Source organism: Eretmochelys imbricata, chromosome 1 (assembly GCF_965152235.1).
Source record: "Eretmochelys imbricata isolate rEreImb1 chromosome 1, rEreImb1.hap1, whole genome shotgun sequence".
In the NCBI taxonomy this organism is placed as follows: Eukaryota; Metazoa; Chordata; order Testudines; family Cheloniidae; genus Eretmochelys; species Eretmochelys imbricata.
The window spans coordinates 102,044,117-102,552,019 of record NC_135572.1 but is presented as its reverse complement, the minus strand read 5'-3'; the positions used below and the strand labels follow the sequence as shown (position 1 = coordinate 102,552,019).

At 42.3% G+C, this 507,903-nt stretch overlaps 1 protein-coding gene across 2 annotated transcripts; it reads left to right on the top strand.

Annotated features, from left to right (window-relative positions):
• The first annotated feature begins 34,791 nt into the window (after positions 1-34,791).
• On the top strand, positions 34,792-365,375 carry NALCN (sodium leak channel, non-selective). 2 transcript variants are annotated; one of them, XM_077807052.1, is made up of 43 exons: positions 34,792-34,899; positions 35,922-36,104; positions 61,274-61,357; positions 67,626-67,765; positions 70,071-70,199; positions 94,085-94,239; positions 141,656-141,798; positions 141,918-142,022; positions 144,529-144,615; positions 219,550-219,681; positions 234,230-234,397; positions 239,998-240,189; positions 250,499-250,636; positions 255,432-255,506; positions 284,021-284,157; positions 285,979-286,120; positions 307,447-307,520; positions 319,542-319,643; positions 320,078-320,147; positions 321,293-321,384; positions 321,559-321,681; positions 323,085-323,141; positions 323,482-323,602; positions 323,704-323,835; positions 327,139-327,306; positions 329,150-329,254; positions 337,851-337,957; positions 341,604-341,724; positions 341,809-341,907; positions 343,416-343,509; positions 344,046-344,152; positions 344,546-344,620; positions 347,732-347,851; positions 350,002-350,070; positions 353,215-353,363; positions 354,173-354,266; positions 354,998-355,130; positions 355,787-355,902; positions 359,312-359,469; positions 360,140-360,290; positions 363,099-363,248; positions 363,785-363,902; positions 365,182-365,375. In XM_077807052.1, the coding sequence occupies exons 1-43, from the start codon at positions 34,792-34,794 to the stop codon at positions 365,373-365,375; spliced, it is 5,217 nt and encodes a 1,738-aa protein (XP_077663178.1). The 2 variants fall into 2 exon arrangements, with proteins under 2 accessions (XP_077663178.1, XP_077663179.1); XM_077807053.1 differs by lacking the exon at positions 144,529-144,615.
• The last annotated feature ends 142,528 nt before the right edge of the window (positions 365,376-507,903 follow it).

Sequence of the window (507,903 nt, the reverse complement as noted above, 5' to 3'; positions counted from 1 at the left end):
AGTATACAGTGTGATTATTCCTAAAAAATGAAAGAAAAACAATCCAAACTTTTGCCATTCATGCTGATGAATACTTTTACCAATCTATGCAATGTGTTGAAAACCTCTCCTGCATAATAGTCAACAATCACCCTCTGATCTCCTTATATCCATAAAAATTATAAAGAATCAGTACCTATTGGAAACAATACTTGTTTCCCCTACTTCCTCAAAATAATTTTTCTACCAGGGAACCCCAGACTGCTCAAACTTATTTTGTAGGTTTGCTATTGTAATTTATGTTACCTTTTTTAAAAATAATTATAAAACGAAAGGACACATATTGACATGAAACAATATAGATATGACACTCACTTGTAGAAATGTGTTACATAATTGTACATGTTTAGCTTATGTTAAGGAATAAGTTTTAACACATTATTACTTCATTTTACAGCATTATATGTTGAAATTGACTGTCTACTGATGATAATATGGATCCTGATCCTGCAATGAGATCCCAGGTTTGTGCAGATCTCACTGAAAGACTGAGAACATGATCTTTATGACCAAATCCTGCAAGCAGTTATGCTCGTGTTAACCTTGCTCACTTGATGAGCCTGTTCATGGGTAAAAAGTTAAGTACTGATTGCAGGATCAGGGCCTTTAAAAATAGACAGAGCCCTCTATTTTGAATCCCATCCTTAATGCAGAACTAAGTGCTATATTTCTTCAATAGTTTTTAAAAGTTAATTTGTAGTTTTGGAGAAAAACAAAAGCAACAAGTTTGAAAGGGGAAAAAATTACAAGAACATTGTAGTTGTCAAAATACAACTGTTAGAAACCCAGGAAATTCAGAGTTCAGGTAAAATGAATAGGAAACATTACATTTGAAATGATGGAAATTCCATCATTTGGCACTTAACTTACCTTGAGCTCTCCCACTAAATTTTGTGTGTTTGTGTGTGTGTGTGTGTCCAATAGCTTCATGCAGTCTGCAACCTTTGGCTTGGTGGGTGTGTGCGTCCAAGTGTGTGTGTGTATGTGTGTGTCCAAGAGCTTCATGTAGTCTGTAATCTATGGCTTATATCTGGGAAAAAATACTGTCCTGATACAGTGACCATACCACTCCCACTTTTTTTTTAATCTTCCCCCATTCTCCTCACATAAACTAGTGTGCAGTCTTTGACTCCGGACATTTTAAATTTGGAGAAGACACTGTAGTTATACAGCATGAGGGTGGAGTATCAAGAATGTGCATGCACCCTAGAGCACTGGCTTTATAATTGTTTTCATATGTACGTATCTCTGATTCCAAATGTGATGCTTCATTGCTGCTCTTTAGCCTTTGCTCTTTTCATATAAATGCTATGATCTGAGCCTGAGAGGTTTGTGGACACAGATACACTAGATCTGTGTTAAATGGCACACAGTGTCTTAAAGAATGTAGAACAACTGGGCCAGATTCTCATTTACCTTAAAGCCTACTCTGCATTACAAGTGCAGACAACTCCTAAGTCCTGGGTTTGGGTGCCTCAGATCCATTTTTAGGCTCCACTGTGAGCTACAAAGCTGAATGCTGTAAGCACCTGAACTCAAGTTTTCAAGGTAAAACCTCCCTCAGTATCTAAGTTTCTGTCTCTGGGCACGCCCACTGCTGCCTCACTCTGAGTCCATATGCCAGTCTCCCACCTAAGACCCAGAGTGATTCACAAAGAAGGGGAAGACAGGTTTCAGAGTAGCAGTCATGTTAGTCTGTATTCGCAAAAAGAAAAGGAGTACTTGTGGCACCTTAGAGACTAACAAATTTATTTGAGCACAAGCTTTCGTGAGCTACAGCTCACTTCATCGGATGCATTCAGTGGAAAATACAGGGGGAGGTTTATATACATAGAGAAAATGAAACAATGGGTGTTACTATACACACTGTACTGAGAGTAATCACTTTAGGTGAGCTATTACCAGCAGGAGAGTGGGGGGGGGAAGGGGGAACCTTTTGTAGTGATAATCAAGGTGGGCCATTTCCAGCAGTTGACAAGAAAGTCTGAGGAACAGTGGGGAGTGGGGGGACGAATAAACATGGGGAAATAGTTTTACTTTGTGTAATGACCCATCCACTCCCAGTCTTTATTCAAGCCTAAGTTACTTATATCCAGTTTGCAAATTAATTCCAATTCAGCAGTCTCTCGTTGGAGTCTGTTTTTGAAGTTTTTTTGTTGAAGAATTGCCACGTTTAGGTCTGTAATCGAGTGACCAAAGAGATTGAAGTGTTCTCCGACTGGTTTTTGAATGTTATAATTCTTGCCCCTCTGCCATGTACATTGGCCAAACTGGACACTCTCTATGTAAAAGAATAAATGGACACAAATCAGACGTCCAGAACTATAACATTCAAAAACCAGTCAGAGATTTTCTAACGGACTAAGTCCCTTTGTGGTTCAGGGCCTAGGCCCAAATCCTATGAATACTTACACATATACTTAATTTTATGCACTGAGAGTAATACCACTGAAGTCAACAGTATTACTTGCAGTGTGGAAAATTAAGCACAGGAGCAGGGCCTAAGGACTAGATTCACTAACACCTAACTCCTACGTGCCCTGCCTCCCTATGAAATTTTCAGTCCTGAGTTAGGTTCCCAGGAACCCCATGTATTGCATAGTCAGAGGTGACTAAGAAAGGGATCCTCATAAGCCAGCAAATAGCTGCTTAAGCTACTCAGGAGTGAAATGCAGAAGAAAGGACAGGGCTTATAGGTCACAAACACAAAGGGACTTAGGGACCAGGGCATTCACCTGGGAGCTGGGAGACCTGTTTTCAGATCCCTGCTCTATCTAATTTGGAGCGGAGACTTTAATGCTGGTCTCCTATCTCAGAGGTGAATGATCTCACCATCAAGCTATTGGGTATTCTGGACTGGGGAAAATCTCTGTCTGACCCTGTTGAAGCTCTTCCATTGAGTATAAATAATAATGTAGTCATTGTGCTAGAGCGAGCGAGCAAGCAAGAAGCAGTGAGAGATTGATTCTATAGCCCAATGGTTATAGCACTCACCTGGGCTGTGAGAAAATAAGGTTGAAGTCTCTGCTCCCAGAAATATTTTAAAAGGTACTTAGATACTTAAGACCCTGTGTGAATCTAGCTCTGTGGTCCAGCTCTTCAAAGATAAATGAAAGTTAGGAGCCTAAATACCTTGGAGGATCTGGGCCTAAGTGACTATGCCAGCTGCAAAGCAGAAGAGAATTAGGACATAATCTTGTAAACTTTTTGGGGGCAAGGAGTGTCTGTTACTATTTGTCCGTATAGCACAATACAACCCCAAAAATAGCACAACCACAATACCGCCCCAAAACTGCTTGGAACCTCTGGGTAATGTAAAAAATAATACTAATAACTAGGGCTGTTGATTAATCACAGTTAACTCATGCAATTAGCTCAAAAACATTAATCGCGAATTAAAACATTAATTGTGATTAATTGCCGTTTTACTCACACTGTTAAACAATAGAATACCAACTGAAATTTATTAAATAGTTTTGGATGTTTTTCTACATTTTAAAATATATTGATTTCAATTACAACACAGAATACAAAGTGTACAGTGCTCACTTCATATAATTATTTTTTATTATAAATATCTGCACTCTAAAAATGATAAACAAAAGAAATAGTATGTTTCAAATCACCTCACACAAGTACTGTAGTGTAATCCCTTTATCATGAAAGTGCAATTTACAAACAGATTTTTTTGTTACATAACTGCACTCAAAAACAAAACAATGTAAAACTTTAGAACCTACAAGTCCACTCAGTCCTACTTCTTGTTCAGCCAATCACTCAGAAAAATTAGTTTGTTTACATTTATGGGAGATAATGCTGCTCACTTATTATTTACAACGTCACTTGAAAGTGAGAACAGGCTTCCATTTCACTTTTGTTGCTGGCATTGCAAGGTATTTACATGCCAGATATGCTAAACATTCATGCTTCGGCCACCATTCCAGAGGATGTGCTTCTGTACTGATGATGCTCATTAAAAAAAAATGTGTTAATTAAATTTGTGACTGAACTTCTTGGGGGAGAATTGCATATCTCCTGCTGTTTTACCCACATTACTATATTGCCATGTTTTAGCAGTCTTGGATGATGACCCAGCACATGTACGTTTTAACAACACTTTCACTGCAGATTTGACAAAACACAAAGAAGGTAACAATGTGAGATTTCTAGAGATAGCTACAGCACTCGACCCAACGTTTAAAAATCTGAAGTGCCTTCCAAAACCTGAGAGGGAGGAGGTGTGGAAGGTACTTTCAGAAGAGTTAAAAGAGCAACATTTCGATGTGGAAACTACAGAACCCAAACTACCAAAAAAGAAAATCAACCTTCTGCTGGTGGCATCTGACAGATGATGAAAATGAACGTGCGTCCGTCCACACTGCTTTGGATTATTATCAAGCAGAACCCATCATCAGCATGGACGCATGCCCTCTGGAATGGTGGCTGAAACATAAAGAGACATATGAATCTTTAATGCATGTGGCACGTAAATATCTTGGGACGCTGGCTACAACAGTGCTATGTGAATGCCTGTTCTTACTTTCAGGTGACATTGTAAAGAAGAAGCAGGCAGCATTATCTCCTGCAAATGTAAACAAACTTGTTTGAGCAATTGGCTGAACCAGAAGTAGGACTGAGTGGACTTGTAGGCTCTAAAATTTTACATTGTTTTATTTTTTAATGCAGTTTTTTTTGTACATAATGCTACATTTGTAAGTTCAACTTTCATGATAAAGATATTGCACTACAGTACAAATATTTGTAAAAAAAAATAAAGTGAGCACTGTACATTTTGTATTCTGTGTTGTAATTGAAATCCATACATTTGAAAATGTAGAAAATATCCAAAAATATTTAAATAAATGGTATTCTATTATTGTTTAACAGTGTGATAATTGCGTGATTAATCACAATTAATTTTTAATTGCATGATTAAATAACAAAAGTATGTATTGTGACAAAGTTCCTCCTCTACCTTGGTGGGTCTTGCGCTTATTGGCAGATTTGCTCACCTTGGAGCTTCACGGCAGCCCTCAGCTTGGCCGTTTTTCTGAACCCACAGTCCAGGTTGACTCCTCCTGTGTCTGACCAGGAGTTGGGAGGATTTGGGGGAAACCCGGGCCCGCCCTCTACTCCGGGTTCCAGCCCAGGGCCTTGTGGAATGCAGCTGTCTAGAGTGCCTCCTGGAACAGCTGTGTGACAGCTACAACTCCCTGGGCTACTTCCCCATGGCCACCTCCCAACACCTACTTAGCCTGGAGCTAATATATCTGCCCTCTATTACTCTCCTGTAGCCATATGGCCTGACCCTGTCACAGTATTTTCTGTAAATTCTTCATGGCTACAGCTACTGAATAAATAAGAGTGAAGCATTTTAATTTTTGTGGTCACTGCTGAGGTTAAGGGCTTGTCTACATGGGAACAGCCAGGAAAATTAATCCAAATTAACTAAATGTGTGAATTTGAGGTGGTTTAATTAAACCACATTAAACCTCTGTGTGAATGCTGTTATTTAGAATTAAAGTGGCCTTAATTCAGTTTATTTTAATTCACTCTGGAAGTGTATTAAAATAAACCAAAAAAATGTTACTTAGATTCTGAATTAGTGTGTTCACATAGGGGTTTAATGTGGTTTAATTAATCCACTTCAAATTCACACCTTTAGGTAGTTTGGATTAACTTTCTTGGATGTTCCCATGTAGATAATCCTTAAATTGCTTATTACAGATGGCTGAAGTTGTCCCTAATTTTTTGTTTATATCTCAGGGGAGGATTATCAGAGGAACTTAGTGGAGCAGAGAACTCATAACTGAGCCGTTTGAGGAGAAGGGGTGAACAGGGCAGTTGGACTGAGCTGTCAGAGGGAACAGAAAAAAAGAGGCAATAGAACTCAGTTGCCAGTCACAGGGGAGGAGGTGGAACAGACTGTTATAGCTGATACCCATTTGAAAGGGAGGTCAACGGGTCTATCAATGTCAGCCACACAAGAAATGTCTTGGATAAGGATACGGGACAAGAAAGAAGCATGCTGCTGAACATGAGGATGAGCCTTAGCTTGAAAGTATTGTCTATTAGTTCTCTGATTAGAGGTCTGTGGTGGGAGATGGTGGGAGATTGGGGGCTTGTCTACACTGGCAAGTTTCTGCGCAGTAAAGCAGCTTTTTGTGCTCAAACTGCAGACATGTACACACTGCCAAGCCACTTAGTGCACAGAAACTCCTCAGTTGCAGTGCTGCAAAAAAAACACCTCAACGAGAGTCGTAAGGCTATTTGCACAGAGGCTCCTGCGTTCTATTGCCAGTGTAGACACTTGATTGCTTTCTGCGCTGTAACTGGCCTCCGGAGCTGTCCCATAATGCCTCAAGTGACTGCTCTGCTCATTGTTTTGAACTCGGCTGCCCTGGAGACATGAGCCCCTCCTCTTTCAAAGTACTGTTTCTGACAGCCCTTGCGTGCTGTGCTGATCTGCTCCGGGACACAAAGCAAACCATTAATGTGGCATGCTCATGCTGTTTAACACAGAGGCAGGTGTCTGTGTGTATGTGTGTGAGAAAGAGAGAGATTGTTGTGCAGAGAACCCAGGGTTTCCCCCTCCCCCTGCCTCAGGACTGGTTGCTTCCTGCCGCTGTCTGAATTTACAAGACTGCTTGCTGACACACTGTCTGTCCCCCATAACACACTGTCTCTCACCCCTGCTCCATACACACACACACTCCCTGTCACACACACCCTGTCACACACCCTTCCCCCGCCCCAGTTGAAAAGCAGCTGACAGTGTAGTACGATGCCCATGGAACAATGGGACTGGAAAACCTGCATCATGTGACTCTGTGCCTGCCCCATGAGGCATAGCAAACTCTTCCCACAGCACCCTGTGGCCAACTGCACAGTGGGATAGCGACCACAATGCACTGCTCTCTTTGCTGTTGCAAGAGCTGCTAATGTGGATGTGCTCCAGCGTCACAAGGAGCACAGGGTGGACACGCAACAGCGGTTTAATTCCAGCGTTTTAATAAAAGTGGCATAATTTACATTGAAGAAACTTGCCAGTGTAGACATACTGGGTCTGGGCCTTGCAGCTACAGTCAGGTAGTTCAAACGCTTTTATCTTTCCTAGCAAAGGAAGCAGTAGTTTAACTTCCTAACCAAACTAGTGAAAGCTCTATAGCAACCTGTAGAGCTTAGCAAAATTTAGCAATAGCTGTAAGGCTGTTTGATTTAATTTTAAGAGGGAGAATAAGATTTGCAAACAATAGGGCAAGGTTAGGTAGTTTAAAGGCTGTTATTTTTGACAAAAAGGCAAGCAAGGTTTTAACTTGCCATCCAAGTCAGAAAAGGTTTTGTACTAAAATAACATACAGTGTTATTACTTTCTGTGCAGCAAAACAGAACTTGACTTGAACTTAGGAGGCAGATGGCCTCTTCAATATTTTTTTACAGCGTTGCAATTGCCAGCTAACTTTACTGCCCCCAGGACCAGGTAGCTTAATTTGCAAACTCTTATCTGACTCACAAACTATTTGTAAAAAAGTCACACACACAGAGAAGTGGTTAACTTAAAAAATAGCTGAAAAATATCAGAACTCTTCAAAAATCCCCTTGGGTTCTTTTTGGTAACCCTCCTACCAGCACCGTTAGCCTAAATCAATGGTGGCCAACCTGTGGCCCGCATGCAGCCCATCAGGATAATCTGCTGGCAGGCTGCCAGACAGTTTGTTTACAGAGTAATAATACTGACTGTCCTGAGCCAAGTAAGGGTAATGCACCATATGGTAGACCATATGGTAAAGAAGTGTATACTAAGAAATATTACAAACTAAGATATGAACTCACTTTCCAGAATTCATGGAAAGCTGAGTACCCTTGGGTTTCATGTCAGAAAGGTAAAATGTCTTGTGTAATTGGCAAAAAGCATCTAAGAAGCTTTATATTAAGGCCAGACCTACTGTAAGTGGATGTAAGACCTTTAGAACTCATTCCCTACATGTACGTGGCTGCTCTGCTGTTAACCTGAAATGCATGGAAGCAGAAAGCATGTCAGTCTTCAAATACAGTTTCTTACTACATTGCTCCATAAAATGCAAAATGAGGTGATTCAATAATTTGCCAACATATTTATCTCCACCAATGCAGTTGCTAAACATGATTTCGGTTTTAGAGATTACAAAATAGTCTCCCAATTACATGGTCATGAATTATCTTAACTAGTATAAACTATATTAATACTCATGGAGTGAAAACTTTATAGAAACAATTAAAAAGCTTCTTAATGAAGTGGCTCAAAACTGTATACAGAATGCTAGAGTTATTATTGTGCTTGCTGACAGATCTGTAGTTGAGCAGGAGTTGATGTATGTCAGATGTGTGCAGAATAGGACACCTTATACTCTCTTTGCTGACGTGACATGGAAACTGGAACAGTTGATGGTTTGACATAGGGAATAGAAATACCTTTAGGAGTTATGGAGATCAAGGCAGAACAGCTCAAATCAAAACTGGTTGGCCTGAATTTCGATAATATAGGAGTGAATATAGGATATTCAAATGGTTTGCAGGCCAAATTTAGTCAAAATGTTGTGCTTTTGTAGTGTATTGCATCAACCATAGCTATTAAATTGTCAGTCTGGGCCAGAGAAAAGACTACCCCTATGTTCAAGACTTGCTGTTGAGGCAAGTTGGAGGGTGCTCTCTCTTCATTTCAGAAAGTGAGTGAGGGTCTGGTGTACCCTAAGTAAGGTGTATTCTTAAAGACAACAAGTAAGGTAAATTTTGGGGCACATGTTTTTCAGGATGGCCTTAATCAGTATTGTGACTGAAGTCTCTTGCTTTTTAAAGGGATAATCTAATTTTTCTTGAGGCCATGCAAAAGCTAGCCAAAAACTAGGAAAAATTATGAAAAATTCATTTAAATTTTTTTACTACAAATGCCATGCTGGAGCTCCTAGCAATGGAAGATTGTTCCAGCCCTTAATTCTGAATATTCATCCGAAGGAATGGTATATTTAAAGAAATAAACATTCCTGGGTTTCAAGAGACAAAATAATAATAAATTAGATCTAATGCTTGAAACTGCTATTGAACATATGGATGCTGGATTCACCAAGCTAGAGCAATCACCATTCATAGAGTTTCAGTACTTTGACATCACCTACTGGCCTGCCTAGTGATTTAAAAAAACGAACAAACACAACAACCACCGCCAGAATCCATTATTACATTGCTTCTGGGTACTCAGCATTTTTAAAATCAGCCCACATATGTAGGTTTATGTAGAATTAGAACCCTGACTTAAGGTATCCATTTTGGAAAATCATAGCTTGGGTCTTTTATTTAGGTACTTATATATGGATTTAGGAGCCTCATTTTAGGCACCCAAGTTTGGCAATTGTATATCAATCCAAATGACTTGTGAAGGTGAATTGATCTTATTTGTGATTTATTAAACAGCAGCAGATCTCTGACCTATACTGTTGTTCTACAATAGCATCATCCTGGCCACTTAGTTCTAAATTTCTTAATGACATTTTATAAGATCTATTTTTAGAGCTGAGCAAGCATTTAACAACAAATACTTTATTAAATGAACATTTGTATTATTAAAATTGCATCACACAGATATTAATGAAAATTTAAAACAAGTGAGGTACAAACACAGGTAAATTGAATTAAATAAATAAATCTAATCAAACACACACAGTCTATTAAGATAATGGTATTGAACCAGGCACCATGTAATGAAGTTCCCATATCTGGCTCATTCCTGCAAATCCACAAATCTCTGGGGCAGCCCTAGGGACGGTGCAAGGTAGGGTCAGAGGATGAACTCCTTTGCGTGTTGATGGACAGAGAGAGCACAGTGTGCTGGAGTATTTTTGTCCATCCTTGCATGGTCTTCAGCCATCTTGCCATGCTACTTTTGAATATAATGAATGACTGAAGGAAGGCCAAATATTGGAGAGATTGTGACATTTCATACAACGTCAAACCACTTTATGCTCAGGATTTGGCACTAACAAATATTCACACACAGTGTTTTGCAGTATTGACCCAGCTTTACCTATTTTCAACCAGAATGAGATAATTAAGATATACATTCTGCTCTGGAAACATGCATATTTATACTGATGTCATTGAAAGGAACAGTGACAATGGATTTTTATGAAACTGGATGGGTTTTGATCCAAAATATGAGTGGACCAAACTGGTCTATACAACTATTCGCAAAAAGAAAAGGAGTACTTGTGGCACCGTAGAGACAGGTGCCACAAGTACTCCTTTTCTTTTTGCGAATACAGACTAACACGGCTGCTACTCTGAAACCTGTCATTATACAACTATTGTTATCTTTGGTTGGGAAGGGACAGAGCAGGAGGTGTTCATCATGTGCTTGCCCCTGAAGATCCCTGGCGTAGCTAAGCCTGGAGGCACCTGCCACTTTAAGTGTGTCATTCACCACCAGGAATCATATTCCTCTTTGATAATGTAATCATTTAGCGCAGAACTGTGCCTTGGACTACACTACATGCCTTAAAGCAGCATAAGGGAGACTAAGAACTCCTCCACCTCTTTAAGCCCCTTTAAGGGCTATCCAGATCTTGCAACTAGGCATGCCCCAAGTGCGTGGTTTGAGCCCACTACTTTTCCCCGGTGTAGGTGGATAGACAGATCTAGGGCATGGTTTAACCTTGGAAACACTGATTTATTAAATACCTTTCACCCAGAAAGGTCCCAGTGTGACTTGCAGATCATGTTACAGCATCCTCTTGCCCCAAAGCTATGGCTAAGGTTGAGAAGAGAAGCCCACTGTAAGTTGTTATTTTCAGTTTCTTATAGCTTTCACAAACTTTCCTTTAGAGCAGAAGCTTCAACGTGGTTAGGTTCAGCCCAGTGCTGAAATTCTTTTGGAAAGACTGAGCAAATTCATTTATCTGTTCTAGAGTTGGGCAAGTATAAAGCAACCTTCTAACCTTTTCTGCATTCCAGTAAGAAAAATAGTTTAAGGCCCAAATTCTGCCCTTAACCACATGTCAGTGGGACTTGTATGCATGAATCAGAGGCCCGACTTTGGCCCTAAATATTCTAAATTGTCATATAGCTAGTTTTCATTGACTGATAGCCTCTTCAAATTACAAAATTGACTTAGCTATGTTATTCGTATTTAACAATTTTGCTTGAACACATGCCTATATGACTTTCTTGAAGTTTTAACTGCTTCCTGAGCCACAAACATAACTATACAGAAAACAGGAACTGTGGAAAAATGAATAATGGAAAGAATGCTATTTTCTTTACACGTTTTCTTTACAGGGTACTGCATATTTTCTTTGCCCACACAACTCTCTTTGGGTTATATTCTACCATTCTTACCACCTTACTTGACGAATAGCCCCACTGAGGAAAGATTAAAGGTATGTTTGAATATGAGTAAGCATGGCAGAATCTGGCTATTTGTTAGCAGATGTGGTGATGTACAGATGATGAACCATTAAATCAATAAGGAAAGTACAATTTTTCCAATACCAATATAAATGCAGCAGTTCTGTTGCACAAGATCACATCTGCTGACACAGACTAAGATTTCATCTGCTAGCACAAACTAAGATTAAGCTGTAAAGCTTCAATGTTTGCACCTGTCTCTTCTCATCTGAGAGATGGTACTGTCAACATCATAATGCTGCCTAGCAACAAAGTACGAAAATATAATGGGGGAGGAGAAATACAAAATAGAAGCTATTTTATACCTAAGCATACTTAGCTGTATATGAATATTTTTCAATATTTGCCATGGGGCATTGGTGGGCTGTTTAATATCTAGGGCCCCAATCCTGCAAACAGTTATGCCACATGCTTTCTTTGGACTACTCAGGGTACTAATGTTAATGTTTGTAGGATCAGGACTATGTTCTTAAGGCCTACTACCTTAATGGCTAATTGGTTTTTGCTCTAATATCTAATAGCTAAAATATAAAAGACTGTAATTCAATTATAAGCGTACATTTCCCTTCCATATTCTGTTCCTTTATTAGGGCATAATTTTGTAAATGCAGAAGCAATCCTCCTTAAGGATTTCACAAGCTCCACAGAGCTGTTATTCTATATTATTTCACACCAGCTATTATCAATTAAAGGCAAAGTATTAATTTAAAGAACCTTACTTTTTTGACCAAGAAACTAAAAATACAAAATACTGTTAGCAATGGGGCGGACTCTGGTAGAATAGGGGATTTTACCCAGACATCTAATCGAAAAATAATACAGCAAAACAGAAAATTTCCAGTAAGCTATTTAAATGTTTTGGAGACAACTTTTTATTTCAGAAAATGGAGGAAGTAAACAAAGGGACAACCATTTTAGACTTGATTCTGACCAACAGGGAGGAATTGGTGGCAAATTTGAAGGTGACAGGTAACTTGAGTGAAAGTGATCATGACATGATAGATTTCCTGATCCTTACAAGAGGAAGCCGTGAGAACAGTAGAACAAGGGCAATGGACTTTAAAAAAAAGCAGACTTTAACAAATTTAGAGAACTGGTAGGGGTAAGGTCCCATGGGAAGGAATATAAGGAAAAAAGGAATTCAGGAGAGCTGGCAGTTTCTCAAGGAAACAATATTAAAGGCAGGTTTCAGAGTAACAGCCGTGTTAGTCTGTATTCGCAAAAAGAAAAGGAGTACTTGTGGCACCTTAGAGACTAACCAATTTATTTGAGCATGAGCTTTCGTGAGCTACAGCTCACTTCATCGGATGCATACCGTGGAAACTGCAGCAGACTTTATATATACACAGAGAATATGAAACAATACCTCCTCCCACCCCACTGTCCTGCTGGTAATAGCTTATCTAAAGTGATCATCAGGTTAGGCCATTTCCAGCACAAATCCAGGTTTTCTCACCCTCCACCCACCCACACAAATTCACTCTCCTGCTGGTGATAGCCCATCCAAAGTGACAACTCTTTACACAATGTGCATGATAATCAAGTTGGGCCATTTCCTGCACAAATCCAGGTTCTCTCACTCCCTCACCCCCCTCCAAAAACCCACCCCCATACACACACAAACTCACTCTCCTGCTGGTAATAGCTCATCCAAACTGACCACTCTCCAAGTTTAAATCCAAGTTAAACCAGAACATCTGGGGGGGGGGGGGGTAGGAAAAAACAAGAGGAAATAGGCTACCTTGCATAATGACTTAGCCACTCCCAGTCTCTATTTAAGCCTAAAGTAATAGTATCCAATTTGCAATATTAAAGGCACAACTGTAAACTATCCTGATGAGAAGGAAAGATAGGAAGACTTATAAAAGAGGCCAGTATAGCTCCACCGGGCGCTCTTTAATGACCTGAAAAATCACAAAGGAATCCTACAAAAAGTGTAAACATGGATGAATTGCTAAGGAGGAGTACAAAAGAATAGCAAAAGCATGTAGGGATAAAATCAGAAAGGCTAAGGCATAAAATTATTTTCACCTAGAAGTGGCAAAAAGGACAATAATAAGAGGTTCTTTAAATACATTAGGAGCAAGAGAAAGACAAAGGAAAGTGTAGGCCTTCTAGTTAGTAAGAAAGGAGAACTAATATCTGATAACATTAAAAAGGCTTCAGTTTTCACTTACAAGGTAATGGTGACCAGTTAATCAACATGATTAATATGAACAACAAGTGGGAAGGAATGTGAGTCAAAATAGAGAAAGAACAGGTTGACAATATTTGACGTACGTACTTGTTCATTAGCCTGTTCGTTTATAAGCTGACCCCCCCCCCAAGATGGCTAGGTCAAAATAGCAAAAACTGTGTGACCCTTTCATAAGCAGACCCTATATTTCAGGGGTTGGCAAACTTTAGCTCCTGGCCGATGAGGGTAAGCCGCTAGCAGGCCTGGATGTTTTGTTTACCTGGAGTGTTCACAGGCACGGAGCCCCTTTGCTCCCAGTGGCCGCGGTTTGCCGTTCCCAGCCAATGGGAGCCACAGGAAGTGGCACCACTTCCTATATTTTAAAAGTTGGTGTCACAAGAAACATTCAAAAGTTTTGCTAGAATTATTTTAATGTAATCTAACGAAAAACCTGTTGTTGTTATAATAACTGAACAAATATGTATTCACCTTCAAAATTACAGTTAATATTTAAAATCAGTAAATGGATATTTAAAACAAGTAACTTAGAATAATATGAGACTTTAAAAAGTCTTAAAATTCTTCAAAGTCTGAATCAGTCTCTGATTCACCAAACAGTTCATTAAACTTGGCATCAGTCACAGCTGCACCTGCATTATCATTGTAGATGTCGGCAGTGTCGTCTTCAGGAGATAATTGTCGCATTCCACTTGGCACTGGGGAAGCTTCAGCTGGAGTACTGGGTCCAATTCTGGGCGCTGCACTTTAAGAAAGATGTTAATAAATTGGAGGACAAAAACACAAATGATAAAAGATTTAGAAAACTTGACCTATGAGGAAAGGTTAAAAAAATGGGCAGGTTTAGTTTTGTGAAAAGAAGATTGTTGGAGGACCTGATATAAGTCTTCTAATGTGTTAAGGGCAGTTATATAGAGGACTGTGATCAATTATTCTCCTGTCCACTGAAGGTGGGACAAGAAATAATAAACTTAACCTGCAGCAAGAGAGATTTAGGTTAGATAGTAGGCAAAACTTTCCAGCTGTAATGACAGTTAAGCACTGGAATAGGCTTCCAAGGATGGTTGTAGAATTCCCATTATTGGAGGTTCTTGAGAACAAGTAGGACAAATATCAATCAGGGATGGTCTAGGTTTACTTGGTCCTGCCACAGCACAGGGAGCTAAACTTGATGACTTCTCGTGGTCCCTTCCTGCCTTATGTTTCTATGATTCTATACAAGAGGGTGAAGGCATGATGCAGGTGAACATTTTCCCTTTATTTTTGCATTTCTAGAATATATTTTCAATAATGTTTTATCAAATATTTCTATGCATTTATCCCTCTGAACTTTAGCTCAGAGACGTTTCCCCCCTTTTTACTGATATGAAATAATTCCACACAGCTGATGATGTCATTAAAAAAATCCATTCCAAAATGGAGCTTCATGGCTACAGGAAAAGAGCATATAGATGATAATGGCTTTGAAGCACCCAAACAAGGTTTTTTTAAATCAAAATAACCAAACTGTACTAGTGCTTGACAAACAATTTGCGGAATGTTTGAGTTTGGATTTATTTTTCCATTGGAACAATTTCTGCTTGTTGTTGTTGTTCAGCGACTGTTCAATTTTGTCCTGTACAAAGGATTTTGGGGTGCTTTTATTTTTAATTGTATTTTGAGGCCCAGTGAATAACCAGGGTGGGTACTAAAGTGTATTTTAAAGAATATTTTTTTTAAATTCCATAGTCAGTTACCCTTGTGTCTGATGTATTTCTTGGAGGTCACAAGAGCATCATTCAGGTGCAACTGGCCGCCCTTCACCCTTCTCTTCTAACTACTGTTACTGCTGCTGAAGGCAATCCTTGTAATCCAATAATATACAGCTGTATACTTTTCATGTATTGAGTGTGATTATACAGGCAAAATCCTTACTGCTGTATCATATGTGTGTAGACCATATTTATGTATATGTGCATGTATTGTATCTATCCGTGTGGCTGCATTATATATGTCTCTGCACAACTGGTGTGTGCATGTAAGCATTTTTATCTGCATGTAGGTTTATGTGTTGTCTGGGGTCACCAATACCACATACACATTAGAAAATCATGATTTAGGCCACCAAAACCATGAGATTTGCTTAGAAAATCAAGTGTTTAAAAAACAAAAACTTAAAAAAACAAACAATTTTTGAACCTTGAGGTAACATTTGGGTCACATTTTCAAGCTTTTCTCCCAACCATGACGGTTAGAAACTTAAACAACCCCTCCGCCCCCCGACCCGCCGGGAGATTTTCACCTAATCACATGCTCCTGTACAAGCTGGGGATTCAAGGAAGCCATGCGAACTGGCAATATTGTGTCCATGTATATAAAAGCACCCTCCGTATGTGTGTATACATTGTGTGCATTGTTTTCTATGCATTTATCGTTGTGTATATTGAGTGTGGATTCCATGTGTATGCATTTGTCACGCTCCTTGTGTGTATTTGTCTGCATACTTGTACACATTTGTATATGCTCTGTGCACCTGCATTGTGTGTGTGCTCTTGTTTCTATGTATGTATCTGTGCATTTCTGCATACGCACTGGGTGTGCACGGTATGTCTTTTGAACCCGCACGGGTGTACACGGTGTGCGGCTGCACGCCCGGCGTGTGTGCCCCTGCACTGGTTCTGTGCCAGGGGAGTCTCAGCCGTTGCTGCGAGACTGAAGGCTGGAGCCTAGCCCCGGCGAGAGAGGAACCTGCTGGCGCCGACCGCCCTTCTCTACCAACTGCAGAGGGCGGCTGCCGCTGCCTCCTCCCCCCCGTCTGTCACGTCTTCTCCATTCAGCCCCCAGCATCACCGCCGACGCCGCAGCGAGGACCACCTAAAACCAAACAAACCCTAACAAATCCCCAGCTCGCGGGGCAGGGACCAGTACTCCCAAGCACGCCATGAAGGGCGATGCAGGCGGTAGGTCGGTGGCATCGGGCCCTGTTTTCTGCGCTGTGTTGCTGATCCCCGGCTCCCCCGCCTCTCCCCTCTCCGCACCGCGGGGCTGGCGCGGCTGACACTCCCTGCCGTTCTCGTGGGCGCTTGTGACAGGGGCCAGACGCCGGGGGGAGGCGGTGCTGGTGGAGGGCGGGTGGATGGTGGCGGCGGCCGGAGGCCTGGCCGGGCGGCGGATGCGCAGGGACCGGATCCCACCTGGTGCATCGGTACCGTGTCGCCGCGCCGCTGCGAGCTGCCGGGGTGAGGCGGGGGCGTGACATTCCCCCGCCCTTCCAGCTGCGGGACCGCTGTGCACCGGCCCCACCCCCCTTCCAGATGTGGGGGCCGGCGGGAGGGGCGCTCGCCCGGCTCATCCCCGGCCCGCTGGACGCGCGGGGGTGGGGGGTCAGGGTGCAGCGAAGCCCGGGAGCGGGCCAGGCCCTGCGGGCAGGCAGGGAGCCGGAGGGCACCGCCTGCTTGAGAGCCGCTGATGGCCGGTTCCGATGGGTGAGGAGCCAGGTCGCCACCATCCGTTTCCATTGCAAATGGCAGCACCTCTGGGTTGGCGCCTGCCTGTCACCTGCTTTTTGTCAACATCAAGCAGGAGCCATTGTTAGCAGATGTACCGTGCCCAGGGCTGCTGCCCTCGGGCCTCTCTCTCCCTGCGCCTGTGAGACTGTGGCCTACAGCAGCTGCAGCTTCATGCGACCCAGAGGTACAGGCAGGGTGAGGGGAAGCTCATAGGGCTATTTGGGCCCTTCCTACATAAGTGCCTATAAAACAAAAATACCGGCTTTTTAATCGTGTTGGTAAACTCCACCAATATTCTGCTTTATGTGTTTAAAAAAAAAATGCAAGTGTTGAGCAAAGAAGCCGCTTGCTTTGTTTGTTAGTCAGGAGATCCACTTGGGATGGAGTGTAAATTCTGCCCTACTTGTGGGGCCCCTCCTGTGGGCACTTCACCTAGTTCGCACAAAATGGAGCAGATGGCTACCGCTGTTCTCACAGAGACCCCAACTATTAGCTTGTCTAAGGGGCAGTGCCCAGAGACTGCTGAACCAAATATGTAATGCTCTATATCTGGGCTGCCTGTGGCTGGAGGGGGAAATATTCCATTTTTAATTCTAGTCAGTGGAGGGACGTATCAGTTTAGGAGGACATACTCCCTATGTTTCACACTGAAACTCCTACTGATGCTAAACGGGTATGTGCAAAAGGATCATGGGTATACTATGGCCTTTACATAGTAACTATACTTTTAGTTATTGTTTAGCATTTGTTCAGTGCCAATTGTTGCATTCAGTGGTCCTTAGTGAGACAATATTGACTAATGCTATTTCACTGCCCTTTGTTTCTCTGCCTTCTAAATCCTCCCTTCTCTGTTTATTTCCCTTTTCATTTTCTTCCCTACAGCAACTTCCAATTCCGATCTGTTCCTACAGTGATCAGAAATGAAATAGATAATGTTGACATTGAAGTGTCCTTGTTGCTGAATCAATTCTAAAGCCCAATAAGATTAATGGAAGGAAAGGAAATTTTCATCTTTCTGAGTAGCTGTCTCAGGCTGTTTGCACACTCAGGCATACACTTCTACTGTCCATCCCCACGCTACATGTCATATCTCATTCAATGCAATGTTGACTCCTGACTGATCAGCCTGCAATGACAGTGTCCATTGTCCACTTTCATTTACTTTTTCAGACAACCACCTTTGTGCTTTCTGCCATGCTGCTCCTCATGCTTAGCTGGAGCTCCCTGTAAACACTTGCATTGTCACTTCATTCATTTCCTTCAAATCTCTTCTCTATCATTGCTACACAAAACTTGACAAGGCTGCTGGTGTGCTGAGACTACTGCTTATTATACTGACCAGTGTTGTCTCACTGTTTCCTTGTACTCCCTCACCTGTCTGTCTCTTGTCTTCTACTTAAATTGTAAACTCTTTGGAGCAGGGACTATCTTTTTGTTCTGTGTTTGTAAAGCACCTAGCACAATGAGGTCGTGGTCCATGACTGAGGTCCTAGATGCTACAATAATACAAATAAATAATAATTATAACCACTGTATTGGTTATATTCAGTTCATAACTGGAAGGATTTCTTTGCAACCAGCAGGGTTAGAAACTTACTTTTTAAATGAAAGTTTGGAGTCTTTACAATCTGAATATCATGCAGGCCACATAAATATATCAGATGGGCCAGATCCATCCCATGGACTTTGTTTGATGCCTCTGCTTTGTTTCAGTTTGATGCATGGCCTCATAAAATTCAGATTGTAGCATAAAATATGTGAGTTTGATTTGCAGCCTCTGGTTGCTACAGACCCTAGCAGTTGTCTGTTTTGATCAGGCACAGCTTCTGGAGATTGCAGGTGCTAACTTGTAATGCTTTGTGTTGTAATGCTAAGTGGTATTCATTCTAATCCATGCCCTGTACCTCCACAGTAGTCTCAGACTACACTGTAAAGCTTGGTGGGTCACTTTCGGTCTTTTGCCTATACTCTGGTGCACCTCTGTCTAGTATCAGAGGGGTAGGCTTGTTAGTCTGGATCTGTAAAAGCGGCAAAGAGTCCTGTGGCACCTTATAGACTAACAGACGTATTGGAGCATAAGCTTTCGTGGGTGAATAACCACTTTGTCAGATACATATAGTGGACATTTCCAGAGGCAGGTATAAATATGCAAGCAAGAATCAGGCTAGGGATAAGGAGGTTAGTTCAGTGAGGGAGGATGAGGCCCTCTTCTAGCAGTTGAGGTGTGAACACCAAGGGAGGAGAAACTGCTTTTGTAGTTGGCTAGCCATTCACAGTCTTTGTGTAATCCTGAGCTGAAGGTGTCAAATTTGCAAATGAACTGAAACTCAGCAGTTTCTCTTTGAAGTCTGGTCCTGAAGTTTTTTTACTGCAGGATGGCTACCTTTAAATCTGCTATTGTATGTCCAAGGAGATTGAAATGTTCTACAGATTTTTGTATATTGCCATTCCTAATATCTGATTTGTGTCCATTTATCCTTTTGTGTAGGGACTGTCCAGTTTGGCTGATGTACATAGCAGAGGGGCATTGCTGGCACATGATGGCGTATATTACATTGGTGGACGTGCAGATGAATGTCTAGTGTTTGTGGGATAAAAGATGTCTAAAAACATAGAGTTAATAATAATAATATAATAATACATCAGCTCATCAAGAGATGCAAGTATCTATCTTGAGAGGTAAGAACTGTACAGATCTGTTGCTCTCTTTTATTTGGAGGTAGACTTTTGAATTTTAGAATAATTTGAAATAATGAGCATCTGAGAATTAATCATTTTGAAGAATTATTTGGGTTCTTTTTGTGGTGTTTAGGAGTTCAGACAGTAAAAAACATGGGATTTTTATGGGGTGTGTAGGAAGCAAATAGAGGTGTTATGTTTACAAAGCAAACTAAATTACCTTTACAGTTTTAGTAACATAATCCACACATGCTAAAGCAGGGATTTGAATCTGCTGTAGCTTCTGAATATAAAACCCAGTTTTGGGGGAGAGAGCAAGTTCAGCTTCAGAAACATTTTATGCATTAAATCCCCTGGCTGCATTGTAATGAAGATGTATCACCATTCACTTGTAGTCTATTTTTCTTTTTGTTTTTTTGTTTTTCTTTTCTTTTCTTTGTTTTTTTCAGTATCTCCTACATTAGATGAAGTGTCTGGTTTCTGCTGATGGTGTTGTCTAGAAGGAAGTGCTCCCTTGTTTGTGATTGACACTTTTAAGTCCAAATCCTCAAAAAGTATATAGATACCTAACTTCTATTGAAATCGATGCAAGTTAGGAGAAAATACCTTTTGAGAATCTGGCCCTGGGATTCAGTGTGCTGGACTTTTATTTTTGTTTCTTTCTTCTACATCTTTCCATTGCCGCTTTTATATGTTTCTTCTTGAGAAATTCCTACAAGTCCTTACAAACAAGTATGGCCTTCACTTCCTAGGCTATGAGTCCAATTTATTGTCTTCCCAAATATTGAGTGGTAAAGCTCAAATGGTAATGGGATAAAAAGGCTTATGACTGCAACCTTTGGTACAGTAGAACCTCAGAGTTACAAATACCTGGGGAATGGAGGTTGTTCGTAACTCTGAAATGTTTGTAACTCTGAACAAAATGTTATGGTTGTTTTTTCAAAGTTTTACAACTGGACATCGACTTAATACAGTTTTGAAATTCTACCATGCAGAAGAAAAACGCTGCTTTCCCTTTATTTTTTTATTAGTTTACAGTTAACACAGTACAGTATTGTATTTGCCTTTTTTTTGTCTTGTCTCTGCTGCTGCTTGATTGCTTACTTCTGGTTCCAAACGAGGTGTGTGGTTGACTGGTCAGTTCGTAACTCTGGTGTTCTACTGTAGTATTTTTCCTGTAGCCATAAGTTAAATGCCACATTTATTTACAAACAAACAAACAAAAATCACCACCACCACCATCACGCACCTCAGAAGCTTAAAAGGTTCCTGATTTTGCTTTCAAAATTTTGATTTTTAAGGATGTAGGTGTTTGTTGCTTTGGAAATCTACAAGTACACTAATGGCTGGAAACGGGTGTGGAGGAGGAGAATGATTTCTTTTAAGAATCATTAATATGTATGAAAGTATAACAATTATAAAAGAAAATAATCACTACTTACTTTATTTTTAAAATGTATTGCAATTTAAATAACAAAAAGATGTGTATGCAAGCCTCTAGATGCCTTAACACATAATTAGTAGTACAACAAAACCCTAGCAGCATTAAAATAATAATTCAAACGGGCACTCTGCCAGCCAGCAAGCCGCTTATGAAACACCCCAGCCAGCAAGCTGCCTACGAAAATGCTCCTTTCCTCCCCTCTGTTGTTCTGATAAGCACACCCTTAGTCCTCTCCAGAAGCCCCCTCAAACAGATGTCTTTTGCAACGTGCCCACAAGGTCACCAAATTGGGGATAAGCTCCAGCATTCTGGACTCTCAAAGAGAATGTTTTGCTATCTACCTCCTCTCTTCTCTAATGAGTGGGATCCAGCCTGGATGCCTCTACCGATTGCAGCTGTGGTATTACAGCATGGGGGAGAAAGGCAATCCCTCAGGTAGGCAGGTCCCTGGCCATCGGCTTTATAGGTCATACCCAATACCTTAAATTCCATCCAGAGAGCAATAGGCAGCTGTTGCAGATCCCAGAGTACTGGTGTTACATGCTCCCAGCAAGGTGCTCCATAAGCTCAAGAGGCTCAATAAGCAAGTCACTATGTTCTGCACGAGCTTCAGTCGCTGAATGATTTTAAGGCGTAACCCCACATAGAGTGTATTGCAATAGTTTAATCTTGAGGTAAGAAAGGCATGGATAATGATGACAGGATCTGCATCCTGGAGGAAAGTTTGCAACAATGTAGCCAATAAATATATAAATATATTTGTAACATATGACAAGGACAGACACACACACAGTGGTGCACATGTCAGCATTTACCAACAGTTACCACTTAGTGGTATCTCTTAGAGTACCTAAATTTTCACTGTGTATTTAGATAGGAGGTATTTGTGGTATTTTTGGTCAAAGACCAATAGCAAGATAAAATGCTTTTGACTGCAAGATTTGGAAAACTGTGAATTGACTCATATTAGGGAGTTATGATCAAGACAGTAGATCCCATTTCTAATAGAAATATGATAGATGCAGTGGAAAACAAAACCATACAAAAAATTGTGTTTAAAATCAAAATGCTGATTTCATAACAACAACACAACACTGCAGGTTCGGTGCTCCAATATCATATCCCTTCAATGCTTGAGGGAATCTAGTGAAAGGAACTAGACGTGAGGTTATAAAATAGTGGTAATGGGTTGTGCATGGTATTTACAATGGGTCAGCCTTTGGAAAGTTCATGTTCAGTTGTCTGCTGGCTATGTCTGTGCCATCCTGTTATGGAGGAGGTATGTTTAGGAGATGAATTATCTATGAGTACAGTCCTAAGCCATTGACAAGACATGACACAGGAGACATTCAAGGACCAAAGTTTGGCTACCGGTCTATTTACAGATTAAAGGTTTTAACAGTAGGTGATGGGTTTGGTCACAGAGACTGCTTTGGGACTGTCACTTGACGTGCTGGAATTACCTCTGAGCCCGTTTTCCACTGCCAGCTTGGGACTCCAGAACCCTGCCTTGTTGAGCCAGACATGTTAGCCTGCTGCAACACAGTGCCAGGTCTGGTCTATGCCCCGAAAGCTGCAGACTTTAACCAAAAACTGCTCAGCAAGTCACCTATCTCCAGCACACAGACACTCAGCTCCCAAAGGGATCCAAACCCCAAATAAATCCGTTTTACTCTGTACAAAGCTTATACAGGGTAAACTCAAAAATTGTCCACCCTCTATAATAACATTGATAGAGAAAAGGAGTATTTGTGGCACCTTAGACACTAACAAATTTATATGAACATAAGCTTTCGTGAGCTACAGCTCACTTCATCGGATGCATGCAGTGGAAAATAGAGTAGGGGGATTTTATATACACAGAGAACATGAAACAATGGGTGTTACCATACACACTGTAATGAGAGTGATCAGGTAAGGGAACTATTACCAGCAGGAGAGAAAAAAAATAAAAAAAACCTTTTGTAGTGATAATCAAGGTGGGCCATTTCCAGCAGTTGACAAGAACGTCTCAGGAACCCGGGGGGGGGTGGGGGGAGGGAAGGGAGGGGAGAAGAATAAACATGGGGAAATAGTTTTACTTTGTGTAATGACCCATCTACTCCCCGTCTTTATTCAAGCCTAAGTTAATTGTATCCAATTTGCAAATTAATTCCAATTCAGCAGTCTCTCGTTGGAGTCTGTTTTTGAAGTTCTTTTGTTGAAGAATTGCCACTTTTAGGTCTGTAATTGAATGACCAGAGAGACTGAAGTGTTCTCCGACTGGTTTTTGAATGTTACAATTCTTGACGTCTGATTTGTGTCCATTTATTCTTTAAAGTAGAAACTGTCCAGTTTGGCCAATGTACATGGCAGAGGGGCATTGCTGGCACATGATGGCGTATATCACATTGGAAGATGTGCAGGTGAACGAGCCTCTGATGGTGTGGCTGATGTGATTAGGCCCTATGATGGTGTCCCCTGAATAGATATGTGGACACAGTTGGCAAAGGGCTTTTTTGCAAGGATAAGTTCCTGGGTTAGTATTTTTGTTGTGTGGTGTGTGGTTGCTGGTGAGTATTTGCTTCATGTTGGGGGGCTGTCTTTAAGCAAGGACTGGCCTGTCTCCCAAGATCTGTGAGAGTGATGGGTCATCCTTCAGGATAGGTTGTAGATCCTTGATGATGCGCTGGAGAGGTTTTAGTTGGGGGCTGAAGGTGATGGCTAGCGGCGTTCTGTTATTTTCTTTGTTGGGCCTGTCCTGTAGTAGGTGACTTCTGAGTACTCTTCTGGCTCTGTCAATCTGTTTCTTCACTTCAGCAGGTGGGTATTGTAGTTGTAAGAATGCTTGATAGAGATCTTGTTGGTATTTGTCTCTGTCTGAGGGGTTGGAGCAAATGTGGTTGTATAGTAGAGCTTGGCTGTAGACAATGGATCATGTGGTGTGGTCTAGATGAAAGCTGGAGGCATGTAGGTAAGTATAGTGGTCAGTAGGTTTCCGAGATATGCACAGCTGTTTGTTCCCCCAGGTATTAATCACTTACTCTGGGTTAATTAGTAAACAAAAGTGATTTTATTAAGTATAAAATGTAGGATTTAAGTGGTTTCAAGTAATAACAGACAGAACAAAGTAAGTTACCAAGCAAAATAAAACAAAACATGCAAGTCTAAGCCTAATACATTTAAAAAACTGAATACAGGTAAATCTCACCCACAGAGATGTTCCAATAAGCTTCTTTCACAGACTAGGCTCCTTCCTAGTCTGGGCCCAGTCCTTTCCCCAGTGCAGATTTTATTAGTTCCAGCTCAGGTGGTAACTAGAGGTTTTCTCATGACTGCAGCCCCCTTTGTTCTGTTCCACCTCCTTTTATATCTTTGGCACAAGGCGGGAAACTTTTGTCTATCTGGGTCCACACCCCTCCTTCTAGATGGAAAAGCACCAGGTTTAAGATGGATTCCAGTCCAGGTGACATGGTACTATGTCCTGTGAGACCCCAAGCCTCATATGAACACAGGAAAGCTTACAAGTAAACAGAGCCATTTACAACTAATTGTCCGGGCTAATGGGAGCCATCAAGATTCTAACCCACCATTAAAGGCCCACACTTTGCATAGTTACAATAGGACTTCAGAGTAATACTTCATATTTCTAACTTCAGATACAAGAATGATACATTAATACAAATAGGACAAACATGCTCAGTAGATTATAAGCTTTGTAATGATACCTTACAAGTCACCTTTTGCTTAAAGCATATTCCAGTTATATTATATTCACACTTATAAACATATTTCCATAAAACATATGGAGTTCAATGTCACACAATATTTTGGATAATTATGTTATTATAGCAGAGGAATTCCTCCCCAAATCTGAGAATGGTGTTGTTGATTCTTGCTATTTGACCTACAAGTCCTGAAGCCCTGCTAGAAGACACAAGACATCACCAACTATTCTTTGCAGCTGGTAGCCAAATGATCTGCAAAGTATTAATCTAAATGTGATTTTAGGAGCTTTGGTTTATGGTATTTCCTTTATTGTGAAAGAGGAGGGAAAAGCAAACTTTGTCTTGTTGAGAGAGGGGACCCTGTCTGGCTTCAGTACAAAACTGAATACTTAACAATATGAATAGTTAACAATATGCTGTGTTGAAAAATAAGGGAGAAAAGATGAGGGGGTTTTTAGACTTTGCTTCAGATGAAAAAAACAGGGTAGTTGTCAATAAAGTATTCCAAAACAAAACAAAACACATTTTCTTCAAAACTAGCTGTCACCTGGTTTCATCAGCCACAGTGGTATAGTTCTCTCATCAGTAACTCATGGTGTGCCCTCTTCCCTTTTACATAGTTAACAGAGTACTTGGAACTAGCATAAATAATCTTACAGTTATTGGTATTATTGACAGTGTGAGATGAAGTGCTGCCTTCTGTTGGATATTTTCCTGCTACAGCAGATTAGGGTTTTTCTTTAAGGAGAATAAATTTTAGAGAACTTGGGCTAAAATATCAAAATCATGGTGGGTTTTTTGGCCTGATTTTTAATTCTCAATATAAGTCATACAGAATTAAAAATGAAACCAAAAATAAATGCTCTGTTTATCAATGATCGCCTTCATTCTCTATTAGTGTTCCATAGGAGCACATTTATTTTTGTTACAGATATTGCAGGAGCAGAATACTATATGTTTTGCAAATTCACAACAAATGCTTTATGGGGCCAGGATTTAACCCATCTCTTTGTTCACATTGGCATGCAGCAGGTAACTCCGTTTCTGTGGACTTTGTAAATCTGGTATAATGGTAATGAATCAAGCCTATTGTCTTGAACTTTTTGTTCCAAGATGGTATCAGGATCGTCTTTCTGTGATTTTAATTTTCTTTGATTGAACATATCTACTGGCTCAGGGAGAGTAAATGAATAAAAGGCTGAGCTAACAGAGCTGATGGGCTCCTTGTCTAAGTGGCATTCTTTCATTTTGTGTCCTTGCTTTTAAAAATAAAGTAACAAAGCAAAAGACATATTTAAAATTAAAAGCAAAGATGAAAGAGCACATTCCTACATAAGAAGCAGTAGCAGTCTGCATAAGTGCTGTGAATTTTGATTGTTGGTGTTTCATAGATTCATAGATATTTAGGTCAGAAGGGACCATTATGATCATCTAGTCTGACCTCCTGCACAACGCAGGCCACAGAATTTCACCCACCACTCCTACAAAAAAAACCTCACACCTATATCTGTGCTATTGAAGTCCTCAAATTGTAGTTTAAAGACCTCAAGGAGCAGAGAATCCTCCAGCAAGTGACCCGTGCCCCATGCTACAGAGGAAGGCGAAAAACCTCCAGGGCCTCTTCCAATCTGCCCTGGAGGAAAATTCCTTCCCGACCCCAAATATGGCGATCAGCTAAACCCTGAGCATATGGGCAAGATTCATCAGCCAGATACTACAGAAAATTCTTTCCCAGGTAACTTGGATCTTACCCCATCTAAAACCCATCACAGGCCATTGGGCCTATTTACCATGAATATTTAATTACCAAAACCATGTTATCCCATCATACCATCTCCTCCATAAACTTATCGAGTTTAATCTTAAAGCAAGATAGATCTTTTGCCCCCACTACTTCCCTCGGAAGGCTATTCCAAAACTTCACTCCTCTGATGGTTAGAAACCTTCGTCTAATTTCTAATCTAAATTTCCTAGTGGCCAGTTTATATCCATTTGTTCTTGTGTCCACATTGGTACTGAGTTTAAATAATTCCTCTCCCTCTCTGGTATTTATCCCTCTGATATATTTATAGAGAGCAATCATATCTCCCCTCAGCCTTCTTTTAGTTAGGCTAAACAAGCCAAGCTCCCTGAGTCTCCTTTCATAAGACATGTTTTCCATTCCTCGGATCATCCTAGTAGCCCTTCTCTGTACCTGTTCCAGTTTGAATTCATCCTTCTTAAACATGGGAGACCAGAACTGCACACAGTACTCCAGGTGAGGTCTCACCAGTGCCTTATATAACGGTACTAAAACCTCCTTATCCCTACTGGAAATACCTCTCCTGATGCATCCCAAGACGACATTAGCTTTTTTCACAGCCATATCACATTGGCAGCTCATAGTCATCCTATGATCAACCAATACTCCAAGGTCCTTTTCCTCCTCCGTTACTTCTAGTTGATGCGTCCCTAGCTTATAACTAAAATTCTTGTTATTAATCCCTAAATGCATGACCTTACACTTCTCACTATTAAATTTCATCCTATTCCTATTACTCCAGTTTACAAGGTCATCCAGATCCTCCTGTAGGGTATCCCTGTCCTTCTCTAAATTAGCAATACCTCCCAGCTTTGTATCATCTGCAAACTTTATTAGCACACTCCCACTTTTTGTGCCCAGGTCAGTAATAAAAAGATTAAATAAGATTGGTCCCAAAACCGATCCCTGAGGAACTCCACTGGTAACCTCCCTCCAACTTGACAGTTCACCTTTCAGTAGGACCCGTTGTAGTCTCCCCTTTAACCAATTCCCTATCCACCTTTCAATATTCCTATTGATGCCCATCTTATCCAATTTAACTAATAATTCCCCATGTGGCACCGTATCAAACGCCTTACTAAAATCTAAGTAAATTAGATCCACTGCGTTTCCTTTATCTAAAAAATCTGTTACTTTCTCAAAGAAGGAGATCAGGTTGGTTTGGCACGATCTACCTTTTGTAAAACCATGTTGTATTTTGTCCCATTTACCATTGACTTCAATGTCCTTAACTACCTTCTCCTTCAAAATTTTTTCCAAGACCTTGCATACTACAGATGTCAAACTAACAGGCCTAAAGAGAAAAAAACAAAGTAATGTGAATGGACACAGCCAAAGGAAGCAATCTTTTCCTTATTAAACCTATTTTTTACTCCAGAACACACCCACACCCAATATTTGTACAAGCTTTAGAGACAGAAATATTCGCTGGGGAAGTCTTCCACGCTAATTTCACTATGTGACCAAAGAAAGCATCAGATTGTGTATGTTAGAATCTACCCTCCCTTGGCTGTGATATGGAACTATGCCAGAGCGAGCTGCAGAAGGATGGTGGATGGGGCTTCAGGAGCCACAATTCCTGCGTCCTGATGTGCAGCCGAGTGTGCAGGCTGCCCCAGTCTTTACCTGCTTTAAAACAAACAAACAAACAAAAAAAAACCCTCTCTGGTTCCAGCAAAAATAAATAAATAAAAACAGAAGAATTGCAAGAGAGCTCTACCAGGACTTGCTAAAGGCCATTTCCAGATTATCAGTGTCTTTCCCAAGGAAACACAGGCTCATTCAAATTTTGAGATAGGAAAACTTGTATTTTGTAGATTTTTTTCCCTTTGGATTTCTGTATTTTCTGCTTTGTTGATTCGCGACCACAGTTTGAAAATAATATGCGTGATCTGTTTGGTCATGACATTTGGTCACCACTTGGTGAGCTTGATGAACTAAAACCATTGTGACATCTATAGTTCATGACCTTTTATTGGTTTAGTAGGGAAAATAATCAGTGGACAAGCAGACAGATAAAAATTTTGTTATAAAATACCACCAATCTTCCTACTTATTCATACCATTACTAACTAGTGTTGAATGAAGAAATCTGTTGAAGTTTTATTTTTAATTAGCTATAATTAATTTACCTTCTGCTTTAAAACATACACTGCTTGTCCTTTAGCATTTATGAAATGATTTCAATGGTAGCTCCCTGGTTAATGCATTGTATTTCCTGAGTATTATCTCCTAATGACCTTATTGACTCTGATCTGACAATCTATTATAATTATTTTCTTGACAGGTTAGCAAAATCAGTAGCTCAGTCATTGCTGGGAAGGGTTAACATTATTCATAAAACCATAATTACAAATATAGAATTTAAATAAGAAGTTACTAAAGACCACATTAGTGAGGTATATTTTCATAATGTGGATTTTTCTTCTGCGGAGGGATTGGAAAAGTTTTGCAGTTTCTGCTGAGAACTCCATTACACTCAATGGGAATTTTGCATTAACAAGCACTGTAGACTCAAGCCCTTTGATAGTATATCCTCTCACAGTAGAATCATAGAATATCAGGGTTGGAAGGGACCTCAGGAGGTCATCTAGTCCAACCCCCTGCTCAAAGCAGGACCAATCCCCAATTAAATCATCCCATCCAGGGCTTTGTCAAGCCTGACCTTAAAAACTTCTAAGGAAGGAGATTCTACCACCTCCCTAGGTAACGCATTTCAGTGTTTCACCACCCTCCTAGTGAAAAAGTTTTTCCTAATACCCAACCTAAACCTCCCTCACTGCAACTTGAGACAATTACTCCTTGTCCTGTCCTCCTCTACCACTGAGAATAGTCTAGAACCATCCTCTCTGGAACCACCTCTCAGGTAGTTGAAAGCAGCTATCAAATCCCCCCTCATTCTTCTCTTCTGCGGACTAAACAATCCCAGTTCCCTCAGCCTCTCCTCATAAGTCATGAGTTCCAGACCCCTAATCATTTTTGTTGCCCTTCGCTGGACTCTCTCCAATTTATCCACATCCTTCTTGTAGTGTGGGGCCCAAAACTGGACACAGTACTCCAGATGAGGCCTCACCAATGTCGAATAGAGGGGGACGATCACGTCCCTCGATCTGCTCGCTATGCCCCTACTTATACATCCCAAAATGCCATTGGCCTTCTTGGCAAGGGCACACTGCTGTCATATCCAGCTTCTCGTCCACTGTCACCCCTAAGTCCTTCTCCGCAGAACTGCTGCCTAGCCATTCGGTCCCTAGTCTGTAGCTGTGCATTTAGTTCTTCCGTGCTAAGTGCAGGACCCTGCACTTATCCTTATTGAACCTCATCAGATTTCTTTTGGCCCAATCCTCCAATTTGTCTAGATCCCTCTGTATCCTATCCCTGCCCTCCAGCGTATCTACCACTCCTCCCAGTTTAGTATCATCCGCAAACTTGCTGAGGGTGCAATCCACACCATCCTCCAGATCGTTTATGAAGATATTGAACAAAACCGGCCCCAGGACCGACCCCTGGGGCACTCCACTTGACACCGGCTGCCAACTAGACATGGAGCCATTGATCACTACCCGTTGAGCCCGACAATCTAGCCAACTTTCTACCCACCTTATAGTGCATTCATCCAGCCCATACTTCTTTAACTTGCTGAGAAGAATACTGTGGGAGACCGTGTCAAAAGCTTTGCTAAAGTCAAGAAACAATACATCCACTGCTTTCCCTTCATCCACAGAACCAGTAATCTCATCATAGAAGGCGATTAGATTAGTCAGGCATGACCTTCCCTTGGTGAATCTATGCTGACTGTTCCTGATCACTTTCCTCTCATGTAAGTGCTTCAGGATTGATTCTTTGAGGACCTGCTTCATGATTTTTCCGGGGACTGAGGTGAGGCTGACTGGCCTGTAGTTGCCAGGATCCTCCTTCTTCCTTTTTTAAAGATTGGCACTACATTAGCCTTTTTCCAGTCATCCGGGACTTCCCCCATTCGCCACGAGTTTTCAAAGATAATGGCCAGTGGCTCTGTAATCACAGCCGCCGATTCCTTTAGCACTCTCGGATGCAACTCGTCCGGCCCCATGGACTTGTGCACGTCCAGCTTTTCTAAATAGTCCCTAACCACCTCTTTCTCCACAGAGGGCTGGCCATCTATTCCCCATGTTGTGATGCCCAGCGCAGCAGTCTGGGAGCTGACCTTGTTAATGAAGACAGAGGCAGAAAAAACATTGAGTACATTAGCTTTTTCCACATCCTCTGTCACTAGGTTGCCTCCCTCATTCATTAAGGGGCCCACACTTTCCTCGGCTTTCTTCTTGTTGCCAACATACCTGAAGAAACCCTTCTTGTTACTCTTGACATCTCTTGCTAGCTGCAGCTCCAGGTGCGATTTGGCCCTCCTGATTTCATTCCTACATGCCCGAGCAATATTTTTATACTCTTCCCTGGTCATATGTCCAACCTTCCACTTCTTGTAAGCTTCTTTTTTATGTTTAAGATCCGCTAGGATTTCACCATTAAGCCAATCTGGTCGCCTGCCATATTTACTATTCTTTCGACACATCGGGATGGTTTGTCCCTGTAACCTCAACAGGGATTCCTTGAAATACAGCCAGCTGTCCTGGACTCCTTTCCCCTTCATGTTAGTCCCCCAGGGGATCCTACCTATCCGTTTCCTGAGGGAGTCGAAGTCTGCTTTCCTGAAGTCCAGGGTCCGTATCCTGCTGCTTACCTTTCTTCCCTGTGTCAGGATCCTGACCTCAACCAACTCATGGTCACTGCCTCCCAGATTCCCATCCACTTTTGCTTCCCCCACTAATTCTTCCCGGTTTGTGAGCAGCAGGTCAAGAAAAGCTCCCCCCCAGTTGGCTCCTCTAGCACTTGCACCAGGAAATTGTCCCCTATGCTTTCCAAAAACTTCCTGGATTGTCTATGCACCGCTGTATTGCTCTCCCAGCAGATATCAGGAAAATTAAAGTCACCCATGAGAACCAGGGCATGCGATCTAGTAGCTTCTGCGAGCTGCCGGAAGAAAGCCTCATCCACCTCATCCCCCTGGTCCGGTGGTCTATAGCAGACTCCCACCACTACATCACTCTTGTTGCTCACACTTCTAAACTTAATCCAGAGACACTCAGGTTTTTCTGCAGTTTCGTACCGGAGCTCTGAGCAGTCATACTGCTCCCTTACATACAGTGCTACTCCCCCACCTTTTCTGCCCTGCCTGTCCTTCCTGAACAGTTTATAACCATCCATGACAGTACTCCAGTCATGTGAGTTATCCCACCAAGTCTCTGTTATTCCAATCACGTCATAATTCCTTGACATCACCAGGACCTCCAGTTCTCCCTGCTTGTTTCCAAGGCTTTGTGTATTCGTATATAAGCACTTGAGATAACCTGCTGATTGCCCCTCGTTCTCAGTATGAGGCAGGAGCCCTCCCCTCACAGACGTTCCTGCCTGTGCTTCCTCCCGGTATCCCGCTTTCCCACTTACCTCAGGGCTTTGGTCTCCTTCCCCCAGTGAACCTAGTTTCAAGCCCTCCTCACTAGGTTAGCCAGCCTGCTCACAAAGATGCTCTTCCCTCTCTTCGTAAGGTGGAGCCCGTCTCTGCCCAGCACTCCTCCTTCATGGAACACCATCCCATGGTCAAAGAATCCAAAGCCTTCTCTCCGACACCACCTGCGTAGCCATTCGTTGACTTCCACGATTCGACGGTCCCTACCCAGGCCTTTTCCTTCCATGGGGAGGATGGACGAGAACACCACTTGCGCCTCAAACTCCTTTATCCTTCTTCCCAGAGCCACGTAGTCCGCAGTGATCCGCTCAAGGTCATTCTTGGCAGTATCATTGGTGCCCACGTGGAGAAGCAGGAAGGGGTAGTGATCCAAGGGCTTGATGAGTCTCGGCAGTCTCTCCGTCACATTGCGAATCTTAGCCCCCGGCAAGCAGCAGACTTCTCGGTTTTCCCGGTCAGGGCGGCAGATAGATGACTCAGTCCCCCGGAGGAGAGAGTCCCTGACCACCACCACCCGCCTCCTTCTCTTGGGAGTGGTGGTCGTGGAACCCCCCATCTCAGGACAGTTCATCTCATGCCTTCCAACCAGCGGAGTCTCCTTCTGCTTTCTCCCCCCAGACATATCATCTGGTCCACTCTCCGCAATGGTACCTGTGGAGAGAACATGAAAGCGGTTAGTTACCTGTGTCCGCGTTGCTGGAACCCGGACATTCCCCCTTCTTCTCCTGGAGGTCACATGTTGCCAAGCTTCTTCACTGGCCTCTTGGCTCCGCTGTGCAACCTGCTCTAAATCTTTAGAGCTTTGTGCCCGTAGAAGCATATCCTGACTTTTGTCCAGAAAATCCTCCGTTTCTCATATGCAGCGCAGGGTCGTGTAGGCATTTCTAAAGATACTATGACACCTTTTCAGTTACATTGCTACATGTACGCACTACGAGATGCTGCAGTGCCATGTGACATCAAAACCTGTCAAGACAGCCTCTAGGTTTGGGGAATTCCCTATTGTATTTTAAACACAGTGAGCCTGGAAATAATTATGAAAAGGTAGGATCAGGAAGAATGCAAAGCAAGCATGAACAAGATGGTAAGTAAGGAGAAGAAGGAAAAGAGGAATAAGGGATAGGAAGGAAATGGAAGTGAGAAAGGGAAAGAGGAAGCTTAAGGGAATGTAAAACTACCACCTCATGTACACATATAGTGGTCTTTATTTACTACAAAATAAACTTAAACAAAGTGTTTAAGGTTATGATATTTTTAGTGTTAGGTTCTGTCAGCCTCACCCATGCCGATGCTACCTATTCAACATGAATAAGCCTGGCAGAAGTTAGCCCTTACTGTTTGTTTTTATATTACCCTTGTTTGATAAACAATATTTGAATGTGGAGTAATGATCTGGTTGGTGAGGCGGCTGTATGGTCCCACATGTGCAGATATTTACATGGACTTGGAACCCACCTCAGCTTGCCAATCAAATCTAACAAGTATTTATACTATGCTCATCACCGTGCTATCGGGTGCCTGCTAGCCAGATTGTATGTTGGAACATAGGGTCATTCTGTACAAACCACATGTCCTGGTTCAGGCACTGGATTGCGTCGTCCAGCTTCAGGGGATATCCAGGAGGGACTGTGTTTTAGGAAGGCACAGTTCCTTCCCTGAGCTCCCTGTTGTTCAGATTATACTCTCCCTGGGGATGGCACAGCTAGCGTCTGTCTTTGTATTCATCAAGGCCTGTGGGCCACTGTGTAGGGTATGTGGGAAAGTCAGGGCTATGGTCCAGCCTCTTTTCCCCACTTCCCAACCCACTGAAGGCATTTCACATCCCTGAGGTGTTCAAAGGAGCCAGTCCCTGTGCTCTTCTAAGCGGGGGGCTTCTGATTGTCCCTAACCTTGCACAAGGGAGAGATCTCTCCCCAACACCTACATCTGTCCATACACATGGACAGGAATGAACTATGAGTGACTGGCTGACAGGAGAGTAAAAAATCGTAAATACAAAAAGAAAGGTTAAACAAATACCAATTATAGACAGAAGAACAATAGTAATAAGGCTCTTTTTATCAGCCCAGTAAGGAATGGGAACATCTGTCTCAGCCAATTACCTTGCCCTGCGAGCCTGTTACTCATAGGGCTTGATCCTACTGAAGTCAATGGGAGCATCAGCATTAATTTCAATGGGAATCAGATAAACCCCATCAGACTTTGGTTTAAACCTATGCATGGACCAATATTCTTCCTGGTATATGGGAGCAAAACTGGTAATTATCTGTTTGCCCTGATAGGATTTTTAAAATTATTATAGTTGCCTATTTCTGTGTAAAACCATCTGAGGTGATTCACTTTCAGTGTTTTATACAAGAGCAGCCTGGCCTAGTGACAAGTGTTTTCTGTTTAACAAAGCTGTTCAAACAGGGTTTTTTGTACAGGTTGTTAAATACATTTGTTTCTTTTCTTTCAGGGGGCTTCACTGTTATAGATAACCAAAGTTAACTTCAGGATGCTCAAACGGAAACAAAGCTCACGTGTGGAAGCTCAGCCAGTTACAGACTTTGGCCCTGATGAATCTTTGTCAGACAATGCAGATATCCTGTGGATTAACAAACCAGTAAGTTTATTTCTTACTAATTACCAATTACAAGTTAAATATTACATTTTACAATTAAAATAATCACTTCCATGAAACTTAAGAAAGATCCTGAAACAAGTAGATTTCAGTCAGAAGTAGTGAACTGGTTACAGTTGCCAGTCAATCAGGTAATATTTCCAATTTTTATTCAATAATTTTTCCATCAGTTGTTGGAAAGTGTTGAGGATGGTGAAACAATAATTGTCAAGTAATTTATTCATGGATTTTAACCCCTCCCCCCACCTTTCAGCTAGCTTCGATTGCTAGCACTGCTTGATTTAAATTGCAAGCCAAATTTATAAAATGAGGTCACAAAGACAATCTTGAGAGAGGGTATTTTACTGTTGAGGACGATGGTTAATATTTGGAAAGTGTTGATCTCTCAGATCCTGGTTCACCTTCTTTGTTGATGTAAGAATGTTGTTTAGGTCAGTCATTTTAATCCACTTCAAAAACTGTCCCCATATCCTTGGGAAGATAAATAATCTGAAATAAATTAATATGTACCATTGGTGCATTGGTGTTCCTTTTATGTTGGACAACTGTCATCTTGTTTGCAGTAGGGATGCTAGAGCTGTTCAGCTGTGCTTCAGTGTTTTAGCACTGAAGTCATTCACAAGAGAACACTCATTCATTAATTACTCATACTAATTTTAATAGAATATTACCACTGGCTGTTGTAACAAAGTCAAAGATTAATTATAGAAACATAAAATGTAATATTATTGACACACATTCCTCAATATGCAGAGGTTGAATGAGTGCTTAGTCCATTAGATTACATGACCCCCTAATGAGCAAAATCACTTAGTGTATGTTATTTTTTAAATAGAATCCGAAATGCCTGGGTTTTCTTGAGGGGGGTGGGGGGAAGATCATAAAAATCTGGACCATAACATTTGAAAAAACGTGTATGAAATGATGTCAAGGTGAGTTATAGACATCATATACTTACTGTATTTTGTAAGATCAAAACTAAGTTGTAACCCTTCATTTTTCAGTGGGTTCACTCTTTGCTACGCATCTGTGCCATCATCAGTGTCATTTCTGTTTGTATGAACACCCCAAAGACCTTTGAGCATTATCCTCCTCTTCAATATTTGACATTTGCTCTAGATACTTTATTGATGTTTCTCTACACTGCAGAGATGATAGCAAAAATGCATATCCGTGGGATAGTCAAGGTAAGCTTTTTAATAACATTTTTATCATTTACACAGGGAAATGTATTTGAATCTGTTGTACTGAAGTTTTAACTATTTTTAAAAATGTTTCCACTTCATTTCTTTTCTAGATGGAAGTTTTCAGTTGTATGGACTAGCATGTCACATAAAAAGAGCAAAATATATGGTGACTAATATGCAGGTTTATTGTACATTTAATTTTCAACAATGGTATTATAATGCTGATACATTTATTCAATATTTCCTATTAACAAGTAGCAAGTTTTATTAGATTATCTGAGCAATCATTTTTGGGTCCAAGAATGCAAGAAGAAAATATTATTCTATGGGCCACATCTATATCAATAGGAGTTTTATGAAAATACTTAGTGTCAAATAAGTGTTTTATTTTATCTACATTAGGCAGTTGTTTGAATAAAAGAAGATGAATATCTCACTTAGCTTACATAAAAACTGCAATGTAAGTGAGAGATGTTATGTTTCTCTGCTGATTTTTGTTTTCTTCCTATCAACATCTTGGTATACAAACCCTTTTACTATTGAGCAGTTTTGTTAATGATTCTGGGATAGTCTAATTATACCTGCCTAGATAATTATTTAGGGTACTGGAAAACATAAATCTGCAGAGATCTCCATAAATGTATAGAATATTCATCCCTTTATGGCATCATTTCCCTGATTTTATTCCCGCCTTCTGTTTAAACATACAATTTCAGTTTAGATACAGAGAATGAAACTGTCAAATCTGTAGATAATGTGGGGTGAGGGAATCATTGTGGCATCATATAGACTAAAAGTAAACAAAACAATGATATGTGGCTTTAAAAAATAAATAGTGTAGTTATGTCAGTATTGTATGGGCCTTAGGATTTGATAATTGTAACGTGGTGATCTGTCCCTTTAAACTGTAAAGGGATCAGGTGATGCCTATTAAGAGTTGATAGAACTCACTTCGAAGGATTGCTGCAGGAGAGAGATTGGATCCTGTGACTGGCTCTGGAGCAGAGAGCAGCACAGAATGAAAGGTCTGTGCGGCCTGTCTTGGTCAAGGGATAGCACTGTTTTGAGTTACTGTGGGTATTTTTTGTTTGAATTAATAATCCCTGCCCTGAGGTAAGGGCAAGGGCCTGAAAGAGATCTGGGTGTGGTGTTTAATCCCTGGGCTGGGGAAACAGGCCAGCAGCCGTACAATAATCACAGAAATACTGAGCAGAGATCATCTAGTCCATCCCCCTGTACTGAGACAGGATCAGTTATACCTAGACCATCACTGACAGGTGTTTGTCCAACCTCTTCTTAAAAACCTCCAATGATGGGGATTCCACAGTTTTCCTTGGAAGCCTACTTCAGTGCTTAACTATCATTATAGTTAGAAATCAGAGTAACAGCCGTGTTAGTCTGTATTTGCAAAAAGAAAAGGAGTACTTGTGGCACCTTAGAGACTAACCAATTTATTTGAGCATGAGCTTTCGTGAGCTACAGCTCACTTCATCAGATGCATACCGTGGAAACTGCAGCAGACTTTATATATACACAGGGCCTAATAACATCAGCCACACTATCAGAGGCTCGTTCACCTGCACATCCACCAATGTGATTTATGCCATCATGTGCCAGCAATGCCCCTCTGCCATGTACATTGGTCAAACTGGACAGTCTCTACGTAAAAGAATAAATGGACACAAATCAGATGTCAAGAATTATAACATTCATAAACCAGTCGGAGAACACTTCAATCTCTCTGGTCACGCAATCACAGACATGAAGGTCGCTATCTTAAAACAAAAAAACTTCAAATCCAGACTCCAGCGAGAAACTGCTGAATTGGAATTCATTTGCAAATTGGATACTATTAATTTAGGCTTAAATAGAGACTGGGAGTGGCTAAGTCATTATGCAAGGTAGCCTATTTCCTCTTGTTTTTTCCTACCCCCCCCCCCCCCCCAGACGTTCTGGTTTAACTTGGATTTAAACTTGGAGAGTGGTGAGTTTGGATGAGCTATTACCAGCAGGAGAGTGAGTTTGTGTGTGTATGGGGGTGGGTTTTTGGAGGGGGGTGAGGGAGTGAGAGAACCTGGATTTGTGCAGGAAATGGCCTAACTTGATTATCATGCACATTGTGTAAAGAGTTGTCACTTTGGATGGGCTATCACCAGCAGGAGAGTGAATTTGTGTGGGGGGGTGGAGGGTGAGAAAACCTGGATTTGTGCTGGAAATGGCCTAACCTGAAGATTACTTTAGATAAGCTATTACCAGCAGGACAGTGGGGTGGGAGGAGGTATTGTTTCATATTCTCTGTGTATATATAAAGTCTGCTGCAGTTTCCACGGTATGCATCTGATGAAGTGAGCTGTAGCTCACGAAAGCTCATGCTCAAATAAATTGGTTAGTCTCTAAGGTGCCACAAGTACTCCTTTTCTTTTATAGTTAGAAAGATTTTCCTAATATCTAACCTAAATCTCTGTTGCTGCAGACTTGAGCCTATTACTACTTGTCCTACCTTCAGTGGACATGGAGGACAATTGATCACAGTCCTTTTTATGACAGTCATTAATATATTTTGAAGTCTTTTATCAGTTCCTCCATTAGTCTTCTTTTCTCAAGACTAAACCTGCCCATTTTTTAACCTTTCCTCATAGGTAAAGTTTTCTAAACCTTTTATCATTATTGTTGCTCTAGTCTGGACTCTCTCCAATTTATCCTCTGTTACCTCCCGTGTCTTATGTATGATGATCCTGTTAAGTACCCCAGAATTATACTAGCCTTTTTTGCAACTGCATCACATCGTTGACTCATTTAGTTTGTGATCCACTATAATCACCAGATCTTTTTCAGCAGTACTGCCTCATTTTGTATTTGTACATTTGATTTTTTTTCTTCACAGTCTTAGTACCTCACACCTGTCTTTATTGAATTTCATCTTGTTGGATTCAGACCAATTCTCCAATTTGTTAAGGTCATTTTGAATTCTAATGCTGTCTTCCAAAGTGCTAGCCACCCTTCCCAGGTTGGTGTCATCTGCAGATTTTATAAACATACTCTCCACTCAATTATCTAAATCATTAACAAAAATATTGAATAGTACTGGACCCAGGACAGACCCCTGCAGACCCCACTTGATATGCCTCCCTAGTTTTACAGCAAAGTCCTGGAGTATGCTCTTTCAATCAGTTTTGCACCTACTTGATAGTAATTTCATCTAGACCACATTTCCCTAGTTTATGAGAATGTCATCTAAGACGTCAAAAGCCTTACTAAATCAAAATATATCACTGTGACGGGTTGCCTCCCCCACCTTCCGAGGTGCCACCTGATATACTGGGGTACCACTGAGCCCACTGGTTTCACCAGTCTGGGTTCCCTTACACTTCCCTGCTGAGCCAGGCCCTCAAGCCTCCTTTAGCGTGCACACGCGCACACACACACACACACGTAGGGACATGCTTAGCTGCAGAAAGACACACACACTGAAATCAGCTCTGAAGAACTGAGCATTTATAATGAAGTTAAAAATTAGTTGTTGATTAATTACTTCATGAAATAAGTTACCCAGTTAGCGCTGGCTATAGAAAAAATGTTTCCTTAATCATGAACCAAGTATTTCATATATTATTAGTCATGAAAAATCAAATATCATTAAAAATAAACTTATGAAAATTTTAATGTAGAGGCTAAGTTTGTTATCACAAAGCTTTACTTTTACAAATTCACTATATTTTATAGATATAAAAGTTTCCATATTTCAGTATTCCTATGGGACCTATGTACATTAATCATTTATTTTAATGATTTTTACATAGTGCACATTCTGTTTTCTAACATGCTCATGAATTTGTGGAGCGTGTGACTTAACCACATCAGTATGTTTTGTAAGAATAATTCATAAAGTGTGTTAACAGATGTCTATTAAATTGAGCTGTGGTATAGGCATGTGTTAAATACACCTAGCTCTTTAGGAAATGGAAAATAAGATCTTTTAGAAAACCATTCAGAGGGTTGAAAATATTTATGTTCAGTATCAACACTTTTCGTACCCATCCTACATTCTGAAAGGAAGAGTTGCAACATATACAAAATAGTCCTGTAAGCATAGTAAATCAAAAGTAGAAGTTGTCATCTGTATAACATGGTTACAAATAGAGGTCCTTTTTAGGATGCCATAGTGTATTCAGCTCTTACAGTGCTTAGCACTTACATACCTGGTGATAATGTTTAAGCACTATCGTCCAGTCATCACAGAGACCTTGCTTTTTTGATGGTTCAGACTCTATGGTTTTGTTGTTGAAAATGTTTGTATACTGTATTAACATTCTGATAAAGCCACCAACTTAAAAAGTTGTGATAGCTGTGGAAATGCACTTTGTAATGAATGTCTCAGATAGAAGCCCCTGGATTTGATGGTTCAGATTATGAAATCCATATAAAGTGTTTTTCATTTTAAATTTTCATTAGGGCTCTGTAAACAAATGGAGAGACAAGTTGGCAAGAGTCAGAAGAGAACTTGGCTATTATACAGTACAGTATTATGTTTTTATTTAGCAACTACACCTCTCTTTGTCAGATGATGCCATGCTCACAGTGGGCCTTGCTCTGCTGTGTCTGAGAGTGTACCGTGTGTTTTCTCTCCATAAAGCGGCCTCAGGGCTTTTGTCTGGGTGCCTGAAACATTTTCCCTAGGGCATTAGTTACTGCTTGTTGCACAAATACTCCTTTACCCTCAGGCAAGAGCTTTATGGCTGCCTACCCAGGGATGTGCTGGGGAAAGAGGGGATGATGTCTATGTCCTCTCACCCCTTAGTTTGCAGAAAGTGGGAAAGACTCTGTTTCTAAGCATTTTTTATTACTTTGAGCCTTTGGTACCTTTGTTGCCTAGAGGAAAGGGATGTGGAAACTTATTCAAGCATTTGTCCTTTATTTGGACTGCCTTCGTGAAACCAGCTTATGGTTTGGTTCTGGAGGTATTGAGGTTAACAGTCATCCTGATTGGTTGGGCAAGGGAGCTCTGCATTTGTTGCCTGTCACTAACAAAGTTCTGTATCATGTATATGTGAGTTTAACTGAAGCTGTCATGGGAAGCCTTGATCACACAGTGTGAAGAGGTTCCCAAGGTACTTTGCCATAAAACCAGAGAGGGAGTCAAAACTTGGATGAGGGCAAGCTTAAACAAAGTGTTCAAGTATTGTACATAGTTAGTCAAAAATGGGGAAACTTACTGCAAAAATTTTCAATTTTTTTTCACCATACTCTAATTGTATCTGGCCATTTCTGCTTTACCCCTTACTCCATATCAACTGAGCCACTGCCTCTCAAAATCCCTTCATAGTCAATCTCTACAGAGAACCACTTCCCCAGTGTCTATCCCTCTTATGCCCCCAGCCAGAACTGCTTCCCGTCCTACTTTTTCTGCCTTCCACTGTTAATCCCATAGTGAGATGTGGGAATGCTTATGCTTCTGGTTCTTTGGCAGATGGCAAACACTGGGATTGGTGGTTGTGCCGGGGGAAGCATGTGGAGATTGTGCTTCTGGTGAAAGCAGTAAGGCATGGGGAAAAAGACACTTAAATTGTCATGGTACAAGAGAGACCTGCTTTGAAGTTGTGTTTAGGGCCTAGCCATTAATTTTTATGTCCTGAGATGAAAATAAATTCTTCCAACACATTGGAGAAGTACCACCATTCAGTATAATCCACCTACATGAAGAACTCAGTCTCTTAAAGGGGCTTGTAGAATTTATTCTCTATAGGGAGAACTCATTTTTTCAGTTTAAACTGTAAGCACCAGTAAATACTTACACAATTCCCTAGTGGACTTTCATCAGTTAATATTTATTCTTTCCCAAAAGGTGAAAATTAGCAGGCTGCTCTACATCTGAGTGCTTGTCCTTGTCAATTTCCCATCAAGGGCTACATTCAACTAACAAGGAGAGCTGCACAGATTTGGGTAGTCAAGAATATCTGCCAGAAAAAATCTCAAAAGATACTTATTTTAGGGCATCCAAATTGGGTAAAAAAACCCTGTCTCCCCCCCCCCCCAAAACAGCAGCTTTAAATGAAAAATATGGCTCTATTTGGCTGAAGTTAAGTATTTAATTCAGAGACCTCATGATATTTTGATACTGAAGCACAGATTTATTTTATTTATTTAGTGAAAAGTTTAAGGTGGGATTTAATGAATGTTTAAAAAGGGGTAATTCTTTTTGTCTAAAGGATATAAACCCTTTTTTCTCATGCTAGCTGCAACTGAAGCAGATACTCCTTTGATGAGAGGGTTCCAAATGAGGAAATGCCTAACCCTGTATTTTTCATGTATCTAAATGTTTTACACTGTGTTTAACAGGTTCTTACTTAGGCCAGATTAGACTTTGCTGCTGCCCAAGACCATCTGTGCCTAGTTGTCCATCTCCCAGGTGAAGGGTTGGGATTGGGCTCCTGGATGGGTCAAGTGACCAGTCATCATGTGATGGTAGCCTGGAGCAGAGTTTCTGGTGGAAGGGAGCCTGGTCAGTTAGAGAGAGAGGGAGAGATCTACCTACAGGTGGGACTGGGCCAGTCGATTCTGTGACACAGTGTGTGAGGAATTGTTGGTTAAAATGACATGATGTGGCAACACATCCAAATATATTTATTTATTTGTATAATGGTAACATCTCGTAGCCCCAAAGTCTGTAGATGAGGTATACCTGAGGTTGGGTAGACCAGGGAGGTATGCAAATCTTTTTTTTTTTTTTTTTTTACTGTTTATATGATTTGTGTACTCTTGACTGGGTAACGTCACACAGATTATCCTGATAGAGAGCAGAAACCTCCAACTTCTAAGGAGAGAAGGCAAAAGGTGTTTGTGGATCCATCCCCCCTCCTTCACCCACTTGTGGTTTTGGTGAAGTGGGGCATGAACCAATGTGTCATCTCCCACTGGGATGTCTTGCCAAGGACTGCAGCAGCTGAACATAAGAATAACAGAAAGAACAAGAAGGAGATATGCTTTGGCGATGGACATATGAACAGAGGATATGGATTTTGAGCCAGGGCTATAGAAAGAATATGTGGTATGAGAGTGGGCTTAAAGGAGGCCAAGGTGTTAGAGATAGTGGAGTTATGGAGTTTCTACAGGGTTTGAACTGAAGTATTTGGCAGTGGGAGAATAGGGCCTGGAAAGGTTGAGGAGAAAGACCCAGAAGAGTGCTTAAGAAGGGAAAAATAATAGTTATAAGTAACAAACGAGCTAGAAATGCCTAAGGATCACTCCTGGTATAGCTAAACGTGTTGTTTGCTTGTTTTTCCCTATTAGAAGTGGGAACTGAGTAGAACTGCCACTGCTCTGATCAGCAAGAGGCATTTCTTAGGAAGTGGTAGGGGGGCAGTCCTACTGCTGTCATCCCCAACAATAGTCCTGCACAGCTGCCATTTACTGCCAAGGAGGGGAGGGACACAGGAGTAATGACTGACAGTCATATCCTTGTTCAAGAAAGTTGGGGAGTTAAGTGTTCTCTTGATCTGAATACAGCATCTGATCTTGGCTGCTGTTTTCAGCATCAGGTTCAGAAACTTTGCTAGTGACTGGAGAATGGCTGTCTTGAGAGGGATGAGAAGGTGTAAATTCCTTAACTTGGTGAGGCAACTGATAAGGTGCCAACCTGTGTCAGAGCCCCAAGAGAGGGTGGATGTAGTCATGTCTTTTGTCTAGGCAGAGCTGTTCACGGTGAAGGATCTTTTATGAGGTGGGAACTGGGGCCTCTTGGAATAATTTGTTTTAGTGGCCATGGATTTTGAAATGGCACCCTTTCTTCTTAATATAGGTCTGGCTGTGGAGGCTAGCATTCTCCTGATTTTGGAACTCTGAAGACTTAGTCAGACTTTATCCACGCTGTATCCTTTCTGTAGTTCTCTGTCTGCTCTGGCATCAGCGATAATGCAGTGAATTTGCCCTGCTATTCAGAGGAACAATTTTGCACACTTTTCAAGAAGACTTTGCTACTTAAGTTAGGGTGACCATATTTCCCTATGCTGAATACTGGACATATGGTCAAATTACTCGTATTCAAGCGAGTTAAACGGCAATCAGTCTGAACTGTGCAGTACAAATGTTCAAATTAACATCAAGTTGACAGAGCCCCTGTTAAAAAGAAATACTGCGAATTGGATTCTTTTTATTTACCTTCTTATTTTTAAGGCTTTAGGGTTCACACAGGGAGAGGTGATACACACATCATCATCATCATGATGTTCCTATTACGACTCTGGCAGTTAGGGCAGTGACGAAGCTCCTCTACTCTTGTCTGTTTCTGGCAAGTCTTTCAATGGTTCCCCAGCTGTGCCCCAGGTTTTTCAGCTCACCTTCCACGGCTCTTCGCCATGTTGTTTTTGGGTGGCCTTGTTTTCGCTTGCCTTCAGGTGTCCATCTTATTGTTACTCTAGTGATGGAATCAGTTTCCATCCAAAGCACATGACTGATCCATCTCCAACGCCTCCTGGCAATGATGGTGCTCAGATTCTCTTGGCTGCACTGTGTCGATAGATCTTGGTTTGAGATTGTTCTGGGTCAAAAGATATGGAGGATTTTTCTGAAGCAGGTGGTATGGAATGAAGACAGTTTGGACATGTCACACTTTCTCATTCCCCAGCATTCTACACTATAAAGTAGCGTTGAAAGTACGCAGCTCGGATAAATCTTTAGTTTGGTTTTGGTGTTGTATTTTGATGATTTCCAAACTGTATTTAAGCTCCTGAAGGTGTTTCTGGCTTTATTGATTTTGTTCCGGATGTCCTGGCTTGTTCCACCGTCCTGGCTGATGGTGCCGCCAAGTATGTGAATGTTTCTACATTGGTGAGAACATAATCCTCTATCCGTACTGGTGATGGCGAGGCAATATTAAAGGTCATGATATCTGTCTTATTGCGGTTGATTTTCAGTCCAATTTGCTGGCTCAGTGTGTTCAGTTGAGTTGTTTTTTCTTGTATATGGTGTTGGGTATGTGATAGGAGAGTGACACCATCTGTGACACACACACACTCCTGTAAACCTCTCCCACACAGGGGGGTGACCAATGGACCTGCCCCTCTGCCCGGTGCTCTCCGCCCTCCAAGCCTGGCTGGACCCCCGGGGCGGACCTGCCTCTCCTGTTACCTGGCACTGTGTCTTCCCGAGATAACACATGGGGGTGCATGTGAGGTCACATGCCTCCCCTCCTCCCCAGATTTCTGTCAAGGTTTACAACACAGTGTGGCCAGCAGCAGTCTTTTGGCACTGTGCTGGAGGGAAGGGACGGGAGTGGCTTCCAGCCACAGGGGATGGGGGAAACAGATGATCTGGCTCATGTCTTTGCAGAGCTCTTCTCTTCCCTCCCCTCCCCCCATGTGGCTGGAAGCAGCTTGTCCCTTTCTGCAGGCATAGTATCAAAAGGCAGTTAACACCTCCAGGCTGCTGCTGGCCACGGGCATAACCCAGTCGCCTCTGGCTGCAGTGTGGGCAGGAAGGGGTTAAGCTCTAAGGATGCATTGTGTACCGGGGAACCTGATTCCAGGGGCTTCAGTGAACCAGGCCAGAGAGGTGGCTCAGCAGTGGATGGTGCCTAGGGGACGAAGCATCCCCATGCTCCCTGGGGATAGGACTCAGGGCGGGGAGTGGGTGGGCGAAGAGGGTGCTAAGCCCCTGCCCGTGGGGCTGCTGTGGAGCCTGCAGGGTTGGGGCACGAACAGGCCAGAAATCGCTCCCCCCCGGCCACTCCAGAGCTGAGCTGAGAGGCGAAGAGGCTTCCCCGTGCCAGTGCTGTGCAGGGCTTTTGGCACATGCAGGGCTCAGCTCCTCCTGGCCAGCACCTCAGGCAGGAGGGTCTTAGGCTTTCCTGAGGCGTCACCTCAGCCAGAGGCAGTGGGGGAAGGAAGGAAACTGCTGACCAGGCTGTTGGTGAGCTCAGCGCTCCGACCAGGGGCTGGTTCTCTGCACAGCACTGAGAGCGGGATGCGCCCTGTTGGGGGAGACATGGAGGAGCAGTGGGGCTGGTGGGGGGACGGGAAGGGGCAAAGCAGGGAGAGGACAGGAAGAGGGGGAGCACATAAAGAACCGATGGATGGGCAGCAGAGGTGACATGTAACTGGCTGCTACACTCACCAGCCACCACAGCTCGCAACGCGCAGCCAGTGCTGGCCGGAAATGGGACAGGGAGCGGGGTGTTGCTGGCTGAGAGCCGGCATGCAGCGGAGGCTGAGCTGACAGACCAGCAGGGAGAATGGCCAGCTCCGCGCACTGCAGCTTCGCCCCACCACCAGCCTTGCACATCCACCCCCATCGCTGGCTACTACACCCTCCCACTCAGGCGGGTGGCTGGCGAGCAGGGATCCAGCAAGCAGCAGGATCCTCTAGTACTGATGGCAGGGGAGACAGAAAATACAGGGCAATTTGCCTGTTTTTAAGAAAAAGTTGGGTCACCTGCAGGAGGCTTAAATACGGGACTGTCCCTTTAAAAACATACATCTGGTCACCTTAAGTTAACTGGGTTTGTGTTAGCAGTCCCAGGCACCAGTTTTGCGAACTAGATTCTAGACAGTTGTAAAGGTGCACCACCACTCAGAGTGCTGCCTGGCTTTTCTTTTTTTCCAGTTCTCTCCTGCCCACTGAGGTCACGGGGGGCTTGGTCTTTAAATAATCAAAGCCTGTCTCGGTAAGCCTCCAGATTTAGGTGGAGGCCCCTTGTGTTGCACTGCCTGCTGGGTGGGGGGAGGGAAGGGAGCTCCAGGGCCCAATTCTTGCACTGAGAAGCTATGAAAGAGATTTCTTTATGAAGCGCCTGTTTATTTATCATCATTTGTTTAAATATTTATTCATATTTTTTCTTTGTTAATTTGAAAATCTTTTCATTTCATCACATGAAAAGGAAAATAATCAATATGCATATATACTGCTAGACTAATATAGACAAAATACAGTTATTTTTGGCTACACTACACATCATTGATTATTGAAGCTCAATACAGTGACCATAAAGCCAAATTTAATTTCACTTATTATAATCACAGTTTGTATAAGCAAAAATGAATAAAAGTAGCTATTATGTATTTTAGAATTAAGAACATAAGAACGGCCATACTGGGTCAGACCTAAGGTCCATCTAGCCCAGTATCCTGTCTACCAACAGTGGCCCATGCCTGGTGCCCCAGAGGGCAGGAACAGAACAAGTAATCATCAAGTGATCCACATCCTCTGTTGCCCATTCCCAGCTTCTGGCAAACAGATCTGTTGAATGAATATATTGAGAAAACAGCTAAAAGTATAAAGATATTTAATAGCACATGCATAACTTTGACATAAGTAAATTATCCCTCTGGATGTGAATAAAGTTATGCATGTGCTTAAGCGTTTGCAGGACTGGAACCATACTGATGTAAAGTTGTGTGTATGAAAGCTGACAATAATACAGCATTTCTAAATGAAAATTAATACAAATGAGATTAATGGGGAAAACAAATTTTTCTGCGATGACAAGATGAAACTCTCTTAGAGAGTGCTTGGAAAACATGAAAAATTGTTGACCACAACCACCTCTTGGGTCCTGTCTGAAAGGAATGAATGGAACTGTGGGGAAAGTCTTTTTCCAGGAGCAAACTGTGTAAACACGTCCACAAACCCTTATGGTCAACTGTAACAAAGACTGTTGAGATATTTAATAAGATCAGTCTACACATTTTCTCTTTGTTCATCACTCAGAGGTGATCATCCAGCAGACATAGCAAAATGCTTTGCATTATATTCCCAGATGTTAAGCCAGACTAATATGACTAATGGCTGGACAGTACTATTCCTTGGGGATCTAGAATCCAATCAGTTCTGTTAGGCTCTGAGAACAGACCATCAAAATGAGCCTGTCACCATAGTGAGAGGAAGAATAGGGCTGATGATCTGACCATGACAACATTTTTATAATAACCCCAGTATCCAACCCTGTCAAGGCTGAATCCCCACTCTGTCACTTTGAGTGCAGAAGGTGGGGGCCCGCAAGGATTCTAAAAATTAATACTTGCCACTCCAGGCTTGTATTAAACTCCCAAGATTACAGCTTTTCTCTGACCTTGGCTTGGTAAATGCAAAAAAACCCCCTTGGACCCAAGAAGGAGCACTTGGGAATTCCTCCCTGTGGGGTACCCTCAAGCCCTTTCACCTCCCCCTGCCCCAGGGGAAGAGCTGAGAAAGAAAACAAAGGAAATTAGCTGTTGTCACCAGCTAATCAAAAAGCATATGCACAAACCTTTTAGGACACCAAAAATCCAATCCTGTTCTAAAAAAAGGTAAATTTTATTAAAAACAAAAAGGAAGAAAATACATCTGGAATTTAGGCTTTTGCTAGATTCTAAAAGAGCAATTCCAAAAAATTAAGCACCCAAAATAGTTTTCTTGGGGATTCAGCTTAAAGGTTACAAGCAAACAAAAGCATCTGGGGTTAGCACAGAAGAGTTCACAAGCCTTAAAAAATAAACAGAAATAGACCTAATAGCGTCTTCCTAAACATTCCTAATTTACTTACATATTTGGGTTGTTAAAAGTAGTTCTAGATATGATCTGATGATTTTCATATCTGGTTCAAACTTTACACGGCATTCATGCTGCCCCGTCTCTTCATCCCAGAGAGAACAACAGACAATGGGAAAGTTTCTTTCCCAAATTTAAAAAGTTCTAGCCTTCTCATTGGCTCTTTTGGTCAGGTGCCCACTTTTTTTTTCTTTAGATGCGGGACTTTTCAGCCCTTTACAGGTAAAGCAAGTAGAGAACAGCTACCAAGAGGGATTTTACAGCTAACTGGCTGGCTGGTTGTCCATCAAAGGGAGCTACCCTCCCCCACTTTATTTATCAGAAACCCAATCTCAAAGATCATAACCAAAATGTGCCCATATATGAGTAGAACAAGAAACCACCTAGGACATTTCCATGATTGTCCTAGAGGTCAGATTAACAAAAAGAGTCCTCATCATTATGCACATTAACAAGGGCCCATACAACACGCACAATAGTGATCACTGATATGGGCATTAAAGGTGCCCAATGCACAGTCAGGAGAGCCAGGAGCAAATTTTAGCAGGCCAGAAGTGGATGATAATGATAGAGGAGCAAACGCAGATGTTGAAGTCACTAATTGCGCTGCAGGCAGAATACATGTGAGCTCAGCCCCCTCCCCCAGCAGCCCATACAGAATGCTTTCCATGCCTTCCCCAAACTCCTCCTATACATTCCTTGCATCTTCCCAGCCCGTCGCAGTATCCTGTTCACTCCATCCCTTTGGGCAGCTTTCAAAATGATAGCAGGAGACACACACAGCTATGAGAGACTCCTTCAGGAGACTGTCCTTCACTGTTATCTCCCTTTGCACCAAGCATTTTCTCTGTGTTGTTAATTGCTATTTAATAAAAACATACTCCCTGAAAGATAAACAATCTTTGTCTCCTACACACGGTGGTTGCTGCTGGAGTTAATACACTGGTGGCAATTGGAACATTTGCAGACTACAAATCACAGTCAGGAAGCAATTATCAAAATTTTCATGCAAGGCAGCAAGTTAACAAAGCATGGCAGAGTGCTTTATAGAAAAACACATTACTGGAGCTCATTGTCAAAATGGTGTCTCAAAGCCTCCCAGATTCAAATAGCTGCTGTTGTGCCCCTCTGCCCTGGTATCTGGTTGCTCAAAATCAACTGCCAGGTGGTCCACTTCTGTGCTCCACCCTCAGGGAAACTTTTCACCCTCACAAATATTATGCAGTGCACAGCAGGCTGCTATGACCATGGGAGTATTTTCCTCATTTAGCTCTAACCTGGCATAAAGGCAGCGCCAACGAGCTTTTAATCTGCCAAACGCACTTTCAGTTGTCATTGTGCAACTGCTCAGCCTATTGTTGAAGCGCTCTTTGCTGCTATCCAGGGTTCCCGAGTAAGGCTTCATGAGCCATGGGAGTAAGGGGTATGCTGGGTCTCCCAGGATCACTATGGGCATTTCAACATCCCCCATTGGAATCGTCTGGTCTGGAAAGAAAGTCCCTGGTTGCAGCTTTGTATCCTGGCTAGTGTTCCTGAAGATGCATGCATCATGCACCTTCCCTGACTATCCCGCATTGATGTCAGTGAAATGAACATGGTGATCCACCAGCACCTGCCCTTTTCTATTGATGTACTCTGTTGCAAGATGGTCCAGGACCAAAATTGGAATAAGCGTGTCATCTATCGCCCTGCCGCTGTTAGGGAATCCAATCGCCAGAAAGCCATCCACTATTTCACACACATTTCCAAGAATCACAGTTTTTTTGTAGCAGGATGCGATTAATGGCCCTGCACGCTTATGTTAATGCAGCCCGAATGATGGACTTCTGGACTCCAAACTGATTTGTGACTGGATGGCCTCTTCAACTGGAAGAAGAGAGGAGGGGGGGAATTGCAGTGAGAGAAAGGATAAGATGACACTTAGTAATTCAATATATATGAAAATACCTGATCCACTGGCAAATAAAGCTGTGGAAAGCCTGCTCTCTCAGCTCTTCAGTGTAGAGTGTGTGTGTGTGTGTGCATGTGTGTGTGTGTGCATGTGTGTGTGTATATATATATATTTATTTATTTATTTATTTATTTTATTTAAATCACTGTGTAATGAAAATTACCTAATGCTTAGTAATAACTTCAGTAGCAGAAGACAAGGTATCATGAATCTATTCTTCAAGTATAGGTATCTTAGAGAGTCTGCATGGGTGCCATCTTCTTATGAGATTTTATACTCCCATCTTCGGATTAGGCGATGGAAGAGAAGAGGGCATTCCAAGTAAACTGTCTGGATTGGACACTGTTGCCATGCTGGTATTCTTAAATAACTAAAGGAGGAAAACATTCTAAAATCTTAGGCAGAGAATAGGAAAATATGTATGTATTCCAAAAGAATTCACATGCTGCTGGAAGAAAAATGGAATAAACAAACAGATGGCTAAGCTGAAAATTCTCCCCTTAGTGAATGAGAGAGGAATAGAGAGGTTTTCACACTCTAAGAAAGCTGAGGGGACACATTTATTATACCATTTATCTACTTAACATAGTTCCTACAGCAGGGATCGGCAACCTTTGGCATGCATCCCGTCAGGGAAATCTGCTGGAGGGCCGGGACAGTTTGTTTACCTGTACCGTCCACAGGTTCAGCCGATCACAGCTGCCACTGGCCGTGGTTCACCGTTCCAGGCCAATGGGGGCTGTGGGAAGCGGCAGCCAGCACATCCCTCGGCCCACACCACTTCCCGCAGCCCCCATTGGCCTGGAACGGCAAACCGCAGCCAGTGGGAGCTGCAATCGGCCGAACCTGCGGACACTGCAGGTAAACAAACTGTCCCAGCACGCGAGCAGATTTCCCTGGTGTGCCAAAGATTGCTGATCCCTGTCCTACAGTGTTTATTGCAGACCCTTGCTACTATTATATAGTAGGTGACCAAGCATTATCGTATTCCCATAATTAAAAAAAGTGTATTAGAAAGTAAAATTAATATTTTGAAGATAGGAGAGTACTTCATCTTGTAGACCAACTAAATACAGGTCTGACACATTTTGGTTTACAAAGGACATGATAAAATGTATAAAGATTGTTTTTGTAATCTGTATTATTATAAAACCAAATACATCTTGGGAGTCATTATAAGATTTTTGTACTTTACCTCAAACTAATGTCATATTAAGTGGATATGTCAGATTTTACTTGGCTAGGACTTGGCATTATTCACTGACTTCAATATTTTTGTGATTACGTTAGTTGTTTACATCATTTATATCTTTAGCTTGCAGCATAACCCTTGCGTTTTTAGTACAGGGTAGTTCCACAAGGCTCAGTCTATTTGTATATCAACCTCTGGCAGACTGGAGCAATTTCGTTGGGTTTTTGTAAAGTACTCAAGGGTGTTTTTTTAAAATCAGTGCAGAGTGGCTTTAAACTTGTTGGCCTTTCTTGTGGAATTCTCCCACTGTGTAGGAGGAATAGCTGCTTACTTAGTGCTTCCAGAGACAGTATATTCACTTCTTATATCAGTTGCCTCCCTGCTATAAGAGGGTAGTGGGGGCAGGTGCAAACTGGGGACATGTCTGGAACAATAGAGGGTGAGTGGACTTCAATCATCTGCTTGTGTAAAGGACCTTATACCAGTTGTGCCATCATTGTCCTTTAGAGCAGGACTGCTCCTGCTGTATGTTACCCCGTGGCTTCACTGCTCTGACTCAAGAAGCCACAGCTGGCTTGTAGCTTGTAGCCTTGTAGCTACCGTGTCCTCATGTTTATTTTTTTATATTCCTCCACACTTGATAAATGTGATGGGCTTGTGGTTCTCGGTGGAAAGAGTGATGAAGGTATGACACTTTGTTGTTTGTTTTTGTTTTTTAAAGCAAATGATTTATTGGTTGTCCAGGGCATTTATTTCCAGATCTACATGTGTGTTGGAGACCAAGCTTTTTGCGGCCACCTTCCCAATTCCTTTTACTCAGAGACCTACCTGCTGTCAACTAGTCTGGCCAACATGGTCACACTAATTCCAGGAGAGTGTCTTGGTTTATAGATTATTAGATATATGTTGTTTAGTACCTCTCACAATTAGGGTTTTTTCCTCATGATCCAATACTTTAATTCCTGAATAATCACATACATGATATTAAACTTCCTATCTTTAGTCACTTAAAGATGAAGGGGAAAATTGCAAGTTACAAAACTAGTTGTCCTAATTTACCCCCTTTCACAAAATGATAGAAATATTAACTGGATTGTCAGCTTCAAGTCAGTTTCCCCAACTGAATGTAAACAGAAGAGAGAAGGGAAAGGAAATATTGGGGTTGTTATGTGCCTTCATTTTAGACATGCTGTTCAAAATGTAATCTTTTTAAGATATTTAAAATGTACCCAGGTGGGGGTGGAAAAAGAGTTGTTAGGAGAAGGAGCAGACATGGATGTTCAGCTTCATGATCAAAATTACTAATTCTGAAAACTAGACAAAAATCTTCATTAGAAAAGAGCATTTTGGAAAAACACATTGTGTCATTGTAAATCCATTGGCCAGGATCAAGACATCAGTTATTTTTTTCAAAAATATCATATAGTAAAACAGAATGTGTGACATCTTTCAGCCACAGTCTGCTGCTCTCTGTCCATATGGTGACTGTTATAAGATGCTTTGTGGTGAAAACTCAATTAGGGGTATGTGTGAACAATTTTAAGCAAGGTATGGTAAGTTACAATAATGAGTGAAACCCTTGACCTGGAAGATAGAGCTGGTGTCCGTCAGAATAAATAGCACGGATGAGAAAATGGAACTCTGAAGCAAAATGCATAAGTGAGGGGAAACTAAGATACAACATGATTCCATGCTGCATCAGTGAGTGCTCTGTAAAAACTAAAGCTTTCATTTAAAATATACAGTTTTGTTGGGGTTTGGGGGGCACAGCTGCCTTGATGAATATTAAATTCTCAAAAGTAAAAATTAAAAAATGGTTTCTTTTATTATGATAAATAATTTTTCAGTTAATCAAGTCCGTAATAGAATACAAATTAGAGTTGCCTACACAATCTTTTGGTTGGAAAGATATAGGATAGTGCTCATGGTTCTTGCTTGATTTTATGTCAGAATGCGTCTACAGAACAAGCCATGTTTGAAAAAAATCTGTTGTATTATTTTAAAATGATGAAAGTGCTAATGTTTGAGATTAAAATTTTCACCTGAAATAATTCAAAAATTTCTCTAACATATAGTACTAATGAACTACAGTGGCATTTGGGTTGGAAGGTAGAAGCCGACCCATTCGCAGTATGCCACACTAAGGGAGTGGAAATTTTGCATATGTGCTTGAAAGCAGCCTGCTAGAAGGGAGTGCTTGATCAAGTCCTTCTCAACAAATCTCGCTTCTGTCAATATTAGAAATCTATAAATATGAACATTTGAGGATAAAAATAGGGATGGAAAATGTATTGAAATATTTAAAATATAAATAGCTTTTTGGAAGAGTAAGATGGGAAAACAATAAATAGTTAAACAGTAGAGACTGTCCTTGCTGAATAGATGTATGCAGTGTTGGTGATTCTGTGTATGGGTTCCAATGTGGGTTGATAGGGGACATCTTGGGGTGTGTGGTCATTGGTTGTTTTTTTTTCTGTATTGAAAGCAGGTTCTCCCAGGGTATTTGAATGGCCTGTTCTGTGATGGGATCTTTTTCTCTGGTGGAGAACTACCCCACGCTGGATCCCATACCGAGTATTATCAAATAATTACAACACATACTTAATGGGGATAAAGAAATCTTTACTGAACCCCCCTCTTCTGGCCTTCAGACAACCCCCCATCCTAACCTTCCCACGCTCATCATCAGAAGCAAGCCCCTTATAAACCAGGACGTGGCAATTCAAAGTGGCACCAGACTCTTCCAGAATAATATATGCAAACTCTGCAGACATATCTCCACTGCAACAATGATCAATACCTTCTACACCACACCTTTCAAGATCTATATACTTATCACAACATGTGGTGTACCTCATCCAGTGCACCAAATGCCCAGCAATAACTATGTGAGTGAAATTAGATAATCATGATGCTCTCAAATGAACACTCACAGAAAAATGATAAAAGACAAAAACATTATATTGCCTGTGGGTGAACAAGTCTCACAAAGTGATCACTCCATATCTGACCTCTGAGTCCTCATCCTCAAAGGAAATCCGCACAACACCGTCAAAAGTTGAGCTTGGGCACTTAAGTTCATAACTGTGCTAAACAGTAAAAGCCATGGACTTAACAGAAACATTTGTTTTATGGCTCATTAAAACAATTCGTAACTCATCCCACTGCTTGCTAACCTTAATTGCCTACTTTATTTTAGTGGTCTTCTACAGTGGTCGTCTACCCCTTATGCTTAAAAATCTGTTCTAAATTACATTTAGCTTAGATACACTGATTACTTTCCCCAGATCTGAATAAAGTTTCTGTGAAGCTCAAAAGCTTATGCCTTCTACCAGTAGAAGTTGGTCCAATTACCTCACCTGTCTTGTCTTTCACTTCCTGAATAGAGGCATTTAACGTGTATGTCATAGTACCTGTGACTATGGGACAGGAAGCTTTTGTGTGCATACATGCAAGCACCTGGAATATGTGTAGAATCTTTTAATTGGATTTCAGCAGTTTCTGACTTACAGTTTTGAGAATTTGGTCCAATCATCTTTATAATCAGTTTTAGGAGAATTTGTATTATGCCTGTGTTTGTTAATGCTTGAAAGGTAAGTTTAAGACCTCTCAATTTTTCATAGCAGGTGTGATTGACAGCCTCTAAGTGTTATGTCTTTCATCACAAACATGATTGATATCCCTGATTTGAATAACATGTTCAGCCTAAAAGCATTGTTTTTCTGTTTTAGTTATTAGAGCTCTTCCCTCCATCCCCATTGTTTGTTGCTGTTTTAGTAACTACATGTCTCCATCATTTCAGACACACTTGAGCAATATTTTATCATCTGTTTTTTTCAGAAGACTGTCAGTATGATGAAATGAAAGTATTCATTCTTAAATCTTAAAAAAGGGATTATTTTCTTCTAAGTTTCACCTGCCCTAGAACTGTCATTGTGTACTCACGACATGTGTACTTCAGGGTAGATGAAATGGAATCATATTTGATTGACCAGCAGAACAGCTTATATAGAATTTGTTATCTCTGAACACTTACAAATATTTTAAAATGCACAGTTGTTGTTGTAGTTAGAATGTCAACAGCAGAGCATAAAATACAAAATGGGGCACTTCACAATTTCCCTCTTATTGCAATGTACTGATTTAGTGAAAAATGTAAGTTCAGTGTGCTTGCTTTTGTAAATTTGTAAAAATTCAATATTTGTTAAAAGTAAAATTCACTGGTCTTATCTGAGTGAAATAAGGACGTACTTCCTCGTTAGTAATCTCTAAAATAATCCAAGAAACTCTCAGTAAGTCATTTTGTAAAATCTAATTTATTACTATTGCAAGTAATGAAATAATTAAGGATTCTGTAGTGATCATAGCTGTGACGATTTAAGTGATGAAATGGAAGATTATATATATTGTTTTACGAGAGTCCTAAAAGACCTAGAGAACATCAGCTGCTTTTTGTTTTCTTTATGTTGGTCTTCAGAATAAAATCTACTTAATTGGCCCCATCTTAAAATGTCTTTTTACTGAGCTCTTGCAAATATAAGTTTGTGTCTGTTAAGCACTGTGCACTTCATAGTAATCAGTACTGCTGTAAGGATCTTTTATTAACATTAAGTGATTTGTTTCAATGTTTTTATGTAGCATACAATATTGTCATAAACATTTATTATTTATGGTATAGATAAATTTGTAACCACTCATAGAATGCACTGAATTTTCAGTCAAGGGTTGCTTCCAATGACTGCATAACCTAAGTTAATTCAATGACAAGGAAGTGATGTTACAACCACAAATGCTGTTTAGAGCTAAGCTTCCCATAGCAACCCTAGCTCTGCCTCCTGTGTACGTATGTATTAGAACCTTTCATATACAGCACTGTCCATTGTATTATAGGGCAAGATATTTTACAAATATGGATTAACTACCACTATGGAGTGTTATTTTAATAGGACATTCCTGCAGTGTTGGTGAAAACATTTTATTTTAAGATATACCATTGTGTAAATGCTAATAAACAGTCTTTTCCCTACAGTGTAACATTTAAAAAAATAACTTAGTTGATTTTGAAACAATACTATAATTATTCAGAGGAATGACTAATACAGTGACCACCTATGAAAAGTTGTCAGTATTGCCTTAGTTAAGGGTTACTTGGTTATCTGAACTATTTTTTAAACTTTCCTAAACTTCGTAAACAGAATGCCAAGAATTCTGAAAAGACTGAGGCAAAGTTATTTAGGTATCTAAGACAACATGCACAGTTGTAAGTGTGATTAACAGGGTTGATCTATCTATCTATCTAACTATCTAAAGAATGAACAAATTACATAGTTATAAGACATGATAAAATATGCTGGGCTGAATTTCTCTCTTGTATTTGGCATAGTAACAGATATGGTATGTACACATAGTGAGATGGCTGAATACACTCTGGGATAGCGTGTGCACCTCAGAGCCATGTGTGCCATGGCTTTAGTTTATCTCCTGGGCAGACTATGAAATGTAATAGCTGGGGATGGGGTGAGAGAAAAGGCGGGAGGGTTTGACGGCTGGACAGCAAAAAACTAATGCTTTTGACACCTGGCCAGGGTTGAGGAGCAGGCTTGACATTTACAGGTTTTGACAACTGGAAGACAGGTGAGGCTTTTCAGACTGTCTCTTCTTTCCCTCCCCTTTTGTGGGCAAGGTTGGAAGTGGCTTGAAATTGTTAGGATGGGTTGGGAGCTTGAACTTGCCCACATCAACATCCTACTGCTATACAAAACCCTACCTGTTGAGCTTTGCAGTAGAATTGATAGACACTGTCCAGCAGATTTGCAGTAGAATTGATGGGACTGTCCATGACTCATTGTCTCAAGAGGTTTCAACACATATGGTGCCAGAGCCACCCCATGCAGCTCTGACCTATGGCGGTGAAGAACACCTGAGGATGCCTAGGATCCAGTAGTTACATAAATAATCAACTCACTTTTTCAAACAGGCCAACCAACCCATCTAAACATGTAACTATCTGAGTCCTACTCTTCTGATAGTGTCATGGGAACTTTTAGCCCTCTACTAATATCTAAGATTTCTCAAAAGTGACTAGTGATTGTGTGGGTGTTTCACTTTTATAATGCTCAACTTGAGAAGCTTAAAGATGGGCTTGATTTTCAGAGAGTGGGTATTTAGCACTTTCTGAAAATCAGATCTCTTGCTGATGCTACATCACTCAAAGATGGAGGCATTCAAAAGCACCATTGTCACAGGGTAACTGGCCCTTTAAGAGGGAGCTGGAGGTAGGGTGCAGTCCAGGGCACCTGTAACTGATGGCCTGTTATCTAATTTGACTTAAGGGAAGGCACCTGGGCCTCATCTGGATTTTTTTATACTGCATTTTACTGACTCTCATTTTCAATACTTTCAGAGATTCCCAAGCCAGAAGGGACCATTAAGACTGGTCTGATCACTTATATAACACAGGCCATGGAACTTCCCTAAAATAATTCCTAGAGCAGATTTTTTAGAAAAACTTCCAGTCTTGATTTAAAAATTACCAGTGATAGAGAGTCTATCACAATCCTTGGTAAATTGTTCCCGGTGTTAATTACACTCACAATTAAATGTATGCCTTAGTTTCCATCTGAATTTGTTTAGTTTCAGCTTCCTGCCGTGCGATCATGTTATACCTTTCTTTGCTAGATTGAAGAACTCATTATCAGATATGTTTCCCCATGTAGATACTTAAAGACTGTAATCAGGTCCCCCTTAACTCCTTTATTTCTCAATAAAATAATAATCTCAATAAAATAATTTTAAAAAATATGGCTCTGATGTTTCAGAAATGTAAGGGGATGTTGTGAAGGCCAAAATTATAACAGGGTTTAAAAAGGGGTTCAAAAAGAATTAGGTTCCTGGAGGATATGTCATTGATAGGTTTGTCAATGGTTATAAGTCAGGATGGTCAGGGATGTAACCTCCTGCTCTGGGAGTCCCTAGTCTCTGACTGCCAGAAGCTGGGAGTGGACAACAGAGGATGGATCTTTCAATAATTACCTGTTCTGCTCATTCCCTCTGAAGCACATGGCACTGGTCACTGTCAGAAGACAGGATACAGGGGGCTAGATGGACCATTGGTCTGACCCAGTATGGCTGTTCTTTTGTTTTTAAAGAATATATCTTCAACACCTAGCAGAAGAGTTGCCGTTTACTGCCACCTTCTTGAAATGAGGGCATGACAGAAGGGGGAGCTGGGGGCAGAGGTAGTGAAGGGGGGAGGGCACTGCCAGACCATCCTACACAATCAAGAAGATCTGAATGTGGAAAGGTAGGACACTTTGCAAGAACTGCTTCCTACCATACCAGAACCCTCATAAGTGTCAGAATCCCCAAAGGTGGAGTAAAAACTGGATAGCAGATACCTACCCCAGCAGTCTAAAGAGTGAGAAAGATAAGGAATAATAACAACAATGGGGTGAGGGGCAGAATGTGAGAGAACAGAGAAATTGAAAGGCAGAGCTAAAAAGAGAAAAATAGCTGCCACATGGTAACTGTGATTTTTCTTTCTTTTTTTTTCTTTTTCTTCCTAATAGGTTAGAAAATTATTTTGGACAATCCCTCTTAGAATAAAAGAAGCATCAGTGTCTTTTATTCAACACACACAATCAAAGGCTTTAGCTCAGAGGTGGGCAAACTATGGCCTGCGGGCTACGTCCAGCCCACTGGACCGTCCTGTCCGGCCTCTGAGCTCCCAGCCGGGGAGGCTAGCCTCTGGCCCCTCCTCTGTTGTCCCCCCTCCCCTGCAGCCTCAGCGCGACATGACGCCAGCGCTCTGGCCCACCACTCCTGCTGGGCAACACAGCGGCAGAGTGGCTGGCTCTGGCCGGGCGGCAGGGCTTCGCTGCTCTAAGCAGCAGGGTGTGGAGGGGGGTTGGATATGGGGCAAGTGGTCCCAGGGGGCAGTCAGGGGACAGGGAATGGGGGGGTTGGATAGGCGTGGGAGTCGTGGGAGGGCTTTTTGAGGGTCAGGGGTGTGGATAGGGGTCAGAGCAGTAAGGGGACCGGGAGCAGGGGGGGTTGGATAGGTGTGGGAGTCCGGGGGGTCTGTCTGGGGGCGGGGGTGTGAATAGGGGTCGGGGCAGTCAGGGGACAGGGAGCGGTGGGGTTGGATAGGGGATGGGATCCTGGAGGGTGGTTAGGGGCCGGGGTCTTGGGAGGGGGTGGTCAGGGGACAAGGAGCTTTGGATGGGTTGGGGGTTCTGAGAGGGGTGCGAAGTGGGAGGGGGCGGATAGGGGGTGGGGGCCAGGCTCTATGGGGAGGCACAGCCTTCCCTACCCGGCTATCCGTACAGTTTTGCAATGCCAATGTGGCCCTCAGGCCAAAAAGTTTGCCCACCCCTGATTTAGCTTGTCTGTTGAGTGCTTATTCCTCTGGAGGCATGGTTAGTACACAGAGGGGAAAATATAGAATGTCATATATCATATCAATGTTGAGCTCTGCAGACAAACAGCTTGAAGCTATTTTTCAACCATCAGACATCACAGGCTGGACAAGTTGGGTTTGTTTAGCGTTGCCTCTGAGTGAAGAGTTCCTCATCAGCTTAGACCATGGGCAGGGGAATAAAAGTATTGTGTGCAGCAGGTAGAAGTTGAAATGACAGTGATTGTAAGTTTCTGTTCAGTGATTTCCCACCCTAGTTTGAACCCTCCTGCCCTCCAAAATGCATAATAAAATGCATAATTAGACTGAAAAAAATAACTGTAAGCGTCTTGTCATAGGAAAACAGATTCTGACTATAGGTAGCATTCATGTTTTGTGCAGTTTATCTGTGATATATTTTATTTTGAGAATGGCTTACTATATTGTTGTTTTATCCTTCTGCTGTTCACTTCCAGGATGGATTTTTACAACTGAGAGAAAGTGAGCTTAATGTAAATGTTTTCTGTACATTATATGTGGTCTTCATCTACTGTAAGAAATGACCAATCCTGTTCAGACTGGTGTATAGCATTGGTTGGCTTTTCACCTTGAGTAATCATTTGCATCTGTGAAATGAGGTGTAAAAATGGATCAAACCAGAATGATACTCTGTTTGCACAGGTATAAGTGAGCCACCAGTGTTCTGGTGTGTTAGCAATTTATACCTACTTTGTAGGCATGTAAGTGATGGCACAAGGTAAAAGTCAGTGTTGAATCAGGTGCAATGTTTGTTATATAGGTTACTATAAAGAAGAAAAACAAAGATATTTATAAATTCTTCTCTAGCCGTGGCTGAAAGGAGCTGCTGCAGAAGAATGAAGCTCACAACTTTCTTTCCGGAATACATCATTTACTTATTTATTTGATGTATTTATGTATTTATTTAAAATTTCCATCATCTTCCAGCTCAGACATTGGGGATTTAGAATTTTAAAGATGGTAGAGAATGATGCTGTTCCTTCTTGACAGTGGATATCATTTGTGATTTTCTTTTTTTATCTTGGCAATGAAGCAACAAAACAAAAAACCACTAATTTTTATTTCTCTTTTAGGGGGATAGCTCCTATGTAAAGGATCGTTGGTGTGTGTTTGATGGATTCATGGTTTTTTGTCTTTGGGTGTCATTGGTGTTACAGGTAATTACATAATTTTACCTTAAATATGAAGGGCTAATATTTCACAAGTGGGCCCTGCAGTTGTGCATGCAAAGTACTCACAGCAGCATGAACAAGTAACTGTATGTTATAAATATACAGTTGTTCATGGGTCAGATTTAAAATTCAGTGATTCTACTCTTTCACAGCCCAGTAACAACAAAGCTACCGCAGTGCATCTACATTAGGGGTTTTCTTTGGTGTAACAACATTGATGTTTCACCAGTGTGAATTTATTTAATTTGGACATGTCCTTAATTTTAAACTTGTTCAGAAATTCAACATGTTGTATATTAGAAGGAATGTCACAGATTTAAAATAAAACACAGAGGAAATTAAAAAAAACCCCAAAACGTTTCCATAGCAATGTTAACTTGTTCACATTTCACATAAAGTTACAGTATAGGAAGTATTCTGTCTTGCCGACCCATACAATCCTCTATCATTCAGAGGAAGTTTTTCCTGAGTAAGAACGGATCAAGGACTACAGGCAGGACTCGATTAATAATTAGAGATGGAAAAGACCTGTCATGATTGCCATTTAAAAGTCATCATATCTTATTCAAGTATGTGTCAGTGTGGATCCCAGTCTAGGTGTGCATCCACACTGACTACATCTCAAAAAACTAGTTATTTTAAGGTACATAACCATGCACAATTACCACATCTGAGACATACAGTTATTTTCAATTTAAGTACAGGGGAAACTGTGATATCTCTCATACACCTGTGTGGTAAAAGTGGAGAAATGCTGATTTTTAAATGGCCAAACACTGTAATCTAGTCTGCACTCTGTCAGTGATCCCTACAGAACATTTCCTAGTACATTCATAGATCCAAGGCCATTGTGATCATCTAGTTTGACCTCTTATATCACACAGGCCATATAACTTCCCCCAAAATAATTCCTAGAGCACATCTTTTAGAAAAACATCTAATCCTGATTTTAAAAATTGTCAGTGACAGAGAATCCACCATGACCCTTGCTAAATTGTTTCAATGGTTAATTAGTCTGAAAATGTAGCTCTGAATATGTCTAGCTTCAACTTCCAGCCATTGGATCGTCTTATAACTTCCTCTGCTAATTTGAAGAGCCCATTATTAACTATTTGTTCACTATGTAAGTACTTATGGACTGTAATGAAGTCACCCCTTCATCTTTTCTTTGTTGAGCTCCTTAAGTCAATCACTCTAAGACACTTTTTCTAATCCTTTAATCATTATTGTGGCTCTTCTCTGAACCCTCTCCAATTTATCAACGTTCTTCTTGAATAGTGAGCACCAGAACTGGGTACAATATTCCAGCAGTGGTCTCACCAGTGCCAAATACAAAAGTAAAATAGCCTCTCTACTACTGCATAAGATTCTCCTGTTTATGCATCCAAGCTTCTCATTAGCTCTTGTGGCCATAGCATCACACTGGGAGATCAAGTTGAGCTGATTATCCACCTTGACTCCCAAATCTTTTTTAGAGTCACTGATTACCAAGATGGAGTCCCCCATCCTGTAAGTATGGCCTGTGTTCTTTTTTCCCAGATGTATACATTTACATTTATCCATATTAAAACATATTGTTTGTGCCCAATTTACCAAATGATCTAGATTGCTCTGAATCAACGATTTTTCCTCTTCATTATTTATCACTCCCCCAATTTTTGTGTCATCTTGACACACTATCAATGATGATTTAGTTTTCTTCCAGGTAATTGATTAATATGTTAAGTAGTGTAGGGCCAAGAACCAATCCTTCTTCTTTGAGGAGTGTCTCTGTGGGTGCTTTAGGTGTCTTGGCACCCTGCGCTTGTAATTGGAGATTTTTAATAGCAATCGTCTTGCGCCGCTCCGAGCTGTTACCTTGCATGTGCAGCCAACCGACCCCCAGTTCCTTCTCTACCGCCCTTGGCTTGAGTCGGAGCGACAGCAACTCCTCTTCAACTCTGTAGATAGTTCATATTTCTTCTTTTTTCTTTTATCCTCTAAATCCTAGTTAACTTTGGTTAGTGTTAGTCTTTAATTGCTTCAATATTTTTTTTTTTTTAAAATTGTGTAGTTTTCCCCTCTTCCGCCATGCGGCGGGCCCCATCAACGATGACTGAATAAAAATGGGCTACCCTGTTTTTTTTCCAGAGCTGGCCCTTCCTCAGGCATGCCCGGTTCCCCTGGATTTAAATGCTGCCTGACCTGCAGGCTATCGATATTTGTTTCAAATGGCCATGCTCAGTGCATCCACTGTCTCAGAGAGATCCATATTCCTCAAAAGTGTCCTCATTGTAAAAACTGCCTGCCAGGACACAGAAATCCAGGGATCTCCAATTTAAATGACTAATGATGGTGAAATTCCTCAGGCCAGAATCCAGGATGCCTCCTGGCCAATGGTTACCAGCAGCAGCCACAGACAAGGGCTCCACTACCAAGACCGCTTCTAAGGACCTTGTCCCTAAAAAGGCGACCAAACACTGGTCTTATTCATTGCCACAGCGAGATTGCCTAAAAGGAAATGGTCTCCTGGTGAAAAATCTGCCCCAGTACCGATGGCACCGAGAGCCTCAGACTGAGAGGCACCGGGAATGTCTGGTACCAAAACTTCTCGAGGAGCCAAGAACCTGGTACAGGCAGGCTCTCAGTCAGGTGCGCGTTCTAAAGCCAAGCTCCCGTGCACTGACCATGCTGAAGAATGTCCCGGCACTGATCAATATAATGGAGCCACCTGCTGTACATACACAACTCAGCAAGATCTCAGCACTGTCAGTTCTGACCCTCTTCTCTCAGACTGCACTGCCATCCACTGCAATGAGCTTCCCAGTACCTCAACTTTTCACAAGAAAAGAAAAGAAAAGAAAAGAAACCTGGCAGTTTCTTCTATGCCAGGGACCCCCCTATTCGGTACAGACAGTACCCCAGCAAGGCCCAGACCAAGCCAGATCATCACCCCAGGGGCTTCAGCGCCACCTCTCTCCAGTGATGATGATGAGGAGGACGACACAGGGATGTACACCCCTCACCACTCCTCTCCTAAAGCAGGGCCTTCACATCATCAGCCACTGATAGATGCGTGAGCCTGGCAGACCCAATCCTGGCTGTCACCTCCTATGGCCCTCCCACCCACCTGGCCATACTGGGACCCATGGGCCATCTATAGGGCCCAGAACATTAGACCTCCTAACCCACCCTGCCCTCCCTCACCAACGGATCCAGCACCTTCAGAGGTCCAGGATGAGGGGACTGAAGAGCAGGAGGATGCACCTGAAGGAGACACCTTGGCACCTACGCATATCTCATCTTCGTCTCCATATAAAACACTCATGCCACCCCCCCCACTTCGGGGGATGACTTCATGTCCTTTCGTGACATTTTTAAGAGGGTAGTGGACTCCCTCAACATCTCCTTGTCTGAGCTCCCTGAGACCCAGCATCTGTTCACTGACATTCTCCAGGCTTCCCCATTAGCAAAAATAGCATTGCCTATTAATGCTGCCATAATGAACCTTGCAAAAACCATCTGGCAGATGCCAGCCACAGCCCCTCCTTCCTGCAAAAGGTCGGACAAAAAATATTATGTGTTGGCAAAAAAGACTGAATTTCTCTTTACCCACCCCACTCCTAATTCACTGGTCTTGATTGTCAGGAGCAGGTAAATGTGTATTGGCAAACGTATTGGCAGTAGTTGGAGAAAACACACAGTGTTTTCTGTGTGTCACACAGTGATTCCAAATTTCAACAATGAACATTACCTAGGTGCGCAGAATCTGGCCGTCATTTTTGTTATTTGCCAGTCTCTTCAGAGTTTCTTCTTTAGAACCAACAAACTCAGGATGATCTAGGAGATGCATTAGAACAGTCCTCACATTATTTACATGACAGGCAGTGAAGTACAAGCTCATGCACTGAGGTTGCACAACAGGGGTAGCTAATTGGCAGTTGGCTCTGCACTCGTCTCACACTATATAAAACAAAGCCTTCAACTTGTTCATATACCTGAAAATGGCCCCGAATCCAGTGATGCAAGATTTTACATCTTTCATTTCTTCCATAGCAGTAGCTGCTGGTAGTGCAATCTTAATCAAACGAGCAGGATAGGTAATACATAGCAGCTCTGGTTTCTGATTTTTATCTCCCGTGCAAACTTAGCCATCTAGGAAGCAAAATCTGTGTTAGTTGTGGCCATGTTTTCCCAAGTTAGTTGGTACATCTCAAATATGTCAGTTATTGCTGCATCAACAAAATGTGTGTCAGCAGAGGGTATGAATGTCACATCAACTCAAAACAATGCAGGTTTATTTGCTTTGAAATGAAAAACGAAAAGAAAAGGCCAAGAATTGGACAGTCCAAAGCATCAAGAGACTTGTAAAAAATCAGACTAGATACCACATTTCCATCAGTTTAGATACTAAAGCATTGTCATTTTCTTTCAAATACTTACGAGTGAGGTTATCTGCATTAGGGAGGGTTTTTGCTGCTGGACAGTATTGTCGTACAAAGTCACCAATAGGCCCTTCTGCAATTAACAGCAGTTGTCCTGCGAAACAAAGAGCACGCGCAAATTCATTGACACAATCATGCTCTGACCTCTCTTTCATTAAAGCCGTGGTGAAAGCTCCTGATATTGACTATCCTGAAGCTCACTTTCTTCTTTAAGCTGCTTGTGTCACTTGCTTTCAACGTGCTCCTTTATTCTGTTGGCATGAGTACTGACCTCAGTGCTGCAGTACATGCAACACAATGCATCCTCTTCACTCTGATCTTTATTTTTCTTGAACATTGCAAAGCACTGGTTTTCTTGTTGGTAGTCAGGCATACATTTGTGTTCTTGTCTCATGTTTACCTTTTTACTTTATCTTTATCTGTTGAGGATTGATTGTTTAAATTCAGTGCCACACTAAATGGATGCAAAGAAATAGGTGGGTAGCGTCTCCCTGTGAGCCAATCGTAGTGTGATATTAACGTTTTTTGATTTTTCCAGTCTCCACCGTGTGTGTATTCTGTGTTTTACACTGCGGAACTGCTTCAGTCTCAGAGCTGCAGGACACAACAATCCTGGACTGCATTAGTGTTTAACAAAAATAAGTATCCCAAAAAATATTGAGTGGATTGATAAACGGGTGTGAATTAGTAAAAACCTGAACTCCTTTAATAAAAAAACCTGGTAATTTAACAGTGAAAATAGGTAAAAACAGAAAACATGGAACATTAGGTATACTATACAGTCTCCTCACCCCCAAGAACGTGGATCAATGTTCCATGAAAGCAAAACCCTTCACCCTGCGCCACTTACTGAGCCAGTAATTGACTTCCAGAATCTTCTGCTTTCTGTCTTCCTTTGCTTGAGGGACAGGAAGGATCTCACAGAAGATGGCTTGGATATTTTTCTTCAGAATGCTTCCAAATTCCCTGAAGTAATCTGTTGTCTGCAAGATATCCCACAACACAGTGTGATTAGCTGGCTATGTGTGTGCATTTTTGTAACAGTGAAAATCTGTTCATGGTCTTTGCAACATTTTCAGATGTTAATTTCATTAACTGGAAAAGAAAACTTTTCATTCTTAGCAAAGAACAGGGAGAGAGAGAGATCGAGAGATCCCTCTTCAAGACTTCTTGCATATACCGCTGGAAGTTTTTTGAGTTGTCTGAGTTAGAAGGATTAGGAACATGGGTGGAATATATTTTTATTTCTCATTAAGATAATTCAAAAAGTGGCTGAGGGGATTTTTCTTAAACTTTCTTTTTTTAAAAAAGAAAAGTTTAAAAAGGAAAATTGCAATCCAAAAGGGACTTTGAAAGTGAAAAATGTTATCATGAAAATAGTTTTGCTGCCTTCATAAATGTGAATCCACAAATACAAACATTGTTACAAGAGTACTGATAAAAACAACAAGGAGTCTGGTAGCACCTTAAAGACTAACAGATTTATTTAGGCATAAGCTTTTGTGGGTAAAACACCACTTCTTCAGATGCATGGAGTGAAAATTACAGATGCAGACATAAATATACTGACACACGAAGAGAAGGGAGTTACCTCACAAGTGGAGAACCAGTGTTGACGTGGCCAATTCCATCAGGGTGGATGTAGTCCACTCCCAATAATAGATGAGGAGCTGTCAATTCCAGGAGAGGCAAAGCTGCTTTTGTAATGAGCCAGCCACTCCCAGTCTCTATTCGAGCCCAAATTACTGGTGTTAAATTTGCAACTGAATTTTAGTTCTGCTGTGGACTGTGCAGGAATAGTAGAAACACCCCTCCTCTTTTGATCATAGGTGTTTGAAATCGCTGAGATAGTTGATCAGATGTCACCCTGGGGCATGCTGCGGATTCCAAGGCCTCTTATTATGATTCGAGCATTCCGGATATATTTTCGCTTTGAGCTTCCAAGAACCAGGATAACAAATATTTTAAAGTAAGTGAATAATTTATCTGTAAACATAAATTAAAATTAAAATGTTCTTTAACATGATTGTATAAGCAGCTGGGAGGAGGATTAAAGAACCGAATATAAAATCTGATTGTAAGATTTAGACCTGGACAAAAAAAATTGTCAGAATTGTGCATTTTTGAAAAATATCAACTGCCAGTATAAGAGAGACAGAAAACAGATAACATTTTTTGTGAGAATTTTTGATCTGCTCCATTGACCTTTACATATTGGAAGGAGCATCTAGAGATAAGTGTGGGTGCTCCTATTACATATATCTTTTTTAAAACAATAAGACACACATACACACTAAACTGTAATAAATATCACGCATAGCACATGATGATAATAGCCGGCTGATACATTGTAGAGCAGGGATCGGCAACCTTTGGCACGCGGCCCATCAGGGAAATCCGCTGGCGGGCCGGTTTATTTACCTGCAGCGTCTGCAGGTTCAGCCAATTGCAGCTCCCACTGGCCGTGGTTCACTGTTCCAGGTCAGTGGGGGCTGCGGGAAGCAGTGCGGGCCAAGGGATGTGCTGGCCGCTGCTTCCTGCAGCCCCCATTGGCCTGGAATGGCAAACTGCAGCCAGTGGAAGTTGCGATCGGCCGAACCTGCGGACACTGCAGATAAACAAACTGTCCTGGCCTGTCAGCAGATTTCCCTGACGGGCCGCATGCCAAAGGTTGCCGGTCTCTGTTGTAGAGCTATGTGATAAATAGCATTTATCAAGTATGTTTAACCACTTCATCTGCACTCTGCCCACTCTGCACTCACCCAGATCCTTTGGGATTGCTTCTGACATTGAAACCACCCATCAGCTTCAAACATCCAGCAGTTTATCCACACCAAAAAATGCTCAGCTCGACACAAAAATATTTAGTCTTTTTTTTCAGAGTTGTCTTCTCCGCTCCACACTCTCAGAAACTACACTGTGCTGAGGCCCAGTATGGATTAAATTTAGTCCTGGGCCAATAGGAGGTGTTAAGGCCTGGTGTTTCAAGTCCAATAAAGATTAAAAATGGGAGCTGAATCCCTTGGAGAAGAGGAGATTTCCAGTTTTTAAGTAGGATACATACATCTTTTATCTAAACCAGGAAGGTCCTGGATTATCAACCTTAAAATCATGACATTATTTATGAAACGATAATTGAGATCATATTGAGAGTTAATTATATCTCTCTCCATTTACATTTGGACTCCTGGCGATAAGCCGTCCTACCTTTACAGACAGAGTCAAGCTGCATTATACAAAATGATTAATGGGGTAGTGTAGAATGAGGAGTTTATTGGCCCCCTTTGGGGATTAATTTTGCTACACTATCATGTATTCTGTATTTATCAGATTTTTCAGAAAAACCCAGTCAGAAAAATATGAGAGTTTTTTATCCATTTTATGTCTTTTTTTTAAAAAACTAATCTCTTCTCCTGCATGGCCTGGTTGCTTTAGTTACCATGGATCAGCTTCTCATGGGGTCCTCTTGCACTTTGGATTTATTCCAGCTGAGGATCTGGTCCTAAGTATCCAAATTCACAGATCTCAGAGGGAGAGGGGGAAAATGATAAGTTAAAAATGTAGGATAGGAGCAATTGGAATCTGCTAGAAGCTCAGCACTTTCAAAATTAAGCTATTATGTAGGTGCCAGTTTTGATTGAAGCGTAACTTCAAGCACCCCTTTTTGGAAAAATCTTGGCTGCCATTTCTAGTCCAAATATTGAATTTGATAACCTATTTTAAAGCTCACTTTTCCAGCACTAAATATCGCTTGGTCTGCATTGTAGCACAACATAATTTTAGGGAAGGAATGCCATATTTCAGGATAAAGAAATAGGTCTTTCTAACAGGTGGGTTTTTTTTCATTTATTTTTGAACTGTCAGCTGTTTTTGCCATGTCTTTGTGGGTAGAAGCCATGTGGTATAAAATGGTATATTGTTTCATTGTTTTCTTGTACTTGTCTGCCTGTCTGTATCTCTTGCCTCTTGTCGATAATTGCCCTGTTCCATTCATTCTCTTTGAAGCACCTGGCACAGGCCTCTCTCAGAAGACAGGATCCTGAGCTACATCGACCATTGGTCTGACCGAGTATGGCCAGTCTTATAGTGTGTACTTAGATTATAAGATTTTTGGGGTAGGGACCATATTTTGGTTGTGTGTTTGAACAATACCTAGCACAATGGGTCCATTACGAGGGCATCAAGGTGCTGCTGTAATACAAATACTAAATAAATTTTTCTGGGGGTTAGTTTTCATTTATTAATACGTAATGTAATATTTATCTTCTTACCAGGCGTTCTGGAGAGCAGATTTGGAGTGTTTCAATTTTCCTTCTATTCTTTCTGCTTCTGTACGGAATTCTAGGAGTTCAGATGTTTGGAACTTTTACCTATCATTGCGTAACAAATGACACGCAGCCAGGGTAAGTTCATCTATAGATGGGCATTTTGGGGTGTATTCTCTCAAAGAATATGGGAAATTTCTACTAATGTTAATGAGTGTAGATTGGACATATTATGTTAAAAGTAGGCCAAAGCCATCAGTTATCACAAAACGGTGTAGCCAGATACATCTGAAAAAAAATTTGTTAGAGTCATTGCTATGGCTATAGGCTGCAGTCTCCATGAAAGTGTGTGTGTGTGTGAGAGAGAGAGACAGCCACCCAGCCAGACACACATCGAAGCAGGAGGAGCCCTGCAGCCATTGTTGCTGAATTGTGGCCTAGATCAAGTCCTTGCAATCAGGTCCTTGTCTGTGCAACCTTAATTTGGCTCCTTGGTGTTTATGCATTATGACAGTCTTCAATTACATGATCCTGTACTATTTTTTCTACTGTTCTCACCCTTCATTCAGTGCACAGGATGGATGGGGCTCACTTAATGAGCAGCTGTGCAATAATTTGTGTTCAGTGTGTGAATCTCATGCCTAATGTACTGCACACTATTCAAACCCTGCTCTGAAGAGAGAATTATTAATTTCCTCTTCTTTTCTGTAGCACTAGTCACTAGAGTATTTAAGTGTTTCATACCACTGATTAATTGTCTTTTACAACACCTCTGTGAGATGAACAGAGGTAAGGTAGGGTAAGAACTCCATGGTATAGATGGGGAACTTAGGCACAGAGAGACTAAGGTAAAAAATGTCCACTAATTTTGGGTGCCCAATATGAGATACCTACGATCTGATTGTTCAGATTACTTAGCATTATATCGCACTGTATATGTTACAATCCCAGCTCCTAATAACTTCAGTTGCCTCTATGAATGCTCCACATTTCTGCAGATCAGACCCCAGAGTTTCAAGGGAGGCACCTAGAAAATGAGGAACACACAGTTACCAGTGGCAGAGGCAGGGATAGAATCCCATTATTGAGGGCAGCATGCAGCTGCCTTAACTGTGAGATCCTCCTTTCTGTTCCTGGAGTCCCCTGCCTCATTCACTACACACCTTCCAAATTCTGCAACAAATGAAGCAGGGTTCCCACAGAAAACATTCTTTTCGGTACACAACCCTGTTTCATCCCCAGAGGAGCTCCATCCTGTACACTTAATGAGGCAGGTATCCTGTGTAGAAAGTATGTGATCATGTAAAGACAATGTAAAGACTTTATCATAATGCATTCAAATCAGGCAACTTCCCCCTACATGCTGCTTGGGTCCGGCAGGGGGGTTAATGAGAGTACAGGAGAGACAGGTCTCCAAGTTCTCAGTTCAAGTGCCTGGACCCAGCACAGAGCTGCAACAATAGGGAAAGCCATCATGAGCCCCAAGCTGGAGCATGCTTAGTTTTGATGGAATCTTCAGGGTATTTAGCTGCTAAGCCCTAGCAAATGTCTACTGAACATGTGCAAATTGCTGTTTTTCAAAGGCTTATGACTTGACTAAAGTTTGTAAAGATTAACAGGGATGACAAAAGATGCTTGCTTGACATCAGGATGACCACCGTGCCAAATTTAAAATCCCTGTTCCAAAGCATGGATATGCTAGAGCAGTGGTTCTCAAACTTTTGTACTGGTGACCCCTTTCACACAGCAAGCCTCTTGAGTGTGACCCCCCTAATAAATTAAAAACACTTTTTTATATATTTAAACCATTATACCATTGTAAATGCTGGAGGCAAAGCGGGGTTTGGGGTGGAGGCTGACAGTTCGCGACCCCCCATGTAATAACTTCGCGACCCCTCGACCACCAGTTCGAGAACTCCTGTGCTAGAGCTTCTCAAAGAAAAGATTCCGGAAATTTATAACATGGGCAAAATATTTTACCTAGCTTCATTCTCAGAAATGACTGAAATATTTAGACTGAAATTTTCTGTAAAAATTCAGTCTGGGGCTGACAACCACCATGGAAAATTTGAGACCAGACATTTAAAGTTTTTGGCAACGTTATAAGCTACTGAAAACAGGGTCTTAATGTGAGAAGCATTGGGTAATCTTAATAATAGGTGACGCTAACAGCCCTATCTATGATAACTTGGATAAGTTGTGCCAAAGGATGGCTGATGGAAATAAGTCTAGAAATATCTGAAAAAATGTCAACACAAAGGAAGGAAAGGGCTTATTTAGCACAGAGATTTCCAAGGTGAGTTCCATGTAGGGCTCTGTAGATCATTTTGTGGGAGTCTGCAATAGCTGGTAAGTGACATGATATTGGTTTCTCCTTGATTTTGATTTCTTTTAAATGCTTTCATGCTCTTCAGTGTGAAGAGCGGCCTGGAGTCTGGTAAAAGTAGCTGGAAACACGAAAGACCCTGTCTAGTTACCTCTGCTAGGAGGGATGGGAAGCAAGATCCTCCCTCAGAAATCAGAACTACCAGAGGGATTGGAGCTGCCACCCTGAAAAGGAACTTTCATATGGGAATTACATCTAGGGAGGCAGGAAGAAAGGAAGACTGGGTGTGTGGCAAGAGGTGGGGGTTCAGAAAGAAACACGCGAGGGGGAAATGAAATGAAAAGTAAATAATTCTATTAATTCTTTTTCAAAAAGGACAAAACATTTACCACATTCTGGACAGCTGCTAATACAAAATACTGTGTAAATACTTGTTTTCCAAATAAGCACTTGCTGTAGTAGCTACAGGAATATTATTTGATCAAGAAGGAGAGGGGTGATGTCAAAATATTGCTGCTACTTCCCCAAAACATTTCTAAAACCCAATTGTTCCTTTCTATCCAGATTGTTAAAGTTTGTTCAGGTGCTGATCAGCGCCCATTTTGACTACTGCAACCTCTTCTTCCTCTCTAGCATCCCTGACACCCACACTCCACCACTTCCATCCTGTCCACCGCCTCAATTATTTTGTAATGTCAACTCTGGCAAATAGAAATACTTCAGTGCACTACGTAAAGTCTGAGCTATTCCCTCCCTCTGTGAGATCAGCATAATCTGACCTTCTTCCCAAAGGCTGAAAAGTTTTTCTGTTGGATGATACTTCTTTTTGGCTTCCTCTCTTAACTCGTCTCCTTTTTAGCTGCCAGGCTTCTTTGCTTACAGCAAACACTCTTTTCTTCCTAGGCAATTTTCTCACTCACATTCTCTTGTGATGATCACTTATCTGACTGCATCTCTGCTGTTGCAGCTTTTCCCTCATGATTTATCACACTGTTACAGCTCTGTTCCCACTAATGTTTTGTTCAGTGGACTTCCTTACTGTGGCACTTCTTTAGCTGATTGCTCTATGTTTTGTACCCATTTCCTTTCTTGTTGGGAAAGTTTTTAACCACCAGAAGAGTGATAGAACTAGTGTCTGAAGGATTCAAGGGAGGTGCAGCTTCCTTGTTACCACCAGAGTCCCAGGCAGGTTGCTACTAATAGGTACTGAAATGCTAAGCCATGCAGGAAGTCCCACCCCAAGGGACATGAGCGTTAGCCCTCTGTGATTTCCTGATTGGCTGGCACTCCCCATATAAACTGGGAAGCCATTTCTGGGAGTTGTCTGAGCAATGCAGACCTCTGCACTTCCTGTCTCACAGCTTCTCAATCACACATTATCAGCTCTTGATCTATGCTCAACTCCCTACCCTGATCCCTGGTGTATTGTCTTCAGTTTAAGACCATTGCTGACCTTGGCTTGGGCCAACCCTGATACTCGCCTCACACTTTCAATTTGGTGACAGACTTTGACTTTGCAGTTTTGACCTGGCCTGGCCCTGGATTTATCTCTGACCTTCATCCCTGATACTGAACAGCTCACTCTATGCCCACAGGCTGCCCATGACCCGAATCTGATACATTGTTCAGGTCACCTCCGGACTTTGCCACAGGCCACTGGCTGCACGATGGTAGGAGATCACCCAGCAGGGCATCCCCAGCCCTGCCTGCCCTGCAGTGATTTACTTCTCTTCTGGCTGCTTGGGGCACCCAAAACAATGTGCCTTCGCTGCTGGGAAGCATAGACACCGACTCCGTGGGTGCTCCTGGGCTGGAGCACCCATGGGGAAAAATTAATGGGTGCTCTGCACCCACCGGTAGCTAAGCTCCCTACCCCGCCCCCCTGCCTCACCTCCTCCTCCGCCTCCATCTTTTCCCCTGAGTGCTGTGTCTCCGCTACTCCCTCCCTCCCAGCGCTTGCTGTTGCCAAACAGCTGTAGCAAACTCTGGGAGGGAGGGGGGAGGAGCAGGAACATGGCGCGCTCAAGGGAGGAGGCGGGGAAGAGGCGTGGCCAGGGTGGGGATTTGGGGAAGGAGTTGAATGGGGCAGTGAGGGGGTAGAGTTGGAGTGGGAACTTTGGGGAAGGCGTTGGAATGGGGGCAGGAGGGGGCGGGGCAGGGGTGGAGTCAGGGTGGGGCGGGGCGGGTCGAGCACCCACCAGCACCAGAAGAAGTCAGCGCCTATGCAGTGGGAAGCAAAGAAATCTGCAGGGGACATGAATTCTGCACATGTGCAGTGGCACAGAATTCCCTCAGGAATATCCTATATGGACTGGTAGGAGGAAAGAGTCAAACTGTTTCTGTTGCTCTAACAACTCCCTTTTCATCAGGGTGGATTGATTTTAAATCGAAGTGATGTAAATCATGAGTTTGAATCAGCAAGAAGCAAACCTTGATTTAAATAATCAATTTTAAATCTTGTTTTGCATTTGTACTTTCAATTTTCCTAAAACGAGGTTGATTGTCATTGGTTGGTAACCATTAAAACATGTTGATTTGCAATTAAATGTAGCTTTCATGCTAGTACTTTTCTTTGCTCACCAAGAGGAGAAATTATACCATTTTATCTTAGCAATTATAGTTTAATTTACATTTTTAAAGATTTTTTATTTTTACATTTTTATTATTTTAGTTTAGAAAATGGTAAATGATGCATTTCTTATTTTCTAGATGATTAATTTTTCACTCATGTTTTGTATCAAACTCTATTTAGATGGATAATGGAATCCAAATTTTTATGAGTTACACAAAACTATTTTAAATGTGCTGGATACATAAAACTTTTTTTTTTTAAATCAAAACCTGTTTTGCATTTAAAACTAACTGATTTCTTGAAGGAAATTCTGTAGTTAGTGAATTGAACTGATTGTTTCTGGTCACCATGCCCTTCAAAATTTTAGAACTATCTCATCCTTTCACACTTAGTTTTTCTGCTGGTAGATTGAAGGAGGAAAACAAGCATTCCTGCTTTTTTTCAGTTCCCAGTTGCTTTCTTAGTTTTGAATGAACTAATCATTGAACTGAAGTAGCTGAATAAACTGAAATGAAGAAAATATTCTCACTGCATCTGCAGAAGAGGCTACTGTTGTCAAAAGCTGGTTTAGCACTTCAATAAACTTTGGTCCCAGCTGATTTACCAGTGGCTGTCACCAGTTCAAAGTGGTTTGATTTTGTTTAAACTTTGGCAGCAAATGTCTACTGCTTAATATTTTTTAAATTTAACTTAATTGAATTTACTAGATTTTAGGGCTAAAGATTTAATTTCAGATTTAATTGTAAATAGATTTATTTTTAAGAGAAAAAATATATTTAATTTAAATTAAAAAATCTGAATTAAATAAAATAATTTAAAAACTTGTTTTCAAGTAATTGACTTTTATTCACCCTGCTTCTCATTATAATAATTAAATTAACACTCTCCCTTGCAAAATTCCTTGTTTAAAGTAAGAATGATTACTGATTATTATCAAGATCCACCAGTTACTTAGTCATCTAGGTTTCAGAGTAGCAGCCGTGTTAGTCTGTATCAGCAAAAACAACGAGGAGTCCTTGTGGCACCTTAGAGACTAACAAATTTATTTGGGCATAAGCGTTCGTGGGCTAGAACCCACTTCATCAGATGCATGGAGTGACAATACAAGAGCAGGTATAAATACATGAAAGGATGGGGATTGCTTTACCAAGTGTGAGGTCAATCTAACAAGATAAATCAATTAACAGCAGGATGCCAAGGGAGGAAAGCAGTTTGTGGATAACTTCTCAAAATGTTAGGACTCAGCATCATTAGCAGGCATATCTGAAAACTTACTACAGCCTGTAATGGAGGAAATAAACATGGTTAATAACAACATTAAAAAAATCTCAGACATTGTCTTATGTCAGTGGCAGGAAAATAAATAACAGTAACTATGTGGATTTCTAAAAAAGAGAGAAAAATCAAAGAGAAAGCTAAGAAAAATCCACACTGCAAGAATTATTTCAAAGAGCAGATGAATATATTGGTACTAGCTGAACAACTTACACTGCTTTAATGTTGTCTTTGGGATTCATTCAAAAGTCTCTATAAAGGGTCATGTTTTCCTTTCGTTTAAAAATGCATTGCATTTTTCAAATATAAACTGGATCCCTGCAAAAATACAGTATATTTTGTTGCCCATCTTTATTCCCTAGATTTGTTTGGCACCTAAGCAAGTCTGATATACAATATTAATTTTAATGATTGATGAATTTATATTCTATCATTTCTATGCTGCTAGAGAAAAGTCCAAGTTTTAAATACAGAACATGTGGAGATATCTTTCAGAGTCAAAGTGGATGCATTTTTAGCCTCACAATATTTTGGCCATTTCCATTTGTATCTTTACTGTAGTTATAAAGACTATTAAGATATGTTTTTGTTATAGAAAGTAAATTAGGTACTCTGAGTACCCAGATCCTCTCCTACTGTAATCATCAAAGCTCAGTTGATGTCAGTAGAACTGTACAGACTAATACAAGCTGAGTATCAATATAATGTGAACCCCATTGAGTCACATTACTTTGGGAATATGAATAAAATGGCCCTTGGATTGGCTTGTACCTCTTGCAGATGCCTTTGTGTCACCATCTGATAAAGTTTCCTGATAATGTAATTGTTGTGCTGGGCTAGTCATACTTTAGCTATCTATTCATAGGGAAGATTATTCTTCTTATTCATTAATATGTGTGTATGTTCAGTCCAGTCACTGTGTTATGAGGGATAATCAGACAAAAATATTAATCTGTTTTTCTCTAGCTCTAAACCAGTGGAATGTCAAAAGCATCAAATATCCATAACCATCCTGAGATAATTTAGACAGTTATATCATAGGTTTTACAAAGCCCAAAACATCTATATAATAATTTTCTAGTGCTGCAGCCATTTTATTTTATATTCCTGCTGGTGATAAAACTGAAAAGGTATCTAGGTGACGAGTAAGCTATAAGAGAGACCAAGCTGAAGATACTTCAGCGTAGTTCAGTATGTACTTAGGTCTACATTTATCGCCTCATCAAACAACTCATTGGCACCATCAACACAGGTAAATATAGAAACAAACAATAACCTGCCCTCACTGTTTGAACCCACATGTCAGCCTCTGTCAAGATGTCAGGAAAGAAATGTTGCTTTATAGATGTGCTTCTTGCAGAAAAATTTGCAAAATAAGAATTAAAGCAAATGAAACTCCAAATTATGTGTATAAAGGCCAAAATTTTAAGACTTTGGTGTTTCAAATACAGAACTTCAGAAAAAAAATAGACATTGAAACCTTGGGAATAAGTAAGGCTAAGATTATGTTGTGGAAGTCACAAAATCCGTGACTTCCAGTGACCTCAATGACATTGGGGGCCCCGCAGCAGCCCAACCTCCGTGGGTGGCAGGGAACCTTCCTGCAGCGGTGACCCCTGAGCTGCCCAGCTGCTGCCGCTGGCAGGCGGGACTGCAGCCAAGGGCCCCCCACAACTCTCAGCTGCCGGTGGCAGCAGCAGAGGGACCCCGGAGCTGTTCAGCGGCCACGGATGTGTGTGTGTGCGGGGGGGTGGGGAGACAGCTTCCGAGCCGCCACCGCTGGCAGGGGTCCCCCTGCAACTGCTCAGCTGATGCAAGAAGCCAGAGCCCCTCGCAGCTCCCGGCAGCTGCTAGTGGTGGCAGAGGGACCCCGGAACTGCTCAGCAGCCACATGTGGGGAGCCACTCCCTGCAGCTCCCAGCCACTGCCATAGGCAGCAGAGGGTCCCCAGAGTTGCTCAGCAGGTGGGAGGGAGCCCCCCCGCAGCGCTCAGCCAACGGCAGCAGAGGGACCCCAGAGCTGTTCAGTGTGACAGGGGCCCCCACAGCTCCCCTGCCACTGTGAGTGGTGCGGGACCCCCCACCCCCGCAGCTCCCAGCCCTGCAGGGCGGCAGGGGGACCCCTCCCAGCCACTGCGGGGAGTGGGGGCAAGGTGTTGGATCCTCCTCCCTTCCCATTTTGTCTGGGATGTTTTTAATAAAAGTCAGGGACAGGTCCCGGCTTCCGTGATTGTTTGTTAATTGCCCGTGACCAGTCCATGAGCTTTATTAAAAATATCCACGAGAAAATCGTAACCTTAGGTATAAGTTAGTAATAACACTTCTGAACTGAATGAGATATAGAAATCTATGGACTAAGATACTGAAAGAAATATATATAGATAGTAGAAAAATACTACAGAATTCATATATTCATAGAGTTTAAGCCCCCAAGGGACCATTTGATTGTCTAGTCTGAGCTCCTGTATATCACAGGCCATTAAATTTCACTCAGATACCCCCACATTGAACCCTATAACTTGGGTTTAAGTAAAGCATAACTTGTTTTTGGCTAAGGCATATCTTCCATAAAAGCATCTAGTCTTGATTTGAAGCTAGCAAGAGATGGAAAATCCACCACGTCCCAAGGGAGTTTGTTGCAGTGGTTAATCACTCTCACTATTAACAATGAGTGTCTAATTCGAATTTGTTTGACTTCAGCTTCCAGCTATTGGTTCTTATTATGCCTTTCTCTGGTAGTTTACAGGGTCCTGGTATTTTCTCCTTGTGAAGATACTTATGCAATGTAATGAAGTCACCTCTCAATCTTCTTTTTTGATAAGTTAAATGTATAGAATTCTTTAAATATCTCACTGTAAGGTATTTTCTCCAGCCCTTGAATAATGTATGTAGCTTTTTTTTTTCTGTACCTCTTCTCCAATTTTTAACATCCTTTTAAAGACTGTGGACACCAGAACTATATGCAGTTTTCTAGTATCAGTCTCATCATTGCCATATACAGAGGTAAAATCACTTTCCTACTTCTCCTCACTACTCTTCTGTTTGTATATCCAAGGCTCACATTAGCCCTTTCTGCCACAGGTTCTCACTGGGAGCTCATGGTCACTGTGTCCACTATGATCCCTAAATCTTCCTTTAGAGTCACTGCTTTCCAGGATATAATACCCCATTCTGTAGGAATGGGCTGCAGTTTTTGTTCCTAGATATATAATTTTTCATTCAACTATATTAAAACTAGTGCTGATCAGAAAACTTTTGCTGAAATAGTTTTCTGTTGGAAAATGCTCCTCTGGAAAAAAAGAAATTTCCCACCAACAACCCCTCACATTTTCCTCAAATGGTTTTTCTTTTCATTTCATTTCAGTAAAGTTTCAAAAAATTTGTTTCAAACCGTTATAATTTCAGAATTCATTTTATGGGATTTTTCTTTTTTATATTATTTCTATTATTCTTACATTATTTCATAACTTGTTAGGAGTAGTAGTCCGCATGTATACACCATGTCAGGTTATGTCATATTATGACATAATAGTTGAAATATTCAGTTACCTTTTTATATTGACACTAAGTGTCAAACTGTTTCATTTTGACACAAACACTTTGATTTAGAAAATAAGATGTTTCAATGTGTGTTAAGTAGCATCTACCCTTTATTATTATTATTTTTTAAAAATTAATATTTTGATTATGTTGTCATATTGTGATATGATCTGACATGTCATACTATGCATTGCTACTACTGACGTGAATTAATGTAAAATACTTCAAAAACTAAAATGAAAAAATTGAAACAAAATTTTTAAATTTTTCCTGAAATGAATTTTTTTTCACAATTTCTGTTTCACAAGAAATTTCAAAAATACTGTTATTCCAATTCATAAAGAAAGCAAATTTCAACATATAGATGTTTCCTGAAAAATGGGAATTCTGAGTTTTGCAAAGATCTAATTAAAATGCATTTTGTTTGAATGAGCCCAGTTTACTAAGAGATCCAGATCTCTCTGTTAATTGCCCTGTCCTCATACTAATTTACCACTATGTCAATCTTTGTGTCATCTACAAATTTTATCAGCAGTGATTTTATATTTACATCCAGATCATTGATGAAAATGTTGAATAGCATCAGGCCTAATACTAATTCCTGATGAAACACTCCCGTTCCGGATGATTTCCAATTGACAACTGTTTTTTTGAGATCTATCATTTAGTTAGTTCTTATTCTGGAAGATGGGAGCGATTCCAGAGGACTGGAAAAAGGAAAATATACTGCCAATCTATGACAAGGGGAATAAGGAAATTACAGGCCAGTTAGTTTAACTTCAATACCCGGAAAGATAATGGAGCAAATAATTAAGCAATCCATTTGCAAACACCCAGAAGATAATAAGGTGATAAGTAACAGTCAGCATGGATTTGTCAAGAACAAATCATGTCAAACCAACCCAGCTGCCTCTTATGCAGGACATTTCTGCTATCTCACATTGGACACAGAGTGAAATAAGGCAGCCCAGCTGTTCCAGTTTCAGTGGGGCCTGCTGGGTGAGATCAAGAATGAGCTTGCTGGAGTTGAGAGTCCACTGGATCTGGGCATGTCATCCGGATAGACAGTCAGCTGAATGAAAGACAGGAAGAATGAAGATGGGAGGCATTAGAGCCACGCCCACCACTATTGGGTCCCGCTCCACAAGTCAAGGGAGCGAGGGTGATGTTTTAACCTGTACTTCTATTGTGGCAAACTATGTTGTGCGATCTCTGATTCCCCCTTGAGGAACCCAAACCAAAGAGACCCAGGAAAACAAGCCAGCCCAGGCCTGGTAAAGGGGACTGGCCTGAGCACCTTGACAAAATGTTCCTGTAGGAGGGGGCAGGACTCCCTAGACCCCTCCCAGGTCCCACTGGCTTTCATTTACCTTCTCTACTCTCCCAGTGGCTGCACTTAGGGCAGTTTTTTTGGGATAATTGGTCCCTGGCAGAGGGCCGGTTCTTCTTTCTCCCTGTCCCTTATTAGAGAGGAGAATTTAGCTGGAACAGGGGTCAGCTTCACAAGACAGCCCCGGATAGGGCTCAGTCTCTGAAAATCTATTGCCCCTTCAAGGGGTTTAATCCCCACCTCTCTTCCTGGGGTGTGTTACTTAGTTGTCAGCCGGGGAAGTTCCAGAAACAGTGTGGTTGATGGCTGTCTCCTCCTTGGATGGCCTGCCTCTGTTACTTGCAGTCTGTGCTTGGAGCAGCCTTCTTACCAGTCACCACCCCTTCCTATGGTAGGCTTCCGCTTATAAGCCCCTCCTCCTCTAGGGTGAACAGGCTGTACTGATACCCCTCATTAGTGCAGCATAGGCCCAGAGGGCCTGCTCTGAGCTCATAGGGGGCGTGTCCCTTCACAGTTCCTTTTAGTTTTGAGCCATGGTCCTATCCTGAATGAGTGCTGAGTGCTATCGGTCAAATGCATTTGCAAGTATCAGCTTAGCTATGTGTCCCAGAGTGTTTCCTTTCAGTCTCTATGCAGCAGGCCCTTGTTGTCTCAGGTGCAGTGGATAATTTTATTGGCCTGAATGCGGCCTGGACCCATGCATGTCCGTTCTGTCCTTGGCTATGCCAATGTGGCCTCTATGCGAAGCTGGAGAAGTGTGTTTTTGGTCAGGCCTCCTTAAAAATTCTTAGGGTTCATCCTATCCCTTGAGGATCTTGAGATGGACTGTTGTAAGGTGAAAGCGGCCCTGGAGTAGGCAGCTTCACTGAACATCTGAGAACTAGAGTGCTTCCTGGATTTGCGAATTTCTATTAGAAATGTATCTTGAGGTAATCAGAGTGCATTGCCCTAAGTTTATCTGGTTACCCAGGACCCAACAATCCCTTTGAGCAACTGAAACTTACATTTACCTCCACTGCCATACTTCTCACATAGTGATCAGGGCAGTACTTTCCCAGGAGCATGGCCCCTTACTCCAGGAAAGTCACTCCCACAGAATAAAACTAATAGATCCTAGATAAAGAACGCCTGGTGATCAAAACCACCTTTGAGGAGTGGTGCTGCTATCTGGAAGGGGCTTAGTACCCCATCCAAGTGTACACTGACCATACGAATTTAGACTGTTTGCATAAGGCCAAAGCCCTCAACCCACAGCAAATCAATGCGTCCTGTTTTTTTTCACATTACAACTTTGTAGGGTGGGTCTACACTACCACAGTAAATTGATCTAACTTCACGTAACTGAAGTTGTGTGAATAACATTATTGAAGTCGATGTAGTTAGATCCACTTACTGCAGTGGCTACACTGCGCTGTGTTGATGGGAGAGTGTTGCTCGTCGACTTCCCTTACGCTTCTCGGGGAAGTGGAGTACACAAATCGATGGGAGAGACCCGGTAAATCGACACTCGCTGCATTGATTGCAGCAGTGCCGATCTACCGGTATGTGTAGACATGCCTGTAATCTCCTGTCATTCCAGGGACCAGAAATAGCAAAGCTAATATTCTTTCCAGGAAAGGAGAACAGTACAGTGTGATGGTCTTGAACCCCAAAACTTCCAACATTCTTAAACCTCATAACTTCCTGGGCAACCCCCCTGCCAATACCTTGTTGCCCTGAGGTGATTAACCTCAGCTCCGGAGAGTCCTTCTGACGAGCAGGAAGCCATAATTAGGCATTTCCACAGCATCCAAGATGGGATAACTTATGTGAAAGGGCACATATACACGTCTCGTGGACCTCCAAGAATTATAGCCCTGCAAGTTTGCCACAGCTCACCCTTAGCATGATTTTTTGGCAGATTCAAGACCCAGTGCCTATTTCCTTATCTGTTTTGGTGACCTCACATGCAAGCCACAGTGCAGGCCTATGTTACCTCTTGTAATGCATGTGGACACTCCAAGGCATTGCATGACAAACCCCTCAGCCTCTTCCAAACTCTCAAGACTCCATTTAATCCCTGGGCAGTCATCGCCCTAGATTTCATAGTAGACTTACCCAAGTCCAGTAGGTTCATGACGATTCTGATCCTGGTGGACACCTTACTAAGATGGCACATTTCATTCCCTGTATTGGCGTGCCCTCCCAGGGAACCACCCAGCTCTGCCTGGATAAAATTATCCACTTCCACAGTCTTCCAGAGTGCATCATCTCTGATTGCAGTCACAGTGTATCTCCGGATTCTGGCATGGAGTCCTCTGGCTGTTGAGCATTCGCTCCTTTGTCTCCTTCGCCTGTCATTCCCAGGCAAACGGCCAGGCACAGAGGACAAACCAAATTTGGAACTGTACCTGTGGTACTACTACCAGTACAATTGTACCAAGTTTATGTACAATAATGCGGAACGTGCCTTTACAAGACAGAATCCCTTTTTGTCAAACTATGGGTTCTCTATTTTACCCAGAATGACCCATGACTTCCCCCAGCCCAGCAGCCTTAGTCTGGGTGCAACAGATCCATCGGATCCAAGATGACCTGAAAACCCACGTGGCCAAAAGAAGCTACAAGCAATGTGCAGACTGTCAATGACATGAAGGGCCCACTTTTTCTGTAGGTCAGATGGTGTGGCTTTTAACCAAACAGCTGCACACAGACAGGCCGTCTCCTAAACTCAATTACAGGTTCTTGTAACCCTATTAATTTGCTGACAAATCAAACCAGTTACCTTTGAATTCCTCCTGCCCCACTCTCTCTAAATCCACCCAGCATTTCACATATCTTCTAAAGCTCCATACACAGAGCGTTTCCTCATTGCTACCAACTCCTCCCCCTGCCCCGCCCCGGCCACTACATGTTCAAGGTCATGATGAATAAGTCATCCTCGAGATCCTGGATGCAAGAATGAGACTGGGTAAACTCTGGCATTTGATTGTGAGGGTTACAGTCCTGAAGAATTCTCTTGGATGCCACAAAAAACGTTCCTATGCCCCTGTCCTGGTAAAAGACCTTCCACAAAAAGACAACCAGGAAAACCCAGCCCACTGACACCCAGAGGGCACCCTAAAGGGGAGAGGTGATGTGAACCCAGGTCCAGAGGTCACCAGGCTGTTCTCAAATCACAGGCACCACCTGGCAACTCTCTGCTACCAGTGGGGAGTGTGGGCTGGTGGACCACAGTTCACTGTAGACACCACCTACAAAGCTCACAATTACAGAAAACACCCAACCTCTCTGATTGGCTGAGAATCGTTACTTAAGCCAGAAGGGGGCACAGAAAGTTGTCTAAGCAATTATGTGAATCCCTGGCTGGCTACTACGTTAGACCTTCTTTGTTCCTGCCTTTCTGTGCTGTTCCTGCCCTTGTTCCAGATCCCTGCTTCTATGCCTCACCCTTACCTATTGGCTCCAACTCTGACCCTTGGCTCAATTCCTGATTCTGACTTTGGCTCTGAACCTTGGCTTGATTCTTGACAGCATCTGTCTCTGTTGCTGACCTCTGGGTCCTAGCTCCTGCTCTTACTGTGAGGTCTGCATGCTTAAGTCCCTGTCTGCAAAAAGAGGAATGTCCAATCCTATCATATAATGTAACAATAATAATACATTTAAACACAGCCTTTTACAGAAAAGGTACAGGAAGTTTTATTGTCCGAATACAATTATGAGGCACATTAAATATGGACAGTATTTCTTTTATTTTAATTTAAAAGATTAAACAGATTCTGCTCTCACAATATATTTAGGAAACTGATTCTCAAACCACAGGCATAAAGGCTTCAGTCCTAAGCATGTCTAAAATATTTAATGTAAACTAATACATAGGAAGCAAATTCTGACCTTAGAGAATTATAGGAATATAAGAAATCAGAGAGAGAACCTTATCTAGAAATTTAATGTGTACCTACACAAACATTCTTTGAAGTGTTTCCAAATGTTAACTAGCAGCAATGAATAGATTTAAAGACAACTGAAATATTAAATAATCTGAAACCTGTAATGACTGTGGAAGTAGCATTCTGTATTGGATGCAATTTTTCACCCAACACAAACTTGAAGACCCAACGGGTGGGATTTTCAAAAGAGATCAGTGTCATCCTAACTGTGCTCCATTAAAACTTACAAACTCCCACTGACAGCAGAGTGTGATAGAGTTTTCCCAACACTGAGCACTCTCTGAAAATCCCACCCAATTATAATAATTACAGTAATAAATTCTAGAAATGACAAAAGCATTAACATTTCCAGGCCCTTCTCGTTGAACAGGGGTCACAGTTTGGTGGTTATTATGGAGATGATAAAAAGAAGCCTTGGTGATAGAAGCAAAGTTTTTATCAAAAGATAAATCTGCAGATTATACCACGGCAGTAGCATCCTTACAATTAGTCTGAGCCCTGCTGGTATTTTTGTTGAGTGTTCCAGTAAATGTAAACTACAGTATAAAAGGAAGTGTTAAATTTCACACTTATTTAATAAGTCATGTGCACAGAAGATGCCTACTGGAGAAAATGGACTTGATTGTATTGGTACAATAAAATTTGGATAATTTATTATGGAAAAAAGTCACATTTGAAAAGATAATCAGAAGAAAATGTATGGAATAAATAGACATATTAATGAACAAACTTTGGAACCTACCGTCTTTCTTTATTAACAAGGATTCAGCCAGAAAGCAGATACTTTTCTTTGGATGAATTCTGGATGAAATTAAGGAAACACCTTATTATCACATAATAATAAGAGCAGTTTTGTAGTTAGTACTTTGAGCCACACCTAGCATCTATTAGGTCATATATTAAACAGACTGTAATAAACCCCCCTATGTGTGCGCAGGGTTACATGGCTAACATTGCCATGGGAAACTTAACCTTTGATTTCTTGACATTTGCGGTTATGAAATCACAGCCTTCAATGGTGCATTAACAATGACTTTTTTGCATTCACTGACAGATGCTAATGGAAAAAAATATACATTAGGAATTCTAATTGTTTATTTTAGATGTATTACAGTAACAAATTTTGAGTTAACAATGATAGAGAGAAGGCTTACAGTATAATGTGAATGTTTATCAAAATGATGAACATAAGAAAAGGATGTCTCTATCTTACGAAGTTGTACATGACTAAGAAATAGGCAATGAAGATCCATTTTAGACCTTAGTGGACAGAGTAATTCACTTCCACAGCCATGTAATGTGTATGTGTATGTCTGGTGAAATATGACAAGAGTTTCATCTTTTAACTAAGCAGTAGATCAACTCGGAACTGATAAATATATTGTTCTAGCTTTAAGATGCTTGATTTATGCTAAGATGCTGTAGGTTAAAAGGAGCTGATTCAATAGTTTTCTATGCACTTAACATGTTTGCTAAGCAGATTCTTGACTAGAAAATCAATTGCTGTGACCCAAAAGTGAAGGGGTGAAAAAGTTAGGAACACTGATTATATGGCTCGTTGACAATAGGACCCAGCGTCTTTCAGCTGTAAGGCCTGTGCGCTTGCATGGACCTGTTTGCAGGATGAGTAGTTAAATCTGGAGTACAAGAGGCTCTTTGTTGCCATCCAATATCTGTTCTATGATTTATCTGAAGAACTTTCTGAAATTTTGTTCTATCCTCCTGGGTATTTAGTATCCTTCAGCACGTTGGTTTCACGTGAATTTGAAAAAGTGGAGTTCATACTGGCCCCCAGGTAATTAATGAAAATAGATAACACAGATCCCATTGCTAATTCCTTCAAGATCCCAGTTAATGTTGCTCCCCACTTGGAAACTGTACTGTTAATAATTACTTCTTGTTCACGATCTCTGAGACTGTTTTTTTTTTTTTGCCTGCTATAGCATTTCTGTCTAGATAGTATTGATTAAGACACACAGGAGAATGAAGACAAAGAGACATAGGAGATATTAAAGGCTATAACTTTGAACATACTAAAGGGGGGCAGAAGGGATTCTGTTTCCTCCCTGCAAACTACCAGGCATTAATTGAGTTCAGGGCAGGCCATACAACAACAATGAATGTGGGTTAGTGTCCATAGCCTAACCATCCTTGATTGTGGATAGGATTCAGTCTAGCTGCTGAGTCTCTCTAGTTTCCCCCCAGCTGGTGAAGGATGGTACAGATGCAATCTGTCGAACACTTACAACCTTCCTGTATTCCATAGGGTAGCGGGATCCATGCCATCAACTTGCTGGATTGCTTACCCCAGGAGTTAGCACCCAAAGCCTCTCACCTGCACTGGTCACTGACTGTAGTTGTGACAACAGTTACTCGCTTTATTAGCTGAGTGACACAGTCAGTCCTGGCAGGGTGGGTGAAGGTGGGTTGTCTTAGAATAGTTAAAGCTCTTTTTCCTAGGAACTGATAGAGGTTACCACAGATTAATTATGGACAACTGAGTCCAATTAAGGACAACCTGTGACCTTTGAAAATTCTTTTGGGGTTTGGGGGGCAGAAGAGAGATGAGAAGCAAGCTGTAGAAGGGTTGTATGCAGCAAAGAGAAAAGGCTTCACCTAGATAAAGAGCTGTTTTTTCTCTGTAGAGGAGATCTTGTGTTTATTTCTGTTTAGAGAAGGTGCCTGGCAGTTGGTAGCCAGCAAAAGAAGAGGCAGTGCTCCAGTGGGAATTGGGGAGTGTATTTTTTGTATGTTTAAAGAAACCTCTTGGGCCAATCCTAGGGCCTACCCTGTAAATATTGTAAATAAACCCATGTTAAGAATTCAACCTCTGGAGTAGAACTGATTTACTCCCAGTCACCCAACACCACAGGGAGAAACTCTAAGCTTTGATGTAATGAAAGAGGTGCATTGTCACACCACTTACTAATTTCTTTTTTGAAAATTTCTGTCCCTTGTTTTCCTTATTATTGCTGCCAACCAGGCCTCCTGGGTGCTATGAGGCAAGGAAACAAACCTACTGGACAGTCATACCCAAAAGTTAAAAATCATTTCGACTACGAAAAAGGTGATGGGGTCAGACCCACAGCAAGCTTAGAGATCCAGCCCTGGCATATATACTACTTACGGGGCAGGAAGAGTGGGACAGCATTTGGGTGCCCAAGATTGTGTCCCAAACCCAACAGAGCCTTGAGTGATGGGGATTGAGGAGTATGTCTGTGGAAGCCAGTTAGTTCCCTAATCTCCTATGAATTGGCCAGTAGGTAGCTGCAGGAGATTTCCATTCCCAGTCACTCCTCAAAGTTCATATGCACTCTGTGTGGGGGAGGAGTAAGAGGGGATGCCTAGATGTGGAAGAACACATTATTTTCCAGCAAATAGCCCTGGGGATCCCGGCCAATTTGATCAATTTCTCCCATATCCCCGCCTGCTCTGAGATGGGTGGATGGGGTGAATATTTTTGCAGGTTACAGAAGCCATTACAGAAATATACACCGGCATAACCATATGAATATAGTTATAGCTGTGCATACCCCAAACATAGGCATATTGCACCATTGTATAGCATAGTTTACATCAGTGCAGCTGCTCTGGTAATTTACTAGATTCAGTGGTATCAGCGTCAGTGCTAAATTACAGTGTGGTGTGTCTACAATAGGGGTTTGCACCAATATAACCGAATTTATATTCTTTCACTGGTGTAAATTTTTGCAAGTTTTCTTAATGTTGATCCTAAGATATTCAGAAACTATCAAAAGCTTTAATGAAACTCAGCTGCACTTTGAGCACTATATTCCCTTCTCTACCAAGGCCCCAGTGCAGTAAAGCACTCAAATACTTACTTAAATTTAAGCATATGCTTAACTCCCATTGAAGTCAATGGAACTTAAGGACATGAGTAGGTACTTTGTTAATTAGGAATGTACTTAAGGTTAAGCAAGTACCTATGTGCTTTCCCAAAATCAGGGCTCAAATCAGGAATTGTGCTAAGAAGCTATTGCATTTGATATCAGCTGTATTTAAAAAAACTCAGGTTAAACATCTCCCACTAAATTCCTTTTGTCAAAGTATTTACCTTATAGGTTTACCCTAGCTATAGGTCACTTGAAAACCAAGATGGGCAAAATCTTAGTCAATTCTGAAAAGTTTTCATCAGAAGGTTTACTTTTCTATAGTAAAGTCCAAATTAACCTGCATTCCCAGGCATGTTCATTCAAGACTATATGGACTCTGCCCAGTGGTAAACTTTTATTATTGAACATCTAGTTGTGCTTCCCAGACAGCACAAAATGAACTCAACACACTGCAAAATTACTGCATGTCATTCACATCAGCGATTGCATTCAGGTAGCAGGACTACCAAGTCATTTGTCAGTCACTATATGATGGTGTGACTTAACTGTTAAATTATAGACTTTAATAGATTTTTTATGCTCTATTTTCCTGCAAAAAAGATGGGGTCATGGGATGTGTTGTGTTGAAGTGTTGTTGTTGTGTGTGTATTTTACTGAAGACTAGGACAACGTCTTGGGGCTCATCTACATAGGAAAGTTTTACCAATTACACCAATATAATTTTAGCAGTGTAGTCAGACCAATAAAGTTATAATGGTCTAATCCTCCCTGTGGAAACTCTTATTCCAGTATGAGAGTAGCTTTTTTTTTTTTTTTTTTTGGTTTAGTTTAAACCCCTTTTTAAGCAACAGAAGCTAAAAGCAAAAAGAGGTCCTCTTATACTGGAATAAGAGTAGGAGTACTTGTGGCACCTTAGAGACTAACGAATTTATTTGAGCATGAGCTTTCGTGAGCTACAGCTCACTTCATCAGATGCATACCGTGGAAACTGCAGCAGACTCCACGGTATGCATCTGATGAAGTGAGCTGTAGCTCACGAAAGCTCATGCTCAAATAAATTCGTTAGTCTCTAAGGTGCCACAAGTACTCCTTTTCTTTTTGCGAATACAGACTAACACGGCTGTTACTCTGAAACCTGGAATAAGAGTGTCCATAGGCAGAATTATACCACTATCAATATATTGGTTTAAAGTCACACCTTCGCTTATGCCAGTATAACTTTCTCATATAGACAAGCCATTTGTTGGAAATCGAAAATTGGAATTCAATGTTTCTTCTTAAAAATGTGACCTGGAATAACATAGTTTCATTCTTCACAGCCCTGTGTGAATGGCAGATAGCCTATTTGCTCCTATTTATTCCCCCCTCCCTCCAGGTCTTGGTTCATTTCTCCTGTTATAGTACTCAAGAGCTTCCTCTTCTAATCTTGCCTCTGGAACCGTGGCCTTATCCAAAGGATTCTAACGTCATCTACTTAAGGGTATTCTTGCCTCTTTGTATACTGTTGTTACCTAACCTCGACCTTCAATGAGTAGCCTTCTGGAGTAATGTGGGGAACCTCTTGTTTTCCCAGTTTCAGCCCCAGTTCACCAAGATACTTAAGCCTGTGAACAGATACTTTAAACAATGAATGGTCACATTCATGTCAGTGGGACTATTCATTTGTGTAAAGTTAGGCACCTTCTTAAGTACCTCGCTGAATTGGAGCCTTAGTCTCTCTCACAGGTAACTTGCTCTTTTGCAGTTCTTTAGTTTGTAGTTATGGACAGCCAATTAACTGTCTTTTGTCTTTTCAAAACAATCATCAAGCTCTGATCCCTACTCTGAAATAGCTACAACTGTTTTTAACCTCACATTCTTATTCAGACATTGCTGACCGCTGTCTGGCCAAAATAAACATCACCACACATGTCAGCCTCACATCTCATCAAAATTTACACTTGGTAAGATGAAGCTAGAAGGACTGTAATCTTCTTTGTTTTTGCCAAGGGAAACAACATGCATAATCAGTTCTTTAGCTGCTAGCTACTGGTGGTGTTACTGTTAGTATCTGGTGTATTCAGAGAGGTAAACTTCTTTTACATTCCTGCAGTAACATGCCAGACTAGCTGAGGCTAGTTATTCCCTCCTTATTTAACTGTTCTGAGCACATTTCTTTATACGTTAATTAACAGATTCCATTACTACTAATGTCACTACTTTACCTGGTATGAAAATTACAGTACTAGGTTAGTAGTTTCCTATGTCTTTCTTATTAACCCTGTTAAAGATAATAGAATGCTAGAACAAAAGCACTGATTATAAGTGACCCTCTTCTGTTCTTAGTGAAGAAAATGAAGTTAGTAGAAAATAGGTCAAAGGAATGAAGAGTCAAATCACCTGAGGTATTTTCTAACTTGTTAAATGCCAAGGTCAAAATACTTTCCTTATAGCACAGTCCTAACAAAAGAGCTGTGCTCAGAAAATGTCTGGCTGTCTCTGTCCTCACCACTCTAGCTGTTTAAAAATGTTACTTGGCCACAGTAGGCATGAAAAAGGGGCAGTGGATTGGCCGTGCCATGTCAAGACATATTCTTCCATGTTGCCTTGTTGGTGTTTGTGTATATGGGGAAGAGAAGATGGGAAGAATCCTCTTCTCCGGGCCAAAAGGTGCCAGCACACTGGCTTTCCCACAGTCTTGGGCTGCAGTAGCCGTCCCCAACCACGAAGGAGTTTAGCTGGTGGATACACATGGTTACCCTAGCCCTGTGTCCAATGCCCCTGTGCTGGGTTAGTTCTGCTTTGTTCAGGGCTTTCCACAGCTGATCAGCTTAAAAGATGAAGCATTTGCCCCAGAGGCTTTGAAAACCATGCAGAAATGTAAAATGCTGAGTTATTTGTAGAGCTATAAGAATGAAGTCTTTTATTGTACATCAGCAAGTTACTTAAGCACATTGCATAATGGGACTATTCAAGTGCTTAAAGTTAGGCACCTGCTGCTGCACCTTGCTGAACGAGGACCTTAGTAAATATTGAGTATTTCTAGACTATTGGCACCTCAGGGAGTAACATAATTTAAACCATTTTGCAGTTAAATTCTGCACAATGTTCTTGTCACATATGGCTCTATCTTGATATACTATACTTGCCCTGAACACAAACGCAACCTCAGTATATATAAGCGCCTCAGTGATGTTGTCTTGGCTGAAGGACCCAATGTACCAGACAGAGTTCGGCTTCCTTACTGTCCAAAAATGATTTTGACATTGTCAGGAAAGGCAGCTGTATTCCTCCAGGAATAGGACTGAAGACCATTTACTGTAATTTGGAGAGTAGATACAATATGAAAGTGACCTAGGTTTAAATGAAACATTTGAAAATTAGTGTCTTGCACTGTAATGACTGAGCAAGCAGTACACTTAATAATATTCCCTAACACGGGGAATCTCTTGACTCTGGGAATTGGGATTTCCTAGTGCAAAGCATAATGTAAAATTCATTAGTTCTTAGTGGCATGAGCTCTGAATATGCTTGTGCCAATGAATTAATTTTCACTGCTAAGAATATTCATAAAATGTTACCATGATAATCCTATAGCAGAATGTCTTCTGTGCAGAGATACCACAATCTCAAAGTACTTATATTGTGCATTAAAATATTCTAGTATAAATGAATTTACATACCTTGTTCATGTTTAAATCTTTGCTGATCATGTATTTAAACATGGTGACATGAACATACATATGCCTGTATAGACATCTGTGCCCAGAACTAGATTTGCAGAGTATTTTTAAAAACTGGAGCAGAGATACCTGTGTGTATGCACCTCTTTCTGTACCATGCAAAGATGGAGGCCAACTGGTTCAAACTACAGTTGTTTCCTTGCCTAAAGACAATTGTGCAGGAAGCTTCAGTTTCACCTTGACGAATCATAGATTAATTTTTTAATAATGCATGCAGTGCATGAAAGCAAGAAAAATAAAGTAATTAAAGCCTCTCTTCACCCCAAGTAGTCATCAAAATGCCTCTGGGAATTAGATTAAAAGAGGAGGACTTTTAGAAGAATCATAAGGAGTAATATGCTAAAGGGCAGACTAAAACTTATGTTAGGAGCATTTCTTCTTTGGATCACACTCAGGAACAAGTTTTGATGATAAACATACAAAACTTCTCAAATATTTTGGAGTCTTGTGAGAAGATAAGCAAAGTCAAACACACAAGAACCAAGCTTAGCCTATAAAAGAGTAAATGATATAATCCACCATCTCTCTCGCAATAGGCTGATTTTACATAGCAGTTTAACTGGCAACTGTTATATATTTACATCCCTTTTGACACAGACTGCAGTCCGAAATGCGTATGAATTTTATTAACCATTGCTAATTTTCTATCTGTTCTTGAGATTTTATGCTTATAGATAGCTAGCTCATCAGATCATTATAAACAAACAAAGCAGACATTTCAATTCCATAAAATGTATTAATGGATGTTTGGCTGTAATAGATATGTCAGAGATTACAAAGATTGACCTGTTCTGTGGATAAAATATATTATTGAAACTGAAAGGATGGGTGTTAAGGCACTGGACTGACACTTGGGAGATCTAGGTTCAGTTCCCAGTACTGCCACGGATTTCCTGTGTGTTCTTGGGCAAGTCAGTTAGTGTCTCTGGCTGGAATTTCAAAAAAAAGCCTATGAGAGTTGGGTGCCCAACTTCTATTGAATTCCAATGGGAGATGGTTTTCTAACTCCCTCCTTAGAAAAATCTCAGGTTTTGTGTCTCAGTTCCCTATGTGCAAAATGAGGATAATAATACTTCCTTCTCTCCCCCTTCCCCCCCATATTGTGGGTCATGAAGTGTTTCTTACTATTAATATTATTTATGATTTTTATTGCCATATGTGTTTGGACAGCATCTTGCACAATGGGGTTCTCATCTCGGTTGGGGCCTCTAGATAGTACTATGTGACTGCACTTGTTACTACTGCTGCTGATGGAAGGGAACTTCAGCTTCCAGGTGCGTTAGCCTGACCTTTCCCATGAGCACTGAATTCACTAAAATAAATTGTTTTAAATAAAATAATTTTACAGGATTTAAAATATTGACTTTTCATTGCAAAATAACCTGCATTAATAATGAATGTTAAACTCAGTAAATATACAAGTTAAGCATATGAAAACTGAGTACATCTAACAGTTTGTTGTTGTATTTTTCACAGAAATGTAACCTGGAATAATTTAGCTATCCCAGATACCCACTGTTCCAGAGAGCTAGAAGAAGGTTACCAGTGTCCAGCTGGATTTAAGTGTATGGACCTTGAAGATCTGGGACTAAGCAGGCAAGAGCTGGGCTACAGTGGCTTTAATGAGATAGGTCTGTCTTACTGGTAAAATCCATTTCAGTATCCATTTAAAAATGTTTCTAAAATAAGTAGAACAGATACAAAATAGTTCATGTCTGTGCAGTGAAGATACTAAGTGAAAACAGTATTCTCCTATATGACTACTGCACAAACAACGATATTGATTTTCTTTTAAGTGGTCAAGTCATAATCTATTTGTATAGAGTCTGGCACCCCAAGGTTTAAATAATTGTATAACAATGTCTTTTTTATGGAGGGGCAACCATTCATTATTACAATATGTAAATACAATGATTAACATGGCGTTTTTATTATTTGTGATAAATTTTAGATTATTTAATGGTTTCATAATCTGTTTATCTTTCAGACTAAATTTTTGGTGCAGTATGGTTTTAGATGGTGCCCAAATACAGCAGTGATGGACATATTAAAATAATTTACATTTGCATAATTTAAGGAGCACTACTAGCTCATGCAGTAGAAATTAGGCTGGATTAAATTGCAGTCCCAACTCAGATGGTTCATGAGTTATGGAAAAGCTAGTACGACATTTCTTAGGTTCCCCAGATTTAGGCATTGCAGCTTCAAAGACCATCTCTGACCAAACATCTTACATATTATATGGCACAGATAGCGACTTCTATAGCTAAGGTTACCCACCTCTATGGCTAAAGTTACCCATTATAAGAACCTGTCTTCAGTTGTGTATAATTTTGCCAATTTTTAACCATTTGGGCTGAAATGTTTGGAAAATATCTATATACTGGTAACCAGGAGTTGTTTAAACTCTGGGTCCCCTTGACTTTCGTAGTGATGGTACTAAAATAATAAATAATCATAAATAAAATAATAAATAAAATTCCTGAATCATTAATAGAAGGCCCTATGCTATGTAACATTTTTATCAATGACTGGGAAGACCATAGAAAATAATCACTGTTATAGTTTGCAGAGTACCCAAAGATTGGGAAAGTGCTAAATAATGAAGACAGGTCACTGATACAGAATGATCTGGATTGCTTGGTAAAGTTGGGCTCAAGCTAACAAGATGCATTTTAATTTGGTCAAATGCAAAATTATACATCTAGGAAAAATAATCTAGGCCATACTTACAGGATGGGGACTGTATACTGGGAAGCTGTGACTTTGCAAGAGACTTGGGGTACCAGTGGATAACTAGCTCAGCTTGAGCTCCCATCTGAAGCGAGACAGATTCAGACTGGAAATACGATGCACATTTTTAACAGTGAGGGTAGTTTGTCATTAGAATAATTTACAAGGGTTGAGGTGGATTTTCCATCACTGCCAATTTTTAAATCAAGATTGGATGTTTTTCTAAAAGATATACTCTAATTCAAATAGGAGTTAATTCAGGGAAGTCATATGTTGTACAGGAGACAAAATAATGTCCTTTTCTGGGTTTATAACTTCTGACTCTGTGAAGGTTCAAAAAGGCTCCTCTAAGAACACAGGTTGGATTAGAGGACTGGTGTCACCTGTGATTCTGTTCGTTAGATTTCTCCCCCCAGTTCCCTCCAACTTTATACCCTTACCCTATTATATAGTCCAGATTCTGCACACTTATTCACATTCAGTAGTACCTTACTTCATGAGAAATCCCACTGATTTAAATGGGGGTATGCATGGTGTGAAATACTACTTAATGTGTAGGTTTCAGAGTAGCAGCCATGTTAGTCTTTTTTTGCAAAAAGAAAAGGAGGACTAGTGGCACGTTAGAGACTAACCAATTTATTTGAGCATAAGCTTTTGTGAGCTACAGAAGTGAGCTGTAGCTCACGAAAGCTTATGCTCAAATAAATCAGTTAGTCTCTAAGGTGCCACTAGTACTCCCTTTCTTTTTACTTAATGTGTAAAATCTCTCACTATGTGTGAGGAAGGTTAAATGAAGGATGCTCTCATATAGAACAATTCCTTTCACCTTACTGTACCCCAAGAAGGCTTAAGAGGAAGCACTTGTAAGAGTATATGCATTGCAAACCCCTCAGCAGTACTTGCAGCATATAATACTGCAACTGCTACCTTCATCCCCAACTCCAAGAGAGGAGTCAAAAACATTTGTTCCTGTGGCACCCTCCTCTCACAAGCGCCCTCTCTCTGACTGATATGTGTCTGCATTCTCTCAGTCTTTGAACGAGGATGGCACCCACCTCTCACAGGTGCCCCCTTTCTGGTCGGTTGTGAGGCTGCTTTTCTTTCAATTCTTACAATGGGTTGGCACCTGCCTTTCATGACCCCTCCCCACCCAGTGGTTGTTTGACAGGTCTTTAGTGACTCAGCCCTCTGGCCAAGTCACACACACTGTTCCTCCTTCCAGGGTATACAGTCTCTAATTCTTTCTCATGGCCCAGGTATGGGGCCGTAGCACCAAGACTTCCTCCCTGGAGGCACTGTGTTCTTTAACAGCCCAACAGGGGCCTATCTTGGTACCCTCAGTTGATTTTTTTTGGCAGTCCTCCCTGGGCTCAGTCTTCAGGCAGACCAGTAGGGCGCATCACAGTACCCTTGCCTGGTCTGGCTATGTTCTGGGCTCAGTCCCCTGGGCTCAGCCTGCCCACACTGATCTGTCCATAGTCCTGCTGCTGTTCCAGCCAGCCAGACACCGAATTCCCCCTCTTCGAGCTCTAGGCAGCAACTGACTGCTCTGCCTCTGCTGTTTCCTTTTATATGAGTCTTCGAGCCCCTGATTGGCCAGTCCAACAGCCCTTCTGATTGGGTGTTTCTCTGCAGCCACTCTAGGTTGCATGGAGGACTTCCCTCTCCTCTTTTCTGGGGTGGGTTGAGGCAGGCCCGTGAGGCCTCCAGCAGGGGGCCTCTGGACCTAGTCTACCCTGTCACAATCCCCATATTTCCAGATAAATAAGACTAGTATCATTTGTTTCAAACTCAACTACATCTTATTAATATACCAATTAGGGATCCTGGGTCATCCTCATTATGGCAAACCAAGAAACCCTTTCAGCTCCTAATAGCTAATTGACAAAAGCCAGGAAAGTATGGGAGGTAATATATAGCTGTGAATTCCCTAGGATTGATTATATTGGGTTATGTGCTGCAAAAATATACTGAAACATAAGATATTGTGCAGTTTATTATAATCTGTCAATAAATGTGAAGAAAAAAAAGTAAGAGCGCTACATTGCAAGAGCTATTCCTGTAGTTGATAAAACTTTAAAAATAGCCTAGTTTTTATTTGAGACTTTTAAAAAATATACTTGAATTACAAAATAAAAATTCCAACCATCTCTAAGGCCCTGATTCTGATTCTTATGCATTTGAGTGGTCCCACTTAACTCAATAAAAGTGTTCACTTCCATAAAATTACTCACGTGCATTAGTATTTGTTACAGAGCAGATTGATACAGTGTCAATTAAGGACTTCAGTAATCTTCCCTGAAACCTTACAAATCTCTTTTAGGCAAATGCCTTAGTAAATAAATATGTGTTGCAGCATGACCTGAAAGTCAGCAAAGTTTAGGCTATTTCAGAATGTAGCGGAGAATGAGCTCAAGATTTTAGGAGCTTTCAGAAAAAATACCCCGTCAGGACTGCTGTAATAGAGACATCCAAGCATCTCCAAGGAGCTCAACTCTTGGCATAAGGCAGGAGAGAAAAAGAATCTTTAAGACAATGAGGACCTGAACTGTGTAAGTTGGAACCAACATCCAAAAATGAACTGGAAACCAGGCAGATTCTGTAGCACAGATGTAATACGCTAAAAGAGATAGATAATAAGACAGAAAATACCATAACGCCAATACATATATTAATGATATACCCACACTTTGAATACTGCAGGAAATCTTGGTTGCCACAATTAAAAAAGGATATATTAGAATTGGAAAAAGTAACAAGAAGGACAACAACAATTATTAGAGTGTGAAACAGCTTCCATGTGAGGAGAGATTAAAAACACTGGGTCTGTACAGCTTGGAAAAGAGATGACTAGGGGAGATACGACAGACATCCATAAAATCATCAATGGTGTGGAGAAAGTGAATAACAGGGAAGTGTTATTTACCCCTTCACAGAATACGAGACCGAGATGTCATTCTGGTTAATAGGCCACAGGTTTAAAACAAATGGAAGCAAGTGTTTCTTCACACAAAACACAGTCAACCTGTGAAACTCATTGCCAGGGGATGTTGTGAAGCCAAAAATATAGCTGGGTTCAAAAAAGAACGAGATAAGTTCATGGAGATAGGTTCAACAATGGCTTCTAGCCAAGGTGGTCAGGGACTCACCCCATGCTCTGGATGTCCCTAAGCCTGTGTCAGAAGCTGGGAGTAGATGACGGGATGGATCACTCAGCATTTGCCCTGTTCTGTTCATTCTGTTTGAGGCATCTGGCATCAGCCACTGTCAAAAGACAAGATACTGGACTAAACGAACCATTGGTCTGATCCAGGATGGCCATTTTTATATTCTTATGTTCACATTTGTCTCTCTACAATAGCCATCTTATAGAAGGATGTCTAAGAGAATCTGAGGATATCAGGTAATGTTCAGAACTATTTTGGTACAATTTTAATAAGCTTCCCCTAATCAGGAATGTTGGTAATAGGGCAATAAATGGCAATAGCTTAGCAATATTTTATAACGCTCCAATTGATGATGCACCTTATATGTCTACAGGTAACTAAATTATTTGGTAAACTTTTTTTGTGTAACAATATTATTTTATTTTATAAAAGCAATGATGTTTTACCTGAAGGTATTATTATAGAATTTGTCCTGTTCATTCCTGAGATGTGTCATTATAACAAACACATGAACATAGCAATCTAGCAGCTACCATATAATTAGTGCTACTTCATTTACGGTAAATCGGTACAAGTTTTGCGCATTTGATTTTGATCATTTCAATTTCAAATTTAAAAAAAAAGAAAAGAAAAGCGAGATATCTAGCAAGTTTGCCACAGAGCAAGGATCACATTCTGTGCTGTCATAAGTGGATGCAACACTACTGAAGTTAATAGAGATTTGCCAGCTTGCACCAGGGATGAATTTGGCTCAGAAAGGGGATATTGTGAGACGCATACAATATAGTTGTGCATGGTAGGAGGTTCTTTACTTTTGGGCCTTATCCTGCTTCCATTGAAGTACATAGATTTGACATGAATGGGAGCAAGACTGGATCTGTATATAAACTAAGATTTGGTATTTACCAAGGGATTTTATTCTAAAAAGCATGTAACTCTGTTTTTCAGTTTTGTTCGGTTTTTAAATGAAGTACAATACATACTGATCCTAGAACTCTTCTCTGCTGTTTTCTGCTGTGCTCTTGTATTCTGGTCAGCATTGCCCTCTGCACCATCTTGAAGGGCTTGAGAAATACATTTGTCTTGCCTGGGGCAAGAAGAAGCCTTACTGTGCAAGTGGTCCAAGTACAGTACAGAGTTTAAACTTTCTTTCTAAAGAAGAAAAAAAGCTGTTTGGAGAAGGAACCGTCTTAGTGTGTGTTTCTACAGTATCTAACAGAATGTGGTCCCAGTCCACGGGCTCCAAGGCACCACTGCAATATAAATAATAATAATATCCTGTATTGCTGATAACATAATTGGGAAGATAATGTGAACCAAGTGTATGGTGTTATCTTTCTAAATCCCTAGGCTCCTCAAGTGTCTCTGCTACCCTTCAAAGCTTCCCCAGTTTGGAAAAATAATGAAATTGACAAAACTGGTCAGTTTCACTCCTATTGTTGGAGAAATCTGTGGAACAGAGTGAAACTGTCAAGAGCCAGGTCAGGGGAAAGTATGAGCCATGCAGCAGAGCAATAGGAATAGGAATAGGCTAGCGAAGAACCCCAGATCCATAATTGTCTTAGCAGCCAGGAGATTCTGGAGTGGGAGGGAATAGCAGCAGCAACAGCAGAGAGAATAAATAACCTTCACTCTTTGTTGGCAAGCAGCTTCAGATTTAACAACTTCCATTAACAGCAGGGTCAAGGACAAATGCTTAGTAGAAATCCAGGCACCATCCCCTTTCCCAGCAGTTGGGCAGAGAGATTAACTTCCTAAATGGGTGTTGCTCCTGAACAGAGTGCCCATTCATCTTAGATAAGTCCTTTATCTATTAGTGTGTCTAGTAATTTTTTCAAACACTGTCCATGAAGGGGTCAGTGGGAGTGAGTGAAAGGATGTGAATGAAAGGGTGGGTTCATGAATGTGGATAGCACAGCTCCTCACTATGCCTCAATAGTACAATCGTTCCCTTCTGTTTCTCACTCTACGCTTGTTTTGGTTTGGGTTCCTATATTAGAAAGGTTGACTTTTCCTATATTAAATCATCCTTCAGAAATGACCTCACGGAAAGTGTCAGGTGCATTCAGCTGTGGCCTATGTCACTTATTTCTTACTTTTACTGTCTTATTTTTACTCCTCAGTTCATTCTTTGGTCTTATTAGCTCAGTAGGGTGTAACAAATATTATGATAGTTTCATGAACTGTACAAACACAGTGGACTAAATGTTCCGAAAAATGTCCTGGTACATGGGTAAACCCCAGTTATTACCTGTTTAATTAAGTATGCAATTGCATATGCATGTACTTTAACATTTTTAACAGTCATCACTAAAGAACACAAAGACTACTGTGAAACTAAATGGGAGCATAGAAATAAATGGGCAGGTTGGAGGTTATAACCATTCAACTATATTTTCCACATAATTACTTGTCTGAACGTGCATTTAAATTTAGTCTATATAGTTTTATATGTAAGTAATCATGATTCATTTATACACATCACTGCACAGTTAACAAGATGCATTTTTAAGGGGGCTGTTTTGTTGCAGTATTGGGTTTGTTTTGTAATTTGCTTTCCTCCAAAGCTACTGGCGACTGCTGGAGGCACAGTACAGCATTAGATAGAGCACCGATTATCTGATGCTATGTGGACTTTTTCCACAGCACATGCCCTTTTTACATTCAGATATTAATAACATCTGGCTAGTAATCATCACATATGCTGTGTGGACACATTCCTGTAATTAATCTACAGATGTCCATTTGCCACATTAATTTTCACCACTTAAAATAAAAAGCACAGCTACAAATACACTCAAAAGGAAAAGAAAAGAGAAACAGAATGCAAAAAGACACACAGAGGTAACCACAGTCAGCACCCATGAAAACAAATTGGTCTGGTTATCCTTTAAACATCTTTCTGCTGCAGCAACTTTCATCTTTTACAACACCCACTCTTTCCCCCTAAGCCTTCAAATCCCTCCTCTATCCAAATCAAGCAAGCTGAATGTCAGCAGTCAAAGTTTGACATGACAGAGTGAGATATAGTCTTATGGATACATATACTCATCAACCTCAAAAACTGACAAATATCCTGTGGTATTTATGTAGGGTTTTTTCCCCATGAAAGATCTTCTCTATAAAGTGAAAAGCAAGTGACCTAAATCTACCCAGTATCATCGTGTAGTTCTGCAAATGCTGTTCTCCAAGGCCAATGGCCCATTAAATAATAATTAAATTTGACACCAACTTTTAAAAAATCAATATGTACCAACAGTTATTTCCTATTCGGAGTATAGGCCAAACTTTGCTATCGCAATGGTAAATGGTTGGCAAATGGAGAGTTTTCAGTGGCAACCAGTGTATCTTCAAAGCCTAGTACAAACATTAACTAATAAACCTTGTAACCCATCCTTTGCCCATTAATGAGCCAGTGAGATCATTACACTATTATCATTCCCATTTTACACATTGGGAAATGGAGATACAGAAAGCTCAAGTGTCTCACCCTACTTCTAGTGAGGAGGGAGTGGATCTCAGATGTCTATAGTTCCAATTCTTACTTGTTGTCTGGACCAGTGTTTGTCATCAATACATGAAAAACAATTCTTGGCCATAACACTGGTTAGGAGATATTTTTATCTGCAATTAAATTTGGCTAAGCAAAGCTAAGACACAAAAAATGTCAGAGACTATGGCAAAGCAAGAAACAGAACCCAAATCTCCCGTGTCACAGTCTGGTACCTGAACCTCAAGTCCTTCCTTCATTTGCAAAAGTGCATGCAATAGTACTTTCTCCATTTTTTCCAGGGTGGAGGAGCTCTCAGTCCCTGGTGCAGCCCCAGGGTTCGAGGTAGGAATCCAGGGACCGGGTTCATTATATCCAAAGGTTTGTTATTATGAAGGGTGTTGTAGTGAGGGTGTACTGTATTATAATGGTCTCTTCTGATCCTAAGATTTATGAATCCTGGTCTGTAGATAGTTATTTGTCTAACAGCTTTTGGCTTCATGATAACCTGTTGTGCATATGATTCAGGAGTGTACACTGTGGTGGGAGTGCAAGAGGACTTTTTTTTTTCTGATCAGAAAATCCTGAGATTTTGAGGCTTTAGCGTACACCAGAGATAAGAGAAAGGAAGTGATTCAGATATAACACTGTCACAGGATTAATATCTCCTGCTCCAAAAGTAAATATATCAGCTTCACCTAAACATTTATCTTCCTTAAATTGCTTGTCTTTATCTCTGCATTATCCTGTGACAGTTTTCTACTCCATTGACATTATCTCTTAATTATACTTAATTTGTTGTGTCCCTTTATTTTACAAAAACAGACCTAAAACATAGCTGCCACTTACAGGCTTTGATGGCAGTTTTTTGGCAGAATATTCTTCTTTACTGTCCGTAATCCTGTTAGTTCCAGCTATTCCCTCCTTGCTACTGACTCTCCAGAAGTTTCAGACTGCCTATGTACAGGCTTTGCTTTGAAAAGGCAAAATCTTGCCTTTCTCCTAAGAGAGATTTTTTCCTTTCTGGTATGCTGTTTTGGCAGCTGACATAATTTTAGCCCTGTCACGGAACTCTGAGGGGATCAAAATCTGTTCCATCTCCGTTGTTACATTCAGTGATGTGTCCCTGATGAGATTCTATTCAATTTCTGTATATAAGCAGGACAGTATTTGCAAAAGGGTAATAACAAATTGTGTCCTTGCATATCTCTTACTGAAATCTACCTCATGCATCAAAGGGAAGGATTTGGAGTTTTATGGCAGCAGTCTTTGCTTGAACAATTGGTGTGGATGCCTTCTTACCAGCCAGGATCTCTGAGATTTAGATAGTGCTTCCTTATATTGATTCTCAAAGGGTTCCAAGCAGTAGTTTAGATGGTACTCACTGCATTCCTTCTTCCTCCACTACACTAGTAAGGCCAACTACAGTGTCCCATTCCTCTCTTTTCCCAGGCGTGTCTCCAGGCTTTTTTTCTACAGTCCTTTACAAATAGAATGCTTTCCAGATTCTAGCCAGCCAAGTTACCACCTCCTCATCTTTCCAATGCATTCCGAAAACTCCACAAAGCCCACAGAAAGTAAAATACATTATTAATTTATTAACCAAATAATTACAAAAAATTCCAAGCAAACTCTTTCTCCTTAGACTTCCCCACTGCGGGACATCTTCTCTGTCTTTTATATTGTAAGCTCTTCAGACAAGATTGTCTTTAGTTTGGTGTCTTCAGCAAAGTGCTTGGTACTGTAGGAGTTTATTAACCACACTGATAATAATTTCTCAGCTGGCAGAGCTGATCAAATTTCCAGTCGCTTGCACAAAGATTTACATAAAATTCCTGAAACCCAGAGGTGAAGCAAGACCGGGTCACAGAATTTTCAAGTTGGAGCACATAGGAAGGATTGCTATATATGAGCAGCAACAGTAATAAAAAATGATGGAAAAGTATGTAGCTTCTGCAATGACAAACTTTATAGTCTCACCTTTCTTGGATTTTTGAAATTGTTCTTATGTGACAAATACTCTTGGATGTCTTTCTTTCAGTGTGTGGTAAAACACAGTACAATAAACTAAAACATTCAATATAAAATACATTAATGATTTTTCCCTTTTCAAACATTTCCACATTCAAAGTTTATAATATTTTCCATTCCTATTACTCTCCTTTTTACACTAGAAACATTACCAGCAAGAGTTTCAGAATTAGCCAAACAGTTATTTTTCCAGATAGACTGCCAGCTCTGTTGCGAGGGACTTCAGGAGGTAGTCTCTTACATGTTCTTCATGCTTCGTATTATTATAGAAGGGCTGAAAATTCCTCCTAGATAGAAGGGCTGTGTGGGCTGTACACTGAAATATGGCAGTGTGACAAAAATCTTAATTTTTCCTTTCATTTTGGTTCCCTGAATTACATGAGCAGCTTTTGAGCCAAATTATTCCCCTCAGCTACACAAGTACAAATCCACTACAATAGATTTGACCGTGTACATTACACCCTTGCAAGATGATAAGATTGCACAGGGGTAACTCAAAGAAGAATTTGGCCCCTTGACTTTGTGGAAGGACTAAACTGATCGAAAAAGGAGACTCTGTGAGGGAGTATCTTTCTTTGTGACTTGCTGGTTCCAACCCTTGGAAGCATTTTTTATTATTATTTCTGTTACATTTATAATTTTGTATGTGTGAGAAATATTATGGCTTACAGTCTTCTAAAATGTCTGTTAGACTGCATTACTAAAGTACCTTGGCATTGTACACAGATTAGAGACAACAGTGGTTTAAATATAGCATATACGGCCCTATTTCTGCAATTAAAAACCAGTGGGGCTCCATGAGGTACATGGGTCTGCCTGCACAGATCCAAATGCAGGATCAGGGCCTAAATGTTGACCATAATTATGGTCTTGCTGTCCCAAAAGAGGACAATTACTGTTTTTGTGCTGGATGCGTAATACAAAGTACATTTAAACCACAGGGGCAAGATTTTCAAAAATAGGAAGCTAAAGCTAAGCTCCTAATATAGGGACCTAAATAAGTGTCCTGACTTTAAAAATGCAGGGCACTCAGAGCTCCCATTAAAGTCAATTGGTGCTGCTTTGACAATCAGGCTATTTATGTAGTTGCCTAAATATGAAATTAGAAGCCTAATTTAGGCTCCTGTTTTTGAAAATATTGGGCTACATAAGTGATACTCAGACCTCAGTGGTTCAGGAGCCAAATTAGTGATCAGCATTATCCAAAAGAGCCACAGTAATGTGAATTCATTGCTTCATTTACTATAGTGCTATATAGTCATATTTAAACAGTATGACAGAGGAAATATTTTTAGTTTATTTATTGACAGGTTTCAGAGTAACAGCCGTGTTAGTCTGTATTCGCAAAAAGAAAAGGAGTACTTGTGGCACCTTAGAGACTAACCAATTTATTTGAGCATGAGCTTTCGTGAGCTACAGCTCACTTCATCAGATGCATACCGTGGAAACTGCAGCAGACTTTATATATACACAGAGAATATGAAACAATACCTCCTCCCACCCCACTGTCCTGCTGGTAATAGCTTATCTAAAGTAATCTTCAGGTTAGGCCATTTCCAGCACAAATCCAGGTTTTCTCACCCTCCACCCCCCCACACAAATTCACTCTCCTGCTGGTGATAGCCCATCCAAAGTGACAACTCTTTACACAATGTGCATGATAATGAAGTTAGGCCATTTCCTGCACAAATCCAGGTTCTCTCACTCCCTCACCCCCCTCCAAAAACCCACCCCCATACACACACAAACTCACTCTCCTGCTGGTAATAGCTCATCCAAACTGACCACTCTCCAAGTTTAAATCCAAGTTAAACCACCCCCCCCCAGATGTTCTGGTTTAACTTGGATTTAAACTTGGAGAGTGGTCAGTTTGGATGAGCTATTACCAGCAGGAGAGTGAGTTTGTGTGTGTATGGGGGTGGGTTTTTGGAGGGGGGTGAGGGAGTGAGAGAACCTGGATTTGTGCAGGAAATGGCCTAACTTGATTATCATGCACATTGTGTAAAGAGTTGTCACTTTGGATGGGCTATCACCAGCAGGAGAGTGAATTTGTGTGGGGGGGTGGAGGGTGAGAAAACCTGGATTTGTGCTGGAAATGGCCTAACCTGACGATTACTTTAGATAAGCTATTACCAGCAGGACAGTGGGGTGGGAGGAGGTATTGTTTCATATTCTCTGTGTATATATAAAGTCTGCTGCAGTTTCCACGGTATGCATCTGATGAAGTGAGCTGTAGCTCACGAAAGCTCATGCTCAAATAAATTGGTTAGTCTCTAAGGTGCCACAAGTACTCCTTTAGTTTATTTATATTATTCTCACAGCAAAATGACTAACCAAGTATTATTATTTTATCATCTACAATTGATTAATAGCTTAGATTGGTTAATAATTAAATCACACAGTGTTTTAATATCAAGTGCTGCAAAGAAGTGCAGGAGACACTTTAAAGAGCCACTTATGACTTGCGAACCTCAGTCAGAGTACCACTGGGCTATATGCATACAGCTCAGCAGAAATATGGAGAGTGGAATTCATTTAGTTGTGCCAGCAAATAGCATATGGAAAGTTTTTCAAGTTTTTGAAAACTTAGATAAATGCAAGCAACTCCTTCCCCACAGAATTTTAATTTATTGCTGTGTTAAACCCAAAGTAATTGAATCCTGCATTAAACCAGGCAATCAGGTGAAACTAATGTGAATAGATTAATACAGATGTCTTGTACTGACAGTCAAAGAAAACTTTACTGCTGGTAAGAACATTCAGTGGAACATAAATTCCCCTGGTATTCTAGGATATTAGGTATTAGTTTCACCAGCTCAATGATTGGATCTCAAATGAAATAACTTCCCAGAAAGCTTAATTTTTGTCCATTCTTGATTTCACTTATAATTACAGCTTTTTATTGGTTACTGAACTAGTCTATAATCTATATGGTTTTATACCACCCTCATCACCTTGGTATCTGAGCACCTTCTAGTAGTGCATTAAGTGACAAGACTAACATCTGATATATGGTTCTTTCTCTCTTTCATCCTTTCCTCGGGATGGCGGGGAGGGGAGGAGAATTGTGTGTGCAATAGAGTATTTTGGTTTGGTAGGGTTTTGTTTTGAGGTTTTTTTTAATGTACACTATGTTGTATGTTTGTTAGGGAAGGCAAGGCTGAAGAAATGCTCCGTGCACTTGGAGAAAAAGGTCGTAAAGTTTGTGCTAGTCTGTAGTTCCTGGGGGAGTTCATTCCGCAGTCTTGGACTGGCCTCTGAGAAATCTATTTCTGCACAGACCGGTTTTACCTTTATTGTATAAAGTTTCATTGTGCCTGAAGAGCAGAATTGTTGACCTTGAAGATAAGGACTGAGACCTTGAATTTGACTTGATATTTTATGGGAAGCCAATGTAGAAAGAAGATGTGGCGTGATGTGCTCATGGTATTCCATGTTATTGAGGCGTGTACTATGACAAACATTTAAAAAGGCAACAGGAAGTTCTGTAGTTCATGTATCAGGGCTCTGATGTTGTTACTTGGCATGATGGTATCATGCACCGACATCCTGTCATGTGCAGGATCCCACATATGTCCTCTCCAGCTGTTCCTGATTTCTCTGGATCCTCAAGACCTGTTAGTCCTATATACTTCAGTCTTGTTGCACAAAGCACTATTGAATTCTCTATCTTTGTGGCTGGAAGTGAGCAGATACTATGAAGGCCACAAGATTTTAGAGCTGGAGAGAATTGTAGTGGCAAATGATGCCAGTTGCAAAGGATGGGGGAGCTCATTCAGGGAACAAAACCAAATAAGGGTTGTGTATGTACAAGGAGCTTCAACACAGTATCAACTGGCTTGAGCTCAGAGCAATCAGGTATGCCCTAATAACCGTAGCCACGGAATTGAACAATCATGATGTTGTCCACCATAGTTGCAGTTGCTTATATCAGCAGAGAACCACCAGATCCACAGCCAAGCTATGAAAATCTAACCTGCTATGGTTTCACAGATGCACACTCTCATCCATGTCTGGAAGGACTGCTGTGTGCCTTTCCACCATTTACAGTTCTCCCCAGGGAAATTCACTGCATACATCCAATGAAGTGAGCTGTAGCTTACAAAAGCTTATGCTCAAATAAATTTGTTAGTCTCTAAGGTGCCACAAGTACTCCTTTTCTTTTTGAGGATACAGACTAACACGGCTGCTACTCTGAAACCTGAGGTAATTCTGGTGGCCCCACATTGGCTAAGGAAACCCTGGTTTTCAGACTTGATTTTGTTGGCAGTCTGCCGTCCATTTTTCCTCCCACACCAAAGGGATCTTCTATTGCAAGGACTGTTTGACGCTCTGGGGTGCAATCCAGACCAATGAGGGGCTATGTCATCCCTGCCATGCAACCTTGGGTGCCTCCCAATGTTTTGCTGTTGTAGCTTCCAACTTGGGTAGCTCACATCACAGCCTGCCCTAAGTCTCTGTGTATATCTACCACGTGGTTCAGCAGCTCTGACCTCAGCAATCTGAAGCATACACCAGTCACACTCTGGATTTCTCCAACCTTGGTTATTACTTGCAAGGTGACTCCAATACACTTCTCATCCCAGATCTTTCCCCCAAAAAACATGTGTTTAGCACTGTCCAGCCTTCTCCTGGACAGTCCTGATATATGTTAGGTCTGTTGCCCCTCTAAGGGAATCAAGATGCTTGCCATCTCAAATGGAGTTTCCCACACAGTTCACAGCATTGGATTAGTTTTGATTAAAGAATAAAACAAGCTTATTTAACTTCAAAATGCGTACAAGTAATAACATTGCTGGGCAGACTCTCAGCCCAGGATCTTCTCCCAAGGTCCAACAGCTGTTTTCTTTCGTACTCTTAGGTGAAAGAGAGAGATGAACTGAGAGAGATAATTTGGGTTGTGTTTGCCCCTCACTTTTTTGGTCCAGTCCCCTTTTGAGATGCATTTTCCTGAAGGTTATTCCTCAAAGCAAATTTTATACAAACAGTAAAGAAGGCAACATGGAGTCCAGTAGTGAAAGAAGTCCATGCTGTATCTTTTTACATCTCTTTGCTGAACTGTAGTTTTGCCTTGTCCCTTGCCTTCCCGCCTTCCCCAACCCTTTCATGCCAAAGAATGGCAACTTGATAGGTGATGGCTCACCAACTTTGATGACACCTGGCTCGGGTTGTCAATTTGTCCTTTGTCTTTGAGAAACAGATTTACTCACTTCCCAGACTTGTCTGGTAAACACACTTCAGTATTGATTTCAGCTTATACTCATAACAGTTGTTAGTTCTCAGATCATACCTTACTATCCATATGTTGTGCATAGATTATTACTGTAGTGTGTAGCGTGTGAATACAAGTGTGCATTCTGTCACAGACTGATCTGCTACTCAGACTCAGGGAGGACAAATCTGGCTGTTTGGTATGTTAAAGGCCCTTCTAAAACAAAAGGGATATTCATAGGTTCTAATTGGCAAGCTCTTAGCTTGCAAAAAGGTTCAACAAATAAAGCATATTCAAGGATTTGGTCCAGCTTTAAGATCTTGTTATGAAAATTGTAGGTAGAAAAGTGAAATACATCCTGGAATTCCTGTGGAAAGGTCTTTCCCCTCAAACACTAAAATTTCAAGTGGCCATGATCTCAAGCATGTTACAGACAACAGGAAAGCACAAGATTACTTCCCTCAAGACCTCAAGACATTGGAAGATTTCTGAGCAGCCTCTCTTGTCAATCCTACCCCAGTTAGGAGGATTCCCCATTGGGGCCTAAATTTAGTGTCTGATGGCTTAAATAAACATCCATTTGTACCTCTGTCACAGGTATCCTTATATTTCCTCTCCTTAAAAGTGTTTTTTCTAATTGTTACCGCTTCCACCAGAAGATTTGAAGAACAAAGACTCTTATCAGTAGAGCAATAATATTGTATCTTCCACCAGGAGAAAGTGATTTTAAGAATCAACGCAGCCTTTACTCCCAGGGTAAATTCAGTACTCCACAGAGCGCAAGGGATATAGTCCTTCCATCTTTTGATCTGCTTCCAAAACATCCTACCAAAGTATTTTGATGTTGAAGATCTACATCAAATGCACCAAATCTTTCAGAAAAACTGCTACTTTTTGTTTTATACCAGCAAAATGTAAGAAATCGTCTCAGACATCTATATCAAGGTGGATACAGTAGTGCATAGCAGAAACTTAAAAGGCCAGAAGCCATCCCAGCTCCCCCAAATGTCCACGCACATTTTCTCAGAGTAATGACTATCTGCTGGGCTTAAAGATCAGATGCATCTTATGAAGAGATATGTAAACCAACCGTCTGCTCATCAGTACACATATTTGCCAAGTTTTACAAGCTGGATGTGCAAGCTTCCTCAGATGTGATGTTTGGCTGAAATTTCTGCATGCTTTTGTATCACAGTAGCCAGATAAGTCTACTTACTACATTGTATATAGTTAACTATATTATCCCCTCCGTACTACATATTGCTATTGGACATCCCACCGTAATGGATCTGCAGACCTTCCCTGAGCAGAAGAATAGGAAAAAATTTTGTACTTTGCCAACAACTTAGAATCATAGAATCATAGAATATCAGGGTTGGAAGGGACCCCAGAAGGTCATCTAGTCCAACCCCCTGCTCGAAGCAGGACCTATTCCCAGTTAAATCATCCCAGCCAGGGCTTTGTCAAGCCTGACCTTAAAAACCTGTAAGGAAGGAGATTCTACCACCTCCCTAGGTAACGCATTCCAGTGTTTCACCACCCTCTTAGTGAAAAAGTTTTTCCTAATATCCAATCTAAACCTCCCCCACTGCAACTTGAGACCATTACTCCTCGTTCTGTCATCTGCTACCATTGAAAACAGTCTAGAGCCATCCTCTTTGGAACCCCCTTTCAGGTAGTTGAAAGCAGCTATCAAATCCCCCCTCATTCTTCTCTTCTGCAGGCTAAACAATCCCAGCTCCCTCAGCCTCTCCTCATAAGTCATGTGTTCTAGACCCCTAATCATTTTTGTTGCCCTTTGCTGGACTCTCTCCAATTTATCCACATCCTTCTTGTAGTGTGGGGCCCAAAACTGGACACAGTACTCCAGATGAGGCCTCACCAATGTCGAATAGAGGGGAACGATCACGTCCCTCGATCTGCTCGCTATGCCCCTACTTATACATCCCAATACTTCCTTTTGTTTAGTGGGAAGGTCTGCAGATCCTGTCCCACCTGGGACAAAACTTTCCTCATTCCAGGACAGGGTTGTCCCTAGCCATTCTGGTGCCCTATGCAGCCCCCCCCTCCACTGGGTGTGTGTGTGGGGCCCCAGGGCCTTCGTGGGGGGGTGGGTGGATGGGTGGGCTGGCCCCAGGCCTCTGTGGGGGCGGGGGGGTGCAGGAGCAGGCTTGGGGGGCAGAGGGGAAACCACCCCCCAGCACAATCCGGCGGAGTAGAGCGGGTTCAGGCCGAGTCGCTCCACTTCCTGCTGCCTGGTGAGTGCAGGGTCCAGCCCAATCCCGCACTCAAAGGGCGGCAGGAAGTGGAGTGACCCGGCCCCAGCCCGCTCCGCTCTGCTCCCCTCGCTCCCAGCCTGGAGTTAGGGGGGCAGAGGGAACCACCCCCCAGCACTCATTGGTGGTGTGGCTGGGGCCAGGTCGCTGTACTTCCCGCTGCTGGTGAGTGCACGCCCGATCCCTGCTGCAGTCCTCAGGGGTGTGGGGGCAGGGCTGGGGTGGAAAGAGGCAGGGTGGGGGCAGAGCAGGGGCCGGGAAGGGAAGGGGAAGGGGTGGAGCAGGGGCTGGAGCAGCACGCAGCTGCGTAGGGCACCAAGAAATTTGCCCCAAAGTTCCTGGTGCCCTACGGAGCTGTGTACTTTGCGTATGGGTAAAGACAGCCCTGCCATGGGATGACCTTTGCCTCTCAACATATGAATATATATTTCACCACCATGTTTTAAAGTGGAATTAATATCTGCTCAGCAGTAGGAAATATTCATATTTCCAAATTTTACTATGCTCAATAACTTGTTAGTTAATACTTCAAGAATTTAATGTATGAGCAGGGGCTGTTTCATACTGATGGGGTCTTGTAAGGGCTGGCAACTCCCATCCTTCCCTGACTGATAGGTCTAGTTGTGCCTCTCAGCAGGCTGCAAAAGAAGACCCACTGTAAGGGACCTGCAGAGTTTACCACTAGAAGAAAGGAAATTTTCAGCAAGGTAAGATACATTTTCCTATTGCTAGTCTGTTTAGGTAGAATTGTGCACCCGCCCTGCACTCTTTGCATAAGTGTGAATGACCACACAAGGAGAAGTGCTGTGGGGAATCAGTCTCCTTATTACTGGCAGTTCAGCATGTACATCCTTAAAGGTGGGTTAGCAAGCTTTCAAATATAGCAGAGAGTCAATTAAAGAAAAAGCAATCTTGGAATGAAAATAAGGTGGAACTACTTTAATAAAGTTCAGACAGATAAATCCACCACCACTCTAGAAAATCTCCACCCAGATTATAGGAATGGTATTTGCATACTGTGGGCCAGATTGAGAAGAGAGTCTAAATTGGTGTACCTTAATTCTTCAGTGCCCACAAGTGTATGTTACACGAACGGTGATTCACACCACTTACCAATGTGCAACTTACATCCCCTGAGAATTTGGCCCACTAAATCTGGGTAGAAGAGGGTCTAAAATGGTGTATCTTACAAGCTGCAGGGCTAGAAGAGAGAAAAAAAAAAGGTCCCTTCCTTTTTCCCAGATTCTCTGCAGGTAAGTTACATGAACTCAGACATGCTCACTTACTGACACACAACATTCCGCTATAATATTGCCTCTTAATGAAGCCCAGTGTAGCCTGCGTTTGAGAGCCATTTAGGATCATTTTCACCTGTGAGTTCAAGATAAAAGTTTTGGGTTTTTTAAATCACTTTGCTTACTATGGTGTTTGCAGTACAGGAATGTGTTCTTTAAAGGCTCATCCACACTAAAAACGACATCACCTCCATATAGGTGCACATAACAAAATTCATGTGGCGGGGGTGGGGCTGATGGGTTCGGAGTGTAGGAGGGGGCTCAGGGCTGGGGCAGAGGGTTGGAGTGCAAGGGGGTGAGGACTCTGGCTGGGGATACAGGCTTTGGGGTGGGGCTGGGGAATGAGGGTTTGGGATGCAGGCTTCCCCAGGGCTACAGTGGGGAGAGAGGACTCCCCTCAGCTCTCTCTCCCCACAGCAGCCCCTGGGCTGGGGCAGGAGAGGCACCTCTCCCCTGGCTGTAGCAGGGCCAGGGCTGGGTTGGGGCTGGGGGAGAGGTGCCTCTCCCCTGGCTGCGGCAGGTCCGAGGCTAGGGGAGAGGCATCTCTTCCTGTCGCAGCCTGAGTGCCTACACGGCACTTAATAGGCTGCTCCGCAGCTGCGCAGCTGAGAGGGAACTTATTCATGGTAACTAACATGATGCCAAACACAACTTATCACAAGCACTGCAGGGACTGTAGTATTTAACATAATCTCTGGTTAATCTGGTGGGCAGGTAACATTATATTAAATGTGACCATCCCTGTCTACATGGTGTAACATCATATTTAGCTACCCCTACAACCCTGATGTTCTAACATAATGTAATTTCCCAGTGACAAGCCCAAAAGGGTAGTTTATGTGCATCCCTGTGTGGGCATGATGCAGGGGTAGGGGGAGAGGACATAAGAATCTGTTTCACCCCCATGTCCTTTATGCCCCAGTGCAACAATGAGGCACACCCCTGATCACCCAGCACACAAGAACTGGGAGACTCAGAACCACCAGCATGGCTAGAAATTCCATGGGCAGATGGGAAGCCCTGGCTTAGCTGGTATGACCCTGAATCCTGTAAAATGATGTAGTCGCACCTACTGCTTGATGTATTCTCCAGGAGCTTTCAGTACATTACCTAGGGCAGTGGTTCTCAAACTAGCGCTGTTGCTTGTTCAGGGAAAGCCCGTGGTGGGCCAGGCTCGTTTGTTTACCTGCTGTGTCTGCAGGTTCGGCTGATCGCAGCTCCCACTGGCCGCAGTTCGCCGCTCCAGGCCAATGGGGCGTGAAAGTGGCAGGAAGTGACGCGGGCTGAGGGATGTGCTGGCCGCCCTTCCTGCAGCCCCCATTGGCTTGGAGCAACGAACTGCAGCCAGTGGGAGCCGCGGTTGGCCAAACCTGCGGACGTGTCAGGTAAACAAACCAGCCCGGTTTGCCAGGGGCTTTCCCTGAACAAGTGGCGGTCCTAGTTTAAGAACCACTGACTTAGGGCAGGCACTGCTCTGAGAGTTGATGTGGCTTGTCAGTTCCCTCACTCACTGTGGGCTGTAACTGAAAGCCAAACTTTGGCTCTAAGTGTTGAGATTTGGGAAGAGATTGGGACCTCAGCGAACCCTTCACCCTCTGGAGCTCGGCTTCTCTTCCACTGTGAAAGCCTTTCTGTTTTGTAGTCACCTGTTTTTGAAACCTTAGCTATAGCACAGCAAGGTCTCCACAAGTGATGTTCAGATGGATTGCACTCTCTAAAGTCAAAGTCAGCAAATGGATTTTTGTACAGTCTGCATGGAATCCCTGTAAGAAGCCTGAGTTGGGGGTCCAGGTCTGTAATCAACAATGACAATTCTGCTTCCTGAGATTGCGGAGTGCTAACCAAGTATTCAGATAACTTCTAAAGACTAAACACAGCAATCAGGAAAACCACATACTCACTCGGAATGCCATGGTCAAAGAGAAATCAGCACACATTAAGACCATCAACCCTAATGAGAATTAATGGAGAAAATAAACAAAAAGAGCTGCCCTAAACAAAAACAACCCGCACCCGCACCAGTGTGGCTGTTAGAGAAGAACTGAAGCCAGAGTTATATAATAACTCTTTGCTGAGCAGCTTGTTTTAAGCAATGAACATCAGACATGCTGTCTGAAGAGGGGAAGAGGATTAAATACAAAAATGTATGAACAGGGTGAAGCCCATATGGAGATTTTAACTCCACTGAAAAAAGACATTGTTAATTTCAGCCAGAACATAGAGGAGGAAACTCTTCGCCAGTGGGCAGATCAGGAAGTCAGACTATTAGAAACTTGTCATTGCATGCTAAATTAGGTCTTATCAGTTTAATTATCACAGAATTCCATTAAGACTGTGTAACTCTGGATAATGCAAGCTGCAGTCACAGAATGATGGAGGTAATTGTTTTCTAAATGGAAGATTTCCATTTTCAGACAAGAGTTACACTGTGTGACCAGTTTACAGTGATTGACCTTGTCTCAACACGTGCACCATGCAGGGAGAATTGACCTTTACTCCCCCCCCCCATATGATTTTTTAAAAACAAACAAAAAAGCGTCACTGTAACAGTTAGTAGAAATGAGCTACAATATGTTTTACATATATAATGTTATAACGTGATGCAATATGCTCTGGGATAATTATAATTTGAATTGTTTAATTGTGCAGCAGTTATAAACATATTTGATTTAAGACCTGTTAGTTTGCTAATATTGGCCAGATTGTGACCTGGCTTTCAAGGGAGTGAGGGGATGATATAAGGTTGCTTCAGAGCGTACTTCCTCCTCAAAAACAAGGGAGAACCTGGATGGCAGTGTGTGACTCTTAGGGTTGGTTTGCACTTATGACGGTGTGTAGAGTACATATACTACGTGCCCGTTTAGTATGGGTATAAATAGTAGTGTAGTTGGTGGGACATGAGTTAGGTGAGTAGAGTGCCCTACATGCCTGATATATAGGTTTATACCCTACCTAGCTCTCTGCATGATCAGGCAGTGCCTCCGCCGTCTACACTGCTATTTGTAGCAGTGCAGTGTCCCGCTGCCTCCCCGCTGCTGGAGCCTTTCCTCAATGTAGTGAAAGCTTCCAGCAACAGGGAAAGACTCTGGCAGGGAGGAGCTGCCGGAGCCTTTCCTCACTGCATCCCCCCTGCTGCAGCCTTTCACTACTGCATGTAGTTACACATTGCGGTGAGTGTGAATGGTGCCTACCTTTCAGTGCAGCATGTAGCTACTTGTATTCTACACACTGCTGCAAGTGTGGACAAGGTCTTCAGACTCATCATCTGCTTCAGAGACACCACAACAATTATGGCAAAGCCACCAGTGAGTCCATAGCAATAAAATAAAAAAAAATTCCAAATAAATAGGACACTAGCACATTACCACAATATCATTGTAACTTGAAATTATTTGACAATGAAGACCTAAGTAGGCAAACCAGAAGATTTAGCAGATGTAGTTTAGAATACTGCAGTTAGCCCCAGTCACGTGTGGACTAGTTAGATTCTGGTACATGCAGAGAATGTTACTTTTGAAAAGTATATTGGGTAGAATCACTTCAAGGGTGTAGAGGTGCAGAATATACCATATGTGTAAAATTGTCATATGTCTTCGTGTTGGTGTCATTTTGTTACTTATTGAGTTAGATTTGATTTTTAATCACAATTCTAACTTCTAGTGAAGCAAATAGGTTTTTAAGTGCAGAAAAAGGTCCAGAGGATTGTAATGGCATGGGTGAACCAGTTATTAGAAGGGAACAAGAAAGCAAACTTACGTGCTGCTTTTCCCCCTTTTGATATTCATAATCAGCAAGTTTAGCCCTCGTGTAAAGTGGTACAACTCCAGTGACTTACATGTCTGAGTATGGATTGATTATCCTAGTGTGCTCTAGTGAATACTCTGAACTTAATGGCTGATCAGCCCTGCAGACTATACCAAATCAAACTTTGATCTCATCAGATCTTATCAGCTAAGGAGATGCCATTAAATTCTTGAACATTTACCATTCACAATAGATATATTTTACAAAATATTTACAGTTTTTCCTATTCTTGGTATAGAACAGCAGTTCTCAACCCGTGGCCCAATTAGCACACAGCTGCGGCCCAGCTCAGCTGTATGCTAAAGGCCAGGCTGAATGGTGGGGTCGGGGGCTGCTGTCCAGCCCCACGGGGAATAGAGTCCAGGGCTGCTGGCCCACCCCTTGGGGTTGGGGGTCTGCGTTTGCCACCCAGCCCCACAGAGTGGAGGTCCAGGGGAGCCACATGGCGGGGGTCTGGGGCTCCTGCCCAGCCCAGTGGGGTCCAGGGTGGGCAGCTGGTCGGCCCTGCACAGCGGGGCTCAAGGTGCCAGGGTGCAGGCTGCCACTCCCCTGCCACCTGGCTCCTGCAGACCACAATGATAAATAAGTTGAGAACCACTGGCACGGAAAGTGCTATAACTCTTTTGGAATAGGAAAATATTACAATATTGTTTTCTAAAGTCAAGATTTTAATTTCTACCCCTGTGCCTAGGGCTGGGCTGAGTCAGTATCTTGATGGGAGACTTCTAAGGAAAAACAGTAAGGCTGCAGCATGGCAGTTCGGAAGTTTGCACTTTCCACTCTGAAATAGTATTGCTTCACCATGGTTTAGGGAGCGTTATATTGTTGCAAAGTACAGTCTTTCAAATGAGATGTAAGCCAAGATTCTCACCATTTTGTGAAGGATTGTTAGCTCATGGCTATTCTAACTATCAAGTGTCTCCCTAGCAGCTTCAATTCAAAGTTTTCTGGTAAAGTTCTCTTCCTAACCTGCACAATACCTTTGAACAATTTGAATAGTTGCCATGTTCAATTGCAGAGATGATGCCATTTCTTTGAGTGAGGTAATTCTTGTGTCATATTAATTATCTAAGTGCCAACTGTGTGAACAAAAACTAGTGCCTGCCCCAAAGAGTTTGCAATCTAACAGATTTATAAATGCTTTGGGATACTTTGGGTTAAAAAATGCAACCTGTATATGTGTAAGATGTCCTGATTCCACCTACTTTCTCAAATTAATTGAAAAAAATGAAATGACTTGAAAGTATAAAAACATAATCTGGGAACATTAATATGTATGTATGAGAATACATTCACCACAGTAGTGAGGCTGTGTTGCTATGTTCAAACTGCGTGGCACATCTTGCAACATTATCAGATGAAGCTATAAATAGGTAACATGTTTAGCAAATACTTTCTTTTGAAACATTTCTTCTCCCAGTAAAAGACAAAACAAGAACTGATTTTCCTGTTGCTGTTGTATTTTTGAATTCTAATTCTAATTTGTTGAAACTGCAACATGTTTACTGTATTTTCTAAAATATCTAGAGATCCATGCAATGCATGGGCTGAAAATGTTGAGTTTGAAGGTACAGATTACTTTAAAGGGTTCTCCTAGTATTCAATAGAGTTTTAGGAGAAAGGCCTGGAAAACTAACCTATAGGTGTACCCTAGCACCAAGGAACTATAGTCTGCCATCTTGGGAACAGGGCCAGGCCTATGATCCCCTGTTGTTATGTTGCAGTCAGAATCATGAAGGAGGAGGTGCAGGCTGCTGCTTGTAGAAGCAGTCATAAGATGTGTATTTCACCTCCACTCTGCCAGCAACTTCCCTACCTCGAGTCATCCTGCTCTGTGCCAGTAAAGCAGTGTAACTTCCACATATTTTATAGCCATGATAAACAGGATTTTGCCTAATTTCAGTGAATTTAATTTTCATCCTTGTGAAAATGAAGGTTTATAATAGAAAAGCTAAGAGGCTGTGAACTGTGGCTCGGATTGTCCCCTCCTTTGTGAAAGCTCACTGGAAGAGACCTTGAGGGGAGAAAAACTCACCAAAGCTCCTGTCAAGAGTTTCCTCCATAACTGCGGTTAGGGGAGTCTCTCCAACCTTGTAGGTCCTCCAAGATCTGCCATGTGGCACAAAGAGCATTTAGATGCGCTACGATAAAGATAGAAAAATATTTGAAATATATTGTACTCTCCATGGTGTCCAGATCCATATTTGGTCTCTGATGTGTACTGACAGAATACCCAGGAGCTGATGAATCCAGATGAAACTGGACTTGTACCTGTCCTTTCCCATAAACCATATTAGTATTTCCTTTTAATTACCTGCCAGTGGTAGGTCTTGTTTAATGGTATATGTGCTATTTGCTTCTACTTCTGCTCGTAGGAAAGCATTACACAAGTTCACCACCCTCTGTGTAGAAATGTTTTGCCTAAATTTATTTTTTCGCCTGCTGCGTCCTTACGTTTAGTTCATGTCCTCTGAGACCTGGGGTTAAATGTTAGTTTAACTAAGTACATCTGTCATAGTCTCACAAACTCCTTTGGCATCCAGAAGACTTCAAACTATATTCTTTCTTAACTGTCTTTCTCAGCAAGAACAATTCCTGTGGAGCATTTTTTTTTTCTTTTTAAAAGCCTTTATGCATATTGTTAATCCTTATTCTTCTTCTTGCAATTGTCTTAATTTTTCTTTTTCTCTTCAGCATCTTTCATTGGGGACAGCAATGTAAACATTCAATGGACTAGGTAACAATAAGATTACAGATAAAGGGGTGAAGTATAGCGCCTGTTGAGTGGAAACTATACATAGACCTATTTGTGCACGTGTCAACAGTTTTCTCTCTGACGGATGTAATTACCCTGTTACAGCTACTCAGTAAAACCACGTCCCGGAATGGCATAGGGCCTTGCTTGACCTACTGAGGTTGACACAGTGCAAGTGTAGACACTGCACGACCCGTGTCAACCCTAAAAATCCTCCAGCAGCTATCCAATAATGCACAATTCTCTCACGACGGTGGCCACTCTGGTCACAATATTTAAATTCCACTGCCCAGGGGTCACAGAGATGGGAAGCCACCATCCTCTTTAAATCCCTCTGCGTGTTTATGAAATGCCTTTTCCTGATTGGCTACCTTGGCTAGCACACCTAGCAGTTCACCCTTGCTGTGTGCAACTGCCCAACTGACCATGCTGGCTCCATGCACTAAACACATTCCTGCCTAGAGTAGACAGGAGGCCCATGGGGAGAAGAGACTGTGCAGGCACAGCTATGGACCAGCCACAGAAACATGGACATTTGTTAAAAGATTGCACAGGGAATGAAGATAAAGGGGTATGTCAGGGATCAGCAGCAATACCACATGTAAGCAAAGGAACTTTGCCAGGGATACCACTAGGTGAGGAAGGGCAACAATATATCTGGTGCTGCCCTGCAGACCCGCTGCTTTTACAATGAAATATATGCCATACTTGGCAGAGACCCATCAGCACCCTGCAGACCATTGCAGATACCTTGGAGGAGCCGAAGACAGAGACCTCTGCCATGAACAGGGATTCTAGCCATGCCATGAACCATGACCTGTTTGAGACTCCTCCACTGCCAGCCTGTCCCACCAGGCAAGCATGGATGAGCCCAATGAAGGGAAAAGGAACTCAGGTGTGTGAATCCATTTTTCCTTCTAATGATCAAATTTAAAGATGGCGCCCTCATCCCCAAGTTAACAAGACAAAGATACTGACTTTTCATTCTTTTATTCCTTGTTTTATTTATAAGAAGAGGTAGAGATACAACAAACAGAGCTAGAGTTGTCATCTGCTTTTCATTCTCCTGTTGGGTTAGGTGGGGGGTGGAGAGTGATGTGGAACTTTGTGTACATAGGGGTGCCTACTATATCCTCCTGAGAGATCTTGATGAAACTTTCATGAATATACTCTGCAATCCTCTCCTGAATATTTCTGGGGATGGCTGCCTTATTTCTTCCTCCATGGTAAGACAGTTGTCTTCCTCCATGGTAGTCCAATGAGTTGGACTGGCAACATTGCAGTAAACCAGCTAGTGGCCTGCAGCCTGGGCATCTTCAGGATGCCAGTAGCAGCTGTATTCTTTGTGCCTTTGTGACCCTCAGGAGTGAGATATCAGCTAAACTCGCCACAGCCTGTGGAAAACAATGTCAATAATCAGTGCCATTGCGCTATACTCATATCCATGGAATAGGATCCAAAGTTTTACAGCTTCAGGCAACAAAAAATCCACCCTCTCACCCTGGCAGGCCCTACTCACCACGTCTGGAGCTGGACAGCGATGCTGTGTCAAGGCACTGCAAAGGTGATGTGTCAATAAGCATTTCCCATTAAAAGTATTTATGGGAATGGGGGAAGAGAGTGCTGAAATATATCTTCCCCTTTCTGTTGTTGACTGTTAATCCAGTGATATGTCTGTCTGTTTCTATCAGCAGTTGCTGCCATTATGTCCTTGAGGGTTGCCTCCTCCGCACCACAGAATTCCTGACCCTGATGAAGAGGAGAAAGAAAAGGAGTTAGGAAGACAAAGTCAGCAAGATCCTGCAAGCCACTGCTGCACCGGACTGTGAACCAAGGGCTTGGATGGCCAATATGACCGACAGCCTGGAGAAGGAAGGAGCAGCCAGGAAAAAGGCTCAGGAGTCCCAGCAGGAAAGGGAGTGAAATGCACCAGGACATAATGTGACTTCTCAGTCAGCAAATTCAAATGCTGCAAAGTCTTATTGACCTACAAGTCCAAATATCCCACTCTGCACCCTTTGCGATCCTTGGAGAACTGCAAGGTCACTGCTTCCTACACCTTATAGCATATCACGGGACACATCCCTACCCTTACAATCCACACTGTGGAAAACCACAGCTTCTGTGAAAACCATAGTTGGTGTACATGTATCTACGCATGGTGGATTACATTTGTGTACTCAAATGGACAAAAATGTTTACTCCTGTCTTTATTTTAAAGTTTCACCCCATTAATTTAAGTTAAAAATTTGTATAACATTGCTTGTGGGTTTTTTTGCACATTGATTTTTCTGCACTGTATTTTCCCTACTCAATAAAGTTCTATTTTTGGAGAATCAAGTTTTCTTTGTGTTCTCAGCCAGTATTGCAGAATGCATAGTATTAGCCAAACCACACATACTTGTAAATGTACAGCAAGCACCATATAATTTATAGCTTCAGGAAAAAAAACAGTCATATTTATTAATGTACAGCAAGCACTACGGAATTCTTAACAGTACCCAAAGCTCCACGCCCAGAGAACACTCCAGAAGAGAATACTACGGTGGAAGACTGTTAAAGTGCTCTTTCAAAGCCTCCTTCCACCGTATAACTCCTTTCCTTGTGGCTGGCTGTTCAAAGTCAGCAGACAGTTGCTCCACCTCCACCCAGGCAGGAGCTTTTCACCCTTTGTCTCACAGATATTCTGCAGGACACCGCAGGCAGCTATAACTATTGTGATATTTTTCTCACTGATATTCAGTCTAGTGAGTAAACACAACCAACATCTCTTCAGTCTACCAAAGTCATATTCAATGGTCATTCTGCACCTTCTGAGTCAAAAATTGAACCTTTCCTGGGTGCTGTGGGAGTGGCCGGTGTATGTTTTCGTGAGCCATGAAAGCAACGGGTAGGTTGGGTTCCCCAGGCTCACTGTTGGTATTTTAATATCACCAATGGTAATCTGCCAGTTGGGAAAGAATGTCCCTGCTTGCAGCTTCTGAACAGCTCTGTGTTCCTAAAGATGTGCACTTCATGCACCTTCCCTGACCAGCCGCATTGATATTGGTGAAGCATCCCAGGTCATCCACCTATGCTTGCATAGGGTAACCCTTCTGCCAGGTGAAGCCAGCAGCAACAAGGGCCGGGTTCAGTATCTAGGGGTTCCTTTTCACCAATACAATGCAAAACCGGCTCGAGTCCCCACCCAGTGACCTGGGACAATTACACACCACCCCCAGGATGCCTCTCAGGAGCAATACTTCCCCTCTCACAAGCAGAGTCTGAGTGTAGCAAAAACTTTTAATAAAAGGAGGGAAGTAATTCAGCATTAATTTGGGAAAACACTGCAACTAGGGTTCATAAACATAAACCATGAGCAAAAGACCCACCACCAAGTAAATTGGGCAGTGTTCTTTTCCATTAGGTTCTTAAGTCCAGCAACCCAAAAGTCCGTTTAACATGCCTGTCCCTTCTCTGCACGCCACTCACAGTTCCTGTCCTTGGCCAGTGCAGCCCCAGAGTTCAGAGGTTAACCCGCAGAATTCACCTCCCTCCTTGTGTTGGAGGGGGCTAATGAAGGACCTTACATGCTCCACTGCTCGAGCACTCGTCGCCGTGCCAGCCGATTGCTGCACCTCTCTGCGGGGCGGGGCTGTGCTCTGGCCCTCTCCACCAGCTGCCCAGCTGGCCGCACGTCTCCGCCAACCTCCCTGCTGGCCACTCACCACGCCGCTCTGCCAGCCGCCCTGCTGGCCGCTTGCTGCGCCTTTCCTCCAGCTGCCCTGCTGGCTGCTTGTCACACCTCTCTGCCACATGCCTAGCTGGCCACTTGCCAAAATGTCTTCAGGGCCTACCAGTTAACACAGCTCTCAGTGATTGCAGCTGTTAGTGGGAGCCTCACTGCTGGTGCACACTGGGCAGTCTCTTGCAATAGAGATACTGTCCCAAAGTAGGTCTAATACTTCAACCTAGGTATCAGTGATTTCAGCTCTTTAGCATGTAACAAGACTCTCAGTTGAGTCTAAATTAGCTCTTTTATTGTACCATGGAGAGAAGAAGGGTCAAATGGTGTCTAGGACCCTTAAACAGGGCCTACACCACCAGGTATAAGTACCTGTCCCCACCCTCTCTCAACTCATTGGGCTTTGGAGCCCATGTTCCCTGCCTAGCAAGTGCTGTTCAGTTGAGGGCGAGTCCCTTCATTGGGGTATGCCAGGTATGGTTCTGTTACCCTCGGGTCACACAACCAGGATAACAACACTTTTTTACTTCTGCCACAATAACAAGGAGACTGGGGATTCAACACCAGCCACAAGTAATCATTTGGGCAAGCAATCCCATCATGCTGAGCAGCTAGGTAGGGTGGGTGTCTCTATGCAAACTAGATCAGCTCCTGAAGTCCTTTTCCACAGCTCACCACTAGATGTCAGGGGGAGCTCATTCTGACTCTGCTTACATAAGCATAAAAAAATAGCCCTCTTTCTTGATATACAATGTGGCAAGTTGATCTGGCATCAAAATAGGGATATGCCTACTCTCTGTCACCCTACTGTAGTTCAAGAACTCCATTGCTGCAGATCCATTCACTGTTTTCTGTACATTTCCGAGAGTCACAGTCCTGTGTAGCAGTATAATTAATGGCCCTATACATATGCATAACAATGGCCCCACTGTAGATTTTCCAACTCCAAAATGATTTCCTACTGACCGGTAGTAATGTGGCATTGCAAGCTTCCAGAGTATGATCGCCATTCACTTCTCCCCTGTCGAGGCAGCTCTCATTCTGTCATCCCTATGCTGAAGGGCTGGGGCAAGCTTAGCACAAAGATCCTGGAACATGGCTTTTCACATCCAAAAGTTCATCAGTCATTACTTATCATTCCAAACTTGCATCATGATGTGATCCCACCAGTCAATGCTTGTTTCTTGGGCCCAGAAGCAACATTCCACTCTCTGCAGCTGCTCCATGAATGCCATCAACAGCCTTGAATTATTTTTGAATTATTTTCCCTCAGCAAATTGTCCTTAAAGAAATCTTCATGTCCATTGTATAAAAAAGGCACAAAAATTATGGGCTATTGATGATATTATGGGATGGAGAAGGTTGCATGCTGGAAACTTGATCCCTAGTTCCCAGAGATCCATGGTTGAGTCAATTATGTACCACAACACATTGCAAAAATCTCCCAAAATGCATTGTACCAAACAGCCACACGTGGCACGCTGGGATAACTACCTGTGGGGCACCGCACTTTGCATCGTCACAAGCACTCCTGGTGAGTACATGCAGCCAGCAGACAAGCAGACAAATACGCACATGCCTGAGTGGTATACAAACTTCAGCGTCTGTACACCATTGTAACTTGCCTCGACCAGTTTGTAGGATACATGTGGCCTGAGAGAGAAGCTAAGAAGAAACTCTATGGGCACTAGTGGCAAATGCAAAGTTTTTTAATGGTGGTTATTGTAAACTTGTAAGTTTACTAAAAGTCGTTCTGCCTATTTCCACTACTTGTCATGTCATGATCACCTTCACCCTTTACAGTTTGCATGCTATCAATTGGTCAGTCGAAGAATGGTGCCTTTACCGCTTAAATCACTAAAATGATGTATATAAATGTACGGTAATTTGTGAAGTGCTTTTTTATAATCAAAGTAGATTATGTTAATTGTTTCACACTTGCCTACTCTTTTGTATTATCTTCTCAAACATTCCACCAGATTTGTCCTGTATAATGATTTGTGCATACTATGATACCAGGCAAACTAGTCTCCAACAGCTTCTATTTTCCCAGACGGTTTGTGATTTCATTCATTCCTTACAAATGCCTCTAAATTTCACAAAATTCAGACTTGTATTGATCTACAATCTCTTGGCTCCTCCAAATGCTCTGTGATGGGATTTTCAAAGAAGGCAAAGGCTACTGGAGGTTGGGTACCTGTGACAGCTGTGCCCTTTATCTTCAACCTTTTTACAAGACTGTAATAAATGTTGTACAAAGTAAGCCTTGTGAGGTATCATTTGAAAACTTATAATTTGCTAGTCATTATTGTCATGATAAAATATGTATGACAACATTGTATGTAAAGTTTTATAAAATTCCTATTGTATAAGACATGTTCCAAGTCTATGAAACAGCTTCAAAGCAGTTCCCCAGAAACAAAAGGCTAGCCAGCACCTCAGCCAGATGTCAGCATAATCAAATGGACTATCACCTGATTAAATGGCCATTCTTTGACAGGAAGAAGGATGTGAGCAAGAAATTTACATCTTGGCAATGGAACAGCTAGAAGTTCCCATCCCACAGACTTTCGGTCACCTGAACCCCAGCTGGAAGAGATTCTCAAAGAGGAGGAAAAGATATAAAAATGAGGAACAGAGGTCTCAAATTACCTCTCTCACCTCATCTCTACTCAAAACATCCATAATGTCTGAAGGACAAGGAAAGGAGCACTGGACTAGGAGAGGGGTCCTGGCTGAAGGAATCCAGCCAGACTGCTGTAAGCATATGGCAAGAGAAGTCTTTGTGCTTTAAATTCACTTAGTTTGTTAAATTAGTTATTAGCTTCCATTTTACTTTTTATTTCTTTGTAACCAGTTCTGACTTTTATGCCTCATTACTTATAATCACTTAAAATCTATCTGTAGTTAATAAACTTGTTTTATTGTCTTATCTAACCAGTGTGTGCTTGAATTGAAGTGTTCAGGAAACACCATATGAGATAACAAGGTTTGTGCATGTCATTTTCTAATAAAATTATTGACTTTACAAAGCTTGGATTTGTTATAAGCTTGGATTTGTCTAGGAGACTATTGGGCAGCACAAGACACACATTTTTGGGGACAAATCTAGGACTGGGAATTTGCTGGTGTCACTCTACAATATAATTCAGGAGTGCCTGGCTAAGAGCACTCATATAGTTCAACTGGGAGTAATTTTCATGCTAGAAGCTGTGTGTGAGCAGGCCAGGAGTGGTTGCTTTCACAGCGAAGCAGTGTTAAAAGCACTCCAGGTTGGAGAATTCAGGGGACACAGCTGTTCAGCAACTGCGATTGTACGCTGGGGAATGTCACAGTGCCTAATTCTCTCACTCTCCTTTAAAACTCCCAGCCCTCGTCTATATTTAACATATTTTAGTTATATTTAGTTCCCTCTGTTACCTCAGCAGATTGAATTTAATTAATCTTTAATTAAATTTTAAGGTGGTCAAACCATTACATTTGTGGAACTAACTTTTAAAATGCTTTGAGCCATTGTATATGGCAGTGTTGGTCACAGCAATAGGGTATTACTGGTGCTTGCATATACACAGTTCATTTTCAAGGAAAGAGACAAGTGGATTGCTGGTGCCAAAAGTTCACTCAGGAAGGATGGGAGGTGTGAGTGCGAAAGTTTGGCCACCTTGGAATTTTTCAGTGAAGCATTTCTGGGGGCAAGTGGCTGTAGAGAACAAATATTTTGTACCAGGTAAGTATCTGTGCCTGGGGAGCAGCCTCCCCAGCTGCTGTGCAATACTTTTTTAGACCAGTCACATTGCTCCGAGTATCCAGAAGGAAACAGGATACTGCTCTAGGCTGCATCATCTCATTCAAATCCTCCTTACAAATTCAGTACTGTTATGAAGCCTACAAAAAGTGAGCTAAAATTAAGTTTAAAACACACACACACACACACACACACTCTTTTACTCAAGTACGAGCCCAATCCAGTGCCTACTGAAGTCAGTGGAAACACCGCTTGACTTCCGTGGTCTTTGGCTTTCTATGAATTAACTGAGTTACCATTAATTTATTGGTGTAACCTTGTTCTTCACTTCCTGTCCCTTCTGGTTGATCCATCTTGCTCTTGTTGGGTCATGTTCAAATTCCAGTCTGTAAATTCTTTGGGGCAGGGGCACTGTCTTGTTGTTTTTTTGGGAGGTGGGGTTGGTTTGGTTTGTGAGGCATCAAGTACGCTAGTAGTACCAAAAAACCCTTTGATAGTTCCTTTAATAATAGGCAGTGGTTTGATAGATTGTGGCTGGTTTGCAGAATAGCTAATGGCTCCTATACTCGTTGTGGACAAAAGTACCCCCTTCTGTATGACCACCATAGAGAAAGAAGAAGCCAACAGGCTCCAAGGCTGGCACAGAGCATACCCTCATAATTTCAGAAGGTCACTGGTACTTTTCCAACCAGCAACCTATTAATGAGTTTTAAATGGTTGTGTTGTATGTAGTGCTGTATGTAGGTTATTATTGTAGTTCAGTACACAGGATCACTTTATACTATTGCAATGCTGTTACTTTCTCATGGCATTGTAGGTGTACTTGTTCTACATACAATATAGGTGAGCTTCAGAACGAAGTGTGTGATAGTTGTGGAAATGAATCTTTAAGGTCTGTCTACATGGTGGGGTAAAGCACTCTATAGAGGTGTGATTTCTAAAGTGTATTAATGTGTTGCACATTAATTGATCCTTGTAGACCAGGGGTGGGAAAACTACAGCCCACAGGCTAGATCCGGCCTGTCAGGGCTTTGGATCTGGCCCATGGGATTGCCACTGCCGTGGCACCGTGGGCCCCGTGCCACTTCCGGAAGTGGCTGGCACCGCGTCCCTGTGGCCACTGGGCGTGGGGGCAGAGGGCTCCGTGCGCTGCCCTCGCCTGCAGGCACTTCCGCCCCACACAGCTCCCATTGACCAGGAATGGGGAACCGTGAACAATGGGAGCTTTGGGGGAGGTACCCACAGGCGCGGGCAGTGCGCAGAGCCCTCTGCCACCCCCCCCCACCCCAGGGCCAAAGGGATGTGATGCTGGCTACTTCCAGGAGTGGTGCAGGGAGCCTGCCCTGGCCCCAGTGCTTGCCACTGCCACCCCGGAGCCACTCCAGGTAAGCGGCACCAGGCCAGAGCCCACACCCCGAACTCCTCCTGCACCCCGCACCCCAACCGCCTGCCCTGAGCCCCCTGCTGCACCCCTCCTGCACCCCAACCCCCTGGGGCACCTCATACTCCTCCTGCACCCCAACCCCCTTCCCTGAACACCTTGCCTCACCCCTCTTTCATCCCAACTCCCTCCCACACCCCAACCCTCTGCCCCAGCCCTACATTCATGGCCCTGCATGCAATTTCCCCACCCAGATGTGGCCCTTGGACCAAAACATTTGCCCACCCCTGATGTAGACCCTGCTGGTGCACTTTAATGGACTGCTGTTTGAAACAGACTACATTAAAGCACACTAGGGAACCTTTAAATCCTGCTTCCTTTGTAAGTCTAAATTCTCCCTCGACCCAGATGGAAGATGGGACCCACCTGAACTCTTTCAAATGAAGTGAGGGCTAGTACATTTCATTCCTGAATGCTCATTTCATGTAAGAAGGAGAAAAATGCTATCCCACTAAAGAAGTTCAGTATCTCCTCCAGCCCTGGTTACTATTCCACAACTCCTGGTACAGCTCTCCAGAGAGAAGGGATCATTCAAGTCCTTTTTGGACCTGATTTGTACATTTGGACTTTGGACCCTGTCTTTCTCTGAAGGGGCTGTGTGTGGTCATGTTTCTTGTAACAGAAGCAGGAGCAGAAAGCTTCAGACATGAATGTAATTTTTTCAAGTAGGTCATTTACCTCTAATTGTTCATCTCATGGGATAAAACATTGTGATCTCAGTGTAGGGACCGTATTTGGAAAATACATGGCTCATCAAGGGCACTACCATTAATAATAATAATCAGACAGTCCACTTTTTAAACACACTATTCTGTTTTTTGCCTTAAGAAGTCAAATCAAGTCATGTTCTGCTAGTTTTGCAACACAAAATACTTCGAAAATTAGATTTTGTTTTGGCAAGAAAAAACATGCTTATCGATTATCTCTCGGTCACCATGTAGCTTCTGAAGGAAAGCAAATGAGCATGACCAGAAAACTCTGGGCAGCTTTATGTGTGATTGTTGTTTATGCAGGATTTTTTCTCTGTCTTTCGGAGTCTTATTTATTTTATAATTAAAATGTATAAAAGAACAATGTAGAAATGTTACTATTTACCACTTCAAATATTGTATTATTACTATGAATAATTTGTAATAATTTGTATTGTAGTAGCACCCAGGAGCCCCAACCATGGACCAGGACCCCATTGTGCTAGGTGCTGTACAAACAGAATATTGTATGCATATTAATAGCATATGCATATTAATTATAATTACTAAGGGTTCCACATAACCATGCAGTGCAGGGAGGAGTAAGGACATTCCTTCACCCCCCTTGTGGCCGTGTAGGGCCTGTATAGTGCTTGGATCTGGGTGTGAGGGGAAGAGCAGATGTAGCCATCCAATACTTCCCTGACTCCCTAAGCTACTGCTCAGGGAGTGTGAAAGAACTATGGCTTCACTTCCCAAGGTGCTGGCCAACAGGGTTGGCTGGTTGCCAAGGTGAAGTAAGTTGCGTCATTTTCAGTGCTATCGAAAGCTCTTTCCCCTCCAAAAGCAAGTGGGAGCAAGGCTGGAATTGTGACTCTCTGAAGCTTCTTCTGAAGCAGCACAGCTAAAGCACCACCCCTCTCTCAAGTCTGGCCTCTGTGGATTAATCTATTCCTAACATAGATACATATTTTTACTAAATACAAGAGATTTAAATTATTTATATTTATTAACATTTATTTTTAAAGCTATTTTCCTAAGTCAGAGTTATGGGGTTTTTTGTTTGGTTTGGTTGAGCGAGTATCCCCTGTAAATCATGTGAATTTATTTGGTCATCCCATCAGGATTCTTTTGGGTTTTTTTTCTTAACAAGTTTCTTTACAAGTTTACCTTTTGAGGTTCCTATTTTTAACATTACAGTACATTAGGTTATATGTGGTAATTGTGAATTCTCCTTTATTAATTGAAGTTTTTCACTGTAGGAGACTCAAGCTGTGCAAACATCTGGAGCCATTAGCCATAATATTTTAAAAAGAAGATTTTGAGCTATTTCATCAGCGCAGGATTGTACCATTAAAATTTTCTGTACATGCAGGCTTCAGTACTGACCTAACCCATCTAATTTTGCTTCACTTTCTGCTCCTCCAGTTCAAAAGCTGGTATTCAAACACTAGTACTAAAGCTGTATTTTCTGTTGTTTCCACCCCATCTATCACTTTAGTTAATATGAGGATTTCTTTCCCCAGAACTTGACAATTTTAACTTCCTGTTCATTTTCTACATGCCCTACTCAAAGTAGTTCAAGAAATTATCAGGTTAATGCAGGCACATTTTTTCTTTTCTTGCACTTTTCCATACTGATTATGTACCGTGTCTGTCTGGGATTTGATCAGCCCACTTCACTCATTCTGTCAAGGCAAACAGGGATTTCCACTTAAAAAAGGTCTTGTTGACTGCACCTAAATCGCCAGGTTTATATTTGACACAGAGCTCATCAGCACCAGCTGCTAAGCTATCAGTTCAAAACCCTTAAAAGAAACCTAAGCGTATGTATCTTCAATGAATAAAATAGTGCCGTGGTGCTAGTTTGGTTCCATTTTGAAAGCTGTTGGTGCTGAGGCTGAAATGGATTTTGATGCTAGAGCAAAAAAGGCTCTACTTTAGTGTCGTTCTTAGAAGCACTGAGATCGCTTTTTAGAAACTCTCTGTGTTCATCCTCAATACCCAGCCCCTCTAACAGAGCAGTTCTCAACCAGGGGTACGCGGAGGTCTTCCGCGGGCACATCAGCTCAGCTAGCTATTTGCCTAGTTTTACAACAGGCTACGTAAAAGGCACTAGCGAAGTCAGTGCAAATTAAAATTTCATACAGACGGTGACTTGTTTATACTGCTCTCTGTGCTATACACGGACATGTAAGTACCAATCTTTCTATTCTAATGGATTTATTTTATAATTATACAGTAAAAATGGGAAAGTCAGCAATTTTTCAGTAATAGTGTGGCTATGACATATTTGTATTTTTATGTCTGAGTTTATAATTTTTAAGTGAGGTGAAAGTTGGGGGTATGCAAGACAAAATAGACTCCTGAAAGGGGTTCAGTAGTCTGGAAAGGTTGAGAGCCACTGCTCTGACATGTAGCATTTTAAAATAGTTCCGCCAGGTACAATAAAAATCAGTGTGACTGGAGTCAGTTCTGCTTTCCTCTCTACCTAGATCTAATCAAACACTACCTTCATTTTGGATACATCTGTCTCTTCAATCTGGCAGACAATTTAATTAATAACTCTTTTGACCATAGCCTTTAAGTTGGAGGGCTTTCTTCCAGGGTGGAGAAATGCCCAGTATTGGGCTACCTTTGCTCCCATTAAAGTCACTGATAAAATCCCCATTAACATCATTGAGCCAGCACTGAGAGTTTTTGAACATCCCTCCCCTAGTCAGTAATAAAATCTTAGAACCATTCCTAATTGCAGCCTTATACAACTGAGCCGTTTTGAGTCTCTGGTATATCTGGATTCATCATACGCCTTTTGTCTTAAAAGATGACTTCTCACAATCAGAGGCTGACTCAGAAGCTGAGGAGTATCAGTTTCCTCTTGATCTGATTTATAGACTTTCTCCATTCCATCCTCCTTATGACTTCAGGTCATTTCTGGAGGAACGATGTAGACTTGATATTACCTTTGGAATAGATGGCTCCCTCGGTACCCTGCAGCAGCTGGAATCTCCTGGAAAGTTTCCAGGAGTGCATACCATCCTGGGAGCTATGTGGCCAAAAGACATTTGTGCAGCATACTCACTTTTCACATTGAATCACCCATGACTTTACTATCCCCCTGCCCCTGACACTCTCCTTGCAGGCCCATATCAGCTATTAGAAAAGAGCAGTTACAGCACTCCTAAGCAGGAATGGACAGCCATAGACTCAGCTTCTCTGTTTTCACCTCCTTTTACAACAAGAAAACCTGTTGTTCACAAGGATGTTAACCACACTTTCATAGCAGGTATTCAGGACAAATTATATGAGAGCCTGAGCTGAGCCTCAGAAGTTGGCATCTGAATTTCAGCTACTCTTCTCCCTATAATTTGGGAGTGTTTGAATATACAGCATATAGTACAGTGGGGCACAACCTGGCTGCTGCAGGATCTCTAGACATGGGCACCAGTTCTGATCAACCTGTGAACCATTTATTTCCATCCAGAAAACAGTGCCCATGGAGCTATCAATATCAGAGGCCTCCCTTTGATAAAACTTACTGGGGGCAGATATGCTCTGTAGCTTGTAGTAGACTGCTGCAGTTAGCAATGCCAAAAGGTTACTTAGGTATAATACGTGCAAAATGCTTCTTTCAAGCCACATGCCTTTAAAACAAAATGGAATATTTTCTTCTTCTGTCAAAAACTTTGAAGTAAAAGAATGTAAAATACAGTAAATATATAAGAAATTAAAGTAGCGGTGGTTTGAAACATGGAGCTGATACCCAAAAAAGGATTAGAATCATTCCAAGAAAGTTTAATGCTAACTGATAAAAAGAAGTTGTATCCAGGAAAAATCAGGATTCAGATTTGACAGCGATAGATTTGGAAAATTCCTTTTCTGGGTGTGCTGAAATATTGTCTGCACTGAATAAAGATCAAAAAAGATTTCTGCAAAAAGTAATAAGCTTCAGAACAAGACTTAAATAAAGCATTTTAGAACTTTAAATGTCCCTCCAAAAGTTATATCTGGCAACTGAGAGAGATTTTTGTGCCAAGGTTTTTGACTTTCCTCTGTGAAGAGGGTGCCAACTGTTAAGTCTATCTGTGGTATGCTTTCCAAGATTGTTTTGATAACCTGTGAATCAGTGGTCATGAGAAACATCATTCTTAAGGCAATCAAGAATAAAAGAAATCTGATGTTACAAGGATAAAGGGTTGGTTTTCTTTCTCAGCTGAACCTCTTATCTTCTGAAGGAGCAATAAAATTTGGGTGCCTATCTTATTGCCATGTAAGTCATTGTGAGTTTTGCCATTTGTTTCAATGGAAGAGTGGGTTCTTTTTGCTTTCTATATTCAGCTAGAATTTTTGAGTGCTCTAACCACAGGATTGAGAGGCAGAAAATTGTGTAGTTATAATCCCAGCTCAGACACTGTGTCCATGTGCAGCGTTAGGAAAGTCTTACAATCTGTGTCTGCTTCCCCATCGCTAAAATGGGGTTAATGATATTTACCTACCTCACAACCCTTCTCAGTGTTTTAATGTGTTATTTAAACCTCTAAAAGTATTTATATTTATTGGTCCAACTTCTATCTTTCACATCACCCACAGAGGTAGATCATTTTATTTTCTGCAACTTATCACAGATGTCAGACAATATGGAACTCATTAATATTTAAGCAGGACATTGAATGAGTCTGATTTTAGTTTTCTTGTTACATTCAGTGATAAGGATCCTTTTTCTCTTTTAGGGCAAGAAACTTTTATCTTGTCGGAGAGCCTAGACTTTAAAATATGTTAAACTCTATGTATTTGTTTTTATTATCCAAATATGTGGAGGCTGTCATTAATGTGGTTTCTTTTTATAATGTCTTGGTTGTCTGAAGCTTCTTTGAAGGCTTGACTGTGTTTTGTCTTAAAGAGATTCCTTTTGTCAGATTTTGTTGCTGTCTTATTTCAGAATATTGAAGATGCAGCAAGTCTTGTTATTTGTGATTTTCAAGTACAGTAGCTGTCACTCTTTTGGGGGGCGGTGAATGCCATTGGTCAGCCTTTAGTCCTCAAGGATTAAAGTCTGGACAGCTGTACTGTATTATTGTGGGTGTCTTCTATTTAGAATGTTTTGAATGGATTTTCAGAAGGGTTCAGTATTGGTATAACTCTGCTCCCATTGACCTTGTCATTTTGAAAATTGACACATCCAAACCCACTGGACACTTATGAAAGTTTTGGCCTTAATGTGTGCCCACCAGTGTGATTTCCAGTTACCATGGAAAGCTGAGTACCTAAAGTCGGACAATCTCAGACCTAAAGGAAGAAGCTGATCTAATCATTAGGGCCAAATTACACCCTCAAATAGACATGTGCCACTCACAGTAACCTCAAGTGGAATTGTGTAGAACCAAAGGCAGCATCAGCAACATCAGCATTTGTTGTCAAGGCACCTTTATCAAGTTGCCTCTTCTTGACTATGGGAAGTTATTTACTCAAGGGCTGGAATTGCATCCTTGAAATCTCTCTAAGGGTTTTATACTGTTGCCATTCAAGATAGTTGCTGAGCACTTTCCACGTAAGATCAATAACGATAGCTAAGTCCCTAATGGATTTTATGGAATCTTTGGCACTTTGATATAGTCCAAATAAAGCTCTGCTTGGGGGTAGGATTTTTCTTTTTGAGTTTTTAGATGTTACTATCTTCCTTTTTTAAAAACAAGTATTTATGAATTTGGGGTAGGTAAGCTGGTTGTGCTGTTTTTGTTTTGCTTTTGTAGAATGGGTTTTGCTCTGAATGAAAATTAGGAATATCCAGGCACTGAAACGCTCCCTGTGAGGTAGAATAAAACTTGATTGCAATAAGACTGAAAGTCACTTACAGTAACTTTCCTTATTGCTTTCCTAGGCAGTGATTTCCTTTCTGTAGAAAGCTCTCCTAACCTTGGTTTGGCTAGAATCTGTTTGGATTGAGCTTCTCTGATTTGTTCAAAAGTTTACCAATAAATGGGTAAAGACATCCAGTTGCCTTGAAGGGCTTGATCTCCTCCCCACACTTTCACCCACCCCTTCATCTTTTTCTCCCACAGCTTTTTATTCTCCCATCCATTCTTCTGCTTACAAGAATGGTGATGCTGGTTTGCCAGATGGTAGTCCCAATAAAGAGCTTCCCATTTGGTCCAGTTTGGAGCTATACTTCCCATTTTAACTTTCCCTTGAAGAAAACTTCAATTCAGTTGGTTTAGACATCGGTATGTTTTTAGGATACGACTGTTACTATGCTCTACATGGCCTCATCCTTCCATAGTCCTAGACATGGATTCCTTTCTTCCTTTTTAAATAGCAGAGAAATTTTTGATTAATTAAAGCAAATTAGCTGAGCCTATGATATCAATTAGTCTTGCTGTTTCCTAAGTTCTTTTATGAGGGATGAGACTGCTATAACCAAGACAGCCTTGCAGAATAATTTAATGCTGCAACTGAATGATTATGATTGACAGACAATGAAAGTCAACAGAGAATTACATATTTTTTTCCAAAGAATTTTTGCACATTCAGCTTTCTGTCTGGCAATGAATCCATCACTACACCTACTGATTTTCAGTTCCAGACATTCTCAGTATTTTAGTATATTGCCGATTAAAGATCCAAAATATATAATGTCCCTGGACTGAACATATCTCACATTTGCTTGCCTAAGATAACAAGCTGCTGACTTCTGTTACTCATTTCGAACACAGGAGTTTATGTGGATTTCTGTGTGTTTGGTGTCTGTGCTGCCACTGTTAAAGGTATTTTACTTAAATAAAGTATTTTAATATTTATACAGTAAAAAGTCATTCTTTAACAAGGTAGTTGGTGCATTCTCTGAGGAATAAATTAACTTAAATTATAGTGCCTCACTTCTGCTTAATAGGGTTTATGTTACACTATTTTGTCATAATATTTACTGTAACACTCATGTACTCTACTTGAAGACTGATACTGTAAATCAGAGACATTTCATTGGGAAGAGCCCATCTTCACAACATTTGTCATTTTAAAGCTGAGGCCTAGAGCTCCTCTCCTTGGTTTCTGGATCTAAGTAGTGAATATTTTAACAATTAGGATCCTTGATAAGGAAAATGTATCTATATGAAACTTTAGTTTTGCATGAGCCAGATTGTACCTGTCAGAAGATGCTATCCCACACTAGCAACATGGAGGGTGAGTTACTCTGGGAGCTTTCTACTTGCAGACCTTGATTGCTATGGCTTGCTCTGTGATACTTCCATCAGCAGGTATCAGTGTGGTAAATATGGGTATGTCTGTGCATCTTCTGACATCTGCACCTTGGTGCTAACTGGGGAACTCCAGTTATTTTTCCTCAGAGAGCGAATTTGTTTGCACCTGAGATAGTCTTCATCCTGACAAGATCTGAAATGCTTGCCCAGATGTAGAATAATTGAGGCAGACAAATTTCATATTGGTTCAGCTATTCTTTTTCATAAATGTTGTGTCTAAAGTAATTGTGGTGCTCCACAGGTGCAGATCTTTGCTTGGATCAGGAAACAACCAGAGAAAGGACATTTCTAATGTTACCACTGAAATAAGTTCCCATTTATGCTGAGTTTCAGATCTACCCTGCAGATCTGACAGAAGGATTTTTCCCTAAGGACTTAACATCTGAAAGTATCATGACAGCTGAAGTTGCTAGGTCTAGTGTGTAATGCTTAATTAAATCCAAAGCTCACCAAGTAACTGTACGACAGATTTGTTCAATAGGTGTACATGCTTTTTCTGCCCCAAAAGAACACCATAGCCTTTATGAAACAGGTATTAACATAAGGAGGTTGGGGAATTCTTTGAACTTGTAAGTTTTTCGAATATAAGATTCACCCATTTTGCTGTAGTAAAATATGAAACTTGCTGGCTTTTGTTAGATTTCTTTCAGGAAATAAACTGTTTGAAATACCAAAGGAACTAATAATATATAGTGTAAAAATCATTCTAAAGGCCTGTTGTCTCTGAGGCGGATGTGAAGCTATTATGGAATAATCTGAGAATACTAACATATAACAATTTTGCAAACACTGTACAGTATGTCAGTGTGGTAAAGTCACTGTATAGTTATATTGGGTTATTACACTTTCCTGTATTAATGTATTCGTCTAGCTTAATAAGAGGCTGTTGGAAAAACAAGCAGAGAAGCAAACTAGCTCTAGATAAGAAACCTCCTAACAAAAACTTTGGGGTGGGGTTGGGGGTGGGGAGCGGTTAGAGTTCTAGATTAGTAAGGAAAACTTGGGGGAGAATAACAGGACAGTCGCCTACTTCCAGGGTCCATCCCAAAGGTACATAGCTGTTTAGCCCCAGCTGGAAGACTAGAGATTAAAGGGACACTGGTTAAAAGAACTCCCTGGAGAGAGAGAGAGAGGAGTTGAGTGTTCCTGGTGAGAGTGTCTGACATGGATGACAGAGACAGGGAAAAAGCCTCAGGGGAAAATAGGCAAGCATGTAGACTGTTTATTGTTTTAAGATCTGTTTTCTCAGAAATTCTTTGGTTCTAAATAAAATAATGCTTTGCTTTAAGAAGGTTGTCTGGTCACTGGTACCACTTGTCATTTGTCCTATAGGTGCTGAACCTAAGTCAGGCCCTCTGAGGTAATCACAGTAAGTACCAGAGGATTGCAGCCCAAGGCCAGGTTTAAGAGTGGGAGAATTGTGTGATTGCACCCCAAGAGAGGTGACAGTGCATGGCCTGATACCTGAGGGGGTGCGCTCAAAGAGACCAGGAGAAGTCAGAGGTGCGATTAGCCTGGTCACTGTGATAGTCTCTTGCTCTGGTTTTTGGACAGAGTAGAAGCCAATAAACTTGTGGAAAGCTGAAGGCAACAATGGAGGCCACTTATTGTTCTTGGGTAATATGCTCATTGAGAGCAGTAGCTATTTGTTACTAATATTATCCTTGAATGCTACAATTTAAGATTGTATTAAGTCTTTTTCTTAAATCCTTGTATTTTAAATTCCTTGCAATTCTATGCAAAAGTACCGGATAGTGGCATGTAAGATGTGAACAATTTATCAGTTCAGCAATTCCTTGTTTTTCCTGAAATGCCAGTGGGATTTTCAAATTTGCCACCCAAAAGGCCAACACAACCAGTGCACAACAAGTTATTAGCACTAGAGCCATGTGAATACAAAAAAAGGAAAGATTAATGAATATTTATGCAAATAAAACCTACTGATTCACTTTGCTGGTATTCCCAGTACCTTTTATTTGTTTATTTGTGAACATTGAGGGTGAGGGAGGTTTTATTCGCAAGAATGTTCATTACAAGCAAAAGTGTCACAAAAGCTAATGTGAATAAATATCCATGAATATTCAGACCAGAGTGCCCTTGTGGCCAGTGTGAAAAGCTTTTGCAGCTATTCACACAACACATTCCTTTATAATCCAAAAGGGTGTCTTCTTTGTTTATAAAGTTTAAGTCATCAAATCAGGGAGCAGAAACAATTGCTACACGATTTAAGAGACCAGTCATGTGGAGACATCATGAATAGCAAACGTTCACAGTGACCATTGTGTAGGCATTCTAAAGGCCAAAATTCGTTTATTCATACCGCTCATTAAACAATTGCAAATAGTGAACAAATTTATAATAATCATGACGTGTTTGTGGGTGATTTGTGAACAATAAGTTTAAATTTATCAAATTATTTACTGCAAATCATCTAAGTAGCAATTTCCCTTCTATTTTTCATCATTAGCTCTGTAGCACAACGTGGAGAGATGGTCAGCGCTTACATTTGCAGCCCTTCCCTCCACCCTAGGATGCATACTCCCTTGACAGGGTCCTTTCCAAAGCAATCTTAATACTTTATTTACCCTTTCATAGGTGACCAGATTTGCAAAATGAAAAACCCAGGACATGCAGACACTATATGTTTCAGGTCACTACATGTCCACAGGATTTGCAATGAGATGTAGTTTTCAGAATAGGACTCTATTGCCCCAAATGGAGAAAACAGCAGTGTTCTCCAGCACACTTCACCGAGTTAATTCTGTATTCTAGTACCTCTCTTGCCAATTCTTCCCTAACAGCAATACAGTAGTTGGGGTTTGGAAAGGGTGACAGGGCAGTCACCCTTCTCTTCTTTCCCTCAGCCTCCCATTAGCTAGCTGATTGGTGAGGGGGTTTTGAAGAGTAAAAGTTTGATTTGCTTGTTTCAGAGGCAAGGAAACATTGACTTATCCATTCATTCAGGGGGGGGGTGATCTTCTTGTAGTTTCAACCACATCGAAAGATTTGCTCCCCAGAAACTCATCCAGTTTTGCCCTTACATTCTTGGGCAGTCCATATTTCCTTCTGGTTCCAACATAGCTCACTACAAGACATCGAAAGAATCTATGACCTACTCAGAATCTTTACAAGGACTTTACTACCAAAAGATAATAAATTAAAAATAGACTCTTCAGTGAGAATATCCCTGCTTTGTGGGAGTAGTCACCATCATGACTTTGCCAGTGTACAGGAATAAAAATGGTACATGGTTGATAACATTTCTAAGGTTGTGAGATTAAATTATTTCTGTATGGCTGTAACCTTTCCCAAAGCCTTTATAAGGTATATAGGGAGAGAATACAATAAGTAGTTCAATAAATGAGGATAAAGAAAACCAGTGTAATGATGTCCACCCTGGAAATCAAAATCATCCTATGGTAAAATTGTTTGAGATTAGAATTAGACAGCATGCACAGTCCCTATTAGCTCACTCTCTGGTGTTATAGGTGTGCACAAGGTGCATGATCGCCACCTGGTGGCTACTACTAAATTAAAGAAATTAGTGATCAACAAACTGGAAAATGAGTGTTTTACAGGCAGCAATACACAGTTTGTTGTGTTTTTAATGGCAGCCAATGTATTTTCATTTGTCTGATTTTCCCCTAAAACTAATATATCTTGGGGTTTTTCACCACATAATGGAATGGAATTTTCTTCTAGTACAATAAAAGAGAATTTCTCACAACCCTGATCATTATAACTGGGTGATCTCTATGTCCAGACCCAGAAAATGCCAGCCTCCAAAATCAGATACATGCATAAAGAAAGTCTAATTTTTCAAGGACTGGCTGACATCCATTAGGCATTTGAATGCCACAGGCTAGGGGTTCTCAAACTTCATTGCACCGCGACTCCTTTCTGACAATAAAAATAAGTACAGGACCGCAGGAGTGGGGACCTAAGCTTGAGACTGCTCGAGTCCCACCATCCCAGGTGGGTAGAGGATGGGGGGGTCAAAGCTGAAGCTCAAGGGCTTCAGACCCAGGCGGGGTGCCTGTAACCTGAGCCTCGTCACCCAGGGCTGAAGCCCTCGGGCTTTGGCTTTGGCCGGGGCGGTGGGGCTTGGGCTTGGCCCCGGCAAATCTAACACCAGCACTGGCGACCCCATGAAAACGGGTCGCGACCCACTCTGTGTAAGTATAAGACAAAGGACAACAGCTGTATGCAATAAATAGACCAAGGAAGTCATAAGATAAAAATGATACAAAACTGGTCAGTATGAAAGGCAATGGTCATAGTTTTGTTTTCAGATAACCATCTTTATGATTGAGCCATTATCAGCAGGATAAATACAAACCAATATAATGAAATAAAATTTAAAAAGAATAACCCAAGGCCTTGATCCTGTAGTCCCTTCTCATGTGGAATGAAGGGTTGCAGGACTGTGCCCCTTTATTGGAGCAATGTTTTATAATAACATAAACTGGGCATTTGGTACCAAATTCAGCAAGCTTCTTAAGCAGATACATAAATAGGACTCCTTTTTTCATTTTTAAAATTTCTTTCTTTCTTTCTTTTCTTTTTCTTCACCCATGAAATCGCCATTCCATTGAAATGGTATCAGAAAGGTTGCCAGTAGCTACATAAGAGAGTGGGTGCTCTCCTCTTTAGATTTTAACGTTTGGTTGTCGGATGACAAGCACAAGAGTCAGTTTGCAAAAATTGGCTCCAGACTTGAGGATGCTCTTGGCTCCTAAAGTTTGTCGTGCCTTAAAACTGGAAAAATATAACTTTTAGCAATACATTTTTAAATCAAATAGGTTTCCATACACATAGAAACTTACAACTTTCCATCCACCCCCTACTCTCCAAAGACTGAATAACTTTAATTTTAAAATGCTTTTGAAAAGTATTTCCTAAAAGCAATAAGACACTTAAATTAGTGTGGCTGTAACAGATAGGTGCACTTTTGCAGTGTTCAAATGCATTTGGGTAAATACTTGAGTATGATTACCTTTACCAGCTTAACCACATACCTTGCTGTATATTGTTGATTACCTAATTTATATTTGCTTTATTAATGCAAATAAATTCAAACTCATTTCTCCTGCTGGTCAACAATCCTGATAGTTTAATTCAACTTTTCTCACAGATAATACTGAGATTACTTACAGTGGGCTGAGTTCTGCCTTTGGAGTCATTTGTACATTTCCCATTAAAGTGATCCAGAGGGCTGTGTGTATGTATCCAAGAAGTGGATGTGGAACACTGTAATGTAAAAACAATTTAGATCCAATCATAAGAAGAAACAACATTCAAGTGTGCAGGAAGAGCTACTTCTTTTGGGGGACCTTTACCATTTACAAAAAGGAAATGGATGAAAGATGATTGCTTGCAGATCTTGAAAATGTTTATTTTTTATTTAAAATATTTTCATTTTTCATCAACAGGCACCAGCATATTTACTGTTTATGAAGCTGCTTCTCAAGAAGGCTGGGTATTCCTTATGTATAGAGCAATTGACAGTTTTCCCCGATGGCGTTCATACTTCTATTTCATCACCTTAATTTTCTTTCTTGCCTGGCTCGTTAAGGTACTGAACAATTTGTTCTTTTAAACCTGCCTGGAATATAAATCATGTTTGACTGAATTTCTGCTCTTTTCCACCTGCTGAGCTTCCTGGTAAGCCTTTGCTTTTAATTTTTCTTGTAGAACGTGTTCATTGCTGTCATCATTGAAACATTTGCTGAAATAAGAGTGCAATTCCAGCAGATGTGGGGGTCCAGGAGCAGTACCACCTCAACAGCTACTACCCAGGTAGAGTGCTGATGTTCTAGCTCTGAATACTGAGATATTGTTTGGATACCTCTGTTTTTAATTTATTGCAAAGTAGTAACCCAGAAATCCCTGCTAGCTGTTGCCTAGTTTCAGTACATTCTATATGATAGAGTGTATCATTCAAATAGGGTATCTTAAAAATGTAATAGAAAAATATAATAGAACATAATCAAGCCATTGTTCGTGGGCACATCTTGTTATATACTGTACACACTGCCCATTTGTTCATCATAATTAGAGATCGAATGATTCCTTTTTATTTTTTGTTTCCATATAATATTTGGGTTTTGGAATATGGGCTCTTCCCGCCGCAGCTCTGTGGCTGGAGGAGCTTGTTCTCTCCGCCGCAGCCCAGAGCTGGAGGAGTTCTGTGCCCCTCACTGATTATTGGTGGGGGGTGCCCCTGCTTGCCCCCTCTTGTGCACGCTCTGTCCAGACTTAAAATGTCTGCTGCATCATCACAGAGGCTATTTTAAGTATCTAGCATGTGGGAATGGCCATGCTTCTTCAGAACAGTTGTCTACCTAGTGCAGTATCTTGTGTCTGGTTGTGGCCAGTACTAGCTGCCTGAGAGGAACATGGAAAAAACCCTACAGAAGGCAGATATGGGAAACTTCCCCGTAAGGAAAAATTCTTCCTATCCCCCGATATTTGGATGTTAGTTTGTGCCCTAAAGAATAAGAGTGTAAATCTCTTCCAAAATTATTTTGTTTAATATTTTCTATTATAATTCTGGAAATTTGTGTTATCCATATGAATGTCCAGTCCTTTAGTGAATCCTGCTCGTTTCTTGGGCTCCATGATATCATGTAGCATTGAGTTCTGCAGTCTAAGTATAGCTTGTGTCAGAACATTTTTCTTTTTATCAGTTTAAAATTTGCTCCTTCACATTACTCCTAACAGGAAATACTTTTTCACACAATCCACACTTTGCCTATGAAACTCATTGGCATAAGGTTATTGTTGAGACCACGATCTTAGCTGAAACCTGTCCTAGGCCAAGTGTAATTCTGCGTGAAGATGATTCCACCAAACATAGCACATCAGTGTACAAATCAGATCTGGGTTTACTACCTGTCACGTCCCTAGTTTTAATGCCGCAGCCTCTGTGAATTAACTAGGGTCTGTGACAGACAGGTCTCTATGGGGAAACTCCAGAAGCAGCCACATTTGGGGAAAATAGAAACACTAAGGATAACGTCATCACACCAGAGGAATGTGATCACGTTAGATATGAAAACCATCATATCACAGAATAAAAATAATTTGTGGACTGTAGACCGGTTAATGGCTATCTTGTTCCAAAAAGTGAGGTTACCTGAAACACTGACATAATGGGAATCTAGTTTAACAGACTATAAAAAAATGCTTCTACTGTTTCTGTATTGGTCAGAATTCTCTAAAGGAGCCTTTCCAATACAAAGTGACATATAAAAATGGACCATATTTCTTGTGTTGGGCATGAAGTGACCTTGACAAAATTTTCGTCTGTACTTTCGCTGTATGATTTACTTCATTTGCCCACTTGACAAATCAATTAACTTGTGCAGAAAATTAGTCTACTACTGATCAAAGAAAAGTTGGCTCTCAGGTGTTTATGGGCTGCTGAAGAAAGTGGTATAAAGGGAGTTCTCTCAGATGATGAGTAAAAAATTAGTGTAGCTCATTGTCTTCACAGGAACATGTGCACATTTTCTGTTAATGGCTTTCAGGACACATTTCTTATGCCAATCAACCTACATCTTTTTATGACCTATTATTAAAAGCCATTTTATATGCATGTTCTGTTTTCTAAAGGCTGGGGTGAATTCCTGGCCCACTGAAGTCAATGAGAGTTTTGCCAGTGATTTCAGTGAAGCCAGGATTTCACTCCACATTTTTAATTATACCCCTGTATTGTCAGAGTAACTGCATTGAACTGCTATGGATTTACTGTGGATGCAGTGTAAAAAAGATCAGATTCTGACCCTTGGTGTAAAGTACTTTTGTCAGTAAAAGGGCATGGTGTGATTTATTATTGTTCCCTTGGTGTAAATCTCAGGGAGTTCTGCAAAAGGCCACCATGAAACTTGCTTTTAACAAGAATGTAAGATGGCTGGGTTTCTTCTAAATATGCTGAATAGATGAGGAGCTTTGTTCTGAGAGATTCTACAAAACAAATAGTGCTGAACAGATCCACTCTGAACTAGTTAGTATAATTAGTGCTAATATATTAGGACCAATTATTAGGTAGATGTAATGCGGTTTTTCATATTATCTGAATAAAATTCTGCATGCAAAAAGTTATTGTTCTGGCAGAATTGTTATTAAAATAGGAAAATGGTGAGATCTATCTTGCATATTCTGTAACAATAAGAACCATTTCCCTCTTTCTTTAAGAGCGCAGAGATCAGAATGTGAGCAGATCCTAAATAATACATATCACAAGTTTCACTTGTATTTATCATTATGTAAAATGCTTCTGACAAGTATTTTCCTCTTCAAGATGTTTCATGAAGATGCTGCTGGAGGCTGGCAGCTAGTGGCTGTTGATATGAATAAACCCCAGGGTAGAGCTCCAGCATGTCTACAGGTACGGTACCTTTTTAAAATAAATCAATCGGTGTAAACAGTAGTGTGTGAATGTTGGCTTAGAGTGGCTGTTGGTAGAAATTACAGCTGCAATAATATTAATCATGAATTGCCTTACATTTATTGATAACTTACCAAGTCATACTGCATGTACTCATGAAACATAAGATCAGCAAAGAAAGTAGTATGGACTTCATCCCAAATTATAAGGCATTTTATAATGTTTGTCTAGAAAAGTACATTCTTTATAAAGGGACTGTCCGATGTTGTCATTTTAAAAAAAGGTTTTTAAAATATCATTTTATTACCTTAAATAATTTAAATAATCCTTTTTTACCTCCACATCCTTCCCTACAAATCAATCCCACCCACGGGTTAGGTGTATAATATGCCCAGTTATTGATCCCAAAATACAATAGTGTGCATTAAAAAGTGGGCCAAATAACATGCTCAACACAAAAATACTTCAGTCCCATTTTCAACTTAAAAATGTGACTAATAGGGGGAGGCAGTAGACCTACATTCAAACTAATACAATGTTTTAAATGTTTAATTTTGATATTTTTAGTTTTACATAATGAATTAATGAAAATCCATCTTACTCAACCCTTACGTAAATCCAAAACTAGGATAAAGAATGTTTTATAAATCAAATTTTCCATTCACAAAACAATGTAGAGCTCCACAAAGTTTTATTTATAACTTTCAGTCTTGCATGATAAGGAATGACACTTGTCAGTGAGCCTGCCTTACTTCAGAACACAACACCAAAAACACTACAGCAATCAGAATAATATGATCTGTGCCTTCCAGGCTATGGTTCTGATAATGTTCAGTTTAGCATGTGAGCTACAGTATGTGTACAAGCTGGCAGGACGTGAACTGATGCATGTCTCCTGGCAAATGCCTTTTACCATGAGTTCAGGAAAGTTGCACATTATTAAAGTTGAACAAGCTTGTCACGCTATTGTGTGATATGTCTGTTACTCATGGCATATCTCTTAATTGTTCCAACAAAAGAATGTAAATTCTTGAGGTGTGGCAGTATCTAGCCTACCGAAGCATCATCTGCACTGTGTTCTTATAGATTCATAGATACCAAATCCAGAAGGGACCATTGTAATAATCTAGACTGACCTCTTGTATAACTCAAGACATAGAACTTCCCCCAAATAATTCCAATGGAGAATCCACCATGACCCTTGGTAAATTGTTCCAGTGGTTAATTTCTCTCAGTGTTAAAAGTTCTAAACTTTTGTCCGGTCTGAATTTGTCTAGCTTCAGCTTCCAGCCATTGGATTGTTATAACTTTCTCTGATAGATTGAAGAGCTCTTTGTTAAATATTTGTTCCCTGTGTAGATACTTATATAGACTGTAATCAAGTCACCCCTTAACATTCTCTTTGTTAAGCTAAATAGATTGAGCTCTCGGAGTGTCTCACTATAAGGCATGTTTTCTAATCTTTTAATCATTCTCATGGCTCTTCTCTGAACCCTTTCCAATTTATCAACATAATTTTTTAATTATGGGCATCAGAACTGGACACAGTATTCCAGCAGCAATCACAGCAATGCCAAATACAGAGGTAAAGTAACCTCTCTCCTCCTGCTCAAGATTCCCCTGCTTATGCATCCCATGATCCCATTAACTCTTCTGGCCACAGCATTACACTGAGAGCTCATGTTTAGCTGATTATCTACCACAACCCCCAAATCTGTTTTAGAGTGACTGCTTCCCAGGATAGAATGCTCCATAATGTAAGTATGCCCTATGTTCTTTGTCCATAGATGTATACATTTACATTTAGCCATCGTAAAATGAATATTGTTAGTTTGTGTCCAGTTTACCAAATCACTCTGAATCACACCTTTCCTCTTCATTATTTACCACTCCCCCAATTTTTGCATCATCTGCAAACTATGTCAGTGATGATTTCATGTTTTCTTACATGCCATTTATACAAATGTTAAATAGCTAAGGGCCAAGAACCAAACCCTGCAGGACCCCATTGGAAACACATGCTCTCGATGACAATTCCCCGTTTACAGTTACATTTGGAGAACTATCAGTTAGCCAGGGAGACCTATCATTTCTCAAGTGCTAATCGCAAGTGGTGGTGAAAATGTTGCCAAACTGATGGTGAAAGCACCATTGAATGGAAGTTCAAGATAGCATCTGACTTGCTTGTTTCATCTTTGTCTAAATTACTGTGGTGTGGCATATTGTTTTTTTTCAAGAGTCATAAAAGCACATGGTACATTGTGTTCTATTAAGTTGAAACCTCATGCTTTAGCTGATACTGTGGCCTTTTTACTTTTGCAATTCAGATAGTAGTTTTCTTTTGACAGATTGATACGACTCCATCCTATCAACATCCAGCTGATTCTCAATTATATATTACCTTGCAGGAGGTCAAGGACAAGCAAAAAAAAACAATGCACAAAATTGTCATTTATAGTGTAGTACTGTCCAAATTGGGTCAAGTTGCCTTCCAAACACAGAGGAAAACACAATGCGTGCCCTTAAAAACATGCATTCTAAATGTCTGATAAATTCATAAAAAGAAAAGGAGGACTTGTGGCACCTTAGAGACTAACAAATTTATTTGAGCATAAGCTTTCGTGAGCTACAGTTCACTTCATTGGATGCATTCAGTGGAAAATACAGTGGGGAGATTTATATACACAGAGAACATGAAACAATGGGTGTTACCATACACACTGTAACCAGAGTGATCAGTTAAGGTGAGCTATTACCAGCAGGAGAGCGGGGCGGGGGGAACCTTTTGTAGTGATAATCAAGATGGGCCATTTCCAGCAGTTGACAAGAACGTCTGAGGAACAGTGGGGGAATAAACATGGGGAAATAGTTTTACTTTGTGTAATGACCCATCCACTCCCAGTCTTTATTCAAGCCTAAATTAATTGTATCCAGTTTGCAAATTAATTCCAATTCAGCAGTCTCTCCTTGGAGTCTGTTTTTGAAGATTTTTGTTGAAGAATTGCCACTTTTAGGTCTGTAATTGAGTGACCAAAGAGATTGAAGTGTTCTCCAACTTGTTTTTGAATGTTATAATTCTTGAGGTTTGATTTGTGTCCATTTATTCTTTTACGTAGAGACTGTCCAGTTTGACCAGTGTACATGGCAGAGGGGCATTGCTGGCACATGATGGCATATATCACATTGGTAGATGTGCAGGTGAACGAGCCTCTAATGGTGTGGCTAATGTGATTAGGCCCTATGATGGTGTCTCCTGAATAGATATGTGGACACAGTTGGCAGCGGGCTTTGTTGCAAGGATAGGTTCCTGGATTAGTGGTTCTGTTGTGTGCTGTGTGGCTGCTGGTGAGTATTTGCTTCAGGTTGGGGGGCTGTCTGTAAGCAAGGACTGGCCTGTCTCCCAAGATCTGTGAGAGTGATGGGTCATCCTTCAGGATAGGTTGTAGATCCTTGATGATGAGTTGGAGAGGTTTTAGTTGGGGCTGAAGATGATGGCTAGTGGCGTTCCGTTATTTTCTTTGTTGGGCCTGTCCTGTAGTAGGTGACTTCTGAGTACTTTTCTGGCTCTGTCAATCTGTTTCTTCACTTCAGCAGGTGGGTATTATAGTTGTAAAAATGCTTGATAGAGATCTTGTAGGTGTTTGCTCTGTCTGAGGAGTTGGAGCAAATGTCGTTGTATTATAGAGCTTGGCTCTAGACAATGGATCATGTGGTGTGGTCAGGGTGAAAGCTGGAGGCATGGAGGTAGGCATAGCGGTCAGTAGGTTTCCGGTATAGGGTGGTATTTATGTGACCATCGCTTATTAGCACCATAGTGTCCAGGAAGTGGATCTCTTGTGTGGACTGGTCCAGGCTGAGGTTGATGATGGGATGGAAATTGTTGAAATCATGGTGGAATTCCTCAAGAGCTTCTTTTCTATTGGTCCAGATGATGAAGATGTCATCAGTATAGCGCAAGTAGAGTAGGGGCATTAGAGGATGAGAGCCGAGGAAGCGTTGTTCTAAGTCAGCCATAAAAATGTTGGCATACTGTGGGGCCATGCGGGTACCCATGGCAGTGCCGCTGATTTGAAGGTATACATTGTCCCCAAATGTGAAATAGTTATGGGTGAGGACAAAGTCACAAAGTTCAGCCACCAAGTTTGCCATGACGTTATCGGGGATACTGTTCCTGACGGCTTGTAGTCCATCTTTGTGTGGAATGTTGGTGTAGAGGGCTACATCCATAGTGGCTAGGATGGTGTTTTCAGGAAGATCACCGAGGGACTGTAGTTTCCTCAGGAAGTCAGTGGTGTCTCGAAGATAGCTGGGAGTGCTGGTAGCACACCCTCCCCCCCCCCCCCCGCTGTTCCTCAGACTTTCTTGTCAACTTCTGGAAATGACCCACCTTGATTATCACTACAAAAGGTTTTCCCCCCCTGCTCTCCTGCTGGTAATAGCTCACCTTAACTGATCACTCTGGTTACAGTGTGTATGGTAACACCCATTGTTTCATGTTCTCTGTGTATATAAATCTCCCCACTGTATTTTCCACTGAATGCATCTGATGAAGTGAGCCATAGCTCACGAAAGCTTATGCTCAAATAAATTTGTTAGTCTCTAAGGTGCCACAAGTCCTCCTTTTCTTTTTGCGGATACAGACTAACACGGCTGCTACTCTGAAACCTGATAATTTCATGCATATGTATTTACTTTCTGATGCAGTACTTTATGCAATTGCACCATTGCTTAAATAAAAATATAATAGATTTTAAATAGGTCACGCATCTAAAGGTTGCCGCAACTTTTCCAATATATTCAATGCATTCACTGAGTCTGGAGTTCTTAATGAGAGATGTGTTTGTTGTTTATTTGGTTTTGTTAGGGGTTTTTTCCATGTTTCTTAAGAGACATATAAAATGATGTGTATATAAAACACCCATGAAAGGATTAATAATCTTTCAGGGACTGATAGGTAAGTGTCCATCCCTTAGGATATTTTCAGCCAATGAGGATTCTTCTGAATATATAATATTTCTATCTTGACATTTATTGGCTAAGTGTGTTGTCACTCAGTATACAGATAGGGGTAGAATTCTTGGGAAAGGTTAGTGAAGATTTTTTTAATAATTTGAATAAAATTTCTTAATAAAGATTTTGTTAGGTTTTCTTAATTCTTCTCTGGGCTCTTTAAATATTATTACTGTAAACACAAAGAATATGGTACTCTTTCAACAGTTAAGACTGTGTTTTGATGAAATTCCATTTATTCATTCACTGATATATTTACATTCTGACAGTTTTTGTATTCAAGCAGCAAATAGTTTACAGACTAGAGAATCAAGAATTTAGGATTTATCTCCTCAACAAATTGCACTTTGTCTCAGAGAGGAGGAAATGGTCCAAGGGATGGGGTGCTAGACTGGGCCTCAGGAGACCTGGGTTCAATTCCTCAATCAGCCATAAATTTCCTGTAGATTCTGGATAAATCAGGTAATCTGTAAAATGGGGAAATTCTTCCCAACGTCACGTAGGTCCCATGAGAATACAATCTATTAATAACCATGAGGCGGTCAGGTATTAGGGGTTGTCAAGGTTCCTCCCCACTCTGAACTCTAGGGTACAGATGTGGGGACCTGCATGAAAAACCTCCTAAGCTTATCTTTACCAGCTTAGGTCAAAACTTCCCCAAGGTACAAAATATTCCACCCGTTGTCCTTGGACTGGCCGCTACCACCACCAAACTAATACTGGTTACTGGGGAAGAGCTGTTTGGACGCGTCCTTCCCCCCAAAATACTTCACAAAACCTTGCACCCCACTTCCTGGACAAGGTTTGGTAAAAAGCCTCACCAATTTGCCTAGGTGACTACAGACCCAGACCCTTGGATCTTAAGAACAATGAACAATCCTCCCAACACTTGCACCCCCCCTTTCCTGGGAAATGTTGGATACAAAGCCTCACCAATTTGCATAGGTGACCACAGACCCAAACCCTTGGATGTGAGAACAATGAAAAAGCATTCAGTTTTTTACAAGAAGACTTTTAATAAAAAATAGAAGTAAATAGAAATAAAGAAATCCCCCCTGTAAAATCAGGATGGTAGATATCTTACAGGGTAATTAGATTCAAAAACATAGAGAACCCCTCTAGGCAAAACCTTAAGTTACAAAAAAGATACACAGACAGAAATAGTTATTCTATTCAGCACAATTTTTTTCTCAGCCATTTAAAGAAATCATAATCTAACACATACCTAGCTAGATTACTTACTAAAAGTTCTAAGACTCCATTCCCGGTCTATCCCCAGCAAAGACCCAGCATACAGACAGACACAGACCCTTTGTTTCTCTCCCTCCTCCCAGCTTTTGAAAGTATCTTGTCTCCTCATTGGTCATTTTGGTCAGGTGCCAGCGAGGTTACCTTTAGCTTCTTAACCCTTTACAGGTGAGAGGAGCTTTCCCCTGGCCAGGAGGGATTTCAAAGGGGTTTACCCTTCCCTTTATATTTATGACAGGGGTAGAGATCACATAAATAGCCAAATAACTGTCTCTAAATAGAGGAACATAGGGAAGATAAAGAAAGTTCTTGGCCCACTGAGTTACTTAGTGAAAGGACAGAAGTGTGTAAGAATAAAGCACTAGAGGTAGGCTAAGGATTCTGTGTTTTTGGTGGAGCTTTTAATCTCAGAAACTCCCTACTCAATTTTCTCAAGATTTTCAGAATGGATAGAAATTGCCAATGAGACATAATCCCCCATAATTACTAGCATTTGGGGTTTTGCTTTTGACTTGCAAATAACCCTAAAATAACCCTCTAAAATGACACCATTGTTGCAACATTAACTATAGTCAGGCTTCACTTCTATATAATAACTTTTTATTGCATTTTTCTTTTCATTGTCCCAAAAGATAACCTGTGGTCCCTAGTTACTTATTTTCATTGTTTCCTATGAATGGCATTGATTACAAACACTGATTTTTTTTTTGTCCCAGAAAAATAATTGTTATGAGTTCCATTTCAACATGAATCATTTATCATAAATGCATGCTGAGGAACCCACTTTCCCAAATTATTTTGCTGTTGTTGTTGATACTGTTTTAATAGATGTAGGTTTATTATAACTTCCTGCCTACCATGAATTACACCTACCAACATACTGGGAAGTTCTCAGTCTCATGGATACCAAAAGGCTGAACATGAGGCACCAGAAAAATCTTTTTTTCAAACTCTGCTGGAAATGGTTTAATCGTTTAATCCCCCCTGTTAAAGACACCTTGTATTTTTTATTGTCCGTTAAGAATCCTAAAGAATGGGAATATAAGGGGATTGACTTTTATTAGTCCTTCCTTCTTTTTGTCTTTCTATCACCAAAGATGCTTTCCTTCTCTGGTACATGTGTAGAACGTTCTTGGTGGCTTAAAGATGAATTGACAAGCTTTAACCTGCCTGTGTCTTCCTTCTAACCACTAATCACTTTACTAACACCTATATCAGTGCAAGGATCTTCATTCCTTGCAGCATATGGCATTATATATTAGTAATGCCATCAGAGTTTTCAGGTAAAAACAGAGACATGAACTGGTGTTGTAGCATGTCTGCATAGAAGGAAATTATCTTTATCTGTTTTATTTTGAAATTTACATATTTATGAAATTTATTTACATCTGTGTCCTGTTAATGAACTGCGATCTTAAACACTTTTTTCAAATTGATTTATTTTTAAAATATTCTATTAACTTTTAACCATTTTGGTCTCAATCTATGTGATATGGGTACCACAAAATTAAAGTATAGGCCATCATAGGTTATCACTTGAAAGTAAAAATGGGATCACAAGAATTAGAAAACTCTGAAACACTTCTGACCAATCAGAGCAAAGGAGACATCAACATTCTAATAACAGCTTTTTCAAAAAGAGTTGTTATCTTGTGCTGTGTAATATTGTTATATTGTGTATATGTTTACTTATTAAAGAATTGTGTAGTACCTTGAAAATGAGGGCAAGGAGCTTATGCTTGATGAGGAAAGACCGGAAACCAGCAAAGGGTAAAGAGAACATGAGCAGAATCACAGGAATAGGAGATTATTTTAGCTGCATCATGAGGGATATAGTAAACAAGAGAGAGATGATTTCCAGTCCAAAGTGACACACAGAGGACCAGACAGTATTTAGGGAATTTGATTACAGCAGTAATAGTATGGAGTGTAAAATGTTTTTTTCCCTCTTTCCTTTTTAGAGCAAATGCTTATTGTTAAATTAGAACAGTGGCCCTAGTGCTAATCTCATTTACACCTATGTAACTCAAGAGTCCCTCTAGAAGTTTTACACCATTATACCACATTCTATTCTCACTTACACTGGCTTTAAACAGTTTTATAAAGAATTACTCCTGAGAAGAGAATCAGGCCCAACTTACTTAATTGGGTTTCAGTACCTTCCAATATATTTTTAAGGACTCCTCTGTCTGTCCCTGTCTAACTCTCTAAAATGATCTCATTCAGTGCCCAAAGAGTGTACGAGATCCCTCTATAACACCAGACAGAGAGTAAATACAGTGTATAGTCGAAGTTTATAAATATATGTTATTTCTTTCAAATAACTTTAATGAGTATTTTTAAAAGCCCCCTCATGGGGGTGAGAGAAAAAAACTGTTACAGCTGACTGTACTGTAAGTTTGGCTTGAATGGGTTGACTAGTTTCATCAGAAGCAGTTTGCATAGTTTCACAAATCCTAAAATTCAAGGGTGTTAGTTTAAAACAAGCTTCATTTTCCTGTATTCTAATCTTATTCTAAACTCCTGGGCATGGATAGAGGTTGCATCATTTCACATGAGTTAATGCAATTTTTGTTTATGTGGTATGTAGCTGATTTACTAGGGCAAGAAGCGGGACTCAAAAAAATGTGGGTTTTTACTTCAGAGACTGAGGGGGTGTGTGTGCATGTAGATAGATAGATATAAACTAATTATGATTAATATATTTGTACCCATATTTCAAAAAAGTAAATATAGAGAGCAGTGGAGAAAAAGTGATATGAAAGGGGACTGTGTCTGTGGGGAAACTGAGTGCTTTCTCACCAGAGGAACCAGTGTAGATTATAAGATTTTGGCACCTCATAAGCCAGCTCCACACAAACTCCCTATCTGCAGTTGCAGTGCTGGATATTATGGGAAGCATTTGATGAATATTTTGAAAAACGGAAACACCAGCCATTTTTTCTTCCTGGATGGGATTGTGGGAAGGGGAAATGCAGCCAGAGTAGAAGTAATTCTCACCCTAAGGCTGTAATAGCAGCGATGCTGCAGAATGGTGAGGTGTATGTGTATGTGGTTCGTTTTTTTGGGTGGGGTGGGGGGATTCCTTTGCCTGGCATAATTGTTAGAATCGGGTGGGGGAAAGAGAGAGAAATGAAAAGTTAGTCTCTATTAGGTAGAATAGGCCTTCTGTGACAGTGAGGCAGTCAGTTGGTTAATTTTCTCCTTTGCTTCCTGATATGGGAGCATCCTGACCTCTTTTTCTACAATGGCTTTGTGGGTGGGAGAGAGCGCTTTACGTTTCCCTTAGAGAAAATTAGAAGAAATTCAGTACTGAGCAATGAAAATAATCAGAGGTCTCGAAGGATCAACTTACCATAAGAGAAGAGGCTAAAAGAGCTGTTTGTGTCAGGGGATGTCTCTTACTTTGTGTTTGTCCACTCTTCAGTATAGAGAGGCCCTGATTGTAAGAAATTAGTGCCCAAACCCCCTTCATGCCACATGAATGAAAAGTTGCTCTACACCTGACATATCTAACACAAACCCACAAAAGCAAGGAAATGAAAAGTCATGGTATCTAACATGATATACCTTTTACTCCTCCATCCAAAGATGCACATGTGACCACTACAACAACCAGCATATAGACAACATATTTCTATCTTAACTCTGCCCCAGTGGGGATGGCATCCTGGCAGCATGCCCTTACCCAAACTGCCCACCAGCATCAACAGCCAGATTTCTCCCAAACTAGCTGTTCTGCACTGCTCTGCTCTGCACTGCAATTCATACTTGGGGAATTGGCTACTGGAAGGCTGGCTCAGCATGATGCGAACCTTTGTTTTCCTCAGCTAAATATGAACCAATAGTTATAACATAAAATCCTAAGATTTTTTCTTTTTATTCATTAACAAAATAATTCCATAACCCAAGAGACCCAACCAAACTCTCACAATGAACAATGTTTTCAAGTTCTAAAGTGTGTAGCTTTTAATCTAGAAGGGCCCAAAGCAATCATGATACTCAAAATGTGAATTTTTGTGGGGAGGGAAAGAAATTTTTAGTTGCTTAGAAGTCAGAAACTAATTAGCTGATTTTCTTGAAGCTCCTTGGAAAACTGAAGCTTTGCTCAGAGATTATGTGCTGAAAATTTGGAATAGATATACATGGATTTTCATATAAAACAAAGAGCGTGAAAGAACATTAATTGCAAAACTGATCACAAGCTTGACTTTGGTGGCACAAAGGCACCACCACAATATGTATACCTTGGTTTATCAAAAACTAAGGAGATGGGAGAGATAACAGTTTACAAATATTTGAAGAGTATAAAACACCAAGGATGGAGAAGATTTATTTATTTATTTTATTGTAGCATACATGTATATAACTAGGAGTGATGGGAAACTGAGTGGGGAAGAATTTCTGTTGAGTATCAGGAAAATCTGTCTGACTGTGAGATTTGTTAGCTGTGCAATAGTATCCCAGTGGATTTTGTGGAAGACTCATCACCTGCAATTCTTACAATCAGACTGAACAAAACACAGCTCCAGAAAATGTCCAATGGGTAAACATCCTGCATTTGCAGGAAAATGGCCTCAATGACTTTATACTGTTCTGCCATCACTTTTATGATTCTGCTTCTCCAGTGCAGTATTAACACATGTGCACCTAAAGAAGAAGTCATTTCAGTGGGGCATTGACATTGTGTTTACAAGAATTTCACCTTCAAGAAGTCAACAGGTCTATGGTCTGCTCAGATTAGACATCCCTCCCTCGTTGGCTGACAGAAGCCAAGGACAGGACTTGGCACACCTTCCTTGATGGTCCAAGGCCCAAGGAGTGGACTGGAAACTCCTTGTTGACCTGGATCAGAAAGATTGATGAGTACCCTAGGAATCCACTTCTCACTGGGACATAGAAGGTCGTGATTCAACTTGAAATTGGCTTGCAAACTGGAGAAGGAAAGAACTGAATAGAAAGCCTGGAGCAATGCTCCTTCTAGGAGAGGCATATTATTCACCAATACATGCTCCTAGTCATATATTCAAAATTTCCTAGGCTCTGATGCCTGTGCTTCACAGCCCTGCTTCCTTTGGGAGCTTCTGAGGCACTACGTGGTTATTTCTTCCTCCCTGATTTCATCAAGAGTTTCTTTGAGGGGAGTGATCAAAAAATGGTCTTCCCCGCCTCGCCTGTAAGAGGCAAAAAAGGAAGAATACTTGCTCTCAACTGCAGCAACCTCCTACATCAGCCTATTCACCTGTCCCCCTGAAGATTCTAATAGGATTGGGCATGGACAGAATGAGGACAGGCCCCACTAAAGAATGGGAATGAAAGTTTGAGCCTTTGCCATCTCCTCAGCCCCCACTGACCCCAAAACTGCAATGTTTAGATTTAGAAGGTGACTTGGTAGGATGGGGTTTGTGTGATATTCTCTGGGATTTATTTGTGTGGCTAAAATATATAAATGTTAGTCCTAGCCTATCAAACTTTCTGGATCTTTGGTTGATGTTTACAGTCCCACTAGGTCCCTGAATTTTCCCTCATTTTCCCCACAATTCTGCCAGCATAACAATCAAGTAATTTAGTTAATACTATCAAATCCATCAGAGGAAAGGTACATTCTAAATACGTCAAGCTATTATATTCTATCCAAAAGATTGGGTTTGTTGCAGATTTATTTGGCTTTTTTACTATTTTTTGCATAGGCTGGGTGAACCTTTTTGGTTTTAGAATCTGTTCATTGATGGACATTCGCTAGAACTTGTCTTGTAATTTGTATTTACAGGCTATTTTGAGGGCACACCAGTGTTGAAGTATTCAATAATGCTACTAAAATTAAGGTTCAGCTGAGTTTCCTTTAGAAAACTCAATTTCTGGGGTTAAATATGTCCAGTGTTTCAAATCCCATCAAGCTGAAAACAGGTATTTAAATTGTCGGGGTTTTTTTTGGTGTGTGTGTGTGTTTAACATAATTACAGCAGTCAAAGTATGTGAAGCAGCAACAGCAGGACTTGCTTAGTGCTGTAGCTCTGATGACAAGTCTGGGCAAAGAACTGCAAAGCTTTAGAATAAAACTAGCATTTCCCCTTTTTTTTAGTTTCCCTCTGCCCCCATTTCCCATATTTTTAAAAAAGTGTTTCCCCAACTGTCATAAATATAAAGCGAAGGGTAAACACCTTTAAATCCCTCCTGGCCAGAGGAAAAACCCTTTCACCTGTAAAGGGTTAAGAAGCTAAGATAACCTCGCTGGCACCTGACCAAAATGACCAGTGAGGAGACAAGATACTTTCAAAGCTGGAGGGGGGGGGGAACAAAGGGTTCTCTCTGTCTGTATGTTGCTTTTGCCGGGACCAGAGCAGGAATGCAGGTCAGAACTCCTGTAAAGAGTTAATAAGCAATCTAGTTAGATATGCGTTAGATTCTGTTTTGTTTAAATGGCTGATAAAATAAGTTGTGCTGAATGGAATGTATATTCCTGTTTTTGTGTCTTTTTGTAACTTAAGGTTTTACCTAGAGGGATTCTCTATGTTTTGAATCTAATTACCCTGCAAGGTATTTACCATCCTGATTTTACAGAGGTGATTCTTTTTACTTTTTCTTCTATTAAAATTCTTCTTTTCAGAAACTGATTGCTTTTTCATTGTTCTTAAGATCCAAGGGTTTGGGTCTGTGTTCACCTATGCAAATTGGTGAGGATTTTTATCAAGCCTTCCCCAGCAAAGGGGGTGTAGGGCTTGGGGGGATTTTGGCGGGAAAGACGTTTCCAAGTGGGCTCTTTCCCTGTTATTTTTGTTAGGTGCTTGGTGGTGGCAGCAATAAAGTCCATGGACAAAAGGTAAAATAGTTTGTACCTTGGGGAAGTTTTAACCTAAGCTGGTAAAAATAAGTTTAGGGGGTTTTTCATGCAGGTCCCCATATCTGTACCCTAGAGTTCAGAGTGGGGAAGGAACCTTGACACCAACAAAGGCATCTTTTTACAGTAGTTCTAAAAATAGATCTAGTGTTACAGCTTTACTAGCCACTAGCCAATAATATTGGTTCAGATGAGTCATAAAGTTAAATAATGATTTTAAAGTATTTTGGAATATTGTTGATGCCTCTGGCATCCTGTTGGTGTTTAAAGTGAAAGCAGTTAGGACACACACTCTTTACAACTTTTTTACGGAGAACCCTTAAGATCTCTTAAGTGAATATGATGTATTCAGACGAGGATTTCTCCACCGCAAATATATCTGACAGGAAAAAATATTTCTGAGAGGAAAAAGATTTTTTTTCTTTTACTTTCTTGGTCTTCTCCGGCACTAACTCGAATGCCTTTAACTCATATTGAAGGAGAGTCAGAAAGTCTGTACCTCCATTGTGCTTCAGTCTAACCTCCAAAAGGCCTGATGCCCTGATTTTTGCAAACACCTGTGATCTGATTTTTCAGAAGTACATAGCACCCATCAATCCCAGTGAGGTCAATGAGAGCTGAAGTTGCCCTGTACCTTGGAAAATCAGGTTATTAATGCAGTGACTTCATTGACTTCAAGTGGACTACTCACTGAAGTGTAGTTACTCAAGTACTTTCAGAAGCAGACTTTAGATTAGTTTTTTTTTATTCTCTCTCACTTAAGGCTCCGTGAACCTTGAAGGGATTGGTTTATGAAGAGGGTCTTGCACTAAACTATGCACTGTGGCTGGATTTAGACTCAAGCCAGCTACTGCAGCCTCACTTTGAGGTTGTAGTTTAATCATTTCAAACCTCTAAGCATAATCCCTCATAGTGGGCCATTCCACTGTCCCCTTACAAGGTCCCCTCTCTACCATACCAGCCTGCTCCCTCCCTGCCCACTTTTATCTCAGATCTCTGGAGAGAGGGATTGTGTAGCTATTTGGAGGGAAGACGAGAGCTGTCGATGTAGAGGAGGGAAGGGGGAGATGGGTGCAAGGGAGGATGTTTACTGGCTTCTGATCTGTTAAACAAACTCAGCTCATGTTTGCAACCATTCTCAAGCAGAGGCTGAGATATGCTTCTAACCCAAAGCCTGATTTGAGAATATTTTGCATAGCTTTGGTTTTAAGCCTTTTTTTGTTGATGTTCACTCCTTTTAATTCTTTCTGTTACAATCTTGACTGTCTCAAAGCTTACAAATAATGGACCAAATTCAACCCTCACTATAAGTGCTTCAACCTTACTAAAGATAGTGGAGTTTGGCTTCCTGACAGTTAAGGTGGAATTTTGGCCAATGTTCACAGTTCTTCTGTCTTTTAAAAACTCTCACTTAATTCCCAGATTCCTGCTGAAAACCTTTTACCAAATTCTTTCCAGTTCTCCCATCTTTCAAAATCTTTCACTCAATTCCCGGATTATTGCTGAAAACTTTACCAAATTCTTTCCTATCACAAACCTGTAGAGAAGGCTTGTTGGTACTGTGTATAAAGATGAGAAATCAAAATTCCTGTGTACGAATTCTGACTATATAAAGGGTGTAAATACTAAGGATGGAAGCTAGTATGGGTAGTACAGAGGGGGTGTAATCAAGAGCAATGGGATACAATTGAAAAAGGGAACATTTAGGCTGCCATTGAGATGTGTTAGGCTTTGGAATAGTCTCTGTAGGGAAGGGTTGCAGCTCCCTTACTTACCATCATGTGAGCCTTTACAAACTGGATAGTACAAAACACTTGAAAATGTACTGTAAGGAATAATCCTGCATTGACAAGGATGCAATGCAGGAGATAATAGACATTTTCCTTTTCTAACTTCTATGATTAGAAAGATAAATATGACACAGAGCTGACACACACACAATCTGGTGCTTACCTGATATTTCATGTTTACACTACAGTGCTTTAGAATTCCTCTTAATTGCTCCCCAGAGTCAGTGTTTGTTCATTTAATCTCCACCTCGTCTTTTGAGCACCAAAGTGCACAAGATCCGAATGGTACTGAATAAAGCTAGCTCCTGCACACGTTGGGTTCTGCAACATATTCTTTTGTCAGTAATGCCACTGGGGTGCTTAATCCGTAACTGGGCAATTTGCTAATTGTATTGTGTTCAGGATTTGTATTAGTTGTTTCCTTTTCTGCAGCGTCGGGAGTATAAAAAGCAAAGAATTAGACAAGCAGTTATATTAGGCAACTTGGATGCAGAAGGTATTTTTTGTTACTGTGGAAGCTAGAGCTCAATCAATGTAGGTGGCAGAGCTAATGGTACCTGAGCCTCCCCCCACTCTCTTCTTTGCCTCCATTTCCTACAGGTTGCCAAGATTTTCAAAATGAGAAAGTGGGACACTAGGGTTTTGGTGGGAATGGGGAAGATTCACAGGGAAGTTTATCCCCTTTCAGGATAAAAACCAGGGCATGTTACAGTAAAGGGTGTAGTGGAGAGAAATATGATCTCCTTTCTCTGCATCTGCTTGATTGTTTTTTTCCCCAGTCATGGCCTCTTGTCTCTCTCTCCACCCCCACCCCATCTAGCTTTTTGCCTCCTATCTCCCCTACGCTCCCTCGTATACTCACCCAGATGTGTTCATTTTCCTACCTCACTCGTTCACCCACACTCACACCATCACTCATTAATGCATCCCATTCGCGCCCTTCACGCTCCATTCAGCCACAGTGAACTTTACCAACCTGGCCTGTTATCCTCCTGGCTCAAAATCACCCGCACTATAGCTCCTTAGCTCCTTCCCTCCACCCCAACCCTCTTGCATTCAGAAATCACCTCCCACTAGCACCTCTTAGGCTCAAACCTCAGCACCATCTTAGCTCAAAAACTTCCCCTTTCCAGACTAAGAACTGGGGTAGCTCAGATGTCCAACTCTAATCCCTTCCCCAGACTCTTAACCTTCCACCTCCAGCCCTATTTCTCTTATCTGAGGCTGAGAACCCTTCCCTCTGCTCCTGATTCCTATTTCCCATGGCTCAAACTCCACCTTTCAGACCCCTCTCTCCCTCGCCACCCAGTTTCCTCTGCCCAGGCAGAACTTACACACACCACCCTGCTGGATCTGGAGAAGGAAGGAACTGTAACTGTGATGGGTAGAGAGTCCCATACCTTGCCTCCGTGGGACTAATCTTAACGACTCCTGCAAAACTCTCAATTTCCTGGTGTGACTGCTCCCTCTGCTGCTTTGTGGTGCTGGAGCAGCTTTAGGAGGTCTTTCTCTACCAGAGCTACTCCAGTGATCGCAAATTGTATTGCATCTGCAGTACTTCAGTCAGCTTTGAGACTCTGTCATCCACAGCATAGGTACTATGCAGTATCTATGGCATAGCTGACAACTGATACCTTTCTGGTAGAGTGTAATTTCCTCAGTTCCTAATACCCATCAGCTGCCCTGTTGTACTTGTAGATAAACTTTTTGTTTGAGCAGGAATTTTTTGGTAAATATGAACACTGCAGCTCAGCCTGTTTCTCATGTTTGTACCATTACTTAGCGTTTTAAACCAAACGTTTCTTTTTCCTGTACTTGGTAGCACTTTCTTTTTAAAAAAAAAATCTTTTGTTGTACACAATTTTGCAGTACAGATGGCAGTAAATAATAAAACAAACTATTCAAATGTGCTATAACAATAATGAGCCACAAATCACATGTTTTCATCATGCCAGCTAAAGGCAAACACATTTTTTTGAAAGGAGAAAGTGTAATTCCACGTAAATCACTGAAATGTTTTTTAAAAAAAAGGTCTGTACTTCTGTGTCAAATAGGCTGATTAAGTCCGCATCATAGTATATGCTGACAATGGTAATCTGTAAAAGACCCACTTTCAGGATTGGTTTGTGCATGAGGTAGTGGAATAGAACTCAGGAAATTTGAGTGCAGTCCTCTGCCAAAGATTGCCTGGAAGATCTTAGGCAGATCACGTAAGGTCTGATTTTTTCATATACTCAGAGAACCCATAACACACATTGAACGGCAATTCAGGCCCTTAATCCCTCCATGTCTCGGTTCCCATCTGTAAAAATGGTGAGAATAGTATAAATTCACACTTACTTGGGACGTGCTGACATACTACAGTGATGGCAGCTATAGAGATACCTAGATAGGTGACTGATATTACATTTCTTTCTATCTTCATAGAATCATAGAATATCAGGGTTGGAAGGGACCTCAGGAGGTCATCTAGTCTAACCCCCTGGCTCAAAGCAGGACCAATCCCCAATTTTTACCCCATATCCCTAAGTGGCCCCCTCAAGGATAGAACTCACAACCCTGGGTTTAAGCAGGCCAAAGCTCAAACCACCAAGCTGTCCCTCTCTTCCACCATAGTGGTCTCAAAAAGTTTAAAGGGCAAAAAAAAAAAAAAGTTTATAAGAACAATGACACCTCAAGTTTTATTTTTATTTGAAGAATATTGAACTTTGCCCACCCATTTACTCTTCAGTTTCATGTGCTCGTTTTGTAATAGATTTGTTTCTTGTAAACCAAGTCAGGCATAAATTTCTTTAAATATGGAAGTACAATCATTTTCTTAACCAGGATACACATCCTAGTGACATTTAACGAAACACATTTATAATTTATACACTTATAGCTATAATGTGAATTGTCATGAAACCTGAATAGAATTTCAAATCTTATAAAATGGCTATTATTAGAAAATGTGTCCAACCTTGAATAAGGAATAACAGATCTGGCATCTACAAAAATCAACATCAGGAAAAGATTCGTAAAGAATAAAGCCTCCTTCTTAAGCAGAGAAAGTGAAGGGAGAAAAAAAATCTATAAAATACCAAACAAAAGCTAATCTGAATACCTTGCATGTAATTCATTGTGAGATGAGTGGTATAATTACCCTCATTTTACAGGTGGAGAACGGAGGCACAGAGAATTAAGGTCAAAAGTATCCACTAATTTTAGATGCCCGATTTGAGATGCCTACGACCTGGTTTTCCAGAGTACTTAGTATTTAGTACTTTATATATCCAGTCATAGCTTCTATTGACTTCAATCGCAGTAATGAGTGCTCAGCACTTCTGCAAATTGAGCCCCAGTGTCTCAAGTTGGGCACCCATAAAATGAGTACACAATTAGTGATCACCTGTGAAAAGTTTGGTTTAAGTGACTTTTCTAGTATCACATAGAACTCTACAGCAAAGGCAGGGATAAAATCTAGTTCTCCGGAGTAGCATTCATTTGCCTTAGCCATGAGACCATCCTTCCTCTTCCTGAAATCCCCTGCCTCATTCACGGCACACCTTCCAACTTTTGCAATGAGTGAAGCTGGGGTCTTACAGACAGGACTCTCCATCAGTACACAACCCTGTTTTATCCCCAGAGCAGATCTGTCCTGTGCACTGGATGAACTAGGGGTTCTGTGGAAAAAAATAATATGTGATAATATAATTAAAGAGTGTATCATAATGCATCTGCACAAGGCGACTGCATTAGGTTGCACTGACAAACTTAATTCTGACATTTCCTAGTTTTTGACTGCTTGACTTTGCAATCTCAATAATGTTCTTAACATAGTTTTGTTTTGTTGTGTGTGTGTGTGTGTGTATGGGTATAATTTAGTATGTTATTTTCACACAAAATGCTGTTTAAGGCATTCCTCACACTGTTGCCTAGCATGTTACTCAGCGAGGCTCCAATTCAATAAAGCACTTAAGTGCAGACTGAAATCCCATTAAAGCATGTGTTTTGCTGATTTGGGGTCCCAGGTACTCCCACCGATGGCAATGAGGCTATTTGCAGAATAAGGTACTACTCAAGGGTAGCAGAATCCAACCCACAGTGAATATTTTAAAGAGAACAACTGCAATAAGAACAATACAATAGAAAGAGCTCTCAAATAGTCTTTTTATTTTAAAAAAGTTAAACTATACAAGTTAGCTTCACATTAACCTTACGCACTGGCAAAATCAAATTCAATTTGTTCAAAATATATTTTGCTCATACAAGAGCCCACTTGCTTTTCTGTTTTATGTTCAAACCTCTTCCCCCTTTTTGGGGAATAATGGGGAAAAAAAAAAAGAACAGAACAAGCACTGACATACCAATTTAGGCCTCAGTCCTGCAGTTTGCTACTTTTGGGCAGGCGGCTGAACCCTCACACAGAACCCCAGTGGGCTACTTTTTGCAGCACTAATTCCAGCTCAGATTTCTGATAGGAAGTCCACAGGAATTGTCACTTGGAGAGTTACTGCTCCCAGCCCAACCTCCAAAGTTTTATAGTAGCCGAGCTTCATATATCTCCAGCAGAAGGGCATCCACATGGGATGGGGAGAGCATGTGAAAGAGGCAGAGTTTTGCCTCTTTTCCCACTCTTGGTTTCACCATGTCTTCTCCCGTTCCTCTCACAGAAGCAGAGGAGAGACTATGGTGAAATCCTTTCCCTGCTGAACTCAATGGGAGTTTTGCCGTTGACTTCAATGGACAATATTTCACCCCTAAAGTTCCAAATACCAAAAAAAAAAAAAATAAAAAAATAAAAAAATGTTATGCTGTCTTAAAACAAATGGTTGTCCACATGTCATTATACATCATGGATGTAATATGTATTTGGTTCAAATCATCTAGCAGTGTGTGTGCTTTCCAAAATGTTTTTCATTTAAAACATTTACATTTTGTACCTTTGAAATTATGCTTATTGGAAAACAGTGAGTTATTTATCCTGGCAACAAGTACAATTAAAAGACGGAATTTTGTCAATTTCCGATAGCTACATAAAATTTATTTTCACTGTTTCATGTTTATTATTGAACACTGTTTATACAATAACACTGACTAGTTTTTACAATTAAAGACAGTGTACTTCAGCAATTCCAAGAATACTTTTGTATCTATTATTTTAATTCCTTCAGTGGAAGACATGTGGGTAAATCCCCCAACTGCTTTGAAATTCTTAACCTATAGGTACAGTCTTCAAGATGTGGGCTTTTTCTATTTCCATACCATAGTAAGGATTTTGTATAGAAGACAAATAAATACATGGCATATGCTACGTATGCCACTGACTTGCTCTGCTCATTTTTATGGTGATATCTTGAATATGTGTTTAATTAAGTGTCACCTTTGTCACCTTTCTGGCTTGTCCTCGTCCGTCCCTCCACGAACACAAGTTGACGCCACACCATTCCGTTTTGTTCTGAGCATATACTTTACATTTGTGGCCAAAGAGTTTTGTTAAGGGATCAGCCCCATGCATTTCAGTCTCCCCAGTGGTCGCTTGTGGTTTCTAGGGATCCAGTCACTGATGTGTGTTGTCCACCTATTGTCTTTCCTGCAGACTACATGACCCGTCCATCTTCGCTTTGCGTCGTACATTGCCTGCACTACATCGGTCACCTCTGTACACCTTCTGGTTGCCTCATTTGGTATATGATCACGGAGCGATAGCTTGCACATTCACCTTGCTATTGCTCTCTGGGTGACAGCGAATTTTACTTCCTCTGCTTTCGTCATTGACCAGCTTTCCGCTCCATATATCATTGCTGGCAGAACAATGCAGTTAAATAGTTTTTTTCTTTTTCTTCATGGGCAGTTCATCATCCATTAGAGACATCTTTATTTTGTTTAAACTTGCCTACTCTGCCTTTCTCCTCCTACTGCATTCCCCTTTGAATGAATTGTCTCTGTTCAGCTGCTGACCCAGATAAATATATTTGTGGACCTCCTCGATTACTTTCCCATTTACAGTGATGATTCCTGCTGCACAATGCTCATTCCGCATCCACTTTGTCTTCGACGTATTCACTTCCAACCCGATATCATGCAAAAGTGTTTGCAGTTGCTGCAATTTGTTCTCCAATTCTGCTGTGCCCTATGCCAATATTACACAGTCATCAGCGAAGAGAAGATGCATTAACTGTTCTCCATCAATTCTGATTCCTTCTTCCCAGTTCAATTTCTTGAACAGCAACTCCAGTACTGCTGCGAACAGCTTCGGTGAGATTGTGTCGCCTTGTCTGACTCCTCTACGTATAGTAATAATGCAGGGGACCTTGAATAATATTATCTCTGTTGAACAACTGCAGTTAATTTCTTCCAGCTGGTCAATGTACTTCAGGTCGATTCCGATTTCGTTGAGTGCTTTGAGTACGGTGTTAATCTGCATCGAGTCGAATGCCTTTTTGTTCTGACAAATGCAATGCACAATGGTACTTTGTATTCCTTGCATTTTTCCATGAGGTGCTGAACCGAGTGATCAATTGTCAAATACCGAGATCGGAAACCAGCTTGTTCTCTGCTCTCAGACATTTCAATATCCTTCTTAATCCGATTGAGTATGATGCGGGTGAAGACTTTATGCACTTGTGAGAGGAGTATGATCGGATGGTAGTTGATCAATTCTTCTGGGTCACCTTTCTTCATCAAGAGTATTGTTTTCGATATCTGCCGTGCATCTGGAACATGGTTGCTACTGATGTAGATGGCGAACCATAGTGCCAATGCTTTGAAGAGACTATCTTCCCCTGCTTTGAGATATTCTGGCCAAATTAAGTGTATTAAGCTAAAATGTAGATGGAACACCAGTGTCATCATTTAAATGCAATGTACTGGAACATCATAGAATGTCTCGTTGTTGCGGTTCAATACAAGACAGGACACGGCTTTAGGCGAGCAAGCAGGCTGGTTTGCTGACGGGATTGCCCCTGTCAGCCTTTCCACCTCTCTCTTATTTCTCTCCCCCCTGCGCATTACATACTCCGACCGCAAAAGGCATCAACAAAGGAAATAATATGACTTTGATTAATATTCTTATTTACCAGCCTCTATCTACTACAATCCTTGTTCTCAGGCCTTGAGCCCAGTCCAAGGAAGCTTCCTACGGTTCATGTCCTTTGAGCGACGTCCCATGGGCCATGTCCTTGGACGGAGCAGTGTGTGCACCGCTCCTACACAACAGTCAGGGTGTGCCCTGAATGTTTCCAGGTGCATGAACTCTACATGAACCCTTCATCTCTTGATCATCATTTTTCTTATTTTATGTATTATTTTTTGAGCTTCTAAAAACACAGTAGGTGCCTTGCAAATGAAAATATGGCCTCTTCCCTGAAGAGCTTACAAACTAAACTGAAAGTGACACAACCTGACAGGGACATGAAAAATGAACAGAGGTGTAGGAATGGAAGATGAAGGAGAAGGTGACAATAATTCCCAGATAACTTGGTTAAGGTGAAATGAAAGCATATATGAACTTTCAAGAATATTAAGTTTTAAAAAATCTCAACATTAGAAATCCAGATAATACAGTTAAACTTGTTCTTCTCAAAAAAGCCCCAAAATTATTACTATGTCTCTGCCCATTAGAGACGACACCCTCATTCTGAATAATTAATGGACAGCCTTAAATTATACCATAAATAGGACAAAAGCGCAAATAAATAAATGCACTTTTCAATTCTACAGTTCCTTCATAAAAATGACTACTGGGTATAGATGACCCATTCATATCACATTTGCTAAACACCACAAAAACATCTCACAGTCATCATTTGCAATCTGATATTGCACCTCAGTTTCACTCTCTCTCACTCACACACACACACAGTATGTAATTTATGAGAGCCATAACATATCTTTATTAATCATGAACATTAACCAGCAAGCACGATGAGCGTTAAGACTGCGTATTAGTTGTTCAGGTAACCGTTAGAGATATGGTATGTGAGCAGCGGGTATGAAATGTAGCTGTGCTTGTGAAGGAGAACTGATGAATGGAGAGCAGATGAAGTGCTGACTTTAACTGCTTATTTCATTTGTTTCTTACCATTCACCTTAACTCAAAATTAATTATAAAAATCAATTAGGAATATTTGCTCTGTGTGTGTCTGTGTATCTTATATAGTGTTGCCAAGATTTTCAAAGTGTTTCTTCCTGTTTTCAATTACCAGCAGCATGTACAAGTTACTTAGCTCATTTAGAAGTCCAGGTGCCCGATTACACACACAAATCAGGTACTTAGAAGTCTAAATGGCCTAAAATGCTCTGACAGAGCTGGTTTCAAAGCCCATTAAATCAGTGGAAAGACACCCACTAACTTCAGTGGGAGTTGGATCAGGTCTCCAGTTAATGTCAATGTGACAGGGTGGACTAGACCCTGAGGCCCCCTCCCTGCTGGAGGTCTCGTGACCCTGCCACACCCTGCCTCAGAAAAGGGCAATGGAGCAAGTGATCCACTAGTTGGTAGCAGGCCAACAGCAGCAGGTGGCCGCGATGCAACAGCAGCAATTACTAAAGGGAGCAGCCAATCAGGCCCCAGCAGGTTCAGATAAAAGGAGCTGCAGGCCAAAGTGAGATCAGTCTGCTGGCAGGGACTTGGGGAGCAAGAGCTGCTCTTGGATGGCTGAAAGAGCTAAAAGGGCTGGATAGATCAGTCTGCTGGTAGGGACTGGGGAGAGAGGAAAGAGCTTCTGCCTGGCTCCTGGGACTCAACTAAGATGGGCTACAGGGAGTGGCCCAGGGAAATTTAGAGCAGGAGAGGGGAATTAGAACTGTGCCATCCCAGGGAAAGGGGCTGCACTGGGACTGACTCAGCGGAGAGCTGTGGTCAGCGAACTGAGTCCAAAAGGGGTGGCTCAGCAGGAAGGCTGGAGTCATCGAGGACTCGAGTAGAGGTAAGGCATCCCCAGGGAAGAAGCCCTCGGGGTGCTGCTCAATTCCAGAGTAGGAGCCTTGTAATCTAGCCGGACCAAGTGAAGGTACCATGATGGGCCCTGTTGGACTGTTTTAGAAGACTGAGCTCAGGAAAATGGGCTGCAGGAAACTGGGTACATTTTGGATTGTATACCCTGGAAGGGTTGGTTCTGTTTCAAATACACACTGTACTGTATGTATGATTTGGCCAGAGGGCTGAGTCACTGAAAACCTGCCTGAGAAACCACCAACAGGGATCATCATAAACTGAGAGGGGGCAGGCACATGCTTTCAACCAGGAGACGTTGTGAGAGGTGGGTGCTAACCCCATTACAGTCAGTTTGAAAACTGGGTACTTGAAAGCATATATTACAGGTGCTAGCATCATCAGTGTTTAGTTTAGCACATTTATGCAGTATACAACAATATACTTACATAGCATTTACTTAAGAAAAGAAATTGTAAAGTGTAAAAATTACCTGGGAGTGTGTATGTGCTGTATGTTTATTGTTTTTTTCCCCATAAGTCTGCTATCTTAGCCATTCATTTTCTTTCCACAATTATGAAAGCTTTCTACAAAGATGAGTGACTCTCCTAACAGTTGAGCCATACTACTTGATATTTTTTTTAAATGATATATTTCATGGTGTAACCCAGGGATCAGCAACCTTTGGCACACGACCCAGCAGGGTAAGCCCCCTGGTGGGCCGGGCCGGCTTGTTTACCTGCTATGTCTGCAGGTTCAGCCGATCGCTGCTCCCACTGGCCCTGGTTCGCCATTCCAGGCCAATGGGGGCTGCAGAAAGCGGCGCAGGCCGAGGGCTGTGCTGGCCGCTGTTTCCCGCAGTCCCCATTGGCCTGAAGCAGCGAACCGTGGCCAGTGGGAGCTGCGATCGGCCAAACTTGCAGACACGGCAGGTAAACAAACTGGCCCGGCCCGCCAGGGGGCTTACCCTGCTGGGCCACGTGCCAAAGATTGCCGATCCCTGGTGTAACTTATAAACCATTTGGAGTTTCTGGCTTCTGCCCTTTTTTAGGTGTGATTATATAAATGGAAATATAACCTTCTGGTGTACATACTGCAACCATTTTGTAAACTGTTGTTGTCACCGCCTCCTCCCACCCCTTTAGCCCTCGCCCCAAAATCAATTGAATGAGTTTCAAATGAAAATCACTCTTAATTTGTCAAGCAAGTTGATATTCAGGTCTATATTATTAGTTTTATCATATAACTGTAACATACTTATTATTTCCTAAAAGCTCATGAGATACCTTCATAATTTCAATGAGAATTATCAATTAAGAATTTTTATACAACATAAATATAGGACAACAGGATTTTCCTCTCAAAGGGTATTCCTTTGTTGTTTGAAAAATATGTTTGATGCTAATATTAATACTTTGAAGTTAACTTCAATAGAAACACTTACCATAAAGACCAAAAGAGATTTGGGTTATTAATTAGTGACTTTTACTTCATTATTATTTAGTACATATTAAAATCAATTCATAATTTTAGATTTTTCTTTTTTGGAACACCAATACTTTTTCTGTTAATCAAACTTTTAAAAAAAATTTGTGTGTTGATGGCAAAGTTTTACATGCCTTTTACATTATTAGCAGAAAGGGCTCCAGCTAGGTTTTACCAGGCCTAGGGCAAGATATAGAAGCAGGGTTCCTCTGAGGGCCTGTCCCATGAGCCTGTGGCAACTTCTCATGTCACCCTTTGTGTCATGAGCACCCAACAGCTCTATCTAATATTCGTATATCAGACCAATCACCATGGTATCCAAGAACTTCGTTCTCCTTTGTTTCTCTCCCATGTATCTGTCCTGTATCTGCCATCACCAAGGGCTTTGCTGCATCTCACTGCTTGGGTTCTTGTATCATGTGATCAGATATTTGAAGTTAAAATCAGGACTTCTGTCATGCAGGGAGTGGACACATAGGAATATATTTTGTAGTGGGTTGGATGTGCAGAGAGAAAAAGCAGGTAAGGGCTTTATTGGAGGTGAGTGAGAAAAAAGCGTTTCTTATTCCCTCTGCACCCTCATTCCACCCACGTCAGCACCAAAGAAACTCAGGCTGTGACTGTCACAGTAGAGGGAAATTGCACCTGTATTTCCTCCTCTAGGGTCCAGCCAAGGCACCCACTCGAGACTCCTGGCTCCTCAGCCATTATGTCTCTTGGGTGGAGACCCATTTCTGTCTCACTCCTGACTGGTGGTTTTCCAGGCTTCACAGTTCCCTGCCTACACTGTGTTATTCCTAGCAAGGCTGACTGCCTAAATGAGCCAGCATTTGCTCTTTGCTTTCTCTTTGAGGCTATAAGCAGGGTACTTGCCAGCAGTCACTAGATAACACACAACTCTTTATAATTCAGCACATTTATTCTTAAGGTGAAAGCATGGCAGAGAAAACATAAAAAACAATGAAATTCCTACAAGTATGCTAAAAGTTTACCAGAGGTCACCCATCAGTCTATGGGGCCTCAATAGGCCAAAGTCCTTCCAAACCTTTCCAGGAAATAACTGCGGCAAATCAAGTGCAAAACTAAAATAAGGCAGGCCAAGGAAGAATCTGAAGAACAACTAGCTAAGGACACAAAAACTAACAGTTTTTTTAACCTACATTAGAAGCAGGAAGCCTGCCAAACAGTCAGTGAGGCTACTGGATGAGCAGGGTGCTAAAGGAGCACTCACGGAAGACAAGGCTGTTGCAGAGAAGCTAAATTAGTTCTTTGCATCAGTCTTCATTGCAGAGGATATGGGGGAGATTCCCAAACCTGAACCTTTGTTTTTAGGTGACGGATCTGAGGAACTGTCCCAGATTGAGGTGTCAACATAGGAAGTTCTGGAATGAATTGATGAGTTAAATGCAATAAGTCACCAAGACCAGATGGTATTCACCTAAGAGTTCTGCAGTAACTAAGTTATGAAACTGAAGAACTACTAACTGTGGTAGCTAACCTATCGTTTAAGTCACCTTCTGTACCAGATAATTGGAGGATAGCTAATGTAACACCGATTTTAAAAAAAGACTCCAGAGGCAATCCTGGCAATTACAAGTCTGGTAAGCCTATCTTCAGTGCCAGGAAAATTGGATGAAACAATAGTTAAGAACAAAATTATCAGACACCTAGATAGTATGTTTTGGAAGGGTCAATAAAGCTTCTGTAAAGGAAAATCATGCCTCACCAATCTATTAGAATTCTTTGAGGGAGTCAACAGGCATGTGGACAAGGGTGATCCAGGTGATATTGTGTACTTGGATTTTTAGAAAGCCTTTGACAAAATCCCTCACCAAAGGCTGTTAAGAAAACTAAGCAGTCCGTTCCCTCATATATCAATAACTGGCTAAAAGATAGGAAACAAGGAGTAGGAATAAATGGTTAGTTTTCACAATGGAGAGAGGTAAACAGTGGGTTCTCCCAAGTATATGTACTGGGCCATGAGCTGTTCAGCATATTCATAAATGCTCTGGGAAAAGCGGTGAACAGTGAGGTGGCAAAATTTGAAGACAATACTAAATTAAGATAGTTAGCTACAAAGTTCTGTGAAGAGTTACAAAGCGATCTCACTAAGGTGGGTGCCTAGGCAACAAAATGGCTGATGAAATTCAGTGTTGATAAGTGAAAAGTAATGCACATTGGAAAGTATAATCCCAACTTTACATACAAAATGATGGGGTCTAAATTATCTGTTACCACTCAAGAAAGAGATCTTGGCAACATTGTTGATAGTTCTCTGAAAACATCCAATTCCATTCAATGTGCAGTGGCAGTCAAAAGAGGTAACAGTCTTAGGAACCATGAGGAGAGTGATAGATAATAAAACAGAAAATATTGTAATGCCACTACATAAATCCATGGTATGCCCACGCCTTGAATAGTGTGATTCTTGTTGTCCCATCTCAAAAAAGATAGAATTGGGAAAGGTACAGAGAAGGGCACCCAAAATGATGAGGGGCATGAAACAGCTTCCATACAAGTAGAGATTAAACATACTGGGACTGTTCATCTTAGAAAAGAGACGACTAAGGGGAGATACGGTGTAGGTCTGTAAAATTGTGAATGGTGTGGAGAAAGTGAATCGGACAATTATATTTATCCCTTTTCATAACACAAGAGAAAGCCGTCATGAAATTAATGGGCAGGAGGTTTAAAACCAACAAAAGTACTTATTAACACAATGCATAGTCAACCTGTGGAAGTTGTTACAATGGGATGTTTTGAGGCTAAAAGGGTGACTGTGTTCAACAAAGAATTAGGTAAGTTCATGGAGGAAAGGCCAATCACAGGCTATTAGCCAAGATGATCAGGGACACAACCCCATGGTGCAGGTGTCGCTAAACCGCCAACTGCCAGAAATAGGGATTGGACAACAGGGAATGGATCACTCAAAATAGCTCTGTTCTGTTCATTCCCTCTGAAGCTTCTGGTGTGGCGGACTGTCAGAGACAGGATACTGGGCTAAATGGGTCTGACCCAGTGTAGCCGTTCTTGCGATTTTAAGGTTCTGTCCAATTGCTGGATCAGAAAGAAAGCCCACAGTCAGTTTAAACTTAGGCTATTATACTGAAAAGGCTTTTCTTTGTCTGTTGGTCTCTGGAAAATGCTCTCTGGAGGTGTTACAATGTGAGTGAGTTTGTGTAATCACCCTCCACTATTCTGAATTCCTGGAGGAGCTGTTGTTACCCTCCCCCATGGAATTACATACAATTCCTGGCCCACAATGATACATAAACATAACAGTTGTAAGATCTCCCAAAGATATTGCAGGAAATTGCCATAGCTGTCACAGTGACATTATAGGAAAAAGCAGAGAGAGAGCAAACAGTATTTACCCCTCGGTGCCTCCTTTAGTTTTCTCATTCCCATCCTTCTTACTGTATTTTCTACCAGCTTTCTGTAGTCCAGCTCTGTATGCGTTTTTTTAAAAAAATCTCCTTTGCTCCAAGTTCTAAGTCTGCCTGCAGCTGAGTTGCTGTTGTGGTGTAGGGGATATAGACCAGAGGAGAAGCCAGCTCAGCTGCAGGCAGTTGTTATGGGGGGAAGGTTAGAAGAGTGGAATGGCATGCCCCCCTCCACACACAAATACACAGCACCAATAGCAACTAAGGCCTTGTCTAAGGCAGAGTTTTGTTGCTAAAAGGCTGCTTTTGGTGACAAAACAGTGGAGGTGTACACACTGCAATGTCACTTTTGGCGACAAAATTCTCTTTCAGTTTCAGTGACAAAATAAAACCACCTTGATGAGAGACATAGAGTTTTTTACGGCAAAGTTAAAACGACAAAGTGACAGTGTAGACGCAGCTGTTTGTTATATCGCCAGGCCTCCCCCAGTATCCCACAATGCCTGCAGTGACCGTTCTGCTCACTGTTTTGAACTCAGCAGCCCTGCAGGCATGCACCCCTCCCCTTTCAAAGCTCACGGAAGTTCTGACAGCTGAGCATGCTGCTCTGCGCTGGGCAACAAAGAGCAAATCATTAACGTGGAATGTTCCTGCTCTCTCCCACACTATGAACATGAATTATGAACTCCCTCAGGACTGGTTGCTTCCAGTGGCTGTGTGAACTTACAAGACAGCATGCTGACATACTTACTCTCCCACAACACACACTTTATCTCTCTCACATACCCCCACTGTCTCGCACATTCCTCCAACGCACACTCTGTCTCTCCCTCCCCACACACACACACACGCTCCCTGTCACACACTCTCCCTTCTCCCTCCCCACACGTCAGTTGAAAAGCATCTGGCAATCTAGTAGGATGCCCATGGAACAATGGGATTGAGAAACTTGCATCATGTGATGCTGTACCTGCCCCATGAGGCATTGCAAACCCTTCTCAAAGCAACCCACAGTGCACTGCTCTCTGTGTCTATGCAAGAGCTGCTAGTGTGGATGCACTCTGCCGATATGAGGAGCATAGTGTGGACATGCAACAGCACTTTAATTAAAACACTTTCATTAAAACGGTATAACTTTTGATGACAAAACTCTGCAGTGTAGACTAAGGGGGAAAAGAAAAAAAAATTGAGGCGACATGAAGACACTCACCAGGGAGTCCTCACAGAGGAGGGGGGAGGAGTAATGGAGTGAGAAGAGACTGGACCTCAGTTGAAATAAATATTGGCATCCTGAGGGGAAGGTATATGAGCCCCAGCAAATGCCAAGAAGGTGCCAGAGCTAAGTGAGTGCTTGACTGCCCTGCACACACAATGCCAGCCCAGAGAGGGAAGGGAACTGGGCTGTCACTAGGCAGAGGCAAGGGAGGCAGGGAGAGAAGGAAGGTCTTAGGGGACCTCACCAGTAGAAAAGGGGTACAGTTTGTGCTCTGTAGAAGGGCAGAGAGTGGGACTAAGTTTTGACTGAGTTAAGATAAAACTAGCTTGACTCTTCATAAAGGCTAAGCCTTTTCTAATATTACTGGTTTATTAGCTATCACATCTTGGCCTTAGGATGTAGGATGACATATAAATATAAATAAATAATTGTTAACAGCAGCGGGGCTGTGTGCTGATGCAGCAGCTACACAGCACATAAAAGCATGCAGAAGCCTTTATGTGTGGCTTTATGTGTAGACATAGGCCTCATAGGCTCTGTGCACAGTCCCAGTACTGTGCTTAAGTGATGTGGAGGTTCATTTATTTTCATTTGCAAAGCAGCTGTTTTGAGAGAAAATGGATGATGAGCCTGAATCTAAAGAATCTTCATTAAGTCAAATTATTCATCTGATCTTTTTTTTGTAATGGAGCATTTGATTTATTTCAAAAGTAATCTCTTCTTTTATATGTAAATCTTGCTCAATTTTGGAAAAGGATGTAGTAATTAAACTATGCAAGAAATTGCTGGGAAATTATGTTCTAATTGCTTTCTGATCACTGCACTCAATGAAAAAGTGGAGAGTCCAATAAAATGTTAGATCTCTTATCTTGCCAAGTATGCTATTTGTTTCTGTTCAGCTTTATATGCGTATGCACCTTCTAAACAAAAAAAAATAGTTTTAAAAATAATGATTCTCCATAGATGTCCTCTGTGTCTTACTTACGATACAATTTTTGTCGCTGACTAGCTCTTTCTGAAATGTTCTTAGCCCCTTTGTATGAAACAGGTATGAACATGCTTTTAGTGATATCACTGTGTGCACATTGAAATCCCAGTTCCCTAATGTAAAATGTTTTCTCAGGAAGGCTGAATTTTTTTGCTCCCGTATGCAGTCACAGACGTGTCTATGCAGTGAAAATGTTGTTTGGACAGGCAAGTACAGACAATAGCATTCTGTACCACTGCACGCCATGGAACGGAGTTGCCTGGCAGCTCTCTGCATCAGACCATCTAGGGAAGGACTGGAGACATGTTAGTGCCATGGCAGGGTCTTGCCCAGTGCACTGTCAAACTGCAGATCTACTAGCTCCAAATTAAAATATGGGTGGGGGCATGGGTGAGTAGAGTGGTCTGCAGTGGGACATAGCCACTCTTCCTCCTTTCCTGTGCCCCACATCCTAGAGTAGCAGTAGCCAGGCTGATCAAATGCCTAGGACATCTGAAGCTAACGTTTCTACTTCTTAGGTCTGTGTTTAGAGGAAGAAAAGCCCATTTAAGCAGCCTGGGCTCAGAATTCCTCCCAGATTGTCATAGCAAGAAGAGGAACTCTCCATCACTGATATGCCTTATGCTGTCTTTCCTGTGACAGAAATGTAACATTTGTTGTTTGGATTTTCTGTAACACATAGCTTGGACAACACTCCCTCCACAATAAATCTTCCCTAAATATTTCCACCTATCCATACCCCTCTACAACCAAAACCCCTAGGGAAAATAATTACTGTCTGTATGATGTACATTACACTGTCTGGGCAAAAACAAAATGACGCACACTGTAATCCAGAGTTTGGACACTATTGGTAGGATGATTCAATACAGGTCAATAAACACAACAAGCAATGCCAGTCCCGAACAGAAAATGTCATATGATTCTTCTGAATAGAGCTGATCATATACTTCTTGTGTAATACAACATTTTGTGATTCTTGTTTGGCAGGTGAGTGTGTGTGTGTGTGGGGTGACTGGTTCCCCCCGGGATGCCACTTGAAACTGGGATACCACTGAGCCCGCCTGACCCTCCAACCTGGGCTCCCTTTACACTGTACTGCTGTGACAAGCTCTCAAGTCCCCACCAGCATAGGGACCCACTCAGCTGCAGTTTCACACAGATGCTGAGATCAGCTCTCTATGGGAAGGCTCAGCTAGGAAATTGACCAGTACTCAAGTGCACATCCCCCTCTAGAGGATAAACCCAAAATTGTACTGTCTTGCGCTGCACAGAGAAGTGTATAGCGTAAACTCATGAAATTCACCACCTCCCTCAGTGTGGAGAGAGAGATGCAAGAGCTTTTTGCCCTCCAGTTATGAATTCCACACCCTGGGTTTTAGACAAAACGAAAATAAGTTTATTAACTACAAAAGATAGATTTTAAGTGATTATAAGGGATAGCAAACAGATCAAAGCAGATAACCGAGCAAATAAAACAAAAATGCAATCTAAGCTTAAGATACTAAAGAACTGGTTACAAATAGTAATTTCTCACCCCCGTTGTTTTAGGCAAATTTCAGAGATTCTTGAAGGCCAGCTGCACTTGCCTGCAGCTTAAACCTTCAGATATTTCATTCACAGGCCAGACAACTCTCCAGCCTGGGCTCAGTCCTTCTTCCCACATTCAGTCTTTTTTTCGTGTTTACAGCAGTCATCCTGGGAGGGGATTCCATGAAGAACCAACCATGATGATGTCACTCCCCTACCTTAAATAGGTTTTACATGTGGCGCCTTTGTCTTCCAGTGTGATTTCTACCCCCGGTCAGTGGAAAAGTACTACTATTATCATGGTGTCCAGTATCAGGTGACTTGATCACATGACATTGCAGCCATAACGCAAAGGCTGTTTGCAGCGTCCCCAAGAAGGCTTTCCCTCCGGGAAACATTAGCATCTTCTAACACCTATTGTTCTTCCTAGTGGCCCTTTCCAGCCAGCAATCTAGACTGATTGCATTCTGCCTCGTGGATGTTCCCCAGGTGTAAATACATTTATAACAGATGTATAGACAATATTCCTAACTTCAGATACAAAAATGATACATGCATACAAATATGAGAATCATATTCAGTAAATGATAACCTTTCCAATGATATCTCACATGCCTTATCTTGCACAAAATACATCTTAGTTATGCCATAATCATATCATAATATCTCTATGAAGAATTTGGGGCATGATATCACAGGGGTTGCCAAATAATCAGAGTATTCAGCCAGGTGTAACATTGATCAAATACTACTGTACTTTATAAACAGCTCAATCACACAGGAGGTTATGTGCAATGTAATTTACCCCATTCTTCCCAAAGATTTCAAGACATCACATCCATCTATAATAGACACATATAGTTCAGTTAAAAACTCTTCCATATGGGGCTGTTTTTTCTCTCTTTATTTTACAAGTTGCCAAAAACAAAGAATAGCATAGTTCAATAATAGGAGAAAACTAAACAAAAATGCTTCTCCTTCTCCTTCTCCTTCATCTCCTCCAGAGATGCCCATTTTTGGAGTTTGTATGCCATTTGGAACTGTTGCCAGAAGTTAACCTGAGGAGGGGCCTGTGTGCTTCTACACATGTGCAGCTTAGTGCTGAAAATGAGGTTATGAAGAGGGGCAACAGCTCCTTCTTCAGAATCTGCTATTTTCACATGTCAACTGACCTCTGAAGCACTGACCTGCCACTTGTCTTTCCCTCCCTTTTGTCTTGCATTTCTTTAAAATGTCTTATGTATGAAGAAAATTGTCCCAACTTCCTATCTTGTAGAAGTACTCCTTTAATGTTTGTTTTTTTTAATTTGAAAATAAATATGGCATTTTCCTCAGGTCTTATAGTAATAAGACATTCTTGCATAATACATTAAAGGTAATTGGGATTAAACATAAATTGTCACTGTCAAAGACAATATGTTTTTGACGTACCGCTCCCCCTGTCTTCTTTTCCTCATGGGCTTGAAGGAACCAGAAGAAATGCTTCAAGGTCTTCCTCACAGCAGAAGTCATTAGCTCTCCAGTCCACCAGACCACTGTAAGCAGTTTCAGCTCCCTCATCTCTGAAACTGTCATCAAAACACCCACATTTGTCTCAAGGGACTTAAATGCTTTCCTCAGTAGAGACATAAATACTTTCTTCAGCTTAAGCGCTGGGACTGAATTCCCTCCTGAAGATCCACTTCTTCTGTGATGCATATAAGAAACTAGCTTTCTTAGTTATCTACCTATGAGGGAATTACTCACTGGTGAGGAGGGAAGGGAGTAAGGACCTTGAAACTGCAGCTGGGTTTGGTGTTTGGGAGGAAGGTGTGAATTGTGGCGGATGGAAAAGGAGGGAAATTCAATGTACTTAGTTAATAACGGGCCCAATTCTTACCCAGGTTAAGTAATACTCCTCCTCAAGCAGTCCTATTAAATTTGAGGACTCCCTTGGGGATTTGGGGTTAAGGTACTGCTCAGTGTAAGTAAGAGTGGGAGAATCAGCCCCATTGCTTACATGTTTTAACTTACACCTTTTTATCTTGGGAGCTCTTGGGAGTAGAGATTGTTTCTTCTCCATGTTTGGAAAGCACCCTGCATATTTTGGCATTACTACAATAGCATAAAAAATAACACACAAAAAGTAAATCTCTAATAAAGTATGATCTTCATGGTCGATTCACTTCCTATAAATAATTGCAGGTTTCAGAGTAACAGCCGTGTTAGTCTGTATTCGCAAAAAGAAATGGAGTACTTGTGGCACCTTAGAGACTAACCAATTTATTTGAGCATGAGCTTTCGTGAGCTATAGCTCACTTCATCAGATGCATACTGTGGAAACTGCAGCAGACTTTATATATACACAGAGAATATGAAACAATACCTCCTCCCACCCCACTGTCCTGCTGGTAATAGCTTATCTAAAGTAATCGTCAGGTTAGGCCATTTCCAGCACAAATCCAGGTTTTCTCACCCTCCACCCCCCCCACACAAATTCACTCTCCTGCTGGTGATAGCCCATCCAAAGTGACAACTCTTTACACAATGTGCATGATAATGAAGTTAGGCCATTTCCTGCACAAATCCAGGTTCTCTCACTCCCTCACCCCCCTCCAAAAACCCACCCCCATACACACACAGACTCACTCTCCTGCTGGTAATAGCTTGTCCAAACTGACCACTCTCCAAGTTTAAATCCAAGTTAAACCAGAACATCTGGGGCGGGGGGTAGGAAAAAACAAGAGGAAATAGGCTACCTTGCATAATGACTTAGCCACTCCCAGTCTCTATTTAAGCCTAAATTAATAGTATCCAATTTGCAAATGAATTCCAATTCAGCAGTTTCTCGCTGGAGTCTGGATTTGAAGTTTTTTTGTTTAATAATAACATAATAACATCAGCCACACTATCAGAGGCTCGTTCACCTGCACATCCACCAATGTGATTTATGCCATCATGTGCCAGCAATGCCCCTCTGCCATGTACATTGGTCAAACTGGACAGTCTCTACGTAAAAGAATAAATGGACACAAATCAGATGTCAAGAATTATAACATTCATAAACCAGTCGGAGAACACTTCAATCTCTCTGGTCACGCAATCACAGACATGAAGGTCGCTATCTTAAAACAAAAAAACTTCAAATCCAGACTCCAGCGAGAAACTGCTGAATTGGAATTCATTTGCAAATTGGATACTATTAATTTAGGCTTAAATAGAGACTGGGAGTGGCTAAGTCATTATGCAAGGTAGCCTATTTCCTCTTGTTTTTTCCTACCCCCCGCCCCAGATGTTCTGGTTTAACTTGGATTTAAACTTGGAGAGTGGTCAGTTTGGACAAGCTATTACCAGCAGGAGAGTGAGTCTGTGTGTGTATGGGGGTGGGTTTTTGGAGGGGGTGAGGGAGTGAGAGAACCTGGATTTGTGCAGGAAATGGCCTAACTTCATTATCATGCACATTGTGTAAAGAGTTGTCACTTTGGATGGGCTATCACCAGCAGGAGAGTGAATTTGTGGGGGGGGGTGGAGGGTGAGAAAACCTGGATTTGTGCTGGAAATGGCCTAACCTGACGATTACTTTAGATAAGCTATTACCAGCAGGACAGTGGGGTGGGAGGAGGTATTGTTTCATATTCTCTGTGTATATATAAAGTCTGCTGCAGTTTCCACAGTATGCATCTGATGAAGTGAGCTATAGCTCACGAAAGCTCATGCTCAAATAAATTGGTTAGTCTCTAAGGTGCCACAAGTACTCCATTTCTTTTTCCTATAAATAATTGACGTTTCAATGGTATTGGGTTTGAATGGGGATTTGAATTAGGGGAGATAGGCTGTTGAACCAGTTTCAGGAAGACATGCTGGGGCAAATTTTGAAAGACGTAAAAGTCAGTTATCAAACCAGTTCCTGTTGAAAGTCAATGGAAGTCAGGTGTCTGACTCCTGATTATTTGTACCACTGAAACTCTACCTGTTCATGGGTAGAGGTGGCATGAAAGAAGGCATGAAGACATCTGTGGTAGAAATGGACAAAAAGGGCAGCAAGCTGGCCTTGTTTGCCGAGGATGGTGGGTGGGAAAAGGCTGTCTGGAGAAGATACTTCTGTACTTGTGCCAAACATCCTTTTGGCAATGTTTTTTCTATGTACTATGTGTATTTTGTTGGTTTCTGGGAACAAGATTTTCATAAATTGTGCAGACATTCAATACCAACAGTTAATCTGAGCTTCATCATTTACAAATCTTTACTACTTTCTTAGGCACCATAAAGGCGCAATCTTTTATTGTTTGATATACTGGGTTTCTATGACAGGTTTCAGAGTAACAGCCGTGTTAGTCTGTATTCGCAAAAAGAAAAGGAGTACTTGTGGCACCTTAGAGACTAACCAATTTATTTGAGCATAAGCTTTCGTGAGCTACAGCTCACTTCATTGGATGCATACTGTGGAAAGTGTAGAAGATCTTTTTATATACACACAAAGCATGAAAAAATACCTCCTCCCACCCCACTCTCCTGCTGGTAATTATGTGATTATCATACACATTGTAAGGAGAGTGATCACTTTAGATAAGCTATTACCAGCAGGAGAGCGGGGTGGGAGGAGGTATTTTTTCATGCTTTGTGTGTATATAAAAAGATCTTCTACACTTTCCACAGTATGCATCCGATGAAGTGAGCTGTAGCTCACGAAAGCTTATGCTCAAATAAATTGGTTAGTCTCTAAGGTGCCACAAGTACTCCTTTTCTTTTTGGGTTTCTATGGAGTCTTAATTCTGATTTTTTAACAAGGGAATTTTACTGTGAGATTAAACTATATGGCGGCATTAAATTATCATTTGGACAATATGAAACTACTTACTGTAGCTTTGTAACTGCTACAGTAGATAATTAAAAATACTTAACGGTCAGATCTAGAAAAAAGCCTTCATAGTGGCTACTGCCATTCTGACGGGCTGTTTCTTCTTTATTAGCAGCTCACAATTTATCGGCATCATCTCCCAAGACTGCCTTTTCCCTTATATAAGGCCACTGAGCTTGTGAGCATGACTTCTGGCTGTTTAATTTAATCCTAACACAGGGCTGGGTTCTTAATTAGCTGGCTGACATTCAGATAGAGAAAAAAATTAAAGGGATTTCTTGAAGAGTTTAGCTAGGAAAAGAGGGGTATTATCAGGCTAAAGACATTACTGTTCCCTCCCTATCCAAATACTAATGGAGGAGAAAAGAAAACTATTCCTTCATACAACAGCTGTCAGACCCCTCCACTGCGAGAACATAAGAGCAATCAAACTTTTTCAGCAAACCAGAGAGGGAACCCCCCTTGGAGAACTATTAAAAAGAAAAGTAACCTTCTTTTAAAGCTGGGTCTGTACCCTGTCTCAGCTCTCTTTTGGATGAAATGCATGGAGTTTCTTCACTCCCAGGGCTGGACTAATGATTGACTGGTAACTGTAGTGTGTGCAGGTAGGGAGATCATTTGTATGTTTATTTCTTCCCTATTCTGCAAGCCAATCCCTAGCTCAAGCTGTTCTATAGCTCTCTAATGGAAAGCTGGGATTTTTAGCCATGTACAGTACATTAACCTTTCTCCTCAATAAGTGCACATACTGTGCAATGTATAGGATTATGTGCTTTGAAAGCTAAGCATATTTTGAGCTGGGAGTGTCAGCTGCATCACATGAGATTGGGGCGGTGAGGGAGAATGGTTAAATAGCTGGCCTTGGATCCAGGAAACTTGGGTTTAATTTCCAGCCCTGCCACAGACTTCCTGTGTGAGTCACTTGCTCACTTTGTACCTCAGTTCCCCACCTATAAAATGGGAATAATAGTCCCTCCCTATCTCACAGGGGTGTGTGAGAATAAATATATTTATAGCTTGGAAGCATTTAGATACTACAGTGATAGGGACCAGGTAAGTACCTAAGGGAATGTCTACACTACGAAATTAGGTCGAATTTATAGAAGTCGGTTTTTTAGAAATCGTTTTTATATATTCGAGTGTGTGTGTCCCCACAGAAAATGCGCTAAGTGCATTAAGTGCATTAACTCGGCGGAGTGCTTCCACAGTACCGAGGCAAGCGTCGACTTCCAGAGTGTTGCACTGTGGGTAGCTATCCCACAGTTCCCGCAGTCTCCGCTGCCCATTGGAATTCTGGGTTGAGATCCCAATGCCTGATGGGGCTAAAACATTGTCGCGGGTGGTCCTGGGTACATATCGTCAGGCCCCCGTTCCCTCTGCTGATGAGCTCTGCATGGTGGTCAACTCTGCTGATGAGCTCTGCATGGTCACCTGCAGCTTGCCACGCTGGCCAAACAGGAAATGAGATTCAAAAGTTCGCAGTTCTTTTCCTGTCTACCTGGCCAGTGCATCTGAGTTGAGAGTGCTGTCCAGAGCAGTCACAATGGAGCACTCTGGGATAGCTCCCGGAGGCCAATATCGTCGAATTGTGTCCACAGTACCCCAAATTCGACCTGGCAAGGCCGATTTAAGCGCTAATCCACTTGTCAGGGGTGGAGTAAGGAAATCGATTTTAAGAGCCCTTTAAGTCGAAAAAAAGGGCTTCATCATATGGACGGGTGCAGGTTTACTTCGATTTAACGCTGCTAAATTTGACCTAAAGTCCTAGTGTAGACCAGAGCTAAGTGAATAGATACCGGGAGAAGTGTGATTCGTTATAATATACAACACACTTGGCCAAATTCATCCTTTCTGTAACTATGATAAAGTCAGTGGACTTATAGCAAGAATTAATTTACTCTATTTTATTTTACTTTTTCTATAAGAATAATTTTACATGATGTCCTTCTGTGGCATTGAATTGCCTTGCTTTGTTAAGGAAAAAAGTTAATCACAAATTCTTGTTATTCAAGTTTTACTTAGCATTATTTGATCAATATGAAACCACAGTTTTAAGGAAATTACTAGTGGGATGATGACACACTAGCAGTCTTAAAAGCTGTAGGGAAGGTAATAATCTTAATGCATTATTGTTGTTATGAACAATTTACGTTGTACTTTTAGTGTTCTTTATGTTGCAGCTGCCACTCTGAGTTGCTAAGAACCAGATTGCAGTCATTTGAAAGGCTGCTTAGTTCCTCTGCATCTTTTTCAGAGAAAATGACATCTCTGTATTTGCAGATTTATAAACTGGTGAGAAGGATTCAAATTAATCTGAAATAAGCCATTATTTTGTGGCTTCTGGGGCAGCAGAGTCACTCTTTTTCTTTTTGTTTGTGGTTCTTATAAGTTTGTAGCAGGAGAAAGTGGCTGTTGTTGAAGGGGGGAGCAATATTTATATACGCATACAGGATGCTGCTTTATTCTGTGCAGCCGGTCATTACAACATGTTAAATTAACAGGATGGAGCTAAATTGAACTAGGTGCAGGCATGTTTTTTATCCACACCAGGATTTCCATTCATGCACAACCCTTCTGTGTGTGTTATGTGCAGTAATATTTCTTTCTTTGTTTTAGATCTGCTGCATGTTTATTTCATCAGGTGACCCCTTATTCTTGCATTATGTGAAGGGGTAAATAACACTTCCTTATCCACTTTCTCCACACGATTAATTATTCTTCTTCAAGTGCTTGCTTATGTCCATGCCATGCTAGGAGTGTGCACATTACGTGCACACTTGTCAGAGATTTTTCCTTTAGTGGTATCCATAGAACCTCCAGGAAGTAGGCCCCAACAGCTTCCCAGGTTCCCAGCGCATCCCAGGTAGGAGCTCTACAAAAGAAAATGGAAGGGCTATAAGTGACACCAGCCCCTACCTTCTGCCTCTGTCTTCCAGTCAGACTCACACAGATACCGGGGCAGGCCTTTTGAAGGTACGCCCAAGGACGGCATACTAGTCTCGACTCCAGATCCATTCCCCCCTTTCGTTTTTGGACTGCCTGTTACCCTTCAGCCCAGTGTGGTCTTGTATAACATTGGACTGTTGGGTGCTCTGCCTTATAACTGTTGGTAACATCCTCCAGTTTTTGTCCACCCCTCCCAGCACCCTGTCCCTCTTCAGGGACCCTTCTCATGAGTTTCTTGTCCAAGAGGTGCAAACCGTCCTACATGTGGAGGCCATTAAGGAGGTTCCTTGAAACTTCAGAGAGAAAGGGTTTTACTCCTGATATTTCCTAAATCTGAAAGCCACGGAGGGTCTACAGCCCATCCTAGACCTGTGTCGCCTGAACAGATATCTCAAGAAACTGGCCTGGCCTCCATCATCCCCTACCTGGATCCAGGAGATTGGTATGCTTCCCTTGATTTAAAGGATGCTTATTTCCACATCTCCGTCTTTCATGGACACAGGAGATTCCTCAGGTTTATAGTGAGTCAACACCACTACCAATTCACCATGCTTCCCTTTGGCCTGTCAGCAGGCCCCCCGGATTGTCACAAAGTGTATGGCAGTGGTAGCAGCCTTCCTCAGATGTCAAGGCGTGGAAGTCTGCCCATACCTTGACAACTGGCTAATCAAAGTCTGCTCATAGGCTCAGGTCCAACACAGCATCGGGCCACCTTTTAGGCACTGGAACTGTTGATAAATGAGCACAAGTTAGCTTTGGTCCTGGTTCAAAGAATAGAGTTCATCAACCCAGGCCATTGTCTATTTACCGGAGGCCAGATTCTGAGCTATGTTGGACTGATCTCCAAGGTCATGACCCACTGTGACATTATCTGATTAAAATATAATCATATAGATCATTGTTGCAACCACTGTTATATATTTGTAATAAATCTTGTACAAAGGTTGTCAAGTAAGGTGTCTATGGAAAGTTTATGATTTGCTGAATATGATTTTGCTATTTGTATACATGTATCATTTTTGTATTTGAAGCTATGAGTGTTGGCTCTATACCTGGATTTCAAATGTTTGCGCCTGGGGTAACGGCCGCAAGGTATTTAACCTGCACATCTTGAAGGGACTATTCAAATTAAGTGGCTCATCAAGGAGCACTTAACTCACAAGGGACCCTGGGAGACGCCTATCTACAGATAATGGACTTTTCTGCTATGACTAAGCAGAATCAGGCATGGACATGTGACTTGCCATGTGACTCCAAACTGCATCTTTTACCTGTAATTTTCCACTAGCTGTGCTGAGGGCTTTGTTGGAAACAATGGGTTTTCCTCCACATGTCAGAAACTATAAAAGGCCCTGGAAACACCTCCATTTTGCCTCTTTCCTGCACCTGCCTCTTTCCTGCTCAAACCTCTGGACTATAGACTTATGCTAATGGGAGCATTCTAACCATGGGAACGAGGACCTTCTAATGATTTGGAAGTAACCAGAGACTTGACTTAAGCCAGCAGTTTATTCCGTCACTGCTACAAGCCTGATCCAAGAACTTTGCAATTGTTGTATGTATTTGATTCCTTTAACCAATTTTAACTCTCGCCTTTCTTTCTTTTTATAAATAAACCCTTAGATTTTAGATACTAAAGGATTGGCAACAGCGTGATTTTTGGGTAAGATCTGAGTTGTATACTGACCAGGGTGTGTGGCTGGTCCTTTGGGATCAGAGGAACCTTTTATTTGATGAAATTGGTTTTAAATAACCACTCATCTCTAAGTCTAGTGTTTTTGGTGGTGATACAAGGACTGGAATGCCTAAAGAAACTGCTTTTATGACTTCTTGTTTGCCAGTGTGGTGAAAGAGAAGTTTACTTTTGTTGCTGGTTTGGTATATCTCATGGGAGAATAACCTCCAGTTTTGGGTATATCTGCCCTATTTCTCAGCAGTTTGTCCTGAATTTGGTATTCTCAGTTGTGACCCACAGAGGCACGGGTACATCCACCAGCTAACAACTGCTTGGGTTTGCCTCGAACTGTTGGGTCACATGGCAGCATGTACCTATGTGGCACAGTACACACGGCTGTGCTTCAGACCCCTACAGATGTGACTAGTGTCAGTCTACTCCCCGAGCAGACACCACTTGGACTCGATACTCATGATTCCACCACCAGTCCTTGCTTCGTTGACTTGGTGGAGAGACCCAGGTTTCCTAATGAAAGGGATACCCTTTGTTGCCCCACATCCATCTGTAACCTTAATTTTGAACACCTCAAATCTGGGGTGGGGAGCCCATCTCGACAGTCTCAGGACTCAGGGTCTCTGGTCCCTGGAAGAACTCTCCCTGCACATAAACATCAGGGAACACACGGCAATATGTTTGGCTTGCCAGGTGTTCCTTCCCCAGATCTCAGGCAAGGTGATGCAGGTCTTGACAGACAACCAGCACCAGTGTTTTACATCAACAAGCAGGAAGGGGCTCGATCTTCAACCCTGTTCCAGGAGGCCCTCCAACTGTGAAACTTCTGTGTGAAACATGCCATTCACCTTGAGGCATCACATATCCCCAGAGCTTGAAACACTCTGGCAGATCAACTCAGCAGATCCTTTTCCTCTCACCAGAAGTGGTCTCTTCACCCGGAGGTTGTCAGTGTTATCTTCCAGAAGTGGGGGACTCCCCAAGTTGACCTGTTTGCCACCAGACAAAACAGGAAATGCCTCAGTTCTGTTCACTGTGCGAGCACAACAGGGGCTCCCTCTCTGATGCCTTCCTGCTCTCGTGGGCTGACCACCTTCTATACACCTTTCCACAATCCCCTTGGTTCACAGGGTCCTCCTAAAAATCAAGATGGACAAAGTGAAGGTTATCCTGATAGCTCCGATGTGGCCTCGTCAGCAGTGGTTCGCTCTGCTTTTGGACCTCTCCGCGGCAGCTCCATTCACGCTCCCACCCCACCCGGACTTGATTTCACAAGACCATGGCTGGTTGATTCTCCCAAACTTCACCTCCCTGCACCTGACGGCATGTTTGCTGCGTGGCTGAACCATGAATAGCAGGCCTGCCCGGAGCAAGTTCATCAAGTCTTGCTAGGTAGCAGAAAGCCTTCCACCAGGACTACCTACTTGGCTAAGTGGAAACGTTTCACTTTTTGAGCCTCTGAACAGAATCTCCCTCTTTCCCAGTCTTCTCTGCAGTCTATCTTGGACTATGCTCCACCTAAAAATCAAGGTCTGGCTTTCTCATCTATTAAGGTTCACTTGGCAGCCATATTAGCCTTCTACCCCCCAGTGCAAGGCAGATCAGTGTTCTCCCATGAGATGATGGTCAGGTATTTCAAGGGCTTGGAAAGACTCTACCCTCAGGTTCGTGATCTGATTCCCCCATGGGACTTAAACCTGATCCTGTCAAGGCTCACGGGGCCGCCCTTTGAGACATTAGCATTTTGCCCCATACTGCTTCTCTCTCGGATGGTTGCCTTCCAGGTGGCAATCACGTTGGCCAGAAGGGTCTCCAAGGTCAAAGCCCTGACATCAGAACTCCCTTATATATTGTTCTTCAAGAACAAGGTCCATCTGCACCTGCATCTGGTCTTCCTACCAAAGATTGTACATACACTCCCTGGGTTACGCAAGACCCGACTTATGCAAATCCACACTTATGGAAAATGTTCCGTAAGCTAGAAATAGGAGTTGTTGGGGTTTGTTTTGTTTTGTTTTTGCGTAATGGTCAGGTATACGTTTCCGACTTACGCAAAATTTGAGTTAGGCAAGGTGTTCCGGAACGGAACGATTGCGTAAGTCGGGAAGCGTCTGTACTGCAATTCCACAACAACCAAGACATCTTTCTTCCGATCTCCTTTCTGAAACCTCACAAGACCACCGAGGAATGTTGACTCCATACTTTGAATATTAGGTGGGCCCTCGCCTTCTATATTGAGAGGACTAAGCCCTTCTGCAAGTCTACGCAACTGTTTTGTAGCAATAGCAGAAAGGATGAGAGGGCAGCATGTATCATCCCAAAGAATCTTGTCCTGGATAACGACCTGTATGTGAGCTTGCTACGAGTAGGCAAAGGTTCCGCCTCCAGCCATCATGACCGCTCATTCCATGAGAGCCCAGGCTTTGTCAGCAGCGTTCCTCACACAGGTACCAATCCAGGACCTTTGCAGAGCTGCAACCTGGTCATCAGTTCAGACCTCTGCATCCCACTATTCCATCACCCAGCAGGCCTGTGATGATTCCTGGATTGGAAGGGTAGTGTTGCAGTCAGCAAGTCCATGAACTCCAAAAACACTTCCGGAGTTACAGATTGTGAGTCACCTAGCATGGAATGGATGTGAGCAACCACTCGAAGAAGAAAAAACGGTTGCTAACCTTACATAACTGTTGTTCTTCAGGACGTGTAGCTCATGTCCATTCCATGACTCGCTCTCCTTCCGCTCTTTCGGAGTTACCGGCAAGAAGTAACTGAGAGGGTGCAGAGCCAATGGTGCCCCTTATACTGGCACATATGTGTGCGGCTCAAGAGGCCACTAGTGCTGGCCCAGTGGATACCACTGAGGTAAAAATCTCCAGCAACTATGCATGTGACATGCACACGTGTAGCTTGGAATAGACATGAGCAACACATCTTGAAGAACAACAGTTGTGAAAAGTTAGTAACTGTTTTTTATAGACCTCTATCATACCCTCCCGTAATCATCTCGTTTCTAAACTGAACAGTCCCAGTCTTTTTAATCTCTCCTCGTATGGAAGCTGTTCCATTCCCCTAATAATTTTTGTTGCCTTATTCTGTACCTTTTCCAGTTATAATGTATATATTTTTTAGACGGGGCTACCAGAACTACATGCAGTATTCAAGGTGTGGGCTTACCATGGATTTATATATAGTGGCATTATGATATTTTTTGTTGTATTATTCATAGATTCATAGATATTTAGGTCAGAAGGGACCATTATGATCATCTAGTCTGACCTCCTGCACAACGCAGGCCACAGAATTTCACCCACCACTCCTACAAAAAAACCTCACACCTATATCTGTGCTATTGAAGTCCTCAAATTGTAGTTTAAAGACCTCAAGGAGCAGAGAATCCTCCAGCAAGTGACCCGTGCCCCATGCTACAGAGGAAGGCGAAAAACCTCCAGGGCCTCTTCCAATCTGCCCTGGAGGAAAATTCCTTCCCGACCCCAAATATGGCGATCAGCTAAACCCTGAGCATATGGGCAAGATTCATCAGCCAGATACTACAGAAAATTCTTTCCCAGGTAACTTGGATCTTACCCCATCTAAAACCCATCACAGGCCATTGGGCCTATTTACCATGAATATTTAATTACCAAAACCATGTTATCCCATCATACCATCTCCTCCATAAACTTATCGAGTTTAATCTTAAAGCAAGATAGATCTTTTGCCCCCACTACTTCCCTCGGAAGGCTATTCCAAAACTTCACTCCTCTGATGGTTAGAAACCTTCGTCTAATTTCTAATCTAAATTTCCTAGTGGCCAGTTTATATCCATTTGTTCTTGTGTCCACATTGGTACTGAGTTTAAATAATTCCTCTCCCTCTCTGGTATTTATCCCTCTGATATATTTATAGAGAGCAATCATATCTCCCCTCAGCCTTCTTTTAGTTAGGCTAAACAAGCCAAGCTCCCTGAGTCTCCTTTCATAAGACAAGTTTTCCATTCCTCGGATCATCATAGTAGCCCTTCTCTGTACCTGTTCCAGTTTGAATTCATCCTTCTTAAACATGGGAGACCAGAACTGCACACAGTACTCCAGGTGAGGTCTCACCAGTGCCTTATATAACGGTACTAAAACCTCCTTATCCCTACTGGAAATACCTCTCCTGATGCATCCCAAGACGACATTAGCTTTTTTCACAGCCATATCACATTGGCAGCTCATAGTCATCCTATGATCAACCAATACTCCAAGGTCCTTTTCCTCCTCCGTTACTTCTAGTTGATGCGTCCCTAGCTTATAACTAAAATTCTTGTTATTAATCCCTAAATGCATGACCTTACACTTCTCACTATTAAATTTCATCCTATTCCTATTACTCCAGTTTACAAGGTCATCCAGATCCTCCTGTAGGGTATCCCTGTCCTTCTCTAAATTAGCAATACCTCCCAGCTTTGTATCATCTGCAAACTTTAGTAGCACACTCCCACTTTTTGTGCCCAGGTCAGTAATAAAAAGATTAAATAAGATTGGTCCCAAAACCGATCCCTGAGGAACTCCACTGGTAACCTCCTTCCAACTTGACAGTTCACCTTTCAGTAGGACCCGTTGTAGTCTCCCCTTTAACCAATTCCCTATCCACCTTTCAATATTCCTATTGATGCCCATCTTATACAATTTAACTAATAATTCCCCATGTGGCACCGTATCAAACGCCTTACTAAAATCTAAGTAAATTAGATCCACTGCGTTTCCTTTATCTAAAAAATCTGTTACTTTCTCAAAGAAGGAGATCAGGTTGGTTTGGCACGATCTACCTTTTGTAAAACCATGTTGTATTTTGTCCCATTTACCATTGACTTCAATGTCCTTAACTACCTTCTCCTTCAAAATTTTTTCCAAGACCTTGCATACTACAGATGTCAAACTAACAGGCCTATAATTACTTGGATCACTTTTTTTCCCTTTCTTAAAAATAGGAACTATGTTAGCAATCCTCCAATCATACGGTACAACCCCTGAGTTTACAGATTCATTAAAAATCTATCCCTTTCCTAGTGGTTCCTAATATTCTGTTAGCTTTTTTGACTGCCACTGCACCCTGTGCTGGTGTATTCAGAGAACTATCTGTGATGAATCCAAGATCTCTTTTTTGAGTGGTAACACTAAATTAGTTATGTATAGTTGGGATTTTATTTTCCAGTGTCATTAATTTGGATTTATCAGCACTGAATTTCATCTGCCATTTTGTTGCCTAGTCACCCACTTCAGTGAGATCCCTTTGTAACTCTTCAGAGCCAGCTTTGAGTTTAACTATCTTGAGTAATTTTGTATTGTCTGCAAATTTTTGCCACCTCATTGTTCACCCCCTTTTCCAGAGCATTTATGAATATGTTAAACAGTATTAGTCCCAGCACAAATCCTTGGGGGACCTTTCTGTTTACCTCTCTCCACTGTGAACACTGATCATTTATTCTACACTTTGTTTTCTATCTTTTAGTCAGTTATTGATCCATGAGAGGACTTTCCTTCTTATCCCATGACTGCTTAGTTTGCTTAAGAGCGTGAAGGATCTTGCCAAGGCTTTCTGAATGGCTAGGTACACTGTATCAACTAGATCACCCTTGTCCACATGCTTGTTGAGACCCTCAAAGAATTCTAATAGATTGGTTAGGCATGATTTCCTCTTGCAAAAGTTGTGTTGACTCTTCAACATATTATGTTTATCTATATGGCTGATAATTCTGTTCTTTACGATAATTTCCCCCAAATGCCTGGTACTAAAGTTAGACTTACCAGACTGTAATAGCCAGGATTGCCTCTGGAGACTTTTAAAACTCAGCATTATATTAGCTACCCTCCAATCATCTGGTACAGAGTCCAATAGTGACAGGTTACATTCCACAATTAGTAGCTCCGCAGTTTCATACTTGAGTTCCTTCAGAACTCTTGGGTGAATGCCATCTAGTCCTGGTGACTTATTACTGTTTTATTTGTCAGTTTGTTCCAAAATCTCCTCTATTGACACCTCAGTCTGGGACAGTTCCTCAGATTTGTCACCTGAGATATACAGTTTCACTTCTGTTGTTGCAAATTACATTGCCCAGCTTCATTGGTGCTCAGTACCTCCTGGCCTTTTTCCCAGCTTCAGGTTTCAATAATCCTCAAAATTTCTTCAATCTGGTTACCTTTTGGGTAAGGTGAAGACCATACATATTCTTCTCTTAAAAGGCTTTCCAGTTCCAAATGACTAACCCCATTATTTTTGTAATGTCCTTTCATCAGCACAGTTTACACAGATTCTCTGGTTTGCTAAGGCCATTTTGTGCTGCTTTATGCCTTAAACTAGGCACAGATTTGCAGGGGAATCACCACTGAAGTAAATCTGGTGGTAGCACCATAGCTGCCTCCTACATCAGTCACCTCACCCCTGAAATCAGAAGAAGGGGCCACGTAAGGGGCTGGGTGAGAATGTTGTGGCCATGATATGGATATAACAGGGCTCTGCTTCATAGAATCATAAGACTGGAAGAGACCTTGAGCGGTCATCTAGTCAAGTCCCCTGCACTCATGGTAGGACTAAGTATTATCTTTTAGACCATCCCTGACAGGTGTTTGTCCAACCTGCTCTTAAAAATCTCCAGTGATGGAGATTCCACAACCTCCCTAGGCAATGTATTCCAGTGCTTACCCACCCTTTAAGACCTTTAAGAAGTTTTTCCTAATGTCCAACCTAAACCTCCCTTGCTGCAATTTAAGCCTATTGCTTCTTGTCCTATCCTCAGAGGTTAAGAAGAACAGTTCTTCTCCCTCCTTCTTGTAACAACCTCTTACATACTTGAAAACTGTTATCATGTCCCCTCTCAGTCTTCTTTTTTGCAGACTAAACTAACCCATTTTTTTCAATCTTCCCTCATACATCATGTTTTTTAGACCTTTAATCATTTTTGTTGCCCTTCTCTGGACTTTCTCCAAATTATCCACATCTTCCCCAAAATGTGGCGCCCAGACTTGGACACAATACTCCAGTTAAGACCTAATCAGCGCGGAGTAGAGTGGAAGAATTACTTCTCGTGTCTTTCTTACAAAACTCCTGCTAATACATCCCAGAATGATGTTTGCTTTTTTTGCAACACTGTTACACAGTTGACTCATATTTAGCTTGTGGTCTACTATGACTCCCAGATCCCTTTCCGCAGTACTCCTTCCTAGGCAATCATTTCCCCATGGTGTTTGATCCTCTGCTGGCATTTCAGTAGAGTAAATTATGGCAGGACCCCTATTGTTCTTGTTTGTACTGGGGTCAGGCAGCTCTGGGTCAGGGAATCACAACCACCTCTCTTCACTCTCCATATGTCTGAACTGAGGCATTTGACTCTAATTCCCTCTGACTTTGCATGTAAAACTGATAATATTTCAAAACATACCCCAGATTTGGAACTATTGTAGTATTGTAATGTTTATCTTAAGTACCATACCTAATGTCTCAGCTCTATAAAGGGGCAATATTTCAGTATTTCACAGACTCATTTGTAAGCACACCAATGCAAGATGGTAAAAAAGACCATTCCTTACAGTTTAGAGTCAATAGTTAATAATCAGAAGTCCACATATTTTTCAGTGTCAACAGAATTTGCTAAAATGTTCTACAAACTTATCTTTGTCAAGCAGTTATAAAGTAGGTTAAAAGCAAATTAATTTATAGAAAATAAGTTACACAACTTGTAAAATGCCCTGCAGTACTCTGCAAACAAAAGGAAAATTTTCCTGCAATTTACACCAGTTATTTTCACAATTTTCTACCAGCTCAGATGGCCATTAACCGAGATGATGAAAATGAAATTTATCCTATTCATGCTCTGAATTCTATATGATTAGTAGTGTATAGAATATGATTTTCTAAAGCTCCTTTCATACTCAAGGTATCTCAGCACATATTCAGAACAAAATGATAAAATATACATCATAAGTGTATTAAACCTGTATGTTATCAAAAGCTTGCAGTTTTCCATAGGCCAAACTGAGTCTTGGCTCAGTGGCCCATATAAGGCATGTGTTGTGTAGGCTTGGAAAGTCACACTTTGTTCCCTCTTTGCCCCCTTGCTCCAAGGCAAGTAATCTGTGACAAGATCTATCAGGCCAGATTACTTCCCCCACTCCCTGATTAGCTCAGCTCTACTGCCCAGTGTGGTGTTCAGTGATCATCCAGTGCGTAAGGTGTTTGCAGGAGAGCTGGCTTATTCTGTGTATAGTGGCAATTAGCTGTGCATAACAAGAGTTTCACAGTGCCCTGCCCAGACTCTCTGTCTAGGAAGCTTAGCCCATAAAGGCACAGTCCCTAATACCACCTCTTCCCTTCCAAGCCAAAATTTAATAATAGCAAACAACATAAATATAACACACAATTACAAATACTTGTAGCCAACCTAATAACTTGCTGACAATGTTCAATTAATCTTCGAGGTGCCCTGCCGCCATTCCTTGGACCTGCGGGGCTCCCCAGGTACATCAGCACTACTGCTGTCAGGAGGCGGCAAATCCACTTGTTCTGGTTGCTCCGTGGTCTGGAGCTCGGCTCTCTCAACCTGCTGAGGTTGTTGACTGTGTGAGACTTTCCTGGGCAAAACAGAAGACTCAGTTCCCCGTATCTCTGTCTCTTCTGAGAGTTAGAAAAGGTGTCACCTGTTACTCCTCAGTAGGTGTCTGTCTAATATGACAGCCTGATATGACTGGGGATGGGGGGCTACCCCTTGGAAAACCTCTGCTGTTCGCAGCCAATTTCCCATTACAGAGACGTCCAGCGTAATTTTCATGAAGTGGTAGCAGCTCCCAGGATCCCCAAAATCATACTGCGCTTTTTGTTTTGCTTTTATCTGTCTCTGTATGTCTGCATGTTAGCAGTGACTCTGACATCAGTTTCTATAGTTCTTTGTGGAGCAAAAGGTCAACAAGTGACAACCCATGCTTCATTGGTGCCGTTCTGTAATTTAATAGTGCTCACTACAGACCAGAGTCTGACTTTGCAATTTTTTTCAGTAAGCGCTTTATTATTTTGACACTGTTTTCCGACACCCATTGGATTGGGAATAATGGGGATTAGTGGTTACATCTCTAAACCCATACTTTACTGCAGACTACATAAACTCATGGTCACTGACCTGTGGCCCGTTGTTCGACATAACCATGTCAGACGTCATTTTTTTGTGAAAATAGATTTGATATGCACAATCACCTGTTTAGCTGTAGTATCTTGTAGTAAGGCTATATCAGGAAAGTGAGACTATTTGACTAGGACAGGTACATAGTTTTATCCAGCAAATATAATCAAATCTCTGCCTACTTTGCTGGAGGGGGGCAGTTTTTCTTGTGCCACCAACATGGACTCTTTCAATTGACTTGGCCTGTATTTATGGCATATGAGCCCTAAAAGCTTCCTCAATGTCTCCGTTCATTTGAAGCAACTATTAACCAGTTCTAGCCCTTCTTTCAGATATTTCAATCCCCAAATGACCTTCATGTTTCTTTTTTAACATATTTTTCCATGACTTCTTAAAGGCACCAGGTTGGTGATTCCTTAACAAAATCCCATCTAGTACTCAGAACTCCTTTTTAAAGTGATAATGGGGCCCAGGAATATGATGTCCCAGATATCCTCTGCTAATACCCTTAATTATTTTCTGAAGGGTCTCTTCGTGAGAGCTAGCTCTGGCAATCACAGTCCACATTTCGTCTGAGATCGGACAGTTGTTTTTTTAAAATCAGATTATTGTGTACAAAATCTAGCTCTGGACTTTGTTTCACTGCACTTTTGTCACACTCTAGAGAGTGTCTGTATCCAATAAATCTCACCCAGGTTTCTATTCAGTTTGTAAATCAGACATTTATAGCTGAACAAATCATTTCTGGGTTCTTTTACCAGGTCCTTTTGGCAATGGCAATAAGTGATTCATGGTCAGTTTCAACTAACACAGGCCTCCCATAAATAAAGACAACTAAACATTCTATAATCATGGACTAAGGCCAAAGCCTTCTTCTCTATTTGAGTATATTGACCCTCAGATTTTGTTAGTACCTGTGACACATAAACTACTGGTCTCCAGTTTGGCTATACTGTTGTGAGAGGACTGTGCCAATACCCTCCTAGGATGTGTCCATGGACAACTTTTGCGGTTACTGTCATAGTACCTCAGTACTGGGGCCTCTTTAATTAACTCCTTCAGTTTCTCAAACTCTTTATTAGGACTAGAATCCCATATCCATTGCATGTCTTTGCACAATATCGCTGTTGGGCTTGTTCAGGCAGCTAGATTAAGCATAAATTTCCCTACATAGTTCACTACTCCAAGGACCCTTTGTACCCCATCTTTGTCTGTTGAGGCAGTCACATTGGTGATGGCCTCAATCATATTGTGATCTAGCTGTTCACCTTGCCATGTTAACTTCTCTCCAAGCTCTGTTATTTCCATTACATGGAATTTATATTTTTGTTCATTTAGCTTTAGGTCAGCAGCTCTTGTTCTGTCCAAAGCTGCTCAGTGCTCTGGTCATGCTCTTCTTTTTTTTTTCCCCCAGATCAAAATGTCATCTGTGTAAACCTTGGTACCTTTTTACCACCAAATATTGTTGCATTTCCCTGTGAAGTACATCATGTCTCAAACACAACCCAAATGGCAGTCTGCGGAAACAGTACTCACAAAGGAGGTGCTGAGTGTGCACAAATGTGTGATCTGTTTTTCTATGGGTATGACATTCTGGGATGCAATGCAGACCAGTGAAAGGCTGTGTCACCCCTGCCCTGCAACCTGGGGTGCCTCACAATGCTTTGCTACTGTAGCTCCCAACCTGGGATCCTCACAAACAACATGCAAGTCACACCTGAGTGCCTAATTATAGCCACAGCTCTGGTCTAGCAGATCTGTCCCCAGCAGCTTGTCACCAAATACCAGCCACACTCTGGCTTCCTGCAGCCTTGGTTATTACTTGCACTCCCAGAACACTTCCTGTCCCAGATTTGCCCCAAAACATGTGTGTCCTGCACTGTTCTCCTTCTTCTGGATAGTCCCTATATATTAGATCCATTGCTTCTCTCAGGGTATCGACATACCGACAGTCTACTACCTTAAATGGAGTTAGCCAAACAATTCACAACACTGGATTAGTTTTAATTAAAGACTAAAACAAGTTTATTTACTTACAGAGAGGTAGATTTTAAGTGAGTAAAAGTAATGAGGCCTTAAAGTCAGAAATGGTTACAAGAAAAATAAAGATTAACAACTTTCTAGACTTAAACTACACTTGGTTCAAGGTGAAGTCCATTACCACAAGTTTTCAGTACATTGCTGACCAAACTCTCAGGTCAGGATCTGCTCCCAAAGTCCAACAGCTGTTTCTTTGGTCTTCTTAGGTGAAAAGAGAGAGATGGTTAGGGAGACAAAACTTGGGTTGTTTTTGCCCCTCACTTACGTAGTCCAGTCCCACTTTGAGATGCATTTTCCTGAAGATTACCGCTCAAAGCAAAGTTTATTCAAACAGTAAAGGAGGCAACATGGTGTCTAGTAGTGAAAGAGGTTCAATGCTGTTTCTTCTTACCTCTGTTTGCTGAAATGAAGATTTTCCTTATCTTTCCCCTCATGCTGTCTGGGGAGTTTACAACTCATATGTGAACTGAAGTAAACATACATTCCTTTGTTTAAGACCTGTGTGACTAGTTCTATCTAGTCAGGGCTACATGGGTTTGAACATGTGCAACCAACATCATTTGGGGGGAATTAATAACGTTATATATATGTTGCTATACACATTTTACCATGATATTATTGACCAGCAAGTTATTAATTTTCAAATGATACTTCACAAGTCATGTTTTGCACAAAGATTATTACAATAGTGCATAGGGCAGTAGTGGGCAACCTGCGGCCTGCGGGCTCCATGTGGCCCGTCAGGGTAATCTGCTGGAGGGCCATGAGACAGTGTTTACACTGACCGTCCGCAGGCATGGCCGCCTGCCATTCCCAGTCACTGGGAGCTGCAGGAAGCAGCGGCTAGCATGTCCCTGCAGCCCGTGCTGCTTCCTGCAGCTCCCATTGGCCAGGAATGGCGAACCACAGCCAGTGGGAGCTGCAGGAGGCCGTGACTGCAGACGGTCAATGTAAACACTGTCTCATGGCCCGCCAGCAGATTACCCTGACTGGCCGCAGATTGCCCACCAGTGGCTTAGGGTGTGAATACAGGGTGTATTCTGTCTCAATGGATACATGAAGCAGAGAAAAACATTTGGCATCAACAATCTCCGCCCAAATTTTTCCCCTTGTAGGTAGTGGAAAATGTTCACCTTTAATATATTTTAAAAATTCTTTTGGGTCTATACATAAGTGAGGGTTCTGTCATTTTTCTCTACGGTGACCAACAAGTTTACCCACTCACTTCATTCTTCTGTTTGCTCTATGAGTCTCAGAACAAACTGCCTGTCGACCTCCTCTTTTAGCCTCTGCCTTAGTGTGAGGGGAACCTTTGTAGGGTTGTGAACTGTAGGGCTGATGGGCTCTTTTAGCTCTATTCTGCACTCTGTTGAGAGCTTGCCATTTCTCTGGAAGATGCCTTCAAATTTGTCCTCAATTGTTGTGGGCCCCTGCCCCTCCAATCATAGGTGCTGACTCCCCCTCTACCTGGGGAGTTCTTGACCCCCCCCCCACACACACACCCTAGTCCTGGAGCACTCACGGAGTCGGTGCCTACGCCTCTAATGATGAGACCATGGGCTTGACATGCTTTTCACGCAATAATGGGTGCTCTTTTCCCTGGTACTTTTACAAATTATATCTTTTTAAATTTATTTACCCATACATTTGGGTCACATACTTCTTTAGGGGGAATAACATCAGGGAGTAAGCCCTGAGTTTTACCTGTTTACTTTCTACAACCTGTGGCTTTTCTTTTAGAGTTACTAACAGTGTTTCTGGCAACACATGGGCTTGTGCCCCAGTGTCCAACTTAAAAGGAATAAATGTCCCATTTGCTTTCAGACTGATGGGCTAATCATCTTCTGCTGCAACGTTTTCCACTGCATGTATGAATACTCCTGGGGGAATTCTGTGCCACAGCGCAATGCAGACATTTGCAGAAATTAACATTTTGCGTGCAGAATTTCCTTTCCACCACAGAAATGGGTTACAGTGCTACTAGCCATCACTAGGAGCCACTGGACTCGGCAGAGCCCAGTTTGAACATAGAAGACACTACTGGGGGTAGGGAGAGGGAGCTAGAGGGTTCCTGGCAGCTGCAGTTCCCAGCATGCCCTGAGGGAAGGAGAGGGCGGCACACAGGAAACTCTGTGCAAGCCTGGGACTAAGCATCAGGCTGTTTCTCCCTCTTGAGCTAGGTGTCTGGGCAAGGAGCGGGGGACAGCTAGGCTCTGAGGGGTGGTGCGGGTATCTGGCCCAACAGCTGGCCTCTGGGAGTGACAGGGTGCAGGTATCTGGGCTCAGGGGCATGGGTTGGGCTCTGGGGAGGAGGGGGTTTTGGTGTATTGGCGGGGGGGGCCCACACGTGGGCTCTTGGGGGGAGGTGTTGTGGGTGTCTGGCCCCCCGGCTGGGCTCTGGGCAGGGAAAGGGGGCAGGGAAGCAGGAATTGGGTTGTCATAGGGGTTTCTTCAACTCTCTAGTCCTGGGGGAAATTTTATGTGTCTGTATTGTTACAGACATACTTGCTGACAGGTATTTTGAAATATATTACCAAAATAATTGAAACTGGCAGGATTATATACTGTTATTTTGACAAATAAAATTTGCAGAATTTTTATTTTTTTTGGCACAGAATGCCCCCAGGAGTAGATGAAGAATTCATCTCAACTACAAGTGTTGTCATCATCCTCTTTGTCCATGCCAGGCATCCTCTGCTCGTGCTTACAAAGTCTTGCAGGAGGATGTAATCCATTGCATGTCTTGCATCTTTTCCCAAAAGCCAAGCATTGTCTTGGCTTGTGTTGGTTGCCACAGTGTGTGCAGCTCCACATGCTGTTTTGTGCTGGATTCTGACTTTGAGCTGCACATGCCTTTCTGCCTCAGGTCTCTTTTTTCTTGCACTTCTTAGGATTCTCAATCTTGTCCACAGGGTCAGATAACTGTCCACCTTCCATAAGATTTACTCAGGATGAGATGACTTCTGTGGCTTGGCAAATTCTAATTGCTCTGTTAAGGGTTGATTCTGGATCTCCCAGTAGTCTGCCTCAGAGTGTTTTGTTCTGGATTCCAGTCCCTGTCCAGTCTCTTATAAGGGACTCTTTTTGCCCCTCAAAATTGAAAGATTGGCTGTTCAATCTCAGATCAGTCAGAAAATCTTCTATAGTTTCACCTTCATTTTGTAGTCTGTGATTAAAAACTTATCTTTCACGTGTCTCATTTTTATGTGGAGTACAATTTCTGTAATACGTTTTCATAGTTAGCAGATATTGAGTGAAGCACTGTTTGAACTTCCTCCAGTTGTCTTCAATTTCCAGAGAGTTTCAGCTCTGGAATATCTTTTAACAGATCCATTCTTCCACTTAGGAAATTGTCTTATTTTTTTTATTCATAGTACCATATGGTGTTCAGTGAAGAAACCTCTAGGCTCTGTTGTAGGACAAGGGACCACTGGATCCTCACTATAGTAAATTCGTATTCCAGGCCTCCTTTGGCCCTGCCTTTAACATGATGCTTTGCAGGGAGCTTTTACAAAGGGGTCCAAACTATGCAAATGTGCATCCCCTGAATAACCTTCTCAAATCCTGCTTCTCTTACATAATATGCAACACACTGTGTATTGAAATTCATTTCCTAACTATATCAAAGCCTGTCATAGAAACAAACAAAAGAGCATACCTTGAAGTCTCCTTGCTTGGGAATAAATAGTTTGCTAACTATAAAAACTAATAGCAGCCAAATGTATAAAGACAGGAGATTGTTAATAAATGACAAAGTAGCGAGTGTGAGAGTAGAGTACAGTACACTGATTTCATGAAAAAAATACGAAAAAGTTAGAAAATCTTTAAAGGTCAATCATCATGGACCAGATCTTCAGGTGATGTATTTTATGGTATCTCCATGGAAGTCAATGGAGCTGTGGTGATTCATATTTCATGAGGATATGGCCCCACAGCTCCTACTTTAGAGAGGGAAAGAGAGGACCATAGTTAGATGGAATACCATTGTTTCTGCCACATCCTGAAGCCACCCATTCTGCTGACCTTGGAGGACGTGCACACAAAGGCACAGACACTTCATAGTATCTGCTAGGCTCTCAAGGTCATGGAATTAATGCGGATGCAAGAAGTGTTAGTTTAACTTTCTCAGGAATATCCTTGAAAATTTCCAGGTGGATTGATGCCACAGACAGCTGTCCTCAATCTGTCCCTTCCCAACACAACTGTGACCCTCTTTACCCCAGAACACAGAGAAGCCCCCTTCACCGCCAATGCAAAGAAGCCTGAACATATTGAATGGCTTCCTTGAAATCAAATGGAAGGGAGATATTATTGTGCTGCCTCAGCCCCTCACCAAGGGACAGAGTAAGTCAAGTCTATTGGCTTTTCACTTCTTTCATCCATTCTGCAGGAAATATTTAGAGGCAATGAAAGTCAGAGGTCCACATTTCGTTGGTTGAATATAGCTATAATGATCATGCATTAATAGTTTCTCTTTTAGGTCTGAATTATAATTTGCTTTGTTAAGGGTTGATTCTGGATCTCCCAGTAGTCTGTCTAAGTGTTTTGTTCCGGATTCCAATCCCTGTCCAGCTGTTATTTTTCAAAGTCATTTAAGTGCTGATTATAACAATCAAAATCTTTTCTACCTAAATAATGCCAGCAAACCAATGTAGACTTGTACAAAACAAAAAAACAAACAACCCTCCACCCCTCCCCAAACAGTATTACAATAATAATGGAAAAGTGTAACAGTGACAATCTTGTAACCAGTATAAAGTTATTGGACAGCCATGTCTGGAAGCTGTCTTGGAATCCTTCAGCAAGATCTAGCTACCTAAGGCAAATATTAAAATGATAAAAAAAATGAAAGAAGAATATACGGCTTGTCAGTTCTGTTCCATTCTAATGTGAAATGGTTGGGGTTTTTTGTGAAATGTTACACTAAAATAATGTTTAAAACGTAAGTAAGTGTATGCAGCTTCCATGTATCTTTCATGCTGACATACAATACGTGAGTATCAAAGTTAGGAGAAAAACTGCTTACTTGTACACTGAAATATCAAACAGTGTTTAGTTAGATTATGCGTTTCCTTCTGTTTGCATGTCAGTTTAGTGTTTGTGAAAGACATAATATCATTTTAACAGCCTTACACACTGAAGTCCTGACTTTCTGCACTGTAAAGGAACAGAATAACAATAGCATAAGCATCCACACAACAAATGTTCTCTCTGCCTGACGAAGCACTAACCTGGAGGGAATCAGTTCTAGAGCATAGACGTTAATTTAGTCTCCATGTCCATTTAGTCTGTGGCTTCTCCTCTAAGTCTGTAAACAAAGGTGCTAATTCATGTCAATCGAATTTGGATTTCTACCTAATAGGAACTGGACTGAGAGCACCCAACTCATTTTAAACAAGTCTCCACGTAGACATTAGATGGTAAAGTTGAACACTACCTACCTGGCCAGTTTCAAACCAATGTCGTCTAGGTAAAAAGCTCCATATCCTATATCCACTGAGCCAACCAGATCTTAGTTTAACAGCACTTTGAACAATGATTCATTATAAATATTTTCATATAAGTTACTGTGTTGAAATAAAAATTAACTCCAGAAATGCAATCCAGAGTCAAGGGTGAAACTCCATCCTTAGCTCTCCTTGTTATGAATAGGGATTGCAGTTCATATGGTGCCTGATCCTTGACCCAGCCTCGGTTCCCTCTGTGCTGCTGCAGTTGTGCAAAAGGGCTACGTCAGATTCCGCTGTTGTAGAGGAATTCCTCAGTGATATAGAGCTAAAGCCAGCTTTATGCTACCCACTCTTCTCCTCCTTATAAGGGATGGGAGGAGGTAAGGCCAGAGCACACTGCTGTGGTTGTCCTGGGATGGCAGAATGGTCTGTTAGGGACCATTCCGGCTAGTGTAAATTATGTTATGTAATCAGCCAGTGCAATCACATTGCAGATGCTTAACTCCGCTATCTGTTTCCGAATGTTGAGAGTGTTCAGATTATTAAAGCTATGTCAAGCATTGGCTTTTAGGCATATTGGATATATAATCCATTGAAGGCTGTGGGCTGCACAATTTGTCTTCCAGACAGTGAACATTGTCATCCTGGATGTCATATTCAAAAGTAACTGACAGTAAATGCAGGAATCTTTTCTCTGTTTTAGATGACTGATTGCAGCAACAAGGCACCTAACTAGCAACTGCCTCAGTACAGCTAACCTTAAATCCAATTTGACATTATAGACAGTTCTTCTCTCATGCAACTGTCTGGCAACAACATCAGAACATTTCTTTCGTCCTATTCCTAAACAGTTTAAAAAAAACTCACCCCAGAACTGGAAAAGGTCAGTAAGTTAAGCAACAACAAAAACCGGCATAGGTCTCCTTCAAGTTTGCACACTACATTTTCTATTCTAAAAAATCTGTAATCCAAATGACACACTGCTGATCTGGTGATCCAAAGTGATGTTAAAATCTCAATTGTATATTATGCTTTCACTTATACCACACTTCAAATGGCTTACATAGCTGTTAACCTTCACAATCATATATTACCAGGGAGGTGCAAAAGGAGTGCATTGTACAATTAAGTCATCACGTAGTTCAGTCATTTTGAGGGTCTAAATCCAAATAAAAATTCTTTGGTGCGGAACATATAAAATAAGACACAGTTATGTGAGAGAGAAAAATGTGATTGATCTCCTAGGCGTATTGCATGACCTGGCTTATAGAGGCCAATAGAAAAGCTGCTTACCACAAATAATACTCATGACAGGCAAGTAGTTGAACTCAGAGACACAATGGCAGAAAACGAAAAAGCACAGCTTATTTATTTATCGCACAATAAAAATAAATGTCATAAACACTCACACAGATTATATATTTAAAAGTTCCAATTTTGTAATGTTTATAGTATATTTTCAGTTTTGATTATATATTTGATATTATGTATATAAAATTAAATACATAACTATATAATCAAAAGTGAAAGTATACTAAAATAGTATAAAATTGGAACTTAATATTATAACAATAAAACACTGGGTTAATTAAATGTTAAAGTTAAAAGAAAAAAGGCAGGAAACACAAAAGTTGGGGGTCGTACAGCAACATATCAACTGTATTAAAAGAAAAATCCATTTTTTTTTCCTGGCTATGAGACTGATTAGCAAAATGCATATGCAGAAGTTCTCACACTCACAGTTTCATGTGCCTAACCTTGAACATACAAAACTCTGATGCATGTGCCAATTCTGATTTTTATAGAGACAAGTATACCTCCACACATGCAAATAAGGACTATATGCACATATTGGAGTTTGCACGCACAAGTCAAAAGCATGAAAAAATGCCTGCATTTCTGAAAATCAGGTCATAAATAAGTAGTTGAACATCAGCATAGGTTATATGGCTTAGTAATGAGTCAAACCCCAGTCTGTAGCCAAACTTCAATGCCACCAATATTGGTTGGGATTTTTTTCTTTTTCAAACTTGGGCCTAGATTTAGGGCCAGACTTTCAAAAAAGCTCAGCAATCATTTACGCACCAAAATTAGTGGCCAGATTTTCAAAAGAGCTCAGTATATTGAGTGCTGATCCCTTTTCTACAATCTGGCTATGAATGTCACAATGGGAACTTCTGGTGTTGAACACTTTTCAAAATGTGTCCCTTACTTAGGTGAGTAAATAGGACCTGAGCTCTTTTGAAAATTGGGTCTTTGCAATTGTGAGTATTGAACACTTGAAAATCTGGCCCTGAACTCTTGAGATTCAGGCCTTTCTGACTCCAGCCGGCTGTTACTAAAACATGAATGAGGAGATATTTCCAGAGACAGATATCAAGGTCGGTGAGGTAATATCTTTGACTGGACCAATTTCTGTTGGTGAGAGAGAAGCATTTGACCACACAGAGCTGTTCTTCAGGTCTGGGAGAGGAACTCCCAGTGTCAAAGCAAAATGTAAGGCAGAACAGATTGTTCTTCTTTGAGATGTGTTGCTCATGACCATTCCAATATAAGCGTGCCTGTGTTGCGTGCACCATTGCTGAAAGACTTTTTTCCCCTAGTGGTATCCATTGGGTTGTCTCTGGTGCCCCCTGGAGTGGTGCCTCCATTGCACGGTGTATCGGCACCTGCCAGCCCGTTCCCTCCTCAGTTCCTTCTTTCTGTCCGTGGCAGTCACTGGAACGCTCCTATCGCTTGCTCAACAAGTGATTCTTTTAGTGGTTTTCTTTCTGTAAATAGATTGTAGATAATTGTAAATAGATCGTTAGCATAAGTAGAGTGATAATTAGTAGTTAATAGTCGGTAAGCACCGGGCCCTGGGGCATGCCTTGGTCCCAGAACTTCAAACAGTGTGTGCTGTGCTGCAAGCACATGCCAGTTTAGTGACCCTCACGAAAGCTGTTTAAAGTGTTTGGGAGAGGGTCATATTCAAGGTAAGTGCCGGAACTTCAGACCGAGGACCAACAAAGAGAGAGACAATCAATTGAAGTTTGTACTTATGGAGGAGGCACTCCGTCCCGCTTCAGAGTGGCAACCGGATCCAGTACCGAGCACCTCCTTTACCAGGACCACTCTGGCGTCTGTTCAGGACATCCAGCGTGGCTTGGGCTCCCGGGCATTATCCTTCCAGCACCGGAACACTTCTCCAGCGCCAAAGAAGGCGGCACCGATAACACAGCACCAATCCCCATCACTGGTGCCAAAGAAGCAGTTGAAGAAGTCTGATCGGGGGCGTTCCCACTCAAGAAAGACTGTTGAGAGAGCGCAGTCTATGATGGACCACTCTCAATCGGAGGTGACTCAACTGGCACCATTGACTCTGGGCCCAGCAGGGGAACCTTTAAGTCCAGGACTGAGGGGCTCCCTGCATAGGGTGAGCCAAGGGGGAGACACGAGCTTGGCACCGCCATAGACGCCAGAGGTGTATGAGGCGGCACAAAGCCTCTTGAGTCTCCTGGCAGTGCCATCCCTGAGACAAAGCCTGCAGGGGATGAACCGGGCACCACAGGTTCCAGCCACAAGAGGGCAAGCACCAGTCTTGAGCCCTCCTCCTTCCCCCTCATCACTGAGGGACTTGGCACCAAGACCACATTCACCGCAGCGATGTGGCACCCCACCTAGACGCCGGTTGCAGTCCCACTGCTGATCTCGTTCCTGGCACCGGTCACACTCCAGGTGCTGATCACTGTCCCCACGACGCTCCCTGCCGAAGTGCTGCATACAATCACGGTACTGCTTGTCGTCGGGGCGCTGCTCTCCATCACGACAACACTCCCTATGGCGGCTCCGTTATTTGTTCCAGCACCGCTCTCCTTTGAGACACCATTCCCCATCTAGGCACGGTCGCTCAGCACCCTGGGGCACGGTGCCACCCTGGTCACCTAGGAGCGGGTGCTCTGGCTCAGAATTGCAGGTACAGTCATATGCCTCATGAGGGAATTGATATAACGTGGATCACAGACACCCCACAGATGAGACCCAGGGACTTGTCCTGCCAGTATGGGGTTCGGGCCAATGGCAGATTCCTCCTCAGTGGCCAGCGTGTGGACTGACCCAACCCGACGGATACCACTAGGGGAAACATGTCTTCCAGCAATGGTACACACGACACATGCATACCTATATTGGAGCAAAACATCTCGAAGAACAGCAGTTACAGAAAGGTTAGTAACTGTTTATGAAAAGTAGTTAGCATATATTGTAAGGGACCATTCAAAGTACAGTGGCTGATTAACACCTCTGTGGTCATAGGACAAAAAGAGGGTGTTAATGGGTTACAGATAGTTGTAATAAACTATAAATCCAGTATCTCTGTTCAGTTCATGATTGTTGGTGTAGAGCAGAGCAACGAATTTAAGCTTCATCTTATGAAAGTGTTGTGTAAGTTTCCTTTGAGAATGAGGACTGACAGGGCGGGGGAAAGGGCAGTGACATTAAAGCGCTTTAATGTCGGCTGCATACGGGCTGGTACTGGCTTCTTACTGGTACACGGTACCAGCCCACTTTCACCCCTAGATCCATGGATCTTTAAAGGTGTGTTTTTCATAGATTCATAGATATTTAGGTCAGAAGGGACCATTATGATCATCTAGTCTGACCTTCTGCACAACGCAGGCCACAGAATTTCACCTACTACTCCTGCGAAAAACCTCTCACCTATGTCTGAGCTATTGAAGTCCTCAAACTGTGGTTTAAAGACTTCAAGGAGCAGAGAATCCTCCAGCAAGTGACCTGTGCCCCATGCTACAGAGGAAGGCGAAAAACCTCCAGGGCCTCTTCCAATCTGCCCTGGAGGAAAATTCCTTCCCGACCCCAAATATGGCGATCAGCTAAACCCTGAGCATATGGGCAAGATTCACCAGCCAGATACTACAGAAAATTCTTTCCTGGGTAACTCAGATCCCACCCCATCTAATATCCCATCACAGGCCATTGTTGATCATTGTAGCAGTGGAGATATGTCTACAGGTTTTGCATCTGTTATTCTGGTGCCACTTTTAGTTGCTGTGTCCTGTTCTGTGGGGAATTTGCATCTGATGATGAGCTTGGAGAGGTTGTGGGGTTGTTTAAAGGCCAGAAGTGGAGGTTCATGAAAGATTTCTTTCAGGATAGGGTCCCCATCGAGAAGGGTTGAAGTTGTTTGATGATACCCTCTATGGATTTGAGGATGGAGCGGTAGGTGACAACTAGAGGTGTGATCACTTCAGAGGGGGTTTTATTTCTGTATTGAAGCAGGCTCCCTTGGATTATTTGAGTGGCCTATCGCATGATGTGATCTACTTCTCTGGTGGAGTGTTCTTCTTTGGTGAAGGCCATTTTAAGGTGTATATCCCAGACTTTCTCCTTGAAGCATATTCTGTGGTATCTGAGTGCCTGGCTGTAGATAACAGATTTATTGGTGTGTTTGGGGTGGTTACTGGATCTATGAAGGTAGGTGTGGTGATCCATGCTTTTCTTGTGTATGGTTGTCTGTAGGGTTGCATTGTTGAAGCTGATTGTGGTGTCCAGGGAGTTGATGTTAGTGTGGGAATGTTCCAGAGAGACTTTAATGGATTGGTGTTGGTGGCTGAAGTTGTGGTGGAAATCTATGAGGGAGTTTAAACCATCTGTCCAGAGGATGAAGATACCCCCCTCTTTTTGTCTTCTGACTGCAGAGGCGTTAATGGGCCACTCTACCTTGAATACATTTATTTGAGCATAAGCTTTCGTGAGCTACAGCTCACTTCATCGGATGCATACTGTGGAAAGTATAGAAGATCTTTTTATACACACAAAGCATGAAAAAATGGGTGTTTACCACTACAAAAGGTTTTCTCTCCCCCCACCCCACTCTCCTGCTGGTAATAGCTTATCTAAAGTGATCACTCTCCTTACAATGTGTATGATAATCAAGGTGGGCCATTTCCAGCACAAATCCAGGTTTTCTCCTTCCCCCCCCCACAAACCCACTCTCCTGTTGGTAATAGCTTATCTAAAGTGATCACTCTCCTTACAATGTGTATGATAATCAAGGTGGGCCATTTCCAGCACAAATCCAGGGTTTAACAAGAACATCTGTTTCCCGTATTTCCCCTTGTTTTTTCCTACCTCCCCACCCCCCGACATTCTTGTTAAACCCTGGATTTGTGCTGGAAATGGCCCAACTTGATTATCATACACATTGTAAGGAGAGTGATCACTTTAGATAAGCTATTACCAACAGGAGAGTGGGTTTGTGGGGGGGGGAGGGGGCGGGGGGGGGGGGGAGAAAACCTGGATTTGTGCTGGAAATGGCCCAACTTGATTATCATATACATTGTAAGGAGAGTGATCACTTTAGATAAGCTATTACCAGCAGGAGAGTGGGGTGGGGGGAGAGAAAACCTTTTGTAGTGATAAACACCCATTTTTTCATGGTTTGTGTAAAACATCTTCTGTATTTTCCACAGTATGCATCCGATGAAGTGAGCTGTAACTCACAAAAGCTTATGCTCAAATAAATTGGTTAGTCTCTAAGTTGCCACAAGTCCTCCTTTTCTTTTTGCAAATACAGACTAACACGGCTATTACTCTGAAATCTACCTTGAATGATCCATTACACTATGTGTTAACTACTTGTGCTAAACAATCTGTTACACCTTATGTTTTGTTTTTACACTGGGAGGAATTCCTTTCACAGACCTGAAGAAGAGCTCTGTGTAGCTTGAAAGCTTGTCTTTCTCACCAACAGAAGTTGGTCTAATAAAAGATATTACCTCACCCACCTTGTCAGTCTCAGGGCATGGCTACACTTGCAAATGTAGAGCGCTTTGAGTTAAATCAGCCTTCACAGAGCACAGTAGGGAAAGCGCTGCAGTCTGTCCACACTGACAGCTGCAAGTGCACTGGCGTGTCCACATTTGCGGCACTTGCAGTGGCATTGGGAGTGGTGCATTGTGGGCAGCTATCCCACAGAGCACCTCTTCCCATTCTGGCGCTGTGGCTTGAGGGAAGGGGGTGCAGGGCATTCTGGGTCCTGTCTCCACACCCCGTGATGCATCGGTTCGCATCCCAGCAATCCCTCTGCTTCCATCCACAATTGACGCCATCTTTCAACATTTTTTGTACTGCACACTCTGTCTTCCCTTTTGATCTGTGGGAATGGAGCCCAAACCGCTGAGGAATATGCTGACAAGTCTCACCAGCACATCACATTTGGCAGTCGAGTTACTCCTTAAGATCCAAAGTGACAGTGAGGACTCCGAAGATGATATCGACACAAGTAACTCATACGACACGAGATTGCTTGTGGCATTCACGGACATGCTCACCACCATGGAATGGCGCTTTTGGGCTCGGGAAACAAGCACTGAGTCGTGGTATCACATCGTCATGCAAGTCTGGGGTGACAAACAGTGGCTGCAGAACTTTCGGATGAGAAAAGCCACTTAAATGGGACTGTGTGAGGAGCTTGCCCCCACCCTACGGCGCAAGGACACGAGATTGAGAGCTGCCCTGCCGGTGAAGAAGTGGGTGGCTATTGCAGTCTGGAAGCTGGCAACTCCAGACAGCTACCGATCGGTCGCTAACCAGTTTGGAGTGGGGAAGTTGACCGTTAGAATCGTGTTGATGCAAGTTTGCAGGGCCATTAATTGCATCCTGCTCAGAAGAACCATGACTCTGGGTAACGTGCATGACATTGTGGATAGCTTTGCACAAATGGGTTTCCCTTACTGCGGAGAGGCAATAGATGGGACGCATATTCCAATTCTGGCACCAGCCCACCGAGCCTCCGAGTACGTTAATCGGAAGGGTTATTTCTCTATGGTTCTCCAGGCACTTGTGGATCACTGTGGGTGTTTCATTGACATTAAGGCAGGCTGGCCCAGAAAGGTGCATGACGCATGCATCTTTCGGAACACTGGCCTGTTCAGGAAGCTGCAAGCCAGGACTTTTTTCCCAGACCAGAAGATCACCGTAGGGGAAGTCAAAATGCCCATTGTGATCCTTGGAGACCCCGCTTATCCTTTAATGCTATGGCTCATGAAACCCTACACAGGGAGCCTTGACAGCAGCAAGCAGTGGTTCAACAAAGGCTGAGCCGGTGCAGAATGACTGTGGAGTGTGCTTTTGGCCATTTAAGGGGCCGCTGGCGCTCTCTGTATGGGAAGCTGGACCTGGCTGATAACAGAATCCCCACAGTTATATCCACGTGATGTACCCTCTGTAACATTTGTGAAGGGAAAGGTGAAAGATTCACTCAGGCATGGAACTCAGAGGTTCAACACCTGGAGGCTGAATTTGAACAGCCAGAGAGTGGGGCTATTAGAGGGGCCCAGCGCGGGGCTGCAAGGATTAGGGATGCCTTGAGGGAGCAATTTGAGGCTGAAAGCCACCATTACTGTCTCGTGCCCTGCACGGGAGTGAAATGCAGTGGTTCCAATGTTAGTAGGAATCTGTGTTTGCTACATATGATACACTGACTTGCAGTGCCTGTTTCTTTCCTGGGCTAAGGTATCTTTTATGTTATGCAATAATAAAGAATGTTTTTAAAGCAAAAAAATATATTTAATGAAAAGAAAATGGATTTATTGAAAAGAAACACAACTGCTTGGGAAACACAAAGGGCAAGGGGGTGGGGTGGGGAATGGTACAATCACAGATTAGCATATGTCCTGTTATCGTACTCAGCCTTCCTGTTTGGAGTGCTGTGCAATGAGTGCTGCACTGCAGGATGGCTATACTGCATGGTGATGAGGGTTGAGTGCAGTGGGTGAGGGTCATAGTTTGCAGGGCTGGGTGGTGAAGCTACAGGTGTTGGAGGCAGCTGGTGGCGATAAGAACCCGGATGTTGGGGAAAGTGGGTTGGAGGTGACATGGGGGCACAAGGGAAAGAGTTTTGGGACAAGGGCTGCAGGGGGGGCGGGGGCGGTAATGCTCCGTCTGCATGGCTACAAGCGCCTGGATTGAGTCTGCTTAGCTCTCCATGATGCTTATCAGCCACTCTGTGCTTTGGTGCCGGTGATCCACATGCTGCTGGTGGACCCTCCTTTCACTCTCCTGCTGCTCCTGCACTTTTTCATTTTCATTAAAGGAGCGCTGCATGACTTCATGCAGCATGGCCTCTTTGCTTCTGCGTGACCTCTTCCCTGAGTCTTTGCAGCCTCTTGGCCGGTGATAACAAGGACGGCTGAGATCTCAACGTTGCATCTGTAAAGGCAAAATGCAACACTTAACAGAGGCTGCATTGTTCACACCAGACAGAACAATGATTTCCCTGTACTTAAGGAGGGCAAGCACAGTCTGGCATAATTTTCCTGTCCCAAAGTGAGCGCACATAAGTTCCGGGAGCCCCAAAATGGTAAGTAAGCACAGGGGCAAGGAGGACTGATTCTTTCATGGCTGTACTGTCCTCTGGGTTTCTGTGCCTTGGGGAGAGCCAGCAGCGGCAGGGGGCCCCTATACTGAACACTGTCCCCACATTTGCCGCAGGAGTTCGTCCTGGAAGATATCTTGCTACTGAGGGTGACCTGGGAAGCAAGGGAGGGTCTTCTGCTACAATGCGGCTTCTGCCCTGGCCCATATGCCGCTTGCCTGTGTGCAGCAATGGTTCCCCCCGCCCCTCACGGCACAGTGGCATGGACAAGTAAGCCTTACTGGGGCAAGGACCACAGTGGCTCTCCTGAGAAACCTGCACAAGCGCATTGCCCAAGTTCTGGATGAGACCTTTGAAGAGATCACTGAGGCCAATTACCGCGATGTGAGAGAGCACATCAACGCCCTAGTCCACATCTAGGCATGCATGCAGCCCTAACCCTCCTCGCCCCAAGAGCCCGCACCGAATAACTTCCTTCCCAAAATAAAAGCCACTTACCGGGAACCTTCTCTGGTGTTTGTCCTTCCCCAAACACCGGCCACCGCAACTGGCTACCTTCCTCCTGGCTTGAGAGCAGCTCCTGGCTGCATGCATCTAGGGATGCCAGGGTGTCTTCCTCTTCCTCAGCACCCTCACTCCCGCTTTGCTCCTCCTCCTGCCTTGTTGGACTGGGCTCTGAATTGTCCACGGTGGTACTCGGAATAGAGGTGGGGTCACCCCCAAGTATCTCGTCCAGCTCTTTGTAGAAACGGTCGGTCGTGGGGGCAGCACCGGAGCAGCTGTTTGCCTCGCGGGCTTTGCGGTGGGCATTCCGCAGCTCCTTCACTTTAATCCTGCACTGCAGTGCGTCCCTGCCATGGCCCCTTTCCATCATGTCCCTTGATATCTGCCCATAGGTATTGTAATTCCTATGGCTGGAGCGCAGCTGGGACCGGACAGCTTCCTCTCCCCAAACACTGATGAGGTCAAGCACCTCGCCATTGCTCCATACTGGGGATCGCCTGGTGCGTGGAGGCATAGTCACCTGGAAAGATTCGCTGAGAGCACTCCATGCCTGGCTGAGCAAACAGCAAACCTGGCTGAGGGCAGGGGAGTAGAGTTCAAAGTGATGACCAGAGTGGCTAGAACAAGCATTGTGGGACACTTCTGGAGGCCGATCAGAGCGCATTAACAGACCAGGGCGTCCATACTGGCGCTGTGGCGCTCCAGCGGAGGTGCATCAAACATTACTCGCCGAGGTGGAGTACCAGGAGCGCTCTAGCCGCGGAGTCAGAGCACTCTACGTGCCTTGCCAGTGTGGACACGTCGTGAGTTAGAGGTCACTGGGCTGCTCTAATGCGCTCTAACTCGCAAGTGTAGCCATGCCCTAATACTTTACGACCAACACAGCTACAACTACACTGTATACGAAGACAGAAGTGAGAGGCGGCTAACTGCCATTGACATTTCATTTGAAATTTCCCTCAAAAATTTTGAACAAAATATTTCAAACCAAACATTCCCAACATTTTGGTTTGAAATTTTTGTGGGGGAAAACCAGTTTAATGCTGTGTTTTTGAGTTACAATAATTTTGAGTTGCTGTACAGGGGAAATAAAGTGTGACAATTGACAATTAAAATTGAGAACTTTTTTTCCTGCACTAATGCTGAACACAAAAACTGCTGAAAGGATTTTGTTCAAACTTACTACAAATATAATAATAAATATTATTAATATTATTTAGAATGCATATGTTCTGGTAGCACTGAGGAGCTCCAGTCATAGACCAGGACTCCATAGTGCTAGACTGTACAAACACAATGAATTCTTATTTGGACAGAGACCAAACAGCTGGGGTAAATTTCCACAGGCCCATTAACTGGATCTGTCCCCATGTGCAACTATGTTGCCCTGAAGATGAATTTTTCACAGAGATATGAGAATATGAAAGCAAGACATTGTAACTGATCCTGTTTTTCAGCCTTAGCTATAGTGGTCAAGTCTGGGCCAATAAATATGGGTTATTGAAAAAATATTTATTGTATATATCTCCATATATTTTGTAAAATATCTCATCTATGTATAATTTTAACATAAAATGTATAAAAATGTATAACTGGTTCAGGTACACTAAATTTATGTTGTCTATGTGTTAATCATGTATTTATTAAATCAAATGAATATCGTATGGTACTTCAGTCATATACAGTATACAACATATATTGCTATGAATAGAGCCCATCATATTTTTTAAAATGTTACCAAAAAGGTACCAATTTCATAATGTTTCAAACATATTTTAAATGCAAAAACATTGGGCCTGATCCTCAGCCAGGGATGACACATACTCTTGGGGGGGGGGGGGGTAGAAGCACAATTTAAAGATTCTGGTGGGGCAGAGCCCCACGTATCACCTCTGGCCCGTTTCCTACTCCCCATGCTCTCCCACACCCATTTCAGCTTGCCCCCACTTCCCTCACAGCTCCTTCCCCACTTACTTCTCCCATCACCTCCCTGCTGCTGGTGCAGTGTGGACCGGAGCAGGTTGCAGACACCTAATGTCAAGCCATGGTAACTATGGCTACAGGTGAGGAAAGGACGGGACTCAGCAGGCTTCCCCATGCCCCCTCTGGTGGAACTGTGCTGCCAGTCCGGTTGCTCTTCCCTGTTCTTGTTGCCTCCTACCGGGGCTCAGTGGGAGCACTAGGTGCTGGGGTCTTTTCCTGGCACATGCCCCTCAGCTACGCTCAGCCCAACTCCTACCCTGACAGAAATCTGGGGCAGGGGCGGAGGAAGAGAATGAAGAAAAGATTAACTGAATTAGAGCCTCATAGGAAAGAGCAGGTGAGCAAGTCTGATCACACCCCCCCGTTTTAACATCCTACTCTCCCTTGGCTTTTGTGACTCCATCCTCTCCTCTTTCTCCTCCTCCTCCTCCTCTTACCATTGATGCAGCATCTCATTTGCTGGACCCTTGCCTCTTCCACTTCCCATGTTTTTGGCTCACGTCTATTCCCTTTCCCTAGGTGAACTCATCCAGACATCTGGCTTTTACTAATATCTTTACACCAGTTAGTCACAAATCTACCTCTTCCTTCCTGATCTGTAGCCTATTGTCCAATCCCTCACCTGGGCATGTCTCTTTAACATCTTCTTGAGCATTTCTTATGTCAAACTTAAAATGGCCCCAAATTCCTAGTCTTTCTTCACAAGTTCTCCTTTCTTTATCCCATTCTTTGTCATCACAGGCAGCAACACTTCCCTCAGGCTCCTGCCTTGACATCATCTTCAGCTCCAGTCTCTGAAGACCCACACACATGCATTGTGCTATCCTAAACATGCAACTTTTTTACTCTCTCCACATTTCCAAAACTTACAAGCCTTCATTTCCTGCATTGGCTACTGTGATCTCATCCTTTCCGCCAACTGTTTTCCAAGCAACGTCACAACTTCTCAGTGAGGACTATACCTTCGTTAAATTTCAACTTTAAACTTCAGGGGCGAAATGCTGGCCCTGTTGAAGTCAATGGAAGTTTTGCTATTGACTTGAAAGGAGCCAGGATTTCACCCCACCTGCTTTTATTACAGTCCTGGTAAAAAACAAACAAAAACAAAAAAACAAATAGGCCAACATTTTTACAAGTGGAAAACAGTTCTTCCTTCAGACTTCCTACTTTAAAAGAAGTCTGAAAGGAATTTCCTCAAATGCTCCAAACAAATTCAAGGTAAGACCCTGAGCCTACGTTGTGATACATGTGGGTGGACCCCTGTGCCCCAACAGACTCCCACTGACTTCAGAACCTAAAAGGAGAACGTCGTGAGCTTCTGGGATCTGTTTCACAGGGTGTACTTATAGTGGACGCTAGCTGTGCCTGTTTTATAGAAGATGCCAACCTGACTTGCCCCTAAGAACTGCATACTATCCTCACTCAGAATTCAAACCAACTACAGCTGCCAATGGCAGTTGTGTTTGTGGATTGAGAGGGTTCGGTCTGTTACTTAAATACAAAAACTTGCCTTTTAAAATCTGGTGGTGAAGTGTTGTCCTCAGGCTCTGACAGTTATTTTAAGTCAGAAGAAAACTACATGGCATTAATGCTACATGCCATTACAAGATCGTGTGAATGCTGAGTGGAGCAACTGAATTAGTACTATACACACACACACACACACACACACACAGATCAATGAGTTGCCCCCACTTATGACACATTTTAATTTGGCCCTGTAACTTTAAGGGTCTCATCTGATGTCTAAAAGATTGTTTTTTGCTTTGCAATGAAATCATCCAGTGTCCTTTGAATGGGTCTTTCTTTATGAATCCAGTGTTTTCATACAGTAGTTTGTTATTCTGCCTATAAATATCAGTTGTTCCCAGCCCCTACAGTCCTATCCTAAGCCATACTATTGTAACTCTTAAGAAATTTTGTAAAACTGGCTCTACTGTACAGTGTCACTGCGAGTGCTCTGGGTGTCTGGCAGCATGCTGTGTATACCGTGAGCTTGCCGGCAAGCACTGTTGGAGTTCCAGGTCATATGAGTTGGAGGAAATCTTGTTATGGGTTGAGTGAAAATCCCATTGAGATTGATTGATAAGTGTGAATTCACCCTTCACTTAACGTAATTGTAAGCATAACCCCCCACCTGAAACAAAAGCTGTATATGAACCTGTCCAGAAGCTTTTTGCTGAGTATAGTTTGGGTTTGGTTGTGTGTGTGCATATATGAAGGGAGATCACACAAAAACTGAGAACCAATGAGTACAGAGAGAGAGAGGAGAGAGAAGGCCAAGCAGGAGCCTGTAAGCATAACCTGATCTTGAAAAATGCTGGAGAGAGCTCTTTTCGGTCTGGTGATAGCTAAAGAGTCTTGAGGGCTGTAAGCTAAGAAACTGCTCCTTTTGTTCTTGGTTCCTTCTGTGGTCAGAGACTGGGGACTTTGTACATTCCTTGTAAATAAACAAGATTGCAACAAATAAAATACCAGACCCCATGAATTTCTACATCCAGCTTGAACATCCCCAGTATTCCAAACTTTGACAAGCCAATCTAGTTGAAAAGGGGCACCACAGGCACTAAACTCTATGGGGTATAGTCCATTAATGGTCCCATTAGCACTCTCTGATTCTGAGTAAGTAGTCACTTGTATTAGTAGGACTGCCAGAAACAAAAATGCACAAATATCTAGGCACAAAAAGTTTGTTACAATAAAAGATCAAACCAACAGTTCCCAACCCAGCCCCAAATGGCAGTCCAGAACAGGGGTGTAAAAATAACAAGAGGCCTATACCATTTCCTTGGCACCATCTTGCTCCTGTGCACATGCAATTGACCCCATACCTCCTGCTTGCTGGGCATTGTGCTGTGCACCATCCACCTGCTATGGCTACAGCTTCCCTATACCCATCCAGCTCTCAGTCCCAGCTCTCAGGCTGATGCTACCTGGCCTTTCCTTTGCAGCCAGCTTCTGCTCTAGTGCCCATAGGCCTACTGCTCCTGCCTTCATGCAGCCTCTGGCTCTTTTAATGACTCTCTTTACTGGCTGGATGTGCTGAAGATTTTGATTTTGAGATTGATTTTGTTATTTTAATAAATCCATCCCCAAGGAGGGATGTGGAGGTTTGATTTAAGGGGCCCAGAGCTGAAGTAGAGGGAAACTGAGGCAGGAGTGCTTTAGTAAAAAGTGTAGATGTAGAATGATTTCGGGGCACCTGTTTTTTAAGCAAGTTAAATCCAGCCACGCAACATTTTTAAAAGAAGGTAGGGAAGGCTAGCAGGCTTTGTTATACATAGTGAGGTTTTACCTGAAATTCAGTACTAGCTACTTTTAGAAACAAATTTGGGGACAAATTGAATCAACCTGTTTGTGTTAACACAATGTGCAATAACATTTACAGGTCAGCAACTGATGAGTTGTTAGTTCGTGAAAATAGGTTTACAAGCATAAATTCCACAGTGTGTGGGGAAAAAGTGATAGTGTAACAACTGTACACTCAAGTGAATGTGCGTGCAAGGATATGTGAAAGTTTGGCTCTTGGATTCTATTGGAACAATTAATATAGGAATGGTCTGAGTGATTTAATATATATATCAGTATATTTGGCTATTTAATTTGAATTTTATTGGCAGCAATACATTTATTGATAAACTGCAGCCACAATTCCATCTTTTGGTACTGAAGGAATTTATCATGGAAACTACTAAGCATCTTCAGCTCTCACTGAAAACAGGAATTCAGCACCATGGTCTTTTAAAGTACATTTGTCTTTATTCTCTTAACTTTCGCTCAAACATGTTGAAGCTTGTAGGGGAAGTAGTTTGGGTCCAATTTGTAACTTCAGTATTGTAAAAGTTGTGGGGAAAGGCCCTATGCATTCTAAAACCAGCTTCATAATCTACTGCTTCATCAATCTGAAAGTGTCTAGGAATAAAAACAGTCTAATTCTTCTGGAAATCAAAGGCCTAGGCTGTCACAATCCTTATTCAGCTAGTGGCTCCTGTTGTGGAGAGAAGTGCAAGGAACTGGCCAAGAAGAGAGGGGAATAAGCTATGTGTCACCCTTACTCATGGAAGAGAGCAAGGTTACAAACTAGCCCCAAAGAACTATGGAATATCTGCTCTGTCACTGCTAGGCATGTTGGAGTAACTAGTATCATTTGAGCTATGTGGACATATATTGATAATGCTGGCACCTAAACAAGGAAACAGTTGCAGCCATATTAAAATCATAAAGAATGTTCACAAAGGGAAAAATGGCTAGAAATAAATATAGCTAAGTGTTTTAAAAGCATATTAGAAACAATGGAAATAGTAAACAATGAAATTTATAAAAGTTGATGACATTTTATGACATTGCATATAAACCAGTTCAAGTTAAATGATATATTTGATAAGATAAACAGTGATTTACAATTAGTTTATGAAGCTTTGCACAACATACTATTGTGATTGAGTACAAGTTATAAAAACATAATAAATTGTTGTGTATACATTATTTCAATTATAGAGTTTTACTTCTTTAATAGAAAATACTGCTTGTGTGTTTGTGTTTTTCCCCCCTTCTACAGAAAATGATGAGGTCATCAATATTTCATATGTTCATACTGAGCATGGTGGCAGTGGATGTCATTGTCGCTGCTAGTAATTACTACAAAGGAGAGTCTTTCAAGAGACAGCATGATGAATTTTACCTAGCTGAGGTGAGTTTACTGGGCTTGCTATCCAGATAGTTTTCAAAATGAAAACAGTAGACAAACTATGAGAATGTCAAGCAACTTGTCATTTCTTTATTCCCTTAAGCATTCTGAGATTTTTTTTGCAAATTGTTCAAGTTCCTCCGTCTGACAATGGCTGACAGCCCTTTTGAAAACAAAAAAACAAAAACACAGCCTTCTGAAAGGTAATTTCCTCAAACAAAATGTCAGTGGTAATGAACTGAGACTTGAGTACAACCTCTTCAGGCAATGCATGGCTGATAAGTTGCTTCTTTACCAACAGGCGTGCAGACAGAAGAATTTAGCTTGTTTTTATTTCAAACCAAATAAACATACTTTGTAAAATACAGGCCTTATTCTGGAAAGCATCCCTATTCAGGAAAGCTCTTAAGCACATAATTAACTGTAATCTTGTTCTTAAGTATAGCCTGAACAGTACTCAAAATAGCCTGAATTTGGTGACATTGTGGGCATGATGCAGAAAAAATTATTCAATAGCAGTTTTGGAGAAGGTGGAGGCTGTGCTTTTGGAATGATGAAAGGGTGAAAAGGAGCTGTTTTGTAGGTGGCTGGATAATTCTTTTAATGCTGCTGGCATTCTGTTGCAGAATCATAAGACTGGAGGGGACCTCGAGAGGTCATCTAGTCCAGTCACATGCACTCATGGCAGGACTAAGTATTATCTAGACCATCCCTGACAGGCATTTGGCCAATCTGGTCTTAAAAATTGCCAGTGATGGAGATTCCACAACCTCCCTAGGCAATATATTCCAGTGCTTAACCAGCCTGACAGGAAGTTTCTCAATGTCCAGCCTAGACCATCCTTGCTGCAATTTAAGCCAATTGCTTCTCATCCTATCCTCAGATGTTAAGAACAACAATTTCTCTCCCTCTTCCTTGTAACAACCTTTTATGTACTTGAAAACTGTTATGCCCCCTCAGTCTTCTCTCCAGACTAAATAAACCCCATTTTTTCATTCTTCCCTCATAGGTAGTGTTTACTTGATCTTTAATCATTTTTTGTTGCTCTTCTCTAGGCTTTCTCCAGTTTCTCCACATCTTTCCTGAAATGTGGCGCCTTACTAAAGTCAAAATATCTACCACTTCCCCCCATCCAGAGGGCTTGTCAAAGAAACCTAAGCAAAGGAAGTTGATTTGATATGATTTGTTCTTGACAAATCCATGCTGACTGTTACTTATCACCTTATTATCTTCTAGGTATTTTCAAATCGCTTGATTTGCTCTATTATCTTTCCAGGTTCTGAAGTTAAGCTGGTCTGTGATTCCCTGGTTTGTCCTTATTTCCCTTTTTATAAATGGGCACTATGTTTGCCCCTTTTCCAGTCCTCTGGAATCTCTCCCATCTTTCATGACTTTTCAAAGATAATCACTAATGACTCAGATAGCTCTTCAGTCAGCTCTTTGAGTATTCTAAGATGTATTTCACCCTGGTGACTTGAACACATCTAACTTGTCCAAGTAATTTTAACTTGTTCTTTCCCTATTTTAGCCTTTGATCCTAACTCATTTTCACTGGCATTCACTATGTTAGATGTCCAATCGCTACTAACCTTTTTGGTGAAAACCTGAAACAAAAAAGGTCATTTAGCACCTCTGCCATTTCCAGATTTTCTGCTATTGTTTTTCCCCTCCCTCATTGAGTAATGGGCCTATCCTGTCCTTGGTCTCTCTTGCTTCTAATGTATTTGTATAATGTTTTCTTGTTACCCTTTATGTCTCAAGCTAGTTTAATCTTGTTTTGTGCCTTGGCCTTTCTAATTTTGTCCCTACGTACTTGTCGTATTTGCTTATATTCATCCTTTGTAATTTGACTTAGTTTCCACTTTTTGTAGGACTCTTTTTGAGTTTCAGATCATTGAAGATCAACTCGTTAAGCCAGGGTGGTCTCTTACCATACTTCCTATCTTTCCTACGCGGTGGGATAGTTTGCTCTTGTGCCCTTATTGTCTCTTTGAAGAGCTACCAACTTCGAAAACAGATTCCAACAAGAGACTGCTGAATTGGAATTAATTTGCAAATTGGATACAATTAACTTAGGCTTGAATAGAGACTGGGAATGGTTGATTCATTATAAAAAGTAACCTATTTCCCCTTGTTTATTCCTCCCCCCCCCCCCCCCACTGTTCCTCAGACGTTCTTGTTAAACCCTGAATTTGTGCTGGAAATGGCCTACCTTGATTATCATACACATTGTAAGGAGAGTGATCACTTTAGATAAGCTATTACCAGCAGGAGAGTGGGGTGGGGGGAGAGAAAACCTTTTGTAGTGATAAACACCCATTTTTTCATGGTCTGTGTGTATAAAAACATCTTCTGTATTTTCCACAGTATGCACCCGATGAAGTGAGCTGTAGCTCACGAAAGCCTATGCTCAAATAAATTGGTTAGTCTGTAAGGTGCCACAAGTACTCCTTTTCTTTTTGCGAATACAGACTAACACGGCTGTTACTCTGAAACAACTCTTAAATGGTTTGCCCCTTAGACTTGCTTCCCATGGGATCTTACCTACCAACTCTTACTTTTGAGGTGCCTTGTCACTCATTGGAATCCACAGCCCTGAGTTAGTTGCTTAGGGTCTATGTAGAGAGTTAGACTCCTAAGAATGGGATCCATAAAGAGCTAGCATGCTGTGTGGGGAGCCACTCAGCACCTAAGCTAGCCAATAGGAAATGCTGAGGAGAGGGAAGTGGCCTAAACCCATGATGTAGGAGACAGGGTTCAATTTCCTCCTCTGCTTCATGTGGAGCAGAGATCTGAACTTGTGTTTCCTAACCCTTAGTGGAGTGCCCTAGCCACTGGGCTATAGAATAATGTATTGGTCCAGATTTAGTCATTCATTCTCACTCTAGCCCAATGCATTAATTTTTTATTTATACACATTGGACCATTTTCAACAGGACACATGCACAGCAGATTGTACCATAGCCTAGGGAGCATGGCTGAGTGGTGAGAGGCCCAAGTTCAAATCCCTGCTCTACATCAGGCCAAGGAGGGAACTGAACCCAGGTCTTTTACATCCTGGGTCAGTATCCTAATCACTGTGCTAAAGGTTATAAGTGAAGCTACCTCCTCCAGCCATCTGATATGGGTTTAGGTATTCTCTAAGAACTCCAGCCAGACTAGAATCCACAGAGAATGCCCAGTTTTAGGATCCTGCTGAGGCTTAGGTTGAATAGGTGCCTAGACTGAGGCAGCTGTGTGCATGCTCACTGGCAGAAACATACACAGCTAGGGAGCTTTTAACAGTGGAAACTCAGACCCCTAGGCATTTTAGTTACCTCCAAGGTTAGGCAGCAGCTCAGCAGGGTTTTGAGGATCTCAGTGATGCGCACTTTAGGTGCCTGAAGTGACAATTAGATGTTCATGTCCATTTTTGGCACTAGCCCTAAGTGCCTAAAATAAGACACCTACATTTGAAACTTGAGTGCATAATTAAATAGTTTATGGGTAACTTTATTTCATTAATTGGTTTCCATTATCAATGCTTGCTATATTAGATCCACAATTAATATCTGATATTTTTAAATTCTGTGAGCTATAAGCTTCCCTCAGTTGTGAGACAAAGATGGGAGCAAAGAAAAATAAAATGAGGTACCAAAGTCCAAAGTCCTGAAAGAGTTGACAGTGGAGAGCAGCCAAGGCAGCATTGTTCACCCTCATCCCTGAGCCTGTGGTACCCCACAACCTCAGAGCCAAATGTGTAGCCAGTGCTTCAGGGCTCTGGCAATAGCGGTATCAGTGTAGGTAGGGCTTGCGCTGTGGAGTAGTCAGTCTGCAATTATTGGTCCCAGTTTAGGAAGGCACTTAACATTGTAGACTAGGACTTTAAGGCCAGAAGGGACCATCATGATCAATTAGTCTGACTTTCTGCACATCACAAGCCTCAGAACCTTTCACTACACTGCTTTCAATTCCCTGGGCCAATCCCCCACAGCCCCAGCCTTCACCAAAGCTTCATCCTTACCTCAAGGCTCATCTAAGTTCAGGCCAGCCAGGAGCTCTTCATCACTCAGTAGTGCTGCTGTTCCCTTTGGCCAGCCAGGAGCACTAGCTGTACTCCTCTGGCTCCAACAAAGAACTGACGATCTCTGAAGCGCCTTTTATATGGCCTCCGGGGCCCTGATTGGCTGCTTGGAGGACTCCTCTAGTACTCCTTTCATGGAATGAATGTGGCAGGACACTTAGGCCTCCAGCAAGGGCCTTCTGAGCCTAGTCTACCCTGTCACAGTCCTCTCCTCCCCAACAGGATTGGGGTGGTAGCTCTATACAGGATAATTCTTCTTACCCCATATTTTGCCCCACTCTAGCAGGGTCTTCTCCCTCCCAAATCTCACTGTCCGAGAGCTACTAGTAATTGTCTGTGCCCTGATCTACCAGGGTCCTTCTCTCTCAGGTCTCTTCTCCTAGAGAGTTTGTATTAGTCTTTTTTCCCCTTTCAATCAGGACTCTCCCTCTATCCAGAGAGCCTCTAGCCAGTCTCTGCCCTGGCCTCTCAGGGTCTACTTTCCCAGGTCTTTCTTACCTGGAGAGTGTGTGTCCACAGTCCCTTTCTTCACTTTCATCTTCTGGACTTCAGGGTCTCTAGACGCTCAGCATTTAACTGTGTGTCAGAACCATATACCACATGGAGCAAGCGCTGTTGTTCATTCTCAGTGAATTGGAGATCTTCAGTCAGCTGTTCATTCTTGAACTTGAGATCTTTCTGATGCCTCCAGTCATTTTGCTAGGTCATCCTCTCTTAGGAAGGAGCTCACAAAAGCCTGCCTGCACTACTTCCTTCCCTAGCCAAGGGTCCTGTTCTCTACCCCAGCCCTTCCCTTTCACCTCCCTCTGCTGGGTTGATTCTGTCTGGGCCTCTGTTCTTAGCACACTGGGTATTTAATACTGAGTTCCCACAGTCTGCTGCTTCCCATAGAACCCTGCTGGGCCCAGATCTATATGGTATTCCTGATGTGCCCTCTGAGCCTTCTCCCTCTGGGCCTGGGGTCAATGCTTCCTGCAAATCCAAGCATTGTTCCCTCTGCCTCTTTGCTTCCACCTGTACCCGGGTCAACTTCTGCTCTACCCAGACCAGCTGGTTAATAACTTTCCCTCAGGAGACATTGGCCTGGTCCGACTCTTGTTGGCACTTCCTCAGTGGATTCCTCATGTCTTGGGCATTCTGGTCTCAACTCTGGGATCTTTTCTGGGGTCTCCTTACTCTGGCTCCCAGCCTCTCTGCTTTCCTTCCCAGCCAGGCTAGAACCCTCTCAGTCCTGGGTCACTGTCCTGGTCTTTCCTGCATGAGGGCAGAGTAACCCACCCAGAGTCTTCAAGATTACAGGCCACAGGAGGTCCTTGACCATACTGACCCAGAGTTGAGCTCTCTGGCCTGTACCTCCAGCCCAAAGTCTTCCGTGGAGTAGACTCGGGTCTCTCCATGTACATAAGAGATATGTACTGGGAGGTGTCAGTTCAGGCTAGTTGCCCTAATCTGGTTTTCCTGAACCAAGGTGTACCTGAACCCCAAGTCTACCAGATCCTTAACTACAGTTCCTTCCAGCCTGACTGTCACTGCCAACAGTGGGGCCACCCTGATCTTTGGAGTAGATCTGCACTGATTGGTCCCACTGTAACAATAGTTTAAGTAATAATATTCCATTACTGGGCAGTTCCTTTTTAATATGTTAGGGATGGCCATACCTGTGGAAGACTTCCAGGTTTCCTAGCTCTTTCCCACTAGTGCTTCCCATAGGCTGCAGGGCTCCCCAGACCTCTTGCTGTCATAGTGCACCCCCAGAGAATCTAGAATTCTCAGGGTCTTTTCCCCTTGCAAGCTTCCTTGGGTTGCCCCTTGGTGAACCTCTTTCAGTTTACCATACAGCTTGGGCATTCCTCTCCTTTGGCCTCAAAGTAGACCTCAGCTCACTCGACTGCTTCTCTCACTGAGGTGAGTTGGAAACGCCTTATGCACCTCTGTGCCCCTCCCAATTGGGCCTTCAGGAATTGCTCTAAGATCACCTGATCCAGGAGCTTCCCCACCAAGCTGGTCTCTCGACTAAGCTAGCGCATCGCCAGGTCCTGTAGCTTCTGCGCCACTACACATGTTCATGCTCCTTGCGGGAACGATTCCTTCCAGAACTTGTATATGTACACCTTTAGAGTCAGTCCCAGATTATCCAAGATGGCTGCCTTCACCACAGGGTAGGAACTTGCCTGCTCTTCGCTTACCCAGTAAACCACCGTGCCTCACCTATCAGGAATGCTGCTATGCGGGCTGCCCAAGTCGACTCTTTCCAGTACGCTTCCTTTGCCGCCTGCTCAAAGGTCCAGAGGAAGGCTTCGGGGTCATCTTCCAGTCCAAGCTTTGCCAGGATCAGAACCAATGGACCACCAGTTCAGTCACCAACTGATACTCATGTGTGGTGTGACCCAACCTCCTCTGTATCCATTTCTGCTGATCGGAGTGGATCTCCTGTCACCATTGCAGCACTGCAAACTGGGCCTTCTGTTGCCCTGCAGGTTCTCCATTAATTGCATCAGCAAGGCCTGGGTCCTCTGTTGCTGCTGCCCCCCTGATGCTGCTGGCCTGCCACCAACAGGTGGAATGCCTCTTCCATGTTGTGCCCCTGGCAGATAGGGGTTGGTCTGAAGAATCCCACTTCTTGTACTAAATGTAAGAGCATGGCACCTACCTCTCACAAGCACCACATCTGGTCAGTGTGTCGGTGGTCTTTAAATAATCCCAGCTCTGGTATCAGCCCATACCCCCAGGGCTTCCTCCCTGGGGGCAATGGTTTTTCCTTCTTGGTCTATTCTGGTCCCAGCTCTCCAGCTGGGCCATTAAGTAGTTCAGTTCCCCTTCTTGGGGTTTATCACTGTCTGATTGTAGGCCAGTTCCCCAGTGGCCTATGGAGGGGATCCAGGCCCTCCACTACTTCAGGTCCCAGCCCAGGGATCCTAAGAATAGCAGCCATGTGCCATCATGTCCCTTTAACTACACCGCTTTCAGTTCCCTGGGCCACTTCCCCACAGCCCCAGCCTTCGCCAAAGCTTCAGTCTTACCTCAGCTCATCTAAGTTCAGGCCCAGGAGCCAGCAAGGTGCTCTTCCTCGCTTCTATGGTCCCTGGTACAACTGAGCTGTCCAGGGTACTGCAGTTCCCTTTGGCCAGCCAGGAGCATCACTGCACACCTCTGGCTCCAGCAAGGAACTGAGTATCTCTGGCCCCGCAGCTACTTTTATATGGCCCTCCTGAGCCCTGATTGACTGCTCCCTGCAGCCTCTCTGATTGGCCGCTTCCCCTGTAGCCACTCTAGACTGCTTGGAGGACTTCTCTACTGCTCCTTTCCTGGGATAAGTGTGGCAGGACACTGAGGGCTCCAGCAAGGAACCTCTGGACCTAGTCCACCCCATCACAGTCCTCCATTCCTCAGTTCATCCTAGTAGCCCTTCTTTGCACCTGTTTCAGTTTTAATTCATCTTTCTTAAACATGGGAGACCAGAATTGCACACAGTATTCCAGATGAGGTCTCACCAGTGCCTTGTATAATGATAATACTTTCCTATCTCTACAGGAAATACCTCATGTGTTACATCCGAGAATTGCATTAGCTTTTTCACAATTGTATCACATTGGCAGCTCATAGTCATCCTGTAATCAAACAATACACCCTGGTCCTTCTCCTCCTTTGTCATTTCTAACTGATATATCCCCATCTTATAGCAAAACTTCTTGTTGTTAATTCCTAAGTGCATGACCTTTACACTTAGGAATGGGATGAAATTAATAGATCCATTACTCCAGTTTTTCAGGTTGTCCAAATATTCTTGTATAATATTCTAGTCTTCCTCCCTATTGACAATACCTTCCAACTTTGTGTTATTCACAGATTTTATTAATACATTCCCACTTTTTATGCAAAGATCATTAATGAATATGTTAAATAAGATCAGCCCCAAGACTAATCCTTGAGGAATTCCATTTGCAACCTCCCACCAGCCTAACAATTCATCTTTCAGAATGACCTATTGTAGTCTCTCCTTTATCCAGTTCCTTACCCACCTTCTGATTTTCATATTAATCCCCATCTTCTCCAATTTAAATATTTTCCCATGTGGAACTGTATCAAATACTTTAGTGAAATCCAAGTAGATTAGAACTACGGCATTTCCTTTGTCTAGAAAATCAGTTATCTTCTCAAAGAGATTAACTTGGTCTGGCATGATCTACCTTTTGTAAAACCATGCTGTATTGTTATCCCAACTATCCTTTACCTTTCTGTCCTTAATTACTCTCTCTTTCAGAATTTGTTCTAAGACCTTGCATACAACTGAGGTCAAAGTAATGGTTAAACTGTAGTTTCCCAGAAAAACTTTTTATTTCCTTTCTTAAATATAGGTACAATATTTTCAATTTTCCAGGCATAGGGTACAACTCCTGAGTTTATAGATTCATTAAAAGCCTTGCTGTTGGGCTTGCAATTTCATGTGCCAGTCCCTTTAATATTTAATATGGAGATTATCCAAGGCCCCCAAATTGGTCCCAGAAAGCAGATTGGTTATTTCTACCTCCATATCCTTGTTCCCATTAGCCACCCTGCTACTGCACCCAAGCTCCTCATTACCCTTATTAAAATCTGAGGCAAAGTATTTGTTTAGGTGTTGGGCCATACCTACTTTATCTTTAATTTCCACCCTACCCTCAGTGCTTAGTGGTTCTACTGTTATCCAGGGTTCTTTCTACCCAAAGCTCTTGGTAACTTTACTCTGTGCGAGGTGGTGTCAGGATATAAATCAAGGGAGACACGACTGTCCAATCGATAGATGGCTGGCACAAACGGAACAACACAAAAGTGCTTTCACTTAAAGCTATTCTTTACTTAGTCTCAAGCACCTACACATGTCCACAACAAGTTAGTAACGCCGAGCCCTCAATAATTACCTAAATTGGGTGTGGCTCTTGAGTGGCACAGTGGTAGTCTTCCGATGCCAATCTTCTGTCTGCTGGTGGGGACCACAAGATGTGTCCAGAGGGAGAGTCCCTGAAGAGTCCAACTACCCAAAACTTTCTTCCCTTATTTATTCGTTAGTATTACAATAACACGTCACTCAAAGAAAACTTGTTAAGCAAGCAATTTCAAAGGTTAAGCAAGAAGTTTCCTTCTGATCATCAGTTAGCCAGATGTGTTTTTTCAGAGTTTGCATGCCTTGCGGCCCTGACAGACACATCCCTGAGGGCACATATAGACAAGCTTCCTGTTTTCCTAAAATGCATAACACAGCAATTTCAACAGAGATCTCATCAGGAAGGACGTGGGGTCAAGCTGCCCTTTCTGTGGCACCCGAAACCCCTCCCCTCCTGACTCAGTCATGCTAAGGTTGCTGCATAGGCCCACTTACGGCCTGCTAGCTTGGCTACTTGTAGCAATAAGCAGTAATGGTTTGGGCACTTTGCGGGTTTGCCAAGATCTCCCCGTACGCCACTTCTCTTTTTCTTCTTTTCTTTTTATTTATATAAAATATCTTTTTTCTGTTGGTTTTAATTTCCTTTGCAAGGTCCAGTTCTGCTTGGCTTTTGGCACTTCTCACTTTGTACTTAAATCCATCCTATTTAGGAAAGCATAAAGGCACGTGCTTAACTTTAAATATGTCCTTTAGTCCAAGTGACTAAATGTATACCTAATCACCTTTCCTGATTAGGGATGCTTTCCTGAATTGGAGCCACTGCTCACACAAGTAAAAGTTAGTACAGCTAGAGACATTAACTCACACTGTCCCCTCTCTTCAAACTGACAACTGTGGCCAATGGCAAAAAAGCACCATAGGGAGCCAAACTATCAACAAGTGGGAGAGACACAGTTCCAAAGCCATCATGGAAGGGCAGACTCTCTCTCGAGTTGGATGTTCCTTTCCTTGGACAACCCTACGTTCCCCTATGTTGGAGGCCATATTTCCTATGTCTGGAGCCCACAGCCACTGGAGAAGTTACAATATGGCCCTATATTTCACATACAAATGCCATTAAATTGATGCAAAGAAATCCTAACATTTAACTCCTCAGCAAGATCTGATCTCTAAGTCTCTGTGCCAAAGTGTGTTTATCTATTCAGTTAAGCTTAAATTGTAAGGATTATATTTAATTTAACAAGGTTTCAATGATTTCCATAATAAACCTACTAAAAATGGGGGATGGGAGGAATTTGAATTTGTAAAGGTTTTATATTTACAATATTGTTTTAAGAAATGTGGAATAATGTTAGTTTTCCATCATTATTATAGCTGATACAATTTTTTTTCCTAAATGAATCCCCTTCCCATAGCAGAGCAATATATTCCAAACAAATCACTGGTAAATATGGAACATACCAAAAATCCCAATTGCAGCAAGTTTCAAGACTGTGCTGGGGTTCAGCACACAATAAATAGAATCCAGAGGTCAGAGTCAATAACATAATTGATATGACTTGACATTTTCATATTTTTAAACAAGGGTCTTAAAAGGAAGCTGTCAAGTCCTTTCACTTCAGGCATTTTAAACAAGCTTTTGAATAAAAATTGTATTTTTACTAGAATGTACAGCACTGGAGTTGGTGCAGGTTTAGCTGATTGTCCTCGTAATGAAATTTTTTTCTGTATGTAAAAGCATATGCGTGTGAGGGAGAATGGTCTTGTGGTTAAGGCACTGGACTGGGACTGAGGAGATTTAGGTTTGCTTCCTAGTTCTCCTACAGATTTTCGTGTGACCTTGATAGGTCTGTAAATGGGGATAATACTTTCTTTGTCTATTTAGGCCCTGATCCTGCAATTAACACACGATCAGAGCCTCAGATTGTAAGCTTTGCTGAGGGGAGGGACTATCTCTAATTTTTAATAAAATGCCTAGCAGAGTGGTACCCTGATCTTGGTAAGGTCCTTCAAGCACTACTGTGATACAAATAATAATGCCTTCTATTGTCATACTGCATGTGTATTTCTGTGGAGGGCACTGTATGCAAGTTATATTTACTTTTTCATTATTCAGTGCTAAAAAGGTTCTCTTTGAAATCTGGGGTGTGGGTATCTGTTGCAGGGTTGGTACACCTATCACACTTAGGGTATGGGGGAAGGGTACTACAGCCCCGGAGCTGAGTCCAAATGACCACACTGAGCCTCAGGGTAGTGTGGCCTAATGGCCGGAGTCAATAAGGTGGCCCTCCTTTGCAGGGCTGCATGATGGCCTTGTGGCCAGAGTCAATATGGCTGCCCTCCCTTGCAGGGCTGCGTGGCCTAATGGCCAGAGCAATACGCTGCCCTCTTCTGCAATGTTTCCAGCAGCAGCCAGACAAGACCTTATAGACCCCGTCACAGGAACAATGAGGTAATCACCCAAACACATCCAAAAAACTCAGAAGAAACAAACAAGATAAATGAGCTGCACCTCCAGTTGTCAGTCAAGCGCTTTTCATCTTTCTCCTCTAGCTCTCTCCCTCTTTTTGTGTATCTGACGAGGCCACAGCTCTCACAGGTTTTGACAGGACTTGGCAAAGTCCACTTGGCACTTCAGGTTCATCAATGCCCAGCAATAGTACCAGGAAATTGTAGATAATTGGAAAGTCTTTCATGTTCATTAAAATCCCTAAAATAATATAGTCTCAGAATAATAATATAGTCTCAATTTAGGAATAATCTAGCCATTTAAATTCAGCAGACAAGCCTAGCCTGGAGTATTTCATACGCTCAGCTACAAGAAGGAAGCCTGCTTCCTTTATGGGAACTAGAGGACAGACAGCTCTAGAAGGAGAGAGGGTTTTAAGGGTTAAAGCAGTAGTCGGGGGCGGGGGGAGGATGTAAATTCTAGACCTAGATTCCACATTTACATATTTCAATACACCCCACTATTTGCAAAACTTAAGGTACATTACAAATTTATTTATCAGCCCATTGTACCAAAATAAATAAAATTCATGGTCAAATTGAGGTAATCAGAAAGTTATTTAAATTTGAATATATTGACCTTATAGAATCAGCAAAAGCAATCTTGTGAGAGAGAAAAACAAACAAAAAACCCAACCAAATATAGCTTCCTAGCACCTGGGAAGGGTGAAGAGCAACTCCATGATGGACACCATCATAAAGGTCTAATTATATATGTTCATTGGTTAGACGGTAGGAGGGTATGCAGTAGAAAAACCCAAGACAGACAGAAATGAAGAAGCCTTCTCCATTTTGATAGGTTGCAGGATTGAAGTCTTAATGAAGATCATTAAGAATCCTGAAAAGCAGTGGCCTACACGCTAGAGGCATGAACAGAGTTAAACCGTTTTTTTCTGCTACCATCTCACATGACAGTGTCCTTTGCAATGAATCTATGTCCTTGTATCAATACTGTTCTGAGAAAGTCTGTGTCCCTCTTGCCAAAGTGAAAATTAAACAGAATATGGAACCTGAAAAGGGAGGGAAGGGCCAGAGATCTGGGATCCTAACCTCATTGATCCAACTCAGAAGGACTCCCCTCTAAGTTCACCTGTAGCTCTACACCCCCCTCAGCCAAGCCAGGGCAGCACAGCAGAACCATCTTAGGTGGTAGTGTTGGGTATTGGCCCTAGCTGTCCTGTGCGTAAAGCAGCATTAGCACCCTGCAACCTACAGGGAAGCATGCCACTCATATGGCTCCTCTTTGGCTTCTTTCCTAACTGAGCCTCACATGTTTTTTTTTTATGGCTCATGAGGATGCATAGGTATTTTGACAGAAGGAATTGTGCAAGCACAGCAGATGGTAGCAACTTGTGTAACCAGTTGCCTGCCCCTGCATGGCACCCCATGGCTTTTTCCGTGGATTCACCCTCTTCCCCTCTCTGCAGCAGCAAAAGGGGTAGATATGAACATAAATTTGTATACAAATCTACGTTATTGCATTGCATACCTAACAAAAAATTCAAGTCAGATGTTGTCTATTTGACTCCTGATTCTTCTCATGTAATTAATTACAATGAAGGAAAAATGCCCAGCTCTATCAGTTAGAGCAGGTGTATAAATGTAACAGTGTATAGCAGGTGTATAAATGTAACCAAATGCTATGCAAACCATCAGATACATTTTTAAGTGTTAATGGTTTGAGGTCCTCTGACAAGGATGTAAAATGCAAATCATCCTGCCTATGCATTTATAGAATAAATTTAAATATATTTAACATCAAATTGGCTAATCTTGTCCCTAATGCAACACCTATATAGTCTGAATTGTGTGAATGTTAGACTTGCTTCTCCACTGCTGTACGGTTGAATTCCAATACCTTTCTGCATTTCATAACTGGAGTGCACACAGATCCTTTGGAGATGAAATTTTGTATGACTCTTCTTTGCTCAAAGGCCTTTTTTTCTTTAAACCAGATTAAAATACTTTCTCAGTGTGTTTCAAACACAGTTTTTGCTCATTCTGGTTTTGAAACCATTTTTTTTCAAACTTGACTTGTTTTGTAGATCTCAGTGATATCTACAAAGGAACAAGTCAGGGGAAATTGGTCATTATCTTTGATGATATGAAGACTGAGAGGTGTGAGTAGGTGTGTGTGCGCGCACACAGTAGGGCTTCCAGTTGGGTTTTATTGCTCAGCCTAAACAAAAGGTTGTGCTGCGAGACATCTTCGTTTGATTTAATCATGCAGAGAACTTGAAAGTTTGATAAATATTTCAGACACTTTAGGAAAACTCTTGCAGATATTGCTGGTGGTACTGCTCACCAACAAGCCATATGTGTTGACTAGAAGATTGAACATAAGGCTGGTAGCCCAAACATTTGTGTTATATTTCCACCTCTGTCCGTGATTTTTACAGTTCATAAAATATATTGCACATTACAAACATTATTTAGTTAGCTGACAAAACCCTCTCTGTTGGTAAATATAATCATATCTATTTTATGGAAAGAGAGTTGGAATCTCAAATAGTTTAGAACCATCAAGTTAACCTAAGTGGGCTCCAGTTGCAACCAGCTCAGGCCAACTGAGAATTTGCCAACCTTGGGAGAACATTAGGCCCAATTAATGAAAGGAAATGCATGTGTATGGTTTTCCAAATTTGAGTATTTTTTTATTATTAATCTCGTTTTTAAATTGTAACAAATAGTTTTAGTGATAATTTGTGAGTATCTCTATTTGTAGACAATTAGCACTTTAGAAATATCAACTTGCTCTATCATCTCGGTGCAAGTACGCTATATGTTATACAAACAGGAATTCTGTCATTTTCATTTGAATGCTCTGCTTATAGTCAAAGTTTGAGAATTTACAGATAAGTGCCATTTGTTCATAAAAATTAGAAAAATGAGAAATGCCTGTCATCCATTTTGATGAATCTAGACCATTATCCCTTTGCTTGGCTATTCAGCACATACCATTATTTTTTGCTAAATGTTATTCCAGCTATTTCCTTTGCTCTATAGATCCTCAAGTAGACATCATTTCAAATCTTGGCAAGGTATGAACTCTGACATAGAAAGCCATGATTTGAATCAGTAATTGAAATACTTGTTTTTCCTCTTGTGTATTCTCCTAGGTTGCTTTTACAGTTCTCTTTGACTTAGAAGCTCTTCTGAAGATCTGGTGCTTGGGCTTTACTGGATACATCAGCTCATCTCTTCACAAATTTGAACTGCTGCTTGTAATTGGAACTACTCTTCATATTTATCCAGACCTCTACCATTCCCAGTTTACATATTTTCAGGTACAGTCAACTAATTTTAAGATTTTTGTTTAAATACTTTGTTCAGGCACACTAAAAATGTTATCCACGAACAGTAATACATATTCCCATCTGCGCTTTCCTTTGTTTCTTCCAGTGTTCTCATATTGCTGAATCACTTTGAATAAGTCTTTAAAATAATAATAATTCAAACAAATGTCTCTTTTTAAATCTGTGGATCTACGGAGACCTTACAAGAGTAGGCCTCTATCTGAGTAAGCAGATCAGCCCCCTATCCTCCTTCTTTGCAGCTCTCATTTCCAACTTCCGCTATACTGCTTCATCCTGGCTTTGGTCTAATTTGGCCACAATTCTTCATTCACCTTTGCACACACACCACTTCTTACTGCATGTTCTCCCGCTGACCCTTAATGTCCACAAGTGGCTTGCTTGTTATTGGCCCTCAGTTCCCCATAAACTTACTTTTGATTCCATAGACACTGCTCTACCAGCTGTCACCTTCCCATGTTACTTTCCTAACTAGGAGATTCTCTGCCTCAGTCCCTTCTGGATCTTCTAAAGCCATTTCCCCATCTCCACCCTGGATCCTGACATTTTGCAATCATCAGGTTATTCCTAATCTATTTATGGGGGCTGTCCTGTCCATTCCTGCTGGAAGTCCCTTGTGGAACACAAAGAGAGAGAGAGATTCCTTGGGGTTGACTCATTTTCAGGTTGTAAGTGAGCTCACATTTGTCCTTTGTTAGCCTAGCCGCCATACCAACTAATTCCCTGTCCCTCCTTCTTGGATGAACATGTCCTGTAGGGTCAATCTAGTTGTGGGAAAAGGCCCATAGGTTCATTATATTGTAGTATAATCTCAAGTGTAAGGTGTCAGTTACTGAGTCTAGTAATCCTTTCTTTAAAAAGGCTAAAACAATTATTTTGGCATTGGAAAATCACAACCTTACATGAGAACTACAGGACACAGCTTTTTAGACTGGTCAGACATTTTAGCTATAAGAGGATTCTGGGAATTGTAGTTCAGATAATAGCAAGTAAAACAGTGATGCTTAGAGAGACCAAAATACCTTCACGGTAGTTTCAGTGATATATGTTGCATTTATGACTTTAAAAAATTAGAACAGATTCATATCCGTCTATTATTTAGAAATGAGTTGAAGCAAGAGATTAGTAATTAATAATGAAAAGGGTAAATAATAAATGACATAGATAAATCTTACAGAAAAGCATTATAAACTATGATGACACATAGTACAGTCCGCTGAAATGTAGTGATGAACTTTGACAGATTGTGGAAAACTGCACAAAGCCTATTCACATTCTCTTTACATGATTCTACAAAATTGGTCAGGAAAACCTGCAAAGCTACAAGATCTCTGACCCTGGCACACAGCCCCACAGGAATTGAATGTTTTTAGATGGTGGCACTTTAGATCTTGCTGAGATTACATGATATCAGAATACTCAGCACAATGCCACTCAAGGGCATGATGTAACTCTCAAACATATGAAAATGAATACCTTAAACTAAACCACTGTACTTCTATTGCACAAATGTAAAATAAACAATCAGACAACAGTAAGTTGGAACTCTCAAATATTACAAGCAGCAAACACATTAACTCATTGGTGGAATATTTCTTTAATCAGAACCCACTTACAGCTTGTGGTCTCTTTCCAGGAAGTTTGAATATTAAAATATAAATTTTACGTATTGGACAAAATAATTGTGGTCATCGCTAACTCTGTAGAATAGAAGGGGGAAATTACTGCCTGAATCTGGTCCTTCCGTCTTTTTCTTGCTCTGATAATATCTGTCTAGATAGATCTTTTTTCATATATTTATACGTTTGGGGTGGGATTATCTAAAAGCACTCGCTGTTGGCCTAACTATATTCCCATTGCAATATGGGAGTTTTAATACAGACTTCAATGAGAACAGAGGTGGGTTGTTGCTGAGTGTTTTTGAAAAATCTCCCCCCGCCTTGACTTTGTGACCAATCTTTCACAAAGGATTAAAATGTGTAATTTGCATGCCTTCTACATTTAAAAGAAAATCGTTCATGGTGACACATAGTTAGAGTGAGTCAGCCCCGTATTTCCTGCAAATGCAAAATAACATGAAATAAAATGAAAAACAATGATTAAAATGACATAAAATGAAAAACTCCCCAGTGTAGGCATTTTAACCTGCCAGACCGGATCACAACATTACTCAGGACTGGCCCGGCCACTCCTCTGCCAGCATGACTGGTGGGGTGGGTGGGCCAAAAGTGAATGGCATTGCAACCCCATGCACCACGCCACAATTCCTGGAGCTGGGAGGTGGGCTGAGCCCTTTGGGTCAGGAGCCCCTGCTGCATGGTGAATGCAGGCTCACTCTACAACCACTCCTCAGCCCCCAGTGTCTTTTACTGCCCTGGGGGCAGGACCTGAGAAAATGAAGTAACAACAAATTCCGAGAAATAAAATGAAAAATTATAAAAAGATTTCACAGAGCTCTAACTATCAGCATAATTCTAGTGAAACAGAAGTGAGCAGCACTAAAAGTATATTCAGGTATTGATACTAATTTCTGACACCTAAATTACAGAGATTAAAACAATGTCGAAACCAAACTTAAAAGGATATTTTTATTTATTAAAAATAATGTTAATTGGTTGGGAGGGTGTTTTGTTGTTTTTGTTGTTACCTTAAAACACTACAGGTGAACTCCCGGCCCTGTCAAAGTCAATAGCAAAATTCTCATTGACTTCACTGGGGCGGGATCCTCCCTACATTCTCCAAAAAAACCCAAACCTGTCCTCTGGACCCATTATGAAATAAAGGGCACTTGCTGTTTCATCACAGAGTTTTTTTAAGATGTAGTTTTCATAGAACTATCTATCTGAAAAGACATACGTTTTATAAGCAGAAGCACCTGCTACACTGAAAGATCTGGGTCACATTCAACAATCCAAATCCCCTTGTAGGCAAATGACACAGAGGTTGGAAAATACCTTTGTCAGTGTGCAGGCATGTATACACCATGTTCCCAAACAAGCAGATTTCTAGCAAGCTGTGTAACGTATCTCCAGTTCAGTTAAGGTCAAAAAGTAATGTTCACAGGGATACTTCTGGAGGCTAGGCAGATCTTCAGGTATTTTAATATTAATGGTGACAGGGTTGCTGTGTTCCCAGTCAACCAAAAAAATGTAGCTAAAAAGAGTTCCTTGTTGAATACCCCCTAGTTTATCAAACAGAACTTTTTTTCACCTTCCTAGTCTTCCCTAATGTCTATCATAGTCTATATTATTTATTTGCCTTCACAGATAACCTCTTGTCAATACATGAGTTACTCTTCACCACGCTAGGCATTACTCACCTTCTTAACCACCTCTCTGTGCACATCAGTATTAATTCTTGTTCACAGCAACATGCAAACCATTCTGTGACAGAAAATTAGCAGTAAAGCAAATTTTCTGCAACCCTGATCCAAAAGGCCTTCATAGTTAATGGAAAGACTCCATGTTTTATGTATTACAGCAGTCTTACAAAGGGTTTTTTTGGAATGGAATGGAGTGGAATATATTGTGTTTTGAAGGCAGAAGGTGGTGTTTTTTATTGGGGAAAAAATATTATAGAGTAACCTTCTGAGGTAAACATAACTACATCTTGAGAGAGGCATTCTTAGAAATTTTATGTAACAAAACTTGTGGGTTCTTTTTTAATTTTCATTTTGAATTGCGGTACAAAATCTTTATGTATTTTACCCCCAAAAGTACACACCATCTATGTAAAAATCTTAAAAAAGAAAATTTGTATGTATTAGCCTATAGCATGGAAAACAAGAATGTCATTATAGTAAAACTTTGCTAGATTTAATTTGTCTCCTAATGAAAACAAATGAAATAGCAAAATAGCACCAATAAAGATTAATGTGCTACTTAAAGGTCATTTAGAGCTCTTTAGGCGGAGAAAAAAGAAAGCTAGGTAAGACAATTAAATCTAAAACATGATTCAGAATACAAACCAGTGGTTCAATCCTAGTCCCATTGAAGTCAATATCAACATTCACATTGACTTCAGTGGGGCTAGGATTTCACCCCAGGAGTAGTTCTGTTGAGTAAAGGTATCATTTTTACTCAGCCACACTTCAAGGGAGAATTGTATATTAAAAAAATCAACGGTTTCAGGCCAAACTCAATCTACCACTTTCCAGGTAGCCAATATAAAGTACACAGGTTGCGCCTAATATGATCACAGCATCTTAAATCCGTGAGCAAATGTGGTGCTGAATTCTGAACAAGTTGCAAGCTATAGAGAAGCCCTCCTAAGCAGTGGTAATAAAACACCAGTCATGGGAGCGTGTGTTCCTGTTACAAAATAAATAAGTGCGTAGCAGTAGCCTATGCAAATTACACAACAGAAAAAACACATTAGACCCTCATGCAAACAACACATGGTTTACCATGGAAATGATACAGTCACTCCAGGATTCTTAACCTAGCTCAGTAAAGGAAGAGAGAACTTCCTCATAACATCAGCTTGTGTCCAGAAGCAAGACTTCTGTTTACCCCATACTGGGGACAAGGCAGCTGTGATACATCCAGCTGGTAGTGTCATTCCGTGACGGAGATGTGCAGAATGTATGGGGTCCATGGGGCATGAGAGACATGTATTTGTTTAGATCGCAAGCTGTTTGGGGCAGGGACTCTCTTTTTATTGTGTGTTCGTATTGCACCTCGCACAATGGCGTGCTGGTCCATTACTAGGATTCTGTATGGTACCAATAATAATAATAATTAGTAATGAGACAGCTGTGTATCACCAGCATACTGGTGATATTCTCCCCATGTTGAGAAACTATGTCACTGGAAGGTCTCTCACTGAATGTAGTATTAACAATCATGCATGTTAGCTAATGAAACATTTAATGATTTATATCTTATAGTAAGTACCTCATGCAACTCTTTGCATTGAGATTCAGGGTTAACTTCCTCTTAGGTCATTGTATGGGCAAACTATCTGTGGGGATACACGTGCATGCTCTCTGCATGAATATATAGCCCAGTGTTCAGTGTTACAAATACATTCTCTTAAGAGCCACATAGTTTTGTTTTTTTTTATTGATACACTGGAATTGTAAAAGATTGTGGATCAAGGCTATTAATATAGAAAGGGAAAAATACCAAGGGAAGCAATGAGCTAAAAAGAATATAATTTTTTTATCAAACGCATGGCTCTGAGCAGTAGGAGGAAACTTTAATAAAAATGCTGCATCATCCTAGATTAATTTCAGACTAGGAATAAGATATATATTTTTAACAGGGCACATAGATTAACCATTGGAACAATTTAACTAGAGGTGTAGTGGATTCTTGATCACTTCTTATCTTTAAATCAAGACTGCTTGTCTTTTAAAAAGGTATATTATGGCTCAAACAGAAGTTATGGTCTTGATACAGAAATTGTTGGGTGAGGTTCTTTAGCCTGTGTATGCAGGTCAGATTAGAAACATGATCATAAAGGTCCCCTCTGGCCTTAAAATCTGTGAATCTATTAAAATTGATGGATAATATAATCAGACAAACTAATATGATCGTAATTGTATTTTGTCTTTTCCTCTCTCTTTGCAGGTGCTTAGGGTAGTTCGACTTATAAAGATTTCTCCTGCTTTGGAGGATTTTGTGTATAAGATATTTGGACCTGGAAAAAAACTTGGGAGCTTGGTTGTATTCACTGCCAGCCTTTTAATTGTAATGTCAGCAATTAGTTTACAGATGTTCTGCTTTGTGGAAGAACTGGACAGATTTACAACTTTTCCAAGGGTAAGTATAAGAAGGATTGACTACTTCACTAGTTATCTTATTACAGGTCTATCTTTCTGTCTAATCTAGTTTTCATCATGATGAAAGCTTATTACCTTATAGAAGATCAAATAACAGCATGGTCTTTGCTGTGTGGTTCTGTTTTCCAGACCCACAATAGTAAAGAGAAGTTTGAGTTGGGCTGTTTTGTTTGTTTGTCTATTGCTGAAGGAAGTCTAGGGTGTACAGATGTAGATATAATGGCACAGCAAAAAGTATGGGTCTAACAATGGTCAAGGATACAATGGAGAGAGCATGCATGTGTGGAATAGTGTATACGTGTGGAATGTTCCACTTGGACATGATATATAACTAGAAATCAATTTTAATGACTTATAATAGTTACAAATATTAATTTTGATTTTTAAGCATTTTTAAAATTTTAATCTATTTAAAATTTTAACAGTTGCGGGAAATTATGGGGGAGGGGCAAGCAATAATTAATGGCGGTAGACGTTGAGGTTCAAAAAGTTAAAGCTTTATAACCACTAAAAAAACAAACTGTCAGCATCACATGTCAAAATATATATAGTATATATCCTTACTTCAAACTCTAGTAAGTTCTTCAGCAGCATTTTTCTTACTTTGCCTATCTGCAGAATTTGATTATCAATGGAAGTATTTTTGCCAGTTTATGTATGCAGTGAAATCGACGATTATTGATATTTACCAATAAATAGCTAATACTTCCAAGCCTATATGTACCTTTGGTATTATGAAAAATGGTTGCTCTTGATATGCACAAGAATGTGTATTTTAGGCAAGGTTGTAAAACCTGCCTGCATTGCCAAAGTATGCATCCACCTTTTGGGCATAAATAAATGGATACTGTGGGCATGACATGAAATCAGAATGAAACTCTGAAATTCAGTGGAAATTGTAGCTAATATAGTTAGTGAAACACACTGTTTTGAATGAAAATACTGCCATTTCTTTAATACTATATTAGACTGAGTGTACATGGATTGGTTCCATTGACACTTTATTGCTTTCAATCATCCTATACTGGTTTCATAGTATATCTGTTTTAGTGAAAGTGCATTGGTTGCAACAATTAAATAGGAATGAATAAGGCAGCCTCAAGAGTCACGCATTTAACAAACAAAATAGTTAAGCAACAATTTCTAATGATCTCCTTTATTACATGTCTGGGATGTTAGCCACCAAAAGTGAGACAAAAAATAGATATGCTAAGGGAAGAAATGTTATGCTACAATTCCAATTCTAGAAAGCCTGGCTAGAAAAAGAGTTAGTAGGGTCATTGCAAATGTAATTAGGTTTCATTTTCAAACACTGGAGAAGGAAGAGAAAACAGAACGCTATGAGGCAAGTGTATAAAAAAAATAATCAGGCTTCTGCCTAATTGCAGTGATAATGCCACGAGTTATACTGTACTGTCAGCTCCAATGTATAGTTTTAGGAGAACCTTTGATAGTAAATTGAAAGTCTGAAACGTCTGTGCACTTGATTTCTAGCATGTGTTTAATTTTTGAACTACGAAAATGTCAGTGAAAACCCCTAAGAGAATTATAGTTACATAATCAAGGTAAGAGATCCTCACAGCAACTTGCAGATTTTAACTGACGTATTGATCTGTGAAAGCTCAAGTTTAAACAAACATTGTCATGCTCTACCATTGTCATGCTCTATTAGTAAACTTTTACATTAATGTGGACATTTTTACCCACATTTATTTTATTAACATATTCATTTTTGGCAAAGGTATGTAGGTACTGAAATATACTGTCCAAAGGAAAAGAGGATATTCCCGTTAGTGGATTATTGAGATGCTAAAAGACAGAACAATACGAATTTAATATTTTTCTGCTTGAATTCTCAATTGAATATAAGATGGATTACCAATAGCAGTGTATCAGTGGAAGTCAAATTAAAATGTTTTAAAATACATCTCATATGATAGTTTGACTTAATAGTCTTCAGTTATTCTTTTTCTGAATATTATTCTTTTACTGTATACAAATCCACTAAAGCATAAGGGTTTGGGAAATATAATCGGTAATGTGTGTTTTCCTTTTGTAGTTCTACTGCTTTGGGACCTCTGATGTAATGAATGAAAATTTACTGTTAAGAAAATTGAATTTGGGATGAAATTTGACCTGTCAATGTCTCTTTAAAGTGTCTCCCTCTGACAAAGGTTGGGGGACTACCGTTAACATAGTAATCTCATTGATTTCAGTAAGATTCTTCAACTGAATGACTACAGAACCAGTCTTGCGGCAAACATACATACAAGTAAACATAAAATTATAAAATTATTCTGTTTAAAGTTCTGGAATGTATTATTTTCAAATCGTGCTTGCAAAAATAGCTTTACTATCAGAGAGGGCAAGCATGACGTTGGGTTCATATATGCAGAGTGTGTTATTATAGATTTATAGGGGCTTGCCCTGATGCAAGAATTAATCTGAAATGGCAGGCACAATTGACATGGTGGGTTTTGCAGTTCCTGAAATGCTGAGGACTGTTACACTTACAAAAAGGATGACAATGTAGGGTAAATTTTGAACCTTAACACTAAAGTCCCTTTGACACTGAAACAGTAGACTAAAAATAAAATCCGCCCTTAACCATAAATATCCTACAATGAAGCACAGTATGGGTTTTGGAAACAATAGGCCTCCTTCTTTCACTAATGCCTATAAATTGCATGTTTTCACATGGTTGTATGAACAGTCAATAAGCACAAGCTCAGTGTTGCTCTGGTTACAAATTTCAGTGTTCTTTTGATCGGTGCTGCTTCTCAGATGGCCTAACTTCATCTTTATGTCTATACTAAGAGCACAAAATACAGATGTTTACTTTACTGCTATTAACAGATCCATCTTCTTTGTATTTTTAGGAACCATCTCCCCAAATGAATAAAATAGCAAAGTATTCTACAGTGTCTTGTATAGCATTATTGAGCTATATTCTGCTAGAGAGAGAGAGAGAGAGAGAGAGCTATATTCTTGGTTTACACACTATACAGTGATCAAAATATTCCATTTGAGCAATATTTTTTAAGTCTAAATTAAGTGAAAGGCCAGACACTACACTGAAAAACAAACCACTGCTGGGAAGTGTTGTTACTGTATCCAAATAGATACTCTGTCACAATTACCTTGATTTGCTTTAAGAGAACGACAAATTAAGACATGAAGAAAGAAAAAACACCATTTCTGTCTTCTCAGCCTGTATGAGCCCTAGAGAGAAAAAAAGGGGCAGCTGAACTATAGGTACAGAGAGCGAGAGATGTTGAAAGATATAAATAAGTTAGGTACCAAACTTCCATTTGTGCCTTTGAACAGCTCTGCTAAGACTGCTTAGAAATTTCAAGGTGAACTACACAGAAAATAGAAGAGATCATTGCAGTTTCATAGTTACCTACACCTCTGAAAGCAGATTGCATTTCTCTGAATCTTGGGGACAAACATTAGCTGCTCCAGTGTGAGTGAAAAGAGGATCAGAATTTAAAAATGGGTCCAAAATAACATAGAAACCCATGGTCAAATCCTGTCCCCATTGAAGTCAATGGCAAAACATCCATTGACTTTAATATGATCAGGATTTCACTCCTGGGGCTGAGGCTGAAAGAGGCTCAGCTAGAGACAGATTAGTTCCACACAATCATAAAAAAACTTTTTTGTTAGTTCTTAAATGATGAATTGTTTACTCTTTAGAGCCATTACTATGTAATACCTATTGAGGTGTTTTTACAGGCTGACCTTTCTTATCATGGTATGTTACTGAATTCTTCTTGGGTATGTAGCAGGGTGGGAGTGGTAGGGGAGAGAGAGCAAGCATTTATACAACAGTGGTCCTAAATCCTCATTTTAGATTTTAGTGGGACTGCTCATGAGGAAGGCCAGTAGGATTTGGCCCATGATACTTTGCATACGAGCATACTTATTGAACAAGTGCTCTGTAAGTGAACCTTAGATTTTGTAAAACTACACATTTCCCCCCTTTATCTATAGTCATTTGTGGGGCATTATCTGTTTAATGGATGGACAAAAAAATCAGAATTGTCACTTTGACTCACACATTTCATATAACATGCCCTATTTGCAGATCTTCCACTTCATACAAATGCAGTTTGACGACCATCATCAAAACAGCTAATTAAGTAATGGGGCATAAAGACTCATAGAAACTGACAGTCTTTTCCATAACATGAATTAATTCCGAAGTCCTCCATTTGCATAAATCTCTAAGTCTCATTTTCACAGCTGTTAGTTCTGTCAGCTAGATAGTTGCATTTCATTTTAACATAAATGGTTAGAAATGTACCTTTCAACTAAAAATATCTTTTTCTGAAAGGAAGATTGCTGGGTACAAAACACAAAATCATTATTCACTGCCATATTATTTTCTTTAAGCTAATGTTTTTCCAATATAGGGAACTTTAATAATATGAGGAAAGATTTAAATTTATTTAAAGGATATCATTAGAACTAACCACATTATATATTACAATTTTAAATGGAAGGCTAAGTTTTCATCACATTGAAAGGGTACTTTTCAACTTAAAAAACAAATTTATGTAGATTTTACAGAGAAAACGTGCAGTATTATATTAAAGATATCTATACACCTTGAAGCAAATAATTAAAATTAAAGTTTCCCATTAAAAAAGAGATTAAATGATAATAAGTAATTCAGATATAATTAATAAAGGCTAAACTGGTTCAATAATCATTAGTCACACACACAGAGGTTGTGAGCCAGAAGTAAATGAGAATAACTTTAATGTAGTATCCCTCACTTTTTGCTTCAGTGGGGTGGGGTGGCCATATCCGATTAGTAGGATATAGCCACCTCTGTGTCCCAGGCCAGCTTTAGGGAAAATGGCACCCTGGGAGAACTTGTATTTTGGTGCCCTTTCTTTGGTTTTAAGTACAGATACACAGTACGATCACACACGTTGAGTTTACTGGGGAAGCTTTTAAGTTACAGTAGGGACTGTGTGCATCTACAGCAGAGACTGCTGCAAATGGCACAGGCAGCCCGTACGCTCAGCACTGGCTCAGTGTAGCCCCTGAGCCTCTGGCACCAGCAGCGAGAATGCCAGACTGGCAACCGTATGAAGCACTAGGGGGATGGCAGCGCTACCAGGCACAAACTGAAACACAGCACAGCACACACCCGGCACTGCGTGTATTTCCCTGATCCTACCTAGGGATCCCCACTGACTCTGCTCCTCAACATCTTCCAATTTCAGATGCCGCTATGTACCCCTAGGAGCGCTCGCCACTAACCTGAGCACACCCTGTCCTCCCCTGCTCCAAGGCCATTTGAGGCTGCTGAACAGCTACATTGGCAGGTGGGCTGCACCAGGCAGCCCAGGGTGAGTGCAGGGAGTGAGACACCAGGCAGAAGCAGCTCTCCTCCTGGTGCTCTCCTCGCATCCTTCCCAGCACAAACCAGCACATGGCACAGTCCTGGCCCCAGCCCACCCTGCAGGGCAGTCCCCCGGGCCCACTGGGGCTCCCGCAGCTCACTCCCAGAGCAGACCTTCCCAACCTGCAAATTGCAACAACACCCCCCACATCTTCAGCTTCTCCCCCAGCTGGAAGCCAACCCAACCCACCTGCCCCCTCTGCCAATCTGGGACGCTGCTCGGGCCAACAAGCCCCACAAATTGAGAGCGGAGCCTGGCCAGTGGGCGCAAGCCTCTGACCCTGACTGGGCACTGGCACCCTCTTAACCATGGTGCCCCCTGACCAGGGCGGCACCCTGGACAGTTGCCCATATCACCCACCCATAAGTCTGGCCCTGCTGCATCCTGAGAAGATCAGGGGGCAGTGGTAGAGATACTTAACCCTCCCAGTTCCAAATAGCGGTGGGCACGGGGAAGGTGACACTGGGCAGAGGTTTGGCCATTGTCTTCCTTCCCCCTCTTGTACCACTGGTTATCTCAGAGGAGGCTGAACAGCTTGACTAGTTCACCTACCCACTCCCTGTCAATAAAAGGCCCCTCCTGGGTGGAGGTTGCCAGCTTGTTACTGCGGCTGATAACTGGGCCTATGTATTTGTCCAAAGTGTGAGCTCAGCTGTAAAAAGTAAGTGAAAGCTCATAAAGTGTCATAATAAATGTTGACGCGAAAAGTTGCAAAAGAGAGACAAACTGAATTAGTACAAACAAAAAGGCCTCCTGATATAATTCAATGACTGTATTAAGGTTATTCCTGATAAACAGAACAGTAGGGGATCAGAAATCAGTAAACCAAAATTAGCATGTTGGAAATTAGGCCTAATTGGTGGACAAAATAATGAGGGAGGGGGTTGTTCCATCCATCACTCCCTTCTGCAGTCCCCACAAAAAGCTACTATCATGGCAGCAACCCACACCATCTCTCAGATACTGTACCTGCGCCCTAATCCTGAGAGATGTCCTACCAGACCAGGCAAGAGAGAGGGAACCCATGTCATCACCACCTCCAATGGCTCCAGCTAAATCCGAACCACTATCTGAGATGTGAGACTTTGTCTCCCTCCCACTACCCCAACATGTCCTGTTTTCTTCCCAACCTTATTTTTAACTCTTCCCTCTCTCTCTCTCTCTCTCTCTCTCTCTCTCTTTTTTTTTTTCTTTCTGTCTAATAAAGGTCTGGCTTAGCTGGCCAAGACTGCATGCTCTCTATCACTACAGTCAGCCTATGACCAGAGAGGCAGCTAAATGAAATGCCCTAAACAGCCCAGTGCTGGTGCAAGTTTGCCACGTCTCAGACTGGCTGATAAAACCATGTCCTGTGCCTATGTTTTTTCAACAGCGAGCTTGCGAGTGAGAGTTAAAGCCAGAGACAGAAGCTGCATTTTCTATCTTTACTATTCTTTTCTGTTCTGTCTGGTGTATGCTTATATTGTTTTGTCTTTTAGGAAATAAAATCAGACTTTAACAACAGCAACAATGACAGCTGCAGCCCATCTCAACTAACTTCTTCATTTCCCAAAAAGGACAGTTATTACCATCTTAAAAGACTGTCAGACAAGTGGGTTTTTCCTTCTAAAAACTCTGTCCAGCTAAAGGAAAGGGAACAAGGGATATTATTAAAATTAAAGCCCTATTTAATACTTTACCTATTTTTCCTTGTATTCTGTTAAAAGGTTAAAATGATTTTTAATGGTATGTTTGCCATGTTACTAAGCAGGCTGAGGTCTCTGTATAGCAAACCCTGAACCTTGTTTAAACTGTTAAATGTTGGTCAGCGACTGGGTTATGTTAAAACCTTTGACTCTTTGGGCCCATATATTCCATCTAAATTAATGCGGTTGCACCTTCATTCCAGTGGCTAAGATTCTGACAGATGGACTGGATCCTTTAATTGGTTTACAGACTCTTGTTTGTGAACAGCTATCCTCCCTGTTTCCTGGTTTCTGGATATAAGTTAGCCATCTTCCCACAAATTAAGCCCTGTTGGTTATGTTTATTGATAATGTTGCAACCTGCCACTTAAATGCATCCATTGTTGGTGGGGTCTTTCTCATCTGAAAACTCTGATTTATCCCAGGTGCTCCTCTGCTTTGCTTCTCATAGGAAGTTGGTACTTTCAGTTTGAACCAGCCCTGAAGGCTTGCTTGGTGTGTGATTCAACTCTGAAAAGTACTGTGTAAAATTGGCACCATCTTACTTAACAGATAGGTTTAATAGTTTTATTCAGAGTTGTATGTGCTTACTCTAGTGACACAATTATGTGTTTACTACTTCTTACTCCAGTTAGCACTGCAAAACTATAACAGAAATGAGAAATTTAGCTGGATTTCAGTCAGCTGAATCTGCACAAGCTCCCTGAGGTCAGTAGGAACGTAGAGGTGTCTGAGGACATAATCTGAAGACATTTGAGCTGTGAAACCTTTATTACTAGTCATGAGGTACAGAGAAGAAAAATCTCAGCCTGACTCTCAGAACCCATGTTGAGTTGGCAGAGCTGTCAGTTCGAGAAATTACTTTACTTAAAAAGCTCAGCAGTGTTGATATGGAAGTCACTGAGTGTCAAACATGGAACACCACAGCACCACAATTACCATTTTTGCCATTAGGTTTGAGCATAGCACTGTGTTTTAACTTGATGCTCCTTCAAGGACATAAAAATCCCACAATTTTTCAACTTGCATTTATGAAACACCATTCTGCAGGAACATGGGTTGATTACATTCATGTGAAGGGCTTTTCTGGTGGTGGTTCTCAAGGAATCCAACAAGAAATGCTTTGTGAGTACTATTGCCTGTGCTGGCTAGGCACAATGAACATAGATTAAATATCTCTACATCACAACAAGCTGTTGAATCGAGCAACCATAATGGCAAGCGACATCATGAGCTTCTCATTTCAGTTTCTCACATACTTTGTTTTTGTGTTCTATACTTCACTAAAATCTTACCTTAGACCATTGCTGCTTACCTGGAAAGAAAGTCAGTCTTGATATTAGACAACAGTGAAAAAGGAAAAGAAGCAGTTTAATAGACAGTTTGGTCACAGCCAAAGATTCGAACTCGCAAGATCTGGAGATTTTTTTAGATACATTAATTAAACTTCGTTTACAGGAGCATAGTACTTGACCAGTCTTTGCTTCTGTCTGTGGCGCTCCTATGGTATTGGTTGAAAAACATACAGTGCTTGCTGCAATCGTAACCAAAACCTTTTCTCTTGAATGGTATCCGTGGTAATTTGTCTTTTCCTGTGCTGAACAAAATAGTAGGACACCAGAAAGAGCTACCAGCTAAAGAATTTTCTCACATATTCGGACAGATTCTGATCTATGCTGTGGTCTCTTTGTCCTGCACCACCAGCATAAAGCTGCCCTGCACCTGGCTTAGTTAGCCATGGGAAGATTAACCCAGTGGAGGGAAGCTGCTGGTAGTATAGAGCTGACCAGGATAAATAGGGCATGGTTAAGGCTCTCCATCCTTCCTGGTGATCCCTAGGTCCGATATAGGTCATTAGAAGGGATCCTAGAAATCCATTTGCCATGGAAAAACATGGGAAAACACAGAATTTGCATTTTTACAGAATCTTTAGTTTTTACATTTTATGAAAAAATAAAAACATATACAGTAGAATGAATCCCGTTTATCCAAGCCTCCATTATCCATTATCCTGCTCTCCATATTAACAAACAGGGGCTGACAGCGGGAGGCCTGGGTCCATGACCAAGTACTGAATTTAGGTTGTGAGGTGACATTTAAGACCCAGGTTGTCTTGATTTTTCTGAGGTTATTGCCTGACTGTGACCTGAAAATCATAACACATATCTCCAGCACTGAGTATAGACTGCAATGAACTCTACTGTACTTTGGTGTGCTGATCAAGTAGATCCTTGGCCTACATGTTATGAAGAAAATGGCAACAGATGGGATCTGCCTAACCTGCTGCATTGCTCTATTTAATGGTTGTCTTTAATGGTGCATGGATCCAGCTTAAGTTTTGAGTTTTAACATACAAATCTGTAAATAAACTGGGTTCCTCATATACTATCAAGCTCCTAATGACAGCTGGCCGAAAAATTTCAAACATTGTCAATGAAAAATGTGTTCCATTTTCTGACCAGCTGTACCGCTTACGTGGTATGTACCATTTCACCCTTAGTTAATGAGGCGTTTGACCTCTGGTGCTGAGTGCCATTGAAAAATCTGTACCAAAAGTGCTAAGTAAAAAGTCAATAGGGCTTTGCATAGTTTTGGAGATCAGCTTGCATGTAACAGCTTGAAGGACAGGGCCCACAGTTTTTATTGTGTTTTCAAAGTGCCTATAATGGTTTGCCAGGCAGGAGCCATGAATGTAACTTTTATCACTTTATGAAAACATTTAATCATACAGCTTTATTACAGGCATAAAGATCCAGTGTTTTGCTTCATATTTAGAATGTGAGAACAGTACTTAAAATAAACTGACCTACTCATAAACTGACAGAGCAATAAACCCCTGGAAACAATATCTTGACTGATCCTCAAACCCATCAAAGTCTTTATATTTCATCAGCTATGGAGGATATCAAGCTTCATGTTGACTAAGAAAGTTGAGACTGTGTTTACAGTTGTAAACTGTTACAGTTCAGTCAAATATTGGACTATTTGTGTCTGCCTCTGCACTGAAAATTGTGTGTAATCCTCATTCACAGATTTGAAATCCACTCCTTTGTTTATCAAGATAACAATAACTGGATTTTCTGCTTTGTCAAATCTACTCCATATAACTTCGATGGTTGTCCATAGAATTATTTTAATGCAGTGCATGCAGCTATAATATACTTGTGATTCTTTTCTCCTGTAGGCATTCATGTCAATGTTCCAGATCCTTACACAGGAAGGATGGGTGGATGTCATGGATCAGACTCTGAATGCTGTAGGACATATGTGGGCACCTGTAGTTGCTATTTACTTTATACTTTATCATCTTTTTGCTACTCTGGTAAGTTTTGACCTGCAAATTTTCAGTGCTTTCCTTTGCTGCAAATTGCTGAATATTTCTTGTCTTGTGTATTTTACTCAGCTAGCTACATGTTATTGTCGTGTTCATTCTTAACTTTTTATGAAGGGACATGGGATTAATTCTTTGATGTATCATGAAACCTAGCCTTAATCTTTGTGGTACATGGTGGTCAACCTTGGTCTGGAGTGAGGTTTTCTGGATAACACCAAAGTCCCACTGTAACATAATACTATAACTGTTAACTACCATGGGCCCTCATAGTTCAAATGATCACAGAGTGAAACAAGGGCTATTTATCATGCAGAGATGCCCTCTTCAGTTTCATTGCATTCCTTTCACAGCTGTAATTAAACTGAAGAAAATAAGTTTAAAGCCTCATGGTACAAATTGTTAATTAGAAATCAGTATAATGCTTTTTCTATGATAGATGCAGAAATGAACACATGGGAAATATGTGATGCAGCCTATTAACTAATAAAACAATAAAAATTAATAGAGCAACTCCTGGATCTGTATGAAAGTTTGGATTACAGTAACTCCTCACTTAACGTTGTAGTTATGTTCCTGAAAAATGCGACTTTAAGAGAAACAATGTTAAGTGAATCTAGTTTCCCCATAAGAATTAATGTAAATGGGGGGGTTAGGTTCCAGGGAAATATTTTTTTGGCCAGACAAAAGACTATACACACACACACACAGAATGTAAGTTTTAAACAAACAATTTAATACTATACACAGCAATGAAGCTTGGGTGAGGTGGTGAAGTCAGAGGGTGGAATATTTCACAGGGAATGCCTTAGTGCTAAATGATGAACTAGCAATTGGCTGAGCCCTCAAGGGTTAACTCGTTGTTAAAGTAGCTTCACACTGTACAAGGCAGGAGAAATGGAGGGAGGGGAAACAGCAAGGCAGACATAGACAGAGACACACACCATGTGTGTGTGTGTGTGTGAGAGAGAGAGAGAGAGAGAGAGAGAGAGATGCGCATTTCCCTTTTAAGTACACTGACCCACTCTTAAGTACACTGCCTTGTTAAGTTAATCAGCAAGCTGAGACCACAGCTGCTGCCAGGAAACTCCCTCCGTCCTGAGCCCTGTTCTGTGTCCCCCTGCTCTATGGAGATGGACTAAGTGGGGTGCAGGAGCAAGGGGGAGGGGGCACCCTGACATTAGGCCTCCTCTTCTCCCTCCCCCCCCCAGCAAGCAGGAGGCTCGGGGAGCAGCTCCAAGGCAGAGGGCAGGAGCAGAACATGGCAGTGTGGGGAGGGACAGCTGAACTGCTGGCAATTGGTAGCCTGCTGGGCAGCTGCCGCACAGGGAACTTAGGGGAGTGGGGAGCTGATAGGGGTGGCTGCCGGTCCACCCTGGTTCTAAGCCCCCACCAGCTAGCTGCAACGGGCTGCTCTTTCTGCAAGGAGTGGACAAAGCAGGCAGCTGCCAAACGTTATAAGGGAGCATTGCACAACTTTAAATGAGCAAGTTCCCTAATTGATCAGCAACGTAACAACAAAACAACGTTAACTGGGACGACCTTAAGTGAGGAGTTACTGTATATCTAAAGACATCTTTCCTGGGTGTGCTGCAAATGGGCAAGGTTATGTCTATCTAGGTAGAGAGCAGAAGGAAAAGCAGTTCTGCAAAAACTCTTGATAAGTTAAGGCCTTGGTACTGTTTTTCAGATGCTGACCACAGAAAACACCACAATCCAATCCATGATCACCTTAGTTTCCATCAGTCCCTAAGACTAAATGATAGATGCATTTACCACTAGTTTCCCATGGTGCTCATCATATATTTTGTTTTAAAAATAAGAATATTCTTATTCCTATTTTCCCTGTCCTCCATTCCTTTCTCTGACTTTCAGAACCTTCCTACCTTGTCTACAGTATCGATTTTATTATCTGACTTACTCTATGTTTACCTATGTACATACACCCAGTTTTCTGTTGTTTGCTTTACTGATTATAGAATTTCACCTGCACCATATCAAGAAGCTGAGTCCTTTCATATGGGCCAAAATCCTGATCCAATAACAGGTGCCAGTAAGGGGCATCTGATTCTCTTACAGCTACTTATCCAGATCATCACCAAACCAGCTGACCCTGAATAGGATCAGGCCTGATGGGGAGTGGGGGATGACTCCTGCTCTGCCATCAGGAATCACTGCTTGTTTGGTGGCTAGAGCACCGTGTGTGTATGAATTCCTCACTTCCCCTCCTCTGTACAAGGGCCACAGAGGTTACTGCAGCCCCATTTCAAGCTCCTGGAAAGGGGAATGGCAAGGTGGAAAGAGGAACTGGGAAAATAATCCTGGACTTGGAAACACATGTTGTAAAGTTGATTGGGGGGTATGGGGAAATCTCATGCTCCCCTTTCTCTGACAGTGCAAAGGATGTTCTTGGCCCAGTGGGCCACATCATTCCTTGTCTAATATCTCCATTTCAAGAGAATCAGTCTCCCAAGTGCTGTGCTGCCTCCCTGCCTCTCATCCCCAGCCATGTTCTGGAAATACCCCTGTACATACCAGTCCGTTGGTTTCTTCCATGTGGGGTTGTACGGGCACACACATGTTACACTCCTGCTGCTCCTGCACACAATGGGAGAGTATAAAGGAAACGGCAAGGAGAATTTTGAGTTGCCTGGTCCCTATATGAATTATACCATACAGTGTCCCTGCAATTAATGAAGTGCATCTGAGTAGCAGGGAGAACACATGGTTAAAGTTGACATTTCAGGTCTCAGGTCTTCTCAGACTATGGAAGGGGAAAGAAATCATAGTAGAACAAAGTTATAGGGAGACAAAAGAAAATGAAAATAGAAATAACAACATTGAAAAATGAAGAGGGAGAACGTAGGAGAAAAATGAATGTGTGATCAGTGAAGAGATGTGGAAAGAGTCAGGTTGCTACCAGAACAAACAAGAAGATGTCTAAGAATAAACAATAAGTGGCTAAAAAATAAAGCAATTAAATGTCGAAGTAAATGATAACTTTCAGGAGCCAGAGCAAGGAGGAGTGATAATTGTATGTATTTGGCAAAGAAGACAGTAGAGAGCTGGAAATAAATGAATAGGTTTCTCAATAGAAGCTGAGGAAAAGTTGAGGCTTGAAGAACAAAAATTATTTTGGAATGAATACTGTTAATCCTGATGGGAACTGAGGATGTTAAACAAATAATAAGTTTGGGTTTAACTGTTGTTTTGTGTTAAGTGCTCTAAGGTTTATGTTGAAGTGAAAGAGAATGATGAAAGTCTTGTGTGTCTTGATTGTGTGTGTATGTGTATATATCTATATATGTATAGATATATATGACATAATGAGGTACTAACTTGCGATCTATTTAATAGTTACTGTGTGTCTCTTCAATGTAAACAATAAGTAGTAAATGCCAATATAAATAGTTTCTTAACTGTTATGGTCAGGCCTTATGTATTACAGTATTATAGACTATGCAGGTTGTTCAAAGAAAAACTACTATACCATAAAATTCTGACAGAATGACAGACAAATTCTCACTCATAATTATTAATGATTAGAGTGTTTCATGCTAGTGAAGAGGTATTGTATCTGAATTCTGCCTTGCTTTAGCATTTTAAAGGCCACTTTAACATTTAACACAGCAACCTCAGGACTGAAATCTGTTTCCACTAATAGATGAAGTAGCGTTTAATTATGTAGCCTATTAAATATGCTCTTCACAGCAGGTGCAGGAAATCTCCTAAATATTGTCCAAGCAAATACGTAACAATAAGAACATTCCTTTTTCTGAAGATTGACATTTTTCAGAAATTATTTGTCCAATATGTTATTTATATTTCATGGTCCTCTGTATGACCCAAGTTTTCAAAAGTGCCTCAGTGACTTATAGGCATAAATCCCATTTTTTAAAATATTGTAGGGACCAAGGAACCTAAGTGGCATTGGAAGTCTATGATGTTTAGGTGCGTAGGAATGCAGACAGACTTTCAAGTGCTGAAGTCACTTCTGCAAGGCATTTTGTACTGCCAGGGAATTCACCCCAAGAGCAGTTAGATGGTGGTTCTGCTGATACCCTCATTCAGGATTCCCAACTGAGAGAAGTAGCTTCCTTTTATGGCTTGGGCGCTGATGTGGCAAACAATGAGTGCTTCACTTTATTACCATGAATAGTCCTATTGAAATCAATAGGGCTACCCACAGTACTAAAGTTAAGAATATGCATAAGTATTTGCAGGATTGGGGCCTAGCTGAGGGGATGTGCTGAATCTGTGCATTCCCCTCTAGTCACCCTTGACCTTTCTCCTTCTCAGCTAGCATCAGTCATACCTTGAGCTTCACTGGCCCCTGGCTCACAGACAAACATACTCCCATACCCTCCACTGCTTAGCACAAGGGATGTTGCGGTAGCTTGCATAGTGTAGTTTTGTAGTATTTCTCCTACTAAGAGCTACTTCAGGATTACACTTTGTTTCTTGTTATAATAACTTCGATTAATGTTAAGTGATTTCCTCCTGCTAGGTACATTTCAAAGGATATTCATTAAACATAAATAATGGATTGATCATGGAGTCTAAAATCTTCAAATTGTAATTTTGTTTAACTATTGTATACACAGCTAAATATAATATACTAACTATAAAAAAACTAGTAAATACAAAGGGTGAAATTCTAGCCGCATTGAAGTCAATGGCAAAATTCCCATGTATTTCAGTATGGTCAGGATTTCACCCACAGTATTTAATATTGCTTCTTAAGGGAAATCAAACTTTTTAAAAAATACTTTTAATTGTTTTGTAGATTCTGCTCAGCTTGTTTGTTGCTGTTATTTTGGACAACTTGGAACTTGATGAAGATCTAAAGAAGCTTAAACAAGTAAGAGTGTTTTTTGGGTTCTTTTATGTTTTTTTCATGCTGGAAAATATTTGCATTAGAAAATAATCATGCCCACCAATCCCCTGCTAAAAATGTGGATTTTGTATACGTAATTGCACATTTTGTAATATTCATCTTAGAATGGCTTCATTTCACCTATCATTATTGGCTTTTTGTTCACATTTCAGGTAAGTTCATCCATTTAACTAAATAATTATTAAGATGAAGGGCCTAATCCTGTTCCGATTGAGATCAGTGACAAAACTTGTTGCAGGATTAGGGCTGAAATGGAGAACTATTTCATCAATGGCCTTTTTTTTCAGCTCTAAAATACTGAAAAAATACTGTGTAGAATTATTCTCTTTCATATATTAAAAAAAAAAGGTTAACTAATGTGCTTAGATTATTTACACTGAAAGCCTAAATTAGGGATGGTGTGCCAAATTAACTCTTATTAATGTTCTTCATATGGATTGCTCTTCTTTTGCTTTGGGGATTAAAGTAATTCATTTGTTGCATTTATTTTGTATGTGATTGTTTACTACAAACTGTTAACTGGCCTAAGGATGGCTGTGGGCTCAAAGGTGATTCATGGGCTGTTCTTCCTTTGTACCTGAATTTTTTTCAAGAATGATATTGTCGGAGACATCTCTATCACTCTGTGGCACTTGCAAATAATAGTATTACAGAAATACTTCAAGTTCTTTAGCAGACTTCTATAACCATTGCTTATTGATGATCCAATATTCTGCCTCACCTTTGTGTTGCAAGTGTGACAGGGTCGGGCCAGATGGCTACAGGAGAGTAATAGAAGGCAGATATATTAGCCCCAGGTTAAGTAGGTCCCTTTTCCCTGGGTAAGGTAACAGGGAAGGTTCCAGAACAATCAGGAACCTTCTGGAGACAATTAATACAGGCTGATTAGAACACCTGCAGCCAATCAAGAAGCTGCTAGAATCAATTAAGGCAGGCTAATCAGGGCACCTGGGTTTTAAAAAGGAGCTCACTTCAGTTTGTGGTGTGCGTGTGAGGAGCTGGGAGCATGAGGCACTAGGAGCTGAGAGTGAGAATGCGGACTGTTGGAGGACTGAGGAGTACAAGCATTATCAGACACCAGGAGGAAGATTCTATGGTGAGGATAAAGAAGGTGTTGGGAGGAGGCCATGGGAAGTAGCTCAGGAAGTTGTAGCTGTCACACAGCTGTTCCAGGAGCCACTCTAGACAGCTGCATTCCACAGGGCCCTGGGCTGGAACCCGGAATAGAGGGCCGGCCTGGTTTCCCCCCAAACCTCACAATTCCTGGTCAGACACAGGAGGAGTTGACCTGAACTGTGGGTTCAGAAAAACGGCCAAACTGAGCGCTGCCGTGAAGCTCCAAGGTGAGCAAATCCGCCAATAAGCTCAAGACCCACCAAAGTAGAGGAGAAACTTTGTCACATGAGACTGAACTAAATTGTTTCTGATAATATGCCCACTGCAAGGGGAACTCTTTACTGGCACTAGGAAATCTGAAAACTGGTCTTGAATAGGAGTATTCATAAGCTTAAAGATTATTCATATACTTAAAAGCCTTGCTGAATAGGGGCCTTACATCAGATCATCTTGGTAATACAGTAGAGCAAAACAGATTATGCATTTTGCCTCTCAGAAGACCATATAAGCTAAAATGACCTGCAATAAAAATGACTTAGGTGTGCAGGAAGCAAGTTACCCATTACTAATGTCTTACAGGAAAATTTTCGAAGGTGCGTAAGGCCCTGGTTTTTAAAGGTATTCAGGCATTGCTCAGCTCAGGCTCTGTCTACACTATGAACTAGGAATGTGATTCCCCTGCCCGTGTACACAAACTCACACTGGCACTCCATGAGCTAGCACAAATATAAATAGCAGCATAGCTGCAGTAACTTGGGTGATGGCCGCAGAGGCACGGCTGAGCTGTGCCATGTACGAACCCACCTGAAAGTGGTGGGTACATACTCACCATGGGTCAGCTGGGCCTCCGCTGCCGCTGCCCAGGATAGTGCAGCTACACTGCGATTTGTACGTATGCTAGCTCCATGAGAAATAGCGTGAGTAGGTGTACATGCACGGGGAACCACACCCCTCGCTCGTAGCGTAGACACGGGCTCATCTGACAGGCATTGCAATTCTGAGGTTGTAAGTCTCATTGAAAGGCAGTAGGACTTCGGCTTTTAAGTCACGAAGGTGCTTTTGAAAATGTTACTACTAGTCACAAGGCTGTGGCACGTGCTTTTAATGTTTCTCTGTGTTTAAAACAACCTTTTTTACAGACGATCGCTCAGTGATGTTAAAAGTCTTCCCTTCATATATTTTACACAAAAGTAATTAATACTATAGGTGGTGTTTTCTGATTAAAGGAGTATTTACAGTGAAAACCATGAAAAATGTGGCTTTGAAATTAATGATTGTGCAACCGATTAAAGGACTCAAGGAGGAAAGTTTCCCTTTAGGTAAATGTGATGGCATCCCAGGCTCAGTGCTGATAGGGGCTTTGCACTATTATACTGAATTATTGGTTCTCTTATCACAGAAGATAAAGCAGAGTATTTAATTTAATGACATTTTGGTTTCTCCATTATAAACCGATCATGAGAAGGAGAAAAAGATTGTGGGGTAATTGTTGTTTTTGATCGGGAGCATATCTATAATGAAAATGGTTCTGTATCATTGCATAGAAAAAAATATATTTTTCTGTCTTTAATTAAAAGGTGAATGGAATCCCAGGAAATGATGCAAGCAACAGACCAGCTAATTTACAAGTCACTGATTCTCTAGAAATGTCCTGTATACCAGATAAAAATGCATCACCCTTTAGAAAATCCACATGCCTGTTTTGGGTGGGATGTGTTCGCTTTGGGTTTTTGGTTTTGTTTTTTCATTTTCTGCTCCTGGAGGAATTCTGCACCAAAAAATTAAAAATTCTATGCAAAATATTTTAAAATTCTGCAAATTTTACTGTATATACAATTTTACTATATGTACAAATAACACTATATAATCACACCAGTTTCAGTTATTTTGGTAATTTATTTCAAAATACCTGTCAGCAATATGTCTGCAACAATACAGACACACACAAAAATTCCCCCAGGAGTAGAGAGTTAAAGAAACCCCTATGACAGCCCAGTTCTTGTTTCTCTGCCCCCCCACAAGCCCAGCACTCACCTCCCCTACCCCCACCCCGAACCCAGCTATGTTGCAACCCTAATCCAGACACAGACACCCAGAGCCCAGCTGTGCCCCTGCACCCTCCAGTCCAGACACTCACACCCTCTACCCACCCCCCCACCCCCCCCACATCCCAGGATCCAGAGGGAGAAACAGCCTGATGCTGGGTAGTGGGCTTGCACAGAGTTTTCTGTGCACCACCACCTCCGTCCTTCAGGGCATGCTGGGAACTGCAGCTGCTGGGAACCTCCAGTTCCCTCCCCCTGGCCTTGTCTTCTATTTGTGAGCTGGGCTCTGCCAGGTCCAGTGGCTCCTAGCGGCGGTCAATATCTCTGCAACCCATTTCTGTGGGGAAAAAAGGGAAATTCTGTGCACACATAAATTTCTGCAAAATTCTGCATTGTGCAGTGGTGCAGAATTCCCACAGGAGTAATTTTCTGCTTATAATAGCTGGAAAGATTGAGACACAGGGCATTTTCTGACAATGAGTCACTGACTGGGAGTAGCACCTTCAGGCCAGAAATTATGCCTAGCAACTCATTCCTTTTAGGAAATCACCTGCATCTTCCTCCTTATTTTCTTAATTACATGTATTTGTATTTATAATATTACATACCTATCAGGTTACTGGGGAGTCTAATCAATATGTACAACAAACTCTGAAAATGTAAAATGATATGTAAATGCTAGGTATTATTGTTTGTTCAGTAAATATATGTATTACATTTAAAAAGCTACATTAAGAGAACACTGTTAACAATAGAAAGTCAAGCACTGAAAAGTTAGGAAATGCCAAAATTAAAGTTGTGTGTAAAGTTGTGTGTACACATTATGAGGCATGCTTTAATTACATAGTTTTTTTTTTTTCAAAGACCCGTGCCTCATTCAGTACAAAGAATGGACAATGCACACTCAGTGAGCAGCTGTTCAGTATTTTGTTTTCTCCTTGTTATTCAGTGGGTGGTCCCAGGCTTTGTTTATTCCATACTAATCAAATCCTGCTCTGAAGACAGAATTACTATTTTCTTTGTGAGTTTTTCTATTGTGTTCATCACTACAATATCTGAGTGCTACTCAAATATGAATGAATTTATTTTCACAATATCCTTGTGAGTTAAGAGAATTATCCCCATTTTACAGATGAGAAACTGAGACGCAGAGAAACTAAGGCCAAAAGTATCCACTAATTTTAGGTGCATCATCTCAGAGTCTAGGACCTGATTTTCCAGAGTACTTAGCATTATATAGTACAATATATGGTGAAAGCACAACTCCCGTTGACTTCAGTTGCAGCTGTGAGCACTCAGCACTTCTGCAAAATGGGCACTCAGAAAATGAAATACACAGTTAGTGACCACTTATGGAAAAATTTGATTTAAGTGACTTTCCCAGCATCAGAAAAGAACATAGTGGCAGAAGCAACAAAACAATTCTGTTATTGAGGGCAGCATTCAGTTGCTTTAACCTGGAGATCATCCTTTCTCTTCCTGCAGTCCCCTGCCTCATTCACTATACACCGTCCAACTTCTGCTACAAATGAAGTTCGGGTCCTACAGACACTTCTTCACTATACAAACATGATTCATTCCCAGAGCAGACCCATCCTGGGCACTGGATGAGGCTCGGGTCCTGTGGGAAAATATCATTGGGATCATGTAATTCAAGGCTGTATCATAATATGTTTGCACAAGGGCGATTGTAACGGGGCTTATGCCGTGCCCCTCCAGTTTGGCCCTTCTCCCTCTCTTCTCAGAGACTCAGGTACACTTCAGGCTGGTGCAACACTTGTGTTCTTTATTTGTGTTCAAGTCCGCACCACCTGTTTCCAACTATATAAAGGCTTTTTACAACAGGTTGGTCTACCACAGGCCTGGCCAGCAACAGACTAGGAGACTCCCACCTCCCTCTGAGTCTAAGTCTGAGTCTCGTCTCGTCTTGCCTCACCTCGCCTCCTGGCCTCCACCCCCCTTTGCTCCCACTTCCTCCCAGCCTAATAGCTCCTGCTAATGAGGCTGACAGGTGTGGTCAGTTACCAAGCAAGCATCAGGCTATCTACCCAGCCACAATCCAATCCCCCTGTTTGGGGCTGGAGTGGCAGGAGCTGATTAAGGCCTCTCTAGCAGCACCCTGCCACAGGGACAAAGTAAGGTTACACCGGGATTCCTAAATCTGGCATTTACTAACTTTTCAGTACCTGGCTTTCCTACCTTAATGTTCACTTAACATAGTTTTGTTGTGTGTAATGTCCTAGCTTTTAAAAAAGCAAACTGAAAAAAACATCAGTTCCATTGTATGGTTTCATGGTTACACCAACCTGGGCATCAGCAAGGTTAGAACCCTTATATCCAACATGCAGACTTTTGCCATTTGAGCTGACGGAATCACTGATGGCAGTGGTAGTTTGTCATCCTCTATATGGACAAGCACTAGAGGGGGATGATGGAGTCATAGGATGATGATCCCCCTTTGCCAGTGGGTTTCAGTGATATTTACCAACAGCAGAAAAATGTTGAGACATGGAAATCTTGGGTTCCAGTCCAGATTCTGGAGGGGAGCGTGCTCTAGTGGACACAGACCCTTCTGTCCATTCTCCTAACACTTGATATTTTCTGCCCCATCCTTCCAACCTGTTCCTGTCCTGTATCTTCCACACCCCTGGCTCAGCATCTCAGTCCCATTCTCCATTCCTCAGGATTCTCATTCCATACGCAGTCTCCTTACACAGCAAGTCCTAGTCTCCCCCACTTGGGACTCCCTGTGCCAATCACCCCGTCAGCACTCACTCTTCTCCCCTGCTCTCAGTCTCCTTCTCCATCCATTCTCTGGCTCATTGTCCCCAGTCTCCTTGTCCAGAGGGTCTCAGTTCTCCCTCTCAGTTCCTTGTCTGATCTGTCTCTCCCCGCAACCTCCAGTTACCTCAACACTCATGTTACCTGTCTCTACTGGGTCTTAACCCTCCCCCTCAGGGCTCCTCCTCCAATGCCTCTCCCACCACCACCATGTGGCTCCTTGTCCCAGTCTCTTTGCCCAGCCAGTCCCAGTTCTTTCCCTGTTCTTCTGGAACCTGACTTATCATAAGACCTGTCTCCCTTCCCAAGTTCCCAGTCCCAGTCTCCATGCCTAGCCAGTCCCACTCTCTCCTCCAGCTTCTTGTCTGATCTCAATATCCCCACTACCCACTGGTTCCCAGTCACAGTCTCCTCTGCCCCCCATCCTGTCTCAGTCCCCCCATCCCCACTCCTAATTTCCTCTCCCCCACCATCATCTTCCCAGTCTCCCATTGACCTTCTTGTCCCAATCTTCTACTCCTGCCCTCCAATGTCTAGCTCTTGTCCTCACTGCATAGAATTCAGGTGTCTTCCTCCTTCCCACTGCTTGAGCCCAGCAAGGGGAGACAGCTTCCTTGCTCTCAGGCCTAAGCCTTGGCCCATAGCAACCTAGAAATGCAATTGCAGGGCAAGTTCTTCTCAGCTGCCTGTATTCCCAGGCTGGAGCATACGCAATGCAGATGGCATATTTGGAAAATTAAGCTGTGGACCTCTAACAATTTTGTACTGAGCATGTGTGAACTGCAATTTTTCAGAAACTTATAAGTTGGGCAAATTTCTGTGGATCTTCACAGAAGCAGAAAAAGTTACATCACTGACAAATTTCTCCAAAACATGGGGGGCACTAGAGCATCTCTAAAAAGGGTCACCAGGAGGGATTTTTTTTTAACATGGGCAAAATGTAAATGTTTCCCTAGCCTAGTCCTCAGAAATGGGTGAATAATGTTATCTGAAATCTTGCATAACAAAAAAAAAGAAAGAAAGAAAAAGGGCAGACACCTGATAGGGAAAACCCAGCCAGTCTCTCTAGCAATATTCAGTATAGGCAGAGCACTCGTTAAATGGATTAAGAATTGACTAACAGACCTCAAAATAAGAAAAGGAGTACTTGTGGCACCTTAGAGACTAACCAATTTATTTGAGCATAAGCTTTCATAAGCTACAGCTCACTTCAAAACTTCATAGATTTCCACTCCATACGGCTAAATGCAGAGCCTTGCATAATGACAGGTTTCAGAGTAGCAGCCATGTTAGTCTGTATTCGCAAAAAGAAAAGGAGTACTTGTGGCACCTTAGAGACTAACCAATTTATTTGAGCATAAGCTTTCGTAGCTCGGTGATCTTCCTGAAAACACCATCCTGGCCACTATGGATGTAGAAGCCCTTTATGCCAACATTCCACACAAAGATGGACTACAAGCCATCAGGAACACTATCCCCGATAATGTCACAGCAAACCTGGTGGCTGAACTTTATGACTTTGTCCTCACCCATAACTATTTCACATTTGGGGACAATGTATACCTTCAAATCAGCGGCACTGCTATGGGTACCTGCTTGGCCCCACAGTATGCCAACATTTTTATGGCTGACTTAGAACAACGCTTCCTCAGCTCTCATCCCCTAATGCCCCTACTCTACTTGTGCTATATTGATGACATCTTCATCATCTGGACCCATGGAAAAGAAGCCCTTGAGGAATTCCACCATGATTGAAGCAATTTCCATGCCACCATCAACCTCAGCCTGGACCAGTCCACACAAGAGATCCACTTCCTGGACACTACGGTGCTAATAAGCGATGGTCACATAAACACCATCCTATACCAGAAACCTACTGACCGCTATTCCTACCTACATGCCTCCAGCTTTCACCCAGACCACACCACACGATCCATCGTCTACAGCCAAGCTCTATGATACAACCGCATTTGCTCCAACCCTCAGACAGAGACAAACACCTACAAGATCTCTATCAAGCATTCTTACAACTACAATACCCACCTGCTGAAGTGAAGAAACATATTGACAGAGCCAGAAGAGTACCCAGAAGTCACCTACTACAGGACAGGCTCAACAAAGAAAATAACGGAACACCACTAGCCGTCACCTTCAGCCCCCAACTAAAACCTCTCCAATGCATTATCAAGGATCTACAACCTATCCTGAAGGACGACCCATCACTCTCACAAATCTTGGGAGACAGGCCAGTCCTTGCCTGCAGACAGCCCCCAACCTGAAGCAAATACTCACCAGCAACCACACAACAGAACCACTAACCCAGGAACCTATTCTTGCAACAAAGCCCGTTGCCAACTGTGCCCACATATCTATTCAGGGGACACCATCATAGGGCCTAATCACATCAGCCACACTATCAGAGGCTCGTTCACCTGCACATCTACCAATGTGATATATGCCATCATGTGCCAGCAATGCCCCTCTGCTATGTACATTGGTCAAACTGGACAGTCTCTACGTAAAAGAACCAATGGACACAAATCAGATGTCAAGAATTATAACATTCATAAACCCGTCGGAGAGCACTTCAATCTCTCTAGTCACTTGATTTCTGACCTCAAAGTGACTATCCTTCAACAAAAAAATTTCGAAAACAGACTCCAACGAGGGAGTGCTGAATTGGAATTAATTTGCAAATTGGATACAATTAACTTAGGCTTGAATAGAGTCTGGGAGTGGTTGAGTCATTATACTAAGTGAAACTATTTCCCCTTGTTTATTCCTGTCCCCCTCCCCCCCACTGTTCTTCAGACATTCTTGTTAACTCCTGGAAATGTGCTGGAAATGGCCCACCTTGATTATCACTTCAAAAGGTTTTCTCTCCCCCTACCCCACTCTCCCGCTGGTAATAGCTCATCTTAAGTGATCACTCTCCTTACAATGTATATTTTTTCATGGTCTGTGTGTATATATAAAATCTCCTCACTGTACTTCCCACTTTATGCATCCGATGAAGTGAGCTGTAGCTCACGAAAGCTTATGCTCAAATAAATTGGTTAGTCTCTAAGGTGCCACAAGTACTCCTTTTCTTTTTGTGAATACAGACTAACACGGCTGCTACTCTGAAACCTGACCTCAAAATAGTTGTCAATGGGGAATCATCATTGAATGATGTTGTTTCTAGTGGAGTTCTGTGGGGATCAGTGCTATTCAACATTTTCATCAGTGATCCTGAAGGAAATACAAAATCACAGCTGATAAAATTTGCATATGACACAAATAGGTGGAGTGGTAAATAATGAGGACAGGGCAGTCATACAGAGTGGTATGGGTTGCTTGATAGGCTGGGCCCATTCAAACAAAATGCTTTTTCATGCAGCCAAATGCAAAATTATACATCTAGGAACAAGGAATGCAGGCCATAGCTATAGAATGAAGTTCTGTAACCCAGAAAGCAGTGATTCTGAAAATTACTTAGAGGTCATAGAGAGCAAGCAACTCAGCATGAGTTTCCAGTGCGATGCTGTGGCAAAAAAGTTGTAATGGGATCCTTGGATATATAAACAGGGAAGTAGTGAGTAGAAGTAAGGAGGTGATTTTACCTCTGGATACGGCATTGGTGAGACTGATACTGGAATACTGCATACATTTCTGGTGTCAACCGTTTCAAAAGAATGTTGAAAAATTGGAGAGGGTGTAGAAAATATCATAATATCGTAAAAATCATTTGAAGGCTGGAGGAAACGGCAGTGGAAGACTTAGGGCTCAATACATTTAGCGTATCAAAAAGAAGATTGAGAGGTCACTTGATTACATTGTACAAATTTGTTCACAAGGAGAAAATTCCACATACTAAAGGGCTCTTAAATGTAGCAGAGAAAGGCATAAAATGAGTCAATGTCTGGAAGCTGAAGCCAGATGAATTCAAATTAGAAATTAGACACAATTTGTTAACAGTGAGAGGGATTAACCATTGAAAAAAACTACCAAGGGAAATGATAGATTCTGCATTTCTTGGAGTATTAAAATCAGGATTACATGCATTTCTTGAAGATATGATTATGTCAGACACAAATGATGCTTCAGTTTCGGTTCAATAAAGGGGTAAATGCGTGAAATTTATTAACCTGTGGTATACAGGAGGTCAGATTAGGTAATCTAATGGTCCCTCCTGACCTCACACTCTATGAATCTATGAAAATTTCTGTTCAAATGGTTCAAGTTTGACTAAGTATAAGCAACTGAAAACAGGGTCTTATAATGGGAAGTGTTAGGCAACCTTAATAATTGGTGGAGCTACCAGTACTGGCTATAATATATCCTTCCTATTTTACCCTTCAAATATTTGAAGACTTATCTCTTATCTTTCTCTTTACAATACCTACTTTCCTCTGACTTTTTTGTAGCGCCTGTCTAAACTCAGGTAATTTAAATCCACAAAGTGTTTCCCTAGCAGACTTCATAGTTTGATTCTGTTCTCCCAGGTTTCATGTACTCTTCTAGGGTTTGGGTTTTAAAAAAAAAAAATTTCTTCCCTTTTAATGTACGTCATTGTTTTCTACTCCTATATTACAATTTCTGGACAGCTGACTCGGGTTCATGGGGCTCAGGCTAAGGGGCTGTTTAATTGCAGTGTAGACATTCAGAATCAGCCTGCAGCCCAAGTTCTAGGAGCCTCTCATCTCTCAGGGTCCTAGAGCCTGGGCTCCAGCCCATGCCCAAATGTCTGCACCACAGTTAAACGGCCCCTTAGCTCGAGCCCGAGTCAGCTTGAATTAATTGGCATGAGCCAGCGGCAGGTTTTTAATTTCAGTATAAACATACCCTAAGTGTCTCAACCATTCAATAGCTGAGGGAAGAGCATTGTACAAGTCCATGAGTTAACCAGGCAGCTCTTGCAAATAGGTGCAGCCTGCAAGTATGTGGCCTACATCTTCTAACTGGCCACAGCAGCAGGGAGATATCACAAAGTCATGGGTGGTCATTAGCAGAACATCTGATCACATCTGAGGTGATTAAGCTTTACCCAAAGAAGGCATGGAAGGTCAAAACCAGGGAACTCTCATGGGACAGGCATTGGCTACATTTGAAGCTTGTTCTTGATGCCTAGTACGCCAACTGAAAGCAATACTGAGGTTCTGTAGGGGAACAGTCCAAGCGGGTTGCCTTGAGCTAAGCCCGTGGCTTGGTGGATTAACCAAATGTTTAAACAGGGGTGGATGTGGCATGTCTTTACTTTAAGGAGCAAATTCTGCAAGGTGACTTATTGCCTGCTGTCTGGAGGGACGATGTTGGACAGGACCGGCAGCCAGGCCAGGTCGGTCGGTCTCATGCTATCAGTTATTATATGCATGGTTTCGTTCAGCTGAATATCTGCTAAGAGCTGAAAACAGCTGAGTAACACTAGGAAATCATCTTATGACTACACTACAATCTAAGGGTGTGATTCCACTCCTTGCGGTCAAATTCTTGTGGATGTTTTCCATGGTTACCTCTTTTTCAAATGGCTGATGCACAAAACTGCACTGTGACCCCTTGATGCTGGAAATAGAGATTTTCTCTATGTACTTTCCACCTCCGCAAATACCTAGCGGTCAGAGCTAAAGACAACTCCTTTTCTAGCATTTTCTTTTGTTTATGGTGACAGCCTTTGTTCTTCTGCTACAGGTAAGGTCTGAACAACACTTTTGTTCATCCTTCTCTTTAAGAGGTTTAGGGCCTGATCCTGCTCCCATTGAAGACTATTCCAATACTCCCTTTGAGTTCACTGGTGCAGGATCAGGTTTTTGCAGTTCAGAATCTTTGCAAGAAAAGATGACAAAAGGCAATTTAACAAGACAGTAGTGGCATTTTAGTAGTGCATTATTAGCATCTCACTCTGAAGGTCAGAAGGGAAACATCTCTGAGTTTTTGAACTGGTAACAGGAGAGACGCTGCAGATAAAATCCAGTTTAACACTGTTAGGATACCATCAAAAATGCAGGAAAAATAGGGAAATGTGGAAAGAGGGTATTTGCTGTTTTAAACAGGGATCCACTCACAGTTGATTAGAGTCTATACTCTTCTGCTGTAAATTTGAACAATTGGAATAATTAGCAAAAAAGGTCAGCAGACTTTTAAAAACCTTGAATGTATGTTTTGCTTTTCAATTTTTTCTTTAGTATTTGTTTCCGTTTCCCTCCCCAATTTTATTGCTAAGGAAACAGAGCAAATAACCATTTGTTTCTCACTATGCATTTATCATTGATCCTGTGTTGCTCTCCACAGTACTAAAGATTGGGGACCCCTAATTTATGCTAAATCATGCATCATCATATTACATAAAAGCAAAATATTTGGTAATTTCTGAATATTGTGCAAGATGACCATTTCTGGCATAAATATTCTATAGATGGATTTGAAAATATATCCCTTCATGCAACAGGGAGTCAGTAAAAGGTTGCCAAATAGTCTAGAAATAAATCAATTTAAACTGTCAAGAAACTGTAGTGCAACCCTAGACACTGTTTTTCTAAGCAGGAAAATTAATTCAGAGAAGAGGTTCAGGCGATAAAATATTGGCTATACACTGCATGGTGCTGACCATTCTCAGCTCCTTGTGATGTTAGTAGGAGTCAAGGGTGCCCCACACCTTTCAGAATTGGGGCAGCTGTTAATGCAATAGCAACATTTCCTTCATCTGAAAGTCAGACAATTCAATACTATGATTTTGCAGAAGCCCTAATTCAGCCCTCTTGCTAACAGTGGTATTTTGTTTTATTTGAATGTGGTTCAGTCAGAGAAAGCAGAATCTGTAGCCTCTACCTTAGATTCATATGCAGTTGCTTATTCATTGTTAAATGATTATTTTTAAATGCGGTTAGAAAACAGTGTTTTTAATCCCCTTCCCTCTTCAGACCTGGCTGAGAGCAGATAATTTCATGCTTTTGAGCAAGAAAAAAAATCTCCAAAGAGCAGTACACTTTGTGCAGGAAAACAAATGCAGAGTAAGATTATTTTTAATTAAGAAGAAGAGAGCAGCATATTTTCAGACATAGAAGAAAAATGTTATAATTCCAGAAAAAAAAAAAGTATGCCAGCCCTGGTCCACCTGCCTTGAGACGCGGGAAGAAAAGTGAGCTAAATTTAAGGGAAATGGGCATCTCACAGCACCACGGGCACTGGGGTGGTAGGGTTGTGGAGGCAGCTGTTTTTGGCAAGTCAAAGGAACTATGCACTGTCAGTCCTGGCTTCGTTGCAGGCACATTTTTGTGCGCAGACTGTAGTGGTAGCTTTGATCCTAACAGATAATGATCCAAGTAATTACCTTTCTGCAGAATGAACTGTGGATGTTGCTCTACATTGTGTATAACAATTCGGATATCTGTAGTATACACAGCTATATGATTTGTTAATCAATGTTGATACATCCATTTTTAGGTTCCGAGTAATTTAAAAGAGAGTCATAAGGATTTCAATCTCTTGTTCCTTTCACTGTATTCTCCATCTTTCTCTCCTCACCTGTCTCCAGTACACGTCCCACTTACTCTTCTGCTCATTCCTCTAGTCCTCTCTGTGTGTGACTACTCCACTCGTTCAGCCCCACTTTGACATACATACCCACACAGTGCCCTACAGTCCTTTGCTTACATTAGCTGTTAGGAGGCCGGGTCAGCGTTTGCCAGCCTGGCTGTAGAGAAAGTATGACTGTTCATCCCACCTGTTGAAAGCTTCAGCTGGTATGAAGTGCAGCAGTCCATCTGTTTGTTAGCACAGGTTCCATGAACACATTGACCTGGTGCTGGATCTCCAGTGAATGCAGAGTTCAGCGCAAGGACTCTGTCCTAATATTCAAAGCCTCCCCTCGGCTTGGCTGTTGCTTATCACTCCCTTCGTGACCTCTCACAACAGCTACATTCCAATGAAAAAAAGCCTGTCAACTGGTAGGAGGCTCATAAGTTTTGTAGATGGAACTTTCACAGGAGTTGGACCTAGACTACAGAACTAACGCCTGCCAGAGATAAGAATGACCAGGCCACTACTTTATCTAAAACTAAATATAAAACTCATTCCTTTGGATTAGCTTTCCATAAATTCTTTCTATTTCTGTCATACATGCGCACACACACACACATACACACACACACAACTTTTCTATTTTTAAATACTTGGAAGGTGCACAGATACTATTTGCATGGGAGCATAGATGAACAGACAGACAAAACAGAGTATGGTCCAACCAACCCCGTACTTAACCCGTTTCATTAACTAACCCCATTAAATAGTTCTGCTGATAGGCACTATATCCTTCACTGAATAAATCCAAGTTTTTTGTTTGCTTCCTTAACTGCTGCTAGATATTAAGCTGATGGATTTGAGTCTCTGTACAGTGTCGCCCTGCAGGTATTCATCTCTGTATCCAAAGCAGTTCTAACAGCAGATACTAGCTAGAAAACCAGTAAGCTGTGAAAATACATGCTATTTTTATAACTTCTGCTAGACACTCCTGCTGCTGTCTTTTTATGTGATTGTCTAGAGAGTAAATGAAGAAAACACCATGAAATCACAACATCCTGCTTCTTTTTCTCTATCTTTTCACTGTGAACTTTTGAGAAGAGAGATTTTAGGTGTTGCTTTTGTCCATGTTTTGGTCAATAAAACATCAGAATTTTAAAAAGGCCCAAAATTAAATAAACACGGAAGTTAAAAGTTAGCAATGCAAAAATATTACATTTGTCACTTGTTATATCACCAAGATCCCTCAAAGAGAGGTCTTAAATAGTTAAGAGGAAACAAAGTGGAAATAACTGTTTAGGGAAGATGGGAGATAACAATCAAAATATGAATTATATCAGCCAAGTCAAGGACCCTGTGCTCAGAGTAGGGGTGGTGTGAGGTTTTGTGTCTCTACAACATACCTGTGGAACTCAAGCCCAGCTACATTGGAGTAGGTGGAGAAGATGAAGGCTGGAGGTAGAAAGGCAGAGACCTAAATTGTATTAACTTGCACTGCTTTCCCCTTTCTCCTGGGAAGCCCCTTTTGGGATGGCCAGGGTAAGAAAAGCCCCTTCTCAGGGTTGCTGATGTAGGAGAATGGGGCCTTTAAGAAGCATGTAGAGTAATTGAAATGAGCTGTCTGACACGGAACAAAAGTAAAAACTACACCTTAAAGTGGATTCTGAAATGTAAGCACGTGGAAGGAAACTATTAAAGACCCAAAGATGGCTGTAAAAACGCAATACTTTCTTTGTAAAAATGAAAATACTTTAACCCAATCAGAGTTTTATAGAGATTTTCTTTCTCAAGGTAAACCCTGACTTTTTTTTGCAAACATTTTCACATACATTTTTTACAAACATTTTAATTTACAGCCTAAATAGATGGCAGCTAGCCAGTGCTCTGTGAACTGCTGTCTACAATATTAAGCATGGATCATTAGTACTGGGACACTTTATTTTGGAGTGCAATGGCTACCTAGAAAGCAACCCATTTTAATAGGCTCTGTTGTGAGAGATTCAGTGGATTTGGAGGGGGCTATAGCTCTTAATGTTCCCTTTTTCCTTCTCATGCAAACCAAACCATAAGCCATTAGATTTCAACACAAGGTGTGATAAATAAAGGGGGGATAGCTCCGTTTGATGGACACCCAGCCAGCCAGTTAGCTGTAAAATTCATCTTGGTAGCTGTTCTTTACTTGCTTTACCTATAAAGGGTTTAAAAGTCCCCCAGGTAAAGAAAAAAAAGTGGGCACCTGACCAAAAGAGCCAATGGGAAGGTAAACTTTTTAAAATTGGGAAAGCAACTTTCCCTTTGTCTGTTGTTCTCTGGGCTGGAGGGACAGAGCAGCCATGCTATAAGCAACTTAAGCCAGGTATGATCATAAATCATCAGATCATGCCTAGAACTACATATCTGAACTCCAAATGTGTAAGTAGATCAGAATGTTTAGCTAGACGTAATTAGGGTTATTTCTTTTATTTTTTATTTGCTTGTGGACTCCTCTGTGCTAATCCCAGATGGTTTTGTTTGCTTGTAACCTTTAAGCTGAACCCCCAAGAAAGCAATTTTGGGTGCTTGATTTTTGGAACTGCTCTCTTAAAATCTAGCAAAATCCTAAATTCCAAATGTATTTTCTTTCTTTTTGTTTTTAATAAAATTTACCTTTTTGAAGAACAGGATTGGATTTTTGGTGTCCTAAAAAGTTTGTGCATGTTGTTGGATTAGCTGATAGCCACAGGTAATTTCCTTTGTTTTCTTTCTCAGCTCTTCCCCAGAGCGGGGGTGAAAGGGCTTGAGGATACCCCACAGGAAGGAATTCCCAAGTGCTCCTTCCTGAGTTCAAAGGGGTTTTTCTGCATTTGGGTGGTGGCAGCGTTTACCAAGCCAAGGTCAGAGAAAAGCTGTAACCTTGGGAGTTTAATACAAGCCTGGATAGGCAAGTATTAATTTTTAAAATCCTTGCGGGCCCACTTCTGCACTCGGAGTGACAGAGTTGAGATTCAGCCTTGACACAAGGTGTAATCATTGCACATGGACACAGCAACCCCGACCTTTTGTGATCTGACAGCCATTGGTCATCTGAACCAGCAAGTCTGCAATATTAAGCATAAATGATCTAGCTGTTTTATCAGTCTTAACAGAAATCACCACCAACAGCATATTGAACATTTGACAGCTGTTGAGTAGCCAATCAATTCACAGTGCTGTTTATGTTTTAGATAAGTCTTTGGGTCTGTCTAGTCACTTGAAAAACTATTTTTTCAGAAGAGAAAAAGCAATATATTTGTTTGCTCACTTCATATCTTAGATCAGTTGCTGATTCGTGAAAGAATACTTAGATGTGCTTAGAGCAGTGGCTCCCAAACTTGTTCCGCCGCTTGTGCAGGGAAAGCCCCTGGCAGGCCGGGCCGGTTTGTTTACCTGCTGCGTCTGCAGGTTCAGCCGACCATGGCTCCCAGTGGCTGCGGTTCGCTACTCCAGGCCAATGGGGCCTGCGGGAAGCTGCGCGGGGCGAAGGACCTGGCTGGTAAACAAACCGGCCCGGCGCGCCAGGGGCTTTCCCTGCACAAGTGGCGGAACAAGTTTGGGAATCACTGGCTTAGAGTAAACAGGCTGCAGAGAGTAGCTGAAAATATATTTTTTTAAAGCTCATCCGAGCTGCACAGGAAACCAAAACTAGCAATGGTAGCTGTCATTTTTAAGCTCTGGGTAGTGATATCAGTAGTTTCACATAAAGCTCTTAAAAGGCTCTCACATGTCAGGTTTTCTGCATTTCCTTCAGCACATTAATGTTAGTCTGCTACAAAACGGGATAACTGGGCAACAAAATGACAGAAGAAATTCAGTGTTGATAAATGCAAAATAATGCACATTGGAAAACATAATCCCAACTACGCATATCAAATGATGGGGTCTAAATTAGCTGTTACCACTCAAGAAAGAGATCTTGGAGTCATTGTGGATAGTTCTCTGGAAACATCCATGCAGTGTACAGTGGCAGTCAAAAAAGCTAACAGAATGTTGGGAATCATCAAGAATAAGACAGAAAATATCGTATTGACTCTATATAAATTTGTGGTACGCCCATATCTTGAATACTGCATGCAGATGTGATTGCCCCATCTCAAAAAAGATATATTGGAAATGGAAAAGGTTCAGAAAAGGGCAACAAAAATGATTAGGGGTATGGAACAGCTTCCATATGAGGAGAGATTAAAAAGCCTGGCACTTTTCAGCTTGGAAAAGAGACAACTAAGGGGGGATATGAAAGAGATCTATAAAATCATGACTGGTGTGAAGAAAGTAAATAAAGAAGTGTTATTTACTCCTTCTCATAACACAAGAACTAGGGTCACCAAATGAAATTAATAGGCGGCAGGTTTTGAAACAAACAAAAGGAAGTATTTCTTCACACAACACATGGTCTAACTGTGGAACTCCTTGCCAGAGGATGTTGTGAAGGCCAAGACCATAACAGGGTTTTAAAAAAAAACTAGATAAATTCATGGAGGATAGGTCCATCAATGCTATTAGCCAGGATGGGCAGGGATGGTGTCCCTAGCCTTGGTTTTGCCAGAAGCTGGGAATGGGCAACAGGGGATGGATCACTTGAGATTACCTGTTCTATTCATTCCCTCTGAAGCACTTGGCATTGGCCACAGTTGGAAGACAGAATGCTGAGCTAGGTGGACCTTTGGTCTGACTCAGTATGGCCATTCTTATGTTCATATGTTATTATAGAGTCAGTAAACAAACAATGACGGCTAAATTTGCATGGGATATACAGGATGTAAGTAACTGCAGTATGTGTCTGTAGGTTAATGTTTTGATCCTGTGCTATCTCTTTAAATCTAAAATCTAAAACATCGCTGAAAATTCTTAGGTTACCATTTTGATCTTACAAGTCTTGTTTTTAGTATAATTTAAATCAGCGGAATAAAATTCTCTTCTTATTTATTTCGGTGACACCACTTTCTTCCAGTTGATTGATGAGGCTATAGGTGAGTTTAGGATTCCAGTGGTGTTACATGGGTCTAACCAAGAACAGACTTAGCCTCCAGAATTGCAATAAAATTTTCATTTGCATTTACACGTGTTTGTACTGCTTCCTTTCAAAACTTAGATATGCATCTTAGAAAACTTCACAGGTTAGGAGGAGCCATGTTCCAAAGAAATGGGGAAAAAATAGAAATAAGGGAGGGGGAAATGACAGGGATATTCTCCCAGTGATTTCAAATCATGGAAATATTCAGGTTCAAAACCTGGATCAATTTGAAGTCAGTGAAAGTTTTGACATTAAAGTTAATGGAGCCAAGATTTCATCCTAGGTGTAAGTATAAAACTAACCATCACTTAGTGATCTTAATGATGATTATTATCTCCTCCTCTCTCACCACCCACTTGGTGTACAGGTCAGTGTTGAGAACTTAAGATCCTCTGTAGGCACTTGAAATAATGCTACAAATGGAAGCTCACTGTCCGTCTCAGGAAGTGGGAAGCACAGATAACTGTAAAGTAGTGCTCAGCCTGCACCTGCCATAAAAGTACAGTGATGTCAGATTATTATTGGCAGAGTGATTCAATAAATTTTCCATATAATGGTCAATCACTAGATAAGTTTCCTGAATCACTTTGCCATCAATCCACACTCATTGACTTTTTATGTTGAGTACAAGCTTAGGACAATATACATTCCATAGAAATGTTGACCTATCATTACTTCACTGTCTTCCGGAAATGTCCTCAAAGGGTGAAGGCCCAACAGAGAAAACATTCTCTCATCTGTCACCAGTGTTGGCAAGTGTGACTCACAGATCTTGTTTTATTGAGTCCTAAATTCAGCTACTCGGTCCCTCTCCTACTATCCCTTCTCTGTTGAGCTCTGCAGAGAATGTGCTTTGTCCTTTTGAAAACTGAAAACATAATTCCATTGTGTCCTTCAGAGCAGACTTCTTATGTGATCTTGGACAAGCCACTCAGGGCCAAATTCTCATTAACACTGATGCCCCTTTACAGACAGTGTAAAGGGGCTTTAGTATAAAAATGTATCTGTCCCAGGATCTCCCTGTCTCTCACTTCCTTTATCCTACTTTGTGTCTGTCTAAAGCATTTAGAGTAAGCATTCAGAGTGAAGTGACTCTTTACTATGGCCTTGTCTACACTACGGGGGAAAGTTGGTTTAAGCTATGTTACATTAGTAGCATAACTCAAGTCAACGTAGCTCAGATCTACTTACCGCGGGGTACACATTATGCTCTGTCGAAGGGAGACAGTCTCCTGTCGACTCCCCTTACTCTTCTTATTCCTGTGGAGTACTAAAATAGACAGGAGAGCGATCTTCACTAGACCCGCTAAATCGCCCTCTGGTCCATCAATCGCCACAGCATCGATCCCTGGTAAGTGTAGACAAGCCATATGTGTTTGCAAAGTACTTAGCACAATGAGGTCCCATCTTAGTTGTGGCCTCTAAGCACTACAATACAATATTTAATACAAACACTACTAAATAAATTAGAATGGGAACCTTTATAGGGGCACAAGAGAGGAGAGGTCCTCACCCTTACACAACTGCTTAGCAGCCAGTCACAATCTGGACCATAATCAGTAAAGCATATAAGAAAACATGTGCAAATTAAAGTATGCTCTCTTTCAGCCAGCTCATGCAACTCCTATTCATATGAGCAGTCAGTTTGAAATCAGTGGGTCAAATTTGACACTCAGTTCGTGGGGTTACACTGAATGGATATCTATGTAGCCTAGTAGAAAGAGGAGGAGTATTACTACCGACCTTTTGCTTTTTAAACACATTTGGTTAATAGTTAGGGGAAACTATTTACAAAGTTTATTTTTTCAATCTGCTTTTCTTTTTAAACATAAATAAACTCCCCACTTTGGGCTGAAATCAGTATTTTCAGATAAATGTCTACTAAAATAAAGATGCTGATCTACCAGGAAAGATTGAATTCATCCTGAAAATGTTTTTGTGCTGTCCAAGTTGTCATATTTCTGAATTCATATCACACTGGGGATGGAGCAATTAGTGGTTAGGAAGCTGGAGGCTCTCAAATCAGAGATGTCTCTGTAAAATAAATAAAAATGCTGGCAAAACACTGCTTTAAACCATTCAATCAGTATGATAACTTATCCTGCTTTCCCACAGACAGAAGTCTAGATAATCGTGCGTGCAAATTAATTAGTTATTTTGCATATCAAGGACCAGATCCTGCAGACACCCACTAGCATTAGTATTTGCAGGACTATGCTCTGAGCATCCGACCTTTAATGAGGAAATCCTGCAGAATTTGAAGCCCGTTTGGGGCCCATTCTGTGCTACTGTGGAGGAAAGGAAGCAAGCAGAGGAGTTAGAGGGGAATAAGAGTGTGGCCCCTACAGTTACCTATACTATGGATAGCAGCAGGGATGGGACAGAAGCTATATCCCCTCTCATGTATTTATGTGAGGAGCGGACAGGAAAGGAGAAGAATGGGAGCAGCCTTGGCTCCACCTTCAGGCTGGCATGGTGGGGAACATACAGTGTGGGTGCAGGGTACTTCCCCTTGGAGCAGGGGGAAATCAAGAAGTGGATGGTCACTTTCTGAGTTTCCAGTCTGCTCCTGAGGCCGTGCATCCCCCATAGCTGAAGCACATGGCAAAGGCACAATTAACCCCTTAACAAAGTATGAAAAGCTTCATTCTTATTTGCAACTGAGCACAGCTTCTTAAATAAAATGTGCCACTCTATTGTAGTGTTATTTAAAATATTTAACACCTTCCTTTACAAAAAATAAGAAACAGTCTTAATATTTATTGTAAGTGAAGCACCAAGTACGCTCAGAATCAGAATTTTTTACTTATCCCACCATTGCCTTGAGGTAGTTAAAAAGCCTTCAGTGTGCTGCATTCCATTCTGCACTAAAAATAACACGTTCATTCTGGCAGGATGAGATACCCTCTAGACTGTAGTATGAGCAATTACGTTTGGGAGCAAAACAGCACCGATCAAAATGTCCGGATGAGCTCTTCTTTTTTCACTTGTTTTTATGTTCTTTGATTAAAAAAAAGAGGGCACTGAGACATTCTGAGAATATTTGCAAATGCCTAGATGTATTTATCTTTCTGTTGTAGATATCCTAGTATCAATTTCTAAATGTGTGTTTTGGGTCTGATTTTCAGCCCAACCTCAACCCTTTCAAAAAGGCTGAGCACCCCCAAATCCCATTAAACCTTTGAAAATCAGGCCATCTTTATATAAGTGCCTTAATATAGTAGTAAAGTTTTGAAAAAATATATACACATGCCTTACTGGAAAATAGCTTTAAAAACCCATGACAATCTTGAGAGCATTTCCAGATATAATTAAGCACCTCTAATGAGCTTCCTTGTGTTAGGTTTTCTCAAACTTAAGTTAGGCATGCCTTAATTCCACATAGTTATTTTATCTATTGTCAGTAGCAAGGAAGGACACCATATTCTGTTTAGAGAGTGAGTCCTACTTAGAAGGTTTTACTTGCATGCCAAATGACTATGGTTAAGATTCTGTCATGGGTTTTTAAATCAGGTGAAAATCAGGGACAGGTCACAAGCAATAAACAAAAATTCATGTAAGCCCATGATTTGTCTGTGACTTTTACTAAAAATACCCAAGTGTGGGGGGAGGAATACCAGTCAGAGTACTGCCAGGGGCTGGCCTCTGGCAGCTGCTCCAGCCACGCCTCTGCTCCTGCAGCAGGGGCTAACTGCCACTGCTCCAGTTCTAGGGGGCCTGACTGAATCCTGGCCACCTCTTCAGTCCTGAAGCCACTGCTCTGGCAGCCCCGGGGCTGATCGCCAGCTGCTGCTCAAGCAGTCCTAGGCTGATCTGCAGCTGCTGCTCTGGCAGCCCCAGGGACCACTGCCTGCTGCTGCTCCGGCTGCCCTTGCTCCAGCAGTCCCGGGGCTGACTGCTGGCCATTGCTCTGGTGGCCCTGGGAACTGTGGTTCTCGTAGCCCTGACGACCGTTGCTCCGGCGGCCGGAAGACCACTGCTCCAGTTGCCCCAGGGTGGACCTCCAGCCAGCTGCTCCAGCAGCCCTGGGGCCAGCTGCCAGCCCCTGCTCCAGTGGTCCCAGGGCTGACTTCCAGCAGCCTGAGGGTGTGTCTGCCACTCCTATGGTAGCCCCTGCTCTAGCAGCCAGGAGGCTGACTGCCAGCCGCTGCTCTGGTGGTCCTGGGACCACAACTTCGGTGGCCCTGGTGCTGACAGCTGCTCCAGCCCTGCCGCTGCAGAAGAAGTCACAGTAGGGTGACTAGGTGTCCTGTTTTTGAAGGGAACATCTGATCGAAAAGTGATCCTGGCAGCTCCAGTCAGCACCGCTGACCGGGCAGTTAAAAGCTCAGTCGGTGGTGCTGTGGGGCTAAGGCAGGCTAGTCCCGACCTGTCCTGGGGCACTACACTGTGCCCCAGAAGTGGCCAGCAGGTCTGGCTCCTTGGCGGTGGGGTGGGGGGGGCATGGGGCTCCGTGCGCTGCCCGAGCACCAGCGTTCCTGGCCCATGGGAGCTAGGTGGATGGTGCCTGTGGGCGAGAGCAATGCGCGCCATGGAGCCGCCTGTCGTCCCCCCATGCCTAGGAGCCAGACCTGTTGGCTGCTTCCATGCCCCAGGACAGGCAGGCAGCCTGCATTAGCCCTGCTGCACCACTGACTGAGAGCTGCCCAAGGTAAGCCCATTCCCCAACCCCCAGCCCCAACCTCCCACCCTGAGTCCCCCCCACCAAGCGCCCCCTCCTGCACCCAAAACCCCTCATCCCTGGCCCCACCCCAGATCCCACACCCTCAGCCCAGAATCCTCTCCCCTCCTGCACCCCAACCCCCTGCCCCAGCCCAGAGCCCCCTCCCACACCCTGAACTCCTAATCCCCAACCCCACCTCAGAGCCCACTTGCAGGCCTCTCCCGCACTCCTAATCCCTCTGCCTCACCTTCCAGCCTGGAGTCTTCTCCTGCACCCGAAACCCCTCATTCTGAGTCCCACCCCAGAGCTCACACCCCCAGCCAGAGCCCTCACCTCCTCCCGCTCTCCAACTTCCTGCCCTAACCTGGAGCCCCTCTCCCGCACCCTGAACGCCAAATTTCTGACCTCACCCTGGAGCCCTCACCACCTCCCGCAACCCAACCCCCTGTCCCAGCCCTGTGAAAGTGAGTGGGGGTGTGGGAGAGTGAGCCATCAAGGGAAGGGGAATGTAGTGAGCCCAGGGCAGGGCTTCGGGGAAGGTGGCGGGGCCTAGGGGAAGGGGCGGGGCTAGGGTGTTCGGTTTTGTGCAATTAGAAAGTTGGCAACCCTGAGTCACGGAGGTCCCAGAAAGTCATGGAATCTGTGACCTGCATGTCAGAATTGTACCCTTACAAATGACTAAAACACAGTGAATACAAATGGAGGAATCCTCAGCTCCCAGCGTATTCTCTAGCCCCAGGACACCTGCATAGGAAGTCCAAAGCAGCTATTTCTTCAGTATAAGCCAAAATAGATGCAACCTCATGTTCCCTATGCAACTCTTTTTTTCCTGTGATGCTTTGGAGCAGAGAACACTGGAGAGCAGATCTTGGCCACCCTGGTAGGCCAAAAATAAAAAAGTCTTCCTAATAAAACACAATGAAGGTCTCTTGATAAATCTGTTTCTCCCAATGGACTATAGTGGTGATAGTATCCATCTGGCATGCTGTTTTACAGAGCGTATAAGAATTAAAATCTAGTAGCCTAATTTATTGTTAAATACATATTTACTTTTCTGTGAATGCTTTTTGCTGCATTTAAAATGTAAATGACTTATTGGAAAGAGCATTTCAGTGTGAGCACAGTTAAACGTTTATTTTTTTCTGGTTCAGTAGCTCTGCCATTATACAAGGTGTGTAATGTTGGAAATTTTGTAGCTGAAATGCACACCAATACATTTAAGAAAGAATAAAAGATTTTCATTGAAACAACAGCTATATTTTGTTGAATTTAAATTAACAGCAGTCAAATTGGAGTCCTTATTTTCAGAGAGTTTGTTCAAACAAAATTTGAAAATAAGATTGAGATTTCCAGATGACTATGTTTCTATTTAAAGCATTTTATGTATTGTGGGAGAGGGAGGATCTAATGTTAAACACTAATAATAATGTAATAATTTTAAAAATGAGTGGTTATTAATCAACATAATATATCAAATTTATTCCTGTTGTAACTCACCGAAGTCCATGGAGTTAAACTAAGCATTACTTTATTCAAGAGTTTATTTTCAATGTTCTTCAAAGTTTACTTGCTGTTACTGAAATCATTCCAAGTTATGACAGATGAGTACTAAGGGAGAATCACATTTTGTCAGTATATTGTCTGTAAAGAAATATAAAAACAGCCTAAAAGAAAAAAATGTCTTTCTTAAGGGGAAACTGAAAATTTCAGAGTGCAAATACTAATTAGATGTATGTTTAAAACACTCTGATTGATACTGTAGAGGTAAATGAAAAAGGGACTATCTCTTGTTCCATCTCCTCATGCTGTCTCATGTAAAACTTGCTTTCTGGGACAGGAAGTTCTATTCATCCGTGGCCAAGGTGGGGGTGAGGGCCCTCCCATTGTGCCCCTGACCCCCATCCACAACAGGGAGAAAGGGAGGATCAGCACTAGGAAAGCTGCCCTTCTGTGCCACCTAGAGCCCATAATAAATAAATAATGTGTTAATTAAATTTGTGACTGAACTCCTTGGGGGAGAATTGTATGCTCCCTGCTCTGTCTTACCTGAATTCTGCCATATATTTCATGTTATAGCAGTCTTGGATGATGACCCAGCACATATTGTTCATTTTAAGAACACTTTCACTGCAGATTTGACAAAACATAAAGAAGCTACCAATCTGAGATTTCTAAAAATAGCTACAGCACTCGACCCAAGGTTTAAGAATCTGAAGTGCCCTTCCAAAATCTGAGTGGGACAACATGTGGAACATGTCATCAGAAGTCTTAGAAGAGCAACATTCAGATGCAGAAATTACAGAACCTGAACCCATTAAAAAAGAAAATCAGCCTTCTGCTGATGGCATCTGACTCAGATAATAAAAATGAACATGCATCAGTCCACACTGCTTTGGATTGTTATCAAGCAGAACCTGTCTGGAATGGTGGTTGAAGCATGAAGGGACATATGAATCTTCAGTGCATCTGGCACGTAAATATATTGCGACGCTGGCTACGACAGTGCTATGCGAACGCCTGTTCCCACTTTCAGGTGATATTGTAAACAAGAAGGCAGGCAGCATTATCTCCTGCAAATGTATACAAACTTGTTTGTCTGAGCAATTGGCTGAAAAAGAAGTAGGACTGAGTGGACTTGCAGGCTCTAAGTTTTACATTGTTTTATTTTTGAATGCAGATTTTTTTGTACATACATAACTCTACATTTTAAGGTGAACTTTCATGATAAAGAGATTGCACTGCAGTACTTGTATGAGGTGAATTGAAAAATACTATTTCTTTTGGTTTTTTTACAGTGCAAATACTTGTAATAAAAAATAAATATAAAATGAGCACTATACACTTTGTATTCTGTGTTGTAATTGAAATCAATATAATTTAAAATGTAGAAAAATCCAAAAATATTTAAAGAAATGGTATTCTGTTATTAACAGTCCGATTAATCACAATTAATTTTTTAATCGCTTGGCAGTCCTCGTTGTAAACAATAGTTGCCATATTTCTACAAATCCTATATCTTTAAAAAGATATATGTCTTTGTCGTAAGCTGAAAAAAACAGGAGCTGAAATGTGAAGGATTTAAGCAATGACACAGAACAGGATGTGTGTCATGCAGAGCAAATATTACACCCTAGACTTGTTGAGAGGCACTAAGTGAAGCTAAATGCGTTCAGCTTCCTAATATATAATATTATCTCAGCATGACTGATGCTGAGATATTCTGTAGAATAGCTTTGAGTTCAGATTATTTTTAAAGCATGTTTTTAATCATTCTGCTTTTCAAAAAGTGTATATTTATGTAACGTTGCTTAGCTCTTTTATAGTATGGTTGTCTGCTGCACTGGAACATCAGATACCATTTTAATCTATCACAAACTCCCTGTTTTTGTATTTAGATATAAAATGCAAAGCTGTGGGCTCCCGTGAATAGCAATCATTTCCTGTGAGGGACATTTTCTCTCCGTGTTACAGTCTGCATATATCTACATTTACTTGTCATTAATGTAGAAGGTAGAGATTGAAAAGACAGAGTGACAAGAACCGGAAAACTTGTGCCAATGAGAATTTCCACTGGGTTAAAAAAAAGCTATTCTAGCTCTAGAAAAGCCCTCTTAGATCATCCAGTCCATTTCCCTGAGAGTGAAGGATTTTTCCCTCCACTACACTGGCATTTCAAGGGTCCTGTTTATTCTAAGTACCAAGTGATGAGGCATTGCTCTTGAGAAACCTTTCCACAGCCTGCACTCCATTCTTACTGCTACTCTAGCTTTCTGTCAGCATTAGTGCTTCCCCAGTGTGTTCTCTCAATGAATATGTTGCAACATATTTTCCCCTTGGATTATTAACTTCCATTTTTAAAATTGAATCTCCATTTGTTATTGTCTGTCCTTGTTTCTAATATCTCTTTTTTTTTTTTTAATTTCCCTGTCCTCACTGGTATTTTCAACTCCTCCCAATTTAATATCCAATTAATTTAATTAATAGCATGATTTCTCCCTTTTGAGGATCATTAATAAAGATATTAAATAAGAATGGACATAGAGTTGATCTCTGCAGTGCCCCACTAGACACCTTCTTCCCCAACTCGGTGTACTACCATTTATCATTATCCCATATTTATTGTTCTTCAGTTTTTAGTCCACATGACAGTTCACATCTATGCTAATTTTAATTAATATTCAGAAAAATCTTCCACCAGAAACTGTACTATACTAAAATCTTCACTAAAATCTAAATATATGAAATATACAGCATTCTTGCCATACACTCATTTCACAATTCTCTTAAAAAATCAAGATTCGATGCCCATGCTATAATGGACAAAGAAAAGTTGATCCTTAGGGTATGTCTACACAGCATTCTGGAGCCAGCAGGAGTGAACCTTCCAGCCTGGCTCAACAGGAAGTGGGGTGGGCTTTAGTGCCTCAACCCAAACTGCAACTTCAAAGTGCTGTTTCTACAGCTATTTTTAGAGCATTAGCACAAACCCTGCTAACTGGAATTTGTTATCTTGGGGCTGCAAGGCTTGCTCCCAATCTGTGCAAAATGTTGTGTAAACACACCCTATTGTATGAAAGACCACAGTTAGACGTGTGCTATTAGATTTCCAAACCTTACTGTACTATGTTCAATTAGACAGAAATTGATATTTTTCATGTTAAGTTCTTCAATTCAAAAAAAGTGTTTTACCATAAAAGCTTTGGTCCATGTAGTGGCCCTTTCTGACTTGGCATTTTGTTGCCATAAAATGGTTAGGTGACCCTACATGATAATCAGAATGCAATAGTTATATCTCCATCTACTTTTTCAGATATCATTAGATATAAGTATAGCAATATTTAATAGATCCATCCGTAAGTGATTTTCCTATTGCAATCATAATCTGAGGTTTTTCTAAAGATTTTAATCTTCAGTTCGTTTATCTACATTATGCTCTATCTGAATATCTCAAAGCTGTCAACATGCACAAAAAGCTGAGTCACATAAGACAAAACATGAATATTTATTTTCTTTTTAAAAGTGTTAGGGAACTGTGAAGAAAATACAGAAGTAAACATACATAATACAAAGCTAATATGCCTCATGATTTAAAACTGAAATGATTAGAAATGCCTCTTATCCTATGGCTTTTAGATAATGGATTGGTATAGTTTGATATCTGTCAGTGCCTCTAACACAAGTAAATTAATGAACTCTGAGCAACAAAACTACCCTCTGTAGTTCTTTGCTGCCATCTTCTGTCTCTTCAACTGATTGCTGTTATTGTTCTTTGAATTCTGAAAAATAAAACTTTTACACTTAGAGTAAAATTTCCTTTTTTTTTCTTTTCTTTTCTTTTTTCTTTTTTAAGCTTAAGCAAAGTGAAGCCAATGCTGATACTAAGGAAAAGCTTCCACTGCGTCTACGTATATTTGAAAAATTTCCTAACAGGCCACAAATGGTGAAAATCTCCAAGCTTCCTTCAGATTTTACAGTTCCAAAAATAAGGTATAAAATACATCCTTTCTTTATGTGCTGGAGACTTGTTAATTACCAGCACACACAGTAGTGCCAGGGACATATAACAGTTTTTCTCCCGAAAATTAAGCAGATAATTTTAGAAATCAGAATCAAAACATTATATTTAGAGGTGAGAGTGGGTGACTTTTCATTTGTCTCTCATTTTTACTTCCCAAAAAATATCACCTCCTCTCTTTTTTACATGGCTTTAGTGCTCATGAAAGGAATGAATAATAGTCCTGGAAGTCATTTATCTGCATGCAGGTAGAGTATATTGGAAAGAGCATTTCTGCAGATGAGAAAGTAGTTTCTCTTCAGCCTCATTTGTTTTTTTAGCTTCTTTTCTAAGACTCCGAGCAAAAGTTCTAAAAATCAATTCCAGTGTGGGTTTTTTAATTACCTGGTCATCTGAGTCCACCAAATCACCTCGCATAGAACACTGAACAGCTGTCAGAGGGTAACAACTTTTGACCATTACCTGACTGGACTGCATTTGCACTGGGGATAACTTTCCTTCAAAAAATGACCCAAAAAACTCAGAGGTCAGAGTTTCTGTTGTACCCAGCTTATGAGAGGGGACAGTTAGGCATTGGGGAGTCAGTTGTAGTTCACTGAATCTTTGAAAGCAGCCTGGGGACTGCTATAACTATGCTCCATCTGCAACTGTTCCCAAGGGACCTTTTGCCAGATGAGGATAGCTGGAGCATAGCACACTCCATTCCCAGCCCCCTCTACACCCTTCCCCACCCAAGTTCATACACGGTGTAGGAGATGGCTGTGCCAGCTCTATTATCACTGGGGATTCTCCTGTGCTGGGGAGACCACAGGTAGGCCAGTTGGGGCTGTCTTCAAATCTTTTGTGTCATCTGAACTGTGCAAAAGGTATGGTACAGGCCAAAATATCTGCCTCTGAGGGATTAAAATAAAACACTGTTAAATTTTAAGGTAAAGATCAGACATATTGTATTTCCAAAACCCCAATTATGTACATATTGAGTTTTTGCTTCTTTTTTGAACAGTGTATCCGTGATCTTTGTTGGCTTTGTATGATTTTTTTTTTCCCTGTGTTTTTCCAAATGTATATGTGGGTAGGTAATTGAGACCTAGTGTTGCTGCTAGCCATCGAAAAAAAAATTCAAGCTATGGACAGAAGAATAAAATCTTTAAAATGAATTTGTTGTACTGTGTAGAACTATCACTCCAGAGAAGAGTTGGTTACACTCAGTATATAACTATAGAACTTAGAATGTGGAAAAATAAATGTGTATTTCTTGTAAACAAAAATAATTTAAAAATCAAATCATGGCATATGTGAAGTATAAAATTGTCAAAGTACCTTAAAATTGGCATTCAAGGCTGTTTTATGAACAGATGCTGTTTGAACTCTTGAAAAATTGATTTTCTTGCCGAAAGTATGCATCCTTTGGATTATATTAGTCTTTGGTTTGCTTTTAATGAGCAATTTGTATTATAAACTCAGAAAAAACTTTAAACTGCTTTATCTGATGTCAATAAAATTAAAATTAATTGTTACATTTTAAAAATCAAATAAAAGACTGTATTATGAAAGAGAACAAACACTTTTGTTTGAAACTGAATGAAAGCACCAAATTCAATTATTGTTTTTAATAATTACATCTAAATCTAGTCATCTTTGTTATTTGTATGTACTATCCAGTACCCCATCAATTTCCATCTTGCTGCTGTTCTATCTTAGCAGTAACCAATTGTGACATATTACAGAAAACATGGATTAACTCTTTCTGGATTTTTAGCAACAAAATGTGATATCTTTTTCTTATTTGCAAGGGAAAGTTTTATGAAGCAGTTTATTGATCGTCAGCAGCAGGATACAAGCTGCTTATTGCGAAGACTCCCTTCGGCATCTTCTTCCTCATGTGACCACTCCAAAAGATCTGCAATTGAAGAAAACAAGTATATTGACCAAAAGGTAAATACCAGAGTATAAGACAATATATGTTCTTCATTGCTTTAAATATATAGTGTGAGGAAACGCTGCAAATTGTACAATTTGTCAAAATTTCAGAAATATCAGGAAACAGTCTAAAGTATTTAAGAGCTTTGTAAAAGATTACGTTTAACTTAAGTTGTCTAACATAGGGCCAGATCCCCAGCTAATCTAAATTGTCATTGCTCCCTTGACTTTGGTTAAGCTATGCCATTTTACAGAAGTTGAGGATCTGCTGTGTAATTTTTTTTTAAATGCATCTATTTTTCTGAGCATAATATTTTTAAAATCTGTTTGGTGCAAGTCACTTTTTATGTCTGTGAATCATTAGCAAACAGTTCCTGATGTTTACAAATTTGGTCCCTTGTTGTTTTGAATGCAGAAAGGCTCCCCGCCGAACTGATACAATATACATGTATATGAGTTGGTATACGTTTGCCTAAATTTGGTGCATGCATTACAACAATAAGGGAAAACAGAATAAGCTTCAAATAACATAGTGGGTTGGCAGGGTACAAAGAATGAGAAGCTAGAGTTTGCCTGGGTATCCACGTGAGCATGGTGAAGAAAAAGGTAACCAAGGTGCAAAATACTGGTCATTTTTATCCTGTTTCCTGCAAATACCTTTTCCCATAGCCAACAAATCCTATATTTTACAGTACCAATTGATCCAAACTGGAGTGCCATAAAGCATCTGGCACCAATCAGGAGAAAGTGCAGACAAGTATCAGCTCTTCTGATGAGTGAAAATTATCCGCACCAAGTAGAGGAGTAGAAATATTGGACTAGATCATAAGCTGGTGTTAATGAGCCCAAGTCCATTGAGGTCTGTGGAGCTACACCATATTACACTAAGTGAGGATCTGCCCATTAACTTTTAGCAGGAAACTTAGGCTCAAGCTCTTTTGGCTGAAAACTTGAATAACCTAGTATTATAGGTGAATTGTACTGTGAAGGTTAATATACAAGGTGAAAATCAATGCAAATCTAAATAATTCAAGGTGAAGGTAAATATTAAAGATGAACTGTAGTGTTTTCAAACAGTAACCACCTGACCTTACAAAGGGCAGCTGAATGTGCAAATAAATATCACTGTTATTTCACTTCAGTTTTAATATTCTCACTTCTTTCTCTGTTCTTGTAAGTAGTTAATGTCCTTTAATTGTTAATTTGTTTTTGTACATTCTAACACGGGTGATATCAGAAACAGTCAAGAGTGTAAGCATATGTGAAAAGTAATAGTAAACCACTTAGTACTGAAAAATATAGCTTTATATTATTCTCCATTGACAGGTCTCCACTATTCCCCCCAATAACAAGATTAGGTGTTACAGATATCACATGCCCTGAGCATGCTGGGATTGTGAGCAAGAGATTGGTGATCACATGGCAGTAACCTTGTACCTATTAAACAAAGTAAAAATAAAGATGTATTGAATTAAAAACATTGCAGATCTCCTTTAACACAGAATAGAAACTGATTTACAGCCCCTGACAATGATCTGCATGCTACTGATATCACAATGATATTTTACAGCAATGCAACCTATATAACAGGGGTCAGCAACCTTCAGCACGCGGCCCATCAGGGTAATCTGCTGGCGGGCTGCGAGACATTTTGTTTACATTGACTGTCCACAAGCACAGCCCCTCGCAGCTTCCAGTGGCCGCAGTTCACCATTCCCAGCCAGTGGGAGCTACAGGGGGCCGTGCCTGCGGATGGTCAACATAAACAAAATGTCTCGCAGCCCGCCAGCAGATTACCCTGTTGGGCCGCGTGCTGCAGGTTGCTGACTCCTGCTATATAAGAAACTCAAAAACACAAAAACTATCATTTCCTTTAGAATGGACAATTTGTATATAGTGAGAAGCGCATTCACCGTGTGAACTTTTAGTACTGTGGGCAGAGCAAAGTGTGTTCACATTTCTTCTGAAAGTCCTTTAATTAAAAGTTATTTGGTTAGTTTAAGCACAGCGCTTTCATGCTATCCTTTGAAATAGTATTGAAACAAAGATTTTCCTACAGAATACTCTTGTGTAACAAATCATATAGGCCTCAGTTCCAAAAGGTACTTCAGCAATATTACTGGTACCACTACATGTGGGTTGTCTTATTGACTTGAGAGGACTACTCACATGTTTACAGAAATGCACACGCTCAAGTACCATGCTAAATGGGAGCGTTATTTCTTGTTTCTCCAAGTATGCAAAATTAACCCGTCTTGATTACACATGGAGATGGGCACATAAATTGTGAACGTATTAATTGAACAGTTTGTTCAATAAGATTTTGCAATTTTAAAAAAATAAAATATTTGTTTTTTCCCATTATTCAGCCAGCTATAATAGCAAATATGGATACGCTGAATTTCAGTTTTGAATTGAAACAACTATTCACACATTATTTTTGTGCTATTCACCCAACTCTAGTTATGAAATCATGAAATTCTTCTTTGAGTGCTTGTTCACGTCCATTCCACTTTAGGTGAGCGCGCGCCGTGTGCACGAGCATCGGAAACTTTTTCCGTTAGTGGCACCACTGTGCCGTGCATATATACCCCTGCCGGCCCGACCCCCGCCAGTTCCTTCTTACTGTCCGTGGCGGCGTTGGAACACCCTCTCTCTCTCTCTCTCTCTCTCTCTCTCTCTCTCTCTCTCTCTCTCTCTCTCTTTCTCTCGTAGAAGAGCAGTCCCTTAGCCTTTTCAGAGTAGCTGTTATCAGTTGGTTAACATACCTGTATTGTGGACACTTAAGTGATTAGGTGCTTGCAGGCTTCCAGGACCCGCCCCGGGCCACAGGGCATGCCACAGGCCCACGACTTCACATTGTGCCACGTGCCGCAAACCTATGCCAGTTAGTGACCCCCACAGCTTGTGTCTACGTTGCCTGGGGGACAAACATCAAATTGAGCGGTGTAGGATTTGCAAGGCATTTAAGCCAAGAACAAGGAAAGAAAGAGATTTTCATTTAAAGCAGCTGTTAATGGAGGCTGCATTGCAGCCACTGGGTCCGGAGCGCCCAACGCCGGCTCAGGCTTCCTCGGTGCATAGTGCCCCGGAGCCGTCAAGAGATCCAGCACCAGCTAAGCACCGTGAACTGTCGGCCCCAGAGCACCAGGCTAGGCCCCAGCACCGCTCGTCCTCCCCGGTGCAGCCCCCCCTCGCAGCCAAAAGGAAGGCGAGGTCATTCCCCGCACAGGAGGCCAGCACCTCCCAAGGCCCTGAGCACCAATAAGCGCGAGAAGGCCACGGTACCAGCGCCAACACCAGAAGTCCTGGCAGCACAAGCCCCACTGAGCCCAGACCTAAGTGAGCGCAGTGCAGACAATGGGCTCGAGGGCATAACGGATCAGCCCTCCACGCCTGGCACCTTTGAGGCTGAAAAGGACCTCATTGAGCTGTCGGCGGCGAGCCCCCTCCCGCATAGGGAGAACCCTCCGGCACCCATGCCATGGGTGCTGTTGAGGGGTAAGCCAGCAATGGTGTGCCACTCGAGGACACCGTCCCGGCACCATTCCTGAAGTTGGTCCTGGTCGAGCTCCGACTCCGCGGACTCACAGTTACCAACTGCCCAGAAGGAGGTCGCGTCACCGGGAGTGGGTCGGCGCGAGGAAGCACCGGAAAGGGTACACCGCTCTCTGGCACCACCCAGAGACCGGCACCTGGAGGAGTTGAGACGGCCCTCGCCAGAGGACTCCTGCAGACGGTCCCAGTCCAGGGAACGCCAGTACCGGTCCCAGTCCCGGTCCAGATCCCAGTCCCGGGGATACCGGTACCGCTTCCGCTCAGCCAGGAGCCACTCGTTCTCCCACCGGCGCAGATCGTTGGCACCGCCGTGGCCTTCGCAATCGGCATCACCGCAGTCCGGTGCCGACTCCGGCCGCTATAGCTACCCGCACCAGGCCCCGGACAGCAGGGACCCTCAGGTGGGCTGGCAACCCCAATGGGGGCCACCAGGCCATTGGCCCTTTTGGAACCCCTGGGCCTATCAGGAGTGCCAAGGGGCCCCATCCAGGGCAAGTTACTCAGTGCAGCGGTCCCGGTCCCCGCATCACCAGACGGTGCCGGAGGCTACAGCATCCAGGCCTCCAGCATCCCCCCAGGATAAAACAGAGAGACCGGACTCCCATGGACTCCCGCCCTGGCCCGAGCCGGGGGCCCCTCTTATGGGAGAAGGGGAGCAGGAGGACCAGCCAGAGGGGGTCGAGCAGCAGGTAACCTCCTCATCATCCCTAGATGAGGCGGTGGTGGGTACAACAGTTTCCAGCCCTCCACCGATAGACCATAGAGCCCACCAGGAGTTGCTGTGCAGGGTCGCCCAGAACTTGGGGTTGCAGGCCAAGGAGACGGTTGAGCAGGAGGACCCCATGGTGGACATTTTGAGCCCCGCAGGTCCATCCAGAATAGCACTCCTGCTCATTAAGATCATTCAGTCCAACTATAAGACCATATGGTAGACCCCGGCCTCCAGTGCTCCAACGGCTAAAGGAGTGGAGCGTAAATACTTTGCCCCATCTAAGGGTTATGAGTTCCTGTTCTGCCACCCGAGTCCATGCTCCCTAGTGGTCTCAGCAGTAAATGAAAGGGAGCGCCATGGACAGCAGGCCCCGGCCCTTAAGGCCAAGGAGGCAAAACGCCTGGACCTTTTTGGCAGAAAGGGGTACTCATCTGGGAGCCTTCAGTTGAGGATTGCGAACCAGCAGGCCATCCTCAACAGGCATAATTTCAACTCCTGGGCAGCAGTGGGGAAGTTTAAGGACAACCTTCCGCAAGGTTCCCAACAGGAGTTCCTGGTGGACGAGGGCAAGGCAGTAGCCAAGACCTCTCTCCAGGCCTCCCTGGATTCGGCAGACGCAGCGGCTAGAACAATCGCGTCAGGGGTGGTCATGAGGCGCTCGGTGTGGCTCCAGGAGTCAGACCTGCCACCCGAGGTCCAGAATACATTCCAGGACCTCCCCTTCGAAGGGTCCGGGCTCTTCTCGGACCAGACAGACACGAGGCTGCACAGCCTCAAGGACTTGCGAGCTATGCTCAAGTCGCTGGGTATGCACACCCCGGCGACCCAGAGGAAGCCCTTTACGCTGCAGCCTCCCCCTCAACGCCAGTACCAGCCTCGCCATAGGCATGAGCCTTACTATAGGCGAGGCAGGGATAAGAGGCGACGGCGCAACAACAATAATAACAATAACGTGCCGGGCCAGAACCAAGGCCAGCACAAACCCCAGCCAGGCACTAAGTCAGGCTTTTGAAGGTGCGCTCGAGGACAGCGTACCAGACCAATCAGTGGATCCGTCCTTTTGTTTCCTGAACCGCCTGTCCCGTTTCTCCCGTGTGTGGTCCAACATTACGTCAGACCGTTGGGTCTTACGCATGGTGCGGAACGGGTACTCGCTGCAGTTCTCCTCCCTCCCCCACTCACTCCCCTTCCCTCTTCAGGGACCCCTCTCATGAGCACCTCCTAGAGAAGAAAGTCCGCTTGCTGCTAGAGGCGGGGGCGGTAGAAGCGGTGCCACACAGCCTAAGAGGGAAGGGGTTCTACTCCCGGTACTTCCTCATCCCCAAGGCCAAAGGGAGCCTTCGCCCCATCCTAGACCTGCGTGGGCTCAACAAGTTCCTGGTCAAGGCCCAGTTCCACGTGGTCTCTCTGGGCACCATCATCCCTTCCCTGGATCCGGGGGACTGGTACGCTGCCCTCGACGTGAAGGATGCGTACTTTCATATCGCCATCCACCCAGCACATTAGTGGTTCCTACGCTTCACCGTGGGCCAAGAACATTACCAGTTTGCGGTTCTCCCATTCAGTCTAGCTGCGGCCCCATGGGTGTTCACGAAGTGCATGGCAGTAGTGGCGGCCTTCTTACGGAAGCAGAGAATCCGGGTGTACCCGTACCTCGACGACTGGCTCCTGGCAGGTCGATCTGAGGCAGAAGTGCGGGGCCATGTGGAGGTGACCCTGAGATTGTTCCGCGAGCTGGGGCTCCTGGTCAACGTCCCCAAGTCCACACACATACCCACACAGAGAGTGGAATTCATAGGGGAGGTCCTGGACGCAGTGCAGGCCAGAGCAAGCCTTCCATTATCCCAATTCCAGGCTATCCAGCAAGCGGTCTCCTCCCTGCACCAGTCTCCAATGACAACGGCCAGGTGCTGCCTGCGGCTGCTGGGCCACATGGTAGCATGCACACACATGGTCAGGCATGCCAGACTGAGACTCAGAACTCTGCAGGCGTGGCTTGCTCAGGTGTACCGCCCAGGCAGGGACCTCCTGGACTTGGCAGTGACAGCCCCAAGGGACATGCTGGACTCCCTGTGGTAGTGGCATTCCCAGCCCGTGGTTTGCAAAGGCATCCCGTTCGCTGCCCCACAGCTGGACCTGACTCTGGTGACAGACACATCAGACCATGGATGCGGGGCTTACCTGGGGTCCTCATGACACAGGAGTTGTGGTCCGGAGCAGAGCGGTCGCTCCATATCAATGTGAAGGAGCTCAGGGCGGTTCATCTCACCTGCCAGACCTTTCATGCCACTCTGAGTGGTCACAGCATGACAGTTCTGACGGACAACACTACTGCCATGTTATACATAAACAAACAGGGCAGGTCCCATTCCTCGCCACTCTGTCGTGAGGCTCTCCTCCTCTGGGACCTCATAGCCCATGCAATTCACCTCAAGGCGTCCTATCCCCCAGGGGTACGAAATGAGCTGGCGGACTCTCTCAGAAGGTCGTACCGCATGCACAAGTGGACGCTCAGGGTGGACGTCATGCTTTTGCTCTTCCTTAGGTGGGGGTTTCCCTGGGTAGACCTGTTTGCCACCAGGGCCAACGCCCAGTGCCCATGGTTCTCCTCGTTCCAGGGCCGCAGCCCGGGCTCACTCGCGGATGTGTTTGCAATCCCGTGGAGGGGGGGCTTGATGTATGCCTTTCCCCCACTCCCCTTTGTACACAAGGTCCTACTCAAGGTGCACAGGGACAGGGCAGCAGTGATCCTCATCGCCCTAGCCTGGGCCCACCAGCACTGGGACACATTGCTCCTAGAGCTGTTGGTGGAGGCCCCAGTAGTCCTGCCCCTACTCCAGGACCTCATTACGCAGGACGGCAGGTGGCTTCTCCACCACAACCTGCAGTCACTGCACCTGTCGGCGTGGAGGCTCTGTAGCTAAATGCCCTGGAGAGCCAGTACTCCCTTCCCGTGTAGCAGATTCTGCTTGGCAGTAGAAAGCCCTCTGCCAGGGTGACCTATAGGGCCAAGTGGAACAGGTTCTCGTGTTGGTGTGAACCCCGACACGTGCAGCCGTGTTAGGCCCTGGTGCAGGCCATTCTGGAGTACCTCCCTGCACCTCAAGCAGCAAGGGTTAGCCCCATCCTCACTCAGAGTACACCTGGCGGCCATCTCCGCCTTCCATCCGGAGTTCTTGGGGCGCTCAGTGTTTTCCCACCCAATCGTGGGACAGTTCCTTAAAGGATTGGAGAGGGTGTTTCCGCACTCAGGCCCCCCAGTCCCTCCATGGAACCTTAACTTGGTCCTCTCTAAACTCATGGGATCCCCTTTCGAGCCCCTTGCTTCCTGTTCTCTCCTCCACCTTTCCTGGAAGGTGGCATTTCTGGTTGCCATTACCTCGGCCAGAAGCGTGTCCGAACTGAGGGCCCTCACTTCTGAGCCACCATATACAGTATTTCACAAGGACAAGGTGCAGCTCTGGCAACACACCAAGTTCCTCCCTAAGGTGGTCTCCCAATTCCATTTGGGCCAGGACATTTGTCTGCCAGTGTTCTTCCCAAAACCCCATACGGACCCGAGTCATCGCAGCTTGCACACCCTGGATGTGCGTCGAGCACTGGCGTTCTATTTGGAGCTCACCAAGCCCTTTCGCAAATCCGCACAGCTGTTTGTGGCTGTAGCCGAGAGGATAAAAGGCCTCCCAGTGTCAGCGCAGCGGATTTTGTCTTGGATTACGAGCTGCATCCGGGCGTGCTATGAGCCCGCAGGTATTCTGGCCCCGGCGGTCACAGCCCACTCCACCAGGGCACAAGTGACTTCCACGGCTTTCCTGGCACAGGTCCCAATCCAGGAGATCTGCAGAGCAGCCACCTGGTCCTCGGTGCACACCTTCACGACCCACTACAGGTCAACCAGCAGGCCAGAGAGGACGCAGTAGTTGGCAGAGCGGTCCTCCAATCAGTTGTTCCGTGACTTCTGCACTCTTCCAGAGGTAAGCTTGTGATTCACCTAATGTGGAATGGACGTGAACAAGCACTCGAAGAAGAAAAAACGGTTACTTACTTTCTCGTAACTGTTGTTCTTCGAGATGTGTTGTTCACGTCCATTCCACCACCCATCCTCCTACCCCTCTGTCGGAGTTGCCGGCAAGAAGGAACTGGAGGGGGTCGGGCCGGCAGGGGTATATATGCATGGCACAGTGGCGCCACTCGGGGGGACCGCCGGCCCGCCGGGAGCCGCTAAGGGAAAAAGTTTCCGACGCTCGTGCACGCGGCACGCGCACACCTAATGCGGAATGGACGTGAACAACACATCTCGAAGAACAACAGTTATGAGAAGGTAAGTAACCATTTTTTCTGATGACTTAAAGGGTAGAATTAAATATAAATAACATGTCTGGTCAGATGTTGCATGAAACTGAGTGTTTACACATTCACGCAGGAAGCAAGAGAGCACTAGGTAGGATTTAGTCAGAGTGATTACTGTGGCTTGCTATTGTTAGTTTCCATGGCAACCTCTCATCTGTATGAACCAATTTTCTTAAAAATATCGTTTCCTTTAAGCAAGCATGGAATGACATTGTATGTATACTTTACATTCCTGTGTCAAAAAGAAACATAGCTATTTAACTGATACCAGTGCCTCATAGAATGTACCCTACTACTACTGATGAGACCGTGATGGCTTTAGCAGTTTTTCACCTCTTCTTTGCACTGACAGTGCAAAAGTCAGGTTTCGAACCAAAAGACAAGATTCTGCTCAATGTTGTTGCTCTTCCCCATACCACCTCCTCGTGGTGTCTGAAATGTGTCTTGCCATTCCATTTTCTCTTTGAATTATGTCAGCATTTCTGTGTTCCACCCCTACTGACTTGATAGGCAGCACTTAATTTATATTACATATTTGCTTACTTCCACCTGAGAAATTTTCTTTTGTTTTATCTCTATAGTGTAGTGACGAGCTTACTGACATTTATATTCAATACCAAAGTGACATGCAATTCACGACAATGTGAATCACAATTTATCTCCTTTGGTTTCCTGTAAAGTTAAGACTGCAAATAATAAATCTTCCCAGTATCAGAGTTATTTATTTCCCTTCAAGGATTTTCTCCAGTTTTAAAGGGAAAATGAGCTTGCATTGCACTCCTTATTTTTTTATGACCCTTACCTTTCTGACCCAAATACCTATTCTAAAACTTTGGCTATATGTAGGCATTTGTGTTTAGGAAATATTTTTCTTGTCCCAAAATGGCAGAAACATTGAATATTCTTATGACAGTAATTTATTTGTGACAAGCATTATTGTGTGTAAGGTAACCTAATAATCTGACCATGACTTCTAACAACATTTCTTTACCCATACACATTATCATTACCTGGTAACAACAGTTGACTTGTGTCATGAATAGGAGGAAGGGTAGCAACCTTTATGTATCTTTGGCAGCTGTACTGGGTTGCCTTACCTGTAAAGGGTTAAGCAATTCAAATAACAAGGTTGGCACCTGATCAGAAGGACCAATGAGAAAAGAAGATACTTTCAAATCTGGGGGGGAGGGATTTTTTTTTTTTTTTGCTATGTTTGTTGTTCCCTTACCGGATGGAGAGAGAAGCCAAGCAGGTACAATATTTCCTGTGATAGACCCAGGTCAGTTGGTTACACCAGAGTAGTAGAAGGCAGAGGCCATTGGATAAGCAGTTTTCTGTTCCCTGAGTGACCAGAGCAGGGGCTGCGCTAGAGCAATCAGGAACCTGCTAGAACCAGTTAAGACAGGCAAGCTAATTAAGACATCTGGAGCCAATTAAGAACATACAAGAATCAAGTATGGCAGGCAGACTAATCAGGACACCTGGTTTACAAAGGACCTCCCATCAGTTAGTGAGGGGGTATGCAAGGAGCGAGAAGGCGTGCTTCTGGAGGACTGAGGAGTACAAGCGTGATCAGGCTTCAGGAGGAAGATCCTGCTGTGAGGATAAAGAAGGTGTTGGGGGGAGGCCATGGGGAAGTATCCCAGGGAGTTGTAGCTGTCACATAACTGATACAGGAAACATTGTAGACAGCTGCTATCCAGAGGGCCCTGGGCTGGAACCCGGTGTAAAGGGCGGGCCCGAGTTCTCCCCATCCCCCTAACTCCTGATTGGACACAGGAGGAGTTGACCTGGTCTGTGAGCAACACCAGAAGGGACGGTCTAATTTGGAAAGGGATCTGACTTGTCCCCGACCCACTAGGTGGGACACAGAGACTGCAGGGATTGTTCTCCATTTCCCCCATGCTGACCAGTGATGAGGTTAGCTGAGTGAATGGCAGGTTTGAGCCTCTAGCAGAAGCAGCCAAACTGAGGGCTGCCATGAATCTCTGAGGCGAGCAAATCCGCCAAAAAGCGCAGGACCCACCAAGGCAGAGGAGGAACTTTGTCACACTCCTGAAAATATACCTGGAATAATCCATCTAAAACAACAAAAACTGTGAGTAGGACAAGGAAATGCGTTAGGTTATCTTTTGGTTTGGCTTATGAATTTTCCTATGCTACAGATGTAGTTTCATTCCTGTTTTTGCAACTGTGAAGCTGAACCCAGAGGGAATCCTCTGTGTGTTTAAATCTTTTTATTACTCTGTAAAGTTACCTTCCATTCTGATTTTGCAGGTATGATTCTTTTACTTTTTTCTTTATAAAAAAAGTTCTTCTTTTAAGAACCTGATTGATTTCACTGTCCTGAAGACAAAGGGTCTGGTCCGTGCTCACATTGCAAAGGCAACTGGTTGGTAGTTTATTTTCAAGCCTCCCCAGGAAAGGGGGTGAAAGGGCTTGGGGGGATATTTTGGGGGGATAGGGATTCCAAGTGACCGTTCCCTGAATATTTTGTGTAAATCACTTGGTGCTGACAGCAGTATCAGTCTAAGGAATTAGTGCCTTAGAGAAGTTTTAACCTAAGCTGGTAAAATATAAACTTAGGTGGTCTTTCATGCAGGTCCCCACATCTGTACCGTAGAGTTCAGAGGGGGGGCGGAACCCTGACAACTTGAAGTTGTATCATCTCACCAATCTCTAAAAAAACATAATCATGTTCCCTAAAATAGTTATCTGAACCCTACACCTCACTTCTCATTCATGACTACTTTTCCATGTAGACATTTTTTTTCAGTTCTTCTAGCTGAAATATCTAAACCACTGGTATTGCAGAACATCTGCTGTAGATGTGATGGGAGGAAGAGGAGTATGAGAAGAAGCGGGAAAGGGGCAGACAGGTACATCTTTGATTTAGCTACAAGACAGTTGGTCATGAAGTCATTCATCTGTAGCTTTGGTTGGAGAGAAGAGGATGGCAGCTGGATGAGAGGGGATCAAAGTAAAATTTGGAGGAAAGGAAATCCAGGTAGCAAGTATTAGGACTTTGCAGTTAAAGGGGAGGAGAGAGGTAGGATGAAAGATACAGAGGAACAGTAGGTGTAACTGAAGGAAGTTTATTACAAGCTAGGCCTAGAATTATAGTCAGTAGGACGAGCATTTTGCATTTCATAACAACACACTGTAAATGTGATCAGCTGCATCACTTTACACTTTTCAAGCGCTTTCTTTTGTCACCTACAATGACACTAGCTATGCGTGTCCAATGCCCTTAGAACCAGATTCTCATTTACATTAAAGCACCTTTGCTCTGCCAGTGTCAGTGCACAGGGAAATAACATTGAGTTATTAGCTAGTTTCTGTCCAAACTGACATAAGATTTTTCTCATTACTTGTTGAAAATGATGCTGATATATTACATAAACTCATACATGTTTTCACCCGAAATACAGATTATATTTTTAATTAACAGATATAATATAAAGTAGGTTCTTCATTCAGCTATGCTATATAAATTAAACCACCACTTGTCATCTGCCAAACTCCCAAGTAAAACACACATGTTGGATGTTATTTTCTTGCTTGCATTCCTTAGGATAGAACAGAAAAATATTTCCATATGGTTCTACAGATGGGAAATAATAATTACGTTTAAAATATTGCATTGCTATTAACGTTACATAACTGCAAACTCGTCATGTTTAGAAGAAAAGTTCCAAGGTTACCATGGAAAAGTATATTACATCTACCTTATCAGTTGTCCCCAAAACATTCCACAAAACATTCCAGGGATTTATAGTTCACTGTCCACTATGAATCCAGGTCTTTTATTACAAAACACCCACCTGCACTAACCTTCATGCTTCTGTTAACATCAAATTTTGTAATATCAAAATTAATACAATATAATTTGCACTTTCTCTGGCTCTGTAAAATTTAATATAAAAAAGATATTTCTGTGCAATTCTCTCTGTAAACTAGAAAATTTTGCTAAGATATATAAATGTAGAAAAATCTGACTATTCAGTAGTAGTTTGCAATATTTAACGTCACTGGACCTGATCCTCAGAGGAAGTCAATGGAACTATGCCATTTTACATGAGCTGAGGAACTGACCCATAATCATTAGATTTGATCTAGCATGATTAATAAATCAGTATTGTCCTGTGATGCCTTGATTTTTATTTCATGAACTAAATCTTTTTATCCAGGAAGAACAGCCTTGGATTTTTACAATGGTTATTTTAAAAATTAAAAAAAATTGTTTACCATTAAAATATGTGCTATACCCTTTTCCAGCAGCTTGTGGCACTGCAGAGCAATATTGCTCTGTAATTTTTTTTTTAACTGGCATATGCTACAATGATTTGTTGCATGCATTTTGGGTAACTGACGATTCCTAAGAAAAATGAAAGAATAAAAAGTCAGACTCACTATCAGGATCGAAAAAAGAAAAGGAGGACTTGTGGCACCTTAGAGACTAACATATTTATTTGAGCATCAGCTTTCGTGAGCTACAGCTCACTTCATCGGATGCATCGAGTAATTTTGGCTGTTTTAAATCCACTCTGTCAGTGATAGTAGTGAAATGTGCCAGCACTTGTTGAAGAAACATTAGAGCCATATCAATGATTTCTTAATTCCTTGTTCTCAGGCAGCACCTGCACAAATAAATTCTTGGGAATCAAAAGAAGAGCCCTGGTAATGGTTTCCTAGTAGTGTATGTTTTCTATGACATCCATCTAAAATCTTTTTATTGATGAAGCTGTAAGAGTGGTTTGCTGACCTGTCACAGCTGCTCCACTCCGATTAAAGTAACCTGTAGGAGTTCTTTAAAACAAAAGTTTTTAAGAACATATTTAACAATAATCAGATGTTGTAGACAAAAGCAGGGCACTGTCTTCCACTAAGAAATAATGATGCAATACAATAAAAGGTTATATAACACTGTAGTCATTGCACTGTGCACCTTTATGAGCTGCATACATAACAAAGAAATAAATAATGAATAACCATATACTTAGTGAGTCTTCCCAGCACTTTACAATATATAATAAAAGAAAACAGCAGGCTAAATTGGTATAACCTAAAATAAGCTTAATAGAGTATAATATACTTACTTAAATCTATATCATGTGATCAAGTATTGTCTTTTCTACATTAAAGCTACTAATAATTTCCTCTACACGATTCAGGAACTCTGCAGGCATCACAAGTTTTAATTGCCACACTCCTTATATACCAGCATGCCACATGAAGACATTATTAAATGAAACGGCAATCATTAAACCCAATTGTATGTTCTCACTTACAATACTGTAGCATTTTGTCTGTGACACTATGTAAATTTGGAAACTGAAGTTGGGAACATCTTGGTTTAATTAGCTAATACATAAAATAACTTAAGAAAAAATACTTAATATGTAAAAAACTGCAATGTTTTCCTGAATAAGGTTTTTTTCTAGTAGGCCCATTGGTACCTGAAATTGATGAATCTCTTTGACTGTTGATACTTGATTTAATCTCAGATGCTGCCTTTAAATATGAGAAATGGATAATTTGGGCACTTCTAAAGAATTCTTCCTCAAGGTTGTCCCTCCCAGATATTGTTGGCCAAATCTTCAGAGGTGCACTTGTAGAGTTGGGTCTACATTTTTTGCTTGTGCTCAGATTAGGTATACACAACTTTTAATGTATATAGACAAGTCATAGCTTATATAGCATTATATACATGTTGCAAATGAGAATTACATATGCATACAGGCACCATAGCCATTAGTGGAGAACATGCTCAACTTTATGGTCTAAATCGTCCCATTGACTTTGGTTAGGCTACTCACAGCACATAAAGTTAAACATGTTTGTAATTGTTTGCTGGATCGGGGCCTAAGATGTCCACAGCTAATACCTCCCAATATTGGAAATACTGTCATTATGTCCCACTCCTAACTTCAGGAAAATAATTCAGTTCTTCAGTTACTACATTTGGTAATCATCGACATTAGAAGAAAAAAATCAAACAAAAAATTGCCATTGCTCTCAGCAGTCTCAATTATATCTAAATCCACAACAGGGTACCATGTTCATAAATCCACTAAACCTGTGATGAACTATTGAGAATTACATTAAACCAAGATGCACACAAAATATATTTTTATATATGCGCACTTACTCATATACACATATATATATACACACAGTATTATGAATCCACATCCCAATGTGAAACAGATCTGTTACAAGTATTCAATAAATCTGAATTCTTTTTGATTTACAGAATAGTCTGTTACTGATGTATACGTATAGCAGGTATTATAGAATCAGAGAAATGTAGGGCTGGAGAGATCATCTACTACAACAACCTGTGCTAAGGAAGGACCAAGTAAACATAGACCATTCTGACAGATGTTTGTCCAACCTGTTCTTAAAAACCTCCAATGATGGGGATTCCACAACCTCCCTTAGAAGCCTATCTCAGTGCTTAACTATCCTTATAGTTAGAAAGTTTTTCCTAATATCTAAACTAAATCTGCCTTGCTGCAGATTAAGCCCATTACTCTTGTCCTGCCTTCAGTGGACGTGGAGAACAATTGATCACAGTCCTCTTTCTAACAGCCCTTAACCTATTTGAAGACTGTTATTAAGTCCCCCCTCAGTCTTCTTTTCTGATGTCAGAACATGCCCAGTTTTTCTAACCTTTTCTCATAGATCAAGTTTTCTAAATCTCTTCCCACATTTGTTGCTTTCCTCTGGAGTCTTTCCAGTTTGTTCACAGCTTTCCTGAGGTGTGGCACCAAGAATTGGACAGGGTACTCCAGCGGAGGCCCCAACAGTGCTGAATAAAATGTGACAATTACTTCCTGTGTGTTGCATATAACACTCCTGTTAATACCCCCTAGAATGACACTAGCCTTTTTTGCAAGTGCATCCCGTTGATGACCTATGTTCAATTTGTGATCCACTATGACCCCCAGATCCTTTACAGCAGTACCACCACCTATCCAGTTATGCCCCATTTTGTAGTTATGCATTAGATTTTTTCCTTCCTAAGTGAAGTACTTTGCACTTACCTTTATTGAATTTGAAAGACAGACCAATTCTCCAATTTGTCAAAGTCCTTTTGAATTCTAATCCTGCCCTCCGAACCCCTTGCAGCTTGGTATCATCTGCACATTTTATTAGCATACTCTCCACTCCATTATCCAAGTCATTAATGAAAATATTGAATGGTATCAGACCCAGGACTGACCCCTGCAGGATCCCACTAGATACACACTCCCAGTTTGACAGGGAACCGTTAATAACTGCTCTTTGAGTATTGTCTTTCCCCAAGTTGTGCACCCACCTTGTAGTAATTTCATCTAGACCATGTTTCCCTTGTTCATTTATGAGACTGTCATGTGGTACTGTGTCAAAAGCCTTACTAAAATCAAGATATATCAAGTCTACTTCTTTCCCCACATCCAATAGGCCAGTAACTCTGTCAAAGAAGGAAAATTGGTTCTTTTGGTGGGTTTTGTTCTTGACAAATCCACGCTATCTGTTCCTTATAATCCTATATCCTCTAGATGCTTACAAATTGTTTGTTTAATAATTAGTTGCAGTATCTTTCCAGATTTCAAAGTCAGGTTGACTGATCGTAATTTCCCAGGTCCTCTTTGTTATACTTTTTAAAGATAGGTACTGTGTTTGCCTTTCTCCAGGACTCTTGGACCTCAAGCGCCCTCCATGAGTTCTCAAAGATATTTGGTAATATTTCTGAGATTGCTTCAGCTAGTTCCTTAAGAGCCCTTGGATGAATTTCATCAGGCCCTGTCGACTTGAATACATCCAACTTATCTAAATATTTTAACCTGTTTTTTCTGTATTTTGCCTTGCATTCCTTCCCCCTTGTTGTTAATATTAATTGTGTTAAGTATCTGATCACAGTTAACCTTTTTAATGATGATTGAACCAAATTAGGCATTGAACATCTCAGCCTTTTTGATGTAATCAATTATTAGATTTCCTTCCCCACTATGAAGAGAACCTATACTTTCCTTCATCTTTCTCTTGCTCCTAATGTATTTAAAGAACCTTTTTTATTGTCTTTTATGTCCTTTGCTAGGTGTAACTCATTTTGTGCCAAAGTCTTTCTGATTTTGTCGCTACATGCTTGTGCTATTCTTTTGTACTATTCCTTCGCATTTCTTCCATATTTCCACTTTTTATAGGATTTCTTTTTGATTTTCAGGTCACTAAAAAGAGCTCCTGATGGAGTTATATTGGCCTCTTAGTATTCTGTTCAGGATGGTTTGTAGTTGTGCATTTAACATTATCTTCTTGAGAAACTGCCAGCTCTCCTGAACTCCCTTTTCACTTAGATTTTCTTCCCGTAGCACCATACTACCAGTTCTCTGCGTTTGTCTGATTTTCTGAAGTCCTTATTCTGTTTCTCTCACTCCTTCCGTTCTTTCATATCATAAATTCATCATTTCATGATCACTGTCACCCAAATTGCCTTCCAACTTCAGATTTGCTACCAATTGTTCCCTGATGGTCAGAATCAAGTCTAAAGTGGTTGTACTTTAGTTACTTACACCACTTTCTGAAACAAACAGTAGTCCCCAATACATTCCAAGAACTTACTGGAAATTTTGTGTTTTGCTGCATTACTTTTCCAGCGGATGTCTGGTACTACTGGGTACTACCATGTCTTGTGTTTTGGGTATTCTTGTTATTTGTCCTAGAAATGCTTCATCCACCTCCTCTTTCTGATTTGTTGGTCTATAGTAGACCCCTACCATGATGTCACCCCTATTTTTAACCCTTCTATCTTTACGCAGAGATTTTCAACTGATCAACAAGTGTATATATTCTTAATGTAAAATGCAACGTCTCCTCTGTTTTTGTTCTGCCCATCCTTCTTGAACAAGCTATACTCCTCTATACCAATATTCCAGTCATGAGACTTATCCCAGCAAGGCTCTGTGATGCCAGTTCAGTTATAACTTAAATTACATACTAATATTTCCTGTTTAACTTCCAGTTCTTTCTATATTCAACAATCCCAACATTTAGTTTAACTTCTTTGGGGAACATACACACCAAGCTCCTCAAAAAGACAATGATGGTCCTGAAATGTTTCATGCACATCTCCCAGGTTTTCTGGGATGATGAAGTCTCAAAAGTATGATGCTTTGAAAATGTAGCTGTAATTTACTTTATAAAAATTATTCTTAAAAATAATCAACCTTATTATTAGGTTGCACAGGTTAAAAGCATGCTTGGGACGGGAGCGTACAAAGCATATAATATCCACACTTGAAAAGGGCAACTGTGTGGGAAACAAATTACTGCTTTCAATGATATTATGCATTTCAGCAGTATGGTTTCGCTTAAGAAATGATAGAATCTTTCAAAACAGTGAACATTTTAAGGTCACCTGGCATATATTAATTTATTTTGAGGACATAGAAAATCTGGAAAATAAAGAAGTTTTACCATGAATCGGAGTCAGTTTGGAAACAAAAATACTTGCTGCTTCAGTTGTTTTTTTACTTCCAAAAACTATAGTCTTCCGAAGACCTTGTGCCTATATCCCTAGGCCACATACAGGTAAATGAAGCAAGCCCAACTTCTGGTCCATCTGTAATAAATAGCTTTAAAGAGATGTGCCTAAAGATACTATTTCAGATTGATCAAAAATAGGGTTGGGATTGCTAGAAGCTCCTACATTTTTCTCTAATGATTACTTAGAGATTATGGTAATGATTCCCAAATAGCTGACATAGTCCAGTCTTGAGAAATGCCTGGGGCCCCATGTTCATCAAAGGTGCAGGAATAGATAAATTCCTCAGTTCTGATTTATTCCTCTATTTAAAATGTTCATTACTTGCAGATCACCTGGAACCTGCTGGGCCACATAGTAAAACATGGTTTAGCAACAGAATCAGGGCACACATCTGACTATGGCAGAATCCAGTGGGAGGCATATTTCCAAGGATACAGAAACCGTAGAGCCAAAAAGGACACAGTGGCAGCCATACTGGGTGGCACTGGAGTTGGGGTCTCCTTATGTAATTTGTATGACATTGAGGGATTATACCTTAAAATTAACCCACTAACTGATTAGTTTGGTAAAGCCATTGAAAAAGGAGGAGGGATTAGTTCTTTAACTTTGCAACAGGAGGTGTCAGTTATTAGCAATATGTACTCCATTGCGCAAACTTTTAAATGAATTCATATATCTTTAAATACTTTAATTCATTACATAACAATAATGTTTCTCAAGCAATTGTATGCAGCATATATGGTACTAAACTTGTTATGCATTCAGGAAATATTTTATTAAAGAAATAAAAAAATCAACTGGGGGAATGGTCAAGATAGTTAAACAGCACACTTATATGGACCTCATTAGGGGAAAAAGGAATTTACAATATTGCTAGGCTAGAATGTGGATCCTAGGAACCACATGAAATTAGCAATTCGACTGTGCCAGTTATAATCACTATTCCCTTAGGGATAGGGGGCCCTAAAGACTTGGCATATGTTAACAGCATGTGTACAATAGAGAATGGGACCCATAAACAGCATTATCCCAGCGTGACGATGACAACACAAGGAGAAGAGGAAATAAGCACAACCTGCTGTAAATGAATCAAGTACAAATGGTTCTGAGAGTGTTCAGTGTGAATGAGCAGGACCACAAGCGAGGGAGGTTGGGCCCGAATAGTCGTTAAAGAGAGAGTAAAGGAAGTGGTATAGCCTGGAGACACAGTATGTGCTCTCAGTTATCACAGCTTCTCGATGGGGACAACACCATGCCAGGGGAACCTGGATGGATTTTGTCTGAACCTCAGCTCTCTGACTCAGGGTGGAACCCATGCCGTATGGCCAAGTTTGCAGATTAAGGAGAATGTGACAGAGGCTGTAACAGACAACACCAAATGGGAGTCACTGGTGATCAATCTCTTTTCACCTAGACCTCCCTTGTCCATTAACACCAATGATTCAGTACAATGGAAAATAGAGCCCAACTAATAGCCGAGCAATAGGAAACTGGGATAATACTGTACCAACAGTGGAAACACCCTGGTGGGCTGTACCAGACGAGGTGAGCTTGCACCTCCCTGGTTAGTACTTTGAGCCTTTAATAGTGGTTAAAATTATTACAGCTACTGTGGCCTTGGGAATATGTTCCTGCCTGGTAAACTTTAAAAAGAGAGCACAAAAAGGCAGGATTATGATACGGATTAAATGAATGCTAATATAAAAAAGAAAAATAAAGACGGTTGAATGTAGGCCTGGCTTGACATGAGTGACAGGATTATGGAAGTAAAGAGATCAGCAGGCTGAAAACGGAATGTTTATGCTAAGAGAGGTAAAGGGGCCAATGAGCTAAGAGACAGAATGTCTGAACTAGCTAAGGTAAGTGGCAGAAATACCAAGGGAACCATTTACAAAGAACAAGATATCAATGGACAAAATACACTGGGAATTTAAAAATGAGGTAAAGAGTATTTTGAACATGGACAGTGCATGAACAGAGCATGCTGTACAGGGAATGGTTCCTACAAAGTAACCAAACCAGTCCCAAAATGTGTGATGCAATGTATAGTAAATGCACTGAGATGTGTAAATATATATAAAGAGGGTTTCTATGTAACTTTGAGTCTGTGATGTGCCCTGTGTTTGAGTCTAATCATCTTAGTGTGGCATTGCTGTATGCAATAAATATACATGAGTGACGAAGTCTGGAGTCAAACTGAGTTCTTCGAAGCTGAGTGGAAAGAAGTCTCAGGGGAATCCCAACAGTTCAGTGCTTGGGCTTGACAACCTCTTTCTTGTAGTATGTCTGTGCCTTTATCCTAATCTCCAGGAAGACTTAAATAATCCTTACAAGATATGCCTAGCATTTACTAGGAGCAAGCAAGCAAACATCAGAAACAAAGAAAAATGTCTGCTTATAGAAATGATCTAATTAATCAAGTCCTCTCTCACTGAAAACTAGCACAGCAGGGGAAAGGAGACTTGGAAAGGATAGGCCTGGCTTCCTCAGCCACTGAGGAAAGCTGGACTTTATGCTGCCTCCTTCCCCTCGCCTGGAAACAGCAGTAGAGCCCAGGATTTGGAGACAGATGACCAGGGCAGGGGGCCAGGCAGATCAGGCAGCAGCTCAGAAAGTCTTTATGTTCTTACCTCCATTGTGGGAAGCAGTTCAGTGAGAATGGAATGGCAGTGATAAGCAGATCAGGTGTTTATACTTTCTCCATGTCTTCGCCCAGTACCAGCACAGAATAGAGGAGAACTGAATGGGGCGGGGGTGGAAGCATATAGGACATGCAAGGTAGCCAATGCAAGAATGCTGGAGGGAAGATCAGATGCTGATGCTCACCGTGTCTCCTCTTCTTCAAGCAGCCAAAGCGTGGGGTGGACTGGCAATGGCAGAAAGAGGCTAGCACCTCAGGCATCACTGAAGAAGCAGTGAATCAGTCTGCACTTTGTGGAAAAGGCCACTTTGATCATTTTCCACCTCTTCTCACCTGGAGACGTCAACAGGAGATCAATGACAGAGCTGCGGGGAAAATGTTGATTTTATGATGGAGGCCACTATGTTGTAATTTATGCTTGTCTATGAACATGTGTTTTATGTGGAAGCGTGTATCACATAATGTGTTGACCAGTTGGTCTGTCAATGCACTTAACCATTACTGTCTATATAGCAACTAAAATAGCACTGTCTTATTTTATTTTATAGCTCCGTAAATCAGTTTTCAGCATCAGGGCAAGAAATCTTCTGGAAAAGGAGACAGCAATCAATAAAATCCTTAGGTAACAAATAGGGTTAATTTGATTTGATGCTTTCTATCTTTTGGATGACAAATGGATCTCATTAATGAGTAATGAATTATTTCTAATCTGTTTCTTCTGCATGAGTGCTAAAGTATTAAGTCAGTTTACAGTATGTGCTTAATATTTGTGCCAGTGTATCTCTTTGCATTGAAAAACACAGCTCGTTTTTACCTCTTTGTGTAAATGATAGTAACCGATGATAACATGCTCTTAAGGTATATTATTCATGAACACAGTGGCAAAAGAGAGATCATGTTTTATAATATGGGGTCAAATTTTGGCTTTTCCACCTTTTCCCTTAGAATTAACCAAAATATCACTTTTAAAAAGCACTTCTATTTTGCACTCGTGCCTGGGAATTCCAACACAATCTTTGCACAGGAACCCAAGTGGAGTACTCCTACCAAACACATAAGTAAACTATGCAAGAAAACACAGAAAGAAGACCTGTAGATTATTAACTGTGTGGGACTGATTGTGGACCCCTTACAATGGTGATCACATGCAAAAGTAGTCCCAATACATGCTCAGCAACATGAGGAAAGGATACACAGTCCTGGCCCTATGTGTTTCAGAGGAGCAAGAATCATGTCATCAAGTTATCCTGAGTTCTCACCTTTCTTCAGCTTTTCATGCCAGTTTTTGTTTTACATTGTTTAAATTAGAATTATTAACATTCAAATTATATATTAAATCTGTGCCAACAATTTATAGATCATTAGTTTGTTGCTGCCTACAGTTGTGTGTCATCAAAGCTTGCACACCTACAGTATATTTTATAAACTACCACTAATAGGGAAATAGCAGTACAAATCAGGAATAATTGATTAGAAAAATACAGTTGTGAAATGAGAATAAATACTTTATGAAGAGCACTCCAGTATGAAATTACAGTTCAGTGCAAGTCCTGAACTGTGAATATGGTTGAAAAATGACTCGTAATTACATGCAATTTGAGAAAAATTATAGCAGCCACCTTTTGTTGTTCTTTTTAATATTCCTAAAGAATAAGTTACAGTAAGTGATGTAGAGATTAACACAACTTTAGCTTTCGTTAAAAACTATGGTAAATGTGACCAATTAGCAATTCAGCTGGTTATGCTTTGTCAAGATGTGACTGCAAGGCCAAAAGTATTCATTGCAAATAAAACTTAGGATTCTTTTTAAAAGCATTTCAATTACCTAAATGTCTCTTGGTTTTATAGAAGTTGCCCCATGGAGAAATAAGCAGTTTCTGCATGCTAGTCAAAAGCCTTACAATACATTTTTATGTATTGACTTCTCAGCAGCATTTGACGAAAACACACGGGTTGCTGATATATAATCATGAAATTCCACTGACTCCAATGGGGTTACACAAAGTGTCAGTCAGCTCAAAGTTCAGCTCAGACAGTATCCCATAGGAAATCCACTCATGGACTGCTTTTATCTTTTTAAGGCTCCATTATTTCAGATGCAAGAATAACTCATGTAGAACAAAGGAAACTGTACAATTGAAACGCACGGAGTTTCCTATGAATTCTTCCATCACAATAGTGAGGTTTCCTTTCCTCAGAAGACGTCTGCAGTTCTGCTTTCAGAACCTGTGGACTCCTGGTAATTTATCTGTCTCTCACTGCAAGGGACAGCCACACAGATCCCCCTCGTCTCTGCTTTGCTAGCAGCCTGCTCCCACTTGTCCCTTCAGAGCATGGCATCTGCAGAATCTATGCTTCCAAGGGAACTTTTGACCCTGGAATCCCCCCTCAGGGACAGTTTCACAGGACAGAGCATGGCATCTGCAGAACCTATGCTTCCAAGGGAACTTTTGACCCTGGAATCCCCCCTCAGGGACAGTTTCACAGGACAGAGGAAGAAGCAGTCCTAATGTATATTCACCACCAGGTGCTTTCCCACCCAGATTTGCAGAGTCAGACTTCCTTGGAGCCCTTGTGGGGAAGTTTTGATGGTAATGGGATCATGCCACTGGGGCAAAATGTTTGCTGGCACAGCTGCCTTTTGCACACAGACAAACATAGGATGCATAAGGCCTTCAAGGAATAATAGTCTCTAGAGTGTAGCTTATTCATTAACAAAGAAGCAGCCTCCTTATGAGCAAGAGGAACAGGGAGTTTTCTTGGCAACGAGTAACTGCCTCAAACTGTTTCCATACTCTGCTGATTCCGATGATGCCATTTCTACACTATAGTTACTGGGCCCGCAGCAGGTGTCACAGCTTCAGTATTAACATGCTAACATAAGAAATCATTTTCACAACATAAGGGATGGATTTGCTGGTGCAGAAAGTCACTAAATATGAGGTTCTCTATGACGGTGGAGCCTCAAAGAGGGAGCTTGCAAAGAAAAAAAAAAGATGGGTGTGAAATGTGATAAAATATCACCGCTAAACCCAAGCTTACTGTTCACAGGAAGCAGAAAAACTCAAACTTGCATGAAGATTATGGTTTTTCTTTGTACTGATCACAGCTACTGTATCTGAGATATTTGAATTTCAGCTACATTACAGACCTGACAGTGAAAGAATTGATTTTTGTACCTTAAACACTCAGTAACAGTTCAAGCTGCCCTTCTCTAAAGATTCCCACCAAAAGGCTTTTAATCATTGTCTGTATGGATGAAGGTGGGTATAAGTGCTTCTCTAAATTAAAGCTGCTCTGGAACAACTTCAGTTTGCTCAAATTACTTTAACAAAAAGACTTTTAATTCTGTTCTTGCTGTTTTATGCTTTGTGCTGCCTTTTTTGTCCTTCTTACCCACTCTTACTGAAGAATATTTTTTATCAAATTCTAAATATTTTAACATAAAGCAAAAGAGTGCAAATTGTACACAATGGGATGAATTCCATCTTTGTGCATCTCTTGAATGATCATTTAATGCTTCCATTGGTGGCAATGGGGGCTCTACATACCCTTCCAAGGGCAGAACTTAGGACCAAATGAAATGGAATTGAAGATGACACCCAGCATCAATTATGGATTAATTATAATCTGGAATCCTCAAAGTCTAGAAAAATAGCTTTTGTAAGGACTAGTAAAATTGTCTGTCTGCCATCAGAGCCAGCATCAGGGATGCCAGCTAGATATCTGCCTGATTCCCAGAATCATTCATCACCTTTATGTTTTATATAATAATTACCATTCATTCCTGTTGAGCTTCTCCCACTCCCTCTGCACCACCAGCCTTGACCCCACCCTCCTCACTTTTGTTTTCTTCCCCCATTTCCCTCTCAGTTACATGCTACCCCCTGACAATGGAACACTCTACCAGCCACCATCTTCTTCTCCCTACAGTCGTTTGTGTAAATATACTGGAACCATCCAGATATACACGTATAACCACGTTACCGTACCACTGTTAGTGAGCCTTATCTTTCTCATCTCATCATCCCCTATTGCTACACATGCATATTCCATCACATAATAGTTTGCAAGCTCCACGAGGCTCAGGCCATGTCACATCTTTTTATTGGACCGATAAAGTGCCTTAGCACATTTTTGGATGCTGTATGAATAAAATAAAAATATTCATATTACCTATGTCAATGATGCAGAACACGGTTCTGGTTCAGATATAGGTTAGCTGACCAATTCTGAGGCTGTTTACTGTACTGCCTATTCTGAGCCATTTTCCCATCAGCATATCATATCATATACATAGTGCAACATCTAAGTTTCAGGGTCTGTTGGACAAAAAGATCAACTTGGAAGGTCATCATTAAGTAATGAATTGTGACAGTTTTGGAAATAAGCCACATTAGCTTGAGTAGCTTTTGATATGCATTACATTTTATAATTGATTTTAGAGCTAAATTGTAAACTAATGCTAAGTATAAACAACAATGTATTCACTATTCCAGACAAAGCTTTTCTGACATTTGCTGAGCCTGAGGGAATAGCCTATCTCATGCATAAGTGAAGCTTTCAGTTGGAATAAACAGCTGAATGAATAAGGAACATTTATCTTATGTCTGAAATTATGTCTTGAGTATGTCATTAAAATATGTTGTAGTGCTTGAATTAAAAATTCAGTTTTACTAGTTTGCTGGTATTCCGGTAGATTATTCAACTGCTCTTATGAAAGCATTCTTCAAAACACAATGATCTTTTGTACATATCAGAATGAAGGAAAAGCAAGTTCTTAACTCTTTCTAAAAGTTTTATGACACTACTTTATATTTACCTAATCTTTGATTAAACTATCTCAATATGTTGTTATAATGGGCCACCCTGATTAGGCAACTTCCTGTCTTAAGACACAAATCCAGAGTATCCCCAGACACAGTAAGTAGTTCATTTGTATCTTTATTAGAAAGCCTCCTCCATTAAACAACCAATTTGTGTTGGTCCCTTGAGTGATCACTTAAGACAAATTCAATCCTAAATTAAATCTACAAAAAGAAAAGGAGGACTTGTGGCAACTTAGAGACTAACAAATTTATTTGAGCATAAGCTTTCATGAGCTACAGCTCGAAAGCTTATGCTCAGATAAATTTGTTAGTCTCTAAGGTGCCACAAGTACTCCTTTTCTTTTTGTGGATACAGACTAACACGGCTGCTACTCTGAAACCTATCCTTTAAATCTGTGATCCCTTTTTTGTTAAATTTTAGGATTGGTTACCTATAATTTTTTTAAACAACTAATATGACTAATCTCAGGTGTGTCTATCATGATCAGCTTCTTAGAGCATTAGAAACCAAGGCTGCCACTGGATTCTACCTAGTCGCCAGCAAAGTCAAACATGAAGAATTTCAGGAGCTGTTTAGCGCCTGCTCAGTGGAAAAAGTTGCCCCTTTTTATACTTGTTGTGCTAAGGGAGCTCCATACTTTTAATGGATCATCATGAAGCAAGCTCTGTGACTGGCTCATCTTTAATCCAAGGAGATACCCAGACACACATCAGCTAGGAGAGAGTGGTTAGACAACAGGGCAAGAATGAAGACCAGAATGCAAGATAGCTAAAGAAGTGAGCATGTAAATAAGCCATTTTAGATGGCTAGATTGCATAGACACTGAAGAAGACAAGTTTACTGTCTTTTTTTCTTTTTAGAAACATCTGATCTCATAAGAGGGACCCAGGAAGAAAAGCTTTGTTATATATCAAGTTGCATTAATAATCCATTTTGCTTGACCCGTCAGATTCAAATTGTTTTAACAATACAGTCAAATTGAATAGCTGAAATATAGTGTTTGATTGTGTTAACAAAGTGCATTTGGCCTGCTGTCCAAACAGTGCCATAGTGAATGCAATCTATAAGATGACAGAAGTGGATGCTGAAATCCATCTGGTGTGTGCCAAGCTCTTCTGGAACTCGAATATGAGGTTATCCCAGACAACCATGACAAAAGTTTGTTGGAAGCATGGATGGCATTATGGAAAGATTCGGTGAGAGAACCTATCATCATCAGGAATGAATGAGGATGATAGTATTTTGTGTATTGGATTTACCGATGGAGCATTGCCATCTTCTGTTAAAGATTCTGTCCAAAGGACTCACCAGGAGAATTGTATGCAACAGACAAAAATGTGGATAGGGACTCTGGCGCAGTTCAACTAAATGATGTTCATTTAAGAAAGAAGCCTCAAATTGCAACGATACAGCAACATAAGCAGGAAATCTATACTTGATGCCAGAAACAGACCTCCCTGATAAAGTCATCACACAGAGCACCACCTTATGCAAAGCAAGAGGCCTCATACTGTTAGTGGAAGGTACAGTATTATAAAATATGTACAAACTGTTCAGCATCTTGCAGTGGCTTGGAGTATTTAGCTGAATTACTGTCTGATTTGCTTATTTTTCAGGGATTTTAAATGGGAAGGAAACAGTGTAAAGGGTGGCTGTCCCTTTCATTCATGACTTTGGACCCCGTCAGTTTTTCCCAGGTAATGTATGGTATATAATATTCCCTGTACGATCTTGTCTTGCAACCAAGCTCAGTGTAGTTTCTTCCTCTAACTTGACTAGTAATTTGTTCTTTTTAAACATACTTTATTTCCTTTGTGCATGTAGAGATCAACACGAAGGACATTGCTGCAGCTGCATTTGCTGAGAAGGAAGGGATAAACTGCATCCAGAGCTTTGCATATCAAGTAAACATTGCAACCAGCTTGACATGTTTCTACTTGTCTTTTTCCAGTGTTTCCTATCTCTCTCATTACATATTACATGAACATCCAATCTCTCTAATATCTGACAGACCTAGTGTGATGGGGTAGACTAGGCCCAGAGGCCTCCTGCTGGAGGCCTCAGGGTCCTGCCACACCAATCCCAAGAAAGGAGCTGTGGCGAGATCCTTCAAGCAGGCTAGAGTGGTTGCAGGGGAAGCAGCCAATCAGGGCCCCGGAGGGCCCAATAAAAAGGAGCTACAGAACCAGAGACAGGGCAGTTCCTTGACAGAGCTGGAGCAGCATGGGTGGTGTGGCTGGCTGAGGGAATTGCAGCACAATGGACAGCCCAGTACTAGTAAGGACCGGGGGAGCAAGGAAGAGCTCCTGGCTGGCTGGCTACTGGGCCTGAACTTAGAAGAGCCCTGAACTAAGGGTAAGACATTGGTGAAGGCTGGGGCCCAGAGTAGTGGGCGGACCCGGGTCCCCGCCCCCCATAGGCTACTGTGGAAGGGCCTACAATTGGACATCAGTAAACCCCCAGAAGGGACCTGAACTGTCAGGAGACCCAGCTGAAGACTGAGGCCAAAACAGACTAAGAAAGCAAAACCATTGCCTCCAGGGAGGAAGTCCTGGGGGTATGGCTTGATGGCAGGACTGTGACTGGTTTAAAGACTGCAGACACACCCAACCAGAGGAGGTGCTCGTGAGAGGTGGATGCCATTACAGCTGGTCAGAAAATTTGGGAGGGGGAGGGGAAATTATGATGTGGTGATTTTTTTACCCCATTTTGCAAAGAAATTTCAAAGTTTTTGAAATTTTCTAACCAGCTCCAATTCATAAAGGTTTATCATACTGAGAGAGGATTTATTCTGAACTCTTAACTGAGTGCAGAGCACTTAGGGCTAGATTTTTAAGAGTATTTAGGTGCCTTAAGATGCAAGTAGGCACTTAGTAGGATTTTCATCAGCACCTAGGCATCTTACACCCATTGAAATCAATGAGAGTTAGGCAACTAGGTCCTTTTGGAAATCCCACAAGGTGCCTATTTGCCATTTAAGGTGACTAAAATATCTTTAAAAAATCTGGCCCTTAGCAATTGGGAGAATGGTCAGGCAGATTTTGTCGCTTGCTAAGGAGTCATAAAGGGAGACGTTCCCAAAGAGTAGAGGATGGCAGAAGAGAAAAGTAAGGAGATATTTAGTAAACAAGCTAAGGAGCTTGTAAAACTGTCCTCTCTGTCACATCATCTGTGGCGCTGTGAGTACGGAAAGGCTTCCCTGCACATTGCTGCTGACAATTTGCATTATCTATTTCAAGTCACTTGATCTCAGTCGTGTAGCACTGGCATTGCATCATTTCTCCATTGATTTCAGCAGGGACTGCTAGACTCTCAGCATTTTTGAAAATCAGACAACTTATGTAGGCACCTAAATATGGACTTAGGAACCAAACTTTAGGCAGTTACTTTTTTTAAATCTTGACAATAGTCTTTCAATGGGTCTGCTCCTTTATCCAGGTCTGTTCCTTTATAGCATTTATTTAATTGGCTTTGTTAGTCAGTTAATACTATGACATAAAGAATGTAGTCACAGGAAGAATTAAGTATTTTGGTTGCAAGTAGTTCTCTTTTATTATGTACAACAAGGAATTGCGTTCTCCACTCACAAAGCAACTGGGTATCTAAATGAGTTGTGTACAAGCATGTGAAAACATTTATGTGGAAGTCACGCGTGGATGTAAGGAAACAATTATTTCTGGATATTAAAATACAGATGCATATGCCTAAGAGCACAAAGAAAAGGAGTACTTGTGGCACCTTAGAGACTAACAAATTTATTTGAGCATAAGCTGTCATGAGCTACAGCTCACTAGGAGAGAACTTGCACATCAGAACCTACTATTGTCTCTGCTTTGGGAGACCTTAGTGTCATTCTAATGGAGTCAGGTAGGATCTATTTCTAGAAAATAGTGATTATCTATTCTTTTACACAGAAATTACATAGTTATTCAAAGAATATTTTTGTTGTCTATTGAAATTATTACATTACATTATCCTATATCACATCCAATGAAGTGAGCTGTAGCTCTCGAAAGCTTATGCTCAAATAAATTTGTTAGTCTCTAAGGTGCCACAAGTACTCCTTTTCTTTTTGCGAATACAGACTAACACGGCTGCTACTCTGAAACCTAAGAGCACAGTAATTCTTATTCACAAAGGTACAAATACAAGCTGTTCCATTATCTCAGTGAGAAGCCGTTATAGGAGAGAACTTGCACATCAGAACCTACTATTGTCCCTGCTTTGAGAGACCTTAGTGTCATTCTAATGGTGTCAGGTAGGATCCATTTCTAGAAAAGAGTGATTATCTATTCTTTTACACAGAAATTACATAGTTATTCAAAGAATATTTTTGTTGTCTCTTGAAATGATTACATTACATTATCCTATATCACATAATGCTTTAAAATTCATTGTATTCAGATATTGGCTGAGATACTGAAATTGTATTGCACTGCAAGACATACTGCAATTTTTTTAAATGTGATTATATTTCTGACTATTCAGTATAATGTAATCTAATGTGCTCTTGTTATAAGTGTATAATATTGCATGTTAGTGGGATTCTGGTGTAATGGGTGACGAAAACATAGGCAGGCATTATAAGCTTATTTGCGTTACAGATCTCTCAGTGGACCCACATTCCTTTCATCCATCTGCTTAAAACCAAGATAAAGAAAACAACAGAGAAGAGTGAAAACAGATATCCACAGAAACATTTGAAAGAAAAAAGTTATCCCCCATAAAGCAATAATTGCCTTCATGAGATCGCAGCCTGCCATATGTAATTGTGCAACGTTATTTAAAACAATGGGAGTAAACATGTTTTCAAAGGCTCAAAGTGTTAGTGAATAGTATGGTGTATCCAAAGGGTTCACATTCATAATACTCATATATGTTATCAGAGAAGCTGGATATGAGTCTACAGTGCGCCCTTGTTGCCAAGAAGGCCAGTGACATTTTGGGATGTATATGTAGGGGCATTGCCAGCAGATCGAGAGATGTGATCGTTCACCTCTTTTCGACATTGGTGAGGCCTCATCTGGAGTACTGTGTCCAGTTTTGGGCCCCACACTACAAGAAGGATGTGGAAAAATTGGAAAGAGTCCAGTGGAGGGCAACAAAAATTATTAGGGGATTCGAACACAGACTTATGAGGAGAGGCTGAGGGAACTGGGATTGTTAAGTCTGCGGAAGAGAAGAATGAGGGGGGATTTGATAGGTGCTTTCAACTACCTGAAAGGGGGTTCCAAAGAGGATGGATCTAGACTGTTCTCAGTGGTAGCTGATGACAAAACAAGGAGTAATGGTCTCAAGTTGTAGTGGTGAGGTTTAGGTTGGATATTAGGAAAAACTTTTTCACTAGGAGGGTGGTGAAACACTGGAATGCGTTACCTAGGGAGGTGGTGGAATCCCCTTCCTTAGAAGTTTTTAAGGTCAGGCTTGACAAAGCCCTGGCTGGGATGATTTAGTTGGGGATTGGTCCTGCTTTGAGCAGGGGGTTGGACTAGATGACCTCCTGAGATCCCTTCCAACCCTGATATTCTAGGATTCTATGATATGAAGCGAGAGCCACTGAGAATTGAGAAATTGCACCTTCAAGACTCAACTTGCTTTTATGAAATATTTATATTTGGTTTATATCTGTTTCACTGATGAATTTCAAAAGTCCTAAATTACATCCACCTGGTGGCAGCCTTGCACATAGATCCTGGATTGAGTTTAACAGACTGCTGACTGGAACGGCCAGACTGGCTGCCACAGTGCCACAATTTGGCTTAGCCAATCTTGACAGTGTGACTGTGGGGCAGTGGTGCAGACAGTCAAACATGTGATGGAGGAGTGCACAATTAGAAGATTAGAAGGTGGACTGCCACACTTTGCCATCCCCGATGATACAACAGTTGGATGGTTGAACAATCTAGATATCAATTTATGACTCATATCAACAAAGAAGATGAAACACAAAAATAAGATCAATCGTTATCCAGGGGTGTTAATCCAAGGTTGCAGTGTTCTTGGCAAGTGAAGATTTTTTCACAAATGTGACCTCTTCAAATATTCCTCTGGCATAAATATCATTTCTTTCAACATCGGGAATTCATGTCATCTCTTTAAATGTAACCTTTATTTTTTTTTCTTGACCAAAAATGTTTATTACAGCCAGTACAAAAAAAAATGCCCACATTCCTATCAGGTTGGAGTGCTCTGTGACACTTTCCAGGGGTACCCAGCATTCTGAGGCAACTTGCTACCACCTGCCCTTAGCATTGGGAAGCTTTGTCCATGCCAGTCATGAATCAGCTCCCCAACTTCACTGGCTGAAGGCAACACAAGCACTCCCCTCTAGGCCTGCAGGCCCCACTGCTACTCTGCAGGTTAGAGGTAGGAATGCTCCAACCCTGAAGCTCTCTGAGCATCTCTTGCAGCATCCAGCCACTTGGTCCACTGGACACTCACAGTGTTCACAGATGTATTACTTCCAACGAAACACTACAGCCCAGCTTACTATTTTCACCTCACACCACTGCTCTGCTTAACTCATAGCACTTAGATTTGTTTATATTGAAATCAAGTATAAGTGTAATAGAGATGAAAGTAGAAGTATTGGAAACAAATGGCTATTTATAAAATAATACCGTAACATGTAATAGAGATGAAAGTAGAAGTATTGGAAACAAATGGCTATTTATAAAATAATACCGTAACATGCATTCTAGAGCCTAGACTTAAATAACAAGATATTATCATGTCTAATGAAATATTGCTCACCAGCACTTCATAGGCAGACCCTCTTTTCATGGGACAAGAAGACTGTCAGCTTGCCTCTTCAGTGAAGGATTCAGGGTGTCCCTTGTCCCCTTAGCTATATCGGAATAATTTTTTGTTGCACCTGGCTGCTGATGGTTTCTTCCTGTAGATTTCCAGCCTTTTCAATTTTAAACCATATTATATCACCAGTCATCCAGGAAAGCACTTAAGTGTGTGCTGTAAGATGTAAACACATACTTAAAGTTAAATACATGCTAATGTGCTTTCCTGAAAAGGGCACTGTATTTGTAGAATTCTCTATTCATTATGGAGAATAATAATGTTTATAAACATTATTATTATTTTATTACACCTTTATATAGTAGGTGTACCTAGAAGCCATCAGATTGGGTTCCCATTGTGCTAAGCACTGTGAAAACATATAGAAAATTGCAGTCCTTGCCCCCAAAATCTTACAGTCTAAAAGACATGAAAAATAATTCCATTCTTTTTGGTTTCAAAGCGATTGCCCGCATGTAGCTGGAAGTTTTCATAATAATAATAATAATTAATAATAAATGGGAGGTTATTGCATGAGTAACAGTCACAGAATAAAGTTTGATCATTTCCAGTGGACTGGGGTGTTGGATTTGTGCATTGGCCCCATTCATACCTGTGAATAGACTCTGGGGGAAGCACATTTGCTATAGCAAATCCTAAAAAGGGGACCCACAAATGGGGCACAGTGTCCCAGCAAGGAGAGGTCATAAAGAAGGTCCTGGCATTGATTATACAACATGATGAGGAACCTTTGTGTCTCGTTTGGTTTTGGGAATATGAATATATTTTTTATGAGAAGTGCAAGCTGCCCCTACTGTTGTTCTGTTGCCCTGTTTATTATTATCTGTGAGGCTGTGCCCTGGCATTCCCAGAAAACTATATGTGCCAGTTGTGACATGCCAATAGTAATAACAGAATGTCTGTTTGTCCCCAGCAATGCAATTATTTGGTCTCATTTTATAAAAAATTGCTTACAGTGGAAGTTCCAATTGTTTATCATAATCACAATATTTATTTTTAGGGCCTGCACTAGACAACGCATGCTGAGTGGATCCTTTGAGGGGCAACCTGCAAAGGAAAGGTCAATACTTAGTGTCCAGCATCACATACGGCAAGAACGCAGGTAAACACAGACAGGAAAAGTGTTTTTAAAATAATATTAAATTCAATTCAATGACTAGAGTTAAACTTGCACAATACCTAACTCATCTAAAACAGGAATGACTCATACAAAGAACTAAATTGTACATTTTTTATTGTAACAATGATGAAATTCATTGTAGTACATAAATGGGAAAAATGTCCTTTTTATTTTAAATGTCATTTCCTTCACTGACTACAGAACTATCAATTTAAGGATCAGACGGAAAAGAAATTGGTTTAGTTTAGACAGGCTTAAAGACAATTGAAGAACATAAAAGCTTCTCATGTAAGCTAAGGAAAAATTAATAGAATTTGAGATACTGTATCTGGAGAGCAGTGCTTTATAATGGCCGTCATGTAAAGGTTAAGATTTGATCTTGAGATTTACTATCAAATTGATTATGATTGTTTCAGGTCACTAAGACATGGTTCCAACAGCCAGCGAATCAGCAGGGGAAAATCTCTTGAAACCTTGACTCAAGATGTAAGTCCAAACAAAAGTGATGGTTTTAGTTTTGGAATATAGGAAAGATTAATATGCACTACAATCACTGTACAAGTCTAATGCCTATGTAACATTCAATTTCTAATCTGTGGCTTGAGATCTTATTAGGAAATCAGAAAGCAAATAGGATAGTAACATTAACATTATCTTCAGAATAAACAACATATTCACACATGTGATAGATTTCCTTACTTCAGCGAATTTGCTGAAGCTGCAGGTAGTGCTGGTCCACTACTTTGCATGTCCCCAGTGAAAGTTTAAAAAATATCATCTGCCTTGTGAGCCTTATTGGATAAAAATCTTTCAGTTTTCTACCAGCTTTGGAGGGGTATAAGAAGCACAAATTTCACTGTGGCATATTTTCACAAGATCGAGGACATTTTCACTTCTGGAAATTTTTAATGACATTTTGTTGAAGTCTCTGATTTTGCCAGGGAGAATTTCAAGACCAGAATGGGAGTTTTCAATCCCTCTAGTTTTATGCTCTCATATTCTTTTCTAGATATGCACTGAAGTAAAGGATAAGTAAAAATAAAGGGTGCAGCTTTTCTACTCTTACTTTGCCTAGGGCCAGAAATAGCTGTCAGCACATAGCTGCTCCATGGCAGGAACAAGCTAAGGAAAAAGTTGTGAGTCTGAGCAGGTACCAGATTGCTTCCCCATTAGAACCAGCTCAGCTCCACTGGCTCTGACAGTTCTGACACCCTCTACCCACTCCCTGCACACCTGTTTTATAGATCCTGTTCTCCCTCTGTGTTTGGACCAGTAATACATGCAGCATGCTCAATAGACTGAGGAAAAGCCTAATGCCTCCTATTCCCCTCTGTGAGCGCAATCTTGCCCTTAACAACTATAATGATGTTCAATAAAGGTAGGAAGAGTTAATGCAGTAATAAAGTTGAATTCATTGGGGTTGCACTAGGGGAATTAACATCAAAATTTGACTCATTGAAAGTAACCAAGCCTATGCTGTAGCACATACCATACAGTGTGCTTGGCTTACATGATTTATAGTGCATTTAGAAGTGAGGACTTCACAATTAGAATGCTTCAGTGTAAAAGACTGTATCTTGCTTTCGTCTTTAAAGGAAAAAACACATTTTAAATCATTGTTTTGCTTCTAGCATTCTAATACAGTGAGATACAGAAACGCACAGAGAGAAGACAGTGAGATCAAGATGATCCAGGAAAAAAAAGAACAAGCTGAAATGAAAAGGTATTTATAAACCAAAGGTTTGGAAACGCACTTTTCAATTCGAAATGTTGGTATTGTAGGATAGATTTCTTTTTTTCCAACAGCTACAATGAAATAAAAACAAAATGATAATGGATATTTTTGATGGCTGTCTTTTGCATAACATTAAATATATTATGTATTATTTTTTAAAAGGAAAGTCCAAGAGGAGGAGTTGCGAGAGAATCATCCATATTTCGATAAGCCACTTTTCATAGTTGGTCGAGAACACAGATTCAGAAACTTTTGTCGGGTGGTTGTGCGAGCTCGCTTTAACGCGTGAGTGTATTACTTTTCAGTAGTGAGTTCGGCCAAATACTTTCTTTATGGGGTAGTCTATTTATTTTGAAAGGAAAATATGTGCAACCAGCCCATAGCAGCTAGGAGTTAAACTAGCCGTGATATAACCTCATTGCTGGAGAAAAAGAAACCAAAAGACATAAGCTCATGAAGGCAGTCCAAGATCATGAGACGAGATAAGGAAGCTGCAGGCACGAGGTAGAAAGGGGTGAAGCTTCAGCTGCCATCTTTAAGGCTCAGTGAGCCAGCCTGTCACAGTAGCCAATGAGCAGATTGGGTGGAGAAGAGAATGGTACCTACGTGTGTTGATGTCAGGCCTGCTCATTCTAAGTAATGTGCATATGTTTACTACATGGAATCCTCTTAAAGCGAACCCTTCTCCCACAACAGAAGAATATCACTATAAGCAGATGTTCATGATGGGTCTTGCCCTGAGAAGTGCTGTGCACCTCAATTCCCATTACAGTCCTCTCAGCACTTCTCAGAGTGGGATCATATAACCAGAATTTCATTGTGCACAGTGAAAAGCACTGAAGCAATTTGGGGCTTTCATTCTGCTTCACTACAAATGGAGTTTCCCTACATGCAAGTTCACTATGACTGGGTTCTTCTGTATGTATATGTGCTCCTCCCTTCTCAGTTTCACAGTGCAGATGCCATTGAAGGCAACCAGATTTACACCATGTAACTGGGAGCAGAAATTTGTCCATACCTGGGTTTTAGAAGATGCTATGAAGAGGTTATTTTGAGTTTTATAGTTGAAGATTGTTAGGCTTGGGAGCTTTTTATATCCGTGGATTTAAGGGACAGGAAATTAGATGAGAAATATCTGGGAATATTAATGAGAAAATTATTGAACTAAGTAATTAAAGAAGATTGGACCAAAAAAGTGAAGCCACTTTACACCAGCTGAGGACCCAGCCAATGAATTGTGATACAAGACGAAAGGTCTTTTAGGGAAACTCCTTGAAACATAAAGTTGTGTTTCAGGTGGGTTGTTTCTCTCAGAAAACCAAAACTGAATAAAGTAAGCTATTAATTGTAGAAGCTGGACTCAGACTTAAAAACTTTTAATTTAAAATGTAATTAACAGCCAGTCTAGAGCTATCTTGCTCAGAGCTGTGCCATAAATTAAACTACCGCTAACTGCTTTGACTGGTAATTTGAACTAAAATTACCTGATACAAAAATTGGGTAAGTAAAACTTAAAACAACTTTTTTTATAAAAAGTAGCATTTGAGCATTAAGTCATAGAATATGTCAGGCATTAAGCTAGACAGTTAATTGCTTTGAGGTGATGCATGCACACTACAATTATAATAATGATCACTAAAATGCAATTTAAATTGCTGAATTTTAAATATCTCATTTCCCTTTTATAGTTCTAAAACAGATCCTGTTACCGGTGCTGTGAAAAATACCAAATACCATCAGCTATAGTAAGCATTGCAAAAGTAATTTCATTTGTTTGATTACATTTTGCATATCAATGTGGATTATACTTTTTGGCTTAAAATTTCTCTTTTTCTGTGTTTTTTGTTTTGTTTGTTTGTTTGGGTTTGTGGGGAGGGGGATTGTTTTGTTTTGTTACATTTGTTTGTTCTGTTACTTCTCTAGTCTTACTATGCATTTCTGACACGATGAAACTTTTCAAATGCCTCCTTCTAGAGTTAATTGACTTTTCACAGAAAACACCTTAGCTAGACTGTATTTTTAATAGACAGTTGATGACACTGGTCAAGTTTCTCTTTAATGATTGTCCTTGTACATTTTTGACAGTGATCTGCTGGGATTGGTTACATACCTGGACTGGGTTATGATCATTGTTACTATATGCTCCTGCATTTCTATGATGTTTGAATCCCCCTTTAGAAGAGTTATGCATGCTCCAACACTCCAGGTATCATTACTGAATCATCTCACATTTAATAAAGCACAACCATCTTATTTTTCTCCACTGCTTATTACTAAATTATGATTGATTTCTTCTTTGATTTTCAGATTGCTGAATATGTTTTTGTAATATTCATGAGCATTGAGCTTAATCTGAAGATTATGGCAGATGGCTTGTTTTTTACACCAACAGCTGTCATAAGGGACTTTGGGGGAGTCATGGATATATTTATATATCTTGTGAGTTTTGATATTTAAATCCTTTTTTGTAATACTTTTTTAAAATTTTCATCTTTCTGAATATGTATTTATTAAAGATTTGGGGACAGTTTTTTAAAAAATGAAATCATGCAGAACTGTGAGGGTAATTTGAGCACACAGTCACCACAGTTTCACATGCAAACTTGACAACTGCAGCTGCAAATGTGTACTTAGGTATCTGAATATTGACTTGCATCTCAAATTGTGGTAAATTCATGAGCTAATGTAGGTTTCCCATTGCATGGTAATTTCTCTCTGTATATATATTTATTTATCTTATACATCTGACCTCCTTTCCTTCCATCTTTAGATCCAGATCCTAGATCCTGGCCCCTGCTCCATCTCTTTTGTGCAGGGGAATCTGCTGGGGTAGCAGGCTCTTCACCATTCATTCCTTGCCTTCTCCCCTCATCCCCCCTGTAGAGAGGGCATTACCAGATGACTGTTAGGGTTGAATCAGACCTGGCTGCCTATAGTAGATCTGGTCAAAAAAACTTTAATAGAAAAGGCAGTTGTGCTGAAATTGAAACTTTTTGTAGGAACATGTTGATTTTAACTAAATTTTCAATGGGAAAAAGTTGAAATGAATTATTTTGACTTTTTCCTTTTGCTTTTCAAAAGGCTTTTTCCTTTTGCTTTTCATTTCAATAAGCTAAAAATGTTTCATTTCAACTGTATAGACTTGAGTCTTTTAGCTTTGACTTTTATATTAATTTAAAATATATCGAATATATATTTACATGTACATTGTATTTACAATTTTATATAATAATATAAAGTTTTGATGACATCAAAATGAAACATTTTTACCTTATTGAAGCAACGCATTTTGATAGTCCCAAATGGGAATGTTTGTTCTACAGGAAGTTTCAAATTTTCCAGTTTCTCGTTTAGGTTCAGAAGAAAAACAAATTGCAAAATATCAGAATTTCCATGCAATGGAAATACAATTTTCTGAACAGCTCTAAATTCTATCTTTCCTTTTGTTGTAAAGCACTATGCCTGCCAGTGGCAACAGATGAGTAATAAATATTAATAATAAGAGATTATACTCAAAAAACAAACAATGAAATCAGTGACTAATACAGTACGATATTAAATGTTTTTTCAGTCTGAACTGAGCCGCTAAATGAAATTAATTTGATGGGTTTGATTAACTCTTGGAGAGATTAGTCTGTATCCCAGATGTGCTGCATATAATTTGTCATGATCAATCTGTACTCAGAGTTTCTAGTAGCATTGGTTTCTCAAAATTCCTCTTTTCATTTTTTGTTTGTTTGTGTGTTTGGAGGAAAATCATGTTTTATCTAGGTCTTGTAAACATTCCTAGAATATTGAGAGGATACCAGAAAAATTCAGCAACATCTGCTTATCTGTTTTGTTTTGCTAGACTGGTTGTTTGTTGTTTTTTATTCAGTTTTTTTAAAATCACAAGAATTTTTTTTGTTGCTTTTAATCATATTGGCAATAATCATCTGGGTCCCGCATTCCTTGCGCATCTACAACTAAGTAATCCCCCTGTCTAAGTCACACTTTATATTCAGGATACATTTATAGATAAGAACATAGAACTTAAGAACAACAATACTGGGTCAGACCAGTGATCCATCTAACCCAGTATCCTTTCTTCTGATAGTGGCCAGTGCCAGATGCTTCAGAGAGAATGAGCAGAACAAGGCTATTATTAAGTGATCCATCCCCTGTCATCCAGTAGGGTGACCAGATAGCCAGTGTGAAAAATTGGGTCAAGGGGTGTGAGGTAATAGGTGCCTGTATAAGACAAAGCCCCGAACATCGGGACTGTCCCTATAAAATCGGGACATCTGGTCACCCAATCGTCCAGTTCCAGCTTCTGACAGTCAGAGGTTTAGGGACACCTCAGAGCATGGAGTGGGAAAAAGTGTATATAAAATACTCTATGAAGAGTTAAGAAATGATTAACTGATTTTTTAATAAATAAGTAATCAGCTGTTATAAATTGTTATAGCGTCCAGCAGATAATTCGTTGTTTATAAACATGGTTCATAACTAAGACTACGATTTAGTCATGGCAGTTACGGATTCCGTAACTTTACCAGACCTCCATGACTTCTTGGAGTTCAGCTGTCAACAGCTGAAGCTGGGGCTGGAGCCGAGGCTGGGGCAGGAGCCAGGGCTATGCTCCCCTTCCCCGCGGTGGGGACTGCAGCTGGGGCTGTATGCCCCTGCCCCGCAGCTTCCACTGGGGTCTGCAGCCAGGGCCATGTGCGCCTGCCCCACAGCTTCCACCAGTGCCTGCAACCGTGGCTGTGTACCCCTGCCCCGCGTCAGGGGCTGCAACAAGATCCTGCGCCCCTGCCCCACGTCAGGGGCTGCAGCTGGGACCGTGCACCCCTACCCCACAGCTTCCACAGGGGGCTGCCACTGGGGCCATACGCCCCTCTCCCGCATAGGAGGCTGCAGCTGGGGCCGTGTGCCCGTGTCCCGTGGCTTCCGCAGGGCGCTGTAACTGGGGCTTTGCGCCTCTGCCCCACAGCTTGTACGGTTATTTTTAGTAAAAGTCATGCATAGGTCACAGGCTCCATAAATTTTTGGGTTTTGCCTGTGACCCATCTGTGACTTTTACTAAAAATAACCGTGACTAATTCTTAGCCTTATTTATAACCATCTATAGCACCTTCTGTAGATGTGGCATAACCATCTATGATACATGCTACTCATGTCTAGACCATAGTTATAATATCTATTAATCATTTTAAACACTATATAAACCAGATATGAATGTTCCCTGAATATGAAGTATGACCTTTCTCTGTCTATCTGTGTATATATCTCACTGTATATGTATATGTTTGTATACATGTGTATGTCACTCGCTTCGAAGAAGCTAGTGCCAGTAGTTGCCTTACACTTGTATAGTCCTCGTGTTCAGAAAAATGCAGGAATTACATTGTGCCCATGAGCAAGGCTCTTTAGCTCAGGTTTTTAATGATATATTTGCTCCTAAAGATGCAGATAGGTACCTAGTGGAATTTTCAAAAGTGCCTAGATGCCTAACTCCCACTCGGGAGTCCCTCACCGAAATCCCACTAGGCGCCTATCTGCATCTTTAGGCACTTAAATACCTTTTAAAATCTGGCCCCCTATGCCTTCTCTTCCCACAAGCACACCCCAAAAGGGACAATTATAGTCTTTTAAGGGATACTTACAAGTTTGGATTGATGTTCTGTTTTATCATACTTTGTTAAATAATATATTGTAATCTGGATTGCTCATTCTTTCTCCATCCCCACCCCCTCCAAGGTAAGTTTGATATTCCTTTGCTGGATGCCTCAGAACGTTCCTGCTAAATCTGGAGCTCAGCTCTTAATGATACTACGATGTCTCCGACCCCTTCGCATTTTCAAACTGGTGCCACAAATGAGGAAAGTTGTACGAGAGCTGTTTAGTGGCTTCAAGGAAATCTTCTTGGTATGTGCCAGTTATTTTGTTCCTATGATAAAACAAGATGGAGAGTAACGATATAAAATCTATTTCTGTAATTCAGCTTTGGTTTTTACTATTTTTTTTACCAGTTGCACTCTGTTTATACCTCATAGAGAAAATGCATTTTACACTTACCATTGGAGTTTAAAAAGTAACAAGTTAAAAAAGAAATTACCCATATAAAGTGCACTCATTTTCATTCATATTTAATAAGGATGCAGTAATAATTCTTTCACAAGTGACTTTGTTTATTCAGCATATCTTAGTACTGATGTAGATGGCAGGATTACTGAGAGATAAAATACTGCAATTTCTGCTGGGGGAAGAGGATGAGAGACAGGATGCTTACGTGGCTGATCTACTGAAACCTAAGAAAACTTAAACTTGCAAAGACGAGAGTCTTTGTCACTCCCCATTCTTGTTATGAGACAGTTGGAGGGAATCCTGCCCCTGATTGCAGCTCTGGAAATGGTGGTGGGTAGGGTTGCCTGGAAAATAAGAATTCTATCTCATAAATTTTTTTGAAGTTTTGGCATTTGGTTTTATTCCTCATTGAGATAAAACCAAGATCTTTTGAATTTTTTTGTACAAATGAGAGAGACTCACACACACACAAATACACACATCCTATTCAGAACAGCCAGTAACCCAGTGGTTAGAGCACTTATGTGGGATACGGGAGACCCAGGTTAAAATCTCTGTTTTACTGGTGGGATCCCAGAACCCATTATCACTGTCTTAGGAATAACAGCTCTTTCTCTCTCTTCCCCCAAACTGGTGTGTGTGTGTTTGTTCTAGAATCTTTTTCCAGGATCAGGTCTCAAGACCTTGAGAGTGTGATAAGATTTTAGACTGGGCATGAGGGTTAGGAATAAAATCTTGCAATTTTATTGTGTATGTTTATTATATACTGTGTTATATATTCATGTATATTGTTAGGTTATAATACACAAAGTAGTCTCTTAATAAAGGGGCAAGGATCATTAGTTTAAGGCCAGGGTTTGACTTACTTTATATCTGTTACAACCCGTTAAAATGTTTACATCATAATTCATTTATGTCTGACTGCTCTGATGTTACAGAGCCAGACAGCCAGCGGAGGTAGCACATGCTAATGAATAAGGGCCTGATCTAGCAAAACACTTAAGCATGTGTTTAACTTTAAGCACATGAGAGGTCTCATTGAAGTTAATAGGAGTCTTCCCGTGCTTAAAGTTAAGCAACTATGTTTGTACGGCACCTACTACAGTGAGGTCCTGGTCCCTAAGTAGGGCTTTGAGGTGCTACCATGATACAAATAATAAGAAGAGTGTCAGTGATTGCTGGGTCAGGGCCTACACTAAAGGCCAATAGCTTAAGCTTCATAGGAAAATCTACAAAGAAAAAAAACCCAGTGCTTGTCTGATTAAAAAAGCCAAAATTAATATGGAATGCAATGATATTTCAAGTTGCTGAAATGGTTTCACCACAAAGATATGATAACGGAAGTTTTAAAACATAAAAAAATACTTTTATCAGTTTCAATGAAGAAATTATTATAAAATGATACATTGTTATTCATAACACATAATGCATAAATTATAATTCATAACACAAAGGAGTTTAGGGAGAGCCCCATTTTTAAAAGTTTGGAGCCAGACCTTTCAGTGCAGCCAAAGTTGGAAGTGCAGTGGCTAAAAACTCAGTGGAGCAGGGAGAGTGCCCGCCATAAAATCCTCTAGGTCAGCATTATACCACCAACGGCATTCTTGGACTGCACCGGAGGATCTAGCCCTTCACCTCTAGTATGTAGGAGAAAAGTTTGACTATATTTACATCATTTTCACAGGTGTCCATTCTTTTGCTGACATTAATGCTTGTTTTTGCAAGCTTTGGAGTTCAGCTTTTTGCTGGGAAACTGGCCAAGTGCAATGATCCAAACATCATCGCAAGGGTAAGAACAGCTTTTCTGTTTCAAAATACTAGTATACTCCATCCTCTCTGGGCAATGGAGAAAACAAGTGGGAAAAACAACAAGCATTCAGTATGAAAAAGAGAAACTGTGTGGCATTTCGTGTATCCAAAAAAGAGGGGAGGGGAGAGGATTTCTGTATTCGTTTGTACAATTAGAACAAAATGTTTTTTTTTAATTCAAGCTGAAAATAGAAAATAAGCTATTATCACCTGTTGATCCCTAGTAATGCAATCTGGCAAGGTGCATGCAGTAGAGAAAGATATGCTCCCAGTCCTAAGAAGCGTAAGCCAAAATTTTCAGACCTAGGTACCCACACTTAGGCACCACAGGGTGGAATTTTCAAAAGTGCCCAAGTGATTTAGCAGCATAAAAATGACTGTGATAAATTGGCGAACTGATCTGAAATAAGATGAAATTCAGTAAAGACAAATGTAAAGTACTACACTTAATCTAATGTACAACTACAAAATGGGTGGTAGTACTGCTGAAAAGGATCTGAGGGTAATAGTAGATCACAAATTGAATATGAGCCAGCTATGTGATGCAGGTGCCAAAAAGGTAATATCATTCCGCAGTGTATTAACAGGAGTGTTGTATGTAACACACAAGATCTAATTATTCCATTCTACTTGGCACTGGTGAGGTCTCAGCTGGAGTACTGTGTCCAGTTCTGGGTGCCACATTTTAGGAGAGATGTGTACAAATTGAAGAGACTCCAGAGGAGAGCAATAGAAATGACAAATGGTTTAGAAAACCTGAGGAAAAGTTAAAAAAAACTGGGCATGTTTAGTCTTGTGAAAAGAAGACTGAGGGAGGACCTAATAACACTCTTCAAATATGGCAGGTTTCAGAGTAGCAACCGTGTTAGTCTGTATCCGCAAAAAGAAAGGACTTGTGGCACCTTAGAAACAAACAAATTTATAACAAGCATAGTGATCAGTTGTTCTGTATGTCCACTCAAGGTAGAAGAAGAAGTTATGGATTTAATCTGCAGCAAGGGAGATTTAGGTTAGATAGGAGGAAACAATTCTAACTAGAAGGATAGTTAATCTCTGAAATGGGCTTCCAAAGAAGGAATCCCTGTCATTGGAGGTTTTTAAGAACAGGTTAGACAAACATCTGTCAAGGGTGGTCCAGGTGCAGTTGATCCCTCCTCAACATGATGGGTGGACTAGATCGTCTCTCTAGTTTCCTTCCAGCCCTACATATCTATGATTCTATAAGCCTCACTGATTTTCCATAGGATTTGTGCTCCGAAAGGTAGGTTGTCACATAAAATGGTGCAGCTACACCGGTGGAGCTGTGCCACAGTAGCATTTCAGTGCAGATGCTACCTGCTCCAACTGATGGGAGAAGCCCTCCGGTGTAGTTAATCCACCTCCCCGAAAGATGGTAGCTATATTGAGGGGAGAATTCTTGCTGTGTACACCGCAGGTTAGATCAATATAACTACATAACTCAGGGATGTCAGTTTTTCACACCCGTGAGCGACGTAGTTATACCAATGTAAGTTTCTAGTGTAGAGATTGTCTAAGACTAGAGGCACTTTAAAAATCCCACTGCCCCTGGAAAGTCATTTGTGCTCTTAAGTCACTTAGGCACTTTTGAAAACCCAACCCGAATGCCTTATTTGCTCATCTAAGCAAAGTGGTCTGATTCTCGGAGCTGTGGAACATCCCCATCTCTCCTGAGATCAGTAAGACCTGTGGGGGCACTCAGCACCGTAAAAAATCAGATTGTTTTTGCTTAGCAGCCTAAATATTGGCTTGGGAGCCTGATTTTAAGACCCCATGTTTGAAAAGTTTGGCCATACTGATTTGCCCTTACAGATGTGCAGGAAGCCGCCTCCTCCATGCCCCCTAGTGCTTCTACGGGGGCCTGTCAGTAATGTAGTCTCCGCACTGGCACAGCACAAGGACTATCCCCTCCCTGCACTATTGGAAATACAGATTGTCTTAAAGGAGACATCTTTCTTACCAGGAAGATGGACTTATTGCACGAGGAGAAACAGACTGCCCTATCCCCGGGAGTGGTGCCCATCCTCACCAGATTGGTCAGGGACAGAATGAGCTTCACTGAGACGGAATTCCTCCTGCAGACACCTTCTAGGACAATGCAGGGCTGTGCCAAAGTCACATAATTGAGTCTTAAATTAGACAGTACAGTAAGGGCACAAACATGGCATCCAGCTTCATAGCCAAATTCTTAACCCAGGCTTCATATGACCTCCCTTTTTTCACTTTCACTGATTGAGAAAACAGTTGGGATCACTTAGATGTCTAAGAGCCAGTAATTGCAGGTGCAATGAATTTGGGGCAGAAAATTGTGCCTACCGTGTTAATTCATAAAGGGAAGCCAGTGTTTCCAAACCAGGCTGTTACAGTCAGTGGACTGGGAATTCTTTAAATCATAGCATCAAAGCAGGATAGCCCTTAATCTTGCAACTTGCTCCATATGGACAGCCCCTACATAGGCACAGAGCCCAGCTAAGTTCAATGGGCCTCTGCACCAGCAAAAGGTCCACCAGTGCAGGACCAGGGCCATAGTAAAGAACACAGGGTGAAATCTTTGCCCCATTGAAGTCAATATCAAAGTCCCTTCCCCACATATAGTGGGCTCATTGTCAAACCTGTGATATGTGATAGAATCCCTGGGGACAGTTTCTCATTTGGTTGTCATGAATCTTTTCTGGACATGACACTGGAATGGATGTTTCCAATATATTACAGTTCTTCTTTGAGTATTGTCCCTATGGGTGCTCTGTTGTAGGTGTCCCTTGCACCTGAGAATGGAGATCTTTGGTAGCAGTGCCTGTTGGGCCACACATGTACTCTTCCCTATCTCATACCATGAGCGGTGGCTATAAAGCCCTGTGTGGTCCAACCACCCTCTTCCTTCTCAACTGCCCTTGTTCTGGAATGGAATCCCGAGCCAAGCCCTTCATACGCCCGCTGTGCATTTAGTAATATTACTGCTTCCATTGAAAGTTCTAAGATAATACTTTGCAAAAAGAAAAGGAGTACTTGTGGCACCTTAGAGACTAACCAACTTATTTGAGCATGAGCTTTCGTGAGCTACAGCCAGCTGTAGCTCACGAAAGCTCATGCTCAAATAAGTTGGTTAGTCTCTAAGGTGCCACAAGTACTCCTTTTCTTTTTGCAAAGACAGACTAACACGGCTGTTACTCTGAAACCTGTCAAGTTAATACTTGTTTCCTTTATATTTTTTTCTTTCCTTTTCTCCTTATTAAAAAAAACCCTTTCCTCTTTCTCCCCATTACTCTTTAGAGTAAGCATGGGTTTTCTTTTTCTATGCCCTTCCTTACAGGGAAGTTCTCCCCGCTCAGGGTTATGCCTGGATCTCCCAAGTTTAAGAGGCGCTGCCCCTGTCGTGAGGCCCTCCCTGTGAACGACAGCCACTCACGGTATATACGCTGTTTGGGTGAGGGGCACGTGTCACAAAAGTGCACCCTCTGCCTCAAATTGAAGGCACGGTACAGAAAGGACCGTGAATTGAGATTAAAACGTTTACTAATGAAGAGCTCATTACAATCTGCCTCAGACCCTGGCCGTGATACCTCTTCTCTACAGTAGTCACCATCACTGTTCCCTCTAAGCTGTACGCGTGTGCACACGCACACAGATCCTAAACCCCATGCACAGGGTGAAATACCCCACGCACAAAAATTTGCACAGAAGCACAACAGTTTGCACAGAAGAAATTTTTTGCACACACGGCCTGTCAAAAATTAGAGGGATCATTGGTCACCATCAACATTGTCATCTGCCAATGCCCACTCACTGCGCACCACTAAAAGAAAATCTACACACTCTCTTCAAGATGAGAAGAAATGGGCACCGAGCTCACTCACCAAAGAAAGGCATCCCCCATGAGGTCGGTAGCCTCAACATCTTCTGGGGCAAGACCTCGCTCCTTTGACCATCCAGGTACCTCTGGTACCAGCACTGTTGAGAGATCTAAGGACCCTAAGTGGGCAGGACCACATAAGCAGATACTGTCATTCAGTACCGATAAGAACAAATCGCTAACTACAAGGCACTTTAATCCATATATAACCATATGAACTATTCCAAGGAGCTCAATGCACTCAGCAAAAAGTTTAAATCCTTCAAACGGAGATCTTCCTGGGGAGACTTGTCTGGGGAGCCCTGAGAGGTGAAGCCGTGGGGCTCGTCTCATTACCACAGAAGTCACAATGGACTGGGCCACCATATCCGCAGCATCCAGAGAGGTTTGTAGTACCATGCATGCCAGGAGTTGTCCTTCTGTCACTAGTGCTTGGACAGAGCACTAGTGCTCTTTTTTATCATCTGGGAGAGCAACACTCCTTTCACTCAGCCTCTATACACCAGCACAGAAGAGAAGACAGCATAGATGTCAACCTACCCCGAGATCTTGCCCTCCATATTTCACCCTTCAACAGCATTATGATCCACAACATAGGGGACAGAGACCTCCTGCCAAATGTACACAGACATCAACACAGGCGGCTATGTCCCACGCATCTGTATGTCCCACGCACCTGCCTCCAAACAATAATTTTGAAAATTTGGACGAGGCCCTGAGATGTCTCCCCGTGGTCCAGATGCTGCAGCCATCCAAATTACTCCATCAGTTTGGCGGCCATTTGACTCCATTCTACCTGACATGACAGCAAGTCACCTCCGTCAAGTGGGTACTAGAAATCATCAGTAACGGGTATTTGGTTCCATTCCTGTCTCTCCCACCCACCCCATCCTGTCCCTCTTCAGGGAACATTTTCATGAGCACCATCTATGAAATCAAATAAACCATCTTCTGTGACTGGGACCTGTAGACCTGGTGCCATTCCAACTCAGCAGGAAAGATTTTTGTTCCCACTATTTTCTAATCCAAAAGAAGTCTGACTGTGGAGGCAAATGCTAGACTTGGGGAAACCTCAACAATTTTGTCAAACTACAGCAATTCAAGATGGTCACACTATCAACAATAATCCCAGCACTGGAACAGGAGGGAGCTAGTTCTTGGCCCTCAACCTCCAAGACATATACTTCCATATAACCATACACCCTTTCCACAGGAGGTTCCACAGATTTGTTCCAGGGTCCAACCATTTTCAGTAAAGAGTGGTTTGGCCTCTTTATGGCACCCAGAATATTTTCCAAAGTCCTGGAAGTGGTGGCGGCACCCCTCTGCAAACAAGGGGTTATAATAGTCCCATACCTACGTGATTGCCTCATCAAGGCTCTGTCCAGAGGCGATACGCTCCAAGTCATAACAAAAAGGATGGACCTTTTCTCAAAACTCAGCCTCCAGATAAATATACAAAAATCAACTGACACCAGTACAACAGCTAGAGTTTATTGGGTCCCAACTAGATGCTATAAAGGCCAGAGCTTTCCTCCCAGATCACAGATTTTCCGCAGTAGTCAGTCTCATTTCCATCATGAGGACCAGCCCATAGATCTCCACCAGAACTTGCCTACAGTTGCTCGGTCATATGGCAGCGACCACATTCATGGTAAAACACTCCAGATTACATATGCATTGCCTTCAGGGATGGCTACGAACAGCATACATACCCCACAGACACAGCCTGAATAAACTGCTCTCAATATCACTGAAGGTCAAGGACTCATTAGACTGTTGGACACAACCTCCCAATGTCTACAAGGAGGATCCCTTCCTCCAATCACCGTTGTCCTTAATACTTATGATCAACGCCTCCCTACTCGGTTGGGAAGCACATCAACAGACCCACACAGTACAGGGCAAGTGGTCCCCATCAGAGTCCATGTTGCACATCAACCTCCTAGAATTACATGTAGTCCGCAACACATGCTTACACTTTCTATCAATAATCAGACAACAGACAGTAAGAGTAATGATAGACAACATCGCCTGCATGTTTTATATCAACAGACAGGTGTGAGGTCTCAATCCTTGTGTACAGAAGCACAAAAGTTGTGGAACTGGTGCATCCAGCATGGCATCAATATCTCAGCCGCATACTTACCTGGACACCAGAATACCACAGCAGACTCACTGAGCAGGAAGTTCTCACAAGAGCACAAGTGGGAGATAGACACAAGAACCTTATAGCATATATTCATCCACTGGGGATTCCCCAACATAGATCTCTTTGCCACACCCAAGAATGCCAAATGCCCACAATTCTGCTCAAGAGAATAGGTCACCAAACTCTGGGGGACACCTTCCTCTTTTCATGGGATGCACCTCTCCTCTATGCCTTTCCACCTTTTCCCCTACTCTTCAGAGTGCTTCCCAAGGTACAAGTGGAATGATCCAGAGTCATTCTCATCGCCCCAACATGGCCACGACAAATATGGTATCCTTACCTCTTATGCCTGGTGGTCTGTCCACCTATCACCCTGCTGACTCCACACCTCCTCTCGCAGGATGCAGGTCAGATTCTTCACCCAAATCTAGCATTTATCCGTCTGAAGGCATGGCTCCTTCATGTTTCCAGAATATAGAGATGACCTGTTCAGAACAGATATAAGAGATTCTTTTAAATAGCCAGTGTTCTTACCTACATACACGGAAAAGATTCTGAACTTGGTGTGACACCAAACATGTCTCAGCAATGAGTGCTCCTTTACCACTCATTCTGGATTACACCCTACAGCTTAAAAGATCAGGGCTATTTGCAAGCTCTGTTCATGTACATCTGGCTGCCATTATTGCATTCCACTCCAAGATAGAAGGTCATTCAGTATTCAACCACCCAATGACAAAAAAATTCCTTAAGGGTTCCTACAGAATCTTTCCCTGAGGTACAAGAACCCACCCCTCCTTGGGATCTCAGCCTATCTCACCAGCCCTCCATTTGAACCTATGGCAACCTGATCCTACATGCACCTATCCATTAAAATGGTCTTTCTCGTATCCATCACATCTGCCCGATGGGTAGGAGAAATAGATGTCCTCATGGTGTACCCCTCATACACAATCTTTTACAAAAAGAAGGTCACATTACAACCACACCTGAAGTTTTTACCCAAGGTACCACCCTCTTTCCATCTAAACTAACCTATCCACCTCCCTTCTTCTTCCTAAACCACGTGGCAAACAGCATGAAGCCATGACACTTTGGATGGCAGATGAACACTAGCCTTTTACCTTGACAGTCACCATGCTTATTCCTCTCTATAGATGAAAGATCAAAAGGATTGGCTGTATCCAAACAACGTCTGTCAAAATGGGTCTCAGAATGCATCCACCTTTGCTACCAATGACACAAACTTCAAACCTCTCCTGGAACTCATACACATTCCATTCGCTTGCTATCTACCTCACTAGCTTTTCTAAATAACATGCCAATTACTGGCATTTGTAAGGCAGCCACATGGGCACCCACTGACACATTTAGTCAACATTATGCGATCACCCATGACACGGCATCAGATGCCATACTAGGACCACTGTTCCATCCTCCTTAGTAGATGTCCCTTTGAAGCCCCAGCCTTCCATCTAGGGGCACTGCTCTACGCTCACCTACAATGGAGTACCAATGGGAACACTAGTCGGAGAAGAAGAGAGGGTTACTCACTCTGTGCAGTAACTGAGGTTCTTCAAGATGTGTGTCCCTATGGGTGCTTCACTACCGTCATTCCTCCCCTCCGCTTCAAGTTCAAATGTAGGCTCTGTGGTAGAGAAGGAACTGAGGGCAGTTGAACCACACAGTGCTATATAGCCACTGCTCATAGCAAGAGACAGGGAGGAGTGCGTGTGCAGCCCAATTGGCACTGCTGCCAAAGATCTCCGATCCCAGGCACAGGGATGCTACTGCACCTACAGTGGAGCACCCATAGGGACACACCTCTTGAAGAACCTCAGTTACTGCACAGAGTGAGTAACCCTCTCTTCCATGTCTTTTTCCTGCTTTCTTTTACAATACACACTGCTTTCTGTGGGAGGTTATGATTGTAAGAATTGGAAGAAGGCTCACTGAAGAAGGGTGTTTTAGGAAGTGGTTTGAATGAAGAGAAGGTTGTTACATAGTGCAAAAGGAATGGGAGTGCCAGGCATTTGAGGAAGACATGAGAAAGATACCGACTTCATGACATTTGAGCGCTGAAGGACTGAACAGCGCAAAGGACTGGAAATGGCCTATGACACCTAACAATCCTCGATCACCAGTTAAAATCCAGGCCAGGCTGATAGTGACAAAAAGTACCAGCCAGTGTTACGTGGCTGTGTGAAGCAGATTAATAGCGTCATTCCACTTGCAATCAAGCATCACATAAACATTATGACACTCTCAGAAAAAAGGCCAAGAGCTGAATGAACTTGCAGATTTACTAGTCCTCTCAGTCTTGGAGGGGGCCTTGAAGTGCCGAATGATGATTCTACATTGTCACTGTTCATGCTGTATCTTCCCTGCATATGAAAAAGTTCAGTTCCCAATGCAATTAATCCAGTATCTAAAAATAACCCTTTTGTTCCATTTACACTGTTTCAAGTGCCTTATTTATTGTGCTGTTTGTCTTGTACGGTGTCCTCACCTCTCTGCAGGTCTATATTTCACCCAATGTGCTTTATTTTACTATAGGAAGATTGTCATGGCATCTTCAGAATAAATGTAAGTGTTTCAAAAAATCTGAATTTAAAGCTAAGACCTGGAGAGAAGAAGCCTGGATTTTGGGTGCCACGAGTCTGGTGAGTAGTTGTAATTTGGCCAATCTTTCTTTAGATAGTTCAGTTGCTAATCTGCTGCAGGACCCAAACACTGCATCATTGTAGTACTGAAAGTAGCAAATAACATTGGTGACAAACAGACCAATCTAGTTTCCCTACCAACCTGAGGGAAATGCAGAAAAGGCAAACATGCTGCCTATTACTGTACACATCAGATATTTCCTATTTTATACACAGGGAAATATTGTGGTTAGGGCTGTCAAGCAATTAAGAAAATTAATTGCGATTAATCACGGGATTAAAAAAATTAATCATGATTAATTGCACGATTAATCACGCTGTTAAACAATAATAGAATACCATTTATTTAAATATTTTGGATGCTTTTTACATTTTCAAATATATTGATTTCAATTATAACACAGAATTCAAAGTGTACAGTGCTCACTTTATATTTATTTTTTATTACAAATATTTGCACGGTAAAAAACAAAAGAAATAGTGTTTTTCAATTCACCTAATACAAGTACTGTAGTGCAATTTCTTTATCATGAAAGTTGAACTTACGTACAAAAAAACTGCATTCCAAAATAAAACACTGAAAAACTTTAAACCTACAAGTCCACTCAGTCCTATTTCTTGTTCAGCCGGTCACTCAGACAAACAGGTTTGTTTACATTTGCAGGAGATAATGCTGCCTGCTTCTTGTTTTGCAGTGTCACCTGAAAGTGAGAACATGGCACTGTTGTAGCCAGCGTTGCAAGATATTTATGTGCCAGGTGCTCTAAAGATTCATGTGTCCCTTCATGCTTCAACCACCATTCCAGAGGACATGTGTCCATGCTGATGACGGGTTCTGCTAGGTAGCGATACAAAGCAGTGGAGATGAACACATGTTCATTTTCATTATCTGAATTAGATGCCACCAGCAGAAGGTTGATTTTCTTTTTTGGGGGTTCAGCATCTGTAGTTTCCGCATTGGAGTGTTGCTCTTTTAAGACTTCTGAAAGCATACTCCACACCTCGTCCCTCTCAGATTTCGGAAGGCACTTCGGAAGGCACTTCAGATTCTTAAACCTTGAGTCGAGTAGCTATCTTTAGAAATCTCTCATTGGTTCTTTCTCTGTGTTTTGTCAAATCTGCAGTGAAAGTGTTCTTAAAATAGACAACATGTGCTGGTTCATCATGTGAGACCGCTATAACACAAAATATATGGCAGAATGCTGGTAAAACAGAGCAGGAGACATACAATTCTCCCCCATGGAGTTGAGTCACAAATTTGATTAACTAATTATTTTTTTAACAAGCATCATCAGCATGGAAGCATGTCCTTGAGAATGGTGGCCGAAACATGAAGGAGTATATGAATGTTTAGCATATCTAGCATCTAAATACCTTGTAATGACTGCTACAAAAGTCCCATGCGAACACCTGCTCTCACTTTCTGGTGACATTGTAAATAAGAAATGGACAGCATTATCTCCCATAAATGTAAACAAACTTGTTTGTCTTAGCGATTGGTTGAACAAGAGGTAGGACTGAGTGGACTTGTAGGCTCTAAAGTTTTACATGGTTTTGTTTTTGAGTTTTTTATGTAACAACAACAACAAATCTACATTGTAAGTTGCACTTGCAATATAAAGAGATTGCAGTACAGTACTTGTATGAAGTGAATTGAAAAATGCTATTTATTTATCATGTTTACAGTGCAAATATTTGTAATCAAAAATAATAATATAAAGTGAGCACTGTACACTTTGTAATCTGTGTTATTGAAATCGATACATTTGAAAATGTAGAAAAAATCCACAAATATTTAATAAATTTCAATTGGTATTCTATTGTTTAACTGTGATTAAAATTGTGATTAATCATGATTCATTTTTTTAATCGTGATTCATTTTTTTGAGTTAATGGTGTGTGTTAACTGCAATTAATCGACAGCCCTAATTGTGATATCTCAGATGCAACAGTGATTTAATGGCAACAATAAGTCTATGGTTTATATTCTGAAAGTGTCAATTTAAGATTTTCTAACACCTAAAAATGTGTGAAAATTGTCTTTAATTGCTTATATTTTGAAAGGAGGTTGTTTCACTTTTTGCAAATTCAACCGAACAGCTAAAATTATTTCAGTTGGGGTAAAAGAACATGGGGGGGGGGTAAAAGAACATGGTAGCAAGGGAAGATTCCGAGCCATCCTACACTAACGAAATAATACACTGTGATTTGAACAGTCAGTGAAGCTGTGGCATCTGCAGAACTCTTTCAGCTTCTGTATGCTTCAGATAAATTCTGAAGGCAGAATTCCTGGAAGTAAGCAAATTCAATCCACTTCAGCTTGATCCAGAAATAACTAAAAAGATCTTAATCAGCAAAACTATGAAGTTTGGAGAATTTTTTTGTCACTGCAGAAAATGTGTTACCTCAAGGAGGTGAGTACCAATTGTTGGCCTTGTAGGACCAGATTTTCAAGAGCCCGGTACCTGATAGCCTGAGGGTCACAGTGGGAGCTATGTCCATACTGCAAGCTATGGGTGTGATTCCCTGGCTCTTGTGCACATACCCCGGTAGCTCAATGAGTGCTAGCATGAGTATAAACAGTAGCATAGGCAGTGGCAATGGAGGCATGGCTGAGCTGGTTTGTACTACGCGCAGCTGAGCCAGGCCTCTGTGGCCACTGCCAGTGCTACCACAGCTACACAACTGTCCACACCCACACTAACTCTCATCGAGCTACCGCGAGTATGTGTACGCGAGCAGGGGAGTCACACTCATATTGTAGACATAGCCTTAGTGGTGAGATTTTCCAAAAAAGTTATGCTGGTAGGGAAACTGGAAATCTAGCTACTTATTTTGGTGTCTGAATGGTAGCTGAGGCTGAGCGTTTTGGAAAATCTGTCTCAGGTTGGGGATGCACCGCTCTTTAAAAAACTAACCCCTAGTGGAGCCTTTGATTTTCAAATAGAGTTTCTTCCTTTGGCATCCTGGCTAACACAAAGAATGTTATGTCTGAAGGCTGAGAAAACCAGTGATTTCCTCTCATTAACATTTCTCTTTGGACTAGCAAAATCTGATATTATGAATGAATATGAATGATAATTTGCAGAAGCACCTACTGACTAAATCAGGAGCCTAAATCGCATAGGTACTTTTGAAAATTCTGTTCCTTGAGGTACATTAGCAGGGTTGTATGACACAGCTTTGTTTCTGCCAGTGTCATCAGAACCGTTTTTTTTCACGATGGCTAACTTTTGGCAATGTATTGTCAGAAACACTCGTTTTTACAGTAGCTCAGATGAGAAATAAATATGAGATAGTAAAGATTTAGCAATTAAGTGGAGTATCTGTAATTTTTTTAATTTTCAAAGTATTATTATTCAGAGCTTTGCATGATGTTTTGTAGAGCTTTAGACAATGCCACAGTCACACTGTAACAAAAGAGTTTACAGTCTCAGACTAACATAGACTATGAAGAAAAACTAAGCAGATATGGAAAGAAAAGTTGAGTAATAACACAAATAAAAACTGTGCTTCTTTATATGAGTAGCTCCTTTGTATAGCATGAGGTTGTATTCTTTGACTTAGAGGGGCCACAGTAAGATGCCTAAGATCCGTCTTATCAGAAGATAGTTAAAATGCACTCATTCCTTTACTATTATTTCAGGGCAAATCCTCGCAATTTTAATTTTGACAATGTGGGAAATGCCATGTTGGCACTCTTTGAAGTTCTTTCATTAAAAGGCTGGGTGGAAGTCAGAGATGTCATTATTCATCGCGTGGGGCCGGTAAGCAAGCATATCAAATCCTGTTAATGCTTCAAAAGCTGCTGAATTTGTTTTGATGAATAATCATATTTTTCATATGTGCAGATCCATGGAATCTATATTCATGTCTTTGTGTTTCTGGGCTGCATGATTGGATTGACCCTCTTTGTTGGAGTTGTCATTGCTAATTTCAATGAAAATAAGGTAATAATTCAGTTATTGTATCTCACATGGGAATAGTTTCATACTTGGTTAGCTTTAAACATCGTATGACACATTGTGCAATATGAGATAATAAGATGTGCGGATGCTAATATAAGTAAGTTACAATTCAAGAAGCAAACTCATTATTGCTTTCAGATCATATTACCTAAAGAGAGATATAGGATCAAATTCAGATCTGAAGTGAGCAGATGCAGGTGCACTGAAGTATGAATTTAGGCCTGGTCTCAATTTGACCCATAAGCAATGAACAAAGAGAAGCACTCTTTGAGTTCCTCACTTGACAAATGGTGGTGAGGTGGAAAGCTCCTGAGACACAGATCTAGAGTCTGTGACATGGTTGTTTTTAAATTTCACTAAGCTTTTATCTTTGTTTTACCACCACTTTTTTTTCTGTAATGAATCTTTCCAACAATCCACTAATTTTTATTAATCTTTTTATTGTGTAATCCTTTTAATTTAATATTTCCTTTGCTGTATGATTTTTGGCCTAACAGCGAGAATTAATACATGTTATAATAATCAGTCTCTTTAACGGCATCACATTTTAGGGTGTATCTTCCCAGGGCATATCTTGGGGACGCAATTCCATAAAGAGATTTTGTCTACCTCAGAGGGAGCTTTTCTGATCTTATTAGTAGGACAGCCACCTGTTTGTTTGACTCACTGTTCCAGAGTCTAGACATTCCAAGACACGCCATGAGGATGGTACCACGGCACACACAGCTTTGTATGGTTAAGTGCTTAGTGGGAAAAGTTTCTGTGTGTCTGAGAGAGAAATCTGTGACATTTGCCTTTAAAAGTTCTCTCTTGATTTTCCAGCTCCAAACCCTTGGTATGAGATTTTACAGCTCTCTGATGTTGTAAGGACCGTATTATGTCTTAAGATAATTTTAAATAGTATAGTTTGTACTATGCTATCAAAATGCTTATGTGTGTGCTCTTTATTACTACCTACCCTGAAGTCATATCTGCACTTCTTATGCTTCCTTTATGGAAAATGTTGTAGCATAGCATATGTTTATTTTATTTAAATTATACTACAAGCATAGGAAGTGTGTCTGTAGTGATTTTGTAGAAGGCTAGTTCCCTGACAAGCTAGAGCAGTGCTGACAAACTAATACCTTCCTGCAGGGTTTTCTACAGCAAAGAATTGACCACTGTTTAAAACAGTGCTCCCCAGCAAATGGTGTTCAGACAAATGGAAGACCTCCTCTAGGGTTTCCCTATCCCTACTGGACCGCTGATACAAAGAGCCACAACTGAGCTTGCTGAGTTGAGTCCCAGAAACTCACAGCTAGTGCATTTGGAAATCTCCTTGAGTGCAGGGCTGATGCTCTGACCCCTTTACCCAAATACTGTGTTATTCAAGGAGAGTTTGACAATGGAACTTTATTTTAAGTACCAAGGCAAGCTGTTGTTTTTACGTGCACAACATTTAAATGTTTAAGATTTTGTATGACAAAAACTTCTTGTTTTTCTTTGTTAAGGGTACAGCTTTACTGACTGTAGATCAGAGACGGTGGGAAGATCTAAAGAGCAGACTGAAGATAGCTCAACCTCTTCATCTCCCACCTCGTCCGGGTATCAAAGATATTCTGACGTTATTCATGTTGAGCCCTAGTGTTCATAATTCCCCAGGAGTCTAAGATTCAAATTAAAATTGTAATCGTTAGGCCACTAGGAGGTTGTGCATAAGTTAATGTGGAAACAGGCTCCCACTACAGATCTCTGCGTAAGGCTAGTAAAATCAACCCGAAAAAGGTTGCGCTTCCGTGGTTTTAGGATAAGCCTTAATGAAAAAATGAATTTGAAATGAAATATATTTGCACTTGCCTGTTAATGACATGAATCGAATGTATTATCTTGACAGCAATTGAATGATGCACTTGCTTTACCCCTACCAAAGCCTTCGTGCAATGTTGGTGTTCAGTATTTGAAATTACATGTTCAGAAGCACTCTTTGATATGTGGAACTGTAGCAGAAAATTAGAAATGTATTTCTAAACTAGGCAAGGATTAGGTTACCATTAACAAACAAGAAGAATATGTCAAGAAACAGGGAGAAAAAAAATACCACTGTGTGCATTTTAATTCTTGTTTAACTCCTTCCGTTTCAGATAATGACGGCTTTAGAGCAAAAATGTATGATATAACGCAGCATCCATTTTTTAAGAGGACTATTGCTGTGCTTGTTCTGGCCCAGTCTGTCTTGCTTTCAGTGAAGGTATTTTTGTTTCTTATTGCGTCTTGTAACAGCGGTGGAACGAATACTGAACTGTACATAAGGCCATAGCTAGTAATGAACTGCTAGAAATATAATATTTCTTAATACAGCGGGCCAGCTCCTCAGCTGGTGTAAATCAGTGCAGCTCTATTAAAGTCTCTGGAGCTGCGCCAGTTTATACCAGTTAACAATCTGGCCCATTATTTTTAATTTCTCATTTAAGGCTAAATCCATATAAAAGGAAAGATGCTCCCACCTGTCATTCCTGCCTGAATGTGTTATTCACTGTAAAAACAGAATCTATGGCATCAATACACACTGAAATAAAAATTAAAAAGTGGTAAATAGATTTTTATGTCTGTTTTATGATCTACTATCTTTGTTCCATTTCAGTGGGATGTCGAAGATCCAGTGACTGTTCCTTTAGCAACAATGTCTGTTGTTTTCACCTTCATTTTTGTCCTAGAGGTACAGTAATATATTTAATTCTTTCTCCAGATTCAGACTAGGTTTTGTATATTTTATTTTGGTTCCAGGGTTACTGTCCAAGTTTTAATTTCAGGGTACGTATCCCTGGGGCTACTCATATGACTAGTGCTTGAGTATGTATTGCAGAAATGGGTGTTTTACTTGTTATGGGGCTAGAGCACCAAAATGCTGACTCTTGTGTCCTTTTCAGTACATGTATCTGCAACCCAGATAATTTCATCCTGGATATGTATAACAGTGGCAATGGTATTTCAGTAAATTTCTAAAGCAGAGCAGCAAATGGTATTCTGTGCAGTAAACCAGCACAAGGTCTCACTACCTGGGAAGTCCTGCTTAAAACGTACACCTTGTGCCTGATCCTTCCTTTCATTCTCAGTCTGTTTAAATATGACACCATGAGAAAACAGAAGGCAAAAAGACTGTTAGCCATAGAAAGCACATATATTTATAAGCATCTCTGTGTGTGTATCCATCTCCTTTCCTTCAGTCATTTAAAAAGCAAAAGAAACAGAATTACAGGTAGTACGTAGATACGAGCATAGAAAAGTAAAGGTTATATAACAGGGATATAATGGGGGAAGACTATGACAAACATAACTATTGATGTATATTTTCCTTTATCATATGACTCTCTTCTCCCCTCTTAAAAAGCAATATCTAGTACAAGCAGTGAAAAGGAGGTTGGTTTTCCTCAGTTAGCAGCCTGGAAAACACTGCAACCAAAATCAGCTCTGTGAGCATAATTAACCTGTGGAACTCATTTCCACAAGATATGAATGAGTCTGAGAGCTTAATAGGATTCAGAAAAAGATTAGATATTTGTATAGGTAATAACATAGTTACACTGGATAAGATGAAAAATGAGAAGGGATATAAATCCTCATCTTTCAGATTGTAAGCCAATCACAAATGTATGGGAGTTAAGAATAAACTTCCCCTTATGGTTCACTTATTCCATAATTCCACTACAAGATTTTTTGCACTTTCCTCTGAAACATCAGATACTGGCCACTGTCCCAGACAGGATAGTGGACTAGATGGATCACTGGTCTAATCCAATATGACAGTTCCTATGATAGGTTTTGCCAGCAATGATGGATAAGCAATGAAGTGAATACCTTGTAGCAGTCCTACATATATCATATGTTGCCTATGCCTTCTCTGCCCAAGAGGAGTCAGTGCCTCTAGAAGAGTGAGCAGATATGGAGAGGTTTGATTTGTAGGATAAATGGCCAGTTTTTATTCACCAAGTAACGATTGCTTTAGAAATCCCTACTCTCTTGTTCTGCCTGTGAAAACAAACAATTTCCAAGCATTTCAAAAGGGTTTTGTTTGGACAAAAGAAATCGCAACATACAAAAATGACATTTTCCCCAGATTTATGGGGGAAAGAAATCAAAGTAGATTGATTTGTATCAATATTTTATCCCTAATTTAGAAACAGTTCTGTTTGGAAACATCTGCCGATAAAACAGTCTAGTAATCAGAGAACTCAGCTCCTCTGTGTGCCTAAGAAAGGAGATGGCAACTAAAAAGACCAACTTTGCTAGTCATCAAATAAAGAGGCTCAAAGTAAAGCCTAAGCAACCTTTACATTTTAGCCCATTTATAGAATTGCACATGATATTGCACCAGTGCTTGCAGGACCATTGAGAAGTACGCCTTGCGGTTTATGTACTGGTTGGCAAGGTGGTCTGGTGCCAAGATGGGGATATGCGTTCCATCTATCGCCCATCACAATTAGGGAACCCTACTGCAGCAAAGCCATCCACATTTCCCAGAGTCACTACCCTTGATATCAGCAGCTCAGTGATAGTGTTGGCTACTTGCATCGCAGCAGCCCCCACAGCAGATTTGCCCACTCCAAATTGATTCCTGACTGACTGGTAGCTGTCTGGCATTGCAAGCTTCCACAGGTCTATCACCACTCTCTTCTCAACTGTCAGGGCAGCTCTCATCTTTGTATTTCTGTGCTTCAGGGTGGGGGAAAGCAATTCACAGAGTTCCAGGAAAGTGGCCTTATGCCTGCGAAAGTTTCGCAGCCACTGTGAATCATCTCATACTTGCAACACTGTGCGGTCCCACCAGTCTGTGCTTGTTTGCCTGGCCTAGAATTGGTGTTCCACTGTATCAACCAGCCCCACTGCCGCCATGATGTCCCAATTGCCACAGCCCGTGCTTTCAGGAACATTTGTGTCCATATCCTCATCACAATCCTCCCTGTGCTGGCGTCTCTTAGCCTGGTTCTGCATATAGTCCAGGATAATCAGGCATTGGGTGCTTAACCCAGAATTCCAAATGGCAGCGGAGACTGCAGGAACTGTGGGATAGCTACCCACAGTGCACCGCTCTGTAAGTCAATGCTAGCCACGGTAGTGAGGACGCACTCCGCTGACTTAATGTGCTTAGTGGGGACATATGCAATCGACTGTATAAAATCGATTTCTAAAAATTGACTTCCATAAAATCGACCTAATTTCGTAGTGTAGACATACCCTCAGTCTCTAAGGTGCCCCAAGGACTCCTCGTTGTTTTTGCTGATACAGACTAACACGGCTACTCCTCTGAAACCTGTTTTTAAGAAAAGTCAACCCTTTCAGTCTCTGTGTTCATTCGGAGCATTGTGAAACCCACTGCAATCTACTGGCCCACACTATTTTCTCTTCCAGTCTTATGCTTCCTTTGCTCACGTATGCTGTTGAGCATGGATGGAGTTCACGAGAAGTAAAACAAAACACTTTTGCAACAGGAAAAAGAAGGTTGCTTTTAAATTAATTTGCAGTACATGAGACTTATAAGACTGTTATAACCTGGATTTAAGTGTATTTGTGTGAAATTGGCGTTAATATATACGTCAGTCACTTCATACACCCATACACACACATGTAATTTTTTAGTTATGCATCATCAGCTTAATCATTTTCTTCCTTCATACTAACCCTTTGTTTAACTATTAAAACTCCTACTCATTTAAAATCAATCTACAAGTAGAACACTACCAAAACATTTTAGGGACCAAATGTTGTTATAGTGAAAAATAACCTTTCGCTAAGAATTTGTACAAGCAAGACTATCTTTATTGTTCTCTAGGTCACGATGAAGATTATTGCCATGTCACCTGCTGGCTTCTGGCAAAGCAGAAGAAATCGATATGACCTTTTGGTGACCTCCCTTGGTGTTATATGGGTGATACTTCACTTTGCCTTACTTGTAAGATCATAGAATCATAGAATCTCAGGGTTGGAAGGGACCTCAGGAGGTCATCTAGTCCAACCCCCTGCTCAAAGCAGGACCAATCCCCAATTTTTGCCCCAGATCCCTAAATGGCCCCCTCAAGGATTGAACTCACAACCCTGGGTTTAGCAGGCCAATGCTCAAACCACTGAGCTATCCCTCCCCCCATTGCAACTCCAATGATCATTTATTGGTTTTATTTGTTAATCACCAACAGTTTTACTGCTATCCCTGACTCAAATAAGGACAATTGCCAACCCCACGTTGTTTACAAACTAAAAATAAGACCCAAATAAAACAAGATACCCTGGGAACCAAGAAGAAGGTAACAATTTGTGGGGTTGGTGAACTAGATTTTTCTTCCATCCTATAGTGCTGAGGTGGAGAAGATATTGGACTGATATAGGTTAGGGTCTGCAGGCCTTGTGGAAGAAGGGACTCTTTGGGAGGGATTAGAACAGGGGGTCTCAAACTCAAATGACCACGAGGGCCACATGCAGACTAGTACATTGGCCTGAGGGCCACACCACTGACCACCACCCCCTCCGCTGCCCCGGCCCCGCCCCCACTCCACGCCTTCCGTGAGGCCCCTCCCCTCCCCCACCTCTTCCCACCTCTTCCCTGCCCCCATTCCAACCACTTCCCTGAAATCCCCACCCCAACTCTGCCCCCTCCCTGCCCCCAGGGGGTGCAGGAGGAGTGCAGGGTGCATCGGGGGCTCAGGGCACGGGGTGCAGGGTGCAGCAGGCAGCTCAGGGCAGGGGGTTGGGGTGCAGGAGGGGTGCAGCAGGGGGCTCAGGGCAGGGGGTTCAGCTGCAGGAGGGGTTTGGGGGGCAGGTCTGGCCTGGCGCACACTGGGGGGCAGGGCAGGCTCCCCACCTGCCTGCCCTGCCCCCGCACCACTCCGGAAAGCGGCCGGGACCTGAGGGAGGCGGGAGGGCACAGGGGTCTGTGTGTTGCCCTGGCCACTCCTCCAGGTACCTTCTCTGAAGCTCCCATTGGCCAGGAACGGGGAACCACGGCCAGTGGGAGCTTCGGGGGAGGTACCTGGAGGCGCGGCCAGGGCAACACACAGACCCCTGTGTCCCCCTCCCCCAGGTCCTGGCCGCTTCCTGGGGCAGGGCAGGCAGGGAGAGAGCCTGTCCTGCCCCCCGATGCACGCTGAGCCGGACCCACTTTAGGTAAATGCTGGGGGAAAGGGGCGGGGGAGGGGGCGCGGGGAGCTGGTGGGCCGCATGTTTGAGACCCCCGGATTAGAATGAGGAGAAGGAAGAAATGTGGTGTCCTGGGATTGGGAGATCTTGCCAGGAGCAGTTTCATTGGAGAGTGAAGGAGGAAGAGAGACTGGAGGGAATAATCTAGGTAGGAGTTATTGTACGGAAAAATAATGCAGAGGTTCTAAACCGATAAACAGTGCAAAGCATGTCAGTGAATCTGGTCCATGAGTTTTTGTTACAGAACAATGTTTAGTCCTGGAAGGTAGAAGATTTACCTGTCCAAGGAGGAGGTCAGCTGCGCATTCCCTCTCAAGTTTTTTAAAAAAAAGAGGGGGGGGCTGCACACCCTCATTTGTGGGAACATGAGTTCTCCGACCTTATCACTGGAGAGGAGAGGTGCTTTTTGTCAACAGTCCCTAGTTGTGGCTGGCTCTCACCTCCCTACATTGTTGAGGGCCTTCCCTCTGGTCTTTCTCAAGCACTCTTTGTGGGGGCAAACCCGCCTTGTGTGCTGTCCCTTTGTCCCTGGCATCCTCAATTTGCCCCCTGCTGCTGAGTAGCTTGGCAGGCCTGTGGAGTTTCTGCAAGCCAGCAGCTGCCTAGACTCACAGAACTGGAAGGCTGTTGGACATAATTACAGCCCAGCTAAGAGAACTGTGAGGGCTTTGTTGGTTTATTGTGTTGGGAGGTTTGGTTAGTGCTTTTGAAGTGGCACCGCTTTTTCTGTTAGTTTATTATTGTTCAGCATTTGTTGTTGAAATATTGGTGGTACCAGTTTCTGTTTCATTACTTTTTAAAAAATGCTGATTGCACTGTATATTTCAAATAGAGATTCATGGAGAAAAACTGATCATTTGAGAGATCACTGCGGGACACTGTATATGAAGTCTACTTGTGTTTAAATTTCAGAATGCATACACATATATGATGGGTGCATGTGTAATTGTCTTCAGGTTCTTCTCCATTTGTGGGAAACATGTAAGTACAAATCAGGAATTACAGTCAATACAATGCTTATGCATAGATTAAAAGATTTATCACTTTGCTTTTCTACAGTACACTCTATAGGTCTCCATTTTGTGTACTGCTGCTGTAAGTCTCCATTTTATATGCTTCTCTTAAAATATCAGGATTTTAGGTGTATTACATTGTGACATTCCCCTCTGGTGTTATCCGGACTGGTGATCTGCTAGATCACTCCAATCCTTGAATCTGGGAGCCAGCCATACTCTGCTCTGCTGTGAGAACCCCCACTCCTGGGCTGTTCATGCACAGCCTCTGGCATCTAAGCTGCTCCTTGGATTGTGCAACCAAATGACCCTAGCCAATATCTCCAGTCCCAGACACAACCCTAGGAACCTCCATGTTGCAGTGTCCAGTTATGCCTGCAGGATGCTGCAAGCTTATGTGAGTTCGTCAATTTAACAAAGAAATGTATATGTACCAGGCTTGTTATCCCAAGGGGAGTCTCTGACACGATTCAAACCAAACGCCCTGCTTCAGGTAAAATAAACAAACGGATTTATTGACTATTAAGATAGATTTTAAGTGATTATAAGTCAGAAAATAACAAGTCAGATTTGGTCAACTGAAATAAAAGAAAAACACATTCTAAGTTGATCTTAACACTTTCAGTGCCCTTACAAACTTAGATGCTTCTCACCACAGGCTGGCTGGCTGCTCTTCATCCAGGCTCTCCCCTTTGATCAGCGCTTCAGTTACTTGGTGGTGGTGGTGTCTGTAGATGTAGGTGGAAGAGAGAGGAAGAGCATGGCAAATGTGTCTCCCTTTTATATGTTCTTTCTTCCCTCTTGGCTTTGCCTCCCCCACTTCAGAGTCAGATGAGCATTACCTCATCTCAGTTCCAAAGTGGCCGAAGGGGGGGTGTGACTCCCTCAAGAGTCCAACAGATTCTTTTGTTGCTGTCTAGGCCAGCGTCCTTTGTTCCTGTGAGGCTGTGCTGAGTTTGTCCCATACATGCCCTGATGAAGTGTGAACTGCCTCTCTGTTCTTGGAGAGTTTTTGCCTGGGCTTGCTTTAAGCCATGAGGATACATTTTCAGTCTCATAACTATATACATGAAATTATAACCTATAACATTACTGTAACAATTACTATAACATCACTATAACAACCATGCTCAGTGCCTCATGAGCCTTCCGAAGACACCCAACATGACAAACTTTGCATTGGATACCACACATTTTATAAAGATGAAATACATATCAGAAATAAATTATAGTTATTGGAAATGATGTACATTTTTGGCATCAAAAAGGTAACCAAGACACAACTTCATTTAAAATTATTGCCATCTAAAGCCGTGAATATATACTGTGCCCTTTTCGGTATTTGTAACCATTGCTTTTTCAATGTGCTGCGATGTGTGTGTGTTATTTTTATTTTCTTTTATTTATTTTCTCCACAAGAAAGCAGGGTATGGGGTGATGTGCTCATCTTGTTGTACTGCTGTCCACATGCAGAAGCTCCATCCTGCACAGTGCAGGTCCATTTCTAGTGTTATCTCGCACGTTATATTTTATCTAAATAAGGGATTCATGCTCAGTAAAATAAAGATGTTGGGCGAAATTCTCAGATTCATTGGTATAAATTAAGAGTAGTTCCATTGGAGTTACTTTCAATTTACCTGGTATGTAAATTTACACCAGTGTAACAGACAGCAGGTGTAACTGACAGCTACCTATGCAGAGAACAAATGTATCTCTTTAGTAAGTGGTAATACTGTGCATTCTGTTGTGGCAAAGCTTCTCCAAACAGTATCCACACTTTATCCAAACATTTTCTATGACATAAGACATATTAGAGTAACTGCAGTCAAGGAAATTAATTCTGTATTAGGACTAAAAGGTTAATATTAGGTAAGTCACAGAGTCTGTTCAGCAAAGAAAAAAGTCTGCCCCCGTCTAACCACACAGAGCATGGAGAACCTTGGAAGTCAAGTGAAAAACTCTTGGTTCTTTTATACAACCAGACCTGGTCATTTCCATCAAAGCTTTTTGAAGGATTATAGATTGTTTTTCAAACCCCTAACCTAGTTATTTACGCTTTCATGTTAAAAGCTTTATCAGTCCCATTAAGTTATGGCTATGATGTAGTGTGATGGAAAAAAGTTAACATGATTTGTCAGCTTTGTCATGATTCTGATGAAAATTGTTACACCTCCCCTGTAAATAAAAAGACATTCCTGCAGTGTCCAAATATTTTTGAAATTAATTCAACCTAAGGTAATAATTCTGCCATGATGCCAAAATATCATATAGCTTCCATTTTCTCTACATTTTGCTCTATTGTGCCTCTTTGTCTCTGTTTGGACACAACAGGCTGACTTGTGTAAGAAATTAAAATAGTTTAATCAATCTGTGCTGATTGTTACGTCATAGTCTCTCTGGTTGGCTAGAGTTTGCTCTTGTAGATAGATGGGTTTCTTTAAATCTCCAGTGAAATCCTTTACCGATTACCATAAACCAGTGGTTCTCAACCAGGGATACAGGTACCCATGGGGGTACACAGAGGTCTTCCAGGGGATACATCAACTCATCTAGCTATTTGCCTAGTTTTACAACAGGCTCCATAAAAAGGACTAGCGAAATCAGTAAAAACTAAAATTTCGTACAGACAATGAGTTGTTTCCACTGCTCTATATACTATACACTGAAATGCAAGTACAATATTTATTTTCCAATTGATTCATTTTATAATTATATGCTAAAATGAGAAAGTAAGCAATTTTTCAGTAATAGTGTGGCTGGGACACTTTTGTATTTTTATGTCTGATTTTGTAAGCAAGTAGTTTTTAAATGAGATGAAACTTGGAATACTCAAGACAAATCAGACTCCTGAAAGGAGTGCAGTAGTCTGGAAAGGTTGAGATCCACTGCCATAAACCCTGGAACAAGAGACCAAGTGTTGTTCCAAACTCAGACTCTCGGTGTCATATTTCACGGAGCTACCACTAAACTACTGGACTGGCACACCAGCCTATCTGTTTTCCCAATTAGAAAAACAGTCATTACAAGATTTAAAGTTACAAATGTGTTAAAGTCTCCTTTATTTCTGTTGTTTAATAGTATCATGAATTGTGTTTCCTCTCTGCCTTTCCAGGTGACACTGAAAATGCTGCTGCTGACTGTGGTTGTCAGCATGTATAAGAGTTTCTTCATCATTGTGGGAATGTTCTTACTGCTTCTTTGTTATGCTTTTGCTGGAGTAGTTTTATTTGGCACAGTAAAATATGGAGAGAACATTAACAGGTACAATATTTGCTTCCCTTTGTGGAAGGTTTTGAACAGCCAAATAAAATATTCCCATCTACTGAGCACAAATTTTCGTTTGGTTTTATGTCAGCAACCAGGAGCCAGATCTCTAGGTCTAGCTGAGTGGCACGCAGCTGACAGCGAATGATAGAAGGCTCTAAGCCACCTTCCCATTCCCCAAATCCTGGGACTAAACAGACACCAAGTGTAATACAGAGAAGGCTAATGGCTGCTCTTCTTTGTACCAGCTGGAACAATCCCAAAAGGACTGTTCCACTCGCCGAGGTTGCTGGAACACTGTGCTACAGCTACACCTGCTCACACCCCTGGTTCCTCCAGAAATGGTCCTGACACCTCGAATGGAGTGAGAGTGAGCCAGCTACATAAGCTTTACGTCACCTGGGAATTACCCTACATAACCCAAGGACATCTCTCCATCCCTTTGCACCACAGAAGGGGCACAAATAAGATGAAGGCCTGGGGCAGGATATGGCCCCAAATGAGCTTTTATTACTTGATAAGATATTAGCCAAATTTTTCAAAACTGGGTGGCTGAAGTCCGGCTTCTAAATCCCTATTAAATTAATAGCATAAATTATTTAGTGAATACGTTTGCAAATTATTCTCTGAGTTCTACCAACAATACAGGCTCAGGTAAGAATAATAGAAAATACAAATGATTTTTTTTTTTTACTTGTTGAATGCACAGCAAAATAATTCTCCAGAAAGTTGCGTGTGTTTATATTGCCAAGATTTTATTTCTGACATCTGAGCTGCTCTTTCCCTCTTTTTGCTTAAAAAAACAGGCATGCAAACTTTTCATCAGCTGGCAAGGCTATTACTGTACTCTTCAGAATAGTTACTGGGGAAGACTGGAACAAGATTATGCATGACTGCATGGTAAATACAATACAATCACATATAAAACAGAGAAGAAACTGGTTGCGCAATTTCCTCTGACTCTGTATCCAGTGCTCTGGCTTGGTACAAAGAAGCACTGTGTTGTTGATAGTGCCATCGTCCTTTAGATAAATCTGACCTTAAAATGAAGTACCCTGGGACACTTCATAAGAACATTAATCTTGATGTCCTGGCCCAAATTCAGTTAGCATCATTTTATTTTTCCTAACATAAAATCTCTTCCTCCCCTCACCCCCCCGCCCCATGTTTCAGTTACATTGGATAAGGTGTTCTTCACTTCCTGTCTTGAATTCATGGGAGTGATTGCTGTTTGTTAAACATGTGTCATAACATTTCATTGCCACTGGTTGCTGTATTGCTGTAGTAATATATACCCATTCTCATATATGGGGGTAATTGCAGAAATGTGTTAAAGGGATTCATCGTGCATCTTCGATCTGCCTCACCTTCACTCTGCCCACTAATCCATCACCTCCAGGTCAAGCTCTGAGCTGCTTTCAGCAACTACCATTTAAAATAACAGAGAAATATTTCCTCCTTTCCCCCAAATGTGGTATTTCTCCACAAAACCTACATTGGTCTGAAGTGCCTTATTATTTTTATTATTTTCCCAAAATATAGTTACCAAAATATAGTTATGTTAACTGCAGACCGATAAGCAATCCCTTGCCTATTTTGTTGATTTAATTATTTACTGTTTTGTTTTGAAGGTTCAGCCTCCTTTTTGTACTCCAGATAACAGCACATACTGGAAGACAGATTGTGGAAATTATGCTGGGGCTCTGATGTATTTCTGTTCCTTTTATGTCATCATTGCATACATAATGCTAAATTTGCTTGTAGGTGAGCAACAAGTATTGAATATGAAAAATAGTTATCTTAGAACGTGGGTGAAGTGCCTTTAGATCTGGGTGCCTCATCTAGAACAGGCCTTACATTGTAGGCCATATCAACTGTAACATTTTTTTAAACTCTCTCAATAAAAAGAAATTGTTAAATGCCCTCAAGTTAATGTTATAATGGTCTGATGTTTTCAGATACTTGGCTGGTATGTTGCATGTTTCTAACCTTTATTTTAAATTGCTGGCTGTTAACGCTAAATACGAAAATGTCTTTTGATGAGGTCTGAAAATGAAAACGTAGATGAGAGCTGTACAAAGGAATTCATTTTTCCAGCGCTAGTCTACTCTCCAGTTTATATTTTATAGGCCTGATATTCCAACTCCCACTGAAGTAAATGAGAATCTTCCAGTTGAATTTAGTGGGCATTAGATTAGGCCCCTATTTAAGATTTAAGGACCAAATTTTCAAATTTGAGCACAACAAAAATACACAATATGGGGGTGCATTAGCACCAGGGTTGCCCATAGGTTGCTGCTGTTACAGCCACATGTGAAAATTCAGTTCATGCTGAAATACATTATCTCTAAGTAATGTATAACTGTTGGAAAGTACTGACAGGCTAGTCTTATACTATGTTTAATTTATGTGTTTTGTAGCGATCATTGTGGAGAATTTCTCATTGTTTTACTCCACTGAAGAAGACCAACTTTTAAGCTACAATGATCTTAGACATTTTCAGATTATATGGAATATGGTTGATGACAAAAGAGAGGTAAGATTCTTGACAATAAGCACTGCACTCGGTACTTTTATTATTATTTGTTTTACCATAATGCCTAGGATCCACAGTTGTGGACCAGGACCCCATTCTGTTAGACATTGTACAAACCCACAACAAAAAGACAGTCCCTGCCCCCAAAGAACTTATGAGCTAAGTAAATCTGCTGCATTGTTTCCTCAAAAAATGTATTACTAGGAAAACAGACAGTGGGCTGTGCTAACCCACTGAGCCTCAAACCCACCTAGAGTCAGAGTGAGTTTGGTATAGAGGGTGTGATGGGTTGGATCACAGAAACCCCTTTGGGACTGCCACCTGATGTGCCTAGACTATCTCTGAGCCCATTTTCCCTGGCAGCTTGGGATGTCAGTACCTTGCCTTGTTTGAGCCAGGTACCCTTGCCTGCTGCAAACACGGATCCAAGTCTGAACTACGACCTGCACAAGCTGCAGGCTTAACTGAAAACAGCTTAAGAAGTGTTCCTGTCTCCGGCACTCAGATACCCAGCTCCAAATGGGGTCCAAACCTCAAATAAATCCGTTTTACCCTATATAAAGCTTATACAGGGTAAACCCATAAATTCTTCGCCCTCTACAACACTTAGAGAGAGATATGCACAGCTGTTTGCCTTCCCCCCTCTCCCCCTGGTATTAATACATACTCTGGGTTAATTAATAAGTAAAAAGTGATTTTATTAAATACAAAAAGTAGGATTTAAGTGGTTCCAAGTAATAACAGACAGAACAAAGTAAATTAACAAACAAAATAAAATAAAACATGCAAGTCTAAGCCTAATACTGTAGGAAACTAAATGCAGGTAAATCTCACCCTCAGAGATGTTCCAGTAAGCTTCTTTGATAGACCAGCCTCCTGCTAGTCTGGGTCCAGCAATCACTCACACCCCTGTAGTTACTGTCCATTGTTCCAGTTTCTTTCAGGCATCCTTTGGGGTGGACGGGCTATCTCTTGAGCCAGCTGAAGACAAAATGGAGGGGTTTCCCAGGGGCTTCTATAGCCTCCCTCTTGTGTGTGGAAACCCCTCTCTCCCCCTGTGTAGAACTATAGCTACAAGGTGGAGTTCTGGAGTCACATGGGCAAGTCACATGTCCATGCATGATTCAGTTCTTTACAGGCCGACGCCATGTTAGCCCAAACGTTCCCAGGAAAGCTCAGATGTGGATTAGCGTCTATTAAGGTCCATTGCTGGCCAAGTACTCCCAATTACTTGAATAACCCCTTCACACTATGTTGACCAAATCTGCCTTAGCTGCTTTCTACAGCAAACACTTTAAATACAAGCATAGAGCCAACGCTCATAACCTCAGATATAAAAATGATACATGCATACGAATAGGATGAATACATTCAGTAGAATATAACCTTTGCAAAGATATGTTACATGGCATATATAGCATAAAACAGTTATGTCATATTTACATTCATAAGTATATTTCTATAAAGCATTATAGGGTGCAACATCACAGGAGGATTTTGTGATTTCTTTTTTTTTAACATCAACCCAGGTTCACAAAAGAACAATGAACATGAGATGTTGCATTTCACATAGGCCCTGATCCTTGAAACACATATGTGCATGCTTAACTTTGCTCCCAGGGACTACATTCAGTAGTAAAGTTAAGCATGTGTATAGGTCTTTACAGGCTTTGGGTCATAGTCCTTTCCCTCCAGGCAGCACAGGAGTTGTCCCCTCAACCTAGGGTCAGAGATACACATAGTTACATTTCCTATCTTCAGAATGGCCCAGCTGAAAAAGAGAGAGGGCCTGGGTATGGGAACAACTTAGAGGTTTGGGTACCAACAGGAATTAAACTATGAATGGTTCACTTATCCCATCACTGAATTACTTCAAACAATTTTGAATATGAACTACAGTGTGCTGAGATCAGCTGATGGTCTAGTGTGGTCATGGGTAACCTGCGGCCTATCAGGGTAATCTGATTGCGGGCCGTGAGACATTTTGCTGATGTTGACCATCTGCAGGCATGGCCCCCAGTAGCTCCCACTGGCCACAGTTCACCATTCCCAGCCAACAGGAGCTGCGGGAAGTGGTGGCCAGCACGTCCCTGTGGCCCGCGGCTTCCTGCAGCCGCAGGTTTCCCACCACTGGTCTAGTGGCAGCAGATTGCTATGTGGGGATTGAAGTCCTTGTCCTGTGTTTGCAGGGCTGGCAGGGCTCATAGTGCTACATCCTAGGGCTGAGAAGAGAGTGTTGTGATGTGGGACCTTGTATAACAAAGGACTTACATCCCTTCCCATAATAAAAAAGTTACAGAACATAGTGTTCAAAGAGAACTATTTGATTCTGCAAATTTTGGAGAAAATGTTTTCACTTCTAGTTCTTTATCAACAGCCAGTCTCAAAATAGTTGCCACAAACACCTCAAGAAGTTTGTATGTTGGTTACATAGAATCATAGAATCATAGAATATCAGGGTTGGAAGGGACCCCTGAAGGTCATCTAGTCCAACCCCCTGCTCGAAGCAGGACCAATTCCCAGTTAAATGATCCCAGCCAGGGCTTTGTCAAGCCTGACATCTTGGAGTAGAAGCTCATGGAAAAGCAAGAGGCCATACTACTTATAAACCGCTGTATACACACATGATGGGGCAGCTGCATAACAGGCATAGTGGCACACACCTGTGAATGTTTAGAAATCTAGCTGACTTTATTCCTAATAAATGACTCTAGGCCAAAGGTTTAATTCTCAGGAAATAAAAATGTCAGGGCTGATGTTCAAAGCCACCTGTTTGGATATGCAATTCCCATTACAAATGAATGAAAACTAGGCATCCAAGTCCCCCAGAGAACTTTTCAAATCTTAGGCAAAATATATGGGCCAGATCCTCAGCTTGTTTGAATCAGGATAGTCCACTGACTTCAATGGAGCTATTGCTAAGTTACACCAGCTGAAGATAAGCCCCTTTATGTGTGCATTGTTCAGTTGCACTGCCCTTGGTACAATCCTGGCCCCATGTAAGTCAAAGGGTACATCTACACCGCAGCTGGGAACGAGCATCCCCACCTGGTTAGACAGACTCGCCCTAGCAGGGTTCAAGCTAGCAGTGTGGGCACTGCTGTTCACACTGCAGCTCAGGCTCTGAAGCCCACCCAACTTCCTGGTCCTGTGCTCAGGTAGCTAGCCCGAGTCTCTACCGGAGCCGCAACCTCCACCCCTGCTGTTTTTAGCATGCTAGCTCGAGCCAAGCTAGCATTAGTCTGTCTGCCTGGGCTGGGAGACACACTCCTAGCTGCAGTGTAGACATACCCCAAGGGTCTTTGGAGAAATAGCATCTGTGTCACTTTAGAGAAACAGCATCAAATAGAGCCTCTGACTTATTTATAAGGTAGCCATAATTAACCAGCTATGATGCAATCTTACCTAGGGGGTAATCCCTACCTTCCGTGTGAAGTTTCTGCTGAGGTTGCTGCGTGGGAGGTTGGAGGTAGATCTGGACAAGGACAAACTTTTGTTCAAGCACATGTGCTATGAAATGGAGAGGCTGCATAATGGTGGAGATGTCACTTTCCATGACGTATTGAGGTATGGTGGGCTTTTCCTTTATGTTTGTTGTAACATGTTTCTCTGCAAACAAAATGTTATACATAAGACTGAAAAAATGAGTTGGGGATACAAGCTTGTGTCAAAGTGGTATTCTCTGCTTAAATTTAAACCAAATGTTAGAGTTTTCCCCTAAATTAATTTTTACAGTAGAAAATCTAAGTCCTAGAGAAATGTCTCCATGAGCTTTCTAAATTCCCACTTGAAACAATTGTTTTAAATTAACATTCCCTTGCTGTGTTTGTAAATCCAAACAATGCACAGGTGAAAACCTGACAGTAAAATTGACTGTAACCAAAAGTGAAACTCAGTCTCCTCCAATAATTACATTGTCCCAGATGAGAAAAAAATGCAAAAAGGTAAACAGGCAGCATAAACAGGGGAAAGAAACTGAATTTTCAAACATGGGTGCCTCAAGTTAAGCACCTGAATCCATATTTGGGCACCTAAATATAGGTGGCTTGATTTTCAGTTGTGCTGAGCACCAGTAGATCTTCCCTTCATCTTTATTTAGCTAGCTCTATAAATTTACTGTGGGTGCCAACGTTTGACATTTTTGCATTGAGATTTTAAAAGTGTAACACTGTTAATGATGATATAGGTAAGTACATTGGCTTTTTAAAAATACTGTTTATTTGTGTGTTTCTTCTAGCATGCTGTCATACAGGTCTGTTGATATCCGGAAAAGTCTTCAACTGGAAGAGCTTCTTGCCAGGGAACAACTGGAGTACACGATAGAAGAAGAAGTGGCCAAACAAACCATACGCATGTGGCTGAAGAAATGCTTAAAGCGTATCAGAGCAGTAAGTGAAGCGAAAACAGCGAGTGCTTTCAGTGAACTGAACCAGTCAGTTTCCTCTCACTTTGCCTCGTTTACTCTGTAGCCATCATTACAAGCTATGTAGGAAAAATATGTATCCGTGGAAAAATCAGGCTTGGGCTACACTTACAGTTTAGGTTGACGTAGGCCAGGGGCGTGAAAAAAACCACAGCCCGGACCAACATAGCTATGCCAGTCGAATCCCTCATGTAGATGCAACTATGTCAAGAAAAAAATGCTGCCATCAGTGTAGCTAACTTCCGTTGAGGAGGCAGTGGTCTGACGCGAATGGGAAACCTCCTTCCGTTGGTATAGGCTGTGTCTGCACTACAGGGTTATGCCAGCATAGATACGCTGACCTAGCTATGCCGGTATAGTCTTCGTAGTACAGACAATTACATTCACAGAATCAGTAACCTCCACAAAGTTTGCAGGCAAAACCTGTTTTCCTGCCAACAAATCCCCTTTCCTTACACAGCAGGAAACCTGTGTGACCTGCTCTGCAGCAGACAAGGCCAAATGAATAAAGCAAGGGATACATTGTTTAGGGAAAGGTCTTTGTGGGGCGCAGCCTTGCTCTCATTGAAGTTAATAGCAAAATGCCTACCATCTTCAATGGTGCAGGATTGTGGACTCTTCTAAACAACCTGCTAGAGGTTAAAGAGAGTGCTAGTTTCTGGCATTTGTACTGCTGATATTTTCATTGCCACTGCCCCTCCATCTTGGATAGCTATTCAGGCGGAAGATCATCGTGTTAGCTGCCCCTACCACCAGTCAAGGGTCTCCATCACTGCCAAAGAGATCCCCCCCAACGAGAGTGGTACGACAATCCGCAAAGAAGACCCAAATGTAGTGTATATTCTGAAGCCTAATTTGCATGTACCATTACAGAGACTGTGTGAAAATACGTTATTTACATACACAAAAGGCCAGTTTGTATATTTCAACGCACAAACATGTATCTATGTGCATGTGTAAATTAGGTACTGTGGCAAGATGGCTGATTTTAGTCTGGTGGGTCCTGCGCTTTTCTTGGCGGGAAGCTAAGATGCCACCCTTTGCCCCTGCTCTTGGGTGCCAAGGGCCCCGCTACTAGCCTGGGAAGGTGGTAGAGGAGGGAAGCGGGGGAGGAGTCTGGGTTTGCTCCTCGCTCTGAGTCCCAGCCCCTCTCAACCCCAGTGGGTTTCTTACCCTCGTTCCCCCTTAGGTGGGGTTACCCTTGGTCCTTAGGTGCTGAGGGGAAGGGAGTCTCCCTGTCCTGCTGGGCAGGGTCTCCCTTACTTCAAAGCTGAGGTCTTCCAAATTTCTCACCATACCTCCAAGCTCCAGTCCTTCCTCCTCCTCCTCCTCCTCTGTCTGCCTGACGGAGGGGGTTTTATTAGGTTCCTAACAGGGCCTTAATTGACTACAGGGAACCACACCTTCATTAGCCTTGAGTTTATGTATTTCCCCTCTAGCACTCTCTCACTGCTCCCTGGCCCTCCTGTATCCATCCCTGTATATAAAGCCCTGGGTTCCTGTCATTGTGAAAATCAGGCCCAGAATGCTTAGAACGTTTGGACCAGTCATAATCTTGCCACTGAGTTAGTCCCGGGTTTTTTGGCAAAAAAAAAAGGACCTTGGCCAAAATTATAGTAGGAAAGTTCCCCATGACAATCTGTAATGTTGCCGTGAAAATTTTGTGATTTGAGTACACCAGGCTCTGCCTCTTGCTCCTTTGTAATTTTGTATAACCAAAACCCGATATACAGCTTTCATTTTATCTGAAACAACAAATTCCCAGGGATATTCAGATAAATGGTTCCTTTTCAGACTAATTTTTCTATTTTTGTCCCAACTCCAGTTGTAGCTGTTGTTAAATTAATCTTATCTCTCAGTTTTGATTTTGTTCAGCCTAATTGCTCAATTCATTATCATATTGAATTACAATCTATAAAAGTAAATATACTTTGCATTTCACTTTAACAATATGAATCAGACCATTACCTGTTACATGAACCTTTTACTAACTTCAGTAGAATTGCAAAATATTTTTTTAATATAAGCTTTTTATATATTTTCAAATTGGCTTGTTAATTATCAAGCAAGTGGCATGTTAAAACCATACAGCACAATGAAGCCTTCTCCAAGGACCATTTATTTTAATTTAAAACTAAATTAGATTGTAAGATTTTAGTGACAGAGGCTACATTTTTCTGTTGGTACTATAAAGAACCCAGCAGATTTTTGGCACTGTTACAGTAATAACTTCCAACAAAAAATCCACACTGTAAAATATTCCTAAGGCTTCTGTGATCATTTTATTCATCCTTATTTGGGGCCAGATCCAAAGCCCATTGAAATCAGTGGGAATCTTTCCATTGCCTTCAACAGGCTTCTGATCAACCCCATAAAGATCATTGTTACTAAGTCAGAGTTTTGTTTTTGCTGGCTCTTTGGGTGGTCTCTTACGGCATAGATATATTTGAAGGCCAAAAGGCACCAGTCTGATCAATTAGTCTGACCCCCTGCATGCCACAGAACATAGATTTCACCGAGTAATTCCTACAACTCAAGCCCGTAGATTTCAGAGACAGATTTCTCTATATTTAAATAGTGAAGATGGGGGGCGGTCTATGTAGATTTACAGAAAACATGGAACAATTTGGAATCCATACCAGCCACTCAACATTGTTGGAAGTATTCAGTATTTAGAGGGATTTTTTAAAAATTTAAAAAATCAAGGAACAAAAGCCTTTGAGAGGGAAGTTTCTTTTTTCCTTTTGGTGACATAAATATTATATTTTGATAGAAACAGCAGCAGTCATGTAGCATTATCCATAGTCTACGAGAGAGTCAACAGCAGGAATTGAGCCGATTTCTGAATCCACCCAGCATTGAGACAACACAGCCAAGTGAAGATATGAATGCTAATAATCAAGATAACAATGCACAGCCAGAGGTACAGGCGTATGCAAATTATTGTTGTTGATACTAATCAAGAATTATACTTGAGCTTGTCACAGCAAAATTCTTTTTAATGTTTTTAATATCATTTTTATTGAAAAAAATTAAAACAGCATATGTTTAAAACGTTGACATTCGGTTATAAATGCAGCATGGTCTAAGGGGCACTGGACAGGGAATCAGAAGACCTGGATTCTATATCCAGGGAGGTATGCAACATGGGAGAGGGGGGCTCCCCCATGGGATCCTGAGAAAGCTTTCCTACCCCCACGAGCCCTTCTGTGGAATTTTATCATAAGCTCCAGCCCAATTATTTTTTCTGTTAATTTGTAGACTTGGGGGGCGGGGGAGTGGGGGGCAGTAAGGAACCAGAAAACAGACTGCAGGGAAAAAAATAAAAGTGTAAAGTGAGCGCATGTTTCTTTAGTAGGCTGGGAAATAGAGACCTTTCAAAGTGTTTGTTACAATGGCATGGCCATGCCATAGGCAGCCATAATGAAGGTCACTGAATTTTAGTTTTGCTCCATTCAGACAAGTAGCCAGCAGCAGCTCCTTAGTCCAACGCTTTCTGACAGGGGCGGGTATCGGCAGGACTCTACAGATGGTGGGAAGCCTCAACGGAAATTCGGACAATGGCGTTTGCCATCAGGTAAGTGAAAACCATAAAATAAAATATATAAATACCAAAGCACCCCTTGGAATGCAGCTTGATAAGAGGCTGTTTTAAAAGGGTCAGACTGTCTACACACAGGCCCCAGATGGAGAAAATGCAGAGGGGAGGGGAAGCTGGTCCATGGTCCTTCCTCCTCTTTGCCCTGCCCTACCCACTTTGGAGTGGTTTGCCCTCTGAGCCTTCTAAGAGGAAACTGTCCCTCCGTGCCCTCAAGATTTTAAAAATATGACATTATGAAGATGTGATCAGTCACCACCCTGACCACTTGATTGGTATGCTGGAGTTGTGCCTTCCTGTACAGCATCTAGCACATTTTGGGTGCTATTGAAATACATAAAATGAAATAACAGTAGCTTAATTAAACATTTCATTATAACTGTAGCAGCTTGTGATGCTCTCTTCCACCTCGGTACTAACCATATCCTGGATTGATAAACTCCTTGGCCTTCTGTCTAGCTGCTTAATCAGCCCTGGATAGGTTTATTTACTCATAAACAGGAAGCACGCTTAAGTTGTCATCACAATGACTACATCACAATAGAAAATAAGCGCCAGGTAGTGTCTTTTAAGTCAATGCTCATGTTGGGTGGGTGGGTGGGCGGATTGAGTAGGAGGCGCCGAAAGAAGCACACGCTACCATCGTGCCTCTTCTCTCTTTAAAAGTGCACAATCCCCATACCAGGCCAGCTCTGCTGACCAACTCAAGGGGATAGGGCCCCAGGCCTATGTGCATGCATGGTACTGGGATCATTTTATGTGAAGGAGGCACATTAGCCCTTCTTCCTCCATTCCTCTGTTTAAGATGCACATCAGTCATATGTGCATATACTAGCATATACTGGTTGAGCTTAGATCAGTAATTTAATGGCACAAGATAAACTAATTCAAGCAAGTGATAAACTAATTCAAGCAAGTGTTAAATCTTGCAAAGTGCTGAGCACACTGGCCCCAATCCACTAAAGCTCTTAAGCATGTGTTTAACTTTCAGATCATGAGTAGTCCATTGAAATCAATGTGATCATTGACCTACATAAAGTCAAGGCCAGGATTTGATGGATCAGGGCCGAGTGTTCAGCACCTTGCAAGATCAAACCCACAGTGCATCTACATTGGGGGTTTGCACCAGTTTAACTAGATCTATTTTAAATCAGTCTATTTAAACTGGTGCCAAATCTCTCATATAGAAAAGCTCTACGACTTAATAGTTCAATAAGCATGTGTACTCTAATAAGTAGTTTTCCATTTAATTTCCTAGCCCCCAAACCAATCAGCCATTCAGTGTCTTCAGTCAATCTGCGGTTTGGTGGTCGTACAACTATGAAATCTGTTGTATGCAAGATGAATCCTATGTCAGATGCTGCTTCTTGTGGATCAGAAGTGAAGAAATGGTGGACAAGACAACTAACTGTGGAGAGTGATGAGAGTGGGGAGGATCTTCTTGACATCTGACCAAGAAAAGAGGCTAACTTAAGTCATATTGCAACAACAGCCATTTCAAATAAAAACAATTTTCTTGGGGTTTGAATTGAATGAGATATAATTGATATATGATTTATTTAAAATGAATGTCATAGGATTTTTCAACTGCTTATCTTTTTGCCATATAAAACATAATACAGACCTGTATGTTCGATTTCAGCTCTATTATGATTACTGTATGTTAGGAAGACTCTATATTATGGCAGTATTGATGACGCCACAGAGTCTCTATTGTCTTTAGCATAGATGGAGCATTGAAAGATTTCATACATTCTGTAGCTGTAACAAAAAATTTGTATTCAGGTATATACTTCTGCATTTTTTCATCCTGTACCATACCTGAAAATGGCCAGCACATTACTGTACAGCATTTATTTTCTTTTTATTTTCTCTCAGTTCTATTCTAGTAATATTTCTCTAGAAAGATTTTATTATTCATGAATGACCTAAAAAGGGTCAGCACTGAGTTCATGGTAAGGCACAGTATTTTTACAAAGTACAGATTCTGAATTTCAAGTCTAGTCTTTTTCTTGTAATTTTCTTAAATATGCAAATACAATATAGCTGATTTTAAAATCAGAAAATGATGGATTGGCTTTTAAAAATTGTATTTTTTTCTTCTGGTTAATTAGGTAAAGAGTTCAATTTTCATAAGAAATCAGCCAAAAAAAATGACATGGTTTAAGAATTTGCAAAAACATTTACTCATGGTATGTTTCATTAATGACCTGGAAAACAAAAACAAATCCGACATAAAGTGGAAACTTGGATGGATTGCTAAAGAGGAGCACAAAAGAATTGCAAAACCATATAGGGACAAAATCAGAAAGCCCAAAGCATAAAATGAGTTACACCTAGTAAGGGACATAAGCAGCCATAAGAAGAGGTTCTTTAAATACCTTAGGAGCATGAGAAAGACATAGGAAAGTGTAGGTCCTCTACCTAGTGAGGAAGGAGATCTGATGATATCAAGAAGGCTGAGATGTTTAATGCCTATTACGCTTCAGTCTTCACTAAAAAGATTAATGGTGACCAGATACTTAATGCAATTAATATTCTAACAAGGGGGAAGGAACACAAAGCAAAATAGGAAAAGTACAGGTTAAAAAATATTTAGATAAGTTAGATATATTCAAGTTAGCAGGGCCAAATGAAATTAATCCTAAGGTACTTAAGAAACTAGCTGAAGCAATCTTGGAACCATTATCAATCATTAACTTCGAGAACTCATGGAGGCCCCAGAGGACTGAAGAAGACCAAATATAGTACCTGACTTTAAAAAGGGAAACAAAGAGGACATGGGGATTTATAGACCTGTCATCCTAAAGTCAATATCTGGAAAGATACCAGAACAATTTATTAAACAATCAATTTATAAGTGCCGAGGATAATAGGGTGATAAGGAATAGCCAGCATGGATTTGTCAAGAACAAATTATGCAAAACCAACCTAACTTACTTCTTTGACTGGGTTACTGTCCGAATGGATAGAGGGGAAGCAGTAGATGTGTTATATAAAATAGCAAGTTGAGGTGCTCTTTACAACTCTGAGACTTTTAAAATACAGTTCAGTTTTACCAATCTAGATAGGAGTGAACCAAGTTTTAACCATGTTATCACTCATGCTCCAGTCTGACAAACCCAAGGCTGTATCATGATTCCATAACATGGTTAAAAAGTGGTTTGGTCCCTTTTAGTCTTGGAAATCATGTTTTAACATGTGATGGTGGTTTGTTTTGTGTAGTACCAAGAATGCTAACCACTTGAGAGATAAGTAAAAGAGAATCCATCAGTTTCCCAGAGTTTTCAATATAGATTGATGCTATACAAATACAGGGATGGGAAAGAGAAGCGACCAAAAGCAGCATGAATGGCACATATCTTGTAGGTTCTACAACATACGGTTGTTAAAATATATGGGCTGGGGATTGTGTGCCCTTTCCTCAGATACACACTGGCAGTTGTAGGCTTTGTAGCTGGGCCCCAAACACAATTGTTTTTGTAGTATAGCTGAGACCTTTTCCACTACCATTGTTTCCTATGGAAATGATAGGTTGCTCTAACATGGCCTGATGTGAGATCTCGTGAGAGGCTCACAGTTAATGTATGGCTCCACATGTAACATTTTCTTTCAAAAACTGGTAATTGTCAATGTTCTACAGTGTTTTCTGGCCAAAACAGTAATGTAGAATGATCAGAAGACAGTATTGTTTTCACTGATGCCTTCACCAGTGATGCAAACTCAGTTTTGACAATAAAATACAGTTTTCATGGCATCTACCAACATTTCTGTGTGTACTGTTGAACAGATATTTTTTAAACATAATAGTCTACAAGAGTCATAATATACACATTTGTGCTTGGTGTATTCATTCTGTTCTGTGGTACATTTGAGTTTAAAACTAGTCAAAATTTATGTACATTGTTGATTTAAAGTAACCAAATATGTGCATTCTATTGTTTATAAAGTAGACTATGACTAAACATTTAAGAAAATTACAAAACATATTTGACAAGGCCAGTATTTTGTGTTCTCTTTTGTGTCAGTTTGAAGTTCAGCTTTTGTATATTAGACAATCTGATAAATACTGGATTTATAAAAGATATAATCTTGATTTTCAATAATATATTTAACTGCAGAAACTTTCTGAATCATTGTTACTGCGAGTCGTCTTTTTTTAAAAAAAAAATCTGGCAAACATTTTGTCCTTGCCTACAGTACTCTGTTAATAAAAGTGAGTTGCATTAAGCCAGATCCATCCCCGAAACTTTCATTATAACACTATTTGATGTGCTTATCTCATATATTACTTGGCTGCATAGTAGCATGTAATTTTATTTAAAATGCATGCAGAATAGCAGTGGTAGCATTTAAGTCCTAACAATTTCCATAGCAGATCAGAGCAGTGGTCCATCCAGTCCAGTATTCTAGATGTTTCTGATGAAGGGCGAAGAAATCCTGCAATGGATAATTATATCAATATTATTTCATCACTGGAGGAGCCAAGGCCTCCCCACTTACCCTGAAACAAACATTTTAAAGCCTATCCAAGGAAAACAAGCAGATTAAGAGTTAGCCACAATGGAAAAGCCAGAATCCAGTTGTCTATACCCTAGTTGGGCGACATGGGATGGATCACTTGATGATTACCTGTTCTGTTCATTCCCTCTGGGGCACCTGGCATGGATCACTGTCAGAAGATAGGATACTGGGCTAGCTGGACCTTTGGTCTGACCCAGTATGGCTGTTCTTATGTAGTTTTGCTGTTACAGATGTAAGAAATCAGATACAATTACAGAGATGTGGAAATGTATATATGTCAGTCGTTAACACTCAGGGATGTCAGAAACCAGGTGAAAAACCTCCTTATATAACTAAAGAATAGGAAAAAGAAAAGGAGTACTTGTGGCACCTTAGAGACTAACCAGTTTATTTGAGCATGAGCTTTCATGAGCTACAGCTCACTTCATCAGATACATACCGTGGAAACTGCACGAATAGGAGCGAGCCATCACATTCAATAATGGAGCACCTAGCAGGGGAAAGAGGTTAAGAGGCGACAAGTTGAAAAATCACCTCATGTGCAGTGACAACTTGCCTGAACAATACAGTTTAGCCAGGGAAAGAAAAGCCCACCAGGGAGGCAGAGTACACCAGATCACCGATGGAAATGTAAGTGTCCTAGAGAAGAGAGAAGCTTAAAAAACCACAGACCTAAATGTTTTTTAAAAACCAAAACACAACCCAGAGGAGCACTCCCACAAGGCCAGAAGCATCTGTTGCACACGATGCCCTTGGTATATGATACCAAACCCAGAGTTATCACATGAAAATGAAAAAATAAAATATTTTGGATCCCCATAAGTCCCAGCCCTACTCCCCATGATGTTGGTGGCAAAATTCCCTGTGACTTCACCAGAGCAGTACTGGCCTCTGTATGTGTAGACAGCACAGAAATAAATAGCAAGCTATTATAAAGTCTAAGCACCAGCCTTAAATGAGCATATGACTAATTGGTTCAATATTATTTTATCATGTCAGATTTCAGACAGTTACATTTGCAACCAAAAATGGATAGTATTTCTGATTAGGAGATACCACTTCTTAATGCTGATCTAACAATTCAAACAAGATGTTTGTCTAGCAGACTTAAAAATTATCATGTCGTTAGTCAGTGAGGACCAGGTGGGCTTTCTCATTGGCAGATTCCCCTCAAAAAATATCACCTCAGAACTTCTGAAAGGGCCTGAAATTGATGTTATATTAGCTAATGGCTACTTATGAAGATCAGCATCGCAGCTTCTGAGCAGTCAGAGGAGAATTGTACTCCAGGTGGGGTGTTTTCTTTGTAGGAGAAAAATTCTGAGGACACAAAATCAGGATGAGCTTTCCTGCTCTATTTTTTATTTGCAATAATCCACATTGCTCCTGTCATTGCTTCAGAAAAGGATGGCTATTAACCATAAAAGCAGCAGCAAAGCTTCGCTTGGTGTAACAATACTTTTGGAACCCCAGCAGCATAGATCTGTGTTTAAAGTTTCAGAGTAGCAGCCATGTTCATCTGTATTCGCAAAAAGGAAAGGAGTACTTGTGGCACCTTAGAGACTAACCAATTTATTTGAGCATAGCTTTCGTGAGCTACAGCTCACTTCATCGGATGCATGCTGTGGAAGATACAGAAGATGTTTTTATACACACAAACCATGAAAAAATGGGTGATTATCACTACAAAAGGTTTTCTCTCTCCCCACCCCACTCTCCTGCTGGTAATAGCTTATCTAAAGTGACCACTCTCCTTACAATGTGTATGATAATCAAGGTGGGCCATTTCCAGCACAAATCCAGGATTTAACAAGAACGTCTGAGGAAGGGGGGGGTAGGAAAAAACAAGGGGAAATAGGTTACCTTGCATAATGACTTAGCCACTCCCAGTCTCTATTCAAGCCTAAGTTAATTGTATCCAATTTGCAAATTAATTCCAATTCAGCAGTCTCTCCCTGGAGTCTGGATTTGAAGTTTTTTTGTTGTAATATCGCAACTTTCATGTCTGTAATCGCGTGACCAGAGAGATTGAAGTGTTCTCCGACTGGTTTTTGAATGTTATAATTCTTGACATCTGATTTGTGTCCATTTATTCTTTTATGTAGAGACTGTCCAGTTTGACCAATGTACATGGCAGAGGGGCATTGCTGGCACATGATGGCATATATCACATTGGTAGATGTGCAGGTGAACGAGCCTCTGATAGTGTGGCTGATGTTACTAGGCCCTGTGATGGTGTCCCCTGAATAGATATGTGGGCACAGTTGGCAACGGGCTTTGTTGCAAGGATAGGTTCCTGGGTTAGTGGTTCTGTTGTATGGTGTGTGGTTGCTGGTGAGTATTTGCTTCAGGTTGGGGGGCTGTCTGTAGGCAAGGACTGGCCTGTCTCCCAAGATTTGTGAGAGTGTTGGGTCATCCTTCAGGATAGGTTGTAAATCCTTGATAATGGATTGGAGGCGTTGGAGGGGTTTTAGTTGGGGGCTAAAGGTGATGGCTAGTGGCGTTCTGTTACTTTCTTTGTTAGGCCTGTCCTGTCGTAGGTGACTTCTGGGAACTCTTCTGACTCTATCAATCTGTTTCTTCACTTCCGCAGGTGGGTATTGTAGTTGTAAGAACGCTTGATAGAGATCTTGTAGGTGTTTGTCTCTGTCTGAGGGGTTGGAGCAAATGCGGTTGTATCGGTTGTATCGTAGAGCTTGGCTGTAGACAATGGATCATGTGGTGTGGTCAGGGTGAAAGCTGGAGGCATGTAGGTAGGAATAGCGGTCAGTAGGTTTCCGGTATAGGGTGGTGTTTATGTGACCATCGTTTATTAGCACTGTAGTGTCCAGGAAGTGGATCTCTTGTGTGGACTGGACCAGGCTGAGGTTGATGGTGGGATGGAAATTGTTGAAATCATGGTGGAATTCCTCAAGGGCTTCTTTTCCATGCGTCCAGATGATGAAGATGTCATCAATATAGCGCAAGTAGAGTAGGGGCATTAGGGGATGAGAACTGAGGAAGCGTTGTTCTAAGTCAGCCATAAAAATGTTGGCATACTGTGGGGCCATGCAGGTACCCATAGCAGTGCCGCTGATTTGAAGGTATACATTGTCCCCAAATGTAAAATAGTTATGGGTAAGGACAAAGTCACAAAGTTCAGCCACCAGGTTTGCTGTGACATTATCGGGGATAGTGTTCTTGACGGCTTGTAGTCCATCTTTGTGTGGAATGTTGGTGTAGAGGGCTTCTACATCCATAGTGGCCAGGATGGTGTTATCAGGAAGATCACCGATGGATTGTAGTTTCCTCAGGAAGTCAGTAGTGTCTCGAAGGTAGCTGGGAGTGCTGGTAGCGTAGGGCCTGAGGAGGGAGTCTACATAGCCAGACAATCCTGCTGTCAGGGTGCCAATGCCTGAGATGATGGGGCTCCCAGGATTTCCAGGTTTATGGATCTTGGGTAGTAGGTAGAATATCCCAGGTCGGGGTTCCAGGGGTGTATCTGTGCGGATTTGATCTTGTGCTTTTTCAGGAAGTTTCTTGAGCAAATGCTGTAGTTTCTTTTGGTAACTCTCAGTGGGATCAGAGGGTAAGGGCTTGTAGAAAGTGGTGTTGGAGAGCTGCCTAGCAGCAGCCTCTTGTTCATAGTCCGACCTATCCATGGTGACAACAGCACCTCCTTTGTCAGCCTTTTTGATTATGATGTCAGAGTTGTTTCTGAGGCTGTGGGTGGCATTATGTTCTGCACGGCTGAGGTTGTGGGGCAAGTGATGCTGCTTTTCCACAATTTCAGCCCGTGCACGTCGGTGGAAGCACTCTATGTAGAAGTCCAGTCTGCTGTCTCGACCTTCAGGAGGAGTCCACCTAGAATCCTTCTTTTTGTAGTGTTGGTAGGGAGACCTCTGTGGATTAGTATGTTGTTCAAAGGTGTGTTGGAAATATTCCTTGAGTCGGAGACGTCGAAAATAGGATTCGAGGTCACCACAGAACTGTATCATGTTCGTGGGGGTGGAGGGGCAGAAGGAGAGGCCCCGAGATAGGACAGCTGCTTCTGCTGGGCTAAGAGTATAGTTGGATAGATTAACAATATTGCTAGGTGGGTTGAGGGAACCATTGCTGTGGCCCCTTGTAGCATGTAGTAGTTTAGAAAGTTTAGTGTCCTTTTTCTTTTGTAGAGAAGCAAAGTGTGTGTTGTAAATGGCTTGTCTAGTTTTAGTAAAGTCCAGCCACAAGGAAGTTTGTGTGAAAGGTTGGTTTTTTATGAGAGGATCCATTTTCTGAGAGCTCATTCTTAATCTTTCCTTGTTTGCTGTAGAGGATGTTGATCAGGTGGTTCCGCAGTTTCTTTGAGAGCGTGTTGCACAAGCTGTCAGCATAGTCTGTGTGGTATGTAGATTGTAATGGATTTTTTACCTTCAGTCCTTTTGGTACGATGTCCATCTGTTTGCATTTGGAAAGGAAGATGATGTCTGTCTGTATCTGCACAAGTTTTTTCATGCAGTTCATAGATTTCCACTCCATACAGCTAAATGCAGTGCCTTGCATAATGACAGGTTTCAGAGTAACAGCCGTGTTAGTCTGTATTTGGAAAAAGAAAAGGAGTACTTGTGGCATCTTAGAGACTAACCAATCTATTTGAGCATAAGCTTTTGTGAGCTACAGCTCACTTCATCGGTTTGGAGAACACTTCAATCTCTCTGGTCATGCGATTACAGACATGAAAGTTGCGATATTACAACAGAAAAACTTCAAATCCAGACTCCAGGGAGAGACTGCTGAATTGGAATTCATTTGCAGATTGGATACAATTAACTTAGGTTACCTTGCATAATGATTTAGCCACTCCCAGTCTCTATTCATGCCTATTTCCCCTTGTTTTTTCCTACCCCCCCCCCCCCGACGTTCTTGTTAAACCCTGGATTTGTGCTGGAAATGGCCCACCTTGATTATCATACACATTGTAAGGAGAGTGATCACTTTAGATAAGCTATTACCAACAGGAGAGTGGGTTTGTTGGGGCGGAGGGGTTTTGGGGCGGGGGGGGGAGAAAACCTGGATTTGTGCTGGATATGGCCCACCTTGATTATCATACACATTGTAAGGAGAGTGATCACTTTACATAAGCTATTACCAGCAGGAGAGTGAGGTGGGAGGAGAGAAAACCTTTAGTGATAATCACCCATTTTGTCATGGTTTGTATGTATAAAAACATCTTCTGTATCTTCCACAGTATGCATCCGATGAAGTGAGCTGTAGCTCACGAAAGCTTATGCTCAAATAAATTGGTTAGTCTCTAAGTTGCCACAAGTACTCCTTTTCTTTTTGTGTTTAAAGTGCAATCCAGACTGCACTTTCCTAATTCCTCTGAAATCTTCCCCAAACCACTGTCATCTGGAACCCAAGCAGGTGGTATGGGTTTCTCAACCTCCCTGAGCTCAGAGTCAGCAGGCCAAATCTGTCCCTGCTGGTCAATTTATTTACAGGAGGGATTAATTTGCCCCAAAATGTAGATTGTTGATGGACGAGTTGGTTGTCCTGATTTGTTCAATTGCTCTACAACACAAAGGAAGCTCACTAGAATTCAATTAACCTTCCTCTTTATCTCAAGGGCTGGAGTGTGGGAATCCATTAGCAATTCTTGCTCATTGTTCTCACTGAAGTACCTTTAAGCACCAGAGTTATTAACCCCTCGGTGAGCTAAGTGTATATGCAGCACATTTAACCCCCTTCTGAGGTTCCCATCTCGGCTATTTATTTCACTAGCATGATAGGGTTCATACTTTTACCTGACTTGCACATGTACATTGGGGGATTTGGGCAACGAATTTGGGCACACACAGAAGTGTCCCTTACAAAAGGGCAGCTTATTGTGAATGAACAAAAAGCCTAAGTAGAGGGTTAAAAGAAATAAAATGTTTAGCTGCTTGATGTTTCCTCCTCAGATTTGAAGAGCCTTTTCTTCTTTTATTGCTGCCACAAAACTGGAGTTTTTCAATAGACATTTTGTGTCTCAGCGAAAGTTTTGCTGAAGTTGGACACCAAAACGTTTGTACGACATATAGATCAGTAAGAATTTGGGGAAGGCTCTGACAATGCTTCTTGAGTGAGCAATAGTGTAGACTCAAGGAACTCAATCTCTTTAACACAGCAAAGGTTAAGGGGTGAGTTGATTGGAGTCCTATAAGTACCTACATTGGGAACAAATAGTCGATAACGGGCTCTGCAATCTAACAGAGAACGGTGTTTGTCTCTAACATGCTCCCGTGGATGGAAGTTGATGTTAGCCAAATTCAGACTGGAAATGAGGCGTACGTTTGCAAAAGTAAGGGTGATTAACCATTGGACCAGTTTACCAAGGGTCATGGTGGAGTCTCCATCACTGACAATTTTTAAATCAAGACTGGATGTTTTTCTAAAAGGTATTCTTTACGAATTGTTTTGGGGAAGTCCTATAGGGTGCTATACAGGTTATCAGACTAGATGATCACACTGGGCCTGTCTAACCTTAGATACTATGAATTTCAAACAGGAGTAGGCACATAATGTAAGACTTGGATGGTATTGTTGCTGGTTCTCTGAGTGACTAAGACTATGCCATGGGTTTAGGAGGACAAGATAAGGTTTTGTTGTTGTTTTTTTCTTGATTTCACCGATGGAGAGGCTGGATTTAGTAGTTCTATGCCATTCTATCAGCCTGTTTTTTTTAAAGCCTCAAAACACCAACTTGCCTGTCAGACAGCAGCCTGATACATTTTATGTTCTCAATATTCACCCAGTTAGTGGGCTATGTGTCACTATAATTGTTTGATTTTTCACATATTGGATCTGACTGCAGTTTTACAAGGGAAATCAGTCTTATTTTCCATCTGGGTATTCCTCTAGGAGCCCAACACTCTCCTTAGTTCAGTAATGTTACCTTCTGGGCATCTCCTGCTTCTTACTGATTGAGAACCCTACTAGTAGTACAGTTTAAAGACTTCCGAGCCTCATGTTGTTATTATGGATTTCATTTTACTGTTTTTGGCATAAGAAAAATGTCACTGTTCTGAGAGGAGAGAGGGAAAATATTATATGGCTCATCTCATTGCTTATCGACACATTAAAATTATATAACAATGCCAACATTTTGCTGTGCTTGCTTAAATTGCTTTGTTCAAAATTTCGGTTGCGGACATTTGTGCCCATCTTTTTTTTCTAAACACTTTAGATGTTTTAAAAACTAAACAGATCATCGGGAAAAAAAACACAAAGGCTGTTTTGGGGCTTTTTTTTTCCCCCCTTCTCAGCTGTCTGCCAACTCTTAGCCCTGGTCTACACTACAAACTTATGTCTGTATAACTACATCGCTATGGGGTGTGGAAAATACACACCCGTGAGCGATGTAGTGATACCTACCTAAAGTGTAGATAGTGCTCTGTTGATGGGAGGGCTTCTCATGTTGACATAGCTACCGCCTCTTGGAGAGGTGGAGTACCTACACCAATGGGAGTAGCTCTCCCATCAGCATAGGTAGCATCTTCACTAAGGGCTTGTCTACACGACAGAATTATGTTGACCTAAGTTACATTGGCATAGAGCCGCTGCAGTAATTAAATCACTTTTGCATGTCCACACTATGCTCCTTGTCTCGGCGATGTGTGTCCTCACCAGGAGCGTGTGTGCCAACTGTACTGTTAGTGTGAGGCATTGTGGGATGGCTTCTGAAAGCTAACAACAGTCAATGTAAACAATGCAGTGTCTCCACTGACACTGTGTTGACCTAACTACGTTGACATTGACTATGCCTCTCGTGGAGTTACTAAGTCAGTGTAAAAAGAAAAGGAGGACTTGTGGCACCTTAGAGACTAACCAATTTATTTGAGCATAAGCTTTCGTGAGCTACAGCTCACTTCATCGGCTGCATACTGTGGAAAGTGTAGAAAATCTTTTTATACACACAAAGCATGAAAAATTACCTCCTCCCACCCCACTCTCCTGCTGTTACCACCAGGAGAGTGGGGTGGGAGGAAGTATTTTTTCATGCTTACCAGCAGGAGAGTGGGATGCGAGGAGGTATTTTTTCATGCTTTATGTGTATAAAAAGATCCTCTACACTTTCCACAGTATGCATCCGATGAAGTGAGCTGTAGCTCACGAAAGCTTATGCTCAAATAAATTGGTTAGTCTCTAAGGTGCCACAAGTACTCCTTTTCTTTTTGCGAATACAGACTAACACGGCTGTTACTCTGAAATAAGTCAGCGTAGCAAGGCATTTATGTTTGCAGGAGTGAACTTTTAGAGTAGACACTTATCTAGTTAAGTCGATGTAAGCTGCCTTGCGTCAACCTATTTGTGTAGTGTAAACCAGGCTTAAGCACTACAGCAGCGTAGCTGAAGTGTAGACAAGTCCTTATGCCTCGTCAAATCAGAAAGTTGCACTGGCTTAACTAAAGTTGTGATTTTAAACCCATTTAGTTAAACCACTGCCTCTTTGTCCGTGGACTCTTAAACCAAATTAAACCTGAACATATTCGTTTATATTGCACTGGTACGGCCTTGTCTACATGAGACGGTGGAACTAAGTGAAACTTAAACTTTGTTTTAAAACTGATTTATATCAACCAGTTCAAACCCTGTGGGGACAGACTCATTTCAGTTTGGCATCAACACATTTGTATTTTCTGTTAAACCAAAATAAACTTGGGTTGATCTGAAATAAAAGTGTTCACAGAGCCTTTTGCACAAGTTAACTAAATCAGTTTAAAACACACCTTTAGTTAAATCAGTGCAACTTTTTTGTGTAGACAAGGCCTCAGTTATAGGTCCAAGCTAAACTGCTACAAGCCAGTTTTCCATCCAAGTAATACTTTGGGACTTGCGTTGCTTTTACTAAATTGGTTTTAAAACTGATCGGTGTAACCTCTGCATGTAGAAGACCTCACATAAGAAGAGCCCTGAGACTGCTCGACTCTGTAGGAGCAGCCTGTCTGGTCCTGCAATGATGTTATTTCAGCATGGGTTCCTTTACTAGTAATTGCTATCAAACTTCTTAGTCACCACAGAGCCAGACTGGCCAGATACATTAAATAAATGCCCTGGACTGAGTCAATAAATGCTTTTTAAAAATCCCATGATATATGCTGAGGCATTATTATTATGGGAACTCTAAACTCTCTTTGAACACTAGAGGGCTAACATTACCTTACATTGGTTGTCTGCAGGCATAAGGCCCAGACAGGATGTGGTGGTTATTATCTATGTTCATGGAGCAGCAGAGGGTGAATGCTTGGTGTGCTCAGCCCAGCACTTAGATACCCTGGTGACAGTATCTTAGAAGTACCAAGAAATTTCAAACATGAGTATATGACACATGACCTTTGATTAACCCTGACAGTGCTCCCAGAGAAACGCTCACTGTTTTTGTTTGGGGAGTAAATTTTTCATTCAAATGATGCAATTTGCATTGCCCATTTTTATGCTATTTGACAGAAGTGGTAATATAAGACTTCAGTTGTAACAGAGTAATTGATGTTCTGTATTACCAGTCATTGCTGGCATTTGCATATCAGTTGGCAGGCCTTTCAGATCCATATTTGAATTCCAAAGACTAACTTAGCTAGGACATCCTTTACAAAACCTAAAGACTTAAAAACAAAGTAATGAATAGCTGAGGACATCAAAGGCTTGTTCTATACTGTAATGTTAGGTCAACATAGCTTTGTTGGTTGGAGTATGAAAAGCCACATCCCTGACCAACATAGCTATGTGGACCTAAACTCCAATGAAGATGCATCTATGTCAATGGAAAAATTATTCTGTTGATGGAGCTACTATCATTCAGTGAGGTGGTGTTCCTACACTGACAGAAAACCCCCTTCCATGTCTATACTATGGAGTTACTCTGCAGTGTAGACATATCCATAGATTTCAACTGCGCACATGATAAACATACCAAAAATACTTTTATGAGCACAGGAAATTCATCACAACACAATAATCTTAGCTAACATACATAGGTTAGAGTTATTTATTATTTTTATTGTCTTCATTTCAGTATCTACCTATGTTATGCTAATTTCACGGATGTTCACTTAGGGGTTACTGTTAGGTGAGAAATATTATTCGATCGTATTTTTATCAACTTTCACAGTTGTTTTTTAGGGGGGAAAGTATTTATAATTGGTGTTTCTTGAGAATGGTGCTGTAAGTGCAGTTTAATAGGAAACGTGTATAACTTTGCTGATACATGCTAAAATCATTGAGGTATAATACTTATCTTCTGTTCTAAGACTTTTTGAGACCTATGGATGAAAAGAGCAACCAACAAGCTAAGTATGATTAGTTTTGTTTTATAGATGGGTAAATTGAGGCACTGAGATGCAAAGTGATTTGCTTAAGGTCACACACTGGGGAGAAATACTGGCTCCATGGAACTCAATGGAAGTTTTTCCATTGGTTTCAGTGGGGCCATGATTTCATCCTAAGTACTGACTAGAAGGCTAAGGGGCAGTGGTGTCAGGTGCGTAGCACGCTGCACTAAAACTCAAGCGTAATGGGTTCTCATCTCTGCTCTGCCTTGCTGTGCCTCCTACCCTTTGTCCATGTTTTCTATTTATACTGTCAGCACTTTGGGGTATAGCCTGTCTCTTACTGTGCATTTGTAGCCAAATGGGGCACTGATCCCATATGGCCCTCTAAGCACTACTGTATTACAAATAACCTCACTGATCGCTTATCCACTAGACTAGGCCGCCTCTCCATGTATGGTGTCATGCTCATTAATACAGACACACATAAGGATGGAGGATAGGTCCATAAATGGATATTAGCCAAGATGATCAGGGATGCAACCCATGCTTTGGGTGTCCCTGAACATCCAAGTGCCAGAAGCTGGTACTGGACAACAGGGGATGGATCATTCAAAATTGCCCTGTTCTGTTCATTCACTCTGAAGCACCTGGCACTGACCATTGTCAGAAGACAGGATACTAGGCTAGATGGACCATTGGTCTGACGCAGTATGGCTGTTCATATGTTCCTATAATTTGACATGTTTTTTTCATTAAGGTTTGTGTTTTGTTTATATTTTGATGATTCTGATGAAAGAGTGCTATTAGGAAGGAGTCAAAGTTAAGGTTGTTGAGACAACTTTCCTTTATTTTTCCCCCTCCCCTTCCTAATTTTTCTCCAACAATACAAGAAAAATCAAAATAAGTTTTACACCTGGCAGGTCTACCCCCTCTCCTGCAGAGCTGGCACTGGTCCCTCAGTTTCAAACACACAGATCTCCTACGTTTTAGATAAATTGGTTGCTATCTATCAAGGAATCCATATGTTCTTTCTGTGCTGCAACCAGCCAAGAGAGAGTACAAAACTCACATACTCAATCTGAATAGTAACATTTTCAACCCATTTGGCATGCACGTTACCCAAGTGTAAGTGGCTACCCAAGGTGCAAAGTATTAGAGAATCATTGCTTGCATTGAAATAAATGGTAAAAAAAATTCCCACTTAAATCAATGGGAGCAGGCCTGTACCCCAAACACCCCTCAAAAGCCACCTATTTCCTTTCAATTCATTACTTTTCAGAGAGTATTAACTCTATGGAAAGGTTGAAGGGATAGCAACAGCTGGTTGGGCCCCAGGCACAGATAAAGAAACATTAAATATTGCAGAAAAGGCCAAGGAACTAGGGCAAGTGGGACTGAGCTCAGATGAAGCAAATTGCTCTGTTAGGTGTGCTTATAAGAAGAATGATCCCAGGTGCATCTTTTGCTGTTTAGGTTTGATTGGGACTGGGAGTTAAATCCATTTTAATAAAGATAAAGGGAGAGGTTGGTAATAAGAAATCCCTTTTCTTCATTTAAGAAACATATTTTGGCTTGATCATAGAGCCAGTCCTATCCTCCCCAAAATGCAGGCTGGTTTTCTTACACCCAGCCTTGGTTTATATGATTATGGCTGCGTGTCTGGCACAGAGGTCATGGAAGTCACGGATTCCGTGACTTTCCGTGACCTCCATGACTTCTGCAGCTGCCAGTGCTTGCTCAAGGGCTGCCCTGGGCCAGCAGCAGCAGTTTGGGTGTATGGGAAGGGGTTCAGGGCTGGGCTGGCTCCCTGCCTCCCACAAGCATGTCCCTGCAGCTCCCAGGCAGAGGTGCCAGGGGGCTCCGTGCACTGCCTGTGACCGCAGGCACCGCCCCTGCAGCTCCCACTGGCTGCAAATCCTTGCCAATGGGAGCTGCCGAGCCTGAGCTTGTGGCAGGAGCAGTGCATGGAGCCCTCCTGGCCAGCTCCCCTAGGAGCTGCAGAGATGTGGAACTGGGTAGGGAACCTGTGAGCTCCACCAACCCTCCCCACCCCAGCACTCACAGGGGTCCTGGGACCCGTGCCCCCCCCTCAACCCCAGCACTAGCTGGGATCCCGAGCTGCACGCCACTACATGTCCTCCTGCCAGAGCCAGCAGGGGTCCCAGGCCCCACACCGCCACATGCCCCCCCCCCAGTACTAGCAGGGGTCCAGGGCCACCCCCCCACCACCTGCACCACCCCCGGCCCACTCCCCCCCCCGAGCATCTGTGGCCCCCCCGGCCCAAGTTGTAGTATACAGGCAGGTCACAGACACACCATGGGCTGTGAATTTTTGTTTACTGCCTATGATCTGTCCATGACTTCTACTAAAAATCATCATCATTATGTTCCTATTACGCCTCTGGCAGTTAGGCCAGTGAAGAAAATCCTCCACTCCTATCTGTTTCTGGCAAGTCTTTCAATGGTTCCCCAGCTGTGCCCCAGGTTTTTCAGCTCACCTTCCACAGCTCTTCGCCATGTTGTTTTCGGGCGGCCTTGTTTTCACTTGCCTTCAGGTGTCCATCTTATTGCTACTCAGGTGATGGAATCCATTTCCATCCGAAGCACATGACCGTTCCATCTCCAACGCCTCCTGGCAATGATGGTGCTCAGATCCTCTTGGCTGCACTGTGTCGATAGATCTTGGTTTGACATTGTTCTGGGCCAAAAGATATGGAGGATTTTTCTGAGGCAGGTTGTATGGAATGAAGACAGTTTGGACATGTCACACTTTCTCATTCCCCAGCATTCTAACCTATAAAGCAGTGTTGAAAGTACACAGCTCTGACAAATCTTGACTTTGGTTTTGGTGTTGTATTTTGATGATTTCCAGACTGTATTTAAGCTCCTGAAGGTGTTCCTGGCTTTACTGATTTTGTTCCAGATTTTCCTGGCTTGTTCCACCATTCTGGCTTATGGTGCTACCCAAGTATGTGAATATTTCTACTTTGTTGAGAACATAATCCTTTATCGTACTGGTGATGGTGAGACAATATTAAAGGTCATAATATCTGTCTTATTGCGTTTTCAGTCCGATTTGATGGCTGAATGCGTTGAGTCGAGTTGTTTTTTCTTGTATATGGTGTTGGGTATGTGATAGGAGAACTACATCATCTGCGAAGTCCAGATCGTCAAGGGATGAGAAGAGTGTCCATTTAATGTCTCTCGGCATGTCTTTCGTTGTACGCGGCAGTCAATGGCAATGTTGAAGAGGATTGCAGACATGACACATCCCTGATGTACTCCTGTTTTGACTTCAAAACTGAGCTCACTGTGATCAACACTGCATGTAAAGTTGAAATAGAAGCTTTTGATGATGTCGATTATACGGAAAGGAATTCCATATGCCCGCAGAATGTGCCATTTTACTAAAAATACCTGTTACGGAAATGTAGCTTTAATTATGATATATCAGTGGCAAATAGCATATAAGCTGAAATGGAGCTGAGGCAAGAACAATCATTCTTATTTCAGATGCCTGAGGTTGTTCTAGCACAGTAGTTCTCAAACTTTTGTACTGGTGACCCCTTTCACATTGCAAGCCTTTGAGTGCAATCCTGCGCGTGCCCTCCCCCCATACATTAAAAACACTTTTTTATATTTTTAACACCATTATAAATGCTGGAATAAAAGCAGGGTTTGGGTTGGAGACCGATGCTCGCGACCCCCCCATGTAATAACCTTGCAACCCCCTGAGGGGTCCTGACCCCCAGTTTGAGAACCCCTGTTCTGGCAAATTCTGGAAACATCTGTGATGGCTTGGTATGTGTCTGTTTCAAATTGTGCTCTTCCCTTCATATTGTAACCACCATGTTAAAGAATCTGACTTACGCTTTTTGTAAGTAACTGTAACTGCCTAAAGCTGTCAAGGACATAACCAAAGCAGTCTTTCAACATCTTCCTGAAAAGACTAACATGAGGCATCAATGGTAATTCCATGCAAATAAGTCCTCCCCGCCCCCCCCCCCCCCCCCACACACACACCGCTCCACTTTAAAACCATGGTTTTGCTACAGAGTTTCCTTCAGTCTGGATACTTGTTTTCCCACTTTGGACTCCAGGGGTGTGTGGAACTGCCCAGCTAACAATGTGACTCAGGTTCTGAAGCTGAGCAGTTGCTCATATGTCAGAGGAGACAGGTTTGTATCTGCTGCAGTGTCTCTCACACTGGCCAAACATTGCCGGGTGGGAGAGGCCTACCCACCTGACACATGGACTGGGCCTAAGGACTCACAAGAAGGGGTGAGCATAGGCTCAGGACTGAAAGTGTGTAGGTTTTTGTTGGTTTGTGTTAAAGAGCTGTAACTCTTGTAGGTTTTAAGCATATAAATTACTGTGGTTTTTAGACCTGCCTGTGCCAAAACTGGGTTTCTTACTTGACCTGCCACAAGCGTCCGAGGCGTTAAACTGTAAACGAGAATGCCTGTGGAGATGGAAATCTGGGCAGCCGTGACTGGGGAGGCTTTCAGGGCCTAGTTGGGCTGCGGAGTACCACTTTCCAAGGAAGAGGGCCAGACAGAAGCTCTGCACTCAGGAGTGTGCATGTGAGACCCAAAGCTAAAACCAGTGTTTGGATTCTGCCCAGACCTCGCCGGCTTGGAATCACATGGTTTTCAATTACAAGATTGGTGACAGTCCACTTGGGGGACTCAGGGAGGTTTGCAATAACATCTACAAGAAAAAAAATCTTCTCTGACAGAGCAGACGTTGAATGAGGGGAAAAAGGGGAAAACCTTTCACTGAAATAATGTTCACTTGTGCACAGCTTAAAAATAAAAGCCACCGTAACAGTACAATGGAGATGTGAACGTACAAACACTGTAGTGCTGTCATGAGTGTGTCCTCACTAGCCAGAGCTATCTTTACTTGCAGTGTCAGCCGCAATATATAAGTGGCATTGTCACAGCAGAGAAAAGTTGGGAGATTAATGGCAGCTGTTTATGATGAGCTGTGGTTCCCTACACTGACATATAATGGGGAGTTATTTGTTTTTGAGACTGCACTGTAAAACAGCAAAGAATCAAGCTCATCTAGTGAATTGTATTTGATCCAAAAGATATTTAATGTCCTAAAAGAAACAGCTTTGCCATACACAGAGATCTATGGAAATAGCCATTTAAACAGTAATGTTAAATAAGACAACTTGGTTTGAAGATTTTGGGGAATGAGGAGGGCTCTGTTTCACAAATAGATGGAGAATCAGAAGATCCTCAGTCTGAGGAACTGGGAATTTTCTGTAATATTTTTATGAATCCTATGCATGCCTCAGTTTCCCTCTGGAGCAGAGCAAGAGCCATGCAGGGTACATGTCACATAGCTGTCTGGATGGAATCAATGGGTCATTAAGGCCTGGCTGAAACCAACCCATATCACAGAGTCATAGAATATCAGGGTTGGAAGGGACCTCAGGAGATCATCTAGTCCAACCCCCTGCTCAAAGCAGGACCAATCCCCAACTTTTGCCCCAGATCCCTAAAAGGCTCCCTCAAGGATTGAAATTACAACCCTGGATTTAGCAGGCCAATGCTCAAACCACTGAGCTATCCCTTCCCCTCAACAGAGAATCCAAAAAGACAATGGGAACCCTGATTGCTGGGACATTCACATCTAGCAAACAGGAAGAAGGAGATTTTCCCCAACATCTCATCAGAGAAGCAGAGCACAGGCCCGAGAACAAAGGGGAAAGTTGTCAGGTGGCTGGGGTAAGAGCTGCCCTTTGAAGAGACAAAAAGAGCTAGAAAGATTCCATGGCAGTGTGGCTGAGTGAGACAATGTCTTAAACTTTATTCTTCTGTGCTCACCTAAGGACTCCCATTGCTGTGTTCCAGTTGACTAATAAACTCTGGTCTGTTTTTTAAAAGGCTACCTGGTGTCACTGCAAATACTTGCTGAGGAGCTTTGGTCACTGAAGAGAGTAAAAAAAATGAATACTTGTGGCACCTTAGAGACTAACAAATTTATTTGGGCATAAGCTTTCGTGAGCTACCGCTCACTTCATCGGATGCTTGCAGTGGAAAATACAGTGGGGACATTTATATACACAGAGAACATGAAAAAATGGGTGTTGCTATACCAACTGTAATGAGACCAATTAATTAAGGTGGGCTATTATCAGCAGGAGAAAAAAAAACCCTTTTGTTGTGATAATCAGGGTGGCCCATTTCAAAATTGACAAGAAGGTGTGAGTAACAGTAGGGGGGGGAAATTAGCATGGGGAAATAGTTTTTACTTTTTGTAATGACCCATCCACTCCCAGTCTTTATTCAAGCCTAAGTTAATGGTGTCCAGTTTGCAAATTAATTCCAATTCTGCAGTTTCTCATTGGAGTCTGTTTTTGAAGTTTTTTTGTTGGAGAATTGCGACTTTTAGGTCTGAAATTGAGTGATCAGGGTGGCTCTTACTGCCTGGGAGCAGCCAGTGCTACGCACTGCCTGGCTCCAGCTTCTGGCATCCCACAGGGCTAGGGGGCAAGCTCTTGCAGGGAGAGGAGGGGCAGGGCCACAGGGACAGGTCCTCGTGGCAAGGCGGGGGGACCTAAGGCTCGCCTCAGACCCCCCCACCGGGAAGAGACTGGTGCTGCCCCTGCATTGAGGCCATGTGGCCTACTCTTAAGGAAGACTGGGACCATTTTGGCATGTGCCACACAGAAAGGATTCCTCCAAGGGGCTGTTTAAAAGCTGGGGCGTGGCAGAGACCCTATGGATCCATGACACTGGCTTAGACTATCAAGGGCTAACTTACTACCTAGCAATTAGTTGCAACATCCTCGGCCACCAGTCCACTGTCAGCACAAGGGGAACCTCATTAATTCTCTCTGATATTTTTGTACCATTATGTCCTGGAGCGGGTTTGTGCAGTTCCATGTATGTCTCATTTTGACAGCTGTTTTAAATTCACAAGCCACCAGCTGCCCAATTGTTAATTGGCTGTCCTGGCCTTTGAAACGTGTAATGATCTGAGTCACCTGCTCGTTGATCACATCCTCTTGGATGTTAGATTTTATCAGAACCAGCCGCAGTGACAATACTACTGGAGTTCCTCTAGCTGTTCTGGACGTTAGCTGTCTGGACTTGTGAACGGTATTTCATGTGCTAATCTCACTGATGAGAAAAGTGACATCAAAATGTCACTTTCCTTGTTTCTCAATTCAGACTTTTCTCCTGCGACTTTGCCCTAATAACACAAGGAATGACAACATAGCAAAAAAGAAAATCTCCTGATGCTGTTGCCCGCATTTTACAATGCAGCCTTCTGTTGATCTGAGGCATCTTAGCAAATATAACAGTAAATATGGCGTTAGCAAATCAAATTTGACAATCCTGGCCACTTACCACTGGTCCTTCCCTTTACTACCCCACACATCCCAGCAGAAAACAATTAAAAGTACATTTAAGAAAATAAACCCTTTTCTTGAAGGATGACCTAAGCTACATTGGGAGGAGCCAATTGCCCCATATTTCTTCAAACCACTTCAAAAGCCTGGCTGGAAATAGCACAAGCAAGGCTGAAATAAAGCAGGCACATTTTCTTATAACGAGTGAGCCAATAGTATGGTCTTAAGGGAAATACAGTGACATCAGAGTGGCCAGACCCTCTGGCAATCCTGGAGAGAACTCAGGAGTCACAAGAAAATACAGACGGTGAGCTATAGATGGAATAATTGCATCATAAGAAATAAGAATGGCCATACTGGGTCAGACCAAAGGTCCATCTAGCCCAGTATGCTGTCTTCCAACAGTGGCCAATGCCAGGTGCCCCAGAGGGAATGAACAGAACAGGTAGTCATAAAGTGATCCATCTCCCCTGTTGCTTATTCCCAGCTTCTGGCAAACAGAGGCTAGGGACACCATTCCTGCCCATCGCCCTGGCTAATAGCCATTGATGGACCTATCCTCCATGAATTTATCTAGTTCTTTTTTGAACCCTGTTATGGTCTTGGCCTTCACAATGTCCCCTGGCAAGGAGTTCCACAGGTTGACTGTGCGTTGTGTGAAGAAATATTTCTTTTTATTTGTTTTCAACCTGCTGCCTATTAATTTCATTTGGTGGCTCCTAGTTCTTGTGTTATGAGAAGTAGTAAACAACACTTCCTTATCTACTTTCTCTACACCAGTCATGATTTTATAGACCTCAATCATATTTCCCCTTAGCCGTCTCTTTTCCAAGCAGAAAAGTCCCAGTCTTATTAACATCTCCTCATACAGAAGCCATTCCATATTCCTAATCATTTTTGCATCATTGATAATTCAAAGAGAAATTGTACAGATGTTGAGGCCTAAAGTTTCACCTATGTTAAAGTGACCACAACTAGTAAGTTTACATCTTCCAGACTCTCAGTGATACTTTTTTCCACCACCCTAAAGAAAACTCTCTTCTCCAAGACCTGTTCTTTGAAGAGCCGATAAATTCATATGGGACCCACACGGAAGGAGTGTTTTGTTATTATTAGATTACTGCTTAGAGGCCCCAACTGAGATCAGGGCTCCTTAGGTGCTTTACAAACACACAGCGAGAGACTGCTCCAAAGAGTTTACAACAGGGGTCTCAAACATGTGGCCCGCAGAGTTATTTGCTGCAGCCTGCCAAGCTCCCTCACCCGCCACCCCCCCACCCTCCCCAGCATGCCGCGTCCCCGCTCCTCTGCCTACCTCCAGGCGCCTCCCACCACCAAACAGCTGTTTGCCGGTGCTTAGCGCTTTCCAGGAGGGAGGCAGGAGGCGCGGTGAGCCGCGCACTCAGGGGAGGAGGCAGAGAAGAGGTGGGGTGGGGATTTGGGGAAGGGGTTGGAATAGAGGCGGGGAAAGGGGTGGGAAGAAGGGGGGCAGGGGCAGGGCCTCATGGAGGGGGTGGAGTGGAGCCAGGGCAGAGAGGGGAGCTTTTGTATCTTCATATGAAAAGGTGTCAGTGATGCGGCCCTCGGGCCAATGTACTAGTCCTCATGTGGCCCTCGTGGTGATTTGACTTTGAGATCCCTAGTTTAGAGTGTAGGGTCCCAGTCCTCTGAGGACAACCATGTGGGCAGACTGCAGCATCATCATGAAGCCCTACTGATTTCAATGGGAGCTGAGCACTTTTGAAAAATCCCATTTTAAATTATTCACCCAAACGCCACACAGGAAGCCCAGGACTGAACTCAGCTTCCCTCATCCCAACTGTGGGCCTTAACCACAAGACCATCCTTCCTCTCCTTCCTTTTTGGGCTCTTGTGTTTTCTCTGCCGGCTCCACAGCAGCAGCTAACTAGTCCAGACTATTGTCAGTGGTTTTGTTGCTGTTAATGGTGGTGCTGGTGTGCCATGTAAGCAAGTGGAGCCTTGGAGAATAAAGCTCCTAGAGAAACAAAAGGAAGAAAATCAATGTTTGCTACAGAAAAGCAACCTGCAGTGAAAGGAAATGACTGCTGAGGAATGGGATTTTGTGATTTTTTCCCCCCCCACATGCTCTCTCAAGCTTTTCCCCAACAGTCAGAGATCTGGAATGATAAAACACTGGCCAAGGGATTGCTGCTGGTGCCCCTCTCAGCCCAAGATGTTCCAGTTTTGCATACAGAATCTGCTATAGTCATAATATTTTTGAGAGGTTTTTTTTTAATGACCAAGCAGCTGCAGAGTACCTGCTGTGCATCTCTGGGCTGTGCAGTGGACATTGGTTCATACTTATTTAGCGGTATGAAGTAAGACACCGAAAGAAAAGAATAACACGCAGACCCTAAGTCATGCTGACGGATAACAAAATTCTTTATTTGCAGGGCAAGAAGCCAGTGTGAATGTGCCCAGAATGGGGCAGTTAGTTCTTACTGAGGAATGTACACTATATTGGGTTATTGATTTATCCTCTGCGTGGAGATAAAAATAAGCAGGAAACTGTTTTCACACTTGACCTCCTGCATGTTCAGCAGTGAATTGTTCCTGGCCGGTTCTCATGCATCAGTTTTTAACTTTTAGATGCTGCTGTCTCCATTCACTCAGCAAGGACACTCCACATACTGATATCTCTACTTAACCATCAGCTAATTGGTCATTCCAAAATACAGCGCATTCAGCCACAAATTATTAAACCGATGCAGTTTTTCAAACAAACCATTAATTATTTTTCAAAGAGCTTGTAGTTTGTGTGACCTGCTTTTCTATCAGCACATCCTATTAAGCAACAATTTTAACTTGTATCTACTCTAATGATATTTTATTTTTTTCTATCTTCAGTCTTTAAAATAGGGATAACGATGATTCATACAAAAATATGGATAAGGAGGCAAATGATTAATTAGAGTATGCATTGTTAAGCAAGCAGTCTCCCTTATAGTCAATTGCAACACAACAGTAGGGATTTAGCAAGTCCAAAAGTAATATCCTTTAATATAAATAATAAATCACTACATAGTTTCTTTTTTTCTTGAGAGCTACACTTAAAATCACAAAGCTTCTGACAAAAGATAATGCACTTTTACTTTGACTCTTCAAACCTAACCACATTAATAACAAAATTATTTTCATTGTTTGTGTGGTTAATATTGCTGGGTGAATAATGCAAAAAGTGATTCTCAAATATTTTTGTGAATAAATGGTACATTCACTTCATCTTCCTATTATTTGTGGGAGTCCTATGATACATTGTCTGCACAGTCAAATACTCACCAGCTATTTGTGCAAATGTTCAAGACAGCAAATCTCAAAATGTAATTAATTTTAACATGTGTTGATTCATCCCAAAAATTGACAGCACAAATTATTTATCTACTCTTGATCATTCTCCTTTTTAAAAATGTCTCAGCCATCCAATCAGCAAGCAGGAACAATAATATCTGATGTCAGTTACCAATCTTACACCCCAAATAATAAATGGTGAATAGCTAAGGTTAATATTTCTCAGTCATCCCATAAACTTAATCTATTCCACACACATTTATGAATAACAAACACATTCTTACATATCAGAGCTGAATCACAATCTAGTGATTTACTCTGAGATAAAAAGGCTAAATTTGCAATGAATATTATTCACAATGAATAAACTGACCAGTTGATATGGTTAATGTATGCCATTTATTGTCTATTCTTTTATAGTTTGAGACATAATATAAAAACTTTAACAATGATGAGTGACAGTGAAAAGTTTTCTGATAGTTTCTTCTCAATATTGATACTGTTGAAAGTGGACAGAAGCCCTCCTTTATTAATCTTTTTTCTATATTGATTTCTAGATTCCTTGAGGACTTTAATCCAAATGACCCTATCACCAACAGATACTTTTAGAGGAAATGTGGGTTTGTTACCACAGCTAGTAAAGCTAGTGTTTATGTGGTAAGTAAATAATTCCAACAAACTCCTATTGGATTTCTGGTGGTGTCATATTTCAATAAACAACAGGACATTTTTTAAACATAACATAACAATTGGATTGTCACAGTATGGGTGGTATTTCAGTATGCACCACTTTTGTCACTGGACCAGAAGATAAAAGGTTGAAATATTAAGGGACACAGAGACTGACGTGCTTCATCTGTCAGCATCCCAGCACGGTACCAGCGATGTGGTTCTGTGGAGGAGACATTAAACTGAAATCCCCAAGAATATTAACCCTTGTGTCAACACTCGATTCTTTTTGTCCATACACTCAGTGGTGAGCTGGAGCTGGTTCACACCGGTTCGCTAGAACTGGTTGTTAAATTTAGAAGCCCTTTTAGAACGGGTTGTAAACGGGACAACTGGTTCTAAAAGGGCTTCTAAATTTAACCAGACAAAAGTGGAGCCTTAGGCGCTGACTCCATGGGTGCTCCAGCCCTGGAGCAACCAAGGGGAAAATTTGGTGGGTGCAGAGCACCCACTGGCAGCTCCCTGCCCCGCCCCCGGCCCCACGTCACCTCCGCTCCGTCTCCGCCTCCTCCCCTGAATGCGCAGCCCCACCCTGCTTCTCTGCCCCCCCAGGCTTCCTGCGAATCAGCTGTTTGCGCGGGAAGCTGGGGCAGGCTGAGAAGCAGGCCGCAGCTTACCGCTCAGGCCTAGGGAAGCAGAGGTGATCTGGGGGAGGAGGGGGCGCGAGGAGGGCCACCTGCGCTGTAGCAGATAACCCGGGGGGGGGCACGCAGGGGAACCGCTCCCCACCCCAGCTCACCTCCACCCCCTTCGGCCTGAGTGTGAAGCCGCCGCCTGCTTCTCCATCGCCCGCCCCGGCTTCCCGTGGAACAGCTGATTCACAGGAAGCCGGGGGGGAGGGGCAGAGAAGCAGAGCGGGGCAGCTCGTTCAGTGGAGGAGGCGGAGCGGAGGTGAGTTGGGGCCGGGCGCAGGGTGGGGAGCTGCTGGTGGGTGCTCTACACCCACCAAATTTTCCCAGTGGGTGCTCCAGCCCCAGAGCACCCAGGGAGTCGGCACCTAAGGTGCCACTTTTGATGTGATCAGTGGGGGAGCGGCTGCTTCCCCTACTCCCCCCCAGCTGGGCTCCCCCACCCGTAGGAGCCAGAGGGACCTGCCGGATGCTTCCTGGGAGCTGCCCCAGGTAAGCACCTCCGGGACTCCCCACCTCGCCCCCCGCAGGTGCCTCTGGCTCTTAGGGGTGGGGTGGGCACCCACTACAGTGGCCCACGAGACGCTCCTGCCCAGTTCTGGAGGCAGTCAGGGGACAGGGGAGGAGGGTGGATGGGGCAGGGGTCCTGGGGGGGGGCATCAAGGAATACGGGGGGGTTGGATGGGGCAGAAGTCCCGGGGGTGGGGGTGGGCAACGACCCCCTCGTGGGGTGAGGAGGGAACCCGTTGTTAAGATTTTGGCAGCTCATCACTGCATACACTCACATCCTCCACCACTGAAATGGGGTTAATGCCACTGTGGTGCTACTATCCCTGGTGTATTTTCACTCGATTGCAGAAAAGATGCACTATCAACATTTGGCTTCATCCTGTCAGCTACAGAGCACCTTGAGCTCCCACTGAAGTCTCACTTCTCCCAGGACAAACAGCATTTACTTGTTGTACCTCTCTGTACATGTCTCTGAATATATTCTGTGAGGTTACCTACAATATTTGTACACTAATGCGAGGAGCCTAGGTAACAAAATGGAGGAACGAGAGCTACTGGTGCAGGAAGTGAAATCAGATATTATAGGGATAACAGAAACATGGTGGAATAGTAGTCGTGACTGGACTGCAGCTATTGAGGGGTATGTGCTGTTTAGGAAAGACCGAAATAAAGGTAAAGGTGGTGGAGTAGCATTGTATATCAATGATGAGGTAGAATGTAAAGAAATAAGAAGCAATGAAATGGATATGACTGAGTCCGTCTGGGCAAAAATTACACTGGGGAAGAAAACTATTAGAGCCTCCCCTGGGGTAGTGCTTGGGGTGTGCTATAGACCGCCGGGATCTAATTTGGATATGGATAGAGCCCTCTTTAATGTTTTTAATAAAGTAAATACTAATGGAAACTGTGTGATCATGGGAGACTTTAACTTCCCAGATATAGACTGGAGGACGAGTGCTAGTAATAATAATAGGGCTCAGATTTTCCTAGATGCAACAGCTGATGGATTCCTTCAGCAAGTAGTTGGGGATGCCATTTTAGATTTGGTTTTGGTGAGTAGCGAGGACCTCATAGAAGAAATGGTTGTAGGGGATAGTCTTGGTTCAAGTGATCATGAGCTAATTCAGTTCAAACTGAACGGAAGGATTAACAAAAATAAATCTGCAACTAGGGTTTTTGATTTCAAAAGGGCTGACTTTCAAAAATTAAGGAAATTAGTTAGGGAATTGGATTGGATTGAAGAATTTATAGATCTAAAGGTAGAGGAGGCCTGGGATTATTTTAAATCAAAGCCGCAGAAGCTATCGGAAGCCTGCATCCCAAGAAAGGGGAAAAAATTCATAGGCAGGAGTTGTAGACCAAGCTGGATGAGCAAGCATCTCAGAGAGGTGATTAAGAAAAAGCAAAAAGCATACAGGGAGTGGAAGAAGGGAGGGATCAGCAACGAAAGCTACCTTACTGAGGTCAGAACATATAGGGATAAAGTGAGACAGGCTAAAAGTCAAGTAGAGTTGGACCTTGCAAAGGGAATTAAAACCAATAGTAAAAGGTTCTATTGTCATATAAATACGAAGAAAACAAAGAAAGAAGAAGTGGGACCGCTAAACACTGAGGATGGAGTGGAGGTCAAGGATAATCTAGGCATGGCCCAATATCTAAACAAATACTTTGCCTCAGTCTTTAACAAGACTAAAGAGGATCTTAGGGATAATGGTAGCATGACAAATGGGAATGAGGATATGGAGGTAGACATTACCATATTTGAGGTAGAAGCGAAACTCAAACAGCTTAATGGGACTAAATTGGGGGGCCCAGATAATCTTCATCCAAAAATATTAAAGGAATTGGCATATGAAATTGCAAGCCCATTAGCAAGAATTTTTAATGAATCTGTAAACTCAGGGGTTGTACCGTATGATTGGAGAATTGCTAACATAGTTCCTATTTTTAAGAAAGGGAAAAAAATTGATCCGGGTAATTATAGGCTTGTTAGTTTGACATCTGTAGGATGCAAGGTCTTGGAAAAAATTTTGAAGGAGAAGGTAGTTAAAGACATTGAAGTCAATGGTAAATGGGACAAAATACAACATGGTTTTACAAAAGGTAGATCATGCCAAACCAACCTGATCTCCTTCTTTGAGAAAGTAACAGATTTTTTAGACAAAGGAAACGCAGTGGATCTAATTTACCTAGATTTTAGTAAGGCATTTGATACTGTGCCACATGGGGAATTATTAGTTAAATTAGATCAATAGGAAAATTGAAAGGTGGATAAGGAATTGGTTAAAGGGAAGACTACAACGGGTCCTACTGAAAGGTGAACTGTCAGGCTGGAGGGAGGTTACCAGTGGAGTTCCTCAAAAATCGGTTTTGGGACCAATCCCATTTAATCTTTTTATTACTGACCTTGGCACAAAAAGTGGGAGTGTGCTAATAAAGTTTGCGGATGATACAAAGCTGGGAGGTATTGCCAATTTAGAGAAGGACAGGGATATCCTACAGGAGGATCTGGATGACCTTGTAAACTGGAGTAATAGTAATAGGATGAAATTTAATAGTGAGCAGTGTAAGGTCATGCATTTAGGGATTAATAACAAGAATTTTAGTTATAAGCTAGGGACGCATCAATTAGAAGTAATGGAGGAGGAAAAGGACCTTGGAGTATTGGTTGATCATAGGATGACTATGAGTTGCCAATGTGATGTGGCCTTGAAAAAAGCTAATGCGGTCTTGGGATGCATCAGGAGAGGTATTTCCAGTAGGGATAAGGAGGTTTTAGTACCGTTATACAAGGCACTGGTGAGACCTCACCTGGAATACTGTGTGCAGTTCTGGTCTCCCATGTTTAAGAAGGATGAATTCAAACTGGAACAGGTACAGAGAAGGGCTACTAGGATGATCCGAGGAATGGAAAACTTGTGTCATGAAAGGAGACTCAAGGAGCTTGGCTTGTTTAGCCTAACTAAAAGAAGGTTGAGGGGAGATATGATTGCTCTCTATAAATATATTAGAGGGATAAATACCGGAGAGGGAGAGGAATTATTTAAGCTCAGTACCAATGTGGACACAAGAACAAATGGATATAAACTGGCCACCAGGAAATTTAGACTAGAAATTAGACAGTTTCTAACCATCAGAGGAGTGAAGTTTTGGAATAGCCTTCCAAGGGAAGTAGTGCAGGCAAAAGATCTATCTGGCTTTAAGATTAAACTTGATAAGTTTATGGAGGAGATGGTATGATGGGATAACATGGTTTTGGTAATTAAATATTCATGGTAAATAGGCTGTGATGGGATATTAGATGGGGTGGGATCCGAGTTACCCAGGAAAGAATTTTCTGTAGTATCTGGCTGATGAATCTTGCCCATATGCTCAGGGTTTAGCTGATCACCATATTTGGGGTCGGGAAGGAATTTTCCTCCAGGGCAGATTAGAAGAGGCCCTGGAGGTTTTTTGCCTTCCTTTGTAGCATGGGGCACGGATCACTTGCTGGAGGATTCTCTGCTCCTTGAAGTCTTTAAACTACGATTTGAGGACTTCAATAGCACAGATATAGGTGTGAGGGTTTTTTTGCAGGAGTGGTGGGTGAAATTCTGTGGCCTGCGTTGTGCAGGAGGTCAGACTAGATGATCATAATGGTCCCTTCTGACCTAAATATCTATGAATCCATGAATATTACCTCAAGATTCTAAGGCAAGCTAAAGTCACACTGCAACTGTCGAAGGAATTTACTTCAGCAATGCTTGTACCCATCTTGCTGTGAACATTTGTGTGTTTGAGTTGTACTAACATAAATGTTCATGGAAGGCAGATTTCAAAGTCTCACATGCACAAGGATTTTCTAAAAGGGGTCTTCAATTTGCATGTGCAAGTGTTTGGTCCAGAAGTGCTTGTTCACTCATCTCAGGGAACAGAAGCCATAACAGGGTATTTATCTGCCCAATCTCAACTAACAAATACAATTCAAATATCAAGTAGTTGCAGAGAACTCTTTGTAGTCAATCCATAGTTTTAAAAGTTTGCTCCAGAACTATCAACAAATACTTTCCAGTCATGAATAAATTTGAGGAAAGCATGATCTGCTGATGGCTATTCTGCTAGCAGAAAAAGTGGCTAACTTAACTGAATATCTTATTCATTATTATATGTGCATCTCTGGAAAATACAGACAGCTGTATATATTGAACAAAAAAATCACCTGGGGTCTGATTACTCCTGGGGGAATACTCCTGGGGGAATGCCAAATAATTAAAAAATCTGCTCACAATATTTTAAAATTCTGCAAAATTCTGCAAATTTTATTTGTCCAAATAACACTACATAATCACGCCAGTTTCAATTATCTTGGTAATTTCTTTCAAAATACCTGTCAGCAAGTATGTCTGTAACAATACAGACACACACACAAATTTCCCCTTTAAGTAGAGAGTTCAAGAAACCCCTATGACAACACAGTTCCTGTTTCTCTGCCCCCTTCCCCACCCCCCAGAGACCACCTGGGGGGACCACCCAGCAATACACCTGAACCCGCTTCTCCCCAGAGCCTAACCGTGGAGCCATCCCAACCCTCATCCCTCCCCCAGAGCCCAGCTGTGCCTCCCCCTTTCCAGACACCCCTTCCCCCCGCCCCAAGCCCAGGGATCCAGAGGGTGAAATAGCCTGATGTTTGGTCCCAGGCTTGCACAGCATTTCCTGCCTACCGTCCTCTCCTTCCCTCAGGGCATTGCGCAGTGGTGCAGAATTCCCCAGGAGTAGGTCTGATCTTTTGGTCCTCTGAGGTGGTCAGTACTTTCTAAAGATCAGCCTGTGTTATTCTATTAAAAAAATATTAGTGGACACATTGCAAAGTGCCAACCAGCCTGAAACAACTATGACTTTATACATGCTGAATTTCACTAAACGTGGGGTATGTACTTAGTCTCCTTAGAAAATTATTGCCCTACATTTATCTCTTCTTATTTACCAGCATCTATGGTAAGAGGGGAATGCTATAATCATAGAATTATATAATCACAGAAGTGTAGGACTGGAAGGAACCTCAATAGGTCATCTAGTCCAGTCCCCTGCACTCAAGGCAGGACTAATAACTAGACCATTACTGACAGGTTTTTGTCTAACCTGCTCTTAAAAACCTCCAATGATGGAGAGTCCACAACCTCCCTAGGCAATTTGTTCCAGGGCGTAACCACCCTGACAGTTAGGAAGTTTTTCCTAATGTCCAACCAAAATCTCCCTTGCTGCAATTTAAGTCCATTGCTTTTGTCCTAGCCTCAGAGATTGAGAACAATTTTTATCCTCTTCCTTGTAACAACTTTTTATGTACTTGAAAACTGTTATCACGCCCACCCTCAGTCTTCACTTCCCCAGACTAAACAAACCCAGTTTTTTTCAATCTTTTCTCATAGGTCATGTTTTTTTAGATAAGAAAGATTAGACAAGGCCATTCAACCCTATCAAAGGCTTTCTCTGCACCTAGAGATAAGGCTATGGGGGGAACATCTGACATCTGAGCTTCCTGGATCAAGTAAGCAATTTTTTCTTGTATTACCAGCAGCCAATCTTCCTTTAATAAACCCAACTTGATCTGCAGGTATAATTGATGGGAGGCAGGTGTTCAGGACCTACGGGTTAGAATGGATGAGAAGGTGGATATGAGTCAACAATGTGCCCTTGTTGCCAAGAAGGCTAACAGCATTTTGGGCTGTATAAGTAGGGGCTTTGCCAGCAGATCGAGGGATGTGATCGTTCCCCTCTATTCGACATTGGTGAGGCCTCACCTGGAGTACTGTGTCCCGTTTTGGGCCCCACACTACAAGAAGGATGTGGAAAAATTGGAAACAGTCCAGCGGAGGGCAACAAAAATGATTAGGGGACTGGAACACATGCATTATGACGAGAGGCTGAGGGAACTGGGATTGTTTAGTTCTCTGCAGAAGAGAAGAATGAGGGGGGATTTGATAGCTGCTTTCAACTACCTGAAAGGGGGTTCCAAAGAGGATGGCTCTAGACTGTTCTCAGTGGTAGCAGATGACAGAACAAGGAGTAATGGTCTCAAGTTGCAGTGTGGGAAGCTTAGGTTGGATATTAGGAAAAACTTTTTCACTAGGAGGGTGGTGAAGCACTGGAATGCGTTACCTAGAGAGGTGGTGGAATCTCCTTCCTTAGAGGTTTTCAAGGTCAGGCTTCACAAAGCCCTGTCTGGGATGATTTAGTTGGGGATTGGTCCTGCTTTGAGCAGGGGGTTGGACTAGATGACCTCCTGAGATCCCTTCCAACCCTGATATTCTATGATTCTATGATTCATGATGCTAAAAACTTTGCAATTATTTTGCAGTCTGCGTTCAATACAGATATGGGGGCGGATGTCGCCACAGTTGCAACCATCTTTATTCTTCTTTGAGTGATTGCTCATGTGTATTCCACAATAGCTGTGTGTGCTTGCCAGGTGCACCGTTGCTGGAAGTTTTTCCCCTAGCAGTACCCATAGGGGGAGCGCCCCCTGTGGCCCCTGGAGTGGCGCCTGCTTGGCGTGGTATAAGGGGAGCTGCGCACCTCCCCCACCCTCAGTTCCTTCTTGCTGCCAGTGAAGGTACGTCGGAACTGCTCTGCTCCAGCTTTGCTATAGCTCGTCCCCAGAACTGTACATTCGTTCAGCGTTAGTATCTGTAGTTAGTTAGCTGTTTAGTGAGTTTAGTTAGTCAGTGAGCCTGGGCCAGGGCATGCCCCGTGCCCTGGGGTTTAAGTCGTGTGGCTCTTATAGGCTTTCTATGCCAAGAAGTGAGCTGCACGCAGACTGTTTGCGCTGCTTGGGAGAAACCCATATCAGCGAAAGGTGCAAGATTAGCAGGTCGTTTAAGCCTCGGACCAAAAGAGAAAGGGACATTAGGCTCCGAGCCATTTTGATGGAGTCGGTGCTGACCCCGACCCTGGCACGCCACTCCGAACCAGTACCCAGCACCGCAGCATCGGTACATGGCAACCCTCCAGTGCCATTGACCAGTCGGCACCGCTCCCCATCCACAGGACACGCCAAGAGGGCCTGGAAGACTCCCTCTTCGCAGCGGCACCAAGGGAAATCTGGGACAGAGGCTAGGCCCATGTTGGGCAGTCCTCAATCCTCACCAGGCCCCTTCGGAACAGGCCTCTCTGGATGTCCAGACGGCATTCATGCCTGAAGCCCTCCAGGCAGCCTGGGACATTAGGTCCATGTCGGTGCCTGGAGCGCTGCCGATGTCGGCCCCGCACTCCAGAGGCAAGCCGCCGCTGGGATCTCTGCAGTTGCCTCCAGCCCGGTATTGGTCTTGGTTGAGGGAATGTTCCCAACGCCGATCACCGCCCAGCGATCGCTCGGGGCAGAGTCCAGGTGGATCGCCCTTGATGCCGACCAGACTGTCTGACTGGGTTCCGGCCAGCCGGGAATCGCAGCACCGCTCATCCTCAAGGAGCGAATATTGGCAGGACTGCAGTGGGCGTCGCCATTGGTCCTCGTCTCAGAGAGGGTACCATGGTCAATCATGGCACAGTCGTCAATGCCGTTCCCGCTCGGACTCCGCTCCAAGTCTCTGCCAAGACATTGCCGCCCTGTGCGTCGATCACTGGCGTTTCGCTGTCACAGGTCTGCCTGTCGAGGCCATTCGCGGAGCAGCTGTTTCCGCCAGTACCGGTCTGCCATGTTGAGATCACGGTCCTGTGGCCATCACAGATCCCAGCACCTCTGCTCCTCCCAGTCCAGAGACAGCAGCAGATCTTACACCAGCCTGGTCTCCATTCGTAGCCATCCTTCAATGGGCCAGGCCAGGCAACCCAAACAGCCGGCCCCGCCGGTGCCACGGCAGGTGCAGTGGCACTGAGCATCGTGGCTGGCCCAATGGTACCAGTGGGCACCATGGCCTCCGGTGCAATCCCTGGTGGGAGCTCGCTCAGTGGCCAGAGCTTCGGAGGCACCGTCGGCCTTCCTCTCCAGACCCCCAAGAAAGGAGGTGCCCAAAGTCTGACCAGGTGGTGGACCCTCCGGTGCCGGCCGACACCCAGAGCACTGCACCGACCTCTTTGCCCCGCGCAGAGGAGGTGATTGTGACCTCACCCCCCTCTGTCCCGCAGGGCCCACCAAGAACTCTTAAAGAGGGTGGCAGCAAGCCTCCACCTCCAGGCAGTGGAGATGGAGGAGCTCTCAGACTCCCTGTTTAATGTGTTGTCCCCATCGGCACTGGGTAGGGTGGCCTCTCCATAAAGGGGTGGTTAAGATTGCAAATGCCCTGTGGCAAACACCTGTCTCGTTGGCCCCCATCTCTAAAAAGGCAGAACGCAAGTACTTTGTACCTGCTAAGGGGCATGAGTACTTGCATACCCACCCGGCGCCCAACTCCCTGGTAGTTGAGTCAGTCAACCAGAAGGAACAACAGGGTCAGCCAGCCCCGACCCCAAAGAGCAAAGACTCTCAAAGACAGGACTCTTTCGGAAGGAAAGTCTATTCATCTTTGAGCTTCCAGTTACGAGTGGCAAACCATCAGGCTCTCCTGGGCCAATACGAATTCAGTCTACGGGGCTCCCTGCCCAAGTCTGAGGACTCCCTCCAGGAGCGTGATAGGAAGGAGTTTAAGGCATTAGTGGAGGAAGGGGCAGTGGCTGCTAGGACATCCCTGCAGGCAGCCTTGAATGCTGTGGACACGGCCACAAGATCAGTGGCCTCCGTGGTGTCCATGACATGGGTGTCATGGCTCCTGATCTCTGGGCTGTCCAGCAAGGCGCAGTCTTTCATGCAGGATCTTCCATTTGAAGGGAAAGCTCTGTTTGCAGAGGAAACAGATACAAGGCTGCAAGGCATGAAAGACTCCCGCACGACCCTCCAGACTCTTGGCCTCTATGTCCCGGCTCTGGCAAAACCTAAGTTCAAGCCGCAGCAGACTACCGCCCAGTCTGCCCTCCCGAAGTACAAGGCCGCCCATAAGAAGCAGTGGGACTATAAGAGATGCCCTCAGAGGCAGTCCTCCAATGTCAAGCAGGTGGGGAAAAGGCGTTTTTGACAGGACACTCGGGGGCACCCCACCAGTCCTCATCAGGGATCCACCCCCAATAAAGCTTCCCTTCTCCAACTGGTTGTAAGCTTTCCTTCCGGAATGGTCACGGCTAATCTCAGACCGATGGGTTCTCAACCCCATCTCCCGGGGTTACACCCTCCAGTTTACTTCCTCCTTGCCCAACCACCCCCCATCCCCATCCCCCTTGGGGGATCCCTCCCACAAAGTTCTGCTCGAGCACGAGGTGGTGCGGCTCCTAGGTCTAGGAGCGATAGAGGCAGTGCCCGAGAAGTTCATGGGCAAGAAGTATTACTCCGGTTATTTCCTAATCCTGAAGGCCAAAGGGGGGCTCAGGCCCATCCTGGACCTCAGAGGTCTGAACCAGTACATGGTGAAGCTCAAGTTCTGCATGGTCTCCCTGACCTCCATCATCCCCTCCCTGGATCCCGGGGACTGGTATGCTGCCCTCGATCTGCAGGACGCGTACTTCCACATCCACGTATTCGAGGGGCACAGGTGCTTCCTCCATTTCATGATGGGACAGAATCATTACCAATTCACTGTCCTCCCGTTTGGTCTGTCCACTGCCCCCAGGGTGTTTACAAAATGCATGTCGGTGGTAGCGGCCTACCTCAGACGGTGGGGGGTCCAGATATTTCCCTATCTGGACGATTGGCTTGTCAAGGGCACCTCCTGGTCGCAGGTGAGGGATCATGTGGCACTCCTTCTGTCCATGTGCACTGCCTCGGGCCTGTTGGTAAATAACACCAAGTCCACGTTAGCCCTGGTCCAATGCATAGAATTTATCGGGGTGCTCCTGGACACAGTGTCAGCCAGGGCCTCTCTCCCGCCAGACAGATTCAAGACCCTGAAAGGTCTCATTGACTCGGTCACAAGGTTCCCGGTGACAACAACCAGGGTTTGTCTACAACTCTTGGGTCACATGTCGGTGTGCACGTACGTGGTCCATTACGCCAGACTCAGGATGAGGCCCCTACAGCTCTGGTTGGCCTCGAAGTTCTCCCAGGTGACAGACAGGATGGACAAGTTACTCACAGTGCCGGACTCTGTGATCACCTCCCTACGGTGGTGGTCCGCCCCAAACAACATGCTCCAAGGGGTCCCATTCAGGGACAGGGTCTCATTGTTGGAGCTGGTGTCCAATGTGTTGGACCTGGGTAGGGGGGCCCATGTGGGGAACTTTCAGACCCAAGGCCTGTGGTCGGCTCAAGACCTGACCTTACATATAAACATCAAGGAGCTCAGGTGGTGCGACTGGTGTGTATGGCCTTCCGCTCGCACCTGGAGGGCAAGGTAGTTAGGGTCCTCATGGAAAACATGGCCTCAATGTTCTATATCAACAGGCGAGGTGGGGCCCGATCCTCTGCCCTCTGCCATGAAGCCCTCAGGCTGTGGGATTTCTGTATAGCCCATGACACCCACCTGAAGGCCTTCCACCTACCAGGCGCCCAGAACGAGAGAGCGGATCACTTGAGCAGGGACTTTTCCTCGCAACACGAGTGGTCCCTCCACCCGGAAGTGGCCCACCAGCTCTTCCGAAGGTGGGGAACTCCCCAGGTGGACCTGTTCGTGACTTGGCAGAACCAGCGATGCCCCCAGTTCTGCTCCAAGGGGGGCCTGGGGAGGGGCGCTGTCTCCGATGCCTTTCTCCTGTCCTGGTCAGGCTGGCTTCTCTATGCCTTTCCTCTGTTCCATCTAATCAGCAGGGTCCTGAAGAATATAAAGACGGACAAGGCCTTGATCCTCCTGATTGCCCCGGCGTGGCCCAGGCAGCATTGGTACGGGACCCTCACGGGCCTGGCAGTAGCTCCGCCGTGGCTGTTGCTGCTCCGCCCGAACCTGCTCTCTCAGAACCAGGGCCACCTCCTCCATCCCAACCTGGTGGCTCTTGACCTCATGGTGTGGCTGCTCAGTGGTTAGGTGGAGAGAAAAGGTTAGGTGCTCAGAACAGGTTCAGCGTGTCCTCCTCAAAAGTAGACAGCCACGCTTATTTGGCAAAGTGGTCCCGGTTTTCTAGGTGGGTGATGGACCAGGGTGTCTCCCTGGTGACAGCCCTGATTCAGCTTATCCTTGATTACCTCCTCCACCGGAGGGCCCAGGACCTGGCACCCTCCTCAGTCAAAGTGCACCTGGCAGCCATATCGCCCTTCCATCCGTCAGTGCAAGGGCACACAGTATTTTCCCATGCTTGACTGGCTGGTTCCTTAAGGGGTTGGACTGTCTTTTTCCATATTCTAGACCCCCGGTCCCGCAGTGGGACCTAAACCTGGTGTTGGCTCGTCTCACGAGGCTCCCGTTTGAACCACTGGTCACGTGCTCCTAGTCTCACCTCTCGGGGAAGGTGGCCTTCCTGGTTGCAATCATGTTGGCTAGGCGAGTCTCAGAGCTCAGGACCCTGACTTCTGAGCCGCCGTACAGAGTCTTTCATAAAGACAAGGACCAGCTCCGCCCACACCCCGTGTTCCTCCTGAAGGTGGTCTCCGCCTACCACATGGGTCAGGACATTTTTCTGCCGGTTCTCTGCCCCAAGCCTCACACATCCAGTGAGGAGCGGCACCTCCATGCGCTCGATGTGTGGCAGGCTCTGGCTTTCTACCTCGAGCACACCAAGCCATTCAGAAAGTCCTCGCAACTGTTCATCACCTCAGCTGAGCGTGGGAGGGGCCAGCTGATTTCCATTCAGCAGCTTTCCAACTGGATCACTTTGTGCATCTGCTCCTGCTATGAGCTGGCTGGTGTCCCCCCACCACCCATTGTGAGGGCACACTCAACTGGGGCGCAGGCCTTGTCGGCTGCCTTCATGGCCCACGTCCCCATCCAGAACACTTGTAGGGCCGCCATGTGGTCTTCAGTTCACACGTTCACTTTGCACTATGCGATCGTCCCCCAAACCAGGGATGACGCCAGGTTCGGCAGGGCTCTCCTCCATCCTGCGAACTTGTGAGCTCCTACCCACCTCCAACAAATATAGCTTGGAATCACCTATTATGGAATACACATGAGCAATCACTCAAAGAAGAAAAGAAAGTTACCTTTTCCGTAACTGGTGTTCTTCGAGCTGTGTTGCTCATATCTATTCCACATCCCTCCCTCCTTTCCCTCTGTCGGAATTGTCTGGCAAGAAGGAACTGAGGGTGCGGGGAGCGCACAGCTCCCTTATACCATGCCAGGCAGGCACCACTCCATGGGTCGTAGGGGGGCGCTCCCCCCTACGGGTACTGCTAGGGGGAAAACTTCCAGCACTGTTGCATGTGGCGAGCACACACACCTATTGTGGAATAGACATGAACAACACATCCCAAAGAACACCAGTTAAGGAAAAGGTAGCTGTCTGTTCTTTAATATTAAAGTAAATAAATCAGTTCTCATGCCATCAGACATGGTTCCTTTTTGGAATGTTTCAGTGGAGACCTTTGGAAAAATACAAGATAGCTGATTACAAAATGTTTTGGAGAAATCTGTCAGAAAGCCATTCATCTCAGGGGCCTTGCTGGAACCAATATTTTTATAGCCTGTTTGACCTCTTGCATTGCTTTGGATAGCTCTGTCCATAAACAATATTGTTCTGAAGTTAGAGTATGAAAAGGCAGGGCCTCGATGAAATGATCAAATTTATTAGAGTCAAATTGGTTGTCTTATTTATGTAAAAGCTTGATAGAATTGCTTAAATTGGTTATTTATATCTATTGGTTCAAAGATGGAACTCTCATCTTCTTGTAATAGGGAAGCAATATTGTTGTTACCTAGTTCCATCCTAAGTCTTCCGACAAGTAGTTTTCCTGATTTATCTTCCCATTCATAATATCTTTGTGTGACCCTGCTGAGTGCATATTTGACTTAAGGTGAACAAGTATTCATGATATTTATATTTGGCCTTTATTAGAGAACATAGGAGGTTTTCAATATTTGGGTAAGTCTTATACTTTCTCTGCAATTCATCTATTTCCTGGTGCAGAAAAATACAAAGGGAAAATTTTCTCTCTTCTTTTGGGAGGCATACTTTAAGCATTCACCCCTTTCAGGATTTCCCAAAAGATGGTATCTGAGGTAAATGAGTGCTTATTTTCTTGTATGAAATTAGAGATGACTGAATCAACTGTGGAATAAAACTTCGCATTTTTTAGTAGCAGAGTGTTCAACTTCCACCTAGAAGATTTTAATGACCTTGGTAAGAATAACTGGAGCATGATCTGAAATGAATATATCACCAATAGCTGCTTCTAGGCATCCTGCAATCAGTTCTGACTACAAAAAAAAAAGTCAGTTCTGGAGTAAGATGAATGTAATGTAGAGCAATATGTATAGTCACGCTCCCTGAGGTGTCTTGGTCTCCACATATCTTTTAAATCAAGTTCATTCATTAATAATGAGGGTTGGCTTATTGTGCTGTGAGAGCTGGGTTTCATGTAATTGGATTTGTCCAGATATCTATCTAGTGTAGTATTCCAATCATCTTCCAGTATTACAGGAAGGTCTTTTTTATTAGAATATCTGCAATATCTTTGAAAAATTCAGATTTACCTTCCTAGAATTAACTTTTTTGAATTAAAATAACCTTCAAGCAGAATGTATATTCTTTCAAGATCAGACTAAGACTGCATACATTGAAAAGTCATACTTTTATGAGTTAAGATACATGTGCATCTGTTCTTAGAATTCAATGATGAATGATACTCAACACCGACCCACATCTTCTTGATTCTGTTGGCATCAATACTAGATGAGTTTCCTGCAATAAAGCTACTTGACACTTTTTTGATCTGAAGTGTCTAAGTATTTTAATTTTTTGTGAAGGTTGATTACGTTCCCTCACATTTCAGCAGCACAGTCTAAGAAAATTCATGGCAATACGGTAGATATACTGTAGAACCTCAGTTACGAACACCAGAGTTACGAACTGACCAGTCAACCACACACCTCATTGGGAACCAGAAGTACGCAATCAGACAGCAACAGAGACAAAAAAAAAAAAAGGGAGAGCAAATACACTACAGCAGGGGTGGCCAACCTGTGGCTCTGGAGCCACATGTGGCTCTTCAGAAGTTAATATGCGGCTCCTTGTCTAGGCGCCAACTCTGAGGCTGGAGCTACAGGTGCCAACTTTCCAATGTGCCAGAGGGTGCTCACTGCTCAACCCCTGGCTTTGCCACAGGCCCTGCCCTCATTCCACCCCTTCCCGCCCCCTCCCCTGAGCCTGCCGAGTCCTCACTCCTCTCCCCCCAGATCCTCCTGCATGCCATGAAACAGCTGATCGAGAGGGAGGGAGGAGGAGGCACTGATCGGCAGGGCTGGGAGGGGTGGGAGGCTCTGGGAGCGGAGCGGGGGTGCTGATGGGGATGCTGCTGACATATTACTGTGGCTGTTTGGCAATGTACATTGGTAAATTCTGGCTCCTTCTCAGGCTCAGGTTGGCCACTCCTGCACTGCAGTATCGTGTTAAACGTAAACTACTAAAATACAAAGGGAAAAGTTTAAAAAAAAGATTTGACAAGGTAAGGAAACTGTTTCTGTGCTTGTTTCATTTAAATGAAGGTGGTTAAAAGTTGAATTTTTCTTCTGCAGAGTAATGTTTCAAAACTGTATTAAGTCAATTTCAGTTGTAAACTTTTGAAAGAACAGTCATAATGTTTTGTTCAGAGCTATGAACAACCTCCATTCCAGAAGTGTTCGTAACTCTGAGGTTCTACTGTATTAAGACATGTAACCTTATTCTAAAGATAAATATTTCCCCATTGATATTGTAAAACTATATCTCTAGGATATAGTCTGTATTTATACATATTAGATACTGGTTAGTTTTGGTGAATTTATGCCTTCAATTGAGCCTTTAAGAGTATCAGGTGTACAAAGAGATCTACAGTTAAATATCATGTGTCTTCCAAAGTATATTTGTAACACAAAACAAAACAAAATTAACAGACGTAAAACAAGCAGTGTGGGCACATTCAGATCCCTGCTCGCATCAGTTTAATCCATTCCTCCCCTCCTATATTTTCTAATAATAGTCTAAACAGCTCTAAATACAAAAATATTTTACATCAAATATTACCCTGTAAATACGATTGGGTATTCTAGAATATATATAATATATTCTTACCTATAGATTTTATGCATACACATATATAGACTCATCACATGTAAATTTACAATAGATTTGCTAAATCAAATATTAATTAGTACAAAATCTAAATATGAAAAATATTACAATATAAAATAGCACATTCATAGTATGTGAAATGCCCTGCATAAATTGAATAACTAGTATTTAAGTATTTATTTGAATAACTGGTATTTAAGGTTTAGGATATAGTCTACTTTACACATCAGGAGTATTGACTGGTCCAAGGAACTTCCGGTCACTATAACACAATCCATGAGAGGCAGGGCTGGCAAAGATATTCTGTCTAGCAGTGCATGTTGTGATGATTAGTGCAGATAATACTTCAGTCAGTAGATGGTGCTATAAACCCCAGTTTACTGTTAAACGGTTACTCAATGCATAGCGGGGTTATACAGTTGTTATTGCTCAGTTCCAAAGTAGGTAACAGAAGAGTTCAGTCTAGCTGGTTAGCTGTTAGGAGCTGGAAGATTATATAAGCAAATATTACCATATCTATAAGGATACATAAGAAAACAAACTGATTTTTAAACTTGTTGAGGGATGCTTTTTGTGATAAAACCATTCTGCTATTTTTGGTCAAAATCTGGTCTCAGTCTTTGAAGTGTTTGTCAAGCTTCAGAGGGGGTCTTGCAAAATCTTGTGGAGCCTGCTAAATCTATAATGAGCGTAGATGGGTATTTCATGTTGTATCTGACTTTGGTCCCCCTCAGGATTTGCTTTATGCCATTGAATGCAGCTCTCTTTTTGTTAAGCTCAGCTGAGAAATCAGAAAAAAGAGAAATGTTGTGGCCTTTGTATATCAGGGTTTCAGCTTTTCTAGCAGAATTTATTAACGTTACTTTATCACTGAACTTCAGCAGCTTGAAGATGATGGTTCTGGGCTTGCCAGACTCCTGCCTTCTACTACCAGGCATTCAACAAGCCTTTTCAAAATCTATTGGGGGCAGCTGGGGGTCCAATTTAAGTATGTCAGGGAGCAGCTTCTGAAGAAAGCTGATAATATCCTTCCCCTTTAGATCCTCAGCAATGTCCAAGAGGCAAACGTTGTTTCTTTGAGAGCTATTTTCTAAGTCATCCTGTTTTTCTCCCAGTTTATCTAGTCTAAGCTTTAAGGAGGCGGTTTCTTCTTTAATTTCACTAGTGTCAATGACAGTCTTTTGTAGCTCATTTTCCAAGGGAGCCGGTCAGGATTTTACATCACATACATCTTTAGAGAGGCCACAAATGTCTTTTGAGATTGAATCCAGTCGGTCTGTGAGGAATTCTTACAGTGCTGCAATATCCTGGGCTAGGTTCTGCTGTAGCCTTGTGATCTCCCCCTTCAGCTGTTTAAATGGTTCAGGCTTAGGTCTTCTGTTGCCCTCCCCTGCCCCATTTTTTCATTGGAATCTATATTCAACTGTTCAACGTTTATCAGGGGATTTAATTTAAACTTTTATGACAGAAACTTATTGCCAATTTGCTAGGAAAGTAATTATTAACGATGGATTGATATGTGGGGAGTGAGGAGGTCTGGGACTAGGTAGCCATCTTCCTCACAGGTACCTTGTGACCCCCGCCCACTGGGTTTTCTTAATGTTAAGTTTAAGATGCTAGAATTTGGCATAGGTGACATTTTAATGGCCATAAGTCAAAATAAATAAATATTCAACTTCTTTGAGACCTTTCCATTACTTCATGAGCCAGGGAACTCCTCTACTGAACTAACCTGTATGAAGGAGGTTGGCGTCACTTGGATGAGGAGAACATGCTTTACTTTGCTAACTCCTGCCTGCATTCTTAAAGGACATGTAACTTCTGGTTATGCTGCCATACCTGACAGCATTAAATAATACATTCAGGCACAAGAAGTGAGACAATATCCCACCACACAGGTCATCCAGCAGAACAAAACCCAGTTGTAAAATATCAGCCCCTTCCTTTTCCTTATCTGACAGGGTGTTGGAGAATCAGGCTAGGCAAAGCTGTCCCCTCCTATTCTGCATAGAAATTAGATATGGAGTAACTACTGAGGTCACCTAGTGAGTCCACCCACCTGCCACGACAGCATTGTTCATTATGGTATATTTTTAGCTACAGATGGTGCAAGGATCGGATCAAAAGAAGCCACCCCCCAAATTTCCCATTCCCAAAGGGTGACTAAAATTCAGACCAAGTGTGTTTTCCTTCCAGTTATTTTCAGGTACTTCTGTCCTCAGCAGGACCAGCTAGATCAAAATCAGAACAGGGGCAATAACTAAGAGGGTGAATATGGGTGAACATTTGCCAGCTGGCTTAGGGTAACAGAACCCTCAGAAACAGCCTTTCCTAACGAGAATCCTCTAGAGCAGAAGTTGGCAGTACAAGCCACCCCACGTTTATCTGGTTGTCACTGATTTTATATATCTCCATCTGCCTACGGATAGATTGTCTTTCTGAGAAGGTCCCTTTGCGTTTTTGCATCGCATTAAGAGAGCAGGCTCTCCTTTGGAGCTGATTCCTAATAGTTTCGAGACTGAAGAGGAGTGAGGAAATTAAATGGGACAGACATATAATGTGAATGGTAGGCTTTCAACTGTTCACGAATGTTAAGTAAAATGTAAAATGTTATTTGAAAAGGTCACATACCAGAAAACATCTATTTTAATAAGACATTCCTCACAGCAGCTGCAGTGAAAGTGCCGGTATGCCACACACTAGTAACAAAAGCATTAGGATTTTCATGCTGCAAAGGTTTCTCGTGTTTTTAAATACCATTCAAAATTATTCTAACTAAAGTATACAACACCTATGTTAAATAAATGTATGTGAATGGGGGAAGGTCACTGATTTTTATTAACTTTAAACAAAACAGATGAGGAAAGTATCTGGATATCGTGGACCATATTTACAAAGCTGTACATTGAGATTTGTTCACGTACTTTTGTGTGCACCTATCTTGTGCGTGCAAATAGCTACTGTGTAAATGTGTGACCCTGACCCAGGGTGGATCACTTGAGTTCAGAAGTCCTGAAAGCCAACTGGCTGTTAGCTAAGGCTGCAGAGCAGACTCTTTTTAACTCTCTCTCTCCCTCTCTCTAAGCGTCTCAGTGCCACTAGATGGGACAGAACACCACACTTTTAGCTAAGACTGTAGAGCAGACCCATTTTAACTCTCTTTTAGGTGGTCTCGGTGCCACTAGGCGGTACAGAACACCACACCGAGGAGGTGTGTGGGTTACATTTATCAACTGGTTATTGCATTGCAAACATAGAGTGTAATCTCCAGAGAGCTGGGACAGTCTATGTGTACAACACATAGCAGAATGGGACCCTGATCTCCAATCAATGCCTCTGGATGCTACTGTAATAATAACAGTAATAAAATAATAACCGATCGTGTGCTCTTATATTTGCCTATCTATTTGTGACACTGTGCAGACTCAACTTACTGAATTTAAGTCATATTTTTAATTTGTATTGCTATTTTTTATTGACTGTCTTCTTATGGGCATGGAAGAGATGAGGCTTGACGAGGTATTTGAATGATGAAAGGGAAGTGCCTTGGAAAACTAGAAATGGGAGGGTAACCCAGGCATGGAGTAGGCCCATAAAAAGCTGGGGCGATGCAGGAAAAGACTAGGTTGGATGTAGAAAAAGAAGCAGATTTATGGAGGGTCTCTGATAGTGAACCAAGAGTGACATCTTGGCTTCATTGTAGACAATGGCAAAACTCCCACTGCCGTTACGGGGGCCAGATTTTCACTTCAGAAATTTAAACCTGATGCAAAGGAGAAGGGGGAGTCAGTGGAAGGGTTCAAAAAGTGGATGACGTTTAAGAGTGCTGACAAAAAGCGGAAGTCTCAGACAAAGCAAAGGCCCCTCCATGTGACTGGAAGATGGGGATTACTGCCTTTATTTTACAGTTTTACTCAAATCCTTCCCGATTTCTGAACAAAGCTGATATCCTTATGTCTTCGCTGTACCCAAACTCAAATAATAATATTTCATAGATGTGATTCCTGTTTTTAAATAATTAAATCATCACTTACGGAAGGATGTATTATGGCTATTTCAGTCTTTATGTGCAACATTTAAAAATCTTGTTTTACAGAGACTGAATATAGAATCCCTGCAGTCTTAATGAACAAAATTCACTCTCCAGATTACATATTATTGCCGTAATCCATCTGTCATCTTGTGATCTATTTTGTGTGTTTAGTCACTGCTTTCTTCTTCTAATCCTGAGGATGAGCATTTTTCATAGGTTTTCACTGTACAAGGCTAGAGGAAACGTCAAATTTCCTCTCATTAATAGGTAGCAAAGCCAGCAAGGCACAGCAAGACTCTGATTGTGAAGAATGGCAAATCTGGTATCTCTTGTAAATTGTATTTTCACCTCACTCAAATTAATAAACATTCACTAAGAATAGAAAAGTTGCAATGAGGTTGAAAAGGGGATTGGCAATATTTAGTATTTATACACCGACCTGCTTCTTCCAAGCACTTTACAGACGTTAATGAGAGTGACTTATCCCTTCTTTCGCACTTAGCCATTCTTCCTTCCTTCCCTCCATTCTTTGGAATGGTAGACTCTGTGGCACTTGCACTCGCGGAGATCGCATGCTGCATGTTTGTTACTGCTCTGTTCTGAAAACAAGGTGCTTACTTTCAAAAGTTGTGGCCCTGGGTTGGCCCAAAGTCACAGCAGTTAATAGAACGTGTGAGTCTCTATTACAAAGATCATTTTTCCAGGGAGAAAAACTGCAATAGAAATCCAGCTTTCTTTGATAAAAATGGGAATTGAGCAAATAATTCTTGCTTGTTATGAGATTTGAGTTTGCCATTGCAGAGAATTACTTCCGATATTATGCAGCAAAAGAAATTACTTCCTTTTTTCCACCATAACTTTCTTATATGCGTATGTTTTTACCCACAGACAACTGGTTATTGTAGTTCTTGCAGGAAAGTCATTCATCTAGGATGAAAAGGTGACATTTATGCATCACTTAATTCCCACTCAGGGCACAAATAACTGGTCTCATGTTAGCCCATTGCAGAAGGTGAATGTTACCCAGAATAAGAGAATGACAAACTTTTAAATTCCATTGTTCAACCAAAAGGTTCTTAATTTTACTGCTGATCCATAGAGGAAAATATAAAGATTTTTTCTTCCATTATTGCATAAGGGATCCACACATGTGACTCTTTAACACTCATGCTTGTTGCTTTTTGCAACACTGTTTCCAGGCTGACTGCTTGCTTCTCAAGAGCACCACTATACTGTTTTATTTTTTTGAAGTTTGTAGGAACACATAGCCACACAACGTACAGGGTTCTGTCTTCATTCACAGAACACACAGCTTCAGGCTTACATGGCATAGGACAAATGGAATCACTGCAGATGCATAGGTCAGCTGGGAAGATTATATTTAAACTTGAAATACCATCTAGGAGCTTCATTAAGGGGCAGTATGGTGACCCTCAAGGCCAGATCTTGGCATCCATTGATGTCCTCTTTGCACTGCTTCAGTTGCTCAAGAGGGACTTTGCACTGCTTCATCTAGCATAAAGGAAACCTCACATGGCATAGGGATGGCATAAATAGCCCCTCCTGGACAGCCTATAGCAGTGGTGGGCCAAGATGTGGCCTTGAGGGTCACCATACTGCCCCTTAATGAAGCTCCTAGATGGTATTTCAAGTTTAAATATAATCTTCCCAGACTAGGGACCAAATGGCTAGGCAGCAGTTCTGCGGAAAAGGACCTAGGGGTGACAGTGGACGAGAAGCTGGATATGAGTCAGCAGTGTGCCCTTGTTGCCAAGAAGGCCAATGGCATTTTGGGATGTATAAGTAGGGGCATAGCGAGCAGATCAAGGGACGTGATCGTCCCCTTCTATTCGACATTGGTGAGGCCTCATCTGGAGTACTGTGTCCAGTTTTGGGCCCCACACTACAAGAAGGATGTGGATAAATTGGAAAGAGTCCAGCGAAGGGCAACAAAAATGATTAGGGGTCTGGAACACATGACTTATGAGGAGAGGCTGAGGGAACTGGGATTGTTTAGTCTGCGGAAGAGAAGAATGAGGAGGGATTTAATAGCTGCTTTCAACTACCTGAGAGGTGGTTCCAGAGAGGATGGTTCTAGACTATTCTCAGTGGTGGAAGAGGACAGGACAAGGAGTAATGGTCTCAAGTTGCAGTGGGGGAGGTTTAGGTTGGATATTAGGAAAAACTTTTTCACTAGGAGGGTGGTGAAACACTGGAATGCGTTGTCTAGGGAGGTGGTGGAATCTCCTTCCTTAGAAGTTTTTAAGGTCAGGCTTGACAAAGCCCTGGCTGGGATGATTTAATTGGGGATGGGTCCTGCTTTTGAGCAGGGGGTTGGACTAGATGACCTACTGAGGTCCCTTCCAACCCTGATATTCTATGATTCTATGGGCAACCTGCGGCCTGTGGGCTGCACGAGGCCCGTCAGGGTAATCCGCTGGTGGGCTGCCAGACAGTTTGTTTACATTTGTGCTGCTTCTGCAGCTCCTATTGGCTGGGAATGGTGAACCGCAGTTGCCCATCACTGGTCTATACCCTATGTTAATCCCTTTTACAAGATTATGATACATTTTGTCAGAAGTATGCCTTGTGAGATATCATTTGAAAACTCATAATTCGCTGATCATTTATTGTCTTGGTAAAATATGTGTGGCAACATTGTATGTAAAGTTATAAGGTTCTACAGTATGGCATTACTGAGACATGTTCCAAGTGTAGAAAAGCAGGCTCAAACCATTTCCTCAATGACAAAAGGCAAACTGACGCTTCAGCCAGGTGCCAATGAAATCAAATGGACTATCACCTGGCTAAGCAGCCATTCTTTGGCAGGAAAGAGGGTGTGAGCAAGAAATCTACATTTTGACAAAAGAAAAGCTTGAGGTTCCCAGCCACACACACTTTCTGTCTCCTGAATCTCAGCTGGAGTTGATTTTCAAAGGAAAAAGAGAATTATAAGAAAGGGGAACAGATGCCCCCAAATATTCCACCTTTTTTCTCCACCCACAGCATCAACAACACCTGAAGGACAAGGAAAGTAACACTGAACTGGCGGAGGAGTTCTGGCTAAAAGGAAGCCAGCCAGTAAGATGCTGAAGCATGTGGTAAAAGAAAACTTTGCCTTGAATTCATTTAGCTTGTTAAGTTAGACTTTAGTTGCATTTTACTTTTATTTTTTTTATCCAGTTCTGACTGTTATGTCTTGTTACTTGTGATCACTCAAAATCTTGAAATAACAGGATTTGTGCATATCACTTTCTATTAATAAAATGACGGGCTTTATATGAGCTTGTATTGTCCAGGAGGGTGCCAGGCAGTACAAGACGAACATTTCTGGGGGCAAATCTGTGACTTGAATTCAGTGTAATTCAAGAATGGCTGGCCATAGCACTCATTCAGTATAGCTGGGAGTGATGTACATGCTGGTGGCTGTGTGTGAGCAGACCAGGAGTGGTTGCTCTCACAGAGAAGCAGTGTAAATCGTACCCCAGGATGGAGAATTGAGGGGACACAGCTGTTCAACAGTCCAGATTGTACAGTGGGGAATGTCACACTTTGGTACTGTTTCTTTAAGGGCCTGGGGCCAGGAGCCTTGCAGGGAAAGCAGGACAAGGCCCCCTCTCTCCCGAACAACTGGGGATGAGTTGGGAAAAGGGGACGAGCATAAATGCTGATGCCTCCTCTCTCATAGCTAGGGCCCTACTAAATTCACAGCTGTGAAAAACATGTCAGAGACCATGAAATCTGGTCTCCCCTGTGAAATCTGGTCATTTTTGTAGTTTTATCCTATAGCAACATTTTTCTAATTGGGGGCCCTGACCTAAGAGGGGGTTGCACAACTATTGCAGGGGAGTGATGGTAGTGTCATCCTTACTTCTGCACTGCCTTCAGACTTGGAGAGTGGCAGCTGCTGATTGGGCACTCATCTCTGAAGGCAGCACCCCACCAAGAGCAGCACAGAAATAAGGGTGGCATAGTATGGGCGGGTCCTATGGGGGGTTGTCATGGGCTTTACATGTTTATATTTTGCCATTTTAAAATACATATTCATGCTTTGTTACAACACTGTGAAATTTAAGATTTAAATATCTGAAACTATGAAATTCAAGATTTTAAAAATGCTATGACCATGAAATTTACGAAAATGGACTGCAAATTTGGCAGGGCCATGCTCATAATAGTGCAGGTGCCTGCAGATACTGCAGGAAAAGAAGAGTCCTGCAGGGCCCTGTATGAGCTGGGGGAAGACAGCAGCAGAGGAAAGGCTGCCTGCTCAACCCTCTCAGCCTGAAAGAGGAAGGGCCAGTTGGCGGGGAAGCTGCCTGAGGCTCTATGGCTGGTCTAAAGTCAACTCCAACTTCCAGGAGGAGAGCTAGGAGGCTTCTGTCTTAAGGAGAAGGACAGAGGGATTGTCTTAAGTACAACCTAGCTCCTGGAGGTAGACCTGAATCTCCTGAACAGAGAAGGAAATTGACCAGGACTCTTCAATGGTCACAGACTGGGTGTGAACTTGAGCAGCTAAATAAGTGAGTTACCCTCTGTAGAATGAATGAATAAACCAGCCCCTGCAAAGAAGGGTTGAATCGTCTGGTCTGGGAAATTGTTAGAAAAGACACAAGGGAAGCTGAGTTCAATGTATCTGCAGCCCCATGATGGACCATGAGGGGGAATGCTGGAGAAGCATGCCCTAAGAGTCTGCAAATCTGGAATAACTCCACTGAGTGAAAAGGGCATGAGTATACCTGAGATCAAAATCTGTCTCCTAGCCTTCTGTTCCAGTTCTGGGCCTCTCAAGACTGAGACCTAAGTAAATCTGAATACAGGTCTCTGGAACTGAAGATCTGGGGCATTAGTCCACAGTGACGACAAGCAGTCTTTCCACAATACGTTGTAGGAAAATCTACCTTTTTCTTGGGCTTTTCTACCTTCCTTTTAATCTTTGAACTTTGAGTTCAGTGGTTTATCAAGATGACTCACCTATTCCTGTGACCAAACCATTCAATCTCATGCAGGAATCTGATATCATTATTTGGTACTTTTGAAATATATATTAGCATATATTAACATGCATTAACTTTATTAAAAAGCAACAATTTATTTGCTGCTTTGTTCTTTCAGATATGATCCACTGGTCTGGAACAATTTTTTGAAACTCTTGTAGCAAAACCATATTACAAAGTCACACAGTAGTGGGCAAATTAGATGCATGTTCATATTTTTACATAAAATGCAGACAGATAGACATCTTGCAATTGAAAACCCATAATTTGATGTGCTGTTCTAATAATTCATTAGGGAATCCAAAGATTATACCATATAAATTTTCAAAAATGAAATAAAAAGAACTGAAATAATCAGGAAATCAAGCCAAATAACAAGCTGTATATGTAGATGTAGCTTTTTCCTCTTTAGATATTACAGGAAAATACAAAGGAGATCTTCTTCTACTGATGTGCAGTTAAAGACCCACTAGCACACTACATTCAAAGGCGAGTATACAATGCATGTATTTTGAATGATATATTTCCACATTCCATCACATCAGTACACACATTCTAAAGCAATGTAAAATAATTGAAGGCCAACTGATGCCCCATGGACAGCTTTAAAAAAATACACTAGGCTCAGTCATGACTTAAAGCATAGCCCACAGTGCTTTAAAAGGTGATGCACAAGTGTTCTGCCCCAGTGGGAGCTCCTAGAGCAGGGGCGGGCAAACGTTTTGGCCTGAGGGCCACATCAGGTTTCCAAAATTGTATGGAGGGCCGGTTAGGGGAAGCTGTGCCCCCCCAAACAGCCAGGCATGGCCCGGCCCCCAACCCCTATCCAACCCCCCCTGCTTCTCGCCCCCTGATGGCCCCCCGGGACTCCTCCTCCATCCAACCCCCCCTGTTCCCTGATGGCCCTCCCGGGACTCCTGCCCCATCCACCACCCCCTGCTCCCTGTCCCCTGACCGCCCCCGGACCCTCCCCTCTGACTGCCTCCCACCACCACATCCAAACCCTCCTCTCATTCCTGACTGCCCCCCAGGACCCCTGCCCCATCCAACCACCCCTTCTCCCTGTCCCCTGATTGCCCGCGAACCCCTGCCCCTGACTGCCCCCCGCCACCCCATCCAACCCCCCCTCTCCTTCCTGACTGCCCCCCCCAGGACCCCTGCCCCTTCCAACCCCCTGTTCCCCGCCCTCTGACCGCCCTGACCCCTATCCACACCCCCGCCCCCTGACCACCACCCCAACTCCCCTGCCCTCTATCCAACTCCTCACCCCCTGCTCCCTGCCCCCCCTACCGCGCTGCCTGGAGCACCGATGGCTGGTGGCGCTGCAGCCCCGCCACCGCACAGCACAGAGCACCGGGTCCGGCCGGGCTCTGCAGCTCGCAGCCCCGCCGCCGCACAGCACAGAGCACCGGGTCCGGCCGGGCTCTGCAGCTCGCAGCCCCGCCGCCCAGAGCATTGCGCTGGTGGCACAGTGAGCTGAGGCTGCGGGGGAGAGGAAACAGCAGGGAAGGGGCCGGGGGCTAGCCTCCTGGGCCAAGAGCTATGGGGCCGAGCAGGAGGGTCCCGCGGGCCGGATGTGGCCTACGGGCCTTACTTTGCCCACCTTTGTCCTAGAGGCACCTTAATTCAGGTAGTTAATAGGGACAGATTATGGAGCCAGGACAACTTTGCTAGCTGAGGATCTGAACGCCTCCAGGACTAGAGGAGGAGTATGGCTGTTGAGGAACTGTCTAGCTCTGGCACGTGCTAGAATGGACATTCTCGGGCTAGCATTGCTGCTAGTGCACTGCACTCTTTGCACTCAAGAGGGCACAGGGTCTATCTTTGTGCCAATTCTCTGTGCACATACACAAGAGGCGGAGAGCTCCTTATGGTTACTCATCACCACTTGCACACTATGGCATAGCCAGACGCAATCTGGCACAACATTTAGAAAGAAACCTGCATTATATATAGTAGCATGAGCAACCATAATTGTGCCCTCATTTTTTATTGTATTAATTGCCAGAACAAAGATTATTAATGTCTAACTATCGGTTTGTCTACCAATATTTGCACCAGCAAGAATGGTTTTGCAGTTATTTGTGACCCCAAAGAATGACATCCACAGAAATTGGCCTGTTTTTGCATGGTAGCCCTTATCTTCTGCATGTGTATATATCCCATTTTCTTTTAAAAGACACAAGCGTTAAACTATTCGCTACTTAGGAGTTTATTTGCTCTTGCAATTTAGTCCTTGTCCAAAGTCATAAGCCTATAATCCTCCCTCTTTTAAATCATTGCTTGGATGTGGTGGAAAAAATTGTCACAAATGGATGACTGCGTTCAGGAAGGGTGAAACTGGCATTTAGCACATTGACATTAAGCCGTTTAGCACATTGACTTTGGTGGGAGATGCAGAAGTTCATTACCTGTTAGGGTTTGGCCCTTTAGGCAGGGTTTAAAATTGGATCTAAATGGTGTGAAGTTCCTTGGGCAGACCTTCTGCACAGGGGTGAATTTCACATGAAGGAATAATCCTCAGGAGCAAACAAACAATCCTAAGAATCAAAAATCATGTCCATTAATGTTTGCAGCTTTGTTGTAGCTGTGTTGGTCCCAGGATGTTAGAACGACAAGGAGGGTGAGGTCATAGGCGCTGATTCCATGGGTGCTCTGGGGCTGGTACACTCACATGAAAAAAATGGTGGATGCTGAACACTCACCGGCAGCCCCCCATCAGAACCTCCCCCTCCCCTCAGCACCTCCTGCCCACCAGCGGGCCCCACTGATCAGCGCCTCCCCCTCCCTCCCATCACCTACCATCTGCTGTGGTACAGCTGTTTCGTGGCATCTGGAGGCGCTGTGGAGGAGGGGAGGAACGAGGGCGCATGGTAATATATGTGCTTGGGGAAGGGAGCGGAACTGGCTGGGGAAGAGGCGGGACAGAGGCGGAGTGGGGGTGGGAAGAAGCAGGGTGGGGGTGTGGCCTTGGGGGAAGGGGTGGAGTGGGGGTGGGGCCTGGGCAGAGCCAACAGGGAGCACCCCCTGGCAGATTATAAACTCGGTGCCTATGGGTGAAGTAATATCCTTCACTGGACCAGCTTCTGTTGGTGAAAGAGACAGGGCAGGTCTACACTTAAAATTGGGACAGCTGCACAGATGCAGCTATGCCGCCATAGCACTTTAATGAAGACACTGTATGCTGACAGGAGAGAGCTCTCCTGTTGGCGTAGTTAATCCACCTCCATAAGAGGTGGTGGCTATGTGGGTGGGATTTTTCACACCCCTGAGCAAAGTAAGTTATACCTAAGTAATTCTGTAGTGTAGACCTGCCCACAAGCTTTAGAGCTTCACAGAGTTCTTCTTCGGGTATGGGAAAGGTGCTCAGAGTAGCACAGTTAAACACAAGGTGGAACAGATTGTTTAGCATAGTTCCTAACACGTGTTATAAGAGATCATTCAACGTAAAGTGGCCAATTAACACCTCTGCAGTCATGGCACCAAAAAGGGGGGTTAGTGGATGTGATGGGATGCCTACCTCATACAAGGCCTGAGTAGTGAGAAAGGGCCAATTAATCGTATAGGCTTCACCTCCAGGAGAGGCAAGGCTGATAAGTTTTTAACTGAACATGAAGCCCAGCTAGGCAGGGACAGGCTGCACTTGTACAAAGCTAGGAAGTTGAGCATGAGGGGGGCTGCAGGGAGGAGATCCGTAGTCACTCCCTAGAAAGAAAGAAGGTTGGCTAGGGGCAAGGAGGAGTTTGTGGGTGTGAGCACAGGCACCAGCTTCCAACTTTTCCTGGGGGTGCTCAAACCCTGCTCAGCTCCAGGCACCGCCCCACCCCTTCCCCCAAGTTCCCACTCCCACCCCACCTCTTCCCGGCCCTGCTCCACCCCAGGCCCTGTCCCCCGCTCCACCCTTTTCCCCAAGTCCCCACCCCCAACCCACCTCTTTCTTGCCTCTTCCCACCCAGTTCTGCCCCACTCCCACAAGTGCGCCCCTCGCTCCACCCCTTCCCTTCCAACACCTTCTGAATGCCACGGAACAGCTGATCCACAGCAGGCGAGAGGTGCTGGGGGGGAGAGAGGGGTGCTTGGCTGCCCAGTGGGTGCTAAGCACCCACTAATTTTTTTCCATGGGAGTCAGCACCTATGGGGGCAAGTAAGACCTGGGATCCTGCCCCTGGACTACAGTCTGGCAAGGAGCCAAGAGGGGGGAGTAGCCACTGGGATCAGAGCAAACATGGGCTGGTAAACCCAGGGGTGAGCCAGGAGATAGAGAAATGATATAGGAAGGAGACCAGAGAAACAGCAACAGAGTATGAGATTGAGTAGACCCCGGTAGTTAGGCACAGGGCACCTGGGCTGAACTCAGAGCAGAAGGCAGGCCTGGGTTCCCCAACCAGCCACTGGTAAAGTGACACTCGATCTGGACTTGGACCAGAAAACTGCCTGATACAGCATATGGGTAGCTTGTCCAGTGAGATTTTGATACTCTGGAAGGGGAGGACAATAGAGACCTCGCCAGAAGCCAAGCCATGAGGAGGGAGCACCTTGAATTATGACAAGGGAGTCAGACAGAGCAAGACCATGAGGTGAGAACATGAAGGAGGGGGCATCTGACTGGTCATGAGCTAATCCCCAGATGTGGTCATTAGGAGGCACCACAGCAGTGAGTAGTGTATCCCATGACAGTGGGTTGCAGGCTGTTGTAATAAGCCATAAATCCTGTGTCTTTATTATGAGCAAGATTTTCAGTGTCTTACAAAATTATGAACTTAAGCTCCCAGGCTCGTCCTTTGAAGGTGTTGTGCAGGTTTCCTTTGAGGGCGAGGAAAATATCCTCCTTAATAACCAAGGTCAAGATTCTACCACCCTTACTCATGTTACGTAGCACTTTACTCAGCCCCCTGGGGCTCTTTGGACCTAAGTGCAGCATGAAGTTCTACTCAGTGCAAACACTATTTGTGGTAATGGCTGTCTTGCTCTGAGTGGAACGGCAAGAAAAGCAATTGCTATTTAAATAAGCTTTGCGATTTGGTGTACTTGTATGCTTTTTCAATTAAATTACTTTTGTTCTCTTTTCTCTTCCCTTCTTTATTTCTTATTTATTTAAACCTGGACCAAATTCTCTGGTCCATTAGGGCAGCTTGTTGTGGAATTTTGATGCAAATTGCCTAGAGTTTAGTTAGATGTTATGCAAAGCAAAAACAAATGAGTAAAAATTCTACCAGCCAAATAAACAGTAGGTCAGTGAAAATTCAAAAATCACTTTTGTCCCTTACTAGCTGAGTGACTTAGGAAGTACTACAAGTGCCAAATGTTTGCCTTTTCCATGTACCTTTTATCTTCTCTTACATAGAAACCAAATCCAGGAAAAACAACCTACACTTTCTCTGAAGCTTCATTAACAGTCTAACCTTTCAGTAAGAAATGGCATTTTGGAAATGCCACCTTCAGCTTGACTGTTAATCCAATTACTAAAGGAAAATATTACCTAGAAAGTATGAAGTGGAAGGGAAATAGCCCAGCCATTAACCATGTGTGAACCTTTAATGGCTCACAAAGCTGTTATGGTTCTATTTTCTGTTTGTACCCCGTAACTTCACTGATCCGGTCTGCAGTGCACCCAGCATTTCTTTTCCAGGTCTAAGATGACTTGCCATTCAGTTGATCATGAGTACCCTCGGCCAAAAGGTCTTCACTTACTATGTAGTCTTAAAAGAGAGACCCAGCAAACATTGCCAGTTGAAATAAGGGCATTTTATTTTATTTGTTCGCTCTTTTTTCTTTACATCTAATTGGCTTCTACTAGCTCTCCCATTTGTCTCCTGTGCAGTAGAAGTAATGACCCTGAAGTTCATACTTTCTAACAGTCTTCAAATGGCTTTCATCTCTCTATGAATCTAGGAAATTATAACCCCCTCACACATCACAGTATTCCCAGACTGCCTCCCACATATTTGTGAATTTACCCGCATTGTACCCAAATGAAATAGGGAAATCTTATTTCCATTTCACAGATGGAGAATTGAGGCAAAGAGAGGTAAAATGACTTGCCCAAGGCCACACACGGGTCTTATGAGTCCTAGCCCAGAGCCTTAACCACAAGGCTGCCCTTCCTCCCGTCAAAGGCTTCAAACCTGCCTTAGGAGCAAAAGGTAACTCTTCCTCCCAGGGCTGAGTGCTTGGACACATCCCATCCTCACGTCCCCATTTGCACTAGCAATACTGAGACAATGCTGAGCACTATCTTCTAACTTATTTATAAGACTTTCATTATTTCTCCTGTACTGCTTTTAAATGTTTCTCTTTTCTCATATGGCAGCTATTCCAAAAGTTGAGTGGCTGTGCTAACCAGATGCTTTAGATTTGAAAATTCATTGCAATGTTGAAAAAACATTCAGTTGTGACTCTTGAAATTTTCCGTGCAGTACAATCTGCTACTCTGAGCTTCTCCTACAACAGGAGCAGAATGTTACATTACAAATGCTAGCAGACTGTTTGGAGATTGAAGAGGGATGTATAACTCTAATCTACTCCTCTGCAGAATACCAGCCTCCTCTCCTAAAAAGTCTAAATGACAAATGTGATCCTAAACTAACATTCCCCATGTGACAAAAGGGAGGGGGAGGAGGAGGACAGAGCTGGAGAACTAAAGGTGGAATATTGGAACATATAACACAAAATTACTGCCACCCTGAGTGACAACAACACTCCCTTATTGGCATCACCAAATCATGGAGAAAATATGGGTAGCCAGATGGACTTGGACCCAGACGTTACATAGCAAGGCAGAGACAAAAGCCATGCTGTTGTTATTCTGAAGGAGTTTCAAGGGAGAGCATATAGTCAGAAATCCATGAACCAGGACTTTGTCATTCTCACCTATTGTGTCCTTCTGTAAGAACATAGGAATGACCATACTGAATCGGACCAAAGGTTCATCTAGTCCAGGATGCTGTTTCTGACCAGATGGTTCCAGATGACAGGGCCTGGACACATCTTCCTCCACTATCAACACATCTTCCTCCACTATCAACCTATCAGGGCTGTTACTGAATTTCCATTACAGAGTGAAGGGAGGTACCCTCTGCCCCTCGCCCCTGGGAGCTGAGTATGTTGATCCAGTTGAAGGCACTGAGCCTGTGTCTCATAAATGAATGTCCTGAATGGTATAGTATGGCACTTACTAACGTGCACTGGTCTCCTCACCAAACAATCTCAGTCTGATTCGATATATTTGCTGTCTTCACAGCCCTGAGGGTTGATACTCCACCCTTTGAAGTAAAGACACACATAGCTTTTGTAAAGGGAAATCATGCCTCACCAATCTATAAGAATTCTTCAAGGGGGTCAAGAAACATGTGGCAAAGGGTGATCTAGTGTATATAGTGATCTAGTGCAGTGGTTCTCAACAAGGGGTCCGGAGCCCCCGGTGGCCTCCAGCAGGTTTCAGGGCGGCCTCCAGTCAGGGCCAGCATTAGACTCGCTGTGGCCCAGGATACAAAGCCAAAGCCCCATCGCATGGGACTGAAGCCCAGGTCCCTGAGCCCTGCCATACAGGGATGAAGCTAAAGCCTGAGCAATGTAGCTTCGTGGGGGGCCCCTGTGGCATGGAGCCCCAGGCAATTGCCCTGCTTGCGGCACCTTAACGCTGGCCCTGGCTTTTATATACAGAAAACCAGTTATTGTGGCACAAGTGGGTCCTGGAGTTTGTATAGAATGGGTGGGGGGAGGAGGCTCAGAAAGAAAAAAGATTGAGAACCTCTGATCTAAAGTATATATAGTGACAAGATCCCTCACTAAAGGCTCTTAAGCAAAGTAAGCAATCACGGGATAAGAGGGAAGATCGTCTCATTGGCTAGTAACACTTTAAAAGATCAGAAACAGAGGATAGGAATAAATGGTCAGTTGTTACAATGGAGAGGAGTAAATAGTGGTGTTCCATAAGGATCTGTACTGGGAGCAGGTACTGTTCAACGTATTCATAAATGATCTGAAAAAAGGTGAAAACAGTGGCAAAGTTTGCAGATGTTACAAAATAACTCAAGACAGTTAAGTCCAAAACGGATTGCGAAGATTTACAAAGGGATCTCACAAAGCTGGATGACTGGGCAACAAAATGACAGATGAAATTCAGTGTTGGTAAATACAAAGTAATGCATATTGGAAAACATAATCCCAACTATACATACCAAATGTTGGGGTCTAAATTAGCTGTTACTGCTCAAGAAAGAGATCTGGATGTCATTGTGGACAGTGCTCTGAAAACAGCTGCTCAATGTGCAGTGGCAGTCAAAAAAAGCGAACAGAATGATAATAGAAAAGGGATAGATAATAAGACAGAAAATATCATGATGGCACTGTATAAATCTATGATATGCTCACCTTGAATACTGCATGCAGTCTGATTGCCCCATCTCAAAAAAGATATATTAGAATTGGGAAAAGTACAGAGAAGGGCTACAAAAATGATTGGAGTATGGAACAGCTTCCATATTAGGAGAGATTTAAAAGACTGGGACTGTTTAACTTAGAAAGGAGATGACAATGGGGGGATAGGATAGAGGTCTATACAATCATGACTGGTGTGGAGAAAGTGAATAAGGAAGTGTTTTTATCCCTTCACATAACACAAGAACCAGGGGACACCCAATGAAATGAATAGACAGCAGGTTTAAAACAAACAAAGGAGTATTTCTTCACACAATGCACAGGCAGCTCAGGGAACTTATTGCCAGGGGATGCTGTGAAGGCCATAAATCTAACTGGGTTCAAAAGAGAATTATATCTACAGTAGAATGTCTACCCCCAACTATTGTTCATTGAATCATTGTCACTGTCTGTAGCCAGTGTTCAGAGCCCATGTAGAATGCCTGTTACACATCACAAATGGACTTGGTTGTTAGTAGTCTCTGACTCAGTTGCCCATCTACTGTACTCTCTTCATTGTATCTGCAGCAATTCAACCATTTGCTTTGTTTTATGACTGCCTGAAATTGGTTGGACTGGCATTTTCTGTCTTTTACACATATATGTGTGTTTTGTGAGCCCTCATGGATGTGTGTGTATCTTTATGGCTCACGCTTGCAGCTGAACTGGTTACCTGAATGGAGAAGACCAGCCAGAGATGTCAATCAGTCTGACATTTTGAAATACATGGACCATGTTTCCTCCGGAGCACAGGTTTTTATTCCCCTGTCAATGCTAACCCACCCATCAAGTCTCCAAACGCTTCCAGGGTTTTGTAATGATTGAGCTAGGTGTACGTACCTTCAGCAGGCATCCTTCTTCTGCTACTCTGCCTAAAGCCACTGAGAGCTTCATGGATGCTTCTTTTAAAAATTAATTGCACTACTAAAAGTTAGAAATCTCTGAAGTTTGTTCTTTCTCCAGATTCTTAAACTGAATTTGATCTGTCTTTCTCTCGTCCTCCCTCCATTCTCAGATTGCTTTCCCGCATTTAGCTTCAATCTAATTTTCTTACTCCACTCCTCCAACAGGAGGTTCACTGGCTTTCACACTCTCCTCCCCCTCAGTGAGAAGGGGACCATGTCACAGACCCAGGCCACTCATGTGTTGCACTATTAACAACTCTGGCTGTGCTGTCGCACTGCAGCAACTAGACGTTCTGCCACATTACACTTTTACAAAGATGCAACTTCTGCTTTGATTGGCAGACTACAACACTGATTTAAATGCCTCCTACCTCCTTTCCCAAGCAAACCCTTCAGCATCCCTGCTAAAGAGCGCGGCAGGCTGACAGCTCTTTGGGAATCAAACTACTGAAATGAGTCCCAGGGAGGAGGAAATATGACACTGTGCCTTGCTTGCTTTGCTGATTTTAAATGGGGACTCAACTGGCTAATTCTTCAACTTGTATTTTTTTTTTAATGAGCAGCTTCCTAAATGGACTGGGACTTTCTCTAGCCACAACAAGGGAAGCATCCTCTTTTCTCACCAGGCCAGCTTCCAAGAATGTGGATATTCCATCCAAGACCATCTGGAGAAATTTCCCCCCCCCCTTTCTTTTTCCCAAGTAGACGTCTGGGACTCATGTACAGTATCCCTAGATCATTACCAGGAACAGCATTCTCTAGCAATCCATAGGAACTTTCGGCAATAAAACTGAATACTCTCCAGACAAGAAGTTCTCACAGCCACTGAATTAGACAGTTAATCATCAATATCAATTTAGAAGCCAGCTCAAATTTCACTATAACCTACATTGCCTTTTCAAAGGAACATTTAGCGTTATTTTTATTGCTCCTAGCAGAAACCTTAAAAAAGCTTTTATGATCAGCAAACTAACTAACTGACTCTAGTGTTAGCCTGGAATCTATGATATTATTACATAACAATGCACGAAACTATTCCTCTGGAGGGGATGAGCTTTCCATATGTATTTTGGTTAGTACTTGACTCTGATATAATGGTGGAGAGAAGGTATATATAATTAAGAGTATGTCATAAATCATTAGCTGTTTTAAGTGAGGATTATAAGCCAAAACATCTAAGTGGTTACAAGGATAATTTGTGCAAACATCATTTTTAACTGAAAGTTGAAGGAGTTTAGTTCCCATAGTTAAATAAATTGTATTTATTTATTTAGTTTGATTCAGATTGTTATTCTTTTTAAATGATAGATGATCCTACTTAATGATTTAGACTATAGCCCAGAATCTTCTGTTTGTGCTGAGCTTTGAACAGCCCTGGCAAAAGAGCTAGAAAATCAGTACAGGATTCAGTTCTAATGCACAGCCTCGCTGTGTTTATAGTTTTTCTACAGTGCTAGCAAACTGACGCCCCTCTTATGAAAATTGGTTTTCAAGCTACGAAAGACTTTAGTTCACTACTGGGAACACCAACAAATTCAAGTCCGCAGCAATGGTAAGTCTGCCTGATGTGGGGGTTCAGTGATGCAAATTGGCTAGACCTGGGTGAAACCAGCCCAAGAAGTGGGCAGGGCTTGCTTGCTGTGTAGGACCTGGCCAAAAAGAGATCTCCTGATTCATTAAGTTTGTAGGTAGTCTCTGTTGGCCACACTCCATAAGAGGGCAGCACTGCCCCTCCTCCAACCCGGGAGTGCCAGGCAGTTGGGCCGGTGGTGCGCTCCCTCCCTGCCCGGCGCACCGGGTGGGCGGTGCAGCCTGCTCCCAGCCCCGGAAGGCAGACCAGCCCTCATTAGCCCCAGCCTGGGGCCCCAGCCCCAGGGGGAAGAGCCCCCCCGCAACACAGTGCTGGGAAGCAGGAAGGAGCCAGGGGATGTTGTGAAGGGTGGAGCCTGGGCTGGGCCATTCAAGGCTGTTTGGGGCCACTTAGCCTTCCCCTGCCTTCAATACCCACCACCCTTGATTATGTGGCTAACTTAGCCATGCATTTACATTCCTTACCTCTACACTTTAAAGCTTAAAAATATCTTCTGCTCATGATTTTAAAAGGCTTATAGATTTCTCATATCAAAATCAATTTCCTCCAGAACAAGCAAAGGCACAGCGTCTCAGTGTAAGCCAGTGGTGTGAATGAACTCTCCCCTGCCATCCATTGATTAACTCTGGGAAAAGACCTCAGGAGCAGCCTGTATTTGCTTAGACACATCTACTTTGCCTAGGTGATCAGCAGACAGACCTGCTTTGCCAAAATGATCAATTTTGGCTATTTGGGGTTAAAATTCCCTTAAGACTTGGATGCAGGAGTAATGAAATGTTGTTATCCTTATTGTCTGACTAAACGGCAGCAGAACTGTTCTTAATATGCCCTAATTGAGGGGGAAGGCCACCCAGAATTTAACCTTGCTCATTAAACAAGGGGTAGTGATGTCAAATCCAAGCGAAAGTCAGAGGGAGGAATAGCTTTTTCCTTCCTGGAGGTGTAGACATGGGCGGTGGGTGAAACCTCACTTGTGGGAGGCGAGCTCCTTGTCTTGCCTCTTCCGCCCACAGCCCCGCCCACACTCCACCCCTGCTCTGCCCCAGGCCCTGTCCCCACTCACTGCTGACTCGCCACTCACTTCCTCCCCACCTCCTCCTCCTCCCTCCCACCACTTCCCTCACCTCCTCCTCCCACCCACCTGCCCCTTGCCCACCTGCTGCTCACCCCCTCACTCCCCCACCAGACCCTTTCTCTGCCTGCCATGAGACACCCCCCACACACCTGCTGTGCCGATGGCTCTCCACTCACCTCCTCACCCTGCTGCTACCCCCTCCCCCTGTGACACTCTCTCTCCTTTTCACCTTAAAGCACGAATAACGTTTCCCAAGGGAACTGAACAGATATAGCTCAGTTGCCAGATAGATTCTCCTCTGCATGGCAAGGAGTTTGGTGTATGCCGTATAGATAGAGACAAAAAAAAGCCAGGCTACCTGCACCAACCTGAAGCATAATCTCTTCTTTTGAAAAAGTGCTTGTCATTGACAGCCTGCATTAAGGCAGTAGTTTAGTCATCTTTCTTACACAGAATTCCCTGCCAGACTCGTTTACTTAAACTGGGTTTGAATAAAATGACTAGCTCAAGAAATAAATTCACTTGCTATGTCAGCTCTTCCTTGAACCAGGTTAGCAGCTAGAGTTGGAGTTGCAGCTAGTAAGAGATGTTAAGAGTAACAAGAAGGGTTTCTTCAGGTATGTTAGCAACAAGAAGAAAGTCAAGGAAAGTGCGGGCCTCTTACTGAACGAGGGAGGCAACCTAGTGACAGAGGATGTGGAAAAAGCTAATGTACTCAATGCTTTTTTTGCCTCTGTCTTCACGAACAAGGTCAGCTCCCAGTCTACTGCACTGGGCAGCACAGCATGGGGAGGAGGTGACCAGCCCTCTGTGGAGAAAGAAGTGGTTCGGGACTATTTAGAAAAGCTGGACGTGCACAAGTCCATGGGACCGGATGCGCTGCATCCGAGAGTACTAAAGGAGTTGGCGGATGTGATTGCAGAGCCACTGGCCATTATCTTTGAAAACTCATGGCGATTGGGGGAAGTCCTGGATGACTGGAAAAAGGCTAATGTAGTGCCCATCTTTAAAAAAGGGAAGAAGGAGGACCCTGGGAACTACAGGCCACTCAGCCTCACCTCAGTCCCTGGAAAAATCATGGAGCAGGTCCTCAAGGAATCAATTCTGAAGCACTTAAAAGAGAGGAAATTGATCAGGAACAGTCAGCATGGATTCACCAAGGGCAAGTCATACCTGACTAATCTAATTGCCTTCTATAATGAGATAACTGGCTCTGTGGATGAGGGGAAAGCAGTGGACGTGTTGTTCCTTGACTTTAACAAAGCTTTTGACACGGTCTCCCACAGTATTCTTGCCAGCAAGTTAAAGAAGTATGAGCTGGATGAATGGACTATAAGGTGGATAGAAAGTTGGCTAGATTGTCAGGCTCAGCTGGTAGTGATCAATGGCTCCATGTCTAGTTGGCAGCCGGTATCAAATGGAGTGCCCCAAGGGTCGGCCCTTGGGCCGGTTTTGTTCAATATCTTCATAAATGATCTGGAGGATGGTGTGGATTGCACCCTCAGCAAGTTTGCAGATGACACTAAACTGGGTGGAGAGGTAGATGTGCTGGAGGGTAGGGATAGGATACAGAGGCCCCTAGACAAATTAGAGGATTGGGCCAAAAAAAATCTGATGAGGTTCAACAAGGACAAGTGCAGAGTCCAAGAAGAATCCAATGTACCGCCACAGACTAGGGATCAAATGGCTCGGCAGCAGTTCTGCAGAAAAGGACCTAGGGGTTACAGTGGACGAGAAGCTGGATATGAGTCAACAGTGTGCCTTGTTGCCAAGAAGGCCAATGACATTTTGGGATGTATATGTAGGGGCATTACCAGCAGATCGAGGAAAGTGATCATTCCCCTCTATTCGACACTGGTGAGGCCTCATCTGGAGTACTGTGTCCAGTTTTGGGTCTCACACTACAAGAAGGATGTGGAAAAATTGGAAAGAGTCCAGCGGAGGGCAACAAAAATGATTAGGGGACTGGAACACATGAATTATGAGGAGAGGCTGAGGGAACTGGGAGTGTTTAGTCTGTGGAAGAGAAGAATGAGGGGGGTTTGATAGCTGCTTTCAACTAGCTGAAAGGGGGTTCCAAAGAGGATGGATCTAGACTGTTCTCAGTGGTAGCTGATGACAGAACGAGGAGTAATGGTCTTAAGTAGCAGTGGGGGAGGTTTAGGTTGGATATTAGGAAAAGCTTTTTCACTAGGAGGGTGGTGAAACACTGGAATGCGTTACCTAGGGAGGTGGTGGAATCTCCTTCCTTAGATATTTTTAAGGTCAGGCTTGACAAAGCCCTGGCTGGGATGATTTCGTTGGGGATTGGTCCTGCTCTGAGCAGGGGGTTGGACTGGATGACCTCCTGAGGTCTCTTCCAACCCTGATATTCTATGATTCTATGATTAGCAGTTACTTCTTCTGGGTACAGAGAATAACTGAAGGGCCGTCCTTTGGAAACTGTTTTTAACCCCAATAACACATTTTCCTGCAATATAAAAGCCAGCTGAATGTGGCCAAAGGCTTCCTGGGCATTGGCAAATTCTCATTATTACAAGGCTTGTTCAGTTCAAAATAAAGTATTATTAAATTCCAGTAAACCTCTTTTACTGCTTTTTAGAACCCCAAATGGGCACACACAAATAATTATGACAGCTTTGTAATGGAGACTATAGAAATGAATTTGTCCTAACTTCGGTGCATAAATTTCCTTATCTTAGCATGTAGTTAGATTTAGAACTGTCTTTTGAAAATCATGGAGAAATTATCAAGGATATATACTGAGTCTAACTCTCTGTGGAGGGGTCACTTTGCAAGCAGATTGAGGTAAGGCAAAGCTCATCCTTGGCTAAAGCTGAGGATCAGGACCATTATATAAGAACAAACATTGCTTCTACTGTGAGAATGACAAGTCAGGCCAAATTAGGCCTTGATCAAGCAAAACTCCTGCTGATCTCCTGGGAGTTTTGCTTGAATAAGATCTACCAAATTTGGCACCAATTTATTATGTAAGTTATTTTGCCATCTCTTATGTATGGCAAAGTTGGAGAATATTTAAAAGTAGATACTTTTTATAGGTCACATAGTTTATTTAGTAATATTATCCTTGATGATCAGTCAGTAGCCATCACAGTGTTATGCAGAGAATTAATTGTTTACTGGATTGTTAATTAATCCAGTAAAAGAAAACCTTTAGTATTGATTATTGACCCAATAATGGTAACGAGGGTTCAAAATTCCTGCATTTCAATCCAATTTCTAGTGAAAAAGTTGTCTATATTAATAAACACCACTTTCTAGCACCCTGTTGGAAATCTTAACAGACAGCCCAAGAACTGAATGAGGCTGGAAACTGAACTACCCCTCACCCCTAGCTATGATCCCTTCTGGTTAGGATTGAGGACTATTGATAGAACAATGAGGAGAAACTGGCAGAGCCATGGCCTTGTAAATAAGCAGATAGTTCTGTAAATATGCAGAAGGCTTCAGTTTCCATGACTGTAGATACACTGGCTAATATTCTCAACAACAAAAAAAAGTAGGTAAAGTTAAACTTTGTCTTAAAAAGCTGAACTGGAAAATGATTTAAGGCTCCCACTTACGTTTGAGAGCAGAACCGTACAGCAACCCTATAACAGGAAAAGAACAACAGGATGATGGGGAGGTGGGGAGCTAAAGACTGCCTAGGCCTTTTCAGTCAAGGCCCACTATGGGAGTGAGGCACCTAAATAACTTTGAGGATCTGAGCCTTACTCCATAGAAAAGATAATCTGGAATGGTCTCACTGGATCTTACAGGGCTGTATCCCTGGATATCAACAGGCATCTCCATGTAGCAGGAAGTCCTTGAGGCACTGAACAGATCCTAAACCACATGTCAGCTTTGACCCATGACAGTCCTGGCAGATAAATGTCAGCCCAGAGCACCAGCAGCCTCTCCTAACAGGGATCATCAATGCCTCCTTTAAAGAGGAAAATGTGCTAATGGTAAGCAGTCATAGCCACCCCTATACATACATAGCCAACTACAGTGGTTTCTCTTGCATTTCATTTATCTTTGATTTTCTACCACAAGATTGTTAGCTGAGCTAAAACTGTGCACATGAAAACTCCTCTTCTGTTGCATGGCAGTGATTTGGTTGTATGGAAAAGGACCCTCTGACAAATTATTTACTTATAACTAAAGAGGGAGCTGCTTACAACATGAAAATGCCTTTATGTTCATCAATTAAACTAGCCAAATTTTTGTGGTCAAGGTCATCAACATTCTAAACTAGGTAACTAGGGAACAGCATAAATCATATTATATGGCGAAATTATATTTTTTAAGAAATAGGGAATAGCTCAGTTTGTGTGTGTGTATTATATATAAATTTTAGCACAATAATAATTTATTTTCAGTGGGAAAATCTAAAATTAAATCATTTGGCAGACGGTCTAAAGCAGCTAGATTGACTTAGCTTTAAAGAACACTTGCACCAGACCAACATAAAAATTAAAAACTACAAAGCAAAAAAAAAGAAAAAAAAGAGAGCTGCTTTTGTTCCTTTAAATTGTTTTTTTCGTTTGTTTGTTTTTTCATAGCAAAGATAACTTTGCCTAGATAGGTTTGTATTAATATGTATGTTCAAAGAATTTAACAAAAGATAACCTGAATTTTTAAATTATATTTCTACCAATTGTGGTTTGTTATTAGTCACAATTAAATTTGGTCTTTTCTATGCTGGCATTGTCAGAAGCATGCATAATACATATGATGTTCCATTTCTGTTCAGATGTGATATGATAATTCTGATAACAGCACTTCAGCAGAAAAACTTTCAGTGGTGAAATTGGAACTAACCTTATTTTCAGCATGAAATTTGTTGGGCTGGGAATGAGTTAAAGATCCCTACTAGAGACTTAATAAAATATATTTCATGTCATTTGGGGGCAACTGAATAGTTAGTTTCTAATACACATTTATACTGTACATGTACCTTACATACAACTCTTATAACTCTGACAATGTTGGAGATCATTTCTATTATAACCAAGAAAAATGTGTTGGACATCATGTTCAGTAACATTTTCTTCAATAAGGACTTATCCAGATCCCACCAAAGTCAAGAGCAAGGCTCCAGTGCAAGATCAGGACTTAAATTCACATAATACGTTTGGGACAACTGACTGAAATCTAATAGCAAAGTTATAGTAAGAATTATATTCTCCCCGCATAACATTTACATCTTTATTTTGATGCCGGAAGGTGCAACATTTATTGTTTTTAAATGATTAGACTAATATATATGGAGAGAATGATTTGAAATACTTACCCCTTTTTTATATTTGGCCATGAAGGTGTATATGTTTTTCCTTACATTTCCTTTGGCTTTTCAAGCCTTCCCTTGTTGTAATATTAAAGAATCAATAGTGAGCCACTCATTTATATTTCTTATTATAAGTTCCAGAAAGTCTTGACACTTGCATTCTATAGAAAGTCAACAATATATAGCATAATGATTCTATCATCTGTTCTACTTTATGCAGAGATGTGGTTTGTATAGGTGTAAGTGAGGGCAAAGTTCAGCTGATGGGATCTCAGGTTAGGTTGGGTAGTCTTAAGTAAGGCGAAGTCTAGTGGTTTAGGAAAATAGCACTCAGAAGCTTGCAAACAAAGCTTATTGACTAAGTCTTGCAGTTGGAGTGACTTTTGGCAATAAACATGGGACCTGATTAAATTTACCCTTGGGTACTTAAGGAACTACCTGAAGCAATCTCAGAACCTTTAATGATTATCCTCAAGAGCTAATGAAGAGTGGGTGAGGTCCCAGAAGACTGGAAAAGGACAAACATGGTACCTATCTTTAAAAAGGGCAACAAAGAGGACCTGCGGATCATAGACCAGTCTAACTTCAATACCTGAAAAGATACTGGAACAACTTATTTTAAAAAATCAATTTGTAAACACCTAGAGGATAATAGGGTGATAAGAAATAGCCAACATGGATTTGCCAAGAACAAGTCATGCCAAACCTATCTAATTTCCTTCTGTGGCAGGGTTACTGGCCTGTGGATGGAGGGAAGTAGTATATGCGATATATCTTGATTTTAGTAAGGCTTTGGACACAGTCTCACTTGACATTCTCATAAGCAAACTAGGGAGATATGGTCTAGATAAAATTATTATAAAATGGGTGCACAGTTGGTTAAAAAAACATATTCAGAGAGTAGTTATCTATAATTTGCTGTCAAACTGGGAGGATGTATCTTGTGGGGATCCCCAGGGGACTATCCTGGATCTAGTACTATTTAATGTTTTCATCAATGACTTCATAATACAGCAAAGAATATGCATATAAAAGTTATGGATGACACTAAGAGGGGGTTGCAAACACTTTGGAGGGCAGGATTAGAATGACCATGACAAGTTAGAGAATTGGTTTGAAATCAACAAGATGAAATTCAAAACAGACAAATGCTATGTACTACACTTAGGAAGGAAAAATCAAATGCACAAACACAAAATGGGGACTACCTGGCTAGGTGGTAGTACTGCCAAAAAGGATCTGGGGCTTGTAATGGATTATAAATTGAAGCTGAGGCAATAATGTGATGCAGTTGCAAACTAGGCTAATATTCTGGGGTGCTATAACAAGGGCTTATATTTTTCCCCGTCCTCCCATCCTGAGTCACCACAGAAACCACAGTTTTCGTGCCCACTCTGTATAATTTATTAAAGTCCCCTCCACCAGCACCTGTACAGTGCAATTCAACCATTCTAATACCTGTAACCCTATTGCCTTCAACCCCTGTTCATCAGGGCCCTGGGAGGAAAAGGGATCTCCCTTTCTTAAGATCCCCTTTGGACTGGGCACAGGTAGCATCACTCAGACAGACAGATCCTTTGTGTCCCCCCCCAGCTTTGAAAGTATCTTGTCTCCTCATTGGTCATTTTGGTCAGGTGCCCTAACACTTCCTTTCTGCTTTTTACTACGCTAGTCAACTAATAAGCCAATTAGTTCCTTAACTCACTCAGTCTCCCCATATAATTGAGGAAATAGGGAGGAATTAGCCAAAAAATCATCACCAGAGAAACTAATTAAGGCCACAGTGGCCAGAGTGCTGACCCGTCTGTTAGGCCTCAGCACTCTGACACACATATATTAACAGGAGTATCACATGTAAGATATGGGAGGTTTTTGCCCCACTCTACCTGGCAATGCTGAAGCCTCAGCTGGAGTATTGTGTCCAGTTTGGGGTGCCACACTTTAACAAAGTTGTGGACAAATTGGATAGAGTCCAGAGGAGAGCAACAAAAATGGTGGAAGGGTTAGGACGTATGAGGAAAGATTAAAAAACTGGGCATGTTTAGTTTTGAGAAAAGAAGATGGAGAGGGGACCTTATAACAGCCTTGAAATATGTTAATGGCTGTGTCATAAATATAAAGGGAAGGGTAACCACCTTTCTGTATACAGAACTATAAAATCCCTCCTGGCCAGAGGAAAAACCCTTTCACCTGTAAAGGGTTAAGAAGCTAAGATAACCTCGCTGGCACCTGACCAAAATGACCAATGAGGAGACAAGATACTTTCAAAGCTGGAGGGTGCGGGAAACAAAAGGTTCTCTCTGTCTGTGTGTTGCTTTTGCCGGGACCAGAGTAGGAATGCAGGTCAGAACTCCTGTAAAGAGTTAATAAGCAATCTAGTTAGATATGTGTTAGATTCTGTTTTGTTTAAATGGCTGATAAAATAAGTTGTGCTGAATGGAATGTATATGCCTGTTTTTGTGTCTTTTTGTAACTTAAGGTTTTGATTAGAGGGATTCTCTATATGTTGAATCTGATTACCCTGTAATGTATTTACCATCCTGATTTTACAGAGGTGATTCTTTTACTTTTTCTTTAATTAAAATTCTTCTTTTAAGAACCTGATTGCTTTTCCATTGTTCTTAGGATCCAAGGGTTTGGGTCTGTGTTCACGTATGCAAATTGGTGAGGATTTTTATCAAGCCTTCCCCAGGAAAGGGGGTGTAGGGCTTGGGGGGATATTTTGGGGGGAAGACGTCTCCAAGTGGTCTCTTTCCCTGTTCTTTGTTTAACATGCTTGGTGGTGGCAGCATAGGGTTCAAGGACAAGGCAAAGTTTGTACCTTGAGGAAGTTTTTAACCTAAGCTGGTAAGAATAAGCTTAGGGAGTCTTTCATGCAGGTCCCCACATCTGTACCCTAGAGTTCAGAGTGGGGAAGAAACCTGATGTTTCTTGATGAACCTGATGAAAAGGCTGTTATAAAAAGGATGGTGATTAATTGTTCTCCATGTCCACTGAAGGTAGGACAAGAAGTAATCAGCTTAATCCACAGCAAGGGAGATTGTTAGATATTAGGAAATATAACAATAAAGATAGTTAAGCACTGGAAAAAGTTTCCAAGGGAGATAGTGGAATTGCTGCCATTGGAGATATTTAAGAACAGAATGGACAAACACCTGCCAGGGATGGCGTAGGTATACTTGGTCCTGCCTCACTGCATCAGGGTGGACTTGATGACCTCTAAGGTCCCTTCCAGTTCTACATTTCTATGTTTCTGGACACATGACCAGACAGGGTTAAGCATCCTGCAGGATAAATGACCCAAATTCAACCTCTAGGGCCATATTATTAGATAATATTTGTGTTTTGTGTGTATTTACATATATATTGTTAGAAGTTAACAATATAATCAAACAGTTCCTGTCTATGCTGTATTCTGTTAATTCAGAGATCAAAAGGAGACCTTACCATTTAAATGAACCTTAAATATAGTGATATCACTTGTGACAAAGTTCCTCCTCTACCTTGGTGGGTCTTGTGCTTATTGGCGGATTTGCTTGCCTTGGAGCTTTATGGTAGCCCTCAGTTTGGCCGTTTTTGTGAACCCACAGTCCAGGTCAACTCCTCCTGTGTCTGACCAGGAGTTGGGAGGTTTGGGGGGAACCTGGGTTCCAGCCCAGGGCCCTGTGGAATGCAGCAGTCTAGAGTGCCTCCTGGAACAGCTGGTTGACAGCTACAACTCCCCGGGCTACTTCCCCATGGCCTCCTCCCAACACCTTCTTTATCCTCACCATAGGACCTTCCTCCTGGTGTCTGATAATGCTTGTACTCCTCAGTCCTCCAACAGTACACGTTCTCACTCTCAGCTCCTAGTGCCTCTTGCTCCCAGTTCCTTACATGCGCACCACAAACTGAAGTGAGCTCCTTTTTAAACCCAGGTGCCCTGATTAGCCTGCCTTAATTGATTCTAGCGGCTTCTTGATCTGCTGCAGGTGTTCTAATCAGTCTGTCTGTCTTAATTGTCTCCAGAAGGTTCCTGATTGTTCTGGAACCTTCCCTGTTACCTTACCCAGGAAAAAGGGACCTACTTAACCTGGGGCTAATATATCTGCCTTCTATTACTCTCCTGTAGCCATCCCGTCCGACCCTGTCACACACTATATTCATCTTTCTTTGAAATGTATAGCAAATCACCTGCAAATGGTTGAAAACAGGCAATTGCCTTATATTAATCCCTGTAGCCAAGTACCATTGATGCTTAGGAAATAGGTCTACCTCAAAGTTTCCATGATTGACTAACGTTCACCTAAGTACTACTAGCTGTCAAGAGAAGGCCTGGAACTGTATAAAGGTGTCTTGGGTCCTGATCCTTTTTATCTCAGATCTGCTTAATGCTTTATGCAGGGGAAGCTTGAGTCATAAGACTGAGATATCCAGTCTCACCTGGATCACCCTGAATATGAACATTGGACTATAACCTATGGACTAATTCTGAAAGAACACTTGGCAACTACAAAGCTCACCATCTCTACTATAAAACTGATCTCAGAATGGTACTCATGTCTGTGTGTATCTGATCTTTTAACCAATACTCTTTCTTTTTAAAAAATTTTTAGTATAGTTAATAAGAATTGACTGTAAGTGTGTGTTTGGGTAAGATCTGAAGTATTAATTAACCTGGGAGGTAATGTGTCTAATCCTTTGGGATTGGTAGAACTTTTTTATATGATGAATAAGATTTTCAGTAATCCTCATCATATTTGACTTGAGTGTCTGAGTGAAGGCCTAAGGCTGGGTTGCTTTAAGGGAACTGTGTTTTGGCTTCTGGGTAACCAGTAAAGTATCATAGAAGCAGCTTTGAGGCTAGCTTGGTGGATCTAAATCCTGGAATGACCACCAGCTTTGGGGATTGTCTGCCCCATCTTTGCAGTTTGCCCTAATTAAGTAACCTCAATGTGGCTCCCCTGGGACCCTGATCACAGTTTCTATGTCTTTAGATTTCCCCAGTACAAATAATGGGCCAAATCCTGCAGTGCTTCTGTAGGGACATATTCTTTTGGACCCAGGAAAAATCTACACAGTAGGGAGATACCATAAAAGTTTAAACTCAGAGTTTTTTCCTCATATTCCATAAGTAGATGGGAAGCTCCCCTTTCCACAGAGGTTGCCCTCCTAAACTGATAGCTGTCCTGGGAAGGCCTGGTACTTTCATATAGCTGCCAAGCTGGTTCCCTCTCTCCCAGCAGTAAAGCTCCTAAAGTGGATCCCCCAGCAGTCTCACTGTAGCATGCATAGAGGGGCACCCAGTAAGAGTTTACTGCTTGGATCATAATTAACTCCCATTAGCTAACAGGGCATGTAACCATGGCTCCTGTAGGAGATCAGGTTTATGATAGTTATTCCCTACCCCAACCTTTTCTTTTCCCTGACCCCACAGGCGCCGACTTCCCCTCTACTCAGGGGCTGCTCGACCCAGACCCCACCCCCACTCCACCCCTTCTCCCAAGCCCCTACCCCTACTCCGCCCCTTCCCACCCCTGCTCCATCCCACCCCGCCCCCACTCCACTCCTTCCCATAAGCCCCTGCCCCCGCCCCGCCTCTTTCTGCCCCTGCTCTGCCACACTCCACCTCTTCCCCCCTCTTTCTACCCCCTTCCCTGAGCACTCCCCATCCCCTCTGATCCCCCTCCCTACTGGAGTCAACCTACACTCTGCGAAACAGCTGTTCACAATGGGTGGGAGGCACTGGGAGGGAGGCGGAGGAGTGATCAGAGAGGCTGCCAGCGGGGAAAAGGCGCTGGGGCCGGGGGGCAGAGGGGAAAGCTTGGCTGCCAGTGGGTGCTGAGCGCCCACTAATTTTTCTCCGTGGGTGTTCCAGGGCTCCAGGAGCACCCACGGAGTCAGCACCTATGCCTGACCCTATCTCCAAAATCCAAGTAGACCCTCAAATAGAGTTGTGCCTGTAGATGGGAGTCGGTTAGATCAGAAGGGTGCACACCATAGAGCTATCACTCCCCCGTTCTGTGTGTTTCTGGTGGGTTCCAATAGATTTGACTTCTCTCACAGAAATGTGCACAGGAAATGTGCCTGAGTAAGGAATTAGGCCAGTTATTGGCATTGGACTAATAATTAATAATGCTTAGTTCTTTTAAAGATATCACAACTCTTTTACAAAGTGTAGCCAGTTTTGTGAAAGCTCTAGTCGTAACCAGAGAAGAGTAATTTTTCTGTGAATTTGCATGAAATTATGTATTTTGCAGAATGGATTCTCTTTAGACTGTCACAGACCCTTCTTGTGAGGATTGTGATTGTCACTGAATTGGGGCACATCAGATTTTCATTTTGATCCTGGTGTCTGTACTGATTAAACAGAAAGGAGAGTGAAGTCATGATGATACCTATTATTGGTCTGAACTGTGAAGGTCAACATGTCTTTTCCATTTTTCCTAGAAACGTTTCTTCTGGAAAGCAGAAGTATTGGGAATGAAATCACATTTAATTATTGTGGTCTGATACAATGCCATTCCTAATGTATTTCTAGATGTCTTTATTACCATTGCCCATGGTTTAGCTATCACATAGCAAAAGTGGTAAAAATAGGAAATCAGTATAGTTGCTGAAAGAAAATATTAGAAATGTGAAGTTGCAGAAGACTATTCTAGATAGATCTAGATCACTGATAGTTCATACCTCAGTGCTTGAAGGTTGTCAGTGATCCCACAAGGCTGAGAATGATCTCTTGTACATATTTTATTTTTCATGGGTCCTTGGTGACTGAGGAGTCCAATTCTTGAGCCACTTGTTGGCAGACATTGCAGGTGGTGCTGGAAGACAGGGTTGGGCCACAATAGCTGTGTGACAGTTGTCTTTCCTTTCTTTTCTGGTCTTTTTTCTGTGACTGGGGCAAGGTGATTTTCCTCAGAAGTGGACATTCCCTCTCTGACAAGTCTTCACCAGTTATCCCTACCTTGGGCTGCTATCTCCCTGTATGTGGTATCGATGCCACATCTCTTGATGTTTATCTTGAGGGTGTCTTTAAGGCGTTTCTTTTGGCCTCCTCATTTCCCTTCTCCTTTGGTGAGTTGGCCACACAGCAGTTGTTTTGGTAAGTGTACATCAGGCATGCGCACACAGTGCCCGCTCCACCTCAGCTGGTGCTGGATAATCAGGGCCTCAACACTGAAGATGTTGGCCTCTCCGAGGACACTGACATTAGTGTGATGATCCTCCCACTTTATGTTGAGGATCCTCCGAAGAAAGTGCTGGTGCTGGCATTCCAGGTTTTTCGGGTGTTTTTCTAGGTCACCCCAGTCTCGCAGCCATAGAGGAGAGTTGGGATTACCACCGCTTTATAAACTAAAAGTCTAGTATGTGTTCTGGTGTTGTGATTGTTGAACACCCACCGAGACAATCTGCCAAAGGTAAGGCTGGCACAGTGAATTTTGTGCTGAATCTCGACATCTATGTCTGCCCTCTGTGAAAGATGGCTGCCAGGATAAGCAAAGTATTCTACATTTTCCAGTCTTCTTTTTCAATATAGATCTTCCTTGCTGGGTCTGATGATTGACCAGAGACTGGCTGGTGGAGAACTTTTGTTTTGCTGATGTTCAGAGTTAGCCCTAGGCTTTTGTAAGCTTCAGAGAAGCAATTAACGGCTGTTTATAGATCCTCCTTTGAGCATGCAACTACAGCACAATCATCTGCATACTGGACTTCGGTTATTGTTGCTGATATTACTTGGTAAATGACTATTCTAGATAAACCTAGATCACTGATAGTTCATAACTCAGTGCCTGAAGATACTTCAGTGAGAACAATAGGTGACAGCTGGAGAGGAGTACCACATTCAGAGGTTTGAACCTGATTCTGATTTCACACCCATTTTACATCTCCACTAACTTAACTTGCATTACTTTCTATTTACAACGGTATAAGTGAGACTGAAGGAACAAAACATGTCTGGTTAGTTTGTGAGAAAATTCAGGATTCAGATACAGACTCTGCTCATATCTTCCTCCTCATCCCATCATCCTTAGACTGAATCATAGACTCCCAAAAAAGCCATTGATTGACTGGTCAGTGTGATTATGTTATGGTAAGTCAACAGGAGCACAGAATAGTGATACTCAAACTTCACAGTTGAAGATGTTTGGTTGGGATAATGTTGATGCTTACCTGATCCTTACCCACACTATCCAAAACTCTTGCATCCTTAAAACTGGAGCATATTCCACATTCCTGATATTCCTAAAACTCCCATAAATTTCAGTTGGAGTTTTGCGAGTGCTAAGATCAAGCTGTTGAGCTGGTAATCTTGCACAATCAGCCTTTCTCATAGTATCTGTGTTTGGTGTCAGATGGAAAGCAGAAGAACCTGGAAAATAAAGAAGAAAATGTTAACCAAACTTTTTAAAACTTTTTTTTAAAGGTTCTGTTCCAAAGTTTGACGTTGATTAACACTTTACGCAAATAAGTTCATCCACCCTTAATACAAATGCTGGCACCTGATCAAGATACGGAAGAACATAACCAGAAAAACACATATAAACAAGGTTAAGAAACTGCTAGCACTTTTCTTCTTGAAGTTTAAAAGAGAAAGCTAAGGCAAACCTAAAATGGAAAGTAAATTAAAACAGTGAACCCTTTCCTGTATGGAGTTAGAACAATACATTAATTACACAGACACCTCTGTGAAATGCATTTTAAAGCATTACTGATAAATGTCTCTCTCCCACTGTTTCCAAAGGTTGAGCCATTAGTCATTACATGAGCAACTGCCACTAATAATTCATTTGGCCTCATTCCACACCATAATGAGATCTGGGACAGTTAGAAAGTATTATATATTAATGCTTTCCTAGTTACTGACCAAAAGAAATTGCTCAGAGTCTTCTAAGATCTGCATTTTCCCTTCATATTTACTCCCTTTAAAATTCTCTTTAATGAGCATCAAAGGGCTTGCATTTCTAAACTACTACCATTTTTCTTTCCATTTAAACATTTGAGGATGAGAAAATATTTATTTAAAAAAGCAGAAAAGTAACATATGCAAAGAAAGTTAGTTAAGAAAGACCTTTTCTAGTCTGTAGTTGATACACTGGTTTGACATATAGCATGGACAGGTTCAAAGAGACATTAAACTAGAAAACTATTACATGCTTTGGAAACTAAGAGCAATATTTTTAAATTTAGGTGACTAATGTAAGGCTAAAGTCAATGGGAGCAGCTGAGTGTTCAGCACTTCTGAAAATCAATCCACTTCTCTGTAGATCTCTACATATGGATCTAGAAGCCTAACTTTACTCAACTCTAGTTGAAAATATTGTCCTAAGTCAATAATACAACAGAAATTTGACTGCAAAATAACATAAAGGTAATTTATGGTATGTAAAAATTAAGCATACATATAACTATTACTTATGAGGATTTGGATTAAATGGGATCCAGATCTTACATTTCATCTTATGTTTGTAATGGAGATGGACTGGAACTATTTATTCTTGTGACAGAATATACCCCTGTAGTCACAACCTACATGCTATTGTAATAACCTTTGTACAAAGTATGTTTTGTAACGTATCATTTGAAAACTCATAATTTGCTGGTCAGTAATGTCCTGATAAAAATAGGTGTGGCAATATTGTATGTGAAATTATAAGATTCCTCTGTATAGTCTTATTACCATAATGTTCCAAACCCCACAACCCTGCCCAAACAGAAGCTGGCAAACAAAGGAATGTGTGCTTGCCTTAATTTGCATTTAAGAAGCAAACAGAATCATGAAGCAAGAAGGAAAACAGAGCTCAAACAGGTGAGACAAAGCCAGCAGGGAACGTCCTTTCACATATACTCTTTGTCTCCTAGTGCCCAGCTGGAAATGTTTTTCAAGAGGGGACTGAAACTATAAAAAGGTGGGACAAACACCCCAAGGGACCCCTCTCTCTTCCCCTGCCCATCACATTCACTGAACCCAAAGAGACAAAGGAAGCATTGTTTGGACTCTGCGGGAGGGGTCTTGACACACAGAGTTTGGTCAGTAATACTGCGGAAAGCATGTGGTGAGAAACTTTGCTTGGATCTTACATGGTTTGCTAAGATAGGCATTAATAAGTGTTTTATCTTTATTTTTCTTGTGCCCATTTCTGACTTTTATGCCTCATTATTTGTACTCATTCAAAATCTATCTCTTTATAGTTAATAAACTTGTTTTACTGTTTTAGTGTGTTTAAATTAAAGTGTCTGAATAACTATTTGAGATAATAAGCTGAAATATTATTCCCTTAAAGGAACAATGGATTTTAAATGGTTGTACTATCTCGGAGAGGGCTGGGTAGTACACAAGACATACATTTCTGGGGGAAATCTGGGGCTGAAGATATGTTAGGGTTACCCTGCTGTATGAGGGTGAAACCAAGGCTAGTAAAAGCCACAGTGTAACTGCTGTCTGGCTGCAGTTACACACAGACACTCAGGGTGTGGTTTGCATGCTGGAAGGCTGTTTGTCAGAGGTCCACGTAAGGCTCCCAAGGTTGTAGAGTAGGGGTGACACAACCCCACACTGGTCTGGACTATACCCTGGTATGTCACAATTCTAACTCCATGTACTTTGACATCCAGATAAAATAGGACCTTAATATGAACATCACCTTGGTTTGGACTTGGTTTCGCAAAATCAAAAACCAACTGACAAGGTTTTCCAAACCAAAACCACACTATGAGTCCAGACTTCTACCTCTTATATGTCAATTTTAATTCTTCTTTCCTCTTCTCCATCTTCTTTTCTTTTTTTCCTTCTTATCTATAATCTTCTCCATCAACAATCGTTGATGGAATTATTGTATTTCTGGGCGGGGAGCCCTCAAGAAATAATTACTATGAAAGGCACTAATTTTATGAGCCAAATCCTCTGGCCTTGTCGTCTATTTGCGAGCTGGGCTCTGCCAGGTCCAGTGGCCTGTAGTGGTGGCCAATATCCCTGCAGCCTGCTTCTGTGGGGAAAAAGGAAATTCTGCATGCACAACATTAATATCTGCAAAATTCTGTATTGCGCAGGGGCACAGAATTCCCCCAGGAGTACCTTATGGACCACCTCACCCCAACCCTACCAGTAGCCCTCTCAAAACTATTCTGTGGCAACTGTGGTGCTTTGTTAAATGAAAAGAAAAGAAAAAAATAGGACAGGACCAAAGAGTCAAGACGAAAATAAATTCACTGTAATTTGGTGCAGCTGCTTGGATACATTCCCTCCTTCCCTGTCCCCTTCATTTCCTCTAGGAAATGCTCCATCCTTTGAAGCATTGAGCACCTTCAGCTCCCATTGACTGCAGTGGGAGTTAAGGGCTCTCACCATTTTGCAGTGGGTTTAAACTTCAGCAAACTAAAGCCACTTTACTTCTGCATGAGAGCATGCACACAGGGTTTTGATGCACTTTAATTTACGTGTATTAACTTCACACCATTAGTTAATTCGTCTTGACTCCTTGTTTAGACATGCCTCAGTGTCTTGTTCTATCAGGGCCTAAGTAAGACACATAATACAGTTCAGAAATAGAAAATACAGAATGAGTAGGTGAAGTTAAAGTCTTCAGGCAGTGTGATACCACACATATAGGGCTTGATCCAAAGCCCACTCCAGTCCCTAAAGTCTCCCATTGACTACAATGGGCTTTGGATAAGACCATTATTGCTTGTTTGCACATAAGAAGTTGTACCACTTTAACGATACAGGCATGCAGTTATATTGGTAGAAAAGTGCTTATATCGGTATAGCTTATTCCCGTATGAGAAGGAGAATAAGCTATACCAATATAAGCACTTTTATAGTGATATAACTGTGTCCATAGTAGAGTTTTACCAATATAACTACTTTAACCAAAAATCACACTCATAACCAAAATATTTATTCTAGTAAATTTTTTAAGCATAGACCAGCCTTTTGTGTGGATTAGCATTAATAGCCTTCCCAGAACTGTGAAAATGTATCCCTGAATGGTGGAACAATTATATCCATAATACGATTTCTTCTTCCCAAGTTTCACTTGTTGTGATAGATGTATACTTAAGGGACCTTCACTAGTAGCTTTAGAAATATTTAAGCAGCTGAACATCTAAACCGTAAAGACTATGAAGTGGGTAAAGTTAACTTGAGTTCTCAAAAGTTATGTTCTCACCAGAAATTCTAGTGGTGAAAATTCTGGGTTTTATGAAATGATTTAATGCCCTTATGTTTCCTTCAGCTGATGTAATGAGCCATTTAGCTCACACAAGTTTGGTGAGTTTTGACAGTTAATTTACAAATGACATCTCAAAACAAGCAACTAAGATTCCAGGTCTCTCTGTGCCAAAAAGTAATTAGCCTGAACCGCCATAACACTAGCAGTTAAAGCCAAGCTGAGCTGTTTTGTATGCCCTTCCAACATGGTGCAAATGAGTTTTCAGTGCAGAACTGCACAAACCTATTGTGAATTAAACTCAGATTCTGCCTCAGAGGAGCTATATGCAAATCTGAGAACAAAATTCTGCCGAGGCTTTCTTTTTAAATCGCCCACAAAATTAAAAAATGCCATCTCTTCTAGCCACAAATTTGTCATCCCCTTGCTAATCAAGTGTCCATAGCAAGCCATAATGACATGGTAAATTATAATGAATAGCATAGAGACCTAGCATTAATTAAACACACATCTGATTTCTATTATAACAGGAGCACAGACAGGTTCATACCTATGAGGCCAGTGAATGTAGAAACGACTGCAAGTTCTACTATCCCAAGTGGTCTTCTTAAAATGTGTCGGTAGTTTCATAAAATGACTGGTCAATAATAATTTCATTTCATAGTAGAATCAATGCTTTGGGAACTGCCATACCCTGCGATGCCCCTAGCATGAAATTAATGAGGCAAGTGAAATGGCCATTTTAATTTCTTTTTAGCCCCGAGACTTTTCAGAACAATATTTCCATCACTCATATTCAGTAGCAATAAATTTCTAAACTGCATGTAGGTAATATATAATTAAAACATATCATTTTTTGTTTGTAGGTCTTAAAGAATTTCACAAAAGGTGACAGGCATCTTTAGCTCTTGTTTTTCATATTCACAAACTGAGGCAGAGTGATTTGACCAAGATCACACACTAAGTCAGTGTCAGAACTGGGAATAGAAGTCAGGTTTCCTAGATCCCTGTCCTATGCTGTCTTTGAATGATGCGCCCATATGCCCATAACACACATACTTGTACTCTGCCTTTGCATTGTACTGAATAAGAGCTACTTACACCTGCCCTACATTGAACATAAGAACATAAGACTGGCTATACTGGGTCAGACCAAAGGTCCATCCAGCCCAGTATCCTGTCTACTGACAGTGGCCAATGCCAGGTGCCCCAGAGGGAGTGAACATAACAGGTAATGATCTAGTGATCTCTTTCCTGCCATCCATCTCCACCCTCTGACATACAGAGGCTAGGGACACCATTCCTTACCCATCCTGGCTAATAGCTGAATAGGATTGGTCCTAGGACTGACCCTTGGGGAACAGCACTAGTTATCCCGCTCCATTCTGAAAATTTGCCATTTATTCCTACCCTTTGTTCCCTGTCTTTTAACCAGTTCTCAATCCATGAAAGTATTTTCCCTCTTATCCCATGACAACTTAATTTATGTAAGAGCCTTTGGTAAGGGACCTTGTCAAAGGCTTTCTGGAAATCTAAATACACTATTTCCACTGGATCCCCCTTGTCCGCATGTTTGTTGACCCCTCAAAGAACTCTAATAGATTAGTAAGACATGATCTCCCTTTACAGAAACCATGTTGACTTTTGCGCATCAATTTATGATCTTCTATCTGTCTGACAATTTTATTCTTTACTACTGTTTCAACTGATTTGCCCGGTACTGACATTAGACTTACCAGTCTGTAATTGCCAGGATCACCTCTAGCGCCCTTCTTAAATATTGGCGTTACATTAGCTATCTTCTAGTCATTCGGTACAGTAGCTGATTTAAAGCACAGGTTACAAACTATAGTTAATAGTTCCGCAATTTCATATTTGAATTCTTTCAGAACTCTTGGGTGAATGTCATCTGGTCCCGGTGACTTGTTACTGTTAAGTTTCTCAATTAATTCCAAAACCTCCTCTAGTGACACTTCAATCTGTGACAATTCCTCAGATTTGTCACCTACAAAAGACAGCTCAGGTTTGGGAATCTCCCTAACATCCTCAGCCATGAAGACTGAAGCAAAGAATTCATTTCGTTTCTCTGCGATGACTTTATTGTCTTTAAGTGCTCCTTTTGTATCTCGATCGTCCAGGGGCCCCACTGGTTGTTTAGCAGGCTTCCTGCTTCTGATGTGCTTAAAAAACATTTTGTTATTACCTTTTGAGTTTTGGCTAGCTGTTCTTCAAACTCCTTTTTGGCTTTTCTCATTACATTTTTACATTTAATTTGGCAGTGTTTATGTTCCTTTCTATTTACCTCACTAGGATTTGACTTCCACTTTTTAAAAGATGCCTTTTTATCTCTCACTGCTTCTTTTACATGGTTGTTAAGCCACAGTGGCTCTTTTTTAATTCTTTTACTGTGTTTTTTAATTTGGGATATACATTTAAGTTGAGCCTCCATTATGGTGTCTTTGAAAAGTGTCCATGCAGCTTGCAAGGATTTCACTGTAGTCACTGTACCTTTTAATTTCTGTTTAACTAACCTCCTCATTTTTGCATAGTTTCCCTCTCTGAAATTAAATGCCACAGTGTTCAGCTGTTGAGGTGTTCTTCCCACCACAGGAATGTTAAATGTTAATATATTATGGTCACTATTTCCAAGCAGTCCTGTTATAGTTATCTCTTGGACCAGGTCCTGCGCTCCATTCAGGACTAGATCGAGAGTTGCCTCTCCCCTTGTGGGTTCCTGTACCAGTTGCTCCAAGAAGCAGTCATTTAAAGTATCAAGAAATTTTGTCTCTGCATTTTGTTCTGAGGTGACATGTACCCAGTCAATATGGGGATAATTGAAATCCCCCACTATTATTGTTTTTTATTTTGATAGCCTCTCTAATCTCCCTTAGCATTTCATCGTCACTATCACTGTCCTGGTCAGGTGGTCGATAATAAATCCCTACTGTTATATTCTTATTAGAGCATGGAATTACTATTCATAGAGATTCTATGGAACATGTGGATTCATTTAAGATTTTTATTTCATTTGATTCTACATTTTCTTTCACTTAGCTTACTTCACAAAAGCTTACTTCTTATATTTAGCTTACTTCACAAAAAGAACGTAACATCTTCCAACTCTTCCTTGACCTTATCAGGTACAGAAAACTGCTGATGCAAGATTCTATGCTGCATCTCTCTGCATAATAAAATGATAATGATAGAGCAAATGCTTTTGTAACACACAGCCCCTCAAATTCAAGTGTAGCTAGTGAGCAATTTTTCCATCAGTTTTGGCAGCAACTATAAATTTCAAGCACCATAACATGGCAGCCAGTTGAAGGTGTATTGGTGCTCAGTGAAAAAACAATGTCAGTCACTGAGTCATCTAATTCCTTACACCACCACAGTCAGCGGAACATGAACATTTATTTTCATCCAGTATTTTGCTACTAATTTTACTTTAAAGTCACTGTCAAATGTTTCAGCAGCATTCTCATTCCATCAGCTGGTGCCTCTAGTCCTAATCCCATATCACTCTCGAGATAAGGCAGCGACAAATGGCCAGGCCTGTCTGACTGCAATCCTGCTGCACTCTCTCTTTTTCTCTTCAAGTTTCTCTTTCTGGAATAAGAAACAAATGTAGTATTGGCTGCAGTACTTCCTTTGAAATTTTAATCATGTATATAAGAAAAGTGTGAGACAACATGCTACTAACCTCCCCGCCCCTCGTCTCCTCTGTATAACTCCATCAATTTTTTCAGGAGATAGGGCACATCTGTTTATAATTTATGGGACTCACAGAGTGAAAGTGGGACAAACTCTTTCAAACATGGATGCCTCAAGTTAGTCACTGAGAAGCAGATGCTTCTGATTAAAGGGTTATTTATATAGGGGTCTGTAATGATCCTCACTCAGGGTCTGGTTCTGGAGCATGGCCTAGTGGTCACGGCTGCAACCCGTGACTGGCAAGTGGGTTGTGGGGAGGGGAGCCCAGGCCCTCCCACTCCACCGGGCTCTGATGCAGAGTCCTTTGAGCTACGTGTAGTCTGGCAACCAAGACTGCTTAAAGATGTCCTCCCTGGGCCTCTTCCTCTCATCACCTCTCTCCCCCGTAGGGTCAGCTTAGTCCAAGGCTTTCCCCTGGTGGGGAAATCCAACCAGAATAAGTAAGAGGTGGTTACTAATGTCCAAGGTCCCCAGGATACTTCCGTCTATGGGGTGGGTCCTTTCTTCCCTCAGGGAAGGCCCATTTGGGCAGCTGTGTCAGAGCCTTTAGGCTTCCCTCTGCTCTGCTGGAGCTGTGGGCTGCAGGTCTGCTCACTTAAGAACATAAGAACATAAGAATGGCCATACTGGGTCAGACCAAAGGTCCATCTAGCCCAGTATCCTGTTTTCCGACAGTGGCCAGTGCCAGGTGCCCCAGAGGGAATGAACAGAACAGATAATCATCAAGTGATTCATCCCCTGTCGCCCACTCCCAGCTTCTGGCAAACAGAGGCTAGGGATACCGTCCCTGCCCATCCTGGCTAATAGCCATTGATGGACCTATCCTCCATGAATTTATCTGGTCTTTTTTGAACCCTGTTATAGTTTTGGCCTTCACAGGATCCTCTGGCAAAAAGTTCCACAGGTTGACTGTGCTTTGTATGAAGAAATACTTCCTTTTGTTTGTTTTTAAACCTGCTGCCTATTAATTTCATTTGGTGACCCCTAGTTCATGTGTTATGAGAAGGAATAAATAACACTGCCTTATTTATTTTCTCCACACCAGTTATGATTTTATAGACCTCTATCATATCCCCTCTTAGTCATCTCTTTTCCAAGCTGAAAAGTCCCAGTCTTATTAATCTCTCCTCATATGGAAGCCATTCCATACCCCAGTCAGTTTTTCCAATTCCAATATATCTTTTTTGAGATGGGGTGATCACATCTGCACACAGTATTCAAGATGTGGGAGTACCATGGATTTATACAGAGGCAATATGATATTTTCTGTCTTATTATCTATCCCTTTCTTAGTGATGCCCAGCACTCTGTTTGCTTTTTTGACTGGCGCTGTACATTGAGTGGCTGTTTTCAGAGAACAATGACTCCAAGATCTCTTTCTTGAGTAGTAACAGCTAATTTAGACCACATCATTTTATATGTATAGTTGGGATTATGTTTTCCAATGTGCATTACTTTGCATTTATCAACATTGAATTTCATCTGCCATTTTGTTGCCCAGTCACCAGTTTTGAGAGATCCTTTTGTAGCTCTTTGCGGTCTGCCTGGGCCTTAACTATCTTGAGTAGTTTTGAATCATCTGCAAATTTTGCCACCTCACTGTTTACCCCTTTTCCCAGATCATTTATGAATCTGTTGAATAGGACTGGTCCCAGTACAGACCCTTGGGGGATACCACTATTTATCTCTGTCAATTCTGAAAATTGACCATTTATTCCTACCCTTTGTTTCCAATCTTTTTACCAGTTACCAATCCATGGAAAGACCTTCTCTCTTATCCCATGACTGCTTACTTTGCTTAAGAGCTTTTGGTGAGGGACCTTGTCAAAGGCTTTCTGAAAATCTAAGTACACTATATCCATTGGATCCCCTTTGTCCACATGCTTGTTGACCCCCTCAAAGAATTCTAGTGGATTGGTGAGGCATGAATTCCCTTTGCAAAAACGATGTTGACTCTTCCCCAACAAATTATGTTCATCTATGTGTCTGACTATTTTGTTCTTTACTACAGTCTCAACCAGTTTGTCTGGTACTGAAGTCAGGCTTACTGTCCTGTAATTGCTGAGATCACCCCTGGAGCCCTTTTTAAAAATCGGCGTCACATTAGCTATCCTCCAGTCATCTGGTACAGAAGCTGATTTAAATGATAGGTTACAGACTACAGTTAGTAGTTCTGCAATTTCACATTTGAGTTCCTTTAGAACTCTTGGGTGAATACCATCTGGTCCTGGTGACTTATTGCTGTTTAATTTATCGATTTGTTCCAAAACCTCCTCTAATGACACCTCAATCTGTCATAGTTTCTTAGATTTGTCACCTAAAAAGAATGGCTGTGGTTTGGGAATCTCCCTCACATCCTCAACCATGAAGACCAATGCAAAGAATTCATTTAGTTTCTCCGCAATGGCCTTATCTTTCTTGAATGCTCTTTTAGCATCTCAGTCATCTAGTGGCCCCACTGGGTTGTTTAGCAGGCTTCCTGATTCTGATATACTTAAAAAAAATTGCTGTTATTTTTTGAGTGTGCTAGCTGTTCTTCAGATTTTTTTTTTTGGCCTTCCTAATTATATTTTTGCACTTCACTTGCCAGAGTTTATGCTCCTTTCTACTTTCCTCACTCGGATTTAACTTCCACTTTTTAAAGGATGCCTTTTTGCCTCTCACTGCTTCTTCTACTTTGTTGTTTAGCCACAGTGGCATTTTTCTGGTTTTCTTACTGTGTTTTTTAATTTGGGGTATACATTTAAATTGAGCCTCTGTTATGGTGTCTTTAAAAAGTTTCCATGAAGCTTGCAGAGATTTCACTTTTTGCACTGTACATTTTGATTTCTGTTTCACTAACTTCCTCATTTTTGTGTAGTCCCCCTTTCTGAAATTAAATGCTACAGTGTTGGGCTGCCGTGGTGTTTTCCCCGCCACAGAGATGTTACATTTAATTATATTATGGTCACTATTACCAAGCAGTCCAGCTATATTCACCTCTTGGACCAGATCCTGTGCTCCACTTAGGACTAAATCAAGAATTGCCTCTCCTCTTGTGGGTTCCAGGACTAGCTGCTCCAAGAAGCAGTCATTTAAGGTGCAAAAAACTTTATCTCGGCATTCCGAGAGGTGACATGTACCTAGTCAATATGGGGATAGTTGAAATCCCCCATTATTATTGAGTTTTAACTTTTAATAGCCTCTCTAATCTCCCTAAGCATTTCACAGTCACTATCACTATCCTGGTCAGGTGGTTGGTAATATATCCCTGCTGCTATATTCTTATTATTCAAGCATGGAATTACTATCCATAGAGATTCTATGGTACAGTTTGGTTCATTTAAGATTTTTACTTCATTTGATTCTACGTTTTCTTTCACATATAGTGCCACTCCCCCTCCAGCACGACCTGTTCTGTCCTTTGAATATATTTTGTACTCTGGTATTACTGTGTCCCATTGATTATTCTCTTTCCACCAAGTTTCTGTGATGCTTATTATATCAATATCCTAATTTAAAATGAGGCACTCTAGTTCACCCATCTTATTATTTAGATTTCTAGCATTGGTATAAAAGCACTTTAAACACTTGCCACTTTTTAGCTGTCTGCCATTTCATGATGTAATTGAATGGGACTTTTTTTCATTTGACTGTTTCTCATCAGATCCTACCTGTGTTTTATCATCTCCCATCCTCTCCTCCTTACTAGAACATAGAGAATCTCCATTAATAGATCCTCCCCTAAGGGATGTCTCTGTCTGAACCACGTGCTCCTCTGCACCTATAGGCTCCCCCCCCCCCCCGCCCACAACCAGCCCCAGCCCTTAGTTTAAAAGCTGCTCTATGACCTTTTTAATTTTAAGTGCCAGCAATCTTGGCACTTTGGTTTAGGTGGAGCCCATCCTTCCTGTATAGGCTTCCCCTTTCCCAAAAGTTTCCCCAGTTCCTAATAAAACTAAACCCCTTGTCCCTATACCACTGTCTCATCTACGCATTGAGACCCTACAGTTCTGCTTGTCTAACTGGCCCTGTGCGTGGAACTGGAAGCATCTCAGAGAATGCTACCATGGAGGTCCTGGACTTCAATCTCTTACCTAGCAGCCTAAATTTGGCCTCCAGGACCATTCTCCTGTCCTTCCCTATGTCATTGGTACCTACATGTAACACGGCCACCAGCTCCTCCCCAGTATAACACATAAGTCTATCTAGATGTCTCGAGAGATCCGCAACCTTCGCACCAGGCAGGCAAGTCACCATGCGGTTCTACCGGACATCACAAACCCAGCTATCTATGTTTCTAATGATCGAATCACCCATTACTAATACCTATCTCTTCCTAATAACTGGAGTTCCCTCCCCGGAGAGATATCCTCGGTACAAGAGGATAACACATCATCTGGAAGGAGGGTCCCGACTATGGGATCATTTTCCTCTGTTCCAATTGGATGTTCTTCTTTCCTGAGACTTTCATCCTCCTCAATAGCACAGAGGCTGTCAGACTGGGGGTGGGATTGTTCTACTGTGTCCCGGAAAGTCTCATCTATTGTGACAGGGTCAAGCCATATGGCTATAGGAGAGTGATAGAAAGCAGATATATCAGCCCCAGGTTAAGTAGGTCCCTTTTCCCTGGGTAAGGTAACAGGGAAGGTTCCAGAACCATCAGGAACTTTCTGGAAACAATTAAGGCAGACAGGCAGATTAGAACACCTGCAGCCAATCAAGAAGCTGCTAGAATCAATTAAGGCAGGCTAATCAGGGCACCTGGGTTTAAAAAGGAGCTCACTTCCATTTGTGCTGCGTGCGAGGAGCTGGGAGCAAGAGGCGCAAGAAGCTGAGAGTGAGAAGGCATTCTACTGGAAGACTGAGAAATACAAGCATTATCAGACATCAAGAGGAAGGCCCTTTGGTGCGAATAAAGAAGCTGTTGGGAGGAGGCCATGGGGAAGTAGCCCAAGGAGTTGTAGCTGTCACGCAGCTGTTACAGGAGCCATTGTAGACAGCTGCAATCCACAGGGCCCTGGGCTGGAACCCAAAGTAGAGGGTGGGCCCAGATTCCCCCCATCCCTCCATCCCCCCAGCTCCCTACTTGATACCGGAGGAGTTGAACTGGGTTGTGTGTTCCACCAGAGAGGAAGGTCTCTGGCCTGTTCCCCGATCCACTATGTGGATCAGCAGAGACTGCGGGGATTGTTCTTTTTCCTTTCCCAGGCTGGTCAGTAATGAGGCTGAGTGAAAGGCAGATTTGAGCCACAAAAGTGGCCAAACTGAGGGCTGCCATAAACCTCTGAGGTGAGAAAATCCGCCAATAAGCGCAGGACCCACCAAGGCAGAGGAGGAACTTTGTCACACTAGGTACCTCTCTGTCTCCTTTAGCTCCTCCAGTTCAGCCACTCTGGTCTCCCAAGCCCATACAATGTCTCTGAACGCCAGGAGCTCCTTGCACCAAATGCACATATACACCACCTGCCCATAAGGCAGGAAATCATACATGCTGCACTGGGTGCAATAAACTGGATAGCCTCCAATCTGTTGTTGGACTTTTGCCTGCATAATCTTTTTACTCCTGAAGCTTGTTCCTTTGTTGTTTTGTTTTTATCACAGGGTGGTTTTGGCTTTAAGTTTAAAGAATATTGTTTATCTAGCTCCCCTCCTCACACTCCTTCCTGGCGAACTCCCTTGCAAAACTCCCCTGTTAACCACTCCTGTTCACAAGCTAGTTCACTTCCAGCTCTGCCACCTAAATGAGCTAATTTCCTGCCTTTTAATTCCTCCAGCACATGGAACATTTCCTGCAGGTGTAATAGGGTAGGGCTGGCCGAGCCCAAAATAATCCCTTAACCCCTTGTTGCCCAGTGTGGGATTTGTACACCCCCATCACAGTGTCTAAATTTGGATTTAGGTGCCTAACTTTAGGTATCCAAGTTTGTATGTTTTGGCCAAAATCAGAGAACTGAACTCTTATTTCCACCTTTAACAGAGGAAGATTTCCCTCCTTTTCATAGTGTTAACTCCTGTTTAGAGATTGCCTGTTTAGAGAGAGGATTTGAAAAATACACCTGTGACCTGTCCTCTTCATTATTTACCATTTCCCATTTCCCATTACTATTTTTGTGCTAACTGCAAACTTTATCAGTGATGATTTTATGTTTTTTCCAGGTCACTGATAAAAATGCTTAATAGTATCGGGCCAAGATCTGATCCCTACGAGACCTCACCGGAAACAAACCCGCTCAAGGAGAATTCTCCATTTACAGTTACATTTTGAGACCTATCAGTTGGCCAGTTTTTAATCCATTTAATTTGGGCCATGTTCATTTTATATTATTCTAGTTTTTTAATCAAAATGTTGTGCTGTACCAAATCAAACACCTTACAGAAGTCTAAGTATATTATGTCAGCACTATAACCTTTATCAACCAAATTTGTAATCTCTTTTTAAAAAAAGAGAGATCAGATTAGTTTGACAGGATCTATTTTCCATAAACCCAGGCTGATTTGCATTAATTACATTACCCTCCTTTAAGTCTTTATTAATTGAGTCCCTTATCAGCCACTCCATTATCTTGCCCAGGAATGATGTCAAGCTGACAGGCCTAAAATTACCAAGATCATCCTATTTACTCTTGTTAAGAATTGGCACATTAGCTTACTTCCAGTCATCTGTCACTTCCCCAGTGCTCCAAGACTTATTGAAAGACTTATTGATGAGACTGTATCATCTAGTTCTTTTCCAAATAAAGAACAGAAATATTTATTGAACACTTCTTCATTTTCTGCATTATTATTAATAATTCTACCATTTTCACCTAGTAATTGACCAATACCATTTTCAGGATTGTATATTTTAAAACTGATACTTACTGTCCTTAACTCTGCTGGCTATAGAATTCTTCTTGTGTCCTTTGACTTCCCTTATCAAATTTCTACAATCCCTGGCTTCTGATTCATATTCATTACTATCAACTTCTCCTTTCTTCCATTTATTATACTTGTTTTCCATTTTATTTTTTATAGCAGCCTTCATTTCCCTTCTAAACCAGGTTGGTTCTTTGTTGTTGTTGATTGCGGCTTTTGGGGCACCTAGTAAAGTGTTCTTAAACAATTCCAATTATCATTCACATTTTTCTAGACAAATTCTTCCTCCTAGCTGATTTGGCTCATAATTGTTTTCAGTTTTATGAAATTGGCCCTATTGAAGCAACTGGTCTGGACTTTATTTGGCTTGCACATTATAAATGTGATCAAGTCATGATCATATGTCTCTAAGCTACCATTATTTTTTAGTTCTGTGATCGGTTCCTCTTTATCTGTTAAGACAAGGTCTAATAAAGAATTCCCCCTGTGTGGGGTACAATACTCTTTGAATTAGGGAATTGTCATCTGTACTGCTTAGAAATTGCAAATGTTTTTGTACTGGCAGCAAAGACCTCCCGTATATGTCACTCAAACTGAAGTTCCCTATGATCATGCAACTTGTTTTCCTTACACATTATAGAGGGGTGCATAAGGAGCTAGTCATCCTGGTCCCTAGTGTGATTTAGTGGTCTGTAGCAAACACAAACTACTACCTCATGTTTTTCTTTATCTGTTAGCTTTAACCATATGATCTTGAATGCTTTATCCATAAGCATTCAAGGTCATTTTATTCTAATTATCACTGACCTGGAAGCAGGTAATACCATTTTTTACATAGAGTGACAAGTCCCCTCCCCTTTTGCTTACTCAATCCTGCTTAAATAGATTATAACCATTGATTTTAACATTCCTATAGTGCAAATTATCCTACCAAGTTTCAATAACACCAAATAGATCAAATTTATGTGAATAAATGAACAGTCCCAATCCTTCTTGTTTATTATGCAGGCTCCTAGCATTGGTGTATAGATGTGACACTTTGGGGTTCAACGCAGACCAGAAAGGGGCTGTGTCACTATCTGCCCTGCAACTCTGTGTGCTTTAAATGCTATGCTGCTGTGGTTCACAGCCCTGAAACCAACAGCCAGCCTACTAGCATACTGCTCACACTCTGGCTTCCACCGCCTACTTACTTTTTTCAGAGTGAACCCAACACTTTCCCAGTCTCAAATTTCCCCAAATCATCTGTCCTGCAGTGGCTAGTCTTCTTGCTGATCACTTATATAAGTTACTAAATTAGTTGCTCCTTAAAAGAGACAACACACAGCAGACTGTTAGCTTAACTGGGGATAACACACACTTCCCTTCACTCACTGCATTAAATTGTTTTATAGTAAAACAATTTTATTTAACAAAAGGTCATAGGATTAAGTGATACCAAGTATACAGAATAAAGATAGAAAGGGTAACGAGTAAAAATGCAATTCAAAGACTAAAACCAGCTATAACAAATTAGACTCTCTTGTTTAAAGAAGTGTTTCTCACTAAGTCTCTTTTCCAGCACAGCTGACCAGACTCTCTAGCCAGGACCCTTCACAGATTTCATAGTGCTCCTTTGTCTCTTCAGATGAAGGATGCCATAAATGTCTACTTCCTTATATCTTCCCAAAGTTAATTGACCCTGCTTCAAGAGGCAGGAAGGCTTCCTGGGAGTGCAGTCTCCATCCTCCATGGAGATTAACTGTTCATCTTTCCCCACGTCTTCTCCTAATGGTTGTGTTTACCTTGCATGTAAATGTACCTTCATTCTCTCTGCCTGATGACCAGGCAAGCAAATACACATTCCTTTGTCTAGGGCAGATAGGGCTTATGCATTGCTTGCCAAACAGATTTTAAGAACCTAATTCTAGCACAAATTTATAACTCTTTGTTCAGACACCATACAGACACCACACAACGATTTTCAGGACCAGCATGTTATCACTTTGTACATAACTTAAATAACACTTTTTAGATACAGATTATGACAACAGGGTTTTAGGTGCAGTGAGTATGTCTGGCCTGACCAGAGTTGCGGACACAGAGGAGTGAACCACCAGTGGGCCTCTGTGTTACAATAGGCAGTTCAAGAATTTCTTCTCTTCATGTCCTGTGGTTGATTAATTTTGTTCTCAACATCTCGATTTTGTGCTAAGTGCTTATAGCTTTCCTCTTTTGACGCTCCACTGTTCCTATTAGTTTAACCCTCTTCAGACTGTCTCTGAGGAGATTGGTTCCCTTTCTGCTGAGATGGAGGCCATACAAACTACACATTTCTTTCTCCCCACAGAAGGTGGATCAATGTACCACAAAATCCAAACCCTAAATCGTACATCATTTACTTAGTCAGTTCCAGAACCTTCTGCCTGCTGTCTTCCTTTGTTCATGTGATGAGAAGGATCTCTGAAATCATTTGGACATTATTCTTCTTCAGCATGCTTCTGAGTTCTCTGAAGTCATCTATTATCTGTGAGATATCCTGCAATGCAGTGTCATTCGTGCCAATATGAACCATCACCAATGAATCCTTGTCTGTTGACTTCAGAAGCCTATCTAATCTTAGAGTGATATCTTGTGTCTTAGCTCCAGGAAAGCAGTACACTGTCCACCTATCCCTTGCAGAATGTTCTTTTGATTCTTCTGAGTATTAAATCTCCAGCAGAGATTGTCTGTCTTCCTTGGACAGTTGGATAACTCTTTGAGGGCAAGCTTGATTGTCCTATAGGTTGGGCTGAGCTGCCATCCATATGTGTGTCCCATACATTTCTCTATTCCCTTGGGCCTGCTGGATATTGAGGCATGTCTTCCATAGTTTCCATATTGAGGACCTAGTATCGATTTGAAACTTCTAGCTGCATGGAATTCTGTCTGCTTCTCTTCTTCCTAGTGGCCACAGTCTACCTATCCTCATCTGTATTACACCATGTAGAATGCCACTGTGACCTCTTGCCTCTGGTGGTTACGAACCACCAGGCTTCCTCTCTGATGTCCTCTCTCTCTGATTTGTTGGTGGCCAGCTCCATTCTTCCTTGAACCTGGGATACTAGTGTTTCTCCAACCCTGCTCTGTAGGAACTCCTCAGCTTCTTTGATTCTCAGTAGCATCTCAGCTTGCCTCTTCAGTCCAAGAATCTTTTCCTCAAGTAAAGCCATCAACTTGCAACACGGCCATTAAAGGTGGCTTTCTGAACATCCTTTCCATTAGTTAAATAGCATCCTTTTTACTGAAAACACATTTGTTCTACCTCTCAGACCCATTTGTAGTAAGTGTTTTTGGAAACAGAGTAGTAGAAGCTTTGATCTTCTGATCTTTCCTGATGAAATCTTCATTTGGTAAAGCAAGAATGCTTGTTACAAAAACTCTGAGAAACAAAAATATAAGTCAGTTGTCCATTTCTACCGAAGATAGGGACAGTACCGATCTAAATTTCTTTTATCTTTGATAAACACACTGCAATTCTGTGGCAGTGCTGAGATCTGAATTTCACTAGGTATATTCTTCTTTTGATTAACACAATAATGGATTGATTAATCCTTTAATATTAATGGAAACTACACATGTGTATCAGAAGGAGAATACTGAATTCTTTTAGGATATATGCTTTTTACAATAAGAGAGCTACCTTGTATTTCATTGTTAAATCACACCTTTTTTCCTAATGTAGATGTGACAAGGGCCAGATCCTGCAAACCATTATTTCTGTGAGTTTGCATTCCTTATTCATGCAAGTGGCCCATGGCAATTAGGGTGATGAGACAGAAAATGTGAAAAATCAGGACGGGGATGGGGGGTAATAGGAGCCTATGTAAAAGAAAAAGACCCAAAAATCGGGACTGTCCCTATAAAATCGGAACATCTGGTCACCCTAATGACAGTCAATGCACCTGCCTGTGTGAGTATAGGATCAGGATTTTATTTTGCGCATACCAAGTGGCATTTGTGCAAAGTGCCGTGTCAGGGTGTGGATCCTTCACTCGTGTCTTCTCATATGAATGGGTCTCACACCTCTGTTTTGTAATCACCTGTGATGGGGTGTCTGCCCCACACTGGTCCATAAGGGGTTAATGGAGCCCTGGGCTGCTCAGAAAGCAGCCAATAGGAGAGGGGCTATGAGGAGCAGCCAATCAGGGCTGGGTAAGCCTATATAAGAAGAGCTGCAGGGCAGGGCAGAGCAGAGCAGAGCAGAGGGAGGGTATGTCTACACTACAAAATTAGGTCAAATTTATAGAAGTCGGTTTTGTAGAAAGCGTTTTTATACAGTCAATTGTGCGTGTCCCCACACAAATGGTCTTAGTGCATTTATCCGGCATTTAGTCGGCAGAGTGTGTCCACAGTATCGAGGCAACCGTCGACTTCTGGAGCGTTGCACTGTGGGTATCTATCCCACAGTTCCCGCAGTCTCCACCACCCATTTGAATTCTGGGTAGAAATCCCAATGCCTGATGGGGAAAAACATTGTCACGGGTGGTTCTGGGTACATATCGTCGGGCCCCCCTTCCCTCCCTCCTACCCATGAAAGCAACGGCAGACAATCGTTTCGCGCCTTTTTTCCTGGGTTACCCGAGTAGACGCCATACCAGGGCAAGCATGGAGCCTGCTCAGCTCATCGTCACTGTATGTCTCCTGGGTGTTGGCAGACGCGGTACTGCATTGCTACACAGCAGCCGCTCATTGCCTTTTGTCAGCAGACAGTACAATACGACTGGTAGCCATCATCAACATACTCCAGGGTGCTCTTTTAACCGACCTCAGTGAGGTCAGGGGCACCTGAGCAAACATGGGAGTAACTGAGCCAGGTCATTACCCTTTTAAGTTTCATCTCATGGCAATTCGTCCTGCAGGCAGTCCTACTGCATCATCTTTTAATGAGCACCCAGGAGATGACGATGGCCAGCAGTCGTACTGCACAGTCTGCTGCCAGCAATATGTATAAAGATAGATGAAATGGATCAAAACAAGAAATAGACAAGATTTGTTTTATATTCATTTTCTCCTCCCTCCCTCCGTGAAATCAACGGCCTGCTAAACCCAGGGGTTTGAGTTCTATCCTTAAGAGGGCCATTCTGTTTCTCCTTGATGCAAAGCCACCCCCTTTGTTGATTTTAATCCCTATAAGCCAACCCTGTAAGCCATGTTGTCAGTCGCCCCTCCCTCCATCAGAGCGAGAGCAGACAATCGTTTCACGCCTTTTTTCAGCGCAGACGCCATAGCACTGGGAACATGGAGCCCGCTGAGATCACCGTGGCAATTATGAGCACTATAAACACCGCGCACTTTATCCAGCAGGATATGCAAAACTATAACCTGCAAGAAAAGCGAACCCAGGCGAGGAGGAAGCGACTGCAGTGTGGTGACGAGAGTGATGAGGACATGGACATAGACTTCTCACAAAGTACGGGCCCCTGCAATGTGCACATCATGGTGTCAATTGGGCAGGTTCATGGCGTGGAACGCCGATTCTGGGCCTGGGAAACAAGCACAGACTGGTGGGACCGCATAGTGTTGCAGGTCCGGGATGATTCCCAGTGGCTGCGAAACTTTTGCATGCGTACGGGCACTTTCATGGAACTTTGTGACTTGCTTTCCCCTGCCCTGAAGCACAAGAATACCAAGATGGGAGCAGCCCTCACAGTTGAGAAGTGAGTGGCGATAGCCCTGAGGAAGCTTGCAATGCCAGACAGCTACCGGTCAGTCGAGAATCAATTTGGAGTGGGCAAATCTACTGTGGGGGCTGCTGTGATGCAAGTAGCCAACGCTATCACTGAGCTGCTGATATCAAGGTTAGTCACTCTGGGAAATGTGCAGGTCATAGTGGATGGCTTTGCTGCAATGGGATTCCCTAACTGTGGTGGGGTGATAGACTGAACCCATATCCCTATCTTGGCACCGGAGCACCAAGGCAACAAGTACATAAACCACAAGGGGTACTTTTCAATGGTGCTGCAAGCATTGGTGGATCACAAGGGACATTTCACTAACATCAACGTGGGATGGCCGGGAAAGGTACATGGCACTCGCATCTTCAGGAACTCTGGTCTGTTTCAAAAGCTGCTGCAAGGGACTTACTTTCCAGACCAGAAAATTACTGTTAGGGATGTTGAAATGCCTATAGTTATCCTTGGGGACCCAGCCTACCCTTAATGCCATGGCTCATGAAGTCATACACAGGCATCCTGGACAGTAGTCAGGAGCTGTTCAACTACAGGCTGAGCAAGTGCAGAATGGTGGTAGAATGTGCATTTGGATATTTAAAAGCGCGCTGGCGCAGTTTACTGACTCAGTTAGACCTCAGCGAAACCAATATTCCCACTGTTATTACTGCTTGCTGTGCGCTCCACAATATCTGTGAGAGTAAGGGGGAGACGTTTATGGCAGGGTGGGAGGTTGAGGCAAAGCACCTGGCAACGAGGGCAGTTAGAAGAGCACAGGAGGGTGCGGGACATATCAGAGAAGCTCTGAAAACCAGTTTCAGGAATGGCCAGGCTACGGTTTGAAAGTTCTGTTTGTTTCTACTTGATGGAAACCCCCCCTCCCCAGTTTCACTCTACTTTCCTGTAAGCTAAGCACCCTCCCCTCTTCGATCACCGCTTGCAGAGGCAATAAAGTCATTGTTGCTTCACATTCATGCATTCTTTATTAATTCATCACACAAATAGGGGGGATAACTGCCAAGGTAGCCCAGGACGGGTGGTGGAGGAGGAAAGCACCGGGAGGGGTGGTGGAGGAGGGAAGGACAAGGCCACACAGCACTTTAAAACTTTAAAACTTATTGAATGCCAGCCTTCTGTTGCTTGGGCAATCCTCTGGGGTGGAGTGGCTGGGTGGCTGGAGGTCCCCCCACCGCGTTCTTGGGCGTCTGGGTGAGGAGGCTATGGAACTTGGGGAGGAGGGCGGTTGGTTACACAGGGGCTGTGCTCCTGCTGCCTTTTCTGAAGCTCAGCCATACGCTGGACCATATGAGTTTGATCCTCCAGCAGCCTGAGCATTGACCCCTGTCTTCTTTCAGCAAGCTGACGCCACCTACCATCTTCAGCCCGCCACCTCTCCTCACGGTCATATTGTATTATCCTGCACTCTGAGATTGTCTGCCTCCCCGTATTTTGCTGTGCTCTGTCAGGGTGGGAGGACAGCATGAGGTCAGAGAACATTTCATCACGACTGTGTTTTTTTCACCTTCTAATCCTCACTAGCCTCTGGGAAGGAGAAACATATCCAGCTGGTGGAGGGGAAAAAAAAGGGAGAGTGGTAGTTAAAAAGACACATTTTATAGAACAATGGGTACTCTCTTTCATGGTAAACCTTGCTGTTAACATTACATAGCACATGTGCTTTCATTACAAGGTCACATTTTGCCTCTTATTGAGGGTATGCTGGTTTGGTGTGAGAGATCACTCACGTAGAGCCGGGCAACAGAATTTGGCTTGCAGGCAGCCATGGTAAGCCACATCTTTTGGCTTCTTTAACTTTCCTAACATGTGGGAATGGCTTCAAACAGCAGTGCCCTCATTTCCCATATGAAGTAGCCATTGGGTTGGCCATTAAAAATGGGTTGGCAATTTAAAAGGAGGGGCTGCAGTTTCCAGGTTCACGTGCAGCAGAAACCCAACTAACCCTGCCCCTCCTCCCACACACACACACAAAATTCTCTGGGATGATGGCTTCACCCCTCCCCCCACTGTGTGGCTAACAGCGGGGAAGATTTCTGTGCAGCCATAGGCAAATGGCCCAGCAGGAATGGGCACCTCTGAATGTTCACTTACTAAAAACACCCTATTTCAACAAGGTGATCATGAACAATATCACTCTCCTGAGGGTAACACAGAGAGATAAAGAATGGATGTTGTTTGAATGCCAGCAAACACCGGGACCATACCTGCAATGCTTTATTCTGCAATGATTCCCAACTACGGGCTACTGGCCTGGCATGGTAAAGTGTCCTACCCTGGAGGACGGCATAAGGCTGCTCTCCCCAGAAACCTTTTTCAAAGGCTTTGGGAGTACATCCAGGAGAGCTTTATGGAGATGTCCCTGGAGGATTTCTGCTCCATCCCCAGAAAAGTTAACAGACTTTTCAGGTAGCTGTACTGGCTGTGAATGCCAGGGCAAATTAATCATTAAACACGTTTGCTTTTAAACGATGTATAATATTTACAAAGGTACACTTACCAGAGGTCCCTTCTCTGCCTTCTCCACCTTCAGGGTCGGGGAGCCTGCCTTGGGTGGGTTCGGGGGGTACTGGCTCCAGGTCCAGGGTGAGAAACAGATCCTGGCTGTTGGGGAAACCGGTTTCTCCGCTTCCTTGCTGTGAGCTATCTACAACCTCTTCCTCATCATCATCTTCCTTGCCCCAAAACCCACTTCAGTGTTGCCTGCCACTCCTTGGATAGAGTCAAAGCACAGGGTGGGGGTAGTGGTGGTTACACCCCCTAGAATGGCATGCAGCTCATCATAGAAGCGGCATGTCTGGGGCTCTGAACTGGAGTGGCCGTTTGCCTCTCTGGTTTTCTGGTAGGCTTGCCTGAGCTCCTTAATTTTCACGCGGCACTGCTGCGGGTCCCTGTTATAGCCTCTGTCCTTCATGCCATTGGAGATTTTTTCAAATATTTTAGCATTTTGTCTTTTCGAACGGAGTTCTGCCAGCACGGATTCGTCTCCCCATACAGTGATCAGATGTCGTACCTCCCATTCGGTCCATGCTGGAGCTCTTCGGCAATTCTGGGACAGCATAGTCTCCTGTGATGATGAGCTCTGCATGGTGACCTGTGCAGGCCAAACAGGAAATGAAATTCAAAAGTTCGCGGGCCTTTTCCTGTATACCTGGCCAGTGCATCTGAGTTGAGGGCGCTGTATAGAGCAGTCACAACTGAGCACTCTGGGATAGCTCCCGGAGGCCAATACTGTCGAATTGTGTCCACAGTACCCCAAATTCGACCTGGCAAGGCTGATTTCAGCACTAATCCCCTCGTCAGGGGTGGAGTAAAGAAATCAATTTTAAGAGCCCTTTAAGTAAAAAAAAAAGGCTTCATTGTGTGGACGGGTACAGGGTTAAATCGAGATAATGCTGCTAAATTCAACCTAAACTCGTAGTGTAGACCAGGCTGGAGTTGCTCCCTGGAGCTCAAGGAGGGAGGACTGGCTGCTTTGCAGGAGGAAGAAAGCTAGCACCTTGGACAGAGCAGTGCTGGGCAGGATCAGGGGAGTTAGAGCGAGCTCCATGCTGACTACTGGCATGCTGAGGCCCTGAAATAAGGGCAGAGATGCTCCTGGGGCTGTGGGGAAGTAGACTGAGAGGTTGGAGGCAGACATGCCAAACCTGCAGAAAAAATGCAGAAATTGGGTTTGTTTTTGACTTAATTGGCTTGTGAGTTGCTTGTTGACTAGTTTTCGGCTTGTAGCTTGTTGCTTTTTTTTATTTTTATTTTTTTTATTGGCTCCTGGCAAGTAGAGGCAAGGAGGGAGAGAGTCAAGGGTGCACACTGGGCCCACCACATTCCCATACTGCATGCTGGGGAGATCTAGTCACATAGAGTGTTGGGGTTCTTAGGGATTGGCTTGCGTTGGCCTTGTTTTGAAATGGGATTAGCTTGCTTTTTGGCTTATTGTGAAAGTCAGGGTGCTTATTTACTGCGTGAAAGTTGGTAACTGTGGTTGGAGGGGATGCAGCACCTGCCCACCATCTACAGGGTCCCTGGGCTGGGACCTGGAGTAGTGGGCAGGCCCGGGTCCCCTCCCGCCCCCACTCACCACTGAGGAACTGACTCGACAGCGATCTGCAATACTGACCTCCAAAAGGGGTGAGCACAGAGTGTGGCACAGCCAGAGGCTGTCTCCTGAAGAAAATGCCGCGGCCTTTGGAGTGATGTGGGTCCTGGAGCAGAAGTGATGGCGGCAAGGATCACCAGAAGAGGATGCACTGGCGAACAGAGCTAATCCCCAGAACAGCCAGCAGGGGGCACTGCAATGGTGAGTAGTACCACCGCTCAGTACTTTATTTCTGTTTTATCAACCACCACCCTTTTACAGTCCCATGCAGCTATTCTATTTACAATGTCTTGCAATCATAAGAGACGGAAGAGCTCTAGCCACACAGAAATCTCCTTTTACCCTGGCCCTGCTAGCCTTTCTCCCTCTCCCTCTTTTATTCCCCCTACATGTCCTTCCTGTGTTCCTTCTCTGCTCTTGAAGTTAATGGGCTAATTAGCGCTTTAGCTCTTCCCAGCCCAAGCTAATCTAGTAATTAGCCATTCCTTCCCTCTACCAGGCCCTCTCCAGGGAAACTAATTGGATTTGCACTGACCAGAGAGCTGGTTCAGCTGCTGGCTCTCAGGACTCTGTAACAAGCAGCTTTGCCAACTCCCACTATTTTATCACAAATCTTATAATACTTTGTGTTTTCCAGACCCACGCCCAGCTCCTGGAGCCATGGGAATATGTGAGAATCTCAGCTTTCATTTTAAAAAAGTAAGTTTCTAGCCCTCATGGTTAAAGAGAAAATGTGGGTTTGTCTTTTAAATCTCATTATTTTTGAGCCAATCTCTTTTGAGGGGCCTGAGTTGTGATTTTTGAATACATGGAGTTGGCAATACTGATAAGGTGACCAGATGCCCAAGTCAGTCCTACCTATTTTATGTTGAGCAGCTCCTCTTGCGCCTTCTCCCTGTGAGCTCTCAGGAAGCCATTTTCCCCATTCCCTGGTGAGTAGCCACAGCAACTCTACCTAGATAGAGAATGGTACTGCCTGCAGAAGTGGGGCCTAGAAGGCTGCAGTACCCTCCCAGATGATAAGCAGAAGAGGTGAATGTAGGGAATGGGTTCCCCATTGGCAATGGGGGGAGAAAGCACCAGACTCATAACTGGGGACCACCTGTGGGCGGGAAGGGTGGAGTGAGGTGGAGAAGGTGAATTAATTAATTTGTATTTGAGGTCTTAATAAATAACTTTAGGCTAACTTTTTAAAATAATGACATTCATGTTAGATTTGTTACTTTATTCATTTTTGAATGTGAAAGAAAAATTGCAAATAATATCTATTTTTACTCTAATAATTACCAGATAGACCTGAGCTGCTGAAAATCTGTATACTTAAAACCTGGTTCCCATATCTGAACCTATATGGGCATATGTTTTCTTGTGGGCATGACTTTTTCCATGGCTAGACTCTCTCAGACTTTGTTTAATCATTTCTGGCTGGGATACAGATGCTAAGCCAGTCTGATGCTATTGCTATACAGGCTATCAGTAACAGCCACAACAGAATGAACTTATTTTCTTTTGAGGTCCCTCCACTAACCCCCATTGGTGCTGTAGACCTATTGAATAGTCTAGTGTACTTTGTAATTCCTTTGGATTCATACATTAATAAATAACCACATATGTTTTTATTGTGGAAACCTGATTCTTCTGATACACTTCCCCACCACCATTTCTGATGCCATCTGCCCCCTCTACTATATGTAAGGGCTTATCTACATGAAAAGGTTGCACCAGTATATCTTGAATTGGCTTTTAAACGGATATAATTAAACCAGTGCAAAAGGGCTGCATAGACACTCTTATTTTGGTGTAACAGAGGCTTATTTCAGTTTCTGTTAAACCTGTAACTGATCAAATTAAGCTAAATGAAAAATAAGCCACTCTTACTGAATTAATAGTGTCCACAACGCTTTTTGCACTGGCTTAACTATTTTTAACCGGTTAAAATTCACACCTTAAGTTATACTGGTGCAATTTTATTGGAAAAACACAGCCACACATTGGCTGTCTCATTCTGCCAATGCACAGTTTACACAATGAAGGACTGTGGTCTTAGATCATAAACTCCTTTGGGCAGGGACCTGTCATATTATGAATAAGCAATCATTTAAAGGGTGTATAACATTCAAATTCTGCTTTGGTCATATGTGGAAATATGTGTGGTTTCTCCGTGTCAGTCCTTTCTGGATGTTTTGTCCACAGCAAAACACACCGTAGATTTTGGTTCAACAGGCAGAACGAGAATCAGGACTGGAATAAGTGGAGTTTTGCTGACTGTGACAAAGGTGCATTGCCAGAGTTGTGTTAAGGGGGCTTGTACAGCACCTTCCTGCCTTCTTTCTGGCACAAGTCTGTGCTAGTAGTGCCTCGCTTTCATGAGCACTCAATCCATCCATAAAAGTAATAAAAGTGTCATGCCCTTTCTTATCAAAAGATATTTCCAGTGACTCATCTTCAAAAAAAGTCATGATTGCATTTCCTGCTATCTCACTCCTGTTTCAACTCAAAAGATACCCTGTTGACGTGAAGCCACATAATAGCTTTATGTCCCATCAAGTTATCGCAACCAAAACCAGCTGCAACACTTACCTAATTGAACTCCAGTCTAAAATGTGTGCTCCTACATCAATCAGTAATATTGTAGTTTGTATCTGCTGAAATCTTCCTGCAGCTGGGTGGTTCCTCTACATCGGTCTCTTAAGTAGAATTTTCAAATCATCTCCAAACTGCATCTAAAAAATAAAACAAGTTGCCTGCTGTTAGATGACAGTATTGCTGCTTTGGTGGGTTCAGATTAGCTATTAATACTAATTGAGAGGCACATATTGCTTCTTCAGGAATACTAAATATGTGTGTATATATTCATTAAAGGAAGCAGAAATCTAAAAAAATGGCTTCTGTCTTTAACTTTGGTCTTTCAAAATTGTGGCTTTTGGTTCTGTACAGGTATATTATATTTGCAGAGGCATTAAACCAAATCCCTTGTCTCCGAGTAGCTTCCCACATGTTGGGGAGCTGTGATCTCTACAGAGATTTTACACATTCACACACTGTTAAAGGAGTCAGGGAAACCTCATGACCAACTCACATTTGCAGGTAAATCCCAGACCCAAAAAGATATAGTTCAACCTTTCCTTATTTCTAACCTTGTACACTGAAGACTTGCTGAAGTCAAAGAGATGAGGCAGAATGAAACCACATCGATGAAAAGGGAACCGCAGCTAACTTACTAATCTTTTCATTGCCCTGTTCCGTGGGTGGGTTTTTGGTTCCCCGTTCTCCCATCTCCACTCCCACCTCTGCCCTCTGTCGGCCCAGCCTTTTTAGGCTGAAAATGCAGCTCCTGGTCCTTATTTTAAATTCACAGCCGATAACCCATCTAATTACACATGGTAAAAAAATGTGACTGTGACATTAGAATCATAGAATCATAGAATATCAGGGTTGGAAGGGACGCCTGAAGGTCATCTAGTCCAACCCCCTGCTCGAAGCAGGACCAATTCCCAGTTAAATCATCCCAGCCAGGGCTTTGTCAAGCCTGACCTTAAAAACCTCTAAGGAAGGAGATTCAACCACCTCCCTAGGTAACGCATTCCAGTATTTCACCACCCTCTTAGTGAAAAATTTTTTCCTAATATCCAATCTAAACCTCCCCCACTGCAACTTGAGACCATTACTCCTCGTTCTGTCATCTGCTACCATTGAGAACAGTCTAGAGCCATCCTCTTTGGAACCCCCTTTCAGGTAGTTGAAAGCAGCTATCAAATCCCCCCTCATTCTTCTCTTCTGCAGGCTAAACAATCCCAGCTCCCTCAGCCTCTCCTCATAAGTCATGTGTTCTAGACCCCTAATCATTTTTGTTGCCCTTCGCTGGACTCTCTCCAATTTATCCACATCCTTCTTGTAGTGTGGGGCCCAAAACTGGACACAGTACTCCAGATGAGGCCTCACCAATGTCGAATAGAGGGGAACGATCACGTCCCTCGATCTGCTCGCTATGCCCCTACTTATACATCCCAAAATGCCATTGGCCTTCTTGGCAACAAGGGCACACTGCTGACTCATATCCAGCTTCTCGTCCACTGTCACCCCTAGGTCCTTTTCCGCAGAACTGCTGCCTAGCCATTCGGTCGCTAGTCTGTAGCGGTGCATTGGATTCTTCCATCCTAAGTGCAGGACCCTGCACTTATCCTTATTGAACCTCATCAGATTTCTTTTGGCCCAATCCTCCAATTTGTCTAGGTCCTTCTGTATCCTATCCCTCCCCTCCAGCATATCTACCACTCCTCCCAGTTTAGTATCATCCGCAAATTTGCTGAGAGTGCAATCCACACCATCCTCCAGATCATTTATGAAGATATTGAACAAAACCGGCCCCAGGACCGACCCTTGGGGCACTCCACTTGATACCGGCTGCCAACTAGACATGGAGCCATTGATCACTACCAGCTGAGCCCGACAATCTAGCCAGCTTTCTACCCACCTTATAGTGCATTCATCCAGCCCATACTTCTTTAACTTGCTGACAAGAATACTGTGGGAGACTGTGTCAAAAGCTTTGCTAAAGTCAAGAAACAATACATCCACTGCTTTCCCTTCATCCACAGAACCAGTAATCTCATCATAAAAGGCAATTAGATTAGTCAGGCATGACCTTCCCTTGGTGAATCCATGCTGGCTGTTCCTGATCACTTTCCTCTCATGCAAGTGCTTCAGGATTGATTCTTTAAGGACCTGCTCCATGATTTTTCTAGGGACTGAGGTGAGGCTGACTGGCCTGTAGTTCCCTGGATCCTCCTTCTTCCCTTTTTTAAAGATTGGCACTACATTAGCCTTTTTCCAGTCATCCGAGACTTCCCCCGTTCGCCACGAGTTTTCAAAGATAATGGCCAATGGCTCTGCAATCACAGCCACCAATTCCTTCAGCACTCTCGGATGCAACTCGTCTGGCCCCATGGACTTGTGCACGTCCAGCTTTTCTAAATAGTCCCTAACCACCTCTATCTCCACAGAGGGCTGGCCATCTCTTCCCCATTTTGTGATGCCCAGCGCAGCAGTCTGGGAGCTGACCTTGTTAGTGAAAACAGAGGCAAAAAAAGCATTGAGTACATTAGCTTTTTCCACATCCTCTGTCACTAGGTTGCCTCCCTCATTCAGTAAGGGGCCCACACTTTCCTTGGCACGTTGTGCAACATCTTATTATAGCGAAATGATAGAATGTACCAGGCTCACATTGAACTAATTTGCTGTACGGAAGACAACAAATACGCAATGCACAGAATATACTTTCCTCTGTATTTGATATATAGAGACAGGTATGCCCCCTTTGCACCACTCTAATAGCATAAAGAGGCCTAAACTGGGCTGAGCAGTCCTCTGGGGAATGCAGGGGCAACATAGGGCCTATGTAGGCAGCTGTATTCTGCCCTCCTGCACAGCCCAGTGCATGAGTCATGTAGGATGTATGACCATGGCAGGAGGGAGCATGTCAGAGCAAGCAGGGCAGCGGCCTCAATGCTTTACATTTCAACTGTTCTGGGCTGCATATGCAGCCAGGCCAGATTGTCAGAAAAATTAAAATAGTACCTAGGGCTGCTCTAACTTACAGAGCTCCTTGAGCAGTCCCAAATAGGAATGCCTCTGCCTGTGATCCAAGTCCTGTACTATACCTCCCCACAGGATCATTCAAATAGCATAAACCTTTCTCTTTAGTAATTAGCAATTGCGCACAGAAGCTCATCTTCCCTTTTGTCCTTCTCTTAATTAAAATGTCTTTCTACTGTACTTTCTCTATTTGTCTGAGGATATAGGTATGTGTTTGCCTGTCAACAAACAGAAACAATGCCACAGTTATCCTTAGGAACCAAACACAAGTAATGGAATAAATCCCATGTCAGGGACTGTGGGTGACTCATTCTACAGAGAGCAAGAGTAAATCTGATATCGTTTCTGAGGTCAGAGCACAGTAAATAGCAGCTTATGCTGTTTTTCCCTCTAATACCCCATTTAGTATTGACTCATTTCTGCAAATGGGTTCATAACATGCCTTCCGAGAATTTTTAGAGATGAACATCATAAATGGTGTAAGTGCTTTTCTGTTGAAATGTTTTCCTTTTACCATAGCATCTGGTCTCCTTGACAACACTGGAATATGCCTGTAATAAGTAACATTATTCTCCTTTAAAAGACCTTCACCTTTCAGAATAGCTACGTCTCTGACGATGCTCAACATACAAAAAATAACAATAATGGCAAAGAGATTCCAAGATAAGAAAACTTTTTAAAAGTATATTGAAAAACGCAAAGGCATATTTTTCATGCAACTGTTATACACAACCTCAACTCAAACCTCTACTGTAAAATAAGCAAATGTTCACCATCGCATTCACATTTTGTCCCATGCCTCTCAGGGCATTTGCCTCAGACCATGTGGTCTGACCCACTTAGGCACCATCTAGGGGGTTGCATCAGCCTAGGTTCACCACACTTCTGGGACCCTGAGGAAAACCATGGTCCAGTTTTAATATGAAAGCATCCAGGGTTATCTTAAGAATGGAATGGGACTTTAGATTTGTATTCCTCTGAGGGGGACTGGATTTCAATTTGCAAACAGAGCTGGAAGGTCTAAATTAATGCAAAATATAAAATTGAGCTATTACATTTTCAACAGAGAACGGAGTTAGGACCTAAGAAGTTGCATACTATTTTTTTCTTCTAGGTAAAAAAATGTGTATTACCTGTAAACTGATTGATATATTGTAGGGAAATTTCTTGATTCCCATTTTCAGTTGCAGGAGAATTAATGAATTTTGATTAAAAATTTAGAACTCATTGCCTGGGGGGGGGGGGGGGGGAAGGGAGAATAAAGGATTGTCTTGTGGGTGAGATATTATAGGATTAAAGAGGTTTGGGATCAATTCCTTGATCTGCCACAGACTTCCTATGTGACTTTGGGCAGTTAATTTAGTACTCACTCTTGCTCCTTTTGAAGCCAATAGAAAAATTCTCATTGTCTTCCATGGTGCAGGATCAGGGCATTAATCATTGTGAGTTCTGCTCAGCTGTGTGTGCATGTGCGCATGTATTTGGGGTCGGGGGGAGATGACATAGAAAGCCAATCATGGCCCCTGATTATGTGCTGGACCAGCCCAAGCATATAATGTAGCTTCTCGTCCCAAAGAATCTTTACAATCACGGGAAGCAGTACAGCATCACCATTCATTCCTGTACATGGTTTGTTCCTCCATTAAGCCCAACCCAGACATGTTCCTGCATAGATGTTCCACCATCGAGTCAGTAGTCAGCCTCTAGGTCTGACTGAACCTGGTTGAATTTGCATTATTTTCTTTGGCATCCCATCATCTGTTTGCCTTCTGCAATGTGCCCACTATTGTAATCTTTTCAATTGCAGCCAATCCCATGCACTGATTTCATGTTCTACTCTCCTTCTAACTTCTTCATTTATCTTAAAAACATTCCACTATAAACCTGCCATCTTCTGGAGAACTCCTATCTCTACTGCCTCCAGCCTTCTGATGTCCGTTTAATTTAATGCAGCTGCTTCCAGACTGCAGAGTAACACTTTTAGTAGACTAGTTTGATAACTTTTCACTTTGGTACCAAATGTAATGTTTTCATCAGTCCATAAATTCATCAACTTCTGTGCAGCACTTGTAGCTAAAACACACCTCCTTTTAATCTCCTCTGTGCTGGAACCATTGGCACTGATCAAGCCTCCAAGATGTATATAAGATTCTCCTTGCTCTGCAACTTCACTGCTGCTGCATTTCAACACTTCTATCTATTGTCACTTTTCCAAGATATAATAAATGTCAAGAAGACAGAGTAGTTGTATATCCAAGTCAACTACACCAGTTTTCCAAGGTAATGAAGAGCATTCTTATTCATTCAAACATTGGTGTCAGCTGTACAGTGTCATCTGCACCATAAATGAAAGAGTTTAACTCTAGATCACACAATATCATGCCTTCCGCTACATTCTTACTGTCCAATTTTAGAATATGAGAAAAAGGTAATGGTGATTCCATTCCCCCTTCTTCTTCTTCTTCCTTTATGCTGCTTTTCCTGGTGAGGGTCGCAGTGGCAGCATGGAGAGTAGGGAGGACCAGACCTCTTTTTCCTCCACAACAGGTTCTAGCTCCTCCTGGGGGATTCCCCAGATTTTCCAGGCCTGCCAGGAAATATAATCCATCCAGCGTAGCCTGAGTTGGTCTTGGGGCCTCTGCCCCATGGGACGTGTCTGGTATAATTCCAACAGAAGCCTCCCTGGGGGGCATCCTTATCAGGTGCCCGAACCACCTCAACTGACTCCTCTCAATCTGGAGTAGCAGCTTTACTCCGAGGCCCTCCCATATAGCCGAGCTCCTCACCCTATCTCAAAGAGTAAGTCCAGTCATCCTGCAGACAAACCTGATTTCCACCGCTTGTACCTGTGATCTCATCCTTTTGGTCATTACTAAGGCCCAACCAAATTCACAGTCCATTTTGCTCAATTTCATGGCCATAGGATTTTTAAAATTGTAAACTGCATGATTTCAGCTATTTAAATCTGAAATGTCACAATGTTGTAATTGTAGGGGTTCTGACCCAAAAGAGTTGGGAGGTGGGTCACAAGGTGTCAAGGTTCCTTCCCCACTCTGAACTCTAGGGTACAGATGTGGGGACCTGCATGAAAACCCCCCTAAGCTTATTTTTACCAGCTTAGATTAAAACTTCCCCAAGATACAAACTATTTTACCTTTTGTCCCTGGACCTTGCCACCACCAAGTGTCTAACAAAAATAACAGGGAAAGAGTCCGCTTGGAAATGTCTTTCCCCCCAAAATCCCCCCAAGCCCTACACCTCCTTTCCTGGGGAAGGCTTGATAAAAATCCTCACCAATTTGCATAAGTGAACACAGACCCAAACTCTTGGATCCTAGGAACAATGAAAAAGCAATCAGGTTCTTAAAAGAGAATTTTAATTGAAAAAAAAGTAAAAGAATCACCTCTGTAAAATCAGGATGGTAAATACATTACAGGGTAATCAGATTCAACACGTAGAGAATCCCTCTAATCAAAACCTTAAGTTACAAAAAGACACAAAAACAGGAATATACATTCCATCCAGCACAACTTATTTTATCAGCCATTTAAACAAAACAGAATCTAACAGATATCTAACTAGATTGCTTATTAACTCTTTACAGGAGTTCTGACCTGCATTCCTACTCTGGTCCCGGCAAAAGCAACACACAGACAGAGAGAACCTTTTGTTTCCCGCACCCTCCAGCTTTGAAAGTATCTTGTCTCCTCATTGGTCATTTTGGGTAAGGTGCCAGCGAGGTTATCTTAGCTTCTTAACCCTTTACAGGTGAAAGGGTTTTTCCTCTGGCCAGGAGGGATTTAAAGGTGTTTACCCCTCCCTTTATATTTATGACACAAGGTTATTGCAGGGGGGTTATTGTAGGTGGCTGCTGACTGGGACTTCAGTCAGCAGCCGCCACTCTGTGGCTGCCCAGCTCTGAAGACAGCTGTTCAGAAGTAAGGGTGGTAATACTGCAAACCACCCCTAAAATAACCTTGTACCCTTCCGGCAACTCCCTTTTGGGTCAGGGCCCCCAATCTGATCTCCCCCCGTGAAATCTGTATAGTATAGGGTAAAAGCACACAAAAGACCAGATTTCACAGGGGGAGACCAGATTTCACAGTCCATGATGCATTTTTCATGGCCCTGAATTTGGTAGGGCCCTAGTCATTACCCAAATTTTATGACCATAGAGGATGGGGACATAGAGTGACCTGTAAACAGAGAGCTTCCCCCTAGAACTCAGCTCTCGCTTCACCACCACGGATCAGTACAGACGCTGCACCAATCTGCTCGTTGATTTCATGCTCCCGCTTGCCATTACTCGTGAACAAGATCCCTAGATATTTGAACTCATCTACTAAGGGGAGCTGGTCCCCCTTCACCTGGAGAGAGCAGTCCACTTTCTTCTGGGCGAGGACCATGACCTCTGATTTGGAGGTACTGATTCTCAACCCAGTCACTTCACACTCAGCAGCAAAACATTTGAGTGAGCATCTGAGATCACAGTCTGAAGAAGCAAGAAGGACAACACCATCTGCAAACAGCAGAGATGCCACCTCCAAGTCCCCATACTGGATACACTCCACAGCTTGGCTTCACCTAGTTAGCCTGTCCATGAAAAAATCACAAACAGGAATGGGGACAAGACACACCCTTGGCAGAATCGGACACTCACCTTGACTGAACTGGACTTAATGCCAAGAATATGAACACAACTCTCTCCAAGAATAGAGAGACTGGATAGCACACAAAAGCAGCACCCAGGACCTCATACTCATGCAGCACTTCCCACAAGACATTTCGGGGAACATGGGCATATTCCTTCTCCAGCTCTACAAAACAAAGGTAGACTGGATTAGCATACTCCTAAAACCTCTGGAGTATCTGTGAGAGAGTAAAGAGCTGATCTAGTGTTCCACAGATGGGATGGAATCCACATTGTTCCTCCTGATTCTGAAGTTCAACTAATGGGCATAAACTCCTCTCCAGCTCCCTGGTATGCCAGGGAGGCTGAGGAGTGTGATTTCCCCCCTATAGTTGGAACATACCCTCCAGTCTCCTTTCTTAAAGATTGGGACCACCACCCCAGTTTGTCAGTCCAGAGGAACTGCACCCAACTTCCACGCAACATTGAAGAGGTGCATGAACCACAACACCCAACGTTGTCCAGTGCTTTCAACATTTCCAGGCAAATTTCACCCACCCTTGCTGCCTCACAACGACAAAGACACTTTACCACCATATCGACCTCTGTATCAGACACAGATCCAATCTCACCTGCCTCCTGGAAGGGGGCATGTCCATTGTGTTGAGGAGTTCCTCAAAGTACTCCTTCCACCTCTCAACGACCTCCTCATTCGAGGTCAGTGTTTCACAACCCTTACTGCAAACAGCCTGGGCAACGTCCCGCTGACCCCTCCTAACTTGACGAATGGTTTGCCAGAACACCTTAAGGCCATCCGGTAGTCATTCTCCATGGTCTCTCCAAACTCCTCTCATGCCTGGGCTTTCATTTCAATGACCACCACAGCCATAGCCCTCTTAGCCAGCCAGTACCTCTCAGCCATATCAGGAGTCTGGTTCGAGCATTGTTCAGAAGGCCGCCTCCTTTGACTTGACAGCTTCCTTCACCACTGGAGTCAACCAGCGGGTCCCACCATGACAGGCACCACCCACCTTCAGGCCATAGCTTTTTGTGGCTGCCTCAATGATTGAGGCCCTGAACATGGCCCACTCAGACTCACTGTCCAAGACCTCACCTGGATGCAGCAGAAGTTCTTCTGGAGGTGGGAATTAAAGTCTTTCTGCACAGGATCCTTCACCAGATGTTCACAGGTGACTTGCAATGATTGTTTGGGCCTCCTGTGTCTATCTGGCCAGTGGCCCTTGCGTCAGATCCAACTCACCACTAAGTGGTGATCGTTTGCTAGCTCTGCCCCTCTTTTCACCCCAAGTATCCAGAACATACAGCCTTAGGTCCGAGACGACTATGAAGTTTATCACTGATCTTTGGTCCAAGGTGCTCTGGTACCAAGTACATGTCTGAGCAACCTTCGTATTCGTATTCGTTATGGACATGACTAGCACAGAAGTCCAAGAACAACTCGCCTCTCAGGTCCGGACCAGGGAAGCCATTCCTCCCAGTCACTCCCCCTCCAGGTATCTCCATCATTCCTCATGTGAGCACTGAAGTCCCCGAGTAGAACTACAGCACCGGTAGGTGGCACTGTATTGAGCACCAGTATCATTGTCTCCGGAAATGCCGAGTGCTCTGAACCGTTAGGTGCACAGACACACACAACAGTCTCTGATATCTGAAGTGTCATCGAGGTGACCCTCTCAGCAACCAGGACAAACTCCAACTGCGCAACACCCAGCCGGGGACTTGTGAGTATCCCTACACCCACCCAAGGCCTCTCACGTGGGGCCACTCCTGAGTAGGAAAGAGACCACCCTCTATTGAGATGTTTGTTTTCAGAGCCAATTCTATGTGTGGAGGCGAGGCTGACTATATCTAGTCAGTACCTTTCCACCTCTTCCTCTTCTGGCTCCTTCCCACCACTGAAGTGACATTCCATGTCCCTAGAACCAGTTCCATTGCAGAGGGCCAGTTCATTGTGGTCCATCCCTCCTGCTGCCATTTTGGCATCACACCCAACCCTCACTCTTTGCCTCATGGGTGGTGAGCCCACAAGACGGGTCCACATCACCTTTTCAGGCTGGGCCCAGCTGGGTTATATGGGTAGCCCACCCACCAGACGCTCGCTTGACACCACCCCCAGGGGTAGGCTTCATCTGGTCATTTGGGGCTTTCATAAGGGTCTTGAGGTTGTTCATTTTTAGTCTGGAACCTCCCCACAGACCTATTCGCCTAAGGTGACCTTGCCAGGAACCCTAGGCTCCAGATGACATAGTCCTGAGGTTCTTCAAAACACGCAAGCCCCTTCACCACAAGGTACCGACCCTCAGAGGGGCATTCCCCCTTGTCTTGTACCAAACGTTGACTTGAATCAGTTGTTTAATTTTCCACCAATTCTTTCGGCACTACAGGAGTCTTCATACCTAACTTTTATAATTGCAATTATCTTATCTGGAACTTCATGATGCTGGCAAACCAGGTGTCAGCTCTTGCCAAAGCTTTAGGCCTTAGCTGAGCACTGATAATTTCATTGCTGGAAATCAGTCCAGCTCACCTTTGTTTTAGTATGGTTGAGATAGGTATTGAATTTATAACAAGTGTTTAGATTTTATGAAATGCTTGTAGGTTGCTACATGTTTTAATACTACTTATAATGTCTGTATCCCATGCTATAAAATAATACTCAAATGCTTGAACTACATAACTCACCAAACAAGAAAAAACTATACCTAGTGCAAAATGCTAAGTCCCTATGAAAGGTATTACTATTTGCTCATCAGAAAGGACTATCAAAACTAAATGGGCCATCGTGGGACATCACAATACAGACTTTGCTAATTGGCCCAGCACACCCACGAAGAGGCTATGTGCAAAAAGGCTCCTCACATCAGGAATTCTGCAAGAAGCAAATAAAGATAGCTGACAAGAACTTTTAATCTCTTTTTCTGTTTGGGCTCTCACAGGGCCAGAGCTACAAAACAGAAGCAGAGATCCCAGGGGTCAACTTGGATTAGCCCTGAAAGACATTCAGTGCTGACAGACTGCTACAACTCTGTGACCTTTTGGAAACATAGGCTGTAACTCATTTGTGTGTGTGTATCTATCTTATCTATCTTTCTATCGCCTGCTATAACCTGTAAATAACTCTCTCATTTCTTTTTCCTAGTTAATAACTGTCGAGTTAGTTTACTATAGGATTGGTTTTTGGTGTGAAATCTGATGTACAAATTGCCTTGGAGTAAGTGACTGGTCTCCTGTGACTGGAAGCAATTGGAATCTTCTGTGATCTTTGACGTATAGCAACCAACTATCACATAGTCCAGCTTGCCTGGGTAGTAAGATAGACTAGAATGCCCAAGGGGACTGTCAGTGACTCCATGTAAGACTGTTATAGCACTTCAGGAGTTCACATTTGTTACTGGGTTGGTGAAATCTAATTACAGAACATATCACCAGTTTGGGGTGTCTGCCCTGCTTTTTGACAGTCTGCTTTGAGGTTGGCACTCACGGTTGTGAACTACTCCAGACAGCATGACAAACTTAATATGATTTTATTACTTTCCATAATACTTCCCTCCAAACCAAATCAAATGCCTTTGTGAAGCTGATGAAAACAGCAAACATCTTTAATTCCCTTTCTTGCTTTTTTTTCCCCCATCAGCTGTCAGAACGTGAATATCTGATCAATGCAACTTCAGTCTGGTCTGAAACCACACTGTTTCTGATTTACTACTTCTTCTAAAACTAGTCTTAATCTGTTGGCAGTTACTTTAATCATATTTCCTGGCACTGATAATAAGCTTATGAATCATCCAGTACCTCGTCTTGCTCCCATACCTTCTTATTTATTTTTCCTAATGTTTTTCTTGCATTTGTCCACCAGCTTGTAGCAGCTCAGCTGTTGTATTATCTATTCCTCCAGCTTTCCTATTTTTTAACAGATTCACTCCTCTTTCTGTTTCTGCTTCTGGCAGTGGTTCAGTGCTGATATCCATTCTGTCTTGCAAGCTGCCCTATTCATCTAGCATGTCTAGAATGCTTGCATCTGGATAAGCTATAGGGTTCCTATATATAATATAGGCAGTGAACTGGGTTAAATTCAACTATGGCCAGATGGGCTGTAGAATGCCCCCATTGCAGTGGAATTGTATGTTCTGCTGTACATGGGGTGTACAACCATGGAGCTGACACACCGGGGGAGCCTATAGCCCATTCTAGCATGAAGTTTGGCTGATCCTCCAAAGGCTTGAGTAAAGTTACTCACATGCTTATGTGAATAGTCCTGTTGAAATCAGGATAAGATTAGGCCCTAAATCAACTATGTATAAACTACGATAGAGGAGGGTTTGAGGATGGGACAGGAGAGGAGGAGCAGCCTGAGGTCCACAGCTGTTGTAGATCCAGTTGCCAAAAGTCACTCAGAGGGGTGCAAAGGGTTTGTGGCTACTGTTCCAAATGAGGGACTGAAGACTGCATAACAACTGCCTCACACTTCATTTGTGAGCTGGAAGTTAGATTTGCAACCCCTGCATAGATTCCTACATAAAGCTTATCTACTCAGGCTTGATGCAAAAGGGCACTGAGATCCACCTTTAGGGTTTATTAGCTATAGGCTCAGAGAAGAGATGTGTTTTACATCATACTCAATAAGAAATACTAACTTAACTTACTGGATAGCTAACACTTATTGTTCATGAAGGTTAGTTATTTTTATCTTCATATTATATATTTATTGCTGTGTAATGAGACAGTTAACATTCCAGGTATGTTTTCTGTACATTATATTTAAAGAAACCTACATACAGATATTTCAAGAGGTAAACAATATGTATTGTGTTGTCTCATTTTTAAAGGCTGGTGTTAAACAGAATCAATATCATTAGCACCGTACCAAATTCACATCTGTGAAAAACGCATCAGACCATGAAATCATAACTCCCCCGTGAAATCTAGCTATTGCATGGGACAGGGCAGGGCTGCGGGCTCCAGCTGCTAGTCCCAGCGGGGCTAGGGAGGGACGGGACTTCCTCTTCCCCTGAATGGCTACTCTCAGGTAGCGTTGCCAACCCTCCTGGATTGGCCAGGAGTCTCCTGGAATCAGAATTGATCTCCCAGTGGCTATGGAAACCAGTCCGGAAAATTTTAATAGGCCGCTAAAAGTCCAGTCAGCGCACAGTGGGGCTAAGGCAGGCTCCCTATCTGCCACGGCTCCAAACAGCTCCCGGAAGCAAATAGCACAGCGGTGGCCAGGAGGTCTCCGCATGCTGCCCCCACCCCGAGCGCCAACTCTGCAGCTCCCATTGGCTAGGAATCGCAGCCAATGGGGACTGCGAAGGCGGTGCCTGCAAGTAGAGGCAGTGTGCAGAGCCACCTGGCCACCTCTGAGCCTAGGAGCCAGACATGCTGGCCACTTCTGGGAGCTGCCCAAGGTAAGCGCCGCCTGGCCAGAGCCACTACAACCCCCTGCCCCAGCTCTCAGCCCCCTCTTGCACCCAAACTCCCTTCCAGAGCCTGCACCCCCTCTGGCACCCCAACCCCCTGCCCCAGCTCTCAGCCCCCTCTTGCACCCAAACTCCCTTCCAGAGCCTGCACCCCCTCTGGCACCCCAACCACCTGCCCCAGGCTCAGCCCACAGCCCCCTGCCACACTCCAAACCCCTCCGCCACAGCCCAGAGCCCGCACCCCAACCCCCTGCCCCAGCCTGGTGAAAATGAGAGAGTGAGTGAGGGTGGGGGAAAGTGAGCAATGGAGGGAGGGCGGACGGAGTGAGCGGAGTGGGGGACCCTCAGAAAGGGCAGGGTGGGGCCTTGGGGGGAGGCCAGGACAGGAGGTGGGGCGAAGTGTGTTTGGGTATGTGTGATTCGACAGTTGGCAACCCTACTCTCGGGGGGAGATCAGACTCACCTCCAGGTACCTGCCCCAGCTGCAGGAAGCTCCACTTCTGCGCTGCCTTCAGAGCTGGGCTGTGAGAGCAGCAGCCAGGGAGCTTCTTGCAGCCGGAGACAGTTCCCAGAGGAGGGTCTGATCTCCCTCTTCGTCTGCACGGCCGCTCTCTGGGGAAGTCCCATCCCTCCCCAGACCAACTGGGACTAGCAGCTAGGAGCCCCCCGCTGGGGCACTCCCAGCAGCATGGGGAGATCAGCCCTACCTCTGGGAATCTCCCCAGGTTTCAGGAAGCTCCACGGCTGCGGCCTTCAGACCCCAGCTCGGAAGGCAGCACAGAAGTGAGGGTGGCAATCCCGTGACCTCCCTAAAACAGCTTTGCGACTCCCCCATGATCCTCTTTTGGGTCGAGACCCTCATGGTTACAATACCATGAAATTTCAGATATAAACATTTGAAACCATGAAATTGACTATTTTTAAAATTCTGTGACCATGAAATTGACCAAAATGGATGGTGAATTTCATAGGGCCCTAAATATAATCAGGATAAATAATCTACATAATAAAGGCACAATCACAGTATGTAAGCTTCATAAAATCTTGGTTAAGGGGCAAGTTTCCAAAAGTCTGATAGGGCTTGATTGTGCTCCTCAGCAGACTAAGAAAATAGTCCATAATGTTCCCATTTGTCTTAAAAGCAAAAACATTCAGTGGAATGATGCAATTTACATTTTGGCTGAGGTCAGCTGTAAAAAAGCCTGCTCAGTCAGCCCTTAAGTGTGTTCGTACCACTTGTTGCCAATTGGCAATAAATGAAAACTACTACTGTGGATTCTCAATGGACATTAGGGATTTAATCTAAAATGCAATTTTAAGAAGAAACGCTCACTCTGATTTCTTTCTCTAGACAAAAAATATAATCATGTAAATGCCATAATTAAAATTTAAGATAAGTTTTTGCCTTTTGAGTTAGTCCTTGGACAATTAAAGCTACCTGGCATTTGATACATTAATAATCATAACTAAATGGCTATTTTAACTCTAGATTACTTCATGCTGGAGTAAAACTCCAAGGGTGAAATATGATCCCATTGAAGTCCATGGGAATTTTGCCATTGACATCAGTGTGACTAGGATTTCACCACAAGATGGTCTCTGAATTATATTACAGCACTGAAACATTGTTCAGATATAAAAATTTAATAAAGATTGTTTTATAACACACAATGTTACCATATGTGACCCAGGGACCCCTTAATGCCAAGTGGCAGAGGGCATAAGGGGTGCACAGAGGTTTACAGGATCACTTGGGTCTGATGTTTACATAATAGTTATACAAAGGATAGCATGTAAGGTCTCTGAGAGCCCGTAGCCTGCTGGTCATCATAGTCATTGCAAAATATTTGTAAGGATATTATTTAAAAAGGTATGTATGTATCTATACTGAAAACTGTGTTCTTACAATATGTAAGTTAAAACAGGTCACCAGAAGGTGATAAACAGGTTCTGTTCAGGCAGGGGGTTGTAGACACTTATCTCTTCTCACAATGCAAGTCTATTTGCATATGGAACAACCAGCTAATCAAGTGAGCTGTAGCTCACGAAAGCTCATGCTCAAATAAATTGGTTAGTCTCTAAGGTGCCACAAGTACTCCTTTTCTTTTTGCGAATACAGACTAACACGGCTGTTACTCTGAAACTAATCAAGACTGTGAAGTCGACAGGGGATCACAAAATCTACAGGAAGGAATGCACATCAGGAGGGCATCCTGTTTATAACTAAGATCAAAGGATTGGTCTGGTATCCTTCACCTAGGGGACAAGCAGCCAGAGTGCTTATCTTACGAACAGAGGGGCACACTGGGCCTGGCAATCGGGAAAGAGACTTTGGGTGAGCTATCCTTTGAGACAGGAGAATGGCTTGTTAGTCTAAGCTTTACAAGGCATATTACAATTTTGGTTTAGATGTAACCAATTGTTTCCAGTACTTCTACCTACTTGCTATTATTTAAATTTTTATTCTTTTAGATTCATTGATAGTACATTTAGGTGCTGTACATTGAGCAAAGCAGTGATCCTGAGGTGAAACCATTAAACTCAAATGTACAGTTCTTTGGGAGCAGTGGATCTGTGACTTCTGGGAGAGTACAGTGGAACAGGGCCTGGGCACTCCACAGAGACTCATATGGGGGGGCCTTCCCGATGGCCAGCCGTAACTGCATCGGCATGGCCCGAACTTCCGCCCCTCCGAGGCCGCTCACCATTACCAACTGGCCCCGACAGGGTGGGGTGCCATGCAGTATAGTCACCTCCGCTCCTGTGTCCACAAGGGCCATTACTCGTTGTTCCCCCCCCTCCCCGCTAGGCCAGCAGATCTCTACTGGGACATAAGGGCGGTGGTCCCCCACGACATAGCACCTTACCTCCAGGGCAGGGGGTGAGGGGGACCCATCACCCCGTCAATACTGGGCAGGCAGCTTCCATTCAATATAGTCTGCCAGTGGGGCAGAAGGTTGGGGCCACTGGGGGGTGCCATCTACCTTGTTTTGGGGCCGCCCTTTCATCGGGGCCCCTACCCTCTCCTTGATACGCTGTTCCGGCTTAAGGTGTAACCAGCATTTTAACAGCTCAGCATTGGTTTTCCCATCCACTTCCCCCAAAGGAATCCCTGCTTTCAGTAGGTCTTTAAACACTGTATTGCGGCTAACCCTCTCCTTTTGCTTCTCATTCACCTGCCGCAGCTTTGTGGTTTTCGTCATACTGTCAATTTCCATTAATTGCATCATGAGCTGTGCCCCATCCCCCACCAATCCTATGGCCACCCAACCATTGGCAGGATCATCACCTTGAGGGGGGGCAGTTCCGCAGAAGCTGGGTGCGGATGGTACTGGTCAGGTCTACAACGTCATGCCCTTCAAAATGCTCGGCAAATATGCCAGTGAGCATGCCCAGCTGTCGGAGCTGGCTAACCCCCTCTGGGATGGAGGCCCACTGTTTCAACCCGTCATCCATGTCTGCGGGCGAGCTCCAGATGGTTTTGATAGCCATGGTCAACCATGCCATGAGGGAGGGATACGGATAATTCGCCTCCGAGTTCGCCCCTATCTTGAGACTCCTACAAAGGAGGGGGTCTGTGGTGAGCGAGCCCATCCTGCCTAGCTCAGTAGGGGTAAGGGTAATCGCATCCGCTCCATCATGCCACATCCATAGCAGCCAGGCCAGCAGCGGTTCTTTGGGACACTGCTTGAAACGCTGCACGAAATCCTGTATCTCGGAGGATTTATATTGCTGGATAAAATCCCTCCCTACCATTTGATCGTTCTCCCCATGCGGTCCCTCGTATAGTGTCTTGACAACGGGCTGCAGTTGTGGGTACAGCCCCGCCTTCCCCGGGAGACTCGTCCTCGCTTGTCTCCCAAATGTCCCCATCCCAGGTTTCTGGATCCCAGTCGCTTTTGCGCACCAGTGCACGTACGGCAAGGGGACACACGTCTTGCCGTCCTGCCTTTCACCGCCAGTGGTTTGCAATACGAGCCGCCATAACCGCGCATCGGTGCTTTAACCACTCGGCCCATTCGGCCGTACTAGTGATGACTTCTTGGGTTAGTAAACGGGCCTCATTTGCTTGCTGCAAATCAGCCTCTTATCTTCCTATCCTCTGTTGCTGAACCAGCAGCACCTTGTCCACCGCGCGGAGCGCGGTCAAGAAGACCCATCCCAGGTCCCCCACTGCTTTTCGCTCCGTGGGTCCTACTTTGTCCAGCCGGAGCTTGGATATCAGTTCCTCCAGCCTAACTGGGGTAACCCCCGGCTCCTGTTCTAGCTCCGGCCATGCGGCGGGGACAACCAACCCACCAGCTTGCGAGCCACCAGTGCCCACCGTCCTGTGGAGGGCCACCCGGGGATGTGGCTCTCTCCCTCCCCCTTATCTTTCCTTCCCCAAAGAGGCATCCCTCCACTGGTACTCTGTTCATGATGCCAATTGTGCCCGCAAGGGCAGGGGGGGAGATACCAGCAAAAGAAGGACACTCAGGCCTAAGAATAGTAAACGACGCTTTATTGAAGGAAGGAAGGAAGGAAGGAAGGAAGGAAGAACTTATGCTCCAATCTGCGCGGGGAGCCCCTAGGTTGTAGAGGCAAGGTTGTGGAAGATTGGCCAGGAGCTAAGTGGTGGACTGAGTACGTGACTGGATGTAAGCGGAGGATGCAGACAGTTTCAACAAACTTTGTCCGACAGACCCTGCCAAAAGATATTATAGCATAGCTCAGCATATTTTTCCTGTAAACAAGTTAGTTTATGTAATAAGCATAAATCATACATATAAGAATGTAACCAGCTGTTGACCCCGAGATAAGCGCGGAGAATATAGCTCCGCAGAGGACTCCCCCCACCAGTGGAGTCCTGCCTGGTCAGCTATCCTGAACAGCCAGAGTCCCCTGCAGCCCCTCCGTGCGTCCTAGGGGCTCCCCGCGCAGATTGGAGCGTAAGTTCTTCCTTCCTTCCTTCCTTCCTTCCTTCCTTCAATAAAGCATAGTTTACTATTCTTAGGCCTGAGTGTCCTCCTTTCGCTGGTATCTCTCTCCCCTCACCCTTGTGGGCACAATGTCTGTTGTAAAAGCATTTGTACACCTCCTTTGCACCCTGACATAACTTTTGCATCATCAAAGCAAGAACAAAGTATTTTGAAGGTCAAGAGCCAGTTTGTGGAGATCTTTCAAAATCTATTGTGTAATCTTTTCAGCAATGAGTCCGTGCAGTTGGGCTAGTCCAATAAGTCTCTCCTTGGCTTTTGCCATCAACAGAGCATAAAACAGTGGATAAACGTAAGTATGTTGATTGAAAATTCCTGATTAATTGTTCATAGTAAGATCTAAGTCCTTGAAGTTTATGATATCTTGATCTCCTCTCAAAAGCAACTCATTTATCACTGCAAACTGGATAATTTTTGCCGAGGTTTTTAAATAGTGCTAGTTTCTTTCAGTGTGTGAAGGTGACACCAAAGCAGCAATTGTGGAACTTGAAAATGCAAGTTATGATAAAATAAATATCATCCAAAATCATTCATTAATGTTATTGAGCAAATGAACACACTGACATAATAAAATTTAGCACATTTTTTGTATGCTGGATCTACCACATCAAGTTTTGAAACTTTCCTCAAGACAAGAAATTTAAAATGTATAAATGCCAAAGATCCTTTTTTTTTAGTTTCTCTCTCTGTCGCTCTCTCTCTCCCACTTCTTTCTTCCCCCACCCCCTACACTTGGCATGGTGATTCATGGTTCTTCAGTGTGGGGAAATTTTTCTTCTTTCTTAGGGCTTGTCTACACTTACTGCACTGCTGTAGCGATTAGTGAAGACACTACTTACGCATAGCTACTCCAAGAGTCGGTAACTATGTTGACAGGAGAAGTCCTCCTGTTGACATAGCGCTGCCTATGCTGGTGGTTAGGTTGATATAACTGTCATTCAGGGGTGTGGGTTTTCCACACCCCTGAGCAACACAGTTGTACTGATATAAGTTTGTAGTGCAGATCCAAGCCTTAGTTTTCCAGGACTAAGGGGTTTTATTCAGTTTCAAATTGTTCCGACCATTGATTCAATTGTATATTGTTTGGAGTTCAGACTCCCTGTTCTTCCATTGGGGTGTCTGGACCCTGATTGTCACAGAAATGTAGAAATAGCAAAAAATTATCTGTAGCATCTCTTTTCCTTGCTACAGTCCAATCCGCTATTTTATTCAAGTGGACGAAGCAGTTTTCATATTTGATTACACTTTTTCCAGGCAAAAGTGTATTTTTCCATTTGAAAAATCCAGATTTGATAAAAACTATATTGGCTCCCATTCCACCCACATTGCCAGTGTGTGCATATATCCCACAAGGGAAAAAAAAGGGCCTTATCAGCTTTAACAGAGCTCGTATTCATACATAGCCTGTTGCCTGTCTAGGAATTCCCCTTGACTCTGCAATGATGTCACAATCCCTGGAACCTGGACAGTCCATCTAATGTTTCTTCTAGGCTCTAGAGGAGTTTTCCAATTCAAGTCAGCCCGTCCGTGCACTCTGATGCGCTCTAAATGGAGCTTTCTCCTCTCTCTCAGTTTGAACAGAACTCTTTCCTTCTTTTCCCTCCAAACAGGTAGGCAGGGTCTGGTCACAGAAACTCCAGCATAGAACCGTGTCCCCACTTAGCGACTTTGTATACTTTGTGTAAGGGGACTGTTGCCTCCTTACTAACATTCAGTGGGGGTGTTTTAGTTGCTAGCTCCCAGTACTAAAAAGCGGGAAGGGTCGATGGGGAATCAGGACCCTGAGACTGATAGTCCCCAGGAACAATGGGGAGAGGCCAATGCTCCAGGTCAGCCTGAATGACAGGGCGAGCAGGCTAATCAGGGAGTCAGGAGGCCAGGGGGGTCCGTCCTTAGTGTGAGCTGGATTTGCCTGGGTCAGACAGAGTGGGGCCGAGCTAAGGAGAAAGCGGGGGCCCAAGCTAAAGTGGGGAGCAGAGCTGTGCCAGATCCAGAGGGACCAGAAAAGCAGCCCAGGGAGAGCAGACCCTATCCTGGGAGCAGAGCTGCAGCCCCAAAGCCAGAGGCACAGCCCAGAGAGAGCAGACTTTCCCTGGGAAGAAAGCTGTAGCAACCAGAGCCAGAGGGGCCAGAAAAGCAGCGCATGAAGCAAGTCACTGCTGGGAGCAGAGTCACAGAAGCAGCCTGCAGAGCAGACCTGTCCTGGGAGCAGAGCTGTAGCTACCAGAGGCAGAGGGGCCAAAGAAGCAGCCCAGGGAGCTGGAGGCAGAGCAGCAGAGACAGAGTGGTGGAGCTGGGGCTGGAGCAGTCTGGAGCTGGGTGCAGGGAGCAGCTGGGGAGACCAAGGGGGACCCTGGGCAGCAGGCCCAGCACAGGGAGACGCCTCAGCCAAGAGGCTCTGCAGGCCAGGCTTGGATCGTAATCCCGACAGGGTGGGGGCGACACTGGGAAGAAGGGTCCTACCACTTAGAGCCTGAGAGCGTGTGGCCACCACCAGAGCAAGTGTCCAACCCACAGTATCCCTGCAGCACAGCCAGGGTCTGAGAAGGAGGCCTGGGACTTACAAGAAACAGACTGTGAACTGCCCTGACATTCCAGAGACACTGTTTGTGATGTTCCCTGCCACAGAGCGGGTGGATGTGTTTCCTTTAATCTTTCCCATTTTTCCTTATTCTTTTTCAAATTAATTGTTGATTAAATAACTTGCATTTGCTTTAAATTGTATGTAATGGTCAGTGGGTCAGAGAAGTGCCCAGTGCAGAGAGAGTACCCCGGAGTGAGGACACCCTAGCCCCTGTCCTAGGTGACCACAGCAGGGTTGGGGGTCGAGCCCCCCAGGAATCCTGGGCCCAGCCTTGTTGGGGTTACAAGGACTCTGCCAGGCAGGAGAGTGGAAGGGGAGCCCTCAAGGGCAGGGAGGCCACTGGGTAAAGGAAGTGGGAGCGAGGACTCAGATCCTTTCGCTAGCCCACTTCACCGGGGTAGTGCAGAAGCCAGGAAAGTTCCCTACAAGAGCGGGACTATTCCCCTGCTTACATTTGCAAGCCTCCTTGCAGAGATCCTCTCTGTACAGGGTTACAATGCAATCCCCAAGTTTAATTTAGCTGAAAGACAGTTGATAAAATGCCCCACCCCCAGACCTCTGCTAGCTACCAGAATTGTGACTACTACTCTGTGGCTTTAGGCCTACAATCACCTATCTGTGAAAACTCTCAGATAAGAAACTGGGGGGCAGAGGGCAGGAAATGGAACAAATTTAATTTCTACGGGGTGGGGGGGAGAGATGTGGGCAGGGGTGCAATGCCCCCTCTTGTGTTAGGGACTCCCTCCTCCCATCAGGGGGTGGGTATCTGAGGCAGAACTGACTCATATATATAAGCCAAATTCCTGCCCTGATATTAGCCTTCTGATTTGGCAGGGGTAAAAATAAGCTTATATATGTGAATTATATGGCTGATATATGATATGTGAAATCAGCTTTCAGGTACTATTTTAAAAAGCAACTAATCCATGCATCATAAAACATGTTTAGCCTTGACCTATGAAATGCAAATAGTCTCAGTCTAAGAATGGGTGAATGGAACTTTCTGAATTCCAGGGGACTACTACCATCCATGGCATATCTTACTAACTGAAAGAACCAAGAGGCATTTACAGTGACTTTCAGCAGGAAGGATTTCACATTAGTGCTGTCTCACAGGACTACAATGGAGAATGGCCCCTTTGGATTACTCTAAAACTAAATATCCTCTGTAAAATATAGCTATCTTTACCAGTCGGCAAGTTAGATTTTTATTATTAATATGTGGATAGATTTATTTCCAGATCCAATAATAATCTCTAAATCTTTAGGAAGGCTGTCTGCCTTCATATCAAATCCTTAAACAGGAACAAAAACCTTTATAAAAAGATTTAATAAATGTGATGGATAAATTCTGCCATAAGATGCACACTTGGGGATCCCATTGATTTTGATGAGAGGACCACATGCCAAGTTCAGCTTTTCTGAGTGCAGAATTGGTCCTTTGGGACACGTGTACTCTTCATGGCTTGAGGCTCAGAGGGCCTTTAGGGGCTGGGGACTGTAGAAACCACAGTCTGTGGAGTAGGTACATATCTCTGCTGTTTGGTGAAAACCAGTGGGGTGGCACTGAGATCATTGCTCATTTAACTGTCAATATCTCCCAAAAGAAAAGATAGGTGACATCTTACCTCCATTGCTTAAGATGCCACCTTTTGACATGGAGGGTCTTGTTGGCTATATTCTGAATCTTCCATTTACAGCAAGTATTATTAAATAGGTTGTGACAAAATAATTCCAGTACTGTCTAGATTCTTTTTTCGGTATTTTTACTAGCTCTCTAATGTGGGTTGTTGTTTTTTCTTGGGGCGGTGGAGGGGGCCTAGACTAAATATTTTTGGGTGTTCCTTACCCCTTTTTTTGGTTAAATCTAGCTAAATTTCTGAACAAAATGCCATTTTGAATTGAAAAGCAGAAAGTATTTTGTTTTGAAAATGTTGCACTGAAATAATATGACTCGTTTGAAATTCCCCCCTCCCTTTTTCTGAAACTATTTGGTGAATTTGACCTGAATACACAAATAGTTTCAGTCAATCCAAAACTGCATTTTTCAGCAAATAAACTATTTGTCAAAAAAAAAAATCACTCCAATCTGGTCCTGGGTCTCTGTGGGTATGTCTCACCCACAGTTGGCCCATGCCGGCTGACTCAGGCTCATGGGGCTCAGGCTAAGGGGCTGTTTAATTACGGTGTAGACGTTCAGGCTTTGGCTGGAGCCTGAGCTCTGGGACCCTCCCTCTTCCCCTCCTCCTCCCCCCCTCAAGCCCCCACCCCGTGGAGCCTCAGACGCTGGGCTCCAGCCTGAGCCCAAATGTTTACAAAGCAATTAAACAGCCCCCAAAGCCTGAGCCTTGCAAGCTTGAGTCAGCCAGCACAGGCCAGCCATGGGTGTCTAAGTGCAATGTAGAAGTACCCTATATTCCTCTGCATTCGGCAAATAGTTGTGAAACCCACTACCAAAAGGTGTTTCTAGTGCACAGGATGGACAGTGTTCTGGGAATAAATCAGGTTGCATAGTGAAGCAGCCTATCTGTAGGACCTGTGCCTCATTTGTTGCAGAAGTTGGAAGGTGTGTAGTGAATGAGGCAGGGGACTGTAGGAAGAAAAAGGATGACTTTGTGATTAAGGAAGTTGATTCTCTTTCTGAGTCAGCCATGGAGTTCCTCTGTAATGCTAGGCAAGTCACTCAAACCAAAATTTTCACACATATTTGTGGACGCTAATTGGAGGCCACTGATTGGATGTTCCTTGTGAGACACCAGGGGCCAGATTAGCAAAAGTGCTGAGCACTCACAACTGTAACTAACATTGATTGGAGCAGGGCTTTAAACATATGTGCAATAAAAATACTAAGTATTCTGAAAAAATTGGATCATACTGGTCTCACATTGGGCACCCCAGATCAGTCCCCAGGTTTGGCCTTATTCACTATTCCTTATTTCCTCAGATGTAAAATGGGGATAATCCTACCTAATCTAATAGAAGTGTTGTTCATTTGTATTTGTGAAGCACTCAGATACTGTGGTGAGAACACTATAGAAATGCTCTAGCGGAAATTAATAATTCTGGGTTCAGTGCTGGATTTGAATTGAGTGCATTTAATGAGGGGTGGAGCTGCACGTTGACTGAGGAGAATTGAAAGAAGTACTGAATGTTTTTGATGAATGAGGCAGAGGGTCTTTAGTCTTTAATTACGATTGCATACTATCACAATGCCTATGCACAAGGGGATCCAATTATGGCTGGATGGGCAACCTGAAGTCTGGCCTTTACTAACTTCTGAGTGCTTGACTTTTCAACCTTAATAATGCTATTTTAACATAGATTTTGTTTTGATATAATTTGTATAAATATTGCTTTAATCAGTTTTAATTTATTTTATACAACATCCACTGCTCATGTTATTATCTGGTACACAGAGGTAGTATCCTGGAAGCAGAATACCTAGTATTTGGTATGCAGAAGGACAGGAAAAAAATGGATTAATCATAGACCTAGAAAATACTGTTTAAATGTGGTGCCTCATTTGGTGAGGCTAGTAAATATACATAAAAGAAACTCTACCTTCCATATAGAATATGATCATTATCTGCCTCAGCTCTGTTAGAACTTTCTGAAGTCCTACTCCTAGTCACAGTACAAACTAAACTCTACGTTGCAACTATTACAGCCCGGTTATAATAAAAATTAACATTGAATTTTCAAAGGAAGCCCCTTAAAATAGCATCTGTACAAGAAAGAACCCAAAGAAACGGCTCACTAGAACAGGATTCAAGGCTGAAATAGTGATGCTGTACTAAGCAACTTAGGACTGGCACATCATGATACAGTATAATTCAATGGGGCTGTTGCCACTGCATTTTTCCAACCAGCAAAGAGTAAATCTTTGTGTTCATGTGTGCACTCCGAATGGTTATGTACTCTTGAATGGATTAAAATAAACACCACTATAGGAGCTTATGTTGTTCAATGCACTTCTGGAAGGTGCTCAGCCACTACAGTGATGTGTGCGGTACAGAATAGAATAGAAACAAGTTCAGACTGACTGGCTTGTGAGACCAGGTTTTTGGCCAGAAAAGATGAGCCAATCTAGGAAAATGATTAGGAAAAACAAGATTGGGAAGAAGTTTTGAATGTCCATTTCCCAAGCTTTGTTAGCAGCAAAGCACATGTTCATATTAGTGGTCACTGTTTAACAATTCTGATCTACCTGTTATACATACCGGTTAAGCAAATGATACAGTCTTTGCAAGTATATTATTACCATGTGCAGAAATTGTTCTTTTTGTTAATTACTCACATGACCTTGGCTCACTAAAACAGATCAAAGAAACAAAAACCCCAACCCTGCTAGCTGCCACTAACGGCTTTAGTTAAGAACATGGCACAGTATACAACATATAAAAATAAATCCTTGTTAGGTGAATGTTTAACATTTTAATGACTTCAGGTGTCTAGTTAAATTCTGTATTTGAGGGTTATTTCTGCAATCCGTATGGCAAGCAAACTGATGGCTACAGGTTGAATTCCCCAAAAGCTTTACTACATCAGGCTATGTCCATCAAGGAAAGCTAAAGCTGAGAGACAACTTTTTGGTACAAATAGCTTCCAAAAACCAATCTGAGGGATTGGAAGAATAGAAAAGATTTGTAGCTGGATTCCATTAGAAAGGCACCGCCAAAACAGTGGCTCACACTGTGGCTTCTAGAGCCACACACCTCAGGGACCATCTGCATACAGATTTATTCTTCATTGTGGGAAGACTCACAATTTTGGGCCTGTTCTTTAGGTCTGTTCTTTCCCTGGCAGGGAAGGTGAAAGCACAGATATGAGCTTTAGACTTCACCATGGGATGGATGAATGCTGGCAATACACCCAATACTATCAAGGAGCTTTGGGATTCTAGTATTGAGAGGATCCATGCTGGTACTAGCACAAGTAAGCGGTACCGAGGAATTGAGCTGGGAGAAATTTTTCTAGCCAATATTAAATTAATGTTTTTTTGTGGTACTAAAACAGTTTGCAAATTTGGGTTGAATTTGGTGTATAGTTTAATCCAAAACCCTCCCTTTTTTAAAAAAAAAGTCAAAATGATCCATTTTGACATTTTGCTTTGAAATGACATTTTCTAAACAAAATATAAGTTCAAAACAAGTGTCAAAACATTTGATTTTGACCCAAACAATTTGTGGGGGTGGTGTTCTTTCATTTTGTCAAGAAAAAAACCAAAACATTCCCCGATTTCAGTTTGGCTACCAAACCAAAAAAAAAAAAAAATGGATTATTTGTGAGATATGCTGGGGAATGGCACATATTCTAGAATCTTTTAGACTTTTGACTTGCTTGTTTATTGGACTGTTTCTGTTTGCCCAAATTTGTTTTTAATACCACTGCAGAGAAAAATGCTTCAGGCTGGTATTCCATAAGAAGTTTATGAAAACTGTTAGACTGTTCTGAGAAAAACTCAATTTTTGCCCTCCCTCCCAAAAGCAGCAGTTTGAATATGTTTTTGTTTTTATGATAGTAAGGATGGTACTGAGCAAATTAAAGGTTTGGCGCATGTGGTTAGATATTTGGCTGCATGTGTGTGTTTTCCATGTGTAATGTTCCAGCTCTGCACAGACAGTTGGCATAGCAGACCTTGAGCGAACCGCCCAATGACCACAAGATCCATTAAGGTACAAAGGCACCTGGCCAGATTTATTGTTGACAAAGCACGGTAATAGCACTTGGCAGACTTTACAATGATACTAAAACATGTATGTTCATTACAATGGACACACCTCAGTCAGTGGCTGGACTTTCCACTTCCCCCTAGGCTGGACGAAGATACTCCCTCTGAGATACATTTTTATACCCTGATACAAACAAGTTGCGTACTGTTATTTTGATCTTATGTTTTAGGAGGGGTTGGTGTGTTTCTGTTATTTTGGGGGAATGTTTTTGTATCATCCTTGATATTGGGATGTTTTGGTAGCACTTGATATTGGGATGTGTTTGCATATGTACTTTGTGCTTAGCACTTTTTAGAAATGTATATTTTTGCAATGTTAGCCCAGTTTTTGCCAAATTCTATAAGGAGTTTCTGCCTCATACCAGGCATCTAATACAAGGGCTTATGTCTCAGGCTCTCTTCCTACTACAGCGCACAGGACCCAGTTGTATCCCTAGCTCTTTGCATTGGAAGAACCCGTATGTAGCTAGCGGCCTTTGGTCAGGTAGGGGTAGTGTGGTCAGCTGTCACCATATTGCAGTGGTGCCAATTCTCACAATTTTATTACAAGTCTTGTGATATTTGATTAAAAAACAAACAAAATGAAACAGCTGCTAGAATCAAGAGATTAAAAATCTATTTTTATCGTCATTATTAAAGCTAAATTTCTGGCCCTCAAGGGTGTAGAGAAAAGCTGGAAAGCATGAATTAAGTGCACATCCTCAAGGCTCAGAAACCAGAAGGCAAATAGAAAGAACAAGTCCATGGGGCCGGATGCGTTGCATCCAAGAGTGCTAAAGGAGTTGGCGGATGTGATTGCAGAGCCATTGGCCGTTATCTTTGAAAACTCATGGCGATCGGGGGAAGTCCCGGATGACTGGAAAAAGGCTAATGTAGTGCCCATCTTTAAAAAAGGGAAGAAAGATGATCCTGGGAACTACAGGCCAGTCAGCCTCACCTCAGTCCCCGGAAAAATCATGGAGCATGTCCTCAAGGAATCAATTTTGAAGCACTTAGACGAGAGGAAAGTGATCAGGAACAGTCAGCATGGATTCACCAAGGGAAAGTCATGCCTGACTAATCTAATTGCCTTCTATGATGAGATAACTGGTTCTGTGGATGAAGGGAAAGCAGTGGACGTGTTATTCCTCGACTCTAGCAAAGCTTTTGACACAGTCTCCCACAATATTCTTGTCAGCAAGTTAAAGAAGTATGGGCTGGATGGATGCACTACAAGGTGGATAGAAAGTTGGCTAGATTGTCGGGCTCAACGGGTATTGATCAATGGCTCCATGTCTAGTTGGCAGCCGGTATCTAGCGGAGTGCCCCAAGGGTCGGTCCTTGTGCCGGTTTTGTTCAATATCTTCATTAATGATCTGGAAGATGGTGTGGATTGCACCCTCAGCAAGTTTGCGGATGACACTAAACTGGGAGGAGTGGTAGATACGCTGGAGGGGAGGGATAGGATACAGAGGGACCTAGACAAATTGGAGGATTGGGCCAAAAGAAATATGATGAGGTTCAACAAGGACAAGTGCAGAGTCCTGCACTTAGGACGGAAGAATCCAATGCACCACTACAGACTAGGGACTGAATGGCTAGGCAGCAGTTCTGCAGAGAAGGACCTAGGAGTGACAGTGGACGAGAAGCTCGATATGAGTCAACAGTGTGCCCTTGTTGCCAAGAAGGCCAATGGCATTTTGGGGTGTATAAGCAGGAGCATTGCCAGCAGATCGAGGGACGTGATCATTCCCCTCTATTCGACACTGGTGAGGCCTCATCTGGAGTACTGTGTCCAGTTTTGGGCCCCACACTACAAGAAGGATATGGAGAAATTGGAGAGAGTCCAGCGAAGGGCAACAAAAATGATTAGGGGACTGGAACACATGACTTATGAGGAGAGGCTGAGGGAACTGGGATTGTTTAGTCTACGGAAGAGAAGAATGAGGGGGGATTTGATAGCTGCTTTTAATTACCTGAAAGGTGGATCCAAAGAGGATGGATCTAGACTATTCTCAGTGATAGCAGATGACAGGACAAGGAGTAATGGTCTCAAGTTGCAGTGGGAGAGATTTAGGCTGGATATTAGGAAAAACTTTTTCACTATGAGGGTGGTGAAACACTGGAATGCGTTACCTAGGGAGGTGGTAGAATCCCCTTCCTTAGAAGTTTTTAAGGTCAGGCTTGACAAAGCCCTGGCTGGGATGATTTAGTTGGGATTGGTCCTGCTCTGGGCAGTGGGTTGGACTAGATAGCCTCCAGAGGTCCCCTCCAACTCTGTTATTCTATGATTCTATGATGTTTATTATTTTTTAAAAAATATAAGGATTTTTAAGCCAATTTCATGATTTATGGCCTAACTCAAGATTTCTGTGTACTTGAATTTGACAATACTGATATGTTTTTTTCCATACACAAAGAACAAATGGATACTTTCAGTCACAGTGACCTTTATTTTAGATTAAAAGACAAAAGAAGGGAACAAATGTAAAGTGTCTATGAGAGAGCATGTAGTGTCCCTCCCCTCTGACAGTCTGCACTGAATGTGAGCACAAAATGGCTGCTGAACTTACCATACCAGGAGAATGCACAGAAATTTAAAGGTGCAGTACACAGAAAAACAAAGCAATAACAGTTACATACATAAATACACCACACATGGCACTATGCCCTGTCCCTGGACCTGAAGGCAGGATGTTCTACTGTAGGCTCAGGGAAACATGAAAGGTGATGGGGAGGACCAGGGAGGAGACACAGTGTTTCCTTGGCAAACCCATGGGGTACTCATTCAGGTGTTAACCCAGTTCGAGTTTTTCTCAAATCTCATGGGGGTTTTTTGTTTTGTTTTGCAGGGTGTGATCAGAAACCCAAGGAAAAGCATAATTCACTCCAAGAACAGAGAATATGAAGTGTGTGTGTAACAGTTAAAATATTATTAGTCTCTATTATCGCTGTATTAAATATTAGTGTTGACTCTTCAGTCCCCCAGCCTTCCCTAAGCAGTCTTTGGCTCAAGATTCAAAGAGTTAGTGAGTTTTGGCTCGTACTTGTGAAAAGTCAGTGCAAACATGTGAAGGTTATTTGCACAGCTGGCAAGCCAATGGACCTCCCAGTCCCCAATCAGTCTTGCTTGCTCTACCCACTCACCATCAGCAAGCTCTGGAACCTCCTGAGATATCTGAAGGGATACTGTCAGGGCTTCCTGAACAATAGAGAGGGATCTAGGGTGGAGGAAGAAGGATGTCTGAAAAATAGGGAATGGTCACATCTTCAAGTGAACCTGCAGAGCCTGGTTTACTTCCAGTCCTTGCAAATTAACCTGCAGGGTTCAATTTATGAACCCCCTTTGCAAACTGGATCTCACAGGATTCAAATAGCCCTATTCTGAATTCAACTTTATAGAATATAGGCTGGGGCTCTGATCTTGCAATTGAATCCACAGGAGTGGACCTTTGTTGTGCCCCTTTGGGGTCCCATTAAAGTTAATGGGGCTCTGCATGGGCAGAAGGGAACGCTCATACAGATCTGATTTTAGGTTTGGGGGTCTTAAGAACTTCCGAAATCCAATTACTTAAAGCAAATATGTGTGCCTGATACCTGCTTCAGAACTGCAACGTCTGCAGAGCTATGTTTTGTAGCAAACAAAACATGCTCAGCTTTTATGGATTTGTTCAAAGGATGGCAAAACACAAGACCAGAGAGTGAGACCAGTGCAGAAGCTAGAAGCCTGTTTCTCAGAAGCTTGGTTGCTTATATTTAACAATCCTGCTGATTCAGTGTGCTTTTGAGAGAGCTAACGTCTAGTTGAATGCTCCTTGGCCACTGAGAATAGGGAATTCCCTGCAAGCAGCCTCAGAGAGGCACTTTTTGACCAGGATCTTGCTCATAATTAGAGGTGTGCATTCTTGCACACTAAGCAGCATGATCTGATCTACTGTTAATAAAACTTAAGATCTCCATGTGGGCTGTTTGTTAAAGAAACTTTATAAGGGTCAAATTCTGATCCTATTAAAGTCAACGGGAATTTAGCTTCAGCAGGAGCAGGATTTCCTCTCATACAAAGATACACTGGGAAATGAGATAAAAGACTTGTTTTAAGAAAATTCAGATAAACTGGATGGTAGGCGTGGCTGGTGCTACAGATAATGTAATGTCATTACCCAGTAAAATATCAGAAAATGTGACCTTTTAGTTTCTTTAAAAAAAAATACTGCTTTGGAAGCCAGATACATTTCCATTCCTACCAAGCACTCAGGAGTCTGTATCTATAAAAAGTGTAACATCTGGACACTGTGATTGTAACTTTCTCATTATTATCAACAGTCAACCATGACAGATGGCTACTGCCAGAACCCTGAAAATCTTTCTTTGTTAAGAAATGATTTGTTGTTTTCCCTGCTATTGCTTAGGTTCTGTGGCTTTGAAACCAGTATTTGAATGGGGGCAGACATAACAATGTATTTCCCTACAAATTAAGGCTGGTTCTAATAATTTAAAATATTTAGTCTACTGACAGTTATAATGCCAAATGATTTTGATATGGTCATACTATGGACACTGAAGTTTTACTGTTGTGGTAGATTTAAAAAAACAACTGTCGTAATGAGAATTATATTTTTGTTATGTCACACTTGTTTAATTGATTTACAAAAGGGTTAGAGCCAAATTTTTAAAAGTATTTAGACACATAATAGGATTTTCAAAAGCATCACAGTTGCCAACTTTCACATGGTAAATAAACACCTAGGCTTTCACAATAAGCCAAAAATCAAGCTAATCCCATTTCAAAACAAGGCCAAAAGAAGCCATCCCTAAGAACCCAACACTCTATGTGAGTAGATCCCCCACCATGCAGTCTGGGATTGCGGTGGGCCCACTGTGCACCCCTGACTTTCCCCCCCTTGCCCCTGCTTGCTGGGAGCCGATCAAAAAAAAGAAGCTACTAGCCAAACAAGTAACAAGCTACAAGCCAAAAACTAGCCAACAAGCTACTCACAAGCCAATTAAGCCAAAAATAAGCCCAATTTCTGCGTTTTTCCATGGGTTTGGCATGTCTGAAAAGCATCTTAGCACCTAACTTCCATTTATTTCAGTGGGTGCTAGGCCCCTACATGCTTTCTGAAAATCTCTCTAGGTGCCTAAATACATTTAAAAATCTGGTCATTAGTGTTTAAAACCTATTACTTTTTTATTGTGAGCATTGCAAGCTGCATAAAACCTACAAGAACTGATATTATTCTCTTTCGGAGCAGTTTAACTTCATTCATGATAAAAGAATGTTTTCTATTTGTTGCACCTAAAGTTGTCGTAACTTTACGTCTATAGATATGGGCCTAGTTCTGGCCATCTGTATTCAATTGGTCTTTACACATGCAGGTAATCTAAATGAAATCAATAAGCAGGGATTTGCAGGATCAGTCCCTATGGACCTGATTGATAGCCCACTGAAGGCAGTAGAAATATTTCTATTGATTTTAATGGCATCATATAAGGATCTGAGTGGTATTTGTTTTGTAAACTATTTGTATATTTAAAAAAAATTGTTAACTTCAGCTGTGGATTTTACAGAGGGAAGGAAGATAATCAGAACTGTAAATATTACTTTTTTTTAAGGGAAGCTTGGGATCACTAATTGCTAATTTGAAATTCTTCTCTGGGTTTCAGTAGAACATTGCTTATTGCATCATCTACTGTTAATTAATAATAATATAGTTTTTAAAAATCTTGTCACTGTCACAAGTAAGACCAATATGACCAGCTTTAATTTTCACTAATCATTTTAATCTATGTTTATACACAGTATATTTTTATCTTAAAAAGTGCATGCTTGAAGTGGGGTGCAGTAAGCATTAGTGTTTACCTGTAGCTGGATTCTCATTCTGGGATAAACAAACTAATTACCACATTCACAAAAGGGTGCCATTTAATTGAATGGTATCAGATTCGGCCCCCAACTATATATCACACTTATTCTGGGGACAAGAGTCTTGTTGGTTTGTAGGTAGAGGGGAGAGGAATGAGACAAAGAGGGTTAATTTTTAAGTGCTTTTTCTGTTGCAGTGGATTGGATAGGGTCCTTGTGCATTTTGCACTTTTCTGGTTCAGCTGAAGGAAATGAGAAGCTGAGGTGACCTCTTTCTTACTACAACCTAGCTTGAAAGTAACTAAGCAGAGGAGCCATGCAGAGCACAGGAATTAGCGTGGCCAGTGCAGGGTAGAGAAAGCATAGACATACACAGCATTTGTTGAGATGTAACTATACGGTGATTATGCAGTAACTATTCAATATGCAAATCCAAATCCCTTTACTCTGCAAATCCATTATTCACAAGTCAGTACAGAGATTTACATACAGGGAATACCTACATATTGAGAAATAACCGCACAGTGTTTGTACAGAGCAGACACTCTGAACTAGAATTCAGAGAAATGTACACCCAGGGAAAAAACGGTAGAGTTATGGATCAGTAAGTAAGTGTATAGCATTTTTCTGCTGTGATTGGTTGAGACAATTCCATATTATAATAGCCAGTACTTATGTCTGGTGACTCTGTGTGTGTGTGTGTGGGTGTGTGCATATGGTGACAATAGGAACCCTTATTTAGCAGAATCTAGTACTTGAAACGGAATATACTTTTGTTACTACTAATGAGTGGTCATCACACAGGGTCTGGACTGGAAGATCATTTAATCCCAATTGCTGGGACTTCACACTTGAACTCCCAAAGCTAATGGGCTACATACCCAATTATTACACTGGGGTGCACATGCCCCTTGCTGGAATAGGTACCAGTGAGAGAGAGCTGCAAGACAGGCGACTTTTAGATTGTGGGGTAAGATGGGGCTTTTAGATAATATTTCAGTACTGCATGACTCTGCTGAGTACCATCTTAGATATACTTACTATGACTTGCCATAATTATTTTTACCTCTCTTTTACTTAATGAGTATCTATTTCTGTGCAGCTGCTAATAAAAATATTTTGTTTAAAAGAATTTAAATTGGGTTTCATAACTTAACTGGGGAAATAGCAGGCATCCCAAAAGAGGGAATAAAGTGCTCAGGTCTACCATGGGAGACTGAGAAATGAATCAAAAAGAAAAGGAGTACTTGTGGCACGTTAGAGACTAACCAATTTATTTGAGCATGAGCTTTCATGAGCTACAGCTCACTTCATCGGATGCATACTGTGGAAACTGCAGCAGACTTTATATACACACAGAGAATATGAAACAATACCTCCTCCCACCCCACTGTCCTGCTGGTAATAGCTTATCTAAAGTGATCATCAAGTTGGGCCATTTCCAGCACAAATCCAGGTTTTCTCACCCTCCACCCCCCCACACAAATTCACTCTCCTGCTGGTGATAGCCCATCCAAAGTGACAACTCTCTACACAATGTGCATGATAATCAAGTTGGGCCATTTCCGGCACAAATCCAGGTTCTCTCACCCTCCCACCCCCATACACACACAAACTCACTCTCCTGCTGGTAATAGCTCATCCAAACTGACCACTCTCCAAGTTTAAATCCAAGTTAAACCAGAACATCTGGGGGGGGGGGGTAGGAAAAAACAAGGGGAAATAGGCTACCTTGCATAATGACTTAGCCACTCCCAGTCTCTATTTAAGCCTAAATTAATAGTATCCAATTTGCAAATGAATTCCAATTCAGCAGTTTCTCGCTGGAGTCTGGATTTGAACTTTTTTTGTTTTCAGATAGCGACCTTCATGTCTGTGATTGCGTGACCAGAGAGATTGAAGTGTTCTCCGACTGGTTTATGAATGTTATAATTCTTGACATCTGATTTGTGTCCATTTATTCTTTTACGTAGAGACTGTCCAGTTTGACCAATGTAAATGGCAGAGGGGCATTGCTGGCACATGATGGCATATATCACATTGGTGGATGTGCAGGTGAACGAGCCTCTGATAGTGTGGCTGATGTTATTAGGCCCTGTGATGGTGTCCCCTGAATAGATATGTGGGCATAGTTGGCAACGGGCTTTGTTGCAAGGATAAGTTCCTGGGTTAGTGGTTCTGTTGTGTGGTATGTGGTTGTTGGTGAGTATTTGCTTCAGGTTGCGGGGCTGTCTGTAGGCAAGGACTGGCCTGTCTCCCAAGATTTGTGAGAGTGTTGGGTCATCCTTTAGGATAGGTTGTAGATCCTTAATAATGCGTTGGAGGCGTTTTAGTTGGGGGCTGAAGGTGACGGCTAGTGGCGTTCTGTTATTTTCTTTGTTAGGCCTGTCCTGTAGTAGGTAACTTCTGGGAACTCTTCTGGCTCTATCAATCTGTTTCTTTACTTCCGCAGGTGGGTATTGTAGTTGTAAGAAAGCTTGACAAAGATCTTGTAGGTGTTTGTCTCTGTCTGAGGGGTTGGAGCAAATGCGGTTGTATCGCAGAACTTGGCTGTAGACGATGGATCGTGTGGTGTGGTCAGGGTGAAAGCTGGAGGCATGCAGGTAGGAATAGTGGTCAGTAGGTTTCCGGTATAGGGTGGTGTTTATGTGACCATTGTTTATTAGCACTGTAGTGTCCAGGAAGTGGATCTCTTGTGTGGACTGGACCAGGCTGAGGTTGATGGTGGGATGGAAATTGTTGAAATCATGGTGGAATTCCTCAAGGGCTTCTTTTCCATGGGTCCAGATGATGAAGATGTCATCAATATAGCGCAAGTAGAGTAGGGGCTTTAGGGGACGAGAGCTGAGGAAGCGTTGTTCTAAATCAGCCATAAAAATGTTGGCACACTGTGGGGCCATGCAGGTACCCATAGCAGTGCCGCTGATCTGAAGGTATACATTGTCCCCAAATGTAAAATAGTTATGGGTAAGGACAAAGTCACAAAGTTCAGCCACCAGGTTAGCCGTGACATTATCGGGGATAGTGTTCTTGACGGCTTGTAGTCCATCTTTGTGTGGAATGTTGGTGTAGAGGGCTTCTACATCCATAGTGGCCAGGATGGTGTTATCAGGAAGATCACCGATGGATTGAAGTTTCTTCAGGAAGTCAGTGGTGTCTCGAAGGTAGCTGGGAGTGCTGGTAGTGTAGGGCCTGAGGAGAGAGTCTACATAGCCAGACAATCCTGCTGTCAGGGTGCCAATGCCTGAGATGATGGGGCACCCAGGATTTCCAGGTTTATGGATCTTGGGTAGTAGATAGAATATCCCAGGTCGGGGTTCCAGGGGTGTGTCTGTGCGGATTTGATCTTGTGCTTTTTCAGGAAGTTTCTTGAGCAAATGCTGTAGATGCTTTTGGTAACTCTCAGTGGGATCATAGGGTAATGGCTTGTAGAAACTCGTGTTGGAGAGCTGCCGAGCAGCCTCTTGTTCATATTCCGACCTATTCATGATGACAACAGGACCTCCTTTGTCAGCCTTTTTGATTATGATGTCAGAGTTGTTTCTGAGGCTGTGGATGGCATTGCGTTCCGCATGGCTGAGGTTATGGGGCAAGTGATGCTGCTTTTCCACAATTTCAGCCCGTGCACGTCGGCGGAAGCACTCTATGTAGAAGTCCAGTCTGCTGTTTCGACCTTCAGGAGGAGTCCACCTAGAATCCCTCTTTCTGTAGTGTTGGTAGGGAGACCTCTGTGGATTAGTATGTTGTTCAGAGGTATTTTGGAAATATTCCTTGAGTCGGAGACGTCGAAAATAGGATTCTAGGTCACCACAGAACTGTATCATGTTCGTGGGGGTGGAGGGGCAGAAGGAGAGGCCCTGAGATAGAACAGCTGCTTCTGCTGGGCTGAGAGTATAGTTGGATAGGTTAACAATATTGCTAGGTGGGTTGAGGGAACCATTGCTGTGGCCCCTTGTAGCATGTAGTAGTTTAGAAAGTTTAGTGTCCTTTTTCTTTTGTAGAGAAGCAAAGTGTGCATTGTAAATGGCTTGTCTAGTTTTAGTAAAATCCAGCTAGACAAGCCTCAGACAGAGACAAACACCTACAAGATCTCTGTCAAGCTTTCTTACAACTACAATACCCACCTGCGGAAGTAAAGAAACAGATTGATAGAGCCAGAAGAGTTCCCAGAAGTTACCTACTACAGGACAGGCCTAACAAAGAAAATAACAGAATGCCACTAGCCGTCACCTTCAGCCCCCAACTAAAACCCCTCCAACGCATTATTAAGGATCTACAACCTATCCTAAAGGATGACCCAACACTCTCACAAATCTTGGGAGACAGGCCAGTCCTTGCCTACAGACAGCCCCGCAACCTGAAGCAAATACTCACCAACAACCACATACCACACAACAGAACCACTAACCCAGGAACTTATCCTTGCAACAAAGCCCGTTGCCAACTGTGCCCACATATCTATTCAGGGGACACCATCACAGGGCCTAATAACATCAGCCACACTATCAGAGGCTCGTTCACCTGCACATCCACCAATGTGATATATGCCATCATGTGCCAGCAATGCCCCTCTGCCATTTACATTGGTCAAACTGGACAGTCTCTACGTAAAAGAATAAATGGACACAAATCAGATGTCAAGAATTATAACATTCATAAACCAGTCGGAGAACACTTCAATCTCTCTGGTCACGCAATCACAGACATGAAGGTCGCTATCTGAAAACAAAAAAAGTTCAAATCCAGACTCCAGCGAGAAACTGCTGAATTGGAATTCATTTGCAAATTGGATACTATTAATTTAGGCTTAAATAGAGACTGGGAGTGGCTAAGTCATTATGCAAGGTAGCCTATTTCCCCTTGTTTTTTCCTACCCCCCCCTCCCCAGATGTTCTGGTTTAACTTGGATTTAAACTTGGAGAGTGGTCAGTTTGGATGAGCTATTACCAGCAGGAGAGTGAGTTTGTGTGTGTATGGGGGTGGGAGGGTGAGAGAACCTGGATTTGTGCCGGAAATGGCCCAACTTGATTATCATGCACATTGTGTAGAGAGTTGTCACTTTGGATGGGCTATCACCAGCAGGAGAGTGAATTTGTGTGGGGGGGTGGAGGGTGAGAAAACCTGGATTTGTGCTGGAAATGGCCCAACTTGATGATCACTTTAGATAAGCTATTACCAGCAGGACAGTGGGGTGGGAGGAGGTATTGTTTCATATTCTCTGTGTGTATATAAAGTCTGCTGCAGTTTCCACAGTATGCATCCGATGAAGTGAGCTGTAGCTCACGAAAGCTCATGCTCAAATAAATTGGTTAGTCTCTAAGGTGCCACAAGTACTCCTTTTCTTTTTGCGAATACAGACTAGCACGGCTGTTACTCTGAAACCTGAGAAATTAATAGGTCTTGAGTAGAGAAGAGGCTTTGGCCTCCCTCGCAAAACAGTGTCCTAGAAGGGCTGCCAAGGGTCTCTGTGAGCATGAAAGAGCTTGAACAATCCAGACCAGGTGTTTTCAATCTTTTCCTTAGTGTGGTCCACATCTTACTAAAGACATTCCATGGGGCCCTTCCCTCCCATTCATGCTTGCACACACCACCTTCCTTTTTCCACTGGTGATTGAATAGCATCCATGAGACAACTACAGAATAAAAGTTATATGTAATATTTTTTTAAAAAAAGTTTCCTTTACTGTGATTTAGCAACTGGCTCCCTTTCCTTTCCTTAATGTGCTAAATCACATTAAAAGAAAGGTTTCAGAGTAGCCGCCGTGTTAGTCTGTATCCACAAAAAGAAAAAGAGGACTTGTGGCACCTTAGTAAGTACTCCTTTTATTAAAAGAAAGTAATCATACTTTAAATATTTTCCTATTATCACTTTCCTCATATCCCTAGGAAGGGATCTGCACTGCCTACTTCCACCAACAAACAGCCTGCCTGAATTCCCAGAGTTCAATACATTCACTGATGGAGTAGTTCTGGACACCCTAAAGGATCCAAGAGCTGTGAATCCTACTCGTGCCCTTCCAGGCTGGTGGAAGAGTCATGAGCAACTGGTGCCACTCATGACTGTAATAGCTCATGCCTCATTCAGATAAGGAACCTTTCTTTCTTACTTCAAACGTGCAATAGTCTGACCAACACTGAATGAACCCACCCTGGATACATTGGTTCTATCTCACTACAGCTCCAATATCCAACTGTTCCTGAGTGAGCTCAGAGAAGTTAGCTAAAGGCTGACTACATGCTCATCTGGTTGAAGCTAATAGTCTAGACCCAGCACAATCTGGATTCAGGTCAGGACAAGGAATGGAAATAGCTTTAGTGGCACTGATGAACAGTGCTTGAGTCCTAAAAAATAGAAGTGCCAGAACTCACTTCTCCTGTGGACCCCTGCTGCCACCTGTCTGGGTCAACTTGCTCACAGACCAAACAAAACAGGTGGGGTGTCACTATACTCCTGCCAGGACCTCTCAACTTGTGCAGCAGTAAAGGGCTCTGCCTCTTCTCCCCTGCCTTGGGGGGGAAGAGGGGGAGCCTGTGGCACTGACCATGGGAGAGGCAGGGACAGAGGCACAACAAAGTGGGGGATCCAGACCTTTCCCTTGTCCAGCTCTGAGCAGAGACCCAGCGGTTTCAGCCTCCCCTCCTGGCCATGCCTGAGACATGGCTCTGTAGCTGGGAACTCACCGTCTGCACAATGTAAGGAGAAAATTTTTATTTTACTGTTATCTCCCTCACGCCACCTTGGATCCCTTTAACAACAGGGAATCCATATTGGTTGCCCTTCTTCCTCAGCCCCTGTTACACCTTTGGTGCCCTTTTTTCCTCTATGGTGGAAACCTGGGTAGGTCACCTGACCTGTAATCTGCCTTGCAACCGTACATTATAAGAAGGTCAGCAGCACATCTGTCAGAGGGGGCTACCCATCGGGGAGGTAGTGTGTGCTGTTGCTGCCCATCGGAGAGGCAGAGTGCTGCAGTGTGCTACTGCTCGAGGGTAGACATTAATATCATGCATAGGGCTGTAGGGAAAGTTCCTTACCTGCATGCAAGAGCGAGCTGTCATCTGCCGTTCTGATCCTGCCTGAGACACCCACCCACAATGACGCAGGGAAGAAGAGCTGCAAGAAGAACAAGACAAAGCTTCCATCAGTCTGTACCTCAGGTCCTGCCTTCCACCTGCTTTACCATCTGGATCGGGTCCCAAGCCAGTCCTGTCATGCCGGTGCCAAGGATAAAGCTGCAGGATATGGTAGAGACTCATTTGTCCTCCATCTAACCTTCCTGGGGTCAGCCTTGGGAAGGGAGCTAAGCCCTCTTTGTCACAGCCAGTGCCCTTTTGTAATTGGTTCCCTTATTTTTCGATTTTAGTTTGGGAGTCCTTATGGTTACCTACCTGTTACTTACCTGAGTTATTCTTACCCTTGTTAACTGTTGCCTGTCCAATAAACCTGTTCTTGTTACACACCCTATCCATTGCCAGTTTTCCTTTGGGAGAAATAAGATCCTGATGGTAGACGCGGGAGGGGGAAGACGTTCCTGAGACTGCTCCTCTGGCTGAGTATAAAATCCAGTCAACAACAGGAGGTAACAGAATGGGGTACCTGCATCCCCACCCAATAGGGGAACACCTGCCAGAGTCCCAGGCTGGGAGGACCCAGCACTTCCCACAGTCTCCTGCCCCAGGCAGGGGAGCACCAGGGAGGAGGGCTGCAGCCTGTATGCCAGGGCTTTCCATTGGGAGTGGGCGTCGGCTGCAAGGTACCTCCCCCGGAGCTCTCCAAGCTGGGCCCTACCTGGCATTGGGAGCCCAGGCTCAGCACATCCCAGAGCTTCCTTCCCAAAATCTCACTGCTTTGCACTTCAAGTGCAAGTCACACTTCTTTGACCTCACCTTTTCTGACACACACA

Coding starts and splice junctions, on each gene's coding strand:
- NALCN (XM_077807052.1), top strand. CDS start 34,792: ATGCTCAAACGGAAACAAAGCTCACGTGTGGAAGCTCAGCCAGTTACA. Junction 144,616..219,549: donor GAGCTCCAGCATGTCTACAG/GTACGGTACCTT, acceptor CCCCTTCTACAG/AAAATGATGAGGTCATCAAT. Junction 344,153..344,545: donor CTGTCTTGCTTTCAGTGAAG/GTATTTTTGTTT, acceptor GTTCCATTTCAG/TGGGATGTCGAAGATCCAGT.